General features: G+C 42.8%; 4 protein-coding genes, 3 long non-coding RNA genes and 1 pseudogene across 13 annotated transcripts; 3 read left to right on the top strand and 5 right to left on the bottom strand.

The window, feature by feature from the left end:
* Positions 1–5,686: 5,686 nt before the first annotated feature.
* Positions 5,687–10,464, bottom strand: TRIL (TLR4 interactor with leucine rich repeats). The gene has a single exon (XM_032304004.1). It carries the CDS (start codon positions 9,987–9,989, stop codon positions 7,551–7,553), a length of 2,439 nt encoding a protein of 812 aa, XP_032159895.1. The 5' UTR covers positions 9,990–10,464; the 3' UTR covers positions 5,687–7,550.
* A 44,028-nt stretch (positions 10,465–54,492) lies between these two features.
* CPVL (carboxypeptidase vitellogenic like) lies at positions 54,493–183,353 on the bottom strand. Of its 2 annotated transcripts, XM_032304005.1 has the most exons (13): positions 183,270–183,353; positions 157,856–158,044; positions 149,440–149,558; positions 135,408–135,522; positions 134,360–134,418; positions 132,644–132,723; positions 127,752–127,818; positions 113,416–113,538; positions 112,838–112,969; positions 108,126–108,224; positions 105,724–105,897; positions 80,713–80,895; positions 54,493–54,759 (listed from the first exon to the last, which is right to left on the bottom strand). In XM_032304005.1, the coding sequence occupies exons 2-13, from the start codon at positions 158,031–158,033 to the stop codon at positions 54,655–54,657; spliced, it is 1,434 nt and encodes a 477-aa protein (XP_032159896.1). In that variant the 5' UTR covers positions 158,034–158,044; positions 183,270–183,353; the 3' UTR covers positions 54,493–54,654. The 2 variants fall into 2 exon arrangements, with proteins under 2 accessions (XP_032159896.1, XP_032159897.1); XM_032304006.1 differs by lacking the exon at positions 80,713–80,895.
* Positions 183,354–190,288: 6,935 nt separating this feature from the next.
* Positions 190,289–233,645, bottom strand: LOC116569464. 3 transcript variants are annotated; one of them, XR_004277039.1, is made up of 6 exons: positions 233,154–233,645; positions 201,507–201,611; positions 199,758–199,889; positions 195,292–195,468; positions 194,380–194,491; positions 190,289–190,362 (listed from the first exon to the last, which is right to left on the bottom strand). It is a non-coding gene; the product is annotated as an uncharacterized LOC116569464 (long non-coding RNA). The 3 variants fall into 3 exon arrangements; XR_004277040.1 differs by lacking the exon at positions 199,758–199,889; XR_004277041.1 differs by lacking the exons at positions 199,758–199,889; positions 201,507–201,611; positions 233,154–233,645 and adding an exon at positions 197,745–197,789.
* Positions 232,164–522,692, top strand: CHN2 (chimerin 2). 2 transcript variants are annotated; one of them, XM_032305769.1, is made up of 14 exons: positions 232,164–233,065; positions 381,268–381,306; positions 390,785–390,840; positions 416,589–416,620; positions 420,722–420,835; positions 422,547–422,832; positions 489,385–489,462; positions 505,231–505,315; positions 509,482–509,655; positions 513,688–513,765; positions 516,116–516,253; positions 517,877–517,982; positions 519,971–520,047; positions 520,916–520,998. In XM_032305769.1, the coding sequence occupies exons 1-13, from the start codon at positions 233,017–233,019 to the stop codon at positions 520,017–520,019; spliced, it is 1,284 nt and encodes a 427-aa protein (XP_032161660.1). In that variant the 5' UTR covers positions 232,164–233,016; the 3' UTR covers positions 520,020–520,047; positions 520,916–520,998. The 2 variants fall into 2 exon arrangements, with proteins under 2 accessions (XP_032161660.1, XP_032161658.1); XM_032305767.1 differs by lacking the exon at positions 519,971–520,047 and having other exon boundaries at positions 520,916–522,692.
* LOC116569465 lies at positions 287,484–289,223 on the bottom strand. Its single transcript, XR_004277042.1, has 3 exons — positions 288,988–289,223; positions 288,743–288,892; positions 287,484–287,822 (listed from the first exon to the last, which is right to left on the bottom strand). It is a non-coding gene; the product is annotated as an uncharacterized LOC116569465 (long non-coding RNA).
* LOC116569698 lies at positions 395,706–395,838 on the top strand (annotated as a pseudogene).
* Positions 514,567–557,140, bottom strand: LOC116569463. Of its 3 annotated transcripts, none has more exons than XR_004277036.1 (7): positions 556,663–557,140; positions 554,558–556,182; positions 548,198–548,277; positions 524,583–524,681; positions 521,167–521,338; positions 516,445–520,560; positions 514,567–515,632 (listed from the first exon to the last, which is right to left on the bottom strand). It is a non-coding gene; the product is annotated as an uncharacterized LOC116569463 (long non-coding RNA). The 3 variants fall into 3 exon arrangements; XR_004277038.1 differs by lacking the exon at positions 514,567–515,632 and having other exon boundaries at positions 516,247–516,528; positions 520,511–520,560; XR_004277037.1 differs by lacking the exon at positions 514,567–515,632 and having other exon boundaries at positions 517,981–519,281; positions 520,511–520,560.
* Positions 557,141–557,215: 75 nt separating this feature from the next.
* Positions 557,216–558,226, top strand: PRR15 (proline rich 15). The gene has a single exon (XM_032305770.1). It carries the CDS (start codon positions 557,235–557,237, stop codon positions 557,622–557,624), a length of 390 nt encoding a protein of 129 aa, XP_032161661.1. The 5' UTR covers positions 557,216–557,234; the 3' UTR covers positions 557,625–558,226.
* Positions 558,227–570,021: the final 11,795 nt, after the last annotated feature.

Below are 570,021 nucleotides of genomic sequence, written 5' to 3'. Positions count from 1 at the left end.
TCAAATATACACATAATTAGATTTTCATTATATCTCAATAATCCTTGCTTCAAAAAAAAAAAAAAAAAGAATATCAAACCAAAGGAAATGGACAGAGAGAGAGAAAGAGAGAGAGCATAATAAACTGACAGCTAAATGCAATGCATGATCCTACATTGAACAGGGGGGATAAAGCTTTTGAAAGGGTACTATTGGGACAATTGCTGTATTTTAAATATAGATTATGAATTAGAGAACAGCATTTTATTGGTGTTAAGGTTTTTCTTGATAATCGTACTATGGTTATATAAGAGAATGTCCTTGTTCTTAGGAAACACAACTGAAATATTTAGGATAAAGAAACATGATGTCTGCAATTTACTCTCAAATAGTTAAGCAAGAGAATAATGAAGCAAATGGCTCAAAATATTAGCAATTAGTAGAGCTGGTTAAAGGGTATACAGAAATTTTCTGAAATAGTCTTGCAACCTATTTTTAAGTTGAAAATTATGTTATATTTTTAAAGAATTTTAGTCACTTTGAGTTTCTTTCTTTCTTCTTTTTTTCCTGTCATGACAAATGTACTCTTTCACCTCCATCCTGTATTTCATCCATCCCCCAGCCACCCTCTGGTAACCATCAGTTTGTTCTCTATAGTCAAGAGTCTGTTTCTTGGTCTCTCTCTCTCTCTCTCTCCCTTTTTTCCCCTTCACTCATTTGCCTTGTTTCTTAAGTTCCATATATGAGTGAAGTCATATGGTATTTTTCTTTCTCTGTCTGACTTACTTCACATAAAGTAATACACACTAGTTCCAACCATGTTGTTGTAAATGACAAGATGTCATTCTTTTTTATGGCTGAGTAATATTCCATTGTACATATATACCACTTCTTTATCCATTCATCTGTTGATGGACATTTGGGCTATTTCCATAGTTTGGCTATTTTTGATAATACTTAAATAAAGATAGGAGTGCATGTATCCCTTGGAATTAGTGTTTTCGTATTTTTTTTGGTAAATACCCAGATATGCATTTACTGGATGGTAGGGTAGTTCTATTTTTAATTTTTTCAGGAAGCTCCCTACTGTTTTCCACAGTTCAGATTCCCACCAACAACACAGGAAGGTTCCTTTTTCTCCACATCCTCACTAACACATTAATTTTAGCCGCTCTGACACATATGAGGTGATCTCTCACTGTAGTTTTGTTTTGGCATACGTCTAAGGATGAGTGATGTTGAACATCTTCTCATGTGTCTGTTGGCTTTATATAAAATTGTAAGTTTTGTTTAAAGAACCAAATAAGAAAGAAAGAAGATAATAATGAGCGACGTCGACAAGATATAAAGAAGAACAGCCTAGGTAGAATTGAGCACAAGGCAAAAACCAACAAAAAGCTGTGTGTGCATGGATTCTGCAAGCAAAATAAAAATAGGAAAAGTAAATGACCCCACAAGGTGGGTGAAGGCAGTAAGAGTACATAAATAAGAACTTCCAAGAAGCAAACTGTTTTCAGAGCGATGTTTTTGTTTGGCACACAGAAGAATGTCGTGGAGTCCAGGAGTATCAGTACCTTTACTGTAAAGGGGGGGCAGAGGCTGACATCACCTGAAGAGTCAACCCAGAGCAGATGGGGGTCGGGGATTATACTTAGCCCACAGCCTTGGCATATATTTAGCCATTTCTTCTTTCTCAGAGCCCTTCCTGAGAAACCAGGAATAGTGAGTGGGCGGAGATAAGAGCCCCACATAGCTTTATTTATTTATTTATTTTTGCGTAAGTACTCCCGAAGAACTACAAACTGTGCTTATGTAGCAAGGGAGCAAAAAGCATTCTGAATAGCTAGGAAATATCAAACTAGAGTTGTCAAAGACAAAAAGCTCCCCACCACCTCTCCTTTCACGCACAGGGGCAGAGCCACCTGCACCGATGATACACCTGGACTGTTAGGCGTGCTTATCAGCTTCAAAGACAGAAGATGGGCAAAGGCTAAAAGTGGGTAATTTATGGCTTTGGGAAAATGGGTGGGGTCCCAGGAGGAGGATCTGGGCAGATAAAAAGCAGAGTTGATCTTCACTGTTTGCAGATTATGTATTTGTGAACTCTCCTACTCACCAATATTTGTTTGCAAACTCAGAATCAATACCCTGTGGTATGTTCACAGCCATTACGACTATTTGTGGACCCCTGTAGAGCCGTGGGAAATTTCAGTTGTCCATGCATGTCCCCTGAGGAGGCAATGTGTCATCTTCTTGTTGCAGCTCTCCTCCTATAAGCAAGTGTCCCTTTCATAGTCTGTTTGGTGGTGACACAGTTCTCACACTTTCTTGCTTTTTGATCTGCTGTTTCAAAATGCCCTCGAGAGTTCCTCAGTGAAAGATGGCAATGATGTGTCCTAGAGAGCAAGTCGGTGTGTGAGGTCAACTTCATTTAGGCATGAGTTACAGGGCTGTTGGCCATGATCTCCACGTTAATGAATCAACAGCATCTTTTAAAATAGGGTGTCTTATTTAAATAGGGTGTCTTATTTAAACAGGAACAGGAACACTCACCAAATAAAAGTTATGTATTGAGACATTGATGGAAACGTGACCAGATGTATGCAGGAATCCAAACCAGAATTTCCTCTCAGAGCAATGTCAGAATTTGTTCATTCAGTGTTTGCTGTGACTTTGTACAACATCACTTGTGTGAATGAGGAGAACTGACTGCTAGAAGGAAACATAGCCAACTCGCCTTGGTAGTTGATTTTGGAGACAGAGTAGGGGGAAGGAGAAAGCCTTATAAAGCTTTGGTCGGTTGGAAGAAAGTGTTATGGGTTTAGAGTCAAGAGATGCTGTTGCTTGAAATGCTGGTGTATGACGATATATTTCTGTCTGGCATCTGATGCCATTTCACAGCCAAATTATAAAGCCATATTTCTGTGTCAATAAGGAATCACACCACCTGTAGCTTAAAATCTCTCAAACAGATGTAATGATAAATTTAGGTATTCTGTCCCAAGATAAAGCAACCAGGTGAAGCTACATTTCCCCCTAATTATTTCAGCAATCAACATAAAAATAATCTCCAAATACCTCAGTCTCTCACATAAAATGAAAAGAATATTTGCCACATGATAGAGAAGGACGAAGTGACCTGAAATCCCTAGCAAAAAAAGCATTGTTGTATGCCAAGTATCTTTTTAAGAAAACTAACTCAAAGGACACTTGGGGATGCTATCATTAAGTTAATGGGAAGCAAGGCCGTTTACATATCCTTAGTTTCAATCTACAAGATGAACGAGCTTATGCCAAGAGTTCAGTAAATGTAGAAAAGTTCGCTCAAATGCTAGTATGTTCACTTTTTCTTTTTAAAAAATAATGAGGTGGGGGGCGCCTGGGTGGCTCCGTCATTAAGCATCTGCCTTTGGCTCAGGTCATGATCCTGGCATCCTGGGATCCAGTTCCACATGGGGCTTGCTGCTGAGCAGGGAGCCTGCTTTCCCTCTCCCACTCCTCCTGCTTATGTCCCTGCTCTTGCTGTCTCTCTGTCAAAAAAGTAAATAAAATCTTAAAAAAATAAAAATTTTTTAAAAAGGAGAGGAAAAAAAAGGAAGAAAATAATGAGAAGGTATTTCAAGAGCTATCTTTCCACATTAAATGACACAAGAGCCTCAATTAACCAGAACAAAGGGAGGGGTCACTGAATCTCATTACCTGAATTTTCTGATTGGTTAGGGCTTAAGCAGAAATGCCTTGTCTGTGACATCTCTAAAATGTCTCTTACAATTTGTTGCTCTGTGCACAAAATACTGCCACTAATAATACATCTAACATTTATTGAACATCTGTCTTATAGCTGGTGCTGTCAAATGCTTTTTTAACCATTTATTCCTCACAAAGGCACTCTGCAGTCAGGACCCAAGATTCCCATTTTAACTGATACAGAAACTGAGGCACAAAGAGATCAGGTTAATAGAAAGAATGCAATCCCAAATGACTGAAATGTTTTCATCGCTTCCTTAAAATCATACTGAACTTTAATGATGCTCTATTTCTCTAAGATGGTGAAGGTATAACACTGGGTAAAAATCTAGCTTCATCTCGGGTCATGGTCTCAATTTTTAATACATTTCTGGCATGAGACTGCTTCATTGTCACTTATTTCCAAGGCTTAGAAGCAGACTGAGGAGGAGTGAAGCACAAATACCAGGTAATCCAGTGTCTGTTGAAATGCTTTCTTTTTTTTTTTTTTTGTTAATTATTATTTTTTAAAACATTTTATTTATTTATTTGACAGAGAGAGGCATAGAGGGAAAGGGAACACAAGCAGGGGGAGTGGGAAAGGGGGAAGCAGGCTTGCTGCCAAGCAGAGAGCCCGATTCGGGGCTAGATCCCAGGAGCTGGAATCATGACCTGAGCTGAAGGTAGCCACTTAACCAACTGAGCCACCCAGGTGCCCCTGTTTTAATGCTTTCTTAATAGAGAGAAGCTGTTGACGTTGTACTTCTGGAGAAAACCGGGTCTTTGCACATTAGTGAAGGTGCTCTCATCACAGGCCAATTATTTCCCAGGAATAATCTTAACAGGTTGAGCTGAGGGTCCGACCACATTCCAAACTGCTTCAATGCTGCTTTATTTTATGTTATTTGTAAGATTTTTAAATTTTATTTATTTGAGAGAGAGAGTGAACAAACAAAAGAGAGCACACAAACAGAGGCAGAGGGAGAAGCAGACTCCCCAGCTGAGCAGGGAGCCCCATGTGGGACTCTGTCCCAGGATCCCGGCATCAGGACCTGAGCCGAAAGCGGACGCTTAACCGACTGAGCCACCCAGGTGTCCCTCGGTGGTCCTCTAAATGAACACTCCTACCTTATACAAAGTTTATTCTTTCTTGTTTTAGGAATCTTACCTTTTTATACACTTTGTAATGGCAAAAATGACCTCCAGTTCAAGGTAACTCCTTATTACTGACCATGGGAGTCAAAAGTCCTGATTGCTTTAAATAGCAGAAATGCTGGCTGAGACCCGGCCAGTCATCTCGCTGCCCCTGGTATTTTAACAGCATTTTCTTATCATGGCTCACCATCGGCTTTTAGAGTCATCTCATTGTTTCTTTGGGTATAAACTCTCCTAACTATTTCTGAAAAATAAAGTCCACACTTTCCCATAGAAATGGCAATTAAAAACCACCATGAGAGGACAGACAGACAGACTTCAAGCATTTGTTTCATTGTCGTCAATGAAATCTGCTATAGAAAGCCAAGTGTCTAAGGTATTTGGAAACTCCAACAATAAAAGATCTCCATTAGTAAGTGGGTTTATTGACATAACTGGACATAACAATGTATAACATTTATTCATTTCCCACTGAAAGACCTTCCAGTCAAACTGTTTTTACATAGATTTTAGTGTTTTTCCGTGAAGTACTTTCAGTGATGTTCTGAAGTTGAAAGGGTGAGTGGTGGGAAGCATCAGAGGTCTCTTCCAGACTTTCAGTGGGGCTCAAGATTATACTGCTGTGCAAAAGGACCAGCTCAAGGATGCCATTGCTCTACAAATGAATGAAACTAGGAGCACAAGAGGGGCAAGTAGATAGCCCAAAATTTGCAAGTAAGAGCAAGCAATGACCCCTCTCCCACGTACTCCTATGCTAAGAATGACAGCCTGTTTCCTGCGGTTTATTAAGTTTTGGCCTCACAGAGAAGATGACCAGAGAAGCAGCTGCACTTTAAGTGGTCTGGACATTTATTCATCTGAACATAAACACAGATCCGTTCATTTAGAGCCCTGGGTCCCCTGCTCAGCTGTTGGGACAAGGGCAGGCTTGGCTCCATGGAGGCCGAACATAAAAGGGAGTGCACTGGGGTTGAAGGACCCCCATCCCCCAGACTATGACAGATTCCCTGAGTCATCAGGACCCTCAGGGGCTTAAGGCCCTAAACAGAAGATTCCTGGTTAGCCTTAGCACCATAACAATATCCTCCGAAACAGCCCACTGCCAATAAATCCACAACCACTGCGGATATCACCGCGCAGATCTTCCTTGAGGCTCTTCCTGTGCTCTTAGACCACACGCAAAATTATTAATGTAAACCAAAGCACTACCTTTAGTGATAAACATGTACTTCATAAATATGAGGGAACGAGAGGGTCCCAAAGAGCTGAAAACAATTGAGCAAATAAAGGAGCCTAATCCTAAATTTAAAACAAAGACATTTAAAAGAAATACTGCAATTATTGACTAAAAGGTAAGATTTAATAACATGGTAAAACACAGGGTCATGGAGAGATTAACTTGCAAAACAGATCATTATTTCACAGTGAGGTTTAAGTACTCCTAAAAATCTTCTGGTTTTAGTAGAAACAGACAACTACTGATGTACCCTTTTTCACATTTTTTTCCCAATAATTTCTTCCCCTCTATTTCATATAGAGTAAGACATTAAGGTGATTGAGGGTTACACTGTCAAGTGCATATCACCTTTTGCTGCCCTATTAGGGAACTGCCTTGAACACTTAACGGTGCAACTCAATAAAAGCAGGGCACAATCTGCATGTGACCGATAAAAACATGAGAAGTACCACACCATACTTGTTCCCATCTGGACACAGTGTCAGAGATGCAGTTAAGTGAACTTGAGGGCTGCGGTTCCCTACGCGGCCATCGGTTATGCACACTTTACATTCTTTTCCCAAGTCTGGCACTGACATTTCCTTTTCCATATATAGGTTTAGAAAAATAAAATTAAAAAGCCACAGGAGCAACCCTGACAGAGAAGTCTTGTATGCAGCCTTCTCCTGAGAAAGTAGGTAATCTTAGTTAACCCCAAGGTCAGCCAATGTTCTTGGCATGTTAATGTTAAAAAGAAAATACTAGTTGAATGGCTCAGCTCAACTACGACAGTCCTTGAGTTTACTGTCAGTTTGTTAAATGTCTGAGCTCTTCACATTGTTGAAAAAAAATAGCATCTCTAATGATTTAAACATTAAATTATCCTGAATGTTCTATTAACCAACATGAAAGAGTTCCTTGGCGGGTGTGTTAAACTTCGCCACCAGTTTACATCTACCTTCTTGGCAGAGACCACCAGCCCAGTGTAGTCAAGATGCCAAGCCTCCTTTGTAATACTAATAAGTTCCTCTTCCCTTAAATAGGACAAAACTCCTCTGTTTCACACTGAGCAAACAAAAAGCATGCACACAAATCTCTTTCTGGCCATACCGGCGGCAAAAGCCCCCTTCTCTACCCCAAAGGGGGCCAGACTGTTGCATCACGATCCCACAGAAGCCACATCCATAGTTGTGCCAAGGTCTCCATATAAAAGAAGGCTTCCCACCTCTGGACACTACCTCCCGTTTGTCCCCTGCTCTTGGCCTTGACCACCAGGTGCCACCCATTCGCTTTATGAGGGGGCACTGGGAATTGTCGGGGTTGTGTGTGGGCCGAACTGGTTTCGCTTTTGGCCTCTCTGGCAAGTGCACAAAAGGGGAAAAGGAGAAGCTCTGATTAAATGACATCTCCCCCTGAGGTGGATTGAGGGGCTTCAGTCCAATGAGATGGTCTCCACACCTCCTGGAGTCTGGCTCTAGTCAGCAAATCGCTGCAGAAGATGGTCCTCCCGCCTCAAGCTGCCCCCTGTGCCACCGCCCCCACTGTCCATGAAGCGGTCGCAGGGGAACTCGATGAGGTCCGCCTCGCTGAGAGCACACACAGTGGTGCGCGGCCGGTGCGACTGGAAGCCAGAGAAGTCCGCAGACACGCCGGTGCCCATGGAGCGCAGGGGACGTCGGGTGGAGTACATGTGTCGAACGTGCACAGGGGCCCCACCCTTCCGCCGAGCCCGCAGCTTCCTCCGCAGCCAGCGGGACGCCCAGGCCGCCAGCGCTAGGAGCACCAGCAGCGCGTTGACGGCCAGCAAGACCAAGGTCAGCAGCTGGTAATCAACACTGCTCCGGCTCCCAGGCTCCGGGAGGGTGACCAGCCCGGCGCAGTGGTCACGGGGGGCCACCGGGCAGACCCGGCCCCCGAGGACGCCCTCCACGCACACCAGGTAGGGGGTGTCTCCGCGCAGCTCGCGCAGCGTGGCCGAGTCGCTGCGCTCTGGCAGGTAGACGAAGCGGTGGAACTTGGGCTGCTGGCCAAAGCGGTCGAAGAGCAGGCGGAAGCGCGCGCCGCCCAGCAGTGGTGGGCTGCGGTGCTGGCGCACCGCCCAGCGCACCGAGGCGCTGTCGGCGCCCACCGCCTCCACGGTCAGGTTGCACAGGATGAACTTGTTGAAGTCGCAAGGGTCGGACACCAGCGGCGGCAGGCCTACCCCGCCGTCGGACTGGGCGGTACTTTCCTGCTGCTGCGCGGCCAGGCGCTGCTTCGCCGCGCGCTGCCAGGGGTCGCCGGCGGGCGGTGGCGCAGAGGCCGGCGCGGCCGTCGGGGTGGGCTTCGCGTGGGCCGCGTCTGCCGGAGTCAGAGGTCCCCGCTCGGGTTTCTGGAGCAGGTCCAGGGGGTGTGGTGCAGGGCCCGTGGCAGCTGCGGCGGAGGGGTCCGGTTGCTGGAGGCCAGGGCCCCGTCGGCTCAGCTTCAGAGCGCTGCGGTTGAGCTCCCTGGCGGCCCCATCCCAGGCCACCCCAGGCAGAAATCGCCCGCGCTGCTGTGGCTGCGACTGTGGCTGCGGCGGCAGCTCCTCCGAGAGGCTACCTGCAGGGGGCGCCACCTCTTCCCCAGTGGCGGTGGGTAAGGGCGCCCGCGGGCCTTGGGCGGTCGGGGAAACTGAGGGCGAGAGATCTGCACACGATCCGTTCTGCAGCTGCTGGTCATCCAGGTAATCCAGGTACTTGCCCCGCAAGGCCGGCGGGTGGCGACACTGCACGAACACGGTGAGAAGACGGCCTTGCGAGTGCCAGTCGCCCATCCAGCGCTTCAGGCCCCGCAGACGGCAGTCGCAGGTCCAGCCATTGCCGTCTAGATCCAGCCGGTAGAGGGCCGGGCTGGCGGCGAAGATGTCCCCGGAGAGGGCGCTGAGCTCATTGTCGCGCAGGCTGAGCTCGCGCAGCCGGCCCAGGTGGCCAAAGATAGTGGGGTGCAGAGCGGACAGCGCGTTCCCGCTAAGGTCCAGCGCCTCCAGGCTGTGCAGAGGCTGCAGCAGCGCTACGGGCAGTTGGCTCAGCCGATTCCCCTCCAGGCGCAGCTCGCGCAGGGCCTCCAACCCCCAAAAGGCCTCCGGCGCGAGGTGTGTGAGTTGGTTGCCCCTGAGTGAGAGTAGGCCGAGACGCGGCAGGTGCTGGAAGACACGCGGCCCGAGGTGCTGGAGGCTGTTGGCCGAGAGGATGAGCGTGGAGAGGGAGCGCAGCGGTGCGAAGGTGGCTGCGTGGCGCAGGGAGGGCTGCAGCTCGTTGGCAGAGAGGTTGAGGAAGCGCAGTTTGCCCAGTTGGGCAAACGCGTTCTTGCCCAGAAAGCGGATCCGGTTGGACTCCAGATGTAGGTAAAGCAAGTTGCCCAAGGGGGCGAAGACCGCGTCCGGCAGCGCCCCCAGGGCGTTCCCGTCCAGCCGCAGCTTGACCAGACTCTCCAGGCCCTCAAAGGAGCCGCGGCTCAGGCGCCCGATCTCGTTCCCATTGGCATAGAGGATGCGCAGCTTGCGCAGCGGGGCCAGCGTGCCCGGGACAAGCGCCTGCAGGAGGTTGTTCCCCAGGTAGAGTTCCTCCAGCCGGGAGAGCTTCTCAAAGGTCTTGGGGTGCAGAGAGCGGATCTGGTTGTACTGCAGGTCCAGCCGTCTGAGCTGGCCCAAACGGTGGAAGTCGAAGGCCGTGATGTTGGTTATGAAGTTGCCGCCGAGGCTGTAGGTGAGCACGTCCTGGGGGCTCGGCAGCGAGCTGGTCTTGGGCACGGTGCGGAGCCCCCTATTGGTGCACAGGAGGTGCTGGGGATGCTGGCAGTCGCAGCGCTCCGGGCACACCGGCTGGGCCCGCGGCGGGAGCGCGAGGCAGCCGCACACCACGAGTAGGAAGCGCACGGCGCGGGCAGCCTCCATCGCCGCCCGCCCTGCGTGCTGCGGCCGGATCGTCCTCTTGGCCCGCCTGCTCTGTGTCTCCTCTGCATTCCCCTTGGCCTGGCCAGAGTCGCTAAATGGCCTCTTTCGGACTCCGCGGCGCGGTCCAGCCCCTCCTCCGCCCTTTGTCCGGTGGCTGGCCCGGGTCTCTGCAGGCGGGCTTCGCCCGGCCAAGTCAGGCGGCTCAGGGCGCTCCGGGAGCTCCGGGTGCTACTTGTTGCATTTCTGCGCAAAACTGTTTCTCCGGGTGTGCGTCGGGGGGCGGAGGGAGCGAGCCAGACCTGAGCTTTTTGTTTGCAGCTTGAGTCCGGAGAGCTGGATTCCCTGGCACGGATTCTCCCCGCCGAGCGGATTCCCCAGCTGCAGGCGGGAGCCCTTCCAAGAGCTCCTCGGGGCGCGGCTTGGCTGCTGCGCCCCGGCGGCTCGGCCCCGGCAGCCTGCGTCTCCTTCCTCTGGGTCCCGCACCAGGAGCGCGGCCTCCGTGGAACAGCCGGGGGGGTGCGCCGGCTGTGTCCGGAAGGGACCCAAGTCGGCGAGTGGCGGGCAAACCCGGCGGAAATTCGTTCTTCCCACACTCTGCCCCCCGGGGATGCAGGCGGAGAAAGAGGAGACGGCGGAGGGAGGACAGACCCCGACAGGGGGAGGAGGAAACGCTAAGTGGCTCCGCGTCTGGTCAGCCCGAGCCCGGGACGCCGAGTGAGAAAAGTAGGGATTAAAAACAGCTGTACGGGCCGGCCCTCGACGCAGGGCTGGGGGCGGGGGTGGATTACCGGGCTAGCAAACGGAATTTGCAGACAGAGACCTTTTTATTTTAGAGGAGTACACCAGTCATTTTGGAGCATTGGGAGCGCGGCCCCTCTTTTTCGTTTTTAAGTCTCTTGCTCTTCCAAGTGTCACCCCGCGTGGGCAGTTCACGCAGCACGGAGTGCGCGGACATTCCGGAAGAAGTTTAGTTAGGGCAGCCCAAGGTTGTCTCCAAAGAGCTATTGGTGGAGTGTCGTCAGAGGAGGCCAGGTCAGCCCCTCCGGAGTGTGGTGTGTTCGGGTGTTTGACCTGGCTGTACAGGTGGCCGAGGGGAGGCATCGTGCCACGTAGGGATCAGAACTCGCTTGGCCCCGCCTGTAGATAAGAGCCTGGAGAAGCTCAGAACGGGTTCCACCACCGCGAAGGTGGCTCTGTCTGATTTAGGTGATTTAGTTAGTCCTCCTCCTGCCTTAGAGCCCTTGGGGTAGGCTCTGTACTTGTGTGCATATTTAAAATCACCTCCCCAGACCCTCGGGTAACTGCATCTGCGGGTGTCACTGGCTTGATGCCTGGGCTTGCAGGGATCTTCAAAGTCCTGAGGCGCAGAAGTCTTCAGGCCTGGCTCAGTGGGGGAGTCTCACCACTTATCAATATAGAATGGAACCTGTGTCCTTGGTGCCTTTGAAGGCAGCCCCCGCTGAGAATGAGGATGGGCAAGGAGTAGCAGTTTTATATCATTTGTTCATGCAAACAGTCTTGGTAAAAATAAAGGCCCCTTCAACCACCCCCACCACCCAAAATGTTCATAAAATGTAATTTTAAGGGTCCACTCTGAAAAATTAAGGGAGACGTATCTTCACCTCTCCATAGGCTGACTGTCTTAGTGGGGAGGGCAAGTCATGGAAAGGTGAGGTCATCACCTAAGGCAGTAGTAGGAGACAGCTGCACAGATACAAAGTGAGTTTTAGTAATTCCAGTGTTGGGCAGTGACTGAATGCCTCACTGAGCGATCTGTGTACGCAGGAGATAGAGACATGTTGGAAATTTCAGGAAAGAGATCCTTGGCTGCATGGTCAAGAAAGACTTACGGGAGAACAGGTCCTGGGTTCCAGGGACACAGGCAGTGGAGTGCTAACGACAATCACCAGTGCAATGCCTACTCCAGACACGGGGAGCAGACCGAGGCTGGCTTGTGATGTGCTTTGAGTTTTCAAATACAGGATGAATGTGGGAAAACAAGTATCTTTCTCAACAAGATAAAAGGTAGTTTGGTTTTTTATTCTCATGGTGAGAAACTCCTGAAAGCTTTTTAATTCTTGACTGCAGTCCTTCTTGTGAAGGTACAGCTGTCCTAGAGCGTGAAACCCAGGCTTGCACAGTGTGGCATAAGCTGGTCTGACCTGGGCCCTGCAGCCTGTTAGGAGGACTTTCAGGTTTTTTGGAGAAAAGAGGGCTAAGAAGCTATTGGCTATTGAACCATTAGATCTACCTGGGGTGGAGCTTTGGCAGCATCGGCTTTGAGCTCATGGTGTGAGGACACACACACAGCCATCAGAGCAGAGAAGAGGCTGGAAGCTAGGAGAGGTTTATGTGGTAGAAAGAGGGAAAAGCAGAGATTGGACCCCATCCCTGAGTCTGCAGAGCGGGGAGCACAGGCTGCATTCCATCAGAGGACCTCTATAGTTTGCATGGGTCACTTACTGCACTTGGAGTATCTTTGCTTTATAGGTGCCTCTAAGTAAAATTTACAAAGTCATCAGACCCCTGCAGATGTTCGGGATTTTTCAATATTTTGATGGTCTTTGGTATTATTGCCCCGTGTTTAACATTTCTACCAGTAGTGCTGGCTTGCAGGTAGAAATAACATCATATGTGGTTTAGGTCAAAAGACGATTGCTTTTCCATAACATTCCATTTTCTTGAAGTAATCCGTCTGCCACATGTAGTTAACCTTCTTTAAAATAGATACAGTGTGCCATACTTCAAATAAGTATAAAGAGCTTTCGGTAGGTGTTGTTAGGGTTCTCAATCCAGTTTCAGTGAGATTGAGACTTTGAGATGGACAGATGAAGTAGAAACACATATGGGTGTGTGCATGCAGATGACTTCTTTCTGAAATAGTTAAAAATAGGTCTTTTTAACAAATGCTTTCCTTCTTAACGCCATGTAACTTGAGGTCCACTTTAAAATGAATGACATTTAAATCCTTCAGAGGACGCTAATGCGTACTCCTGTGTGCCCCCAGTGGTCTTTGTTTCTGTAATGCTACACATTCAGGTGTTTTATTTTCAGACCATTTCTCTCTTCCAGGAGCTAAATGGTATTTTGCTTGAATCCAGCAGTACCTGGAGCCCGCAGTACTGCTATCATAGCAACTCCATAGCAACTCCAAAGCTGCATTTGCTTTGAATGCTAGTGGTCCGGCCGGTAGTATTTAATGAGAATCTAGCAAGTGTCAAATCCCAGAATTTGTCAGGAATGCAGTGGCTGATAGGATTCGGTGCCAGGCCCCAGGATGCAACAGCTTGGTGGGGAGGCTGATGGGCAAGGAGGGCATCACTGGGGTATAAGCGGGGAGGAGTAGAGCTGTGGGAGCCCTGAAGAGGGCCCCTGGCCTGGACTGAGAGCTCGAGGAAGGTTTTCAGAGGAGGGAAGTGCTAGAAGCCTGCCAACAGGTGCAAGGGGGACACCTTCAGGTTGATGAGGTGTATTTTTAAAAAAGATTTTATTATTTATTTGACAGAGATCACAAGTAGGCAGAGAGGCAGGCGGGGGAGGGGGAAGCAGAGAGCCCGATGTGGGGCTCGATCCCAAGACCCTGGGACCATGACCTGAGCCAAAGGCAGAGGCTTTGACCCACTGAGCCACCATGCACCCCGGTTGATAAGATATTTTGACGTTTGTATTTTTCAACAGTATCACACAGCCTTGCTTGTACGATGACTTCCAAATACATCCTCCCTTCTTCCCCTTGAAGGATTTCTGCAGGCAGATAACATCATTGTATTTGCACCGCAAGGTCAAAATTGTCTCTGCCAAATAAAGTCGGTGCTATACGAAGAAAATGTTATCTATCTAGTTCTCATCTCTAGAACCTTGCTGCCACAGTGGTTTGCGGGAAATATGTGTTGATAGAACCTCCACACCCAGGTATTTACTTACTCAAGATATCCACGGGCACTGTGTGGATACCAGTACAGAACACTGCTCCCGGACCATGGCTGCCTGGGCCCCCCTACCCTGGATCTGGCACTCGAGAGGGCTTTGTTCCAGTCCTCCTCTGGTTGTGTCCCTCTCCAGAAGAACACAGTTTCAGGCTTCCAAAGGGATGGGCTCACACACAACTCACAGCCCCACTCCTGCTCAAGGCTCCTAGGACCTTGGAATTTCCTACTCAACTGCCTAATCGGTGAAGGCTTTTATCCACCTGTCCTCTTGCGGGCTGACTATGCCACAAGCGTGTATATGCCCAGGGCCAAGGGATGGCCACAAGGCAGCTGTGCAAAAAGAATCTGGAGGTGTGAGTTGTGATTTCCTGTGGTATGCCCGGCGCTGGGGGTGGGGGGGCCCTTCAGGGGGGACATGGAGAATCTGCCCATCTACTGGGAGCTGAGAGGAGGGCTAGGGATCATGGATCTTCCCTCACACTCTAACCCTGGGCTCCTCAAATATTCGAGACAGGCCTGTCCATGTGTAGCATTTTAGGAGGAAAAAGTACATATACTTGGATTTAGAAAGAAAAAGGAGAAACATTACAGAAGTGTGAAGGAAAGCATTTTTGAAAGTGTAAGTTCTACTTTATTAGAACATAGTCTATACCAAATTTTCAATAAAAAGCAATAATTTTTAGTAAAAGCACAGACCTTGTTTCTCCTAAATTTAAATGCCTGTCTCTCAACTATGTAATGTCTTTGTTTATGGACGGATCCAGGTTTGATCATGTTCCAGGAGATTCAAGTATTGATTATGCTTAAATCACATATAATTTGGATAATCACACATGGAGATCCAGAAGGGAATGCTGTTCTTGAAAGAACCAAGAGCTTTTCGTTCAATTTTGGAAAGCTTGCCCTTTAAATCTCAAGCACCCTGGGGGATAGTTGCAAAGGTCAGAAGCAGAAGCATGTTTGAGCTGGTTTCATGACACATATATATGGTGTAAGGGCCCTAGGATGTTCTTGCCCAGGCCTGGAATCTTCTTGGGCTTGCCAGGGAGGTACACTGCTTTCTTCCCAAGCAACTTGTGGTTCCCTTGAACTTGAACTGCAGAGACAAGAAGGATTCCAGGCCATGTCTTCAGTAGCTCCTGGACCTGGTTGGAGTTGGCTGCTCTTGGGCAGGAAGGGTTAGGGGGAGGAGAGCTCAGACTCCCTGCTGCGGGGAGAGGTGGCTCTGCCAAGTCCTGCGATAGTAGCCTCCTGGAGCTCACTCAGGGCAGCCTGCAGAGAAAGCAGCTGTCGGCTCACCCCCAGTAAGCCAACCCAAGACGGACAGCACGGCCCCCGACACAGATGAAGTAGGAAGCCAAGAGTCCCCGTTGGTCCTTTGGCATGTTATCAAACCCAGCCCCCAAAACTCTCCTTCTCTGTCTGACCAAACCTCATCTTACTCTCTGTCTCAGAGTCAAGTTTCTTTGCCTTGGGGAATAGGAATGGGAATAAGAGGACCGGTGGGTTACAGTAGATGAGCAGATTCTCCATGTCCCCCCTGAAGCAAATAGGAATGCTGATTCCCAGCGAGGTTTCGGCCTTACTCAATCAGAATCTCTGGGGGCAGAGCCCTGACATCTGCATTTACAAGCCACCGGATGATTTTTATACGCACTTAAGGTTGAGAAAACTGATCGGCGGTATTTCTAAAACACCTGCTTGTTTTAGAAATTGTTGTACTACGTACTATATACATAGTACTATGTACAATGTACTATGTACATTGTTGTACTATGGTAATATCAGTAACTGTGACGGGCACTTATGTGGTGGGGCTGGCTGAGTGCCAGGAGGTGGTGTGCGCACTCTGCGTGAAGTCACTCACTTACTTCCACAACTACCTTGTGAGGTAGAAACTTGTCAACCCATTTTACACAGGAAGAAACAGAGGAGCTTGCTAAAAATACAGGATCCTAGACCAACCCCCCCCCCATAGACTGATTCAGAACCTGAATCAGAAACTGATTCAGAACAGAGGCGGGGGATCTTTAATTAGCACATTCCCAGAGATTTTTTTTTCAGGTATTATCACTGAAGGAGAATTCTAAAGGGCTTTTTCAGAACTTTCTGTGCCTCCTCTGCTAGGTGCCCAGGGGCAGAAAGATGAGCGAGACCCCTTTCTCTTTCTTCTGATTGCTCAAGCATGGCTTGGGAGTTAAATGTATGTAGGTAAGAATCCGAGAAGATGGTACCATCATAGATAAATATGATGGGCACCATTTGCTGGAAGAGCAATTACGTTTTGAGAAGAAAGTTTTAACTGAATTCTTTGTAGAAAATATCAGCCCACATAATCTTGTATGTGTTGAAGGCCATTGACAAGTGACTGCTTCCACCACACTGGATTTTAGGTTCAAGGAGCATCTTTTCCATCCATTCAAAGATGCCTGAGTATTTGAAACTGACATGTCAAAGCACATTGCTTTTACTATCGCTACAAGAACTACAGTGAAATGTAGGCGCTCCTGGCAAGTTCCAAATAAAAAAAAAAAAAGAGAGACAGTTGTTGGCTGAGTCCGTGGTAACTTAAGAAATAAGGCAAATCCACATACTGTTTATGGTGGCAGGATAGAGTTTGTTTTTGTGTAAACTGAAGCTTTATAGTGGTAATACAATGGTGTCCTCCCTTAGATAGAATTCAGTCGGTAGCCTCAGGAAATGCTTTAAGCAAAAAAAATGTCTCTTATTCCTAAATACTGAAATATTTAGGTATCATCTTGGGGAACCAGAACTGTAATTGTATTTCATGGTACAACTTTCCAATATTCTTTTATTTGGGTTTCTTCACACTACAATAATAACATTTATTTAGTGACTTATATCCCACCCAGCTGGAAAGACAACAACAGCCTTATTTCATTTCACGTTTATGGTCCTCAACAGCTGTTGTTGACTTCTCCAAGAGTGTTCACAAAAAAAAATCTAGAAGAAAATTTTTAAAAAATGTTCATAGTTATTTGTCTTTCCACAGTGAGAAAACGAGCAATTGTTTACATTCTGTTGTTGTTTTTTTTGTCATTTCCTAAATGATGTACAATCATTATATGTTGCTTTGAAATTAATGAAAAATACTTTAAACAAAATTTTAAAGAACACATTGATTATCTGGTTTTAACCTCAATGTAAGTCTCACCAGGCAATGAGGTGAGGATTATTCATATCCCGGTTGGGAGGAGAGGGTGCAAAGAACTAGAGAAGTTAGCTAACTTCTGGAATGATCCAGCACTATAATAACAGAGTATAGACCACAGTCTAAACCATTGGCTTCTGACCTCAGGTTTTTATGGTTGGACCTTGCTGGGCTCCCTGTTGATACATGCCTCTGTGTACAACTAATGAAGCCAGTTGGGGTGATATTCAAAAATTTAGCAGTTGGTACAGTAAGAGCACCAGCCAGCCAAGTCTGGCACTGCCCCAGCCCGGACAGACAGATGCCATGAAAAACCAGCCCAGCGTGCCCACCAGCTGTAAGTGGACTCGCCTGTACTTGATTCAAGTTTTTGAATGGTGCTTTAGACATCCCTCCCTCTCTCTCTCTTTTTTTTCTTCATAACTCCATTATTAAAAACAATCTGCTTAAGGCTTAGGCACAATATAATCAGTAACCATGAGAAACAAGACACAAAGCCTTCCTGGGTCTACATTCTTCTGAACTGCGAACTCGCCTGGGGCCTGCCTGTGTCTCTGGGCTCCAGTCTTACCAACAGAACACTGGCGAAAGGGCGAAGTCATCAGCATTTCACACAACATGAGTTTTGTTTTCAGTTTATGATTTGGAAACTGTCTCCCCCTCTCTACGGTGGGCCACCAGATATGTTTGAAGGGAATTTAATTCATAAAGAGCTTCTCACAACTTGATCTGAATTGTTACAATTAATGGCTTAAAAATATTTGTGGGGGGCCACCCCTTTTGAAGAGTATCGACTTCAAGGATTAGTAAGCCATCCTGTTGATTACCGATGACTTTTTTCTAAGCCCGGATGTGCGCGTGTCAAGCCCCCGCCCCCCCATCTATCCCGGAGCTTCAGTGTCTCCTTAGTCTAATGTCACGGTCCACGGCTAAAATAAGGAAGGCGATTTCACTCCCAGGCCGCTGAAAACTGTGGCTTTATCCTGGCAAAAAAAAGTCTGTCAATCGCAACAATGGAAATAATCTTGGACAGTCAAATAATTGACTATATAGAAAGTAAACACCCTCAAAGTGTTTTCAGATTTCATCCAAAGGCCAAATGCTTTTCATTTAAGACCAGGAACATGGCAGGAAAGGAAATCAGAGGAAGGGAGCACCCATCCCCTTTGCAGAGTCTCTGTAATTTTCTGTAAAGATTTGTACTTTGATTATGCTTAGTAGCACCATATGCTGGAGTGGGATGCAAGATCAAAGGTTCCAGCCACAGCGCTTGGGTCGTGCTGTAGGCAGGATCCCATATTTCTGTCGTTAGAAAGCTAATGGATGCGTAGGACACTCCTCCAGCTACCCGTGCCTCCCTATTTAATTTCCGAAATAGAATTAATAACACTACCGATGGGAATGTTTTGAGCATCTTTTTTATGGTCTGCTTGAATACGCTGTAGGTTGAAAAAGAAAAGTGATTGTTATCACTTAAAGATATTTAGAGCTCAAGAATTTTCAAAAGCTTCATGTCAATTGTCAAGTTTTATAGTGTGTATGACCTTAAACATTTGGGAGTGAGGGGTTGCTGAACACTGCTTTTCTTTGGTTGGTAAGAGAACAGATACTATTCTCATTCTACTTTAGGATCAAAATTTTCTACAATGAACATTTGTTTTTGTGGCTAACAGTCTTTGCTAAGAGTATACATGATACCATATTCAGTCTGCTTTCCCCCATGGCCCTGACATGTCCCTCTTCCTTCCTTTGTTACAAATGCTTTTTCTTACAGACCTTTTAAAAAAGATACCAAGATTGCTTGGTAATGGAAATAATTTTGAATACTGAATGTACTGTATACCGTGTAAACCCCCCAAAATGTTTGCAGATGTCATCAAAGAGCAAAACATTTGTCCTAAACTCCCCATGTGATGTGTATGGGGTGAGCAGAAGACAGACTTCACTTATTAGGTCTTTGACCTTGACCCATGTCTGTCTCTTGGATCAGTGGTTCATTTTCTTATCTATAAAAAGGGACAAATGACACTTGCCTAATGTATGAGTTTTGGGAAATGGATGGGAAGGTGCTTAGTAACTACCAGTGTTGTGGAATCAGGATTCTTGCTAACATTTCAACTTCATGCATGTCTTGTCTGGGAGAATCTGTGGCCCTCCAGGGCAGGACTATGCTGTATGCATAGGTTTTTGGTGTCCTCTGCAATGTCAACAGGGTCTTTTCTAAAGAGGAGAAAGGTGCATTCCAGGTAACTGTTCTTCTACCTTTCCTTGTAGATTCTGTTTCTATCTTTTCATGGTTTCCTTGCACTACTCCTGGCTGCCTGGGCCCAGAGCACCCAATCTTCAGCGCACTGGTTCTCCCCAGTAGCTGTCTGGGCAGGCCTAGATTCTGGGCCAGCTCTGCCATCAGTTACCCTACATGGTGAATCACATGACGACTCTGGGCATGGTGCTTTATGGAGTGTGGTTATAATACATCGGCGTTTGCCTAGAGGGTGTTACTTTCAGTAGTAGCCCCTGTGAAGGTAAAAGATTATCGAAAGGAGGGCTTCTGTGGCCAGCATGGACTATATGCCATGTCTCCATCTTAGAGAGTCACAGCGCAAGATCGCGTGTTCAAGGCTTTGAGAAATCCTGCAGAAAACAAAGGGATGGCGGGGGTGGGGGATGTGTTGGCGTTTGGTGACAGGTAGGACCATTAACCTAGTCTGAGATACACTGGGTTAAAATGATCACTAAAATCTCTTCCTGCTTTAAACATTAAGGAATCTGTTGCACTTCTTTCTTGGAACATTATTCAACATCACTAGAATTTGTTAATGATAAAGTTCTTGAAATATGGTGTTCTGTGTTGTGCTTGACTGATCTCAACAACTCATGGTATCTCATGGGTTTAATATTAATCCACAGTGGGCAGGATAATATATCCTGAAGTTGTCTCAGTCTCTCACAGTCCTAGCAAACTTGTTTGCTTGGCCCCCATATCGTCAGACTGGCAAATTATTATATGTTTCGTTCTGTCACGATTCAAGTGTTAGAAACCCATAGTTGTAAGCACCATTTGGCCTTATTGACAGTTCCGGGCAAAATAGCTGTTGGTGCTACAGAAATATTATGTAGCCACTATGCTAGCACCACCGGGGTGTTGCCTGGGAACCCAGCCATTTGGCGAAAATTCCAGCAGTGAAACCCTTAGGCTAATTATTCTAGTATCCTTGGGCGTAAGAACCTCTTTGGTAATCAGCGCACAACTCTTGTGATTCCCTGAAGTGATGGAACATAAGTACCAGATTAAGTAAAATTCCAGAAGTGGTTTTCCGTCTGACACAGGTGGCCGCAAAACACCTGCCAGGATCATCCCCGTTACTGACTAGCGTCTACAGGGTGCGTACGTGTCGTGTGCTAGACACAATTCTAAGCCCTGTGCTGGTATTAAATCCTTTACTCCAGCAACGCCATGCGGAAAGCCTCCTCTTTCAGATGATGGCGGTGGAGACAAAAGCAGGTTAAAGAGCTGGCACAGGTGGCCCGGGCTAGTTAGTGACGGACCTGAGATTTGAACTCACATTTGATGAAAATTATTATTCATACTTTCCACACGTATCTTTGACCACAGTGTCCTTGTCATCCCTAGAGTCATTTTTTTGGATACATAACATTTTCCAGAATATAGCATTTGCTGTTCTTTTTTTAAAGATTTTATTTATTTATTTGACAGACAGAGATCACGAGTAAGCAGAGAGGCAGGCAGAGAGAGAGAGGGGGATGCAGGCTCCCACTGAGCAGAAAGCCCGATGCGGAGCTCGATCCCAGGACCCTGGGATCATGACCTGAGTCGAAGGCGGAGTCTTTAACCCATTGAACAACCCAGGCACCCCAGCATCTGCCTTTTTATGCACATTATTGGAACTACAGCATTTTTTAATAGGATTTTGTCAGTGGAAATTTTCCAAGCCACCAGTACCTATTAGGCCGCACATTTTCTGCATTCCTGCTAGAGGTGTTTCTTCATGATCCTCATAATACTCCCACTTCCAGTATTGCTTCCTCCCTCATCACTGTACTTATTTTTAAATGAAGAATAGCCTTTCGTTATTACAGAAGCAATATATGAGCATTGTAGAAAGCCAGAAGATACAGGTGAGCAACGGTAGGAAAATAAACAGCACATTCTTGCATCACAGTTGGCTCTCCAAAGGTCCTCATCCCCAGAACTTGCAAACCTGTTAAGTTACAGGGCAAAGGGGAATTAAGGTTGCAGATGGAGTTAAGATTGCTAACCGGCGAGCTTGCGAGGGGAGCGTATCCTGGGTTATTTTGGTGGCCCAGTGCATACAGGTCCTAATAAATGGAAGCAGGAGGCAGAAGAGAAGTTCAGAGTGATGGAGGGTGAGAAGGACACCACCTGCTAACGAGGGAGGTAGCTGGAGGAAGCGGCCATGAGCCTATGCAGGCAGCGTCTAGAAGCGAGAAAAGACAGGGAAATAGATTCTCCCTCAGAACCTCCAGGAAGGAGCGCAGCGCTGCCAACACCTTGGTTTTAGCTCAGAGACACGCATTTGGGCTTCTGACTTGAAGAACTGTGAGATAATACCTTTTTATTGTTTTAACCCACCATGTTTTTGGTAATTTGTGTGGCAATAGAAAACTAATATACCCTCCACCCAGAGACTAAGTGTTAATCTTTCATTATAGGTATTTCCGTATTTTCATACACCTGTATGTATTTTTTACTAAAACAAGATCATAATGTTGCAAGCAGTTTGTTTTCTTTTCACAATCTTTCTCTTTCCCTGTCCATAAGTTTCCGTAGCATCTAATACTTCAGTCATATTGAAATTACCGTAATGGTCGCACAACGATTTCCCCAAAGCTAGTTTGTCCAAATCACGGCTTAGGTCCGGAGCCTGCATTTTGTCCAATTTGTATATCCCTTAGGTGTTTTGAATCTAAAACAGTCCTTTTCTTCATCCGGTAATTTTCCTGCTTGATGTTTGATTACTTCCTCATGCTGTCACTTGGCCTGCTCCTCTGTCCCCTATATTGCCTAGAAATCAGAAGGTATATCTAAGAGCTTGATCATGTATGTTAATAAACTTTGTCTAGAATACATTTTGGGTGCCTTTGTATGTTTCATACGGCATTTCTTCAGGAGGCACATGCCATGTGGTTTTACCATCATTGAAACTCAGACTGCCCTCTGGGTCACGTGATGGCCGCCTGAGCTGGCTGTTCCACAGTGATGGGATTCCCACCGTGACCAGAAGGTATTCAGTATGGAGTTCCTTTAATACCACACAGATGTGTGGTTTCCCCTCAGCCATTCTCTGTGTGGCCAGTTCCATTTGGCAACCTTTGTCTGACTTAACATGCATTAGAAATCACAGAACGATGACTTTTCTAATGTTATCATTTCTCCTGCATTGATCAGCTGCCACTCTTTAGTGAAGAAGAGTTTTCCCTAATCAGCTGGATCCTTTTGGTGACTCAGAAAAGCATTTTGGACTGGGGCAGCAGGAGAAGGGCTTCTTCCTTGGTCCATTCTCAAAGGGAGGACTTTGTGAATAACAACCTCAGTGATGACCACTGATCTCTGCCTCTTTTCGAGTAGCATGAAGATCCCCTCGATTTTCATAGAATCAATTTTTTCCTACAATTTTTTTCTGTGTGTTTATGTTGCCAGTTTGATACAAGTTTGGGTTTGCTTTTCAATTCTAGGGTTTTCTCAATCGCAATTTTTTTTTTAGAGTTTAACAAAATAGAGTAAATTTATTTCAGCCGAACACTTGAGTTCTAGTTTTTTAATGGTAATGCCTTTCTATAATTCATAATCAAAACTGTGTGAAAAAATATTCAGGGGGAAGTCTTATTTCTCCCCCTGTTCCCTCTAGCTAGGTTTTCTGTCCATCTACACTCGACTGTATTTTATTAGTTCCTTATTTATATGTCTATCCATTCTAGTAGGTTTTTTTTTGCACATACAAGTATGTGTATGTGGGTAGACATATAGTCTTCTTTTAACCCCTCCCTTCTTTGTACACATACCCCTTGCTTCTTAAATTTTTTCCCCCACTTAATGGTATATTCTGGAGATCTCTTTATTTCAGTACCTACAATCCTTTCTCATTCTTTCTTTAAAACTTTTTAGAACTCCATTGTGTTGGTGTGCTGTAGCTTATTTCAACTAGTTTCTCCTTACTGGTTCCTTGCATTCCTTCTAACCTGTTATTATTGCAAACAGTACTGCGGGGAATAAAGTTGCACATCTATGTTTTGTACTTGAGCAGATGCAAATGTAGGTAGATTTCTAGAAGTGGAATTGCTTGTTCAAAAGATTATTACAGAGGCCCCTGGGTGGCTCAGTGGGTTAAAGCCTCTGCCTTCGGCTTCGGTCATGATCTCAGGGGCCTGGAATTGAGCCCTGCATTGGGCTGTCTGCTCAGCAGGGAGCCTGCCTCTCTGCCTACTTGTGATCTCTCTCTGTCAAATAAATAAATAAAATCTTAAAACAGACAAACAAAAAAGTTTATTACATTTATAATTCTCTTTATATTTCTAGATTGTCCTCCAAGGAATCAATACTCTTTTTTTTTTTTTTAATTTTACTTATTTATTTGACAGACAGAGATCACAAGTAGGCAGAGAGGCAGGTGGGGTGGGGGTGAGGAGCAGGCTCCCCACTGAGCAGAGAGCCCGATGTGGGGCTCAATCCAGGTGCCCCAAGATTCAGTACTCTTAACTACTTTGCTAAATTATTTCTCAGAAGCCTTGGTCTTATCACACAGATGAGTGAATTTTAAAAAATGAAGACTTAAAAGAAAAAATACTGGCAACACTAAGGTGAAAATACGGAGCAATTGGAACTCTTGTACATCAGTGGTGGGAGCATGAAATGATAAATTCATTCTGAAGAACTGTTTGGCAATTTCTTTATAAAGTTAGGCATACATTTATCCCATAGCTCAGAGAGATCACCTCTATGTATTTACCCAAGAGAAATGAAAATATGTTTTTTTTTTAAAAGACATTAAGAAGAGTATTCACGGGAGCTTTATTTCTAATAGGCCTAAACTGGAAACAACCGAAATGTCCAGCAACAGTTAGATAGATAGACAAAGTGTTATATATCTATGCCATGGAATATCAGTCAGCCATAAAAAGAGATTGCATGTATTGATATATGTAATAAAGTGGGTAAATCCCAAAATAATTATGCTGAGGAAATAAAGCCAGACACAAAATGTACATATTGTGGGTTCCATTCATATGAAGTTCTAAAACTTCATGCTAACTTACGGTGGCAGAAACTTAGACCATGCTAACTTACAGTGGCAGAAAGTGGAATGGTGGTTGCCTCTGTGAATGGGGGGAATTGGCCAGACAGGATTCCGGGGTACTTTCTGGGGTGATGACAGTGTTCTAAATTTTGCTTGAGGTAGTGATTACACTGAGTGTATACAGTGATCACAGTCATGATGGAATGCTTATTATCTGTGCAACCTTTTTATTGTATAATGCAAATATACATTACACAATTTACATTTTACAGTATGTAAAATCTTTAAAAATTTGGGCCTCAGCAGAACTTTTTAGGAAGTAACGGCCTTCTTCCTTTATCATCTCCACTCTGCCTGCTCTCCTGTTCTCAATCTCTTGATACTGCACCTCTCTGGCCCGGGCTTGAGTACCTACGACTTTTATAGGCTCAAGTTTTAGCTTCCCAATAGGTTATAAGCCTCCTACAACAGAGTTATGATTATGCCACTTTAATACTCTTTACAACAATGTTGTTAACCTAGGCTGCATGGTATTAGAATCTCCCCGTGTCTTAGCTCGGGCTGCCATAACAAAATGCCGTAGAATGGGTGGCTTAACCAGCAGAGATTTATGTTCTCATACTTCTGGAGGCTGGAAGTCTGAGATCAGGGTGCCATCACATTTGGGTTCCTCTTCCTGGCCTGTGGGTGGCCATCTGTGTCTCACCTAGTGAAGAGAGCTCTCTGGTATTTCTTCTTCTTCTTCTTCTTCTTCTTCTTCTGGTTTTATTTATTTGAGAGTGAGTCAATGAGAGAAAGCATGAATGGTGGGGGGGAAGGGGCAGAGAGGAAGGGGGAAACAGACTCCCCACTGAGCAGGGAGCCAGACATGGGGCTCAATCCCAGGACCCTGGGATCATGACTTGAGTCAAAGTCAGACCCTTGATAACTGAGCCACCCAGTCATCCCTCTGGTGTCTCTTACAAGGATACCAGTCCTGTCACGAGGGCCCCACTTTCATGACATCCTTTAAATCCAGTTACCTCCCCTTTTCTCCAAATACCATCACATTGGGGATGGGGGTTTCAGTATATGAATTTGCGAGAACACATTCAGGGAGGGCATAGCCCTTGAGAAACATTAAAAAAAAAAAATTAACCGGGCTTGAATTTCATCTCCAGAGGCTCTGATACAGTATTGGGACCTGGACGTTTGTGTTTCTTTTAGGTTCCCCTGTAAGGTGCAACCAGGATTGGTGACCATTGCTCTGCGTCTTTCTGTTCAAGATGAGGTCTATGGACCAGTAGCATCAGCATCACCTGGGAATTTCTTAAAAATGCGGAACCTCTGATCCCATCCCGAACCTGTGAATCTGCCTCTGCGAGGTGACCATCTCCCACGTTCATGGGTAAGCACTATAAAGTTTGAAAAATACTGGTCTATAGCACCTTGCTTAGACTTGCATACAGACATGAGAATACCCCATCCATCAATTCCTGTTCGAATTCAAGATGAACATTTTGTCAGCGAACCAAGTTTCACCTTTTTTCATCTTGGAAGCCTGTCAAGGTGTGGATCTTGCCTGCAAATAATTGCATCACAATGTGAAGATTTTATATATAGCCTATATATCATTGTCCGTTAGCCAACAAAAAGCAGCAAATAGACCGAATGTTTAAAACAAAATCTTAATGTTTTCGAGAATATACAACCGTCCCAGCGATTCCGTCACAATGAATGATTACTTCCTTAGCTTTGGGTGAGCTTTAAATTGATAATGAAATAGAATATGAACTTGTGTTCCAGCGGCAGGAGGAGAGAGAAGCGGCACTTAGCACAGAGCATGAATACTGTGTAACTAATAAATAATTCAGTAAACCGGGGAAAGAAAAAACACACAAGCTTAAATAAATAGCAGAGAATCCCTGATGCTTAAGGTTGAGAAATGAGAGGTTTATTATATATGATGCTATTCTATTCTGTAGCATGGAGTGCTTGTTTTCAAAAGATTTGATTACAATAAGTATGCTTACTACTAAAAACGTAGAAAGGAATGCGGTCTGACTTGATATTTCAGAAGGCAGTTCAGGGTCTCGTCATCCATCAAAAGTGTCAATGTCGTCTTCCATATGAATATGTTTCACGAAAGTACTAAACAAGAGATTCCACACTGACAGACACTAAAAGTGATGAATTTCCACTTTCCCAGTTCAGAAGTACTTAATGGGTATCTTTCTTTATTTTTAAGAACTATTAATTCGAGTACGGTTATGTGTAAAATACCCTCTTAACTCAGGATAGGTGCATTTTAAGACAGCAATCTCAGAAATAATTTCTGCTTCTGGAAATTGGTCTTCCCTTCATTTTCCTTTTCTACCCCTACTTGATAACTTCTTAATCGTTAAATGATATGATTAAATAGTTTGCTAAATTGCATCAAGATAGCTTTTTGGTTTAATCCATAGCTCCCTCATATTCTGTGCAGTAAACTGAAAATAAAAAGAACAGATGTTAATCTATAGTAAATACACAGATAGGCATACATACCTACAAACATACAGAGAAGAGGGCCTCAGTGCTTTGTATTTAAATTCCATTTCCCCCAGGCCTAGTGTTGACATTCATCTAATTAGCGATCTGATTTAACCCAACAAATTTTTATTGGATGCCTATTGTGTGCCCAACAGAATAGGCATCCAATAAAAATTTGTTGGGTTAAATCACTTTGAAACTAAAAATCTTTTACCTAGGGTATGCATAATGAAAATTTATGTTCCAGTGTTACAAAATATTGAATAAAGACATTGCTGGCTCAGTAGAAATCAATTTAGAAGGATTTGTTTCTCCCACTACTTTCCAAAACAGCCTAGAAGGGAATGGCTTTTCTCCCTTAAATTTTGTAGTAGAAAATGTTCTTTATGTTAGTAACATAATGCACAGCCAGAATTGTTAAATTTGCTTTTTTCCTTTCTAGCAAAGATATTTTTCTCTTTGTGTTAATCTTTAATCAAAAATAATAAATATACTTCCTAAAAATAATGGAAACTTTAGAAAAGGGGTATGCTATGGAAAGTAAATCCTTCTCTCTCAAAAATGTTCTATGTACATACACATGTTTTCTGTGTAACTACATATTGCCTTATCCCTCCTTTTTTTTTTTTTTTTTTTTCCATAGGTGGGAGCATACTGTGTACTCTTCTATACCTTGGTATCTTTCAGTTATGTAATTTTGGAGACTTTCCAGAACAGAAAGTGGAGATCAACATTATTTCCAAGGCTGCATGGTATTTCAGGTATGGATTTAACCATCCATTGTCAATATACATTTAAGGTTTTCCTTGCTTTTCATATCATATATAGTGTTCTGATAAATGACAGGTAGATATGTCTTTGCGCATAGATGCTAGCATCTATGCAGAATTAAATCTTAGAAATAAAAATGCTTTGTCTAGGGTGCCTGGGTGGCTCAGTGGGTTAAGCCTCTGCCTTCTGCTCAGGTCATGATCCCAGGGTCCTGGGATCGAGCCCCACATCAGGCTCTCTGCTCAGCAGGGAGCCTGATTCCCTCTCTCTCTCTGCCTGCCTCTCTGACTACTTGTGATCTCTCTCTGTGTGTCAAATAAATAAATAAAATCATTTAAAAAATGCTTTGTCTAGGAATACATGCATCTGTACTTTTGCTATATAGTACCAACTTTCCCTTTGAAAACCTTGAACCAGATGCAGGTTTCCTGCAGTGTTTGAGAGTGCCTGTTTGCCTGGATGGGTTCTTCCTTTCCCTCTTACATCATCAGTGTCTCCTCTCTCCTGGATCATTCCAGCTAGAATGTGAACATGCTGTCATTTCTTTCATCTTAAAAAAAAAAGCTACTTATTGACTGTACTTTCCCTCTCTGCCACTACCCCACGTGTCTGCCCCCTTTGCACTGAAACTGCTAGAAAAATGATGTCTACAGTTACTGTCTCTTCATACTTCTCTTCCTCATCGTCTTGAATCTTCTCCAGCTAGGACGTTTAACCTCATGTTTTAGAACAGCTCGTGGCAAGTCATCAGTGATCACTGCCGCATCCAGCGGTGAGTTCTTGGCCTTCATCTTGCTCTTGTCTGCAGCCAGTGGTTCATCCATTCTTCTTGGACCATTGTCTTCTCTTGGCTTCATTGATACCATGTTCTTTTCCAAGCATATGAGCAGTTTCTTCTCACTCTCCTTGCTGGTTTCTTTCCGTCTCCATGCCACCTTGATATTGGGGTGCCCCAGGTCCCAGTGTTTGGATCTCACCACTGTCTCCTTTGGTGATCTAATCTAACCACATGGCATTAGATGCTGTGTCTATCTCAAAGACCCCAAATTGTCCCTGGCCTGGATCTCTCTTCCAAACACAAGCCTTGTGTATTAAACTGCCTGCTTGACTTCTGTCCTTGAATATCAGAGCTCTTTCAGATCAAACATGCCTAACATTTGGCCTTTTCCCTAAAACCTATTCCTTCCCCACTCTCTCTTTTCAGGCAGTAGTCATTCCATCCTTCCCGTTAATGCACACAAGAACCCTGGAGTCATTCTTGACCTCACTCTTGTTCGCACATCACATCCCACCCATTGGGAGCCTTGTTGGCTCCCCTCTCCGAAGATACCCAGATTCTCACCCTTCTCATCACTTCCACATCCAGCACCCGGGTCCAGGAAGCTGTCAGCTCTCACCTGGATTATTTCCATCGCTCCCTGCTTGCACGTACACGTCCCACAGCCCGTCCTCCGTAGAGCAACGCAGCAGCTGGAGCCATCCTGTTAACACTTCTCACATCCCTTCACCGTTGGCTCAGAACCCTGCAGCGGCTCGCTCAGAGTTTAAAGGCCAAATGTGGATCTCCTTCCGCCCCCCAGCACACTGCTGTCTGGGCTCCCTCCTGCTCTTCTCTTCCCCTTCTCATTTCACTCAAGCCGTACTGGCCCTTTTTGCTCTTCTGGTGCCGGTGTAGGCATAGGCTCATGCATCCAAGGAATCTAGAATCTAGAATCTAGAAAGGTGCTTATCTATCTATTGGAACACTTTATTTAAAGTACTTATTTTATCATTTCCTAAAAAGAGAAGAAATTGTGAACTTTTCAATGAAGGGTTTGGGGGACTTGCGGGAATGAAACTCAGGCAGATCTAAAGCCTGAGCCTCCTGTAGGGTACTCCTGTGATATGGCCTTTCATTCCCCTCAGTTTCCTGATTCATACTCCATGAGCGTGTGGGCATTTAGCAGAGTCTCTGGGACAATCCAGGCTGACGGAGCGCTAGGAGGATGTAAAAACCCATTAATGTGCTTCTAGGCTCTGGTAAGAATCCTTATTGCTCATGATGGTGTCCTCCGCAGCTGCCCGTCTCTGTGGTCCTTTGTGGACCTGAGAAGACTTGGCCGTGTCTGGGAGCATGCTGTTTTATCTCCTGCCTTCTCTATGGAGATTTAACCATCTCTCTGTTTCCACATCATCTGGCATTGTAAGCCGGTACACTGAACAAGCAGGTCTTTGAGGGTCCAATGACAAAGTCACCTTACTTGTATTTTCCAGTGTCTTTTTTTTTTTTTAATTTATTTGACAGACAGAGATCACAAGTAGGCAGAGAGGCAGGCAGAGAGAGAGAGGAGGAGGCAGGCTCTCCGCTAAGCAGAGAGCCCGATGCGGGGCTCGATCCCAGGACCTTGGGATCATGACCCGAGCTGACGGCAGAGGCTTTAACCCACTGAGCCACCCAGGTGCCCCTCCAGTGTCTTTTATAAGCCTCTCCATGGATATTTCTTTGCCATCACCTGGATGGAAACTCAGGCAGACCCCTGAGTTCTCTGGTCACTCTTAAAGGCATTTAAATGGATCTCCAGTCACAAAGCATATTCCCATTTTCGTAATTAAATTCCATGTAATAACGAAAACCTTGCTTTGAAGATAAGCCTCCTTCTCTGTACCTTAAGCGAGCGAGAAGCGTTCTGTAGGGATGGGGTTGGGATCGGTTTCATCTTTTCTCGCCCATAAAGGGCTTCTACTCTATGACCCCACCATGCTCACTATGGTCTCTGGTCCCTCTAGGATGGAATTTGGAGAGACAGAGTGGTAGCTGTGGGAAGGGTCTTTCTTGATTGATATTACGGTGGTCAGTCAAGCTTCTCCAGACTTGGGAGATGTGTTGAGCTCTCATTCTTGTTCAGGGGTCCTTAAGAGACCCATCAATGGGAAAAGATGTCTTCATTAAAGTAGACTTCTTGATTTTGGTGGATGACAGTCTTCTATAGGGACAGAACCAAATAGCAGTCTCAGACCTGAATCAGTTCAAAGGTGTAGGAATCCTCAGCGCACTGATTCTCAGACTGTGCAAGGAGTCGCAGCAGTGTTACCTGGGCATTTGTGATAAGTGTTGGTTTTCAGGTCCTCTCCAGCCCTACTGACACACATACTCTGGAGGCAGTCCAAGGGGTCTGTGTTTCGGCAAGCCCTTCCCCTGGCTCTGATGCCTGCTCAGGTTAGAGAAGTCTAGCCATATGAAGAAGGGGCGGCCAAGAAGCCTCAAGAAGGGGCTGGATAACATTGCCATGAGCTTCTAGCGTAAATCTTCCTTTAAGTCCTTCTCAGAAGACCTACAGCCATTCGCTGGGATGACTATAAACTGGGGAAAGGGGAACAGCCAGATCTAGAGGGGATTTCTGGACATTGGCTTGGAGACAGTGCTAATCCCCAGAGACCCCAAATGCCTCTGGACCACTTGGGGTGTATGTCACTTGTGGTCATCTGGGGATAAATGAAAGTTTGGCCTCTACCTTCCTCGCAGGGTTCCAGTGGGCCCTTGACCTACTTATGGTTATTTTCCCACTCCTGAATGCAGTCGTAATAGGTATCCAGTGACTCACGGAACTCCCCATATGCATTCCGTAACCTGAGTAGTGAGCCTTAGGATAGCAGGCATGGCCTTGCAGAAGCTTCCTGGAATTCGCCCTTCCTAAATGAGAGTAAACTGAGGGCAGTACTCTCAATACTCTATCCCTGGGGTGGGAGGTGGGGGAGGATTGGAGAGATCAGTATTCCACCTAACGCTTGAATAATACACGGGTTATTCTGCCGTACCCTCATTTAACTTGTCTGTGTGGCATGTGCAGGAGTGAGACGGCTGTTGGGAAAATGACTGTGGGTTCTTGTAACATTATTCGGGTCCTGGACCAGATGTCATGTCTTTACTGGATGACACAACAGTGCTCCTGGCACTTTGTATGCAGATGTTGATCTGGCAGATTTTTTTTTTTTATATATATTTTTTTCCTCTCATTACCAAATTAGCAAAGATTACCAGCAGGAGTTTGCTTTCAACTAGCAGGATCAGGAAGACAAGCTCACTGTCCTACCTCAGGCACAAGTTGACTGTTCTGCTCTCTGACAAGATCTGGTCTGCTGGGTCTTGGAGCATCCTCCAGAATCCCCCAGAACAGCATGCTGGTATGTTATTGACATGGAGAGCAGGAGGGAGCACATACCCTAGATACCGTAGTAAGGCATATGTATGCCAGAGGGTGGGAGATAAACCCTGAGAAAAATCAAAGTCTTTCTCCCCAGTGGAGTTTCTAGGGCTCCAGAAGTCTGGGAAATTTGACATTTCCTCTTTAAAATAGAAGGCAAATTGCTATACTTTGCACCACTTGCCACTGAGAAGGAGCTACAGGGTTTTGTACCTCTTTTGATCTCAGAGAGGACATATATACTTTTTTGAGCGTATTGTTCGTGGCAGTGTTTTGTGTAACACACAAGGCTCCCAGGTTTGTGTTGGGACCAGAGCGAAATAAGGCTCATTAGTAGGGTTTCTCAACTTCAGAACTCTTGAGATTCTGGGGACAGATCATGCTTAGATGTGGGAGGCTATCCTGAGAATTAGAGAATGTTTAACAGGGTCTCTGGCCTCTACCCACCGGATTCCAGCAGCAGACCACCCAAGTTGTGGTAACCAAAAGTGTCTACAGATTGCTTCATATCCTTGGAGGAGCAAAATTGCTCCCACTTGAGAACCACTGGTCTACAGCATGGCTAGTTAAACTTGAAGCGACTTCAACACTGGCTGACCACCTGACTTCTGCCACTTGAGAGATCCTGAACTAGATTCTCCCAGAGAAGCTGTTCCTTGAATTCCTGATTCCCAGAAACCATGTGAGATAACAAATGGGTGTCACTAAGTTTGGGGGTAATTTCTTACACAGTGATCGATAACTAATATACTGATCCACTAGGACGTAAGGTTGGGAATGCACACCGGCAGTCCGTCACACATTGTAAATAGTGTATACCAGATCGGGGTCAAGGAAGTCCTGAAAGTAGAAGAAGTATGATCAGGTAGCTCAGATTCCCATAGCGTCTCCTCTTGTTGCCTTTTGAATCTCTCGTAGCCCACACCAATGTCCTTTTGCAATTGACAGTTGACAGAGGAAGACAACATTTGGGCCACGTTCACAGATGGTCCCTTGCAATTTGAAGGCACTGGTTGGATTTGGACTGTTGAAACAGTATAGCTCCCCTCAGGATAGTGGTAAGGGAAGTTCTCTTGAGGCCAACATAGCAGTTGTCCACTTTGTCTGGTGGAGAGAACTGTGGAGATTTCCTCAATTCATGGGTGACTAATGGTAGGATTGGCCTGTTGGCGACAAGGGAGTCTGAGGAAGAGGTTTGCAGATGGACCTCTCCCTGTGGGCACTGGGCTGTGTCAGTGCTACACCGGGCTTCCAGTGAGGAGCCTCTCAGTAATCAACTGGATTAAGAGGGTCCATTCTGTGGATGTCAGTCAGCCCTTTTCCCAGCCACCTAAGGCTTCTTCAGTAGGCCCATGGCAGGAATGGAAGCTCCAGCCACCAGGTAGGAAGTTTATTACACTGAACTCTTTCCATTATGGAGAGCATGAATTTTGTCCTTACTGGAATGGATACTGTTTCTAAATACACTGTTCATCCCCTGCCTGCAGTGCTTTGATCAGTCCCACCATCTGTGGACTTTCAGAGTGCTTTATTCAATGACACGATGTCCTACACAACATTGCTTCTGGCTGAAGATCTGATTTTATAGCGGAAGAAGAATGGGGCTCATGCCCCTGGGACTTTACTGGTTTACCATACACTCCATCACCCCAAGGCAGTCAACATGATAAAGTCTAGGAAGAGATTGTTGAAGTTTCAAAAATGGTACCATTGGGAGACCCCCTCTCTGCCATGTGGGTGACTGTCTTACAGAATGTGGGTGAAGCTTTGAATCAGCAACAAAAAAAGTGGTGCTGTGTCTCTTCGGGTCGGGATATGTGGATCTGGGAATCATGCGGAGAGAAAGGGGAGCGGCTCCCCTCACTGTCACGTGTGGAACATCACTCAGAATATTCACCTGCCTTCTTCACAGCATTGATCAGCTGGTTTGTAGGTCTTGATTCCAAGGAGACAGTGCTTCTCTAAGGACATACAATTGTTTCGCTGAACAGGAAGTTGATAGTGCCATCTGTTCGCTCTAAGGTTCTCACGCCGCTGAATTGTCAGGCAGAGAAGAGGGTTACTGTTCTGGCTGGGGCGATCGGTCAGGGTTACCAAGAGGAACTGGGTTGCTGTGACACAGTCGTGGCAGGAAAGACTGTGTCTGGAGCCCAGGAAATTCTCCTGGGTGCTTCTTAGCCCTTTGATGTACAAAAAGTTTATTGGAATAATATTGCCACAAAGCACATGACAAAAAACTCAGGCCTTTCAGAGATGAAGTGAAGTCACCCTGCTAGGAAAGAACCTCAAAAGCTGAGATTTGGGCGCAAGACAAAGGAAACATGGAATGGAATTGGAAGAAGCTCATTGTCGATGATGACTCAACGATTATCCCTGCCAATCAGCTGGTTTTGTTACCAGTTACCCAAACTGTGGTGGCTATGCATATTTTCTTCTTTGCTTGGTATGAATTACGTCGAGGGTTGGTGGCGGTTAACTTTACAGTTTGGCCTTTAGGTTACAGAATATCCACGGCATAATGGTGATGAAAACAGAAGAGGAACTGACATGAAGCAGAGGTGGATATAGGGGCTGAGGCTGCCTCATTGCATGGTCCTGTTCTGTGTTCCCTTCTTTTGGGGACAGTAAGTCTGCAGTCGTCTGTATGAGGCATATGGTTGCATTCTGTTAGGTAAAAGCCCGATGTAGTCGTTGCATGGATACAGAGAAATGTGTGGATCTGAGCAGTAAAGGGGCGCGTGTACCAGATGGTGTCTCTAGGCAGTTGGGTCCAAGTTCATCCTTCTAGGTCCCTGCCATCCCCCCTCCCAGACTCACTCAGCTGGTCAGTTTCAAGGTGGGTTCTTCCAGGGGGAAGAACCAGCAGTACGTTCTGGGGTGGGAGGAAGGAAGAAGTTGGCCATTTCCTGTGCTACCGGCAGTGGTAGGAACAGGCACCAGGCCTGAGGCTGGCACTCCGGGCTGTAGCAGCCTGGGGGTGGTTTCTGCAGTGTGAGAGGTGAGCGTTCATGCATTCGATCCAGCCAAAGAACAGCGGCAGCTTCCGTCTTTGGGCAAGAGCCCCTCTTTCTTTGCTCCTTCGCCCTTCTGATGGTTTTTTCACCAATTTCCTACATCACAGCCTTCTCTGCTTGAAGCATGGAGAGCGGCTCCTACTCCCCTGTTTGGACGCTGAGTGACACAGAGCTTTTTCTGTATCAACACAAAGCAAGCTTCCTCATTCTCCAGTCGAAAACCGAAAATGGAATGCATCATATTTATATAAGAAGACCCAGATCGCGGATATTTGTGTTGCTCTCAATCTCCTCTTTTAATCAGTAGGAGCATTAAGAACATTTCCATTTTTGGAAAATACTGTCAAGGCATGTATTTGGCAACGTTCTTGTCTTTTCCCATTTGGAATTATACCCGCCGAAGCTCTTGTGCGGGTTTTTAAATGGCCAGAATGGGATTAAGCTAGACTCTGGAATCCAGCAGCTGGCTACTTACGGCTTTACAAGTATGCAAAATACTGGCCATGTGTGTTTTAGCCTTATCTTTTCCAAATGAATGGTGAACACCTTGAGGCTCGATATTATGTCACCTTTTGAATACGCATACATGGCATGTGTCGGGGGGCCGGTTAGCAGTAACTGTCCCCTTTATGACTAATGCCATCGGAACGCATCAACTCCTGGCAGCCTGGGAAGAGCCGTACATTCCCTCATGGGAATGGGCTCAGGTTTTCTCTTGAGGAAGGAGCCGATGACATTAGTCAACACCGCCTCATAGGTTCATGGCTCACATCGGGGTCCTGTTCATTTTATTACTGGTCTGATTCCAAATCCCTTTCCTGGAGGCGGAGCTCCTTAGAAACCATTTTTGCTTCACGATGAAGCATCTCAAATGATGTGTGGGGAGTGCACCTCTTCAGCTGGTGCAGCCTGTCCCCTTCATTCAGCTTGGGGCTGGCGGGCTGCGGGGACCAGCGCCATGGCCCCAGCCCCACGAGGCCGCCTCGGGTCGCATCTCAGCCACCTGATACCCTGCTTCCGCTGGCCTGAAGAATGAAGGCCTCTTCAACCCTGTGCTAACACCACCCCACAGCTCTGTTTCCTGATTTTATCTTCCTTAATTCATTAAACAGCACTTCTGCTATCTTTTCAGCATTAAGGGGTTCAGATAGTTCTGACATTTTACCACCAGCTCTTAGACTTGTTCAGATTCTCTCAAACGGGAGAGGTTGGGTCCTCTTTACTGTTGCCACGCCAACTCCCATTCAGCCTTTTCTAGGAGGATTTTTCTTTAGCCATTCTCCGCTTTCACAGCAGCCTAGAGTGTGATGGGAATCCTCAAACGTTCCAGCAGCTCCACCAATACGGAGACAGGGCTGTATTCCTAAAATGAATATCCAGTCTTGTTACAGGAGAGCTCCACGTTTATAATCTCTAGCATAATCCCATTAAAGCCCGGCTCCCTGGCAAATCCAAGGTGCTCTGGTATGAACATTCTCATTAAGGGCAAAAACCAAAGCTGCTTTGGGTGGTAATGCTGTTAGACTGTCAATGTCAATGTCGGCCAAATTAACAAAATACATTTCTGCTAAGCCAGCTAATGCTGGTAAGGAATCAGTAGCCAAATCCATTTAACTCTCAGAGGCTTAAATGCTCTTAAATCTCATTTCCTGTTTGTGAGGCTGAGTCCTAGAAGATATGCGTGGATTTATCTTTCCCAATAGTTGAAAAAATGAGAATGCATAAAAAGGAGAGTTTTTGACTTTTTATATTTCAGGAAGGGTCATGATATGTATCGTAGTGTCAATTACCTGTAATATTCCACTACAAATAGACATAACCATTATTATGTCAGTTACTTCCGGAACATTTAACGAAATAGTTGGCATTGAACAAAGCAGTTATCCAAGGAAAGATGTGCTCGTGTTCTAGATAACCACCTTCACAGGTGAGATCTACCACTGGATCGTACACAGATTTCACAGAGATTGGTTTTAAAAGTATCAAGACAGGAAGAACATGGAAATCCTACCCCTCAATCCTCAATGGCACATTGGAGCTCTCTAAGTGCCGATGCTTTTCTCTTCCCTGGAATTCCACAGGCAGGTTGCGAAGTGGAAGGGGCACATCTGATAGCATCCCAGATTAGTTTTACCTCTTGGTGGTACAGAGTCCCCATTCTTAGGTTCAAAGAAAACCCAGCAAACTTGTTAAGTCTCCATCTGAATTTCAGTCAAAGGATTCAGTTCTAACTCTTTGGTCCCAGCCAGTTTCACTGTTGGGAGTACCACCAAGCTTTCTCTTTAGCTGTCAACACATTTGGAATAGACTTTTCTCTGTGGGAAAAGATTGTATACAGCAGTCTGGATTTTAGTATGTAATTTCATTATAAATAAGACAGACTTCTAAAAACTCACTTAGGAACCTCTGCACAGCTTCATCTGGGATTTGGCCAATGGTTGTTAGAGGTCTATTAAATCAGCTTTTAGAGTCCTATTAAATCAGCTTTCTCCCTAACTGTGAAAAGCAGAGGTTGAAATTTTGTATTTTCTCAAATCCTCAACCACTAGCTCAAATAGCTAGGGATGATTAAGAATAAAACAATGTGGGGTATTTTCAGAATTATACATTCATTTTGTTTACCCAAAGGTGAAGAGAATTGATAAAATTTCATCTCAGCATGTTTAATTTGAAGTATATCTCCTTATGGAGTCCAGAATCCTTTTTTTGGGTATGATGTAGGGTAGCAAATCTGTTTATGGAGTCCAGAATCCTTTTTTTGGGTATGATGTAGGGGAGCAAATCTGTTTATTGCTGGTGGGGCTTCATTTGTAGCTGACAAAAGAGTGGTGCTAGACATGAAATGGGATTTTTATTTGTAGGGGAAGAAAGGGTTGACTTTCTACATACCGGAGGGGTGGTTTGCAAGTTCAAAGCAAGCTAGATAAACATCTATTTTAAGAGTCTCATTACTTCTTAAGAGTGAAAGTGATGAAGTCCCAGAACCTAAGTCAGGTTCGGTGGGGTGAGGAGGTTCGGAGCCGACGACTAAAGAAAGAATTCTTAAGACGTCATTGGTGCAAAATGGTGGTTTATTAGAGCACGGGGACAAGGCCCATGGGCAGGCAGAGATGCTGCTGCCCCGGGTTGTGAGGAGTGGTTGGTTATATACACAGGAGTTGGGTAGGTAAGGACAAAGGGGTGTTCAGAAGGGCTATTGGGGCAAAGAATACTATCAGGATATTGAAGGCTTAGTTGCTATCAAGTAAAGACAATTGGAAGTCTGGTGGAATGTTACATTCCTGCTATCAAGCATCCTTGTTAATAAGATTTAGGTTTAGAAGAAATTTAACTTTATTTACTTTTCCTTCTACTTCCACCTCCTTCAGTTTTTATGGAGGGGAGGGTAACATTAGGCTTGAGGAACTGAGTTCTGTGTCTTTGGAAATTGGGCTATTGATAAGGTAACTTCTTTGTTGTAATCCCAAGGAAATTTGCAAACCAAGGGAGACTCCTGTCTTGCAGGATTGAGATCTCAGCAAGTTAACTATTTATCATTTTATGGCAGTCAGGGGTGCCTGAGGAATGCTACACATATGGAGGGGAGCGGATGAAAGGGGGGGTGCAAGGTGCCAGCTTTTGCTTTGTCCTTAGCCAGCCTCCTGCTCCCTCATCAAAAGTAGGTCTGAATTTTAATTCTTAACTCCAAGACAGATAAACACTTCTGTTTCATACCAAACACTGAAAGATTTAAGAGGTGGGCGGACTTCCATTCAGAAAATACCTCACTTATTCAACAATGAGTCTTGATGGATACTGAGGAAGTGCCGAGTAATCTGCTAGGAGCTGTGAGTACAGGGTTGAACCCACCAGAATCAAATCCCTGTCTTTAGAGCTCATGTAGCTTCACATAAGGGCTTCTGGAATGAATTGAAATGACGTGTTGATATGAATAAACTAATGTTCTTCACTATGCGGGTGAAGTGGCAAATGTGATAAAAACTATAAATAAAAAAGTACTGCACAAAGGACTTCCGTGACATTCTTTTCCTGTAATGGAGCACCAGGATCCTTGACGCTCTTCACTGTTGTGTGGATTGTAGTGAACAGAACTTTTCAATTCATTTGTCCTACAGAAAGGGTTGTTTTCTGGAAACCATCTTGCCAAAGGCAGGGGAGGGGTGGTGGGGGGTCGTGGGGGGAGGGCGGACATCTTTCCTGAGGAGATTTGGACGTGGAGCTGTAAAAGATTCTGGCAGGCTGAGTGCTGAAGAGAGAGGATGTCAGCAATTGGAAAATAGTTTGGTTGCCAGAGGCTACATATGATGACATTAGGAGCCACAAGATGGAATTAGACTGAGGACATGTGCGGGTCTGGTTAAGCTCAAAGCATCTAACAACACACCATGAGCTGATTACAGGACAGCCATTGCCACAGCCGAATGCAACTTTTACTAACTCTGGATGGAAGTCTGGTTTTGAGATCTAAAGTCTGGGGAAAGTGTTGAGAAATCATAACTACACTCCGTGGTGCTTCGCCTTGTTCCGTCCACCCCACTCCTCAGTTTCCGTAGGCAGCCGCGTCAGAGTGCCTTCCCATTAGGAAGAGCTCCGACCTAGAACATCCCCATGGCTATAGGGAAAGAGGAAAGGAGAGAAGCAGGAGGGGGAGAAGGAAGAAGAAAGGAAATACGTCTCTCCTTTGCAAGTCATCTGAAGGTTTGGATCGTGCTGGTAGTGCGCAACTGCTGCTGTCCTTAGACAACCCCCCCCACCCCCTACCCCCCAGTCTGGGCACCTGGGCTCCCTTCTCCATCTGGCACTAATCATCTCAACCAAACAGGGTTGTTTGTTGGTGGTGGTGGGTTGCATTTTTTTTTCCCCCTAAAATTTCTCGTTAATTTTGTCCTGCTTTGGGTTTGTTTTCCTTTCAGTAATGCAAGATGAATAAATTCATTGGTTGCTCATGGGCAGAAGCAGTTTTAACAACCAGCCAAAAACATCATTAGGCTCTAACAATGGTGGTTCACTGGGAAAATCTGCATTCCTCCAAAAACACTCCATGGGCCTTCCCTCCTCGTCATGAACGCGCCCATCTGCCTCTCTGGGCTCTCAGAGCACACCTCAGCACAGCACCCCCCAGCTCTTCCAGAAAGACCCCTCCCCAAAGCACATGCAAGGATAGAAGGCTGCATTGGAGAAGAATGTAGACTTGCTGCCTGATTTCTAGTAAGTCCCCTCTGATTTTGTTTGTTTTTACTCAGGCACATGTCTACTTTCATAATTGGAGAGTTTATAATCCTGGACGTTGAAAAGAAATAGATCTCATGTTTTCTAACTTATGGTTATAGCTCGTAGGTGGTTTCACTACCTTGGTTTGAGCTACGTGTCGTAGTGCTACAAGATGGCCTGGCTCCTTTAAGAAGCTACACGTTGTAGACACAGAATCAAGCTGAGTCATTCACCCAGAGAAAGAGAATTAGGAACAGCTGGGGACAGCTACTGGCTGTAAAAGCAGAGACAGAAAAGGAACACACTGCCTCTCTAGGAAATGTTCCAATGCCTCAAGCCTAAATGTGGAGGGGAAAGTTACACAGGCACCGTCTTGCTCATGAGGACAAGCCCCATGCTCTGTGGAGAAGGGACACCTCCTGGGTTAGGGAGCAGACTCAGGCATCCCATGGCCAGGCCCCAGCAGGGGTCATGTGGGTCCGCAAGCTCTCATTCCCTCTGAGTCTGCAAGGTTTTGTGGCCTGTGCATCTCCATCCTCATAAAATCCAGTGGCTGCTGAACACCACTTGTGGCCCTTGAAAGAGTCACTTGCTCCTGGTCAGAATGGCTAAAATGAACAAGTCAGGAAATGACAGATGTTGGCAAGGTTGTGGAGGAAGAGGATCCCTCTTACACTGCTGCTGGGAATGCAAGCTGGTGCAGCCACTCTCGAAAACAGTATGGAAGCTCCTCACAAAGTTAAAACTAGAGCTACCCTACGACCCAGCAGTTGCACTACCGGGTATTTACCCCAAGGGATACAAACACAGTGATTCAAAAGGGCACATGCATCCCAAAGTTTATAGCAGCAGTGTCCACAATAGCCAAAATATGGAAAGAGCCCAGATGTCCATCGACAGATGAGTGGATAACGAAGATGTGAGATCTGGATGTCTGTATATACCACATACACAGGAGAATACTACTCAGCCATCAAAAAGTGAAATCTTGCCATTTGCAAGAACATGGTTGGAAATGGAGGATATTATGCTAAGTGAAATAAGTCAGAGGAAGACAAATACTATGATTTCACACATACGGGGAATTCAAGAAACAAAACAGATGAACGTGGGGGAAGGGAAGGAAAAATAAAATAAGATAAAAACAGAGGGAGGTAAACCATAAGAGATTCTTAACTCTAGGAAACAAACAGGATTGATGGAGGTGGGTGGGTGGGGAGGAGGGGTAACTGGGTGGTGGACATTAAGGAGCACTGGATGTTATATGTAACTGATGAGTCAGTAAATTGTACCCCTGAAACTAATAATAGACTATACATTAACTAAATTGAATTTAAATAAAAATTTTTTTAAAAAGAGTTGCCTTATGACCACTTTGCCCAAGTAACTAGAACCAGTTAGAAATGCATGCTGAAAAAAAAAAAATGCACGCTGCATTTCAGTGAGTTAAAAGATGACATTGAAAATTACAAAGTGATTAAGCGAAGAAAATAGGACATAGTATTGTCTCAAATGTGAAAGAGATAGAATGTACAAATGATACAAGACTAGGACGAAGTGGGGGGCACCTGGGTGGCTCAGTGGGTTAAAGCCTCTTCCTTCAGCTCAGGTCATGATCCCAGGGTCCTGGGATCGAGCCCCGCATCGGGCTCTCTGCTCAGTGGGGAGCCTGCTTCCCCCTGTCTCTCTGCCTGCCTCTCTGCCTACTTGTGACCTCTGTCTGTCAAATAAATAAAAACTTAAAAAAAAAAAAAAAAAGACTAGGAGGACGGGTGTTAACATTTGAAAGTGGCTCTATCTGGGCTCCAGGCATATGGGTCATTTTTACGTCCTATATATTGATGCATATCTTTTACTTCTCAGTGTGGCACCAATGGCCATGCTCCATCCATCCTTTACGCAATAAATACTCTCTGAGCACATACCGTGTGTTTGGCACCTTGTGGGGGAAACAAAGCTGAGCAGGAGCCACGTCTTAACCTTGATCTACCTCCTCCCATGGGTCTGACATCACCAGCCCTTCCACCTGGATCAGATCGCTGAGGTTTGATTCCCTTCCCAGAGCTGGGGCCCCTCGCTGGTCCTGCAGTGTTGGTAGCTCACTGTCACTGTCTCAGATACAAGGGAGACTCCTTCCTGCCCTTGCCTCAGCTCCTGCCCAGTCAGCAAGTCAGGAAGGCCTTTTCTTCCATTGCCTTGCCTTGCCTTTTTTAAAGCATTTATTTTGTTTTTTTTTCTTTAAGATTTTATTTATTTGAGAGAGAGAGAGAGCACAAGCAGGGGGAGGGACAGGGACAAGCCAACTCCCTGCTGAGCAGGGAGCCTGATGCGAGACTCAATCCCAGGACCTGAGCTGAAGGCAGAACTTAACCGACTGAGCCACTCAGGTGCCCCGGGAAGGCCTTTTCTAAATACCTGATATAATCATGCCCTTACCTGCTTTTTCATGAGATTTGTCAATATGTATCTTTACAATATGTATATAGTTGAACCTTGACCTTCCACCAAAATGTGTTGTCTTTGAGGAGGGGTCTTCAGTCTTGTTCATTGCTGTATCTCTACCATTTAGGCCACACCTGGCACATCATGGGCACTCGATAAGTACTTTTCTCTACCTCAATGGAGAAGTTGTGATATGTGTTTTACATATATCATGAATGAGTATCAATACACAAATTCAGGTGTTAAGAAATATGGTGTCTCTATTTTTTACAATATTTTTAAAATTCTGACTCCAGCACAGCTGGGCCAGTAGAAAATTTCATCTTAATTATTGTTCTGCTTCCCTCCCGACCCACTCTCAGGGGACAGTGGGGGGTGGGGGTGTCAAGATTTTAAGAATCTAAGGCAGTGACAAGGGACTCTGCTAATGAACCCACCACGTTTTGTCCTAATGGTGCCTTCATGCCTGATGGCCATCTTCTATTTCTGGCCAGAGCTGAGAACATTAGTGCCTCAGCTCATTAGAGAACATTAGTGCCCCAGAACATTAGTGGCCTCAGCTCCCCAAAAGCTCTTCCTCTGTGGGGTCTTGCCCCAACATGGCCCCTGCCAGGAAGTGGAACCCACAGAAATTGCTCCTCCCCACAACTGGAGGGATTTCCTTTTCATCTGTTTCCCCCCTGTTTTTCCAAGTCTCTAAAGCATTTCTCAAACTCTACCCTTCTCCTTGGGGCTCCGGCTCATAGAAAACCAGAACCAGAATCCTTCTGCTTCTCATCTTGCCACTTACCTCCCTAAAGCAAAGGACGTGGGGAGTCCGCTACCTGCTCACATTGGGAGTGGAAAGGGAGAGCTTCAAAGAGCTTTGACACAAGTCAGAAATGGACAGGACAGGAGTGGGATAGATAAGTCAGAGAAGAAAGGGATTCCACTGAGGCGGGGGGTGGAAAGAGGGGAACCGAGGCAAAAAGAAAGACTCAAGCCATCTTGCCCTTGTGAGTGAGCCCGGGAGGCTGGCCAGTATTGGGCATATTACATGATGTCATGGAAGGTGATGGAGAGAGAGGCCCAAGCAAGCAGATATGTTAGAGGTGGTGTAGCGCTGAAGGCAGATGATCTCGTCCGACCTGATGTGTTTGAGCCGTGGGAAAAGGAGGAACCCAAAAGGTAGGTTGGAGTCATTCTGTGACAGGCCCTCAAAGTCAGAGCATTTTGATGTTAACTTAAAAGTCCCGTGGCAGCCGCTGGGTCATAGAGTGCCGAGATGAGAACTGTGCATTAGAAAATGAAATAGCAGCTCTTTGGAGGATGGATGGTGGTCGGGGCTGGTGACTGGAAAGCCAGAAGTAGGGAGGGTGTTCCGCAGGGTATCCCGCAGGCAGTAGTCTAGAAACAGGAGGCAGGAGGAGAAGAGAGATGCGAAAGTACTGAGGTTGTAGAACAAGCGGGGAGGGGGGGGCACCGATTGCCTAGGAAAGGCACAGGGAGGATGGTGATGTTGGGAAAGGAGGTGTTCTCAGCAGAGGAGGGAAAGCCTAGAGCAGCTGCTGGTTTGTGGGGAAGGTCGACAGGCTATTCATGTAGAATCCAAGCGTCCTTTGGGCAGGTTGGAGCTGCAGCGGGGGAAGGGGGTGCCCAGAAGAGCAGTCCTGAGGTGGAGAAGGATGCTGCAGAGGGGAGCAGGGGTGGGGGAGGAAAACCAAGGGATCCGGTGTTAGCTTTGCTTTGATCGTCTCAGTAAAGCAGGAAGCAAGGCACCTGGCTGAGGCGGAGAGGAGCAGTCCCTGGGTCACACTGGAGCTTGAACATGAACACAGTTTGGAACAGCTGCAATGAGGAACACAGAAGAGCAGATCCATGCAACCTCAGGTTTTCTCTCTATAAATATAGAATCCTTTTAAACTTTTTTTAAAAAAATTTATTTGATGCAGAGAGAAAGAGAGATAGAGAAACCATAGCAAGGGAGTTGAGATGGGGGAGAAGCAGACTCCCCACTGAGCAGGGAGCCCAGTGTGGGGCTCCATCCCAAGGCCTTGGAATTAGAGGCTGAGCTGAAGGCAGATGCTTAACCAGCTAAGCCACCCAGGTGCCCCAGTACAGAATCTTTTATGGTGGTTTTATGAAATCTGTCCAGGCAGACTTGAGAAGAAATAGCCTTTAAACTGTATGTCTATAAGGTTTATGTTTATACGGTTTGAGGCATATATTAATTATATCATTCTCTGTGTTTTCTGCTAGGCATTCTCTCTTCCTTACATGTTGTTATACCATTTATTAGAGACTTCTTTTCTGGGAATCTGTTAAGATGCATAGCAAACCTGGAAAAGTAGCCGCTATTCATGGCCAGCTTTCCCAATGCCTGTGCTATTTTTCCCGGCATCGAACTTGTGTTCCCTGAGAAGCTCATCTTCACTTGATCTGGTGCCAGCTTGTTTTCTTTATTGCGTCGCTTGGGGCAGAGTTGGGGAGGCAGCTCATCACGAAGACCTGTGGTACTTGAGGCTTCAAGGTCACTGGTGCATCTACAACTGGAATGCGTGAGAAAGGGGGAGCAGAAAATCCACCTGGCTCTGGGGTGGGTACCACAAGCCGCCCTCTGCCCCCCGGTGGCGCGGGAACCCAGCTCCCTTTATCCCCTTTGATTCTTTTTAAGGTTTTCCACAACTCCCATGTCTCTCTAGATCTGTTTTTTGTTTTTGGGGTTTTTTTTTTCACTTGATGGCACCTCTGTTGGGGACTAAGGGATTTGTATGAAGGGGGAAGTAAGAAAGAACAACAGAAACCTCTCTGCCTTCTTTGCTTACCGGTACTGTCTTCACTAAAAGGACCGATACTGTCCTCACGATCCCATGAGAATTGTTGGTACTGGTATTTTTTTTTTTTTAAGATTTTTATTTATTTGTTTGTCAGATCACAAGTAGGCAGAGAGGCAGGCAGAGAGAGAGGGAGAAGCAGGCTTCTTGCTGAGCAGAGAGCCCGATGCAGGGCTCGATCCCAGGACCCTGGGATCATGACCTGAGCTGAAGGCAGAGGCTCAACCCACTGAGCCACCACCTGAGTTCAATATTCATACCTGGGGAGATCCTAATAACATAGGGTTATTAAGCAAGTTCTCATCTTTGTAATGTTTCCAAGTTGCATATGTGACTATCAACCTTGCCTCTATTCCAGCCCATGGGCAGAGAAGTGTCTAGTGAAAAACTGAATCACCGATCATTGGGAATTGGGGGGTCAGAATCGCAGGCTCCCTGGGCTGGAGCCTCTTTGTCTTCTCTCTGACCATCCAGCAAAGGAAGAGGATGTTCTAGAAGTGAAGCTACACAGAGCTTGGTTTACTTATGAGGCCAAAAGAGAATTGCATTTCTCATTATGTAAGAAACTAGAGCGTAAAGACCTGTTCAGGTTGTAGCCTAACAAATGTGAAGATTTTCAGGGGCAGAGGGGTATATATGAGGGAGCTGTGCCTTCGCAGGGGTCCCTTTTCCTCTGTCCTTTGTAACCTGGGAAAGTACATGCTGGTGAAATTTCACCCTGAGTAAACTACTTCACTTGACTAAGTCAGATCTCTCTCCACTATTCCCTCCAGCCTGTCCAAGATAAGTTCAATTTTCTAGTGCAGTGTCACTCTAAGCCTTTTTTTTTTTTTGGTTAGAATGCACATATTTTTTCACTTTTGTTTATTTTTGCCCCAAAGCCTTTGGCATTTGCCTCCAGTGAGTCACACTATGGGACCATTTCAAAATGATCTGACAGGATGTTTCTCTTCCCAGGGGAGATGGGAATTGGGTAAATGACGGCCTGTCCCAAGTTGTTACCATGCTGCGTGCGGGGATTTTAATAAAGAAATGGCATCTTGCTTGCCACCAAAGCCGCTTGATGGATGGACTTACATGGAGACAGCCTTCTAGATCTTTCCCTGATTCCATAGACATAAGATGGGAAAACTAAAGTATGGTTGTTAGGGGTTTGTTTATATCAGTTGATTATGGGAATCAGTCCTTTTATTTCCTCTGTTACAGAAGTTTAGGCTAGGCATTTGAGAACTCAGATTTTGCAACAAAATCATTGAATTATCAGAGTTGGGAGGTTACAGATGGGAGGAGAGAAGGCAGAAGCAGGACCCTCACCATCCCCTGGCACTTAACCCTTATTCTCCAGGCCTCTGCTCTGGAAACCCTCCAGCCTTACCTCTGCCCCTCCCCCCTCCCCCCTCCTCAGTGTGGAAAACTCCTTCTCCCCAGAAGTAGCCACTCCCTTTTCTCCACCCTCAAAGGGCTTTGTGCTTTCCTCTGTTAGAGTACTTGGTGCTCTGGGATTATGGTCACGTGTGCAGTGGTCACCCACTTTGCCTCTATTTGCAGGGGCGGGGAATTGGGCCAAATTTGTCTCAGTATCTTCACCACCCAGGACCTGTCGTACAGAGGTCTAATAGGGCATATTCTAATATAAGTTTGTGAGCGTGTGTGGGCCAGGGATTCAGGGGCATTTCTATTCATAATGCTGATATGGGTATCTGCATTTTCCTAATCCCTTAAGACAAAACCCCACCTCCCCTGTCCTTGGTTCTCTCAGCCTATTATTTCCCTTTCTCCCTTTGATTCACATAATAAAAATAAAGTATCAGCAAAAGTTACTAGATGTGCCCGGTGCCTGGATAGCTCAGTTGGTTAAGCATCTGCTTTTGGCTCAGATCATGATCTCAGGGTTCTGGGATCGAGCCCCACATTGGACTCCTTGCTCAGTGGGGAGCCTGCTTCCTCCCTCTCTCTCTGCTGCTCCCTCTCTAATAAATAAATAAATAAAATCTTTAAAAAAAGTTACTAGAGGGCTGCGTGGGTGGCTCAGTTGATTAAGCAACTGCCTTCGGCTCAGGTTATGATCCCAGAGTCCCGGGATTGAGTCCCACATCGGGCTCCCAGCTCCATGGGGAGTCTGCTTCTCCCTCTGACCTTCTCTTCTCTCATTCTCCCTCTCACTCTTTCTCTCAAATTAAAAAAAAAAAAAAGTTACTACATGTGCATGTAAATTTTGATTACAAATATTCATTGGGATTTTAGGAAGATTATCAGCATGTATTCCCACTGCATGTCAAAATGTAGGGGCTGGTTTTAATCTTTCTACTGAGTATTGACTTCTGCATAAGGTGGGCATTTTTTTGGTTCTCGGCTTCCCAGCATCCAGGCCCCCTTTCTTCCAGTAATGATACTCTGGGGTTTTTTTTTGGGGGGGGGTGTAATTGTCTTCCCCCATTGGGTGCAGCCTTGATGGCACTGAGTTCAAGGTAGCCCACTCTCCCTTGGCCTGGGATGAGTCATCAGTGGTCACCACTATGTACAGTGTAGGACTGGAGAGAGGAGGATTTACTTAATCTTTGCAATGAACAATTTAAAACTTAAAGGTTTAAGAAAAAGAATAATATTTGCCCCCAAAGATCTGGCTAGATGCAATGAATTTTCCTGTTAAATCCATCTGAACAGCAACCACAGGCCTGCTCTCTCCTCCTCGATTGCACAGGGCCCAGGGGGAATGCAGACAGCACCACGTCATGCTCCTGAAGTTGCCAAAAATCCCTTGAAAATGATTGAGCAGATGTCTTTTCTTGGGGTTGAGCGGATGTACATCACAACAGTCTGCTTTCAATTCCAGGCTTGTTGTCTTAGGGGCAACAAAATCAATCCCTTCCAGGTTGGTTTTCTGAATGTTTTTTAAATCTTCAGAATTCTAATAGCAGGAACCATTACAGTGTGCAAGAACAGTAAGTTTCTGTGGGGGTTGCCGTGTTCTCATCCCCGGGCCGCACACCTCCTGTGTGATGGTGGCGTGGGGCGGGCCTCCCCGAGTCGTCCTTACAGCAGGAGCTCAGCAAGTAGTGGTTTCTGAGCTTTGGAATCAGCGGTTTCAATGGCACCAAAACAGACACAGCCACGGCCCGTCTATCATCAGCCGCACGAGTGGGGGGGGCTTGCCATTCACCAGGAGAGAAGGAGATGACACTGGACTTTCCAAAATAAATCAGGGCTCAAGTCAAGCTTTTTGTCACAGGCTCTGTCCTTGGTGTCTGGCCTTTATCTATTCTGTTTTTGGTGGCAAGGGAAAAGACGGTTGAAGAACTGCACATCAGTAAATAATTAAATGACAGCTCAGTACTTTTCAAAGAATCATACTTTAAGTTTATGTTAGTTCCTCTTTGGTGGAGCGGATACTGGCTCAAGATATGGCCAAGGATTTCGTTTATACAATTTTCAGAGTAAAGCACGTTTTTGCTTATTTTTACATTTTTTAAAGATTTTATTTATTTGACAGAGCTAGAGAGAAAGAGGGAGGGAGCACAAGCAGGAGGAGCAGCAGAGGCAGAGGAAGAAGCAGGCCCCCCGCTGAGCAGGGAACCCGATGTGGGGCTTGATGCCAGGACCCTGAGATCATGACCTGAGTCCAAGGCCTGCGCTGAACTGACGGAGATACCCGGGCGGCCCTAAAGGAAATTTTTGAGGATTCAGACTTCCTGATCTCACCTGTCACTGACACTCACCTTCATCAGTTGAGAAAGAAGCTGGGGATCAGGAGGGAGTGTGTCTCCTCCATGGAGAGAGGATGGAGTTGAGGGAGAGACACCTGGGTTTGAGTCTGGACTGGCCTGCCAATGGCTTTGGAAACTCAGCCAGTCTCTTTGCATCCATGAAGGGCATGACCTCATCTGTGGAAGGGGGAAGCCATTTCCCTGGTGATGTCTTAGTGAACCTCTGGTGCATTTTAGGGGCTTAGAAAGGATAGCTGTTATTATTACATCTGATTTCACAGAATTAGATATACACAGCTCAAACAGACCCCTGTTTTGCCATTCGGGAACCACTTCTCAAGGGTCAAGGCTGGGCGTTGCAGATCTGCCCCATGGGTCTCCTGGTAGTCAAGCCCATTGCAACAGAAGTGCTTTTCTGCCTCCCCACGATTGCAACCCCAAGGTCAAATGAACTCACCCCCTGCTCCCCGCCTAAGCACAAGGCCGCCACTGCGTTCAGCACGCCTTCCTTGCCCGGCAGCCCTGCTTTCTGCACGGTGGGGCTGGGGAGAGCAGTGGCTGACTTTGTTCCTGATTCCAGGTTCTGCAGATTTCAGCTTTCTCTGGTCTCAGCCAGGCTCCCTCTTTTACCTTCCCCAACCCTCCCTTTGCATATATTTCTGGCACCTTCCTCACTCACCTGTCAGGCTGCCCAGGAAACCTGAACACTCCTGGGATTTTGCTGAACAGATTGAGTCCATCGGGACCTCTCTCAGGGCTCTGCCTCCACAGCAAAATGACCCAAAGGGCAAGTCTTTCCCTGAGATTGTGGGGCCAGTTCTATATATACACACACATTTATATATATGTACCACAAGCAGAAAATTTTATAAAAATCCTAAGTATTCCTCACACCCACCACTGACACCCAGTCCTTCCTCCCCTCCTGCTGTTAGTTTCTTACTTCTCTTTCCAGAGGCACTTACCGTTCACAAAACTTCTGTGTTTCTTTCCCCTCCCTTCCTCCTTATTTATTTAATTTCTGTTCCTTCCTCTCTTACAAATGAAAGCATGCTGTTTTGTTCTGTGCTGTACTTTTTAAAAAAGATGTATTAATTTATTTTTAGAGAATGAATGGGTTAGGGTGGGGGGAAGGGCAGAAGAGGAGAGAGAGAGGCTTCAGCAGACTCCCTGCTGGGACCGAGCTCAAGAAAGATCACCAGCTGAGCTGAAACCAAGAGTCTACTCTTAATGGACTGCGTTGCCCCCCCCAAGCCCCCCACATGTCTAGCTTTTTTGACTTAGCCAAATGGGTACATAGTTCAAGGCCACTGTCAAATGCAGACTTTTTCTGTCCTCTTAAACAGCGCTCTCCAAATTTTTTTTTTTTTAAGATTTTTATTTATTTATTTTACAGACTGAGATCACAAGGAGGCAGAGAGGCAGGCAGAGAGAGAGAGGGGGAAGCAGGCTCCCTGCTGAGGAGCTCCCTGAGCTCCTTGCTCAGGGAGCCTGCTAAGCAGAGAGCCTGATTCGGGGCTCGATCCCAGGACCGAGATCATGACCTGAGCCGAAGGCAGAAGCTTCAGTCACTGAGCCACCCAGGTGCCCGAGAGCTCTCCAAATCTTTATGCATCATGCCATCATTTATAAACTGCTGGAGGCATACCAAAAATTGTAATTATTCATTCATTTATAGAGTATAATCATACCACTACTGTATTAATAACATTGACATTATAAAATAGTAATAAAATAGAAATTTTAAAATGATAAAGATGAAATTTTACATACTTAATTTTTGAAAGCTGTATTTGATTTTTAGTAGTACAAAGTACTTTTGCTTTCTAAAACATTACTGTTAATATTTTTAACAGGATCAATGTGTTGCATATACTTTGTCATATTCGAAAAAATCTTGGGTCACCCTTTTGTGATACAGCAGTTCAAAGTCTAACCAGACTTTGACTATGTTCACTTCGCTTTGACACTTGGTTTCGGAAGTCCATCAGAGTTGAAGAAGACACTTTACAGAGGGAGATATAGAGATCCAAAAATGGAAAAATACCTCATGAGATGAGTTTTATTAACTCCCCAAACTCATTTTTCAATCCTATCTTTTGTGCAAAGGGTTTGTTGAAACTTTCCTTGACTTAAGGATTTTGTTTTTTGTCATGTGCAACAAAGTAATGGAAACATTTCCAAACACCTGTTTTCAAAATGTTCTTGCCATAGGTTGAATTTCTTTTGGAAAGAAGTGACTTTCTCACTGATTGTTAAAGTGCCACTTCAGCCTTGAAAGGACAGATTTTGAGTTTACTCTGGGTATGTATATATGTATATATTTTTGTGTGTTTATTTTTTAAAAATGTGCTAGGTGACGTGGTAACAATAGCCACTTGCCATGATGGAAAATGACAGGTCGTCTGCAACACTTACCATTTTGTCGAAGAAAGAATGCATGACTCGTTCCCAGGTTCTACAGTTCCCTTAAACACACTGGTATGAGGTGACCAGTGTGGTACCCGAGGCTGACCTGGCCATCCCCCATTGCATGGCAAAGCGCTGTAAGGATGCTAGTTTGAAGGCTTTGTTTTTATGAAATCAATCCCACTGATAGTATCCTATAAGCATGAATGTTCCAACTGGCAATGGGCTGGACCCAGAGCCACGAGGAGGTCCCTCCCATCTCCTTCCTGTATCTCGCTCACTGTGAGGAAGTTGCCCACAGTAATGGCAGCCATGTGGAACAACAGACTGTCTCCTGCTTGGATCAAGAGAGGGCATCTTAATGGATTGTCTTGAGTGTCCCATGGAAGGTGTGTACCCCACACGAAGATTCTCTACACAAAGAACTCTCTCCAAGTAAATTAAAAAACTTGATTTCCTTTAGTCTCTAAACTATTCCTCCCTTCCTTTTGAAGTAAAATTCCTGCCAGTTGAGTCTCCATGGGACCCTCAGCAGAGTCAGTGAGGGTTGCTCTGGGAAGACCTGGCAGGTTGTCCCCCAATACTTCCCACCGTCCTATGCCTGGGGCAGCGAGATGATAACCAGGACAACATCTAGAACTTCCATTTATTGAGCTATATTATTTTGTGTGGGTCCCTACTCTAAGTGTTCCATAAATACAGTCGATTCTCTTTGTTCCCTCTAGTTCTCTTCTATAACATCTCCCTAAATACTCAAATAGTGAATTCTGAACCATTGCTCGTAAGGGAAGTACAGGATGTGGTTCCTACTGGCCTCTGGTCACAAGATTTTTGTCTACCAGTTAGTACATAACTTTGTTTTATGTGTGTTTCTGTTTAAGGATTTTATTTATTTATTTGAGAGAGAGAGAGAGCACGAGCGAGGGGAGGGGCAGAGGGAGAGGGAGAGAGAATCCTAAGCAGACTCCTTGCTGAGGGCAGTCCCCAAACAGGGCTCTGTGTCACAACGCTGAGATCATGACCTGAGCTGAAACCAAGAGTCGTGTGCTTAATGGACTGAGCTGCCCAGATGCCCCACGTGTGTTTCGGTTTAAAGAAACCTTGTAAAATACATAACGTTACTTTATTAATGTTGAATTCATGGCCAACAGCACTGTAACTTGTGCTCGAATGAAGACTCTCTAATGGGTGTACTTTCTTCATAAGGCACACCATAGCCCCCTTGCATTGAGGAACTCCGGACAGCATTTCAGCACTGTGCCTAGGAGCCTTTTAAATAGCAAAAGCATCAACAAGAATCACAAAAATGCAGAAAAATGTGACATTAAACAGACCACAAAAGAACACCTGTTTGACCGTAGCTGAAAATGTACATATTGGGCAACTCATGGTTTTCATCATGGCACACATTCACGAATGACCACACACAAGTGAGCAAGCACTGATTTGGGAGTTACAAATAAGTTTTAGTGAGTAGATGATACAAATATGGAATCTATGAATAATGAAGATCGAATGTATCATGTCTGACTATGTCATGTCCAGGTGCCCTTGTGAAACAGATACTAGCACAACGAGACACAAACTGAAAGGAACGTCAGGAGTCTCTCCCAGCTGTCTTCTTGGAGACTTCAGGAAGCTAGGACAGTGAAGTGACTTGCCCCAAAACGTCCAGGGCATGTAGGACACCCAGGGCACTGAACTCCTGCTCTCCCAACCACAGCTGGTGCCCTTTCCACTGCATATTTTTGGGACCAAATGCAATAATTTAAATGGCAGGTAGGGCTATATGCAAAACTCTGCACACTCCTCCTAGCTTCTCTGCAGTTAATTAAAATCTGGTTTCGATCAGTGTTTGGTTTGATGTCTGGTGGTACAGGGGCACAGTGAAAGATAGCTATTAAAAAAAAAAAGGGAGATCACAAACTTGAATGAAATCAGGCACAAAATGAGAAATTAAAACAACCCAAAATATTTGCAGCAAGAACAGGTTTTGACTTTTCAAATTTAGTTCTCCAGTGAGCCAATTCATACAGGGGTAATGTGAGAGAGAAATGATGTTGAAAAAGCCAAACGTGCTGGGGAATTTCAGAGATGAGAGCACATGTTGCATAAACAGGAGAGATGGACCAAGATGTGACATTTTAGTTGGAAAATTACTATGTATGCCTATTTATAAATGTATGTATTTTGATGCCAGATTATGTCAAATTTTTGTGATATTCCGACAATTATACAAAACTAGCTTGTTCCTTATTTAGCTTAAAGATGTACAGGATTTAAAACCCAAATTTAAAATGGCTGGTAAGTAATGCAGCCTGCAGGCTGTCTGATAAATGTGTGCCCCTGAGATGAGCCAACACCCTGAAAAATGAGAAAGCAAAAAACAAAGAAAAGACAAAGATGCGGTGTGTTCTTAGAGTAGGAACCTCTGTGTATCTCCTTGGTACATTATTACTTTTATATATAAGATTTCTATTTCGGGGCATCTGGGTGGCTCAGTGGATTAAGCCGCTGCCTTCGGCTCAGGTCATGATCTCAGGGTCCTGAGATCGAGCCCCGCATCGGATTCTCTGCTCAGCAGGGAGCCTGCTTCCTCCTGAATCTCTGCCTACTTGTGATCTCTTTTTCTCTGTCAAATAAATAAATAAAATCTTTAAAAAAAAAAAAGATTTTTATTTCAAAGAGTTCCAAGCTACCTTTCTTGCTACGACTCTCCACATTCCAAAGTCGAGCCCACCACTCTTATGGCCGCACCTGTGATAATTAGATGCTCTTACCCAGTACACTTACCAAACACTTAGATGTGTATACGATGACAAAGTCTTTTGTTATTTACAGAGCAAGGTGCTGTTATAACTTTATTCACTTACTGCACTTTGCACTTAGAAGGAATCAAAAATTCCTATTCAAAACCTCAACCTTCCATGTATCCGCTTCTCTCTGAAACAGAGTCTCACAATCCATTCTTCCCATCCATTAAGTTAAGAGGTCATTCTGATGCACAAGTAGCATTTTCTTAAAGTTAATTTTGTCATGAACCATCTCTTCCCCAAAGGAGAACCTTCCTTGTTTCAAGGATAATTTTTATTGATGAGAAACATTTTAAAGCAATAAAAAGATAATTTTCTTATTTCTATGACAGTTTCCATTTTGAAAATTTTCTTCTCAAAGATTAACACCACCCCCCCTCCCCGCAATGTTTTTTCTTTTAGGAAAGCAGCTTATCCATCAATAAGGATCCCATCCTCTATTGAAAATGAATCGATTAATCATGTCAAAAGTTCTCAGAGGCTGGTCATAGGGTAAAATGTGTCCTCCACCGCGAACAATTACCTTGGAGAAGAAAAAGAAAAGTTAAAATTTTAGAGAAATGGATGTTCTATATGAATGGAAAGTTTTAGTTCAGATTAAAGTATTATTAGAGCTTCCATGAACTATAGAACATATCCTATCAATCCATGCCTTTGAATACACTGATTGTCTAAGTGTTGATAGCTTTAATAATAGGCCCTTTAAGGTAGGAGAGGTTTACTGTTGCGTAGTTATTTAACTTAACACAAAGTTGTGTTCATCTTTCACACGTATGGAACTTGAAAAGTGTCTTTTTAATTTTGGGGGTGAGCTGTCTGCTAGCACGTGCTGTCTGTTATTCTAACCTGGTGAGCCTCTGAGGTGTGAAGACCTACCCTGGGGTCACCTCTGCCTCCCAACTGGGGAGAGGAATCTACCCAACTTCCTCTTCTGTCTGAGCCACGTGGCCCTTACATTGAGCTCCACCTGCCATCTTAGTCTTGGCCATTAATACAGGGGATATTTTGATTCTCCAAAAAATTAAAAAAACAAACACAAGAAATCCTTGACACCCAAATTTTTTAAAGGCCATTTTTTTTTTTGAGTAGCACAGAATTAGAACATTCTCTTTTCCCAACATGATATGATGAAAAATATTCAAACATAGAGTAAATCTGAAAGAATTTCATAGACTTACGACTTCGATTCTCTCATTAACACGCACTTTACTCATTTTCTCACACCATCCATCCTATTTTTTTTGACACGTTTTAAAGTAAAAAATGGGTATCAGTCCACTTCCCTCAGATTTTGTAATTGCAAAATTGTAAAATTAACACACAATGAAACGCACTTGTGTTAAGTGCGGACTTACTGAGTTTGGATAGCAGTGGTACCTGTGACACCTAACAAGATATATAAAGTATTCTGAAATACCTAGAGTTAAGGTAAGTTCAGACCGTTGTGCTTGGTGTCCTACCGATGGGGGTGGAAAATGCAGAGGAAGGGTCGGGGGGGCTGTGGAGGGGACTAGTCTCTGTATTCAGAAAGTCTCTGGTTTCAACAAATGTTCCAAGTAGAAAGGGAAAGAACTGACACGGTGTCTGACACGGTGTTGGCAGAACCCCTGCAGGAGACAGCGATATGGCCTGCTGTGTCCGCTGGCAAATGCGGAAAAGTGGGCAGGAGTTAGTAGTGGATGAAGGGAGTGAACATAGGCAGGAAAAGGATCACATTCAGTAAGTTCTAGCTGCTAACTCAAAATCAGCAGGTAAAGGCCACCTTAACAAGGCCCTTCATAGCTAGTTTTACCTGCCTCGATCAGAAAGGAACTGAGACAGAAGTACACATATATTTTCATAGTGCATTTAATATATTAATAATCCACCCCCAAAACCCAGCATCTTATGACCTTGCTGTGAGGAAAGTGGGATCAAGACAATTAGGTGAATTTTGCTTTGCAGCTCACAGCTACGCAAGTTGTGCACTGCACAACTAACTTCAGAGAGCTCCATTCATACCAACCTCGGTGACTGAGTGATATGGAGCTCTTAGGAGGGTTGTCCAAGTCACACAATTATTACTCAGAGAATGAGCTGGGACCTGGCTCTGGATGCACACACCAGTGTTTTGTTTTGTTTTGTTTTGTTTTGTTTTTCAAATCCTAGTATTTGTATGAGAATTCTTTACATTTGAACCAAACTTTCCAGCTTAGTCATAGAACATTTTGCCTGGCTCTCAACAGCCCTCTGAGGCAAGTGAGGGAAGTGGACCACCATTACAGATGTGAGACTGGACTTAACCCTCATACGAAATTGGAAACACCAGGTGTATGCCACACGCCATCAATGGCCATTTGGGCCTTGCTGCCATGACAGAGGAGCCTATCTACCATTTCGTACAAGCAAATGGTAGACAGGAAACCCACAGGCTGAGAGTAAACACATGTGTGATATCAGCCACTTTATGTGACTCTAGAGAAGAACTTTCGCCGCCCCCACAATCCCAGGCTAGAATTCTCTTCCTGTCGGTTCCCATCCAAATCTCCGGCTCTGGCAGGAATCTGATGAGTGATTCTGTGCAACTTCAGCTCAGCTGAGGACACTCACGGAAGTTGGGTTTGTGACAAAACCCAGCTGCTGCCTCCACTGGAAATGAATCTGGCAGCAGTGCTCCTGAACAGCAGCGGTAAGCTGAGTCCAAGAGCCGAACGAATGGTCATCCTGCCTCCCCGACCAGAGCTGCAGCTAATGGGGGGGTAACATAGTGCTTTATGGCCCGGGCCTAGACTCAGAGCGCAGGAGCACAACTCGAGGCACAGCAAGCTGTATGACCCTGGGCAAGTCACTTACTTGCTCTGAGCCTTCACTGTACAATACAGAAAAAAGTATCACCTCTTGGGATAGTTGGGAATTATGGGAGCAATTCATGGAATAATGTCCATGGAACATATGGCATAGCGCCTAGATGGTACTCAACAAATATTAGCCACTGTCATTATTCTTTCAACAGTTATCCCTATTCAAAATCCAGGGTCAAAATGCTTGTATCAAATTACCCTAAAACTCTGTATTCCTATGTTAGCATTAAGAAATCTTGGGGGGCACCTGGGTGGCTCAGTCAGTGAAGCGTCTGCCTTGAACTCAGGTCATGATCCCAGGACCCTGGGATCGAGCCCCACATTGGGCTCCCTGCTCAGCAGGAACCTGCTTCTCCTTCTGCCTCTGCTCTCTATCTCTCTCTGTGTCAAATACATAAATAGAATCTTAAAAAAAAAAAAAGAAATCTTGGTTTCAGGGAGTTGTTTAAAACAGCGGTTCTCAAACTTGAATGTGCATCAGAACACCTGAGCTCCTTAGAACAGATGCTGGGCCTCACCCCTAGACCTTCCAGCACTGAAGGTCCAGGGCAGGGCCTGATAACTTGCGTTTCTAACAGTTCTAAGGTGATGCTGATGCTCTTGGTGAAAAGACTGCCCTCCGACAACTGCTGTTCAGAAGAACCTTTTCCATTCTTTGACATACGAGGCAATTCTCTATTTATATCGTCGGAGAATACAAACAGAAATTTGTTTGACATCTACTCATGGCCTCACCTTAGTCTATTTTCTCTTGATCATCCGCTTTCTTGGTACACACACACACACACACACACACACACACACACACACATTCTAGGACCACAGTAATCAAGTGGTGAAGAAGAGGTGATAAGGTTGGGTGTTACAATTCTCCTTCTCGGTAACCCGCATCACCGCCAGTCTGGTTCTGGGCTGCCATATGTAATGATCAAATGACATCATGAATGGCGTCATTAAGATTGGAAAGAAAAGTTCATTTGGGAACAAAGTCTTTTGCACACACAGCAAAATTCTAAAGTATGTCCCCTAGCACATTGACAGCATTTTACCGATATTAACCTCAAACAAATATGTAAGTGTGGGGGGAAAAATAACAACAAAAACCCACCCTGTTGTTTATAGCCAAGCTGCTCACCATTCACAAATCAAGGACACAAACCACTCCCGTGGTTTTTAGAGGTGTATAACACAATGTGACAGGTCTGTGATTCTGTATTTAAATGTGACAGGATTCATCTCAAGGCTCCCTGGATAGAAATGGTCTCATCATCAGAAACTCCGTATGTTGGATGTTTCCATATGAGAGCTGAAACCTCCAAACTCATGCATTCCAGATGTTCCAGAGGGTCACAGATGTGTCATGAATTTTAAAAGGGTTATGCAAATACTTTAAAGCTTCATTCTACTTTATTTATTTATTAATTTTTTTTTTTAGAAAAAGATACAATCTGGGGCACCTGGGTGGCTCAGTCGATTAAAGCCGCTGCCTTCAGCTCAGGTCATGATCCCAGGGTCCTGGGATCGAGCCCCGCATCGGGCTCTCTGCTCAGTGAGGAGCCTGTTTCCTCCTTTCTCCTCTCTCTCCACCTGCCTCTCTGCCTACTTGAGATCTCTGTCTGTCAAATAAATAAATAAAATCTTAAAAAAAAAAAAAAAGATACAATCCTCCCTGGAACTGGAAACAAGGACCTGGGCAGCAAGGGTTTCCCAGTGGTGCCATTAGCAGTGACAAGATGGAGAGGGAAATTCACACTGGGAGTGTGGGTGTAGGTTTGTCCAGGGAGACTTCATGGGGGTCTTAGAGGAGCAGCAGTATTGACTAGGTGGGGTGGGGTCGGGACACATGGCACCCAGAGGAAATGCTCTTGCAAATGCAGCAGGGTGTGAAAACCACACAGCATCCACAACAAGCAACAATCTGCACAGCGTTCCCCATACGGTGGGTTAGAGAGGAAAGAAAAGGGAGGGTTGAATAGACGATTACTAGTGAGACCATACGATGTCCCATATGATGCGGTGATGGGTGTGTGTGCGCTAAAATACACATAACCTAAAATCACCATTCTAACCATTTTTAATTGAACAGTGGGATTTCATACAATCACAGTGTGGTGATCACCACTATCTCGTTGCAGAATGTTTCCATCACCCCAAAAAGAACCCTATATCCATTAGCAGTCTCTTCCTATTCTCCTCTTCCTGCGTGCCCCTGGCAGTCAGGAGGCTGCTTTCTGTCTCTGCGGAGTTGCCTATTCTAGACGTATCCAAGAGGGTTTCAAGCAGGGCAGTGATATGCTCAGATGTGCATCCTAGAAAGATGACGTTATGTACAATGAGGGGGCTGATTTGGAGGAAATGATACTGAGGCAGGGAGGTGACTTAGGAGGCCGGCTGTTCAGGTGGGAGAGGATGTGGGTGTCTGGGAGAAATGGGGAGAAGGGGAAGGAGAAGAGGGATGTTGGGGTGGAAGCAAGGTAAGTGCAAGTGTTCTCCCAGCACATTTACACATCCCCCCCATTTCAGCCTTCTGACATTGGCAGCTTTTGCAAGGGGTGGTGCTATTAACAGAGAAAGAAGGAAAGAGGCAGGTTTGGGAGGTGGGCAATATGGGATAGGTTTATAGTTCTTGTTTTTCACTCTAGGATGATGCAGATACAGGGAAAGAATCTTGCTTGTTATAGTTTCTGATTTACACTAAAGTCAGTTTATTATTTTTTATCTTATTTCATATTTATAAAATCTTACCTTTTAGCTTTCAGACACTGAGCACACATAGAAATGGAATAAATATGCACTCAAATAAAGAATATACTAAAAAAACAAAAGGTACTTGGGAATGAGAATAAAAAAATAAGCCAAAGCTTGTTAGCAGCCACCTCCTAAAAAAGAATGGGGCAACCCATTAAAAAAAAAAAATCAGTAACAACAACAACCCCACCTCCCCTTCCCCTACAAAAGCCAAAGTTGGGTTTTGATCAAGGTTGAACTTCCCCCAAAATAGTCAGGGAAAACTTGAGAGTTACCAGTGTGCACTTCTAGTGTAGCAAAGCATTCTTGAACAGGAGGGGGAAAGGTGCTTTAGCTGACCAAAATGTAGCCATCATGGTGGGACATATCCCTAGAGTTATCAATATGTAGCTTTGGTGCTACCTGACAGTTCCCTCAGGGCTTTCAAGATATACCATCTTACCTAATCAGTTGTGACAATATCATAATTTGGGATTTCCACCTTTGACTCAACAGCAACAGCATGTGTCAAACCACTCCTCCCACCCCCGCAACACTAAAAGCTGAATTTAAAAAAGGAAAGCTATTTGAAAGTATCAGAAAGCAACCAACTGAGAGGCCAGGAGTGTGGACAAAAGAGAATCACAGAGAAGTGAACTGATCATTTTGTCCTGCTTCTCTCTTTGAGAAATTCACCAATTTCTAAGCTTCTCTTGGCAAGAAGTCCAGCAAAAAGTGACAGATAAAAGAATGAACAGCTAAGCGGAGCTTAGAGTGCTTGGGAGACCAAAAAATAAAAACAAAAGAAAATGCAGAAGAGACCAAAGATAAAATTTGGAATCACAGGCTTGTCAAGGAGGCATGGCTCCTTAGGCTTTCTCTTAGACCCACGGGAAACAAGGTCTAGAAGTAATGAAAACCAGAAGCAGGTTAACCCTCCCCAAATCTGAAATCTAGGACCAAATCACCATGTCAGCCCCGGACTGAAGCCACTTGAACTGTCCGTACGTTAACTGCCTTTCAGAAAAAATCAAAGCATTTTTGGAGGAAGATAACATCATTTTCCTATATTTTTGCCCAGCATTCTGTAAAATGTAGTAGTGTTGCCAAAAGATAAGCTCAAATGACTACAACAAGGGAAAAAGCAGACAACAGAAAGAGACCACAGGGATCCAGATATTGGAGTTATTGGGTATAGGTTTTAAAATAACTATAGGGGCCCCTGTGTGGCTCAGTCATTAAGCATATGCCTTTGGCTCAGGTCATGATCCCGGGGTCCTGGGATCAAGCCCTGCATCGAGCTCCCTGCTTGGCGGTAAGCCGCTTCTCCTTCTCCCACTCCCTCTGCTTGTGTTCCCTCTCTCTGTGTCTCTCTGTCAAATAATAAATGAAATCTTAAAATAATTAAAATAAAATAACTATGGACAAATTATTTAAGAAGTTATGGAAAACACAGAAAAGAGAAAAAAATCCATGGGATGACAAACTATTTAACTATGTTTAACTGGAGTCCCAGAATTAGAAGATAAGGAAGGCATTGTGCAAAAGACATAATAAAATATAGAAATCATGACTAAAAACTCCCCCAAATCAACAGAAGTTGTCAAGCCACAGCTTTGAGAAGTTCTATAGACCTAAGCTGGAAAAACCCAGAGAAAACTAGCCACATCTGGGCACATAATTTGGTATACTGCTAACACCAGAGACAGAAAGAAAATACTAAAAGTTGGCAGAAAAAGAAACTGCACTTTCAATAATTTAAAAGAAACAAGAAAGCTGACTAGGTAACAGAAACAATGCAAGCTAGAAGACAGTGGAATTGTATCTTTTGAGTATTTTTTTTTTTTAATTTTACTTATTTAACTATTAGGGAGAGAGCAGAGGGAGGGGCAGTGGGAGAGAATCTCAAGCAGACTCCATGCTGAGTGTGGAGCCCAATGTGGCACTCGACCTCATGACCCAGAGATCATGACCTGAGCAGAAACTAAGAGTTGGATGCTCAAATTACAGAGTCACCCAGGTGCTGCTGTATCCTTTGAGTTCTAAAAGGAAGTAGCTGCCACCTAGGATTCCCACATAAATGACTGCATAAAGGTATTTCAAGGGGGGAAAAAAACTGGAAAAAGGAATACCAGCAGATCTGTAAAGAAACGTTTGAAGATTGTTCTTCAGACAGAAGGATGATCATCCCTACAGATACACAAAAATAAGGAGGAGAATGAAGAGCAATTGAGAATTTACATGTGTAAATAAAAAGAATGTAAATAATAATAATAACATCTTGTGGAGTATGAACCACAAAGAAGTTTTAAAAAAGTGACAGTTGCACAAAAGGTGGCATAAATTGTACTGTCAGGTACTCACACATCTGGGAAATGATAAATGTACTAACTTGAAGTCAACTTTCTTAAGTCAGTATGTGTGCTGTAGTTTCTAAAAGGACAGATATTACCCTGATGTTTAGAGCCGCACTGTTTACAATAGCCAAACTATGGAAGTGGTTCGTGTCCATCGACAGATGAATGGCTAGAGGAGATGTGTGTGTGTGTGTGTGTACTTCACTCACACACATGCACATGCACACACACACACACACACTCACACACACACACACAATGAAATATTAGTCGTCATCAGAAACAATGGACTCTTGCCATTTGCAACAGCATAGATGGACCTAGAGAATATAATTTAAGTGAAATAGGCCAGTCAAAAAGACAAATACCAGGTGCCTGTGTGGCTCAGTTGGTTGAGCAACTGCCCTCGGCTCAGGTCATGATCCTGGAGTCCCAGGATTGAGTCCCACATTGGGCTCCCAGCTCCATGGGGAGTTCTGCTTCTCCCTCTGACCTCCCCTCTCAAGCTCTCTCTCTCTCCCTCTCAAATAAATAAAATCTTAAAAAAAAAGACAAATATCATATGATTTCACTCATAGGTGGAATTCAGGAAACGAAACAAAGGAATAAAGGGGAAAAAAAAGGGGGAAAAAGAGAGAGACAAACCAAGAAACAGACTCGTAACTACTGAGAACGAGCTGGTGGTTACCTGAGGGGAGGTGGGTGGGGGGATGGGTGAAATATGTGATGGGGGTTAAAGAGTACACTTATGATGAGCACTGAGTACTGTATAAAATTGTTGAATCACACTATATTGTACACCTGAAACTAATATAACACTGCATGTTAACTCTACTAGAATTAAAATAAAGAATAAAATTAAAGGACACATAATAAAACAATGTATCATCAATAAGCTCATACTGGTTTTAAGAAAAAGCATTATGTCTCCAAAAGAAAAGACAAAATAGAAGGATGAGAATCAACAGCACAGACATTTCTGTGCAACATGAAAAACAGACTTCTGACAATCAGGGAACTTTTAAATTAGAAGAAATCTGTTGATCAAATAATATACCGTCTTTTTAGAGAGATACAAAATGATTGCCTGAGAGGTGAAGACCCTTCATTCAAATCTCTTAGCCTCATCTCACCAAATCAGCGAGGTGTTTCAACGTTCTGTGAATGTCTCTGATTAAAAAAAGAAAAAGTTATGGAAATTTTTTCTCAATTAATTCCAAGAATCTATATGTTAATTTCAGCAAGGTTGATATGAATGACTAAAGTTACAGCCTTCTCTTCCCTTGATCATTATTGCTGTTGGAAACCTAAAAGCACAGTAGTAGGAAGTGATTTGGCATGGTGGTCAAAAGCATGAAGTCAGGATTTGGGAGGTCTGGGTTTGAGTCCAGCTCTGTGACTTTGGCAAAGGGACTTAACTGCTTCTGTTTTCTCATCTGAAGGTAAGAATTAGGGTGACCAATTGTCCCAGTTTTCCCTGAGCTGAGGGATTCCTGGATACAGGATTTTCAGTGCTAACGCTGAAAAAGTGCCAGGCAATCTAGGATGGTTTGTTGCCCTAAGAATATTTAACTTTCTGGGGTGCCTGGGTGGCTCAGTTGGTTGGGCAACTGCCTTCAGCTGGGGTCACCATCCTGGAGTCCTGTGATCGAATTCTGCTTTGGGATCCCTGCTCAGTGGGGAGTCTGCTTCTTCCTCCGACCCTCTCCTCTCTCATGCTTTCTCTCTCTCTCTTATTCTCTCCCTCAAATGAATGAATAAAATCTTTAAAAAAAGAGTAACTTTCTGTATGGATTCAAGGAGATAAATGCATATTAACCACTGGATGGTACTCAATTCACAAATATATAATAAGCTCACACCACATGCATATAGACATACACTAAGCACTCAAGTAATAGTCATCATACTATCATTTCATTTTTTATTGTCAAAGGAGTATTTTTTCCCTTTAAGAGCGGTGAAAGATCAGAAGCAACAATACTAATAAATATAAGAGATAGTACTACACTTCTTCGAAGGAAAAATTATATTGTTTACGAGGGACACTATTTCTCTTCCAGGCTTCTTTTTTTATTTCCATGCTATAAATTCTTCCTTCCCACGGGAAAGGTCCCAATTAAAGTAAGAAAGCAGATTGAATATGAGCTCAAACTTCTGTCAATATGCTTGACTTAACTGTCTACAGTGAATTTTATCCCTTAAACCTGCCAACACCATGATCCATCCCATTCTTTCCCTCCACCCGCTTTTACCACTTGCAATGCCAAACACCCCCGTCTCCCCACACAGAAATGTCAAGCAAGCAAGACCTTACTTGCCTTAGCAGAATGGCATAAAGCTGTTCTGCCTTTTCACCCTTTTAAGAACCCACTTGGCAACACAGGATTTGATGCGGTTAAGAAGTAATCAAAACTTTACTTCCTCCATGTCCAGCTTTATATTTAAAATCCACAAAGAGGGAAAAAGCAAAATCCAGTTTGTTAATTACTCTTAACTCAATATTTAACTGTATAATATATGTCTGTAGTTTTCTTTGGGAGGAGAGGGCAGGGGTTACAGCAGCAAATGCTCTCTGCTGGGAGTGTGAGGACCTAGAGTCATTGTCTTCTGGGGAACAGGGAGACAAGAGCTGGCCAACCTGCTCAAGTTTTACCTCCTGCAGACAGCAGTGGGGGAATGGCTCTAGCATTGTGTGCTGGAGCTCAGCAACTGGTCCAGGAGATCGGACTGTGCACATTGCTGCCCAACTCCACGTTCAGTGTGGTGTCATGCTGGTAGCTTGCAATCAGCCATGGTGGGAGTATTTACACCACGGAAATTGGCAAACACTATAAATCAGTGTCTCCCCTCCCCCCCACGCCAGTTTACCATCCCAACCCCGGTTCTCTGACATTCTGGCTCTCTTGGGGAAAGAGGAAACATTAGAGCATTCTTTCTCTCTCCCAAAATAAATCAAAGAAACATCTATTCAGATCAGTAAATTATAAGATCCAAAACCTCTCTCTCTGAAATTCTGGCTCAGGAAATCAGATGGGCCAGGTATCAAATATTTGCAGAAAGATGAGAAGGTTCTGCTGCCTGCTTCCATTCCTGCCTCTCCCCTCCCCCAAAGAAATTCTAGTGTAATTGGCAGGAAGAGTTTCAAGACCACACCACTACATTCATGGATGTTTCTGTTTGTATCAGAGCCCCTGTGACATTCCGAAGCTGGTCTGCGTGGGACAGCTATTAACCAGAGAGGGGGTCTAGATTCAACTGTGTTCCTGACCCACAGCTTCAGGGGACCCCAGAACTGATAATGTCCCTAGGTTCCAGGAACTGACGACATAGGACATGCCAACATTTCATGTTGGGCACAACATTTTCATGATGCCATTGGTTGAAATAAAACAAGGCACACAGTTTTCACTACCAAGCCAAAGACTGTCCAAAGCAAAAATAGTACCCGTGGTCCAGTTGACAATGGGGCAGTATCTTAAGACAACTTTATTTTGTTCCTTCACGCTGCCCCTTTCTCTGCCCCACTCCACCCTCCACCTTGTTTATTTCTGGGCTCTGTTTAACATTTCCACAAGCAATTTTGTGGATCTGGTTACACTTCAAATTAAAACAACAAAATGTTACTGTTTAAAAAGCAAACCCCAATTCCCTTTTTGTTCCTCAAATATCATTAATTTTTAAAACCTATTCTCCATGTGTGGATAATACTTTAAATGTTAGTCTTCTTAGTATTTATTCACTTCCCATAATGAAATGGTTCTCTGTTAAATTTCAATAGATTATTAAAAACCACTCAACAGCTAAGAGAAAATTATGCATCATTGCCTAGCTGTTATACCTCAGTAAATAGATTTGCTATCCAATTTATATTTTAAATAATACAATAAATTAGCTCTCTGAGTATTAACTAAGTGCATATTTGGGTAGCTTAATTTAGAAGCATTCTTTTTATGCTAATCAGCCCTCTCTAATGAAATAGAACCACATGAACTAAGAGGACTCTTGGCAAATAATCAGAGTAAAATTGGGAGTTGCCATTGTTTATTATTTTCTTTGTTTTCAGGAAGCAAGCTGTGTGGGTTTTTTTTTTTTTTTAAAGAAAAAGAACCCCAAATGCTAAAAAGTCGATTTTTTTTTTGAAGGAGGGGACATTCTAATCAGCCCCTGAGATAATGAAACTTCTACAACTCCTCCCATAAATTTATTTCCCAGAATATTTCTCCTTTCTTCTCCTGTGTAACACAGAAGGAAATCGTCTTCAGCTGACACAAACAATGCATCCTTTTTCCTTTGAAGGGAATTGCTTTGAACTATTCATTATCTTAGCACGCCTAGTCTGTTTCCTAGAAGACACTTTGGTATGTATGATGGGTCAGCGACCACAGCATCCCTTGAGAAACGCAGTTTTGTTTTGTTTTTAGAGATCTTATTTGTTTATTTATTTATTTGCGAGAGGCAGGGAGGAGCAGAGGGAGAGGGACAAGGAGACTCCCGCTGAATATGATGTCTGACCCCGGGGCTTGATCCACAACCTTGAGATCATGAGCTGAGCTGAAACCAAGAGTGGCCACTTAACCCACTGAGCCACCCAGGTACTGGTTTTAAAACACACACACACACACACACACACACACACACACACACACACAGATGGGTGTCAGTATGAGGTGGGGGCCAATTTGATTTTCATTCACCAGACATTCACTGAGTGTTGGGAAGTGTGCTAAGGGGGTTTGCTACAGAGATAAATGATGTTATTCCTGTCGTCAAGGAGCTCAGTATCAAGTAGGGCAGGAAAGCAATTAAAGAGTTAAATGAAAGAGAAACCCCAGTGTGGTTCATGCACAAAGAGATGCACAGAATGAGGTATTCTGGGAGAAGGGCTTCCTAGAGGTAGTTTGATTTATTTATTCACTTATTTATTATTTATTTATAGGTAATCTCTACAGTCAACGTGGGCCTTGAACTCGGGACCAACAACAGTGGCGTACTCTACTGACTCAGCCAGCCAGGTACCCCTTTAGAGGTCATTGTAATCCCTGAAGGTAAATGGGAGTTTTCTGGGCAGCCAGAAGAGCAGAAAGGACCTAATAAGGAATGAAGACTTTATTCTGGAAGTAGCAGGGAGTCAGTGAGAGGGTTCGAACAAGAAAACATGATCGGACTTGTGTTTTGGCAAAAGCACCGAGAGAAGAGTAGACTGGAGAGTAAGGGGACTTGTTAAGACCAGCTATTGTCAAAGGAAGTAGTTTAAACCACAACAACTTAAAACACAGAGCATTCTTGAATAGCATCTTCTAAAACCTGGGACTTTTCTTAAAACATCACAAAAGCAAAAACAGTCCCATTTTAGAATGTATAAAGTAGGGGAGCCTCTTTTTAAAAATTTCCTCAAAATGCTGTATTTTTTTATTGCTTTATATAAAATCAGTATTTTTCTCTTTAAGTAGTTCTTTGTGGTTTCTTTGTCAAGCACTAGGAAATGAATAAAATCAGCCCACAGAGAAGGATTTAGAAAGCAGATGTGAGTAATAGTTACCAATTCTTCTTCTTCTTAATTTTCTGGTAAGACACACAGCAAAGCACCTGGCTAAATAACTTGACTTCCTTGCTGTTTTGGTGGGAAAATAGGATGGAAGTTGAGGGTCCCTGTGTTGTGTTGTGGAAAGATTCAGATTCTCCTCCTGATGGTCTAGGGCTTGACTACAATCCAAGGCATAAACTGAAACCTGTTTTAGTAGTTGCTTCTTTATACTGAGCCACTGTTGGTGAGTTGAACTGAAAAGGTGCTGAGGACTAAATTCCCTGTTTTTTTTTCAGCTGGATATTTAAAAAAAATTTTTTTAATTAATTAATTAATTAAGAGAAAAAGAGAGAGAGACTGAGACATAGAGAGCAGGAGCGGGCAGAGGCAAAGGAAGAAAGAGACTCCAACTGAGTGGGCATCCCAACATGGACATGACCCTGGGATCATGACGGTGCCAAAGGCAGACATTTAACAGACTGAGCCGCACAGGTGCCCCTAAGCCGGATATTTTGATAGCCAACCTCAGCACAGGACGTTCAGAAAGAAAAACACATCTGCCTAACCAAATCAGTGCTAAGACTTAGACATGACATGTCCATCCCACCTGCTTGCTTTGTGTGGAAGCTACAGTCTTTCCATCTGAGGCCAGCCAGAGAAGATGGGAAATACAGCAGGAGGGAAAGAAGACAAATCACGAATGGCAGACATGGGAAAGGACATTAAGCCTCCCCTTCAATTTCACCTTTCCACGGGGAAAAAAGTCTAGAGACAAGTCCTAGAGTTGGTGAGAGAGTGAAATACTCTGATCTCTTAAACATTACTGGCAAGGTTATAATCAGTTTGGAAAACAGTTGGGCATGATCTGATGGAACTGAAGATGCTCAAACCCTATGAACTCATCAGTCCCACTTCTAGGCATGATTCTTAGACAAACTCTTGGACATGGGTACGAGGAAGGCAAGAATGTTCACAAAAGCAGTATTTGTGGCAGCAAAACACTGGCAACAACCCACATGTCCAGCAGCGGTGGAATGGCTGAGGGACAGAATCAAGCAGTGGAATACTATATGGCAATAAAAAAGGAAATAGCACAACTGAACCCATCAGCATGGATGAAATCTCAACATTGCTCAGTAGCAAAAGCATGTTATTACAAAATCCATACAGAATCATTCCTTTTATAGAAAATTAAATATGAGAAGTAAAATATTTATATAGATGTATATCTGTAAAACTATTACTTAAGGAAAAAAAAAAAAAGGATGATAAAAACAAAATCCAGTTCAGTGGTTCGCCTCCAGGGGCAATGAGAGAAAGGGGTGAGTACAAAGGGGTTCATTTATCATTGTTTGTTTTATCTCATACAAGTACTATACATACTTTTTGGTTATTCAATTTTTAACTAAAAAAAAAGAGAGAGAGAGAGAGAGAAACCTCCTATAGTTGCTAACAAAATTTAAAAAAATGAATCTTAAAAAAATATAACATGTTCTCTGTCATGCTCTTTTCTTCTAACATAGAACTGATGAGATGGGCCATGTGTCTAAAACAGTAAGTGGGGAGGATACAGAGAAGCAATTAAAGGGAAACAAAAGCAAAAATGGGAAGTTCCCCCCTGGCAAGCAGCTCTAGGAAGACAGGGCTAGTGCCAGAATCTAAACCTTGGGACTCTGATTGCTGCATAAGAAAATAAATATTAGGAACAAAAATAAACACCCACATCTCCATGCTGGACAGCAGAAGAGCAGAAAGTTCGGCAAACAACTGGGGTTTCTGTTTTGCTGCATAGTTTTTTACTCTCTAACTCTTAACTCCTATATTCCTCTTCTTCCCTGTTTCCATATGTTAGAAGTTCAGTGTAAATGGAAAAAAAAAAAAGACAAAACCAAAAAAAGCTGGATGCTTCATTTGTTGTCAACAGGGATGTTTCAGATGACTGTTCAACCAGAAGGGACTTGATGTTTTAGAAACATCTCATTACTAAATGTAGCCACTTTTCTTTACTATTATTAGACCACCATGTAGCAAAATGTGGAACATGTCCCCTTGCTCTCTGTTTCCTCTGCCTCTCACCAAGACAGTTTTTTTGTTAAGAAGTTAAAACTGGAAAAAATTGCTGTAGTTCTAGGCCTTTCTGATAAATAATATTTAGTTGAGGCCTAACCTAAAAACATAGTATCTATTAAGGATCCTGTTAGACAGGAGGAGAGCATCTTAAGCTATGGAAACAGATGAATGCTAAGAGAGGCAGCAGCAATAAATATTTCTTCCATGCTTACTAGGTGCCACGTAGAATGTCAAGTAATACACGGATACCCATAATCTCAATGAATCCTAATAAGTAATCCCTTCATGAGAGAGAGAGGTATTAATGTTATCCCCACTTCACGGATGAAGAACCTCTTGGAGAAGCCAAGTAACTTCCCCAAGGTCACACAGCTAGCGAGTTCTGGAGCAGGGTCTGGCACAGTATCCGGTCTTTTAATCTCAACACTCCGTTGCTTGAGGATGGTGAGAGGAGGAGCTAGAATTGCCAAGGTAATAAGACTAGAGATAAAATTCAAGTCTACTTGACAGCTAAATTCGTAACTTTTCAATCTGGGGTCCCCAAAGGCTAAAGGCAGTCTATGGTTTGGGTTAGGGAGGATCTAGAAATTATTTTCAATAATTCAAATTGTCTAATGCATGGGCTCTTGGTCTTTTTGGTGCTGTGGACCCCTATGGCGTCTTCTGTAACCTATGGATACTTCTCAGAAAAATGTTTTAGAATACATTTTATATATTTACGTATACATATTACAGATTACAAATGAACCCATTATATTGAAATTAACAAAGTCATAAAAAATAAAGTTGGATATAAAAATATATGTACTTCTCTATAAACACATTCAATAAGAACAACCAGTGGGTTTGAGAACTACTGTAATTTCAAAGTAACAGTGATGGTGATGCTGTTTCAAGGTATTTGCAACGGCATTTGTATTTGATATCAAAGTATCTCTGCTTTCTATTGGTGACAGAGTCAAAGATACCACTAAGGCAGCTGTGGTTTGTGGCCTACATTCATAATGGGAGGAAATGCTAAATTTAAAAATTCATAACAGAAGGAAAAGCTATTTAAGTTTGAGGTTAGTGAAAATAAAATGCATTTTCCCCCCAAGTTCACTGACCCCCTGAATACTATCCACAGACCCTTGCCCTAGGTTAAGAACCCTTTTTTAAGAACCCAATAATCACCTAATGAAAATACTAAGGTTACTCCTCAGTAAAACAGCTGCATTTTCTTTTTGCCGACATGATATTAATTATATCAATCTATCATAATATTTGATCATTAATTGATATCCAGAAACAAATTCAAGATGGCTTGTGGACTCCGTCTTCGCTGAGAATGGATCTGGATGATGTTTATAGCAGACCTTCCTGGATCTAGCTGTATCACTTCTGAAAAGTAGCATAAGACACACTACTATCTAAAGACTTTGCCCGGGAGGACCACATTATTTCAGTACAGCACAGAAGTCAGCTGGGAAAAGGAAGCTAATCTTTTGAGTAAATAACAAGCGTTTTTCTAGGAGTCTACATTACCAATGGTCTATCAGTGTTTCAAGAGAACAAAGACCACTTGTAAACCTACAATGCACAGCAGAGACTGAGGTCTAAGATTTAGCTTAAAGTTTTGGCTGAGGATTTTACAGAATAAGAGCCCCACCAGTAGATACTATTGACTGAGGACACTTTTCTAAAAGTGATGTTTCAGATCAATGGCTGGTTTGTTGAGAGTGAAACTATGTTCTCAAGTTTCTGGTTGGCCTGGGAGGAAGTAAAATAGGTCAGGATTTAGAGCAGCCTTTAGGGATCAGAATGAAAGTTTATCCAAACATAAGCCACATGGGGTTCCTAGAAGCCAAAGCCATTTTGGCATCAACAAAGGGGCAAAAGAAATCATAATTTTGGGTTCCTCCAAACAGGATGCATATTAGAATTCCCTAACAAGCTTATATCCTAATGCTCAGGTCCTATCTCAGACAAATAAAGTTAGAATATTTGGAGAGAGATACACTGTTTTAGGAAAATGTAGCAAGTTTAACAATGGTACCAAATTCTTTGCCATTCTTCCCATTAATAGGAATGTGAACTTCCTCTGTGATTGGCTTTGACCAAAAGAATGCAATGGAAATAATATTCTGGGACTTTTGAACCTGGGTCTTAAAAGGACTGATATCTTTTGCTTCTCAATTTGGGAGACCAGCTGCCATGCTTCATAGCCCGGACCAAGACACCGAATGGTCTGCGGCCATATGGAGAGAGCACTGGAGAAGAGAAGGCCACCTCGGATGTCCTAGCTTTTGCCATATTCCCCACGGAATGCAGCTGCATGGATGGCCTTCACGTAGCTCATGTGAGTCAGAACAATCACTAAGCTAAGCCCATTCCACCCACATAATCATGAGAAATAATAAACTGTTGTTGTGTCAAGCCACTGAGTTTTGGAGTGATCTATTATTATTCTGTTAATATATAACTGAAAGGGGGAAATATTTACTGATAATTCTTCATTCTTTTTCCTGAAAACTCTGCTGTTTCCATCTTGGAATCTTGATATGAATTAAAAAGCAAGGCTGGATCCATCTTTCTAATGTAGACAGAAGACATAATTTCATTGAGAGCTTAGGGGGAAGCTTACATTATGCCAGCAAAGAGCGAGTGATACGATATCTTATGTGGTGTTAGGCAAACCACCAGCCCCTGCTCTCACCCCCCACCACGCCAACCCTGATAGCTCCCAACTGCATTATCTGGGTGGCCTTTATGGTAGACAGAGAGGTACCATCAGATCCCCCTTCAAGGATGGACTTGTCCAGCCTCTAGCTGTCAGGAGCTCTGGGGGCTGCCTCAGCTACAGAGAACAGCCTTTCCCCAAGATGATGCCCTTCTTGGGGCAGCCTGCATGTGATGACTGAATGAGGCGGCACTTAAAGATCTGGACATTTTGGCTCAATGAGGGACGCTGATGGAAGAAGAGTTTCTCCAGAGTTCTCTGCCGGGTTGGCCGAGCTTTTTCAGGCCTGCCTCAGCGTTTGATTCCCTCTTCTGTCTATTCTGTTTCTTCCCCAGTCTATTCACACATGTTGATCCCTAATAAACACCTTGCACCCCAAACCTGACCTGGTTCCTGCTTCTGGAGAACTCAGTCTGTGACTACCATGGAGCTCTCTGATGATAGAGAAGTCATCCTTATGATGATGATGATGTGACTGCTATATTCTGGCTTTCTGCTCACATCTCAATTCCCATGCACAGAGAGAACTATCCCCAGATCAAGGTGATGGAGACAAAGAAACTATGAATCAGGACATCTCTCTTCGTAGAAAGCAACAGAGCTGGAAGAGAGGTGAAGATTCAGTGTAACAATGTCATTAACAAAGACAAAACATTTTCCCAGGGAATCAGGTGTATTTGGGAATCATCATCTCAAATCTGTTTAACAGTTACTTTCCTGCATTAAATATTGTTTTACATTCATCTCACTAGGCGGATGCAAAAATCCATTTGTTGCTCTTTGCTTACTCTGATTTTGCCAGTGCAATCAAGGACTCAATGAAGACCTTTCTGGAACTGTTAGTTCCTTCAGAAATAGTTCAGAATGCTCCCTAAGCTGTTTAAAATTCTAAAAATAAGAGAAAAAAAAAAGTCAGCAGGAACTCCAAAAGAGGCAGGTGGCCAGCTCTTTGTCATTTCCTCTCTGGATTATCCGTGGAAACGTACAAATCTCAGCCTGACCTTCCTTTGTCCTCCGAGGACTGTGGTTATTCCTTTCTCTATTTTCTAGTTGTGGGGAGTCAGAGAAACAAAAGTGAATGTTAGTTTTAGGAAAGCACACTTAGGAAGCTGGGGCTGTTACTGCTTTCTGTCTGCATACCATGCTTTCCCTGTCCTCCTCCCTCTTGAAAGCACTCTGCTTTCCTTTAGGAAACAGTCTTTTCTGTGTGGACTGGATGTACTGCCAAATGTGCTGGCCACGCCCACCGCTGTCACCAGCACCACACACAGCCCAGGGCACACATGTAGCCTAGTCTGGCCAACGAAGTATCCTAACCCTTCCCACCTCACTGTCCTCATAGGTCCTGAGAGGCACGATGGCTCAGGGGAAAGATCGAGATTTGTGTTGTCAAATCTCAGGTATGATGACTATTTGAAGCCTGAAGCCGGGAGCTCAGGCAAAACTTCTCTTTGCTCATTTATAAATTAGGAAATATAATCACATAATTTACGGGGGTTATCATTAGTGTTCCATAACCGTGGAGAAAAAGTGTGTGGCAGGCCTGAGAGCTGACAAATGCTGAAGAACTGGTATAGCTCCCATTAGCACGGGCTCTCCCGACACCCTCCTCGCTCAGGGTTTGCAGAACCAGGAGCAGCCCACAGCCAAAACGGAAATTCACACCGGGTGTGTCTAGCTCGAGTCTACACTCTGGTCTTGACACCAGGCTGCCTTCTCCTGGTCACAACTCTACAAAACAGTGAAGCTCGGAGGGTGGGGGGCTGCTTGCCTTTGGTTTCTCTGTACATAACCGCTTGTGGAAGGTCTTGCTCCTGTTGGAAACTCAGGGAGAAGCCCTTGAGGAGAGTGTGGCAGACCACCAGCCTGAGGGCCCCACAAGCTAAGCCCAGGTCAGGGTCAAGGTGGAATCATGGCTCAGGGATTGTGCTTCAGGAGGAGGCTGGAGGGGCTTCCTGTGGCTGCCCGCGGAGAGTGCTGTATGATACCAGCATGCCAGGCTCTCCCTGCGGACACTTAGCTTTTAAGTCAGTGTGCCTCCACAGTACCCACCAGTTCTCAAACAGCAATCGGTCCTCATAGCTTGGGCATTCCAAAGCTTATCCCCCCCCCCACCCCAACCCCTATTCCAGGAGCTCAGAGATGAGCATCATGAAGGTAGACTCAGGATTTAGGTGGAGAACCTCCTTCCGAGAAAGCTCCTACCAGGACTTCCTATTCCCAGGGATCCCCTTCCTTGACCTCTCTCCACGCTGAATTCATCCTACCGCTGCCATTTTAAACCTCCAAAAGACCAGCTTCAAAAAGGTGCACAAACATGTTCCATGGTGACACTGTATGCTTCCATCTATCCAAGACACTTAGAGCAGTCAAGTCCACAGAGAGAGAAAGCAGAATGAGTAGAACAGCGGTTGCTAGGGACTGGGGCAGGGGAACACTGCTAGTGGTCAATGGCCATAGGTTCAGTTTAGGAGATGAACAGAGCTATGGAGACGGATGGTGGTGATCGCGCCCCAGTATTATGGATGTATTTAATGACACTGAATGACACACTTTGAAATGGTTACGGTTAGGGGCCCCTGGCTGCTCAGTCGGTAGAACATTCTCTACTCTTGATCTCAGGCTTGTGAGTGCAAGCTCCACTTCGGGCATGTGGCCTACTTTAAAAAATTAATTAGTTAATTAACTAAATTTAAAAAATGGTCAGGATGATAGCCTTCATGTTACATGTATTTTACAATAAAAAAAATTGGGGGAAAAAAACATTCAGTGGCCTGCCTCCCACTGCTTACACAATGGAGCACACACCCTTTGCCTACCATCGATGGCCCATGACCCTTCCCAGTCTCTCTCCTGGCTCCAGACTGGAAACCAGCAGGCTGTGCAGTCTGCTGGTGCTCTGCTCTTCAGGCTCCCATTATGAGACATGGCTCACCATGTTTGCTCTGTTCATTTTAGTTAATTTCAGCATCTGCCCTTTTATTAGTATCAGAAATCCCCAGAATAAGCCATAACTTCTTTGGATGAACCTGGCCTCCCCACCTAACCTACTAAGCTCTAGAAAGTGACTGACTTTCAGAGAAGGATAGAGAAAGACCCCAAAAGGAGGAACAGGTTGGTCCTGACAGTGTTGACCCTGGGTTATCACCGGCCAAGGAGGAAGAGGATGAGAACTTGGATCTGCCCCATAATGCTATTAAGTCAATACACACACACACACACACACACACACACACACACACACACACGTACCCCACTATGCAGAAAGTCACTAAGCTGTTTGATCTTGCTTGCTAACTGAGACCTTCTGGGCATTAATGAAAAATAAATATTTCAGATCTTTCTTAGATATCTTACAGATAACTCAGTCCAAACCCTGCATTTTATAGATGAACAAACGGAGCAAAGGCCACTTGCCTGGGTGATGTAGTAAGGCAGTGTCTAATTCTTAGAATGGTGGAGATCCCAAAGGCACGTGGCCTTCTAGGCCAGAACCAGCAAGAGGCAACACGTAGCCCTCCTTCACCAGATCTCCACAGACGGGCTGGAGCTGCCTTTGGGTTTTCCCAAGGCACCGGCTGACAGGGAACATGTGGAGAGAAAGGCTCCCTCTCTCGACCCTGTTGCTCCCCAGGGACAGCTGTCATTCTTTTGAATGGACACTTTAGGTAACCACTCGGAGACAAGTCTACACTGGTTTTGATTTTTAAATTAAGAGCTGTGGAGTTTGGCAGAGAGTGAACTCTCTTTTTTTGGCAGACATATTCACATGTTTCTGTTTTGAGTGTCCAGTGCTGAAAGGCAAGTTCGTGGCTAAGGTTCGGTTTTTTCGTTATCAGACGCTTGACCTTTGGACAGGATTCTCAATCCGGGGCGCACAGAGAATGCCCTTCTTAGCACTGGTGCTCTTTTTCTTCCATAATTCCCCATCTCCACATGCCACCCCCTGAGCCTACGCTGAGGCGTAAGTGGGCAGGAGCTCTGCCAACATTTTAATGTCCCCTACATAAAACACAGATCCCTTGGCGTGTGGTAAAACACTCCTCGTCACAAACACATGTGGGCCTTGCTGCATTTGTTACCATTTTTTGGCAGCCGGTCGAGGGCCATTTCATCTCTCAGTGTGTTTTGCATTCACAAGAAGAGATAGCAGGCTTAGTGTGGTATTCGTCCGAAGTTTTGGGGTGGCAGCCAATCCCTTCTCCCCATGTTGGTAGTGCGTGCTGTCCCTGCAGCCACAGCCCAGCCTCCCCAGCTAGAGGTTCTATGCACCGAGCCCAGAGAGATACAGGTGTGGTGTGGGGCACTGGAGTGGTTTGCAAGGCTGGCCTGGGGGACATAAAGTAACAGGCGGCAGACACAGCCATCGAGAACCCAGAGGATATGCTCATGTGCCTGGTGGTATTGTCATCATAAAGCTGTGCAGCAGACAGGGGCCAAGTGACATGTCCATTGCTCCTGGCAGCTCAGCATTCATGTTAATAGCCTCCTATTAACCTTATATTAGCCTTAATAGCCTAAACATTAATACTTAAAATTCCCTGAAGGCTTGATTTTTAATAATTTTCCCTGATCTTGATGATTTATAATTTTCCTTTTATTATATCTATTTTTATATGCACTTCGGGGTAATAATAACAAATGTTTACTATGATGAGGAACTGTTCTCTGCTAATTAACTTGTTGAATTCCCTCAATAATCCTATAAGGGTATCACAGACTGCTGTTCTTTTTTCTTTCTTTTAAGATATTATTTGAGGCAATAAGATATTATTTCTTTCTTTTAAGATATTATTTCTTTTAAGATATTATTTGAACAGAGTGCACAAGCAGGGAGGAGAGGGAGAAGCAGGCTCCCCGCTGAGCAGGGAGCCTGACGGTGCGCTCCATCCCAGGACCCTGGGATCATGACCCGAGTCAAAGACAGAAAACTGAAAAGACAATAACTTCCCAGCTAAACTTCAATTCCACAAAAAATGTACTTCTCAATTAAAGGCAACACAAATACATTTTCAGACAAATAAAACCAGAAACTGTTGCCAACACAACTTTACTAAAATAGGGTTTTGTTTGTTTTTTTAAGCAAAGAAAAATAATTCCAGGCGGAAGCATGGAAATGGGAAAGAGGCTGAAGGGGGATCGAATGGATCAGTTTATGGGTAAGTCACAATGATACTGGCTGTGTAACATGATGCAGGTAACATTGTGTGGTGTTCGAAGAGTGTGTAGATTTTTTTTTTTAAAAGATTTTATTTATATATTTGACAAAGAGAGAGAGATCACAAGTAGGCAAAGAGGCAGGCAGAGGGAGAGGGGGAAGCAGGCTCCCTGCTGAGCAGAAAGCCCAATGCAGGGCTCCATCCCAGGACCCTGAGATCATGCCTGAGCTGAAGGCAGAGGCTTAACCCACTGAGCCACCAGGCACCCCTTGTTTTGTTTTGTTTTGTTTTGTTTTAAAGATTTTTTATTTGTTTATTTGACAGAGAGAGATCACAAGTAGGCAGAGAGGCAGGCAGAGAGAGAGAGAGAGGAGGAAGCAAGCTCCCTGCTAAGCAGAGAGCCTGATGCGGGACTCGATCCCAGGACCCTGAGATCATGACCTGAGCCGAAAGCAGAGGCTTTAACCCACTGAGCCACCCAGGCGCCCCCTTGTTTTGTTTTTAATGATAACACAAAACCAGGAGAATTTGTAAGGAAGATCTAAGGTTCTTGCATTTCTGTGGAAAGTGGTAAAATTCTAATTTATATTAGGATTAAGTCCAGAATTTATAATTTTCCCTTGAGTATAATCATTAAACAAGATTAAAAGAGTATATAGCCTAACAGGTTTCCAGAGAGAATAAAACCCAAAAATGATATAAAACACTTGAGTAATACAAAAGGATACAATAAAGAAAAGAGAAATACAAAAAAGTAAGCTGAGTAAGAAACAAATAGTAAATCAGTAGATTTAAACACAATATATCAGTAATTACACTAAATGTAAATGGACTATTCCATTAAAAAAAATATTGTCAGGCTCTATTAAAGATATACAAAACCCAATTAAATGCTACTTAAAAGAGACACATCTTTCTATATAAGGATACAGAAAAATTGAAAACGAAGAGTTGAAAAAGATGTCCCAGGGAAACATTAATCAAAAAGGAAGTTGGTGGGGTGCCTGGGCGGCTCAGTGGGCTAAGCCTCTGCCTTCGGCTCAGGTCATGATCTCAGGGTCCTAGGATCGAGCCCCACATCGGGCTCTCTGCTCAGTGGGGAGCCTGCTTCCTCCTCTCTCTCTGCCTGCCTCTCTGTCTACTTGTGATCTTTGTCTGTCAAATAAATAAATAAAATCTTAAAAAAAAAAAAAAGAAGTTGGCATTGTTATAGTACTATCAACAAAACAGACTTTAGGACAAGAAACATTACTAGACTTAAAGAGGGATACTTCCTAAGAATAATGTTGACTTAATTTGCCAGGAAAGTGTAACTTCTATAGCTGTATGCATTTAATGACAAAATAAATAAAGAATGGATGTAAAAGGAGAATAGAAAAATCATATTAAATATATATTATATATACAATATATATTTTATATTAATCAATACATTTAATAATGAACAGAGAACATATACACATATGTTCTCTGTTCTCTATATATGTATGTGTATATATATTCTCTCTCTCTCTATATATACATATATATGTTCTCTGTTCTATGTGTGTATATATATATATGTGTACATATATGTATATATATATATATAACTTGTGTTACTTAAAAACACACAAATAAATACCAAAAATGAAGTCCAGGATATCTTCTGCAAATGAAGAGGCTCCATTTGTCCAGGAATTTCAATCATTTGGAATCAATCTTTAGAGTTAACCAGTTATTGTGATTCCCAAGTTGGTACTCAATCCAAGACTGCTTGGGTCGTTTACAGAAGATCCAGGGTGGACACAGCACTCACCATCTCCTCTCCAGATCTCTCTGCAGTTCAACAGACACTCCTGTCTCCATCCTGCCCCAGCCTTATTTTCAAACCTCACATGCGTCCTGCCAGAACTGTTTCTGCTCTGACTCATTTAGTTTGTTGTGGCACCAGTTTTTAATTCGTTGGTATAATTTATCTCAATTTAGAAACTATAACATTATAAGTTTTCCAACATAGAGTTTCCCTTTACTTGAGCCCGGAACTATGTCTCTCAACTGTTTCCTTTGTCCAAGGTAGTTAACGTTGCACAATATTTAAATTTTGTATATGTTATTACATGGTTAGAATGATGGGTGGGGTTGGGGGGGATGGAAGGGTCCCTGTATACATTAGACTACCCATAATTTCTGCTTGATCCATCATTTCTTCTAACATAAGTGAGTAATAATTATCACAACTCAGTGACCTTTAAGGAATTTGTTGTGAACTCTCATTTATTTTGCCAAAGCAAAGTACTTTCAAGGTAGCATGCCTCTGAGATCAATTGTTATTTGGAGCATGGATTTACCTAATGAAAAGCTCGAGCATTTGGAATGCTGTAATTCCAAATACTCAAAACTACAGAACTGAGTTCCCAATGTTTCCTCCAATAAAAAATTGCAGGAAAAAAAATTCAGGTCCAAAGACTTAAATCTCTCCTCTTGACTAACTATGCAAAAGCATTCTCGATTTCTCCAAGAACTTTCTGGAGGTAAACGGTGTAATCATCACGTAGTCACCAATGAAGGCCTGAAGACCCTTGAATGAAGGACTGAGACCTGCAGACTGGAGGCACAGTGGACAGGCATGGCTAGGAGCAACATCTGAGCCCTGAAGTGGAGGTCACACTAGGGGCATCAGATGCACAGATTTTGTCCTGGGGCTTCATGCGTGAGACCCAATGTGAGCACAGATTTGCCAGGAGAGATTACACTGAATCTAACTCATGTCATTTGTTCAAGCTCCCTTCTGTTCCCAAATAGACTAACTCTCTCGTTAATGATTTGTCAAAAGACAAGATGAGTATTATCTTTTTGATTGTTACCTTGTCTCTTGAATAATATCTAAACTTTTGTTTTGGTTCCCACGAAGCACTGTGTACTTTAATGAACTCAGGCACTCTGCCCTGTGGAGAGGAGGGCCACAGAAGACACCCTTGGGCTGTTGTGTGACCCTGCGTAGGGCTAGCCATGCCTTCCTGGTGTTCAAGCTTTTGTTTCAACCCCACCATCCACCCCCCACCCCAAAACCTACAGGCCCCAAAGTGTCTCCAGACCTGAAAGAAGTCATCCACCTGCCGCACATAACCAGCCACTTCATTATCGGATTTAAGGATCTTCCAAACTTTTCTCTCTGCCTGCTTGTATTTCTGGGACCCCTTCCACTTCATGGCCATCAGAGAGCGCTCTGTCAGGGAAGCTGCCACGATGATGTCCAGCTGGCCATTGTAGATCAGAACCTGAAACGAAATCGAGGTGTGGGCAAATGTGGGACTCAGCAGGTGAAGCCACCATGTGTATCTGGGTATGGACAGTGTGTGCACGAGAGAAAAGGTAATGGGAGGCTTTCTGATTCTGTGCTCAGAGAGGTCAGCCTAGCAGGTGAGTGGGGTCATTTTCCTCCAGTTGGCCACACCAACAATCTGAAATCAGCACAAGCCTTGGCTCAGCCATTGCAATTCTTCCAGAAGTTCGAACCTTCCTAGGAACCTGCATAAAGTCTTCTCTCACTTACAAAAGCATTTGTACTGTATTATCCAGGGATATCACTTCGAGGTACAGCTATGTTCAAGAAGAGGACTGTGGTAACCTCTTAGTGGAACTGAGGAACACTATACCATCGGATTTGCATGGAGACTGCATTTCAGTAACTCAGCTTTTGAGCTGGTGGGCTGGGCATTCTCTCAGGAGCTGCTAATCCATACGATTCTCCCTTCCAACACTGGTTTTTTATAGTGGCAACTACAATTTTTTGAGGCAGATGGAGAGAAGCAGGTGCCTCAGATTTGTTCCTTGTTGGAGGCAACTGGGTCTGCCATGCCCCTTATAAGGCCTCCTTTTCTTAGACATGATAGCCACTTGTCAACAATGAGGAATGTCTCTTCTTCCTAGAATACAATTTTTATTTTTTTGCAAAGATGGTGGATAGTATACGAGAAACAACCCTGAAGCAACTCGTGTCTTTTCTCCAAAACCAATAAAGCAATATTCAGCTGGCTTGGGAAAGAATTCAGATACCACCCCGTGCTAATGAAGTGTAAAAATGGCACTCACTCTTCAGGAAAGCAATGATCCATTTTTAACAAGAAGATTCGAAAATGTGGAGACTCTCTGTCCCAACAACTCCAGGTTGTGGAATGAATTTTATGAAAATAAGCCCCCCCCAATATATATAGTCGTATTCATTGGGCCTTATAATGAAAAACTGAAACACAGTCCAAAAGTTCCATAGTGAAGGGGTTAAATAAACTACAGAACAGAAATCCTACGGGATCATGCAAAACCATTTAAAATGTGCCACTGAACCAACCATGTAGCAACGTGGAAAATACTCACATGCTGTTAAGTATGAAAGCTGAAAGTCAAATACATATCACAATCACGCATGTAGAACATAGGCATATAAACCCATACACATACGGAATGCCACTTTAAAAAAAACATGAATATAGTTGGTTAACATAGGTGGTGTAAATTTGATTGATTTTCTCCCTTGTTTTCCACTCTTCTCAGGTTATTTTTATGCAACTCACACGATACTAATTCTTGTAAGGCATTGTTACTCAACCCCCCAACAAAGAGGTTTTCCTCTGCTCCATGCTACCTTTGATCTACTTGGAAGTTCTGGTTTCGCTCAAGTGAAGACCTTTGGTTGAATCCTCAAATTGGATATAAAATGTTTCACTGCACATGTTTCCATCTCTGCCTTCCTGGTGCAGGCTTCTTAAAAGGCTTGCACATAATTAAACAGCCCAGGACTTTTACACACTCCAAATCCTCAAGCAGCAGTGGGCCAAGACTGAGCCCAAGATGAAAGAGCCCTGGGCCTCTGCTGCAGGAGCACAGGATCTTTCATGTTACCCCATCACCATCACCACCTCCGCTCTCCTAAGCAGAAACCCAAAGGGGAAAACTCCTGCTCCATTTAAACCCTCTTTAAAAGACTCAACTCAACTCTAGCAATAAAAATTTGCATTGTTTATACAAAGAAATTGCCTCAAAGACCTTGGGTACTTATGGCCCATGCAAAACTCCTACAGCTGTTTTGCCAACAGTATGGAAACAATTACATATGATCTGTACCAGCAAACAAGGCTTAAATCCTCCCCCCACCCCCTTTGAGAAAGGCCTGATTAGCAGAGATAATCATCTATAAAGTAATTCCTCTTCTAGAATTCCATGAAAAGATGCTGATTAACTAGCAAATACACAAGCGCATCTGGTTGTTTTCCACTCTGTGGCCACTAAATGAAGCTCGCATCTTTCTTAGTGTCTCTTGGAGCTACCTGACGATCATCTGTATATTTTGAAATTGATTGGAATTTTTTATCTTTCAGGGAAGCAGATCCACAGGTTACAGCAAAAACGGGCTTATTTGTACAGCATTAGAGTACATGTTCGTTGGACTGAATTGAAATGCAGTCCGTCCCTGAGCTGTGCCCCTTGTTATTCAAGACTCATCACAAACAAGAGCTCTAACTCTCTGAAACGAGGCAGTGTGGGGCTGAACTGCATAATTTTGCACATGGGACACGTAGAAGGCCTGCTTCTGGGGGCACACGGAAAATCTTCTTAAAGCAAGGAACACGTTTTTAACTTCTAAAGGGCACATAAGTCAAATGCAAAAAGAAAGAAAGAAAGAAAAATCAGATTAATGATCAAGCGAGGTGATTTCAAAGCTGGCATTTAAGGCTGCCAGCATTAAATGTAAGAATTCCAGAGCTTTTATTTTTATCTAAATGTCACATTTACTCTCATCAGCCCTGACAGGAATATTTCAGTTGCCTTTAGGGCTGGGTGAGTGGGAGAGATACCCAGGATCCAGTGAAGGGAGCCAAAGAACCAGGTGGGTGGAGCGTAGGGATGGGTGGTTCCGAGGCCCAAGGGCACATGCTACTCAGCTTGGTAGTCAGAGAAGTTCCAGGACAAGGCCCAAGCCCTGACGAGCTGGTCAGTTGTGGAGGATCTGTGTACATCTCCTCCACATCTTCCTGGGGGGGGGAGGGGTAACGAGCCCCCCCCACCCCCCATCCCCCCACCGTTGGCCTGGCCTGAGGAGTTTCCCAGGAGGCAGAGCTTTCGAGCTAACCCTGGGACAGTCTGGGGCAAACCTCTCCCTGAGGCTTGCTGGTATTTTAAGCAACAGGATCTAAAGACAGAGAGGCGGAGACAGAAATGAATGCAGCTTTTAGCTACCCTTGTCTTCCCAGTAGGGATTGTAACAAAACAAGGCACAAGGGAAAGACGGGCTGGACGGAGCTAGTTTGCAGTGACAACACCAGGCAGCTCCCCCGAAACACCCAGTTTCCTCACTTTCCTTCCTGGACAGCTGTGATGCCTCAGTTAAACTGCAAAGGGCACTCCCTTTAGAGAATTTTTTCTTTGACTACTTGGAGGTCTGACCAGTGAGCTCAGTGAAATTGATGGTTTTGCTTAGACGTGGAAAAATAACTTATTAAAAAATCAATGAAGACTGTGATTCTACTGTTTGTACTCTATAAATACAACATTTTCGAAAAGATGCTTCAAACGGGAAAAAAACACATCAAAATACTAACAGTTAAGGCAGCTAAGATGTGGATGATTTGTTTTGACTTGACTGTTTTCTAGGGGTTTTGGGGGGGTGTAAATGTAATCAGGATGTGCTTATGAAGACAAAATAGTAAAATAATAACACTAAGATGTCGGGGACCTTGGTTGGCAAAAGGTGGGTCTTTATTGGGGAATAATTTGTATTAACTCAAATATTACCAGCTCTCGATTTTCATGACAGCTAGGTAAATAGCCTAACTAGTTTGCTTGTGGACTATCTTAAAAACCCATTCCAGAAATCAATAATTTATAAGACATGGTAGGAGGTGACTGGATTATAAGCATTATTTATTTGTTTGGTCAAAAGGCAGAAATGAGAAGAGCATTTTTGTTATTTACTTTCCTAAGTACTTTCTTATACATATGGCTTTATTCTCTGACTGCTTCAGGACACTGGGACGAGAGGAATTATGTCTGCCTCTACTTAGCTGTTAAGGAAATTGTGACACAGCGAGGTGCCAGAATGTGTCTGAGATCCCAGACTTCCAAACGCCTACCTAGAACTCCTTAAGAAAAGGGCTGAATTCCTTCAAACCAACAAGCATTTCCTGACTCCCCACAGCTAAACGTTTAGTGCTACCAAAAGCCTCAGGGAGCGGAGAGTTGGCGGACTGTGAGACACAGTTCACATCTCTAGTTCAGAAACAAGCTTGGTCTGTTCGTCCAAGTCTGGTGACATCTCTCCGTCATTTCTCACTTGGGCTCTGTGATGTGTACCAGGTCGTTATTCGGCTGGTGACAGATGCCTCACTTCTGTGGTAAGGAGTGCCACTGAGGAAGCAGCTGTCGCATGGCATTGGCTCCCTGAGAATGGGGCTCTCCTGACACGTGTTTGGCCTGCAGCCTTGAGCAGGGCCTGGCCTCCTGTGAAAAGTATTGACATTTACTGGGTAGAGTCAGTTGTACTCTGTGAGAAGTTTTCTACAATGCTGTATGTTGACTGCCTATTGCTTTGGCCTGCCTAGGTTGACTCTCGCTTCCCCTGATAACAGGACTCCCACACCCTCAATGGATCCAGCCCTAGTGAAGGTTGCCAATCTCATATCCTGCCTCCTCTGTGCAAGGGATGAGCGTCTGTCCTACACTAGGGCACTCAAATGCTCTTTTCATAAAATTTGAATTGTGACACAGGGTTTCCTGATGAGTCTGCCCATTTTCTTTCCTACCTGGATCCCCAGAACTGTCCTTGCTCCCAGTCTTTCCTCATCTATGTCTTCAATTTTTCCGTGAATTCTGTGACCTATCACATCTTCTGATCAATTCTTTTTATGCTTCGAGTTAGCAAGGTTGTTTCTGTTGCTGAAAGCATGAAATCCAAACTTCTATACCAATGACCATTCATTGGTCATTGTCACCCAGGTCCCAGCATGCAGTAATTGGGAGCCCCTGGACACGGGGCTTAGCCTCCATGGGCTGCATTCCCTTTTCTAGACATGAAAATGGGAAGACCTACATCTCACTGTAGTGAAAATAAATGAGATACTGTGTTCAGAGTTGCTAGAATAGTGCGGGGCACATACTAGGGGTTCAGCACATGTCAGGTCCTCCTTCTCAAGTAGGTTGATAACTGGAGAGTGACTTGGAAGACTCAATAGAGCCCTTCTTCTAAAATAAGCCTTCAAAGTACGTAGATGGTACATTCCTGTCAAATACCTGGTTGCCAATCTCACTCTTCCAGGATAGGCCTACAGTGGGAGGAAATCCTGCCAGGACAAACCTGAACTCCATTTATTCAAACACTTGAAATAACATGCCTTTCACTCTGATTTTACACACACACACTGGGCACGGTATCTCAGTAATCTTTTCTTGGTAGTCAGAACCATGAGTTTATCAATTACCCTTGTAAAGAAACTTTTAGCTTTGAAGCATGAGATTCAAGATTGCAAGGAATTTCCCCATACTTAACTGATAGAAAAGTATGGTAAAAGAGTATCGCTTTCAGGGGGCCCTGGGTGGCTCAGTGGGTTAAAGCCTCTGTTTTTGGCTCAGGTCATGATCCCAGGGTCCTAGGATCGAGCCCAGCATCGGGCTCTCTGCTCAGCAGGGAGCCTGCTTCCTCCTCTCTCTCTGCCTGCCTCTCTGCCTACTTGTGATCTCTGTCTGTTAAATAAATAAATAAAATATATATTTTTTAAAAAGAGTATCGCTTTCAAAAAGGACATTTTTTTTTTTAAAGATTTTATTTATTTATTTGACAGACAGAGATCACAAGTAGGCAGAGAGGCAGGCAGAGAGAGAGAGAGGGGGAAGCAGGCTCCCTGTTGAGCAGAGAGCCCAATGCGGGGCTCGATCCCAGGACCCTGAGACCATGACCTGAGCCGAAAGCAGAGGCTTTAACCCACTGAGCCACCCAGGCACCCCAAAAAGGACATTTTTTGAGTAACAGCAGAATGCTCTCATTCTTCTTCTGCTGGAGGAACTGTACTAAGCATGGCGCATCCATGATTTCACAACACCCCCAAAAGGCTGGTGTTATTTAACCCATTTTAGGTTCGAATCCTAACTCTGCCACTTACTAGCAAGATGATTGTAAATTACTCAGTCTGCTTAGAGCTCTAGTTCCTCATCTGTAAAATAGGTGGAAGAGAAGCCTCTAGGACAGAGGACCCCTGGGGGGATGACATAACACCATGCATGTGAATCTCTGCATTTTGGGCACATAGTAAATGCTCAGTGAATGCTAACACCTGTTATTATTATCAACACATTGGAAGAGCTCAACATAGCTATTCAAAGAGCTCCACAACCTCCAAGTCAGACGTTACTTGTGAATTACAATTGTGATACAGAACATAATAAGTTATAATTCTAAACAACTGTAGGAGCTCATCGGTTTGACAAAGCACACAGCAGGGGGTCATAAAAGTAGTATGATGTGTGCAGACAGAAGGCCTGAGCTCCAGCCCCAGCTCAGGCTCCTGAGGCCTGGGCTTCCTGAATGATCTTGGGTATGTCACTGACTCACTCTGAGCCTCAGTCTTCTCCTCTGTAGAGTGGAACATTTATATCCTGGGATTGTAGGGAGGGCCGGATGGGATGGGAGATGCAGAAGTATCCTGTCATCTGAAGAGCAGGATTTTATCCGTGTTGTGGTTACTTTGGATCAAGAATGATCTGAAAAGTATGTTTTTGTAGTGGAACGTGGAGGTTTTAACTTGGCTGCTGGAGGCCTGCGTTCAGTTTGCAGGGATTTTTCCTGTAATCTACTTGCTGTCACTGCTGCTTTTGCAATTAGATGCTGGCATTTAACTTCTGGGAGATCTGACCACGGTGGGCCTGGATTTCCACTCACCCACACTGAGCTGACTCAGGCCGTGGCTGCCCCCGCCCCTTCGCCGGTGTTCCCCCCCCGCCCCCCCAGCCACAAGAGGTGCAAGGGCACCTGTCCTCTACTCGGGGCTCATGCTATTGTTTTTCTTAGAAGAGGGAAATATTTCTCTGTATCTATGTTTTTGTCATTGGTAAAAAGGAAAGATCAGTAGGTCTCAATCCCACTCTATTCCTTTCCTTTCCTTTCCTTCCTGGATCCACAGGCAGCGGAATTTCACTTCCATTGAAAAATGGAAGGGAAGTGGCCTTTTGTCTGAGTTTGAGGCAAGAGTACATGCTCACTTATATATGGAGCGTGTTTTGTTTGCTTGCTTGTTTAATCTGCTTTTGGGAAATCCCTACTTCTGAATAAATAAAGTAAATATTCATGCAAAGCCTGAGGACTAGACACCCAGGGAACACATATGAAAAGATGTGACCCCTATCCTCCTAACACTCCAGATTTTTTTTTTTAACTTTCCAAAGCAGCAAATAATTAGAAGAGAAGAGGCATATTTACTCTTTCATCTCTAAGTTTTCCTAAAAGAGGGGTCAAAGAAAAAGTCAGTTCCATTTAAGTATTTCTAAAATCTAGTCATTGGAGGCCTGGGGGGCTCAGTGGGTCAAACGTCTTCCTTCAGCTCAGGGGGTCCTGGGATCGAGCCCCACGTTGGGCTCCCCACTCAGCTCCCTGCTTCTCCCTCTACCCCTCCCTGCTGCTCTCTCTCTCTCTTTAATAGACATAAAATCTTTAAAAAAAATAAAATAAAATCTAGTCATTTTAACATCTTAAACCACAAGCTTTTCTGGATGTATATACAACAGTTTTGTTTTTTTTTTCATGGATTTAACTCTCTCAGCAAGAAAACCTCTCCCTAGTAAAGATCTGATGAACAGAATCAGATGATAATAACCTTATTTTACACAATACACACCTCAGAAGGGTAAATATTTTCCAGGCAGATAGAAAGCAACCGACAGCCAAGCTAGCCACAGACCAGTTTACCTGCAGACTCACCTGAAAACTCCCTCAGTCCCCTACCCCCCTGTCAGAGTCAAATTCTGACTTCAAGTAATTTAGGGGATCACACATGATACTCAATGGGGAAAAAAGACATCTGTACTTTTTCATGGTGGCTATACAACTGAATACTTGAAAGAAGGGATTTGGGGCAGAAAGGTATATGAATGTGATTTTGATATATTTTCATTGTCACCAGTAGAAAAGCAGAAGACTGAAAATAAATCACTTGAGGGCCACTTGCTGATCTAAATCTTTGCTTTTTTTTTTTTTAAACCCAAACTGAAGCACACATGTTACTGACAGAGAACACACAAAGCTTTTCTCTCTGCTTTCCTGACTACTCCTCAACTTATTAGGAAAATTACTGAAATGCCGCCAAAAGGGGCTCTGGTCTCTCAGTACGACAGGAAAGCAAACTGGGCTTTTGTGAGAAGGCTGGATTTTTGTTGTAGCATTTTTAGACGAAAGATTTATGCTTATATTTTGGCCCATTTACAATCCATCATAATACTTTGCAGACAAAGTTATGCTCTTTCCCCAATGATCTAGTGACCTTAATCTCCAACATTTTGTGGTTTCCTGTTTGGGGAAATGATGGAACGGCGGCCTCCACTATTCCAGGCTGCACAGCGGTCCCAGTTGGCCGCTATCTGTCTTAGTTTTGAATGTTCTCCTGTGCACTAAAAAACAAAACAAAAAAACCCCCCAAAAAAACCCTTCCTTTTTTTTTTTTAAAGAAGCTTTCCCCACAGATGCTAAATCAATGAAACTCCTACAAAGCAGCCCTCCACACTTCCTCTTTTGGCTGCCTTACTTCTCATTCTTCTATTATAAACCCCAGTGTAGCGGGGAGTTGTTTCTGCCTGAGGCAATTAGCATGACCCACAGGTGCCTTTCTCCTGAACAGAAGAGAATTAAGTTCACTAATATCCACCTCAACCTGGGGTAATTCCCGAGGGTTTCCCAAAAGCTCAACTGCAAAAGAAAAACTGAATTTCTGCTGTGCAAGATAATGTTCCAGAAATGTTCGCGACTGCAAGCAGAGCTGTTATCCTTTCGCGGACAATGCCTCAGTCCCAGTGGCCCACTGCTTGCTCTTTTGGCCCTACTTCTTCCTGATGATTCTGCAGGGATACAGGGCTGTAACGCAGGAAGCCAGAGTCTTCAGGGCCTGCCTAAAGGAGACTGGTGGGAAAATAACGCAACCATTGAATGAACAGTAGTCACTTCTGCAACCAAGCTGTTCTTCAAAAGGGACATATTCTGCTTCCAAGTTTGAGGAGAAAGGAAGACAAAGAAAGAGTAAAAATGAACTTAGAATAAACACCCCCATGTGCCTGCCATTCCCCCACCAGCTGGATATGCCAAGACGAGTAAAGAAAAACGAAAGTGGAGAAACAAGTTGGAGTGAGCACCCAGCGATTATACAAATAATGTCTTTTGGCCAAAGAAAATTATTCCTGCTTTCTTGCAACTTAACTCTAAATAATTCAGTTGCTTTTAGAAGGGAACGAGAAGCAAAGCCAACTTGACAAGGATCCAGCAAGCCATCACTGCAACCCAAGGCTCTTTGAAAGAAAATTTAACTACCTAGAATAGCACACTTAAAATTACTTCTAATAATGACCCAGAATAATTTATTTCCTCCCGTTGGAATAGAAAAGTCATGGGGGCCCATTCGAGGGGAGTCTTTGCTCAGCTTCTTGTTTCAGGGTCTGCTCTCAGGGCCCATTTCTGATTCCCTAACCTCTTAAGAGTCTCCTCTGACCCTCATCACAATAACTGGATTTAATGAACTGAAACTGCCCCAGGAGCAGCCTTGTCCATTTCCCAGATGAGTCTCTCCAGAGAGGAACTTGTCCTTCCTGGTTGTCAGAATGCCAGCTTCAAGATCACACCAAAGGTCACCTCCAAAGACTGCTTTGTGCTTGCCAATGTTATTACTCTACTGAAAGGTAGGCCAAGGAGCCAATTCTTTCCTTTCCCACATTATTAAATGAACTTCATTAATGAGTATATACATTTGCACTCGACCCAGCCAACAAGAAACAGCCCCATGGAACAAGTAAAAAATACTGTAATTTATAATAATTAAGGCTACAGGTAATGACCCGGACTAATCAATACAGTAGCCACCAGCCACATAGGGCTAGTGGGCACTTGGAACATGGCTAGTCCAAACTGAGATGTGCTATAAGTCTAAGATACACACTGGTTCCTGATGACTTCCTACCAAGAAAAGAATGTATAGTATCTCAGTAATTTCTTAATATCGACGGCATGCAGATATACTATTTTGGGTATAGTGGGTTAATGAAAATGTTAGCAAAATTAATTTCACCTGCTTCTTTATGTATTTTTAATGTTCCTTGTGGAAACTTTAAAAGTACATACGTGGCTTGCATTTTATTTCTACTGGACAGCAGCCATGTATACCTTGGGTTTGGTATATCCTGCAAAGACAATCTGTCCCTTTGTCAATAGTTGCCAGAAGACAGACACAACTTCCAAGGACAGCCATTCTGAGATGAGGAATCTGCAGTTCACCCAGCTGGACTCAGGAAGCTGGAAAACAGTCCAGGTGCAGGAGTGGGAGTAGTTCCTCCAGCCTCAATTATTCCGGGAATAGATAGGAGCTCCAGAAAACCCCTTGCCATCAAGTCCCCGGCCAGCTCCCCGCTCCTCGACATCACTGTCACTCAAGTTCAAAAACAAAGAGCATTGCTATAAATCTCAGTGGGTTCACCAAGGATTTTGAGATGGAAAAGAGGGAAGCAGAGTCCCAGACACTATGCAGTGTCGCTGGTGCCTGCTCTCCCTCCTACCAGGGAAGGGCAGGGAAACGACCTCCCTGCTGAAGCTATCCCAAGGACCAACAGAGAGCAGTGTGGTTTGCCACAGAAGAAATGCCCAGCAACCTCAATAGGAATCAATTTAGAAGTGCTCAGAAGGGGCGCCTAGTGGCTCACAGGGTTAAGCGTCTGCCTTTGGCTCAGGTTATGATCCCAGGGTTCTGAGATCAAGCCCTCATCGGGCTTCCTGCTCATCGAGGAGCCTGCTTCTCCGTCTCCTTCTGCCTGCCTCTCCCTGGGCTTGTGCTCTCCCTCTCTCTCTTTCTCTGTCAAATAAATAAATAAAATCTTTTTTTTTTTTTTTTTTTTAAAGGAAGTGCTCATAAGGTCCCGAAGGAACACAAACAATGGGAAGGGAGGCCTTCCACTGCCCTGTGAGAAGGGCACTCAGCAAGGTGCAGCCCATTCTGGATTCTGGCTGGCCTTCCTCATCTCCCATAACAAAACTTCCCTTCCAGGTAAGAAAGTTCTAGTTCTCTGCAAATGAGGATTACTTTGCCTTTTATATCAGAAGACTAAGAGTAAACAAGGACTCACCCAGGAACCAGAAAAGGCACTTCTAGAAGTCTAATTCGCCCACTTTCATCAGTCCCCAGGTGAGCAGCAAAATAAGTGAAAAGTTTCCAACCAGGCTGATGTACCCATGAGAGGAGACACGTACCTGGTCGCACAGCTCCCTCTCCTTACCAAATTAAAAAAAAGAAGTCTTACTGATGCTCTATGGTCTTTAGGTTTTCCCCTACACAGAAAAATCTGGTATCAGACACAGGTTCTCTGCCCCATCCTCTCAACAGTGATATTCCATCAAAGTCATTCCAGGAGCTTGCAATTCGTTTGTTTGTTTGTTTGTTTTTCTCCCCAAAACATAACTCTCCCTTGCTTGGTAAGTAAGGCACTTTCTGCCTATTTTTTCCAGAGAATAAGCTCAAAGGGATTGTGCAAAACACTGTAATAAATACGAGGACTGTGCAGAGGATGAAGAAACAGACTTGAATATTCAGAGCGAGCAGAGCCCAGGGAGACACAGGGGAGTCAAGACACGGGAGGTCAGGGGTTCCTGCCTTGCTCTTCTTTCAAAAAGCCTGGTTGAAGTTTCCAGCTTTCATCCAATCACACGTCACTCAGCACACGAACCCTGTGCCGTGGTGTAGACTTACCCACTGACAAGATGTGGGAGTTGCTCATAATCAAGCTGACAGCACAGACTGACCCACGGCCGGGGCGGGACTGGGCGACTTCGACAGAGCAGGACAGGCCACCCCAGCGACGCCACGGCTCTGGAAGGGACCCCGGGGGTTGCGACGGTGGTTTGCTCAGGCAGCTGTAAGCGTGCGAACACTGCCTCCCCTTCTAGACCGATAAACCAGGTCAACTGCCATTGAATTAAGTCACACTCAGATGGAAGAAGAGGAAACTCTAGTGGAAAAAGTGCTGAACCTGAAACCAGATCCTGCCGCCAAAGGGCTCAAATGATGATGGCGAAGGTTAGAAAAACAACACTAGCTTTGGGCATTCTGGTTCCATCACAGCCAAATATGTGACGCTCTAACATACAGACCATAAGCGCCTGGTGCCAATCCATCTATGAAACATTAGCAGAATTTTTGTTTGTTGGTTGTTTGTTTTTTTAATTTCCTTTTTTTTTTTAAAGATTTATTTATTTATTTGACAGAGAGAAAGAGATCACAAGTAGGCAGAGAGGCAGGCAGAGAGAGAGAGAGGAGGAAGCAGGCTCCCTGCTGAGCAGAGAGCCCGATGCGGGGCTCGATCCCAGGACCCTGGGATCATGACCTGAGCCGAAGGCAGAGGCTTTAACCCACTGAGCCACCCAGGCGCCCCTCCTTTTTTTTTCAATTAAAAGAAAAATTAAGCCTTTACTATTTTCCTCCCACTCCCCAGAGGATGGTGGTGGGCACACCCTGGTTTCCCACGGTCCAGTTTTATGACATTTGTGTCCGCGTTTGGCACCTTCTCCTGTCGTACCATGACGTGAGGATGAAAGATGGAGAAGCTACTGCGGTGTGGCGAAGGTTACTGCATAAGAGACCCCCTCACGGGATCTGGAAAGGACGACTCCCCCCACTCTTTCCCTATTTATTTTTTCAACATAAATTCAACTGATATAATCATCTGTATTCACAACAGTTGGCTTCCATAGCACCTGGATTTAAATACGCATTTCTAAGCGCATTGATTTTGAGAGCCATAGAGCCTACCTGGCAGATGGTATCGCTATTATTATCTTTCTCCTCATACTGCTCTCCCCCTGCCATATTTGGGTGACTCCAGATGAAAGTTTACGTTTTCTGTTGCCATAAATCGTAAGTGTACCTTCTAATGTTTTAAGTATCACACGACAACAAAATAAAGCCCTCGCACAATGATGACAGTGCTCCCCAGACAAAGCAAACTGAAAACAAACCAATTCACACAGAATATATTTTCAAACAGCTTAAAGAAATAAGTAAGAGAAAATAGAAATACGTGTCATTTCTCATGTGAACATTTCGTCCCAACGTAAACTGAAAGGACAAACAAGAACAGATGTCAAAAGCATGGCAGGTTTGGGTGAAATCAAAGTCTCTTTTATAATTGATGGGTATTCTCTTTACCCTTCTTCATCAAAATGCTTAAAAATTAAGAAGCCCAGAGGCACCTGGGTGGCTCAGTGGGTTAAGCCTCTGCCTTCGGCCTAGGTCATGATCCCAGGATTCTGGGATCGAGCCCCGCATCAGGCTCTCTGCTCAGCAGGGAGCCTGCTTCCCCCTCTCTCTCTGCCAGCCTCTCTGCCTACTTGTGATCTCTGTCTGTCAAATAAATAAATAAATAAAATCTTCAAAAAAAAAAATTAAGAAGCCCAGTAGAAGTCAGTTCATAAAAAAATTCATGCTGCTCTTGCTTACACTTGGATTATAACTGAAATAGGTAAAATGAATTAATAAGGAAGCCTGCAGTATACACTGATTTTCCTATGTACACTATTTTTATTTGCTTATAAAGTGGCAGTTGCGTTTCTATAGGCTATGATTACATAAAACAAATGTCCCAGGATTAGCTTCCCTCTCTTTAGTTAGGCTTCACTGGGAGCTACTTCCTCCTCCCAGAAGTTTTTCATAAAAAAAAAAAAAAAAAAAGAAGTTTTTCATAGAATGGCTTCATTGTCTTTTCAAAGGGTTTTGGAAGAAAAGTGATCACGTCAGCTTAGAGTCAACAAAGCCAGACTTTTCCCATCATGCTTTGATAGAAGCTTAGAGTCCACCTAAAAGTTGAAGAATCAGACCTATTTAAGCATTCGGGCTTTCCTGTATGCAAGAAATTGTCATTTGTCAAATCTCGTTTCCTGGCCACGATTGCCATTTTACCATCAGAAGATGTCATTAAGGAAAATGCCACAAGCAATTAGAGTGACCACTGAAATGAGTTAGATCTACTCGAAATATTTACCTTTCAAAATTCTAAGGCACATTCATTAATCAAGAACTGCCCATTTGTAAATGAAAATCTTTTGATAGCCTGGGATAAGTAACGAGAACTCAACAGCTGGGTGTTAAGATTTTGCTCCGGTGGTAAAGCTGAAACACATTAAGATCCTGAGTTCTGAAGATGCAATTAGTTGAAACTTAATGAGCTGCAGGATGAGAAAGGACAGGGAAAGGTAACTTTAAATTTACAATTTCCTGACAAGATGAACTTTTAAACACAGCAAACTAAGCCCTACCCCAGGGCAATTCAACCTTTCAAAGCACAAGCACACGGAGGTAGAAACTGGTATTTGGAGATGGTACCTCCTGAATTTGCAGTGGCCTTCCTAACGACCTAGCAACGGGAGCAACTTCAAATCCAAGGACAAGGCTTTGCTTTTGATCCAAATGGCCTTTAGGAATAGAGCTGTAGCTCTTGTTGGTTGAAATAATGGTTTCACACAGGACATACAATCACACACACACTCACTCACTCACACACTCATATTCTCACTCACATGAACATTTAGACTTTGAAAATATAGCTCATATGTTTTTGGGAAGGCAAGAACTATAGCCAGACAGAGAAAAGGAGTTAAAAACATATTCAAGTGCCCCTGAAACAAATAATACGTTTTGTGTTAATAAAAAACATTATTTATCAATATTGCCTATGAGTGAGCAGCTAAAGGTCAGCACATGTTCTTGGATGACAGCACCTCAAAATAAAGGCAGGGAATCTGCTACATTGTGACAGTTTTGGTGAGGCACAGCATAACTGCTCAGGGTAATTGAGAGTGATGGTGAATAAGAGACATAGAATCCACTAATTTAGATGGTGAGAAAGTGTTCATCGAAGTTTGCATCTCACCAAGTTGCACAGTATTTTGCAAACTGTCAAGAGTGATTTGGAGCAGTTGCTTTAAACTGCTGAACCCCCTAGCAGCCCAGCACAGGTAGGTCCAGAGTCATCACCTGCTGCAAACATCTCATGGTCTAAATAGGGAACTGAATTGAACAAAACTTAACTGGCGCTGTGACGTTTACAGAAAAATGTATTGGCTTAGGACAGACCTGAGTAAAAATTTCTGAGATTTCTCAAATTAAAAAAAAACAACAAAACAAAAAAAAATTTCAAAAAAAAATTTTTAAACAAGAATCATCATAAGAACAGCATACCGTCTTTATCAGAAAGGATTAAGCGCGGAGCTCTACAAAGAACAGGCTATTCAAAGCCAATAGCTCTTAGGGAGTATGGCCTGCATTTCCTAGATTTTAGAGAGACACTTTCCACCCCCTACCATATATTTTTTTAAAGATTTTATTTATTTATTTGACAGACAGAGATGACAAGTAGGCAGAGAGGCAGGCGGGGGTGGGGTGGGGAGCAGACTCCCCGCTAAGCAGAGAGCCCGATGTGGGGCTTGATCCCAGGACCCTGAGACCATGACTTGAGCCGAAGGCAGAGGCTTAACCCACTGAGCCACCCAGGCCCCCCTCACATTTTTTGTTTTTTTTTAAGTCAAGATACATATTATAATCAGCGTATGAGAGCGCATTTGTTTTTGTTTTTTAAAAAATCCTGCTTAAAGAGAAGGGAACATAATAACGTAATCAATGGTAATCAGACTGATGAATTATCTGCTGTTACTAAAATCAAATCTGAGTTTATTGTAAAGACAGCTATGGTATAAATGAACAAACCACCTGTTTTTTTTTCTATCATACTGTCCTTTTCCCCCCTCCCTTCCTTCCAAGCTTATTCACACTACTATGTGTTAGGAGCTATACCAGGCAATTAAATCAGAACACTTGGTGGAGTGGGCCGTGATTTTAGGTTTGTTTTGTTTTGTTTTTGAGGCTCCCAAGGTGCTTCTAAAGCCAAGGGAGCAATGCAAACCCAGCCAGAGTAGAAGTGCAGTTCCAGAATGGTAGGAGAAGGGCAAATTCAGGGAACTAACGTATTCTTAGGCAGCACCTACTCTCTGTCAAGTCTTTTGACATTACTTCCTTTTTCTCATGACAATTGTTTCTTTGTTTTTATTCTATATTTTATTTATTTATTTGACAGAGAGAGAGCATGAGCCAGTACACACAAGCAGTGGGAGGGGCAGAGGCAGAGGGAGAAGGAGGCTCCCTGCTGAGCAGGGAGCCCGATGCCAGGACTCGAGCCCAGGACCCTGGGCTCATGACCTGAGCCAAAGGCAGATGCTTAACCCACTGAGGCACCCAGGTGTCCCTCCCCTGCTATGAGAATTCTTCCATCATTAACGTATATTGGGTGCCAGCTACATGTCAGACACTGTGCTAGGTGCCCTACATAGAGTGGTTACTAAGAAGGTAAGATGGCTGCCTTTATTATGCTTATTTCTATGAGATAAGTAAGATTTTATAGATTAGGGAGTGAGAGGGAAAATTTAAATTCTAGGCAGCTTGACACCTGAAACTGCACACACCTTAACATGAGTATCAAGGAATTGGAACAGAATATGATTTGCAAGCGAAATTTATTGCCCACTAACGGGCCTATGGAGTGAGGTAGAAAAATATTATTTAAATATCTGTTTTGGATTATGTAATCAACATTTCCCTGTGAGGAAAACTGATGGAATTCTCGGTGAGAGATCAGTGTCTGTCTCCCCTATAATGCCTTGCAAACCTCTGTCCTGTGCTGAGTGAGTATAAAGGCGCAGCCACGCTAAGCAGTCCACTTGCTCAGAACATGGTCAATTACATCTGCACAGCACACGTCATCGTCTGCCTCCTTCAAAACTGTGCGCACTACAGACACATATATACTATATATATATACTATACATACGTCCCGGAATGTATTACACTGCGTCTGTAGGTTAGGAAGCACACTACACACAGACATTCACAAATGCACTAGCCACCCTAAGAACGAGTGTGTGACCAGTACCAGCAAATCCACCCAAAACACTTCTCCCCTGTCCCAACCCTCTGCCCACCGCACCAAGAGAACCCCTACCCTGAGGTTTAGGTTTAGAATTTCCTAACTTTTGAAAAAAGTTTGACTACATACACATGTATCTCAAAATAATATATTATTTACATTTGCCTGTTTTCCTGTTTTATTCTGTATGCATTCTTCTGCTCATTGCAGCATGATGTGTAAGAGGGAAAAAGTGGGAATAGCTGATGAGTGGATGAATAAAATGGGGTCTAGTCATACAGCGGAATATTATTTGGCAATAAGAAGGAACAAAGTCATGATACGCGCTGCATGGATATGTGACCTAAAAACCCTGTGTTCAGTGAAAGACGCCAGTTACAAAAGGCTGCATATTGTAGGCTTCCGTTTATGTATAATGTCCAAAATAGGCAACTCCATAGAAACAGGAGAGTAGTCGTTGTGAGGGGCTGGAAGGGGGTGAGTTACTAATGAGGGAGTTACTGCTAAAGGATAAGGGATTTTTGGGGAGGTGACAAAAACGTTCTGAAGTTAAAGAGTGGTTCCTCCCTCTTTTTCTTCTTCTTATACTTTGGTCTTTTTGACCTTTTGACGAGTACTAGCAATTATTTTGTGAAATGTCCCCCAATTTGAGTTTGTCCGTTGTTTCCTCATGATCACATTCCTGTCAGACACTTCTTGGAAGAACATCACATCCATGTTATTGTGTCTTTTCGGTATAACACATCAGAGGCATATAATGTTGGTTTGTCCCATTAATGGTAATGTTAACTTAGATCATATATGCCAGGGTTCTCTACTGTAAAGTTACTAATTTTCTTTTCATCATAAATATTTTGAAGGGGAATACTTTGGGACTATGTTGATAACATTTCTCATCACAGTTTCACTCACCAAATTTAGCATCCATTGGTGATTCTTGCCCAAAATTACTATTACTGTACTCTCTGTCAAATCATGACTCCATTATTCCCTATACATTTAGGAACTGGAATTCCCCCCATTCTTTTAAATTTTATTTGTTTACATCATAATGAACTCTGATTTTAAAGCAACGTGTGTTCTCTCTTATGAAACAGAAAGAATGCTTATTGTGGACTTTCGGTAGTTTTTTAAAATCAAGTCACGAAAGTCTCATACTGTATGCTGGGCTGAATAATATTGCCTCCCCAAAGATATCCAGTTCTAATCCCTGAATGTTACCTTCTGTAGCAAATAAAAATGTTACCTTCTGTAGCAAATAAAAAACAAGCAAAGGAAGAAATGAAGGTACAAAGTAAGGAGGAAGACAGACTTTGCAGATGTGATTGGATTAAGCATTTTCAAAGGGGAGTTTATTCTGGATTATCTATGAGGTCCCTAAATGCAGTCTCATGTATCCTTATAAGGGGGTGGTAGAAGGATATTTGACCCTAAACCAAAAGAAGTCCATGGGACCACAGAGGTTGATATTGGAATGATGTAGCCACAAGCCAAAGAATGCCAACAGCCACCAAAAGCTGAAGTGGCAAGGAATGGATTATCCCACAGAGTCTCCAGAGGGAGCGGAGCCATACTAACACCACTGAAGGTGACATTAGATTTCTATCCTTCAGGACTGTAAGGAAATAAATTTCTGTAGTTTATGCCATCAAGTCTGCAGTAATGGTATTACAGCAGCCATAGGAAACCAATACAGTGGGGCACCTCGGTGGCTCAGTCAGTTAAGCAAGCAACTGCCTTTGGCTTAGGTCATGATCCTGGAGTCCTGAGATCGAGTTCCACATCAGGCTCCCTCCTCATCTGCTTCTCCCTCTCCTGCTGCTGTTCCCCCTGCTTGTGCTCTCTCGCTCTTTTTGTGTCAAATAAATAAATAAAATCTTAAATGAAAAAGAAAAAGATACTATTCTTAGTTTGCTAAAATTTTTAGCATAAATGTGTTTTAATTTTATTACATCCACGTTTTTGCATTTATTTAGATGAAAAAGTTTTTCTTTTTTAACATTGCTATATATGTGGTTTTCATCCTTTTTTGAACTAACTTTTTTGATATACATGTTAGATGGATTTAAATTTTTATTTGTATTTTTTGGATATTTTATATATATTGTTATTATTGATTTCTAAATTCATACATGGTCAGAGAATATGGGCTGTATGATGCAAATTCTTGAAAATACTTGAGACTTGCTGATACTATGTTTAGAGATCTATATATACTCATTAAATCAAGCTGGCTAATTACGTCATTCAAATCCTCTTTGTCTTACTATGTCTCATTTTGATTAACTTCTCCTAATCCATGAATTTTATTGGCAGCCATGTCTAATCTGTTCTTTATTCCCAAGCACTGGGTTTTAAATATACTGTATTTTTCATTTTTAACAGTTCTTATTGCTTTTCTTTCAAATTGGCCTAGCCATATTTGATGGCTGTCTACTGCTTATTTCTAAACTCCTTTTCTATGTGTTTAAAAATTTCATACCTAGTTATTTATATTCTATCCCACATATTTCCAGATCTGCAGTGCCTTGGACATCCACATCTTTTGTAGTTGGTTCTGCTTACCCTCAGCCGTGGGAGCCCTGTTTAACAGCAGAGTGGATGACTGTTGATAACGAGCTCACTTTTGTGTTGAATTTAGCTAATAAAATTCTGAAAACCCCAAATACCTCTAGGTGTTTTGTATTTGGTTCTGTTGGTCACCAGAGTTCACTACCATCATGGGACCAATTAGCCTCTCCATGTGTCCCAGGCTTGGCACCAGGCTCTCAGCTCGGCAAACTCACCTTCCTTGGGCCCAAGGCCCTGTCACTAATTACAGAGCTGAGGACATTGGTCTTTATAGCCACCCTGTGCTACTGTTCCTGCTCTGCAGAACTCAGTTCCTTATCTTTGTTTCTCTTTGTTTTTGCCTTCTTTCTCTCACTTTGAGATCTTCTTTTGTCAAAAGTGTGGCAACTGTATTTGTTGCAATTTCAACTGAATTTCGTTCTGTTTCAGTGAAGGGGCCTTTCAGTCTCTACTCTATCACTGTGCGGGAAGTAGAAACTGAGTCTACCTTTTATCAACTATACTGGTATCTATCTCTTTCACTAGGCAGACAATGAAGTCTTTTTTGTTTTTTAATTCTTGAACTTTACTTTTTAGGGCAGCTTAGCCACACAGCAAAATTGAGCAGAAAATGAGACCGTTACATTCTGTCCCCTGACCCCACACATGCACAAACTGCCCCGCTACCACCTTTCCACTCCACAGTGGTACATTTGTTACAACATGGGAACCTACACTAATATGCGGTTATTACTCAACATCCCTAGTTTATGTCAGGGCTCACTCGTGATGGCGTACAGACTATGGATTTTGACAAATGCATAATGACACAGATCCACATTATAATGTCATACAGAATAGTTTTGCTGCCCTAAAGATCTTCTATGCCCTGCCTATTCACCTCACCCTCTTCACTAAGCCCTGGCAACAACTGAACCTTTGACTGTCTCCATAGTTTTGTCTTTCTCAGAATCTCATAGAATGGGAAACGTATAGTGTGCAGCATTTTCATACTGACTTCTTTCACTTGTTTCCTCCATGTCTTTGCACAGCTCGCTAGCTCATTCTTTATAGCGTTGAGTAATATTGTCCATTGTCTGTGCTACAGTTTATCCACTCAGCTACCAAAGGACATCTTGTTGCTTCCAAGTTTTGGCAATTATGAATAGGGCTGCTACAAACCCCTGTGTGAAGGATTTTGTGTGGACATGAATTTTTAATTCATTTGGGTAAATACCAAGGCATATGATGACTGGATTATCTGGTTAAAGTTGTTTGGTTGTATAAACAACAATAACAAGCAAACAACAAACTGCCTAATTGTCTTCCCAAGTGGCTATACTATTTTGCATTCCTACCAGCAATGAATGAGAGTTCCCTTTGCTCTATATCCTCTTAGCACTTGGTGTTGTCAGCGTTCTGGATTTTGGCCATTCTCATAAGTGTATAATGGCATCTCGTGGTTTACATTTGCAATTCTCTGAAGACGTGATGTTGAACTACTCTGCAGAGGCTTGGATGCCATCCGTATATCTTCTTGAGTGAGGGGTTAAGGTTTTAAGACTTGGGTGTGTTAAGGTCTTTGACCATTTTTTAATTGGATTGTTCATTTTCCTGTTGTAAAAACTTACAGTTTGGGTTTTTCTGGTACTGGTTACTATGGACGTTTCTGCTCAGATAAGCTGTGGTTCTCTGTATTTGCTCGCCTCTTTCCCATTTGTGGAGAAGGTGTTTGCCCTCTGGCCTCACTTCTCTCACAGATCTAGGAAGAGTTGTCGATTTTTCAGTTTAACTTTTTACTTGTTATTCAGATCAAGTGGTAACTTCTAAGCCCCTTAAATGCTGAACCAGAAACCAAGAGTTTTAAGTCTTTTCTTATTTTTGTGTTTTCCAAGGTTTCTTACGTAACTTCTACATATAGCATGTGCTTAAGGACTTTTGCTAAAATTTGTTGAACACCATTGGTAACAGCCCATATTTTCAAGCACTTTCTAACTGCTATTCATTATTCTAAGTGTTTCTACATATGTAATCCACTTAAACCTCACAAGAACTCACCTGTAAGTGCTATTATTATTCGCATTTTGCAAATAAGAAAGCTGAAGAACAGAGAGCTTATAAATATCTTCCTCCAAAGGAACACAGCCAGTGAACGGAGAACCAGAATTCAAACTCTAAGTACTTGAGAACTCATGCTCACAGCCATCATGTTCTATGACCCAGCTAACTCTAAAAATCCTGAAAGTATTGTGGTCCAACTTATCATGAGAATGCCAATAGTCCAACAGATTATTTCTTCTTCTACTGATTTTGGAAACTGCTAATGTATTTCAATTTACCGCCCAAACATCTGAAGTTAACGGAAGAGAATGACTTTTGAGTGCACATTCCTGGCAAGAAGAGGATGATGTTTCTACGAACCCCACACAGAAACTGATGGGCCACAAGAGTTCTCTGAGCTCCCGAGAGCTGATGAAGGTCTTCCTCAGCCCATCAGAGAAACTCCACTTTGCCTACAATGAATCTGGTACTAGAAAAAGATGTCCATGTTCCTATGAGTACAAACATGTGCACTATTTTCTCTGACAAATTAGCACTGACGCTTGCATAAATACAATTTTGAGGGTACTAATGTTTTAAAACAACCTAGGTTGTTCCGATTCTATTGCTCATACACTGAGGTTCACCACTGTTAACAGACAAACCAAAGATAATCATTGCCCTGTAGGCAACCCCAGCTGTAGCAATGAATATGCAGTCTGTTTCTGCAGCAGCCACTTTTTGGTGGGCGCTCAGACTGACTGCATACTTTGTTCTCTTTCTTTATGGAAACACAGTTTATCTGTACCACCAATCTATCCTCTTTTTTTCCTGACAACTAACTTGAACTTTTTTTTTTTTTTTTTAAGATTTTATTTAGTTGACAGACAGAGATCACAAGTAGGCAGAGAGGCAGGCAGAGAGAGACAGAGAGAGAGAGAGAGAGGAGGAAGCAGGCTCCCCGCTGAGCAGAGAGCCCAATGTGGGGCTCGATCCCAGGGCTCTAGGATCATGATCTGAGCCGAAGGCAGAGGCTTTAACCCACTGAGCCACCCAGGCGCCCCCTAATTTGGACTTTAAAGAACATTCTGATTTCACTGGAATTCATGTTGGTAGGTTTAAGATACATGGGAACAGGGACAGAGATGTTTACATATCAAAATACTGGATCATTTTTAATCAGTATATTCTTTACCAACCAAGGGGATACTCTATGGTCATTAACCAGTTATCAGGAGAGTTTATCATCAGGTATGCTGCATGTTCCTTCCTATCCTCACTTGGCTGAGAAAAGAATCATAGTCTAGTGCAATTTAGACAATGAGAAAATGTATTTCCCAGGGGCACAAAAAAATGTATGCAGAACTTCCTTATCTGCTCTCCTCTCAAACAAACAAACAAACAACAAACCCACTTTCTATTCTTTAATGTTAAATTATAGCCCATCATTTATGTCTTGAAAACACAAGTACTCAGCTCTTTCTGGCCTAATGAATTTGTAGATAATATCTAATGAATCATGGGCACATTTATTAGATATATTTTTGATGTAGCATTAATTTATAGAATGGGTTTTTCATTCATTCATTCATTTGTAATTGGCATCTGCTCCAGGCTGGTGTTGGAATGGACAGCCTACAGAGATATTACAGGGTGCTAAGTGTGGCCACAGTGTAGAGACAACATAGTCTGAGAGCTCAGAGAAGAAGACAACCAGTTAAATGCTTTAAAAACGTGTGCAGAGGGGTGTCTGGGTGTCTCAGTCGCTTAGGTATCTACCTTTGGCTAAGGTCATGATCTCAGGGTCCCAGAATTAGGTTCTGTGTTGGGCTCCCTGCTCAGTGGGGAGTCTGTTTCACCCTATACCCTTCCCTCTGCTCGTGAACTCTCTCTGAAATAAATAAAATATCTTAAAAAAAAAAAAAAGGTGTGCAGAGAAGGCTCTGGGTAGGCAAGCACTCAGGACCCTGATGGAACCAAACACAAGGATGCTTGAAATTCTGACCTCATCTAGCTAGACCCTTTCTTTCTTAGAAAGTATTTCGTCAAGTTCTACAAATTTATAATGGGTTTATAGATTGCATGCCACTGACCATAGATTTTTTTTTTTCCAATAAGGGTTGTATACCGAGAGTCTCAAACTGTGTACTAGAGACAGCGCCAAAAGATGGGCCTTTAAGGTCTGGCATAGTTCAGAACGCAATCTAGTAAGGGCACCTTTGGCAATGGACTCCTTGCACAGTAGTGACAGCTGTACACTGAACAATCTCAAGACCTTATAGACATGTGTATTCCTCATGGCAGAAAATGGTAGTAAAGAGTTTGATTCCAATTGTATTAGAATTTTTTGACCAATGGAACTAATGTTTCCTGAGGGGAGGTTGCCTTTTTTCTAATTCACAAAGGTGTGTAGGCTACTGGCTGCCCTGGTTTTTGTTCATCTCAAACATTACTCCTGCCTCTACCAGAAACTAGAGAGGGCGTGGACCATCTCAGGTGGTGGTCCCCTCCATCGTGAGCACACTTACCCTGTGGTGGTGTCCCCACAGACCAGGCCGGGGACAGAGGATAACAGCTCAGGAAGATCAGAGGAGGTGAGAATGGTGGTAGCAGGAAAGAAATTCAGAGGACGACTTTTCCCTACATCACTTGCTCTTTGTCCTTCTTTCACAGTGAGAATTCTAGGGTCCATGCCCCCTCTGCTTGCATTTTCAGGGCTTCATTCACACTTTTCCCTTTCCTTGGGTACCTCCAACCGCAAATCAGGCAGATCATCTCAGATAACAAAGTGCTTGAATTTACACTCCTCAAACCAGGGAGCCTTTCTCATTCATTGTTTCAAGCTGACAGCCTAGCACTATTTTAGGCTTAAAGCAGATACCGAAAAAAACTGTGACTGAGCAATAGGAATGAATACAATTACAAGGTTAAATGCACTTTTTGGAATAACCAGTTGATTTCATTTATCCCTGACTTCATTGGGATTAATATTATAAAGCGAGCAATAATGCAAAATTGGCTTCCACAAGGCCAGTCATCTTGGCTCTGCTGTACCTCTTTTCTCAAGAAATGATGGGATGTGGCACGTGCCAAAGAGAATTTCATTTTAGGAAACTATCAAGGGATAGTTATTTAATTAGAGGGAAAACTAAAAATTCAAAGAAACCAAACAGTCTGGGGGTTGTTGTTTGTGTTCGTAAAATAACCCCAAAGTAAAAACAGAATGGCAGAAATTGAATTACAAACAAGAGAACGTCACCTCCACTCTGGGTAATCTACAAAGTTCCTGAAATAGACAGTAACTGGAGTAACTCTCTTACCTTGTAATTGTTCATGAGTTCAGCTAACCAGAGCTTAACGGACTTTACTGTATCTTCTCGCATGTACTTTTCAACTTCGGATCCGTCACTAAAAGTCCGGTTTCCCACATGGATGGCTTGCCTCACTTCTGGGAGGGACAAAAATTTCCCATAGTAATTTTGGTCCTCAGGTTCCTGGCAGAAGGGGACATCAGAAAAACATTAGGAAACGTGACTGAGTGGCAGGAACAGCCTGTGGGGAAAGCTACAAATTTCTGCTAATATAAACTATAATGAACAAGATGAGACATGACTGTTAACTGGTCTCCGCCTTGAGATTTTTAATTTGGGGGTTCTGAGGTAATTTAAATTTTACTGGTAACAAAACTGGATGATCTGATACTTTCAGAGCCAATGCTCCATTTGCACTTAAATGCTCGATTTTTTTTTCTCAGTAACTCATCTTCTAGAATCTATGACTCCAATCAACAACCCCGTATGAGGGGCGTCTGGGTGGCTCAGTCAGTTAAGTATCTGCCTTTGACTCAGGTCATGATCCCAGGGTCCTGGGATGGAGCCTCATGTCAGGCTCTCTGCTCAGCGGGAAGCCTGCCTGCTTCTCCCTCCCTCTCTGCTATATCCCCTGCTTGTGCTCTCTCACTCTTTCTGTCCAATAAAATAAATAAAATCTTTTAAAAAAAACCACAACATTTGAGGCAAAGACAGGAAAAAACGGAAGGGGTGAGATTATCAAAAACAATTTGCTCCTTGTTGGAGGCTCTATGGGACGAAAGTCAAACGGACCACAAAAGCCAGAGCCGTGGTCTGATGGATTAAAAGCCGAGGCTTTCTCTTCCATGTTCTGCTGCTTATTAAAACCACACGTACAAAATAATCAGCTAACCATAATCGAAGGAGGGAAATATACCAAGTGTAAAAACAGATGACTTTATGAAGGACATGAGACAAAAGAAAAGTTGTCCATGAGCCTCATTAAAAAAACAAAATACTGTTGGGGCACCTGGGTGGCTCAGTGGGTTGAGCCATTGCCTTCGGCTCAGGTCATGATCTCGGGGTCCTGGGATCGAGTCCCGCATCAGGCTCTCTGCTCAGCAGGGAGCCTGCTTCCCTCTCTCTCTCTCTCTATCTGCCTCTCCATCTACTTGTGATTCCTCTCTGTCAAATAAATAAATAAAACCTTTAAAAAAAAAACAAAAAAAAGCCCAAAATACTGCATAAAATCTGTGATAGTGAAAATTCTGTGATATTCATCATGCTAAAAGAAAAAAAGGTATAAATGCTGTTTTAAAAAATTACAAAGGGATAAAAAAGTTTGAGATCAATAATTTTGTGCATCCTCCTTTTTTGTTAATCTTTCAAATACAATACTCTGTAAAGGAAAAAGAAATGTGATTACAAATCCCGTTTCTCTCTTGCCTACCATCTGTTTTTCTCTTGGTAGAATCTAAATCCAAAACCACAGGTTTGGCAGAGTCTATTGAAACCAGCTTTATATTTTATTTACAAAATAGTTCATAAATAAGGCAATTTTTAAAACAAGATGTATTCTCATATACACTAGATAAAGATGATACAAATCCAAATACCCACTTTGGCTTCTTTTTTATTTGATTAATCCTGCACAGAAGACATTGATTTTGGCCTACTTTTATGGAAGAAAACTACTTGAATATTTTGAGAAGTATTCCAAAGAGCTTAAAGTGAGGGCCATACTAAGTGCAGAAACCATCTTAAGTTAAAAGTAAGACAAAGCAAATATTTTCCTAAAGGCTTTGGCAGTTTTGATTATCCAAGCCATCTTAAGTACAGAGCAAATAATGTGGATATTTTCAAGAAACTCACTACAGGCTTGGCATTCTGGAACCTAATACCCGGGAGAGCAATCCTGTCTTCTATCTTTGACAAAAGAACTTCTATATAACAAGCTCTACTGGGTGGTGAGGGGGATTATGTTAATCAGAGATTGTTTTGAGTTATCTGGAATATCATTCTTTTTTTTTTTTTTTTAAAGATTTTATTTATTTATTTGACAGAAATCACAAGTAGATGGAGAGGCAGGCAGAGAGAGAGAGAGAGGGAAGCAGGCTCCCCGCTGAGCAGAGAGCCCGATGCGGGACTCGATCCCAGGACCCTGAGATCATGACCTGAGCCGAAGGCAGCGGCTTAACCCACTGAGCCACCCAGGCGCCCCTGGAATATCATTCTTGATGGTCAGATTATAACATATACAACATCAGTGGGGCAGGGGAATCCTATAGATTAGTAGATCAAATAATGCCATACAGTTAGGACATATCTATCTAGTATAAAGTCACCTACAGTATTTCTCAAATTGGAAGAAGTTTGGTTTTGCCAAAATTTTTAAGCCAACACTATCACAGTTTCAAAAATGTTGTCATTACCTTGCACTGTAATATGTTATAATAACTAGGACATCCTGTGATATTCTGGAAGTAAGAAGGGTTGCTTGTTAAGTCACCATCTAGTAGTTTATCCAGTACCTAGGTCAGGAGAGAGAGAAGGAAAACATCAGTGTAGGTAAAAACACATGGGCACTTGTCATTGCATTGATTTAATAGTTCCTTATTCCAGCATCGTTTCATCGTTTCAAACAACCATTTATTGCACATCTTCTCTGGGCCAGACACTACCCCGGGCATTGGGGAGACAGCAGTGTGAACAAGAGAGCATAAGTCCTGTCCCTGGACCTAATATCCTTGAGGGAGACAAGAAGCAAGTATTCGCAGGAAAAACATGCAGTATGGTAAGAGTGATAAGTGTTAAGGAGAAAACTAAAGAGGAGAAGGAGAATAGGAAGTGTCATGGCATGTGTGGGCACATGTGTATGCCTGAGTGCAAGGTGTACTGCAGAGAGGGGGAAACACAGGTCTCCCTGAGAAGGTGGCATTTGAATAAACACCTGCCGGAAGGAAGGAAGTGAGCCATGCAGACATCTAGGGAAAGAACATTCCAGGCAGAGGAGACAGTGAGCTCAAAGGCCCCAACCATAGGAATGGGCCTTGTAGGGAAGGATTGCCATAATATGGATCATTGACCATTCACCCAGGTGCTTGGAGCTAGTGGAAGTTCCCTTGTGACTTCTGACTTTAAAAACTGGTCAACAGTGGAGATGAGGGCAGTCACCATGATTGTGTGCCCTTCTCTGGTCATGTATGGTAGCACAGAGATAGACATGGGGTGTAAACAAGTGCTTTTAGCCTGGATGGTGGTTTAGCCAAAGGAGCCGGGCTGACCTTGAGTTTCAGCTGGGTGATTAAAGCAACTAAGACCTGAAGGGGTTAAGGATCATGACTCAGTCGTAGGATCAATGGACTGGAAGACAATGGGGTTGCAGAACTGTTCTTTGAATTGGTATACTCGGAGAAGTGTGACCGTGCAATGAGAATCTGAGGTTGTAGAGTGTTCGTCAGATTTTTTTGTTTTGTTTTGGGACTGAGCAGCTAAGATAAGAGGAGAACAAGATCGTCGAAAGACAGGAGACTTAGGAACTGAGGGGCCACGTATTGAAATGATCCTTCATGCAGACACTGCGATCATTAGAAATAATGACAAGCACGATGCCCTTGAGAGAGAGTGACAGTGAGGCATTCTCAGGGGATGAGCAGGAGAAAGTTGGAGGCTGGTAGGTAACGACAAAGAGTGGTGGGTGAGATCATGTGAGGATGAGGCAGTCAGAGCTCAGTGCTTCTGGAAGGACAGAACATGATCTGAGGGCAGCAATGAGGAGCATGGAGGACACCCACTCTACCCAGGAGCCAAGCCGTATGAAGTCGGTAAGAAGAACACAGTCCCTGCACTTGAAAGGGGAAGGGACAGCAGCAGGGGAGAAGCAGGTTTTGGGTAGAGCATGAAGATGAAGGGGATACTTAGAAAAGGGACTGAGAACACTGGGATGCTTTTAGATGAGAATATTGAGTCCATAAGGGGCTCTTGTAAAAAAAGATGCATTTGGTATATTTTCAAAACCAGCTATCAGGTGTGATTTAGGTTTTCTTACATGGTAAGAATTCAGGACAATCGTATCCTGGTTTTACAGGTGAGAAAACTGAGGCTCAGAGAGGTTAAGTCACCAAAGACTAATGTCAGAGGAGAGATTCAAGCCCAGGCTATGCTCTCCAGCCTACATATTCCACATCCTGCCACACACACACTAGCTCTCCAAGGGGCGGACTGCTACTCTCTTAGTCTTCAACTCTTTCTGGCCATGCTTTTGGGTTTAATATAAAATTCCATTATTTTATTAGATTAGTTTTCTTTACCAAACATGAAGCAACTTAATTTATCCAAGTGACCATTGCCACAGGGCTAGGGGCCAAGAATGAAAAGGATCAACATTGTGGAAAGGGGAGGGAGTAATAAGTATGCTCTAGGAACTCTACGGTCCCACAGGACCACTGCCTCTGGCTGTGCCCTGTGCACTACGTGGGGGTGCCTGGCGGAGGGGCAGAGAGCCATCAAAGTTCTGCTTGCCGAGCTGGATAACCAGACTTGGCCTGCATTTAGAGAAAAAGCCATCTCTATTCTTGTACAATGGTGGCCTCCACTTGCCAAGCTCTGAATCCACAGGTCTATGTCTGCTCAGCGGAGGTATCTTTGTCTAACTTGTCCACCCAGAGGCAACATCACAGGTAGCAGTAGTTCTGAATACAGGCAGCATTTTGTTTATGCTTAGAAATGATCTTCAACATCAATGGGAATACAAATGCCAGTCTTAAGAACAGATCTGATTTCAGAAAGAGTCAAACATCATTTGTTGTCAAACAAGTGACGAGGGTGGTCAAGACCTGTGAAATCCAGTTTCTGGTCAAAACTGGTTTCACGGAGAGAACTCTGTGATCCAGAGCATTGTCATGGTAAGGGGGACAATACGGGGCCAGAGATGCGCCACTGTGCATCTTGCAGAATGTCTAAATATCCCAGGATTTTTACAGACTGCGTGGGAGTTACCACAGGAGAATACCAGGGCAGGAATCGGGGAGGTGGGGGATGATTCCAGTCCTAGTCCTGCCACAGTCTATTATGGGGCTTTTGGCCACTGAATGCAGTCCCTCCAGGCCTCAGCCCCCTCATCAGTGAAATGTGGATGCGTGCATGTGTGTACAGGCAGAAGATGGTCTCCAAAATTCCAGCTCCAAGTTCCTGCTTTTTGATTAACTACATCATGTTAAGGGATCAGGGCATCCAACAGGCTTTATCATTTAGGCTTGTGATTTTGTCGGTACTCTCTTGGGTCTCAGGATTTCTCTGAGCCTTCTACTGCCTGCGCTGGAACACATTTGACCACTGCTGGCTTACTTTCCTAAGTATCGGCTTATCTATTTCCCTTAAAATAAAACAAAGAGTATTAAGTGAATTCTTCACTTAACATATTGGATCAATGGTCACAGAAACACTGCATACCTTCCTAGGTTTGTTGTTCTTTTTGTCCTTTTGTTTTGGGTTTTGGTGCCTTTTGCTTTGTTTTCTGATGAATCTAGTTTAGGAAAGCTCTGACCTCATGGGCCATCTTCTCATTACCTCTGAAAACACCAAATAACCTGAACTTGTCCCCCGTTTTGTTAATCCGGTGGGGGCTTGGGTTGCTGCACCATGCAAGGATGCAAGGACATCCTTCCTTAGGTTTCCTTGGTTTTCTTACCCCTTAGGGCCCATTGGATGTTCTTCCTCTTGACATCACTTCATCCTTGTATGCTTCTTCAAAAACACATCAAATCTCTCACTTGCCAATGGGTCTCCCATGATGTAATATTTGATATTAATTTTAAATTTTAGAGGTTCAATCCTTTTATCCTTTCTGCCTACTACAACAGAGAGCCTAAAACCAGACTCAAAAATAGTGTCATTGCACGTCGAAGAGGGATCCTACATGTCCCCGTGAAAGCACTCTTTCTTTGCATTTACAGTTGCATGGAGATTCTGAATCCGCGCTCCCCAGCCACACCAGGTTTCCTGGTGCAGAGAAAGGAGAGGCTGTTGGCATCTGGAGGGACGGGTGGGGGGTTTATGGGATAGTTTCAGCTGCACATCTTGCTGCTGGGAGAATTGATGGTAAGGGCATTCACTGCTTCAGAGATTTCAGGCAGGGTGAGGCACCCTGCTTGTTGAATGGAGGGTAACCTTGTTACGCCTTTCTCCCTGAGTTTGTAGGGTCTCTTGTTTTGATCTGAACCAGCAGACCTGCAGTGCCTAGAAGACTATTCATATCAGGCCTCCGGCTTTATAACAACAATGCCCTTAGGAAAACTGGTACAGGTACAGGATGGGCTCCCAAGAACAGGAAGACTGAAGTCCTCCAAATGCACTCCTCGTCTCATTTACTGATGAATGAAACACGATAGTTCTACAATTAAAGGTGGCAAACTGATAAACAAAACCTTAAAGAGATCATTGGTATACAATCTTTGCCTGCACAGGCAAAGCCAGACCAAACCAAAAACTCGAACTCCTGTACGCTAATGTTCAGTATAGTCTCAGATTTTAAATAATTCCCTCCATCCCAATAAAAAGGGCAAGGAATAGAACCATATTATTGGATTCTCAAATTCAATTTTAGGGGAGCATTGTGGCAATAGTTACAAATACCAATGGCTCTTTATAAAAGTTTCAGATTATTACACTTTCTCAGTTTTGTTCCCGACACACAGGAACATGTGACATTTGTTACACACTGAGGTCGTGTCTCCAGCTGGAATGCCGTGTGTGGATATCACCCTTCTGAAGGGTATCGAGCAGATGCTGAAGCATATGTATCTACTTTCTGGGTTGCCTTTCTGATTTCCTTGTGATAGGGCATGCCTTTAGGGCCTACGCAGCATTTAAAGAAATCAAAACAGTTAATGAGAGACACAGCTAGATAAACACTCCAAGGTGATCGCAGGTTTAGAAGACAGTCAAAGTAAATTCAAAGATACCTGGATGGTTCTTTCTTTCACTTTGAGCCCACACTCACCTGCCTCCTGATCTCGGACCGCGGAGCTATACCTTCTCTAACAACAATAACAACAACAACAACATGCCCCAGTACCACAAGACTTCTAGGACCCAGCTCACATGGTTCTCATTGCTCCAGGGCCACGCAGTCCCCAGAACTCACTTCAAAGGCTTGAAGCCATTTCTTCTCCTTGATGTATTTCACGCACTCATCACACTGCTTCTGGAAGTACTTTCTCTGCTTCTCATCCAACAAGCCAATGTGGTACAGGAATGTGGCATAGCCTCCTATGATCTGAGGAGCAAAGAGAAATGCAGACGCCACGGGGAGGGAAAGAGCGAAGTTAGGGGAGCCCACTTGCTTGGTGAAGTAACCCTCTGTCATTTGTCAGTCTCCCGCACACAAACAAACACACAATGCACACGTTACACACAATGCACACACATACCCCAGACATACACACACCACACACATGCACAAAACACACACACACACACATCACACGCACACGCACGCGTGCCCCACGTTCACACTCACATCCAACCGAGGCTGACGGAACATGTTGACACCTTAAAACATCTGGTAAAAATGAGATTTTAAATCATTAGCGAGTCAACCGGGCAACATTATTTCCCTCCATCAGCTCAGGTCCCTAAGGTCAGAGGAGCCTCCACTGGATCAAAGGGGATTTAATCTCCTTACAGGACAGAATGGAAAGGACAAAGGAGACAGACACCTACTGATTCAGGATCAGAATACGCATCTCCGAGAGCAATTCCTTTCAGGTTGATCTTCATCTTCATCACGGGGTTAAGCACGTGGATATAGTGTGCAAGGGCTGGCACGTACTTCCCTGCGTACGACTGAGAAGGGTAGATGTGGAAATGAACCATCACAAATTGGTGCCATAACCATTATGTATTTAAGCTAATTAAAGTAACAATAAAACAGCAGTATTTCCACATGAGCTCCACCATATATTTTACCTTATGCTGTAAATCCCACAATAGCACAGAGCTCTGTCTCTCGCTTCCTCTGGCATCCCCAGACAGTGCCAGTGACATGCAAATCACCGGGGAGGTGCACCAAAAAATGACAGGTGGACATGAAACAGGTGAACAGTCTAATTTCCTTCACAAATCTGCCACCCATGGGGCTTGTCTTACCAGAAGGCTCCGTTAAAAAACTTTATTTGAAAAGGAAAAAGTCTCGAGGCAAAAGTGAAGTTTTCAAAATCTGTATGATGATGCAGTTTGAAATCTACATGTATTAAAGCAAGAGGAGAAGGAAAGTAACATTTATTGGCTACTGAAATTGTCACTTGACAATTATCTCTGTCTCCAACCTTTTCAAGTACAGGGTTCTTTTTCAATTTCAAAATATTTTGTGGACACAAACATTATAATTCTACTTTTAGACTATGCTGAGAAAAGCTACTATTCAGAAATATTTAAAAAATAGCTTTGTATTGGGGCACCTGGGTGGCACAGTCTGTTGAGCATCTGACTCTTGGTTTCGGCTCAGTTCGAGATCTCAGGGTCAAAGGATCAAGTCCCACGTGGCCTCTGCGCTCGGCACGAAGCCTGCTTGAGACTTTCTCTCCCTTTCCCTCTGCCTCTCCACTCCCCGCTCCCTGCATTCTCTTTCTCAAATAAATAAATAAATAAATACATACAATCTTTAAAAAAATTAGTCTTGTATTGTTTACATTAAAAAGCCACCTTTTTGACATCTCCTCTTGCATGTCTAATGTTAAACTTCATATGTTCAGAATGAAGCTTGAATCCCCAAGCCTTCCTTTCAACCTCTCTATTAATGTTACTGGTTCTAACTAGAAAATCACGGTGCCATTTCTTTTTCTTTTCTTTCCTTTCCTTTTTAAGTAGGCTCCACACCCAGCACAACCCTGAGATGGAGACCCAAGCTGAGATCAAGAGTCAGACACTTAACCGACTGAGCCAGCCAGGCGCCCCAGTGCCATTCCTTATCTCTTTCTCTCACACCCCACTAAAGTCCATCAGTGAACCTTGTCAACTCTACTTATTCTGTCAAGATAGGTCCAGGATCCAGGGTCTTTGCACACCACCCTCTTCATCACCTTGCTCCAGGTTCCGTCATCTCTTGCCTGGGTTCTTGCAGTCACCTAACGGGGCCCTTGCTTTTGTCCGTCCCCTCATCCAGTCTATTTTCAAGATAGTGGTCTACTAAAATGTGAATCTGGTCTTGCCACGGCTATGCTCAAACCCTCTGACGACTCCCCATCTCCCTCAGAGTAAAAGCAGAGTGCTTTTTCGGAGCCATAAGGATTGGCATGATATCGTACTTCGTTAACCCTCTTCCCTGCTACCTCCTTGCTCATTCCTCTCCAGCCCGTCTTGGATCACAATCATGCTGTACTCTTCCTTCCATCAGGGCCTTTGCATTCGCTGCTCCCTCCCCTGGAATGATCTTCTCCCAGATGGCCGTACACTGAACTCCCTTACTTCCTTCAGTGACACCTAGGGATGCTTTCCTTGGCCATCCCATCCAAAATTTTAACACCCCTCCTTTTTTTTTTTTTTTAACATTTTGTATTTCCTTTCTCTCTTTTTTCATCAAATCCTTACCACATTCCTATAAACTTTTACTTATTTTTCTTGGGTATTGTTAGTCTCCCACCCACACTAGAGTAGAATATCCATGAACACAGAGCTATCTGTTTTTAGGTCAGTATAACCACTGTGCCTGATGCTGTTTGTCAGCACTCAGTACACAGCTGTTGAATGAATGAGTCTTGAATGAGCCTACATGGATTGGAAAAACACGAACACATACATGTTCAAAGTAGACTAAAGGCATGGAGTGGGTATGTATGAGTCCGCAGACCCTCTGTAATATTTCTGAGACTCTGTAGGGGTCTGTAGTTCAAAGGCTGGGAGGCCCATGAGCCCTCATTTACTCCATACCCTAATCATACGCTGCACACATCATCATTACTTCAATATCAATACGAAGCCACTGAGGCTCAGAGAAATGGCAGAGTCAAAATCTAACTGGCTCTGACCTACTCCCAAACCTACACTCCTTCCAAGGTATGATAAAGTAATGTAATTTGCATAATTTATACAAGATCTCTGAGACCTCCCCATTGATGCAGCCCTCTTGTGCAACAGTAATTATTTAGGCAAAGTATTGACTCAAAACAGTGTATCCATCCACAACCATGAGCACATTTTAGCTTCAGTGAAGGGATATAAAGATGTGTTTGTTTATATGCCTGAAACATGGTTTGTTGCATAAACAGTGCTTTACTCTCCCATTAGGAACATTAAGTGAACATTTATCAAATATAATTTTGCTAAGATGAACCTCAAAACACAAATTTCCTTGAGTAATCATTTTACTGCTAAAGATCTATTACATAGTTTTCATTTGGTGATGGTTTATTGGACAACTCTTCTGGCAAAAGCATTGCGGTAGATATTTGAGAAGACACAAAAATGAATAAAGAACAGAACTTGTGCTTGGAAAGCTAATCATTTCTTCTGAAAAAAATATTATGAAAACTTGACCGCTATGTGATAGAGTGAAGTTTGCCATTTCGTGGATTATTATTCTCACATCGTGTACCTTGCCTAGCACACAGTAGGAACACAAAAACATATCTGATAAAGGAATGACTAATCTGACGTTACTGCTAAACATTTTTTTCTCTATTGGATGTTATCACTCAAGTTGCCTGGTTATAAGACCCGGCAATAAAACATCTCTTTAACTCTTACTGAGATGGAAGGGCATGTATTTTAAATAGCTCTAATGATGGTGATGACGAATTCAGGCTACAACAGCCACATTTTTATGGCACCCTCCCCCTTGTGGCCACCATGCGTATCTGGGAGAGATCCAGGCAGGAAATTAAGATGGAACACCTACTCAATTTCTGAGCATCAACTACGAATAGGCTACCTCCCCGCTTTAAGCTGAACTAATTTAAAGTTAACATTATCTTCCCATATTTTAAAATGACAAAACAAGGGTCTGTGCATTCCAATCACGTGCCTCCCCATCTCCCATTTCTCATGTCACACCACACTTGAGTCAACGGTCTTGGAGGCTATGAGTCTGTGGTCTCCCAAGCTGGGGCTCAGCCCTGGGTCCATCTGCTACCATGCTTGCTAAGCTGACCATTTAAAGAAAACCAGACAGTGAGATGGGTAGTTCTATAACCGTGTCCAAAACAGATTCCTCAATGCTCAGTCCACATCTGCTAACCTAACGATGATGTTTATCTCATTTTTGCTTTCTAATGACTATCACACACTTCCTTGCCCTGTGTCAGTGTGACAAATCCTTCACTGCTGTTTCCATTAATCATTCTGTTGGTTGAGTGGCTCAGCCTGTCACACAGTAGACAATTATAGGATTATTTTATGGAAAACAGACACTGAAACATGATAATGAAATTTCAATTATTTTTGCTCTCCTGTTGAGACTTTTTTTTTTTTTCAAGATCAGACTAGTTTATTCTTCCTGGATCATTTATTTCTCAATTTAATGATTCTCTGACCACCACGAGCACTTTAAAAGACAACCAGACAATAAATCAAGTGTTCTATTTGCCCAGTTTTCTCTTTTCTGGAGATATTTTAAATAGAATTGAAACCTCCGTTCTTGGGGGAGAACTGAGGTGTGGCTGGCTGATGGATCAGAAATGAACAATACAGCCCCTTAGGACTTAACGATTGCAATCCTGTAATTTTTATGAACTCTTGCTTCTTTTGTTCTGAGTTCTGTCTATAACAACGACAAGAGCAGCAGCCACCACAGCTCTCAGCCCTGTGGTCTCTCTGATCTCTCGCTGGTGCTCATCAATGTGGGCCGCAGCTGGCCAACGAAAACTCCTGAAGTCTATGAATTAGCACTAACCTTCTACCATCGGATCAGACCCTGGCCTCATAAAAGCTCGGAACAGCATCAAAGCGCTTATAAAAGGAAAGAGGAAAACTGTGGCCAGAAACGATCTGAACACGTATTATTTTAGAATTCAACAGTGACCCTCAAATGAGGAACTCAGCCAGACGAACGTATTTATCTAACACAGTAATTCAAATGAGGTTAGCGATCGACATATCAGGATTTTCATCTGCCCTTGTTACTTCTTTCTAGTATTTAAGGAGCTTCCAGCTGCCATTTCCACATGGCTTGTTTCCCCACAGTGACCACATTTTGAGCTCACCTCTGACGAGAAGGCCCAGAGATATTAGGGTGTGTTTGTATATACCTGCATTTGCTAGGGCTTACAGAAGCAATAAACCTCCATTTTCCCTCTTACATCACACAGATCTCAGAATTCAGCTCTCAGTCTTTTATTTCCCCCACAAGAGAAAAAGGTCTCCACATCACAGCTGAACAGTGGTTTCGAATCTCCGTCTGCGATCTTTCTGAGTTCTTAAATGATGTTTGGAACAGCCTAATGGAAATCACGTTAGGAGCATATTGTACTTGTAAAAATAGTCTAGAGAGAATGTAATGCTTGGTTAATTATCCAGATGTGTAAAAGCACAATGAACTTGGACTTAAAGAAACTTGTAATTGTGTATTCCGTCTGAAGCTCTCCCTTCTTACATGTTTCCGCAACATCCACAGCCGACTTACAGCACCCCTGCCACCCAGTTACTTTTAAAGGAGGACAAAAGCTTTCATATCTAAAATCAAGTTTCAATCAGCTCCCCTAGAAGAAAAAAAATCGTGTCAGAGAATAAGTCTCTAACGGAAACAATGTCTTTTTGCAGAAATTTCACATATGTTAGCTGTTACTATTGTTTAAACTACTCTACATTTCTCAGCTGCATTTCTTACTAAAGTTTAGTTAAAAAAAAAAAAGAGATGCAGCGATATTCATTCTCTGCCTTGCTTTTCTAGGTATACACTTGTATGGTAAAACACGTAGAACCTCTCTTGGGGATAAGGAGTAATGGCCTCTGAAACGAGACACACCGGAACCTGGACACAGAGTGTCCCTACCTGCAGGCCCTAGCTCCCAAGCTCTGCCTGGAAGTGGAGTGGGCAACCTCAGGAATGGCATGTTGTGGACGATCTGGGGTTATTCTGCGCCCTTTGCTCTGCTGTGTCCTCCTACCCACAGCCACTCCAGCTGGAATGAATGTCTCTAGAGAATTCACTTTGGGGCTGGTAGGGACTCCTTCAGGTCCCCTGAATGAAACAAGGTGGGCTGCCCTTCTGGAGAGAGTCATACCCGTGCCCTGTCCTCTCACGCTCCCCAACCACACAGGGTTGGTTGGGCCATCCCCACTCTTGGGGGCGATCAGAAGGGAATAAGGGGATATGCTCCGAAGAGAGTTTTAGATCCACATTGAAAAACCACAAAAACTGGTGAAAACCTAAAAGTAATAGATGACACAGTAGTCAAGAGAACAGGACTCAGAGGGACCCTAACTTCATCTAGTCTCTTACTTCAGTGGGCACCATTATTTTTTTCTGAGCAAAGAGGTGTTTCGTTAAAATGGCCAGCTCAGAGAATTAATGATGGGGGAAAGCTGGAACTTCAGCACTGTGGTAATCTCTACAATTTCCTAGACATTTCTAGACTGTGTGTCATCTAATTTCTAGTCCACACCGCTGCAATTTAAAAAAAAAAAAAAAAGACACGACTTCTAACGAGAGTATGACTTTATCTAAACATCTATTTTGCTTGAAAATGAGCTTAAAAGAAATGCAGAATCTCTAGGAAAAGACATAAGAAAAACATTTTGATCTGTATCTATTCGTCACGTATTTATGCAAAGGCACACGCTGGATTCCAAATGATATATTACTTTGGATTGAAAAGATGCTTTAAAAAAAAAAGTCTAATACAGCCAGTACGGGAAACAGTATAGAGGAACCTCAAAAACTTAAAACTAGGACTACCATATGATCCAGCAGTTCTGCTATCTGGAAATATATCCAAAGGAAACAAAAACACTGTCTTGAAAAGATAGCTGCCCTCCTCCCATTTTTATAGCAGTGTTATTTACAACAGCCAAGACACAGAAACAACCTAAGTGTCCACTGACGGGTATGAGAGTAAAGAAGTTGTGGTATATACATACAACGGAATATTATCCAGCCATTAAAACTGAGGATATCCTACCATTTGTGACAACACAGATGGACCCTGAAGGCATTACACTAAGTGAAATAAGTCAGAGAAAGACAAATAGTATATTATCTTACTTACATATGGAATCCAAAAATACACACAAAAAGCAAACAAAAAAAGATCAGACTTGTGGTTACCAGAAGCAGAGGCTGGAGGGGGGAGGGGGAACAGGGGGAAGGTGGCCAAAAGATACAAACTCCTAGTTCTAAGTCACAAATTCATTTTCTTTTTTTTAAAAAAATTTTTTTAAAAATATTTTATTTATTTATTTGACATACAGAGATCACAAGTAGACAGAGAGGCAGGCAGAGAGAGAGAGGAGGAAGCAGGCTCCCTGCAGAGCAGAGAGCCTGATGTGGGGCTCGATCCCAGGACCCTGGGATCATGACCTGAGCCGAAGGCAGAGGCTTTGACCCACTGAGCCACCCAGGCGCCCCACAAATTCATTTTCAAGTCAAAAAGGAAAAACGGGCAGGTCGGATGACCATAACTGAAAATAGACACCTGTCATGAGCTCAAGAATTAAAGCAGCTTGAATGTCATCTAATAAAATTCAGCAAGTTTCAAGCTTTAAGAAATAACTGCATTCCATGGGCTTCAAGCCTTTATGTCACTCGAAACTTCTATTTACTCCATAAATCTTAATGATCAAAGCTTAATCTTTATGATTAAATCTCAGTCTTCACCAGAAAAACAGCAACATCCAAAAAGACAGGGAACTTCTCTTGTTTGTATAAGGTTGCTAACTCTCAGGGATTCTGCATGAAATATGGAAGGGATGTTGACTCCCTTCTATAGACAGTGCACCTGCTCTCTGGGAAGAGGCAGGTCTTGGAGACAGAGGTTTCAAGAACAGAGCACCCCGGCTCTAGATAGTACCTACAGAAGCAGGACTCTGATCCTTAGCCAGTCTCTTGTCTGTAGTCTTTGAGCTCTGGAATCCAGCTGCTTCAGTCTCAGTCCTGGCGGAATGACCTTGGTAAGGCCGACCTAAGTCATCACAGCTGTATCATGGGGATAATAATAACAGGGCAAGCTTCAGAAGGTAGCCATGACATGGCTAGCACCATGCCTGCCATACAGTCCACTTTCAGTATTTTCAGATAAGATCTACAAACAGAACAAGGAAACTATAGATTCTTGAAGGCCCCCTTCTGGCTACGAAATTCAAGCCAGGACTAAAAGGATAATGGTGTAGGCCTGCAGAGGAGTTCTCCTCTTTCCTGCTTGTACATCAGTGCTGGAAATGCCTCTATTACAACTATCTTTTTATGGCTTGGGCTCTGTTCTCCATTCAAATACAAGCATGTTGGGAGTCAATTTAATGTAGCAGATCCTTTCTAATGGACAGTGTGCTGGTAAGTGAGAAAGGGGGAGAGAAATAGAACAATCATGAAGGAGACAGAGCAAGCCTAGAGAAACAGGACCCGAGCACCAGAAAGCCAAGGAAAGAAAGGAAGGCTGATAGTCAGGGGCGAGGGGGGCGGCGGGTAATAAGGGAGTAGAAGGGATGGTCCCCAGGGCATGGGACACAGCACAGAGAAAGAAGAGAGATGAAAAGAGGTTAGAGAGAAATATCACCAATATTTTTATTTTATCTAGCAACAGCCATGCACAAAGCTGCTCTATGTCAATAAATACTGTGCTTGGTATCATATGAAACAAATGACACAAGCATGGCTCTCACCTACTGGGAGCCTGAGACCCAGACCCAGTGGACCATGATGATTTCAATAAAGGTTGTCAGACTCCATGATCCCAGCAGGACTTCACACATGCAGATGAAGATAAAGTATCCTATTAAGCTCACTAATTTTTAACTAGCTTCAAAGTTTTGCCTTTATTCAGCCCTCAAGTTAACCATGGTTGCAAAACTGCTGCTGAGGAGGGTAGCCCCCTCCTGCTGACTGAGAAGAGAGACCCAGTGTTAACCACGTGTTCCGCCATTTTGAACGAGCTCTCCATGCGGCTACTGCCAGAGCCACCCATAGGCACGGAATCTTTCCTGGGAGTGCACACAGAGCCACGTGCTTAGAGAACAAGGGGCAGCGCCTCTTCTCCCCAACACCTCCCTGCCTCCCAGTGAGGGCTGTTTTAGTATAACTTCTAGCTGGGCCCATGTACACTTGAGAGGATTCTGAAGTGTGTCTGCACCTCGAGAACAAGGGCAATCTCACTAATAGTTACTGGCTCGGAAAGGATAACACTTATAAAGAAAGTTAATTATGTGAATTAAATGCAGCTTGTTTCTCTTTTTGAAGTACATTTTTTTCATGCCTGGAGGAGGGTGATTTACAGACACATTTGTCTCTCTTTAGAGAAAATTAATTCCAGTTGGTGTTCTGGGCAGAAATGGAGAGAAGGGAAGGAGACAAGCGGTTCTTCCTTCGGCATCGTGCTGCCTGCGAATCCCACAGTATGCCTGGTTGTGGGCTCACTGGGGTCCATGCAGCAGTGGCGAGGAGCCTGGGTCAGTCCCCACACGTTTTGCTACTATCTAGAACTTTAAATATCCACTTCTAAGCTCCATCATCATTTCTTAGACAAAGAAAGCTATTTTTTTTTTTTTTTAAGAAGATTTCAGGAATGTCTGGATGGCTCAGTTGGTTAAGCATTGGCCTTCCACTCAGGTCAGGTCCTGGGAGTCCTGGGATCAAGCCCCGGGGGTGGGCTCCCTGGTCGGCAGGAAGTCTGCTTCTTCCTCTCCCTCTGCCCCTCCCCCTGCTCATGCTCTCTATCTCGTGTTCTCTCTCTCTCTCAATTAAATAAAATTTTTTTAAAAAATTAAGAAATTAATAGAAATCATTTCAAAAATAACAGGAGAGACAAAGCCACATCAACAAGTGAGCAGAACTTTTTAAATATCTCAGCCCCTGTCCATGTGCATTAGGCCATATGCTTTGGCGCAGAAATATATTAATGCAGCTTTTCACCATGAATGGTAGTAATAGTCATCATGTGTTGGGTACTCACCACAGCCATCACTCCATTAAATATTTGAGGAGGATTATCTCATTAGATGCTCAAAACAGTCCTATGCAGTAGGTATTGTTATTACTTCCAGACTCCCTTGCACCAAAGTCAGGGAGCTGAAGAGCTGCTCCAGACCCTTCAAGCATCGCGCTAACCCTCATTCATAGTGCGCAAATGGTAAGGATATTTAGTTCCCGTACATTTGCATCGAAAAGCGGAAAACCATTTTTGAGTTTACCATTTATTTTTCAAGGACGATTCTACTACTTCGGTGCCATTATTTGGTCGGCCTCCCTAAGAGTGTGCAGAAATTAATAGTTACAAAGAGAAAAAATTTCCCTTTCTGGAAAAATCTCTTATAACTTTTTTTTTTTTTTTTTGTAGAGAGGATGGGAGGTATTGCATTAAAACTGCAATTGTAGGGGCGCCTGGGTGGCTCAGTGGGTTAAGCCCCTGCCTTCGGCTCAGGTCATGATCTCAGGGTTCTGGGATCGAGCCCCGCATCGGGCTCTGTGCTCAGCAGGGAGCCTGCTTCCTCCTCTCTCTCTCTCTGCCTGCTGCTCTGCCTGCATGTGATCTCTCTCTGTCGAATAAATAAATAAAATCTTTAAAAAAAAAAACAAACTGCAACTGTGTATAGATGCTTTACAAATACCTCTAGGTAACTATGCTTGAACATCTAGGAAAGTAAAATATCCCTGGAAGTGATCTAATCTAAAAACCAAGCCTTCTGACTGTAAGATGAAAAGCAGAGGCCAAGAGAAGTTAAGGAACTTGTTTGGGATTATCCAGAGACGCAAAGCCAGCAATGAATCTCAGGTCTCCTGATCATTAACCCAGAGGTCCTTCCATTTTTCCATTCTGCCTCCTAGCCTTAAAACAAAAGACTGGATGGGACAAACTGGGCTGGAAAAACATAGCATTGTTCTAATAAAACAATCCAGCAGGGCATTTTTATTTAGCGCTCTTCCTTCTAGAACGAGAGGTGGCCCCATATTTAATGTATCCTGCATAGTTTGTATGAAGATGATGCTGCCTGGCAACAGCATCTCTATCCCATGTCCTGCCTGCCCTCGTTCACATCTTCCTTCATCACTTGGAAGGCGTAGGTTTTTTTAAAAAGTATTCATCCCGGCAGCAAAGAACGTAGAAAGAGAACTGTCTTTTTCCACACACATTTGGATATTACATGCATGAAACCACCAGGCAGACATGAAATAGACAAATGTTTCACCAGAATTTGGCAGCTTTGCTGAAAGCCCAACATCACGGTTAACGACATCACCACGTTATGTGCGAGGCAGGAATTACACAGTAAGCAGATCACTCTTCTGTTGGAGGTAGAGACTGGGCATCTTCCAGGGTTGTTTCCAAAATGATGGGATTGTTGCTTCCTGCCACTTTACCCAACCTGCCTCTGAAATGGGCTGAAAGTCAAGGAATGGCAGGGAATTACTGGTAGAGGTCCTAAATGATCCTGACCAAATAATTGGCTTAAAAAAGACATAAGTATGATGTGCCAAACTGTCAGAATGTCCTTCCAAACAGAAAGAAAAGAAAGCAGGTGGACAAGAAGGAAATTCCTAGTTCCAGTAACTTGCCATTCCCTTGGAAAAACAGATTATGTTTTCCCCTTCACTCCCTTACAGAAAACGTCTGTGCTTTGAGCTTGCCCAGTACCCTTCCAGCCCTTCCTCTGATGCCATCACCAGCATCTTCCCTATTCTTTACTCATCTCCCTCTCCCAGGCCTTGTGATTCAGAAGGTGAGGTCCCCCTGTGATCTTCCCCCACCCAGAGCATCGGGGTGGGCCTCAGGCACCATTATTACCAACCTATTTGTCCATGCCATTGATCCCTTACTAGTTCTAGAACAGGCATTGGATTCAATTGGATCACACGAGATTCAGGAATATGGGTGGACTATATAGGGAAAAGAAAAGTTGAGCTGATAGGCTATACTTGGACCTCTGGGGTAGGGTGGAGGGCCAAGGGCGCTGGTAGAAAAAACGTAGCTTAGAGAGAAACCAGTAACGTGCAAAGCCAAGTGAACAGATCAAGAAAGAATGAGACAAATTCCTGGTGACAATGTTTGAGCACCCAGACCCAGCCATCAATCAACTGATCTCCTGTTTTACTCAAGCCATTCTGAACAGGGTTTATGTCACTTTTAAGCAAAACAGCCTTGACCAACACATCCTTCCTCCTAATTCAAAATCCAGTTTAATGGTCACCCTTCTTCTGTTTGGCCTTTCCTGAGGATCCCACATTGAGAGGTAGCTGTGTGCACTCTCCTTGGGCTATTTGTCTTTATAGCTACTTCTCTGATTGTACTTTTCATTCAGTATTGTATTTCTGGCCAGGCTTTCAGATTTAAGGTAGAGTTAATATCTTATTCATCACTGAATTTCTAATACTTGTCCAAAGCCTCAGATAGGGTAGTCACTCAAAACACATGTGTTGAATTGAATTGGATCCTAACTACTATTTCAGTGAACATAGCACCCTTCAACGAGTTTCTATTACACTTAGAATAAAGTCCACAGTCCGTCATGGGCCTACATGATCTGCCTGCTTCTCCTTATCTCACATCCTTCAACAGTGGCTCCGTGCTTTTCCATGAGCACCCCAAGTCTGTCCTCAATTCAGAGTCTTTGCGTTTGCTACTCCTCTTTCCAAGAAAGCTCTTCTCCAAGATAACTGTAGCTATAGCTCTACTAGATGCTGCATGGGCTCTACCCAATCGTCTCCATATCAGAGAGCCTTTCTCTGACAATCTCAGCCACAATAGCGCCGCCACACTCTATAACCCTCTCACCTGCTTTATCTTTTTTCATGCCACTTATCAATGCCTGATGTGTAGTACATTTTTATTTCCCCACTTACCCCTGTCCTCACCTCTACAATATACAAAGACAGGAAATCGCTTTGTTTTGTTCACGATTGTATATACCTAGCACCTAGGGATTCTGTGTCCTCAAAACAGTGGCTGTTATACATTTTGAAAATAAGCTTACATTTATATGGATGAAAAAAAAAAAGCAAACCCTAAAACTGAAGCCAACCTATGCAAGTGAACCTAACTGTACATTAAATTATAATGTAATCATCCTAGGGGGAAAAATAGAATTAATTCTTGTAACTTTTAAACCTATAGAGAAATGCAGTCTAAAGATAAAAGTAATTATAGCAAAACATATTGAAAGGAACTTGGAGGTTTCCTTGTTAGTAGTGGTTCTGATGTAAAAATCACTGTGCACATGTTGTAGGATTCAGCCAAGAGGTAAATACAGTGATGCTGTTGGGAAACATGGTCCAAAATGTGGGAGAAGGGGTACACAAACACAGAATGGAGAAAGGAAAAAAGAAACTTGTGATGTTGAATTTGAATTATGGGTATCAGTATGATGTCATTCTGTTCCCCAATTCTGCCTACAGAAAAAGTCGAAAAGAAATGGCATCCCAATAGCAATGGGCACACTTAGTGCTCAGATCTTGGTTTTTAAATCCCATCCCCCATTAAAAGGAGCCAGGGTTCCTTGAAGAAATGACTGATTTCAGGGCAAGGGCAGGGAAAATAGAAGACAATTCTAGAGCATAGATTTGTGCCCCAAATCAAGGAAATGCTGAAAGACTAGCTGAGCCCTGTCAAAAAAGACAAGAGTCAGCCTGAAGGGGTTCCCTCTGAGCAAATATGGGACATATGAAAATCAGAAATCATAATAATGGCAAAAAATTTTAACACATCAAACAGAAATAACCAACCAAGGGTCCACACTGAGATTTTTAGAAGTGAATAATACAGAAGAGGAGAGAAAGTTCTTCTCTATAGAAGAATACCAGATGATATCTGTAGAATGATAGATTCTATCTATCTAATGATAGATTCCCCCAAATCTATCATTTTATAACCCCCAGTGGAAGAACTGATTCCAACAGGAGTCATCAATGAATGCTGAAACTACTGGGTGAAAGATATGGGGGGGGCAGATTTGCACATGGTCTCACATTATTTATTAGTTTCAAAAGGAAAAAGGTACCTTTCCAGTGCAGAGGTAGGTGACCAAGTTTATCACTGGACCAAGTAATCAAGTTTATCATTGCCAATGATGAGACAAACAGCTTTTATGTGCCTCCTGATGTGATACAACAGAAGGACACAGCATCATTGATGTAATGCTCTTGCCAAAATCTTCTACTGGGGACGCCTGGGTGGCTCAGTTGGTTAAGCGGCTGCCTTCAGTTCAGGTCATGATCCCAGCATCCTGGGGTCGAGTCCCACATCAGGCTCCTTGCTTGGCAGGGAGTCTGCTTCTCCCTCTGCCTCTAGCCTGCCACTCTGTCTGCCTGTGCTTGTGCTCTGTCTCTCTCTCTCTCTAATAAATAAATAACTTAAAAAAAAAAAAATCTTCTCACTGAATCTAAGCACTGAGTAAAGGATCAAACTCAGAAAATGGGATATTCTACAGGGTACCTGGCCTAGGCTCTTCAAAATCATCAATCTGAATGACAACTACACCCAAAAAGGCAGAGAACAGGACATCTGGATGGCTCAGTCGATTAAGTATCAGCCTTCGGCTCAGGTCATGATCCCAGGATCCTGGGAGTGAGTCCACGTCAGGTTTCCTGCTCAGAGGGGAGCCTGCTTCTCCCTCTGTGCACCACCCCCCATCCTGTGCTCTCTCTGTCTTTCTCAAACAAAAAAAATCATTAGTAAAAAGCAGGGGACTGACACCTTAAACAACCCACTGTGATATACAAAACTTTAGGGAATCCTGGATTTATAATAAAAAATGTTATGGAAAACATTTTGGGACTAAACAGAAATTTTTTAATATGGTATGAATCAATATTAATATGTGTGTGTGTATATTTGTAGACAGAATGCATGAATCACAATGTCATGATGTATTTCAGTCCTGATGATGTTGGCAGCATACAAGAAAACATGACTTCCACTTACCTCTCCAGTGGCATAAAAGTCATTGTTTTTATATTCAGGAAACAACAGGAAAAATTGAACTAATGCACTGCAAAAGAACAACAATAAAAAAAAATCACATGGCATCAGAAGAGCTTAGTGCTATGCTAGCAGATCTAACCCTTTGACAATAGGTTTCTCATCTGAACGAAGATGCTATTAGGCTGTGAGATCCAGTAGGCACTGTATTTGAAGTGTCATGTATGTGACATTCCAGACTGTGGATGGTTAGGAAGTAACTGTGAGCTTACTTTACCCATAAAAGTGAGTCAACACCCCGGGCAGGTTTCCAAATCTCTGGGTTACCAACCTGGACCATCTAGCTGTTGAGGGGACCCCTGAGCAAAGTGATAGGAGCTTTCATCTATTATTATAGCACTTCTTGGAGGAAGTTCCACAAACCTTATGACCCCGTTAACCTGGATTTGTGGCGAACTAATGAGAACCTCACTGGTTTACCAAACTCTTCCTATTGGGGAACCCCGAGCGTTTCTAATGCGGTTCCCCAAATTTCAGCATTTTAATAACCCAAGAACAAAAAAGCTATAAAATGGCCATAGTCTACAAGAAAACCACCAAATGGCCAGATTTGGAAGTAACTGTACAATGGCATCTACACTCAAAAAAACCACACTTTCTAAAGAATGCCAATCACCACTTCAATGAGTTATACTGAAATAGATTTAAACACTCAAGAAACGATTTCATAACAAGCAAGAAAAGGGTAGATTCATGAATGACTTTCTACTTGACCAAAATCTTTCAAAAAGGAAACGAAACCTGCGAAACTTGGATGCTCTATGAGTGTGCTGACCTAGATCACGTTGTCTGAGAAGCTAGGCAGTGCCTTTGTTCCAGCTTCCTGCTGAGGGACTAAAAGCCATGAACTATCCAGCAAAGATGAAAGGCAAGAAGGCCCCGCAAAACCAGGAGGAGGAGAGAGTTCAAGGGTTACAGGGAGGCAAAACTGGGTCATTATAGTCGCCGTGATCCTGGCTGTACTTAATTTTCAAAGGCTCCATAAACATCCACCATTAAAAACCACTGTAGAGCTGTGGTGTGTTTCTGTATTTATTATTTATAGTAACTAAAGTTTTTGTAGCAACTAAATCTGGGAAGCTGTACTATATAGCTTCCATGTTTGTGCTGGCAATATGCTGGCTTCAGCGCGGAGATAAAAATAGGAGTTTATTTTTCACCCTTCCCTCACCAGCCTTCAGGCTAAAAACTACTTCTCTCTCTTCCTGCTAGTTGGAATGGCAATAGACAATTTAATATAGTAAATCTCAATTAAGCCTTATGCTTTAGCTTAAAGCTTGTTTCCTTGGAGAATCTGTTAAAGTTGTCAAGGTTGCCAGCCTTAGCAAATAAAAATACAGGACGTCCAATTAAACTTGAATTTCAGATCCACAACAAATAATGCTTTGGTGTAACTATGACGCAAATATTGCATGGCACACACTTAGAGTAAAAACATTATTCATTATTTATCTGAATTGAACATTTAGCTGGGCGTTCTACATTTCATCTGGCAATCTTAGTTCAAGGAGCTAACCTCTCCGTTGCTTCTAGCTCGAAAACGCCAGAATTTTCTAGCTGACATTACCAAGGCAAGGCCCTCCCTTGAGGAAGTTAAAGTTTTAATTTCACAAGAACATCAGAACAAATATTTGGCTAATCCTAAGAAGCCCTTGGTAGGCCTTTCTTAAATGCAAGTGAAGAATGAAAAAAAGTAAATTTAGTAAGTTGGATTTACATGTGCTATTTGCTTGTTTAACTGTGTTTTAACTCCACAGTGTGTAATCCTTATTCCATGGTGAGGGTTTGCTTAAAAATAAAATCTAGAATAATGCCTACATAAATTTTCAAATTTTGGAAGGAGAGCTGCTCAAATCTGTAATACGTAATATACATGTGCGTGCACGTGCGTATGCATGTGTGCACGCCACGCATTTTTTCAGGCACAAGAGCTAGATGTCCCAGGAAGCAGGCCTCTGCCAGATGATTGTATTTGCTGACCTTGCTAGCACTGTGCCAAGGGCCTTGTCTAATAAGTTGAATGTTAGTCAAAGGCCACCTGGTGGCAAAAAGTTACATTAAAGGACAACAGTAAGAAACTGAGCTTGCAAAGGATGATGACTAGGAAGAAATTCTTCCTCAGATAAATTTTGTAAGAAGGGAAGTTGGTGGGTTCGGGACATGGAAAGTAGATGGAAATGATAATGCACTAGAGAATCCGGTGGGTTCTAATGGAGTTGGAGGCACAATAAATACAGGACGTTCCAAAGAACTGAGGTTAAGACAACCTAAACAAAAGTTCCAGACCAACAAAAGTTAAGCAAGGGGTAGCTTTAGTCACTAACAGTTCAACTGAAATACACACGGTGACAAGAAGTGCGGCCTACGGGTGGCCATGCTCCCATTCATTCCGTACCTAGTATGGCTGGGCCCTGATCTGCTCTGCCTGCGCCACTCACACAGTGTTCTCATTTAATATGCGAAATTTGTGTCATAGTCATTGTTACCAAGCTTCGTTTAGCAACTGATACTATTTCCTATACAGACCAATAGGTGGAACTGAACGATACTATCATTTCTATCTGCTGCTAAGAAACTAATACTAATTTCAGGTATGCCACTCGATGGTAAGCACCAGAATGAGGACTACGGGGCTGGCTGACCACGCTGTTACCGGCACCAGGAAGGGCATCTCGCACAGCGCAGGCAATCAATAAACACTGGCAGAAGGAGAATGGCCCCAGATAGTACACTCCAAATCAGTTACTAAATTCAGTATTCTTTAGTACATTTATTTATTTATTTATTTATCACCTAAACCAGAGGGGCATTGTGGCCTAACAGCATATTCCAAATACCAAAACAATTGAATATTTAAACATGTTGTTAGTAAAAAATAAAAAATAAGCTTTACTTCCAAACACAAAGAAAAGCAGCCTTAGTGTGAATGTCAAATGCCTCTTTAGTAGGAATCTACTCCTTACAGCCTTGGACTATTAATAGTCAAAAGGAATGGAATTTTCAGGGAGGAGGAAAAAAAAAAAAGAAAGATGGTTTTCAAAGGGAGAAAAAGAAGGTCCTCTCTTTAAACCTGTAGTAACCCGTTTATAGGTTTCAAAGCAACCTTCTTATTCCAAACACCCATCTGGAGAGCTGGAGAGAAGAATGTAGTCACAAAGGGAAACAAATAGTGTAAACTATAAAGGAAACAGCTGAAATCAGTTTTCTGCACTGCCCTTGATTAGCTATTTTCCAGTTCTAAGGGCCTGAAGCAAAAAGAACTGAAATGGCTATAAACAATGGATGCTTTGAAATAGGTTCTCTTTACATGTCATGCAAGAAGAGATGTACCACATGTCAGCAGTAAATATCCACATGGAGGGTCAACGGGAAGTTGGGACCATCTCTGGGGGAGGGGAAGGAGAGACAGAAAAGGAAGGGCAGGGTTGCCTGCTCTGGCTTGGCGGGGACTGGAGCATTTCTTCCCCACAGAACCTCCGCCCTCTGGGTGTTTGCTAGTTAAACAACTGAACTTGTTTAGATTTAAACCTAAAGAGGGTCTGAGGGGGTGGGGAGGAATTGGGGGGGTGGGCAGCGAGAAGTAGGTTTCCTATCTGTAAAATGAGAGCACACGGTCACAGCTCATGGTGCTGGAGTAAACTCGTTAAGGACAGTCATCAAGATCATGTCTCTCTAAGGCAACAGGAGGTGCCTGAGCTAGGGGGACAGGAGGAGGAGCCCATGTGGAAATATGGCTAATCTGTTCCCAGACCCACTGCACCTGGAAGCAAAAGTGTAGGGTCCTAGCCCTTCTCCCGGAAACTGAGTGGAAGTGTTAAAATAAGAAGACATAGGACAAATGAAAGTGTAGAAAACAGCCACCATATTGTTTTCTGGGTCAGTAAGGAAGAGAGAGAGAACTATTTCCAGAGGAAAGACCAAGGTCCCCTTTCCTCTGTCCCCCAGCCATCTGCCTTAGGGAGAAAGAAAAATAAAACAGAAAACTTTTGTCAGAGTTCAAAAAACCCTGACTTCTATTAGATTCACTTTCACTTTAGGGATTCACTGGGTTTGCTCACTATGGTAGTGATCTGAAAGAATTCAGGACTTGATCTCTAGTAATAATTTACAGACTTGGAAAAACAGAACAGTCACTTACTTTAAAAAAAAAGTACTAAAAATAGCTGTAATGAATGTGAGTAAGAAAAAGAAGAAACTATATGGACTTTGACCATTGTTTATTACAACTTTGTTTTCCTTCCATTTTTTTCTTCTTTTTAGTAGAAGAATAATTTTATTAAGATAAAGGAAAAAAGTAAGAGACTAGCTAGGAAGCTGAGCTTTCAGCCTGGGAGTCATGAAGGAGAAGCAAGGGGAAAACTATATTTGAAGGCCTCAGAGAGAAACAAAAGAAGCAAGCAAGCATCTGAGAAGATGTTTCCAGGCAAATGCGAAGTTAAAATGCAAGACGAAAAGCAAGCAAAAATCCTCTTGGGCATCTGGCTGAAAGGTCTGAAAATAATCTTTGAAGAATTCTGCTCTGTTTCTATTGTTTCTTCAAGGCGATTTTTACAAAATTACTATCATGCCTTAGGATTCCAGCCTTCCTTGTCATCTTCTCTGCTGGCCATGTGCACAATTATCAGTGATAAGTTAACAAAGGGGAAAATAGACCATGGGTGTGCATGCCTGTGAGTAGGTGTGAACTTCTCACGTGAAGGTATTCTTAAAATGTCTTGAAGAATTAGACCACAAGGACCAATCAGTAATACTTACACTATTGGATGGATTTCCCTATGAAAATAGAAAAATTTTTGGTCTTAAGAAGGTCAAGAGGGAACCAGGTCTCCTTTTACCTGTATAAATTCCGGGCGACATCATCCTCATTGACTGCATATCCCTGGGGGTCGTCAGTGAAACTGAAGCCTGTGCCCACCTGAAGGTGAAATGAATATGCAGGTGTGACACAGAAGCACAAGCCTCAGAGCCCTCCGGGAGACACCCCACAGGAAGGAAATCAACCTTATTCCAGATGCCAAGCCTCTGACCTTGGATTTTTGCCTCTAGCCTGTGTGCCTTTAGCCACCCTCACAGAAGGATGCTGCATTTCACCTTTTCCCCTTCCCCTCCTCTAAGCCCAGATGAAATCTCAGCATGGGGCACCTGGGTGGCTTAGTCGGTTGAGCGTCCAACTCTTGGTTTCGGCTCAGGTTGTGATCATGGGATCATGAGATCAAGACCCATTGTCAGGCTCTGTGCTCAGTGAAGTGTCTGTTTAGGAGGCTCTCTCTCCCTCTCCCTCTGCCCCTCCACCACCCCTCCATCTTGCTCTCTTTCTCTTAAAAAAAAAAAAAAAAATAGTACAAAACTCTACCCTGGGGTCAGTGGCTGAGCTGTCCTGTTTCTACCATGGGGACCCTGCCAGATGTTGATTTAAGGGGGAGGAATTCACCGTTCCTGGCCCCCATCACAGTATCAAAAGGACCAAAATTGTCTCCTCTCTGAAACCTGGAGAGTGCTTTGCTTTGTCCTAACAAGAAGGAACTCTCTAGGCTAGAGATAAAAGAGAGAGAGAGAGTTTTGATTTTTCATTGGTGAGAACCATGGCCACTAAGTCCCTTCACCTTCAGTTGGTAGGTTTTAAAATAAAGATTAGTTTTAAACTAGTATTTCCTAATACCTAGAAATTCCTAGACAGCTAAGTTGTAAAATTAAGAAGAAACTACCACTGATTTTGTGTTAATAGTTTGTATAAGGGATGTATAAGTATTTTTGTTTTTGTTTTCCCAAAACGCACAAGGCAACAGGACACTTCATTCAACTTGTGAAATATAAACATGCAGTTATAGACTAGGAAAGAGGTTGTCAAACTTGGTGCAAAAGGTGGGTAAATGGCTACGTTGGACTCCTTTTTCTCCCTATTTATCTGTTTTCTCTTTGAACCATGTGGGAAGTGAGAGAAATCAGAGAAATTAGGGGGTAAAGATACTCCTGCAGCAGAAGCTGACCCTAAAGTTACTCTCCTATTTTGATGTTTATTGGAATCAACTTCTGAAGAACTTCTGAGAATTCCACTTCTGTTCGGAGATGAGGCTCACTGTGCTAAATGAGACAGACGAGTTTTTGACTTTTTAAATCTACAACTCTGTTGGAAAGATTAGGAATTCTAATACTATATATAATACTATATAATGACCCACAATATGGGAAAGCCATAGCATCAATGGAAAGAAATTAATCCCTTATCGTGGATGGTTGAATGTACTGAACAGGACATTTTGTAAGATTAAAAATGAGACGAGAAAAGGTAGCAAGCAAAATTCCCAAACTAAGATTTAAGTTAGAAAAACTAAATCCCAACGATGTGTTTTAATAGATTAAATTCTATTTCAAAAGCAAAAAAAAAAAAAAAAAAAAAAACAAAAAAAAAAAAAAAAAACAAAAAGAAAAACAAACAAACAAAAACAACCCTAAATCTCCATCCCCCCACCCATTTCTTAAATGTATTTTGTAAAAAGAAAAAAGACAGGAGAGGCCCACATTGACATTTCATAAGGCCATCAGATACTCACTGGATTGTCAACGTAAAGCATGGAAAGTGTGGTGGTCCAAGGAAAGTCTCTGGGACGCACTAGCAAAACAGAGAAGAGGTTTGAGACTGGGTCTTCAACAAGGCACCCCACCTAGGGCACAGTTTTGCTCAGGAGCCAAACAAGCCCACCTGTGCCCATCCTATCAATGAACTCCCGGTGTCCCTCTGACATTGCTTCCTACTCTCACAGTGGGGAACAGACACTAGTACCTTTTCCTTCTCCTCTCATCGTCTTTCCTTTTCCTGAACCCAGAGTGTTTCTACATCCTTTTCTAGGATGAAGTTTGGAAACAAGACCCTGTGCAGCTGGTTCTGTGGAAAAACTCATCAACAATATATAATATAAACCCATCTGTCTGATCCAATCAACCCTTCTTAACATCTAATCCTTCTGAATCCTCTTCCTCCTGGCCAATACCAAAGAGAACAACTCCAAAAGAACTGGCAGACATGCCTTGTATACCTGAATCACAGGATGGGTCACCCTCCAAATTCTGACCCAGGAAAAGTAAACCTTCTCCCCCACCCCCCCCAAAAATGAGATGGAGGTAAACTGGGGTGACAGCCAGCTGTGGCTCCTCCGCTCCTTCCTCTGGCCCCGCCCCCACCCACAGCATCTTGCTTCCAGGATAGCTGATCATTTATGCGACTGAACCCTACAGTGTTCAGTCTGTGTGAGTAATTAGGGATATAAATCTACCCATTGGTCTCATGCAAAAGAGCTCACCCAAAGAGTAATAGAAACCAACTTTTTTCACAAGCCCCGATTGCTTGAGTCGGCAGCAGACTGCAGGAAAATAGCTTAGAACTTATCACCCAAATTTCAAGGGAGAAAGCAGCCCAGCCAGGACACTCACCCTGATGGCTCCTACTTCTTAGATAGACATCGCCAGAGAGCTATGCTTTTGTCATCTAAAACTATTATGCTCTTCCTTGTGGTTCCAAGCACACCTGGAGTTTTTCTGGAGCAGATATAAGGTTCAGGTGAAAACCTCTCCATAGGAAAACAGAGTCCAGGCAATACTTACAGGTCAGGTTGCTTGTGACAAAATAAGGCCCGTGTTCCACAAAGAGTCCAAACATGGATGAACCTCCGGGCCCTCCCTGTAGCCAGAGGGCCACTGGAGCAACCTCGGGGTCTACCTAAAGGGGTCAAAGAAGCCAGTGACCACAGAGTACTAAGCAAAAGAATACACTCAGGCAAACTTAACCAGATCCTGCATCGTTCGCTGCCTCGCCCGTATCTCCCAAAGCCTTCCCAGACCCCAGTGACTGCTCTCCCTCACAAGCAAAGTACTGCTCATCTCTTGCCTTGAGTTAGTATTTGCCGCATAATGCCAGTATCTATTTGGCTCAGTTCAGTCTTTTCCTGCTAAGAGCCAGGAAACCCACCGAATATAGAAGCTTTGCCTTTGTATGCCCCTTTTATACAGCCTAGGGCATGCTTGTATTTTTTTTAGCTGTTTCAACTTGCATTGGACCAACATATTCCCACAGAGGCACAGCAAAGAATCCTTCCTCCTCAGTGATGGTCTACTCGTTTCACCGGGAGCCCAGAGGGCTTTTCTGACTGGATTCACTAAAAGGATATTCACAAGGACAGCAGCCATTTCCTTCAACACGAGGGACCCGCGAAGAAGTGCACAGGCCTGGAGCAGTTTAGCCAATGCAAACAGCTGCAACAAAACCCCAGGCAAGGTGCAAACTGATTGAGCAGACAGGAAAGAAGTAAGAAAGAAAAGGTCATTGGCAGGGTTGGGATGACAAAAATGAGCTTTTGGCAGTAGAGTCAATACCATCAACCTCCATGCCGGAGGTTCTTTACTTTTTTCTTATTTCTTTATATATTTATTGAGCACCTCGTATGGGTCGAACAGCATGCTGGAAGTAGCTACTTAGCAGGGCAGTGAGTGAAACAAACAAATAAAACCCCACTTGATCTCTTCCAGCTTACGTTTTCATGGGAAATATAGATCGTAAGTAAAGGAACAAACCCGATGATTAAGAATTGTAGAAAAGAAATAAAGGTGATGTTAAGGGAGTGGGTGAGGGGGTGCCTGGGAGGCTCAGTGGGTGCCTTCAGCTCAGATCATAATCTCAGTCAGGGGTCCTGGGATTGAGCCCCACATCAGGCTCCTTGCTCAGTGGGGAGCCTGTTTCCCCTTCTGCCTGCTGCTCCCCCTGCTTGTGCTCTCTCTCTCTTTTACAAATAAATAAAATACTTTAAAAAAGAGAGAGAGAGAGGGTGAGGGCAGAAAAGAATAGTGCTTCTTTGAAATGCAAGTCATCATGGAAGGACTCAGTGAGACCCTGAGCTGATTGAGACCTGAGTTCTAGGACCATCCAGCCATGAGAGGAGCCAGGGAATGACGCCACAGGCAGAGGGACACGGGAGGGGAAAATCCTCACCACAGAAGAGAGCTGGGTGTGAGAGCAGTGAACGACACGCTAGCTGGTCCTCAGTGAGTCCTCCAGGGCCATCTGGAAGGAGCTCAAAGTGGCTACGGAGAGGCTCACAGTTGGATGTGACAGCGAGCACTCACTGGGTGTCGTGGCTCATTGGATGTTCAGTCAGCCGTGCTTAGCAAGCAAGGATCTCACTGCTTCAGCTCAGAAGGAAATGCTGCAACCCCTTGCTTAGCCGAGCCCCACAGACACCAAACGGTGCTTCATCCAAAGGTCTGAGTGGCCTAGGTGCGTCCACATGGACGATGTGAGAAGGTGTGGGCAGAGGCAGACGGACTCAAGGGGAGGCAATCTGGGACACCATCGCCAAGCACCTCGGAGAAGAGCCGAGCACAGGGTGCTAGCCGTGAGAACAGATGGGGAGAAGGATTTCTCTTCTCCAGTCACCAGAAGTCTGATATAGTCCTTGAGCAGCTTCAGAAAGGGGATAAGGGGGCCTTGCAGAAAGAGGGGTGGTGGTAAGACCAGCTGTAAGCTTGACAGGAGCCTCTCTATGGGGGGGCTACCTTGGGGTCCATTCTCTAGCATCAAGGAATTAAATGAGATAACATTTGTAAAGCCCTTGGAACAATGCCTAGTGTCTGATAAAGGCTCAATAATTGTTAGCAATTATTACAGTTAAACAAACAGGTAGAAAACGTAGGAGCCCAGAGTCGGACTGGGAACTCAGAAAGGAACTCTTAAGAGTTAGCCTGGTATAACGGATAAGTGTGTGAGCCCTTTGCCCCAAACTGGATTTAAATCCGGGCTTTATTGTCCACCAGCTGTGTGGCTTTAAGCAAATTGTGTAAGCTCTCTGAACCTCAGTTTCCTCATCTGTAAAACAGGGGTCAATAACAGTACTTATGAAAAAAAAAATAATGGTACTTATGCCATTGGGTTGATGGGAGGACTCAAATCTACTCTTCCAAGTGTAGTGAGTGACACAGAGAGCGTGTTCTGCACACGTTAGCTATTTCTATAATAAACACTATGAATTTATAGATGCTTTTAATGTAAACGATCTACAAATGAGAGAAGAGGAAAAAGGGGTTGTTGGGTGTTTTTCCTTGCTCCTTTGGCTGGTATCTTCCTGCTTGGTTTTTCACTAGTTAGACCCCTTGCCACAAGGGTCACAAATGTCCATCAAGAATTCAAGAGAACTAGGGACTTGTATAATTTGAAGCAGGAAATACCATGATCATAGGCAGCTTTCTAAGGCTGCTGCGGGGGAGGAAGGGTTTGCTCTGGATTTTTAGCCACACAGATTCTGGTTCTACTTGGCCACAAAACAGCTGTGGGATCACGGCCCTCCAGTCCTTCCAGTCCAGTTTCCTTATCCATCAAATGGCAACAAGGCCCACCTCACAGGCCTGAGGAACTGCATCATGAAAAGATACTGCAGACTCTGCTGGGCTGAATAAATAGAACCAGCTCCACCCTAACCTGCCTGACCCCCACCATGGGGCTTTGTTTGAATCGGTGATTTTTAGCTTCCCTCAGACCCTCCAACTCGCTCTTCAATACCAAGCACTAGGACGACCTTCCACTTGTATCCCTGCAACAGGGGAGCGTGGTAGAGGTGGAGAAGCAACGGATCTCAACGAGATCCGTTCCAGCCTCCCCAGGGACGTGAGATACAGGGAGTCCACCCAGGCCAATGGACGCCCAGTCTCCACTTCCTTCCCAATGCGCACAGGAGCTTCTGGAAGCCACGGTGTGGTACATGTGAGCCAGTGGTTCTCAATCTTGGCCAGCCAATAAAGGAGCTTTGTAAAAAACTGCTGCCTAGGCCCAAAGCCCAGTGATTTGAAATCAACTGGTCTGGGGTGAGGCAGGCATGGACGTTTTTGAAAGCCCCCCATGTGGTTCTGAGGTGGAAGCAGGGATGAGAATCTGTGAGGGCAAAGGAAGTTTGTCCTCCCGGGTGCCCGGGGCCCTCTGGTCTCTGCCCTATCCTCCCCCCTCACTTTTCATGTCCCTTCCTGTGACCTGGCACAATGATGGGACCTCTGGGCTCTCAGAAAAATAGTCTGACCCTGAGAGGCCACACTACAAAGTGAAGTCAAACGCATCGGTGCCAAACATCTTTATTATGCAACTTTGAAGTACCCGACACTGCATTCTTGGAATGCTTCAATAATAAGCGATCAGCACACACACCTTCAACCTCAGCTGACCTTGCTCCTCAAATGTACTTTCCTCAAGGAGGTGAATGAGCTCAACAACCCCTAAAGAAGCCCTTTTTTCAAGAAAATGCCATGCACACATCTTTCTACGTTGATACACCCACTAACCTGTGAAGGAATACTGCCCTTATTTGGAATGAAATGCAAAAGTCAGATGCTGGAAAATACAGGTTTACATACTCAGTGCTAAAATCCCAAGAGTTAGTTTTACCACAGAACATAGACTTCTGTCATATGAAATGACATCCTGTTGTCATACATAAAATAATAACTACATCAGTAGTACTGGCATAAAGTTATTATGTGCTAATTCACAGGGTGATCCCTTTAGTTCTCAATTGTCAGAATGCAGCCCTCTCTTGCTCTCCACCCCCAAGTTAGGAAAGAAAAGAAGTAAATGAAGACATTCTGAACAAAACCACATTGCAAAACTTCAGCTCAAATGAAGTAAGAAACAATTGGTCTAATTCGTTTATAGATTTACAAAGGCCAGGGCTTTCGAAGTATTTATTATTTTGAAGCTGTAATTCAAGAGTGTATGGAACAAGAGAAAAAGGGCATTTATTTTTGCCAAAAGTTTTAGAAATTTTCCTTAAAACTTGTCATGTTATTATTCTTAACTAATAGGTTTTTTTAAGATTTTATTTATTTATTTGGCAGACAGAGATCACAAGTAGGCAGAGAAGCAGGCAGAGAGACAGGGAAGCAGACTCCCTGCTGAGCAGAGAGCCCCATGTGGGGCTCGATCCCAGGACCCCGGGATCATGACCTGAGCTGAACGCAGAGGCTCAACCCACTGAGCCACCTAGGCGCCCCATTAACTAATAGTTTTTTAAAGGAGGTATTAAAAAAATCCCTGTTACTCCACTGATCATGGCCCTAGAAATGATCATGGAGAGGCTTAATCTTCCAGATTTTTCTCTAACCCCCCAACACATACATATATAAATATTTTGTAGATGTCATATATGCCATGTGTGTAAATACCTTTTTTTTTCCTGAAAATAGGACCTGGCCATATGTAATATCCTACATTTGCTAGAGTCACTTGGTATGTTACGAAAATCTTTTCATAACAGTACATATGATCATTTTATGAAACAGTGTGGCATTCTGAATTTACCACAACCTATTAACACATACAACCTACAACACTGAAAGGCACTGTTCAGAGGCTGGGGATGCGGACCAGCTCCCACTCATAGACAAGTAGGATACTCAATGGTGAAAAGCATGGATTCATGCACCAGACTGCCAAGGTTTGAATTCTAACTACCTTAATTTACAGCTGTGTGTCCTTGGGAAAGTTGCTTAACTTCTCTGCATCTCAGTGTCCTCTGTTTGAAAATAATAATGCCTATGTTATATGGCTGTGGTACAGTTTCAAAGAGTTAATATATGCACAGCACTTAGAACAGTGCCTGGTACATCTATTTAAATGTTAGCTCTGATTATTTCTCTAGTGAGGTTGGAAGATGGGTAATAAGTAAGTAATTAAATAAGTGGGTGATGTGAGAGAGCAAGGGAAAGTCATTAGACCAACACTTATAGGCGGCATCTGGTGAGGGGCTAACATTTGAGCTAAGACCTGAAAGATGAGTGATCCCCTACTGATAAGCATTTATACATTTAACTAAAAAGAAAACAAAGTCTGTTAATGTTCTTATAGGTCCAAGCAGTGTAGTAAGACCTGAGGATGAAGAAGGGACAAAGAGGGGCGCCTGGGTGGCTCAGTGGGTTAAAGCCTCTGCCTTTGGCTCGGGTCATGATCTCAGGGTCCTGGGATTGAGCCCCGCATTGAGCCCCGCATTGAGCCCCGCATGGAGCCCCACATCAGGCTCTCTGCTCGGCAGGGGGCCTGCTTCCCCCTCCCCCTCTGCCTCCTCCTCTACCTACTTGTAAAAAAAAAAAAAAAAAAAGAAGAAGGGATAAAGAAATTCTAAATATAAGAGAAAGGCCACGGAGAGTCATACATAGTTAAGTGAGAAGTCTCTCTACCAACAGAAGAGTGTGGGCATACAGGTCCCACAAACCTGCACCTTTTGTTGGTGAGCAAGAAATCAGGGTTTTGCCTCAGAAGCCCTTGAAATTCTCCTGGTGACCCCTGGTGGCCAATTCATGAACTTGGACACTCTTTCCTCAGGGTCTTCCAGAATGTGAAGTCCCAAAGGAAGCAGGATATTTATTTAGTTTTTCAGAATCCCTACAGATGGAAGTTTCACAATGTCTCACATTAGCATGTCCCAATTTTTATTCATAATGATGGTGAACATATCTACCCTATGTCTTAATCGATTCTCAGTCCAAGTAAGTCAAACTCGTTCATTTGGTTTGGCGTTCTATACATAAAAGGAGTCTTAGAAACACCCAGTTTCGGCCCCCCCGGGTGGCTCAGTCATCAAGCGTCTGTCTTTGGCTCAGATCAGAACCCCAGGGTCCTGGGATTGAGCCCGTTTCTCCCTCTGCCACTCTCCCTGCTTATGTTCCCTCTCACACACTCTCTCTCTCTCAAATAAATAAAATCTTAAAAACAAAACAAAAACAAAAACAAAAAAACACCCAGTTTCTTCTTTCCTCCTTGCTTCTAAGTGAGCACAAAGGAATCTATGTGAACACTAATGAAAGCAAACCGTCCTGCCCTATTTCTCCCCATGCAGACATGCTCTCCATGGATGGTGTCCCATAGTGCTGGGTCCTCCTTTTCACCCTGCTCCTCATCAAACCATACCCACCTTCCATTCTGTCCTCCCAATCTCTCCCCTGTATTTCCTGGTAGAGATAACCTTCTACTCAAGCTTTACACATATCCCTGAAAGCAGTAAGTTCCTGGAAGTGGCACTAAAGGCTTGCCAATTTTGGTACTCTGCAGTAACTTGATTGCATTTATACAGAGGACAAACTGGAGTGACCCTAAGGCATCAAGTATCTCAGCAAGTATTAGGGCAACATTGCCTGCCAACACACAGGGCCAGGTACATATTCTAGCCACCCCCACTCTCCCCCTGACCCACCCCATACTTTGTAAGAGAAAACAGCAACTGAACCACTAACAGATCCAAATCAATGATACTGCTTAAGATGAGAAGTGCAATTAGTAAATTAATTAAAGCTCCCTTCACACTTCTATATGCAGAGGCTGATCATTTGCTTGGTTTAAGTAATGTGTTCTGTCCTAATTGAAGTCATTAGTACCCCATGTAAATGTCTTGAAATTCCCCCAAGTAGGTTTGAATGGACTCCCATTTTGCCACACAGATCCCAGGTCAGTTGATACTTAAGCGCTACGCTAATGGTTTAATCAAAGCAGGGTTTTGTTATTTATTTATTTATTTATTTATTTAGGGTTCTGTTATTTAAAGCAACTGGTTTTGTGACTAGAATTGTTAACTAGCTAACTAGTAACATTTAAGTTCTACACATATATACAACCTGCTTAAGACTAATGTGTTTTTTGAGCTTTACTTACAGTGGTTGGTGCTGACTTCTTGCTATATCTTCCTTTACTTTGACTGTTGCCCCTGCACCGTCACACGGAAAACGAACTCTCCCAAACACTTTTTCTGTTCTGAGTCCTTACATCACTACCAAGCTCACACTGACTCTCCTTGAGCTTGGAATCATCTCACCAGTCTGAGCCAACTTACACTCCACCAGCATCTTCTCTACCTTTCTCCTTCCTAACCTTTGTCCTTGGCTCCCATTCCTTCATGAGGTAGTTATGACTTCTCTATTGGTGCCTCCTGCCAGAAAGGTGGGATTTAGAATGAAGTGGGGTGTGGGATGGTTATTAGATAAAGGCAGGCCTGACTTTCCCATTCTTGATGCAAACAGAGAAGTGGCTAGAGAAGTTACTCACTCTCTTCTCCATGTGAAATTAGGCACATAAAAGTTTCTCCAGTTCGAATACTTCTATGGATGGAATGATCCATAATTTATCATTTTTAGCTGCTTTCTTCTTGTTTGGTCTCAACAACCTTCTATTTTTCCAGCTCTCTGATGCCATAAGTACAATAATAGTAAAGAGAAGATAAACTGTGCAAGTCCGAAGACACATGCCTGTGACCTCCAAATCTTTGCTCTACGACTAATGGGTCTGCAGCCTTTTGGGGCAGACATATTTTAAGAGATCCGTTCAGACCACACCCCTTCTCTAAGAATGGACTTTGTTTCCCATTACCCATGTTTATATCACATGAAACTGCACTCTCAGCTTTTAGCTGGTTGGACTAAGAAAGAACACCTGACCCCAAGTAGGGCAGTCACATCTGCCCTGAGCAGAAGTGCTATTTGATGTCTGTTGATTGCAAGGTTCGAGGACAGGTAAAGCGAGAAACTGTAGGGTAGCCATCTTCCTCCAGATACCTGGAGAAACAAAGCACGTTGATCTGCCAAAACAGCAGAAGGAAGCAGAGATGAGCAATCCTCCGGTCTTGGACAGAATAAGTCAGAGACAGAAAGACTGGCTGCTGGGGCTCCTGATGCCTTTCCAGTTGACCCCACTTTCTGCCTTTGGTGTCTCTGGGCGGGAGAGAAGGATTTAGAATGGCTTGGCTAGGGATGGCTGGGTGGCTCAGTTGGTTAAGCATCTAACTCTTGATTTCAACTCAAGTCATGATCTCAGGGTCATGAGATCAAGCCCATGCCCTGCATGGAGCTTGCTTAAGATTCTCTCTCTCCCTCTCCTCGGCCCCCACTCCCTACCACAAACACATAGTCACTCTAATTAATTAATTAATTAAAATAAAGAATGGGTTGGCTCTATTAATTGAGATCCAATCAGAAGACAGAAGCCACATAGTAATTTTAATTTTTAAATTTTCCCATCTTTAAATTAGTTATTATTATTATTTTTTTACATGATATCTTTGACCTTTAATTGTGTTACAAGTTCCAGTATAGGTCCTGGTCCCCATCCACCATGGGCATCCCATCCACTCACTGCTGGGCAAAAGTGGGGATGTAATGCCAGAGGCGGTTTAGGGAACTTAGGGAACCAGCTCCCTGGAAAGTATAGGGTGTACTGGGATATATGGCATCCATGTTGAGGGAGCTGCAGCCGGGTGGTCACTGGGACAGAACCAGGACTGTAAGCTTGCTGAGGGTCTTCATGGTCTGGGAGCCCAGCCAGAGCAGGGCACTCGTGGATGTCCCTCCACACACACTGCTGATAGACGGGACAGCAGGGCCAAGAGAAAGCACAAGGCAGGACAAGGGAACTGGAAGAGAAGCCAACGTCCTCCTGCAGTGTCCCTCCAGCACCCTCTACTGACAAAGCTTAATATCATGCTTGCTATGCAGAAAAAATATTCTGTAGCTGTTACCTTGGAGCAAGTAAAAGGATAGAATTTGGAGCTAGTTCCAGTGGTCAGAAGATATCACAGTCACAGCCCAGAAGTACATAGAAGAGGCTCTAGTAGTTATTTAATGCTATACAGCATGTGGCTTAAAATAACAGGAATCAATCCTTCTCCCGTGCTTTCGGTGGGTCAGGAATTTGGGGATGTCTGGTTGGATGGTTCTGGCTCAGGGTGTCTCATGAAATTACAGTTAAGGTATCAGCCAGGACTGTAGTCCTCTGACTGGGCTGGATGAACATCGTCCAACGTTGGTGCTGTCTGGTGGGAGAGGACTTTCTCTCCCTAGGGATATGCCCACGCGGTTGTGTCAGTGTCCTCCCAAGGCCTCTGGCTTCCCCCAGCGTGAGTGATCCAAGAGACCAAGGCAGAAGTACCCTGCCCTTGAGAGTAGCCTTGGAAGTCACCCACCATCGCTTCTTCTATAGTGCATTGCTCACTCGGGCCAGCCTTGATTCAATATGGCAGAAGCCTGTCTAGATACCAAGGTCACTCTTGGAGTCTGCCTACCTCACCCTGTCCCAGCCTTGCTGACTCCTCAATATGATATTGATCTTCCTCAGTCACCAGATACTCAAATTCCAGGAATCCTAGCCACTCTCTTGGCCTGAGGAGCAAGATGGGGCCCTTAGCAGAGGGGCATAGGCCTAACTCTCAAGGTCTCTGGTTTGGGTTCCATAATATTTGAGGCAGACTATCCAACAAATCACCTATATTCCCATATCTACGAGACAAATTCAAATACAGGGTATCTTTCTCCAGAGGGAAGAATTCTAATTGTAAAAAGAATAATCTCTACACCTTTCTATCTTCTTAAATTTGGAAAACCCCAGTGTCACTTTGTAATTTCTTTACCCAGTAGCAATGAATCCACACGCTTTGCCGGCATTCGGCGACTTCCGATTTGGAATGGCCTCCTGGTCTCTGCCTCTTTAATCTCCCACATCGTGACTGGTTTAGTTCTGCTCAGTATTTGTATTAATAACAGGAAAACTAATAATGATAAACACGATGATAATGAGATAATAGCAATAGAAGTTCTACTTACTACGTGTCAGGTGCCAATCTGAGGCTTTCCCACATTCTCTCATTTGTCTCAAAACTTTTGTCAAGACAGTATCCGAGCCTCACATTTGGCACACGGAAGCCAAGGATTTAGACAAACTTGACTAACTCAAGAGCTATAATGTTAATGATGCAATCTAGCACCATGAGAAAACCATGGCCAGTTTTCTCAGGATCAACGTACAATGATCAAGAACAAAGCTTTCTCCATCGGAGGCCTAGTTTTAAATCCAGGTTCTGCCAATTTCTAGTTGGGCCGTTGGGGGCTAATTATTTAATCTCTATAGTCCTCTTCATCTATTAAACAAGGATAATAATTCCTTCTTCATGTGGTTATTATAAGGATTAAACAAGAAAATGCACAGTGCTTAGCACATAGTCAATGTTCAATTAACAACAGTCATTAAAATTGTGACATTTTTATTGGCTTCATTATACTTCTTATCCCATGAAATAAAATGCCTGTTATTTCTCTTGCATATTGTGTCCCCACTGCACACCAATTGCCAGCTCTAGAATCCATTACACACTGATCTGTATACAATAACAGGGGAGTCTTGCAGAAATAACAGGAAGACAAAACTAATTTGAGAAACAGCATCCCCCCCACCCCCGCCAAAATATTCAGAGGATATGACAAGGTGGCATCCTTCCTGGATCTCTTATTTTCTCTACCTTCAATTTTTGTAAAGGGTCATTTCTCTCCTGATGATAATCTCAGCTGCTTCCCCGTGGCAGGAAATGAACTAATCTTTCTGCCAAATAAAAGGAACTCTTCCCCCGTCTGGGTGATCTGATCACCGCTTCTCCTTCTCATTTGCTTTCTCTACTTCCCCTCAAATGGCCTGTTTCATTATTTACAGCCCTGGGCTTGGCAAGAATGGTTGCTCTGGGGCCCTGGATGCCAGTGCTGCTTGGGGGCTCCCTGGGTAAGGAGGGCTCAGAACCGTCTATCCTGGCTGCCCCATGCTGACAGTTGTCAGGGTACCATCTTTTCAGCCTGCCTGTTTCTCCCCTGAAGCTGAGCCTGTCACTTCCAATAGAACACACTGTCCTCGAGCATCTTCTTTCCTGATGCCACAGCCTCGAGTTTATGTCTTCTGGGATCATCTTAGAGCATGTTTCGGGCTATAGTCCTGGGCCCCAAAGAGCATCACATGGCCAGGGGATGCAGAGGTAGGTCTTCAGTTAATTAAGCGGAGGTGGGGGCAGGGGAAAACCCCAGCAGCCCTGTCACTGTTTAATGCAGTGAGAGCTTGGATATCAGTCTGGCAACCAGAAGAGGGCACAGAATCTAAGCCCATTTCCCTGACTGGCTTTCCAGTCCTGCTGCACCACCCACGTTCTAGAGGAAACCATACCCCTGCTCAGAGGCAAGAGAAGAAATGATTTGAGTCTTTGTTTTGTTTTCATTCGACCACTTCCCTCACCATTAATTCCTGTTTTCATAAATCTGGGTTATTACTATTGGAGTTTTAACATACAGAAGACAATGGGGAACTTCTTGGTATCAGAAACAGCCACTGAAGCAGAAGAGAAAGTAGGAAGTGGGATTTCTTGAGGTTCAGGGAGTCAGAGAGCTCAGGGGAGACGGAGCCCCAGCAGGCCTTAGAGGAACATCGAGCAGGATGGAGAAAGCTGACCCCATAGGCCACATTAGGCCCATGTTCCAGTCCTCGCTCAGATGGGTGCATGGGACAATACACCACCCCCTTGTGTACCAGTTTAGCTGAAGGAGATGTTTTTCTCGGGATAAAGGGATGTGGATCACTTTGGGTCCAGGAGCACTAAAAACAGGACAGTGGCCTGTAGGCTGGAACCAGGGCTTCTCAGGTATAGTCCACCCGGTAATTCTATAACTTGCTGGCCTCTCCCACTTTACAAGTCAGAGTCTCTGGAGGGAATTTGGAGATAATTCTTATACACAATAAACTGTGAGACTCACTGAGAGAGAATATATCAAGAATCACAAATCTAGACAAATTCTTCAGGTATCCATTTGGCACAGAATCAGGGCCCTCCTTCCAAAGGGGTCCACATCCAAATCCCCAGATTCTGTGAATAGGTTAAGCCACATGGTGACTGGGAATTAAGGTAGCTGACAGGATCTGGGGTCACTAGTCAACTGACCTTATGATATGGAGATTACCCTGGGTTATCCAGTAGACCCAATGCTATCACGAGGGTCCTTAGATGTAAAAGAGGGCAGCAGAGGACAAGAGCCAGAGAAGGTCACATGAACGTGCCATCGGCCAGGGTGACGCCATGTGAGGAGTGAGCCTGCTTGCCAGTGCAGGCTGTGAAGATGGAGGAAGGAGCCACAAGGCGAGGAGTGTGAGCAGCCTCTAGATAATGCAAAAGGCAAGGAAACAGATCTTCCCTGAGAGCCTCCAGCAGTACCATAGATCTGCCAACACCTTAATTTGAGCTCAGTGAGGCCTATGTCAGACTTTTGACCTGCAGAACCATGAAATAATAAGTTTGCAACGTTTAAACCACCAAGTTTGTGGTAATCTGGACAGCCGCAATAGAGAACTAATACAAAGGGGTTCGTGACAAACGCCTGTATTCAATGATACGATATTAAAAGGTGTAACATCAAAAATGCACATGCATAGTGTGGTTTATGAAAGGCATAAAGTTAAGAGATTCCAAGAACACACACATGAACAATTTCTACTTGTTAGAATGTGCTCATATTGCTAGGCTTCCTTTATATTGATTCTGTTTAAGACAGTTGTCCTGGATATTTGTATGTTTCCATCACTGCTTCTGAAGATCTGTTCTCTCCTCTGCTCTGTGCCCTGGTAGACAGAGCTCCAAGAACTGGACTCTCACCCCCTCTGGTTTCCAGTTGGGTTCCACTAGTGGGAGGCAGGAGCAGGAGTCTGGAGGGCACTTGGATCCCAACATGGTACCCATACAACCTTGAGTGTGAGTTTTCTCCTTTAACTTTGTGCTCTATGCACCCACACTGGGTGACAGCCTGAAGATTACTATGAGGCCAACCAAAAAGCATCTGGAATTCTTCACCAGTTCTAATGTGCTTCCTCCCATCCACAACTACATGGCCCACTTCAGCAAAGGCCATGGTTAAGAAAGCAGAAATGAGAAGTCAAGAAAATACAAACCAATCATACCAATAAAAGAAATTTAATTTGCTTTAAACTAGAGTAAACAATTTTATATATGCAATGCTGCTCTATGCAAATCAGATGCAAATATAAATACTACCCTCCCTAGGGATAGCTTTTTCTTTGTTTCCTCTGGTTTCTAATCCAAATCCAATTTGGAAAATAAAAATAGAAAATGATCCTGTGGTGCGATAAATTTACTTATGCATCTTAGCAACTCTACCAATATTCACAAGCCCCTCCCTACCAAACAGTACCCATTAGCCTAAAGTGATTTGTTCGTGCTGAAGAGTTGTGTCTCATCACTAAGCACTAAGCAAGACTGGTGAAGTATAAGAACATACCCAGCTGTGTATGTATATGAGCCTGAGAAAGTGAGTCATCTGTGTTCTAGAGTTCCATCCTAGATCAGCTGTCCTCCCCACCTGTCCCCGCAAAGTCCATGGACAGCGGAGCCATGGAAATCCACCATCAATTAACTTAGACAGGCATTACCTGGGCATTTTGGGAATCTCCCCATTCCTTACCATCCATTGGCTCCCAACCGCCCATTCTCGCCCAAGGTATTTTTAGAACAAAATGACAGCAGAATGATTTAAGAAGACCACGGCAGGAAGAAGGTGGTAATGTGACTGTTCTACACAAGGCTGCAAGGAATTTAAAAGTTGGACCTTCCCTGCAAACATTTGTTTCCTGCACATAAACAGGAACACCACACAGAGTCACTGGCACTTATTTTTAGAAAAAAATCTAAAAGATGCAAAAAAAAATTTTTTTTAAAGTACATTGTTTGTAGGCTAACTTGTCTGCCCTGGGGCAGCAACCCCAGCCCCCCAGGGTTAGTGTCCTATGAGGGCGCTCTTGCCCGCCTACCTGAGCCGGGAAGAACCAGAAGAAAAGGTTGCTGTTGTAGGTCTTATTCACGGTGAGGTAGCCAGCATAACTCTTCACATTCAAACCTGGGAAAGGAGCGACCAAACTCTTTCTTTTTCCTAGTGGAAGAACAAATTTACCCAAGGATTAGAGAAATGATACAACGTTAGCCAGCTCCATCTCAGACCGTCTTCTCCCTCCCAGGGGCCAGGGCTGGGATGGAGTGAAGAGAAAGGCTACCAGGGGACTGGCACAAAGCTGCTTACTGTAGCAAATTCCAGCCCGCCCTGGTCCATTCCATATATTCGACATTCACAACCTAGCCAAGGACAACTGACATTTTTAAACTTTTTTTTTTTTTGGTTCCCAAATATAGTTTATGAGCTATAATAAGATATATATCTATATTTTTTAAGCTCCACTCTAAAAAGTTAATCATGGTATTCACATTTGAGCCACTGGGAAGGCCAGGGCAGAAGTCACCCAATCCCAAAACATGAGGCAGTTGAAAGAGAAACAACACAGCTATATAGCTCACTCCGGAAGGCCTATATTCTCCACAGTCTCCTTATCATGAAAGCAAAAGGCCTGCCACTTCCATTAAGGGAAATGGGCTGACGCATGTGGGCAGCGGGTAAGGCTGGGGAAGGTAGGGTGGGGCAGCCAGTGAGACTAAGGCTGACCCCGTGGCTACTCAGAGGAAGCCAAATAGTACAACAGGATGGTTGTAGAGGGCAGAGGTTGTGGCTTTTTTATGGCACCAAAGGGACAAAGGACAGGGAGGGGGAAAGAGGGACTGCTCAGATAGCTTGAGGACACCCAGAAGTATATAAAACACTTTAGGAGCAAAGGAGCAAACACTTTTTTTTTTTTTTTTAAGATTTTATTTATTTGTTGGAGAGAGAGAGAGAGAGAAGCAGACTCCTTGCTGAGCACAGAGCCCTACAGATGCAGGGCTCAATCTCCGGACCCTGAGATCAGGACCTGAGCCCAAACCAAGAGTCAGATGCTCAACTTCCTGAGCCACCCAGGTGCCCATAGGAGAGCTAACACTTTAAAGGCAACAGTACTGAGGGCTTTATGTTATGCAATAGGTGTAATTATTGTTCCCCACTTTATAGATGAGCTGAAGCTCAGAGAGGGTAAGTACCTTGCCGGAGATCACAGCTCGTAAAGGAGCGCTGGGAGGCAAGCAAACCTAGCGGTTAGGCTTCAGAGTCTGCTCCTTCTCTCACCCTGCTATGCTGCTGCTTGACCACAGAGTTAGTCCGAAAGTATGGGTGGCAGGGGAGCAGAAACAGGAACAGGGATCAGGAACAGAATGGAGAAGAAACAAGAAAGAGATGGCAGCGTGTAGGGGGAACTGAAAGAGGGGTCTGGGTGAAGAGAGTTTCCTTAGTGGTGACAAAGCAAGTGTCCCCAGTAAAAAGTACTGATTCAAGAAAAGCTATTTATATCTGACACATATTAAGGTTGGCAGAGAGGAAAATGTCAGGAAGCTTGGTCCTGATTCATCCATGACACCAACTAAGCTGTGAAATGCACCTGCTCATCAGGAACAAGGAGCGTCTGGGAGCAGAGGAGATGGTAGGACAAAGGCAGGGTCTCAACGGCAGTTTCCAGACGGTCCTGCTAAGCTAGCAGAACAAGAAGAACAGCGTTTCTCAATCGGGCAGACCTAGGTCTGTAATTTTGACCAGGCTCCCTGACAAGTTGCTTGATCTCTCCAAGTCTCTCTTTCCTCTTGTGCAAAGTGTGGATACTGATTTCCTCCCCCACCCTGGGCTCTCCACAAGGATCAAATGAAGAAAGCTGCACGTAAAATGAAGGTTCAAGGGGCGCCTGGGTGGCTCAGTGGGTTGAGTCTCTCCCTTTGGCTCAGGTCATGATCCCAGAGTCCTGGGATCGAGCCCTGCATCAGGCTCTCTGCTCGGCGGGGAGCCTGCTTCCCTCTCTCTCTCTGCCTGCCTCTCTGCCTACTTGTGATCTCTCTCTCTGTCAAATAAATAAATAAAATATTAAAAAAAAAAAAAAAAAAAAGAAGGCTCAGGGGGCTGCTGGGTGGCTCAGTTGGTTAAGCGACAGCCTTCGGCTCGGGTTGTGATCCCGGAGTCCTGGGATGGAGTTCGACGTCAGGCTCCCAGCTCCATGGGGAGTGTGCTTCTCTCTCTGACCTCCCCTCTCATGCTCTCTCACTCTGTCTCTCTCTCAAATAAATAAATAAATAAATATTTTTTAAATGCGGGCACAGGCGGGGGGAAGAGAATATCATCACTAGCCCATGGGCCACCCCACCTGCAGTGAAGACTGCTTTTATCTGGCTTAGTCCGGTTTCCCTAGGGAAGACTGCATAACTCAGTCCAGCTTCTCTAGCTCTTCCCAAATAGACTTAGCTTTCTCTGCCAGAAAAAAGCAAAGAAAAAAGAAAGGGAGAGGAGTATTTGAAGAAAAGGAAAAGGGAAATGTTGGGGGAACACGGTATGTGCCTGCCTTCCTCCCAGGCTACAGCCCTCCCCACAGCAGCCTTGCTTCTCTCCACCCTTCCTTGCTTCCGCTCTCAATTAGACCAAAGAAGGATCACCCTCCAGCGCTGGGCAGACTTTCAAAACTTCTTTTCTTTTCTTTTTTTTTTTTTTCCGTTTCTTTTCTTTCTTTTTTTTTTTTGCCATTTAAAAATTGAGATATGGGGCGCCTGGGTGGCTCAGTGGATTAAGCTGCTGCCTTCGGCTCAGGTCATGATCTCAGGGTCCTGGGATCGAGTCCCGCATCGGGCTCTCTGCTCGGCAGGGAGCCTGCTTCCCTCTCTCTCTCTCTCTGCCTGCCTCTCCATCTACTTGTGATTTCTCTCTGTCAAATAAATAAATAAAATCTTTAAAAAAAAATAAAAAAAATAAAAATTGAGATATAATGGATGTGTAACATTATAGTAGTTTCAGATGTACAACCTAACCATTCGATATTTGTATATATTGTGAAGAGGTCACCACAATGTCTAGTAAACACCCCTCCCCATACACAGTTACATTTTTTTTTCTTATAATGAGAACTGTATTTAAGATCTATTCTCTTAGCAGCTTTCCAATATGCAATATGGTATTGTTAACTATGTCTACTAATCACTATTACTAACTACTACTAACTACTAACTAATATGTCACTACACTGTATATTATCATATCTCCAGGACTTAATTTCTTTTCTAACTGGAATTTTGTACCTAAAACACTTTTGACATATTGTCCCCCAAACTATGAATATTCTCCAATCAGAGAACCTCAAAAAGGAGGAGAGAGAATTGGAGATGGAGGGGCTGAGAAGAAGTTGAGATGTGAATCACAGAGAGGTAAGTGAGTGGGAGAGGATTCGAGAAAGAAGACAAAGAAAAATGAGGAAGGTCAAAGTAGAATGAGAAAAAGGAAATATGGAATAGAAAGTAGCTGAAGGGAATGGAAGATGGGAGAGAGATGATTGAATCAATCTATCTCTCTGCGGCCAGCCGAGCACAAGGTCCACTGCCTGCTCTGAAAATGACTCCAGTGCTCCCCCGGCCGTCCTTGACTGAGGCTTCCAAAGATGTTTGTCTGCTCCCTTTTACTTACTCAGGTGCATTTCCTGCTTTCCTTCTAGATCAGGGAGTACTGGAAAGCAAGGAAATTGCCTTGTTTATCTTTGTATCCACAGGGAGGCTGACTTAAGAACTTAAAGACATTCAATACACACTTTTTAATGAATTTAGTGAACGGATGAATGAATTGATAAACGAAAACCTGGCAAACGGACAACACAGTAAGATGAACATATTTCTACAAAAATCTGCTAAGGAAGGGAGCCTTATGACCATCTTAAGAATTTAGAAGAAGTTTTCTCTGGCCCACAAAAATGTGTTTCACCCCGTTTCAATTTTTAAATTTCCTTTAACAAAATCATGGTAAAATAATTGAACGATCTTTCAACTAAAATGATATTTCTTATTTTCAAATGTTCAGTTTATCCTTCCAAAGTCTACTGATGAAATGTGGAAAATAAACTCCCAAGATTTTAGGAGTTTTTTACTTCCTGCAACCATGACTCACAATACAAATGTTCAAAACAGTTAAAAAAAGGAAAAGGTTTTCTTTGAAGTGATTTCACTTCCTCCGTATTATTTACTGCAGTTACCAATGTTTGTGACATTAACACTTTGAAAAAGATTGGAGTGTGACCAAAGAAGGACTTGAACTAGCCAATCAGGATGTACCTCACATTTACAAAGACTCCAGTACAAGACAAGACACTGCCAGACTGTAAGTAATAATAAAGACCTAATTAAAAAAAATAGTCTTTAAAGTTTGTGAGAAGGCAGTATCTGTAAAGATTTTAAAATTTGCCTCCTTTATTCATTTTGTTTTAAGGGTTTCCTCTAGCTGCAGAGAAAGTAAACATGTGATTACAATTACACAAAACTAAACCAGCTAATTGGGAGATTTAAAAAGCAAAAATTTCCCTTGTCTTTTTGTGAATTACTATCTATCTCAAGAATGTTCCATTGTGATACTAAGACTCACGTTCCTAAGGTTTTGACGGACTCAATAAACAAAAGGGATTTGGGGGAATGAGGGGACCATCTGTCCAGAGTTTCCTGAACTTTCAGTAAAGCGGATGAATAAAATTATCTTTAATTATGTTATCAGGACTGCATTTGAATACCCAGATGTACCAGATTTTGGATTAGCTACTTAAAATTCCATTCAAAAATTTTGACTGTGTAACAGAACTTTAGAAAGTGACATTATATCAGATTTACTATTTTAGATGTTGTTGCTCATCCGATGGTGAGCCATCAGACTTGGCACAGAAGGACAGAGGATGAAAACTACCCCCACCCACCAGGAGCTTTCTCCTGTACTGCTCGTGACCACAACGGTGAAATGCTTCTAGGCAACAAATACAGGAATGGGAGGGATGTGGATGGTTTCTCAGATGGGCTTCCCCATATGCTTTTGACTTGGTTCTTCCAGATGTGATACAGACACACCACCACAGTCACTTTCACCAAATGTCTTGGTTGGAACTGCTTTCCTTAGTACATGCACGTCCTTCTATATCTGCCCAAATCTCACTTAGCAGCTTCAAGTCTGGATCTAGTCACACAGTGCAGAGACTTATACCTCGGGTTCTGGAGTCAGCAGAGATAGCTTTTAATACTATCTCTGTCACTTACTATCTTTAAATAACCTTGACCAAGATACTTAATTTTCTGGGCCTCAGTTTTCTCATCTGTAAAATGGGAACAATACTTTAACTTCTTCACTAGGGTTGCTCTGAGGATTAAATAAACTAAGGTGTGAGTAACACCCATGTTTGGCACATATTCGGGTCTAAAACTTGAACTGTACAAATATTTATCTAGTGCCTATTACATATAGAACCTGTGCTGGGGGTGTGTGTGTGTGTGCCTGAGTGGCTCAGTCAGTTAAGGATCTGCCATTAGCTCAGATCATGATCTCAGAGTCCTGGGATCGAGCCCCATGTTGGGCTCCCTGTTCAGCAGAGACACTGCTTTTCCCTCTGCATGCTGCCCCCCCGCTTGTGCTCTCTCTTTCTCCTTCTGTCAAATGGATGGATAAAATCCTTAAAAGAAAAGAAAAGAAAAGAAAAGAAACTATGCTAGGTCCTGGGCATATAATTATTAAATATTAGTCATTTGTTATTTTGACTACTATACTATTACTGCTTTCTGCACTAACCAACCAACAGGATAGCCTTCTTCTCAAAATTTCCATTATGCCTACCTCGAATGTAATAATTTAGTGGTTTAGTACTCACTGTTTTATTCCTTAATTGTTTCATGTGTGTGCATCTGGTTACATCAGAAAAGCACAAGTGTCTTGGGGCACCTGGGTGGCTCAATGGGTTAAGTGTCTGCCTTCAGCTCAGGTCATGATCCCGGGGTCCTGAGATCGAGTCCCGCACCAGGCTCCCTGCTCAGCTCTCTCTCCCACTGCCTTCTCCACCCACCGTGTGCTCTTTTTCTCTCTTAAATAAATAAAATCTTTCAAAAAAAGAAGGAGGAGAACACAAGAGTCTTAAATAAAGGAAAATAAATTGTAGCAGGCATACACAGAGAAGAAGTCAGAAAATCTGAGTCCTAAACACATCTCTGGTACTCTTATCTGCATTTCCTTGGTCAGTTCATGTAAGGTATTAAAATCTCGAATTCCTCATCTGTGGATTGGTAGGGTGGGTTATGAGTATTCAGCTCTTGTTCAGCTCTAAACTAAATTATTTCCTTTGATTTCCTGTTAATGAACAAAATCTAAGTCATCACTCTCCACTTATTAAAGAATCCAACATGAATGCATGTGATTCATTTTGGTGGATTTGGATATTTAATCGCCTCTTCATATTTGTCTCGTGATATGAGCCTGAACTATTTTCCACATCAAGTAAAAATGAGTCTTTTTTTAAAAAAAGAACTGACTACATTCTCTGACTACATCATCAAATATACACTGATGTACACTGACCACATTATCAAAGTTTTCCCCTTTTCTTAGAAAAAAGATAATGAGACATGGAGTCAGTATGTATGTCAGAAAAAGACATGTCACCAGGACTCAAATGCAACCTTTAAGATACAAGAATGTGTTGGTTTTAAAGGAAACAAAACAAAACAAAGCAAAACAAAAATGATGATATCCTATTAGCTATGAGAAAATTTCAAATGAAGAGAAGCTGCTTTACTTTAAAACTTCTTAACAGAGTCCACATGCTTATTTTGGTCTTTAAAATGGTTATTTCCCTAAAATATCCAGTATCGCTTCCACAAATTCTCCTGCTATCAATCAACCTACCAGCCTCACAGCCATTAATTCAGTTTTCCCTTCTGTGATGAGAGAGAAACTTCAGTCCTTCAAACCAAACCCCTCCATCTATGGGCCAGCCGCCATATTGCTCATCTACTTAAAGAAAGTACTCCTGGGGCACCTGCGTTGCTCAGTCAGTTAAGCATCTGACTCTTGATTTCAGGTCAGGTCATGCCTGATCTCAGGGTTGTGGGATTGACCCGTGTAAGGCTCTGCCCCTGTAGACCTGTGTAGAGTCTGCTTGTCCCCCTCCCTCTGCTCCTCCACCTGCTCTCACTTTCTCTAATAAGTAAATAGATACAATCTTAAAAAAAAAAAAAAGTAATTACTCCTGAAATAGTTGCCCCATCCTCTCCTGGATCATTTCTATCAGTAAACACATGGTCTCTTACTCTCTTAAAGACCCTTCCTGACCCCATAGCACCCTCCAGCTACCACCCCATTTCTCTGATTCCTTATACAAATAGCACCTCAGGCTAGCTGCCTAAATACTATTTTATAGTTCGGGAGCCTACTGATGTCCAGAAAGATTAAGTAATTTATCTACACAGTGATTTACTTAAATACAAAGAAGCATTAAGAGCTTAAAATACCATAAATTTCAGTCTCTGATGATACCAAATAACACCTCTTTCCTATTAATAGTAACAGAAAAACCCACAATGTCTAAATAAAAACCACTTGCAAACACTAATATTTAGGGAAAAATTTACAGGTTACAAAGAGCCTTCATGTGCATTTTCTCCTCTGATTCTTAACATCCCTGCAACGTGACTAAGTGATTACTTGTCCATCTAGTTAAGGAAGAAACCGAGGCCTAGGAGGTTTGGGGAACTTGCCAGGCCAAGGGGCCCAACATGATGCCTGTGGTCATAGAGAGTAGTGAGGTTGTTTGGGTGTGAATCCTGAATCTACCCGCTGGTGTCCAGCTGACTCTGGCAAGTAACAGAATCTCTTCCTGCTTTAGTGTTTTTGTGTGTCAAATGGGTACAGCTCCCCCCTGGGCTGTGGAGATGCTTACATGAGTTTATGTAGAATCCTTTGAACCAGTAACTGACATATATATATATCAAGTTCTAAGGTTAATATTCACTTCATTAGGGGTGCCTGGGTGGCTCAGTGGGTTAAGCCTCTGCCTTCAGCTCAGGTCATGATCTCAGGGTCCTGGGATCAAGCCCCACATGGGGCTCTCTACCCAGCAGGGAGCCTGCTTCCCTCTCTCTCTCTGCCTGCCTCTCTGCCTACTTGTGATCTCTCTCTGTCAAATAAATAAATAAAATCTTTAAAAGAAAATAGTCACTTCGTTAAGTGTCCAACTGTGGACGGGCACTATGCTAATTTTTTTTTATAAATAGAACTGTTGGGCCTCCACCACTAGATAATCTGTCCCTGAAAAACTCTCATTTTAGCTAAAAATTCTGATAACATAGGACATCAAACAATAATATTTGAAATAAAACAACTGAGTATAAACCCTGGAAGGTATTTTGAATCCTGTAAGATGACTGCTTTAAAAAAATAAAAAACCTGTTGAAAATTTACCAGTGGTTTTCTGATTTTATGAAACTTACCTTCTTCGAGTTTTCCAGCTTCAATGTAGGAAGTAAGAAATAATGGCTTTCCTACGTCTCCCTTACGTGGTACGGAAACCCGAGCTTTTTTGTATATGGAGTGAAAGAGTCCATTACCACCAGGGCTGAACATGAACATGGTCACCAAAACAGTCACCTTCCACATGGCACCAACCATTCCCTCTAGTCCTAGGAGAAAAACGACAAATGATTCTGAAGAGTAAATATTGACCCAGGCTTTTTACATATAAGACCTTCATTTATTTCATTCAAAAAATAGGTATATTGAAAAAAAGAAAAGTATATTGGGCATGTTAAGCACCTCGGATACAACCTGAATAAAACAGACCCAATCCCTGCTTAACCCAAGCACTATCCAGGTTTATATTTGTATTTCTAAATATAGAAAGACAATTTCTATTTCTAAAACCATGGTCTGAAAAGTGATAAACTTTTTGAATTTAAAAAAATTTTTTTTAAATTCAATGCAGGATTAGCTAAAACTTCAAGACAACAGGACTCTGTAACTGATCACCAGATGAGTGGTAGAGACAGTTACTTACCACAGGAAGGGAGAGGATTGGGAAGACTGAGAGAACCCAGGAAGGCCTTACCAAGGTCGCAGAGGTGCGTAAAAGGCGGGTGGAGCCCAAATGGGCAGGAGAGATGGGAAGGCATCACTGATGGGTGGAACAGCTTGAGCAAAGGGAGATATGAGTTGTCCATGGCAGAGAAATTTTAAAAATTTAAAACAAACAAAACAGATTTCCAATGACCTCTTCTCTCTCTACAAATCATAAACTTTGCATCCGAGAACAAAAAAAGAAAGAAGGAGGAAGGAGGTCCTAGGACTATCTTTAGGTCCCTGTCCCTATAGCTACCCGATAAGTAAACTGAAGAGCTATGCCTCAAACTTTATGAAGACAGCTTTTTAAGGGTCTTCGAATCTAATGTTTGTCTAGAGTATTCATCTCAGATGATAATAATAATGGCTTAAAATTATATGATTTCCCTAAACTTGTACAAAAACATATAATTTGAATTTACAATGGGCTTTCCCAAGTGTTTCCAGCTGATCTGAATATCTTAATAACCCGACCAGGAAATCAAAAGTGATTATCACCAATTTTAGATAAGGAAAAGTTGACTCCAAGGAATGCCTCATCCTAGGACATGCAGAACCCAGTCAAGGCCAAGATCAGGTTAAGTTGAGTCAGGTGAACAGGCAGGGCTAGACTGCAACTTTTTCTAAAATTTTGATGTTTTGTTTATCATGGATTTTTTTCTTGCATTAATTTTGATCCCCCCCCCAAATAATGCATTAAAATACTATGTATCATGATTATTGAGTTTTTTGGCATGCTCTTAAATTTTACCCTGGGCAAAGGCCTCACCTGATTCACCTTAATCCTTAATGCTAAGAATTATGATCCTACATCAGTACTATTATTACTCTGCCTTACTACTATTTAAGCATGATCCAAATTCTTATCTCTAAAGTCTTAAGTAAAGTACACGAAACTAATAAATACTTTACTCACTCAGGTTTCTGGATGTAAAAAGTAGTATATAATTATGTGAACATAATGCCTGCTTTGGACTGTTAAAATGGTGCTTTAAAATACCATGCCTTTAAAACATCTTAAAAACACAAAATATATAAAAATCTATTACCACGTGTTTATCACAACCCAAACTGGCATAACAGGAAGATACTGGTTGTAACAAATTTTAGACACATTTCCCCAGTAAGATAGACATTTACCATTATAATTTGATCAAATATACAATGCTTGTCAAATCTTTCATGATTGACTTAATAGAATTCCCCATACTTCATGTAAACAAGCCCAACCAAATACAATCCGTAGCTAAAAAATGGTTTTGCCTATAATAAGGAACAAAATGAATTTAAAACCTGAAATTAGTCCCAAGAATCCCAAGAGTAGTGACCACTATGGAGATGATGAAACATTTTTAAAAATTATGTGAACTTGTTACACTGATGTTTTAATAACATAACTACTTTCAAGGAATACTTAAAATCAACAATCTTACTCTCTAACTGGTTCAGGGGAAAAAAAATCTGTGGAAGCAAAAAAAATAGGGGAAGAAGCTCTTCCAGTAAGAGTTTTTTTTTTTTTCTTCCTGGAGGCAAGAAACTAATCAGGCCATCTAATTTCTCCATCTTCCTGTTGCAAACCTCCAGCTCCCTTTAATGGAAGTCATTAATATTTAAATAACCAGGGCAGTAACAACACTTCCCTTGTAAGCAGATGTTGACTCAAAGATGTTAAAGGAGGAAAGAGGTAAAACTCATCTTGTTTTAATTGACATACATCTAATACATAAAAGTAGGAGCTGGGTCAATTTAGTAGATCACATTAACATTTAATCAAATAACTATTAGAGTCATGGTTTCTCATGCCGGTGAATTAAAGCAACAACATACTTCATTTCATAATTCTCATTTAACCATCAGAATTCCTGAACTGTGCCGGGCTGTCATCTTTCTTCATGAAAATGAGAGCTATTATCATGAATGGAGAAGTGTTGTTTCTTTTTTTTCTTAAATTCTTCTCAAATGTTTTCGTTTATCCTAAATTAGCTCAAATCTTGTAATGTATTGAACATTTACTGAGTACTTTCTAAACAAAACACCCTGTGCTAGAAGCTATTGCCCAAAGAAAGTGAAAAAAAATTATTAACCATACAATTTACCATGCCTATATGAAATAATATGAAAATATTGATGCTATTTCCAGTTCATATATATCATATTGAAGGATTCAGGCAATCTGTTCCTTCTAATGTTTAGAAACATAAAATCTAAGTAAATACAGAGCAATATTGGCAGAATTAAGTAAGCTAAAGGTCAAAAGCATATGATTTATTAAAATTATCTTACTAAACCTTAAATATTACAGTTGGAAACCTTATGTCCAAAGTACAGTGTTTTTCTATAAAAACAGCTATTTAACACAGTGATCCTTAGAATAATAAAAACTGTCAACAATGTAAACAATTTAAGTTAAGTTGTTGTACACCAAAAAGATGGAATTATACACAGCAATTAAAATGATAAGAATATTTTGGAAAATATACTAAAATATTAGGTAAAGAAGAGCAGGCTATTATATTGGATATATGGTAGTTTCTCTAATACTTTTTAAAAATTTCTAAAGTTTCTACAATAATGACTCTTATAATTAGAAAAAAAAAGTTTTCGGTTTTGCTTTTGTTAAGATAAATGAAGCAACTGATAGACATGTCAAAAAAATGCTTGTTCCTTATTCCTTGTTACTACCTGGTTATGACCTCTTGCGTTTCCTAGGAATAAGGGTTCTGTTTGTTCTTTTAGAATACATTCTTCTTTCTCTAACATTCTATGAGGATGTGTCTTGATTTCCTAGAGCCATAGAACATCAAGACTCAAAGTACACTTTCTCTTTGGCAAATGAGAAAGCTCTGCATAAATGTGAGATGCTGCTATAATAATAATTTCTATAATTATATTATGTTTAATTCTGCCTGGAATCGAGTCCGTGACAAATGTGCACATAGTTGGTATTGGCAAATATCTGTTGAACTGATGTGTCTAAATAATGAATCATATTTTAGACGGATATGAGATATTAGAGATTCATGTGGCTTAATTCTTTCATCTTGGAGACTAAAATTGGAGCCAGAGAAGTACGTAAGTGACTTAAGATTACACCGCTGGTGAGTAGCAGGGCCAAGACTCAAAGCCAGGATCTATTTATGGCTCTACATCAAATCTGATTTCCACACTCCATCCTTGGTTACAATTATATTCAGATATTCTGTTATTATCTCAATAGATAATTAACAGCCTGTAACAGTCTGAAACCCTTTTCAGAGATCATTAGAATGTGCAATAAAAAGTGACAAATGAATAAAGAGAAATATTAATAAGTCAATCTTCCTAGAGAAATTTGGTTTTTAGAAACAGACACTAATCCAGGTTCTGCCAGCTCATGCATCAAAACTTTAGTGTGACAGTGACTTCTCTGGGTCCCAGTCAATGTGTTAAAACCAGTGGTTACCTTTCCAGGAGCTTTAAGAGCTCGATGTTCAACAAAGCCATTGTTAAAAATTAAATTTACCATTTAATAAGCCCTCTTTAAAAACCTAAGTAATAAATACTCAGAACTCATCACTTCATAACTATTTACTACATTTTACCGTGACTCCAGGGATATGGTTTTTGTATTTGATAGAGAAATTCCATAATGCATAAAGCACAGTGCATTTCTTTCCAACTCTGTGTTCAGGAACATCTTGCTGGTACCTTGAAATAAGCCCTGGTGGGAGTATTTACACCACAGAAATCAGCAAAGATTCCCACCCCCAGAGAACTGGTTTCTAAAGATTTACCCACACACAGTGGTCTCCTATTCCTAATTTGAAAAAAATGAGCTGGAAACTACTTTCCATCACACTCCCATTCCAATTGAAATAATCAGTAGAAGATACAAAAAGGAAAACCCTGCCAAGTTGTCCTAGTGTTTGAAAGCAACCATTAACAGGTCAGATATGCAAGCCTTCTGGAAAAGAAACCTGAAAAAGCCACTTTTCGGAAACTGTGTGTTCTACCAATGAAGAAAGAATCAAAACCAAAAACTCCAGAATGAGGACAAGGAAACAGCCACTCTCTGTTCTCCCCTTCCCACTTGCCTATTTTATATGATAATTATTCCAACCAACAGATAGGAATTGCTCACATAATAAATGCTGTACCTGCAATAAAATAGCTATTTGGATTCCCCTGTCCATATTTAACTGGCGTAAGTAGCTCCCAATGTGAAAAAAAAAAAAATTCCCCAAAACAAAACAGGCCAACTAGTAACAGACATTTCCATGAACTCTGCAATAAAAGAAAGGTACGAGAACGTGGTTCCTCTACTCTACAAAGATGTAAGCACATCTCGAGATTATTCAAGCGTATCCCAAGCACCCGAATCCTATAACAGAGCTATTATGCAACCTTCCACTAAATACCAATTCTAGCTGTTTTGCTGAAAGATTTCCATGCAAACCAGTGTTTTATTGTTCATTTATTTGTTTTATTTGTTCATTTGTTCATTTATTTGTTTTATTTGTTCATTTCTGACCTTTCTGGGGCAGATAGTGTTATCATCCCACTTTAGGGATTTGAAGCTGATCCTCAGAGAATTTATTTTATTTATATATATATATATATATATATATATTATTGGCCCAAGTCCACACCACTAATAAGTAGTAAAGCAAAGAGTTAATGCCAATTCTAAGACTATTCTATAGTCCCAATACCAGCATCTCCCAAAATGTGGGACAGAGTCCCTCCTCCTTATTCAGGTAAATTTGGAAATATATTATATCCCTTCAGAATTAAATTATTCTGTTGCTAAGAAGTTCTTCTGTAAATCAACCTGTTAAAACTTTAGCCCAGTATTTCTAAACCAACAATTTTTCTTAAAGATTTTTTTTTTTTTAATTTGAGAGAGAGTGAGTGAGAGAGAAAGTACGAGTCAGGGGAGAGGCACTGAAGAACAGGTCCCCCAGCACCCTGGGATCATGACCAGAGCTGAAGGCAGACGCAGAACTGACTGAGCCACCCAGGCGCCCTCCCAAACCAACAGGTTTTGGTCAGGAAAGGCTTCTTATTATTGTGTAATATCTAAAAATTTTATGTCATGCATTCTGTGGCCTTTATTTATTCAACAAAACATGGTAGAGGAACATGTATATCCTAGGCCCTCCTGCTGGGCTAACACTTCATGTAGGTTCTGGAAACATCTCTGGGTAGAGCCCCCCTTGAGGAAACAATGCAAAGGCCCTGAGGTGCAACTAAATTTTATTTGTTGTTGGTTGATGGGAGCACAGTGAATGAGGAAGGAAGTGGCAGGCACATGATGAATTCAGAGGGTGGTCAGGAACAAAATAGGTCGAGTTTTAGCTCTATTCATATTCGTTAGCATTAGGGAATAATACAGTCTGCTCAGAATTGTGAAACGGGAAATGGTCACTCCGGCTGCCATCTAACAAGTGGACTATGGGAGAATAAGGATGGAACCAGGAGGAAAATGTAATATTCTGGGAGAGACGGCAGAGGCTGGAGCCAAGGGGTATCGGGGGAGTGGTGAGATGTGTGAGCTACGTTTTGTAGGCAAGCCTACTTAAAACATTCTGATGTTTTAAACCCTCTCCCACCACCCCGTTTGTGGTCCTTTTTATAGTAGCCCTAGGAACTAAGACATGGATAGTGGGACCAATATCCAACTGGAGGTGGGGAAAACTCTGGGAGGAGTCCGGATGGAGGGGGTAAAATGTGAACCATCAACAATCAAATGGGAAAGAGAAGCTAAATTGATTTCTTATCGAGGTATGTCTGGCATTATTATAAGCCAGGATCTCTCACAGGACCCTTTGTGAAATATTAGCTCAGTAAGATATTAATGGATTTTTTTTAAAGATTATTTATTTATTTATTTGACATACACAGAGAGAGAGAGAGAGAGAGATCACAAGTAGACAGAGCAGCAGGCAAAGAGAGAGAGGGGGAAGCAGGCTCCCCGCTGAGCAGAGATCCCAGGATCCTGAGATCATGACCTGAGCTAAAGGCAGTGGCTTTAGTACACTGAGCCACTCACGTGCCCCGATATTAATGGACTTTAAAGAGAAAAAAGTTTGGAAAAATTTGGGTTAAACAAACTTAAACAGGGTTCCTGTTTCCTGAACATCTCAGAGCCTTTCATTTGTTAATGGGCAGTACGTGTGTGTGTGTGTGTGTGTGTGTGTGTGTGTGTGTTTTTAAGTGTGTTTTTTATGTGCGTTTTTTTATTTATTTGACAGACACAGATCACAAGTAGGCAGAGAGGCAGGCAGAGAGAGAGGAGGAAGCAGACTCCCCGAGGAGCAGAGAGCCCAAGGTGGGGCTCAATCCCAGGACCCTGGGATCATGACCTGAGCTGAAAGCAGAGTCTTTAACCCACTGAGCCACCCAGGTGCCCTGGGCAACATGTGTTTATCTGACTGTGACACTATTCTTAGAGAGATCCTGAATCCAGAGGTTTACATAAGACATACCCCGATGAGGACACTAAGTCCCAGGTTGAACAATTTCTCTAGTCCTGGGTTAATTTTCTCAAGCCCCCACTTAACTACTATAAACAGTAAAGCTGTATTTTGAAAGCCAGATCTAGATGATTCTGAAGTCCATATCTTTTACAATATATCACTGTGTCAATGACAACATAAGAAAACCTGCCTCCATCTAACTTTTGACAAAAGCAGAATTCTGGGTAAACTAGGTTATCTTGGCATTTGCAAAACCTACAGGTGCTAAAATTGCAAGTGATTTAAGGGCATGTTTATCTACAACGCAGTGAAAATCACATGCCCAGAGAATGCTTCATAATGGATTTCTAGTGTACGTCCTTCAGTTTTGAAAATGATTTTTTAGGGGTGGCTAAAGCCCTCAGTCCTTTAGGATTCACAGCAAAAGCACTATCTTCCAGTGAGAAATTCTTTATTTTTCTGATATAAATTAGCCCAATTCTTTTTAGACTCGGCATCCTTTTTCCTATCTACTGTAACTAAATTCATCAAATAAAACATTAAGATACACAGTGTGGTAAATACAAGAGTAAGACTGGGCACTATGGATGAGAATATTTTATATGAGGATGATTCTGGGAAATTCTGCAATGTCATCTTAACTATTACTCCCTGAGGTGATAAGAAACTCCTCCCTGATTACAAAACAGAGATATGACTATGTATTACACACTACATATTATTATGTAATACTCCCTTAGTTAAGTCTAGTACTTTGCTTATCTCTTAACCACACATTGTCTCATCTGGTCTTTAGAGTAGTTAGTGGCTCTTCAACAGGGGCCCATGTTGATGGAGCAGAGCTGGGGCAGACTCCAAGTTCACTAGACCATCCACTCAATTCAATAAACAGGCTGACCCTTTAACAACATGAAGGTCAGGAATGTGACCCCCTGTACAGCCGAAAAGTCAGACTCCCCCCACATTTAATGACTAATAATCTACTGTTGACTGGAAGCCTTCCAATAACATCAACAAGTAACACATATTTTGTATATCATATGAATTATACACTGTAATCTTACAATAAAGGAAGCTGGAGAAAAGAAAATATTATTTTTTAAAAAGATTTTATTTATTTATTTGACAGACAGAGATCACAAGTAGGCAGAGAGGGAGGCAGAGAGAGAGGAGGAAGCAGGCTCCCCACCAAGTGGAGAGCCCTATGTGGGGCTCGATCCCAGGACTCTGGGATCATGACCTGAGCCAAAGGCAGAGGCTTTAACCTGCTGAGCCACCCAGGCGCCCCAGGAATGAAAATGTTATTAAGAAAATCAAAAGGAATAAAAAAATACATTTACAGTACTATACTGCATTTATCAAAAAAAAAATCTGCATGTAAGAAGCTCAAATTACGTATCTTCAGCTCCTATTATGTGCTAGACTCCAGTGTAGGCAGAGAGAACCAAACACACAAAGTGTCTGCCTTCATGAAGTTTACCCTATAGTGGGAAAGAGCCCGATGAAAGCTATCAAGAAAATGAAAGCAGGGTAAAGGGGTTCAGAGTGATGGGTCGAGGAGTGATGTTATTTTACAACGGGATGGTTAGGGAGGGTCCCTCTGAGAAAGCAACATGGGAGCAGCTCTGAAGGATATGAGAGACTTCCATTTGAATCTAGGGAGAAGAGAGCTCCTAGTTGGAAAACTGATCTCAAAGGCCCGATCACAGGAGGCAAAGAGGATGGAAACTAGTGTGGCTGGAGTCCAGCAAGTAAGGGGGAATGTGGTACTGAGTCAGGCCAGGTCTCAGATCATTCTGGGTGTTGGAAGTCAACATGTGATTTGGAAGAATCCCTTCTCCCCAGCCCTAATGTTTCCATCCACAGTGAGGCTGGCCTCTGGCCACCCTGTTGCTCACTCCCAGGAGGCTGAGGCGAGAGGTAGAAAGGTTTATCTGGTAGATAAACGTAGGCATGCTACGCTCTGTACGGGGAGCAATGCTCTCCTCTCTTCACCCGGTCTGGGCCCCACCCTGTACATGACTGGGGAAATCTGCCCAACGCTGGGCTTCAGTCGCAGGAGATTCATTTGCCCAGAACTAAGAGTTTCAGCCCAGCACAGCTTGTCTCAGGAATATAGACAGCATTTCACTCTCCACCCGCCTTGCTCCTTGTCTTCTCAATTTCTCCAAAAATCAGGGGGAAGGAAAGGAGTTTGCTATTCCGGAGGGCTCCCTATTTTATTCTATTCTCCCAGTAGAATAGAACTTGGGGTTTATTCTGAGTGTAACACTGCACCTCACTGTCTCTATTATCCTGCGAACATTTCATCATACATGTAATTAGGAAAGGCATCCCTAACAGAATCAGCTTCACACACATATTCAGAATTTGAAGTTCCATACGGTCTTACTTGCCCACACCAGCCCTGGAAAGCTATAAGAGTTGATCACAAGAAATGATCTTTAAAAATCTAACTGTCTCAGGGGCACCTGGATGGCTCAATCAGTTAAGCATCTACTTCCAGCTCAGGTCATGATCCCAGGGTCCTGGGATGGAGGCCCGTGTCGGGCTCCCGGTCAGCGGGGAGTCTGCTTCTCCCTCCACCACTCCCCACTACTTGTGTTCTTTCTCTCTCAAATAAATAAAGGAAATATTAAAAAAAAAAATCAGACCATCCCAAATACCTTTGCACAGGTAATCAGAGGGTAACAAAGTCACGGACTACTTGGCAAGAACAAATAAATGTGGAACTGAAACCCCTCCTTAAGTATTTTAAAATCAAGTATGCATAGTATCCAAGAGGAGCCCACAGACTTATTGATCTGGTTCTTCTGCCATGGGATGGAAACATCGCCTACAATTACCTCTGTAGTTTCTGAAAGCAAAACAAAACAAAGCTAACAAAACAATTTTCATTCCCTTCCTGCTGCATTCTCACTTCTGTCCATACTGTCTTACCCCAATCATTAATGATCTTCAAATTCCCAAATTCAAAGGTCTTTGTCTTAATTGCCTTCTCTGACATGTTGACATTACCACTTTGGTAAATTTACCAATGCTTTGCCTTCTGTAATCTGTGCTTTCATGGGTCTTCTAGAATATTTTCTTTCATGGCTACCTTTTCTCCTGCCTTCCCCTTAAAGGGTTTCCCAGGAGTCTAACCTTGGTCCATAGCTTATCTCTCTCCACACATCTCTCCAAGGTGGTCCCATCACTCTAAGATGATCTTCCATGGGACACCACTCAAATAGCCACTCTTCTGTGAAGCTGCAGGCTCATCTACCCAGCTGCCTGCTGAACACCTTCACCCCATGACCCATGAATATATTAAACTCAACTGGTCCACACGGAACCTAATACTTTTGCTAAAACACAGTGAATTGAACACATTTGTTTATTTCTGTTCCCTCACAAAACCATGCTAATAAATCCCATGGCCAAAGAAAACAGCAAATATGGCAGATCAAAATTTTGTTGTTACTGTTAGATGGAAAGTGAACAGGTAGTCTGCAGAGAATGAAAGCAGAATATCAATGAGAAACAAGCTCATTCACGTCACAAAATCACAGACAGGCCAATGGTAAGTCCAGGACACTGCGGGAGGCAAGGGACAGCATGGCACCAAAATCAGAGGGACAGATGAGAGTCTGTAACACAGGGTAGAGCCTCAGACCCCTCCTGACCCTAGCAGAGGAACAGACTCCTTCTGCAGAAAATTTATTCTTTGAAAAATTAAGCCATTGAAACTCTAGACTTGAGAATATGAAATATAGGAAAAGTTGGGGAAGAAAGTGTACATAGTGATTGCCTCTGGTCCCTCCAACACTCAGCTCTAAGAAAGCTGACAGCCCTCTCTGCCTCTATCTCTCACCCATGCAGGAAAATGAAGGAGTTTTCTCTGGAATACCCAAATCCACTGAAAAAAGAGTGCCATACAGACTTACTTGTCCTTGTGAATATTACTTGTGAAGTACCTTGGAACCCACCAATCAACACTAGGGAACCAGTGAACTGCTGGCAAATCCCTTCAAGACAATGGAGCTTCCAACCAACAACTTGGTTTCTCACACTGAATATAAAACTAGAGTCAAAGAAGTGCTGGACATTGGAAGAAAGCCTTTAATTTGGAAGAAAAAGCAAAAGAAATTACTTGAAAAAAAAATCAGAAGAAACAAAAATATAAGGTGTGGAATAATTCTTCCAAAAACCATATATATATATATATATATATATACATACACACCATATATATATATACATATACATATATACCAGATATATCTTTAGGGAGGTAAGAGAAGATATTACATTAATTTAATCACAGAATACTTCATTCTTTTTTTTTTAAATTTTTAAAGATTTTAGTTGTTTATTTGACAGAGAGAGTGATCACAAGTGGGCAGAGAGGCAGACAGAGAGAGGGGGGAAGCAGGCTCCCTGCCGAGCACAGAGCCCGATGCGGGGCTTGATCCCAGGAACCTGAGCTCATGACCTGGGCCGAAGGCAGAGGCTTAACCCCTGAGCCACCCAGGCACCCCCAGAATACTTCTTTCTTAAAAGAGAATGAAGGACAAGACCTTGTTCCTGAAAACTAAAAATAAGGTGGGAGCAAACTCAAGATTTTGATAAAAGAGTGGGACAACAAAGACACATAAATCTCCTAGAAAATATAACTAAAAGAAAAAAGGGCTTAAAAAAAGAAAAAAGATAAGATAATTAAGAGATTGGTTCTGGAAGAACAACATCCAACTAATGGGGGTTCTAGAAAGAGAAGAGAGGTACAATGCAAGGGAGGAAATTATCAAAGCGATAATACAAAAACATTTAGCAGAGGTACAGACGTAACTCCCAGATTTAAAGGAACCACCAAGTTCCTGGATCAAGGAATGACATGACGCAGAAGAGTTTCCAGAAATAAAGAGACTGTCACTAACTTTCCAGAGAGAGAAAGAGAGATACCACAAAAGAGTATCAAGAACCAAGATGACATTTAACTTTTCAATAGCAGCTAAGAGATACTGGGAAAACACGCCTTCAAAATACTAAGAGGAAAATAATTTTCAAATTAGAATTATATGCCTAGCCAAACTTTCAAACAAGTGTGAGGATAAATTAAGGGAACCTTGTAAGGTTTCTAACAAACTAATTTTTAAACTACACGACTCAGGAAGCTACTGGTAGATATTTTCCACCAAAACAATGAAGAAAACCAAGAAAGGGAAAGATAGAAATTTCATGACGAGGGGAACTAATGCAGAAGAGAAATCCAAGATGACAGCTGTGCCTGGAGAACCACCAGTGTGGGTCGGAGCAGTGAGACAGAGCAAAGATCCTCAAGAAAATAAAAAATACGCCTACCACACAGGTTTTTGTAAAAAATCGTATCTGTAAGGATACTACAGTTCTGTCCACCAGCTTTGGAAGAAGTCCTGATAATGTCACAGAAAACTAGGCAATCCAAAAAGAGGAAGTTATTCTCTTGATGGAGAATATAAAACTGTACAGGAAGGCAATGCAGAGTATACTGCTCAGCTCAGCAGTGAGTCATACTTGCATAATAAAGTAAGCATCAGACACTGATTTAGCAACAACCAGATACTCCATAGCCATTTGAACAGGAATGGGGGGCAGGCAAGTTGGGACATCAGGTAAGAGTGCTAAATTCCCACATTGATTAATAGGAAGTCCATAGAAAATATCTCAAATTGAGAAAAACACACAACTCTTAAACCAGAAAGTCAAGAAACAGACTATGCAGATTACTTAGAAATTTGGAGTTAGATAACAGAAGAAACCGATAAGAGCCAGAGAAAACCTTACAGATAAGGGAAGGGTGGGGAGTGATGGTAAAGAGGACTAAAATATTTTATGGTGAGAAGTGTAATAGGATTTGGATTTTTCACCTACAGATGTGAATTATGTTGACAAAAATCAAAAGTAATCAAGAAGAACCCAAACACCCAATTTAGTATCTTCTTCCGTAAACATGTTCCTACTTCTCTATTTTCTGTCTTTGTTAGAAATATTCTCAAATATTCTCAATTCTCAAATTGCCTATATTTTAACCATATCTCTCAGGTAAGCTGAGAGTCTGAACAAAGGGTGGGAATTTGGGGCGCCTGGGTGGCTCAGTGGGTTAAAGCCTCTGCCTTTGGTTCGGGTCATGATCTCAGGATTGAGCCCCGCAACGGGTTCTCTGCTTGGCGGGGAGCCTGCTTCCTCCTCTCTCTCTGCCTGCCTCTCTGCCTACCTGTGGTCTCTGTCTGTCAAATAAATAAACAAATAAAAATCTTTAAAAAAAAAAATAAAAGGGGGTGGGAATTTTAAAAAAGAAAACCACAGGCTGAAAATGACATCACTTAGGCCAACTTTCTATGCATTAGGGCTTAATGCATAGAAAAACTGCAGATTCAACCTATCCCAGAAATACAGTCTTCATTAGTCAGTCAGGAATTTTCTGATGGGTACCGATGAGTCTGCCACAGGGGTCCTCTCCACCCTCCCCCTGGGAAGATGAGGTCATCTGCATGAAAGACCCTTTGCTTTTCCCCCTAAGAGAAAAATGAACAATCATTTTCTTCTACTAATAACTTTCTTGCTCCACCCTCCTATAAAAACCTTCCTTTTTTTTTTTTTTTTTTTAATGGAGCCTCAGAGATTCCCCTCTACTTGCTAGATGGAACGCTGATCCAATTCAGAAATCATTTGATAATCAGTTAGATCTTTAAAAATTAAAAAAAAATTAAAATGGGAAAGAAAAAGGAAAGGAGAAATAGTCTCAAAACACTGAAGCTAGAAACCCTGGATTCTTTCTTGATTTATCTCTCTCCTTGCAGCCGTCCCGCAGCCAATCAATCACCAACTGAATCTCTTAGTTGTCTTTCAAATTTGCCCTCTCCTCCTTAGCACTACTCCCAAGTCCTACTCCAGGTCCTTATCACAACTGGCTTGGGCCACTGCAAATCTCTAAGCCATTCATGACCCTGACCTTAACTCCTAGTTATATGAATTTCCCCACACTCTTCATTTGCTGTTGCCTTTCCTATTTTCTCGGGCCAGGGTTTTAGACCTTTACAAACTCTGTTGCATGGCAACAGATAACCAAGACACAGGCAAGATATCAGCATAAAGTAGGAAGTGGATAAAAGGTAAGATGGAGCAGGAGAAGTCAATAGATGGCAGACTGCAGAGAGCCTGGAAGCCATTCAGAACCTTTATCCTCTAGTGAAGAAACTACTGAGGGCTCTGTATCTTGTAAAGAATATTATGGCCATAGTGTGAGGATGGATTTAAATGAGAAGAGAGAAGGCACAGACACCAGTTAATGGAGTTTATACTAACACAGAACTAAGACTAGGAATCCTAAATCAGGTAAAGGCAATAGTCAAAGTGTGTACGGGGCAGACTTCAAAAATAATTTGAAGGTAACATTAGCAGGACCTTGTGAATGATGGAGATATTATATGCTGAAATAGAACAGAACCTAGGATGATTCCCAGATCTGACTTACATGGCTGCGGCAGATAGTAGTATCATTAACTAAGAACTCCCACTGATGTAGGAAAAGATGTTAGTGTTTGAAGCTGACAGCCAAGGAAGAATTCTTGAGACATCTTTGGTGCAAAAGGTGATTTTATTAAAGCACAGGTACAGGACATGTGGGCAGAAAGAGCTGCCCCAGGGTCATGAGGTGTGACCCATTGTATACTTTCAAGTTGGGAGGGAGTTAGGGATAATAAAAATCTCTAACGAATTTTGGAAGCAAGGTTTCCAGGACCTTGGAGGGAATAGCTATTGTTCAGGAAAGGTCATTTATTATTGTCTAATAAAGCCTGAGTCATGCGACCCTTCACATGTGTATTGGTGGGTAATATGCTTGGGAGATGATTGCCAACATGTACCTTGGGACGGGGGTTGGGGGGGGCGATGGGATGGTAGAGATAAAGTAAGTTCCCAAAGGATTTTTTGTATGTTAAAGTAGACTTTCAAGACCCTGGGGGACTCAGATTGCCTTTTGCCCTTAGCAAAGTATTAAATCTGAGGCAGCTGAGTCCCTAGAGGAATGTCACTTTGCCTGTTTCAAGGACATGTCAATAGACTATAGATGACAAGCAAATTTAATAATTTTTCTTCTGCCTTTGTTTCCCACATCACCACTACTCAATTTCACCATGCCTTCAACTAGCATGAGTGCATTAATGGGTATGCATGTGTGTATGTATGGGCACGTGCATGCACGTGCATGCACTCGAGCATATGAAGGGAGGAGTAAAGAAATCTGAGCAAATGAAAATCAGTCCTTCTGGTAATCACCTAGTAATGTTCCCAACAGAACAGTGACAACATTTCTACATGCCCAAGGCCACACTGCAGCTGCCAAATCACTGACAATCCTTTGTTCTGGGCAGTTCCTGCTTTCTTAGCGATGTATCCCCAGTCCTACTTTGTTGCTCCCACCTCCTGAACCAAGACTGCTGTAATAGTTGCTGAACTGCCTTGAACACCACATCCCCCCACCCCCACTTCCCTGATCCCTCCTTTGCCTCACTCAGCATAAGGCCAAACCTTTTAGAGGTCTTGTCCTATGTCCCCAATCCCTTGGGTATATGTCCTCCTTTGCTGCAGGTAAGCGAATAAAATTAATTTTGCATCATTATAAATAAAGAGAAGTTAGAGAGACCACAAAATTGAGAGAGAGAGAGAAAATAAAGGTAAACTTAGAGGGCAGCTGGGGGCTCTCTATATTATTCTATGACAAGAAAGCAAGACTCTGCCACAATTTCTGAAGGTACAACATTGATTACGAAAAGTTTTCAAATTTGTCAGAAAGGGTGAAACAGGAGGTATACAGTGTATACCCCTATGGAAATTCTATTATCATTCAACTGGTATTGATTTAGCGCCTACTTTCTGCCTGCAACTACGCCTACCTGTAAAGATATAAAAGGCAGAGTGAATTTAGGGAACAAGGAAGAGTTTGATTTGGCTGGAGCACTGTTCTTGAGGGGGTCATGTGACTTTGGTCTGTGCAGTTATGTTGGAATCACATGGAGGACACTGCAATTCATGGAAGGAAGTTTATACTTTGGAGGGGGGCAAGATGGCGTAAGAGTAGGGACTCAATTTCAACCGCTCCCCTGAATTGAGCTGGAGATCTACCAAAGCACTTTGAACACCCATGAAATCTGCCTGAGATACAAGATTATATATGTCTGCATCTCTACAGGGGCAGAGGATCATCAGTTGAGAGTGTGAAGACAGGGAGGATAAACAGAAGGGGGTTTGGGAGCCACCAGATGCCAGCCATTGGAAAGTTAATACCCCAATGTGAAAGTGCTCTGCACTTGGACACCAGCAATAGCTTGGAGACTGGTGGCTGAGAGATGGGATGGAACTGATAACAGCACTCAAACAGAACAAGGGGCTTAAGGGACAATAGCTGGGACCAGGCGGCTGCAGGCACAGACCTAAGCCCTTGGTCCCGGAACTGGCTGAAGCCAATGGCCCCCTGCGCCTGAGTGGACCGGGCTTGCACTGGTGCCCACGGTCCTGGGAACGGCAGCCACTGGGGTCAGGCTTGCCTGGACCTGTATTGCTCGGGGTTTTGGTGGCACAAAGGTACAGAAACAAGCCAACCACTGAGAGGGTCGCTGGGGTCATACACAGCCTATGGGAGGCTATGCTGTTCAACGGAGCTTGAAGGGGGGAGTCTGTGTTCTGGAAGATTCAGAGAGGAGGGGTCTATGGCTTCTCTCTGAGGCAGAGGTCTGGGTGCAGACAGTTTACTTTGCTCTGACCCTCCAAAGAGGGGAGAAAAGCTGCCAGAGAACAAAAGCCTCGGGAGAAAAAAAGCCCCAAAACCAGTTTCCACAGAGCCCAGCCCCTTGATAGAAGGCAGGCAACTCCGCCCAAGCAGGATCGACTGAAAAACAACGTGGCAGGCCCCTCTCCGAGAAGACAAGCCAAAAGAACAGAGAACAACAACCCCAGGGTCCCCATAAAACTGCAAAACCCCAACACCAAGGGGAAAACAGTATATTAAGCTCCTGGTGTTGGCTCACAGCCTGTATATTTCTTGGATACTTTTTTCTCTCTCTTTTTAAAAATTCTTTCTCATGATTCTTGGTTCTTTGTTTTTTTTTTTTTTTCTTTTTTAACCTACTTATCATTTCAACCAGATATTTAACACAACACATTCCATAGTAACTTTCTCATACATATACTTTTTTTTCCCTTTTCTTTATATATATAGATATAAGCTTTAATGTAGTCCTTTTTCCCCTACTCAATACTACCTTTGTATATATACCAGTTTTAATTTCCCTTTATCTCTGGAGAGTTGAGTTCTCAAACAAAGATAACAAGATACACCCAGGAAGGACTGAAATACCCTTCCTCACCCACATGGAGAGACTATAACAACCTTCCCGTCACCTCGCCACCCCACTTTTTAATTTTATTTATTTTTTTCTTTTTTTGTTGGTGTTTTGTTTTTGTACTTTATAAATTTTACTCTTGGGGCTCATTTTGGCTGGGGTCTTTTTTTTTTTTTTTCCCATTTTTGCTGGTGACTTCTGATTGCTCTGAAACTTCCCAGGGTGCACCTTGCCTGAATAGTAGTTACTATTTTTAGCTGTATGTTCCCTCAACCACAACTTAACAGAATGACAAGGAGGAGGAATTCCCAACAAAGAAAAGACCCAGAGACAATGGCCTCTCCAGCAGTTCTGATGGATATGGATATAAACAAGATGTCAGAAATAGACTTCAGAGTTAGCAGTTATGAAGACAATAGTCAGGCTGGGGAAAACTATTAATGGCAACATAGATTTGTTAAGGGCAGAAGTGAAAGAAGATTTGGCAGAGCCTAAAAATGCTATCAATTAGACACAATCTAATCTAGATACTCTAACAGTTAGGGGAGATGAGTCAGAAGAATGATTGTCGATCTTGAAGAAAAACTGATAGAAAAGAAGAAGCAGGGGGAGGCCTGGAACAAACAGCTTAAAATCCATGAAAACAGAATTAGAGAGAGAAATGATGCCATGAAACATTCCGACGTCAGAATTACTGGGATCCCTGAGGAGGTGGGGAGACAGAGAGAGAGGACTAGAAGATATGTTTGACCAAATCGTAGCCAAGAACTTCCCCAATCTGGGGAATGAAACAAGCAATTGTGTCCTAAAGGCAGAAAGGACACCCCCCAAGATCAATGAGGGCACATCAATGCCCAGACATGTAATAGTAAAACTCGCAAATCTTAGAACCAAGGAAAGCATTTTAAGGGCAGTTTGGGGGAAGAGATTCCTTATGTACAGAGAAAGGACCATCAGAATAACGTCAGACTTGTCCACAGAGATGTGGCAAGACAGAAAGGGCTGGCAAGACATATTCAGGGCACTAAATAAGAAGAATATGCATACAACCAAGAATGCTTTATCAAGCAAGGCTGTCATTCAGAAGAGATGGAGAGGTGAGAAGCTTCCAGGACCAGCAGAGACATATTCTTTTAGAATATGTGACCAGTAGGCTGGTGCTGCAAGAAATATTAAGGGGGGGGTTCTATAAAAGAAGAAAGACCCCAAGAGTGATACAGAACAGAGATGTACAGAGATAATCCATAGAAACAAAGACTTCACAGGCAACATGATGACAATAAAATCTTATCTATCAATAATCACTCTCAACGTGAACAGCCTAAATGCTCCCATAAAATGGCACAGGGTTGCAGACTGGATAAAAAGACAGGACTCACCAAATGCTGTCTACAAGAGACTCATTTTGGACCTAAAGATACATCCAGACTGGAAATGAAGGGATGGAGAACAATCTTTCCTGCCAACGGACCTCAAAAGAAAGCTGGGGCAGGATTCTCATATCAGATAAATTAGATATTAAGCTAAAGACTGTAGTCCGGTACAGAAAGACACTATATCATTCTTAAAGGGTCTATCCAACAAGAAGATCTAACAGTTGTAAATATCTATGCTCCCAACATGGGAGTAGTCAACTACAAAAACCAACCATTGATCAAAATAAAGAGACATATTGATAATAATACATTAATTTGTAGGAGACCTTAATACTCCACTCTCAGCAAAAAACAGATCAACTAAGCAGAAAATCAACAAAGAAACAAGAGCTTTGAATAACACACTGGACTAGATGGACCTCATAGATATATACAGAACATTCCACCCTAAAACAACAGAATACACATTCTTCTCAAGTGTGCATGGAAACTTTCTCCAGAATAGACCACATACTGGGTCACAGATCAGGTCTCAACTGATACCAAAAGACTGAGATTATTCCCTGCATATTCTCTGACCACAGTGCTTTGAAACTGGAACTCAATCACAAGAAAAAGTTTGGAAGAAATGCAAATATTTGGAAGCTAAAGACCATCCCACTCAAGAATGTTTGGGTCAATCAGGAAATCAAAGAAGAACTTAGTTAATTCATGGAAACCAATGAGAATGAAGATGTAGCAATCCAAAACCTAAGGGATATGGCAAAGGCAGTCCTAAGGGGGAAATACATAGCCATCCAAGCCTCACTCAAAAAAAAAAAAAAAAAAAAAAAAAAAAGAAAAGAAAATCCCAAATATACAAACTGTCTTTACACCTTAAAGATCTGGAGAATCAACAATGAATTAAGCCTAACCCATGCAAGAGAAGGGAAATAATTAATATTAGAGCAGAGATCAATTAATTAGAAACACAGCAATATTAATTGCTGTATTAATTAATTAATTAAAAATCCAGAAATACAGAACATATTAACAAAACTAGAAACTGGTTCTTTGAAAGAGTAAGATCAATAAACCACGTCCAGACTTATCCAAAAGAAAAGAGAAAGGACCCAATTAATCAAATTATGAATGTAAGGAAAGAGATGATGACTACCACCAAGGAAATATATACAATTATCAGAAATTATTATCAACAGCTATATGACAATAAATTAAGCAACCTGGAAGAAATAGATGCATTCTTGGAAACCTATAAACTTCCAAGACTGAAACAGGAAGAAATTGACAACCTGAATAACAATATTGAAGCAATGATCAAGAACCTCCCAAAATACAAGAGTCCAGGGCCTAATGAATTCCCTGGGGAATTCTACCAAACATTCATCGAAGAAATAGTACCCATTCTCCTGAAGCTGTTTCAAAAAATAAGAAACAAAAGAAAAACTTCCAGACTCTTTCTATGAGGCCAGCATTACCTTGATCCCAAAACCAGGCAAAAAAAAAACATCAAAAAGGAGAATTTCAGACCAATATTTCTGATGAATACAGATGTCAAAATTCTCAACAAGATTCTAGCTAAGAGGATCCAACAGTACATTAAAAGGATTACACATCAGGACCAGGTGGGATTTATCCCTGGGATGCAAGGGTTGTTCAACATTTGCAAATCAATCAATGTGATAGAACACATAAATAAGAGAAGAGACAAGAACCACATGGTCCTCTCAACTGATGCAGAAAAAACATTTACAAAATACAGCATCGTTTTCTGATTAAATCTCTTCAGAGTATAGGGATAGAAGGAACATATCTCAACTTCATAAAATCCATCTATGAAAAACCCACAGCAGATATCATTCTCAATGGAGAAAAGCTGAGAGCCTTCCCACTGAGATCAGGAACACGACAAGGATTCCCACTCTCACCACTACTGTTCAACATAATACTAGAAGTCCTAGCAACAGCAATCAGACAGCAAAAAGAAATAAAATGTATTCAAACTGTAAAAGAAGAAGTCAAACTCACTCTGTTTGCAGGTGACATGCTCACCCAAGTCTCCATCCCCAAATTACTAGAACTCATACAGCAATTCAGTAATGTGGCAGGATTAAAAAATCAATGCACAGAATCAGTTGCTTTCTTATACAATAACAATGAAACTGTGGAAAGAGAAATTAAAGAATTGATTCCATTTACAATAGCACCAAAAACCATAAGATACCTGGGAATAAACCCAACCAAAGAGGTGAAGGATCTTTACTTCAGGAACTACAAAACACTCATGAAAGAAATTGAAGAAGACACAAAAAGATGGAAAAACATTCCATGCCCATGGTTTGGAAGAATAAGCATTGTTAAAATGTCTATACTGCCCAGAGCAATCTATATTTTCAAGGCCATCCCAGTCAAATTACCCATGGCATTTTTCAAAATGCTGGAATAAACAATCTTAAAATTTGTATGAACCAGAAAAGACCCTGAATCACCAAAGATATGTTGAAAAAGAAAAACAAATCTGGGGGCATCACGTTGCTTGATTTCAAAGTATATTACAAAGCTATGATCACCGAGACAATATGGTACTGGCACAAAAACGGACACATAGACCAATGAGACAGAATAGAGAGCCCAGATATGGACCCTCAACTCTATGGTCAACTAATCTTCGACAAAGCAGGAAAAAATATCCAATGGAAAAAAGACAGTCTCTGCAATGAATGGTGCTGGGAAAATTGGACAGCTATGTACAGAAGAATGAAACTGGACTATTCTCTTACACCATACACAAAGATAAACTCTAAATGGATGAAAGAACACAATGTAAGATAGGAATCCATCAAAATCCTAGAGGAGAACATAGGCAGTAACCTCTTTGACATCGGCCACAGCAACTTCTTTCAAGACATGTCTCCAAAGGCAAGGGAAACCAAAAGTGAAAATGAACTTTTGGGACATTATCAACATAAAAAGTTTCTGCTCAGCAAAGGAAACAGTCAACAAAACAAAGAGGCAACCCACGGAATGGGAGAAGAGATTCACAAATGACACCACAGACAAAGAGTTGATATCTAAGATCTATAAAGAACTTCTCAAACACAACACCCAAAAAACAGATAAACAAGTCAAAAGCTGGGCAGAAGACATGAGCAGACACTTCTCCAAAAAAGACATACAAATGACTAACAGACACATGAAAAAGCGTCCATCATCAAGAGCCATCAGGAAGATTCAAATCAAAACCACATTGAGATACCACCTTACACCAGTGAGAATGACAAAAATTGACAAGGCAAGAAATAACACATGTTGGAGAAATTGTGGAGAAAGGGGAACACTCTTACCCTATTGGTGGGAATGCAAATTGGTGCAACCACTTTAGAAAACTGTGGGGGTTCCTCAAAAAATTAAAAATAGAGCTACCCTGTGACCCAGCAATTTCACTCCTGGATATTTATCCCAAAGATACAGATGTAATGAAAAGAAAGGCCATATGCCTCCAATGTTCACAGCAGCAATGTCCACAATAGCCAAACTATAGTAAGAGCTGAGATGCCCTTTAACAGACAAATGGATAAAGAAGATGTGGTCCACATACACAACAGAATATTACTTAGCCATCACAAAGGATGAATACCCAACTTCTGCATCAACATGGATGGGACTGGAGGAGATTATGCTGAGTGAAGTAAGTCAAACAGAGAAAGTCAATTATCATATGGTTTCACTTATTTGTGGAACATAAGTAACAGCACAAAGGACATTAGGAAAATAAAGGGAAAAATGAAGCGGGGGAAATTGGAGTGGGAGACGAACCATGAGAGACTATGGACTCCATGAAACAAACTGAGTGTTTTAGAAGTGAGAGGGGTGTGGGTATCAGTGAGCCATCAGTAATGGATATTAAGGAGGGCACGTATTGGATGGAACACTGGGTATTATATGGTAACAATGAATCATGGAACACTATATCAAAATGCTGTACTGTACAGTGACTAACATAAGACAATAAAAAAAAAAGAAAAAGAAACAGAATCCAGGCCCAAAAAAAAAAAAAAAGGAAGTTTATACTTCATCCTGGTTGCAGTCAGGAGGCACTGAAGGCATTTAAGGAGGGGAGTGTCTTGTGCTTTAGAAAGCTCATTCCAGCATCCGTGTTTGGCTAGAGTGGAGAGGATCTGACATCTGAGAGCTAAGTTGGGAGACTTTGCAAATGATCTGGGACAAAGTAAAGGTTGAGCTATGAACAGAACAGGTTGCAGAGAAAGAAAAAGGAGAATCGATCTCTTGGGAGCTGGGTTACCCACTCCCCCAAAGAACCATATAGTTACACCAAGATGTCTCTAGTGGTATTTCTGAAAGATAAGTAATGGGATATGGAGTCCCAAACGAGAAAGGAGAAAGGGCTAGCCCCGGATGCCTACATAAATATTTCGACCTGTAAATAACCCTAACAGTTTAAAATGAACCACTAATTAGAATCAGAATATGTAGAAAAGGTTAAGTAACTCCCAAGGATTTGGAAAGATAAGATGCTAAGAATTTGCTCTATCAGGCCAACTGATCAAAGGACCTAAAGTTATCCCCTCCCCTCCCCATCTAACTTCCCAGGTTCTGGTTTAAAGTAGTAAAAGAAAAACATATGTACAAGGCTATTCCTATAGTATCTCCGAGGGAGAGAAATGTCAATACTGTAGTTTCAGTTCATTTATGCTTAGTAGTTGGGTTTTATGATGAAAGTACCTGATCACTGTGCTGTGAACCGAGTCCATTGCTGCTTAAATCTTTGAACTTGCAAATATAAGAAAAAGTTTAAACTCCATTCCTATTTTTGGCCAAGGTACAGCTCTTAGCATTCTGACCAGCTTACCCTTTCCCAAATCTATGTAGATATTCATGAGTCATTCTTCAAAAGGTACCTTTCAAATTATGAGAAACTTACCTATTTCCATTCTTTTAAATGTTCTTAGTTCAGCCCACGAAAACCCCACAGTATTAAACCCCTGGGAATGCTAACCTGAAATAATCCCATTTCCTTTTAAAATGAACTATACTCCTTATTAATGGGTCATTACCAATTTACCTCGGGAATTTTAGTGCTAATAAACGGGTATCTGATGTTATCTGAGGCAGTAATTACGCTCTTCTCATCTTACTTCAGTGCATACCAATAATGTAGTCAACACTGATTCTTTCCTCTGACACATCATATGCTTTCTAAAACAAAGTCATCAACAAAATACGGTCATGCCGTTTGCTTCTTGTTTTTATTTTCTCAAGGGGTGTGAACTGGCAAGTCCTGTGGACTTGCTTAACACTCTTCTAAGTTACTTAAATCACCTGTCAGTCAAAAACCACTTATTTCTCAGGCTCTAAAATCAGTCTAGAAGAACCCCATTACAAATTGGTTTATAAGCTAGCTTATAAACTAGCCATATATTTTATGAGACCACTTATGCCCTTCCAAAAAACCCAACTCCCCCCCACCACCAAAAAAAAGAATGAAACAGCTTCTTGCTAAGAACACTTGCATTACATTATAAAGAGTTACCACTGGACTTAGAGTGGCCTGGAGCACAAATCTAGAAATCCCAATCGTCCTAAGGATCTTGACAACTGCACAGACTCTCATACACCAACAAAGCCAGTATATGAGAGTAGATCCAGTGTGATCTACTTTTTCCAAAAATGTAAAAATTCCTATTTTGAACAACTTTCTTAAAAGATACAGTTCAAGTTAGCAAAATTCATCCTAGTTGATTTTTTTTCTTCCTTCCATCTCTGTTTTTACTCATCTCACACCAGAAATAGTAAAAAGTTAGTTGTCCATTTAAGAGGAGGAGAAAAAAGAACTGTCTTTAAAATAGGGAGACTGGGGCTTAGCAAACCTAAAAAATTTTGCTCAAAGTCACCAACTGGCAAAATGCATTGCTGGGATTTGAATCCATAAATACACCAAAGCCTATTTTTTCCCGTGAGACCAAGCTGTCCTAAAAGGTACTGGGTGCTTCCATTTGTCTCTAAGGGTCCCACTAACTCCTAGAAACTTCCCAATAAGGGCTGAATCTGCTTGGCAGAGAGCTGCTTCCAGCTATCCTGTGCCCCCGTTTTCCCCTAGTCCTATATTCCAGGTCTCTCTTCTGTGCTTGCTTTCTATCAAGACAGTTCTTCTTCTGTGGGGTGCTCAACTCGAAGGCATTTCCCCCTCCCCTCTTCCACAGCACCCACAAAATCAAAACATCCCAAAGACGTGTTGAGGGAGGCAAGGGATGTGTCCCCACCTTGCATCAAGAGTAACGGGGTACCCCAAGGCTTCGCGCACCCCGGGGAAAACCCTGAACCGAGAGGTTTCCTGGCGTGCAATAAGCCCCCGTGCGACTGCCTCGGATTGTGCCAGGAGCCTTCGGGAACGTGCCCCCGGCCGGACGCACCTAGAGCCTAGCGCCAAGCCTCCCCGGCTCCCAACCTGGAAACTCCGAGCCGGCCAAGCTCTAGCTCCCGTCTTGCGCACACTGCGGCTCCGCAGACACCCGCTCGGCGCTCCCGGCGTCCCGGGACAACCGCGAGGCAGGACCCTGCGCGCCGCGTCGCACTCACCCGAGCCCGCAGGTCCGCGCAGCCGTGGCGCAGGCGGCGAGAAGTGCAGCAGCCCGGCCCCTCGCGACTACCCTGCCAGACGCCGGCTTCAGAGCTCGCCTCTCCGCGGCTCACGTGACCTAGACCTTTGGAGCCTGAGGTAGGTCCCCACCTCCCGTGCCCGCGACCCGGCCGCGCGCAGGCAGCCTCCAACCTGGAAGAAGCAGGCACCCAGAGGGGAATACTGAAAAGTAAAGGGAGAAAGGTCGGCTGCGGGCGCAGCTCTGGTGGGTTTGTTCCTTTGCGTGTTTTGATTTTCCCTCCTTCTTTTTTAAAGCTGCTCTCAGAATTTCAACATTGTATTTAAAAATCTTTCCCCTGCGCAATCTTTCCCCTCCGCGGGTGCTTGCAATCCTGGTGTTCGCAACCAGGGTGTCTGCATCTGGAAACCCAGTGGTGTTTTTCCTGCCACTGTTTAGAAAGCCCTCTTGTATTCATCCCAAGTGCCCATTCCAGTCTACTGATCCTGAGAGCTCACCAAGGGCCAGCCCTGAGCCAGGTGCTTTCTCTGCAGGAGGGCCTGGGAACCTTACCTCAACCGGATCGGTTCTGCGCTAAGATTATCCCCATTCTGCAGGCGGGCAACTGAGACTTAGGTTAAGTGTCACATCTCTTGTAAGTGATAGATATTTTGAACTTCCCTCAGGTACTGGGCACTGTACTCAGGTACTGGGCACTTCCCTTAGGTACACAGACACCGGCGATGGGGGGCGGGCACAGGGGCTAAGAAGGTAAGGAGATTACAAGCGCAAAGTAAGACAAAATACAGGAATGTAGTCGTTCCCACATAGGAATGTCCCCAAATGTCCTGTGATTCGGAGACGGTTACTTAGAGCACCCCGGGCAGGCCACCTGGCTTGGCATTCTGACTGTGCTACTTGGCTACTAGTTCTGATCCATTATTTTTAAAGATGATCAAACAAGACTACCCTGCTCCTTTGTCGGGTGACTTGGCTGCTCTTCCCATCAAGAGGTAGAGTCTGTTTTCCGCGGTCCCATTAACTCAGAGCTGGCCTTGTGACTGGTTTTGACTGGTAGAATGTGGGCAAACGCTGGTTGCATCCCAGAAATCAAAATGCCTTGCATCTTCTGTTTCGAGGCTGCTGCCTTGTGACCACCATACAAGAAGCCAGCATGGCTCCTGGAGAGTGAGAGGTCACACGCAGGAGACAGAACATTCCAGAGACAGCAGCACCCCCTGAGAGACCAGTAAGAGAAGTCAGAGGATTCCAGTTCAGCCTCTCCACTAGCCTAGTGGATGAGTGAGCCCTGGCAGAAATCAGCAGCAGAATGGCCCAGCCAGTCCACTGTGCTGGAGAAAAAACCAATCATTGTTATTTTAAGACATTTACATTTTGGGTGGTTTGTTATGCAACTTGAGCTAACTATAGCACTAATTTTGTAAGCTGAAACAAATTAGTTAATGTCACTGAGTCTCAGTTTTCTGGAAAAGCAATCTGGGGAATCCTAGGCACTCAGAACAAGGTTTGGGGAGGAATAGATTTGCTGCAGAGGGCATCCAATGGCCTTAGTCCCATGGATGCCTCACTCTGTGTGGAAGACAGCCAGTGGAGGGCCAAAGGGGGCCCTCTAAATTTTGGACCTTAGGACAAGGACAGCTACTGGTCAAGGAATACCTTTGCCCAATAGGGAGCCACTTATGTGAAAACCAAACTGAATTTTATAGTAAATAGAAGATGAATCATACTTGAGCACATGTCTTCAAAAACGGGGTGTCACCAAAGTTTTATTGCAGTTTTAATAACTTCAGAGGTATAAATGATGCAGCTTTCAAAACCATCACTTGAAAGTTTACCACACTTACTCAGTTTTGTGAATTTTGAGTAACACATTTTTCAATTTTAATTTTTGTTTCATTTCCCCTGAGTGAAAAATGGCACAAGTTAATTAAAAGAAAAAAATTACATCTATTAAAATAATTAAAACTTAGGGTCAAAAGAAGTAAACTTTCAAATGACAATTTTGTAAGCTTGTGGCATTTATACTTCTGAGGTTATTATAACTTAAAATTGCACTAAGATATTTGAATCACCCTATATTTGAGTTTGTGGTATATCAGGTTTGGCATTAGGTACTGAAGCTTAGATTTAAAAAAAAAAAAAAGAAGAAAGAAGTGGTCTTCTTTAGAAACTTGAAGTTAGTTGGAGAGAGGAGCCACTTAACTTGACCTCGTAATGCAGTATGATAAGAGCTAACTGGGGTCTATACAAATTACTGTCCATACAGAGAACATGGACCAAGTGACTCTGGCTAAGGAGCCAGGTGACCTGAGGTGACATGAAGCCGAGCATTAAAAATTAATAGACATTGCAGAGAAAGGGAGTAACATAAACAAAGAACATAACCACATGTTAATTGATTCTGTGTTCTGGGAATGATTGACTGTTCGGGACTCCTGGATGTACTCAGGTTGGGTTAGCAGCTGGCTAAAATGGAGATACAGAAATCAGAGTGGGGAAAGCTCGAATGTCAAGCTACAAAGACTGATGTCATTCCATTAGTAGATTGAGAAATCAACTTTTTTAATGAAATAAGATAGAACAGAATAGAACGGGTATCTTAGTTTCCTAGGGCTATAGCAAAGTACTAATAACTGGGTGGTTATAAACAGTAGAAATTTATTGTTTCATGGTTCTGGAGGCTGGCGGTCTGAATTAAGGTGTCTGCAGGGCCATGCTCCCTCTGAAACCTGTAAGGGAAGGATTCTTCTTCCCTCCTCCAGCTTCTAATAGTCCCAGAGGCTCCGTGGTTTATGGCAACATAATTCCCATCTTTGCCTCTGTCTTCAAGGATGTCCCCATGTCTCTTCACATTATCTTCCTTCTGCATGTATCTGTCTCTATGTCCCTATTTCCCCCTTTTATGAGAACACCAGTATTGGATTAGGACTCCCCCACCAACGACCTCATTTTAACTTCATTACCTCTGTGAAGACCCTCTTTCCAAATAAGGCTATATTCTGAGGTACCCAGAGTGGGGAGTGAGGACTTCAATGTATCTTTTTTGGAGGACACGAATCAATCCATGAAAATAGGAGAGAAAATGTCAGAGAAAGTCATGCTTTGTGACACTTGTTTGTGTGTGTGTGTGTGTGTGTGTGTGGTAGGTCATTGTATCAGTTTCCTATTGATAGCATAACAAATTACCACGGAATTCATGCCTGAAAGGAACACATTTATTCTGAAGTCAGGAGTCTAAAAATCAAGGTGTTAGCAAACTGCATTCCTTCTTGAGGCTTTTGGGAAGAATTCCCTGTCTTTTTCATCTTCTAGAAGCTGCCCACATTCTTTGTCTCCTGGCTGCTTCCTTACATCACTCCATCCTCTTGCTGCCATCTTCATATCTACTCCTCCTCATCCTGATATTCCTGGCTTTCTTAGAAGGATTGTTGTAACCACATTTGTCCCACCAGATAGTCCAGGATAATCTTGTCATCTTAAAGTCCTTAATTTAGTCACACCTGTGAAGTTCCTTTTGCCTCGTGAAATAACATAGTAACATATTCATAGGTTCTGGTGGTGAGGAGGTGAACATCTTTGGGGAGTGGGCATTAGTCAAGCTACAGTAGTCATAATGTATTACCGTATTTATTACTAAGAGATATGGTCAAAATAGCTTGAAAACCACTGTACTGGAAGTTTGAATTTTTTTGATCAAGGTATATATTGCTTATTTTCTTTTTATGAGCAGAATACACAATCATTAGAGAAATATGAGGATGTAAAAAAGATCAGATAAAATTTTTGATGTGACTCCACAGAGATAACCATACAATATACTTTTGTCTAATCTTTTATCTATACAAATGTGTTATACACAAAAAATGGAATCATATTGTATGGAGTTATTTATCTTGCTTTTAGCAGTGAGCATTATATCCCAATTATTTTCACAAGTTGTTAATTCAAGAACGTAATATTAGTGGCTACATAATGTTCAATCATATGAATCTACCATAATTTATTAAATCATTTCCAACATTTGGTCATTTGAGTGGCTTCCAAATTTTTCCATATTATTAATTCACTAAGAAATATTCTCCTATGAATAATTATGTATATCCAATTATTTGGATTATTAGGAGAAAAATCTGGAAATCAGAATTACTGATTCAGAGGGTCTTTGGAAGCTTATCCAAGTTCAAAGAAGAGAACTCTGTTGGAAAAGTAAAGTACATGGGGCAGTGGTGTGGATAGAGGTGCCCGCCATGGGCGGAGACATATAGTACAAATACGAGAGTATAGTACAAAGTACAAAGAATCACTACAAAAAGATGATGAGCTCTTGGGCTCAACTCTGTGTGGTAGTCCGTGTATGAGTTTCCTAACCTGCCATAACAAATCGCCACAAACTAGGTGGCTTAAGACACCACACACGTATTCTCTCACAGGTCTGGAGAAGTCTGAAATCAAGCTGTTGGCAGTGCTGTTCTCCTTCTATGGGCTCTGGAGGAAAACTTTTTGCCTTTTCCAGTTCCTGGGAATCCTCGATGTTCCTTGCCTTGTGGCTGCATCTCTCCAATGCCTGTCTCTGTCTTTATGTGGCTTTTTTCTCTGTGTTTTCTATGTCGTCTCTTTTTCTTTTCCTTTTTTTTTTTTTTTTAAGATTTATTTATTTATTTGAGAGAGAGAGAGAGTGGGGAGAGGGGCAGAGGGAGAGGGGGAAAGAGTCTTAGGGTTTGATCTCATGACCCTGAGATTGACTGACATGAGCCAAAACCAAGAGTCCAATGCTTGACCAACTGAGCCCCCAGGTGCCCTGTCCTCTCCTTTCCTTCTAAGGATGGCAGTCGTTAGATTTAGGGCTCATCCTAATCAGTAAGACCGCATTGCAACTAGTTACATCTACAAAGACTCTCTTTCCCAATATGGTCACAGTCTGAGGTCCTGAGTGGGGATGAATTTTGAAGGGGACATCATTCAACCCACTAGAATCCCCGTGGAAAGGTGGGTACAGCTGTGAAAGATATTTAGATGCACTGAGAGGTTATGGGGACAGCTAAACATGGGATGGCCAAAAATGATGAGTCTATATAATTTCATTAAATAATTCTTACCCTGTTTTTCTTAACATCCATTCTTGAGTGGACTTTGGTGTCTGAAGAGACCCATCTGGTGAATGTGTACACAAGTTCTGTTTGGAAGACACCCTGCAAGAGAGATCACCTGTGCTTCCAGCCAGACTGTGCAAGTGCAGTTGTCAGCAGTGCAGGACAAAGATTTTAATAGGTGCCTTTCCTGAGAGACAAATGTATCCCTTTTCTTTACTGCTCACTAGCTGATCTTGGCATAGTTGGCTGAATGTTTCTAATACTTTGAATAATGTTACATTTCTCCCCAAATGACCATGGTTGTCATCAACTTAACAGAAGAGTCAACATATAGAACTTGCAGAGGAGAATCAAACTGCTGAAAATAATATTTTTAGCCTCTTTCTTGTATTCAGTACTCAATAGTGGACAAAAGAATGGCCTTGCAAAGAAATGGGTTAAACCTTCTTCTCTGATTGACTTTTCTGAAAACAGAGTTTTAACATTGTCAGATTGGGCAGGTGAATGAATAAAGAAGATGTGGTATATATTTACAATGGAATATCACTCAGCCGTCAGAAAATAAAATTTTGCCATTTGCAATGAAGCAGATGGAACTAGAAGGTATTATGCTAAGTGAAATAAGTCAACCAGAGAAAGACAATTATACGATTTCACTCGGAAGTGGAATTAAGAAACAAAACAGAGGAACATAGGGGAAAGGAAGGAAAAAATAAAACAAAATGAAATCAGAGAGGGAGACAAATCATAAGAGACTCTTAATCATAGGAAACAAACTGAAGGTTGCTGGAGGGGAGCGAGTTGGGGGATGGGGTAACTGGGTGATGGACATTAAGGAGGGCACATGATGTAATAAGAACTGTATGCAACTGATGAATTAGTGAATTCTACTCCTGAAGCTAATAATACACTATATATTAGCTAAATTAAATTTAACCCACTGAGCCACCCAGATGCCCCAATGTTAACTAAATTGAATTTAAATAAAAATTTAAAAAAATATTAGTTGCCTTATGACCACTTTGCCCAAGCATGATATAATGAGCACTGGGTGTTACATATGACTGATGAATCAAAAAAAAAAGAAGACTGATGAATCACTGACCTCTACCTCTGAAACTAATATACTATATGTTAATTAATTGAATTTAAATAAATATATATGTATATATTAAAAAACCAAATAAACAAAAAGTTGTCAAGTTGGGGTGCCTGGCTGGTTCAGTTGGTAGAGCCTATCACTCTTGATCTTGGGGTTGTGAAGTCAAGACCCATGCTGGGTGTAAAGATTACTTAAAAACACAATCTTTAAAAAAAAAAAACAATAAAATAAAATATGTTCACTTTGAACTTAAAATAATTTTTTAAAAAAGAAAAAATACTGCCAGGTCAATCAGTCCTGGTAATTTCAGGGTTCTCACAAGCCCTTGTGTTCTCTGTACCCAAATATTCTGGGGAGACTCTTGGTTTGTTAAGCCCTAAGGGTATAGAATATGAGTCTGACCTGGGTTCAAATCTAGAACTTGCCATCTGGTGACCTCAAGCAAGTGACTTCACCTCAGTCTTCTTGTCCTTACATGGCAAAAATAGTATTAGCTCCTTCACAGTATTATTAAGAGGGTGAAATGAGATAGGGCACATATTTGACACATATTCTGTGTCAAACAGAATGGACTCAGTAAAAGGTAGCTGTAACAGTAATAATGATGATCACGCAAGCTATGGCTGTCATTCTTTTCAACTGCCTCACACAAGATACTGAATTGTATTATCTCCCCTGCTGTTTTTCAGTGTATCTGGACACCATGGAAAAGCATCCCCCTCCCTGACTTACGGCCAGGGCTCCGCAGTGTGCCTTACATTCCAATTAAGACACGGAGAGGAGCCCGTTTACATCTCTAGCAGGTACCTACAATTCCAGTTGTCTAGCATCAGAGCTTTGATTTCACATTTGTAGCTGCTGCCACCAAGATAAATGTGGACCTGTAACGAAAACAAGGGGAATTGATTAATCTTGTAGACAACCACGCCTCTCTTGGAAGTGTCTGTGTCTCTCCCTGCACTTGTCAAGGCTTCTGCCATTGTTCCTTTTAAGTGTTGTTGTTACCTGTCTTCCACGGGCACCTCACGGATCTGAAAACACAGCTCAGAGGTGCCCCAGAAAGAGGCACATCACAGCCTGCACAGTGTGTTAACTTGTTCCATAAACCATAAACCACACTGCTTAAGAAAAGAAGCTAGATATGTCACATTCACAAACTCGCAAAGGAAGTCATTGTGCTTTTAAAAGGGAGAGGAGAGGAGATGCACCTGATGGGACCCACAGCTGTTCTGCACCTTGGCCATGGCCTTGAGAAGTAGACCCAGATGGTGAGGATCCCAGTGTAGGACCCAGATGCACTCCCTGAAAACTTAGGGAAGCGCTTCAGTCTCCTTACGCTTAGTAAGGAAGGGCCACCTCCTAAGACTAGCTACAGGCTACAGACTCAGTCAGGGAAGTTGTGGCTAATTACATGGTAATTATTTATAATAAGTGCTTCTGCTCCCAGCATGATTATCCTTCCTGGGTTGCTTGCCTCCTTGTGTCTGGTTTATGTAGAGAAACAACGTCCAAATTAATCCAAGTCTTTTGTAAGTGAATCAGTCTCTTCTCTGATGATCCAGCACCCTTTGGCAGCAGGTGTTAAGCCTTTTTAACAAAAGACATATTTTCCGTTTCCCTCTGGCTATGCTGAAAGCCAGGCAGACGAGACTTGGGTGGATTAAGGATGAATTATGGGATTAATATAGACTTGGCCGCTAAGGACAGTACAGCTAGCCCTGTGTAAAGCCATGAGAAATAATCACAGTGAACCTTCGCAGGACTTCATGGCTTGCCAACCCCCCCTCTTTTTTTCTATATATCATATCTTTAATTTGCACAGCAGTCCTGAAGGGTATATATTGATATTATGATGAACCTGCCCCTGTGCTCAGTACAGTATCTGATTAAGGGCACAAGAAGGCTTTAGGAGTAGCCTGGTAGGGATTTGTATTCCGGCTTCCCCACTCATTAGCTCTGTGACCTTCACCATGTTAATTAACCTCTCTAAAGCCTTAGCCTTTTCATATATGGAAAGAAGACAGCCCTACAGGGCTGATCTAAGGATTTAATGAAATTGCATGTAGAGCTCTTAGCCCAATGCATGGCCCATAGCATGCAGGCCGTTCATTGGTTGAAGGCAAAAAATTTGCAAATGTTAAACAGAAATCACATGAACTAAGAGGAAATAGCATGTGGCATCTCTTCTTTTTTCTTTTATTCATATTTTATTTTATTTTCCTCTAACGCAAAGAGTGGTTAGTTCAGGTGCTCTACTCACTAATAAAATATTGTGCCGATGATTCAAAGCAGAGTTGACCTAGAAAAGGGACTTTTCTGGTTGTATCTATATAGTTCTGAAGTCTGTCAAGAACTTCAAGAACTAAGTAATCTCACCAAATAAAGGAATACAGATAACATAGGTGAAGGATAGTCCTTGGTAGTAACACTTAAGCAATTACCTAAAGCCATATGTTGTCTTTTACTTGTGGTGGCTCAGGCTAAACTCTTCCTGCTTGGCTGACTTGTATGGATTTAAAGGGCTCACCCCTGACTTTGAGATGGAGGACCAGTTCCCATCTCTCATCCTTTTCGAGTCTCTGTCCCTGGCTATAGCCTTTCTCTCAACCTTGGCTTCCTTATCAGAAAATGGAGGCTGTGACATCTCTACTCCATCCACCCCAACCACCCTTCTCACCCCAGATGGTGGTGACCCCTAGGCGAGTTGAGGGGTGTCAGTGCATGTGGTCAATGATGCAGTGCATGTCCTGTGTGGCACAGTGGTCACCAATGTGATGTAAATTGCCTGTGCTTGCTTCATTTATTCCCCTCCAGCATACCCAGAGATCTCTCAGTAAAAAGAGTAGAAAAGGAATGATTCCTTCCCTTTCTTAGAAGAACTCAACACTGGATTCTTCAAGTCTGGGCTTCTTTGCACCAGGGGCGCTTGGAAGAATTATAACCCCACCTTTCCCCTTTCTGTGCACCCCTTTGTTCATTTCTCTCGGGGAATTTTGATAAAAAATGAGTAAACAAAACAAAATGTACTCCATCCTTGTTGTTTGTGGATTCTGTATTTGCAAATTTGCTTCCATGGTTTGGATAACTGGGCCCTCAGAATTCCTCACACTCATGTCTACAAGCCTGCTTCTAACCCTGCATAGATTTGTTCTTCACTAGGTTGGGGGGAGGGGAGGCAAGAGGCATACTTACGGAGCATGGATGTGCAGGCTAGGCTGTGCTGGGGCAGGACAGGCTAAAAGGCTGTCTAGCTGAATATAGCTATGTCCCAGCATAGAACTTCAAGGAGTCTCAAAATCCTAAATTCACATCTGGTTTCCCAGATTGTTATAGTGACATATTTTTCAAGGTAAGAGGGTAGAATGTATTTCATTAAATAGTTTGTTACCTTGTTTATAACTTTTAAATATTTAGACAAATGGCATTTAGGCCTCCCTTTATACTCTTATCCCAGGCCTCCCAAGAAAAAAAAGCAGGCTTGGAAAGAAATACGCTTTCGTTGATTTAAGCTGCTAATATTCAGGGCCTGTTTGTCACCACATCATAACCTAGCTTATACTGACTTTCAGGGAGGAGGTGGTAGGTTTTTCAGTTTCAGAAGCTCTCAAGTTGTATGTTCTGGTGGAGGGATACTGGCATGGACGCAAGGAGGGACTCAATCCAAGGAGCAGTCTGGGGAAGCTGAGAGCTTTCCTATGGGCTGTGATGCACACTGAGGGAGAGATTGCTGGGGGCGGGATATTAGTGGATAAATAAGGAGCATCAGTCAGCTGCACTGAGTAAGTGAAGGAAAATAAGGGCAAGGGAAATCATGAATCTTAAGGATCAGGCCCCTTCCCATTTATATGGGAGGAATCAGCCTCTAGGATAGATGTCAGGCCTAAATGAAAAAGGGGGTATTTTCTATCCCTCCTCCCTACCCTCTAACTAATTGATTTTGGACTTCTTACCAAACTCAGCAAATGTGAGCTCAAATTGGATTCTTTTTCAAAAATATAAAAAGTTCTACTCCAAGTATCACAAAATAGCACTCACCTGATGAATATATAAGGTGCTATTGCTATTACCTAAACTCAGTTTACACCATTTCAGAGAAAACAAATACATTCTAATAGCCTAAGAGAAAAAGGGATTATCAAAAAAGTAAATCTCTTCCCAAAGCTGGAAGGAAAAATAAGGACAAGAGAAGAGAAAGAAATAAGCAAGATATTGAGCCTTTACTATTGGCCAAAAGCCATGCTGAGTATATTACATGTCTGGTCTGGTTTAGACCTCACCATAATCCTAAGCAGTTGTCATTACATTCTCCATTCTAGAGTAGAAGTAACTGAAAAAACAGAGATGTTCCAAATTTGTCCACAGTCAGAGAGCTACTAAGTTTCAGAATCTAGATTCAAGCATACCTGTCTGTCACCAAAGCCCTTATTCTTTTCAAAAGGTTCAGATTAAAAATTGCATTGTTGCCGTCACCACTCTGCTTCTCTGTTTCCAAACCCTGTCTGTTTGGCAAGGTCAGCCATGGGCTGGAGGCACCAGTTGACAAATCTCATCTTTGTGGTGGCTTTCTTATAAGGTGCAGGCCAACTGAAGAAGACAGTTCTTAAATATCCTCTGTGTACAGACAATATTAGGGCACCCCGTCAAGGCTGGGTGATGAGCCCGGAACTAAGGGGTCCAGAGGAGGCCATATGATCCTACAGCACACACCAAGCACTTACCCTATGGCTATTGGTTAGAAGAGTTATTTTTACACTCAAACTTGTCTTTCTCCCCTTAAATCTAAGGAGGCTCAAGGGATAGAAGAGCAATGAGATGATGAGATGGAGAAAAGTTTAGATAATGTGTATAAGATGATTCCTAGACCTCAGAGGGGGCCAACTGGAAAATCATGAATTTACCTTGAGTTTTTCTGACTTCAAGATCTTTTCTATCTTCCCTTCCCCCACTGGACTCGTCTCTGTTTTCCTCAGTTTGTAAATCCCCATGCAGCCCATCACCTTCCTTGCAGATCTGTGGCAAAGTAATCACATCTCAGTGTTAGGTTCCATGTTCTCAAAATGTCAAAACAAATCTCAATGATTAAATGCCATGAATTAAGCTTGTTACTTACTTCTCTAAAATTGATATGAAGGATACATTTTAATTAGAAAATTATAAATCTAAGCCTGCTTACCACCAAGCCACCTCCAAAATCTGTATGAAGTTCTAACACACACACACACACACACACACACACACACACAAAGTCAAATCCTATCTAAAGACAATGATCTTGTTAAATAATCAGCTTCATCTCATCTTATTTCATTTGGGTTGAAATTTTGCTCTGAGCCATGTGAGGCTTAGATATCTCTTATAAAGTTCATCTATGAGAAAACCTTTGAATTTTTTCTCTTTAGATGTCTATGAACTCTAATTAAATATGCATTTGTTGGTGTGATTTTTGACCAGGGAGCTTTTCATTAGTATGAAAGTGACTCTTACTCTCCGACATAGCTTACACAGAGCATTGCACTAAATGTTCAGATCTTTCTGTTGGCTGTTGCTAAAGAGGAAGACCAAGAAGTCATCATTCTTTATCAAGACTGGCGATCGTTTTATGCATCTGGGGATCTGTCCAGAGAGCCCTGCTGTAGGTTTTCAACTTTAAAATCCTGTGGCTGCCACTAGCCCCATACATTTAATTTGAACACAAGAAAGGATGTAGAGCAAACATCAAAACAAAAGCTACCCTTCAAGCTTAATTTTCTTTTTCACACCTTTGGCCATCATACCTCCCCCCTCTTGGTGTCAGCAGTTCATAATCTCACCTGTGGAAAGGAAGCCAGCCCCCAACTGTGCTGACAAATTGTAGGAAAGTGAAAGGCTTAATGATCGCTGAGTTTTATCCCTTTTTATTTCCAAAAGAATAACGAAGAGCTTTCTTTGCTCCCACTTAACATCCTAATCACCCATATCTTCAGTTTACACTACAGCTACCCAGGCTTCTGCAGGGGAAGAAAAAAAAAAATGAGATGCGACCCCTCCCCCACCTTGCCACACCCACTGAAACCTGTCTATTGCTATCGCATCCTTAATCAATCCCCCAAATTGCTTTGGGACTCTAAGGTCCTCCCCCGTTCAGTGCCCAGCCCCTGCTGGTGTAGGGAGCTGCACAGCTTGTGGTAAACTGCTCTCCATTATTCCTCTATATTTAGAACTTCCCTAGAGAAATGGCATTATCTCAGTCACGAAGCTGAAAGCTACTTAAAGTTAGTTTTGCACAGTTGTTTATCCACAGTCTGCTTCATGCACTGTTCGTTCACCTTGCCTAAGAAACAATTCAGATCGATGCCCCGCTCCAGAAACCCAAACTATTGAAATATCACCCCGTAGAAAATTGACTATGATTTGCATTTTGCTAATGTTGGTGTAGGTCAGAATGTTATTTCCCTCTCTCCTCAATGATGTTTCATTGAAGGTAAATTCTACCCCCTTCTTCCAGTGAAAAGCCGCTCAATGACCTGAATAAGATCTGGTGATAGAAAACATATTTTCAGTGATACTGAAGTCATTTTTCTGCCAGAACAAATTAGTCAGTAGCTATTGAGTATGTCACAGAGGTTTTCAAGAGGCACTTAGGAGGATGCTAAAAAAAAAATACTCTTCTATGTAGATTATTAGAAATGTCACGGTGCTAATGCAAAAACGCTGTGATAATCTTTCTGTTTCCCTCTTCCCTGTGAAAGGACCCTCTCTTGCTTGTAATTCTGCTCCTAAAAGGGAAAATATCATTTGGAAATGGTTGCAAAGAGAACGAGAAAGAAAATTTTATAATTTAAGCTAGAAAAGAAAAGATGGAGGGGAAATCAGATCATGGAGGCAAAGACACATTTGAGCTATTTTTCCAGAGTTTCCATCCCCACCCAGAACTGAATAAAAAAAGGGAGGACTTGGGCTGGATTTCTAGGGAGCTTTCCTGAGAAGAAAATGTGTCAAAAACAGAATTAGTTCCTAAATGAATGGATGTATAAATGAATGGATGAATGGAAGGCTGTGATCAGGGACTGTCTTCCTTCAGTGCTCTTTGGCATTTGAAGGGAAAGCAGTTTACAGCACACACATAACATCTCGGGACCTCAGCGTCTACCATTATAAAACAGAACAGACAACTGCTACTTTTCTGGGCTATTGAGACGACTAAATAAGATAATGTGAAGAAAGCATCTAAAGTGATGTCTTGTCCATAATCATAGAAAACCAGGGTCATGTGTCAGGCTCCGCTGCATATGTGTGGGGGAGGGGTAGCTACATCCTGAAAATTCAGGCAGAAAGGCTGACTTTCTTTTATTGTGTAGCCTGGTCTTTATGTGACAGCATTCCTATCGAAGATTGCCAGAGAGGAAAAAGGGACTCCTCAATATCCCCTATGTGATCCATCCATTTTCTCATTCGTAGAATTGACTGGGTGCTTGGATGGACGATTTAGGCATTTCTCTCAACTCTGCTATACTTTGATATTAGATATAACCAAAAAGTTAACAGTTTAATATCGAAGTATTCTCTAGAATTTTGCTAGTTCCTTCTGGTTTCTACTCAAACCTAAAAGAGATTATCAGTAGTATTCTTGTGGTCTCACCATTTTAAATATTTATAGATGCTTAACTCTTAGTGAGAGACTTTGACATTCTAACAGATTTAAACTCCAAGTATAAAACATTCCTTTGGGGACTTTTATTTTGCTCTGGCCCAAAGAATGTGACTTAAATCTGATTTCCAAATGAGATATCCTCCAGCAATCAGCAGTCAAAAGATCCTGCCTGTTTATTATCCCTCTGGAAAGTATGCTTTACCCTTGGGTGTGTGCTGTAAGTGAAAATTAAAACCTAGCCGTCTATATGAAAGCCCACTAAGTCATTTGGTGGCTCTTCAGTAGTTGTGAGCTTCGTTCTCCTGCGGGGCTTCAGGGCACACAGAGCCCTCCCAGAGCTGGTTGGGAAGGATTTCCCACAGCCTCCTGTAAGTGGATCTCTTTCTCCAGGAATCACGGAGTTGAGACCTGCACTGGACCTTGGGCATCGTTCTCTTTGGTTTCCTCAATCCACAGGAGACAAAACTGGTACAGAGCTTTAATGATCTTTCTAAGATCCACAGCTGGTTAAGAAAGAGAGTTACCCCCCAAATCCCTACAACATTCTGAAACTGCAGGGCCCACCTGGTCTTGAAGGGGGGAGGAATTATTCCAGACAGATGTGCTTTGGTTGATGGAATTAGAAAACCATACCTGTTGGGGCGCCTGGGTGGCTTAGTGGGTTAAAGCCTCTGCCCTCGGCTCAGGTGATGATCTCAGGGTCCTGGGTTTGAGCCTCGCATCGGGCTCTCTGCTCAGCAGGAAGCCTGCTTCCTCCCTCTCTCTTTGCCTGCCTCTCTGCCTACCTGTGATCTCTGTCTGTCAAATAAATAAATAAAATCTAAACAAAAAAAAGAAAAGAAAAGAAAACCATACCATTGATGGTTGCTTTGGATGTAATAAAAACCTTAAAAAAAAATAGAATATTTAAAATACATTTTACTTTGTAACATATAATTTACTGTCATTAATCCTGGGTTCCACTGGGATGTGATGTACATTATTAAAAAAACGAAACTACCAATGATCGCTGTCTTAAGACCAACAGTTTGGAGAACAAAGGAATTCAAACTTATTAATTCAACTCTTTTGCAAATGCAATTTGGGCCACAGTTAATGTCTCCTTCAAAGAAGCAGGAAGTAGAATCTGCACAGCTTGATGAAACTGTTTAGACACAGGGTCTTAGAGTCAATCTGTCACTCTCTCAATCACTAAAGCCAATCTCAGGCAATCCAGCCCTCTAGAGAAAAGAAAGCTTAGGCCTACTGACTTACCAAAGTCACACAAAACAATCAATGGCCCAACATGGATGTATAGACTGTTGTCCTTTCCTATTTAATTGAAAAGTCTCACTTACAGCAGGGTAGAATCATGACTTCATAAGTATTTTCTGAATTTTTATAGAATTTATAACTTAAATCTTAAATATAATGCATTGGTTAGGCTAACTTGTCAAGGACTGATCATTCCCTTGGCATTGTCCTGATTATAGTTCTTACAGATAAACATTAACTAGAAAAGACATATTAATGTGGTAATAACCAGCAATAGTAAAATTGAAGACCTTCATCCTTAATTACTCAAATACAAGTGCTACATTTTGGTGTCAAATGTGAAATGGCAGTGATATATGAAATTCATACCAGTGGGAACATTGGAAATAGGCATACAGAGGTCCCCAACTTTGTTTCTAAGAGAAGCAATGGCTCACTTCTATGCAATATAGAGATATCTCAGGGAAGGGGTGGGAGACCCATGTTTCTAGATCAAGGGAAGTTACCAATAATAAAGTCCTCTGTAGAATGGAAAGTGCAGTGTCTAATATTAGGCAAACTCTTTTTTTCCTTTTTAAGATTTTATTTATTTATTTGACAGATAGAGAGCACAAGCAGGCAGATTGGCAGGCAGAGGGAGAGAGAGAAGCAGACCGCCCCACCAAACAAGGTACCCAATGCAGGACTTGATCCCAGGATGCTGGGATCATGACCTGAGCCAACGGCAGCTGCTTAACCACTGAACCACCCAGGCACCCCTAGGCAAACACTTCCTACAAGTGTTCCCAAGGTTCTCCCTCACCCTCTTCAAGATTTTGCTCAGTCGTTACCTTCTCAGTGAGAAGTCTCTGACCTATTTACCTAGTGCACGGCACCCAGCCTAGGGCTACTGATTCTGATTCCTTTAACCCTGATCTGTTTATTTTCCCTAGTACTTATCACCTGCTTATTTGTATCTAACCTACTCATTATTATGCTAGAACATAAGCTCATGGTTGAAGGAAATTTTTGTTATTTCTGTTCACTAATGTAATAGAGGTGTCCAGAACAGTGCCTGACATATAATAGGTTCTCAGTAAGTATTTGTGGAAGGAGGTAATAAGTTGTCCCCAATGGCATTCTTTGGACTGTCAGAAGTACTTCCCTTTTTCTTCTTCTGATTGGTGGTTACCCTCTTCTCACAGGACATGCCCTGTTTGTCAGCACACAGTCTAAGGGTAGACAACCAGCCTTCATTATTATCTACTTTACTGAGAGATGAACATCGTTTCTCTTTGGCTTTCTTAATATCAGTGTGGGCTCAGCCTTCATAAATATTTCCTCATGCGTAAATCCTACTCAGTTTGCCGCCTTCTATATTCAGTTTTTCTAAAATGTGTACTGAGCACTCACTGTGTGCAGAGTCGGTGCCAGACGTTAGTGGTGAGAGGCAGGCTTGAGGGGTACATTGCAGAATTTAGACTAGTGTTGCATAAAGCTTCCCTGATTTCCTCATGTTGCCCCTCTTGATTCTCCTGTACTTCTCTGTGGCAGACAAGGTTACTACATGCTTATTTTAGTCATTCTTCCTGTTTGCTATCTCAGTTTAATTTGGGCAGCAATGTGCCCAGGCGTTGAATCACGCTTGGCCTTAGTCAGTCACAGCATCCACTCTCCTTTTCACCAAAGATTGTTCTACAAGTGAGTATATAACCCAGTCCTGGTCAGAGAAATGGAAGGTGAATTCCCCTGGAGGACTTGGGAAAGATTTCTCTCCTCCTCCTCCTCTTCTCCTTTTTTTTTTTTTTTTAAATATTTTATTAATTTACTTATTTGAAAGAGAGACAGAGGGGAGAGGAGCAGAGGAAGAGGGACAAGCAGATGCTCACTGAGTGCAGTGCCTAACGCGGGGCTTGATCTCACGACCATGAGACCATGACCTGAGCAAGAGTCAGATACTTAATTGACTGAGCCACCAAGGCACCCCAAGATTTTTCTCTTTATAGACTAATTGTCAACAAAATGTTCTTGAGAAGGTCAATGAGAAATTGTAATACAGGTCCAGTAATGTGGTCTTCCATGATGTACACTGGAAGAAAGAATACATTTTTATAGGCAACAGGACTCAGGTACCTCTGGTGAGGTGATAATTGAAACTTGTTGTTGTAAGGCAGACTTAACATCAATATTTAAAAATAAAACAACAACAACAACAAAAAACGAAACACATCTTGCAGATGTGTTTGAGGGGTTATTTGGGCTTTGTAGAGTTGTGGTAACCCCAGATCAGTGTGAAACACAAGTAGACATTTGCTATTCTCCAGGCTAGTAAAATCAGCAGGAGTGACTGGGAATTCTGAGTAGTCTTTGGAATTTCCTGTTGTCAAGGAAAATCCCAAGGCTGCCTGAGCTGGAGGTGTGATTGGTGTTTTGATTGTGCTGTAACTATTTAAGCAAATTAAACATTGCAGCTAGAAGCAGCTCGGGGGCGGAGGTGGTGGTGTGGGTGGCCTGTGATCCTGTTCTTGGTGTATGGACTATCTCAGGTTGGTTTTATTTTGCTTTTTCGGGCTTGCTTAAGGAGACTGACCATCATTCAACATTTTGTTCACCACTTTTTAGTCTTTCATAAATTGCCCATTATAGGGGCACCTGGGTGGCTCAGTCACTGGGCAGCTGCCTTCGGCTCAGGTCATTATCCCAGGATCCTGGGATCAAGCCCCTCATCGGGTTCCCTGCTCAATGGGGAGTCTGCTTCTCCCTCTCCCACTCCTCCTGCTCGTGTTCCCTCTCTCGCTGTCTCTCTGTCAAATAAATGAATAAAATCTTTAAAAAAATTAAAAAATGAATTGCGCATTGTAGCTTTTATCTATTTTTCAATTGTTTTCTTTGTCTTTCATGTATCAATTTATAGAAGTTCTTCAAACATTTTGGATTCTCATCTTTGGACAGTTTCATTTCAAATTTCTTTCCCTAATTCATGGTTCTTCTTGTAATCCTATTGCTCTTAAAAAGAACTTTCTATTTTAGAATATTTCAAACGTATATAAAAATAGAGAGACTAGTATAATGGACCCCCATGTAGCCATAACCCAGTTCCCACAAATTATTGACTCAGAGCCAATCTTGTTTCACCTGTAATCCCCCACTCATTCCCCTTACCTGTGGATGATTTTGAAGAAAATGCCAGACATCATGTAATTTCCTCTACATGTCTCTGAAGATAAGAACCCTTTGTTATTTGGAGATTCAGCTTTGTGTTCCAACCTAGTCGATAAAAATCAAACTCCCGGTGATTGTTAAGCCATCATGAGGAAAATTAACTCAAATTGTGACTTGATTTTCACAGGGAATTCTATTGGTTATAAGAAGAAATGTATCTCATAGGGAATAAAATGTGATTTTTTTCCTATTCAACTCATTTCAGTTTTCTTTGTTACATACCTATTCTACATAGTGTGTGCATTGTAGGTTCAGCACTGTTGTGTTTTAGAGATACTTAACTCAAAATACATGGTGATACTATGGATAAAGTCACTACACTGGTGTTACAATTATAGAAGAATCTGGAGAGAACGTCCCATCATTCAGTCCCTTCAAATGTATCATCTTACCAAATTACCTCTTGTAAATTATTCATATACAGTGTACTGTGTGTGTCTCTTAGAGTTTAACAACTTCATTTGCATACCTCTCTAAAATGGTGTTTTTAATTGTTATTTTAAGCAACACTTCATTAGCAATTTCTGTCTGCTTTTATTAAAATGTCTAAATACAATGATTTTCTGTTAATTAAAAAAAATAAATGCAACTGCTTTACTGTTATATTATCTTCCACTCACAAAGAAGGAAAAGAAGATTAAGTAGCTGACAGTATATGAGAGAGGAACTGAAAAAGACCAACACAGGATCACAGGCTTTCTCTGCCTTTTCTCCTTTGGTTTCATATCCTTGGAAGGCTGTGATTGTTTGCAGCTCTGTCTCTTTTCCTCAGGGCCTGCTTGACACATTGGATTCTGAAAATCTCTTCCCTTCCCTCTGATGCTGCTTGCACACTTGCTATGCCTAGACCTCTCCTTGCCCTTCTTTCACGGTTGTCGGCAGGACTAAGAATTGTGTCCTTTTGATCCTTGTGTTACACCTTCTTGATTAATCTGACACTCCCAGGCTTCCAGCTGAGCCCATTCTCTGAATTTGTACAGCTACAAGAAGTCTTCTGGAGTAGAAGGGCTTCTCGGAGCTCTTGAACCTTGGCCAGTCAGTACTTTCTTGGCCATTCTCTGTTCAGCAGTTGACCACTGCTGATCTAATGAAACTCTTCTTTTGTTTTCATACCCGACATATTTCTTTCCAGTCTTCATTACCAAAGCAACCGTAGGGAATGGAGAATCTTCAAGATTTTAATATGCATTCTGTGTAAGTCAGGATTCTTCGGAGAAACAAAACCGATAGGATCTATGTGTAGATTGGTTGTGAGGAATTGGCTTATGCAATTAAGGAGGCTGAGAAGTCCCAGGATCTGCTATCTACAGGTTGGAGATCTAGGAAAGCTGGTTGTGTAATCCAGTCTAAGTCCAAAGCCCGAAAGCCAGGGGAGCTGATGGTGTAAATCCCAGTCCAAGGGTAGAAGAAGATAAGATGGAATTTATCAGTTCAGCAGCGAGGCAGATAAAAAGGGGACAGATTTCTTCTTCTTCCCCCTTTTGTTCTGTTTAGGCCCTCAGTAGATTGGATAATGCCACATCACACTGGGGAGGACAGTCTTCTTTACAGAAAACACTAGTTTATTTTTATTCTTTAAAGATTTTATTTATTCATTTGAGATAGAGAGCATGAGCGGGGAGGGACAGACAGAGAAGGAGAAGCAGACTCCCTACTGATCAGGGAGCCTGACGCAGGGCTCAATCCCAGGACACTGAGATCAGGACCTGAACCGAAGGCAGACACTTAACCGATGGAGCCACGTAGACACCCCCAGAATCCACGAGTTTAATGCTAATCTCATTGGAATCACCCTCACAGAAACACCCAGAAACAGTGTTTAATCTGGGCACCCTAGAGCCCATTCAAATTGACAGAGGAAATTAATCATCACTCCTCCCTTCATGCCAATGTTCCTTTTATCTGTATGCTTGATAAAACATTTGCTCTGTTTGATCCCAGAGATTTGTCTTTCCTTTAATTAATTTTGGCTGTTGTAAATATTAGTCCCCCTCCCATCATGTATTGTTCATATTTCCTCCAATTAGTCACCCATGGCTCATTTAAGCCACCTGTACCTATCCCCACTTTATAATGGCTTTGGCCTATTTAGTGACCATTTTGAAGAAAGACCGCCATTCATGGCAAATATGTGTCTCCCAGCGCCTTTGTTCGCGGGCTCCGTGGAATGCATCCGAGTGACTTTCTGTAATATCTAAGCTCAGGCCAAACCAGCTTACACTGCAATGTGACTCAGCTGGTCCATTTCTCTAATGGATACAAACCCACATTTCTCTTTTTGCAAATGACTGTTCATGAGGCCTGTCAGTCAAGATGAAGGGTGCTTCATAATGAGCTGTCGGTTTGGTTCCCACTTCTGAGTCTTGGTCGTCTAGCCCTGCTACTATTATACATGCTTTGCTTCTTCACATGAAATAACGGACTGACACCACCTCACAGGCTCCCCACTACATTCTTTCTGCCACACTCCTGGCAACTAAAAAGCCCTTAGGAGCACCCAGGGGATCTGACAGATCTGTGAGAAGAACAACCTGTTAATTGAGCTTGGTTATTCTATGGGGAGATCATTGAACATAATGCATGCATAATGGACTAACGTACAGCATTAGCCAGCTCTGAGCCCTCGGGCTGCACCATGTCATGAATAAGCAAAGAGGATGGGAAATCCCAGAGGGAGTGGAATTTGCCCGGAATCCTCCTGCATTCAGCCCTGAGGTTTTTATCAAGGGTCTTTTGTGTACAGAATGTAAGGTCAGAGACTTTTAATATTTCTTTCACTTGTGGGCAGGGAAGACAAGTTCTAAGACCTTATGGGATGCCATTTAATCAAATTCCACAGACTAAATATTTGCCAGGAGACAAGCAATTCATAAAACTTGTTGCAGCCAAATCCAGGCACGAGACATAATTAAGAAAATGACCAGTGGATCTCCAAATAACGCTATTTCATTTTTCCGTACGCAAGCATGCCAGAAAGGACTAGGCCAATAGCAAGTTTGAATGCCAACATTGCTGTTTTAAAGATGGCCATCCTCTGATCTGGAAAATATAAATATGGTCCCGTCTCTCCCATGGCCATTGTCATAATACATACATATACAGTGTACGTATTACGACAAATAGCGTGACTGAAAAACAAAGAGGATCTGCAAACAGTGCAGAATAACAAAATGGTGTCAATCTTTTTCCAGTCAGAATTATAAGATCGTTGGATTTTTTAAAGTATAGTTATACAATCAGGACCCAGTCTTCTAAATGAATGGAATGATAATTTTCTGAAATATAATTTAAGGGGTACTTATAAAAGGACACCCAGTCCAAAATGTTTTCTCCATATTTATATCACAGTACCTGAAATTCACTACATACTCTTAGGAGCTAGAGGATCTCACAAGTTTCAGTCTCTAATAGTTTTAATGAGAAAGGTAATTCATGAACACATTAATCCACATTATCGTGCCATGTAAGGCTTTCCATGGAGACATGCTTTCTTTTAGGATCCTCAGAGTTTGAGATCAAAGACAGGAGAGAGGAGGAGTCACCTAGAGCATGAAGTTTTCCTTGGGAAGGACCAAAAGATGAAACCGATATTTGAGGTCTAATATGTTCCAGGCCTTTTGCCTGTGGCCATCATGATCAGCGCAACAAGTATCCATCAATATTTTCTCAGCCAACCCTCCTGTAGTGACAGGGGAAAAAAACCAAACTGAAACAAAGGGTTGTCTTTGTTTTTGTTTTTTAAGGTAGGTAACTCAAAAGTCTAGAGGTTATTTGTTTCATATCTACCTAGATCTAGGTGCTTGAATGTGTCCTTAGAATCTCTTCGCTTTTTTCTTTTTCTTCTGAAGTATCCTTATTCTCAAGCAGGTTCTTTCCTACACAGGTCTTCCAGTTTACATGTCCTTTCTTTTGGTTTGTCATCTCAAGTTGAGAAACATACTCTTTCAACATCCTCTCAATCCCAAATGGGACTTCTAAGGTACTTGGATGGGTCCTGCTTAGCCCCTTGTTCATCTCTGTGGTGGAGCTTCCTGGACCAGTAGAAGAACCCAGAAGGCACCAGAATACCTGAGTGGAGCCAGTACTGATTGAAGCATAAGGTGGGCAATGAGAGACAGGAAAACAGAAAGATATGTGAGTTTCCCAGTACCGCTGTAACAAATTATCATAAACCTAATGTTAAGCAACACAGATTATTCTGTGGATAAGTCTGATATGGTTCTGACCAGACTGAAATCAAGGTGTCTACAGGGATATATTCTTTCTCAAGGATCCACGGAAGAGTCTGTTTCCTTGTTCATGTACGGGTTGGCCAAATTCAGTTCCACGTGGCAATAGGATCAAAGTCCTCATTTCCTTGTTGGCTATAGGTCCAGGTCACTCTCAGCTTCTCGAGGCCTCTGCATTTGCCTTCTCGTGGTCTCTTTCAACTTCAAAGTCCACAACAGTGGATCAAGTACCTGTCTTCTTTTGACTTTCTCGTGCTGCTTCTTCCAGTGGATTTCTCTCACCACAGCTGGGGAAGGTTCTTCGTTTTCAAATATTCATCTGATTAGATTGGACACACTCGGATAATCCAGGATAATCTTCCCATCTCAAGATCTGTAACTTTAATCACATCTACAAAGTCCCTTTTGCCATGTAAACTAACATATTCATCAGTTTTAGGGGTGAGGATGAGGACATCTTTGGGAGGTCCTTATTTGGCCTGCCAGAAAGGGGTAGAAAAATAACAAAAATAAACTCCCAAATCTATCATTTTTAAGAAGGAAGAAGCTGTAACTGAAGCTTTCAAGCATGCCTTCACCTATAATACCTACAAATGGAATTTAGCAGAAAGCCCCCAAGGTCTGTGTCCCTAATGGTAATGTATGATGAGTTCTATCTGAAAAGGTTGTCCTCTTCAACTGAGTACTTGCTGTGCAGAAGGGAAAACCTATGGATGATGATGAAAGAGGAAGGAGATGACTACCTCGTCAGCCACACCAGCCCAGTCAGATGTAGAGTCAGCTGGATCATGTTAACATACTTGGATAATACTGCCACTTAAATGGAACTCAGAAGTACATAGAATTTTGGGGGAGGGGGCATGGATTCCTGCAATGATTCAGCCCTTCAATGAAGCATCTTTCTTTTTTTTATATAAACATATAATATATTTTTATCCCCAGGGCTACATGTCTGTGAATCGCCAGGTTTACACACTTCACAGCACTCACCATAGCACATACCCTCCCCAATGTCCATAACCCCAACCCCCTTCTCCCAACCCCCCTCCCCCCCAGCAACCCTCAGTTTGTTTTGTGAGATTAAGAGTCACTTATGGTTTGTCTCCCTCCCAATCCCATCTTGTTTCATTTATTCTTCTCCTACCCCCTTAAGCCCCCATGTTGCACTTCCTCATATCAGGGAGATCATATGGTAGTTGTCTTTCTCTGCTTGACTTATTTCGCTAAGCATGATACGCTCTAGTTCCATCCACGTTGTTGCAAATGGCAAGATTTCATTTCTTTTGATGGCTGCATAGTATTCCATTGTATATATATACCACATCTTCTTTATCCATTCATCTGTTGATGGACATCTAGGTTCTTTCCATAGTTTGGCTATTGTAGACATTGCTGCTATAAACATTCGGGTGCACATGCCCCTTTGGATCACTACGTTTGTATCTTAGGGTAAATACCCAGTCGTGAAATTGCTGGGTCATAGGGTAGTTCTATTTTCAACATTTTGAGGAACCTCCATGCTGTTTTCCAGAGTGGTTGCACCAGCTTGCATTCCCACCAACAGTGTAGGAAGGTTCCCCTTTCTCCGCATCCTCGCCAGCATCATCTGTCATTTCCTGACTTGTTGATTTTACCCATTCTGTCTGGTGTGAGGTGATATCTCATTGTGGGTTTGATTTGTATTTCCCTGATGCCGAGTGATGTGGAGCACTTTTTCATGTGTCTGTTGGCCATCTGGATGTCTTCTTTGCAGAAATGTCTGTTCATGTCTTCTGCCCATTTCTTGATTGGATTATTTGTTCTTTGGGTGTTGAGTTTGCTAAGTTCTTTCGGACACTAGTCCTTTATCTGATATGTCATTTGCAAATATCTTCTCCCATTCTGTCAGTTGTCTTTTGGTTTTGTTAACTGTTTTCTTTGCTGTGCAAAAGCTTTTGATTTTGATAAAATCCAAATAGTTCGTTTTTGCCCTTGCTTCCCTTGCCTTTGGTGATGTTCCTAGGAAGATGTTGCTGTGGCTGAGGTCGAAGAGGTTTCTGCCTGTGTTCCCCTCAAGGATTTTGATGGATTCCTTTCTCACATTGAGGTCCTTCATCCATTTTGGGTCTATTTTTGTGTGTGGTGTAAGGAAATGGTCCAATTTCATTTTTCTGCATGTGGCTGTCCAATTTTCCCAACACCATTTGTTGAAGAGGCTGTCTTTTTTCCATTGGACATTCTTTCCTGCTTTGTCAAAGATTAGTTGACCACAGAGTTGAGGGTCTATTTCTGGGCTCTCTATTCTGTTCCATTGATCTATGTGTCTGTTTTTGTGCCAGTACCATGCTGTCTTGATGATGACAGCTTTGTGATAGAGCTTGAAGTCTGGAATTGTGATGCCACCAACTTTGGCTTTCTTGTTCAATATTCCTTTGGCTATTCGAGGTCTTTTCTGGTTCCATATAAAATTTAGGATTATTTGTTCCATTTCTTTGAAAAAAATGGATGGTATTTTGATAAAAATTGCATTAAATGTGTATATTGCTTTAGGTAGCATAGACATTTTCACAATATTTATTCTTCCGATCCATGAGCATGGAACATCTTTCCATTTCTTTGTGTCTTCCTCAATTTCTTTCATGAGTATTTTATAGTTTTCTGAGTATAGATTCTTAGCCTCTTTGGTTAGGTTTATTCCTAGGTATCTTATAGTTTTGGGTGCAACTGTAAATGGGATTGACTCCTTAATTTCTCTTTCTTCTGTCTTGTTGTTGGTGTAGAGAAATGCAACTGATTTCTGTGCATTGATTTTATATCCTGACACTTTACTGAATTCCTGTACAAGTTCTAGCAGTTTTGGAGTGGAGTCTTTTGGTTTTTTCACATATAGTATCATATCATCTGCGAAGAGTGATAGTTTGACTTCTTCTTTGCCGATTTGGATGCCTTTAATTTCCTTTTGTTGTCTGATTGCTGAGGCTAGGACTTCTGGTACTATGTTGAATAGCAGTGGTGATAATGGACATCCCTGCCGTGTTCCTGACCTTAGCGGAAAAGCTTTCAGTTTTTCTCCATTGAGAATGATATTTGCTGTGGGTTTTTCATAGATGGCTTTGATAATATTGAGGTATGTGCCCTCTATCCCTACACTTTGAAGAGTTTTGATCAGGAAGGGATGCTGTACTTTGTCAAATGCTTTTTCAGCATCTATTGAGAGTATCATATGGTTCTTGTTCTTTCTTTTATTAATGTGTTGTACCACATTGATTGATTTGCGGATGTTGAACCAACCTTGCATCCCTGGAATAAATCCCACTTGGTCGTGGTGAATAATCCTTTTAATGTACTGTTGAATCTTATTGGCTAGTATTTTGGTGAAAATTTCGCATCTGTGTTCATCAAGGATATTGGTCTGTAGTTCTCTTTTTTGATGAGATCCTTGTCTGGTTTTGGGATCAAGGTGATGCTGTCCTCATAAAATGAGTTTGGAAGTTTTCCTTCCATTTCTATTTTTTGGAACAGTTTCAGGAGAATAGGAATTAGTTCTTCTTTAAATGTTTGGTAGAATTCCCCCAGGAAGCTGTCTGGCCCTGGGCTTTTGTTTGTTTGGAGATTTTTGATGACTGTTTCAATCTCCTTACTGGTTATGGGTCTGTTCAGGTTTTCTATTTCTTCCTGGTTCAGTTGTGGTAGTTTATATGTCTCTAGGAATGCATCCATTTCTTTCAGATTGTCAAATTTGTTGGTATAGAGTTGCTCATAGTATGTTCTTATAATTGTCTGTATTTCTTTGGTGTTAGCTGTGATCTCTCCTCTTTCATTCATGATTTCATTTATTTGGGTCCTTTCTCTTTTCTTCTTGATAAGTCTGGCCAGGGGTTTATCAATCTTATTAATTCTTTCAAAGAACCAGCTCCTAGTTTCGTTGATTTGTTCTATTGTTTTTTTTGGTTTCTATTTCATTGATTTCTGCTCTGATCTTTATGATTTCTCTTCTCCTGCTGGGTTTAGGGTTTCTTTCTTGTTCTTTCTCCAGCTCTTTTAGGTGTAGGGTTAGGTTGTGTACCTGAGACCTTTCTTATTTCTTGAGAAAGGCTGGTACTGCTATATATTTTCCTCTCAGGATTGCCTTTGTTGTGTCCCACAGATTTTGAACCATTGTGTTTTCATCATCATTTGTATCCATGAATTTTTTCAATTCTTCTTTAATTTCCTGGTTGACCCATTCATTCTTTAGAAGGATGCTGTTTAGTCTCCATGTATTTGGGTTCTTTCCAAATTTCCTCTTGTGATTGAGTTTTAGCTTCAGAGGATGGTGGTCTGAAAATATGCAGGGAATGATCCCAATCTTTTGATACCGGTTGAGACCTGATTGAGGACCGAGGATGTGATCTCTTCTGGAGAATGTTCCATGTGCACTAGAGAAGAATATGTATTCTGTTGCTTTGGGATGAAATGTTCTGAATATATCTGTGATGTCCATCTGGTCCAGTGTGTCATTTAAGGCCTTTATTTCCTTGTTGATCTTTTGCTTGGATGATCTGTCCATTTCAGTGAGGGGAGTGTTAAAGCCCCCTACTATTATTGTATTATTGTTGATGTGTTTCTTTGATTTTGTTATTAATTGGTTTATATAGTTGGCTGCTCCCATATTAGGTGCATATATTTAAAATTGTCAGATCTTCTTGTTGGACAGATCCTTTGATTATGATATAGTGTCCTTCCTCATCTCTTATTATAGTCTTTGGCTTAAAATCTAATTGATCTGATATAAGGGTTGCCATCCCAGCTTTCTTCTGATATCCATTAGCATGGTAAATTGTTTTCCACCCCCTCACTTTAAATCTGGAGGTGTCTTCGGGTTTAAAATGAGTTTCTTTTAGGCAACATATAGATGGGTTTTGTTTTTTTATCCATTCTGATACCCTGTGTCTTTTGATTGGGGCATTTAGCCCATTAACATTCAGGGTAACTATTGAGAAATGTGAATTTAGTGCCATTGTATTGCCTGTAAGGTGACTGTTACTGTGTATTGTCTCTGTTCCTTTCTTATCTACTACTTTTAGGCTCTTTCTTTGCTTAGAGGACCCCTTTCAATATTTCCTGTGGGGCTGGCTTGGTGTTTGCAAATACTTTCAGGTTTTGTTTGTCTTGGAAGCTTTTAATCTCTCCTTCTATTTTCAATGATAGCCTAGTTGGATATAGTATTCTTGGCTGCATGTTTTTCTCGTTTAGTGCTCTGAATATATCATGCCAGTTCTTTCTGGCCTGCCAGGTCTCTTTGGATAAGTCTGCTGCCAATCTAATATTTTTACCATTGTATGTTACAGACTTCTTTTCCCGGGCTGCTCTCAGGATTTTCTCTTTGTCACTAAGACTTGTAAATTTAACTATTAGGTGACAGGGTGTGGACCTATTCTTATTGATTTTGAGGGGGGTTCTCTGCACCTCCTGGATTTTGATGCTTGTTCCCTTTGCCGTATTGGGGAAATTCTCTCCAATAATTCTTTCCAATATACCTCTGCTCCCCTCTCTCTTTCTTCTTCTTCTGGAATCCCAATTATTCTAATGTTGTTTTGTCTTATGGTGTCACTTATCTCAGGAATTCTGCCCTCGTGGTCCAGTAGCTATTTGTCTTTCTTTTGCTCAGCTTCTTTATTCTCTGTCATTTGGTCTTCTATACCGCTATTTCTTTCTTCTGTCTCATTTATCCTAGCAGTCAGAGCCTCCATTTTTTATTACACCTCATTAATAGCTTTTTTAATTTCAACTTGGTTAAGATTTTAGTTCTTTTATTTCTCCAGAAAGGGATTTTATATCTCCTGAGAGGGTTTCTCTAATATCTTCCGTGCCTTTTTCAAGCCTGGCTAGCACCTTGAGAATCGTCATTCTGAACTCTAGTTCTGACATATTACCAACGTCTGTATCGATTAGGTCCCTAGCCTTCGGTACTGCCTCTTGTTCTTTATTTTGTGGTAAATTTTTCCATCTTGTCATTTTGTCCAGATAAGAGTATATGAAGGAGCAAGTAAAATACTGAAAGGGTGGCAAAGACCCCAGGAAAATATGCTTTAACCAAATCAGAAGAGATCCCAAATCGTGAGGGGGGAGAAGGGGGATAAAAAGAGGTTAAGAAAGAAAAAAAAAATAGAAAAAAGAAACAATAAAAAAAAAGAAAATGAATAAAAAAAAATATAAAATATATATATATATTAGATAAACTGGTTAAAAAACGTTAAAAAAAGGAAAAAGGGTAAAAGTTTAAAAAATTAGCAGAAGAAGAGAGGAAAAAAAGAATTGAAAAAGAAAAAAAAAATTAAATTAACTGCAAGACTAAAAAATCATGGGGAGAAAGCCATGAGTTCCGTGCTTTGCTTTCTCCTTCTCTGGAATTCCGCTGCTCTCCTTGATATTGAAACTGCACTCCTTGGTAGGTGATCTTGGTCCTGGCTGGATTTCTTGTTGATCTTCTGGGGGAGGGGCCTGTTGTAGTGATTTGCAAGTGTCTTTGCCCCAGGCGGAATTGCACCATTCTTACCAGGGGCCGGGCTGAGTAATCCGCTTGGGTCTGCTTTCCGGAGCTTTTGTGCCCGGAGTGCTTTCTGTAGAGTTCCGGAGGACGGGAATACAAATGGTTGCCTCCCGGTATCCGGCCCAGAGGAGCTGAGAGCTTGGGGCCCCACTCCTCAGTGCGCCCTCAGAGAACGGCGCCCATTTACTCCTATCTCCCTGGCTCCAGCCGGCTCCGAGCTCACCGAGCCTGCGACCAGTTCAAGGTAACCCCAAGCTGTGAGCTCACTCCTCAGCTCTGTCTCTGTAGCCGGCTTCTTCGTTCTGATACCTGCAAGCTCTGCGACACTTAGACACCCCCGGTCCTTCTGTGACCCTGTGGGACCTGAGGCCACGCTGACTGCACGTGGGCTTCACCCCGGTTTAGCCTCTGGAGCGATGTCCCTCAGCAGAACAGACTTTTAAAAGTCCTGATTTTGTGCTCCGTTGCTCCGCCGCTTGCCGGGAGCCGGCCCCTCCCCCCAGGGTCTATCTTCCCGTCGCTTTGGATTCACTTCTCCGCCAGTCCTACCTTTCAGAATGTGGTTGGTTTTCTGTTTCTAGAATTGCTGTTCTTCTTCTCTTCAATCTCCTGTTGGATTTGTAGGTGTTTGCAATCTTTAGATAAGCTATCTAGCTGATCTCCTGCTACCTGATGTAGCCTCAGCCTGCTACTTCTCCACCATCTTGACTCCTCCTTCTCAATGAAGCATCTTAATGTAGCTCATTAAAACTTAGAATCATCTTCTCTCCAAGACCCAGTCTCACTGCAGTTTTAGTAGTATGGTGGCTCTAGGCACTGGGCTGGTTTCTCTTATTTCATTGGTTACACCTAGTTGGTCAGTTTTCTGGCTCAACAATCCTCTAATCTCTAAACTCAGACTCACCTTGGGTTATGATAAGATCAGTGTCTAAAGTTTACATTAGTATACAATAATAATAATCTATTTATCAATCTATCCATCTGTATATCCGTCATCCTGTAACCATCCATTCATTGTTTGTCAAAATTTTTGTTAAAAATAACTAAGCTTTTGGATTCAGCAAAACCCTCAAAATCAATTTTATTTCTCTTGCAGTTGGAAAATGAATTTTAAATTATTCATGTTAACACCCTCCAGATAAATTGAACTTTTAGAGTGTTTAAGAGTATTTAAGAAAAGCTTAGTAAAGTCAATCTTTTACATTAATGGATTCCATTTTTAAAATATTAATTTCACATTAACCATTGCTATTTTACTTCTGCAGCCATATCATCAACAATCTCAAGAATCATTAATGTTAATAAGTAAAAAAGTAAGTTATTAAAATTTTAACATTATAAAACACTTTTTCAACTTTTGTTCCTGGCTCTATGACTCACTAGCTGTCTGGAAGAGCCTTTCTGTTACAAATCACCTAAAAAATGCTGGGTAAGATAGCTTTTTTAAGAAAAAAAAAACCATATTTTTAAATGCATGCTTGAGCTTACATGAAAATAAGGGAAATCCTTTTGGGCCAGCAATATAAGACAGCAGGAACCTAGAGAGGCTGGCCGTGAGCCTTGCAGCGGGCATTCCCCTGAAGGCATCTTCCAGGCTTTGAGCTCCTGCCCTGTCCTTGGTGGCCATGTAACTTATCCCATAAACCAGAGGGTTTGCAAAGTGGGAAGTGATGCTGCTCTTAATAACACCAGGAATCCCGTTTCTTGCTAAGGATACAGAAAGTTGCAGGACAATGTCACTTCCATCTTAATAAGAAAATGCTGAACACCATGCAAAACCCTAACTTCCCTGAACTCATCAAAGAGCTGAGGCCACAAGGCAACCAGGAAACTGAATTGCAAAGGAAAAAAGCACCCCCATTCCTAACCCTGAAAAGAGTCAGGATACATGAATTGTTTAAATTGTTTTGCATTTGACAGGGCACGGGAGGAAGAGGCAGCTGCTATAGAGTGGGGGAGAAGATATTTAAAAAAAAAAAACAGAAACAAAAACGAATTGCTCAAGGCTGAGTATGTACCAGTGTATCAGTTTAGAATAAGTGGGGGCTTCAGATACCCCGAAACAAGGGGAGTTTTACCCCCTCCCAAGCTCCCTTGGGTGCTCTTGAGAAAGATTGGGATTGGCCAAAAGGCTGGAGAAGACCCCCTTTTGGTGGCACAAATGCAGGAGGAGGTTGCTTTTGGGGAAGAAGCAGCAAGGCTTCTGGTGGTCAGTGCTGCTAAGAGGGAACAAGCAAATTCACATGCCTCTGGAGGAAAGACAGCAAACCCTTCCCCCCATATCAGTATTCAGACAAAGATTTACTACTCCTAGGGAAAGGATAGAAGCAGAAGCCATCTGCCCTTTGGGAGAAGCAATGAATTCTTGCACAAGAGTAAGCAAAGGTCTGCTAAGACTCAGGGAGAAGCAGGAACCTCTCCGGACAGGGACCCCATTCGTGTAGTCCAGCTCTCGACCTGTCAGGACACAAAGCACAGTGGAGGACGGGGAAGAGTGGATTTAGAAGGGGCAGAGAGAAAATGCTCAGCGTAACGATTAAAAAATGTGGGAGAGAATCAAAAAGTATGTTTAAGGAACACGATATTATGAAAAACAGCCCAAGAGACTTGAGAAAAAAAAAAAAAGAAATCCTAAAAATGAAAAAGTAAAGAATTGAAATTATATGTTCAACTCAGTTGATAATCAGCAGATTAGATAACTTGATCTTTAGCTGATGGATAACCAGCGGAAGAGAAAAGCAATGAAGGGGAAGATAAATCACCCAGAAGAGGGCACAGGGATACAGATGAAAAATGTGAAAGACAAGATAAGAAACCTTGAGTGGGAAGGTTTAACATGTCTAAATGTTTAACATGTCTAAATCACTGAGGTTTTTGAGTCGGTAATATTCAAAGAGTTAACAGCTATTTTTCAGAAATGAAAAAAGACATGGTTCCTCAGATTCATGAGGCCAATGAATCCTGAATGGGATAATGTCCCGCCTAGACACACTGTAGGAAAACTTCACAACCACTGAACAGAGAGGGAAAAATAACTTTTAAAAGCAACAAAGAAGAGAATATAGCCAAAAAAGGAATAATAAGTAGATTAATAAGTAGACTCCTTTTTGGGAAGAAAACAAGTGAAAACACAATGAAATGTGTTCAAAGAGCTGAAGGAAATTAATGGTCAGCTTGTATTCAATACAACCTAAATTTTTATTCAAAAGAAAAGACAAAATGAAGACATTTACAGAGAGGGATTACTGCTAAGAATTCCTCATGAAGAAACTTTAAAAGCATACGCTTTAGGAAGAAGAAAAAAGAATACTGGAGCAAAGTCCAAGGTACAAGAAAGAATCATGAGCAAAGAAAATCAGGTGCTTCTGTTTAAATCTAAATAGTAACAGTGTAAGTCAACAACAATAAGTCTAATTTCCTGTGTTGAAAAAAAACAAGATCGAGCTAAAATACTAGAAGGAAGAGCAAAACATAGGGAGGTAGGTAACTAGACTTAAAGCAGATTCATGCCATGCTATTGATGGTTTGTATAGTTAAAGATTTGGTTAACACTGGGCGTTGTTAACTCAAATGTGTATCTATAAATGTTTGTGGCAATTTTAAAACAAATAGCCATAGTTTATAACTTCTAAATGAATAGGGAGAAAAATGGGATGAGAAAAATTCAATGTAGAAGAACCCACCAAGAAATTAAAATGCATAGAAAGAAGAGGTAAATATAAAAAGTTATCTCCTTAAGGCAAATTGTGTTTAGCTTAGTGTACATTGCTTCAAGCACAGAGACATTAAGAAAATGTATTCACTGGAAAACTTAGCTCCTCTCTCATCTTTGGGTTGCTTAAAGATATTCATACCATTGGGGGGCCTGGGTGGCTCAGTTGGTTAAGCGGCTGGCTTTTTTTTTTTTTTTAAGATTTTATTTATTTATTTGAGAGAGAGAGGCCACAAGTGGGGAGAGGGACAGAAAGAGAGAGAGAAGCAGACTCCCTGCTGAGCAGAGAGCCCCGAGTGGGGCTTAGTCCCAGGACCCTGGGATCATGACCTGAGCTGAAGGCAGATGCTTAACCCACAGAGCCACCCAGATGCCCTGAATGGCTGACTCTTGATTTCAGCTCAGGTCACGATCTTGGGATCCTGGGATCAAGCACGACGTCGAGCCGGGTGTCAGGCCCCATGTGGGGGTCCATGCTCAGCAGGGAATGCGTTTCAGGATTCTCTCTGCCCCTCCCTCCATTCGCTCACTCTCTCTCAAATGAATAACTAAATCTTTAAAAAAGTTATTCATACCATTTAGGAGACCATATTCTTTTTCTGATTTATGTGCTTTTTCTCTCATTTCCTGTCTCACTGTCTTCATCCATCTGTCTTCCATCATCCATACAGTTTTCTCTTAATGCCCCCATCCCTCTTTCCTGTAACCATGCACCCACCTCTCTCTCCATCCATTTCTTCCTCTATGCATCTTTATAACCCAAATCTATTTCCAAGCCAAGCAATGCTACTTGGCATCTCCCTTGAATTTTAACAGGCACCTTAAACTTCACATATCCAAAATGCAACCCCTGATTTCACTCCCCCACCAAGTTCATCCCTCCTTCAGCCTTCACCATTGCAGCAAATGGTACCACCAGCCACTCAACTGCTCAGCCAAAAACGTGGGAGCCATCTTGATAGTTCTTTCCCTCACCCTTCATATCCCATTCATCACCAGGTGGTGTCAGCTCCACCTTCAAAATATATCTTCGGTCTGCCAGGGTCTCACCATCTCCACTGCTACATCCTCTATCTACACCAGCAGTCTCTTTCTTCTAAACCATTGGAATAGCCTTCAAACCGCTTCTCCTCTTGTTTTTCTTTCTATCCTATATCCACAGTGGCCAGAGTGATCTTGTCAAAGGGTCAATCAGACCATGTCACCCTCTTCTTAAAAGCCTCTGTGGTAGCCCATTGGGTCCGAAATAAACAGAAAATCTCTATGACTTTTATGGCTATTAGGATCTGGCGCCTGCTCAGCCTTTTGGCCTGATTTTCCTGGGTTCCGCATTTCATTCATTTTGCCCCAGCCCCACTGACCTTCTTCCTGCTCCTCCAATATGCTGAGCTTATGCTGAGTGGATCTGATGCTTCTTTTACCAGACTTGTTGAAGATCAGGTCTCCCCTGAAATGTCACATCCTCAGACAGATGTTGCTTGAAGCAATTTATGTCCATCTGAACATTCATTTCCAATATTTTCACTATTTGGAGTTATTTTTTTTTTAATATTGAAGTTATCTTTTTAAAGTTAATCACATCTCCTACTTAAAGCATGAACTTTCTGAGGGTGGGGACCTTGTCCAATATTATGTCCTCAGGGTCTATAATTTTGCCTGGCACATAGTAGGGGCTCTGTTATTATTCAGTAAATGAGTACTTGACATTTATTAATTCCACAACTGGGGGTAAAGGGTAGTTATGTTATTTTCTTTTTAATAATTGAGTAATATTTCTGGAACCCCTTTAGCAGAGCTAACGAGGATTTCCATGCTCTCGGTCATAGTTTAGTGGTACCCTGACTCCTTAGGGCTGCAGAGAACACAGGGGTCTCTCATGTGGTCAGGAAGTAGGAGACCATCCTCCAATCTGGTGCTGATACACGTAGAGTCCTTGGGGTCCTGTTGAAAGTTGCACGTCCATTTTCTTTTTCCAGGCCTTGGCATGAGTCCTCTTTGTGTTAGCTTACACTGATCTGAGAAGTTTTGTCCTCTCAAAGAGCACTGCATTGCAGTGGACATGGTTTGCCATCCTTAAGAAGCACCACCCCTGCCCCAAGTTATGAGAAAGTTTGGTCTCTTCACTCCCTGGTAAGACCAGTTGTGCCTTCCCTACCTAGCATCAGCCTCTCAGTCGGCCTTGTTGGAGACAGAACTCCTGAATGCTCTGTTTGGAAACTTTGGGCTGAAATATTGACATACAAGACTTGTTTGACTACACTTGGACATTTGGGCACCCAGAAACCCAGACTCAACATAAAGATGTCATGGGGTAGGAAGAAAAATTCTCACACTTACCCTAGTCTCCTTCAGCAACAAGAACAAAGCAGACATTAATATCTCAGTAGCTTTCTTGTTTTTTAAAGATTTTATTTATTTATTTGACAGACAGTGATCACAAGTAGGCAGAGAGGCAGGCAGAGAGAGGAGGAAGCAGGCTCCCCACTGAGCAGAGAGCCCGATGCAGGGCTTGATCCCAACGCTGGGATCATGACCTGAGCTGAAGGCAAAGGCTTTAACCCACTGAGCCACCCAAGTGCCCCTCAGTAGTTTTTTACATATATATCCTTTGCCAAGTAGAATTACTCTGGCATACATAAATAAATCCTTTTCTTAAGAAAAGGACCAAAAAATAATTACTATGCATTCATTTCTTTAATTACAACATACAAAATACTTAATGGCTAGTCTATATAGTATAAAGGCAAAGCACAGTTAAGAACTGGAATTGGTGGGGTTTTTGTGCTCATTAGGTTTATTTTTTCTTCTACTTTATAAGATTTTAAGGAGTTACTGCACATGAGAAATTATTTACTATTTCTAGCCAATTAACTTAGGAATTACAAACTTAATATAATCACCATCTTATTTTGCAAATATTAAAATAATTTATGTTGTTAAGCATTTGATTGATCTTCTGTTACTTAGTCTTACATTATCAGTTTATTATTTTTCCCTCCAGACAGTGGAAATACCATTGAAGATTAAGATGTACCTTCATTAAGAATGATGTCATTTGTTTAATTTCCAAATATTTACATATGATGGTTACATATGTTCCGTTCTTAATACTCTGAAGTTGGTCTTTACTCCAATATTTTTTTTTAATTAGGAAGGAAAATATCATTTCACACTAAGCATTTTAATAATACTGTGATTCAAATTTTAAACACTTAAAAAATTGAGAGAGAGCTCAAATCATTAATATTACAAAGAGGTCATGCAAGTTAATATGAAGACTTAAATCTATAGTACATCATGTTAGGGCCAGTAATAAACCAAGAAAAATACCTGTGTCACAAATTTGACCAAAGTTTATTGTAATTATATATAAAGAGTCATGACAAATCAATAAGAACATTGGCATACAAATGAAAGAGCACTATAATCCAGGGATAAAGAGCTCAGGCTCTGGAGATAGAGTTGTGTTCAAATCCAAGTCCTATCAATTGTTGTGACATCCTGGGCAAGACTCAAAACTTCCAGTCACCTCTTAGAGTTCTAATTTATAATACAGAGATACTTAAAGTGATTGTTGCAGTGTACTTGGGGAGAAAAAGTAAAAGCACACACCTACAACTCTTGGTGCTGTCATTGGGATTCAGTAATTATGCTTATTTTGGCAAAAGATGTGAATAGGCAATTTGCAAAAGAAGAAATAGAAATGATTAAGAGGGGTGTGTGGGTGGCTCAGTCATTAAGCATCTGTCTTCATCCAGGTCATGATCTGGGGGTCCTGGGATTGAGCCCCACCTCGGGATCTCTGCTCGGCAGTGAGTCTGCTTCTCCCGCTCCCTCTGTGATTTCTCTTGCTTTTACTCGCTCTCAAATAAATGAATAAAATCTTAAAAAAAAAAAGATTAACCCATAAGTAAAAATCTAAATCTCATTATTAATCAGACAGAAATGAAAACAGCAATAAGATACCATTTTTCCTCACAAATTTAAATTTAAAAATATTTCTAATTCTCAATTTTGATACATGCGGGGTGAGTCCTGGGAATGAGTATAAATTGAGACAATTTTTCCAGAAGGCAATTTGGCAACTTTTCTCAAGGCCTTTAAATATTTTCATAGCCTTTGACCATATCTAGTCATTGCTCTATTCACGCAGACACCATTTTACACTTTGTTTTGAATTTGCAACTTTTATGTAGGATACACTGTCTGGTGCTTTCTAGGGTTGTACAGCTGGTGGCCCTACCATAGCCATGTTCAACATACAGCAGTCAAGCCTAAGAAAATAAAGAAAGGCACCCATGGATGTAGGTGCAAGAATTTTTATCCCAGTATGAATCACAAAAAGGAAAATCTGTGGAGAAATTTAAATTTCAATCAATAGAGGAATAATGAATTAAATTATTATAGATTTATACAATGGAATTTCAGATAGCCATTAAACATCACATTAAGACTATATAATGATATGGAGAAATTTTAATACTTCCTTCCAAAATGAAGGTAACTTTCTTTTTCTTTTTCTTTTTTCTTTTTTTAATTTTTTATAAACATATAATGTATTTTTATCCCCAGGGGTACAGGTCTGTGAATTGCCAGGTTTATACACTTCACAGCACTCCCAAAGGTAGCTTTCTTTTTGTCTCCAATGATAAAAGTAAATGTAATCATTTAAAAAATTACACAATATAGAAAAACCGAAGTAGTTATAATAATCTCAACATACAAAGATAGACGCTTTTGATATAGGTCCTAACAAGGTTTTTTCCACATGTATGTTCATATTCCTATATAACATAAAATGCAGAAAGCAGACTATGAAACTGCTAATCCCCCCCAAGGAGAGAATTAATAGCAACAGTATTAATATATTTATGCATGCCGGTGGGAATATGGGTGATTTTTATATTTACTTATCTCTCTTTCACATCTAGCATACCTACAGTTAGCATGAGTATGTACTGTTACAAGAAAAACATTTTTAAATAACATATAGACAGTAAGTGATTTGATATTAAGCTAACATAGGACTTTTTTTTGGTGCTTTGAATATAAAATACAGACATATTCCTTCTGCGAAATGAGAAATAACACTCATTAATCACATCGCCGTCTTCCTCTTAATGAAGACATGCAAATGCATATGCAAACAAGCTGAACTTCTATTATGAGGCTATGACAGGAAGCTCTGAAAAAGAGAAGGTAATGATACAGTTTGAAAAGTAGGAGGGCAGAAGAAGGTTAGCAGCAGCAAAAGATTTCTTCTCTGAATTCCTTAAAAGAACTGTACGAACTTGATAGTGTTCTAACAATAATAAAATAAGATCACAAACATCGTTAAGAAACGAAATCTAGTCATTATGGTATGACACACTGTGTGTAACAGAATGGGGATGTGAAGACTCAAATCAGAATGAAAATGTAGAAAGTTGTAATATTGCTCAGACTTTTTCCTAAGTCTTGCGAGATCATCATAGTCAACTACTTGTCAAATTCAGTCAGTATTACCCGTGTAGAACCTTGGGATATTTTCATCCAATATCATACATTTGGATCAGAACTGAAAAAGCCATTTCAACATTAAAACATTTTGTCTATACCATTCCATGTTCTCACATGTCAGGAAATACAAATTGAGCAAACTCAGTGTCCCCCAAGATCATTAATGTTCAGTAGGAAAGGCTTTAATGTCACAAGAGGGTAGGAAGCCTTAAGGTTCTCATTACAACTGTCCCAAAGAGAATTGGAGTTAAGCTTATAGAAAATTAAATTCCCTGGACAGGGCAGAAGACAATATCAGACAGCATCCTATTGTGTTAACTCTGCTTCTGCCCTTTTGTGCAGAAAATCAGGACAGCCTGCTACCTTCAGATGGCTTGGGAAACCAGAACAAAGATAAACACTCAGTTGGATTTTACAGACATTTTTAAAATTCTGTTACAGGAAAGATTCTTAGGTTAGGGAAGGGAAATGCAAAAATGGCAAAACACCCTTGCTGCCCTCCAGAATCTTCTCATCTCATGAGAAAGCCAGATGGAAAGACAACTACAAAACACAGCAGATTTTTTTTTTTTTCCGGCTGAATTGGGGGTGTGTGAACACAGTACGAGATTAAAAGACAGTCCCTTAGAAAGGCGCTGTGATCTTCCTTGCAATGATCACAGACCTTACCACTCAAAGCAGGATTCTCGGAGTAACATCACCCAGGGGCTAAGGAGAGCTGGAGACACTTCTCTCCCAGCCCTGGACCTCCTGAATCAGAATCTCTGAGTGTGGGGCCCAGTCTTAACAGATCTCCAGGTAATGTTTATAGGTTCTGAAGTTTGAAAAGCAGCATTGATCTGAAGTAGAGACGCTTGTGATGTAAGAGGACACGAGCTCTCCTGTTGCTTGTTTAATAATGCATTGTTTAAAAATCAATGATTATATTTGCTCATTATAGAAAAATTAGAAAATCTGGAGGGGTACAAAAGGTGAAAAAATTACCTTATGAATTATTAAGCTTCTTCAAAGAAATAGAACCAATAGGATATGTGTATTTAGATAGACATAAATATATGCATACGTGTGTGTGTGTGTATTCATGCCAATATATATTGGCTCATGCTAATTCCTGTATATATGGAGGCACATGCTTATAGAGGCTGATAAGTCCCAGATCTGCAGTGTGAGTCAGCAAGCTAGAGATGTAGAAGAGCTGATGGCTTATTTACAGTCTAAAAGCCAATAGACTTGAGCCCCAGGAAGAGCCAGTGTTTCAGTTCAAGTTCAAAATCAACAGAAGAGCTGATGTTGTAGTCTGAAAGCTGTCAGAAAGAGTTCTGTCTTAACTCAAAGTTAAGATCTTCAACTGATTGGATGGGGCCCACCCATCTTAGGGAAGGCAATCTTCTTTACTCAGTCTACTGATTTAAATTTTAACCTCATTAAAAAAAAAAAAAAAACCCTCACAGAAACGCCCAGAATAATTTTGTATCAATTACCTGGACACTGGAGTCCCTGGGTAGCTCTGGTTAAGCATTTGCCTTCGGCTCTGGTCATGATCCCAGGGGTGAGATCGAGCCCATATGGGGCTCCCTACTGGGTGAGGAGTCTGCTTCTCCCTCTCCTTCTGCCCTTCCCACTGCTTGTTCTCAGCTCTCTCAAAGAAATAAATAACATCTTTAAAAAAAAAATAGCCAGCTGCTCAGCTGGGAGCATGCTTCTCCCTCTCCTCCCCACTTGTGCTCTCTCTCTCTCTCTCGCTATCTCTGTCACTGTCTCTGTCTCTCAGTCTCAAATAAATAAATACAATCTTAAAGAAAAAATATCTGCGCACCCCGTAGCCCAATCACGTTGACACATCAAATTAATCTTCATAACTGAATTAACTGCTCTAAACATTTTGATTTGTTTCACTCCCCACCCTCTTGGTTTCAACCCTGAGGAATGGGAGCGGATGTGGATGAGAATAAATTCTCTGGATATAAAGACTCAGCTAAAAGACTTTTTGTCTCTGTGCAGCAAACACCACTGGAAGAGGAAGGCAGCTGAATTCACCTGTGATACCACCGCCTCCTGTGCAAGCTGAGAGTTTCATTTTCATATATTCATAACAAATAAGAAGTTGAGGGTCTTTTTTTCCCCAAAGCAATTTTTTTTTAGCTGTGGCATGAAGTATTTCTCTGGCATAAATATCACCCTTCAACCCCATCTGAGCTGAAAATCCCATTTCTAATCTTCTTTCTGATTGAGAAATGATAGAGTGGATTTGCCGGCAAACATCTCCCTCACTGACAGCTGGCTGCTCTGGGGGGAGTGGCCCTAAAGTCAGTGCATGCCATTTGTGCTTACTCATTGAGAAATATCTTTTTTAAATCGTAACGTGGGCAAAATTTGAAGACAAATTGCGCCACACTGATTAAGAAATTTTTGTGCAAATGTTAACTTCTACTCTGTTTCCTCATATCACTATAACTGTAGTCACATGATCTTATGAAAGGTCTTGACAAGAATGTGATTCTCTCTCCTTCCTTTATGACCAGGGACAGTCCTGGCAAAATCATGGAGCAACATTAGCCTTTGCCATTCCCCACTGACCTCCTTGTCATTATAATCTCTTCTCTCCATCCCATCTTTCCTGTCAGTGGTTCCAAACATTACCAGTCCATTGGAATCATCTAGATTTTTTTTTTTTTTAAAATACAGGTGTTTGTTCCCACCCACGGGGATTCTGATTTGTTTGTTTTGGGGTGTTGCAATCTGGGCATTGGGATTTCAGAAAGCCTTCTGGGTGGTTCTGATGCACAGCCAGAGTTGTGAACCATTCTTCTAGGTCCCTTGTTGCTCAAGTGTGGTGATGCACCATTGGCATCCCGTGGAAACTTGTTAGAAGTGCAGGGTTTGGGACCTGCCTCACATCTGCTGAATCAGAGTCTGTATTTTAAGATAACCCCCAGGTATTCTGTAGAAGTATTTAAGGTTGCATACCCCTGTCCTATGTGTGGGTGTTAAAATCAGCTTTTGGGATAAGGAAACTTACTCAGGTGAAAATAGTTATTTGGTTTAATGTCTTAGGTCCCCCCCAAAGTGATTGATTATAACATGTGTTCACAGCACTGTTTAAGTCAAAGAAGTGAAAGTTCTAATTTTGGAACTTACAGTATCTGAAAGCTGGATAGGACAGAGTTCTTGATCAGGGAGCATTCTTGGCTCCCCGCAATCACCTCACTTGAGCAAACACCTTCTTATTCTTCCTAACACCATGCCTCTTGCTCTTCAGGCCCTTTGGGTCAGAACACAAGCCCTGCAAAGTCTCCAGAGCCTGGCCTGCCCCATGATTTATTCTTTAGACAAGGAAGGACAGTACCCTTCCATGTTCAAATAGAAAAACATGAGTGTTTAAAGCAAAGAAGATATATGTTAAAGATTTCATTTCTTTCCTGAGTAAATGCTCAAGCAGGAAAATATTTACCAAAAAAGCAAAAAGAAAACTCTGATAAAGAGTGATTTATTTCCTTCCTTCCTTTCTTTTTAGCATACTCTGAAAAGAATCAGCCAAAGCTGGGTTCCAATTAATGCCTAGAACCTTGTAAATTATTTACCCTCTCATTTTTGTTTCCTTAAATAAAGTGGGGATGATACTACTTACCACCAGCATTGTCATGCATTTTGATTAAGATGTAACACAGGGTTTTTGGCCTCAGTTTCCCTAAAGGGAAAATGGAGATCATGATCCTCCTATCAGGCTGGTTGTGAATATACGAGAAGGTAGACGGAATCCTGAGCCTGGTCCTGGCACTCAGTAAATGGTTATTAGGTGGCAGGTGATTTTTCTGTATTGTTGAGTGGCAGTGCTGAGATGGAGAATTAAAGTAATGGCAGCAGGTGCCTGGGTGGCTCAATCGATTAAGTGTCTGACTTTGGCTCAGGTCATGATCTGAGGGTCCTGGGATCAAGCCCTGCATTGGGTTCTCTGTTCAGCGGGGAGTCTGCTTCTCCCTCTCCCTCTTCTCTTGCCCCTCCCCCTCCCATGTGCATTCACGCTCACTCTCTCTGTCAAATAAATAAATAATTTTTTTTTTAAAGTAATAGCAGTAGTAGCAAGTCATCAAATGTTGGGTTTTCTTCCATTTATCTTCTAGGGGCGAGATTTGGCAGAGAGATTAAGTAACCTGCCTATCCTCTGTCATTGTACTGTATTTTCACATTCTACCAGGATTCTTACCCAAAGAGGCTGGTGGGGAAATGTCGTCCTGTGAGATATTACCATTTGGTGTGGGGTGTGTGCATGTGGTGTGTGTGTGTGTGTGTGTGTGTGAAAGTGAGAGAGAGATTGAGGAAGGACCTGAGTGTACTTTCCTTTTTTATATTCCACACACTACTCCCTGCAGATTCTGAAGCACTCTCCGCTAGCAACATCCACTCCTTCCCCAGGAACTGTTATAGGTAAAAAGTGCTTGTTGTACATTAATATTATTTAGCACCCTCCTACATTGTTTTTTATACAAATACGAGGCATTATGATCACCATTTTAACAGGTAAATACACTAAGAAAGAGGAAAAACAAAGTTCCTTGTCCAAGGTCCCCAGGTGATATGCAGCAGAATCAGGATTTGAACTGGATTTATCTCCATAAGCTCAGTCGTCTCAGGGCACCTGGTGGCTCAGTCTGTTAGGTGTCTGCTTTTGGCTGAGGTCAGTCCCAGGATCAAACCCCGTATCTGGCTCCCTGCTCAGCAGGGAGTCTGCTTCTCCCTCTGACCCTAACCCCGCTCATGTTCTCTCTCTCTCTCTCTCTCTCTCTCTCAATCTCTCTGTCTCTCTCTCAAATAAATAAATAAAATCTTAAAAAAAAAAACAAAAACAAAAAAACAGAACAGCAACAACAAAAAACCCATGAAGCCCAGGCCTCTCTCATATGTTTTGATGTACTCTTATACAAGTGATGTAACACAAGAAGGGTAGGTAGAGATGCAAATTACTTTTCCATCAGGCCATTGTTCTTCCAGCCTGCTCTGGGAAAGTAGGCGTAAGCACGCCATGCTTGACTCTAGGGCACAGACACCCAGAACTCCTCACTGGGCTTCTATGTGGCAGACACGGTACTGATCTATTATTTCATTTGGTCCTCACAAATTCTGTGAACTAGGTATTATTGCTCCATTTTAAAGATCAGGAAACTAGCCTTAAGTAAATTGTTCAAGGTCACAGAGCTAATAAATGAGGAACCAGGATGGAATAGGGACTGTCTGACTCCACAGATACACATTGAACTTTTCCAAAATCACTTCTTCATGCCTCATTTCACAAACGAATCCAGAATAGTTGCCACAGGCTAAAATATGTTTCCCTATACCAGAAGATTGACCCAGATATTGTGTCTCTTAGCTTTCCTCCAGTGCCCACTTACTCTCCCTCCTTAAAAAAAAAAAATTAAAAAGATTTTTCTGTTTTGTTATCAAATCTATAACTGCCACAGGGAAAGAAACGAAAATATTGATTCAGAACTTTTTCTGAGGACTGAAGGCACAGCACATTCTGAGTATCTGCTTGGTTCTCTGAACTGACAAGCTAAAACTGTGGATGAAAAAAAAAATGCCATTTATCTAGAAACAGACTTTGAGACTTGGTTTTAGAGTTATATTTTTTTAAATATCTGCTGAAAAGAAAGTTGTTACCCGAATGGATAATAACTGTGCTTCCTAATTAGAGATCATTTCTATAGCTTGAAACCCTGTTCCAGCAGAGAGGTAAATGTCCAGAAAGAGGCGATGGGGAGCATCTTGTTGAATACCCCAGGGCAAGGAGGTAGTTTTCCTCTATCTTTCTTCCTTGGGTCCACTATACTCGGACACATAGTGAGTGCTCAGTAAACATGACTAAATCAGTTACTGAATGCATAAATGCATGAACAGTTAGCAGAGAATAAATGCTTTGAATACCTTTATGAAAGCAAATGTTGACATAGGTAGCCCCCAGATGACATGAGCAACAAACGCGCTACACACCTTTGCGCAGAGGAGACTTAGAGCACTCTTCACTTTAGTTTATCCTAGATTTCTCTTATGGCATGGAAGGCAGAAAAGAGGTTTGTAATCTAAAATGTTGGGGAACAAAGCCAGGAGTGCAGAAGAAAACATACTTCATGAGTTTCTGCATTCTATCATGAGTTTCTAAAGTTATTTTTTCCCTTCAGAAAGAAAGAAAAGCTCTCTCTTCTTTGCCTCTCTCCCCCTTCCTCTGCATCTTTTTTTTTTTTTTAAGATTTTATTTATTTATTTGAAAGAGAGAGAAATCGCAAGTAGGCAGAGAGGCAGGCAGGGAGAGAGGGGAAGCAGGCTCCCTGCTGAGCAGAGAGCCCAATGTGGGGCTCAATCCCAGGACCCTGAGATGATGACCTGAGCCAAAGGCAGAGGCTTAACCCACTGGGCCACCCAGGCACCCTTTCTCTGCGTCCTTCAAGTCCAAGAGGTTGTAGCCGATGGTGTGACATGTGTATGTACGTGTATGTGTGTGCATGCGCGCGCGCATGTGTGCGTGTCTAATCACTCCACCCCCAAGTTAAGTGGTTAAGTAGGAAAGTCAGGGAGATACCTCAGGACCCCTCTGCACTTCAGTGAGGAGATTCAGAACACCTGTACTTGTGGCGTGTGTGTCGCCACTAGGGGTCCCCAAGCAGCAAGCGATGGGAATTGGGAATTGGGTAGCAGAGGCAGTCTCCCTTTGTCTGCACCCCAGGTGCGGACTCCTTTTGTTCAGAGGCTGGGTTGCTACCTGCAGCATGGGAGCTGTCTGCTGGCTAAGCTCCCCCCTGGGCTGCCTGCACACCTCTTCTGAGGAAATGGTGGGTTTCTCAGCTCCTGCTTCTAGTTACGCCTGATGTTACCCCCGAAGAGCCAATGTTTTCTCTTTAACAGGACCAGGAGTCTTTGTATTAGAAATACTGCTTAAACTACAAAGGGAAATGTTTCTTCCTACAACAAAGAGTATATCGATGTTGAGAAATTGATGGCAAAAAGACCAATTTCCAGGGTACAGTAGAGTATTTGCCATAAAATATTTAAAGCTAGTTGACAAATAGCCCCACCATTCTTCCTTGAATGCTGGCCACTGGATTAATCTTGAAAGTAAGGAATATTTCATTCTGTGCTTAGCACAGAGGAAAGGAATGACCTTCACAAAGAAACACCCCAGAGTGCCTGAAACATGGGAGCCCAGCTCCAGCCACAAAAGCTACTTCTCCCTGTGGTGTTTTCTTGGCTGCTTTTAAACTTAAAAGGAAAAGTAGAGCAAAAATAAACAAATTACAGCAACACAAGAGCTACTCTGTAAACAATAAATTGTATCAGTTGGAACAGCTGGTGATGGGGGTGGGGGAGGTAGGTGGGGTGGGTGGGGATTACAAACACTTGCTCCATCAAAATTGTGTTCTTATATTTTCACCATTTTGGGTTTTCTTACTCATAGTAAAATAGTGTTATTACATGTCCATCAACTTCTTTTTGTACTCCAGATATGTTACTCATCATCTTGTTGATAGTCCGAGCTACTGATGGGTAGTCTTGGCGAACATGAACACCATTTATGGATTTATTAGTTCCTTAGTTTACTCACTTATTCCACAAATATCTACAGATATTTACACACTTATCGTGTGTAAAGCCTGGTAGAGAATACAAAGGCTGGCCAGACAGCGATCATGCCCCCAGGAAGCTTTTAATAGAGTAGGGAGATAAAATACATGTTCCAAAATTACCATCAAAACAAAACCAGAGCATCTGCCAATAGAGCGATATAGGGGAAAGACTAGAGGAATTCAATAGAAGGAAAGCTGGTTTCTGGCTTTGGGAACAGGGGAGATTTTCCAAGAAGGGGCATTCTACCTACTCCTTCACAGTGTAAGATGCTCAGCAAGGAAAGCACGGGAAAAGGCCAGTGCTGCCAGCCCTCAGTGGTACTGGGCACAGTGAGAAGGGGTCACGTGTGTGAAGGCGAGAACAGGAAATCTATTTGGAGAGGGAAGGTGGGAAGCCTTTAGATGCTAAAGTAACTTTCATGCTAACAAAATGGTAACTGTTAACAATCTTCAGTAGACCAAATTATTAACAAAACTCCTTTCGTCCCATGAGGGTTTTCATATTTGAAGAAAAAAGGTAGACATATCTTTAAAAAAAAATCCTACTTTTCAAAGAGGCCTAAGATTTTTGCAGCACCAGTGTTCGCTTTTCCACTGACAAATAGGAGTTAATGCCCATGAATGAATGAGTGAATGAATGAGTGAAATATAGGAACGAATATCCTTATTGTTTCATTTGGAGAACTGCTTTGGCAGGTCCACAAGCAGGTGCATGAGCCTGCTGGGGAGGGGTTAGCTTCTTATTTCAGCCACCTCCTGCTAATTTTCTGATATCATAAACATTTTTGCGAGGAACAGCCAGCCTTTAGGGCTCTGAAGCTAAGAAAAATGATAGTGAGTGATCATGCCTGCTGAGTTTTCTCCATTCCGTTGTGGCTTTAACAATCTAAATTATTGATCAACTTTCAGATTTTAGTTCTGAACCCGGAGCTCTCCATTTGTTCTTCAAAATAATAGGCCTTGGAGTTATGGTTCATCTCCTACCAACAAACGAAGCTTCCCCAGTCCTCTTGTTTTTGTTCAGTAAGCATGTTTGTTGACCTTGTATCCTTGTATCCTTCTTCTGGGCTCTGAACCCAGTGGAAGAAAGCTAGTCTCTGTTTCATTTCACTCTTATATAGCACAGAGTGGCTGTGGGGTAGTACCTTCACAGCAAGTTCCCCTTTGTCCCTTCCCTTTATATTATCTCAAGTCCATCTGAGATAATAAAAGTTATCAACTTCACAAGGCCTGCTTTACCTTCCCTAACTAATGACTGCAAAGTTCTGGGAAGGGAAATATTATCATCTGACTACAGAAATAGAATTTGACATCATTTTGCAAGACTTCAGAGGTGAATAATGAAACCTGTTGTGTATTACTCAATTTGGGACAAGAAAGATATAAACCTTGGGCCAAAGATTAGATATTTCCCCTGGTGGAACAAGTAAATGCTGATTAGTTATCTTCAGATGTAGTGGGAAAAAGCAGAAGTTGGTCAAATCATAGATTTGGCCTTTCCGGGGCACAGTTTATAATCACAGCACAAACTATGTGCCAGGTACACTGTGGCTTTATACACATGATTTCATTTAATCTTCATAACACCCTATAGTATCAAGATTTGGGTTGCAGGTGGAGAAACTGAGACTCATTGAGTGTAGGTGATTTGCTCATGGTCACGTAACTAGTGAGTGGTGGAACCAGAGTATGAATTCCTGTGTTGTCTTTTGTCTTCAAAGCCTGGAGGGTGTCAGCCCTACTAGGTGACCTAGGCAAGTCAGTCCACCATCTAAAGATCTGGAGGGATACATCGGTTACTAGTTAATGAAGTAGATGTGCCTTTGATCAGAAGAACTTTGGGAGAACAGGAAGTCGGTTCTGATGGAGAGATTAGTGTTGTGAAAGGCCATATATCCCTGAAGGACTCCAGGTTAGGCTGCATTGCACAAAAGGAGAGAAAAAGGAGTATGTGTTGAGGGGAGGGGGGTTGGTGCTCAGGTATCCCTATACCAGGCAGGAATGTTCCAGGTTCCATATAGATGAGGGTCAGGAAGACTCAATGTGGCTGAGGCGGGCTCATGAGCCCTCAACTATTCAGAAACTGTATTTTGGGGGGGAAAAAAAAGAGAGAGAGAGAGAGAGACTCATTGGGAAGATGTACTAGGATGGCATCCCGAAGGGAATTAGGAAAAAAAAAAGTTTAAATCAACTAGAAAATGTGACATGAGTGCATATTACGATTATTCAACATTTATCAGTCACTGTACATTGGGTGCATGGTTGATGTGGACCCCCTAGGACTATCTGCTGTTCCTGTGTCACTCCTGATAATTCTTAAATTGACTCTGTCCTTTTAACCATGTTTTTAAAAATTGAACTACCCCAATGTGAACACTTTCCACTTTGCTACATAATGAGAGTACTTTCACTCCTTTAATGTTTGCGTTTTCCTTTGATCTAACAATTTCTGTTCAAATTTCACAGTTTTCTGTTGCTTCAGGATTGAAAGAACCGATTACCCTGCTGGGAGCGTGAAATAGATTTTTTTAAAAAAATCCGTATGATATTTCCTCCCAGTGAAATTAATTTAGGTTTAAATACAGGGGGAAGGTACACACCTTGTGCTCCAGTCTCTTTCTCTCACACACCTAAGCAATCCCTTTTCCTGAAAGGGCACAGTTGGACCTGCTGCCAAGTCTTTTGTGAGGATCCTTTACCCGACGAAGTCAGACAACCTCCTTCACTTGACACCCTGCTTTGTGAGGGCCTGATGACATATTTGGAACATCTCTATTTCTTTGAAGGGCAACCTCAAAAGCCCAGTGGACCCATTAATCACTGTCCGTGGCTGGGGGTACTTAAATGCGGCTGGATGGGGCTTGCTAGGTGTTTTGACGGTGTTTTAGAAAACACACCTTCTTGCAGGGTTAGGGACCATCAGCTCCAGAGTAACAAAGAACAATTTGGAGGGGAGTGGAAGAAGCTCTTCAGAGCCGTTCTGGCATCCCAGACCCCCTTTTAGCTAGCATCGTGTCCTTAGTAACCTCGCCTTCGCCCTCTGGATCCCCCACCCCGGCTGTCTTCGCCGCTCCTTAGCCTGGCCACCGGCAGCGAGACCCACCACCTTCTCCCCACTCCCCACCCCGGGTTGCCTCCAAACCGTGGGGGCAGCGCTGCGCCCGCCCCGCAGCCGCGCTGGCCCCACGCCCCCCCGGCGACCTCCCCAGCACCTCGGGGTCCCGCGTCCCGGTCCAGCGTCCCCCCGCACCCCACGCCCTGCAGTCCTCAGCCTCCTCTTCCAGCCCCAGTCGCAGAAGCTGTCAAGCCCGCGGCAGCTGAACCAGCCCCCCGAGCTCCCGCGTCTCCTCTCCTTCCTTTGTGTGCGCGCGAGCGGAGTTGGGGCGGAGGGAGAAGGGGGAGGTCGCTCTGTCTGTCTGGCTCCCGCCGCCTCTGCCCGGGCTGCTCGAAGTGCCGCTGTGGAGGCAGGAGCCCAGGGGAGGGTGCAGGAGCTGGCGGGGCGCCTCCGGGCCGCCCGGGCGCTGTGGTCCCAGCCGCGCGCGGGGGAGCGCGGACCACAGCTGGGGCTCGACTGGAGGCACGGTTAGTCCGCTCCCGCCGCCCCTCGGCCTCCCTCGGCTCCTACCTAGCCCCCCGACACGCGGAGAAGAGCGTGCAAAGGCGCCGAGAGGGACGGAAACCACAAATAAATAGCGGCGGCAGCAGCGCGTCATCTGGTGGAGCAGGAAGTGCAGGCAGAGTCCGGAGGCTGGTGCTTTGCTGCGCGTCCCCAGGACTTTGCCATGGGCTGGGGGCCGCGAAGGCTGCGAGCGGTCGCGCTAGGGCAGCGGCGGCGGCGTCCGCTCCGGGGCTGAGCCAGCAGCGACGCGCGGAGCGCGCGGAGATGGCAGCGTCCAGCAACTCCAGCCTGTCCGGCTCCTCGGTGTCCTCCGGTGAGTTTCAGCCCGTCGGGCGCAGGCTGCCGCGCTGGCTCTCTTGCCCCCCGCCCTCGCCCGGCGCCCCGGGGTGGGTAGAGCCTACCTGTGGCCGCCTGCCCCCTCTCTCGGAGTGAGGGCAGGCGCCCCTGGGACACTGGTTCGGTTTGCCAGCACCCGGGGCGCCCACAGCACCTCCGCGCCTGACATCTGACAGCGCAGAGGTGGGAGAGCGCTGGCGTCCTTAGTGTGCGAACGCGAGGGTTCTGGAGACTTGGGGAGCAGCAGCGGGCAAGAAGCGAAAGGAGCAGGGCGGGCTCGCACTTTCTGGCGCAGCGGGAACCTGGGCTAGCGGGGCGCGGAAGGTTAGGGTGCCGCTGGGTGCCGGGACTGGCTTGCGGTGCGGCGCCCGCCGGGCTGGATGCCCAAATCCAAGGAAGAGAGGAGAAAACCCCCGCTCCTCGCAGACTTGATTTTCTTTGTTTGTTTCAGAAATTAGCTCCGTGGAGACACAAGCTTGGGGCATGGTGTGAGATAGAAGTAATGAAGGGTTTCTGTGTTTCTGGTCCTGATTGAAGCGAGTTAGAGGAAGGAAGGTCGAGCCCAACCTCTGACAATTTGCCGGTTTACAAGTGTGTGTGTGCGTGTGTGTGTGTGTGTGTGTGTGTGTGATTTTTTTTCCTATGTGGCCTCTTGGACATTTTCTTATAATACTCTCTAATTTTACTTTCCGGGCATACATTTTGTTTTCAAGTGTGGCTGAGCAAAGGGAGGGCTTCTTTCAGCTTTTTCTATGGTTGATCGACAGGTCTGTTAAAGAGAAAAAACTGCTAATGAGCCTGAAGGAATAGGAATCAATAGAAATAGACCCTCTGGTTTCTGAGTATGACAGGTTTCTAATCAGAATGATGCATTAGGTAGAATTCTTCTACCTCTCTGGTCCCTGAAAACTTTAATGACAAACCCTAAAGGCATAGCTGATAAGACATTTAGTGTAGTATACAGTCGTCCGGGGTCAAGAGGGTCTTGAAATCCTCAGGAAAATACTCAATATGTTAATATTGTATTAATTCCTATTGTGTGTGTGTGGGGTGTGTGTGTGTGTGTGTGTGTGTGCGCGGGTGTGTGTTTTATTACAATCACCCAGACATTAAACTCCGAGAACAATCACCTGGTTGGGACCACTGGACAGCAAGCCTGTCATAAATAAGCCATATCTATAGATGTGTAACTAATTTAATCATAAATGCAAGGTGAGTTTGACTAAGGTACGATTGTGATGTGGCACAAGGTGATCCTTTGAAAGCCGTCTGTTATCTTTTTTGGCAGGTTCAGTTCCTGGGAAATGGCACCTCCTTTCTTGATCACTGCCAACTAATCAAAAGCACAGTGTTGTTAGGCATATGATAGAGTTCAAGTTGCTGGTAGTAGCAGCCAATGGGGCAGAACAGTCATATCTTATTAAGAGCAGCAACAAGTTGACTGCCTGTGGTTTTAATTCTGAGAACTCAGCAAATGTTACAGCGTATTTTTAGTACCCCCAAACCACTGCTGCTGCTTTTCAATTCATTTTGGTTGACTAACATTGAATTTAAAATACAGTGATGTTGGCTTACGATTAGCATATGGTTAGCCCTCTCGGAAAGCTGCCCACTAGAAAAGGGACTGGGTGGGTGGAGAGGTGGCCACAGGAAAGAAGAATGGAAAAAAGACAAGAAGGCCGTATTCTCATGAGATTTACTGATGGCATAAATTACAGATGCTGTGGCATCTGAACATTCAGATCTTGGTGTAGCTTAAGGGACCTGATAGAAATATTGAATTCGGGCTTCAGAAAAATACATGGGTTTGAAGCCACGCAGTACGAGCTTTAGATGTTGGTAACTGCTTTGCAGATAGGATGGAGATGCTTATGATGGGTCTCCTTCCTGCTTGAGTTACCACTGTTTTAAATCCTAATGGGAACTGGGAAATTACGTGAACACCAAAATTCAAAAAAGTGGGCATGGGTATACTATTTGTTGTGGATCAGACTGGCCTATGAGCTTATATTGCTTAATACACCAATTAATCAGATGCTTTGTCTTGAAAAATACAAGAAGCTGTAGTTCTCTTTTTACGCACACTTACCCATCGTGTGGATCATGAATAATTCAGACAACACAAGCAATTCACACCTGTGAGAGGTGTTGGGCATTAAAGAATAGAGCCTGTTTGTTGTGGCAGCTGCGTTCTCCCAGGCAAAGGCCAGATTATATGAGAAAATAGGGCACTCTATCAACGTATTGATCATCTTTTTCCGTATAGGGCCTATTATGTGCCAGAAGTAAGTTTCTAAACGTCAGTTTCAAGGAGGCTGATTGAGGAACATATTTTTAGGATCCCCTCTAGTTCTGAAGTTCTGGGATTATTGTTCTTGAGTTCTGGCTGCCCCCATTTACCAGTTGGGTAATTTGGAGTGAGTTGCTCAACTCTCCAAGCCTCAATGTCCTCATCTGTAGATAAGGCTAATGTTAATAACAGGACTTACTCATATAATGCTATGTGGTTTAAATGAGATAGAGTGTGTAGACCAGTTAGCCCAGGAAGTGGCACTTAGTCAATGTTTGGTGTTAGTAAATTTTGCTCCTTTGAGGAATGACATAGAAGGCATTTCATGGCTCAGACTTTAGGTACAGAAATAAGTCCAACACACATAAAATTTGCCTCTTACATTGCATGTTAAATTTGATCTTGAGGTCTGAGGTCCATTAAATAAGCAGTCATTAAGTATATTTTAAGTTTCGGGCACTGTCCCAAGAGTTCGGAATAGAAAGATGAATTAGGATCCTTTCCCTCACTGTCCAGCCACAGAGATGGACGACAAATAGTAATCTATATTCCCGTTGGGTAGAATGACTTATGTGGAGGAGAGTGCGAGGAAGAGAGTGATTCATTCCTTCAGTAGGCAGGAGTCCGTGGAGGTGGCCTATGAGTTGGGGCTTAAAGGATGAGTGAGATTTTTTTCCCCAGATAGCAGGAAAGGCATTTCAGGAAGAGGAAGAGCATTTCAGGAAGACCTCCAAGGGCCTAGAGGTGGGGAAGTCCATGGCCCAATTCTCAACTTCCTTATATCTGCTGTTGATCCATTTTGAAGGTGCTATCTCTTCTCTGGATGGTTATACCTATAGACCCATTAGCAGCATGGTGCAGAGAGGAGCTAGATCACTTACTAGTGCTGCTGATGTAGGTAGGAGGTTTTCTTTCCATTCGGGTAGCAGTGGGTTTGATGGAACAGCTCCCTGGAAGCCTTAGGACATACTTGGGCAATTGAGCAGGAAAGAAGGAACTGTTGATTCTGTAGTGAGTAGCATATGGAGAGGTGAACTCGAATAATATGGGTTAAATCTCTCTTAGAGGAATAGATGGGGAAAATTTAGGTTTGGTTGTGTTTGCACAGAGAGTGAAGATCTGATAATTCACTCAGTAGTAAACTCAAAGTTATCTGATTTTCCTGAGAATATGTTCTCACTTGCTGTTGTTGAACCACAACACCCAAGTGTGTCATTTATTCTGCATTACCAACTGAGACATAACAAATGAAATAATCAGTTTAAAATTAATTTTTAAATACATTTTCCAAGAACTGTTCAGAAATTTTCTTCTGGAATATTCAATTACGTGTGGAAGAAATTGCTTTGGCTTTGTTTTAATGATAACTGCTAGTAATTAAATTTCACAATCACCTAGATTGGCAGGAAGGTTTGATTACGTTTATTATTTTAAATGGAAAAAAAAAAAGATTGCTATCCTTAAGCTTTTTACTCTAGCCTGTGGTACTTGATTGTATTCTGAAATAAAGAGTGGTTGATTTGCAAAATAGTTTTGCTAATAATCATGGGTAATACTGGCTTTTATAATTGAAAGAAGAACTTCTTGCATTTTAGTGATGTGATTGCCAAATGGGTAATTTCACAGAGTAAAAAAAGAAAGAAAGAAAGTAAAGAAATCAACTCAAGTAAAGTAATAAATAAAAAAGCTATGAGATGTTTTCCAGTAACTGAACAAGGTAAAAATTAAATATTAAAGGGACACCCAGGATAAGAAGTTGTTAAGATTTGAGAACATTAAACACACTGTATTATAGAAATGAAATCAATGTAGACTTTAAATTACAATGCAAATGGAAAAAGGTAAAAATCAGTATTTATGTGTAGAGTCATTGAAACCTTAATTAGGAAAAGAACATTCCTAAATGAATTGAGGGATTTATTTCCCCAGATTTTATACAATAATAATGTGGGCCAAATAAATAATGCTATTTTCTGCTGTCATACCGGTTTGATCCTAGAAGTGATATATAGAAATTTTCATTACTCATTATTGGATGGTCAGAACCAGTGACATTTACAAATCTTTTATATATGATAATGCTGCCAATGTGTAATTAGAAACTCCATGGATCTAATACTACAAAACAGAATATCTTTGTTGAAACAGTCATTCAGAGAAGTCTACTTTTGGACCCCCGAATTATTCAGAAATATTCAATTTTGTGTGAAATAAAGGTCTTTACCTGTGTTTTAGTGATAACTACTGGTAATTTAATTTCATAATCACCTAGAGAGTCAGAATGATTTGATTATTTTTGTTATTTTAAAGCACCAAAAAAATTGTGATTTCCAAAAAATTGCAAATTAAAAAAAAAATCACAAAGCTGAAATTAATATCCTGAAAGAAATCATTCACTCAGATGAAGAGTGTTGTTCTTTGCTGTTATTCTGGTGACCTTCCCACACCTCATTTTAACTTACTAGATTTTTTCACTGCTCCTTTGTGGGAACCCAGATGAACCCAGTGATACGAATCTGAGAGGACAGACTTTTCTTAGGCATGACTACCTGCTTGTCGGGTTTGACAAGGGCCCACTGATAGGTGTACTTTTGCTAAAATGCCACCCCCCCACCTTTCCCACAAACCCCGTGAAGTGTTTTCAAAGACACTGCCATTTGTTCAACTTTTAGGGGACACAAACACCAGGTATTTTTTGAGGCCAGTCCATGTGGGATTCAACTGGACAGTGTGTTCTCTGAGCTGCAACCTGGGGCTTGGCCCGGGTGTCAGCCTGCTGAAGGCCGTCTGCTGCTCTGCGGGATCTCCTGTTTTTGTGCAATGGTGAAAATAATCGGACACTGGGTTTGGAAAACCTATGCATGAGCAGTGTCACGTTGGTATGTTTTGGAAAAGAGTTATCTGCCAGGAGATCAAGATTCTTGCCAAGATAGTTAGAAGCAGAGAAAGAGAAAGGGACCTAGTGATAGACCTATGATTGATAGAGTCCATCTATCACCCACCCATCATGTATCTTTTATGAATGTATTCACATTTCATGACTTCTGATGTGTATCATTTAATTTTCAAAATGAATGACTTTCTTCTTTCCTTCTTTCCTTTCTTTCTTCTCTTCTTTTTACTTTTCTCTCATGTAATTATGTTGGTCAGATTTCTATTTAGAATTTTTTTTTCATCAACCCTGCATTTGGTCCTTACTTGAACTATTAGTTTCCAAATCCTCTAAGCAGCTTCCTGTTTCTCTCTCCATTTGCTGAGTGGGAATGGAAGCTGGTTTTGTGTTGCTTGCATGGATTCTGGTCAGGGGATCAAGATGGATACCTGTATCTCTGGTGCAGTCTGGTTGGTGTGACAGAAAAAACTCACGTGTCTCAAAGTTACTAACAAAAGCAGAGGTTTATTTAAAGTCTCCATCACTAGAGGGAAATCCAGTTAGGAATGTGCTGGTCCCACAGGCAGTCTGGTCTGCAACCAGACCCATGTGTCTGTTCACTGGGATCTGAGGCTGAAGACTTGGCATGCGTGCACTGCCAAGTGACGATAAAACTTTGCGGCTCTGTACCCAGGGAGAGCCATCCACCAGCTGCTTGTGCAAATAGCCTGCTTTTCTCCTCATTTATTATTAATCGAACACCTTTGTGGGGTCCAATCTTTGAACAGTCTTTACAGCATGGTCTAATTACAGCCTTGCCTTGCTTCAGTAGCTTGGCCTGTCAAAGTCACCCAACCTCAGCCATCGCAAGAGTTATTTCAAATCATCCAATGCCTAAGTTCCCATAGACATTTTCTAATAAAGGTGTTCAGTGAATAGCCTTATTTAAAATATAATCACCCAAGGTCGGAGGTTACGTTGGTTAAGATTCCTGGAATTGAGACATCGTCTATGTATTTTGTGTGGGCTGCCAACTACCACTTGCCTTGGTGGGCCTGCTGGGGAGAACACTTTTTCAAGAAAGGCTACATGCCACTTGCCTGTCAGAATCCACTAGATGTAGAGAAGCAGTCTACATCCTTGAGCTGGCAAGAAACCTCATGTTCCAAAATGTGTCTTCGTTACATGTTGCAGGAAGAGCCCTAACCTCAGAGTCAGAAGATCTGGACACTGAAACCTTTGACCGAGGCATTGACCAGGGCACCTAAACCCTTAACTAGGCTCTTAAAGAGCTTTAAGCCCTAAATATGACCCTTAAACCATTAACCAAGACTCTTGAACCCTTAGCGGAAGTTCCTAAATGGTTAATGTAGGCATTTAAACCAGATACTTACTTAACTAAGCCCTACAACTAGCTAACGATGTGACTTTTGGTGAAATCAGCCTTTCTGAGCTTTAAAACCTGATGGCAAACAGCAGATATAACAGCCTGTTTCCCAGAATTGATGTGAGCATTAACAGGGTTGATGGAAGGTTGGCCTCCTGTAGGCCTGGCTGTCCTATCTGCTCAGTAGATGCCGATACCTCCTCCTGCCCTGAACATCTTTGAGCTTCCGTTCTCTTGCTGCTTTTGTTTTGTTTTATTTTGTTTTTAAGATTTTATTTATTTATTTGACAGAGAGAGTGAGAGAGAGCACAGGCAGAGGGAGCAGCAGAGGGAGAGGGAGAAGCAGGCTCCCCCACTGAGCAGGGAACCTGTCAAAGGGCTCCACCCGGACTTGAGATTGTGACCTGAGCCAAAGACAGATGCTTCACTGACAGAGCCACCCAGGCGCCCCTCTCTTGTCTTTAAACCAGATTTCTGGTGAATTCATCCCACACGGTTGTCATTCCTGAAGTATACTATTTGGGAAAAGGCTTAGTAAACTGGAAAAGCAGCTAGCAATTCTGAATGATTTTTATGTCTTACTCTGTTTACATGGAATCCTCGGGGTATTTCTCTGAGGTAGACCACGAATCCCCTTTGCAAACAAAGGCATCGGTTCAGAGGGGGCACAGAGATTGGATTCCCGGTGCTAGGATTGGAGCAATGTCTCCTTCATTTCAAAGAGTAGGATTTTTCGTCTTGAAACCTGAAGGGTTCATTTTTTATTCTATCTCGTTTTTAAAGTGTCTGACATAAAATTTAAGGCTGAAATGCATGCTTGTTGTTAACAGAGAAAATACAGCAATACAGTTGTGCTTTATTTTGTTGCCCTTGGTGGTTATCCAGACTCACCTCCGACCTGACCAAAGTTTATTCTCACTAGTGTTAGGGACTGGGAGGTGTTACCAAGGGAATGGTCTGTAGTGAGATCACCTAGGGGATTGGGTTTCTGGATATCAGTACTTAAGAACAGTCTCATGAGGTGTGAGGGGTATGTAAGTGTTCATCATATTAGTCTTACAACTTTTCTAAGGTTTGAAAATTTTCCAAATAAAAGGAAAAAGATCGAAGGGGAGAATAAAAGAATAGTTGTTACTTTGCATTTAATTGACTGTCTTCACGGGAGTCTTAAAAGCATTCCATTTTGTGTGTGCTCATCAAATCTTGTGATCCCCTTATGAAACTCTCAGATTCTGAATCCTCGGCCTGAAGACTATATATTTGTTAGCTTCTATCTTAAGTGAAAAGTATAGGAACTGAAATTACAGAAGGCGTTCTGGTAGACCATATGCAACACTTCTTACCTGAGAATGTTTTTTTTGTTTTTTCCTCCTGATCTGGTTTGACTCTACATTTCATTACAGGTTTCAAGGGAGGAGGGGACTTGTAGGTTGTTCTAGCAGATTCCAGAATTATATAAGTAAGAGAATCAGGTTCAGAGGAGCTCCAAGAACTGCCCAGAGCCGTTCAGCTAGTTGACTGTGGAGCTAGATCTGGAATGGACCTCTAGGACCCACGTTTCTAGAATAATCATCCTCCATCCCCTTTTCTGGCTCATCCTAAGGAGTAGCATTATCCTTAGAGAATTTCTTACAGTTGTGTTTCCCCCCCTCCCTTGTCTGGCTTCATGGAAGCTGTTCTATTTAATTATTTAATATTTTCAAAAAAGCAGTCATAAAGTGCTTTGTGTTTTACATGAGCCTTGGATCTCAAGGCTGATATTGTGCCAAGAGTGGCATAAAGATTTAAGTGACCTAGCCCCTGCCCTAATTATAGTTGTGCTATCCAATATGGATAGTTGTGCTATCCAATATGGTAACCACTAGCCACATGTAGCTGTTTAAATTTCAAGTTTAAATTTAAATTTAAATAAATTCAGTTCCTTAGTTGCATGAGGCACATTTCAATGCGCAATAGTACCTGTGGTTGCTGGCTACCATATTAGACCATGCACAAATAGAACATTTCCATCATCCTGTGGAGGATTCTATTAGGCAGCCCTGGTAGACAGGGAAGATGGTTCTAAGAGAGGGACATTACTAACGTAAAATTACTAAGCTACAGATAGCAACTTTGATAGAATGTTCTCCCATTCCTATATTTGTTATGCTGCTTAGGTTATATTTCACTAATTTTGCAAATTGACTTTTTTTTAAAGTTATTTTTTTCATAACTTTGAGGGGGACTGTGGAATGACAGCTGACGGATGATGTTGGGGAGAGTAATTAAAATGTTTATAAACTCTTCTAGTCTTCAAATTGGATTCAAGCTTTTTAAAAAATGGTCTGTAGTTTTCCTAATGATAACTCCCATTTCTTTTTTTGAAAAAAGTTCTAGAGTGAGTTATAATTTCACCCTCAGAGAGGAAGAAAAATGCCCATGTCCAGAAGTAGTTTGGACCTTAGAATTGTATCTATTCCAAAACATCATAAAGAAAATAAGAAAATTGTGAATGTGTGGACTGAGGTTGCTAGTGGCATATCCAAGCTATGCTATTTAAAGGAGATTTTCTACCAACTTGGCCATCAGCAAACCATTCGCCTAGAAGTATTTTACTACTGCAAAAGACCCACATATGGGGCAAAGCAAATCCATCGGTTTTTAGAATATAAGTTAGCTTTGGGAATCTTCAGCACATTTAATTGGAAGAAAATGCATGCAAATAAGATGCAGGAACATGACAGTTCCTAAGAAAAGGAAGCTGCCCTCCTCCTTGAACTTCTGTTACCATCTTCAAGTGCAACAAGCAAATAGAAAGGTAGATGGTATCTTTAAAGGGTCAAACAACTGTCAAGACAAAGGTGGAGGGGCTCCTGGGTGGCTCAGTTGTTAAATGTCTGCCTTTGGCTCGGGTCATGATCCTAGGGTCCTCGGATCGAGCCCCATATTCAGGCTCTCGGCTCAGAGAGCCTGCTTCTCCCTTTCCTTCTGTCTGCTGCTCCCCCTACTGTGCTCTCTCTCCTCTCTGTCAAATAAATAAATAAATAAAATATTAAAAAAAAAAAAGACAAAGGTGGATATTGAGGCCACTGGATTCAGACGTAATAGCCAGAGGCCCATGGCATGTACAGCATAGTCCTCAGATCATACGTTTAGGGCAGTGTGAATCACAGAATCACTTGGGTGGGTGATCACCATCTATAATTCTTTTCTCATCAGAGACTGTGTACCTCAACTTCCTCTTGTCCTCTGTACCCTCAGGACTGTCTGAGCACTGGGTCCTTTAAGGAAACAAAGCCTGCATTCCTTATTTATTTGACATATTACACACAAACAAAATAAAGTACTTTTTCTTTTTTTAATGATTTATTTATTTGAGAGAGAGCGAGCATGAGTAGGAGGAGGGACAGCGAGAGAAGGAGAGAGAATCCTCAAGCAGACTCCCCAGTGAGCTTGGAGGTCATCATGGGGCTCAGTCTCATGACCTAGAGATCATGAGCTGAGCCAGAATTAAGAGACAGCCGCTCAACCGAGTGAGCTACCCAGCTGCCCCTAAAGTGCTTTATCTTAAATAATTTTGCTTCTAAGAAATACACTAAGAGATCAATGTTTGGGACAACAAGGGAACAGGGAACAGGGAGTATGGTTTGAAGGGTCAGTTTTCTACGGCAGGTACTAGAGTGTGTGCCTGCAGCACTGGCCTCCAACAGTCGGACCTAGAAGAGTCTCAAGACTGAGCACTGTACTGCCTTATCTGGTAGCCACGTGGGCTGTTTAGCTCTTGAAATGCGCCCAGTGTGACTGGAGATGCACTGCCAGGGTTTGAAGACTTAGTACAAAACAAAAAGAACATAAAATATCTCATAAATAACCTTGTTATATGGGTTATACATTGAGATGATAACATCCTTCAGATATTAGGTTAAAGAAAAGATACTGTAAAAATTAATCTCACCTGTTTACTTAAAAATATTTAATGTGATGGCACGCCTGGGTGGCTCAGTCGGTTAGGCGTCTGACTCTTGATTTCAGTTCAGGTCATGATCTCAGGGTCGTGAAATCGAGCCTATGTCAGGCTTCGCACTGAGTGAAGTCTCTGCCTAGGATTCTCTCTCCCCTTCTTCCTCTCCCCCTGTCCCTGCTCATGCTGTCTCTCACTCTCTGAAATAAATAAATAAATAAATAAATAAATAAATAAATAAAATCTTTAAAAAAGTTTAACGTGGCTACTAGAATATTTAAGATTAGAGATGTGGCTCACATCATACTTGTATCGGACAGCCACTGGTCTGGGAGTCCCTAGTGAGGATGTTCTAGCCGTTCTCACAGAATTCACCACACAAATCCTGCTGATTCACTCACTGCTCCATGGCTCCCGTCATTGCAGCCCTGCACACTCTCTCAGCCTGAAACACACCCTCCCTTCAGCGTGGCCCGGTTCAGCCCCCACACGCAGGTCCCTGTGTTGTCTTACTGCCGGACATGGAAAGATGTCCTTCATTTTTGCTGGGTGTGTACAGAGATTTTGACATGAAGTAAAATAAAGAAGGACAGATTGGAACTTCATCAGATTCTTGTTGATACAGGTTTTGTGCTTCGTTTTAAGGCTTTACTGTCATTCTAGACTTTACATATTTACTTGTTAGATTTATGGGCACTCCTCCTCCAAAGAAAGCCCGTAATGCTAGGAAGTTGGGTAGAAAAGTTGACAGAACAAGGGCCACAGTTTTCTCCTGACCTGAGTAGGAAATTCTTACCTGATAATGCTTGTACCAAGGCTTTTGCCATGAATATGCATATGTGTATAAAACATGTCTATGTGTGATATATGTCTGTGTTGCACACATATATGTCTGTATGTGTGTGTTTATGTGTATATGTATACATAGAAAGCAGAAGTGGATTAGGTTTCAAACAAAAGTTATTTCCGAACCAAATACAGAATATATAAGCTAATATCAAGGGAAAAGCAAAGTCAAGCCTAGCATTACTTTTAGTAATGAAAAAATTCACTTGGGATTATGCTAATGATGTGTTGATATTAATACACATAATTTGGCTGCCTAATATTGATTTAAGTTGCTCATTCAAATTCACTTTATTATAGAAAAATTAGCCATTTTATTTTATAGTGTTTGTCCCTGCAGACAGCGAAACCCTTAAGCCATGTTTATTGGGTAAATAACACTATTTTGCTGACTTTCATATGCAAAGAGAACATTACCGTGTCTCCCACAGGAAGTGCCCTATGAGTTATTACTCTCTGGCTGGTTAGTTCAAGCCAGGTGTCCTCTCTGTTATCTCCCTCATGATCATTGTCCAAGGTTGAAGGTACTGTCCGTGGTCAGGGGGCCACAGAATTTTTTTCTCCTATGTGATGTTAATATGTCCAAGGCTTGAACTTGATCCACGCGAGAGCCCTATGTTTGTTTTAAGGACCGACATTAACCCACATGCCTTTTTTTCCCAAATATTAATTCTTCCTCAGAGAAAAAAGCAATTGACAGAGGCTTTCCAACTCTCTTAAAATAATACCAGATTAAGATTAGGAACATAACCACAGCAAATCCTAGGCAATTACCAATGGAAGACATGATTTGGAATTAGACAATGTAATTTGTCATAAGAATGTAATAATTGCCATAGTACTTATTTAGTTCAGCGTTCTAACCCCAGTAATAGCACTAAGGGGTATTTTGTAAAAACGCTCAGCAGCCTTTCAAGGAAGAGATGCCCTGCAGACATTTTACTTTTCATAAATATCTAACGTAAATCTGTCTTTCAGGAATTCATGTAGACATGTTTCTGAGAGCATATGTAATTTCAGCTTGTGGTCCTCCTTATAGCAATGAGTTCCTTCCATTTTCCACCCCTAGAGTGGACTGGTATTTATTTTTATTGCTTTATATTTCACTCTCTGAAACTTATTTCTAACATCCATTCTTGGGTTTTGTGAATTATTGTGGGTTCATTTGAACCCTGGACTTCAAGAGTGGTGTTGTGTGTCAAGTGTGGGAAGCTGGCCCAAATACCAGCACCAACTGGCTATGGTAATTTGGTCCCCTCTGAATTTTCTGGTCCATAAAATGGGCTAGTACTTGTGAAAGAAACTTGACAATTGAAAACTTGTGAACAAAACTTAAGACTCTCTGGTCTACGAAGTTTCATTCTTCTATAGATGCTCTATTGGTCCCTTTTTTTGGATGATAAATGATCACTCAGAGTTCATGATTGTCTAGTATAACTTGAAAAATCTCCTCTGAATATATTACCTTGCTCTTCACCAGCCTTTCAAAACCTTGACGTGTAAGCCCATCGGTTTAGAATTTCTCCATTTAGTGTAAGATTCCTCTGTGCAACCCACTTTCCCATAAACATTTTAAATTAGCCCAGACGAATCTCTCCTCCAAAGAGACACCATTGTTTATACTTTCTGGTCCAGAGGAGTGGCTCTTTTTTAAAATTAAATTTGATGTAATAGCCAACCTATGCAAGTAAATCTCTGCAACAGACATGGAAGTTAGAAAGCACAGACACAGAACTCTCATAAGGGAGTCGCTCAGTCTGGGAACATCACTTATCCTTGCCTCTTCTCCCTTCTCCTTTCCCTCCCCTGTCTTCTTTCACTCCCTTCCTCCAAAAGTAACCACTATGAATGTCCTGTTTACTATTACCTTGGTTTTCCTTCTTTAAACTATTTAAAGAAATAATCCAAAACCCAGGATTCACAAAGACAGATGTTTCTGTGTATTTTGCTCACTGCCAATCTCCAGTACCTAGAACAGTATCTCGCATGCAGGAGGCAGTCAGTAATTGTTGAGTGAATGAATTTGTCTATATCCCAAATAATCTATCATAAGAATGCTGCTACAGCCCCTCCTTTATCTCTTACATGTAAATTAGTTCTGTAAGGGCATCATCTCTGGTTCACATTAGACATGCACCTTTAATGATTTTTGAACATTAGGTTTTTTTAAAAAAATTCATAATACAGATTATTTGCACTTAGGTGCAATAGGAGACTCGCAACAAAATCCCATGGACTTCTCTGGACCAGGACCACTTCTTAAACTTGATTTGTAGTTCTCAGGTACTTTTTAGGAGTGGATAACCACTCAAGGAGTGTAAGTAGTAAAGCTAGAGCTGAGCAGGGAGAGCTACAGAAAAGATTTTAGAAAGTGATACAGTGCAAGTGCTGCAACAGGGGTGAGCCTTGAAAAGGTTATGTGGAGGAAGCCAATTACAACAGACCAATAAGTATATGATTCCACCCATATGAAATATCCAGAATAGGCAAATCACAGAGGCAGAAAGCAGATAAGTGATTTCCTAAGGCAGGGAGGACTGGAGAGAAACTGGAGTGACTGCTAATGAGTATAGGTTTCCTTTTGGTGGTGATGAAATTGTCAGAAACTGACTGTGGTAATGGTTGCACATCTCTGTAATATACTAAAATTCATTGAACTGTACACTTTTAAGCAGGTGAATTGTAGGGTATGTAAATTCTGTCTCAGTAAAGCCGTTATTTACAAGAGACAAAAAAAGATTGATAGAATAAGGCTGAAAAGGGGAAAAGGTTATAAAGTGAGCAGACTTGATCCATACATCAAGTTTTCCCTGATGGATACTCATAATTAGGAGATATTCATTACATAGTCATTGAGAACACATGGGGTACACCCTCCTCTTCCCATTTTTATTTCCACAGTTGTCTTTCTACTGACAGCCCCCGACCTCCTCAGAAGGTTCCACAGAAACGTGTCCTCTGTGATTGGCTCCCAGGGTCAGCTCGACAATGCCTCCTTCCCCAGTGACCCCAAAGGCTGGTGTCCTCCCTCTGGCTGAGGAATGAGGGCCAGCAGCAGGTCTTCTCTGCTGATGCTGGACAAAGAAATTAGTGCATTTCTCATGACTAGTTAATTAGATTTTTGCACAGCTTTTCAAGCCCTGGGCACAACTCTTACATGCCGTCAGTGCAGAACGCGAGTCATCCAGGAACCCAGTTTCCTACCATGTAACCTGGGTACTGCAGAGTTTAATAGTACAGTGATGCCTCTGTGACTGCCTCCAGACGCCCCCACTGGGTGGATGCACGTGCAGACGTTTCCAGGGGCATCATCTGCTGGCTCTTTTGTTGTTTCTAATCAAAGAATGGGCACCCTTTGATCACGTCAGATCACAGCACTGTACTCTTAGTACTGTAAATACTTCGTTAGAAAGATGACACAGGTGCCATTGTCTCAGATGTTCTGATAGTGTTTACTTTAACCGTGAACAAGAAACATGCGTTTGATCAGATATGATTTAAAATATGAGTATTTCAAATATGAAGTTTTCCAGAACCACATAGAGTTCAGGATAATGAATCCAATCAATAAGCATTTGGAAAAGTAGCTGCTGGCTTGGAGGGCCAGGTGTGGGGAAAAATCCCTCTCCTCTCCCTGCCAGTGTAGTGACTCCCAGAATAAGATACTTTCTGCTGGTTAGAGGAAGATCTGGCTCTGGCGGGGAGCTTGTGGAGATAAAAATCGGCATTTGGGGGGAATAGAGTCCCGGTGTGGCCACTTCCACGGGCAGCCTTCAATCTTCAATGGCCTGTAGGAGTTTATAGCAAGGCTGGCTCCCCTTTGAACTGTTCATATCTTGTCCTTCTTACTCCTCATGGGACAGCAAACATAGGCACCCCCCAAAGTACAAACAGATGCCTATACATGGGAGCGCGAAGGCAAGGCAAGTACTGAAACATCCTCTTCCCTGAGGTCTCATTCCTAGTCTTTTCCTGGCACCCAGGACAGGAAGTGGGTATGCACTACAGTGAATTTGTTGTTCCGTGTCCTCCCTCGGGGGAACTCTGGCTGCCTTGTGCTCCCTACGACAGCAGCACACGGCCGCCAAGGTATTGTGCCAGGTGTTGGCCTCTGCACCTGCTCTCACCTATCACTGCGGGGATGGATTTCATTCCGGGCCCCTCCCACAGCAGTCCCGCTTTAACCGCGGTTTGGCTTACCCGTCATCCACCGCGCTCAGGAAGCGGCTTGTGTGTCCGCTTTCTGATGCATCAGCGGGAGGTTGGCGGTAGCCTAACTCTGCCCCGCCGTGCTTAAGTCATCCCATCCCGTGCGCATGTCCTCACCTCTTACCGTCCCGGGAAGAAGAAGGGTGAGTACAGTGCAATAATATTTGGAGAGAGACATCACGTTGACATAACTTTTATTACAGTATATTGTTATAATTTTCTGTTTCATTAATTGGTACTGTTTTTAATCTCTTACCGGGCCTCATTTATAAATGGAACTTTATTGTAGGTTTGTATGTATGGGGAAAAAGCAGTATGATTTATTACTCTGCGGGTTTAGGCACCCACTGAGGAGGGTCTTGGAAGGTATCCCCCACCCCCGTTGGGTAAGGGGGGTGGGCACTGTACTTTTGAATGGCCACAGACCAAGCTTTCCCTAACAAGAGGTGCTGTCATGCAACTTTTCTCATGCTAGCACCAACATGCATAACACATTCATGCCTCCTCACTTCCACCGTAGAACTTTCCAGGGAGCAATTATTGTATGGGTTAGGATGTTTCTGCTGCAAATACAGAAAGCCCTGAAAAGAAATGGGACATAGGATAACCAAACACTATGGCGTCTGACTCTGTCGGCTTCTCTGCAATTCTCTTGGCTCTGTCCTCTTGGTGGAGGGCCTTTGTCCTTAGTTTCCCTCTCCTTTTGGTGTTAAGATGAGAGAAGCACTCCCTGGCATCATAGTTAGGAAGAGTAAAGGAGTACAGACTTCCCCCGCTGTCAGAAAGTAGATGTCCTATGAAATCTTTTGTAAGCCACAATGACATAAAGCGGAAAATCATTTACCATTAATTTATATGGGAAGATTTGTGAGCATTCCCAGACTCAAGGAATAAACCTCTCTTTGACATTTTTTGATACCTTAGAACACATCTTGCTCATGGATATACAAAATAAATCAAGATAAAACACAGAGGCTCACAGACACCATTCAAAGCTATCTGGCTAGATGCTGAGTATAGTTTTTGGGGACGGAACTTGGTGGGACCACACTCACTGCTGGGGTTCCACACTGCCTTTATAACTGCTCACTGCAAAACGTATGCTGAATGCTATCTGTGCTTTTCACGTCTTTCTTTCTTTTCTTTTTTTTTTTTTTTCTTTTTTTGCAAAAGCTAAAATCCTTTTTGGGTTTCTTTTGGTTAGTGAAAATGTAGGTTAATGTAGGTCTTTTGTAAAAGAGAAGTGGTGTAAGGCAAACTTTTGAACAACGGAGATACCTGTAACCTCTTTCTCCTGACTGTATGAAAAGTGAGAAAACCTTTCTCAGAATCTCCCCTTCTCCTACCCAGCTTCCCCTTGCCTCCTGGGTCACAGTTTGGGCACATGCTTATATGCAAGGCAATCCCTGGCAAGGAGACTAGGGTTTCCCTGATGGTGTCTGTCTAGTCCTGACCTCCTTCCTCGAATGGGCATGGGACTAGACTCTTCCAAAAGGGTGAGAACACCTGAACAAAACAGGGTTCTGTGAAGGAGGACAGAGGATTCAAGAGTGTCTGGCAAAGTAATGTCACAAATGTCCTTAGCCTTTGGAATCTCTAAGGCCACCACAGAAATACTGAGAGTTTTAAGAAACCTGGCCTCTCCCACTCAAAGGACTTACTATAGTCTAGTTGAGAACAAAACAACTGGTGAAAGTATTTAGTCTGTAGTAATATTCACTTTGTGACCAAAATGTTTCTGCTTCCCTTCCAAATTAAAGTGACTAGCTTTTACTGATGCCTTGCTTTCATTGGTTAGTGCCTTATGAATTGGAGTACTTTGTTTTATGGTTATGGGAAAATACAGAATGATTCTAGATAGATTCCTTAGCTCTGATGAAAAGTTGGACAGTGAGGATTGAAGGTTTTGATTCTTTTTTTAAATTTTATTTTATTTATTTATTTGACAGACAGAGAGTTCATAAGTGGACAGAGAGACAGGCAGAGAGAGAGGAGGAAGCAGGCTTCCTGCTGAGCAGAGACCCCGATGCAGGCTTGATCCCAGGACCCTGAGATCATGACCCGAGCCGAAGGCAGAAGCTTAACCCACTGAGCCACCCAGGTGCCCTGAAGGTTTTGATTCTTGACTGACTTTAACATCCCTGGGCCTGGTGTAAGTTGGACTGGTTTTATTAGAAATTCAGGGAATAATAGTAGATAATTCAACCACTCCTGGTTGCTATGGCAAGGAATTTTTCAAGCTTTCATTTATGAGAAATAGTGATCATTAGGAGCTCTTTGTTTTTAAAACAGAGAGCCTTGCAAATTGTCAAGGCTTGAGTGGAACAAATAGATGATTGGCACCTAATTGGAGAAAGAATCTCAGGTTATTTCTGAAGAAACAAGACCAGGCAGACAGCTTTTGGAGAGCAGATTCCCATTTGTCATTTTTATGGCAGGCCAGAGTGTGTAAAGATCACTCTGGACAAGGAGCCATATGACCCCGGTCTATGGCGGTTCTGGCTCAGCATTTGCTTTTCATACGGCCTGGGGCAAATTACATTATCATTTTGTAACTTTTTGATGCTCGACTGTAGAATTATTAGGTTGAACCGATCATCTTGAGGGTCTTGAAAATTTTATGATTTTCTGACTCTGCCTATTTCTTCTGGCCGATTTATAGTGCATTGGTGGGATCCCCAAGGGAACAAGCCTCCCCCACCCCCACCCAACACACATTGTCCACATAGCAATTCCCACTGGCACCATTTGTAGTAGGCACCCCGGTGTAAGACATTACAACTACTGGGGGTCTGTGCTGCACTCACATTTCAGCCCTCTGTCTCTGAGTAAGCCCGGAGATTTTCCAAGGGTGCTCCAGGTTAGTATTAGACAAGCCTTTTGGAATGCGACTCACACTAAGAAATACATTTTATATCACAGGCCAGCATACACACATACCATGCACGCACACACACAATTCAGCATATATTTATTGAGTGTTTTTACTTGTCCTAAGTGTTAGAGAGATTATTGCAGTGAACAAAAGAGACCAAAAAATCCTGCTTCTTGTGAAGTTTCTCAGTACAGAGAGATGATAAGCAAAAGAAACTATAGATTACATATAGTTATAGAGTATGTGTAATCTGTCCAATAAGTGCATCGTAATTTTATGTAATTATGGTATAGAAAATTCACAGTTTGTATAATATGTTTGATGGTGATAGATGCTGTGGAGAAAAACAAAGAAGGAAGGGAAATAGGAAATACTGGGGTGGGCGTGGGGCCTGAATGTACATTGTGTGGTCAGGGAAGGTCTTACTGAAAAGCTGACATTTGATGGTGAGGCACCCAGCTGGCAGATCTCTGGAGGAAGAGCATTCCAGACAGAGGGCAATTCCAGATGTCCGGCTGCGGGAGTGTGCCTGGTATGTTCCAGGAACAAAAATAAGGTCAATAAGGCTGGGGTGAATAAGAGGTCAACAGAACTGGGCAGCAATGGGTGACAGATCATGGTGGGTCTTGTAGGCCATAGTAAGGACTTTGGATTTTGCACTGAGTGAGCTAAGCTGTCCCTGTAGGGTTTGAGAAGAGTGACATGATTTGACTTGGGTTTTAACACAACCACTCTGGCTACTACAGTGAGAGCTGACTAAGCGCAAACATGCAGAGACACAAGCCTGGCAAACAGGGCGTCTCCCTTCCCATGTGATGTGCTCTGATCTTTTCTTTTCTATTGCATTTGAATTTATTCATCTAAAGACCGATCAGGGCCCTCGAATCGATTTCAGAGTCTGCTAAAGGGTAGCAACTGGCTATTTGAGAAGCAGATTATAAATTGGCCTAGAACCCCTAGATGTAGTAGATTTCGTTTCCTTGCTCAAGGCATGGTTATGGCGTACCCAGCACCCAATGGAGGCCTCATCTTCGTATTTAATCACGGTTTTCAAGGGGCTTTTGTTATTTTATTTTATTTTTTTAGCTTACACTGAATAGCACTATTTTATTGAATGATCATTTAAAAGTTTCATCTTTTCCTGTAATACATATCTTAAATAACCTTTCCTAGAGAACATTTCAAATGTATTTAACATAAAGAGAAAAGTATAATGAGCATCTCATTAACCGACTTCAACAATTACCAGTTTCCATCAGGCCTGGTGTCCTCTAAACTTCACCTGCATCATTTGGGTGAGATTTGAAGCAAATCTCAGGTCCAATATAACTTCATCTATAAATATTTCCATTGGTATCTTCAAAGACAGGGAAGCTTTCTTAAAAAAATGTGCCATGTTACTATTAGTCTAACCGTGCATGCGCGCGCGCGCACAAACACACACACGCACATGCTCATGCCATATACTTACACTTATTTCCCTCCTCAGAATAGTGAACACAGGCACTGCTGATCAAACTAAACTCTCCCTTTTAGTTTGATCAGCAGTGCCTGTGTTCACTATTCTGAGGAGGGAAATACAAGTAGTTTTAATGAAAGGAAGCTGTGGTCATACTTTTTGGCTCCCGATTCTGTAGATAGTGTTTCTAGATAGCCGCAAAGTCTCTATTTAAGAAATACTTTCTTACTTTCAAAAACGAGTCCATTTTCATCCTGTTCCCCTTTTGTGCTTTCATTTCTACTTAAATATGGGCTCCTTTTCTATGGCTCTTGAGTAATCAGTGGCAAGCAGCTTGAGAGAAGGTCCTGGGTCTCACCATCTTTGTACCGCCCAGTGGCTTGACATGGTTCCTGGCACACAACAGCCCTCACATTTGTGTTAATGTTTTACTTCCTTTATAAATGAAGGATTGGAATAACCTCCCCTCAGCCTTCTGGCCCATCACTCCTTTGGTCATATGTTGCAAAACCTGACTTTTCTAGGAAATCTCTACCAGGATGGAAAGCTTTCTGGATCATTATAGACTTGTTGACAGAAGCCTTCAGGTTAATGTCAATGCTTACAGAGCACTTTTTGTCCCTTCTATTCCCTGAGTTTGTTATCCTCAGTCAACAGGGTGTGGTGTTTTTCTTCCTTTAGTATCTACCCTAATCTCCACCAATTTATTGACCAGAGACCAATTTGATATGAGCTACATTACTAAAAACATGATCATTTCTAAATATATGTTATAGTCATAACTTCAAGTGGAGGTAAATAAATATTTTTATGTTTGAATATACAGTATGTACTAATGCTGTGTTGAGTATCCCTTATTTACCTAATTAATTACCCAAATATTCTATCTATAAAATTGGTGAGGTACGCGGCAGCATTCTGAGTCTTAGTCTTCTCATCCTTGCTTTCTCCTTCCTTTTTCCATTCTTTTTTCCATAAAAATTGAGTGCATATTTGATGCGGGCCACCATGCATGGCTCTGGTGTCATAATGGAATAGGAAGCAGCCTCCTTGTATTTCTTGCTTAGAGTGTGTCCTTGGTGCAGTGTCACTCCATAAAGGTAGGGACCCTCCAATCACCAGTGACTAGCAGAGGTTCTGCCACTTTGCAGCTTCTTAAAAGCATTTTTTGGATGAAGAACTATATGAATGGAGTCATAGCCCTCATCAAAGGTATTTACAGTCCAAGTTGTGGTCATGAATGTGGACTTTGTGGCACTTTGCAGAACTTGTAAAGTCATTCTCAGTTACAAACATTTATAATTAGAAACACTTCCTTTAAGTTGCTACCCCTCCTGGCCACTGTCTTCTGAGTGTCTTGTACCCTCTTAAAGATGCCAGAAGTTCTGCATGGGGATCCTTACAAACAGAGGTACTGGTCTGGCCTCTAACCTGAAAACAAGACGGAAATGGGAGGCTGCCCAGTGCACTCATTATCTCTCCTGCATTCACAGTCTGCTAGATGGGGCACTTCCTGGTTCTCATTCTCCCTGCTTCTGAAATGTCATGGTCTCAGGAGGCCTCTTGGATGTCCTGATTAAGGTTCTTGTTTAGCCTGGAGGCAGGCCTGTAGTTGTAACTTCTTACCACGAGGGAAGCATTTTTTAAAACCAGCACACGAGTCAGTCTGTTTCCCAAGGCTTTTTCTTCTGAGTTACAGTTTTATGGCTTTGCTGTGCCAGGAGACATTTACTACTGGTTAAGCAGGAATTAAAAATACTTGTTGCTATGTCATTCCAAGGATTTGCTATGGTGAAAAGTAATGTCTTCAGTGTGTGTGTGTCTGTGTGTCTGTGTGTGTGTGAATATCTGTGTTTAGGCACATGCCAGGGTGGGTCGGCAAGTTGCTGTGTGCGTGCACGAGTATGTGTTTGTGTCTGTCTAGGGCTGTGTGTGTCAGCATATGTGTGTGTCTTTGTGGGATGTGGGACATGTGGGTGTTTGTGTTTGTGTCATAAGACAGATTGAATTTTCAAGGGAATGAACACATTCAGAGGACCATAACCCTATGGGACAAGGCTTTAACTACTATCTTCTCTTCTGGTTTTAAATTATTTACTCTTTTTCCTTAAGTGACTGATGTTGAATCTGAAAGAGTTCTTTTAGAGGTTGGAAATGATATCATTTAACATTTTAGTGGTTATGTATAATTAATCTTACTTATGTAAACCAATTATTTTTAATCCCCAGGTGAAGTTTGTAGCTGAGCCTATATGTAATTCTCCAGGTATGATGAGTGACAAGATGTAGAATCAAAAATTCAGAGAAGCAGCTCTTTTGGGAGGCGGGAACATCTTTTTTTTAAAAAGACATTTTAGTTGCTTGGAAGAGTCCTTGTAGATTTCCTTCAAAATTAAAAAAGCAAGAGGAAGAGGAAATTACAATTAATAGTCTTCAAATTCCAATTAATCTCTCAAATAGTGATTAATTTCCAGAGACACGGAAACTCTGCAGTATATCTGAGAGGAAGGAAAAGACAATTAGGGCTGGGGAAATTGGTAGAGGACACTCGGGTAGGTGGAGGTCCCATCAGGATTCAAGACTGCACTAGCATTGAGATAATTGACAAGGTTGGAAGCCTGCCAAAGCCGTAGCTCATGTTGGCTCTTCTTAATGGGACAAATGTGCCCATTTTGAAACCCACTGGCCATGTTTCCTAAAATTATCTATTGTTTTTTTTTTATGGAAATACTCAAATAAGATCTGGTATCAAATAAGAGTGCTTTCTTTGTCACCTTTTAGCTAATCATTGGGATGAGATTTTGCCCTCTGCCCTTGTTCATGCTTAGGGCATACTTGGGGCTCTGCTCTCCCTAACACTCTATCTCAGGAAACTGGCTCAGGTTTCTGTTGGTTTATGATAGTGGGTACTTTAAATTTCTGATACCTCTGACGTAGCCTGGAAATCACAAGGACCCATCGATGCATCAACTTTTTCCTCTATAAAGGAAAAACTGCAAATTTTTTGGTGCAAATTATTGAGGACAGGATAAATTGGAACAAAGGGATAATTAGCATGTTCTCATAGAGCTGTCTGTACTTAGAAACATAATACTGATTTTAACATGCAGATGCTAAGTTCGGATTAGTGAGTGGATTTAGTTTTAAACCCTTTGAAAGCTATTGGTATGTACCTGAAGGTTTAATTACATGGTAATGAAGATGATGTTAAGTTTTTACAGTAGCATGGCTTTTGATCTGCTCTTTCTCCCCAGTTTACTAACAGTCCTCATTAGGGGGAGAAACTCTTCAGAGAATGAGGAATATATATCACAGTCTCTTGAACTTCTAAACATATGCAGCACTTTAGAGAAATAATGGGAGTAAACTAACCATTTGTGGTCAGCTGAAACTTAACTTTCAGAGAGATATGACCAGCTATACTGACCTAGAAAACTAAATAAGCAGTTTGGAAAATCTGGTTTGTACGTATAATTATTTTCATATTATATCAGGCTGTGCCTTGCAAAGAGCAAACCGCAGTAGTTATCTGACCTATTGCTCTACCCTTGCCTTTTCTCCAACACAGTAATTATGTAAGACTCAGCATGTTTTTCACTAAGTATATGTATACGGGACATTCCTTAACTCCAGGAGCCCTCTATCTGGAGGTCACTCAAGTGCTCTGTACCAGTCTCTCAGTCTGAATGGAAAAGAAACCTTAAATCGGGACCAATGGTAACATTTATGGATGGGGAGGACCACTGGGAAAATAAAAGTATTTGGCATCATTAGCTGAAATGTCTCAAAAGTTGTGATGAATCAGATATTTTTAATTAAAATAGAAAATTAATCTTCAACATGAAAGAGTCTTAACAATGCTTTTCATTTGAATATAAATATTTAGTTGGGATATAGGTAACAGGATGTCTGTAAGGCCCTACAGTCCTTTGGGTTTACTGTTTTTAATTCTGGTTCTTCCTCTAGGAGCTTGGAGCAAATAAGAATGATTTCCTTTAGACTGTATGCATGCTTCTAAAGATATCTGAATAAAAGATACATTTCTGATAATTTACCATCTCAGCTTCATCCCTTGGGCAGCAGGCTGAAATGCAATAACTTAACCTGAATGTGAATTAATGCACACATGCAAGAATGTATGTGTCTCTTCCTGGATTTGAAGGCACTAACAGAAAAGCAGTTTCATCAGTAGACCCTGGATAGCTTATCATCCTGACTAGCTAGCATAGCAATTAGAAGACATTTACCTTTTGTTTAAAATATGAAAGTGACGGTGGAGTTCAAATATTCATAAAAAGAGGCCTAGCCCATAGCTTTAGCCCTCTTAATCTTACATATAAAGACAGTTCAAGTGAAACAATGAATTGGAAGTAATTATAAAGTTATGAAGGGTCCTGAGCCATTTTAATCTTATGTGGGATTGTGACATCCCCTTCTACCCAACCGCCCCCCAACCTTCACCCCACACAATAGCACCTCTGTTCTCAGCTCCTGGTTTGGCCCTTTTTTTTTCCCTTTAGGTTTGTGCTGCAATCATAAGCGCTAGATAGTGTAAATTATGCTTAGTGAAGGTAGGCATGAGGATGGGTGGAATCACATAATATCTGTGTTAAAAGGTCATGTTCTAAAAAACCTTTAAAGGCTCACAGACCGATCTGGTGGTTCTTCATCCTCATTCACCAGAGATGGTTTTTGGAAAAACAGTGGCCTAGACTACATTTAAGACCTAAGGCATTAGAATCTCTCAGAAGTAAGCCTGAGTGATACCTGTAGGCTCTCAAGATAATGAAACACCCAGTGTTTCCCCAGCATTGTGAATGATGAGTTACCTAGAGCCTGTGACAAAGGATGGTTCCTGATGCCTGTACCACCTGGAAGTTTGTTGGAATTGCAGAATCTCAGGCCCACCCCACACCTACTGAATCTGAATCATTGTTTTAATAAGATCCCCAAGTATTTTTAATGTACTTTAAGTTTAGGAAGCATTTACTAGAAGCCATTAAATAAATGAGAGGGAAATAAGATAACACAAGTGATTAGGACCATGATTAAGTGAAGAAAAATATATCCCTGCAATGAAATTTGGCTAACTCAAATGAAATTTGGGAAGAGTTTTTGATGACTTAGGAAATGCTTATACTAGAAACTTAACTGAAAAATAAAGGATTGTATAAACAATATTACATTATCTATACACAAACATGAAAGAATTTCCATGTTTAAAGTCCTGGGAATGTGGTCTAAGTGGCACTGGACTTAGCCTTCTGTTACAAAAAAACTGTAAAAGCTGGATATAAACAACTCTTTCAGGCATTGGATAAAAACCAATACAGTGGGGTGCTGGGTGGCTCAGTGGGTTAAACCTCTGCTTTTGGCTCAGGTCATGATCTCAGGGTCCTGGGATTGAGCCCCACATCGGGATCTCTGCTCAGCAGAACCTGCTTCCCCCTTTCTCTCTGCCTGCATCTCTGCCTACTTGTGATCTCTGTCTGTCAAATAAATAAAGAAAGAAATCTTAAAAGAAAAAAAAAAAAACCAATACAGAAATACGATCATGGAGTGAGAGGACAGTTCTCTCCGAGATCCCACATGCACACTGGCTTTCTCTCTGAGAGCATTTTTCAAACAAAGATCCAGGAAAATAGAAACCGAATAGAACTTTTGTCTCTCTAGGCAGAGGAAACAAAGATCAGGCATCAAGGATTTGAGGGTCAGAGTCCCAGAGAGGAAGAAGTTGTAGAGGAGAAGCCCTAAATCTATATAAACATTTCTTTTTTTTTTTTAAATATATATATTTTTTATTTATTTGACAGACAGAGATCACAAGTAGGCAGACAGGCAGGCAGAGAGAGGGGAGGGGGAGAAGCAGACTCCCTGCTGAGCAGAGAGCCCGATGCGGGGCTCAATCCCAGGACCCTGGGATCATGACCTGAGCCGAAGGCAGAGGCTTTAACCCACTGAGCCACCCAGGCACCCCTCTATATAAACATTTCTTTAGGCTCTTTGGCCACCGCATAAAACTGTGCATGTTGTGGGGTGAAAGCAGGAAGGTCTAGCAGAGAGAAGGCTGGTGAAAAGGCTGGAGATTCCAAAGGCTGTGGGTGCTGGAGAGACGTGGGAGTTTGGGCTCCTTGAGAATGGCCAGACCTGGATGAGTACTCTCAGCATTCATTTGAGGCTTTGGAAAGCTAGGAAGTCCTAGGGAATAAGGATTCACTCATGCCTTGATAGGATCAAGGTGACCCACAGGTTATTTAACATCTGAACAAAACAAAACTCAGCCTTCCATAAAGAAAAAATGACACAATGCAGTTTATATGGTATTGCATCTATGTTGTATGTCATAAAATTTAAATTATTTCATCTGTGAAGAGACAAAAATAGTGACCAATAATCAAGAGATAAAGCAGGCATAAAAATAGACCTGGAGATGAACCAGATGTTGGAATTATTAGAAATGAGCCTCAAATACTTACAAATGGTGTAAAGAAAATGGAAGGCCTGTATTAAGAAAATGTCTTCAGGCAGAAGGAAGGAAATGGTCTCAAATAGACACAATTTCAGGGAGGAACAAAGAACTCCAGAAATGGCAAATATGTGAATATAAATGAATATTGTTTATAGCAACAAAAACAATGATAATTTTTGTTGTATTTATAACATCTGTAATAGTAAAATAAAAATAACACAAAAGATGGCAAGGGTAAATGAAGTTAAACTGCTATAGAGTTCTTACATTCTTAGGAAAAGGTAAAATTACTAATTTAAAGAAGACTGAAAGGAATCAAGGATGTGATTTGTAATTTTTAGGGTAACCATTAAAATCATAATTTGAAAAGGATAGAACTAAAATGCTAACGGGGAGAAAAAATTTCAAACCATTTGAATGCTTTAAAAGGAAGTGGAAAAAATAATATAGGAGCAGAGAACAGATGGAAAACAGTTGTAAGATGGTAGCTTTAAAAGCAACTATATTAGTAATTACATTAAATATAAGTGGTTTCAACATTCCAATGAAAAGATAGAGAATGTCAGGCAGGATAAAGGAAACCAACTCTAGTAAGTTTAAATTTTAAGGCATTTTGTAAAGACAAAGAAGGGTTGAATATAAAAGGTTAGAGATAGATCATACCATGCAAAAACTAACCAAAAGAAAGCTTATATCAACATATTAATAGCAAAGTAGATTTACTTTATAAATTTATTTCTTTTTAGTAATCTCTACACCTAGTGTGGAACTCAAACTCACAACCGGAGATCGAGTCACATGCTCTTCTGTCTGAGCCAGGCAGGTGTCCCTCAAAGTGGATTATAAAGCAAGAATTATTATGAGAGATAAAGAGGGACATTTTTTAAATGACAAAAGGAGATTATATCAATCCTAAATCTGTAGGCCCACAATAATGCATCTTCAAACTACATAAAGCAAACATTGGCAGAACTCAAAGGAGAAATAGACAATCCAGCCTTCTCATATCATCCAGGTAGACATAGAGAATCTACTTAGGCCTTCTAGTGAAATACTGATTTGTTACTGCTACCACTCCCCAAATTAATTGCTATTCTGATGTTCTCATCATAGCTTAATTCTTGTCTGTTTTTGAATTTTATGTGCATAACATCATATGATATCCACTTCTACACTACACTCTTTTGTTTTGAGATTCTTTCACTCAACATTATTTCTTGAAATTCAGCCATGTATCTACCCATGGTTCACTCTTTTTCACTATTCTGCAATATTGCAATTTCTGTACATTTATATATCTGTGTAGGTTTTCTGCTAATGATTGACTTGGGTTGTTCCCAGTTTGGGCTTCCTACAGAAGATGATGCTATGCATATTTGGGTATGTGCATGTACATACATCATTTATTAAGTATATGCCTGTAAATGGAATTGTTAAGTCATGGGGTGTGGATATATTGAGCTCTACAAGATACTGCCAAACAGTTTTCCAGAGTCATTTCACAGTTTATACTTCCACCCAACAGTGTATGAAAGCTCTAGTTGTGATATATATATTCACCACTCCCATGTCCCGTTTCTTGTTGACTTAAAACTCTGTTGACTTGGTTCTCTAAAACTCTGAAGGCAGTAATAACCAGTGCTTTTCTATTTCAAGAACAGGAAGCTTTTCATCAAGTGAAAAATAATTACATTTGACCAGTGTTAAAACCATGGCAGTAGCAGAAGTAGCAACAAACATGGCAGGAGAGACAGTCCCAAAGGATATTCTGAAGTTAGATCATCCTAAGGCCACTTTCTGGAAGAGGCACAATTAGGTGGAATTGCTGTCCCAATTAAGAAGCCCTTCCTTCTTAATCATTAACTTAATTCTTTTTCCCCCAGAAATGTTCCAGTTATGAAAAATTATGAAACCATTTCCGATAAAGTGATATTACATGTGAGCACAGTAAATGTAACTGAAAAGGATAGATTTTTAGGCCAGCATCAGATACTACGAAATTTTAACTAAGTTACATACATAACTGATTTACATAACTTAGTTAGGATGAGAACACACGCCACAAAACAAACACTTTTTCTACATTTGTTGAATGCACAAATAGGGTTTATTTTTTAAAAACCCTGTGTTGCTCGAGGCGAGATCACAGGAGAGAAACAGAGGCCATGTCTGCTATTTCTAACTGTGTGACCCTAGTCACTTAATATCTCTGTATCACGTTTTAAGTTTCTACAAAACTATGGGACATTATATTCTCTGTTTACCAGAAGGATTTTTGTGAAGAGCAATTGGCATGCCCATAACAGCTAATCCATGTGGAGATCTAAAGTCAACAAAGCATTTTCCATGTGTTTTCATTGTTCTGTTTAACATAATCTTATAATTGTTAAATTCAAATGCAAGTTTTTTTTAATATGATAAGTCATATTTTTCATATGATAATCTTATTGCTATACATCTCATGTCCAAAGCAGAACCCAATGTGGTACAGTCTATAAGTACATTTGTTCCTTCTCCTTTGCCATAGTAGAAAGGAATGGAGAGTATGATTCATAATGAGTAAAACACATATCATCTCCTGGAGATAGAAAATAAGGATAAAGGCAGATTTCCATTTGGGAGAATTTATTTGGGCTTTGGAAGTAATTTAAAATGGCTATTCCCTCTGTTGGCAATTTGTAGCCTGCCTGAGTTGACACCTCCATTTTCAATCACAGCAAGATTGCTTTTAGTTGCAGGGAATTGCTAAAGCCAGAGCTCTGAAACCCTGAAACTGAGCCCTTTTCAAACTCCTTATAGCTTTCAAACAGATGGAAAAAGAACTGCATCTTCTTTCCTGATTGCCATCAAATGCTTCACGAATTATTTAAATTAATCCAAGATTTGTCTAAATCAAGATGGGGGGGAGATAATATCCTTATTATAGCATTGCCCTGTGATATCTGGACATAGCGGGTTAGCTGGAAAGATATGTTAGCTATCAGTTATGCAAACTTTATTGTAAAGTAGTTGCTGGACTTTTTATGTACATATGAGATCTAAGCAAGACAATATTGTATATTATGATTAAGTTGCCAGGTGAGTCTACCAAACCAATATATGAAAAACTTTGTGTGTGTGTGTATGTGTGTACCTTCTGATTGTCTATCTGTATGGAGATATGTACACATACGTTTAGAGCATCACCTCCAAAGATTCTCTTTGTAAAACTGAGTTAGGTTCTATAGGATATTAGTGCTGTAATTAGCATTCCTCTTGATTTCTATCTTGATTTTCCATGATGTAGAAAATCTAGAAGTACAACAAAGCCGGTAATCTCACTACATTGCTAGGGTAGAAGGAGACTGAAACTCACCATCGGCTGTGAACTCCTCGAGACCCATTTTGAGGCATCACCACTAATCACAATGGAAAAGGCAACTTACCTCACATGGGGGACAGTTATAATTATTGAGTGGGTGTTACAGTCACTGAGCTTTACTGTAGTTAAAACATTATTCTAAGACATGTCCTACAAGCCATGGGATTAGGCCTTTATTAATAAAACTCCCCAAATGGTATTTGCAATGTGTCATTCCACTTGAGAAGATAAATAGGATGGAATTAAACTAACACAGAAAGATTACTTATCTTATAATTAAGGACATTGTACAAGAATGAATTTTGAATTTATAGCAGTTTCGGGGTTAGCTGGGGAGACATATTAAATAACTTTCCTTTTTAAAAAATATCTTTTGAGACATAAATTCTCTGTGGGGAAAAAACATAGAACAATGAGCTGTCTTTTCTCAATTGATTGCCCGTAGCATTCTAAATGCTTTGAAAAATGAAGGGAAATTTAACATTTTAAAATGATCTTTCAGAAATCTGTTATTATGGGGTGGGGGGAACGAATTAAAGTCTTAAAGTATTTAGACTTTTGGAAACTTCCATGATGTAAGCTAGGTAAATCAAGGATAGACCAGTCCACAGAGCATGGTGACATGAAAACACAGACATGAGTCACTGGTTTTTATAGTCAGCTAGAAAAGAAGCACTTTTTAATGTGATTTTTAAAAAAGAAAAATAGACATTATTTCCTGACTTGAAGACAGTTACGATCTTCGTTTCTCCTTGGAAACTTCACAGAGCTTTGTCCTGTTTATTTACCATGTGTGGTGACACTGTGAGCGTCAGCTTGGGTCTATGATTATTAAGATCTTTGCTAAAACGTCCTGTGTTCTGTTGCAAAGCAGAGTAGTGAGTTGAACAGTAACCCAGTTTATACCATTAAAGTAAGAATATCAACTTTTGCCAATAAGAAGCAAATTCATACCAATTTACGTATGGTATGAATTTTTAGGTTTTCTCTAGAATCATCCTGGGGGAATCTTAATTTTGCTTTTCACTATCTCAATACATGCCCAAACAATTAACATGAAGAAGATAGTTTTATTGGAAGGCTGGAAAATGGATTTGAATGATACAGTTTTTCCCTTTGTTCCCCCTAAAATGAATTTCTTAAGCTGATCTTTATCCCTGCCCCCCCCCCCCCCAAAAACAGAGAACCTAAAACCCTGTTTGAAACTGTGGAATATAGAGAGGGCTTTCATGTTTTCAGAAGCAAGTTGGACTGTGTCCGGACAGGCAGTTTCTATCATTCTGTGCTTATGAAAGGAATCATAAGAATTCCCTGATCTCAGGTCATTAGATCTATGGTGAGATGGGACAGGATGTTGCCATTTTTTTAGAATATTCTGGAACTATGCCACCTCAGCGTTTAGCTCAGTATTACCACAGACTATAGCTGTTTTGGCAGCGTCAGTGCATCTTGTTTCCCCATTGGCTTCCACTCTCATAGCATCCCACAGGGAGCAGGAAGCTTCTTGACGAGATGTCTCCATGTTTTGCTGGGCACTGTAGCCCGCATAGAACCATCAACTCTTCCATTTTTGTACTTTTGACTCAGTGTCACTTTCCCAACTCAGTGATTTTTCTATCATTAGCCACCCAAACTCCATTAAGTTGTTCTTTATACCATAGAGATGGAGCTCTTTGATAGGGGTTATCTCCTGTCCATCAGTGTCCCTCCTCCTGGTGGCAAGAGCCACCCAGTTTTTTTAGGGGTGCCCTCTTTTCCCTAACTATCTTAGTCTGTCCATGTCTGAAGCTTCTGGGGGTAACCTGAGTCCAGCTTCACTGAGAAGACTTTCAGGACTGGGCTAGAAGGGCCACAGGACCCCACTGGAACCAGCATCTGTTTTCTTGGGCATTCACTTGCTGGATTGAAACTGTGCTCATCTAGCCATCATACCCCTGGGACCTGGGATAGCTGCATCCCTGTGGGGGCAGAGCTGAGAGATGGGACACTGAGTCCTAATTCATGGTTCCTGAACCTGAATCCAGTAGTGGCTGAAGCTTGGCCACTGACCTTCAAGCTACCCCAGCTTTTTTCCCTCTAGTTTAAATCCATTGGAACTGGGGCTTCTGTCATCTGTCATTTGCAAAAGAAATGATGCTAAGTGATACAAGCCTAGAATCCATGGTCCCAAGTTCATAAGGAATTCATTCCTTCTTTGTTTTATCCTGGGTATTCCCACTAATACATCCTGCCTGCAGAACCTTTCTTTGCCCGTGGATGCTGGCACCCATCAAGCTGATGGTTGGATTTGAGGCCTCGGGTTGTACAGCAGATTAAGTTCTTGGCACTAAATATACTTTCAGTGCTAAACATGGTTTCAAGTTGCTTAAAATTAAGGTACCTACAAGTCATTGCTTCTTCTTCTTCTTTTTTTTAAAGATTTTTATTTGTTTGAGAGCTAGAGAGAAGACAGTGTGCTGGGAGGTGGGAGCAGAGGGCCTGGGACAAGCAGACCCCACAGCAACCATGAGCCAGACACAGGGCTCGATCTCATGACCCTGAGACTGTGACCTGAGCTGAAATCAAGAGTCAGGTGCTTAACTGAGTGAGCCACCCAGGCGCCCCTAAACCACTGCTTCTAATTCACAGAGAAGCTACCTTAAAAAACATATACACACAAAAAAGTACATGTATATATGTACATGTGTGTGTTCTAAACCTTTAGAATAGCAAGGCCAACAATATTTAATTCATTTCACCTGTTAGATTAAAAAAGCCCAGCCTTCCCGTTGGGCAATACCAGGAAACAAACAACTAAGATAGAAAATTTGACGTGATCAAAGTTCAAGATGATTTGGCTGCAGGCACAGTAGGAAAGGGGGTTGTTTGTCTCTTATGAACCCAGGTTTCTAGGAGGCCAGTCCACCCACACATGTCAGGGCAAGATGCCAGGTGAGCGAGCCTCAGGCACTGGAGCCCCGTTCTCCTTCCGGCACTCTGGTCTCACGCCCTCTCTTCCGTTTGCTCCCACTCTGTTCCAGTTTGGCCTAAGTGCCAAGCAGAGTGACGTGCTTTCCTTTCTGGCCCATGAACTCAAGGATGGAATTAATATCTGGCTTTAACCCTTAGAGCTGCTACGTTCCCTCGTCTGTTGGACCAAATCCTGTCCCCTCTTGACCTCTCTTGGGCTCAGAATGCTATTTCCTTCTTCTTTACAAGAATTCGGTGGGGTGAGGGGGGAAGGTTGAGATGAAAGAGTAACTCATAGAGAAAGGACAAAGTGGTATCTTCCTATACATGTCTTTACCTTATCTAAAAATACTTCCCATAGGCAGACAAGACGAAGAAGTCAGGCATATGACATATGCTTCCTCGTGCACCACTCTGTAACATTATACACTTGGATTACAGATTCTGGATATTACAGCCATAAACATATGTAAACGTTTTTATGTTTTGTTAAAAAGGGAAAAAATCACTGATGATGTATTATCTTAGCTGTTTATGAAAATCAATTAACTATATTCCCAAGATCTAGATAAGAAAAATGACAGCCACTTCAGTACATAGCTACAATCATGAGTATGATGGTATTTTTAATTTGGCTTGATTTCACCATTTGCTACAGCTGTGTCCTAGGACTGGAAGGAACCTTTAGCTGAGGAATTGGAAAACAACAGCCTCTTGGCCCAATCCAGCCTGCTACCTGTTGTTATAAATACAGCTTTACTGGAACCTGGCCACATCCATGAGCTTGAGTATTGTCTAAGGCTGCTTTCACATATATCAGCAGAGCTGAATATTTGTGACAGTGACGGTAAGGCCAGCAGAGCCTCTAAAATATTTATCCCCTGGCCCTTTATAGAGAAAATTGTGCTGACTTTGCTTTAGCAGGAGATCTAAATTCACTTGTTTATTTTCTGGAATAATTGTATTTTTCTTGCCTCAGAAAAGAATCTTTCCAGTAAGTAAAGATTACCAGGGATGAAGATTTGTATTACCTCGTTGTATTCCAACTCTTACCAACCAAAAATTCTTCGTAAACGTAACTTGCCTAAATCCTTCATGATACAATGTAAACCCAGTTCCTCTTTTCTTTTCTTCTTCTTCTTTTTAAATCTTTAGTTGGGTTGTTTTTGTTTTAGCCATTCAATGAAAGCTTTTTGTGTATTTAAAGATTATTAAATGGTCTGGTTTTTGTCTCTCCCCTCATCCCCTGCCAGGATGAAATCCATCCCTTTTAATATTCCCAAACCTTGAAATTTTGTGTGTGTGGATTATCTATGAAAGCTTCTCCATTCCTCATAATGATATTTCTTTTATCTAGAACTGGACATTGTACTCTGATAATATTTGCTGGTTACAAAGTACAGTAAGGTGTCTAACCCGTTTGCGTCTTGGAACATCTTGGGAGGCCAGCTAGGGTTTTTACTAAGCCCATTTTGCAGACGAGGGGCAGTGAGGCTCAGCGCAGTTAGCTGTCTGGCCGGTGATCGCACAGCTAGGAGCTGGTAAACCTCTTCTGGTCTACCACACGGCCATTTGCTTTGCAATGAGCCCAGCAGGAGGGCCTGTAACAGTTTCGAGCTATATTGCATGTGTCTGACACAACACTGCTGGTTTTGGGGAGTTGTTCTGTCCTTCGTTGTGTATCTGCTGGCTCATCTTCAGCCCACTGTTTGTACGTGGAGCCAGTGCAAGGTGGGCCCTCAGTCCGCTATTTCAATACTGTTACCCTGTTCCTCGGCCATGGCACACAGGGTATGTGTTAGCGGAAGAACTGGAGCAAAGTAGGGTTAAGTTGGCAAAAACGCATCACCAGTAAGAGAAAAGGTGCATGCTTTTGTGGGAGGACGCTGCTCAGTGGTGCCATCTTTCTCTAAAAAGGGCGATATTATTTAGGTATTTTTCGGCATGACTCAGAGCCCGCCCGTCCCGGTGTCCTGGGTGTGCCATTTGTCTCTTCTGGTGTACTGAATTCAGTAGTCTGCCCAAATTACTTTGATTTTGGAGCCTATCTTTGAATATACTCTCTGCAATTCTCTTTTCTCATTTTCTCATTTGGTGTTAACATGAAATTCAGAGTCATTAATGAGGATGTTAAGCAACAAAAACAGAGATACCTCCTTAATAAAAACATGTTGTTCTCAGCCAAGGACAAAGACAGCATAGGGGCCCTGCTCTGGAAATACGAAAAAACAAAACAACAACAAAAAAACCCGACAAAATCATTACTGCACTTTTGGGGGTTGATGTTTCCTGATTTATTTACTTTAGCTTTTTTGATGTTTCTTTGGGGACCAAATTATAGCCCTGATACTATCATTAGCACTTTAGATTATTGGTTGCAGGGTATAAGGGAGATGTAAGCTGCTTCTTCAACATTATGTATTTTTAGTTAAATCTAACAGCGCTTCCTTTTTTGGTTGTATGTTGCTTATTGTTCACCTCTTATCATGGTGTGTGATCACAATTCCTATATGCAGAGATCATCTTACTAATTGAATTCCTTACTGTATGTTTTCAGGTTATTGTAGTGTAAGTATTTGTTTTTATTACTAATAATATTAGTCAATCATCTGAAGCATCAGCCACTTTTCCTTACACAAACAGTGGCAAAATTTCCCCCCAGTGTCTTTGTTTCTGCATCATAGAATTCCTGGTGAATGCCAGGAGCAGAAAGGGCACACTTGAACTACTGAGTCCCTCCCCATCCCCGCCCCTGGCAGCTGAGAGAGGCCAGTGCGGGGGTTCATAAGCAGATTTGCAAACCTAGGACATTTCATGATGACATTGGGAGACAATAGATAGATTCAGGAACTTGTTATCATTTTATAGAATTAGAATGAGATGGGACTTTAAAATGGGAATTTCTCTTTTCTTTCTTTTTTTCAGTCTTTCTTTAAAAGCTACTAAAAAAAAAAAAAAAAAGACAAAAAACCCACCATTCCTTTGTATTTCCTTAACCTTCTTTCTAGTTTAGTGGCCAGCTCGTATTCTCATCTGGTCAGATTTCTTCTCATCCTTTTATGTGTACAGCCAGGAAGCCTTCCTAAATCATTCTCCCAGACTCACAGCTGCCTTCTCCCTTTGAGAAACAATATACCCTAGCTCTTCTTCTTCTTCTTCTTTTTTTTTTTTTCTGTAGAGTTACATTCAACAGATACAATTTCCATGTCTAAGAAGCAGTCACCCTTAAATTTTGCAGGCTTAATTTCATTCTGGTAGTTTCAAACCTGGCAAACGACAGGAACAACCTGATATCTATTTCCATCTGAGAACAGAGCGCATCTTTTTCAAAGTGTTGGGTTTGACTGAGGCCCTCTCTTTCCTTCAGAGCTGACCGCGTGTCCCCTTGCTGTGCACTCACATATTTTAGACTTGTCGACTGTTCGTTGAATGCAGGTGCCATTAAATTTTGCAGGCTTCTTTCTAAACAGTTATTTATGTGCCCTATGAAAACTTCAGTTATTTTTATGATGGACATTATTTTAAGGGAACAGTGATGACAATGACTATTCATCGATTGTTTTCATTGAATTGTCTTTATGGGTCTGTAATATGGTCTGAAGTTCCATTGTCCTTTTTTGCTTCAAGGTTTTCATTATTTCTGCAATTTATATTGTTTTTGTTTACCCAGCAATGCCCTTTTCTCTTTATTTTTTCTCAATGTTCAATTAAAGAACACATGAATCACAGAGATTCAGAGCTTGAGTTCCAGACCTCCTCCTGTCACCAAACTCAGTGTGTGACGTGGGCAAGAAACATCATCTCTTTGTGCCTCAGTTTTCTTTTCTCTAAAATGGTGGGGATTAAATTACCAAACTCCCTTAGCAGTTGCAGGATTAAATGAGTTAAGTCATGTAATTTCTTTAGAAAGGAGCCTGGCATTTGGTAAATTCGTAACAAAGGCAGCAATCACCATCGTACTTACTGTTGTCTCCTGAAGAGTGAGCATCAGATCAAAATCAGTGTATCTTCAAAATCCCTTACAGAACTTCTTTCCAAAAATTATTTATTTATTTATTTATTTGAGAGACACAGAGAGAGAGAGAGCACAACCAGTGGTGAGGGGCAGAGGGAGAGGGAGAAGCAGACCCCCACTGAGCAGAGAGCTTGCCGCAGGGCTCGATCCCACCCTGAGATCATGACCCAAGCAGACACGTAACCCACTGAGCCACCTTGGCACCCCCTTTACCAAACCGCTTAATAGAAGTAGGTACTCAAGGAATGTGGTAAATAACTGTGGTAGGCAGAATACTGGCAAGATGCCCATCTCCTAACCTCTGGGACCTGTGAAGATGTTATGTTACAAGGCAAGGAAGACCTGAGACTGCAGGTGGAATGAAGGTTTCTGTCAGCGGACTTTGGGATGGGGAAGTTATCTTGATCTTCTAGGAGGGCCCAGTTATCCACAGGAATCCTTTAAATGTGGAAGAAGGAGGCGAAGGAGTCAGCGTCAGAGAGATTTAAAGTGAGGAAGTCTCAGGGGGCTGTCATGGGCCTTGAAGATGGAAGGGGGTCACCAGCCAAGGGCTATTGACAGCCTTGAGAAGCTGTTAGAGCCAAGGAAATGGATTATCTTTTCCTTAAGGCCTCCACAATTAACACATCCCTGCCAACACCTTGATATTAACCCACTGAGACCCATTTCAGGCTTCTGACCACCAAAACTGTTGTGCAACAAATCTGTGTTATTTTAAGTGACCAAATATATGGTAATTTGTTAAAGCAGCAATAGGAAACGAATACAGTAACCAACTGACTGGGGGAAAAGATTAACTGTTTAAGACAATGACATCAAAGAAAGACACCAGTGAAAGAACTTGTACATTAGCAAGATGTAATGGCTGGAACCATTTCTTAAAGCAGTGGATTCTAGAATTTGCTTGGTCAGACTCACTCCTGTAAAATAGCTCACATGCACATAAACATAAGAGTTTCCATAAAATTTCTGAGGCCTGCAAACCACCTGAAGTCTTCCACTGACCCTAGGTTATGACCCTGGATTTGCATGGGATTTGTTAAGACTTGGCAAATGATGTGGCTTTCGGGATGAGCCTCGGAGCGTTCACTACTGGACTGTCAGAGCCGCCTGCTACTCTGAGGTTCTTCTGAGTAGCCAAAGGTTCTGTGAGTATGAAGGTAATTTAGACGTTTGGACTCCCTTTTCAGTCAAATTGAAAGCTTAGAACTTTATTCTCTTTTTGCCTCTACTGTGACAATGGTAAGTCACAAGTCACATGCCCCTTCTGTACTCATATTCTCCCTTTTTTAGGAAGGACTAATTAAATGGGTATTTTAAAAAGTAATTTGAAACCCAAGGTAACATGAGAGTGATGGTTACCTTTAATGTGTCTTATCTTGAAGGTCTTGTTTATTTTAGAGCAGTCATAGAAACAGGTTTTATCCCCATATCCTAGCAAGGGCTAGAATTTATGGAAGATAGCACAGGTACTTGTCAGCTAGCATGATTCCATTTACTCATTCAGTAAGTCTTGATCCAAGACTGACTAAATACCAGGCATGCATGGTATTAGAAATGAAGGACACCAATGATAGAGAAGCTGGGTGTAGATCTTGTTCTGGAGGTTACAGTCTTCTTCTGATTTTTGTTAAAAAGGAAGAACACCTTGGAGGTACGGTTTCAACGTCTCCGTCATTGTATACCTTATAGTGAATGAGTTTATCAGATCTTATCTTGAAAATAAGCTTTCACTGAAGGAGGATAGGAAGTTAGAAGTACAAAACGAGCCTGAGGGCAAAGAGTGGGATTCGGGTTAGGAGATAAGAAAGGCTGATAAGAGCGTCAGGGGCCAACAAATAATACCTTCACTCCTTTTGGGGTGCCCTTCCAGTAGATCCAGAGTATTCTTTAAAGGTGCCTGTAAACAGTATGTAGGCAACAGAGGACCAGTGGGATGGTCACAGGCCAGCAGTGTGCCCCCAGACTTGGTTTGAAGCCCGTTTGCGACTCACTAGTGTGTCCGGCGTTTCTCATAAATCTCTGGTGGAGTCAGCCCTGGCTGTTGGTGAGGTTGTTCCTTGCAGGTGAGTAGGAGCTGCCACAAGGTGAGCTGTGAGTTCACAAATGACGTCAACCTCTTTGACCTTAGCCTGGTTGCATGAATGCCTGGGACATTCTCAACCAGGATTTGCTAAAGGACAAACGTGGGAGCGAAAGCAGAGTCTTGTGCTCCTTTCCTATTGCTGCTGTAGCAAATTACCCCAAACCTCATGGCTTCTAACACACATTTACTCTTGTAGATTTCTAGAGGTCATAATTTTAAAATGGGTTGACAGAGCTGCATTCCTTCTGGAAGCTCTAGGGGAGAATCTGTTTTCCTACTTTTTCCACCTTCTAGAGGTTGCTCACATTCCTTGACTCATGGCCCTACATCCCTCTGGCCTCTGCTTCCTTTCTTACCTCTTCTCTCCCACCCAACCCTCACCCCCTTCCTTTTGTAAGGACTCTTGGGATTATATTGGTCCTACCCTGGTAATCTAGGCTAATCTTCCCGTCTCAGAATCCTTAACTTAATCACCTCTGCAAAGTCCCCTTTGCCATGTAAGGTAATGTATTCACAGTTTCCAGGGACTAGGACGTGGACATCTTTGGGGCCATTATTCTGCGTACCACAAGGATGACAGCATCAGAGCAACCAGAGTACTTTACAAAAGGCCTTCAAACTAACACCTCAGCCCCATCCAGTTTTGGAGCCAGAAAACCTTTATAACCCCCCGAGATGGCCCATTTTCCATTACAGTCTGTGTGATATAAAATGTTTTAATGTGATTAGAATTAGCTATGTCTTATCTCACATTTGGCTCAGTGGGGAAAATGGGAAAACGGCAGATTTCCAGGCTCTGTGCCTTGCCTTTGCAGGTCTGCAAATTCCTCATCAGATTCCTGACTGTTTCAGTAACTCCTCATCCCATTGCCTTTTCAAGTGTGCCTCACACGGCATTTTTTGGACAGATATGACATAACTTTTCAAGATGTGTTTTTCTAAAGCTGTTAGGAAGATTTCAACTTTATGTTCTCCATCGTTAGGTGTCATCACGAAGCTTATTTTTTTTCCAGATATCTTCAAAAGTCTGGTGGAAAAAAGAAAGGTGGGTGGGGGGAAATGTTTCAGTGGAGCAAAGACCTTTGCCAAATCTTTCCTGGGTGCCTTCCTGCTGGACATCTACCTTCCAGGCTTAAGCAGAGAGGAAAGCGGGTCTCAAGGCCAAGCCTGGAGGTAGGAGATCAGCTGTGAGCCAAGAGGTTAGGCAACAGGGATGGAAGCCTCAGGACCAGACAAATGGATGTTTCAAAACCAGAGAAGAACCGGGGGAAAGTGGGACAAAGAAGGGCCCGAATAAATGAGGACCCGAATGAAGGGGCCACATCTTGTGCATGAAAAATTCTGGCCACAGTTTTTTATATGTGATTCTAAGGGCCAGGGCAAGATCTAAAAGGTGTAGACCAGGTCTTTGTACAATACAGTGTTGTATATATGATGCTGTAAATTGCTGTCACTCAATCATTTGAATCCCTAATCACTTAGAGACTCACCATTTTTTAAAGTGAAGGCTTAAGGCCTAATGCGTGTATTATGCCCAAATTTAATGTTGTCAGGCAGACTACTAAATTTTTTTTCACTGGGAATGATATGTGAGTATGATCTTAAAAAAAATATATATATATATATATAATGCACATTATATATATACACACACACATATATGTATATAAAATCATTAATTCAACAAATATTTATCAGTCATCCAATTTTTATTGGACTATGTGCTAGAGTCTTCTAGGCACTGAGGTTAGACTATTTAGCAAAACACACTGAATTCCTGTCTTTGAGGAACTTCTAGTCTAGCTTGGAGTGATAGACAGCAAACAAAACAAGGTAAAATTTGGAGAAGGAAAAAATAGGGCAAGAATGGGGATGTAGAGTATCGAGGAGGGTTGTGTTTGAGATAGGGTGATCAGGAGGGCCTTTCTGAGATGGAGACCTTTTAGTGAGCTCCGAAGGAAATAAGGAGGGTGGTTAGTGGATAGCTGGTGGGGGAAGAACCTCCTAGACAGAGTAATGGCAAGTACAAAGTAACAGCAAGTACAAAGAGGGGACACCATGCCTGGAGTATTTGAGGAACTGTAAGAAAGTCAGTGTGGCTGGAGTGGAGTGAGTGAGAGGGGAAAGGGTGTAAGAGATGAAGGTGGCATGTGTGAATGGAGTATGATTCACAGGTCTTGGGACGTCTTGTAGATCACAAGACATAGCAAGGGCTGTGTCACTCCAAATGAATGGGAAATCATTGGAAAGTGCTGGGTAGAGCAGTGGTGTAACCTGTCTTTCATATTCATAGGATTGTTTTGGCTTCTGTGTTGAAAAAGGACTGAGGTGCATAAGCAGAATTAGGGACAGCATTTAGGAGACTATTCCAATGCTCTAGGAGAGGGATGATGGCTGGAACCAGAGTGATGGCACTGGGGTTGGTGACATCGGGTTGAATTCTGGGGATATTTTGAAGGTAGAGCTAGAGCAGAATTTGCTGATGGACTAGAGGTGGGGACAAAAGAATGTGGAGTCAGGGGTAACATCAAAGTTGTTAGCCTGAGCATCTAGAAGAAAAAATGAAGGTGCATTAACTGCAATGGAGAAGACGATAGGAAGAGCAGGTTTGGGAGGAACTATCAGTGGTTCAATTTGGATATATTCATTTGAGGTACTCATTAGACCTATCAAGGAGGCATGCCGATATATGTATGGTCTGCAATTCAAAAGAACGGTCCTGGATGGAGATACCATAGAGATACCAGTTTAATTTTCACTATTACACTTCCTAAAAACCATTGATTCTAGCTTTCACTAGTCACTGCTTTTCACTGTACCTTTACATTTGCCCTAAGTGACAGAGATCAAGCTCTTGTCCTCCTGGTTCCAGGCTTCTGTCCATATTCTGGTCTGTTTTTTCCAGTTCCCATCTGTTTCCATCAATGTTTGGAACTTCTTGCTGAGCATAGCCACAGGAGGCTGCACAGTGTCCAGAGAGTTAAATTTCTTGAGTGAAGTGGGGGGCATGGTGGACTGTAGAACACATGCCCCACCTACAGAGAGCAGCACTGTTCTACTCCCTCTGGGGCCTCTAACTAGGGAGGAGGACCCATTGTGGCCAGTTATAGTTTTAAAAAAAAAGAAGAAGAAGAAGAAGAAAGAAAAGATAAATTAAGCCAGAAATCTAGTTTTTTTTTTAAAAAAATGCTGTCTCCTAATATTTAAACATTGGCAGTTAACTAACACATTTTTCAAGACTCTGTGAGCCAAACAAAATATATTTGAGGACCAAATCCAATCCACAGGGCAGTCAGCCTTTTACCACTGAGGAGCATGTTAGACAGGCCAGTTGGCTAGGTTTGGGGTCTGGCCGCTGGAGAGAACCTCTTGGATCGTCCATCTTGGTTTCCCCCAGTGCAGGCAGAGGGTATGAAATACCTACTCTAGGGAGTTACCAAGGGACACTGTTTCCTGAGGCTGGATCCTAAGGGCCCTGCTTTTCTGGAAAGGATGACAAAACACCTCCCCCAGGACCTCTCTGAAGAACATTTTGTGTCCTGTTCTCCTTCATCCCCTTCCCTTGTAATATTGTATCTCACTTCAAAAACAGAATGAGTATTGATCCGATATTGTAGGTGAGACAGGTAGAGACTATTGAATCAACACCTCTGTCTTAAATCCTTGATGGTAGAAAAGATTGCAAAATAGTAGTTTCAGTGTTATTGTCATTCAGTAGCTAAATGACAATCTGAGGGAGAAAGTTAGTCTCAGGACAGGTAGAAGAAACTATATATTTTTTCAACAATTATATATTGAATACTTGCTAGATGCCAGTTCTTTTACTATGCGCTGTGTGTACAGAAAAAGGATAAAACACAATCTGCTCCTAAGAGAGTCACAGCCTAGTTGAGGAGATAAATATGACAAGAAACACATTGTAGCAATGTGAAAAGAGCAGCAGGATAGAGATGGCACAGAGCAAAGTCCAGGGGTAGAGGAAGAATTAAAAAAAAAGAGAGAAGTATTTTTGGAGGTGGTGATAGTTGGGCCAAGTTTTGAAAAATGAAGAGCAATCTGTCATGTAGGCACTGGGGGGAAGCATCCTAGCAATACAAATAGTATGTGCAAGGCTTGAGAGGTATAGAGTAACATGGAAGAGTTAAGGAACTCTAGTCACTCAAGAACTTAAAATGTGAGGAAATAGGTAAAGCTAGGTGTGGTAGGACAGGGTAAGAGAGAATACCAGGTTGCAAGTCCTGAAAATCCTTGTCAAAGAGGAGCAAAGAGGGACCACGCTTTTCCCATCTTCACAAGAAACTTCTGTGACCAGCATATTCTTGATTGAGAGGCACACAAACAAAAATGCCATAACTTCCAAAATTTATGTCAGGAGGAGAGCCACTATCAATCTGAAGCCATGAAAAAAAAGTCTGATGTAACTTTAATTAATTCCCTTGAGACCTCATGCTGTTCATATAAGACATGGAACATAATAATAATGTCACGTGCTTATGTGGTGTTTCCTTTGCAAGGAATTATCCCAAAGGCTCTATATACAAATGCCGTGATTCACTGAATTCTCAAAACCACCCAATGCTGTAGTGGGTCCCAAAGTAGTTAAGTGACTTATCCAAGATCATACAGTTGTAAGTGACAGGCGTGGAACCTATGCAGGCTGCCTCTAGAGTTCTTATTCTTAACTATCCTTCTATAATGCTTGCATCTGCCATGTCATGGTCTTTCTCATCAGAGGCTCTGGAAGGTGAACAGTAAATGTCCAGCAACCAGAGATCAGGCTGTTGTGTTTTTATAAAAGCATTTCTTTGGTACTGTTGAGAATCACAATTACGAATGCAAATGATCAGAGACCCTGTCTTCATTCAAAGGCAACTATGGCTATGCCCCATGTCCTGTTGGCTTTGATGTCGCTTCCGTGTTTATATAACATAGAGCAGCCCATCGCCACATCTTCTGAGGCAATCAGTAATCTGTCTTGGTGGAAACAGAATAGGTCCTTCAGTACTTCAGATAATCTTCTTCAAGAACTTTGGAGGGCTGGGTTCATGTAGGTAGACTTTTTAAGTGGAATAAGTCTCCATTATGTTCAGGAAGCATTGCAGTTTCTCTTTGATTCTTATTGTGCATTAGTTAAGAGGTGTCTTGGATAAAGAAAGGCACAAGTTTAAATGCTGAATTCCGAAGTGAGATTCTTTGACTGTTGTCTGAAAAAGTCTGCAGCACTGACTTTTCTTCTTGAAAAAAAGAAAAAGGAAAAGAAGAGCAAAGCAGAAGAGGCAGATGGCATTTCTAGCAGGAAAGCAGTAATTGCGGTTTGCAGGGTGAATGCTTGTTTTTTTCTAGCATGACTTTTTTTTTTTTTTTGAAACGAACTTCAAACCTTCCACGCATGTTAAAGGTATTCCCATGTGCAGGGAAACAAATTCATTTTCATTAATGCCTTTTCTGCTTACGTAATCAACAAACAAGGGTGGAAATAAATATCACCATGAGAGATATTTGTAAAAATTTAAAAGTAGGGGTGCCTGGGTGGCTCAGTGGGTTAAGCCTCTGCCTTCGGCTCAGGTCATGATCTCAGGGTCCTGGGATCAAGTCCCGCATCGGGCTCTCTGCTCAGCAGGGGGCCTGCTTCCCTTCCTCTCTCTCTGCCTGCCTCTCTGTCTACTTGTGATCTCTCTCTGTCAAATAAATAAATAAAATCTTTAAAAAAATTTAAAAGTACACATATTTTGTGTTTTCTGTGGAGTAGCTTAGTTATTTCAGAATTCCATTGTAATATCAGTTGTTAGTATATTTTTAAAAATAGGATAAGGGGAGAAAATTACAGAAAATGGCACTAGTTGTTTTTTTTTAATGCTATGGAAAAATGCAAAGAACAAAAAAAGTGACCTTTTATTGCTTCTTCTTCTGTTCTTATGTCTCATTTTTCATAGAACAAATCTAATTTCTGACATTTTTCAGCAATTGGGATCATTGTTATCCACCTAATGTAGGTGCATTTCACTTTGGGTCACAGGCAGAATCCTGGAAAGTTACATAATAAATTAGTTTCCTAAGTTGAATCTTTTAAAATGCACTCACATAAAAAGAACTTCTCATTGGAAAGGTATTCGATGGAGCATCTTTTGGAAAATGAATAAAAAACATTTAAATGAAGATATCTCAATTTCCCTATTTTTAAAATCCAGATGTCAGCATTCCCGTTTGTAACAAAGTAGGCTTGTTTGTGTTTATAAGTGACACAATTTTACTCTGTGTATGCTAGACAGATTCTGAATTAGAAGAATCTTAAAATACTCCATAAATTTGCTTGCAAAATATGAGCAAATAGGTGTTATCACTTGTCAGCGTGGAACAAATTACAACAGTGAGACAAGAAGAATTTCAGTAAGCCTCAAGGCTATCGAGGGAAGAGAGTCCAAAATTCCCACATTTTTTTGTGAGTGTGCTTGCCAGTATATCCTTTCGATCTAAAATTACATAACTTAAATAAGTCTGAAGGTAACTGTAGTCCTTTGCTCTCATAAATCTATTTTTAGGCACCAAAAGTGCACCCAAGTCGAACTACCAAGCAGGGTCCTGTAGGTTCTGAACATTCAGTGCCTCCTTTTTGAAAAGAAGTTGCCTGGAGTAACGGCACACTGGATTGTTCTATTGTTAACATTAAGGAGGGAACTTCCTGATTTTTTTCCCTCATTTTTATTTGGTGGTTTCTAAACTAAAAAGGAAACATTGAATGGTGCTTAATTTCAAGTCTACCGGTTAATATGTTATTTTCTTTCCTCACACCCACTTTCCCTTGGCCCGCCATATCGTAAGTGGTGAGTTTACTTACTTCTGCTCTTGTGCACTCATTTCCGAGTCTGGGATTTCCCCTTCTTCTTGGTTGTAATTTTGACATAGAAGAGAGACTGCTGGGGAGAGAAGGTGGCATAGAGAACAGAGGTGACCGTGGTTAACCACTCTCCTTGGCTGGGGAACAAAACATCTGCAACTGTGAAGACACAGTTCAGCTCCCACACAGAAGAAAGCATTAACCAAGAGACTCTTGTAAGTGACTGAACCCTCCCCGGGCACTTCCGCTTTTCTCTGTAAGAATTTTAGAGCAAGCATTCATATGTTAAGATAGCAGGGCTGACTCCAGCATGTTGGCTGGTGGGTCTTATCTCCAGGAGCAGTGTAGCCTATTGGCAGCAAGTAGAGGGCTGTGTTGAGGGTGGTGAGGCTGGTCTGGATTCAATAGGAAAGAGTGCCCTGATCAATTAGAAATGTCTGCCTGGGTGAGGGATGAGAAGATGGTGGTGTGTCCGCTAAATATTGTAGTCTCCCTGTGGTGAGTGTTCTAGCTGCTGACTAGTAATTGAGAAACCAGTGATGTCATCTCAGTTCTGCCCCTAAGTAAGCAGTGCAACTTTGAGCAAGTTAACTTACCCTTGGCTTTGCCCTTTTGGTCTCTCAGGGAGAAGTGGACTCTGTGAGACTTCCAGGTCTCAAATTCGGTGATCCCATGCCAGGCTGCTTGTGACTGTTCATTGTTCAGGAAATGAGTCCTCAGTCTTCATCTTCATCTTTTAGGTCTCTCTCAGTCTGACACTACACTACTTTTCAGGCCATATCTTAATTTCCTATCATTGCTGGCCAGGCCAGATACCCATGATATCCATCATGCTTTATACTTTCCTCTTGTGATCTCTTTTGTTCATAATCTCTCTAAACATATTGTCTATACCTTCCCCTCTTGATTATCAAAATTCTACGCAGTTTTAAAATTCTGAGTCTCATAGAACTTTTCCCTGGTAGAATTTTTTTTTTAAGATTTTATTTATTAATTTATTTTTATTAATTTATTTGACAGAGAGAGACACAGCAAGAGAGGGAATACAAACAGGAAGAGTGGGAGAAGGAGAAGCAGGTCCCCCACTGAGCAGAGAGCCTGATGCAGGACTCCATCCCAGGACCCTGAGATCGTGACCTGAGCCGAAGGCAGAGGCTCAACCCACTGAGCCACCCAGTTCTCCCTGGTAGAACTTTTAATACTCGACAACCTATTCCAACAGGCTAAGCACCTGCCAGTTTGCCTACGGATCCTGTCTCAAGTTCATGGTGGGCAGAATTTGTGTCTCAGTCACTCATTGTCTGAGGCTCTCTTCAGTGTCTAATCAGGCTAACAAAAAGTAGCAAACATTTCTTTAAAGAGCAAAACAAAGGCCAAAGCACAGCAATTGAAATAGCGTGGCAAGGAGATTAATTTACATCAATACACTAGTAACTGTTGAATTTGGGCAACACAGTATGGCAAGTACTTCAGTGGGAACAAGTAAGAGGAGGACATAGTCCCTGTCTTCAAGGAGCTTTTGGCTTATCATCCTCAACATTGTCATCACCATCATTCATCGTATCTTCCTATTTATTTAGTGCATATTCTTTACCACATCTCTTGTATACATCCTAAATTCTTAGAACAACTATGCCAGGCATTATTGCCTCTATTTTACTGATGACAGAGTTTACCCAAAGAGTTGAAGGGACTTTCCCAAGGTCACACACGTGGTATGGGGATGACTGGCTTCATAACCTGTGCTGATTCTAGCCTGTGCTGTTGTCACCTTAGAGGGGAGCATATGACAAGGACAGACAGTTCAGCATGCTTTCTACTTTCTCATCTTCAAGCCTTTGCTTATGCTCCCAGGCCACTTGGAATGCTCTCTTCTTCCACACCTCTCAGCATGTGCAAATGCTTCCCACACTTCAAGTACATCAGTCTCCGATAACTCCTTCTTGGAGCCTTTCCTGCCTCACTCTTCTAGCCGGGCCTGTGATAATGTGGGACTGTCTACACTTATGTAAAATGAATGGATCAATGCCAGCTTCACCTCTTTTTTCATTACGAAGGTTCTGAAGTTGAGATAAGAACATCTAATCAAAAGTGACCAGATAAATCTGCTCCATTCAGCAAACATCTGTTGAGCACTTGGCAAGACCTGGGTGGCATAGAGAGGAAGACTCTCCCAGTATTGGAACAACTGTTCTCTGCTTTATGGAAGAGGCTGTGTTGACACCCATGATGAGATCATCGTCTGGGATTTATGTTTCATGGTGAGAATTACTTCTTGCCTCAGGCAGATGCAGAGAGGTTCCCAGAGTTCTCTCGTCTTCTTCCTGGTCCTGGTCCTGGTCCAGGCAGCCCGGAGGGGTGAGAGATAGCCAGTGGGGAGCAGTGGACAGAGTCTTAAAGGAACTTATTTGCTAGGAGTTGCGAAACCAGAATAGGTTTCTGGAAGACAGTGCTTCTTCCCTCCATCCAGGGGTGAGGGGTCAAAGTGAGGCCACTAGCAGCAGAGTTTATATTCATTGATCTTCTCAGGAGTAAGGGGCGAGACTGGCATGTGGTGTCCACGTCTTCCACAGGGACCATTGAGCCACTGCTTGTAAGTGCTGTGGATTCCAAGGTAAATAACACACAACTGACCAAACAGCAGCTCCCTTAAGTACAGTATCGCACATCGCGCGCGGGTGTTGATCACGGTGTGCCATAACACCGTTGGAGACAAGAGGAAGAGGCAGTCCGTTGTGCCTAGGACCATGAGAGACGATTCCTTAGAAGTGGCGACACATTGGCCGGCACTTGAAAGATGAATGGAATTGTCACCAGGCTAAGAATGTGTTGCGAGCCAATGGGGGGGGCACTCTGGGAAGAGGGAATAGCAAGTACAGAGAGGTCGGAAAACAGGATGGCATATCTGGAGCTGGGACACTGCAGGTCTGTGGTCCTGGGAGAACCCCAAATTCTAGAGTTTTCTGTTTCAGGTCTTGCTGATGTTTCTGCCAATAGCAGAGTCACCCAAAGATGCCAGAACAGGCCTCTTCTCCCCGCTGCCGCAGGCGCACAGGCATGCTGGCTGGGCCTCCTTCCTCCCCCTTCGCTGTTTATGAAAGTCATTGCCCAACACCCGCCAGGGAACAAGTGCCCATTTGTCCTGGGCCCACATGCTTTCTCAGTCTTCTGCCCATGGCCAGCCTGCCCTGCTTCTTGCTCTTAGCTTGCCAGAAGGATGCGGGCCACTGTGCTGTGCAGCTGTGGGGGCTGTTGCGGACACAGAGCACCCCAGTGCCCTGGCATTGGGCAGGGCCCGTACAGGAGCCTAGCAGCGGCCAGAACTTGTTTGTTTTGCTCCCTTACAACGACTGCCAGACCCTGAGTTACAGAAAACAAAACAGAACAAACAAAAGCCTTCCTGGCCCTGATGGTGCATCACAAGCCCTGACCTTTTATTAGCTGGTCTTGACCTTCATCGCATCACAGCCAGATCCATTGAGACGGGAGTGTTGACACTGTTCTGTTGTTTCCTCTGCCAGCTTTCCCTTCCCGTGGCTTTGCCTTCTGATTAAAGACAAAACAAAGCAGAATGAGAATCAAACCCCATGTCCCTCCCAACTTGTACTTCTCCGGTGGTCAGTGTTACGCTTTTTATTTTTGTTTTGCGGCTGCCGTCATTTTTCGTGGAGCCGTGATTTTGAAGGAGGAGTCTTAGTGCCTGTGGAGCTGAGTGTGTGCTCTGCCTTGCTCAGGCATCTATGCCCGAGGTGAGCTAGCCCACCAGTGAGAGCAGAGCTCAGAGACCGGCCTGCTACCAGAGGGTGGCACAGGGAGCTGGAGCTCAGGAGGAAGACCGTGTCCATCTCAGGGAAGTGCACTCATTGGGTCTGATTTTCTCGCAGGTGATGGGAGCAAGTCTGGGCGGAGCTTTGGAGAATGAGGTCTAGAGGACCTAGAGGCCTTCCTGGAGTAGGCAATGGTGATACCAGCAGGAAGCAACATCTGATAGCCACCTGGAGACCTGAGCTCTGGACTGGCCACCTGCACTCTGGGCCCTCCAGTCAGACCTGCCTTCACACCGCTCACCTGCCATTTTCTAGCTCTGTTCTGCCTCCAGCTCGCTATCCAAGGCTTCCCCCATTCTCTCTAGCATCTGTTTCTCCCCCTCCGCTCTGCTGCTGTGACCTTAGTGCAGGCCCTACATTTTCCCCAAGTTATCATTACTGGTGATACATTTCCTGCCTAGAGTCTTTGCCTATCACATCTGCCTTTGGGACCACTGCCAGGTGTCTTTGCTTGAAACACAGCTCTGATGATATCATTCCTCCACCCATAGATCTTGGGTGGTTCCCATCCTCTTAAGCCTGGCATTTCAAGCCCATGGAGGAGTCGGTGTTGCTTCTCACTTCACTTCCTGGCTCAATCTCTGCTTGGAGTATGACCGACTCCTGTGCTCTGAATATTTCCCATAGGTTCCTACTCTCATCTTTTTGTCCCAGGAATCTGCCTTGTTGAGCATATAAGCTCTCCACCTTGAGGGACACACACCAATAAATGGGGACTAGAATCTGGATACATCATGTTTCAAACTCTGGCCACATGACTGTATGAGCCAAGGTTAGGACCCAGTGGCTTTGTCCTACCTTCCTGTGTCCTGGGGTGCCCTCTCCCTTCACTGGAACTTGATGGGTTCTTCAGTGTGCAGATCAGATGTGGCTCTTTCCTCGAAGAGCATCATGATCCCAGCAGCCAAACAGGATTTGTTTGTAGGTTGGTCCTGTGGCCTTTCTGCTCTGAGCCTTTTGTCTTTCCTCTGTCCGATTGTAAGTTCCTCAAGTGTAGGGAGTATATTTTACTTATCCATGTATATTTTGAAGCTTTCAGGAAATCAGCTTATCTTTAATAGCTGCTCTAATGTAAAAGGTAGTTCTGCAACTGAACAATCAATTAAAGACACAGATATTACATTCACACGTGGTATTCTGTATCTACATGAAAAGAAGGGACAGTGTCACAGGAATGGTGGTGGCATTTTCACCTCAATTTAGACATGTGAATTTAGAGTGCTTGAGTGGCTCAGTTGGTTAAGCATCTCCCTTCGGCTCAGGTCATGATCCTAGCGTCCTGGGATCCAGTCCTACGTTCAGACCCTGCTCAGCAGGAAGTCGGCCTCTCCCTCTGTCTTTCTTCCATCTGGCATTCTCTCTCCCTCTCTCACAAAAACAAACAAACAAACAAACAAATAATCTTAAAAAAAAAAAAAAAGAATGTGAATTTAAACAAGTAGAACTTGTAGTTTTTAAAGCATGTAAAGCATTTAAAGAGTTCTTTTCTTCCATTGTTTTGCATACTGAAGAGAGTATAAGGCTTCTCAACATTATCTCTATGTTAAGACTTCACGGATGTAAACTTATATAACACGGGCTTATGATCTGTTTGTCTGCAGTCATTTTTTCTGTTATATCTGCTTTTGTTCACTGGCAGAAACACCAATTAGCTCAGGTTTCTGTTAAGAGGCGTCGTTTTATGGTGTTCTCTGAGATGAAAGGAAGATATGAGGAGTCAGCTGTTTACAGCTTTTATAGCAACATCCTTATTGATACATTCCCATTTCTAATATCCTTTTATCTGTATTTCAAAAATGAAGTTATATATCCATTACCAAAATTAGATAGGAGATTTATTGGATTAGAGGTGTTTTTTTTTTTTCCTAATCCTTAAATGAGCAAAAGGTACTTCTTTGATAATTCTATAAGAGCGTTAAAATTCCTTTTTATTTTAAAATGTTACAGATAGGAGATTAACCTAGTTAGCTTCATAGACAGAAGGAGCACATGTCTCCGGGAACCAGGCAGATCCAACAGAGGTTTCTGCTTCAGGAATGTATAGAAGATATGGGACTTGCATGAATTATAGCGTGACTTATTAAAGAGTATAAAAGTACTTTACAAATAATTAAATGTTTTAGATTAGGGACTAAATTCCCATTAAACCTTGACATTTCCTGCCATGAAGTTTCCTCCTTCCCCTTTTCTGCATGCCTGAAACTTCTTACAGTTTACTAATATTTCCATTATGTATTAATTATTATGGGCAAGGATGATAAAATTGAATGAACATTAAATAAAAGACTCCACTTCTTCTTTATGTATCTACTGTGCAGGCTATGTTGCAAGGGATTGTGATTTAAAATACCTACCTCTGATAAGACCACTTTTTAGGGTTGTTATAGGAATAAGTAGTATTTTTTTTATTTAAATTCATTTAATTAAGATACAGTGTATTGGTTTCAGAGGTAGAGTTTAGTGATTCATCAGTTGTGTATAACACCCAGTGGTTGTTACATCACATGCCTTCCCTAATGCCCATCATCCAGTTACCCCATCCCCCTCACTCACCTCCTCTCCAGCAACCTTCAGTTTGTTTCCTATAGTCAAGAGTCTCTTATGGTTCGTCTCCCTCTCTGATTTTGTCTTATTTTATTTTCACCTCCCTTCCACTAGGCAGTATTTTTAAGATAACTTTGTATAACATATATACAGACTATAAGAGAATAAATTAAAACAATCCACACATATTAGTAATGTTTGAATAAACAGAGATTTCACTCTTTCCCCACGTACTCTTTTAAGATTCAAACATAGGGAAATATATCAGTATGTGTAAACTGTGAAAGTTTATTTTCAACTATGAAAGTGAAGCCAATTTTAGACGCAGTAGGGTTTGCATCATGGAAGTAGAACTTAATTATATATAATTCAAGACAATGTAAGACTTGGTGCATGACACTTATCTTAAAGATCTAAGCAATTAAAATCAGGTGACAGTGGTTTGTTTTGGTAGCTTTGTCAAGGTGTTTTAAATTTTATATCTCAAGAATTCTCTGTGCTATATGTACAGGTTTAGACACAAATTCATTATCCTTAACTCCCAAACAGCTGAAGAAAAACCTTGATTAAAGGCTCTGCCACTCTAGTGGGTTAAATAGCACCCCAACCTACCTCCTCAAATTCATGTCCATCTGCAACCTCAGACGGTGACCTTATTTAGAAATAAGGTCTTTGCAGATGTGTTTAGCAAGGCGGGGTCATACTGGATTAAGTAGTTCCTAAATCCAGTGTTGCTGATGTTCTTATAAGAGGGTAGAAGATAATCAATAAGGTTGTGTGAAGACCGAGGCAGAGATTAGAGCAGTACTGCCACAAGCCAAGGAGCACCAAGCTGGAAGAGGCAAGGCAAGTTTCCTCCCCAGAGCCATCAGAGGGAACATAGACGTCCCACCACCTTGATTTCAGACTTCTAGTCTCCAGAACCATGCAAGAATGAAGTTCTCTTGTGCTAAGCCAGCCAATTTGTATGGCTTTGTTAGGGCAGCCCAAGGAGATTACTGTAGCCACTTAAGGGATATACTGAAATACACACTATCTTCTATCCTAGAGTGGGTACAATGCAACCTACCACACCGGATTATAGGAGGATTACTTGAGATTGTCTGTGTAAGAGTATTCAGTATGACGCTTTTTGTCTTAAATTCCATTCTTAAGCCCCGAAGTGCTATCTCTTGTACAGGATGGAATTGCAGTTTAGGGGGAGGAAACACTAATTTCTATGGGGCCATCCAAAAATGTAAGTGACATCTTTGGGCAGTTGGTTTCCCATCATGGAAAAGATTTAAGCAGAGTCTTTGGCATCCCGAGTGTTGAGGATGTGTGTTAGTTAGAGAATGCATTTCAGTCCAAGTAACAGAAAACCAACCACAGTGGCTTAACAAATAGCGATGAACCAACAAAATTCTCACACAATAAAATGTCCTGAATTAACCTCTTCAGTTCGGATCAAAGCACTAGGGTGCCACCAAGGACCCAGGCTCCTCTTTCTGCCCCTGCTGTCTTTACGTATCCTTCATCTTTGGTGCTTGAAGTGAGCTGCCTTACCTTTAGCCACACATGCTCATCCCAACAGGACGAAGAAGGTTGGATCCAGAAGGGACAGCTCACATGAAGCAAGTGAAAATTTTCTAGAATCCTCAGTGCCTTCAAATTAATTCTCACTGGCCAGAACTGGAGTCACATGACATCTCCTAAATGTGAAGATATCCAGGAAATTAAGTTTTTAGCTCAGTTCAATGCTACTTTGAACAAAATAGGTCTTCTATTTGTAAGGAAGGCATCATGGATTTAGGTTAGCTACCTAGCAGAGTAAGCCATAAAAGAGATTCTGGAATAGGTAGAAGATGGAAATAGATGAGCTCTTTCAACTATAAAAATTCAAAGATGCGGCTAGTGAATTTTTCCCCACCCTCAAGGCATTTGCAGTATATATACCAGATACATAATTCTGTCCTCCGGAAGCCTTAGTTCCTTTGTCTGTAAAATAGGGAAGATAATATCCACTTCACGCTTTCTTGGGGAGGGTTATAGGAGTTTAATATTTAGGGTGTTAATTGTAGTGTCTGGCCGTAGTAGATGCTAAATAAATGAAGCTACTCTTTTCACACTAGATGGTAAGCTCCTGGAAGTCTCCATGAAGGCAAGAATTGTGTGGTTCCATGGTGGCTCAGTGCCTAACACAAATCATCCTTTAGCAGATATTTGTTAAATGAATCAACCAGGCCATGAGCGCTAATGCAAATAAAAGGCGTACTCGAGATTAGTGAAATTTGTCATTTCTCAAGTAGGGTTTTGGCGCATGTATCTGAAGCATCTTCTGTAGTATGAGGTGGGGACAGTCCTCAGTAAGGGAAAATAATGAAAGGATAAGGGCAAGAAGTTGTTTTGATTGTTGTTAATAGTTATAGGTAACAGAAGCTACTATACCAGATTTAAGCAGAGAACGGTTTATTACAAGATATTATGAACCCAAGAGAACCAAGACTGTTCTGGCAGTTACTCCCTTGCTAATGTTGCTCATACTCAGCTTTGCTGTTACTAGGTAGTGGACATGAGAATCTGCCATAGCTGCCCCCAGGCAATCACACGCACGGGGTCCATAATAGCAGCCAATCTCCCTGTACAGCCACTGCTCCACATTTTCTCCTTCCAAATCTCCTGTGAATATGTCTGCTTGTCAGAGTCCACATCACACATAGACCTGGAGCTGCCAGGGAGCCTGGGAAATGTAGTTTGTAGCCTCTCAGCCGCTGTAGTCGAGGCAAGTTTGCTAAAAAGAGATTGGACAGGGTGCATAGCTAGCTAATGCACAATATCTGACCCAGAACTTCTAAGCAGCCGTGTGTAGTTGTCCCAGCAACACAGCCTGCAGGTCACAGAGGGAAGAGGCAACGTGCAGGAAGCATTGAAAGACCAGAGGAACACAGCGAAGCATTTAGGCCCACATACCTCCAGAACCTGCAGAACAGACATCCATGACAATAGGTTGCTAACTGGGGAACACAGAGAGTCAGGAGATGAGGAGAGGTGAAAGTAGTTGTCCATGTGCATGCATGGGTGGATTGTGTGCAGAGGGGGATGTGCTGTCCATTTCCCTTTGCAAGCGTACTGTCCTGGCTGCCCATCAGCACACAGAGCTTTGGGTCCAGGCAGAGCCAGCAAGCTCATCACACTGCCCAACTGACCCCATCCATGACCCCAGATGACAAAGTAAGTATGATAAGGGAGGGACTCAGGTGGCCATCGTACAGTGTGGCTCCCCTGGCCCTGGCCTGTATGACCTTCCAGCTAGTCCTAAAATGTGGGCTATGGGAAGGAATGATCAGAAGGCTAGGAGAAGAATGTTTTGTCAGTAACACCAGGTCATGAGACTGGAAGGAATAATCTCAATGATTTAAAAAAGAGAACATAGAAACATGATTGGAGATGTGCTTTTCCCTCTTCTCTTTTCATCTTTTTTTTTTTTTTTTTCAACTTCAGTCATGTTTTATAGACTTGTGTGACATAGGCAGCGGGACAGCTGAGCAATTAGCTGGAATTAATCTTGTAGACAGCCAATGTGACAAGCTGGACGATTCAGGTTCACAAAGGATCTTTCATAGGAAAGACAAAACAAAACAACCCAAACCCAAACCAACAAAAAACCCAGTCATGATTTATCCCTCATCCACCCCCACCCCTTTTACTTACTCTTTATTGTAGGGCTTGTGGAGGATTTGACTGATGTCCTGACAGCATTTGTTTCTTTGCAAGCTGCATACATCTCAGCTCTTCGCTCGGGTGTACCTTCTGTAAGCACAGGATCCAGAAATGCAGCGTGCTGTATGCAAACATCATTTTCTAGAAGCAGAGCCCGTGTAATGCCATTAAATGCAATCGGAAGTTAGCAAGCATCTTACTGGAACTCTCTTCCAAACGTATCTAATCCAATTTACCTTTCCTTTGGTATTTAAGTCCCTGGCAGCTTGAGTGGACATTTCTCAGAGCAGTTTGGCTTGAATAGTCGCCCTGTTTTATCTTTCTTTCCTCTTCTCTGTGCACTTCCTGTTCCTATCTCAGCATGCTGTTACAGTGAGCATTAGCTGTTGGGTTACAGTTAGTTCCAGACATAGAACTTTGATGCCATATAAAAAACGTTCACTTGACTTCAGCATCATGGTGTGTCAGGTGTGTTAGCTGGGTGAGTGAATGAGAGACAGTCCTGTCCTCAAGCTCCAGGCGACTCATCTCTTTTCGGAACCGCAGAATCTTGTGATCATGTGAGAACACTTTATCTCTAATAAACCTGGAATTTCATGACTCATCTGTGCATGATTTTAGTGTTTCTTTTTCAGTTGAAAGTGTTCTCTTTTAAGAAGGAAAAGTTTGCACACAAACATTTGCAAAGAGGGGAAAAAACCATTTCCCATTCTTTCAGCTTAAATACAATTACAATATTTTAACTCTCACCTTGCGGTTTTAAATTTATGTCGAGCAACATGGCCCTAGGCGATTTAATTATCTGCTTCTGATCTCATCACAAAGTAGTGGAAGCCTGAGGGGAAAGACTTTTCATTCCTCAGTATCTTCTGCTAGGAAGCTGGTGCTCTTGGATGATTTGTTCAAGGAATTATTTTAAAGTGCATTTACTGTAAGTACATCAAGCTGGTCTAGTAAAGATGTTCTTTGATGATCTTTTGAGACCTGGAGACATGAGCTGCAGGGTAAGAGAACTCAGATAGTCCAGGAGCCAGTCTTCCAGCCTGTGAGGAGAAGCTGACATCCCCTGGACCCAAATCTACCTGTAGGACCCTCCATTAACCAAAGACCCTTTCATGGTAAAGACTTCTGGTGGCACATCCTTTTGGTCACTGGGGAAACAAAGCTAAAGGACTAGATGGGGGTACTTTCTCAGGCTCAAAGCCATGCAGGTATAGGCAGAGGTTTACCTTAATGACATTCTGAATAGAAGCAGAGAGTGTCCTTCAGAGCCTTTGGCAATGGCTGGAATTGCCAACTGGCCTTGCCATTAAAAACCTATACTGGGGGCACTTGGTGGCTCCGTTGGTTAAATGTCTGATGCTTGGTTTCGCTCAGGTCATGATCTCATGGGTCATGAGATGGAGCCCCACGTCAGGCTCCGCACTCATTGGGGAGTCTGCTTGGGGATTCTCTCCCTCTGCCTCCCTCCTCCCTAAAAGTGAATAAATAAATTTTTAAAAATCCCCAAAAACCTGCACTGCTTTCCCTGTCTGATGCTCAGACTCCCATGCTTTGTTTATTCACCTGTGGTCTTTGCACCAGACCTGAGCACCGTGAATGAGTGACCACCTGGCCTCACTAAGGTCATTTGCCGGAAATCTCTGTGTGGTCCATCCCAGCCCTTGTTCTCATTGGGTTTGGTTACATCATGATGTCCTTTTATAGGTATCGGTAAGTCACCACTTCCTCGGCCGGCTGTCATCTCAGATACAGCGCGTATAAAGCTGACCTCGTGCAATGTGTCACAGTTGAGCTCGATAGTCTGCACACCTTTCACATCAGCAGCAGCAGCCCTGCTCTCCTTGTCACGCACGCTCCACTGTTCGGACTGTTCCCTGTCCTTCACCATCCCTTGCTCTTGTTTTCCTTTCCACTCTTCCACTAGCCCTGCACCTAGATTGTAGCAATCATCTCCTCCACCCTGGAGTGTTAGAACGGAAAGGGCCCTTTTGCAGCCAATCCAGTAGCTTCAGCTGACAAATGAGGAGGCGGCAGCTCCAGGGAGGCAGGCTAAGAATCTTTGCTCCAAACCAGTCAGACCTACTGTCCTTCCTCCAGCTTCCGCGTTCCTGCTACCCTGCCGGGTGATGTCCTGGTCGCCTCCCACCTGCCTCTCTCCTTCCAGCCATTCTGTGTGTATCCAGTTTTCACGTTTATTTGGCTGAAATATTTCTTTCATCATCTCTCTCTTGTCCACAGATTTTTAGTGGTCCCTACTGCTGGGACAACTCATTACTTTATCATCTGAACTGGGATGCTTGAGAGTAATAGACGTGCTAAGACAATAGACACCTACCAGAACAGCCCTGGATAAACCAGGATGTAGATTCACACTTCATATAGCCTAGATCAGAGATCCTAAATCAGAAGGACCAAACTTTGCCCATTGGAATTGAAGGTTTTCCACATTCGGGTCCTGGTTACACGTCTAAGCTCTGTCCTCAATCATCTACGTGCTGTCTTGCCACAGCCAGCTTGTTCATCCTTCTCGCCACACTCGATGTATCTTTCTGCTCGGGAACCTAAAGGTTTTCCTCTGCTTCCCTGGCATCTCTGCTTTCTTCAAGGGCCCCCTCAAATCCCTTTTCTTCCATAAAATCTTCTAAGTCAGTTGTGTCTCCCGAGAATGTCTAGCTCCTCCACAGTCGTGCACTTGTTATCTCTACTACTAATTGGATCCTTATAAGGGATGAAATGAGGTGTTTTGATTTTTTTTGCCTTCGTGGTGAGGATAGTCTCTGATCAGCCTCTCTATAAATTTAATGTCTGCTTCCAAAGAGAGAGGTCCACAAAATAACACAGAAGGAAAACAAAAACATTCAAAATGGAAATCAGAATTTATTTATTTTAAAGGTTTTAGTTATTTTTTTGACAGAAGAGAAAGGGAACACAAGCAGGGGAAATGGGAGGAGGGGGAAGCAGGCTTCCCACTGAGCAGGGAGCCCGATGCAGAGCTCGATCCCAGGACCCTGGGATCATGACCTGAGCCAAAGGCACATGCTTAACGACTGAGCCACCCAGGCACCCCAGAAATCAGAATTTTATTTCACTCACGAGTGTAGGAGACTGTGCACCCTCTGCTGAGGGGACTCCAGCATCATCTAGCGGAAGTACCGAGCAAACCCACCTCCGTCTGTGGGGCCCTATGACAGCACGGGTGTCGGCTTATTGCCTGGGTTTTATTGGAACCCCAGAAGGCTCGAAACACCCCAGTGTCCAGCAGTGGGGAACCAGTTGAATAGACTGTGGTATAGCACACATTGAGGCATCATGTAGCTGTAAAATGAGAGAGAGAAGGAAGATGTCTGTTTATGAGTATGGAGAGGTCTTTTTAAAAAATATTTTATTTATTTATTTATTTATTTGAGAGAGAGACCGAAAGAATGAATGGTGGGTAGGGACAAGGAAACTTTCTGCTGAGCAGGGAGCCTGATGCAGGGCCCAACGAAGTCTTGATGCTAGGCTCACTCCCAAGACGCTGAAATCATGACCTGCGCTGCAGTCAGACACTTAACCGACTGAGTCACCCAGGAGCGCCTGAATAGGGAGAGATCTGTTAAGATATGCACAAGTGAGGAAGAACAAGGATATTGTGTGCTGCTGCCCAAGTACCTTTAAGTACTTTATTAAATGAAATTCTTTCTTTTATAATGTATAAAGTGTAATTAATTTTGCTTTCCCTCACTGGCAGTATTTTCATGCTTGACTTGGTGGAACTGAGTAACCATCCAGGAAGGGATACCAGAGCTATGCTTTAGAAAATTCTTTCTGCCACGAGTGAGGGCACTTTGAAGTGAGGAGGGGAAGCCTGGGGAAGGCATGGCCATGGGGTGGAATCAGCATCCAAGCGCCCATCTTGCAGCCCTGGATTCTGCTCTGTCAACCAGGTTTCCTTATAAGAAGCTTATCCATTTGCTGGCTCCATATCTCAGGGCTCCCCTCTGATTGCTTCTGACCTTCAAGAGTTTAGGCTTTTGTTTCAGATGAACATTTTATTTGGCAGTGTGATTTTTCAGCCTGGTAATTTTGGACACCAGACTTCTTTTATTTGGTGATGTATGTGGTGGTTTCTCCCAATAGCAGAGTCAGGGAAAAAGAGATCCTTTGTCCCACTCATTGCGTTTCATTCCATGAAATGTAATTTACAGATTTTTAAGAATGCCATTTAGAAATAATCCCCTGTTAATAGACCACTTTGCAATTGTATTCTATTGTTTTCTAACAACTTTGACACTTCTGGGGAAAAAAAGTTTAAGACATGATTTTTTTAAAGCAGACATCAGGGATGACCTGTTGTAAGAGGACATTATTATTATTATTATTATTGTTATTATTATTCTGTAGGAAGTAATGATTCCTCACTCCCAAACCCCCCCATCCAATCAGTTATCAGTCATAATAGATTAATAGATGTTCTTGATGAAGTATGTTCAGGAACACTCCAGTCAGCTGTCTTTTTACATGTTTTTTCTATGTTTCATCATATGACCTTATATTATTCTTCTGACAACTCTTTAATGAAAGAAACTGAAGCTCAGAGAGGCTTAGTAACTTGGTCAGGGTCACACAGCCTATTTAATGACAGGCCTGGGTTTGAACTCAGGATCTTCACATTATAGAGCTGGTATTTTCACTGTATACACTGCCTCCCCAACTTGGCCAAGCTCTATCACTTCTGCCTTTGCTAGTGCCTTTCACATCCTTTCCAAACCTACTGAAAACAGTTACGAGTATCCTCATTATCTCTCCCCTGAAGTAAATGATTTCCTCTCAACAGGCCTCTATCTTCAGATTTGCCCTCTTATAACCTGAAAATCCTCCCTGAGCTCCATCTCCTTAAAGACCACAAGAATTATTCTTCCATTTCATATACATGTTCCAGGGTATCTACCCAATATATGGCGGATGAGTCCTTGCAAAGCCTTGTTGTAACTAGAATTAGAGCTCATTTACTTACTTAAAACAACAAACATTGTTAGGCAGGACACATTAGCTTGAATTGAAATTACCTAAAATAAGTACCAGCATTGGATGCTCTAGAGGTCATCTAATGGAATGATTTTAAAAGGAAGTAAATTTACATAGCTTTAGTGTAAATTTCATGGGCTCCGCCCTCAAAGAATGGCACATTAGATAGGATTGTACACAAGACTTTTCAGATTATTTTGGAAAGCAACAAAGTGGCGATCACTTATTTTGTAGTGCTCATGAAAACACATCTATGGGCAATAAAATTAAAAACTGGTCTCATGTTGTATAAATGCACCATTGACGCTGGATAAAATGTCCAGTGACAGACTCATACACACATTCCAAAGTGCTTTATCTCAAACTGGGTAAAAGGATGTGAAGATGGTGGGTTTCAGAATCTGTTAGATGACCAAAAAGTAACTCTAACAATGACTAAGGTACTGTTGACGAAGATATGTATCAAGAATTTAATAAAATTGTGTCAAAGCATCGGAAGGAAAAAGAGCTATATTTCTAAGTATATTATCTTCTACAATGTGTGATTGTGAATATGCACATGTAAATTAATTATAATTGGAAAATTAACTATTTCAATTTTAACCTTGAAAGTTCATATGTTTAAACTGACAAAAAACTTTTTTCCTTATTTTCTCATTAAGAAAGCAGAGAGTTGCTTTATCTTTTGGGTCACCTGATTTTCACACGTCAGCACTGTACTCCTAGAAAATCAGCTACAGACCCTGCTCTCAGGACACTAACAGTCCAGGAGAGAAACATAGCCACTACTATTGCCACAAAACCTCTTTAAATTTAGTGGCATAAAACAGCAATCATTTTATTAGGTTCATGGACACTGTGGATTAGGAATTCCAGAAAGGGACAGAGAGGACAACTTTGTGTTGCTCCATGGTGTTTGGGGTCTCAGCAAGGAAGACTTGAAGGCTTAGCTGGACTCGTTCAAGAGTTTCTTTACTCACTGGCACTGGGCTTCCTCACAGCATGGCAGCCTTTAGGTAGTCAGACTTCTTACAGGGTAGTTCAGGGCTGCAAGCACAAAATTGCCATTGAACAAGGTAGAAGCTCCATCGCCTTTTTCTGACCTGGTCTTTTTCTGATGATGACTACTCATTGTTATTCCTGTCAGTCTTTTGATTACATGCAAGTCAGAGATCTGCTCAGATTCAGGGGAGGAGGCCTAGACCCCACCTCTCGTGGTGAAGAACATCAGTTCCACATTGTAGGAGATCACGTGGGATGGGATATACTGGTGTAGGCTATTTTTGGAAAATATAGTCCAACCCTTTGGCAGGCCCACTTCTAATAGTTAGAGAAGATGGACAACGTAGCGGAAGTGTCGTGGGGTGAAAGCACCATCCTGTATGGATGAGGCTTGGGCAAGGGAGAAATGGTGGGATGGGGACATTTGGGAAAGCAGTGACAGCACTCAGATGTAGGATTACTGAGATCCAGGCAACTGGATGAAGATGTGGGTTAGGGAAGAGATTGCTAGATATTGTGGAGTCTGGAGGTCAGGCAAAACCAGGGAACAGAAGCAGAAAGGTGTATGTGGGAAGGAGGCAGGTGAGATCTGGGAAAGGAAACTGTTCACAGTAACACTAATCATGTGTAAACCACACTGTACCCTCATTTCCACCCTCAGCCTTCTGGCCCTGCACCCACCACTGTCCTGAGACTCCTCCCACATACATACCTCCTTGTAGTTTCCTCCTAACGGCTACTTCCTTTGCCCTTTCTGCCCTCCTCACCTCTCTACATCTATGGTACCCTCTCCAGTCTTCCAGCAGAACGTGCTTGACTGTTCCACAGGTCCTGCTGTTTACTCTCAACCATCTCCAATACCATTGTTTGGCCCATGCATAGCATCTGACTCTGTATTACCCTTTTCTCTCAAAATTCTCTCGGGTCTTGACTTCATTTGGCTCTCTTTCCACCTTTCCGCCCACATGTTCTCAGTTTCCTGGGTTGGTTCCTTTTTATTTCTTTCAGCTGGCTCACTATTTATTGGTGTTCCCCAAATAAGGTTTCTTCCTTGGCTATTGTCCCTGCTTCTTCTGCTCTCAGCATGTGAAGGTGAGCTTCAGGTGGACCATGGCCCCCTGCAATAGGCAATGAGTTTTGCAAGCTTATGGAAGTAGACATGTATTTCAAGGATATGATCCATAACTTCATCACATTCTCAAAGTGGTCTCTGAGTTCAGAAAACTCAGAAGGCTGAGACCCACCGCTTTCTGCATATTTATTCCATGGCTTCAAATTGATATTCAGTCCATATCACTCCCTTAAACTTTAGGAATCTTCCTTGGCTGCACTGGAGACTTTTCAGGGAAGCTTAAAGAAATGTTGGTAATCAATTGAATCAGAATCCTGGGTATGGGGTCCAGTGGGGTAATATTTCAAAGGAAATGTTAATCCTGTTTTGTGTCAGTCATAAAGATAACCCTCATGGTTAATATTTTAAACTATTTTCTCTTTACTAAGCTAAAACAAGTAATACCATCTTAAAGAGAACTGAATTATATCAGGATTAGGCTGTCAATTTAGGTGATGAAGGTCTGGATTTTTTTTTTTTAATCAGTCCTATAGAGAATAGTTTGAAGATAATTGTTTTCTGTGGACTGACTTCATTCAGCAGACTAACCCTTTTCTACTTTGCATAATTGTTTCTTTTATTTTCATCTATTAAGGTGAAACTTCCTTACTAAAAAGAAAGTAGATTTTAATGGGTGAAGTTTTTAGTTTTCAAAATAAAGAGAGTTTTGGAGATGGATGTCGGTGATGGTTGCCCGAAAGTGTGAGTGTGGTTAAAACAGTACATCTCATGATATGAATATTTGACCACAATTTAAAAAAATACTTTAAAAATTTTGAAAGTGGACAAGAGAGTTGACTGTTAACAGAAAAAAAAAAAAGCCACTGGATTTAGATGGAATAAGTCATGGCCCTTTTAAAAGAAGTTTTGTTGTTTCTCAGCAAAAATTCAATCCATTGAGAAATGATATGAAATCTGTTTCTCTCAGTCACAGTGAAACCATGAGGGTGGAAAGTACCTGTTATAGAGAATTCCACACATAGGCAAAAAGAAGTAACCCTATCTCTGCCTAATTCAGTTCATAGTAACCAGACCATAACTACCCCCAACTCACTCCCATGTGTATTTCCTAGAAAAAAAAAAAAAAAAGAAGAAAAAGAGAAAGAAAGAAAGAAAGCTCACGTATCTGGTAATCTATAATGTAAGAACCAGCATAATTCCTAAATATGTATACTTCCAGTTGGGGAGTTGGGGTGGGTGTATTTTAAAAAGCAATTGAGAAATTACCCAGAGGACTTTCTTTATGGTTTCTTTATGGTATTCTTTATGGTTTGTGTGGTATAGTGGTATAGTATGGTATAGTGGTTGAGCTCACAGAATCTGCAGCCAGAATGCCTCGGTTTTAATTCAGACTCCACTATCAGTCATCAGCATGATCGTTGGCAAGTCAGTTAACCTGCCGGTGCCTCAGTTTCCTCACCTGTCATGTTGGTACTTACCTCACAGAATTAAATGAGATAGTACATGTGAAGCACTTAGGACAGAACATACCATGACTCTCCTTTGAGAACCTCAACACCCACCCTACGCCCCAGCATTTTATACCCCTCCCTTCTCTCCTGAGGTGTCATGGCTATTTTGCCAGCACAGTCGACAATGCAACCCTTATTTCTTCAACTTCACCTGACTCCATAGAACACTCATCCATTTACCGAGCTTCACGTTTTCCGAAGGCTCTGAGTTACCTCCTGACTGGGTAGTCCTCCTGCTTCCTCTGGGCACTCTTGTCTCCCACCTGCGTTCCTTACCCACCTCCCTCCGGATGCTGCACTCTTTGAGCACTTGATTTCCTTTCAGCCATACATCATAGAACGTGTTAGTGTTCATCTTGTTCAATGAGTTTTTGAGTCTTAGGGTTTCTGACTGAAGTTGGTTGTTCCTCTTTTCATCCACTGACGGTTTCAGACAGTTTATAAAGGATGGCCTCTTTGTCAATAGAACATGAAAGGATTTGCAGAATAACATTACTCTTAACAAAAATGTGTGTCAGAACCTAATTGAGATTCCATCTTGACAAGAGAGAATGAAAATAAAAGAAGTCATGAAGTGAATGGGACACAAGGTGAGAGTAAGCACAATGCTTAAGAAACGCCCCCCCCCCCACTGCCACCATTTTCATCCCGGAAAGAGGAGGCCACAGGCGCATTTATAATCTGATGCCAAAGAAGACAGTACAACTTTCATTTGTTCTTCTAGACTAAACTGACCAAACTCACCAACCAAACACATAAACCTCCTGAAACCTTGGTCTGTTCTGAGTATGACTTCGGCCTCCTTAAGGATCCTGGCTGGGAGCTAGACAGGCTGTTAATTAACTGACAAGAGCTTCGTAAACTGCTTAAGAGATGTGGGTGGGCAACAGGGACTCCGAGAGCAAAGACAAGATGATTAAATAAAAATCCTCTCTGATTAGGATAGATCTACCTGCCTTATCACTCCTGAATCCAAAGTATGTTAGTGCAGATGGCAGGAGTCTTCTCGAGAGACATGGGCTGAGGGGAGTTCCTCAGGGCCGAGGAGAGCAGTAGCCCAGCTCCTCTCTCTAGCATGCAGGGAGGAGTATCTTACAGCCCTGTGTAGTGAGCAAGAACTGGGGAATAAAGAATGTTGATGCCAACTAGACTGAGTACAAAGGACAGCCCTTGGCATGGCGGGTGAGTAAAACCAGAAGGCAAAGTCTCGAGTTTTGAGGCAACTCATAAAGTCTGATTTAAATGGTAAAAGCTTCACTGCCACTTGAGTGAAGATTCACCTCAAAAATACTCAATTCATATATTCTGCCTGCCATTGGCTCTGTGACATATTGCCCAAATGACTGCCAGATGTGTGTGTCTTCTACAAAGCAAATTGCTGATACCCTCGCAGCGTGAGGTCTCCAAGCTGAGTTTCCTAGGAAACTGGGCCATCAGGAGGGCATTCTCACTGAGCACTCGCCAGAGGGGGAGACTCCATAAATAGTTCCTTTTTTCCAAAGTTGTTCTTTCCCACCTCCTCTCTGTCCTACCACCCCTCACATCAAAAATGTCTAAACAATGGATGATCTAATAAGATACTAAATGGGCGATAGTATTACCTTTGAATACAAAGAATGTCTTTGCTGAATCTCAGTTTGGCCATCTTGCCTGTCAGATGAACGAACAAGATAAGAGTTGTAGAATTGGGCGTTTTCCAGAAAAATCTGTGACCAGTGATCCCAGTCATTATTCCACTGTGTGGAAGATGATGTGAGAAGAGTCATGTGAGATCTAGGGTTTAGAGACTGTTTGTATGTCTTGTGATCCAAGGTGTAGATGCATTACTTAGTGAGGTCCCTGCCATGACAGGCATTGCCCCATTTCACAGTCCAGGGAGTTGAGGTTTAGCAACTGAGGTCTATAATTTACCCAGGGGCACCTAGCCAGGAAGAGTGGAGCAGAATTTCAAGCCCCAGTTCACTCCCAAGTGTTCCCATCTTCAGTGTGAATGACAGGCTTGTTCTGAGTGTCGCCTTCCTGTCCCCTTCCTCCCATCCCTTCCTATCCAGACTACTGACCACACAGCCAACAACAGGAACCAGAACCCCCTCCAGAAGCCTCTGCCTCTCTGAGCAGTGACATCCCTCACACCCAGCCCGGGCCCCGACAATCACTTTTTGCAAAATGGTGACCATAAATTAGAAAGACTGAGGGTGTCAGCCAAATGGAGAACACAGTTCCCTTTCAGGGCCTTGAGCCCTGTGGCTCCTGTTCTGGTCCCTTCTGCTTAATGACTGTTAAACCTTATACCAAAACCACCTTCAGAGCTTTCTGGCCCTTTGTCTGGTCCTGGTTTATCAAGTGGGATAATATCACCTGTCCTGCTTACTTCACAGGCTTGTTCTGGGGAATTAGAAAAGTTAATATAAATGCTTTGCAAAATAGCAGATTGACTACATTGGCCCTTCTCTCTTTTTAAGATGAGAAGCTAGAGTCATTTTCTATTTGAAGTTCTGCCCATCTCTGAAAGGAAGGACTCCAGATGGGTCAAATCCCTCCTTTCGCTTGACACTTTCCTACCTGGCTCAAGCACCACCTGCCTATCGGCTCCAGGAACATTTAGAACTTTGCACCATTTGGCATTTCTCACCGAGTGCCTGCTGACCTCCCCTGCACTTCTCCATGGCAGGCATATCATTGGGATACACTTCTCTGTATCTCCGCAAGACAGCACAGTACCTTCTGCACATTAGGCACCAAATACACATTTCTCAAGGGTTTCTTAAAGGATGCAAAAAGCAAGCTACTTCTCTCCAGGGAGGACCTTGAGGGGTGTGGATCGTAGTGCCCAGAACCAGGCACTGGTACCCATTTGAATTTTCTCTAGTTTCCCGTAACTTGGGAGGTGAATGTGTCCCTGTTCTGGGAATCTGGTATTTGTCGCATATATGAACAGTTTATGTTGATCAGGCCACAGAGTCTTCCCCATACCATAGGATAAGGAGAGGCTCCAGACCATTCCATCTACATGTGCCAGCATCACCCAGCCTGTGTTTTGGCTGATCTGTAATTTGGATGACTCTCCTTGAAACAGGACAGCCAAATCAGCTTCCTGCTGATAACAGTAATCAGATTTTATAGCAAGGTCCCCAGTTAGGCAGGGCAAACAGAGAGGCAGCCCGAGCTATTGATCTGTATTGTGAGAGGTTCTTTTCCATTGAAATGGCTGAATATTTTGTGCTAAAACCTTCCTCTTCCCTGTACCCTGCATATTTCTCCTATGCATGATATGGGACAGAAGTCATTTTAATTATCTTCTTTATTTTATTTGCTGAGTTAAAACCCTGGAATTAAGGTTTGGGGAAACAAATCATCCATATTTAATGTATGCGATTGGCTCAAAAGTGTCATTTATTTTAGATAACACGGGAGGAAGTATAAATTATTTGATAGTGTAGCAGCATTTTCAGTGGTGTTTTTTATGTCTTTTGTATTTCATGCCTTTTGAAAAATAGTCTTCCTGGGTATCCGCATTGGCTATAGTGTATTTTTTTTTAATAAAAATTACTAACTATGCCAGGCATTTTGAACTTCTCTTAATCTTTGCATTTGGAAGAGAATATTCTCTAGGTAGTTTTGAAGGTAATAATAGCAGTGAGAATGCATGGATACATCTGTATGGATTCCCAAGGAAGGCTTCTCCAGATGTGGAATGCCATGGGGAGGCAATCTGCTTTGCATAATTGACAGCTGCCAGCCTGTGATCCTCTGTGCTAAATTGGGGCTGTGGCCACAGAAGGCAGCAGAGCAGCTGGGCTGCTGGGAGTCAAGTCCCTGCACTCGCATGACTTTTCTCCTATAACCATGCGCACGGTCCCTGCCCCTAATACGGGGTGCACTGCTCCCAGAAGGGAAATGGTAACTCCGACCTGGTAGGTGGGAGGAAACATATTGATTCACTCAACTGGGCCACAGTTGGATAATCAGGGGTTAGCTTTTTACTGCATCGACTTTGACATTTTAACCTGAAATTCTTTAGACACCAGTTTTCAGATGAGGCAGGATCAGAAATTAGAAAGACTGAGGGTATCAACCATATGGAGAACACAGTTCCCTTTCAGCGCCCTGAGCCCTGTGGCTCCTGTTTCTGTCCCTTCCACTTAATGACTGTTAAACCTTACACCAAAACCACCTTCAGAGCTTTCTGGCCCTCTGTCCTGTCCTGGTTTATCAAGTGGGATAAAATTACCCGTCCTGCCTACTTCACAGGCTTGTCCTGGGGAATCAGAAAAGTTAATATAAATGCTTTGTCCACTGTCATGCCAATTTCAGCAGAGTGCACAGATGGATTAATAAACAATGTCTGGTATGGATGGCCTCTGTCTTTCTGATTCTCTTCCTCTTTTGAATTATGGCCTCTGTCCTAAGTACTTCCTGATAAAAACAATAGCTACCGTTTGTGGAGCGCTTTGCAGTGGGAGCACTGAGGCCCATGCTTCACGGGCATTATTTTTATTTAATCCTCTCGATTGCCTTGCTGGTTGGCCCGCACCACTTCAGTTCTCATAAGCACTGGGCTCCGAATCCATGACATTCTTCTAGAGAAGCCAGCCCCACTTGCCCACTTGCCTCGAAGCTGCTTGCGAAATGAAGGAGCTACAGTCTTCATTTCCGATTTTGACAGTTTTCAAGTGGCTTAAAATGTGATCAGTTGCTGAATCATTTTTTAATGTTTGAGTGCACCGTAGGCTAATAAGTAGAGACTGTACTTGTGTCTGTGGAGCAGAGAGCGCGTGAGGGAGAGACTCTGGAAAGAGAGAAGGAGAGAGTAGGGGAGAGAGGAAGAAAGAATGTGTGACTGACGGAAAAAGATGTCATTTTGCATATGTGAGAGAAATAGTGATTTTCTAATATTTTAGGTACAGATAATCCTTGAAAGCATGTAATTCATTAGTTAATGGGCTTTTGATGTTCATAGTGCGGAAGAGTTGGGAATACATGATCCTGATAATCTTCATAAGCGATTAGAAGATGCTTACAGTAAGACACTTCCCAGCACCTCAAAACCTTGCTGAACAGAAGTGATTGCAGTCGAGGTGAGCTGGAGGAGGTGAGAGGCAGGGGAGCGAGAAGGGAGCGAGACGGGTAATGGCTTCAGACATGCTTCACCAGCAAGGCTTCTTGTGTCGCTTTCCTCCTCCCCATGAATTGAGTGCATTAAATACGGCTGTGGCAGGTCCCTGTCTGCCTCTGACAGCAAGTGCCCAAGTTCAAGCCACTGGCGATCAGGTGTGTCTGGTGAAAGCCCCCTGGTTGTGCGCTCCCAGCCATGCTGGACAGACAGGTGATCTTCAGGCAGCCCGTTTTAATGCTGACCCTTGTGATTCCAGAGCCTTCTGTAGAGATGAAGCACCCTGACATTCGTAAATGTTCCGAGTTCCTTTCCACCTCCCGGATGCCCTCCGGGCTGGGTGTCCTGCTGGCTGGGTGCCTTTAAAGGGCCTCTTAGGTGAATCCTGCCTGGGAACCTGAGCATAACCAGGTCAGACGTGGGAGTTCCAAGTTTGGTAGGAAATCAGGTGCTTTCTGTCCAGGCCAACCATTGAATTTGAGGTAAAGAAACAACATTTGTAAAGGAACAACAAAGACTGGCTTCTCTGGCAGAATCATTTCTTGTATTTCAGATGTTGATTGCCAGTCTTGTGCCTTATTTAGGGCTTTTCTTTCTCCACTCTCTGGCTGCTTTGCCTTCTCACGTTGCACACTTTTCATTCCCTCTAGAAAGCAGGGCAGGTAAGAGACAGGAGCTGAAACTCAAATCTGATCATTGTGCTGCTAATAAGCAGCTCTGCTAACGATTTTTTTCTGCTCCTGGAGTGCAGGGAGGGAGCATTTCTTATTAATCTTTGCACTTCTTCCCACCAGCACTTTACCCAGGTGTCTAAGAGGAGCGCAGTGATTGCTTACAGGTGGATTAGATTGTGGCGAATATTTTGTTGCAGTTTGCAGGACAGAGATGGAGACAGTCCTCCGGCTTCATCTGTGAGGGGAGTCCTGAGGTCCCTGGAACCTCCAGAGAAAGTGGCTCTGCCTGCAGGTTCGCTCTGTCACAATGTTTTTCACACCTGGAAGGGGACACTGGATCTGGGTGGTTCTGCCTGCCCACCCAGTGATGGGCTGGCATTTTGTGTTCCCCATCACAGACCTGGGGCTCCCTCTGGGGCCTGGGCTCAGGCTCATCTCTGATCCCTTGGGTCCATGTGGTCAACCTATAGGGTGTCTCTGTCACAAGACTTACGAATCATCACTTTCTGTCTAGCCCCGGTCATAGCGTTTGTTGATTTCATGGGCCAGACACAAATGTCAGTTCTCATATGCATCTGGGCACTGTCTGACTGAGAACAGAGAGGCCAAGGAAGGCTACTCTCTCTGCCTTGCCAAGGAGAATGAACAACTGTGAACCTCCAGGACCCATGTCATAGGCCGAAGAAAGGCAATTCAATCGTAAGAATTTGGGGTAAGGCAGGTAATAAGGCTACAAAGGAGAGAACCTGCACCCAAAACCAAGAAGGTGGTGAGTCTGAAGCAGACGAAAGCTTGGCTAGGGAAGGCAGGCAGGCTTCCGCCAAAGAGAAAAATAGGTTCTTCCTAAGTCAGTGGTTCTCACACATTTTAGGTTCAGGAGCTTGTCATTCTTTTAAAAGTGATTGGTGGCCCCAAATACCTTATGTGAGTCACATTAATTAATATTTACCATATTAGAAATTAAAACTTTGAAATTGAAAAAATAAACTTCAGTTTATTTCAAACCATCTGCCAATTGTATGTTAACACAAATTTTTTTTATTAAAAAATTATGTTTCCAAAGAACAATTAGTGAGAATAGTGTCATTGTTTTACTTTGCTGCAAATCTCTTTAGCATCTGGCCTCATGAGAGACCATCGGATTCTCTTTTCAGCCTATGCATTCGATCTGTTGCCGTATCCTGTGTCCTGTATCTTCTGGGAAACTCTACTGTACACTTGAGAAAGAATGAGATTGAACAAGCCAAACAGTGTCGAAGTGGCTTTAGGAAAATTGTTTTGACCTCTCAGATACCAGGATGCTCTTAGGGACTCTCAGGCTTCCCTAGACCATCCTTTGAGAACTGTTGCCTAGGTGTAAACTCCCAGAAACTTGCCTCGTTCTGTGCCTAACATGGGGCCATCTTTTACAATGACATCTCTGCATTAGCAGAAAGTGGGTAATGGTGAGCCAAGCGGATAATTCTTTTTAAATCTTTTGCCCTTTGAACAGGGCCTGTGAACATTCCACAAAGCATCACAGAGGCAAGCGAGAATAAGATTAACATTGAATGTCCTGTTGGGCAGTCTGGACAAGTTCTTGCTCATTGACTGGCAAACAAGATAATCCAGAGCATGAGACAGTCTCCTCTCTGTGCTTTTCAAAATGTGAATCTCAAATTGTATGAGCTTCACTTAGCCTGGGCAGCACGTATGTTTTTCCTCTCTCCGATCATGGAAAGCTTTATAAGAGAGGAACAGCTGCTCCACGGCCTCTCCGAGCTGTGTGTTTCCAGGACCCCAGGGCAGCTGAAATCTGCTTTCCAAGTGACCAATAACTGGGCAGTTTACCGACTCATCTGGTACTTCCCGGGCAGCACAGAATTGTCTCTCTCTCTCTCACTCTCTCTCTTTTTTTAAAAAGATTTTATTTATTTGAGAGAGAACGAGTGAGAGAGAGCATGAGAGAGGAGAAGGTCAGAGGGAGAAGCAGACTCCCCAAGGAGCTGGGAGCCCGATGCGGGACTCGATCCTGGAAGTCCAGGATCATGACCTGAGCCCAAGGCAGTTGCTCAACCAACTGAGCCACCCAGGCGCCCAGAATCGTCTCTCTTAATCTCAACTCCCTCTTTCCTGCACTAATCAAGATAGCGACAGAGCTGTGACTCTAGCAAGATGAGCGTGAATGGAAACTGGTGATTTACAGGGACTGTGCTCTGGCTTCGCTCAGGCCTAGCCTCTCCCTGCCTTGGGAGGGCTGTGGATCACAGTGGTCTGCAGCCAACGTGCAGAGCACAGACGGGCTGCCGAAAGACGAAACAAATCACATTTTTATGTTGTTCTAAAGCAGGAACATCATATTTAATGTGGCTGAGAAAAGGTCCAGTGGTGTTCTCTGTCCCTTGAGAAGACTACAGTAGTCCTCCCCTTATCCGTGGTTTTGCTTCCGGAGGTTTCAGGGAGCTCTGGTAAACTGCAGGCTAGAAGCGATGCTCCTTCTTCTGATGTATATTGCCAGCAGGCCAGTGGGAACCTAACTCCGTGTCCCAGCACCTACATCTTTCCCCTCACTTCGTCTCATCACATGGGCATGTCAGCCTCTCACAGCATCACAAGAAGGGTGAGTACAGCACAATACGGCAGTTTGAGAGCAAGAGAGAGACCACATTCCCTCAAGTTTATTACAGTACATTGTTACAGTGGTACACTGTTGAGATTAGCTATTGTTATCATGATCAAACGTGGTCATAGGTCTGTATTGGAAAAACCTAGGTCTGTATGGGTCTGTAATGGATCTATGGGAAAAACATAGGTCTGTATGGGAAAAACCTCCTCTCCTTACACATTCTGTGGCCTCAGGCATGCACGGAAGGGTCTTAGAATGCATCCCCGGTGGATAAGGAGAGGCTACTGCACACCCATCTGTGCTCAGGCCTCTCCGAAAATGGCAGGGAGATGGTCTCTGTAGATGCAGCTACAATCACAGAATTTTTTAGTGAGAAGGAGAGTTAGAAACTCCCTCTGTGTGGAGAAAGAGTGTATGTGTGTGTGTGTGTGTGTGTGTGTGTGTGTGTGTGTGTATGAGGGAGTCAGATGCAGGATAGGAGCAGTGCCCCTATAGCAGAGACTCACGGATATTATTGTTCTTTGCCGTCCATCAAACCTATCTGTGCAACTCAGGCACCACACTAAGGAAGTGGAATTATCCATTTCCCATTTTCTCCATGAGCCCTGACCCTTAGGTGGTTTCTTACCTCTCTGGGTCTCATAGGGTTTTGAAAATTGAAAGACAAGATATATAGAAGTTCCTTAAAGCACTGGATAATACACAGGAAGCCCAAGACAAATGTTAGTTACCATGTCTCCTTCTCTCCTTCTTCTTCTTCCTATGATGATGATGATGACGATGATTACTTGACATCTCTGAAACTCAGTGTTCTCATCTGCAAAGTAGATCTTCCAGGTTAGTGTAGGGATGAGTTATAGAATATAAGGCCAAGTCTTGGAAAAATGTCTAGTGCCATTAAAAGTAATGTATTTTGGGGGAAGTTGACAGAACAACTCAATTTTTGTTATCTGGATGTTTCTCCATGTGTAAGATACCAGTCCTTGAGCAGTAACACGTGATTTTCTGCAGTGTTTTGAAAATGAGCTAATTTTGATTAAGTGACTATATAATGCCAAGCAGAGGAGATACAGCAATATAATCTCAACCAGTAACAACAGTTAATATTTGTGGAGTGTTTGTCCTATGCCAGGACTGAGCTAAGTGTTTTACATATAATAGGTTGTCTTACTTCTTACCGAGGCTTCTTGAAGGAGGTGTTGTTGTTATTCCCAGTTTGCAAGTGAGTGAAGCAAAGTTGATGGTTTATCCAGGGCCCCTCGGGTCACATGTAGCCTGCCAGGATTGAACCTAGGCAGACTGGTTCCTGAGTCAGTGTAGCTCCCCTTTACCAGTGTAGTAGCAGAACTGGAGGTCCAGAAGGAGGGGGACAGGGATTGCATCCTGAGATGGTCTCAGTGGGCTTCAAAGTTGCTCTCTGCAAGTGAAAGAATTAGTAGATCTTTCATCCTCTGTAGATAAGGTAAAAGGTAAGATGCTTTACCTATCATCTGTATTTACAAAGAGAAGGTGTCTGTTTCTTAGGGGTATAAACTGTTGCCCAAACATAACCCAGGGATTCAGCCAAGAATAGATTCTTGAGATGGGGGAGATCAGAGGCAAGACTCTAAGAGCTCTGAGGAGACATTGGGATCTATTGGGGCAAAAAAAAAAAAAAAAGGCATATGTGTCTAATCCGGGGCTGAGCCCCAAGCGGGAGGTAGAACCTTCGCAAGTAAAGAGATGCAATTTTATTCAAGTTAACTGGAGGCTCTCCTCAGGGACATGGATATCATTTCCCTGTCTCAGTCCAACACTGGTGGAACAAGATTAAGCCACAGCAGAGACATAGCTAGCTCCTTCTGGAGAGGCTGTATAACCTAGGAATCTAGAGTGGGACCTTTAGAGCTAGACCTGGGTTTAAATCTCGGTTCTGCCATTTAAAAGGCCTGTGGCTGTGCAAGTACTTCATTCTCTAAGTCTTCACAGAATGGCTGTAAAGATTAAATAAAATTTACGTATAAGTAAATCCCTTAGCACATTACAAGCACCCAGTACATGAAAGCCATTAGCCTCCATGTTCCACATATAACGAGACCTTCCCACTGGCTAGTTCCTGGATTTTCCAGTAGTGTTGAGGGACTGTCCCTTAACCATGGCTCGACCCCCACCTATTTTAGGTCATCATATGTGATGCCCATTTTAGATACAGAGCCCCATGGGTAGGGGACTGATATGGTTCTAAGCCTCCTCTTCTTACACATGAATTAAGTTCAGGATGGTCTTGGCCAATCTTTTCTGGAACTGGCCACTTGGCTTGATCGCTCAAGTCTTAAACCAATATGCAGGAAGAGATGTCCTACAGCAGATAGAGGCATGCCCTGGGCTCAGGGATAAAGGTCATGGTTTACCATTTCCTGATTTGGAGAGCCATCAAACCCTGCCAGGGTTCCTAAGAACTCTGGTTATACATTTGAAGGGCCATCAGATGGGAGAGGTTCCTAACTGAATAAGACCTAGGCCTGTTTGTGAAATGAAGGGACCACCCTATCTGCCCAGTGCAGGTCATGAGCCGAGCAGGGAGCCCTGAGAATTTTGTAACATGCAGGCCCTTTACGTGTCCATGGAATGGTTGAGGCATAGATGCTGTTGGAGTACCACAAGAGGCCACACTGTGTGCCCAGAGGAGAAGCCCTCTGTGTGGGAGACCGTAGTCCTGCTTATGGAAGTTACCTGGGTAAGAGTTTGGCAGACTGAGGCAAACCGATATCACAACCAAACTGGCATGGAGGCCATGCAAAGGTGGGCAGAAGGCAGGGGTCTGTAGGCCCCTTCAGGTACCCGCAAATGTGTGATCCAAGCAGCAGGATTTGGGGTTTGGTCTCTAACAAGCATTCATCAGGCCCTACCAGAGCCTTGCAAAGAGACTGCTTCTGTCCATAATATGAGCCAGGGCCAAAAATGGGGAGCCCAAGGAGCAGGGACAGATGTGTGCAGAATTTAGCCTTGGAGTGTCTTCAAGCTCCCCCGGGCCGCACACCTGCCTAGGCAGGCTGGCATTTTGGTCCTTGCATGTGCACAGTGGCTTTTCCTGGCAGCATCTTCAACATGTTGCTTAGCTTCTGACATGAAAGTGTCTCCTTGGGCACCACGTGTGGCAGCCCTGGGTGTTCCTCTGGCTGCTATAAGCCAGGATGGAGTTAGCCTCTCAGCCCAAGTCTTGCCCATCCCCAGATCTGGCTGCCTTTTATCAGGTGCAGTCCTATGCCATGTTGCTGAAAGTTCTACCAGCACTCACCCCTCCCACCCTCCCAGCAACCTGTGGTGTAGATGGTATTACCGTGCCCATTTTATGGATGGAGAAAATGAGGTGTTGAGGGTTGAGTTAGGTAGGTCAGAGAGCTGGCAAGTGACAGAGTGAGTGACACATGAGGGCTTGCTTTCCACAGAGTTCAAGCCCTGCAGCCCCCTTCCCTATGACTTACTCAGCTGAGAGGGGATCTGACTCTGTGACTTGTTAGGTGCTTCTCCGAGTTGTGGCATCAGGCTGGACGAGGGGTTTGCAACCTTGCTGCTCACTGAAGTAACGGGAAGCTTTGGAAAGTATTCATGCCTCAAACTTGCCACCAGAGATTCTGACTGCAGGTGGTCCGAGAGGCAGCCTGGGCATTTTCTGGACCAGAGGTTGGCAAATTTTTTCCGTCAGAGGCCAGATAGTACCTAGTTTAGGCCTTGTAAGGCCATATGGTCTCTGTCACAACTACTCATATCTGCCTTCATAGAGCAAGAGCAGCCATGGGCCATGGGCTGTGTTCCAGTAAAACTTTATTTACAAAAACAGGTGGCTGGCCGAAATGGGCCTGTGAGCCCCAGTTTGCCAACGAACTGATCAAATCAGGCAGCTCGTTAGTCGATTCTGCCCATCGCAGTGAGATTAGAATTCATCTTGCGTCCAAGGATCTGGTGTCTGCGGTGTCTTGGGAGAGCCCCACCCCTTCCAGAGCACCCCCATTCCCTCTAGTCCACTGCCTTCCTGCAGGCTCAGTGGTGTTGGCCCACTGTCTATGGCTGAGCTTTGACAGTGGCCTCTTTTTTGTGGAGGACTTTAATTCCCCTCTACACTGCCCCTCCCCCTGGGGTCTGAAATTCTGCCATGAACCATCACCTGTTTGGCGGGGGTCCTTTCTGGCTTGCTGTCCCTTCCCCATGAGGAGTCAAAAGCGTCCCCCCGCCCACCCCCCAAGTCCCCCGCCCCAGTCCTCCCCGCCCCCCCCCCCCCCTTGATCTTGGCTGGAGGCCAGGTCTGCAGTAATTAGGAAGATTAGCCGGATCTGTGAGGCTAACACCTGTTTGATAGGAGGACTGCCCCTGTATGAACACGCCTCCCCTTGTTGGCTGTCCCCTTGGCTTGGCTCCATCCAGAGCAGCCCCCCGGGAAGGTCTGGCCCCCAGCTCTCCTCATCCAGAGACCCCTTCTTTCTCTTTCCAACTGACCTTCCATGTCTGCCTTGTGCTTGTAGCTTGAGTAATAGCATCATTTTCGCCTGAAGAATTCAGTCTATCAATTAACTTTTTTTTATGGAATATTAATATAGTATTCTTGAAATTGTGGGTGGTAATTATTTACGAAGTCAAAAGGGCAGCAGGAAAATAAAGCTGGTGAATTGCTTGTGGTGATTGAAATTGTGTCCCAACCTCATAAAAATATCAAAACCAAAGCATGCCTTCCTTATCTTCCCTCATATGTCAGCTGTCCTTGGTAATGGGGTACACAGACACCACAAACATGCCAGGCTGAAAGAAAACAATTAATGGTGAAGGCACCTAAGACATTAACATTACATGTGCACGAAGTGTCTACAAGTTAATTGTCTAGACATCAGAATGCATTTGTCTAACAAATTTTATTGAGATCCTAATTTGTTCCATGTGTCAGGGATACAGGATAAGGTAGTAACTAGAGAGAGACCATCATATAAAAGAAAAACTACAAACCACATCAGAAGTTCTGTGATATAAGCCAGACACAGCTCTGTGGGGGTGAGAGGTTGGAAGTCTGAGGTTTGGGGGAAAGTGTCTCCCTGGAGGTGAGAGGTGAGTTGGTTAAATGAGCTGGAAAATAGGAGGAAAGGCGTTGTGGGCAGAGGGACCCACAAGTCCCAGGTAGATATGGGGTGTGGTTGTGTGACAGGAGTGTGTGGTTCTTAGAATAGTGTAGGAGTTGAGTCTGGAAAGTGGCAAAGGGAGGAGTAAACCAGTCTGAGAGTTCAAGCTTTACCAGGTGACAGGAGCCAAAAAGACTGTGTGTGTGTGTGTGTGTGTGTGTGTGTGTGTGTGTGTGTGTGTGTGTGACTTACTTCAGTTGTTTTCCACTAATTTAACTGACAATATAAAGCTCAGCATGATGTAAGCCTTCATTAAAAGTCTTCAAAATGTTTGTTGAGTGAATTATTAACATGATTCCCCAAATTCCTCATTTCGTACATTATTTCTGTGTCTTTAGTATATTTTTCGTGGTCTCACACTCATACTGCAGGGTCTCATCACATCTCATCCATGATTCTGGACTGCCTGAGTATTTCTGAGTGAGGCACTAGGAAGCTGTCTGGGTGGTGTTGCCTTTGTAAGGGGTTTTTCCCTGGGGTTCCAGGGCAAACCTTCCATTTCACTGGGTGGCTCCCATGTCCATATTTGAAGAACTTTCTCTGGGATTGTTTAATGTTGGTAGACAAGAATCCTGCATTGTCTGGAGGAACATTAAGATGGCTTGTATTTTAATAGAAGGCTTTTAAGTGGAGGTATATGCAATCGGTTTCTGTTTTAGAAGGGTCCTCGGGCAGCTGCGGGGATCCCGAATCAGAGCGCGGGGCTGGAGAGGCAGCAGAGGCCCTCTTATGCGGCTGTTGTAAAGATAAAGAGGTTCTCAGCGAAGAACGTGGAAGCCAGGATGGAAAGGATAGGGAAGTATGATTCCTCTGAGGACACAGAGTTGATTGGATAATGAAGGTGAGTGAGGATGGGTTTTTCATGATTAAAAGTATAGAAGAAGAGGGAGTGCTTTCGAGGGGCGGAGAAGGTAATGAGCTAGGGCTGGGGTCTGTTGAATTCGAGGAACGTGCCACTGGGGTTTCCCATTGCCTTTGGGTGGTGAGGGTTGGAGGTGACAGTGATACACAGGTGAGAACTACATCCATGGAAGTGAAGGAGAGTGTGAGAGAGGGGGGAAGGGAAGAGAACAAGTCTAAAGCAGAAGTCCAAGGAACAGCAGGTTTTAAGGAACCGCCTGGAGGAAGAGCCGGCAGAGCAGACAAGCTCCCTAGGTGGATCAGTTATGAACGGGGTAGGGTTGATTAGAGTGTAGGGACCTATTACAACTGGAACTCGAATAAGATGGCACCAGTCGAGGAGCTACAGTGTGTTTTGAATACCCTGGGAACCTTGCCATTACTCCTACACTTAGGACGCAAGACTCTGTTCATTTGTTCCTTCGTTAATTAATTGAACAAATATTCTACTGAGTAGAAGACACTCTGCTGGGCACTGGGAGTAGACCTGGTCACTATCCTTTATTCCTTACAGCTCAGCAAAGGCAGACATTCGGCAACAAATTTGGAAACAGGTGTTTTCACGGAAAACAGTAACAGTTACACCCAAAGATCCATCTCTCAGAGCCTTATCCACCCAGAGCCTCTAAGAGATATTTATGGGGTGAATTTACATAGAGGGCGCCTCTGTGTCCTTATCTCCTCTGAGTTCAGAGATGGCCCTGGGGCCAGTGCCTCTTCCCACTGTCAGCTCCTGGTCCATGAACCGTGCCCTGCCCCGGGAATGATGACTGGTAATGCTGACTATCAGAGGGGCGCCTCCCCTTTCTGCTGCCTGAGCACTGGGGGTGGCCGGAGTGGCGGGGACCCTCTGGACTCCCTGCCGGCCTCCTCCATCAGCAGCTTGGAGACAGTCGTGTTGACTCTCAGTGGCATGATCGAACTGGTTGGAAAGGGAGCTATGACCTCACCTGGTTTTCACTGAGTACTGAAGATGTAAGATAGAGCATGTCAGCTCATTTGTCCGTACAAGCCGTCTGCGTGGAACCATATTCATTACCCCTGGTTCTTCTGTTTGTTTTGAAAACTCTTCATGTTGGAAGTTAGGAATCCGGTAGAAGAAGGAACACTAATTAGTTGGATTCGTGGTTGTCGCTTATGGAGACATCTCAGTTCAACTCAGAAAGGTTCTACTGAGTACCCACTATGTGCCGTATTTGTGCATGTATTGTATTTTACAAGTATTGTATTTTTCAAGACTGCAGACAGCCACAGCCGTGTTGGCTGTTTACGTTGACTTTGGCAGACTGAAATTGCTATGCCTTTTCCCTCTGCTAGCCTCCCATTATAGTTTTCATCGGCAAACTAGATTGCAAACCAGGAGTGATTCGCTTTGTGCAATAGAAGGGTTCCTGAAAATTGTTTTTGAAAATGAATTGTTACCAAATGAATAATGTTTTAACTGTACTGAGGGATTTTTCTGTGAGAAGGAAGTTCTGATGCTGAATTGTTTTGAAAGGTAAAACATTATTTTCTGATTTATCTGCTTGGTAAAGGAGAATTTTTAACCTAAAGGGAAAATAAGTCAAAATTTAATAACTTCAGGAATCTGAAACAATATCAAATCAAAACAAAAGAAAAAAACACCCAATTTTTAGGGCTTAGGCATCATGAATGCTAACAAAAAGAGCGAATGTCATGTAGACCACATGACAGAATGTTAGCTGATCTGAAGACATAGTCTTATTTTTAGGGCTAATAATAGCAAATCTTGCCAGTGTTAAAAAAAAATGAGAATAATGAGGGAAGCAACAGAGAAAGAAGAAGAAGACTCATGGTGGGGAGAGGGGGAAGCACGGAGAAAAGGAAGGATAACAGCAGGTGGTGGACATCCCAAGCAGCAGAAGAGATTACAGCCAAATGGGGAGAGGGGCAGCAAAGAGAAAAGCTGGCCAGCAGGACAGAACACAGAAGCCAGCTCTCCATGAAACTGGCCCTGCCCACCAGCACAGTGACCACAGGCCATCTGACTGCCTGTGGATTGAGTCGTTCCTAAGGATCCCGCGCATTCCTGGCCAGGCTGTGTTCCAAGAGCTTTGTGGAGTTAACTCGTTTAAGCCTCCCAGCAACCTCTTGAGAAGTCCTTATCCCTGCTTGATGGTTAAAGTAACTGAGTTACAGAGAGGCTGAGCCACTCGCTTGAGATCTGAATCTATGAGTGGAAAAGCAGCATGTGATTAGCAGAACTCTAGGATGGCACCCTAAGTTTCTTCTCTTACTGGGGACAGGACTGGTAAAGATGGCAGGTTTTCACTCTCCTGATTATAAGGCAAGGAGAAAGTGATTTTGAAGATACAAGTATGGCCCTTCATTAGCTGATTTTGAATGAATCAAGAGAGTCCCAGTGTGGGCCTGACCTAATCAGGAAAGTGTATTATGAGAGGGTCCAGGCCTACCCTGGAAGCAAGTGATTCTTCTGCTGATAAGAAGACAATAGCTGTGTTTTGAAAGTCTATGGAGGGGATCACGTGGCAAGACACAATCAGAATGGCCTTAGAAGCTAAGAATGGCCCTTGGCCAATGGCTCCCCAGAAAACGAGGAACTCCGTCATCAACCTCAGGGGAATGAGTTTTGCCTGTTTGGAGGAGGACCCTGTGCTTGAGAAAGATGCCTACTCCAGCTGACATCTTGATTTCAGCCTTGCGCAACTCTGAGGAGAAGACCCAGTTAGGCTCTGCCTGTACTTCTGTCTTACAGAAACTGTGATCTAGTAGGTACCTGTTGTTTTAAGCCACTAAGTGTGTGTTGATTTGTTGTGCAGCAATAGAAAACTAGGACACTGGGATTTGAACCTCAGGATTCTGGCTGCAGAGTGCACATGTGTCCCCACCACTCCAGTATGCCTTTTAAAGAAGTCACATCTCAAAATCATTACTTCCTGGAACTTCAGGACTGAATGGGAACATTTGAGATTAGGCCAGTCCAGGTGCCACAGGTCCTCTCGGATACCTGTCGTTCCCACTGTTGTTCCGTGTCCCGGCCATCGGCGATACAGAGATCAAATGGATCCCTTCTTTCCCAAGACTGCTTATCATATCCCTCAAGATCGTTCTCATATTTCACACAAGCCTTCTCTTTTCCAGGCAGAGCGTCCACATGCTCTCACAGAGTTTCTAGTTCTTGTCACCATAACAGTCACCCCTGAATTCCTACTGAATTTCAGGTTGTCCCTGTTTTTCTCTTTGAGTATGGCAGGGACGAAGCACAAAACTCCTGGTGTGGTCTGCTTCACATAAAATACAGCATGGCCAACACAAGCCACAGTCCAGATGTTCTCTTCCCATCAGGACAGCATTAGACCGTATTAGATTTTTTGGTAACCACCATGTAGTGTTGACTCATACCACAAGCAAAGTCAACCAAGACTCCTTTTTTCACACACAAACCTGCCAAGGTGTGTCTCCACAGTCATGAACTTGTACATGTTTATTTTAACCCCAATACAGGCTTATCATTCATCACTACTCTGTCTCATCAGGAGTCTGGTACGTATCTGACTCGATCCTGATTATGTCATCCAACACGATTGCTCTTCTTCCCAGCATCCACTCCACTCTCAATTATTTGATCAGTGTGCCATAAATATCCTCCTGGGGTTATTGACAGAATTCTGGAACCTAACAGGGCTGAAGTCAGAGTCCTTTGGCACCCTTTTGATGGCCCACTTCCAGTGCCCGGGTCCTTCACATAGTCGCAAATCCAACTAATCGTTTCATCTCCTGGCAGTCGTCCAGCTCATAAAGGCACCCTCAGAAACACAGTGAAATATTTCCTGGAGTTCAGGTACAGGGTGTTAAGTCTTGTTCTCTGACCTCGCAGCTAGGAGGTCATGATCACTTTTAGAGAATGCTCACAAACCCTTCGTAGCTTTGGTTCCAGGTTGGACATCACATGCACCCACCGTGGTTTGGTCCCCAGTAGATAAACATCTCCTCCCACAACCACAATCTCTGTTGCTTTTCTTTGTTTTCTTTGTTTCCACTCAGACTCCCAAAGGAAAAGATAGAGATGATTTAGAGGAGGAGAGTGGAATTTGGGTGCCTAATGGATTGAGGCTTCAGGGCAGCAGCAATTCCTAAGTGTTTGATGGTGAGAGGTAGACGAGGGGCTCTGGTGTGACAATCAGGATATGTGGGAGGGTGCGCAGGTACAGGCAAGGGCTGCCCGTGGGGATGGGGTGGCGAGGGACATGAAGAAACGGGCCTGAGTATGGTGGTGGTTTCCACGGGGCACAGGTAAAAGCAGGTGTCTTACGGAGTATCGCCTTTCTTTCCCCTGTCCTTCTGCCCTTTCTCCACCGCCTCTGCTTTATGTGAAAGGTGAGAAGCTGACCTGCCTTCTAAAACATGCTATGGTTCTCAGCAGCACTGGGAACAGCCTGTGCTCCATGTGAGATCTGGGGATGGACCAGCTCCCATATCCAGCCTAAAGAGATTCCATGGATTCATTGAAGAATCCTAGAACTGATGTGAATGGGCCTGGCAGAGGTAGTCCAAGTCCATGATTTTACATATTCCATGATTGTCCCATCTTGGTTGACTTTTTTCATATACATTTCTCCTTTGTAAAAATGAAGGTTGCCATGGGTCTTACGGAGTACCCATAATTCCTGAAGACCAGGAGCTCCTATTGGATAATTGAAAGCAAAGTGTTTCAGTTCTTGGGGTGACATTTTACAGCACGGTGTTCACCAGCTGTTTCTTCCAGCCTGTATCCATCCACCATCTCCGGTAATTCTTTCAGTTTCTCTGGGGCTGTTTGGGGGAGTCTCCACTTTCTGTCCATGTTTTTTTGGTGGAGTTGTCTCTGCCTTCTACTCCAAGGAGATCGGGAACCCAGGACTGGCCAGTTGGAGCATTAGTATTAGCTCTCATGTTTGACTTGAGCCAGGGAGATGCAGGGAGACTTTTGTCGGGATATAGGAAAAAGAAATCCTTGGCCTTTTGGGCTGGACCTTGGGACTGTCAGCTTTTGAGGCTCAAGCCGTTTCAAGCTATCTTGCTTCTAGGAGGAGAGAAGCTCAGAAAGAATGGAACACAGGCAGCAGAGATGAGAGGGCAGAACCGGATTCCAGTGATAGGAGGAGGCAGTGATGGAGATCCAGACTCTGGAGCAAGATTGCTTGGGTTTGAATCGTTCTGCCATCTACTAATGCGGCCACTCAGGACAAGTTAGTCTCCATGCCTCAGTTTCTTCACCTATAAAGTGGGAATCATTGTAATAGCTACTCACAGAGTTGTTGTGAAGTTAGGTGAGTCATGTGGAACACTGAGAGCAGTACCCAGCATGGACCACGCAAGTGTTAATCACCATCTGAATTCTGCGCCAAGCCATGCCTGAAGTGATTCCTACCTCTGGATGTTTCGGTTCTTAAAACAACATATTCTTTGTTTTGCATCTGCCATCTTGGGCTACCTTTTCTGTCTCTTAACCCAAAGGGTTCTAACTACTAGAGCCAGTGAAATCAGATTCTTATTCACTTTTACATTCTGTCTTCCTTAATAAAACTAGGATAAAAATAATCCAAAGTCAGACAGTGCTTTTCTGACTGTTACCAGTGATGAGTATGATCTTGAAATAAGTCAGTTCCTCCTCCTTCCCATTTTCTCAGTTGTGTTTGTTTGACATTTATTTTTCAGAAATTCTTTATTTTTTAAAGATTTATTTATTTATGAGAGAGAGAGAAAGAGAGCAAAGGGAGAGGAGTGGAAGGAGAGGGAGACAAGCAGACTCTGGGCTGAGCGGAGAGCCCACATGGGGCTAGATGCCGGGTCCGTGAGATCATGACCCAAACCAAAATCAAGAGTCAGAGGCTCGACAGACTAAGCCATGCAAGAACCCCCTTTGCAGAAATTCTTTAAAAAATGCGTCAGGTCATGATTTTCTAGGAAAACTCTGAACATTATTATTAGATTTCCCTAACAAGCATATGCATTTTTCTACTTTCTCCTGCAACTCATGCAGTGTTCTGTAACATTAATATGATAGAAAACACTGAATTGGGGCAAGAGTTGGCTGGGGCTGCAAATAGAAAGGGGAGAAGATCAGAAAGCCTGGGACTCCAACTTGGCCTCAGCCAGTCCCCTGCTGTTTGGTCCTGGATAAGGCCTTCTCCCTGGTTTCCTGGTCTGTAAAGCAGGTGAGATGATGCCTGAGGTTCTCCCCACCCCCAACCCTGGCCACTTACTGATTTTGCAATATATGAAAACTTTCTCAAGTGCCTTAAATAATATATTTCTTTCTCTGTGGTTGAAATGATGGAAAGGAAATTAGAAAAATAATAAATCTTAATGAGGCTCATCTATATTTTGTGACTACTATAGAATTTCTAAGGTATGTCCTAAGGTTTGTCTTCTCTATTTTCCTTCTGTGTCTGAAGGGCTTTGTTTTTTATTTTCTGTTTTTTTTTCTTTTTCCTACTTTCTTCTCTCTAAAACTCCCTGTTTTCTTCTTCCTGAGTCCTCACCCACCTTAATAATCAGCAAGGATCTTGGCAATGTAAGCTGAGAATTATAACAGAGATCCTGGGCCTCTAGTCCCCTTTAATTAGCAGGCAGTTTGCAGAGAGAAACAATAAGGAACCAGAATAGAAAGCAAATAGTAAACCAGAGAAAATGGAGACAAAGCAAATGACTAGAATTATCTCAGGGAGCTGGGAAAAGGAAAGCCAGAATGTTATTCTTCCTTTTTTGTAGAACGTGAAGCCAGGCCTGACGTGTAGTGGGCACCGGTGGGTGTTTGCGGAGCGAGGGAGCAAGGAGGTTAGTGGTGAATAGATAGACGTGAGTGAACATTTGGCTGTGCGTGGACACCCTTGGTCCCGCCAACTCACCTAGCCCAGGAACAGTGGAGCAAGGAAATGACAAAAGAAAACGCAGGATACCCACGTACCAGTGCAAAACAAACTGTCCGCTGCAGACGTGAAAATCTCCTATGCACCGAATGAGGAACAATAAGACATTTGAGAGAGCTAAGAAGTTGCCTGCTAACCTGAACCAGTGCATTTGTTTTTTGAAATGTGGTGCTTGTTTGTAAGTAAGTATTCATTTCATGCCTCACTATTTGGCTTTTAGGTTGGACTTAATTAAAAAAGCTGTAGCATCTTTGAGTCCAATTTCCTCTTTTCACATAGCATCTGTCCCTGACAGCTTGTGTGAGGCTCGGCCACTTGTTGAGGCCGAGGCTAGAGGAGGAAATGACAGGGGAGAGGGGAGGTGGACAGACGCCTCTTGTTGGAGGGGGCACTCTGTGCTTCTGCACGGCCCCATCACGTGCTTCGGAAGCGCCTTGCTTAAAGCAAGGCAACAGATGTCTCCGAGAAGGGGTTGCTGGCAACTTCTCAAAGGCCAGCATGACGGAGGTAGGCATGAGTGCACTAACTGGGGAGCAAGGCACACATGCTTCTGCCCTCTGCTCAGAGCTGAAAAATAGGCCAAAATCGGATACAAGCAAACCATAGAACTGAACAGAGGGAATGTACTTATTTGGAATAAACATTATCCCTAGGCAGGGGCGCTGTGGGAGTTGGGACCTGTTTCCATAAACAAATATACACTGGTGTTTTCTATATTCAAATAGATGGCATGAAAGATAAAAGTCTGTACTGGGGTTGACTTCATCTCTAGATATGCACTGATTTGTTTTGCAAAGGGTTGTTTTGTTTTGCAAACCATAGCTACCTGTTTATGCATTTACCTGGAGTTGTGGTTTCCAGTGTAACCAAGAAACAGAAGCTTTCTCCTCTTAGATCTGTCATTCTCATTCATCAGGATAAGCCTATCAGTAAGTCCAAACAAACTGGGATCTCATTTTGGAACAAATAATTGAGTTTGTGGTAAGCAAGCTCTTGCAGATGGAGCATACACTTAATCTTCTTTCTGTTCGATGTTTCTAAGTGTTGCTTTTAAAGCAGTTTGTTTGAAGTTCAAGCTATTAGAATTTAGCTCTTGGGGGACTTCATTCTTAATTTAAAGGAATCTTTGGAAATTGGGTAGGCCTAACGGGGTCTTATTCTTGAAATTACCTGGAATTTCCCTAGCTGTACTTTGCTGTTTTATAGCACAAGGCCCATCCCACCGAATATGCAAGGAGTTCATGTTCACTTTCTGGGGCTTTCTTATCTCCCCGATGTGTCCCCACCTTCTAACTCCCATAGATGTGCTGGCTGCACTTGATTGCTGGACAATTCCTTTGCTTTCATGCGAAGGAAGCCAACATTATGACGTATTTCTTCTGAAGCTTATAAAGCCTCATTCTTTGTGGTTCTGTGAGTATTAGAATCTGCTGCTGCTCCCCATTTCCTTGCCCTGGATGCCTGAAGAATGTAGTCCGCCTGAGTGTGAGCAGATTGTCAGAGATCTATGGAAGAAGGCCATCTCCGGGCCACATTAGGGCTTAAACACGAACATAACCACATGTCTAGAAAGCAATCAAGGTTAGGAGCCATAGGGGTGCATTTGGCCCAGCTTATGAGACTTGAGTGCCACTGTGAATAATGTTAAGTAACTTTTACTGATACATTTCCAGTTACACGATTAATAAAAGGATGCTTATGGAAAAACTAGAACAAAGTATCGGTGAGCCAAAAGGACAGGCTCCTTAAAAATCCTGTGTTTAGAAACAGTCACGTAAATCTTTTGATGTTTATGTTTCTAATTTTCTACTATATACATGTATACATGTAAACATATATTTTCTTCTTACAAAAATGTGGCCAGACCATTTATATTTAATTTTATTTCTAAATCCACTGTGAATGTATTTCTAGATCTTAAGTATCTGATGTCATTTTTAATGGTTATGCACAGTTTATATATATATATATATATATATATATATATATATATATATGCACCATTCGTGTGTGTGTGTGTGTGTGTGTGTATAACTTCTTTTTTATCCATCCATCTGCTGACGTACCCTTGAGCTGCTTCCACAGTTTGGCTGTTATAAATAGTGCTTCAATAAACCTATGGGTGCATGTATCCCTTTGAATTAGTGTTTTTGTATTTTTCAAGTAAATACCCAGTAGTGTAATTCCTGGATTATTGTTTTCCACTATGGCTGCACCAGTTTGCATTTCCACCAGCAGTGCAAGAGGGTTCCTTTTTTGCCACATTCTTGCTAACATTTGTTGTTTCTTTTATTTTTGATTTTAGTCATTCTGACAGGTGTGAGGTGATGTCTCATTGTAGTTTTGATTTCCATTTCCCTGATGATGAGTGATGTTGACCATCTTTTCACGTGCTTCTTGGTTGTCTGTATGTCTTCTTTGAAGAAATATCTGTTCGTGTCTTTCTGCTTATTTTTAATTAGATTGTTTTTGGCTATTGAGTTACGTTCTTTGGATATTTTGGATACTAAGCCTTTATTGAATATGCCATTTGCAAATACCTTCTCCTGTTCTGTAGGTTGCCTTTGGGTTTGGTCAATTATTTCCTTCATTCTGCTGAAACTTTTTATTCTGATGTAGTCCCAATAACTTATTGTTGCTTTTGTTTCTCTTGCCTCATGAGACATATCTAGAAAACTGTTGCTCTGACCAATGTCAGAGAGATTTCTGCTTATGCTGTCTCCTAGGATTTTTATGAAGGTTTCAGGTCTCACATTCAGGTCTTTACTCCAGTTTGAATTTATTTTTTGTGTATGATGGAAGAAAGTGGTTCAGTTTCATTGTTTTGCATGTGGCTTTCCAGTTTTTCCAACATCATTTGTTGAAAAGACTGTCTTTTTCCCTTTATACATTTATTCCTCCTTTGTTGAAGATTGACTATAAAATCATGGGTTTATTTCTGGGTTTTCAGTTCTAATCCGTTGACCTGTGTGCCTATTTTTATGCTACTACCATACTGGTTTAATTACTACGGCTTTGTAATATAACTTGAAGTTTAGAATTATGATACCTCCAGTTTTGTTTTTCTTTTTCAGTATTGCTTTGACTATTCAAGGTCTTCTGTGGATCCCTACAAATTTTAGGATTTTGCAGCTTAATCTCTATGCATCTGTTTCTTTAATATTAAGTTCCAGAAGTGTAATTATTTGGTCAAAAATTGCCGTGATCCCTATAGAAATCTGCCTTTTATGCCTATTAGGATGACAAAAAACATCTGGGTGACAAAAATGGTAAATGCTTCTTAAACCCAACCTGACATAGGGAAAGAAGAGAGAGGGTTCTCTGCCCTCTACTCTTTAGGAAGTTTGCTTTAAATTTGAAAAAGGGAATTGGGCTCCTCGTTTATTTTGGTTGTTTCAAGCCCTAAATGTTAGATTAAATATGTTTAAAGTAGACCTCATGAATGACAGGAATGGACTTTTTTTGTAGCAACACTTTTACCATGCTATGTAAATGTGTGTGTTCCAACTTCATCTGTAAGAATATCTGTAATTGTAATTACCAGTGGCAGATGAGAGAGAGAAAGGGCAATCCTCTTAGTTCTCTGTGTTGAGTAGAGACGCATGTTTTTTTTCCCCTTTTACTCTGGAGATGCATGTTTTTGATATGCTGAAGACAGTTACTGTAAAATGCAGAATCGTAGTGCTTTCATTGGAGAATAGAAAATACTGAGTGACGATGGCGTACTTGGAGCAACCTTTCAGTCCATTTATCAAAAGAGCTTATAATGGAACTCTCATTTCAAGGGAGGTCAAACACTAATAAATATTGAAAAAAGAAAGTTAAAAGGACATCATGTTAATATTTTACTATCCGTTCTTTGATCTTAGAGAGCTTGAAATATTTTTCACACTAATTTTGTGATTTATTGACTCATTCCTGACAATTGGCTTATTGGACCAGATACAGATGCCTTGTTTTTAACTACAGCTTCAATTTCTACAATGCTTTGTAATACCAACAGATTTTTATATGTTTACTCGCCTCACTTTCTGACATTGCCACAGTTCTGGAATAGTCTTTGCTAGTTAAAAACTGGATTATTGTCAGTAGAAGCAGCTGAAATGTGACTGCTTTTTGGCTTAAATGTTGTAATAACAGCTCTTGGTTTTGTTGTATTCCTTTGGGTGCAAAACAATAAAATACCCTGTACTTCACTGAATTTTCCATACTCACCTGGAGTCAAAATATATTCAGAATCTGATCTGTTGCTACCACTTCTGTTGCTACCACTGTGGTCTGCAAAGAAAATCCCACAGACATCTCGTCTTCATCCTGGGTTATTGCTATAACCACCTAACTAGTTGCTGCTCTGTTTCCATCTTTGTCTCCCTACAGAACCCACATGCCATTGGGAGCTTCCAAAATGCAGATCAGATCATGTCACACCCCCTCTTCATCAGGGTCAGCACCCAGGCCCTGCTTGACCCACACTTGTCTTCCTCTTCTACCATGAGCCCCGTGTGCAGTCCCTCGGAAGTCCCCGTGGAGCTGTGGGAAGAGGATCTCTGTGAGCTCCAGGCACTTGTCTGCATCCCTGCTCTGGTGCCCGGCTGCTTCGCCTTCTCTCTTTCTCCAAGTCATGAACTATCTCTGTTGCTGCCTGAGGTCATCCCATTCACTTGTCCACTAGAGTCTCCCTCTCCAACTATTTCCCTTCTCTCTCCAGCATCATCAATTTTGTACTCTACTGGATCCGTTCCTATCAGCCTACTAACAAGCTGTTATTTCTCTCACTTAAAAAAAAGGACAAAACAAAAAGGATCAATCATAAAAAAACTTTTTTTAAAATTTTACTACACCACCTTCAGCTTTATTTAGATACATTGACAAATGACATTGTGTAAGTTTAAGGTATACAACGTGATGATTGGAGATATCTATCTCTCTCTCTCTAATATGTAATCTTATTGGGATAAGATTATCATATATATCATCATATATATACAATTACCCCAAAAAGATTAATGGATCCATCCCTAACATGGTTACCTTTGTGGGTTTTTTTTTTTTTTTTTGCTATGCCAATGAGAACATTTAAGATCTAGTCTCTTAATAAACTGCAAGTATATAATATGGTATTATAACTATAGTTACCATGTTGTATATATTTCTATGAGCTCAACTTTTTATAGATTTCATATATAAATAATATCAAGAAGTACTTTTATTTCTCTCACTTATCTCAATTAGCATAATGCCTTCAAAGTTTATTCACGTTATTGTGAATAGTAGGATTTCCTTCTTTATGGCCGAATATCACAACTTCTCTACCCATTCATCCACTGGGGAACATTTCAGTTGTTTCCATATCTTGGTTACTTTGAATAAGGCTGTAATGAATATGGGGTACAGACATCTCTTTGAGATAGTGATTTCATTTCCTTTGGATAGATACCCAGATGTCGGATTGCTGGATCATATGGTAGTTCTATTTTTAAATTTTTTAGGAAACTCCATCCTGTTTTCCATAGTGACTGCACCAATTTGCATTCCCACCGACTGTGCACAAGGATCCCCTTTTCTCCACATCCTTACCACTGCTTGTTCTCTTATCTTTTTGGTAATAGTCCTTCCAACAGGTGTGCCGTGGTATCTCATTGTGGTTTGGATTTGCATTTCCCTGATTCTGAGTGATGTGGAGCACATTATCATGCACCTATCGGCCATTTGCATTTCTTCCTCGGAAAAATGTCTATTCAGGTCCTTTGCTTATTTTTAAATCACATTATTTGCCTTTTTGCTATTGGGTTGTATGAGTTCCCTATATATATTTTTAATTTTTAAAATTTATTTATTTGAGAAAGAGAGTGACAGAGAGTGCATGAGAGGGGAGAGGGTCAGAGGGAGAAGCAGATACCCCACTGAGCAGGGAGCCTGAAGTGGGACTTGATCCGGGGACTCCAGAATCATGACCTGAGCTGAAGGCAGTTGCTTAACCAACTGAGCCATCCAGGCACCCAGAGTTCCTCATATTAAAACAACTTTTCTTGGCAGCATTTCCTCATCCAGTGACCACTCATTCCTCTGCTCCCTTTTCAGCAAAACGCTCTGTAGTCTGTTCTTTCCCTCCCTTTCTCCATTGACTTCCCTGCAGTCAGGCTTTTGCTCCATCCCTCCACCTCATCCCTTCTAGTCAGGGTCACCAACCACCGCCACAGCGTTGACTTTAAGAGTCCATTCTCAGCCCTCACCTTACTTGACCTCTACGCGGTATCAGCTAATATTGATCACTCACTTCCTCCACCATAAAATATCATCTTATAGTTGCTTCCACAATGTGCACTCTCCTACTTGTCCTCTTGCTCCAGGCTCCTGATTGCTGCTGCCGTCTCTGCCCTTACGTCTCACTACCGTCTCTTCCCTCGTCCATCTTCAGACATCCTGGCGTCCTCAGGCACCTCAGGTGCATTTCAGGGTTTTGGCATTGCTGTTCCTCCTGCCACAGAAGCTCTTCTCATAGATACCTGCATGACTCTCGACCCCTGTGCCTCCAAGTATCAGCTCACATGTCATCAGCACTATCTATGTTATTTCCCTGCCCCTTATCTTCCTAGTGTCTCTCATCATCCAGCTTCCTCTTTGACTTGCTTGGTTCATTTACACTCAGTCTCCACCCACTAGCCCCTGAGCTCCATGGTGGGGCAGGGTGGGAGGGCTACCTACTGTGTTCTCTACTGTATCCCCAATGCTTAGACCAGCTGCCTGGCGCATGGTGGGTGTTCAGTAACTAGTCATTGAATGAAGGAAAGAATGAATGAATGGTGAATGTTCTCTTTAGTTTTAGCTGTGCACTTTGAGAAATACTATGGTAGAACCACTTGAGACTTATACCTTATAGGAGTTTAAAGGATTCCTAGTTTTCTTATAGTTAAACGAGTTGGGAAAAACAAGGGAGGTGGAATGCCTTTCTTGTTTTGCCAGCCTTCCTGTGTACACAGAAACACTTTCTCAGAACTCTAAATTCCAAGTATAATCCTCAGAGTCTGTCTTATAAGCACAAGAAAGTGCCATTTTTTGCTAAACTGAAGGACAAGGGCAGAATCAGAGAAACAGCTGAGAGTTTGCCTTTATGCGGCTCATTTTGATTCAGAGGTGTTGTAAGTATAGGTTGAGAGACTGCCAGAGAAGTAGAGGACCCCTCCTGCCTGTCTTTGGTGCCTCCCAGCCTGGTAAAGGCCTCACAGGGGTCCAGCTGACATAATCTGTACACATCAGCACACTGCTATCCGTGGTCACATGGTACACTATTTCCACTCCCTGCCTTTTCTCATGTATTTTTTTTTTCTTTTTTCCCAGATCCCTTCTCCTCTATTTCTGCTTGCTGACGTTCTATTCCTGTCCAGGCCCAGCACACACACAGACTTGTCTGTGAAGCTTTTCCAGATCCTTGCCCGTCAGCCTGGACTCCCCATGTAGACCATGCTCCTTAGAATAGCAAGCTGCAGTGTACCTCAATTTAGCTGTGACCCCACACCCACATGCATGGACACATATACACATACATATAGTCGCAACACACAGACATGCCCAAAGACATACACACCAAACGTAAACACACTGAGGTCAGGGATTGTGTTTGTAGGTGTTTTTAGCACCTACAAAGTGCCTTGGACAGGGAAGACACTCAATATATTTATAACTGTAGTAAGATGGACACAGTCCCTTTTCTTATCAGATAAAAGTTCATTCTTACAAATTCCCCTCCTGCTGGTTATTTTCCTTTTCTTCCTGTTTTGTGTCTACTTAGACATTATAAAGAGAAAGCACCTGTGCACCACAACAAAGCCTCCTACTTAATCCGGGGCATATCCGTCCTTCTTGCCCAGCACCATGGCTTGTCCAGGGGCCCACAGATGCGCCTATAGACAGAGGCCAATGGAGGTCTTGTTTGGCAGAGGAAGAAGCAGGTTAAGCAACTGACATAAGATGTTTGACAACCCAGAGCTGGAGTTTAACTTCTGCTTTTCTGAAATGCTAGTCTGAGGGTCTGAGAGAACACCATGGCAATTCTTTAGCAGAAACTACCCAACAGTAAATCTCAGGAGTCTAGAAAGGTACATAAAGCCACAAGATCATCCACTCATGGTTATTAAGGCTTTTCTACCAATGCTTTTACCTTCAGCATAGCTGAAGCCCAGAACACTTGGCTGTTGAGCCTGTCTCCCATCTCTTCATATCTATTAGTGAGAGCAAGAGAAATGAACACCTGAGAAGCAGATTATTGATTAATGCAGATCTGGACTCAGTGGCATTACTGCCTTTGCCAGCAGAAAGGATTAGGCAAATTAACAAAGGGCCTTGAGCCAACAGGGTCTTGTGGGAGGCCTCACTGATGTCTGAGTTGTTGGGCGTTGGGTCCCAGAGGAGGGAAAAATGTCATGATCTTGGCTGAGCTTTCCATGGGCACCACATGCTAGAAATCATCTGTGTTGCAGAAACAAGGGCAAGGGCTGAGAAGCTCACAGCCAGGATTACTCCAAAAAGGGAAGGTTTATGTTTAATCATCTTTTAAAAAATCTAGATATATTAAATGTATTTTATTAAACATATGCTAACATGCTCTATATGTAAGGATCCCCAGTGTTCTGGGTAAAGAGTTTGTGTGTTGCTGAGTGCTAGGGGGTAAAACAGAGAGATGTTGGACACACCGAAGGGTATTAAGGGTACCTCCAAGAGAGGATTTGCCTAACAGACTCTGCTGGCTTTGACCAGGGTATTTGCATGCTACAGGGCTGGGTTCCTTTCCATTGTATACTTTTGAAAAACACTCCTTTCTAATGGCATATGTGTACTCCATTGAAAAAATGATGGACAAAAGAGTAAAATGCTCCAAATCTGTTTAGCAGTTCAAAGAGGCTCAATGGAAGCCAGATATTCAATGAACTTCCTATGAATTTCCTTGCCAGTGGGGGGTGGGGGAGTGGCAAAGAGTGACTTATAACAGGTACACACTCTTTGGGATACTTTGTCACTAGCCTGATTCTTTGTACAGTTACCTCAATGATGGGAACTTGGCTGGAGGTGAGATTTGCACTTGGGTCAAGGCAAATCCAAGCGGATACCTGCTAATGGCTACTCTGGATTAAAAAGGAGAATCTGGGGGCACCTGGGGGCCTCAGTCAGTTGGGTGGCTGCCTTCGGCTCAGGTCATGATCCCAGAGTCCTGGGATTGAGCCCCTCATTAGGCTTCCCTGCTTAGTAGGGGTGCTTCTCCCGCTGCCCCTCCTCCTGCTCATGTTCTCTCTCTCTCAAATAAATTTTAAAAAGTCTTTAAAAAAAATAAAAGTAAAAAGGAGAATCTATCCTAGAGAACATTACTAGTAAGTGATCCAAGTCAATTTCTATTTTCATGAGAGAACACACTCACTCCTATGTCTCATCTGAAGTTTTGTTAATCTTGATGATCCTCATAAATCAAGACATTCCTGAGTTCCTAGGTAATGCTGTTTTGGAGACTAGAGCAAAGTGTGCGTGGTCAGGCTGAGCTTCATTTTTGTGAATGTGCTATGTTTTTCTAGCACCTTCAGAATTCCTATTCAGCTGATACAGCAGCACTGATTTTTCCTAGATCTTTGCTTGCTCATATGTCAAATGAAGATTGGAGATGTCACCTCTTTCAGAAGTCTTGTGATAATAGGTAATAGATTTGGAAAGCACAAAATGTCCTCTGTGTATTATTTTACTATTATTGCACATAACTCAGAACTCTGACTGTTCATAAGAGTAATACAATTATGAAACAAGGTTACTGATACTGCTTGGTATCCCATGATCATTCCTGAACTTTTATTGGATAGGAGGCAAGGGGGACTGAGATATAAACACAGAGAACTGACACGTGTAGTAGAAAGGGACAAGCATCTTAAGAGACAAATCAGTAACTCCCCATGAGAATACACATGAGAGCCCGAGTTCTCCAGGAAGGAGAAAGAGGGAAGACAGAGAAAATAGCATGGAGCGAAGATCTGGAGGCAGGAACCCGGCAGGAACCCAGAAGGAATATATTTCATTACTGTCCAGGATGCATGAGAGATAAGAGCACAAGTCAGACTAGGAAAAAAGATCGGGGTCAGATTATGGAAGGTCTTCCGTGTCAAGCAGAGGAGTGTGGACTTGAGAACAGAAGCAGTGGCAAATGATGAGAGAGTCTGGAGACAACACACTAAACAAAAGTCAGGGATGTCTTGAACTAGGGCATTTCAGACAGAAGAGAAGAGAGTGAGGCCAGAAATATCCTGAAAAGAGAAGAGATAGGAATTGGCCATTAATGAAATAGAAGAAACAAAAGTGAGTTGGTGAGAGGAGGTAAGGAGAAGGTGAGACAATTCATTAAAACATGCAGTGTCTCCCTGGGCCGTTGACAGCTGGCTTCTGCATGGACAATCTTGGGAAAATATTGTCCTTTTACATTCTTTCTCAATGTTGAATGATGCTCTTTTCTACTTTTAAGTGTGCTCAAAATAGCCAAAGATACAGCATAATACTTTGAGCCAACAAAATAATATGAAGAGCCCAATTGGTAAAGTTTTATAAAAAGAAAGTGGTGACTCATTTTTCAGACTGGAAGAGTTTCTCTTTTTCAGAAAGTACCAGAACATGATATTCTGAAGTAGATAAATTAACAGGTGATCATTTGAATAACAAAAAGTGTATTTTTCAAAAGCTTTTCTTTTTTTTTTTTTAAGATTTTATTTATTTATTCGACAGAGAGAGATCACAAGTAGCCGGAGAGGCAGGCAGAGAGAGAGAGATAGAGGGAAGTAGGCTCCCTGCTGAGCAGAGAGCCCAATGCGGGACTTGATCCCAGGACCCCGAGATCATGACCTGAGCCGAAGGCAGCGGCTCAACCCACTGAGCCACCCAGGCGCCCTCAAAAACTTTTCTTTAGGGAGTCTTTAAATAGTAAATGCCTTGTTTTCACCCATTTAAATTAGATTTACTTGTAGGCATTTGCTAAAACACAGGAATAAAGTTATCATGTAAAGCATAATATTCTCTTAGAGCTACATGTAACCACATGAAGTATTTTCAAAATGTTTATTTATGTATGTATGACGTTAGCTCCAACCAAAATATTCTAAGAAATTGAATGAATATATTTCCATGTTCTCTTAGTCAATTTTGATAATTAAAGCTATAATCTTAACATTAAATATATAAATGACAGGTGTAAAATTTGGCAATTATGAAAATAATTCATTCCTGACTTTTGCTTAGTCCTCTAATAAATAGAGTCTAAAAAGTTCTTTGTCATTTTTCTCAAAAGTTTTGTAGTGAGAAAAGCTTTTATAACATGAGCTCTGAAAATCCTAACAATGGCTTCCTTTTTGAATCCTTAGAAAGGTAAATTTCATTATTTTAGGTTTTTCTAGCAGGTACTAGTTTTCTTCTACTTTCTTCTAAAATTACATTTTAAAATTACTCTCTGCTACCCAAAAGAATTGAAAGAAAGAACTTGAAAAGCTATTTGCACACCCACTTTCATAACAACATGATTCACGATAGTCAGAAGGTGGAAGGAACCCATTATCAATGGATGGATGGATGAGCAAAATGTAGCGCGCGCGCGCACACACACACACACACACAGACACAGAGTCACACACTGGAGTACTATGCAACCTTTATAAAGGAATGGAATTCTGATACATGCTACAACGTGGATGAACGTTAAAGACATTAGGCTAAGTGATGTAAGCCAAACACAGAAAGACAAATACTGTGTGATTCCACTTATATAATGACATAGAGTAGCCAAGTTCATAGGGACAGAAAGTGGGAGAGTGATTGCCAGAGGCTGGAGAGAATGGAAAGTTCTTGTTTAATGGGCACAAGCTTCAGTATGGGGTAATTAAAAAGTCCTGGAGGTGGATGGCCGTGATGGTTGCATGACCATATGAGTATTCTTAATGGCTCTGAACATGCACTTAAAAATACTGAAGGTGGTGAATTTGTTATGTGCATTTCATCATTAAAAAAAAAATGGCTCTCTGCTACACCATACTCCTGTACCTAACTCTCTTAGACAAGTACAGTTGCAGTGGCCAGTTTGGAAGAGGCTGGTGACCTTACTCTAGACGTCCTCCAGCCTGATTGTCAGCCCTTCCTCAGGGCTCCTCAGCTTTGCCTCTGTCCACAAGCGGAAACGCGTCTCATAAACTTTCGGTGCTACAGGGGGATACGATAGGGCTTCACCTCCCAGCTCTCAAAGCGGCCTGCTCCCCTTTAGCTGAGGTGTTCGTTTCAAGAAAGATAGTGGAAATGTATTTTTAAGTTTGAGATTTTATTTGTGCCCTAGACAGAAAATTTGTTTGACTTACTTGAAGAGAAAGGAAAAGACAAATCTGCAGTCATGGTGGTAATAAGTACTTCTTCCAAGCAGTGTATATACTTAAGACCGGGGCGCCTGGGTGGCTCCGTCATTAAGTGTCCTATTCTTGGTTTCTGCGCAGGTCATGATCTTGCTGTCTTGTATCAAGCCTCATGTTGCCTCTGCACTCAGTGTGGAGTCCGCTTCAGATTCTCTCCCCCACCCTGCCTCCTGCTCTCTCTCTCTCTCTCATGAATAAATTCTTAAACAAACAAACAAACAAAGACGCCAGACCATTCTCATTCTACTGTAGTTGTTTCGATGAAGTCGGGCAAGTTGTACCATTCATATACTGTAGGTAAGATGAGATGGGTCACCTGGCTAAGCTCGTGTTCACTCCCCAGGTCCAGATCTGCAGCCCTTTCCCGTGTGCCATGTTGTGCTTTCAGAGCCAGGATGAGGGGAGTTCTGGGCAGGGTCTGGAGTTTCTGGAGTGCAGGACACCACAAAAAGGCCCGGAGCATCTGAGAGCCCCCCTCAGGAAGTGAGTCTTCTACTGGTGCTGCCCTTGATCCCAACTGAATCAATAAATGGACCTCCTTTTTAGAGCAGAGCTCCAGATCAAACTCAGAACTGATGAGGCCTAACCCTAATCCTAACACAGCACACACACATCTCCACCTTGGCATCTCCTCCTCCTTCAAACTGTGCCAGGACAGGCAGGTACAGTGCTCCTGGCCTCATTCTCCATAGTTCTACAAGAAGGGTTCCCTTATCTGCTCCTCGAAGGGCTCTGCCTAGAGATGGGTGGGGTTTGTGGCTGCTTCTTAATGACCCCTATTCTCTGATACCATTCTACCACTAGCCACTGGTCTGTTAGCCTCCCCTGGCCTCTGGGACTTGAACAAATTCTTTGTTTACTTAATACTCATCCTGCCAAATCTTCAGCCAATTCCGGGGCCCAAGATTTTGAAATAGAAAATAATCCATTTCTTTGTTTTCTGCCATTATGCTGTGTCATCTCTTCTCTGTAAAGTCATAAAAGCAGTAGTCCTAGCTGACGGAATGGGCAAGGGTCAGTGGCTGCAGGGACAGCATACAAAACAAACACACAAAAAGCCACTGGGGTTAGTTCCTAAAAATAGGCTCCTAACTCAAATAGCTCAATTTCACAGTTTCACAGAAGTTCATGGAGAAAGTAGAGGACATAAATAGTGAACCAATCCAACTTTGCAGATGACTGCAACCTGATCCTGTGATATTCCCAGGAGACTGAGATGATATGGGCCGTAGCCGAGAGCTAAGAAACCAAAAATGACAGAGGGAGCAAGTAAAAAACACATCCAGAGAGGTTTCTCCAAGCTGTGATTTGTGGAGAGAGCCACCTCCTACCCAAACCACATAAAAAACTATAAAATGCAATCAAGTGAACAATCATTGTCTTGATTAGTCTACTTTGGAAATCTAGATATTCAAATTTTAGTATAAAATGGACTGTTTTTGAATAATACATTTTGAGAAGAGAACTATTTTATTTTTTGTTTTTTTAAAAGATTTTTATTTATTTATTTGACAGAAAGAGAGAGAGCACAAGCAGGGGGAGCAGCAGAGGGAGAGGGAGGGGCAGGCTCTCCACTAAGCAGGGAGCCCGATATGCTCGATCCTAGGACCCTGAGATCACGACCTGAGCCGAAGGCAGGCACTTAACTGACTGAGCCACCCAGGTGCCCCCAAAAGGAACTATTTGAATCTTGGTGTTGGCTGAGCACCCAGTATAGTAAATGTGCCATTTCAAGATTTGGGCAAGACCACCACGTGGAAGAGAAAAAGCAAAGGACACATGGGGGCTTTATGACTCTTGACTTCTCATGCACATCTGGGGGTGCAACAAGGTGGAGAGTTAGAATTTTGAAGCAAACCACACTCGGTGCTCCAAATCTCACCCTCTCCGAAAAGCTGTGGAGCGAGCCCACCCCTTTTCTCAAGCACAGGGAGAATAGCTTCAACTGGGCCTCTTGGAGGGTTTACTAAGTGTCCTCTGCATTTTGGGGGACACAGTGGACTGGGACCTGTCTCACTCCGGGAGGTCTAAAGGTCAGGTTGCTCTCAATTTGTCACCCCGAGGGCGCATTGGGTCTCAGGCATTTGTCAGGGCAAAGGATGTTTCCCATGAAGCAGATGCAACGGAGGCTCAGAGATGGTCGTCCAGGAGAGTCGCGTGGAGGGTAAAATGACATCAAAAGGAGGGTGAGCCTCCAGATTTCCAGTGGCCGGGGAAGGAGCCCTAAGCAACCAGCATTTATTACAGGTGAGAGCTCCCCAGTGATTTTAGGAGTGAACACATGCAATCACCGCCAGAGAAGAGTACGCTTTAAATCCTTGCTGGGAGAGCACCTAAGCCTTCTTTTAACGATGTGACTCGAGTAAGACCTCTCCCACCCCTCCTCTCCTCCCATCCCAGTCTGAAAGGGCACCTGGAAAGATGGAGGAGGAAGTATCAAAGGGCAAGTGATGGGATAGATTTCTCCCACCTCGGGCAAGTAGCCAGAAACAGAGCGAGCCTGGAAGGCAGGGAGCTCTATCTTTGAATCGAGTTCAAAGTATTTCATTGGACTGAGCATGCTAATTACTCCACTTCATGTGGACAGAGTTCTTATTATCTAAATGTAATCTGAAGACATGAGATTTGCCCTAAATGTCTTTCAAGGCAGGGGAAGAGTTAACCTAACAGAATACATTTAAGGGACAGATAGCTCATGAATGTTACTGGTTCAAACGGTAGCTACATATATCAAGGCTTCAAAAAGATATAAAACAGCCATGTCTGACAACGTATTTTTGAGCCTTTGCTATGTCAGGCCATCCTGTTTTAGGTGCTAGGGATAGAAATGGCTTAGAAAGAACAACCCTTTATCTGCTGTTCAGATTCTCCACACTTAAGTTCATGCTTATATTTGCCCAGCATTTCAGTATGGAGAGTCTCCTCGATGACAAAGATGAATTTTGTTTTTATCTGAAAACAAAATAGTTTCGCAATAGTTCTGGCACTTACCCTGATTTATCACAAAGCTTGTGATTTGTTAAAAAATTTTTGCATTTGTTTAATCTTGGAGGCATGATAAAAAGAAAGTTGAGTCAATAGCTGGCTAATTTTTAGAGACCAAGTAATCAAAGCAATTGTACAGTTAGCTGCCTCGTTTGCATTGCAGAGAATGAAAAGTCTGATAAAGTTTACTTGTGGAGGAGTGCTACCGACTACCAGAAAGGAACATATCAGGCCCAAACTGTATTTTTCTGAATAAGAAAGCCCAGCTATGTAACAGGGATCTCTCTTGACTTGTCTTCATTTCCCCCTTCCTTCTTCTTTTTCTATTCTTTTTTTTTTTTTTAAAGATCTTATTTATTTATTTGACAGAGAGAGAAAGAGAGATCACAAGTAGGCAGGCAGGCAGAGAGAAGAGAGGGGAAAGTAGGCTCCCCACTGAGTAGAGAGCCCAAAGCGGGGCTCGATCCCAGGACCCTGAGATCATGACCTGAGCAGAAGGCAGAGGATTAACCCGCTGAGCCACCCAGGCGCCCCTTTGTTTTCTATTTATTGCCTTCCTCTCCTAGGATCTCTGTCTCCTTTTTTTCCTTCCACTGCTCCCTTACCCTCCACCAAACCTTTAAATATACATACTTACTTGAATCTCATTTGTGTCTCGGATTTCTGTGTTCCATGTCTAGAGTGTTCACATCTAGTGGGCAAAATGTAGAATCAGTGTCAAGCAAATATCTCAGAGTGTTCCGAGTGCTGTGATTGGCCTTTGGTTCCGTTGTGAGTTAGGCCTTCTTAGGAAGGCTTCTTAGGGTGTGAAAGCTAGTGTGTGTGAATTCATGGGCATCATTGGTAGCACACAGCGTGAGCTAGCAAATCTATGGTCCCTAAACTAGCTGTGTCTTAGGCATCAGATCTGAAAGTGTCATCTTGTTTTATCGGGTTCCTGGGAGGGTGTTTCGGGCTTAAAAACCATAGTCAATTTAAACAAATGTAAACATTTCCTGAGAAGTTAATGATAGTATCTCCTGAAAATGGAAGTCCTGGCATCATGAAGAAAGGAGAGTGTTCCGATTAAGTAACCCGTTTAATAAACGGTAAAGAGGATCCGCAAAGCAAAACCTATAGAAGAAGAGGGTAGTGATGGGAAAACTAAAATCCCTCCAGAATGCATCACTGCAGATGGCGGACCGCCTAGAAGGTGGGTGTGGCCTCAGGGAGGTTGTAGGGAAAGGAGATCCCAGAGCTGAAAGAAGGAAGAAAGTGGTAGAGCAGTTGTTACATAAATCACAGCATCCTGGTGCTGTGACACATTTACCCCAAGAGCAAATGCCCAGGGAATCTGGTGTCCAGGGTGATTTTTCGAGTGTTTTGCTTATTATTTAAATGTTGTAGCAGACCACTTAATCCAGTAGAATCGATACATAAGAACCACTACAAAGTCCCTCCTGTCCCAGTAGCTTTGTTAGCATCCTTGAGGGACAACATGGGAATGTAATCAAGCGAGCTCAAGTGAAATTGCTCTGGGTCATTTGCATTCTGCCGAGTTGCCAGATTCCTGTCCTCTAACACAATAATGAGCATTTCCCTCCAGAGGTGTGAAGTGTGTGTAATAATTAGTCCTCTGTGTTTTAGATGTGATGGGTTATGTCCAAGCCTCTTTAGTATTAAGAATATAATTTTATTGTGATGACATTTTTAAAGAGTAGCCCCCAAACTTTTAGGGAAAACAAAAGGGGTATAACCCAGATACACCTTATCCCTGTTCATTGTTTCCCCTTCTGTTAAATCTTTTGCCCAGACCCAGGAAATTGCGACGTGAGGAGCCTAATTTTCTGTAAGTCTAGTGGCCCCCAATTCAGGATCACTTCAAATATTTTTAGAGGTCTGCAACCCCCTTTTTTTTCTCAAGAGAGAGAAAGAGTGGGGTGGAAGTGGGATGAAGTAGGAGAGAGTGAGTGCACAGGAGCTGGGGCGGGGGAGCCCGAGAGAGAGAGAGAGAGAGAGAGAGAGAGAATATCTTAAGTAGTCTCCATGCCCAGAATGAAGCCAGAAGTGGGACTCCATCTCACAACCCTGAAATCATGACCTGAGCCAAAAATCAAGAGTCAGATGCTTAACCGACTGAGCCACCCAGGTACCCCCACAACCTCCTTTTATATATTTTTGAAAAATCTAATAAAAAAATCTACATGACAATCACTGTGTATAAGTAATTACATTATAACTTTGTTTTGGAAATCAAATCTTGTAAAATATTCAGTTTGGGGGGAAATAATAAGAGGAGTCTGTGAGTTACACAGTTCCTCACTATGGTTTGGTTGACTTCAGTTTATAACTGAATAATGGCATTTCTAGTGTGGTGGGCAAAATAACAGCCCCCAAAGATGTCCCCATCCTCATCCTTGGAACTTGTGACAATGGGGAAACAAGAGATACAGGGTCACAGAGAGACTTGAGGATGCTTTCAAGTTGGCTTTTGAAGATAGAGGAAGAGATCATGAGCCAAGGAATGCAGTTGGCTTCTAGAAGCTGGAAAAGGCAAGAAAACAGATTCCTCCCTAGAGCTCCAGAAGAAACCCAGCCCTGTAGACACCTTGATTTTAACCCAGTGAGTGCCATTTTGAACTTCTGACCTCCAGAACCATATGGCAATTAATTTGGGTTATTTTAAGCCCATTAAGTTTGTGGTGATTTGTTATAGCAGCAAAAGGAAACTAATACACTTAGTGGTGTATCTTTCTGGATTTTGATCATTTTAAATAAGTCATTGAATAGTATCTACTGGATACCCTGGCATAAATAACTGTATTGTCAGAGTTGTAAAATATGGAGAAAGTAGAAGGAATGCAAACTTCTTAGCATTGTCTATAGGTCTCTGTGTCACCTGCCCCTTCTGTCACTGCAGCCTTTCCTCATGTTACTTCTTGGCTTACCTGGCTCCAACCCTTCCAACTTTCTGTCAGTTCCACGGGTTTCCTGCCTTGGCCCTTGGTTCATGCCGCTTCTTCTGTCTTGAATATCCTTGTTCCAGGTCTCCCCAACAGTTGATTTCTGCATCCCCTTTTGGTCTTAGTGTAACCTTGCCTCCTCTGTTATTCAGAATAGTTAATCACTTACAACTCTAAATCTTAGTGGCTTAAAAAATAGAATTTATTTGCCTTCAGGTCATAGGCCATTGTGGTTGATGTGTGTGTAAATCAGAAGTAAGAATGGGAGCTTGTGCCCCATGGCCACCAAACCATTCCATTATGTGACCCCCTCCAACCCCTTGGCTTTCTGGGAATCCTCTGTAGAATGACCTGCTTTCTGGTGAGAAATAAGGAACACGTGGAGGATTGTTTAGGCCAGGCCTGGAAAAGTGGAAAGCATTGCACACACCCACATTCCACATGGCCCCCCTCTGATGCAAGGGGCTGGGCATGTAGTCTTCCTGTGTGCCCAGAAGGAAAATCCACTAATTGGGTGACTAACAGTTCTATTGTGCCCCTTCTCAGAGATGCTTTCTGTAGCTACCTAAGCAGGTCTGCCTTGTTAGTCTCATGATGGTACTTTCTTTATTTCCTCTATAGCACTTTACCTACAATAATTTATTTGCCTTGGGGTGCCTGGGTGGCTCAGTGGGTTAAAGCCTCTGCTTTCAGCTCAGGTCATGATCCCAGGGTTGTGGGTTCAAGCCCTGCATCGGCCTCTCTGCTCAGCAGGGAGCCTGCTTCCCCTCCTCTCTCTCTGCCTGCCTCTCTGCCTATTTGTGATCTCTGACTGTCATAAATAAATAAAATCTTTTAAAAAATAATTTATTTGCCTCTCTGTCAGTAGTGTTCTCTGCACAAGCCCACAGCTGCATGAGCACAGGGGTCTATTCTGCTCAGGACCATACACTCAATACCTGGCAATGCCATGTCCTGCAGAGTGAATTACCAATCAATTACAGTTCATCACTGTGTGATGAATGGTCAGTCAGTGATCGAACAAATGAAGGATTAAAAACCAGAGACCTTATCTGGAGGGTATCTACTATTAGAGCAAAGACAGAATTAATAGGCCATAGTCTTTTACAATAATAAATTTTAAAAAGCAACCGAAATCCCGCTTTAAGCTAAAAATAGTAGACTTTGTACCAGGATTCAAAAAGAGTTTGGAATGGCACTGTTCTTTTGGTGTTAGCTCAGTTTAGCTTAGTTCAGTTCTCCAGATGAGCAGTCTGGAGAGGAGCAGTGCTCTTTTTCTCTTTTTTAATTTTTTTCCTGTTGGCTTATTCCACTTTTGTATATCTGAGTGGGGTGCAAGCCCCTCCCCCTCAGGTACCCTCCTAAGTTGCCTGCCCCTTCTCTACTCCCAAAAGCCAAACGATGTGCTCACCTCTTCCCTGCCTCTATCAATATATTTCTAGTGGCCTAGGGGATGGAATCATGGCATCTCAGATGACAGAGTTTTCTTATATTGCTCTTCCTTTTCCTTCCCACTGTCACTGTCCTTTCTTGGCTTAGCAGGTACTAGGGTATTCGGCCAAAAGGCAGAATGCCCAGTCCAAGGCTACCCCTCCTGCGATCTTTGCAGGGCTGTAAGGAGGGGTGATGTGTCTTGCTTAGCTCCTTTGCTGTGAAGGCTAGGCTATCGCCTGTCTCCTGGAGGGGGGCATGGGGGAAGCCCACCTTGCCTGGCTCATTGACACTGCCCTGGCCTTGGTATGGCTCCCAACTGGCCGGGCTCTGGGAACGTAGCACTGAGGGGCTTGAGTGCTGATTCCTGGAATCACAGGCCAAGCAAGACACTCCCTACTTCTGATGGGATTCACCTACTCCATTCCAGTCCATGTGGAGCAGGCACATGGCATTTCCAGGGAGGAGGGACTTGTGATTAGAGTAATTCCTGCAAAGAGTATCATCAACAACTCTATGTGTTTACTTCACTTTCCTTCCCTCATTCTGACATTATTGTGCAGATGAAATACATGAAATGAACACTAAAATCAAGGATGTGTGCAAAGATGCATCGACAGGAATGTTTGGTAATAGAAAAAATTGGAAGCAACTTAAGTGTTCACATAAGGGAGTACATAAAAGTAAATTATGATATATCCATGTAATACTTGCAGATCGTTAAAATTGATCATGTAGAAGAATATTAAATGACATGTAATCGTGTTCACATTTAATTTTTTAAAATCAGGCTATAAAGCAGCGGACACCATATGATCTCATTTTTGCAATTAAAAACTTTTAAAATGTATACTATATAAACAATGAGAAGGATAAAGATCAAAACAGGGCAGTTAATGTAGTAATGGGATATGAGGCAAAGTTTTATTCTTAGTGCCCAATGGTATTTTTTAAATCTCCTGTAATGGACAGGTATCTTTGTTGAACAAGAACATAATAATCTAAAATGTTGTTTCACAAATTAGACGACTAACTCCCCCAATAAATACTTGTTTCTAAAAATGACTATTGAAGGAAGGCTAAAGAACAGAACGAGTCATTGAGGTGTGATTAAAAAATAGTCCAAGAGCCTGATTTCTGTATCTATACCCCAGCCTCATCCTCCACTTTTTCCCTCCCTTTCCCCTCCTGCCCACATGGAACCAATGACGGAAGCTCCCTGGGTCTGGTGTGGCTTCGACTCCTTTGCATCTCTGGTCTCCACCGCCTGCATCACTTTGCCAGGGTCATTGACTTAGTTGAGCCCTGGGTCATCTTCTGATGGGATGGGACTACTCGCTACCAGGCAGAGCTGGACTGTGGACTGTGCTACCCTGTCCCCTGACAACTTGGCAAATGGGGAGCCATCTTAGGAGACCCTGCCCAGAGGGCAGGTGTTGGCTGGGGGTTTTTCCTGACAGTGGCCACCTTTGTTTCCAGAATCGACCCTTCTTTAAGCCCCCTTTCTTTGTTCTGGCATTTTAAGTGTCTACTGCATGTCTTTTCTTTTTTATAAACCAGTTTACTCAGGTGCCATGAATGCAGAAAGCTGTATGTGTTTAATGTATACCGCTTGAAGACTCAGGATGTGTGTATGGGGTAAAACCACCACCGTTCTCAAGGCCACGGTCATATCCCAAAGCTTCCCACTGCCCCCTTTATCACTGTTACTATGTCTTCAACTGCATGCCTTGGCATTTATTTTGTATCAGGTACTTTGCACATCCCCCATCGTAATTTCTGCCGTCCGCATGTCATCCCCATGAGAGTTAGAGCTCCACTTTACAGATGAGAACACTGAGGCTCAGAGAGATGGAGGGATTTGTCCAAGGCATCGCAGGTAGAAACTGGCAAGAAAGTCTGGGTAATGCAGCTCTAGCATCTCTATGCTTATGATATTTATGTGCTGCTGCTTTTCGTGCTTATGTCTTTCACATGTCTCTCTCCCCCTACCACATTGTGGAGGTGGGAACCATCTTTTATTAGGTTTATTTTATTTTTTACTTTTTTAAAGTAAACTCTATGCCCAACAAGGGGCTTGAAGTTTCAACCACGAGATCAAGAGTCACGTGCTCCACCAGCTGAGCCAGGCAGATGTCCCAATTTTAAATTTTTTTAATTACTCAGTGCTCAGCAAGATAAGGATCCTCTTACTCCCTTTTATCTACTTCAGCCATCCCCACCCTCCACTGACCCCCACCCCCTGACAACCATCACTTTGTTCTTTATATTTAAGATATGATATTTTTCCTTCTCTTTTATTGCTTGTTCTTTATTGGTCTGTTCATTTGTTTTGTTTCTTAATTACATATATAAGTGAAAGCATGTAGTATTTGTCTTTTTCTGTCTGACCTATTTCGCTTACTATTATTCTCTCTGGGTCCATCCGTGTTGTTGAAAGTGGCAAGATCTCATTTTTTTTCTTTATGGCTGAGTAATAGTCCAGTGTGTGTGTGTATGTGTGTGTGTGTGTGTGTGAGAGAGAGAGAGAGAGAGAGAGAGAGAGATCTTTATCCATGCATCTATCAGTGGACACTTGGGCTCCTTCCCTATCTTAGCCATTGTAAATAATGCTGCAGGAAACATAGGGGTGCATGTACCTTTTCAAATTAGTGTTTCCATTTTCTTTGGGTAAATACTCAGGAGTGGGATTGCTAGGTCATATGATAGTTCTCTTTTTAATTTTTTGAGGACCCTCCAAACTGTTATCCATAGTGGCTGCACCAGTCCGCATGGCAACAGTGCGTGAGGGCTCCTTTTTCTCTACGTCCTCTTCAACATACGTTATTTCTTGTGAGTTTCTTTTTCTTTAATTTAATTTTAGCCATTCTGACATGTGGAAGGTGATAGATATCTCATTATGGTTTTGATTTATATTTCCCTGGTGATGAGTGATGTTGAGCATCTTTTCATGTGTCTGTTGGCCATCTGCAAATATGTTTTGAAAAAAATGTCTCTTTAGCTCCTCTGCCCATTTTAAATTGGATTATTTTGGGTGTTTTGGTGTTGAGTTGTATACTTCTTTTAATGTATTTTGGATATTAACCCCTTAATGGATATATCATTTGCAAATATCTTCTCGCATTTAACAGGTTACTTTCTGTTTTGCTCATGGTTTCCTTTGCTGTGCAAAAGCTTTTATCATGTTCTAAATGTATCTTTACTTCTTTGATGCTAAGCCCAGGGCTGGCCTATAGTGATCTCATAATAAATACTGATTGAAGGACCATTTATGCAACAAATGTGTATCGAACTTCTACCGTATGCCAAGCCTTGTTTTAAGCACTGAAATACATAGATAAAAAATAGATCAAGATTCTGCCTTCAGTGGGGGATGGAGGTTGACTTAGACTCCAGTGAAAATGTCAAGGGCAAGTTGGTTAAGTGATTCAGGAGTTATTTACATGACATTTTTAGTTCTTCTATAACTATGTTTCACTAGATTACATTTTAAATTGGGGGTGTAATTTGGGACAACTACAGTACCAGATATGAATACAAGTCCTTCCTTTGTCATATCAGAGCTCTGCACCCAAATATACGTGATCTGTCAGTGGACAAATCATGACAGCCTGATGCTTCTGGATGCTTTGAAACACGGTTTTTGAAACTTCAGTGCATATCTGAAAATATCATGTTTCTTTCATTTCTTTATGTTCTTCTTTCTTGCTCATCATTTTCACTTTTTCTGCTTTCTGCCTTTATTCTCTTGTGAAACTGTCTCATTGCCCCCTGCTGCTTCCTCCCTTCCTCCCCGCCTTCCTCCTTCCCTTCCTTTTTTCTCTACCTTGCCAAATTTGTATTTTTGAACAGTGGATCAAATCTCATACAGAAAACGTGATTTTCTTTTTCAACCTGAAGGGGAAACATGGTGAAGAATTAATCTGATCAAAACTTGTGTCACCAACGGCAGTAGATTTCCTTCTCGCGGCAGAAGAAAGAAGAGAGGCTAGCTTAGCAGTCAGAGTAACCTCACAAAGTAGAGATTATTTCCATTTTATTAATAACAAAGTAGAGCTTCAAAGGGATTAATTGTCTCTAAAGAACACGTCTATAGCACGATGCTCACCACCTTATATAGAGAGAATTCTGAAAAAAAAAAAATGTTCTTCCCTTGCTTGAAGAATGCATTTTTCTGGGGTTCCATTTTTAAAATGTAATTGAGGTATTACAGAGCTCAGACTATTCCCAAATAATGGCATTATTTTAAAACAAATGGAGCCTTACAGGAATAGGAATAACCTATTATACTTGCAAAACACTAACTTACAAATGTACCACCAAAATATGCTATTTCTTCATTTTCCCTCCCCACACTCCGTTCTCCACATTCCTTAGATCATTCCTTAGATCCTGTGTTAAATTCTGACAGCCATGGCATGACCACAGAAAGCTCCTGCATTTATCAACAGTTTCCCTGTATCTTGAACAATTGGACAGTCCAGATTTCCAGATCCATAACTTTTGCAGATATTCTTTTTGTCAAACTCCGTTCCAGAGACTTGATCCTCATTTCTACCATTTACAGCTAGACGTGAGCCTCCTGAAATCAGCTCACAGGTCACTAGTGACCTGCTCACCGCCAAGGCCAAAACCTCAGCCCTCGTGCTCCTCGGCTTTCCTGACATCCGTTCAGTTGCTGGGCTAATGCTTGCAATCAGGTTTTGCCCCAGGAACAAATTGTCACATCTTATGAAGGGTTGTTGGAGAAATACCCATGATCTAAGCCTCTGAGTTAGTGCCTGTGAACCCAAGCTGGAAGGATTCCCATGCAATAGAGGGACTGTGGAATAGTAAGAAAATCTTCACAAAGTAGGAGGGGTGAGTGATTTGCTGGCTGAGCTCCCAGTGGTGTCAGCTCACTCTCAGAAAAATGCCCCACCTGAGGCCCCACTGTCCCTTGTTGGGTTCTGCCGAGCGCTCTACGGACTGCTAAGCTGGGATGGCCCATCATTTAGGCAAGGTTACAGTCTGGGAAAGCATGCATTTAGGAAAGTGTGGTCTTCTGGACCATCGTACTGAGCCAAGCCAGGAAGCAAAGATTAAGCCTCCTGAACACAAAATCATTCATTCCTACAATGCCCCACTTGGGAACATTTCTCGCAGAAACTTTTGTTGATACCTGATTCTTGATCTCTCCCCTCTGGCTCTTCATATCTATATGCTTATATCCACTAGGACACAGTGGGGGTCTTAAGGTAGTTTATGGGACATAACTCTCTGTGGGTGTTCATCATTTTTAGAAATTATACACAAAGCAAGAGCTCCTCAGAGTCACAGTGTCTCAACATTTGGTCCAAGGGGTGCCATTCCGTTTGATTATAGTCATTTTGCCCAACATCTTCTGAGAATCCTTCTTTCCCATCTTCTTTCCCTAGTACTTATTAATATATAAACTAACATAAATATATAAATATAAATTATATATATAGAAACTAATATGTAAAGTAATGTTAATTTTATAAACTATATAATATATAAACTGATGGTAATATTATCCACAGGTGATGGGATCCAGCAGTTGCATTTCTGGGTATATATCCAAAAGAGCTGAAAGCAGGAGCTCAAAGAGATACTTGTACAGCCATGTTCATAAGAGCAGTATTCACAATAACCCCAAGGTGGAAGCAATCCAAGGGTCTACAGACAGAGGAACTGATAAACAAAAGGTGTTCTATACATACAATAATACTGTGTACCCTTTAAAGGAAGGATATTCTAATACATGCAATAACATGGATGCATTCAAAGACATTACGCTAAATAGGCCAGCTCCCAAAAGACAAATACTGTTGCACTTATACAAGGTACCTAGGTAGTCCGATTCACACATACATAAAGTAGAATGGTCATTGCTGAGGGCTGGGGAAAAGGGGAAATGGGGAGTTGTTGTCTCATATGTATAGAGTTCTAGTTTTCCAAGATGGAAATAATTCTGAGATTTGTTGCACAAGAATGGGAAGGTACCTAACACTTCTGAGCTGTATACTTAAACATGGCTAAGAGGGTAAAATTCAGGCCATGTGTATTTTAACACAATTAAAAATAAAATACAACTTAAAAAAATATTAACCTGTGAAGAGTAGTTGGAAAGTTACATCAGCAACAACAAAATTCTAATAATTCACCTTCAACAAATGTTGCCCAGTGATTACTAAATACAGTATCCCTGAGCTGAGAGCCAAGCAGGCTAATGAAGATGAATACAGTGTGGTGCTTGTCCCCATGGAGATGTTGATATGGTCTGGGGAACAAGATAGGCACAGAATATTAATTGACTGAAAATTCTAAGAAGTGGGAATTCATGTTAGGTGGGAGGGAGAGCCTTTGAGATGACCATTTAAGGCGAAACAAGAAGGGTAAGTAGGACTCTAAAGCCAGAAACAATTTTTAAAATTATCTGCCCTTGCATTGAAGGATGAGTAATTAAGATGTTATGGCCCTTTATTTCTCTGCATTCTTAGAAACTGTCCTGAGATGGAAGAATTCCAGGCATCCCCACCATAAAGTGTCACTTGATTAAACCGACATTGTGGGCTTACATGGGTATGATAGTTCTAAGTGCCACCAAATCCCTCAGAGTGAATCCCAATTTTAAATACCAGCATTCTCAATTCAGAAGAGTCGAACTTATGGTAATTTAGCATCCAACCGTGAAAACGTACAATTTCCCAAATTCTTATGGAATTGAGATTTTCATAGTATTCCTAGAAAACAAAGCGATATGTGAATTTCTGCCTTTCTGATTGCCTCACAAACATGTACAGTAGACGAGATACTGGCGACCAAGTGTGCTTCTAATTGAAGGATCCTCCCGTAGTTCTGAAATGCTTTACTTTTTAACGGGCGTATCTGAGAGAGAGAGAGAGAGAGAGAGAGAATATGTCAAAATTGCCTGGCAGAGCCCGCTTATTTTGATCTGCTCCATCTTTCCCAGCTTTGGCAGGCTAGCCCCCAAACTGCAGTTTTTCTCCTGTATGAAGCAGATTGCCGAATCATTAGAGTCCTAACTGCGGGCTGAAGGTGAAAATGATTCCTTCTGGGAGTAATGTATATGTACAGGCTACAGAATTAAGCTGATAAGCAATGACATTGCATTAGGAGGTTACAATAATGGGATCACTTTAAATTAAGATCCCTGAATGAATAAAATAAACCTATTATCCTGAGGTTCACTTCAGCCTTGTAAAAGGCCTAGCACATCAGAGGTTCTGGAAAAATGTCAAATAGATGACATAAAAATGGGATATTCTGATAATGCAGTGATAGGTTTGAGGGTTATTATACATGATTCATTCCTTTCCATTCAACCAATATTTATTGACCTCTGGACAGTACTCTAGGTGATATAGCAGTGAATAAAAGATATAAGTCTTCATCCTTAGGAATCTTACCTTCTACTGGGGGAGACAGATGATTCAAAAAAAAAAAAAAAAAGTCAGAATGCCAAAAATGAAGAGGTTAAGCAAGAAAGGACTTCTGAAACATCAGTATGGGTGTTGAAATTGTAGATAGGGAAGACCATATATGAATTGTGAACTTTCTACAAATGTGAGCATTTAAAAGATTATGATAGATAACACCATTCAGTCAATACTGTGCAAAGCCATTCGTGGGGGGAATACTGGAAAACGGTTCTAAGCCTTGTCTTGTCACCCATTTGCTGGAAAAAGGTATTCCCCCTCTGGATTCAGGACACAATGTGACATGTGCAAATTGGACTATTTGAGCCCCCAGTCTCTTTGAGCTCTGGAATTCCTCTAACTCTTAACCAACTGAGCCACCCAGGCGTCCCTGGAATTCCTCTAACTCTTAATGTTTCTCTGATAACCGAGAAGATTTTCCAATATCTTTCAACTCCCTAGAGTTGTCGATATGAAAATCAATTACTACTGAACACATTTTATTTGCACTTTCTGGTCATTCAGGTTTTAGAAAATAGGAATTTTTGGTATATACATAATGCATGATGAAATCAGGTTGCTATGTTCTGAATGTATGTGTCTCCCCCCAAATTCACCTGTTGGAATCCTAACACCAATGTGATGGTACTAGCAGGTGGGGCCTTTGGGAGGTGATTAGGTCAGGAAGGTGGTAACTTCATGAATGGGATTAATGTCCTTGAAGAAGAGCTCCCACAGAGCTCCCTCATCCCCTTTCACCCTTGTTAGGACATAGCAAGAAGTCTATGACCCTCACTTGCTGGCACCCTGATCTGGGACTTCTAGCCTCCATTACTATGAAGAATAAATTTCTGTTGTTTATAAACTACCCAATCGGTAGCATTTTGTTAGAGCTGCCTGAACGGACGAAGACAGAGATATAATACCTTGTTTAACATTTATAAAACTGCCCTACTTTTATGATCATTTTCTTCTCTAATTTCAGGGAAGCCCAATTTGATTCTCTTCATTGGGAATAAATAAAGAGAGAGTACAATTTACGTACTGTGACTTGATTACAATGCATTTTACTACAATTTAGTAGGGATAAGTGAAAAAGCCTAGTTAGAACCACACACTCACTGATATCTATTTTCTGACACAATCCAATATCCTTAGACATTGTCAGAGGAGATGTAATTATCCAAAATGCTGAGATTACTTGGTTAAACTAGCCCACATGCTATGAACCCATGACATCTTTATACCAGGGCTGCCATCCCCAGTGTGCTATCTAACTTTACTGAACTCACACAGAGAAATGTGATTTTTGCCACAATGTTGGGATTATACTTTTAACTTGCCAGAGCAAATAGCTCAGCTTTCTTGGAATATGGAGTCCCTCCAGATAGCCTCAGTATATTCTACTTCTTCTTTTTCTTTTGGGTGGGGGGCAGTGAGGGGAATTTGGTGGGGGAGGGGAACAATCATGTGGTCCCTGGGGCTTGGTAAGCAATTATTTGCTTTGCTGATAAAAAAATGTTTTGTTGCTATAAAAGGGGTGTAGGTAGCCTGAAAATGGGTTTCGATTTGGTCATTGTACTAGAGTTCTGGGAAAACAGACTGTTCTTTTGAATTTCCAAACAATAATAATTTGTTTAAGACATTTGCACAATCATGATAAGTAACACATCTTGATAAGAAAGCCTTGCATTGGCAGAGCAGCTATGGAAGGACCACTACACAGATAATGAGCACAGTTATGTTTAAATTAAGTGGGCACTAAGGGATAGGAATAAATAGGGAAGGAGGCAGTAATTGAAGCAGCAAATAGTAGGACGCATAGAAATGGAAATGTGGGTAAACTGCAAATTTAAAAGTCACTTGGTCTCATTAACTGTTTTGTTAATTTCTCTAGAGTTTTTGCATAGGTGCAAGTAATGATTTAATGAAATGATCGTGGAAGTAAACCAACAAATGCATCAAAATTGGGGAAGAAGTCTCTTTGTTCATGCCTCTTTGGAACCAAAGGGTATTTCCTAGAATCTCGCTAGTCCAAGTGTGGTCCAAGGACAAGCAATACTCAGCATCCTGGGAATGAGACAGGAAGGCAGACCCCCCAGGCCTCCTCCAAGGCCTACTGAATCAGAACCTGCAGAACAAAGTCTCCAGGTGGTATATACCGACCTCAAAGTTGAAGAAACATTGTTCTAGAATTGTTATCTCACTTCATTCAGTCATTCAGTAAATGTCCTTGGCAGCCTTTTCCATGTTGCAGACATTAGATTAGGCAATAGAAGGGAGAGGTAGTCACATACATGAGTAAGATGTGCTTCAAGGAACACATAATTGGAGAGGACATAGTAAAAGTTAGAGTTAAGAGAATTTGTGCTTGATTGTGAGATCCCAGGGTGGGGAAAGAGGGATGATGTCCTAGCGTTAGCGCATGAGTGTTCATGGTATATTTACAGCTGACAAGGGGCAGAAGAGAATGTGTCTAGCCTTCAGATGCTGGGTGTTGAGGGAGCTATGGGATTTGCGGATGGAAGTACCTAATCAGCAGTGGGAGCTAAGAGCAAGGCTTGGCAAACTAGGGCTGCGCAGACCAAAGCCTGCCCTCTCTTTGTTTTTGCAAATAAAGTTTTATTGGAATACTGCCATGCTCATTGGTTTACATATTGTCTAGGGCTGCCTCCACACTAGAAAGGCAGAGCTGAGGAGGTGCATCAGAGACAGGAGACCATGTGACCCACAAAACCTAAAACATTTTCTCTCTAGCCTTTTGTAGGAAAAGTTTGCTGACTCCTGTCCTGGGGCATGGTCAAGAGACCTGGGCTAGAGACAGCCATGCGGAATTCATAGCAGCCAAGGGTAGTGGTTGAGACCATGCTGGGAAGACATGCAGTGAGAAAAGAAAAGGGCAAAGTTAGAAACCCAAGAGAAACATTCTTTCACCTGCTTTTTGTGCCTGGGGTAACTCCCCTAGCCATCCAGATTCATTTTTTTTTTTTTTATTCCCCTTGGTGCTTACAAATTTATTAAGCCCAGAAAGTTATACTAGTTCAGTGAAGCATCCTGTATGTAATTCATAATCCTGATAATTTAACAGATTCTCCATGGTAATAAATAACTATTACCTTTCAATGAACACTGCAAGTGACATAATAGTTTGGGCCTACTACCAGAAGAATCTCATCATCTCGTGAAATAGAAAGGAAAAATTTCATTTTCTTATCAATTTATCTGGCCTGACTCTTGTGGATGGCAGGGCCGTTCACAGGTGCCCACTGCTGCTGTCTAGCCCCTGGCCCATTAATGTGGTCCCAGATCTGAGCTGACCACAAACTGGCATGTTGTCAGTGCTTTGGCTACTTGGGAGGCTGCTCTTCCCCTCAGATACACAGAAGAGAGGTAGACAGAGGGGAGCCAAGAGGGAAGCAGGATGCATAACACTGGAACAGGAAATAGTTAAGCGCATAAACAGGGAACTGCGTGTGTGAAATCAGCAAACTTTAAAATTCATTCAGTGCCATCATCTCCTAGGTACTTCTTAGGAGCTCTGCATAGTTCTTTGTGCATAAGATGTTTTAATGGAATCACCCACAAGAAGAAAAGCATTTGAGCCTTCATTCTTAGCCCACCTTTCTTGGCTAAATAATGTAGAGAGTCAAGCGTGGAGGTGGAGGTCAGCTATCTAGCAGAAATCCAGCTCTGCCTCATTTTCATACTAGCATGAAGGGGTTCTTTGTATTCTCTGGTGCTGGGCATGGTAGCACCAGTGTTCTGGTGCCTTCCAGACACGCTCTGGTTTAACATTCTGGCCGGCACGATTCAGACATAACAGAATGGCCAAAATTGTTGATTTCAACCTGACGTGAGATACTTCTGATCAACACCAGGGGTTCTTTTGAGAAACCTGAGAGACAGCAGTATTCTAGCATGGGTTGCGATGCTAGGTTGAGAGCTGAGCTTGTCTGCATTTCCACAAAACTACTCATTTTTTGCATTTCTCTCCAGCTCCCATGAGTGCCTGAAGCTGTCTGTTCACAATATTGCAGTGTTGGGGGTTTCGTACAGGGCAATGGCTCATCTGGGCATTTGTTTACTCTGGAACCGAGTGGCTCCAAGACCTCTGTCACATCTTGATTTTCCAGGGTGAATGAACCAGTGTTGCAATGCCCAGCTCCTTTGTGCAACCTCCTCTCCCCTGACCTAACTGGCCCCTCTCTTTGGTTATTTTTGTGACTCTCCACGAGAGGATAAAGAGGAGGATAGATGGGTAGAATGGCGATCATCAATTATTTAGTAAAGAACTGGGCTCTGCACTCTACACCACTGAACCCTCCCAGTCCCCCTGGGGTAGGTCCTATAGATTGCTCTATTAAAGAAGAAGTCATGCAAGTGTGAAGAAGTTAAACAATTTGCCTGAGGTGGTACAGCCAGAAAGTGATAGAGTTGCACTGGCATCATGACTCATCTGTCAGCCGGGAAATGTGGCTCTTCGTCACCACGCCAATGGACAACACGACTTTCCAGGCTGGAGATTGGAGTCCCAGCGTCACCAAATTGTGGCTTCTGAATTTTGCACTTCCTGCCTCCAGGGAAGATATCCATCTGTCACTCTTCTCCACTGGGGCTTAGACAGACTGCTAACCAGGGGTGACAGAACCCTGCTGTTTTGAACAACGAGGACAGCACAAAAGTTTGCCAAGGCAGTTTTTGGCCGGCTGGCATCCTCAGACTCACGACTGTACATTTTCTGCAACTTGATGAGAAATTGTTCTCTTTATTGAAAGAGCAAAAGCAGAGGCACCTGAGTGGCTCAGTTGGTTAAGCGGCTGCCTCCAGGTAAGGTCATGATCCCAGGGTCCTGGGATCGAGCCCCGCATCTGGCTCCCTGCTCAGTGAAGAGCCTGCTTCTCCCTCTCCCTCTGCCTGCCTCTGTGCCTACTTGTGCTCTCTCTCTCTATCTCTGTCAAATAATGAAGAAAATCTTAAAAAATTTTTTTTCTTAAAAAAAAAAAAAAGAAATTGCAAAAGCCAAGTAAACATTAAAGAAACATCAACACCAACAGAGCAACTTCTAGCAACTTTCCTTGGGAATGTCTACACCAGACCCTCATCGGAATAATAATGTTAATGAAGGTTCCCAGATTTTAACCTGTTATCAGACCAGTCTTGTTACACGTAGATGCGCATTTCCCTGGGGTTCTGTCCTTCTCCATGGCTCTCTTTCTCTTTTTTCCAGTGCTCTGTGAATTGCTCCTTGTAAGCCGAGGAAGGCAGTTCTGTCGGGTGGTCATCACGTGGTCCCTCCCTCCAGCCTTCCAGTGTATACCTTCTTCCTTTTGCTCACATCCTGTTTTTAAGGGTGCATCTGTTGCAACGTGGAGACCACATTGGTCCTGTCTTTACTTGTTCTCAAACTTCAGAATCTAAATCACTGAAAATTAGACCTAGTGCTGGGAGCAATGGGGTAAATTTCTCCCTCGTGGCAGAAAGTGGCATTTTTTTTTAAGATTGATTTATTGATTTTAGAGAAAGAAAGCATGTAAGCAGGCAGAAGAGAGTAGGAGAGAAGGAGACTTCCCACTGAGGGCAGAACCAATTGCAGGGCTCAGTGTCCACACCCTGAGACCATGCCTTGAGCCAATACCAAGAGCCCGATGCTTAACCAGCTGAGCCACCCAGGTGCCCTGAATGTGGCTTCTTTTAAAACTTGCTTTAAAATGACATTCCCTCAAAACACCATTATCTCTTTTACACAACAGCCTAGGGAAGGTCCTTCCAGATTATTAGCAGTTCTGATGCAAAGCTTTGTGGTGGAAAATAGTGGGAATTGGGGGGCAGAAATTAGACTTCCGGGTTATCAGTGCATTTCATTTATGAATGCTTTCCTATTATTGCTCTCTGGTGTCGATGGCCCAGGATCCTATGGCTGGCAAATGGAGGTTACACTGGTTTTGACCACTGAGGTGAAGGCATCCAGTGCCCTGTAGCTTACAGACAGAGCAGTCATCCTGGAGGCCAACACGTGAAGCACACACCAGGGCCAAGCCCTCCCAGACAAGCTCATGTATTCCCACAGCTCTCCTGTGAGGGAGAAGTTACTCTTAGGAGCCCCATTTTGTAGACAGGGAACCAGGCACCACACAGTTGACTGACTTGCACAAAACACACAGCTCATAGGCGATAGAGAGGGAATTTGAATCTAGGCAGTCTAGTTTCAGAGACTCTGCTCCTACCCCTTCTTCTTTACCTCCTGATGCAAGGACAAGGAAGAATTAACACTTCCCTTTACAGATCGTAGGGATTAGTCAGAGAAGCATTTGCCGATCTAATTTAAGGCATACTGTGTTAAATACCACAGTGGAAGCACAACACAGGGCGGTCTGAAGCCCTGTGAAGCTAAAAGCCATTTTTGGAACTGCCCTCCATCCAAGAGAATTATCAACCCCTCAGATAATGGAAGAAAATGAGGTAAAGTAAGGAGAGGAGTCCTATCCAAGCCCTCTTTTTCTTGTAATTCACCACTAATAACGGTCAAATGGCTTTCCTCATGCTGCTTTTGAACAGCTCTGCTTGTCTCTGCCCGTGCGCCCCCGCTTTCCTGGAACCAAAAGTTCCAAGCCAGTCCCTATTCGCTGTTGCTTTCAAATGTGCTGCAGAAAGGTAGAATGTAGCTTTTACTCATTAAAATAAGAGGTTGGTAAAGAATGAGATTACAAATTCCAAATTTCTCATTCCCATCCCGATGGAAGAGCCCTTGCCAAATCTCCACAAGCTTCCCTGGCTACGAAATGAACAAAATGAAACCTGCTTTCTCCTCCTCCTCACCTGGTGGGAGTATTGTGAAGATAAAAGGCAGTAATTGGTGTGAAAATGCCCTGAGCTCCATAGATGAAAGGTCTGTATAATCCCAACATATCATTAAACTGGCTTTATTGGGATTTTGATACAGTTCTGTGGCTCAGAGAAGTAGGTCTTTCAGCTGGTAGGATGAAGTCCCAAGGCTTTATTCCAGAAAGAGAGCATTTAGTGCAAATATAGTCAAGTTAACACTACCCAAGTCAGAACCAGTCTGATGTTCAAGGATGGGTGTGCCCCCATTTGGGATGTAGCGTTCCCCGGGCCTGAAAATCTCCTCTGGTGTGGAGCACACTCCCTCACTGCACAGCCACTGGAGACCGTTAGAAAGTGCTTCCGTGCATTGGCATTGAAGAGCAACCTGAACTGCACAGAACACGTGTGTATCTGGCCCATAAGCTGTTTGAAGACATACAGCATGCTCGCTCAGAGACAGGGCTAACTCCGCTCCCTTCAGTCATGTCTTACATTGTGAGGGTTTGAATCCTCTCCTTCTACTGATTGCTCCCTGGACATAGTCCGGTTCTTCCTTAATATTGTACAGTGCAGCCCCCAGAACTACATGCATTGCTCCACATAGTCTGACCGAAGCCGATGGCCACTTTTACATCAGCACAACCTAAGATCAGAGTTTCCTGGTCACTCTGTTACACTATCACAGCTACTGAAGTTACACCAGTTGTAATCTCTGTGTCTATATTGTATGTACTAGATTGTTTCTCCCAACATTGGTAATTTTTTTTTAAAGATTTTATTCATTTATTTGAGAGGAGAGAGCATAAGAGGGGAGAAGTCAGAGGAGAAGTAGACTCTCGGCCGAGCAGCAAGCCTGATGTGGGATTCGATCCCGGGGCTCCAGGATCATGACCTGAGCCGAAGGTGGTTGCTAAACAAACTGAGCCACCCGGGCGCCCCAATTTTTTTTTTTTTTAAATTCTTGGCAAAAAGTTACATTTATCCCTCTTAAATTAAATTTTATTGAATTTGGTATTGGGCTATTGAGATCTTTTTAAACCCACATTTTGCCATAATTCAAGCTTCTGGATCTTTATTCCAGAAAGAATTAAGGACATACTTCTTATAAATATAGTGACATATAACTAGATCTCCTTTAAGTGGACAGTTTTGATAAGAAAGCTCTTGCTTTTACTTAAACCGTGAAGTAAAAATATTGCCTGGGATAAGTCCAAGAAATACTTCTTATCAACTATCTTGGGCCCTTTGTAATTGTCAATAATCAAGTTACTAATCTGCCTAATTGCACTAGTCTCTGTCCTGTGTTTTGTAACCTTGTCCAAATGTTTTGTGAAAGTCCCTCTTACCTACTTCATTTTTTCTCATACCCCAGACTTACGAGTTCATTTTGGAAAGAAACGACTGGGATTACAATGACTTGAGTTGTTCTTAATGAGACTGGGTTGCTTTCTGTGACACCACCATGATCAATTGCAATCCATCCCATTTATAATTTCTGGGATCAATTTCCAGCTCAATCTTGGAGAATGTTCTTTTTATCTCTTAAAAATATGGAGACATTTGCCTAATTCCTTGCTTCTGGCCCCACTCTCCTGGATGCTGTCTTCCTCAAAGGACTCTCTCAACAGGTTGCCCATCCCATTTATAGATTTTCTCTGAGCCAACAGTACTGCTGGTTCAGGTATGAGATTTGAATTCATTTTCAGCAGTTAGGTGTTCTTCTATCCAATATATCACATGGGTGTTTCCTTTTTGCTTTATTTTTATTCTTTGCAGTGCAAAGTCTGTTCTCCCTGGCAGGGAAGACAAAGGCAGCCGGGAAAGGAACTGTGTCTCTTTATGGCATCCATCAGCATCACACCAGGGATGCCAGGGAGATGACCTAAGTGTTCTTTGATGTTCATCTGATTCTAAGCCTCACCACATTCTTTTAAATGCTACTTGGAGTCTTTAAAGTGACCCTTATTGAAATGCAAACGTCTCTGAGGAAGGTCTCGGCCAAGCTAACTCAGCCAGTGCATTTTCAGGAGGGAGGGTGGGTTTTAGGGGAAGGCACCCTTAACTGCCTCTTCTTGGCTGGGCTGAAACATTCTCCCTTCCTGAGGCTCTTAACCTGGTGCCACTGAATGGGCAAGAACCTGATCCTGCTTCATTTGTGGGGGATGGCCCACTCGTAGAGTATTGTTTGCAAGAACTAAAGGGAGAAGAGATGTTGGAGAAAGATATGTGGATTAGGAGTTAGGAAACCTGGGCCATATTCCTATGACCTGCTCCGAAATAGGCTCAGAGAATCTACAGCCTTATCTATAAAATGAGAAAGTTGGATGAACTGAAATTCATCTGGAAGTTCATTCCAAGCACGATTCTATGATATGTTATCCTAATCCAATCCTGCCTTTTTTTCACTATAGTTGGCTCTATTTCCAAAATACAAGTTCTGTCACCTCTCTGGATCTTTGTTTCCTCAGTTTTAAGGAGAGAGGAATGGCTAGTTCTGTGGTTTTCTGAATAAGTGAGCAGGACTCATGGAAGCCTGGGAAGAGGTGGAATAGAGGTGGGGAAGGGGGACTTCTGTCCCTCCCCTTCCCTCTTCAACTAGAACAATTCTGTTTGCCTGTTGGTCTTCTGCATAAGCTTTCATCAGATCATTGTTGCTGCTTTGTTGTTTGTTTGTTTTTGCCTACTCATGGACCTTATCTTAGTACACGTCCAAGTACACGTCCATATAATATCATAGATGACCCTGGAGCCTCCATCTATCTCGAAAATTAGATATTAAATTCCTAGTGACCAGGGATAAGGACTTGTTGTCTTTACATCACCATTACCCTGCATAGTAGATATTCAACAAATGGTTGTTGGATAAATATGTAATGATAATAACGATCATACTTAATGAGCTCTTGTTCCGTTTCAGGCATTCGGTGCTTTAGTGGATAATTAACCCTTAAATTAAACTTATGGGGCACATGTCATTTTTGTCTGCATTTTACAGATGCCGCAATGGAGGTACTAAAACTTGAGCTGAAGAGAGTCAACCTGATAACTATCAGAACAGAGGCTCTTAATCACCGTGTTATGTGACCTTGTTTCTGTCTATGGGACATGCTGAGTAAGCCTAGGGATAAGGAGGCTGAAAAGAAGGCCAAGGCTGGGGGGCAGGTTGTCAATCAGAACATAATACCTGGGGAGGGGGATGAGTCAAGGTGTATGGGAAAATGCTTAGACCTGAGGTAAAAGGCCAATTCTATAGAAGAGAGTTCTCAGATGGCCAATATCAGCAGCACTCTAGAACCTTTCAGAATTGCAGATTCTCAAGGGCTCAGCCCAGACCCAAAAAGCCAGAGGTGGAGCTCAGAATTCTGTGTGAATAAGCCGTTCTAGAGTCTCCAATCCTTGCTAGCCTGGGAGAACCACTGCTTTGGACCAACTTCTGTGACTTTGGTTTTGACTCTCAAGAGTAGTGAAGCTTCTGGTTTTCTCGCAGTTGGAGTAAAAGTTCTAAATCTATACCAATATTTACCTCTATGGTATTTTTAGATGAGACTGTACAAGATGTTTGCTTGGACTGAGAGATTCGAAGTCTCAGATTCCTTTCGTACCTTCTGTTCAGTCTATAAGCCCAGTCCCACCCCTTAACTTCCGATTCTTTGCCTGTAAAATATGGTTAATGATGCCTCACTCTCTTATTGGGATAGCCAGTGAATTGTGTAATTAGTGGTTGTGAGGCACCTGGAGCGCCGTATAAATACTGGAGGATAATAACCAGTTTATGGCCCAAGTGCCGCCTACAACTTGACACATTTAACATTTCTTTCCTGAATTGTAAAGTTTAAAGTGAATTAAGAAGCTTGGTATTTGCGCTTTTTTAAAATTCGTTCTTTAGGCCGAAATTTTTCTGTTTATGTGTGTGCTTCCTTCAACCTTCCAGAAAAAGTGGATTAAAAAAAAAAAAAAAGGTTTAAAACATTAGGACCTTCTGAGAAAAGAACCTCTCTACAGCGTGATGTTTGATTGATTGTCAGACATGGGTTCTACAGAAGTTTGGAACAGAAAACTGAAAGAGACACCTTGGGCACAGAGGTGGCGGTTACCTATGGTGGTGTGGGTTCTTTCAGACTCCAAGTGCAGTTCTATAAAGACAGTTCTTGGGCGCCTGGGTGGCTCAGTGGATTAAGCCGCTGCCTTCGGCTCAGGTCATGATCTCAGGGTCCTGGGATCGAGTCCCGCGTCGGGCTCTCTGCTCAGCGGGGAGCCTGCTTCCCTCTCTCTCTCTCTGCCTGCCTCTCTGTCTACTGTGATCTCTCTCTGTCAAATGAATAAATAAAATCTTTAAAAAAAAAAAAAGACAGTTCTTGCACAATATTTTCATTTCTGTTCATCCTTTTAGCAGTGACGCTCCTTTCCCTATTTAGAATCTGAGAAGTCTGAATGATCTTTTCTACATGGTCATTCTTTATTCAACTTAGGCAAATACTTCCTTTTTTAGGCAAGACGGCTTCTCCTATGTATACACTCAGTTTAGCCTAGATTACAAGACTGGGAGCTAGTCTGTTTTACTCTAGTGTAAAACCTTTTTTTTTCTTTTTCCCCCTTTAATCTTAAGCAGATAACTGGCCAAAAAAGACCCAGATGGAGACACAGCAAAAGCATGTCTTTGGAGAGTTTGGGCTCCAGACTCTGGGCTGAGTCTATATGGAGGATACAAATGAAAATAGATGAGCAGAGATATGTGTATAAAAGTGGTTTTTATGCCAACAGCGTGGCACGAAGGAAAGCTTAAAAAATTAACTAACCATAGTTTTAATTTTGTGTGTTATAACTTTAATATTGGAACATAATTACTGGGCAGGGGAAAGCCTCCACCCTTCTATTACCATTTCCTGACATTTTTAAATTGTACAGTTATTGAGCTAAAAAAAAAAAAAAAAAAAAGAGCAGCAGAACAGAGATCATCCGGACCCTGCATCAACTCATTAATTTGTAAACCAAGTCTCAAGTAAACAGTCTTGTTTCTCCTCATGCCTTATGCTGGAGGTCAAATGCTTACAATAGCCTAAAATAACAAGTTGAAACATGTTTTCATAATTGGAAATGAGAAATTCAACCATCTGCTAATGGAAAGAAAAGTTTTGCAATGAAGCTAACAGTGCTGTCATTTCTCAAGAAACATCTCTTAATTCTTCAAAAGATAGTAATCGTGCTTACAACAGCCCAAAATCATTCAGGGCACCATTAACTAATTATGAATTACCTAGGAAATCATGTTTGCACTTAGAAGGATCACATGGAATCCTTTTAGAAGTTGGTCTAACTCCACCACTAGCCTGGGGTTATTCACCGCAGACCAAAGTGTTTTCTTTTCAAGTTCAAATAGTCAAAATGGATTGGACAACTGATTCCCTGTAAGGGACAAAGAGACTCTGCTTTCCTTGAAAAGCACAGGCTAAACCCAAGAATTGCTTCTCTTTCTACCAAGTTTAATGGGAATTTGCTAAGCACTACAGTGAAATGGTAGCGTGGATTGCAAATTATGAGGGTTGACAGCACCCAGAAGGGAAGAGTTTCACTCCTCCTGATTGTCCGTCCACACTGGCATTAAGCCTTAGATAAGGCAAGAAAAATGGTCAGCCACGGGGAACGTCTGCCTCTCATAATTGAAGATGATCTGGCCAGAAATCTTTTCTCATTTCTCTGATCACCTGTCTTTTCAGGGCTTGTCTTTTCTTCTCGGGTATAAATTATTTGTTTGCAACATTTCTGAAATGGCTCTAAGAAGATCAATAGGAATGTGATGAGGAAAGAGAATATAATTTTACTTCCCTCACTTCACTAAAGGCTGCCTATTCGCCCATCGTCTGTACTTCCTGTGGGCTCGGTAATAATGCATAGTGTGTATTTAATCTGCAGAAACTTATCAAGAAATAAGTGCATTTAATCATTGTTTGGACGATCCTAAAGCATTTTGATATGACAGTGTTTAGTCATCAGACCTCTGCAATAAAGAAAACATGTTATTTGATGGAATTAGGTAATTTAAAACTTCCTCTTGCCATTTTTAGAACAGGAACTGTTGCTCTTCGGGAAGTGAATATTTTTCTCAAGGCATTGGTTGGCGGTTTTCTGTGGTTCCTCTCTTTTTGAACTCCCAGAGCCCTCACTGTCCGGACTATTCACCTCTCCTCCTTCAGTGCCTATTTCCATGGGGGGCTAATTCTCTTTGTGTCTTAACCTGACCAGACTATAAACTTCTTGAAGGTAAGCGTCACATTCCATATTTCTTTATTTCTCAAGGTGTCTGAATCAGTAGCTTCTTAGGCAGTTATAACCAGATTTATGTCTTTAATCAACTTTAATCAACGGACCCATTTCCTATTAAAATAGGGAGCTCCACCTCATTCTCTTCTCATATCAGAGATTCATCTTGAAACATAGTATGTTTGCCAGTCTCTTTCCAAAAATGACCCCGGCTTTATTCAGCACAGTGGTCTATAGTAAAATTCTTCAGTCATGGGCGCTGGAGGTATAAAGTAGTCTGAGTATTATACCTGAGAAGCCTGATTTGAACCAGTGTTACATAAATGAATGAACTTTGCAGTGCACGGGGTCAGACTGGGTCATCTCTGTGTGATAATAATTGGGAATTGTTGTTACTTTTCTGAGAATCTTCCATGATTGGAGAACACAGAATGCCTCCTTTTAGGCAGATGTTTCATTTATTTATTATAATTAATAAAGGGTTAATGAAGTTGGCCTTTCTGAAACTTGTTTTTGGAATTTAATTTTGGTCCCTGATTGACCTTCAGGAGACAAACTCGTGTTCTTGGATGGTGTGTGTGTGTGTGTGTGTGTGTGTGTGCGTGCGCGTGTGTGTGCCTTTCTTTGTGTGTGTATGAAAAACAAAGGAGTCAATTTAGTATCTGGGACCTATCATTTAAGTTCTTAGAAACTCCATAATTGTAGGCTCATGGCATGCATATTATATAAAGAAAAATAGCCCCCTAAACTTTGAGGCATTGCTTATGCTCAGAATACATCACAAAAGAGTAAAGGAGAGGGGTGCCTGGGCGACTCAAGCCACTGCCTTCGGCTCAGGTCATGATCCTAGGGTCCTGGGATCGAGTCCTACATCAGGCTCCTTGCTCAGTGGGGAGCCTGCTTCTCTCTCTGCCTCTCCCTGCCACTCTGAGTGCTTGTGTGCTCTCTCTCTCTCTCTGGCAAATAAATAAATAAGTAAATAAATAAAATCTTTAAAAAAAAGAGAGAGAGTAAAGGGGAGGGGGGAGTGTTGGTGATGGTGTTCAAGAGCTCCGATGAGAGCTTCCTTACACAGAGTTCCTTTAGAGTGGTATATGGTATGGCATGGGAAGTTCATTACAGATGTGAAATTATGCAGTTCCTAATGCAGTGAATGTTTATTCATTTTCTAAATTTAACCCACCGACATTTAAATGCTGCAATTGGAAGTGAACTTACGGTTTCGGCCTATGGATTTGAAATTCTCCCTCCGCTGCCATGTGGAACAGAGGCATGGACTCTGGAAGAAGGGCCAAGCTCCCTCCCCACCTTTGGGCAACCTATTTGACTCTATGAAAAGTGAATCAAAAGGCCCTTCAGAAAATAAAGACTTTAGTCCTATTTAGGTCTTGTTTCACAGTATTTTAACTTTTCCTCTAGTCTAGGGGATGCTGAAAGATATCTGGCAGGATCCTGGCAAGGGACAGGAGGCATAATGGGCTACATGTTGAAGAGAAGCTGATGAAGGGACTTGTTCACAGAAGTGTAGGCAGGCCAAGAGAGCCAAGAGATTCTGAAGCCCCCAGGAATTGCCAGCAAGGGGGAGCTGGGAGGGCTCCAGGGTCTGAAGGGTTAACCAGAGGAAACTGTGTTACCTGAGCCTGAGGAGGGGAGCAAGAACCACAAGGAGAAGAGCCAGGACAGTGGTCCTTGTCATGGGGGGCCGTATCTGCTGGTTACAGTGCAGCACCAGAACAGGGAGAGAACCGGAATAAATACCCCAGCTTCCCTCTTCTCCCTTTTCCCCACTTCCTGTCTAAGACTCCCATTAGCTAAACCCAGTTAGAAGTCAGAGGCAAGAGAGTCTGGGTAATGGAGTTCTTAGAACCTAACCTCTCCCACACATACACACACTGAGAAGTCTCCTGGGAGACACAGGGACCACTCCTGGGAGAGAGTCTGTCTTCCCTTCAAAATCGGGGTTGCTAACCCAGTGATTTTTCATGGGATCAGCTGAGGGATAGGGAATGCAAGGGAGTGCAAGGGATGTGTCTCCTTAAGAAACCAGAATCGGGGTGAAGAGTTGGTTTGTGTGAGCTGAAAAAATTATGACTGGTACAATACGACTTAGAGCCATTGAAAGGAGAAAGTGAGGGTGCCTGGGTGGCTCAGTGGGTTAAGCCTCTGCCTTTGGCTCAAGTCATGATCTCAGGGTCCTGGGATCGAGCCCGGCATCGGGCTCTCTGCTCAGCAGGGAGCCTGCTTCCCCATCTCTCTCTGCCTGTCTCTCAGCCTACTTGTGATCTCTCTCTCTGTCAAATAAATAAAATCTAAAAAAAATTTTTTTAAAAAGAGGAGAAAGTGAAGAAAGAGCCACATGGAGTAATAGTTAGGAATGCTTGCAAGGGAGTGAGACTCTCCAGCTGAGACCCCAGCTTGGCCTCTTGCCAGCTGGGCAATCTGGGGCAAATTTCTCCGAGGGTCTCTTTGCATATTTTTTAAGTAGTAATAATGATCATGCCTACTCCATGTTCTTGGAGGGCTGAGGAAAATGTATTTGTCAAGTTCTTGGCCTGGGATGTAGTCAGCACTCAGGAAATACAGCTTGCTAGCTGCTAATCCAAGTTACAGAGAGGAAAGCTCAATCTTGGCTTGCGATGCTGGCCTGGAAGATGTCCTTTCTTCTGCACCAGGAGTCAGAATGTGGGCGAGGAAGGGCATGAGGTATCTGTGTTTATTAAAAGGAAGCATGGGCTGCCATCAGCTGGAAACACCCACTCTCTCCTCCGTCCTTAGCGCCGAGTGAGGGGCTTGCTTTTCTCTTAGATGGTGGTAGAAAGTAGGGAGTGGAGAAAGTAACTGTGGAAGGATGCATGCTAGGTTCCTGCCTGGTCAGGGCTGGGCCAGGGCTGTGCAGAGCAACGCCAGACCTGGGCAAGCCCACCCAAGCTATGTGTCCACATTCCTCCCTGCCTTCCCCCACCGGGTCCCGACCCTCTCTGTTCTGAGCCCACAGCCTCCATGGCTTCATGCTGGGGCTGCTGTTGAAAGAAGTGCCAGGGCCCTGCTCAGAATCTCATTCTGAGAAAATGACCACTCTTGAGAGAAGCAATGACAAGATCAGTGGGAGAGATACAAGCCCTTCAGAGCAGATCAAGAAGAAATTGGAGCCTCCTGAGAAACAAAGAATGCAGTAGAAGAATCTAAAGATGGAATTGGGTCCTCTAAGTGAGCTGGCTTTCCATTATATTTGCAGTTTTTAAAATAAAAACTGGAAGCAAGTTGGACGAACATAATGGCACTAGCAGATTTGGGAATTAGAAGCAGAATTTTGCTCTAAATTTATGAAACCATGGCATGGTTTCATACTGAACATGTTCTATTCCTACCACTAGCATTTTCCTGGCTGATTTCTTCTCCAGCCCTAGACTTCTTTCTGGTTTTCCAATTTATATCCCCTCCCCTTCCACCCGCCCTGCCCTCCCTAACCCACCTGCAAGCCAGCAACAGCAGACACAGTGCCTTCGGAGCAGAAATACCTGGATTTTTAGCAGTAATGGGTAAGAGTCGAGGATGAGATGAGCGTGTGTGAGCCAGTGAGAAAGGACTCGATAATGATGTGCTCGGGGGCTAGCAGTTTTTGACATTTTGAAGATTACCTGGCCTTTGACAGTAGATTTGACCACCCTGCTCTAAGATTCCAAACATGTCTAAAAAGCCGTATGATGAAGATACTCCATCTCATAATGACTATGTCACCATACAAGATGAGTGTAGAAAATTCCGATTGATTGAGTTACGGCAGTTGACATCACAAAGCTACAATGGGGAGGAATTAGGAACATTCTTCTTGTAATTCTGTTGGGAAAGAAATGGTTTTAAAAATGTCCATTGGATTTTATGCTTGTCACATATCTGTCTCTTAAGAGTAGAGATTAAGGTCAAAGGACTAGAGTAGAGTGAGAAAGTCAAATTCAGAAATGTGGCTCTTTGTGGACGCCCGGGAAGCCCATGCACAGGGGGACCTGTATACATATTGTTTGTACTGGGTTGAAAAGACAGTATTGACACCTTGCGTCATTTAATGGGTATGAAAGATAAGTTCTCTTAATCAGTGGATACCTTTTTAGCATACTGTGAGTGTAATAGCTTTGAAAATATTGGTGATATTAACTGCATTTAGAAAGGTATCTAAAATTCCATAGTAAAACTCTCAGTGGTGGTCAAGATCAGAGAGTATGCCTTCTTTCCTCTATTATCTATTCAGTGCAGTGGTGCTCACCAGAGTGGAACAATGGAGTCGCTCCAGGGTCCTCTGTCACTACAGTGGCACAGAGGAAAGCCTATTACAATGTAACAGATGAATTCTGAAAATAGAACCAATTCCTAAGAAGCCAAAGGTTGCATATGAAAAACCTACAAACAGCTCCAGCTGAAGGCTGAGCCTCTCCACCTAGCAAATTATTACCAGCTTGGAATAAGTGGTCTGTTAGCACTCATAGCAACACCCGCCTCCTTCAGGAGGATACCAGTCCCTGGACTTGGGAAGCTCCACCAACTGTTTGGACCCACACACTGGAGATAAAGGATCTTTCACTGCGTTAATTAGGGGCTCCAAATCTACTTGTTTCTGGCTGATTTCTTTGCTCTCTCCTTCTCCCATTTTTTGAGTTTGGACTGTCAAATCCTAGCGGCACTAGTTATGGTCCAGATCAGAGGCAGGTAAAGCACTCCTTCCCAAATCCTGGCTGGGAAGGAGGCTTTCAGTATGCCCAGTTGTTTTCCTTTTTAATTCCATCAGCCAGGTTGTGACAGGTCACGTGGGCACTGTGAACAGTGGAGATGATTTGCCTCGCTTGAAACTTGCGCTGCAAATGCAGTCCTGATGGCTAGAATAGCCGTCCTTAAGGAGACTGATTTTTTTTCCCCCTCTACTTTGATAGTGGGCACTCAGTCACACAAACAAGTGTGAACCGAGCACCTGGTGTGTACAAAGCTCTGCTTTGGGAGGCGTTAAAGAGAGTAAGGCTGCAGGGGAGCACTGGGGTTGGGAGATCCTAGGGTGACTTTTCACTGGGACTCACACCTCAGTTTCATTCCACTGAAAGCCAGAGGAGTAATCATGGTAGGGGTTCTGCCAGGAGCAGTGAGAGTGCTAGACCTAGAAGGAAAAGGGAGACAGGTTGTCTTTGAAGAATCTTCCTGTGACCCTTTCCTTGCCCCTTCACAGATTGAAAGCAGCCTTTGCATGACAGGCAGGGAAAGATGGCTTTTGTTAAGGCACAAACTTCCTGTGGAAATGATTAACTAGCCTTCTTTAGAAAACATTCTTTGGTCAGAAACACTCACCATATGAGCCAAGAAGTCTCCTTCCTTCTCAGGAGGCCTGAGGTGAAACCAATATCCCAACTGTTCCCTTTTATCTCTACCTTCCTTGCCTTCCACATAATACAGAGTCCAGCAAACTCCTACTCATCCCTCACTGCCCAGCTCCAGCATGGTCTTCCCTGTGAAGTCCTCCTCATCACCTTCACTCCCCGCCGCCTGGCTCTTCCTTCCTGTTGGCACCTGCACACATCCTTCCTCTAGACACCATTCCATTCTCTTCCATCTAAAAGTGGGGGCTGCTGGAGGGAAGGAAATTTGTCTTACTCATTTACACATACCCAGCACCTAACCTGGGCCCGGGAACACAGTGCCGGGTAAATGTGTGTTACCCGGACACATTAGCGAATTGACAGATGATCTTTTATAAAGCCACACGTGTGCAAATAGACGATCCCTCCTTAGGACAAGGCTGCTGGAAGTAGATAAACAGAGGCGGCAAGTACAGACAGCCTTGGACAGGAGGATAATATTAAGGAAAGATTTGTTTTAATATTTGGTTTCTGATTCTGGTAGTAGAAGCAGGAACTTTCACATACTGTGATTAGGAAGACAAATGTGCCACTGTGCAAACAGCCAGAGGATATGACTCTCCCGCCAGCGTGCGGTACGGCTGTCCCAAGTGCTATGAAGACAAGCAAGGCGAAGATAACAGTGAGGCACAGGAAGGGGGGTTCTATTCTTCTTGCTCTGTTATGTCATGTAAACACTTTCTCCTTCAGAGCTCCCGGGGAACACTTGTTGTTTGTCTTATTCTTAACCCTTTCCTTGTCGCCCCGCCCAGGCAGTCACCCGCCTTGGCTCAGCGGGGGCAGGAAGGCTTTCTTCCTGCCCACGTTGGCTCAGGCCCTTGGCTTACACATGATAAGTGCACATGCTCGCAGAGCTTGATGGTGGGCTCGAAATCAGTCTCTTGCAGATCGGGAAGGATGGGTTCGATGATGGAGAGTTCGCTGTGGTTTCTCCTTTCTGTGCACCGCTGTTGCACTTCCTGCGTTGTGTCTGTTGCTTTGTGGTGTGGCTGGTGAGATGTCTGACGTGGGGTGTGTATGCGTGTGCGTGTGTGTGCGTGTGTGTGTGTGTGTGTGTTTGGGATCTGTAGAAATATTTTCTCTGTTAGACGTTGCTTTTAAAGCAAGTGATAAAAAACTACAGAGCGCTGAGACCCAGGAGAAAAGCAAAGCTTGAAGTTCTGGTTCTCAGGAGGCTTCAAGTATCAGTCAACCCAGCTACAGCCCCAAGAGACAACCTGACTGGGCCTCATCTATTTTTGTTTGGCTGACAGGAATAGGTAGAGTTTGCACTAGTTATACATGAAGGCAGAATTAATATAATCTTAGACCTAAGTAAACAGGTTTAACACTGTGAATAGAATGTATTTAATTCTTAGACAACTATCATATGATCTCCCTGATATGAGGAAGTGGTGATGCAACATGGGGGCTTAAGTGGGTAGAAGAAGAATCAATGAAACAAGATGGAATTGGGAGGGAGACAAACCATAAGTGACTCTTAATCTCACAAAACAAACTGAGGGTTGCTGGGGGAAGGGGGGTTGGGAGAAGGGGGGTGGGGTTATGGACATTGGGGAGGGTATGTGCTTTGGTGAGTGCTGTGAAGTGTGTAAACCTGGTGATTCACAGACCTGTACCCCTGGGGATAAAAATATATGTTTATAAAAATAAAAAATTATTAAAAAAAAAAAAGACCATCCAAATCCCTTAGACCTCAAAAAAAAAAAAAGAAAACGTTCTGAAAATTGAGAGTTGGCTGCAAGAAGCAATGTTAACTTGTTGTTTCAGATGTGTCATGGAAAAGACACTGACCTCAGAGTAACAGGCTCAAACATCAGCTGCAGTGCATATTGGGTGTGTGGGACATGGCCCACAATCTTCCTGAGATTCAGTCTCCTATGTATTAATAAAGATATTCACACATGTTCTACCATCCTCAAAGTGCGGGATGAGAAGCAAATGTAAACTTTAAAATGGTATATGTATAAATATCACTGTCACCATATACTAAGTGTTATAATTTGTTCAGGTCCCATGGAAAGATAATTTTGCTTTTAAGGAATAATTAATTAAATTTGATTTTAAAAGAGCAAAAAAAAAAAAAAAAGAATGTATTTAATTCTTGTGAAATAGGTAGGTCAGCCTTCCCAAGATGACCACTGGGAGCACATTGTATTCTTTTTATGCGGTACAGAGAAGTTGGCCGACTTTGGGCAAGATACAGCCCTCCTTTGGTCCTCAGATTCCATTGTCCGTAAAATGGGATAGTAACGCCCATCTTTCAGTGCTGTTGGGGAATCCTATGTTAACAATATTTATGAAGGATCAGAATGTAGCAGGGCTTAGTAGGAGAAGCAGGACTCTGTAGTGGAAAAAGCTGAACAGACCTAGGTATGACTATTCAGTTCTACTACCTTTAACCCTGTGACTCTGGTCATCCTCGTGGTTCTGTTTATTCACCAATACAATGAGACTAATAATATCTATTTTACAAACTTGTTATGTATATAAAATAAGACCATACATGAAACATGCAAGAACATAGTGTAAAGAAAACCTTTCAGTAGTGGTTAAAACATCTATGTCTATGTTTATGATATAGCCCCAAAATTATCTCTCAGAAAGGAGAGTGTCATCTGAAATTTTATTTTATACCAAATCTCTTGTATTATAGGGTTTCTCAATTCCTTTATTTTGAACACCTACCTACTTTCTGGAAAAGACATACAGACCTGAAATTACCATAATCAATGATAGTTTTACCCCCTTATAGAGGTCACCTAATGAAATCCTTTTTAAAAAAGGAGGCTAAGTGATGCCTGGGTGGCTCAGTTGGTTGAGTGGCTGCCTTCGGCTCAGGTCATGATCCCAGCGTCCTGGGATCGAGTCCCACATCGGGCTCCTTGCTGGGGGAGTGGGAGCCTGCTTCTCCCTCTGCCTCTGCCTGCCACTCTGCCTGTGCTTGCTCTCTCTCTCTCTCATTCTGGGAAATAAATAAATAAAAATCTTTTAAAAAAATGAAATAAAATAAAAAGGAGGCTAAGAAATTTGCCCCAGATACACTCACAATTACGGATGTTAAATGTAATCGTACATAAACCTTTTAAAAGATTTTTCTTTTTCTTGCTAATCCCATGGATATAAAAGGGTATACAGTGAAAACTAGATCTCCCTGGCCCTCCTGACCCTCAGAGCCCAGCTCTCCTCCTGGGACAGTTTCTTCCAGGGAAGGCTTGGGCCCTGGCCCCACGGTGCTGGCTTTCAATTGTAACATCTTAGAGAGATTTCCAGAACCGTCACCTCATTCCTGTTAGCACCTTCCTTATTTTCCAACCACAGACTTTTTAAAGATTACTTTAAAAGGCAGCGAGGCTCAGTGGGTGTGCCATGGAGACCACCTGCAGGACGAATGGAAAGCCAGCGAGCTGCTCGCATGTCACGTAAGCGTGTGGCAGGGCCAAGAAGCTGTCCAGGGGCAGCAGCCTGCATGGACTTTCGCAGTTTTTACTCTGAAAAGGCTAATGAGAAAACCGTATGATGTGCTTTGGGAAAAAACATTTAGGTGACTCACAAAGTGCCAAAGATCCACGTGGAAAATTTGAATTGTTCCACAAAACGCAAACTGATGAAAAGCAGTATTGCTCAATTGGTGGATCGTATTGTACCTGATTTTAAATATGCACGTGTAGTCAAATGAATGAATTAAATATTACAAGTAGACACCTGATAATTTCATTGCTATCTCTACAAGGGCAAATATTCAGAAACTTTGGGGGAGGTCTGCTCATTAGGAAAATGGAGCCTGCCTTCCGTTACAGGTTGCTGGAGGCCCATTATCTAGCAGTCCTCTTGTAAACGAGCAGAAAAAAAAAAATAGACATGGGCTAAAATGTCACCTCTATTACCAAGGGCAGACAGGAGGCTTGTTAACTGGTTGACCTGCTAACCACGGAACCCCAGCATTTAGCAGGCTTACCTGTCCCCAGGTGCCACAGAGCCAGAACACCTGCGAGGCCAGAACACCTCCCAAGCACTGGCACAAAGCCAAGAGATAAATCACTTCCATCTCACCAGGACACAATACAGGCCTGGATAGAGGCCAAGGGTTCACTTGCTGAGGGACCTTCCCAGGCCAGGAGTGGAGAAGGAGCCCCCCTCCCCCACTGAGCTGGTATATTGGGGCATAAAGCAGAGCTTCTCTAGACTACTCCTCACCACTTATATAAGGCATGTGAAGGGTTTCTTCCGTGGCACATGAAGGGTCTTCTAGTTTCCTCGGGATTTAGATTTTGACCTCCACGTCAACTGAACAGCTCTGATCAGAGAAGCCAGGGTGGCAACATGGCAGCTGCTTCATGACTGAGAACGTAGGGAGTCCTGGGGCTGTCCACCAGGAGGCCCTGGAGGGCTTTCTAGCCCAATCTCTGTCTTTCCAAATGAGAGAACTAAGACTCATGGGGGAGCATGGCACATCACCCAGGAAGCTGAGAGTGTTGAGGTTTTCTCTATTATACCACTTTCCATAGTTTACTTTAATGACTTGTTTAACGTTTGCCTTCCGTGCTGGACTGAAGGCACCCCCGAAACAGGGACTGGGCTTGCCTTGCTAATGGCGGCGTCCTCATCCTGCAACACAGCACCTGGCACAGAAGTGTTTGCTGAAAGGATGGATGGATAGATGGGTGGGTGGGTAGATAGATGGGGAACGTGTGGAGAGATGATTGAGGAAAATTGTGAAGATGTGAGAGAAGGCATATACAGGACCCACCTCAGAATCTGGAATGTACCAGGCACTTACAGATTCCTTTCCAGGGTTGGTAGAAGACCTTTCTTCCTCTTCTGTCTCTGCACTAGGCCTTCCTCTCTTTGACTCTGAGTATAATATGGCCAAGAAATCTTTCTTTCCTAGCCAGTAGTGACATTCATTGCCAGGACCATGATGTGTGAGCTGCTTTCATGAGAATTTAGTCTGTCACTGCCACGACCACTAGCTATCCGAAGAGACACCAGTGCCCACAGTGAACTCAGAAAAGATAGTATTACAACAGGAGAAGAAAGTGTCTCCTCTAAATGGTAGGAGTAGAGCTGGCTGGAGGTACAGCTGACTATTCTCTAAAGAAGAAGCCATGCCTCCTTCGGGAAGGAGATAAATATAAGAATAATTGTCAGGAGGGTTCCTGGGTGGCTCAGTCAGTTAAGCATCTGCCTTTGGCTCAGGTCATCTGGAATCGAGTCCCACATCAGGCCCCCTGTTTGTTGGAAAGTCTGCTTCTCCTTCTCCCTCTGCCTGCTGCTCTGCCTACCTGTGCACTCTCTCTCTCTGTGTCAAATAAATAAAATATTAAAAAAAAAAAAAGAATTGTCAAGAGATGACTGACAAGAATCCCCCTACCTGTTCATTCCAACAGCACTTTTCAGTCTGACCTTGCTATATAACGTGTCACTTTTCTACCTTGTGCCATGGTCACGTGCACATGTGGCCAGGAGCCGGACACCCAGCAGGCGGGCACTTCGTGCTTGGTGAATGAATGAATGAAGTGATGTGTTTATTTCACCTCCTAACTGATTCCTTCTGGTCGGATTCTGCATCTCGCCTTCATAGCTCCACCAGTGCCTAGTGTACTACTTTGTGCCAAGTAGGCTGTAAGCTCTAGGTAAATATTTGTTGGCTGAATAAATGAATGCCCAAAAGGGCTTCTGGAGGAAAGCCAAGAAGAAATTCCTCTGATGAAAAGAATTTGTAAAGAGGCAGGCAGATGCTGGAAGGGAGAATGTGGGGGCAGGGGCTGTGGGAGGAGAGACAGGCCTCTAGGCTGAAAGGAGGTAGTGGGTGTGCGGTGGTCTCTAAAGAAATAGCAGAGGAGGAATGATAAAGGAGGAAATTATCCACTAAGAAAGCTGCTCCATCCTGCCTGGAGGAACCTGCATTTTGTAGAAACTTTGGGCAGGAAGTAGGGAGAGAGGGCACCAAGGGAGAAGATGGCCTGGGATAAGCAAGTGGTTTGGCAAGAAGTAAATGACGGTGATATCCAATGATACTCAAACTACAGCTCCTGTGTCTTTCACTTCCCCTGGCCCTCCGCCCGGCCCCTTACTGGAGGGAGCTATTCACCTCCACCTCACGGCCATACCTCCCAGAAGAGCTGTGCATACTCACAAATTCTATTTAACACTCACATTCACTTACCCCATTACACCCACCCACACTGCATTGCACGGTCCTCCAAAACCCCCTTGTTGCTGAAGCAGTGGGTCCTTATGCTTATCTTGCTTAAACACCTTCCGACATGACTGGCCACTTCTCCCTTTCTAAGTGTCCCTGGTCTTGCCTTTGATGTCAGCCCATCTTGTGGCTTTTTCCCTTATCTCTCTGGTCTCTGGTCAGTCCCCTCTTCCTCTCAAGCTTTAACTGTTGGTGCTCCGTGGGGGTCTGTAAAGTGCCTTCAGTCCTCACTCTGAATGTGTATCCGAGGTCACGTCATCTACTTGAATGGCCATAGCAGCATGTTGGGGCTTCCATTTCTAGATCACCAGCTCAGTTCTCTCTTCTGAACTCCAAGCCTCCTAGATTCGTTCACTTGGCTGTCCCATGGGCATCTCTTTCCAACAGGAAAAAGCCAAGTGCATCGCCATCTGCCAGGCCTGCTTCTGCTCTGGTCTGCCCTATTTCTGTGAATGGCATCACTCTCCGTCCAGTTGCTTATGCCAAAACCATTTGTCTTCTTCTGCTCAAGGCCAGTGTGATTCTTCTCTCTTTTCCTTCTCTGTCCACAACCAGATCATCACCAAGTCCTGTGGAGTCTACCTTCTCAACACCTTTTGAATTCATCCCATTTTCTCCATCTCCCCTGTCACCACTCGAATTTCGACCACTAGTGTCACCTGCCCAGCTCCCTCATTTCCCCCCTTATCTTCCCTCTCTCCCGTCTTCTCTTTGCCCAGTCCTGTGTCACACTGTAACTGGAGTCATCTTCTGAAAGTACAAATTAGGTGCTGTGTCCTTCCTGCTTTTATTTCCCTTTCCCTCTAAAACAGAGGTAAGCCCTTAGCATGGTTTTAAGAACCCTTAATTACCTGGCACGTTTATCTCTCTAATTCCTAGCTACTCTGAACCCTACATATATACACAGAAACACACAGACACAGACACACAGACAGACACACACACCCCCCATAGTCCCTGTGTTTCTGCTAACAGGCTGAACCACTTCTAGCTGTTCATGCCATGTTCTGTTTTGCCTCTGGTCCTTCCAGGCCATACCTTGGTCTGTGAATCATACTCCATGAGCCCATTTGTTCACAAAGAAACTCCTTGCCATTGGCTCCTATAGTAGATGTCTGGTCAAAACAGCATCTCCTGGACTAGGTGTAATTTGCTATGGTACTGACAGTTAGTTATGCTTCTCTAAGTCTTTGGAGCCTATAAGCCTTGATAGTTAAACTCTACTGCCCTGGGACTACTCTTGAAGGAGCTCTAAACAGGGATGCTCAAGGCCATGGGTATTGGCCAAGGCATGGGAAGGGCCTTACTGTCCTAGCCCCACTCAGCTTCCAAAGGTTGGGAGCTTCTGCAATAGACACTCCTCCTATACAACCTCTTGCTGGAGGATTGCCTCTATTTGTTTGTATCCCTTAATGGAATGTGAGTTTTGAGTCAGGGAACAATGTCTGTCTTTCACTCATCCACTGTTTATTGAGCATCTGTATACCTTGGGATACAACATTTAGGGCCATTCCTGTTGCGCTGTCTATGCCCAGCCGAGATGAGTTGGGGCTGAACCCAGCTTGGACTCCCATCACCAGGCCATGTGCTCTGGCTCAGGGCTCTGCCTCCCAGAAGAAGCATCTTCTCACACAAAGGTGCCATCCAGCTGCCAAGCCATTGCCAAGCCTGCTTGAAAAGGGTGCCTTTTTCTAATTCACAAAAGGTACTCAATAGGCTAATGGTGACCCAGGCATCAGAGAACAAGAGAAATGAGCCTCTTGCTCTCATAGTACTGTCTGTCTGAACAAAGAAAGAAGTAAGCACATAGTAAAAATGGTTCAGATGGTAAAAAGACTGCAAAGAACCAGAGGCTATCTGAAAGACAGCTTTAGATAAGATGGTCCAGGAAGACATCTCCAAGGAGCCAGACATTGAAGCTGAGATCCAGATGATAATTAGGCCGGCCATGTGGAAATCAGAGGGAAGAAACTGTGTGAGATCTCTAAGAGGGCAATGATCTTGATGGTTTCGAGGACGGAAAGAAAGGCCAGAGTGGCTGAGGCGTAGTGAGCCAGAGAAGAGAGAAACAATGACCAGGGAGAGGTGGCCAGGGGCCAGATCCCGCAGAGCTCCAGAAGCCTACTTGCCTCATTCACTGAGGTGTCCCCAGGGTCTGGCTCACTGTTTGTATTCAGTAAATACCTGTTGAATGAAAGACACTCACCATGCTCTGCATAGAGAACATTGGCCCAGAACTGAAGCTCCACGTGGCCCCAGTGCCCTCTAGTGACCACAGACTCCAGCCCAAGGCCCTCAGTAGCTTCATCATCTTCAGAAAAATCTCAGCTTAGCCTTGTCCTTGGGGCCCAGCCAAGTGTCTGGAATTTTATTAAATTAACTTACTACTTTCTTTTAGTTTTAAGAATTTGTCTTATTAATTATTCTCTGCAAGTAGGACTAAATCAGTGACAAAAATCCCTGACGTACAATCCACAGTGAGATGCAGACCAGGCCTTCCTTCTTTGCCCAGGCAAGCAGTTTTCAAAGTGAATACCTGGATGTCCAATTTCTCAGGGGAGTGCAGGGAGCCTGTAGAGGTGCCAAGCATTAGAACTCTTGTTTCTGTATTCCCTAGGCAGTGTGACAACGAGAAAGCTATCTGAAAGACAGCTCCTCCACATTTCCAGTTAGGAAGATCTCCAGGTCATCACGCAGCTCAGGTATGGCCCTATTTGGCCACAATGGCCTGACAAGACCACAGCTACAGGCTACATGCTCTGGCTTCCACAGAAGTTCTGAAGACTCAAGCTTTTGGGCATGATGTGACTGTTGGGGGCATTTTGAAGTGTGGGCACAAATGTGACATCCTGCTCATCCTATCATTGCTCAGTTTCATTTGGATCCCAACCCTTTCTGGGCCCATTAAGCTAATCACCCAGCAAGTACTGTTGATCTCATTGTGAGGCTGTCCCATGTCTGATTGAGAAAGCTGTTTTCCACCCAACTTCCCCAGAAGACGCTCCTTACCTGGAGCCTATTTACAAATGTGTATATCAAGAAGTCAAGAACAACAGCTGAGACCTGGCCCTTCTGGAAGAGGGGATGGCCCTCTATTCCCAGTGATGCCCCCTCCGCCCCCATATAGTAATTTATGCAGCTTTGCTTGAAGGATTCTTAAGGATGGGTCCTCTCCAACATTCCTGGGAGAACATTCTCTAAATTGGTGAATCTTTCACTGCTCGCGTTTTCCAGAGGCCCCACATATGTTTTTCTGTTGATCTAGTCACACGCCACTGAGCCCGCCGAAGGAATCTGGCTCTTCTTGAGGTTTACAAGGGCTTCCTCCTTAGTTGTCACTTACTCGAGTGTAGCACATGGCGTTCTCTAAATTTTCTTCATTAATCAGTCCCCAGATTCCTTTACACTTGCTCCTCAGGTGATTGCATCAAGTCAACATATTTCTGGAGCTGAAGAGGCCTAGAAGAATAGAGCCTTCCAACTGCAGCTACCAAAATGAATGGGATTAATGTGTTTCCACCTCACTCCATGGCCATATGTTTCCACAGGTTCACTCTGAGGAACGTTCCATGCTTCCATTTGCTTTCCTGCAAAGGCACACTTAGGCTTATCTGTGTATTTTCTCACTGAGTCTTAAATGTACAAAAATTAAAACGTATATTGGTGATAGCCAGTGTTGGTGAAGGTATGGGGATACAGGCATTCGTTCACACGTTGCTGAGAGTTCCAACTGATACAACTTTGGAAGGCCAGTTTTTAAAATTTACTTACAAAAGAGAGCAAGAGAGAGAGAAAGAGAGAGAAAGAGCAGGGGGAATGGCAGAGGGAGAGCGAGAGAGAGAATTTCAAACAGACTCCACGTTGAGCACGGAGCCCAGCACCGGCCTTGATCTCATGACCCTGAGATCATGACCTGAGCCGAAACCAAGAGTTTGACACTTAACCAACTGAGCTGCCCTGGTGCCATGTGGAACCCTGGTGCCATGTGGAAGGCTATTTTCACAGCTTTTGAAACAAAAAATATAAAGACCCTTTACTCAGGATTTAACATATCATTGTAGCTTTGTTTTTAGTAATGGAAAAATAAAAGTAGCCTAAATGTTCATCCTTTGGAAACTGTTATAAAGGAATCAAATTCATTTGGGTATTACTCATGGAGTAGAACACCAAGCCACACGTAAAAAATATATAATAATAATAATAATAATAATAATGATGATGCCAGTACAGATCTCTGCATACTGATGTGGGAAGATGCCAAAGGAATATCATGAAATTCAAAAGCAAATTGCAGAACAATGTATGTGATAGAAGACCATTTAAAAAAATTTTTATTCCAGGGGCACCTGGGTGGCTCAGTGGGATAAAGCCTCTGCCTTCGGTTCGGGTCATGATCCCAGGATCGTGGGATCGAGCCCCGCATCGGGCTCTTTGTTCGGCGGGGAGCCTGCTTCCTCCTCTCTCTCTCTCTCTGCCTGCCTCTCTGCCTACTTGTGATCTCTGTATGTTAAATGAATAAATAAAATCTTCAAAAAAAATTTTTTTATTCCAGCCATTTATAAGCCAGATTTAGGCAGAGTCACATAAATCGATCAATGGTGTTTTTTCTGAGGTAGGCGGCTTTCTAAGATAGACATTTTTCAATTGTTGGAATTTTTCTGTTTTTCCACAGTAGGTGTGTATTCCTTTTTAAGTTCAGTAAAAACAGTAGAGATGGTAAGTTATTTTTGTGATGCTTTTGATCGAGAAAATGAGTTTTTATGGTGCATGCTCTCCATGGCCCCTGTTGTCCTCTCCTTGGGCCTCAGCCATGGAGAAGCTTTCCATGCCCTGACACCGCAATTCTTCTTCCTTCCCCCAGAGTTCAGGATGGCAATGCGTCTTCTCAGGGTGAGTTACTTCAGCACAGAAGGTTTTTGAGATGACTTTAAAGTCTTAGCACGCAGGCCCCTTTAACCAGCTTTTCTTTGCTTTGCTTTTTGTTTAATATGTTTGGATTCTTTGTAGATTATTTCATACAAGTGGTCTTATGACCTACTTTTTTAAGATTTTGATCATTTTCTAAGCATTACATCTTTTTTTCCTCTCCCTCCGCCCCCTCTTTAATGAGAAGAGATCTCTGCTTCCCAGCCTGCTTAAAATTGCTCATTAATGTTGATTTCACAAAATTTTTAAAAGAGGGCCAAGGGGATTGGACATGACCTTTTGCTACAGAAGCCCTTGTGTCTTTTCTTTCGCCTTCCCTCTTAACTTCCTGAACTAAAACTCTATACGCTACCTGTGTTATTGTAAGGATTATTTTGGTTGGGTCTTTTTCTTCTACTTTATTTCCAGGGTGGTGATTGATTGATTGGTTGATTGATCTGAAAGACAGAGAGGACATGCAGTTGAGTAGGGCAAAGCGCAGACTCCCAGTCCAGTGGGAGCCTGACATGGGGCTTGATATCAGGACGCGTGAGATCATGACCCATGAGATCACAACCTGAAACAAAACCAAGAGTCCAAGACTTAACCAATGGAGCCACCCAGGCGGCCCTAAAAATAAAATCTTAAAAAAAGAGATAGAGAAACAACCTAGCATTCCACGAATTTATTTCTCATTTATTTAAATTTTTACACAAACAATATGATCAGAAAATTAGAAAATGCAGGTGAGCAAATGAAAAGTAGAAATCACCTGTATTTTCACTATCAAGTATAGCTACTGTTAATAATTGGGTTTATAGTCTTATAGATCATTTCTAAGTGCATATCTTTTTTCTGAAACTGGGACTATATTTAATAGACTGTTTTATAACCTGATTTAATACTCAATGTTACCATAAATATTTGCCCATGTCGTTAAAGAGAGAGAATGATAGCAAGCATGGAGTTTACTGCATTCCAGGCACCAGACTAAGTACTCATACATATTAGCCCATGCTCTCCTCACAACATGCTGTAGGTTGGGCAGTATTATTACTCCCATTTTGTAGATAAGAAAAATTGAGGCACAGAGAGATGAGATAAATCGGCTAAGGTCAATCCGCTGGTAAATGACAGAACTAGGTTTTGAACCTAGATAGTCTAGCTCCAGAGGTCATGTTGTTGACCACGAAGCTCTGACCCACACCATTCTTTTCACATCTCTATTATAGGATAATTTATTTAACCACTTCCTCTTTCTGAACAGTTAGATCCACTGTTGTTCACAAAGCAGCAATGAACACCTTGTTCATGTATTTACCTGTACGTGTTCATGTACAGCCTTAGGCTAAATTCCCTTGGATAGAATCGCCAAGTCCAAGAGTTTACACACTTTTTAAAAGTTCCAATGCCAATTAGTTAATATTTTTAAGCAATATATTTTCTAAGTCTTTTTGACCCTTTTTGTTCTTTTCCAAAAGTGTGTAACTGTCTTCTGGGTTCAGTGATAGTTTTTTGTTTTTTGTTTTCTTAAAACACGGAGCTTCTTCCCTTCTACGTCCTCCCCCCTCCTTCTGCATCGTACTCATTTCTCTAAGACGTTTAACAAAATAATACAGTTTCCACGAGTATTAAGCTTTATGGTGTCAAAGTTCTGGTACCTTACACCTCCCTCACTGTAATTCTTCGATGGGGTTCTGTACACAGATGGAATGCTGCCCACCCTTCGATTTGAGGTCAATCTTTCATACAGCTCTTTTTTTCCCCCCTTTTCTTTATTTAGTCTTTCAAGCTTTACAAGAGTCAAAGTAACAAGCCTGTTATGCAATATATTTTTTTTCCTGATTCAATACATGTAAATGGGGTGAATGTGTCTGGCCAGGATGGCTGATGTGTCAGAAACTTGGAAGACAGAGCTTGCGGGTGTCCTCTCACTTGGGCCTTGCTCTTGCTCTATAACCTTGAGAAAGCCACTTGATCGCTTCTGTGTTTCATTTTCCTCATTTGCCAAATGAGGACGGTGAACCAAATGACCTAGAAAACCTATTCCCAGTTTGGGGGTGGGGGGGATTAAAAAAAGTGTCAGGCTATCCAAGTGTGAAGTAGAGCTTTGAAAAGTATTATGTGAACTTGGGGCAAATGTGCACGTGGGTGGGGTAGTGTTGGAGGCAGCTAAAGACGCATTTCAACATATTAAAAATATTTTGTGCCTTGTGTCTTGACCGAGGTCTCCTAACTGTGCTTTAGTGGTTTGTGAAACATGTCTCTAAGACCAAGGTAATTATAGTTGTTCCACTGAAGCATGACAAATGGCCTCTCACTTTGAATTCTTTAATGGGAGAGAAAAACCTTCCATGACAACAGCACTGGAACTTAATTACAGGCCCCAGATCCAGGGTAAGAAGAGAGAGAGTCGAGGCTGTGGTCTAGGGGCGGGAGACTACCTGGGGAGAACCAGAACAGGCTGATATAACACTGACAACAACACGATGAGGACATCAGTGGGGCTACACCAAGAACTCGACATTGGCCAGGCACTGTCCCAAGAACTTGAAATCTGGTATCTCCTTTAATTCCCACAGTGACCTAAGAGATAGTTTGGGAGGTAGGCAATTTTATTTCTTCTGTTTTATAAAGATGAGTAGCGGGAGGCTCTTGAAGGTAAGTAACCAGCTTCGAGTTATTCAGCCGGTCATTGATCAGAGGTGAAATCTGAACTTTGGGAGTTTCCTTACTTAACACAGGCTTTTTGGGTGCCCGTTACATGCCAGGCATCCTTGTGGGGGCTGCAGATGCACAAGGGAATGAGGCAAAATGCCTGTTTATATGGAGTTTGGCTAATAGTGGGATGAGCCCTGTGATAACAAGCCAACAGATCAATAATTTCAGACGGCAACAAACGCTATGAAGGAGAGTGACCAGAGCTGGGGGAAGGCTGCTTTACACCAGACTGTCAGGGAAGGCCCCGGGGGGTGACATGTGAGCCAAGCCCAACATAATAGAGCAAGTCAGCCATGCAGAGACGCAGTGGGCCCTCCACAAGGGCGATGGCCGGGGGCGTGGGAGAGCTTAGCTTGTTCTAGGAACAGAGAGAGAGAGTTAGCATGTCTGGGTATGTGTAAAAGGACAAGATGTCTGCAAAGAAGTCAAAGAGGCCGGTGGGGACTAGATGACACAGCGCCTTGTGGGCCACAGTAAGAGGTTTGTATATCTTATTCCAAATGTAGAAGGAAGACACTACAGAATTTTAAGCAGGGAAGCATGATCTCCAGTCTCTGTAGGCGTCCTTTTTCACCTCTGTGTAATATTACTAACAAGGAGCAACTAAAAAGGGGTGAATTATTTCTGTAGCATACAGGGAAGCCTAAATGAAAATTATAAAAAGTCAGGGGCCAGTGTTTCAGATGAAACAAAATTCTTCTTCTTGTTCTTGTTGTTTTTCCACAAAACAACAGGACTGTAATGGACAGGGAGGAAGAGATCCTTTAATCTAAACTTCTGACTTCAGTTAAGAAGACCTTTCGGGCACATCAGTGGCTCAGTCAGTTAAGCATCCAACTCTTGATTTTGGCTGAGGTCATCATCACAGTTGGTGGGATCGAGTCTCACATCGGCAGGCTCCATGCTCAGCCGCGAGTCTGCTCGAGATTCTCTCATTCCCTCTTCTGATGCCCCTACCCCTGCCCTCTCTCTCTCAGATAAATAAATAAATCTTTTTAAAAATGACAGAAGACCTTAGGAGAGCCAAGAGGAGCATCTGAGCTCCATTTAAAACCTGTGTAAAGAAGACTGCTTCTTCTCTTTGGGAATCTTCCGTCAATGTGCCGAGAATTGCACTCTAGGTACTGACCATTCTTTTTTTTTTTTTTTTTTTTTTAAGATTTTATTTATTTATTTGACAGAGAGAGCAGTCACAAGTAGGCAGAGAGGCAGGCAGAGAGAGAGGGGGATGCAGTCTCTCTGCAGAGAGGCCGATGCCGGGCTCGATCCCAGGACCCTGAGATCATGACCTGACCCGAAGGCAGAGGCTTAACCCACTGAGCCACCCAGGTGCCCCGGTACTGACCATTCTTGACCACGACTTGGTCTGGAGATTATGCTCCCCAGAACAAATCTCATCCAAAATAATAAGACATTATAGCTTTGTTTAGATGACATCTCAGGGATTTGCATTTCTGTGCAGTCTGGTTTGTGTGTGTGTATCCTTCTCTTTGAAAAATATTTTTGAAAGTGCCATCCACATATTAACATACAAGACCTGATTTTTCTGGACTTGGCAACTTGATTTATTTTATTTGAATGCTTTCTATAAACAAATACTCCTGTTAATTCATTAAAACTGGTTTATGTCATATATAGGGTGAAATTAGTGGCTTGTTTGGGTTAAAAGCTCACAGTTGGAAGAAACTATTCTACTTTGGCAGAACTATAAGGAATTTCACTTTTATTGGCAAACTAAGTTTGAATAACAACACAAACCATCATTAACACACTGTATTTGTGTGTGCATGTGTTTGGGTGTTTATGCATTGGTAGGTTCCCGACAATACAGACCTAAGAGTATGGAGTTATTTGAATGAAACTATATTTGGAGGCATTTAGTTACCTCTGTGATTGGTGGACCCCAGAGAGCAAGACATTAATTGTGAAAGAATTTAATTTAAGCTACACAACTATAATTAAGTAGGATTTGGGGAGGTTCACCACTCTTGTGTTAGTTTTTATACAAACAACATATTTGTTTCTCGGGAGGGGAAAAATTCTCAAACTATCTCAGCGCAAGAGGTCAGAGAAGATCTAGTCCTTGGCACAAAAGTGGTATGTGACAGTAGCATCAGGACACGGGGCAGTTGGGAGGATAGCTGTCTGATGCTTTGGGGGTGCAGGGTGATGAAAACAGTTCCCTCATATAAAGGTGCTGAATTAGAGAACTCTTACGGTTCCCCCAGCTCAGCATTCTGTGATATCCAGAGGGAAAGGATTCTCCCCTCTGGCTGTACAAGCTACAGTACGTTTTACCAAGGCCTTATGCTACAAGCTCAGGACAGCTCTAATAACTCCGTCAGAATTATAAATTCAGCTGTCAGCACTGGGATTGTTGAATCGACTGAACAAGCAGATTTTCTCCCATTGTCTGTTTTCTAGATTGATGAATAACAATTTCGTCCTCTCCATTTTGTTCTCACTCTTTCACTCTGACACTTCTGATTGCTGAGAGGTGTTCTAGAAATTTCCTAAGTCACACACTGGAGTAAATTCAAGGAGATAATGCGATTCCAATTGAATCATCGGTGTCTCTGCTGTCAGACCCAGTCATTGTAGGAGTTCAGTTGGTGGAGCTGCACAACTTCCCAGATTTAATATTACATACTTGCCACTTTACGTCTTGCCCTCAAGTCTTAATAAATGGGCTAAAGGTCTGATGGGAAACTGTGAGATAAATTATATGTTTATTATGCCAAGTTAAGTAAATACCATTTGAAAGGATTACTGGAGGGTACAATCAAGTTAATTGCTTTAAAAATCTTTTTTGATTTACTGGGCTCTATGAAAATGGTTAAGCAATTGATTTCTGTCACGGTAAGTGATCTGAAGAGAGTGGTGTTGGGTCTGCGAGGGTTGCCATGCGTATTTCCTCCCTCCTGGCTGGAACTGTCCCATAAATGAGCAGAGAGGGCCCCCTGGGACCAGAACGCAAGTACTGCTGACAGACTGTTGTTCCTCCAAAGAACACACATGTTGACAGTTTGACGTTCAGGCTGACAGACTGATTTCTTTTCTTTTTTATTCTAGATGCTGAAGAATACCAGCCTCCAATATGGAAATCATACTGTGAGTATTTGAAACGAGACTCTCCTCAGAGGTCTTCTGTCGGCCTGCCTTTTGAACAACTCTTGCCGTTGATTTAATGCACTCAAGCAGTCCCACATCACGGCACTGCAAACCCAAATTTTTCTTTTTTGACTAAGAAGAGATTTGAGACAGAGCGGACCACACAGCCTTTTCCCCTGGCTGGGACCCCCAAGAGCAGGCTGCCTGTGACCCACTTCAGGAATGCTTAGAAAAAAAGAGACATTCTGACTCCTCGCCTCTTGGTTTGCAGTTGGTCTTTTCTTTTTTGCAAAGCCGGTCAGCAAGGGTGAATGTGTGATCTCCAGTGAATTACATTCTTAGCTGATCATCCTATAGCTGTAATATCATATGCATTGGCCACAGAAAATATTAATAGATAGCAAAGACTAACATATGGTCATTACGGGTGGCACCTTAGATACAGATCCTAACTGGTCATCAGTCAGCAATTCAGCTCCCTTCATGAAGGCAGGCAGTTGTCATCACGTCACGCTCATTTTCTCTTTCCTTACTATCATTTGCCTAAGTCATTCTCTAAGAGCAAGAGAGGGAAGGAGTGGGGTAGGTGGGAAACCCGCTGTGCTGACAGCCAGGGGACACATGTTCTTGTTCAGGCTCTGGGTCTGGACAGCAATCATAAGAGTAATTAGTACCATCGTTATCGATGTTACCATTGTTTCTCCCACCCGTGAGACCTGCCCCGTGCCAGCCGCTGTGCCAGCTGTGTGTCTGAGCTTTCAAATTCTCACCGCAGCCCTAAGCGACGGTGGCCACATACAAGGAAACCACAGCTCAGGGAGGTTCAGTAACTTGACATATGGTCTGCATCTCTGAGTGCATTGGACTGGCATGCAGAGTGGAACCCAGAAGCAAGCCTGACCCACAGCCTGCAAGTTTTCAAGACGTTTTTCCTTCCACTTAAATTTTTTTAAAGATTTATTTATTTATTTGAGAGAGAGAGAGAGCATGCGTACCAGTGCAAATGGGGGAGGGGGCGGTAGAGGGACAGGATCCCCAGGTGGACTTCCAACGGAGCATAGAGCCCTACATGGGGCTCAGTCCCAGGAACTGTGAGGTCATGACCTGAGCTGAAACCAAGAGTTGAATGCTTAACCGACTGAGCCACCCATTTGGCCCTCCACTTAAAATTGTATACATAAATATATATATTCACACAGACACACATATATACCTATACTCGCTCATGTACATATGTGTTACAAAAGCAATACAAAGCTGCATACAAGAGAAACATTACAAAACACACAAAGCTGAGAGTGAAATGTTTCAGGGTTGACCAACCAGCCCCCATCCTGGATTCCGCATCTCTGTCCTGCTTACCCAGGGCTGACCTTTGTCAGTTTTGGAAGGCATAGCCTTCCAAGTGTTCAAAAGACACATGCGTTATATGAAGGTATTTTTGCAGTTGTGCCCTTTTGAAAAAAAAAAAAGGGGTTTATGCAGTACTTGGTGTCCTTCAACTTGCTTGTTTCACTTCACAAATACTTTGCTTTTATCTTCCCACGTCAGCATATATAGAAGAACCTCATTCTTATTACATGAGTCTGTTCTTCCATCTGTGAAATAAAGGGGTTGTGCTGGGTCTCTGAGGGCCCTTCCAATCTAATGTTCTGCATTCTGATCTTCCATTTTAAAAGGCAGCGCTAATGACTTAGTAATTGGATGTTTTTGTTTGTTTGTTTCCTAATGGAGTGTGAAGAGCTCTGACAGTAAATCAACAAAATATCCATAGTGAGAGGCTTGGGTGTTCTATGACTCACTGTGCTTTGCACACCACTTTGCACACAGCCTTGCGTATATTAAATAGCCAATAAATATTTGTTGAGTGAGTGCCACTGCAGAGAGCTCTACTGAAGCAAAAAGATGGCATTGGCTCAGATTCATTTTGCCTTTTGCTAAGAGACCTTGGGCCACCCAATATATCTCTTAAAAGGGCTTCTGTGTCCTGAGGAAGGTAGGAAACAAATGGCTAATTACATGTTTACAGTGTCAATTTCACGCTTGTGTATTGGTTTTAAGTTTGATTTGGGGGTCTCACCAAGTTGTGTGTGTGTGCGCGTGTGTTTAATTTGCTCTAAAATCATAAAACTTCAGACACAGAAGGGATAGTTAATGCCATTTAATACAAACTGATTGGCATTTATGAAATTACTCTTTATTACATCTGACTAAGTGTCATCCTGACTGTATTTGAGGACCTCTGGTGATGCCTAATTCCAAAACTGAAGGGAGTATGCCACCAGATGTTCCATTCATGGCATCAAAACCACATTGCCTAAAGGCATTCAGAGAATCTGAGAAAGAACTCTCTTTTGGCTGTCCTACACCACTAAATTATTTGAGTTTCAGTGCTGGGCCACCTAAAAATTCACCTGACCATATTATTCCCAAGATCATGCTACTCTCTTATTCCCAAGATGGTCATCCTTTCATTTGGTCTTTAGAGCATAAGTATTAGGAGTCAAAAATGACTAACTTGTGATCCATACTTTCCTCCAGTTTATAGTTTTGTAAGGGAGACATATATAAACCAGTTAATTTAAAATGCAAATGGATTTTTAGTAATAATATAGCATTCATCCACCTCCTGGGATTAGAGAAGTCTTTATAGAAGAGGTTTAAATTTGTATAGAGTCTTGGAGGATTAATATGAGAAGGAATCTTAGGGTCTTGCCAAGCTTCATGAGATACTTTTTAAAATCCAAATATACTAAAACTAGGATTTTCCTGAACTGAACATCCAAAAAATTTCAGAGTATGAAATTTGCTTTATTTGAAATAACTGGTTGTTAAATCCATTTTGAACCTCAGGACTCACCAAGCTCTTGTCTTTGAAATGTTCACAAGCCATCCTTTGAAAGACAATTTTAGATATTGATGTCAAGCTCATTAACGTATCATTTATGGAAGCCACATTTTTCCATCACATGCTTTTTTTTTTTTTTCAAACTTTAGTGATTATTTGGTACTTTGAAATCTCTCATATATTTGCTGGAGGCAGTACATTTTTACCATATTATAGGACTTGATTCTGAGAATTATGATTTTGAATTTTTATAGAAGGGTCTAGGTATGTCTTATCTTTTATTGCCTGTTATTGGACATAACTTTGACTTATTTGATATCAGATTCTAGTTGTGAGGCATGAATCCCAATTATGATTATTCCTAAAAGAAAATTAGTCTGCTTGATGATAATCTACTTTAAATAGTGGTTTTCTCGGGTTTAATGTTAATTACAATGCTCTTGATTACCAGTATCGACAGTTTACTTTCCTGATCGTTTAAGCAAAGTGTTAGAACTGAGTCTCAGGGCTGACTGATCTTATCCCTTGCTAACTCCAACATTGTGGTCCAAGGGTTGTGATATGCTGCCGCCCTGAACCAATCAGGATCCAACCCTATATAAGATATGGAACTGGAAAATTTTGAGAACTGTTGGAATGGGGAAGATGGAAATGGACATTGGGGAGGCAACTACAAATGTCTGGCTTAGAAATGTAGAGGAAGGGATGTCTGGGTGGCTCAGCTGATTGGACGACTGCCTTCGGCTCAGGTCATGATCCCTGAGTCCTGGGATTGAGTCTCTTGTCGGGTTCCCGGCTTCACAGGGAGTCTGCTTCTCCCTCTGACCTTCTCCTCACTCGTGCTCTCTCTCAAATAAATAAATAAAATCTTAAAAACATATATAGAGGAATAGGAACCTTAAAATCAGCTCTCTTCCTATTTTATTTAAGGTAGACTGTTCATTCATTCGTTCACCACTTATTCAGCAAATACATACTAAGTTTTTGCCAAGCCAAACACTGTGTTTAGAGTCGTGAGGCCAAAGAGATGGATAAGTCCGGGTTTTGACTCCGAGCGCCACGACGGCACATGAGGTTCTTCAACTCCCTGAATTCTCTGCTCCCCTCCCTTTCTTAGAGCCGAATGCAGTCACTCACTGGGCTGTTTCCAAAAGAATAATCTTGCCCCCAAATATCATATATCTGCAGCTAGTACTTAATATTCAAGACTAAACCCCCAAACATTGATGAAGTCACCGAAAAAGTTTTGGTTTCAATATTGTAAAAGAAAAGCTATCTTCAAGTTCACTTAAATAAATAAATAAATATATATATATATATATATATATATATATGAAGCCATATTCGAAACTTTAAACCAGAATTGTATGAACTGTATGCCCTAAGCAGAGAAGTTCACAAGTCAGCCACCCTCGGTATACTCTGCAAGCTTTTCTTTTCTAAGAGGCCAAGTGCCAATTAAACAGAGATGCTGGGGCCAATGGCCCTCCCAGGAGACCTTCCCAGACAGTAGGTCAAGCAGTCACAACTTGTGCCTGTTTTTCTAGAGAGGAGTTCAGAACCTCAAAACCCTTCTCCACTGACCCCCTGAATCAGAATCATTGGGGGGAATATTTATAATAACAAATCCTTAGCCCCACCCCCCAAGATTTCTGAATCAGAAAAATGGGGGGGGGATCTCCAATTTATCACATGCTATAGGTGTTTCTTCCGCACACTTACACCTGAAACCCACCATCTTGAGGCTACATGGCCTCACACTTGGGTTTTTCACAGTGCCATTAGACAAGAGGAGACTCAGTCCCCGTTAAGACTGGACACTCTGTTAGTGAGAAGGTGGGAGGTGGGGTTCAGGGGAGAAGACCTCCAAAACACTTACTAATTCTCACTCACACCCAAGAGCTTTTCCCATGAAGACTGGAAAGACATGGGCGGTGAACTGGGGGTACTGGCTCAGTGTCACAGTCCAATGGCTGGCTTGGGCTCTGGGGTGTGCATGCCCCTCTTTAGAAAGAAGTGGCTGAAGAGGCCATTCCTGAAGGGTCTTTCAGGAACTGTGGGTGTGGACTGAGCTCCCGCATCACCCAGGCAACGAGCTTTCACTTGGCATCCACAGGAAGAGGGGCTGATTATTGTCAGAGGAGAGTGCACCCAGTTTTCTTCTTGAAAACAAAATAAAACCTTCTTTCCATGAGCTCTGGGCTTCTCAGTGTGCTTCAGGTTGCTTGGGGAGCAAGAGCTCCTCTACCTCCACATTCCCCAGTGACCATACCCTCTGCTCAACAGCTCATTCCAGTGCTAAGAATTAATCGTGTGCTCTAGAGCAACCAGGGCTGGGGAGTGCCTGGAACACATTTGGAACATTGCTACAGCAGCAAATTCCATCCTATCACCTCTTAGCCTACAGAACCCCCCAAGAAGTGACATACAGTATTGCATTTTGCTTGTGAAATATGTTTGTTGAACAAAAACAACAACAAAAACTCAAGAAGTGACACTTTCGGATTATGTGACATGTTCCAGTTTGTATTAAATGTGCCTCAGAGGGTTTTTTTTTTTTTTTCGTGGACAGTGGTTTTGTTATAGCTAACCTGGAAAAGGAGGGACCGAGACTCTCACTCGAAGCTAAGATAGGATTTAGGGTCCATTTTTTTATATGGCTACCATTGCCGTTGGTTGCCGTCTCATTATCTTTATGGAGACACATAATCCAGATGGTCAACAGCTTCTGTGCCTAGTTGCCAAATGCTGTCGCTTAGAGCTGCAGCAAACAGATCGGTTCCTGAGACCTGCTCACTGAGAAACGGCAGTCAGTCGATGATGTGTGCTGCCCACGGACAAGGAAGGAGACCTGGCATCTCTGGCTCGAGAGGCTTCGAGGGACCCCCCTCAAAGTTGCCCCGGATCAGACTGTTTCTGAGGCTAGCGAACGATGGCGTTGCTCTTTACTAAACCTGAGAGAGTCCTCAGAGGACGCAGCAATGGACTTTAGCCTGTCCAGAATGTTCCTTCACCTGGATCCTCTTTGATTGTTTATGGCTTCTCCATTTCTCATTGTTTCAAGATCCTCCCCTCCATTCATCTTTCATTGAGCCCTGTCCTCTCCTCCACAACCAACTCACCTTCTTATCTACGTTTCCACCAGTGTTGTCTTAACATCTCCTTGATGTACAACTAAAATACTGTTCTCTCCTGGTTCCCTGCCTCCAAGGCTCCTCCCTTGATCCTTCCTTCAGCGAGGCAAAGCACAATGGCCCCACTTCTGGCTGCTGAGCATTAGAATCTCCATAGAGCTTTATAAAAAAAAAAATATTGGGGGGCTTTTCACCAGACTGTCCGAGTGAACACTGCCAGCGAGCAGCCCAGTCCCACACAGGACCTCTCAGCTGCCTGAGTGGGAACTCTGGCAAGTCATTTAGGGAACGATTGGAAGGCTGAAAAATACACACCTTGGAATCTGGGAAATCAGGCTTTCAACCTCGATTTCATCATGTTATTTGTATGATCTTGAGCTTCTTCAAAGCTTGGCATCTCCACTACTTTTATTAGTCAGGGCAGAATAATAGTTACCCTGGAAGTTTGTCAGAAAGATTAAATGAGAAGATGTAGATAAGGTGTTTGGCACATAGTAGGTGTCCACAAAATGGCAGCTTCTGTTATTCTGAATAGTCTTATCCTTATTATTATTCTGAAACAGACCAGATCGTGTCATCTCCCTGCTCAAAAAATGTCACCGCCTCCTTCCTGCAGACAGAAGATCATCCATGCTCCTTGGCATGAGCTGCAGGATTTAGCTTTCTGTGACCTCGTCCTACATCTGCCCATCTTGATGGAACAACCATGCTGGACCCTTACTGATCAATAAACATACCATCCTCTTTCCCTGTTGGGGCTCTGTCTTCACCTGGAACTGCCTTCTCCTCTCTATGTGCAGAAACCCCTCTAATGCTTCAAGAAGAGCTCTATGCTTCTCCCCTTGGGAAGCTATCTGGCCACCTGAATAAAAAGAACCACTTTCTCCTCTCCCCCTCATTAAAGCATTTGGTCCATCCTGGTTTTGTTTCTCTACACAAGTCTCTCTCATTGGGTCAGAATCTCCTTGAAGACATGGGTTGTGACCCATGAGTCATTGGATATGGTCTGTTTGTTCACCAGATATGGAATCAAGCATTACCCTGTGCCAAGCACTGTTCTAGGTGCTGAAAGTGCCACAGTGGATCAAACAAAGCCTCTGTCCTCAAAAAGCTTACACTTTGGCCAAGGGAGACGAACACAAAATAAACAAAATATATTGATAGTGATGAGTACTGTGAAGAAACATAAGACAGTGTCAGGGAAGCCCTGAATAAAGGAAGAGAGGGAGCCACATGGCTCTCTTGGGAAAGAGCAATCCAGGTGGAGGCAATAGCAAGGGCAAAGGCCCTGAGGCACAGAAAAATAAGGAGGGCTCTGGACTCAAAAGGATGCGTGGATGCCCCAGGGCAGATATTTAACTTTCCTGTACTTGTTTCCTCATCTAAAAAATAAGAATGATAATGACACAACATTCTTTTTTTCTGCATTCTCCTGAAGATTCAATAAAATATTATTCCTGGCACAGGACAGGCACTCGATACAGTAGTTCTCTTCTCTTCCCCCTTTCTCTCTATTCATCATAAAAGCCTCCACATAATGCTGACTGTGGTAACTGGTGTGTAGCAGATGTTCAAATATTTGCTGATATGAATTGCAAAGGCACACTTAGCAACAAATGTTTCTGTCTTATAACACGTGTACTTCCTTTACACCTCCAAGGGAGGCGTTAAAAATGACGTCCAGCCTACCCACACATATAACTGTTGCTTCACGAGGCATTGGTGATGGGAAGAGAAGAGGGGGCAGGATTCTCTGGCTGTGGGTTCTGCAATTCACCTTGTCTGGAACACTCTGCGATTTTAGGAGCTGGTTTTTTTGGGTCTCATGACAGTCCTTAATAGCAACACTAAGGAAAAGCAGTTAATAGGTGTTGGGACTGATTCAAGAGGTAGAAAGGGTTCCATGCAGCCTCTCTCCTGATTTAAGGAGAGCATGGGCACTACTGGGATGGTTGGTGGGACACCCACAATTGTTTCTCTTTCTTTGGCCAATTCTTCCTCATGTTTCCTCTTTGACAAGAAGCCTTCTCTGTCTCTACCTGCCATACGTGGGTACAATTATTCTAAAGTGGCACAGGCATCGTCATTAGTGTGGGCAACCCAACTTAGAAATGTGGCACATTAAAACATCTACAAGAGGATTAGATGGTTTCTCCTCTGTGTGGAAGCTGGGCAGTTTACACTTAATTAGGTAAGAAAATAACCATGTTGAGCTAAGGCATTGAGAAGCTCTACTTAGGAAATACATCCCATCATTTCCAGCCCTGTTTCTACATGACCATATGTATTTCACTTCATTATTTTTTATTTTTAGACCTAAAATGAATCAGAAATTTTTGCTTATGTTACTATCTTTACTAGAAATATTTTATATGATTGAATTTTAACTTTTCACAGATTTATGCCATCTTAAGTGAATTCTTCTTTCTTCAAGATGGTAAAGATAACATCAGCTTGGTTTTCAAAGAGGTAGAACTCACAGGTACCAGCATAGGTTGGCTTACCTCTAAGAGAAATAACCAGACTAGCTGAGCAGTAGAAAATCACTCGTTGGAGTCCCAAAAAGCATACATAATAGGCCAATAAATATTATTTTTATATACAATTACCTCCATGTCCAGGCCTGGAAGTCTGTCTTTAAAGCAGGGTAAAAGGGGCTCCTGGGTGGCTCAGTTGGTTGGGCATCTGCCTCCCAGGGTCCTGGGATCGAGCCCTGCATTGGGCTCGCTGCTCAGTGGGAAGCCTGCTTCTCCCTCTCTCTCTGCTGCTACCCCTGCTTGTGTGTTCGCTCTCTCTGTCTCTCTCTCTCACTCTCTCTCTCTGTGTCAAACAAATAAAATCTTTTTAAAAATTTTTTTAAAAAGCAGGATATAAGAGAGTTAAGATATTAAGGGGCCCAAGAAAGAGGAATGCCAGTGGGTGGGATCCAGTCACAGAGATGAGAATGCATGGTGATAGGCACCAAAAAATGGAACTCATGAAAAGAGCAAGGGCTTGGGGTTTCCTTCACTCACAATATCAGCGGTGTCTTGGTACATAACTGTAACATTTCAGAAAATGGCACCCCTCTGCTAACACCAGTCTTTCCTGATTTATCAGGAGACATGAGCATTTCAATTCAGGAATCCTCTTTAATGGTCTTACTGCTTTTGTCCTCGCAGGTAGAATTCCAAAATAGTCCAAAGAATTTTAATCCTACCTTCCAAGAAAGCCATAAAATGAACAATGCCAGTAACAATTATGAAACTAAATTGGCCTTGTAAAAGAATAAAAAAATCAATTTTGCCAGTTTACATGCATGGTAACTAATTTCCATATAAATGAGCTGACTTTATTCAGTCTAAAGCTGTGCCTGTATCCTCTTTGTTTTTTTTATTTGAAATTTTTGCTGTTCTTCAGAGGCACTTAGGTGGGACTATTTGAAGACATCTTGGTATGTGTGGTAGTTTTCTAATCATAATTATCTTTTTCTTTCTTTCTTTCTTTCTTTTGGCAGTATATCAGTTACAGCAAGAGGCCCCTCGTCCCAAGAGGATCATTTGTGCTGGGGAGGTCAGTACTCAGCTATTTCTGACACACCTTGTTAAATACGATGAATTTTCAGTGCTGTGTTGGTATCGGAGGGCTTTTGGGTTTCCTGGGAGTTGGTTTGCATTAACGTTTGTTCGTGTGTCACCAGATTTAATGCCTGAATCATCTATACTTTGGAATTAGGTATGACTTTTAAAAATATTCACCAACTCACTTCAAATCAGAGGTCTCATGTTTTTAAACATTGCAGAGGCAATTAAGCCTCCTTCTCTAACACCCCCTCCCCCGCCCCCGCACACACACACGTATTTTGGTTGTTTTCCTTGTTTCTGCTGTTTTGATTCTGTCATCATTTTTTTCTTATGGAATGCTTCCAACAGAGAGAACACAGAATAATAAATATCTGGGTACTCTCAACACTTATATTTAACACACCTTTATGCCCTCTCACATTTACTTGACATTAAAAAAAAAAAATCCCTACAAGAGAAGTGACTGTTTTTTAATTCTTGGAGATGAGCTTAAAAATATATTGACTCATAAAAATGCTTACCAGCCCAGAGAACTTTCCCCAGTAGTCCCTCACTAATCAGTTCTCTTATCATCTGGGATGCTGGCAAGATTGAAAGACAGGACTAAGGCTCTATTTTCTATTTTTATGCCCATCAGTTTCTCTAATAGTCAAACTAACATCCTTCAAACAAAGGTCCTTGGGTCCTTGCTTATTTTTTATATTTTGACTTAGATTAAATATAGAGTAGCAGATGCCTTTTAAAGTGTCACATCTGCTTTACCAGGAGGAAAAGGCTCCAACTCCAACCCTCTTGAGATTCAGTCTTGAACATCAGTACTTTCTGGCTACCAGACTTGACGGGAATCTGGTTTTGAACCTGCCTCCTCAAAGATACGCACATGCCCACACCCAGAGACAACTTATCACTGTGTAATAAATGTTTCTATAGAAAGGTTTACTTCTGTTGAAAGTCACTGAAATTCATCAAATAATCTGAATATTGACACAGAATAGACATTCCTATCCCAAAAATATGGCTTGAGAAAAGAAACCATCTGATCCCCAAGGAAAAATCCAGGATGAGGTCCACTCCTTATCTGGTAGTTTTATCTTGTTCTGCCACCAACCCTGATGACTTTTGTCCCTTGGTTATTCATAATATCTAAATAAGGAAAGAATAGGATAAAGACAAAATGTTTAATAAGATGTTTGGAATAGAGTAAGGGGATATGTAAGAAATAAATTGTTAAAAATTATTTTAGGGGCGCCTGGGTGGTTCAGTGGGTTAAACCTCTGCCTTCAGCTAAGGTCATGATCTCAGGGTCCTGGGATAGAGCCCTGCATCTGGATCTCTGCTCAGCAGGGAGCCTGCTCCCCCACCACCCTTGCCAACTTGTGATCTCTGTCTGTCAAATAAATAAATAAAATCTTTTTAAAAAAATTCTTTCAATCCTGGGGCATCTGGATAGCTCAGTCAGTTAAGCATCCAACTCTGTTTCAGCTCAGGTCATGATCTCAGGGTTGTGAGACCGAGCCCTGCATGGTGATCCACACTCAGTATGGAGTCCACTTGAGAGTCTCTCCCTCTGCCTGCCCCCCCACCCCCACTGCCCTGTACACGCTCAGGCTCTCACTCCCTTAAGTAAATCTTTAAACAAAAAATTCTTTTAATACTATTTTACATCTAGTATTTCTCCAAGAGAAAAAATAAAGCCCATGCAGGAAGTTAAGGGAATTCAAATGTCTCTGGGAAAAGAATGTTTGTAAAACTAGAACATCACTAAGGACTTTTCCTAGGGCCATTAATAAAAAGTTTCCAGGCAAAGTTGGGTACCAGAATTTAAAACGTAGGGGGACAGTAAATAGCCATTTGTTCATTTATTCAACAAGCATATATGGAAAGCCTACTGTGTTCTGACTTTGGTCTAGGTGTTAGGAATACAGCAAAGAACGAGGCAATTGATACTTTTGAGTGTTACCTCAAAAGAGAACAAAATCGTGATGTATGTAATTAAAGATAGAGCTACTATTTTAGCTCTGCGTGTGCACACCTGTGCGCGTGTCTGTACATGTGAGAGAGAGGGAGCACTTCTTTACTTCTCAAAATCTTTGGCACCATGTCACTTGTCCTCTAAGCCAGGTGGAATGTTGGCAGTGGAGATGGGTAGATGTAGGTTGGCTTCACAGAAGCTCTTCATAGGGTTCAGCTGAAACTCCTCAGACATTTAGGGGGATCTGAAGGGACCACAAATCTCTTTACTGTGGCCCTTGCATCGGAAGGCAATGCCACAGACATCTTAGCAAAGCAGAGCCATGTGCCACAAGCCATCCCCATCTAGTAGAACTAAAGAACATAGTGCATGTGTAGCTTTGTCTCCCTCTTGTCTGTCTTTGTAACCAACTTTTCACCTTTGTTGGTCTGATTCATGAGTAGGGATCTGGTTGATGCTGGACTCATACATTACTAGCCTCTAGAAATTCCACATCCCATTTCTACTAGGAAACCTCGCACGAAATGGATATTCACCAGCTCCATTTCCTCTGCAGGCGGCATGGGGCCCAGCCAGCCAGGCAGGTGTCAGGCGATAAAGGGTCTCGTGTGTTGGCAGAACAGGTGCCCTTTAGATGGGTGCCAGCAGGAGCAGCTTCAGCTCCCTTTGTCTTCCAGTGCCGTGTTAACTGGGAGGAATTCCTGCCTGCGTGGCTTGGCCTCCCTGGACTTGGCCTCCTTCAAGGGAAGGCACAGCCTCCTCTTGGATGCCTCGAAACCGCTGCTTTTGCTACAGGCCTTGTTTGAGCAGATGTCTCTGCCTTGTACCACACCTGCCTGCTCGGGGGGTGTGCCTAATGAAGTTAGGAAGCCCTCAGTTGGCATATGTGGCCAGAGAGACTGAAGCTCTATCAACGCATTACATAACGCCGTACGGGCTATTTCTTTTGAACCACAAGTAAATGCTTTTTTTGGTGTTTGTTGTCTTACCCCTTAGCCAGCTTTTAAGTGTCCACGCTTTCCTTCTATCCACATCCCCAGTGCCCTCCTTCTTAGTCTTCAGCCTCTCTGCTCCCAGCCGTCCTGTCGCCGGCCAGCCTGCCTAGCTGTGTCACTCACATACCCCATCTCTTTTGTTTCTCTGATGACTGATAACCTCCCAGGCTAGGGACCCTTCTCAGGTTAGGGTCTTCCCACTGAATGTGATAAGGACCCACAGGAGGACACCAGGTGAGTGTTTTTACAGAGATATGGAACACTGTTGCTCAAAAGGAAGGACACAGGCCAGCATGGCTTGAACGCTGGCTAGCTATCAACAGATACCAACCACCTAATAGACTTTGCTGGGGAATTAGGTGGCTTGAGGGGACAGCCTGATTCAGCAGGCAAAATTCAATGAGCTTTGTCAACCCAGGCAGGGGAGCCCAGCTACAGGGTCAGCTGGACCTGTTCTGAACTCGCGCTCTCCCACTTTCTAACTTACCTATCTTAAAGCCAAGCACTCACTTTCTCAGGGAGGTGAAGGTCTCCTTTACTCCAAGGGCCAGTATCTACTTGACAGAGTGCTGTAAATGACATATATGTGTCAAGTGTGTAGAAGAGTGCTTGGCACATAATAGGTACTCAGAGTTCATGATTCAAGGCAGATTCAGAAACCTGCGAAGGGGAGGCTCTGAGATGCTCATCAGGGATGGACTCAGAACAATAATGGTATTCTCTGAATGCGAGAGCCAAAAAGGATCAACAACAAAGCAAGATGCCTGGGTCAGGAATTAAATCGCCAGGAGAAAAGATGTTGAGGATGAGGAACAGAGGGTACAAGCAGTTGAATAACAGCCCTGGTGCCAATTAAGCCAGGCATGGTCAGTTCGTGAAATAACAGTTCATTGCTTTCTTGAGATTCATCGCTGTAAATTAATATTTATCGAGCAGCCACAGCACCTGGCGCTCTGCTAGCATTTCCTGAGCACTCCTTGCCAAGAAATTCAAAACATCTTCCAGTAGCAAAATTCTCTCTTGCCCGTCTGACAATTCTCAGCCAGTCATTTCGTAAGCAATTCATTAATTACCGAATCTGTGCCCGGGTAGTCTGGCAGGACCTGTGGCTGTTGACCCCCAAATGTGTACCTCTAGCTAAACCCTCTCCCTGGGCCCGACACCTCGCTCCGTCTGCCTACTTGACCTCTTCAAGTGAACATCCCACACCACCTGTAGCCTAACATTCAAAATAGAACTGGACCCCCCACTCCATTAATTGGCACCTAACTTCAGGGACCTGGACCCCTCCCTTCCTGCCCTCACCCTTTTCTCTAGTGATTGTCAGATTTACCTCCAACTGTGTCTTGCACTTGCACTTGCCTACTTCCTCCTTCTCCACGACAGCCATGTGGTTTGGGTCCTGCTCATTTCTTGCTTGGATTGTTGCTGGTCAACTGCCTCCTGCCTCATCTCCCCATTTCCACCACTGGCACTCTCCCTGCAGCCCACATCCGCGCACGTGCGCATGCACACACAACACACACACACACACACACACGCACACACACACCATTCACCAAACAGGAGCCAACATTATTAAATATAAATCTAACAGCTTCAACAGCTTCCTGTCACTCTTAGAATAAAAGCAAAACTTCTTGCTCTGCCAGTGAGCCATGATGGGGGCTCCTTTGTCTGTCACTTCCCTGTCTGTATCGTTCTTCTCAGAGCACAGCCCCACCAGCCTCTGCTCCCATTCATCAAACAAACCACAGCGTTGCTCTTGTAGAATCTTCAGATCTGCTCTTTCCCTGGAATTCTCCAGTGTTCTCTGCATGTCCAGGTTTCAGACCAAAGGACAACTAATAACAAAGCCTTCCCCGAACCCCATAAAAATTAGCATCTCCATGGTGAGCAGTGCTCTCTTCTGAGCGTGAAGCTGACTTGAGGGCTTCTTTCCACAACTGCCCATTGCCATCGAATGATTGCTTTTCTCCTCCTCTGGGGGAGTAAGAGGAGGAGGACACAGTCTGAATGGTAGAAAATAAACAAAAAAACTGAGGCACCTGGGTGGCTCAGTGGGTTAAGCCTCTGCCTTCAGCTCAGGTCATGATCTCGGGATCCTGGGATCGAGCCCAACATCAGGCTCTCTGCTCAGCAGGGAGCCTGCTTCCCTCTCTCTGTCTGCCTGCCTCTCTGCCTACTTGTGATCTCTCTCTGTCAAATAAATAAATAAATAAAATCTTAGAAAAAATACAAACAAACAAACAAACAAGCAAATAAATAAATAATATCTTCCAACCATCAGCTCTTTGTCATGTCCTCCTGTTTATTTTGTTTGTAGTACCTAATACACTACCTAATATAATTTCTCCCACATTTAATTGTTTGCTTGTCACCTATACATCTCCCTCCAGGGGAATACAAGTTCCAGAAACTTCATCAGTCATAACTGCATGGCCTTCCCTAGCATTGAACCTAGTGCCAAGCAGCAGTGGGCAATCAGTAAATATATGGTAAAATTATTTTTTAAAAATAGAGACTGCTAACATAAGGAATTTAGAATTCTCAAACTATTGCTAATAGCATATCAGATTTACCCAATGCTGTTATTAGGGTAGTGACTTAGACTTTTGGCAGTGGTTAAGGTTCTTACTTAAATACAGACTAATATTTTTTTTCCTGGAATATTCTAAATTTCTTTTGGCCTTTGCAAAAGGCCAGAATGTCGAGATTTACTTGCATGACTAATTTAAAGTCGAGTCCCACTAGAATTACCTAAAGAATACACAATAAGTAGAAATTCTTTTGTGACTAAATGATTTGGTGTCATTTGTCTTTTTTGAAATTGCTGGAGTGAATTTCGATATAAAAAGCAATTTCAAAAACGGGAAATAAAACTACATACAATTATTTCAAATTGTTCTCCCTTTTATGCAACTTCACTTCCTCTCTCTCACCATAGAACAATATATTTTGGAAAGTTTTGGTTTTTTGAAATGCGAAAGTGAATTGTAGAACTGAGGTTTCCAGCATTCACCAAAACCAGCTTTTTGTTCTTGATCGTCAGAAATTAAGCCAAGTATAGAGGACGGTGGCCTATCGTAAATTGCAGTAACACCTTATTTTGCCTTCTAGTGAATTGTATTCACTTTTTAAATATCACTTTAAATGCCCCATTTTCTCTCTCTTTTTTTTAAGGTATCCTTAAATATCTGTCCATTTCACTTTCTTCTTCCTTTACTTATAAAAACTATTCTTTTAAGCCTACAAAAAGATTTCACTTTATGATTACACTTTTAAAATTTTGATTCACCATCCCTAGGTTTCACAGTCTTACAGTCTTGTAGCTTGAGGCATTTATCTTGTCTAGGCATATCTGGAAGATCTTAACAAGCCACATTGATTAACCATGTCAGTCTCAACTAACTCAGTACATTTCAAATCAGATTTCAAGTGAACTCAGAGGGGATTTTCTACTATTCTTCAATCCCCCCTCCTTTTCTTATTTTATTCATTGATAATAAATGTTTTTAAACCTATGTACATTTGGGGGAACAAGAAAACTACTGATTCAAGACATTTGGACAAAGTATGTCTCTAAAGTAATGAGATTGATCTTGTAAGCCACAAACAAAAATCAATCCCATTACTTTTTAATTGGCTTTATGTGTAGTAATCAGAAGGCTATTTCTTCCTTGGTAAGAAATATTTCTGTTCTTTTTATCCTAGAATTTCTCCACCGATCTCCTTCTCCCCTGCCCCTTCACACTGACATAACCTAGAATAAAGGGCTTTTTCCATCATATTTCTCTTAGGCTTTCAGCTCACTCTATAATGCAGTCAGGCTTTTTTCTCAATGTGATTTCATGTGAGCTTGACTTGCTTTGGTTGTAGGCCTACCATAGTCAAGGGGGAGAATCTTCTAATAAAACTCATGTTAGAAAAAAATTTTAGACAGGTGAATTTTAATTTTTTCCAAATACAGAACCAAGAGTTTTATGCTTCTTTAAACAAAAAAAAATCTTATTGACAAGTACTGCCCAAATACTTAGCCCTCCAAAAAAGAAGTCACTCTCTTTAGAGTACTTTGAACTTCTTCTAATGTAATGTAGACCCTGCAGGTTTGCCCTTATAAATATTTGGTTATTTCCAAGTGATACCATGAACAAAGGATAAGGGGTTCCTGAGGACAAGCTGTTACAGAATTCAGAGACTCAGGAGCTCTGAGCCAAGGGGACAGGTGGGCTGAACTGGAGAGAGCCACCAAAGAATAGTATATACGCTGAAGCATAAATTGAGGCAAAAGTGGAAGGTTTCTTCTTAAAACCGAGTAAGGAAAATGAATGGGGAGATTAAATAGTGATAATAAGTAAAATTTCTTGAGAAGCTGCCTTGATCCTTCTGGGTGATTTTTATTTCTGAAAATCAAACTCAAAAATGTGTATGCCTTTACAGAATTACTTGAGGTGAAATACTACATGTGTTGTTCATTGCTTTAGGAAGAAAAGAACAACCAAGAGCATCGGGGATTACACCACATGTTCTCTTACACTTACCTAGCACAGTGCTAGGCAAACACTGTGACTTACCTGACCTGTGACAGCCATAACCCAAGATTCATCATTCCCCCGTGAAGGGGGGTGGGGTGGGGCGGTCCTGACTCTGGGGCACAGTGGTTATGAGGTGCTGGCTTTCATGGGGCCAACCTTACACTTCCAAACAGGAAGCAAATGGCTCACTTCCGCAGCGTTTGCTATCCAGAGCAGCCTGCTGTTTGCCTGCTCTGCGACTCAGAGGTTAGGTCCAGCAAAATTTCAACGGTGGCCAGGCTTCTCTGGGAAGGGGAGCTAGGTACAAAGCTCTGGGTGCCCTAGTGAGGTTTTAAAGACATGTTTCACATTTACTCACCTGGTTAAACATTAAGTGAGATATAATGCTGATAAAGGTTAAACCACACTTCGCCCGGGGCAAGCCTTGTCTCTTCGGGTAGTACAGCGTGGCTAACCAAGCAGTGAGACGTTTGAAACAGATTTGTAGACTTGACTCTACTTCCCATCAGAAAAGTGTGGATGGTATCATTTCCAACCATGCCAGTTTTAATGGGACTACCCTAAAGGATACTGCCGAATTATTTGCTTATTGTCAGGCTTTTCTAGGAATGAGAATTAACCTCCTTGGAGGATTTGCTGTGCCCTGCGTGCTGGGTTGGAGTTTTACACATGTCATCCTTCATGGGAATTCCAAGAGGAGATGAGACAGCAGCACAAGAGGGGTGGAGTCTGAGTCAAACTCAGACCAAACCTCCGACTGGCCTTCTAACCCAGTGCTTCTCAGCTGTGGTCTCAGGGCTAGCAGCAACAGCATCATCTGGGAACTTGTCAGAAATGCAGATTCTGGATGCCTGGGTGGCTCAGTTGGTTGAGCGTCTGTCTTAAGCTCAGGTCATGATCCCAGAGTCCTGGGATGGAGTCCTGAGTCAGGCTCCTTGCTCAGCAGGGAGTCTGCTTCTCCCTCTTACCCTCCCACCTGCTTGTGATCTCTCTCTCTCTCTCAAATAAATAAATAAAATCTTTTCAAAAAAAGAAAAAGAAAAAGAAAGAAAGAAAGAAAGAAAGAAATGCAGATTCCCTCGCTAACCCAGACCTTCTGAATTGCAAACTCAAAGATGGGGCCCAGAAATCTCTGTTTTAGCAAGTCCTGGAATTCATCCTCACGCTCAATCAAGTGTGAGGACCCTCTGTTTTCTATGTCCTGCTCCCTTCCCTGTGCTCTAGGATGGAAGAATCAGGATGCTTTGTGCCCTCATGATGCTTCCTGTTTGCCTAGCACTGTGCTAGACTCTTCGCGGACTTCAAAGGAGATGCCAAGTCACCCCATAGCCGCCTTTTGTTGTCTAGATGTACTTCCTCCTGAATGTTATTTTCCACCCTTTAAAAATATTTTGCTTTTGCCTTTCTTTGCTATGTCTATATTTCCCATACCCGGGAATGTTGCAGAGGCCAAATATGAATCCTTGTACGAGTATGATCAGTGCTTAATTTAGCCTGGTTTCCTACACCCACCCACCCACCCCCAGTTGGCTATATTTCTTAGTGTTGTGTTATGTTGTGTTGTGTTACAATTAAAAATAGTTAAATTCCATTCTAATATGATTCATAACTCATGTTTGTTCATATGCCGTACATATTATTATGAGCTCTAGCTCTTTTTAGATGTTTTCCTTATCTTGTGACTATGCACAAATCCTTGATAGTTTACTCTTCCTTTTAATGGACATTTGCATTAATGAACATACCAAATCCATTATCATTATGTCAGGAATACTTTGAATTATAGTTCTGTATACCAAGGCAATAGTCTCTTTCCTCAGTAGATTCTCTGTGTGCTTCATGATCATTTCTCAATTCAGGATTGTAGGTGGCTAGTTTTCTAATAAAGGTCAGTCCAGGGCTGGTACTCTCCGGACCCCACCTCCTTGCTTTAATCTACTACTCCCCTCGTCTTCTCCAGGCTGACACTGAGCCATTGGTAATCCATCACCTTTGGCTGTGTCCTTTAACAAATCACAGCGTCATTTGACATTAGCTCTAAGTACATAGCACCTCCCTGTCTTGTTGGACACAATAGCAAGCTTTACTTTAGTGATGGTATCTCTTTCTTCCTCCTTATTTACATAGCCAGTGTCATCTCCCCATTCACTTGGAAGGAAATTGAATAGCCTTGGCACAGCCAGACAAAGGCATATTGGTTGCCATCCAGCACCTTGTGTCCTTCTAGGTAATTACACATCGATTATTTGATGAATCGTTCTCCTATCTCCCTGGGTATTTCTACCAAGTCTGTAATTACATTTTTCTGGTTTGTCCCTTTGCTCTTGTGGTCCTCAGGGTTCCATGACATCTCAAAGACCATGCTTAACGATGCTTCCACAATACCTTTCATTTCAAGGATGCAGGTCAGATCCCTTAAGGTTTGAGTCGTAGTCTGTTGAACAGCATACTTCAACTGTTTTCTGCTTTAGTTCAGTTCGATCTTTAAGTTGGCACCAGTATCTCATAGCTTAAAAGTTAATGATTCTCTCTTTGCAGTACAGTAAGAGATAGAAGGACATAAATACAATGAGATGATTTGACCCACCATTAAACAAAAAGGCCTTGGAGGCATTGACAGGCTCTGAGTTTTGAGCTAACAACAAGATGTCCTGACACCGATTGTAAAGAACAGACTCTAACACTTGTTAGTGTAGTGGCGACATGGGCAAACTAGAGCCTGTTGACGATTTTGGTAAATCAAGTTTCACTGGAACCCAGCAGTGCTTATTCCTTTACATATGGTCTATGGCTGCTTTCATGCTCCCTTGGCAAGCTGCGTACTTGAAACAGACGGTTTCAACTACTATGGTCCTTAAAGGCTAAAGTTTTGACTATTTAGGCCTTGCCAAAAAAAGTTTGCCAGGCCCTAGTCTTGCACGGTAAGTAGCTTGGAAGAGTGAGTTAATATATGTAAAACACTGAACAGTGCCTGGCATTTACATATGGAAAGCACTTGTCTTTAATTTCTACCATCTCCCAAGCACTATAGAGATGTTAGCAGAAGAGAGGGAATTTTAGGCCTGTTATTCAGGATGAATTTGATCCCCCAGTCATTTTAAGAAACATTTTGGCCTTCATGTCTAACACGTGTGAAGTGACGGACAAGGCCAAGGCAGTAAGTAATAAGCAGGTAGGTTCTCTTTCACTAGCTTTCTCGTGGTCACTCTTCTCCCATCAAGGCATGGTAGCCTGTTAGAAAAGGTGGCCCACTCCATAAGCAGGAAATTAAAGAGGTATGTCGAATCTGTTGGTCCAGGAATGCCTCCTGAACCTGTAAACAAACTTGCATTCTTTAAGTTCAAGAACAAAGCTGGTATTACCCACCTGTGAAGAGTCTATATGTTACTGAATTCTGATGAATGATTTGCATGCTGATGCATTTGGGGGAAAGAGGGCTATGTGTGCAGCTTACTAGGAAATACACCCCCTAAAAAAGTTGAATTAATGGGTAGAGAGAGGGATGAATAAATAACTAGGTCATAAAGCAGGTACAGTAGGTATTACAGAACCTAAGTAGTGTGTATGAGTGTTTGCTCTAAAAGGTTTCAGTTTTTCTGTCTGTATGAACATTGTCATAATAAAAGGTCAAGAAGCAAAAACAAAGCTTGTTTGTGCAAGAAGAGCAATGGCTGGATGGGCCCTGGCCCAGGGAACAAAAACAACGCCTTGGGTGCACAGCCCTGAACAGCCCGAGCGTGTCTCGTGGCAGGGCTGCTGGAAGCACCATAAAGCTAGCTCAAGGATTTGTAACATGGACTAATTCACCAGAAAAAGAATTCAAAAGCAAGGATATTTATTAATAAGGCACTTTCACTCTTATTTATTACCATATGGGGAATTATTTTAGAGGGGGGGTGCCTCTTTCAAAAATGCTTAATTAGGCAGTTTTTTAAAATAATAGAGAACAGACTTCCAGATTTTATGGCATCATCACCATATAGAGGCATGATTTTTGGACCTGAAATCAGTGAGTGTGTTTCCTAAATCTGCTGTTAGCCCTGGGTAGGACTGTGAGCAAGCTAATTTACCACTCTGAACTGCAGCTTTCTTGTCTATAAGAAGGAGGCCAAGATGCATATTCTACCTTCCTGTAGGGAGAACAAATGTTAAAAGCATTCTGAAGGCCCCACTGATCCCATCAGACAATGAGTTCTCAGTCAGGGTGATATTAACCCCAAGGGTGAGGGGGGAACATCCATTTTTTTTTTTAAGATTTTTTCTTTATTTATCTGACAGAGATCACAAGTAGGCAGAGAGGCAGGCAGAGAGAGAGGAGGAAGCAGGCTCCCTGCAGAGCAGAGAGCCCGATGTGGGGCTCGATCCCAGGACCCTGGGATCATGACCTGAGCCGAAGGCAGAGGCTTAACCCACTGAGCCACCCAGGTGCCCCGGAACATTCGTTCTTAAGGGAGTACACTCTTCTACCGTGTAAGCACAGATCCACATATAGAACACAAACAGATATATAGTCTATCTGTAGTACTAAAATCCCATTTGGGAGAGATGATTAGGAAGGAATAAAATGTATAACAGCTCCAAAGAAAGATTATAATGCAAAAACGATTGAAGACATTTTGCTAGACAGTCTTTCATTTCTACCACCTCCTTATTTCTGTCCGCCTTTCAGGTGTATTAATTTTATTCATCAGTTGGAACACATGCATTTGAATACTTATACTGAATACTTACATTTAAATATGTTTACTCTAGAAGGAGAGAGAGAGAAAAAAAAAACCGAGGAGAAGAAAGAGAATGATGGGCATTCTTTGCCTTTTCCAAAGGACATATAGGACCACTTAATCCAAACACTATTTAGTTCTGAAAGGAATTTACTAACAAGAATGAGGAATTAAATAAATATACTCACCCAATCTTTTTTCCCCCTAGAAATTTAATAGAAGCATTAAGTTTTCCTTGATTTGATTCAATTCTATTGGGTACTTCAAGCTTTTTTAACCTAAGAGGTATTTGGAGAATTTAAAAAGAGTTCCAAGAAGAATAATGAAGACGAATTAAGGATTGGAAATAAGATCTATTTTAAAAAGTTAAAAGAACAAGAATTATTTAGTGGGAGGAAGAACAAGCAATTAGGTGACATGGAGATGGCTTTTAATAGTGGAAACCTTATCCTATAGAGAATAGTCTTAGGTTTTCATCTGCACCAAAGACAAAAGGAAGGGGGAAAATGTATTTTGAAGCAAAAAGAATACAAGGTGAGATGTTAACCTAAAATTTCTATCCATAATTAAGTCCTGAATTTTGATTCTCCTTTAAGAGATTTTTTTAAAAATACAGTGTTGGTCTGTAGGAAGTATCAGGACGATGGACAGATGGACCCATCATGTTTGATTCTCCTGCCCTGGTGGGAGGCCAGCCAGCCAGTCTGGCCAATATGGCTGACCTCCATGGGATTTGGCTTGATTGGGGGAAAGAGCCATTTTATGTGGAGCTGTGGCTTCAGGATGCCAGAGGATGAATACAAAGTCCTAGCCAACAGTGCTAGGGAAGAGTCGGAGCAGTATACCTAATTGGGTTGTCCACACAAGGATGGCTCAGGGTGGGTGGTAGGGGCCAACATAGAAAGCCAAGAAAGGAGTGCCAGGGAAGATGTAGCAAGGAGGACTGGGGCAAAATCAGCTGTTGGGAAGATGCTCTGGGCCAGCTAGAAAGATGAGTACCATCCATGGGTAGACTTCTGGGTGTTCTTGGAAGCCTACAGTGAGAAAATCCACATAGACTGGATCAAAATCCATGTAGACTGGGTCAAAATCAATATAGAAGTCTTCTTTTAGAGAGAATCAATATAGAAATCAATATAGACGCTTCCAGGAAGGTATTCATCCTCTCCATGTTTTGGAACTGCTGCCCAAATTTGTGCTTCCCAATACTGATTGTGTGTCAGAATGCCCTGTGGAGCTCGGTAAACCTTACAGCCACCCCGGCTCCAGCCTTGGAGATTGGTATTTAATAGGAATATCACTGAGGATTCTGTTGTAAGCAATAGAAATCATTTCTGCCTTAATTTAGAGGGAAAAAAGGATAGGGTATGGGAGGAGTTGGAAGGATATGAATAAATTACCTTAATAGAGGGAGAGCTTAACAAAGGGCTTTGAGAAGGATGTGTGAAGCAGGACTTCTCTAGGGATCCAGGAAACAGGACTGATGCACTTCCAGGCAATAGATTGTGATGGCTGGAGGTCCAATCCCCAGGATAATATAGTCTGCTTTTCTATTCTGCTTCTCTATATCTCAGTTCATCCTTTGGAAATGGCTGTAATAGATCTTACTTACTGGATAGTCATGAGGATTGAATGAGTTAATATATGTAAAGAAAGTGCTTACGATAATGTCTTGGCACAATAAAAGTTCTTAATAACTATTAGCAATTATAACTATTGTTGTACTGTTGCATGCGTGAGAATCCACCCCAGCAGAGCTGTCTTGCAGTCAGATACTTCCATTGAAGCAGAGCTCTGTCTGTGCAAGATACCCTGTTGGGTCCCAACGCAACAGAGAAAGACAGGAGCCTTACCCTCAAAGAGCTCACTTCTAGAGGTCATAAAGACCAACAATCCCAATTCCACTAAGATTATGGCCCTCACTCGGGCCTTTAGTTCAAAGGGAGGATAGGAAGCAATACCTAGGCTGGTTAGAGGCAGCCAGGAAAGACTTATCCAAGATGGCAGCATTTTACCTCTTAATTATTTATTTTACATTTGTTTATTTATCCACTTATTTATTTTTATTGAAGTAGAGTTAACATACTATGTTACATTAGTTTCAGATGTATAATACAGTGATTCAACAAGTTCATACACTATGCTATGCTCACCACGAATGTAGATACCATCTTTTACCATACAGCACTGTTATAATACAATTGCCTATATTCCCTGTGCTTTACCTTTATCCCCATGAGTTATCCTTCATAACCAGAAGCCGGTATCTCCCACTCCCCTTCACCCACGTTATCCATCTCCCCACCTCTGGCAACCATCAGCTTGTTCTCTGTATTTGCGGATCAGTTTCTGCTTTTTGTTTATTCATTTTTTTCTTGTTTTATAGATTCCACATGTAAGTGAAATCCTGTAGTATTTGTCTTTCTCTGTCTGACTTATCTAACAAAGTACCCTCTAGGTTATTGTTGCAAATGGCAAGATCCCATTCTTTTTTATGACTAATATTCCACTGTGTGTATATAATAGAGACATTGTGTGTGTGTGTGTGTGTGTGTGTGTGTGTGTGTGTGTATCACACAGGAAATAACAAGCATTGCCAAGGATATGGAGAAAAAGGAATCCTCATCCACTATTGGTGGGAATGCAACCTGGTATAGTCACTGTGAAAAGCAGAATGGAGGTTCCTCAAAAAATTAAAATTAGAATTACCATACAATCCAGGAATTCCACTACTCGGTATTTACTCAAAGTAGGTAAAAACACTAATCTGAAAAGATACATGTACCCATGTATTTATTGCAGCATTATTTACAATAACCAAGATTGAAGCAGCCCAAGTGCCCATCGACTGATGAATGGATAAAAAAGATGTGGTGTATATACACAATGGAATGTTACTCAGCCATAGAAAGAATGAAATCTTACCATTTGCAACAATGTGGATGGATCTAGGAGGTGTAATAATAAGAGAAATAAGTCAGTCAGAGAGACAGATACTGTATGATTTCACTCATATGTGGAATTTAATAAACAAACAAACAAACAAGCGAATACTATTAAATATAGAAAACTGGTGGCTGCCAGAGGAGAGGTGGGTGGCAGATAGGCGAAAGAGAGGAAGGGGATCAAGAGTACATGTATTGTGATGAACCCTGAATGGTGTAGAGTTGCTGAATCATTATATTGTATACCTGTAACTCATATAACACTAAATGTTAATTATACTTGAAAAATAAATAAATAAATAAGACAGTTTCCCTCTTATTTTTAAGATCAGTGAGATTTTGCCAGGTTAAAGCATAGAAGGGTTGGAGAGCAAGTATTAGAATTCCAAGCGGAGGAAATATCCTGTCCAAAGAATGATCGGAATGTATGACCGAACAGGATGTGTTTCAGAAACCAGAAGAATCTCTGTGGCAGGAATGTGAAGAATTGGGGAAGAAAGACGTGGAGGGCAAGAGTGTGTGTGTTGCTCCAGGTCATAGTTTAGATACACAAGCTAGACCATGCTGGGAAAATCCTGTCTGCCATTCATTTATTCATTCAACAAACGAGCACGTGTTAGCTCTGTTCTAGACTCTGGGGATAATAGCAATAAGCAAAACATAAAAGTTTCTATCCTTGTGTAGTTTCCACTTAAAAGAGGAAGATTGGCAATAAACACACAAGTAAAATACATAGTATCTCAGATGAAGACCGGTGTCATGGGAAAAATGATTAGAAAAGAGAAAAGGAGTATGCTAAGGTGAAGAGGTGCCACTTTTAAGCAGAGCGGTTTGGGATGGACTCACTGAGTTGTGTGGGTTTGACTGCTTGGCAATGGGGAGCCAGTGAAGAATTCTGAGCAGAGAACTTGATGAGATTTGCATTTTCTGACTTTAGTCTGAAAGACAGATTGGAGGTAGTAAAAGCATAGACAGAAAAACCTGTAAGAAGACTATTTCAGCCAAAAAAAAAAAAAAAAAGTCTAAAAAAAAAAAAAAAAAAGAAGACTATTTCAGGGTGCCTGGGTGGCTCAGTGGGTTAAGCCGCTGCCTTCGGCTCAGGTCATGATCTCAGGGTCCTGGGATCGAGTCCCGCATCAGGCTCTCTGCTCAGCGGGGAGCCTGCTTCCTCCTCTCTCTCTCTGCCTGCCTCTCTGCCTACTTGTGATCTCTCTCTGTCAAATAAATAAATAAATAAAATCTTAAAAAAAAAAAAAAAAGAAGACTATTTCAGTTGGTTCGGGTGAATAGATAGCACAATAGACATGGAAAGAAAGAGACCATTTCAAGAGTAAGGAATTCCATACCATGGGCAGGATTTAGTGGTATAGTACACATGGGACTGGGAGAGAGGAAGGATTCTGGGATGTCAGTTTCAAGCTTGGGCACTAGGTAGATGGTTCTCTGGTGGTACCATTCAGAGAGATGAAGAGTAAAGGCAGTTGGCCATGACATGTGATAAAAGATCTGCTCCTAACAGTCAAGCTTATGCAGGTCTCCAGAATGGGCACTTTTAGGAGTCTAACAGTTTGGGAGTTAACCTACTTATTTATTTTAGCAGAATCAAGGTGAGTGCATCACCTCTGTTGTCCCCTGGACAATTCCCCTCCTTTTGGTGTTAAAAAAAAAAAAAAAAAAAAAAAAAAAGACTATGGACTTTGGCATCTATCGTATGGTGGTTTGGATCTCCTCTCCAAACCACTAGGTGGTCTTCAAGTAATCCAGCCATATGGGCTTTTCTCTCCTCATCTGCAAAAAGGGACTATCAATTGTTGTGTGATTTGCCTTTTGGGACAACTATAGCACACATACTAAAGCTCCTCCTTTGATCCTCCCAGGCCCTAAGTCAGTGTCAGTAGGTCTGAACCTGAACAAGGCCATAGCTGGGTACAAAGGGCTAATGTGCGAGGTGGGATATTTGAATGTGTGTGTCTGGTTGTTGTTGCCCTGCCGTTATTTTTCAAATCCAAACACAGCTACTTTGGGTAATTCACCCTCGTCTTTTATGATGAATATTTTGTATGGTTGCTTATAGAATGAAACTTCAGGACACCACTGAGGCATTGGACAGCCAGCCATTCAGCTCCCTGGGGCAGAGTTCCTCTGTGACTGAGGGATCCATGTGTGGTGCGAGTTTTGTTTCCAACCCAGTGATCAGGGCAGAGTTTCAAAGGAACATGCTGTGAGGCATGAAACCCCATAGCAGTAAGGGATTTAAACATTAGTTCACATGTATGCGTAGCATGGATGGTTACTCCCAAGAAATAAATTTTTTTCTTAATGTTTTCTGTATTTCACACTGTTTACAATATTTCCAAAGGGGAAGGGGAGTTTCCTTCTTTATCTTACTAAGATATTGGTCCATTCAGTTTGGTATTTACCTGAGCTATTTCTCTGAGTAGTTGGAAGTGTCAGTCTTTTCTTAAGAACTACTGTTATAAAAATGATTAGTGTTCTCATAAGTAAATATCTCCTCTTATCTTCCTTTTAATTCACTTGATGTTTTTAAAGTATTGATTGCTCGTTTATATTTTGGTCCAACAAATTTTTTTGAATAACCTTTCTTGGGAATGCTCAAGGTTTTAAAGTTCCTTTTTGTCTAAAACAGGGTTTCTCAGGCTCATCACCATGAATGTTCTGGCTAGGATAATTCTTTGTTGTAGGAGGGGGTGAGGGCTATTCTGTTCAGGCAGGATATTACCAACACCCCTGGACTCTACCCACTATGTGCCGGTAGTACCCTTCACTCACGACAATCAAAACTATTTCCAGACATTGCCAGATATCCACTGGGGAACAAAAACATCACCCACCCTCCCAGTTGAGAACCCCTCGTCTCAGAAAGTTCTTTTGCTTCTTATTTGTTCTAACATTATCACCGATTTTTACATCACAACTCCTGGAAAAATCTGAAGGAAAAAAAGAGAGACAGAAAACAAACCAAATGATGGGAACTGCTCTCGTCCCGAGCACCCCAATCTCATATACTGTGTACGTCTATAAATTAGCAGAATATTTACGCCAGGGTATTAAAGTGCTTGACTTGGATCTACTTACAGGACTTTGGAAAGCCATTGGTAACCTTTTAAGGAGGTTTATTACAGAAAGACCTGCCAGTAGGTATTTTTACAACACATTGAAATCAAGACAGAAAAAAATTTGCCCCACCAGTGCCCCATCAGAATTCTAGAAGCCTTAAAGTAATGCCCATAAGGAGAAAGAAGGCCTTCAATTCTAGAAGAAAAGAAACAGGAGATTTTAAAGTTTGCTCAATTTTCATTCTATACTATGCACTTTGACTACACGAGTATAAATCTCAGTACTCACATTTTCTTTCTGTCCTTTTCAATAGGGAACTTTGATTTTTAATTAGAAGGGAATTACCCATATTTATTTTTTTCTGGATAAAATTGCCCAATATCACCAATATAAATCCCCCCATCAAAGCCTTTTCTTCTGAACTTGATCTGTATCTCAAAAAATTCAGCAGTCTAACTGCCCCGAGTAGGAGGTTGCTAAATTGGGTTTTAAAATTATTTCTATCAAGTAAAAACTTAACATATACCAGCTGCTGAGGGATTATAAAAGCTTTGTTTTCTCAATAATTGGAAACCTTGTTTACAGAGGACTCACAATATCCTTTAAATGTCTTTGTGTTGAATATAAAAGAACTTGTGTTTATCTAGGCAATGATAATCTGACTATAAAGAAAACTCATTTAAGGATTATGCTTCCTGTCTCTCACCATGCAGCTGTCACCCTACTGTTCTCTCAAGCTTTGCAAAATGCTGAGAATTACTCCTTAAAATTAGAAGAATAAATTGGAAAACAAACCAGGTAGCTGGGAATACAGAAAATTTTAAATTACAGGGGAATCGTTGAGAGACCCAAAGTATCACTACATGTCAGCAAATTTATGACGAATTCTCGTTCGTTAACTCATTGACAGAACCCGGTTCTTTCCAAAGAGATTTTACAGTGTTCAATCCTGGCAGAGTACAGTTAAGGACAATTCAGGTAATCTACTATCTATCCAAAGTGGAGAACTGTGTGCCGGCCCACAAAGGCATCAGCATTGGTTGTATATACTCCAAGGAAGCTGAGAATCATGGCCATTCAAGGTGTCTGTGCTGGGTCTGAAGCCCCTTACTATCTCCGTGACCTCAGGCTGGTTATTTAGCAGCTGCCTGCAAAATAATAGCACTCACTTACCTCATAGGGTTGTTGGGGGACTTCAATGAGATACACATGTAAAAGCGTAAAGACAGTTGCTTGGCCCAGGGTAGGCACTGCGTAAATGCTAACCTGTTACCACAATGTTCCCAGCCCTACAGTTCTTTACAGGCATTATCTCATCTGAGCTTTATTAAAATAGTACATTTTTATAACTCCAGTTTTATTGGAAATTGAGGAAAATGAGATGCAAAGCAGTTTAATAACCTACTCAGGGTCACACAGCAATTGAATTGACACCAGGCCTCTGCCTTCAGAGTCTCTGCCTCATTCTGCAAACATGTAATAAGCACAGGCATCCTTTGCTCTCCAAACACTCGCTATCGGAGTATCTGCTGCAATAACTCAACAGAAAGTTTTAGCCAAAATCATTCTCCCGGCTAAAAACGTGCTATTAACAAATTCTCATCTGCTACAATGAGTTCTCCTGTGCACAGCAGCTTCTCAGACTTTCCTGTGCACATGACTCCCCTTCCAAAATGCAGATGCTGCATTTCTTTTTTTTTTTTAATTTTTTTTTTTTTAATTTATTTGACAGACAGAGATCACAGGTAGACAGAGAGGCAGGCAGAGAGAGAGGAAGGAAAGCAGGCTCCCTGCTGAGCAGAGAGCTCGATCCCAGAACCCTGGGATCATGACCCAAGCCGAAAGCAGAGGCTTTAACCCACTGAGCCACCCAGGCGCCCCAGATGCTGCATTTCTAACTAGCTCCAAGGTGAGGCCAGTGCTGCTGGTCCTAGGATTACACTATGAGGAGCAGGGGACTAGGAGGCGGAAGGGGACTTCTCGAGTATCTCTGTTGTCCTGATTGACCTGGTTTTGTGTTTAAGCACATTGCACATGATATCCATAATTCTCCCCACTTTTTTCCCGAGGGATTAGCCCTTTGGTATTTGTTGAGGCCAGATACCAGGGAGCACTGCCAATGCGGGTCTAACCTAGATAGTCTATTTTTTTAATAGTACCTGCTCAGTATAGGATAATGAGGTTCCTTCCTGTTCTCTTCAGCAGTGGATACACACCAATATACCTGTTAATTACTCCCTTAAGTGTTAAACAATTATGGAATTGGGCTTTAAATATTTTATAGTAGGCAGAAATCCTTATCAGATTGTTATATAGTCATTGAAAGGCATTTAAGTAATATTTGAGAAATAAGTACTTTTGAATAAATTACTTTTTTCTATTTAAAATAATGGGATATAGGCTCTTGTTGTTTGACACATTTTTAAGAGAGGATCAAATTCAAAGAACTACACTCTTTCTGTGCCAGACCAAAGGCAAAATCCTGGGAATGTCATGATGATGCAGGCCAAAATTGCTGCTTTGAAAAACTCATAAAGTAGAGAAGAAATGGGCAAGTATGTATTTAAAATATAAAAAGAGCTGAGAGAGCACAGTAAAGAACGGGCCTAATGTAACTGTGTATGTTAATTCTACTTAAATTAAAATTTTAAAAATAAATAATTAAAAAAAAAAGACGGGCCTAACTTTTCTTCCTGTGCAGGGAGGCTCTTTCTGGATACCAGAAATAGCTATTAATCATTGAACTGCTCTGTGTCCCAGCCACAGCCAAGCATGTAGCTTGTAACGTATTTACTCATTAAATTATTACAACCACTCAGTGAGGCAGGTGAACCACTTTTATTATCATGCCCATTTTAAAGATGAGAAAAACAAGGAACAGAGATAAGTACTTGCTTATGGAGACACAGATTTGGCATCAAAGCCAGACAGCCTGAGTCTAGAGCCTGCCCTTCCAACTTGCATGTGATCTGCCCCTATTTTATTAAAAGGAAGCTCAGGATCTTAAAAATAAGAACATATGGAAAACAGAAGACATATTGGAGAGCGCGAATTGTGGAACTGTGAGTAACTCTGTTTGATTGTAGCATAGGATGAATGTGGGCTGATGAGACCCTTAGCAGGAAGCCGTAACATTTGCGTTGGCTGTAGATAAGTAGGTACATGGTGTGTGGAGGGCGTGAACAGGACTAGACAGGACTAAAACCATTTTCAGTAGTCACAGTACTGGCAATATATCTGAGGTGTGACTACAAAGTCATAAAATAGATTTTACTTTAACACGTGTGTTATGTGAGTGTGGTCCCTTTCCAATCCATCATCTTGGGAAGCCATGTTTTATTTCTGCTGAGGTCCCATTTCTCAGAGCATGTTGGGAATGTCTCTTGTAAAATATCTTCAGGACAGAATATAGTGCAGATTTTATTATCTAAGGATCATGCCTCATTTTTGTCTCATATGTATTTCCTAGTTGGATATGTATTTTGTCTCATATGTATTTCCTAGTTGGATATGTATTTCCTAGTTCCCTTTTTACTGAATTTGGCTCTGAATAACTCCTTCCTGTTAGCTGCAATAACAGCCACTCTCAACTCAAAAAACAGATACATTGTTTCCATATACTGGTGATTCTGACTTAGTATGCACTTAAATATTATCTAGGGACTTTATCAAATAACACACCACAGCAGCCCCCTCAATAATTCTGGTTCAGTTGGTCTGAAGGAAGGAGTAGTAGTAGATTCCTAATCTGTAATCTTTAATAAGTATTCTGAAGTTTCTGTTTTGAATGACCAGACTTTGAGAAAGACAACTGTAGGGGCACCTGGGTGGCTCAGTCTGTTAGGCGGCTGCCTTTGGCTCAGGTCATGATCCCAGGGAGGGACCCGGGATCAAGGCCTGCATTGGGCTCCCCGCTCTGCGGGGAGTCTGCTTCTCCTTCTCCCTCTGCTCTTTCCCCCATCCCCATTCATGTTCTCTCTCTTGCTCTCACTCACTCTCTCTAAAATAAATAAATAAAAATTCTTAAATTAAAAGAGAGAGAGAGACAGCTGTAAGGATATTCAAGAGAAAACATGGTAAGCCTTAAGAAAATTCCAAAAGGGGCACCTGGGTGGCTCAGTGGGTTAAAGCCTCTGCCTTCAGCTCAGGTCATGACCTCAGGATCCTGGAATCAAGCCCCGCATTGGGCTCTCTGCTCAGCAGGGAGCCTGCTTCCTCCACCCCCTCTCTGCCTGCCTCTCTGACTACTTGTGATCTCTATATGTCAAATAAATAAATAAGATCTTTTTAAAAAAGTTTCAATTATGAAAAAATAAGAAAGTTCCAAAAGAGAAATTCCAAAATGTTCTGGTCAATACTGGCATCAGTGGCAAGTATGGCCTACCTTGGGGGGAACTGTTCTCCCTTACATGATGCTTATGCAGAATAAAATCTTCAATTATATTATTAAAAAGAATCTGCATGGTTACACCGCATATACCGAATTCACCTGTGCTTCGGGAAGACCCATTTCATGTGCTTGTGCACTGATCATCTGTTTGGTGTTCTTCCGTAAAGAGAGGTGTTCCTTTCTGAACCAGGTAGATCATCTAAAGATCTAGTATTTTAGGGCTCAGCAATATATCTACAAGTTATTGGGTTGTTTGTTTTGTTTTGTTTTCTTAAAATGATGGGCTTCTTCCAGTTCTTAGAGTTGGAGCACTAAATCCCAAGAGCAAGCATTGCAGATCCCGTTTCTGTTAGTCTTCTCCATGGTGACCAGGTTCACCAAAGTGATGGGCTGTCCAACTCCAGCTCTTGTCCTGAGATAATCAGTGGCAGGAATGCTCCAGAACCAACCTTCTTTCATGTTTGGGATTTGTTATGTTTTTGTCCCTTGCTGAATCCATGTGACTCCCTAAGTTAGCCCTCTATTTTTTGATCAAGTTCTTGATTTATTTTAACAAAGAGAATTTTCAGTGAGAATGGGAGAAGAGCTTCTGAGCTGCCTTTCTTTTTATTTGTCAACTGTCTTCTGTCTTGCTCACTGAAGAGAATCTCGTACAACTGGAAACTGAAATTCAGTGCTATGTCTTCTTTAATCAATCCACATTTTACAGGTTGGTCCTGATTCTGCTGGTGGCTGACACAGAGCCATACCTGGGCACAGAGTCAGGCTTTCTCTGGGCATCGCTGGGTCACAGTGTAGAGGTTGCCAGTCTATCTAGTCAGGTCCTTTATTTCTGGGAGCCCTGACACTCAGCTTGTCTGGATCAAGGATCCAATATTAGCCGCCTTGAAAACATGTGGATGTTCTTTGATTTTTCTAGGGCCATTTAACATAATTTAAGCTCCTGACTGGTTAAAAGCTTATTGAAGTATGGAGAGAGAGACTATGTTTAGAGCCCTGTGAGCAAAAAGTTTAGGAAAAGAATAGGATTTTGTTTGTTTTTGGTTGTTTTAATCCCAGCCTCTATCTCTCTCACTTTAACAAGGACGACTCTATCATCTTAAACTGTCCTCTAGACAGAATCTTAATTGGTACTCCTCAAGGCACCATAAATACTGGGGGCCTATGTTAGATTTCTCAAGTTGGTTTCCTCCTGCTCCAAATGCAGAACACTCCTGAGTGCCTCAGATCTCTCCTCTCCACACCTGTGGGTTTATTGTTTCATTAACGACGACAGGGCTGAAAACGGAGCCCTGAACATCGTAAGCATGCCGCATATTTTTATGATTGATTAATGAACTGAAAGCAATCTGTTGTCTTCTTGGGAGTCAAATTCAACATTCATTAACTACTTACTTGTACTCCAGGAGTTAGTAGTAAGTTCTATCTTCCATGCTGTCCATCTGGGAAGTCAGATGAATTATTCTTCCCTTTCAGGGAGATAAGAGGAGAGAAGCGGGGAATGGGGCTGGGAGCTTCTCCTAGATTTGCAAGTGTGTTTTATGGCTCAGCCAAAAAGATAGAGATAAAGTTGTCTTTATATACAGGGAATCATTTCAAAGAAATAGATTATTGACTCTCAAAGATTGGAGAGCTATCTTACCCATCATTTATTATTTACTTCTACTGACTTTTCTAGTTTAAATTTGTTCTGTGGCATGTTGGTGTTGCAGACACATATCTACAGTATCATAAAAGTAAGAAAGAACTTTGAAAGCTAAGAGAATGATATACATGGCGAAATATTCGATTCCTATTAAAAAGCTTACCAGCATGTAGAGTGATGAAACACATCAGATAACGAGATGTCTTTTACACTCTTTGTGCTTCTAGTAATGATACTATTTAGATCTTCCTTTGTAAATGACACTGAGCAGACTTCAAACCTTGAAGATAAAGAGTTATGAATGCCCCCTCTTGGTTCAGTGCTTTTCAAGTGTAAAATGCACAGAAGAGTGAACATATATTCAGATGTGTCTAGATGATGAGTTTTATGCCAGTGAGGCTTATCCAAGGCAGGCCTGTGAATATGTTCCTCGACCCCCCCTTTCTGAGCCTTTTCCTCTGCTTCAGGGTTCTTGACCATCCTCTTAGGTCCTCAGCATACTTTGGAGAGTGGAGGGAGCCAGGAAACTGCCCAGTACCTTAAAATTCCACCACTGTGTTTGTGAGTCCTGCTGAGAGAACTGCCCATTTAACTGTGGACAGAAATGACTATAAACGAAATGGCTGCCAGACCCCCATTTACTCTAGTAAATAAACATAAGCTTGCTGCTGTAACCCTCAATGAGAATCCATAACTCAATGGGGGTCCACTATATTCTCAGTGTCCCTGGAGTTAAGTTAGAAGAACAAAAGCTGAGCATGAGAATTCATGTTAATTTCTTACCAATTCTAACACCACGAACACAAAACAAAGTTCTTATGAAAGTAGATTATCATATATATATGATAAAAATCCAACATGATAATCCCCAAGCTCAAAATGTGATTGAAAAATATTTTCTGGGATGCTTATGATTTTTAGTCAAGTCGTGAATCTTGTCCTCTGTGTCTTGTACCTCTGCTGTCAAGTGAATTTCAGACCATTCACCATTTGTTTAAAAATAAGGATATCGATTTTATCTGGAAAGAGACCAAATGAAACTTGAAATCTGGGTGCATTTCTTATTTTTATTATAAATACATAATGTAACAGTTGGAAGAAGACTGAAATCAGTGCTTAAGTTTTATTCATTTTATTTTTCAGGATGATGTCTTATAATATCTTTATAAATTTCTTAATATTTTCCTTTGTTTCATTTGAAAATTCTTTTATTGGATGATTGGGTTTAGGTGGAGAATGAGCCTCATGATTAGAGAAATACGATGATCCTACATCATCCTATCCAAGACAGAAGCATGTGTTGGCTTACTCTGTGTTTTCATGGATCTCAGATTTGGGGTATTAAAACTGTAATAAAATTACTACCAGGATTAGCTATGTTCATTTGAATAGCGTTTTTATCTCTCTGATTTGAATTCAAATGCATTATTAATATTTTTCTCTTTTTTTAATATAGGTGGAGAACAGACCAAAATATTATGGAAGAGAGTATGTATCATGCTATTCTTTGTTTTAATAATGTAATAAGTAGTAATTTTTATGTCATTTAAATATTAAATATTAAAAATCTTCTAATATATAGTCTTCATCAAATATCTGTTGTGCAAGCGTTTAATAATAAGGATAAATGCAATCAGACCCCTTTGTATTGAATTTTCTTTTTAAGACTCAGGTGCTTGGCTTCCATGAATGTGGGGGGTCGTACTTCCTGCTATAGTTTTCTCCAGTAAAGCGGCCACTGAGCGCCTGGCAAGTATTTGAAACGTAAGGCAGCCTTTTCCATGACTGAGGCTCTGTTAGTATTTTATTTTACTTTCCACCTTGATGCTGTATAAACATTTAGTTTCAAAGATTGTAACCCACGTGGCTGAATTCCTTACTTTCCATACTCAGTAAATGCAATAAGAGGAAGTCACCCCATTTCCCCGCAGTCTCATGAAACCAAAATAATGTTTTCTCTTGAGTTGGATAGATTAGCCAAATTGCCTCAATACTGTAATGATTACTTCCTCCCATTTCCCACTTAATTTCAACTCTCGTTTTGTCTTACTTTTTCAGAAACCTACCGTAAAGCAAATATTCATGCTGTAGAAAGTGTTCTCAGTATCAGGCTGTGGTGGCGTCGCTTACAAAACACAGGCAGAACAACACACACGGGGGTCAGGTGCACATCCCTTTCTTCCCACGTCCAACCTGGAGGGCTGACGAGCCACAGTCTCTTTCAAGTCCATGTCCCATGCTCTCCTAGCCAACCCAAACCTTCTTCCTCTATTCCCTTCCCCATCAGAGCCTCATCTTCCTGATGAATGACCCTCTCCTGTGTCCCAGCCCAGCAGTGACTTCCTAATGGCCATGGCTGCATTTCTGAACTTTGCTTTCTAGCCTTGGGAATTCAGCCAGGACCCTGGAATACATTCTGCCCCAGAGCGCCGGCCCCTGCTCTCGGGCATCCCCACGTCCCTAACTTCTAACCTCACTAGTTAGGATGCTTTTTCCTTCAGTGTCCTCATTGGAATTTCTGCTCACAGAGAACACAATTAATAAAGAAAAAGAGAAAGGAAAGCCTTCCAAATGGGACACTTTTGCACGTGATTTCCAAAAGGAACTGTATTGTGCATTTTCTTTGCTGCATCAAAATTTTGTTGAATGACCTTTTAGTTATCATTCTCCAACCCCCAGTCCATACAAACTACATAGTGAGAGGACAGCAAAGGAACATTTTCTTAACCACAGAAAAAGGACTGTTTTGCATTAGAGGGAAATTAGCTTAAAAACTTCAGATTCTGTGTTTCTTTTTTTTTTTCTTAGAAATAAAAGGCTTTTTGTTCCATTTGAAAAAGAATGAATGCTCTCTTCAGGAAACATAAATGCATTTTTTTTTCTCCTAGTAGGATTCACAAGAAACTGTTGACAATGGATACCTTTAGGGGAAGAGAGTTTTTACTCTCATGTTTACATTTTTACCTCTTATGTGCCTTTTAACTTTGTAATTTTCCCACTGTGCATCGGTCTTACTTTTTTTCTTACGATGTGAATAAATTAATACCTGCTAATTGGGGAAAATTAGAAAATATGTAGGTAGAGAAGGTGGAGAACATCCTCAGCTCACTGTGAAAAAAATCATTGCTAACTTTCCCCCGTCCTCTCATCCCTTCCGGTGTTTTTCAATGCATCCTTTCTTTCTACAAAGAGGGGATCATAAGATATATATATCACAGATAGTTTTAAACCCATGCATAAAGGGGGTGATGAGCCGTGAGCTAGATTCACAGAACTGGAATTTTCTTCTTTTAAACAATTGAGTTCAACTTGTTTCTTGACGCTTTATGTCTGTTGCTGGCTATCAGCTATACCGTGTCGAGGGAATTAGGCTGAGCTGTTTTCAGGGTACCTGCCTTTTTGGGGTGTCTTTCCCCTGCAACAGTGACCTGAGGCAAGGGCGTCATGTCCCTGTGTCCTTCACTGCGTGTGCCTCTGTCCTGCTGTGGTCACCCCCTCCCTTGCCCTGGCCCACGGTCAGCTTGTATCCTGGACAGCACCCACCTCAAACCTCTCGTGGCACCAGCTCTGACTCCAGTGTGGGAAACTTTCCAATGCCTGGTGCCCCTTCTGCCTCCTACCATGTCCCTGTCACCACACACACACACGTACACGCGCACACACACACACACACACACATTCTCTCTCATACACACTCATACACACGCACACATGCACAGCACACATTTCTCTCTCATGCACACACACTCTCACACACATGCTCCCTCTCATACACACTCATACACATGCTCTGTCTCTCTCATACACACAGACTCATACATACACAAACTCTCTCTCTGTCTCATAAACACACTCACACACATGCTTCCTCTTACACACACTCATACACATGCTCTGTCTCATAAACACACACACATCCTCTCCCCACACACGTCCCCCGGCCTGGGGCCTGCAAGGCTCCCTCAGGTCTCTCTGCCCAGGCCGTCAGTCCAGCCCAGCTCGTACTGCGTAGGAGGTGTTCCCACAGGTTCCCGGGGCTCAGTGGCTACACATCCAGACAAAGCCCCAAACATGTCTGCTCTGGCTCCAGGATCCCCATACATTCATCTGGGATCCATTGGTTCCAGTCCTGAGTCTGAGCTCTGCCCCATTTCCTCCCAGTACCCCTCCTGCAAGAACTGGGGACCCCGATCTCTTTTGGGGGCAGACAGGTTGCTTGTTTGCCACATCTGTCCTCACTGCAGAAAAGTGCTGCTCCAAGATCTCCACGTGTTGGCTCTTGAGATTTAAAACCAAAATTTGGAAAACAGAAAACTTCCTTCTCTCACCCTATCATGGCATTAGACTTGTGGGAATTGATTGTGGAACTCAAAGCTGCAGCTTCTTCTGGCCTCTCTCCCCTAAGACAAAAGCTTCAGTTTATAAGGTCTACTTGTTAAGAGGGACAGAAGGGAATTAGGAAATAAATATGCAACAGCTGTTTTTCCCCCAAGCTATTATCATACTACATTTGTCCTCACTTCATTTTCACATTCCTGGGGGAGAAGTCCAAAATTTGTCTAGCCAACTCCCACCCTCTCGTCCCCTTTCCAGGAAGGTGAAGGGATTCTTTGTCCAGAAAAACTTCTTCTCTGGTTATTCCCCCAAAGATCTTCAAGCTTGGGTAATCCTGGGAAGAGGGTATTGTCCCCTCTCCCAGAAACCTTGGGTCCCACAGCAGTGGCCTCACACCTCACCCCAGCTCCGCCACCTTCCCCACCAATCCAAACATGGATTGATCAAATCTCTCACAAGTGGTGGTAGGGGAAGAGCTGTCTTTGCTTCAAGACAACAGAGAAGGTTCCCCAGGAATCACTGTCCACTCCGTAGGCCTCCAGAGTGAAGCAGTCATGAAGCAGAGTGAACGCAGCAAGCCTGCGTTCTTCCCACATATGCCGTGTGCTGTGTTTTCTACATACCTGTGTATTATTTTTAAAATTGCAGAAAAAAATAATAAATGTGATCTTTAAAAAAGAACAATAGATACATTTTTTTTCAAACATATCCCTAAGCGATTGCTCTCAACATTAAAAGGAACGGAAGAGTGTTGATTATAGCTGACTACTGTTTCCAGAGAATGAGCCTCTGAAATTAACAACACCCTGTACCTGAAGAAAGCAAGTTGATAATCAATAGTGTTCATTAGCAATCCGGACAATACATAGTTTCTCTGTTTGAGCTGAGAGCTAAATTGGTAATTGCTCTTTTGTTATTCCCCATGGTTAAAGAAGGAGCCATAATCTGACCTTTTGTTTTGACTTTCGCTTTCAACTTGAGACCAAAGACAAGAGCAAAAGGCCAGCTAGACTTGGTCTCCGCCTGGTCTCCAGGTGTTCTTTTTCTTTTGCCTACCTGAACACTTCTCATATGTTTGGGTGCTTGCTGAGAAATGGTTCCAACTGCATCTTTAAGATATATGGTAGCTACTCCCCTCTTTATCCCGGTGGGGTACAGTCAGCTCTGGGTGGCCCCGCCATCTTTGTTAGCCTAGCTCTTGGTGGTGTGTACTTTGTGGTGTGCTGAGAACAAAGATGGTCTGTCTCTCCTCAGGTTTCATGGGATCATCTCCCGGGAGCAGGCAGATGAGCTTCTCGGAGGCGTGGAGGGTGCCTACATTCTCAGAGAAAGCCAACGCCAGCCAGGATGCTACACGTTAGCTCTAAGGTGAACTTGATTCCATCCATTGTTGCTACTGCTCTATAAGTGGCCTTACTTAACTTTTTTCGCACGTTTTGATTGCCGTAAAATATATGTAACATGAACTTTACCATCTTAACCATTTTTAAGTGTGCAGTTCAGTGGCATTAAATACACTGGCAATGCTGGGCATCCATCTTCACTGGGGCTTGGCAGGATTTTTTTGTCATCCCAACCAGAAACTCTGTACTCATTATCCAGTCCCTCCCCATTTCCCCCTACTTATTTTTTATTTTTGCTTTGCTTACAGAGTACCACTAGCATATTAGAGGTTTATACACTTCCTAGGCCACCGATATTATCAATAGGATGGACACTGAGGCTCTTTTTATGCACATACAGTAAACTGGAGAATTATCTGGAAAGTTAGTGCTCCTATAGTCACTTGTGCCTACATCTGAGCCAGCTGAGGAGCAATGCCTCTGCCTCACTTAGTTCCTGGGAGCCCTTGTCAAAAGTCTTCACCGCACGTTGCATATGTGTGCCTTTGACTGATGTGGAGTTTGCCCATGGATTCTCTCGGGGTTCAACGTTGACCCAAGGGTCACGCTGACTCCCAACAGCAGTCGTGGCACTCCAAGCCAGCAAGCCTTCGGAGCAGAGTCCTCATGAGTCTTTTATCACAAAATCCCAAGAATGGAAATCACAGCACCAGAAAAGCATTGCATTTTCTGCATGTTCCTAAACTTGATCAAATATTTGGTGCCATTTGATCTTTATTGCAGTCCCATAAGGTTTGGGGAGAGCTTCCAATCCCAGAATCAAAGTGTCTTCTGAAAGTTCATGTATGAACTCTTTGGAATTAGAAAGACCTTTCTCCATAGAAAGAATAATATTAATGGAAACACTTCCCAGGCAAGCCTGCAATGGCATATTCCATGTGTCACCTCAACACTGTGGCTGTAAAAGGCTGCTTCCCAAGTTGCACCTAGGGATGGTTTGAACACATCTTAGATGATGTCATTATAAGGAAGTACTTTAAAAGTTAGTAAGCACTCGAGGTATGCACAGTCTTTTCCTATCCCCCCAGCCCTCCAGCAGCAGGCGCAGGCCATCCCAGTGGGGAACCAAGCAAAGGCTGTGAAATACAGGACCAAGGCCAAGAGGGTGCGGCCAGTCTAAAGGGGGAGGCCCTTATAGATTAGAACCCTGGGAATCTGGTGGCTGCAGCCACAGAAGGGAGCTTGGCCCAGCTCCCCTCATCTCCTTTCTGTGGCAGGCATGAGGTGCTCCACTGGTGGTGGTCAAAGATGTCATAATAAGGGGACATCTGGGCGAGTGATGGTAGCTTCCCCTACAGAGGCAATTGGCAGGTAGAGGGAGTAGTTTTCATCAAGGGAATTTAAAAGTAAAGTATTTGTAAACCAGGCTCTACCCTCTCACCTTTACAAATGAGAATGATAAGGACTCAGCAGCCTTACTGATTTCTAGGATCCCTGCCTCTCTCCAGGGGTACCTGATTTCTCCAGATCTCAGCTTTCTTAGCCATAAAACAAGGATAATTATTCCACCTGTCTCAAACTGTCTATGATAATTAAATGCGGGGAGGGTAAAAATCATCCCAGGTGCCTAGTTCAGTGCCTGGCATACAATATGAACTCAAAAAGTGTCACCTACTACCTTTCTTCCATGTTCTTACTTCTAACACTGTTGTGATTTCTCCTTCTCTTGGGGGCAGGTTTGGAAACCAGACTTTAAACTACAGGCTCTTCTATGATGGAAAACACTTTGTGGGCGAGAAGAGGTTTGAATCGATTCACGATCTGGTCACAGATGGCTTGATAACACTGTACATAGAAACAAAAGCTTCTGAATACATTTCCAAAATGACAACAAACCCCATTTATGAACACATTGGATATGCCACTCTACTCAGAGAAAAAGTATCCAGGAGGCTGAGCAGGTCGAAAAATGAATCAAGAAAAACAAGCGTTACAAATGAAGAACATACAACAGTTGAAAAGGTAAGCTACACGCGTGGAAGAAATGGTCTCTGCTTTTAATTTACGCTGAATAACTGCTTGGTTAAGTATGTATGTGATTGGCCAGAATGTTGGAAGAGACCCACCCACTCCCAAAGGAATCTAGAATATTCTGCTAGGAGGGATCTTAGAAATCTTCCGGCTCAACTGAGGCCCGGAAGTGTGAATTGATTTGCTCAAACTCATAGAGTCAGGTTAGGGCTTCACACATGATTATTTGTGGGTTTATTTGGAGTTTGAGAAAAAAAACTTCATTAATGTTTTATGATGAAAATAGTCCTTGGTTTTAATTCCATCTGAGGCCTTACCGGCCGTCTCTGGGTCCACCTAGCTATGCAAGTACACGGCATTTTTCTCTGCTCCTCTTAGGACTGAGTGACCACGTGTCGAGCATGGTCAGCCTTCCTGAAGGGGGTCTTACCTAGATAACAGCTTTTACTGACAGATACGGGAGCATTATCGGGGAGAATGGCTCTCTCTGGGAGGCTTAAAAGACGGGCTCTCCTTTGCCTCACTGAGGATTAGAAACTCCTAAGTGGGCAATGTTCAGGCTGCATGGGTGGTGGCCGGATGCGGTGGGGGAGACCTGATTTTCCTCTCCAGTAAGTTGCTGTTTATTGGAAAGCACCACCACAGTTTGCTAGCAGATTCTTTGGATGTGCCCCTTTAGGAACAATCTGCTTTGCCTGGTCCTATGTGTTTTCCGCTGAAAGAAAGTGACAGCCAGTCCTACCGGCCAGCCCCTACTGAGCCCAATGTTGAAGGCAAGCTTAGACCTGGGACAGATAAATAGGGAGGCGGGGGTTGCAGAATGGTGGGCAATGCTCCTTCTGGTGATCACTAATCCTTAATTCAACCGGAACAGTGCCCCCATCCTCCCCTGTTGTCCAGTGTGAGCATAAAGCAAAGGAACCTCAGGTTGGCTCCCTTGGCTTTGGGACAGGGACACGCCAGAAATCACTGGAATAAGGAGGAGGGCAGACACAAGCAGCGCAGTCCTGTTGGCAGAGATGGGCATGATCTTAATTGATTTGCTGATTAGATTTTAGAGCCTAGGAGAACCTTCCCGAAAATCACCTCAGCTGAGCAGCTGGCCCATGAAAAAATTATTTGCCATTTTCTCTTTTATAACTCCAGTGTCTCCAGGGCACCTGTCATTCTTTTACAAATAATTGATTTGGGAAATGGTGGGTTTTCTGATTGTTTACATTTTACCAAGAGGGAGGGGGCATGATCTCCAACTTTCAGAATTTGTTCCTGTCTAGGAAAAAGCCATTCCTTAGTCTGTTTGTAAAATCTGTTCAAAAGTAATTTAGAATAGAAAATCTGGAAGCTGACCTTCCCAGCCATGACAAATCAGAAGATGAATTGTAAAATAAATCTCTGAAGCAGTGTTTGTATTTCTGAGTCAGAGAGTAATGCCACCCAAAAGGCAACCTGTTACAATGGCAGGCAACACACTAGAACATTTCCAGAAAGAGAGGCAAGTCAAAAGAGTACCTCTTATATGTCTGGGATGAGAGTTTAGATTCTGGGTACTGAACTGATATTTCTAGAGCCTTGTCCTTCGCCAAGAGGGAAGTCTGACTGCAAAAAAACTGGTATTTCTAGATGATATTCCCATAAGGAAACTTGCAGGACAAAAACATGCCCTTTGTTGTAGATCGTTTTGAATGTAGTTATTAAAAATTAAAATTTGGCGGAAATTAACAATCAGATTAATAATCACTTTAGGTGAGCTTCCCAGGACACTTTAACCTTTCTAGGAAAAGGTAAATAAAAAAACATTGATAGAAGTCCACACTCCGGGAAGGATTTGATGGACAGGTGTTGGTGGTGTGGATTTTCTAGGACACTAATGATGCAATGTTTGGCTTTCCTGGGGGACATTCTGAACGCTAGGTCTAGTCATTTGCTGGAGGTCGCTCATTTTGTCAGCGAGTTTGTTAAGTAACTTGGTACAAATCCATCTCTTCCTCTCTGACCTGTGTTGACAAGTAGAATTATTAAAAGTCTCAGTCTTGCCAGAAATTCTATTTCCCTGAAGGGCAGGTCAGTGGACTGTTGCCATGGCGGCAGAGACTAGAAAAAAGGTAGCAGAAACTTGAATGGATTGACTGAGAAGTGCCCAAAGGCACCTGTCTGATTCGATAATGGCGCATCGTGGAGGTTTTAATGAGTGAAATGGGTAGATTTCCTAATAATTCTCAAATCCAGGCAGCCTGGCATTTCATTTTCCAAACTACTTAAACTTTGTTCGCCCATTTATTTTATTGATCATTTCCAAATGAATCCAGAGAGACGGTGGTACCTGAAAATCCCAGAATATTATCAGTGTTAATTGGCATAAAGATATTACCTACCCCATCAGATCTGAGTGGTTTCCAGATTTATCTCCTGTCGAGGTGGTTAGCAGTGAACTTGATTTTAATAACTGTAGATGAGGGAGGGAGGTGGGGAGGGTACCAAAAAAAAAAAAAAAAAAAAAAGTTGGGGTAGTTAGCCAATAGCAACCTTTTTCTTTTCTGATTCTTCAACTGATTTTTAAAACTTGATGATACATAAGGGCCACCCATTTTTGTGCATTTAATTAAAATGATCATGCCCTGTGTAATTTCTCTTATGGAACTTATTTCAAAATTGATCCCATAGATGGATTATCTACTGACCTCCAAAACCAGCATCTGAGCAGTAGGATTTAGCATTGCTTCAGGCATTTATAGTTTACAGAATTCGCATGTGTGAGGTAATTCCCCATTTTGTCTTCAGAGCAACTTTGCCAGGTCCATAGAGCAGGAATCATTGTTCCTGTGGCAGAGTAAGGAACCAAACCCAGGTTTCTGAGCCCCGAGTTCAGACCTTCCTAAACCTACAGAGCTGCGAGGCCCGTTCTGTTCTCATAGCCCTTACTGCTTTAAGCAAACACCCCTGGTTCTCCCCACACTCAGTCAGTTGTAGCTAAGAATCACTCAATATTTCCATCATCTGTTTTTTAAAAAACACCGCTATTACTAGCTGTACTAACTAAGCTTTCTTAGGAAGGATACTCTGCTGAATCAGACATATATGGCAGTAGTGTTTTCCATGGCACAGGTTTATTCGATAAATTCGGCTTGCCTGTAATTATACTGCATTTACGTTTTACTAGAGAAAAACCATCCATATCCTTGCTATAGGGAAAACAGAGTTTAGAATATATCTTACCAGTTCATTCATTTCACTATTTTTTCTAAGAGCAAAAATTAGAAAATAGCCTAAAATACCCACGGTTGGAGGCTGTTTCAATGAATTAGGGCGCACCCAAGTGAAGGCATACCATGCAACCACAGAAAAGAATAAGAATCCCCGTCCGCACTGATATGGGAATGATTATCCAGAGTCATTAAATGCCAAAAACAACTTACAATATAATGTGTATTTGTGGTTTCATTTGTGTGAACCAGAAGAAAAACATTTTTGCGTATGTTTTTCCCTCAAAATCATAAGCTGTCCCTTGAAGTTTACAAGAGCTAGTAGTATCACTGGTTGCCTGGTGAGTGGATTGGGGGTGGGGGAGATTATCTGGAAAATAAGGGTGGGGACCAGATTCTTCCCTGTTATTTCATACTGTTTGAATTTTGAACCACAGTAACTGCGGCATTCTATTCAAAAAATTACATAAGAAAAAAAAGAATGCGTTAGGTTTTAAATTCACATATGCCAGAGCAAACCCTGAGTAAAACCTCTTCTGTGCTCAAGGCATCATGCACACACATACCGAGAGGAAGCAAGCAGGTCCTGCCTCTGGGTTCAGGCTGGTTTTCCCACCTCTTTGCATGGGTCCCCTTCCCCATCCTGATAGCTCCTCTTTCCCTTCATCTCTCCCTTGGATGCCTAGCAAAGAGTCTGTGTGTAGCAGACTTTAAGGCTGGGACCAGAAGAGGGTAAAGGACCAAAATCACCACGTGAAGACTTTGATGTGACTATCCCTGGAAATGGTTGGCTGTCGCTTCCTCACTGGCACTGCTCCCCTGGGAGCCTGCCCAGCCCTCCCCACATTTTCCATGCCCCTCCCCCCACCCCATCTCTGCTTTCTTAAGCTGTGAAGACCAGGTTCCAGATTCCTCTTGCTCTCCTACAGCGCCAGGGAAGCCCTCTTTGATTTCTGCTTGTCTTCCTGTGAACCCAGGAGAGTGACCTTTTCCTGATTGAAGGACTCTGCGCCTGGTTAGGACGTCTTCCTCTGCAGATGAGCTGTTTCAGAAAGGAGCACTCTCTCCTCGACCTCAATCCACCTTTTTTTTCCTTTTTGAAATAATTATCTTCTTCACATCCAGAGTGAGCCTCTCATTGTTTATTTTGTTGTTTCAACACTAAGAACCAGGTAGCCTGCCAGAGATCTTGGCCCAGCAAGGACGTTACATTTTCCGACCCTGCCCTGGAGCAGGAGGTCATAGCCACACCAGGGAACAGATCTCCAGGTGTCGCTGACAGAAGCCTCACAAGTCAGTTGAGCTGAGACTGAATGGCTCTCCCCTCCAGTCTCACAGTGGTACCTAAGTGTTGAAAGGCCCTTCATGACTTTTTGTTCATCGGAGAGTTGCTCTTGCTTTTGTTGTTTTCATCTTAGAAACGTGATTTTCGGGGCACCTGGGTGGCTTAGTGGGTTAAAGCCTCTGCCTTCGGCTCAGGTCATGATTCCAGGGTCCTGGGATCGAGCCCCACATCGGGCTCTCTGCTCAGCAGGGAGCCTGCTTCCTCCTCTCTCTCTCTGTCTGCCTCTCTGCCTGCTTGAGATCTCTGTCTGTCAAATAAATAAATTAAAAAAAAAAAAAAGAAAGAAAGAAACGTGATTTTCTTTGTCTGTGGGACAAAATCCAAATTCCTCTACAGGATGTTTATAGCTTGTCTGAGCCTGGAAGCAGAGCCTGAGACAAGGGTTTGGTACATGGGTAATTTTTGAAGGTATTCTAACGCGTAGGAAGGAGAGGTCTGGAGAAGGAAACAGATGAGAAGAGTAAGAATGGATGTTATTGAGTTGGGCATCTTCTGAGAAGCCATGCAGAATTGCTCCTAAGAGGAACTGTGTGTCTGTGAGGGGAGGGCACTGTTTATCTACCACTTCCTTTCTTCTGTCCTCTATTGGGTAAGGGGTGCTTGTGAGCTGTTAAGTCCCTCACACACCAGACTGTACATGTGGAGAGCCAGGTGGATGCCCATGGGCATCCCCAACAGTCCTATCAGAGAAGCCCTAGAGAGAAAGTAAGAGGTGCACAGTGAGGACAGTTGCTAAGGGGCTGCCTTGTCAGAAGGCAAGATCGGCAGCAATCCCTGGGGTAGACAGTTGTGAGGGACAGTAAAAAAAAAAACGAATGGAAATGCCCACTACGGCCAGGGCCTGCCTCTCTGAGCCTGTCTCCCCCTTGCCGGCCTCCCTTACAGGCCTGCCCTCCGCCGATATTCCTGTCCTCTCACTTCCCCTCCCCCAGGCCTGTGTCTGTTGGCTCCTGTCCATCCTTTAGCATCCCGCACAGCCTCTCTGGTAAAACCTACGGGGGCTCACCCTCCTTCACACACTCTCAAGGAATCTCCCACCACAAAACCACCCCCAAGCTTTGCACATAATCTCCATGATAATTTAACATGCTGTATCCTCAGGAGTAGATGAGACCAGTGGTTCTCAAAGTAGGGCCCTCAGGGACCAGCAGCATCGACAGCACCCAGGAGACTGATGAGAAGCACCCCCACTCAGGCTCACCCAGCACTGCTGAGTCAGGGACCCTTGGGGGATGGCGGACACCTCAGTCTGCGTGTGAGGGAGCCCTAGGGGGCTCCATCATGCACCCACTGTTTGGATGCCTCTCCTCCCCAAGCAGTCGACCTGTCCGAGGCCCAGGTCACCCTGCGGTTCACTCCCCTGCTCTAAATCCTGGCCCACGCAGTGCTCAGCAGAGGACACACCACCCATTGAACAGCAGATGGCTCACGTTAAAATGGAGCAGACCGCATCACACTCACCCGGAGGAACACGCATGTCAAACACACCAAGATGTGTGGGTATCACACATCCCCCCTCTCCTCGCCCTTCCTCTGGCCAGCTCCTTCCTCCCTGGACTAATTTCACTCTTGGAGTGGCAAGAGCAGGGCCTGGAGGAGGAGGGTCTTAGAGACCATTTTGTGCGGCCCCTTTGTTTTACACCACAGGAAGCTGAGGCACCCAGCTCATTAGTCTTGGCATATTTCAAAGACATCCAAAGGTCATGAAGGCTTGGATAGGCAAAAAAAAAAAAAAGAAAAAAAAGGCTTTAAAGTACCCTACAACTTAGAAGTTCTCTTAAAGTTAAACTCTTTGAGGAACACAAGTTATACCTCAGGACTTCTATGTGAATGACTGAAAAGTGGAAAATGAACTATGATTATAGTTAGTCTAGAAGGTGTCTCAGCAATCAGAATCCAGCAGAAAATGGAAGACATGTTTGCTGGGATTTTAAAGAGAATTTGATTAATAAGGGATTTATCCCAGGGCCTGGCAATGGCGGGAAGTGTTTAGTTACCTCCCCAGGGCTGAAGGGACCTGCAGAAGGTGCTGGGTTACTGGTGTCTGATGAGAGCTGGAATGGAGTCTTCCATAAGGGGGGGCTTCCACAAGTAATGGGCTCCCACAGAAGCGGGGGCTTGCCCAAAAAGGGGCTTACGTGATAAGAGGGTTCCCACAGAAGGGGTGTTCTCACAGGAGGGGAACTCCCAAAGGAAGGGGCATCGACACAGAAGGGAGCTCCCATGGGATGGGGGCTTGCACAGAAGAGAGATTCACATAGTGGAGGGCTGCACAGGAAGGACTCCCACAGTCAGTCAAGGGTATAGCCATGCAGCCACTGACCTGCGATACTACCAAAAGGGAGAGATGGGGAGGAAGTAACCCAACTTCTCTGTCCTCTAGCCTTTGATCTCCTGCCTATACCTTCCATTTCAAAAACTCAACCAGAAACCAGGGAGTAAAAGAGCTGGGGATACATACCACATGAGTCAGTCTTCCCACCATCCGTAAAAGCAGGGCAGAGAATGAATTGAGGGAAGGTAGTAGAATGTGGCAGAGAAGAACCAACGCAAGGAGTGAATGCAGACCAATTCCACTGGTCACTATGTTAGCACCATTCTAATTACTACATAAAGTTCAAGATCAGATGCTGTAATTGGCATTAATGCAAGATAACGAGGTAGCCCCTTTTCCTGGATGGGCTCCTCAACTATGCCATTACGGGAAGGATCTTGGTTCTGGGCTCATAAAACTTCACCAAGCAGAGGGGCTGCTTTCATTTGCCAAGGTAGGAGCCTGAATTGTTAATGTAGAAAACATCAAGGAACCGAGAACAATCTGCTCATATTTCCAGGGTCTGGAAAACCTGTAGATTTGCCCCAACAGGAGGTCCCTTGGAAATAATCTGTAACTGACATAACCAGTCTTTTCTCAGCAGTCAAGGATAAATGGAGATGAGCATGACTTAGCTAGTAAAAGTGACAGGCACAGTAATGACTCTTCCTACCTTGCATACACAGAGTCATAAAAAGGAATGGCATATAATGTTATAAGAATGGATTTGAACTTAGATTACATTTGCTCATGAAAACAGGTTTTAAGGAGCCTTATTTTCCATCAGAATCCCCTAATGGGGTGGGATTTATCTTGCAGTCTGAAAAATAGTTGATTTTGCTAGGTTAGTCATTCTCAAACCAGCTGCAACTTAGAATCACCCTGGGAGCTTAAAAAAATTAAAAAACAAAAAAACCAAAAAAACCAAAAAACAAAACCCCCATCTTTGGCCTCTCCTGACTTCTTCTTCTTCTTCTTCTTCTTCTTTTTTTTTTTAAGATTTTATTTATTTATTTGACAGAGATCACAAGTAGGCAGAGAGGCAGGCAGAGAGAAAGGAAGGGAAGCAGGCTCCCTGCTGAGCAAAGAGCCGAATGTATGCGGGGCTCAATCCCAGGACCCTGGGATCATGACCTGAACCAAACGCAGAGGCTTAACCCACTGAGCCACCCAGGCACCCCTCTCCTGACTTCTTAAATCAAGGCCTCCTGCCAGTGAAATTCAGGCATCTCTATTTTTAAGGTCCCCCAGGTGATCCTAAAGTTCTCATCCCGTGGTGAGATGAAATGTGAGACAGGAATTAAAGGTTACCAGGTACTTGGAGCATTTCCTTAGTGATAACCTGTACCACCTGCTCTCATGCCCCTCCTAGGCCCTAATTTAGATGTTGCGATTCATTCTCTACCTTGACCCGCACTAGAAAGTCCTCCATGAGAACATTTGTTAAGGTGGTAAACTCCGGTGGATCAGAGGTTTGCTTTGCTACTTTTTTCCTGGTTTTTTTTCAATATCATTAGACGAGAAAAATCAGCTGGAATAAGATTAAAAGAATTAAATGAAGGGACAGGGAAAAATCAATGCTTCTTCTTTATAGGACAAATACTGGTAGTTTTTTAATGGCAAAGTTTGTAGGACTATGATTCTCAACCTTGGCTGCCCACTACAATTTATTGGGGTGTTTTCAAAAATACCAATGCCTGGGCCACACCCCCAGAAAATCAGATTTAACTCCTGGCAGAAGGCCCCGCATCTGGATTTTAGATGCTCCAGGTGATTCTGATCTGCCGCTAAAGCTGAGAACCCTTTGCTTCAGAAAAATAACTAAATCCACTGAACGTATGTATCTTTTATCAGAAAGCTTCTCCTTCTGCCAGTCCCGCATTATCAGTGATCTCAAAGTAGAAATTTACAGAAACAAAGAGGAGAGTTATCCTAATATAGTCAGTATTTGTCAGAATAAGGTGCACCAAAGCCTCTTCATTCATCCCCACCTAAATCTAGAAAATGGTTGGAGATGCAGCCCTTGCTGAAGTATTTTTATGTAAGCAGTGCCATCTAGTGGCTAAGAGGAGAATTACCTGCTCATGACCATCTTGAAGGACCACACTAACCAGATGTGGGAGTAATGAACAAGAACACATTTTCAGCAATGAATCCACTGAATCATTCCCACTTCCTCGGGTTTTATAGCACAGATCAGGCTATGCAATGGCCAGGGTCTGTCCTTTATGTAATGCGTGCTCATTCTCTGTGTAAGCAGGTGGGCAGCTCTGCTAGCTTGAGATGCTGAGATGTAAAAATGGTCCCAGTGATCGTGATTTTTTAAAAAAATAGACCAAAACTTAACGAATGGTAGTTTCTTAAAGGCTAATTGCAAAGTCTATCAATGGACAGGACAATGAGTAAAAATATTTTTGACCACACGGACCATCTGATAGTCTCTTGAGGTCCCTCACACTTTGAGAACTACTTCTGCTGGCAGAATTCTGGTGGATGAAAAGCACACCTTTTAGGGAAGTTTATATTTGGATGTCTCTAGGCCGGTGTTTGTGGGAGTCAGTATGCCGTTTTCATCACCTTTGACTGTGGGCAGTAAATGAGGCTGTCCCCTAGGACCGCTGTCCACCTTCCGTTACTTCAGTCTTTGCCCTCACTGTGACCTCAGAGCTCCTCCCATTGGCTTTCACTGGGGTGGGCAGCAAAACTGACCCTGGGCCTGTGTCATTCGAAGGCACTCTCCAGGTAATCCTGATGTGTTGTCCCAATAAAGAGCCATGGACCCAGTCTTATTCTCTTCCCTGCAGAGATGAGAAATGAGCCCAAAGCTCGTGGTGACACAGTGGCAATGAATGCTGGTGGGATAAGACACAACTTTAGGGAATCCCACTACTTTCCTTCTCTTGCAGTGCTTCTCCTTCTGCCACCTTTCTGTCTTTCTAATCAAGATTTAGCAGTCTCCTCACCTACACCCCCTTGGTGAGTTGCTCTCATCTGTGCCACCTAGAACCTATGACTTCTCTTTGGGAAACCGCACCCAGAGCCAGCACCCCTGCCACTCTCAAGTTCTGTGCTTCTGGTGCCATCAGACCTAGTCCCTAGCCCAGAGGTGGGCTTGTCATTCAAGGCTGCTCTGAGGGGTCCCATTTCCTTGGCTACTGGGGTAGGGTCAAAAGTGGACATGTGATCAAGTCAGAGCCACTGAAACGACTAGACTTTCACTGTGAGTTTCAGAAAGAAGGTCGAATGTGCTTTTTTTCTGTTAGTTGGATTCAGCAGGAAGTAGAGTCTGAGTGGCTGAAGTCTTCCCTCTGATGCTGAGAAAACAGAGCTGGAAAGGAAGAGATACAGAGTCCTTAGAACTTGGTCTGTGCCTCTACCAGAGCTGCCCCCAGAGCCTGCCACCCTCTGCTGGGTATTTCAGTCATGTCCGTTGTATGAGTCGTCTAATTCCTGTAGAGCTTCTTAGCTGTGGGGATGGGAATGTTTGGGTTGAGGTTAGATGTCTACTGTCTTTATAGCCAGAAGAACTCTAACTCCTACCAACCTTCTCGGGGCCCCCCACACTCTTCTATCCTGCACTGACTGCCCACCTTATTAAGAAAGTGAAAGCTCCAGTCTTCAAATTCAGGCCCATTTTAATTCTAACCAGACAATCCACACTATTCTTCTTTAACATGATGGTGTTACATTGGAAAAGGGAACTAGGTCTAGTGTTGACTGAAATGAGTAGGAATGTAGTACCTGGATTACCAGGTGGACATGGGAAATAACCCCATAACCCAAAACCCTTCTCTTGTCTCCTGGCTCTGTGGTAAGTGTATCTGTTGACTTCTTCATAATTATCTGCATCTAAATAAGATTAAGGCAAATTGTTAAAGAGTTCTAGTGAATTCTCATAAACTGGATTTTTATCTATTCATGATTCAGCCATGAAGTTCGTGTGTGTGTGTGTGTGTGAACGAAATGGAAAGAAACAGCTCTAGCTGGAGTGTTGGATCTGGCCCCTGTTGAACATGAGCTTCTACCTCACTCCACCCCACCCCCACCACAGGTTACCAGTAAAACAGATGCTGTAAGCTGGAAACCTGCAGCAAAAAGTCAACATATTATCTGTAGTATTTATGAATTAAAAGCTTGGTCTCTAATAGTTTGTGGGGTTTTTCCCAGCTGTGGGGAAGAGGAAGGATTTTGTTTCCTGAATAATTTCCATTGACATTAATGGAAATGAAATGGTCAAGGCTACATCTTGGGCTATTTGTTTTCATTGCCTCTGGAACAGGTTGCAGAGCGGGCATTACTCATTTTTCAATAATGAAATGTCTGGCTGGGTTTTATGATGACAATTTATAAATTTCCCAGTTGGTCTTGTCTCTCCTCATACATAAGCACTTAGAAGTTTCCAGAAAGTTAATATTTCACTTTGTACCTAGTCTCTATTAATGAAGCTAATGAGGCCCAGCCATCAAAAGAGTAAGTTAAAGTTTCCAGATGCAATTTTTACAGTTCTCATGTGACTTGGAAGCTTTAAAAAAAAAAAAAAAAACAAGTAAGAAGTCAGTTCGCTGTCACTTGCAACAGATCCTTAGTTAACTCTCCAACTGAGAGTCGGGAATACGACAGGGAATTAGGAGCTGAGCATGTCCCAACATGCCTTCACCAGTGAGGGCAGTTCCGTTGTATCGCAGTGCGTATGAATAACATGTAACACCATCCGTGACATAAGTGATTTCTACTGTTTTTAATCCTGAACGATTTTAGGAAAGTTACAGTTACAGCCACAAAAACAACAACTCTACATTAATCAAGCATGGCATCATTTTTAACCTTTATAAACGGAAATCGTTTCACTCAGCTTCCTAACAACCTTTAAGTCTTGGGCTCTCTACTCTTCTATCAGGAAGAAGCAAGAAACCTGAGGGTTGGAGGGGGTCCGGTGAGTGGGCCATGGGCAGAAAACTAGAAACTTGCCTGTCACAGAACTAGTTCCCAGTAACGACCACGTGGCTGGTTTGACCACAAGACTCCTGTCCTTTCCACTCCACCACACGACAAAGGAAACCCATACACTTTGGGTCTAATTTTAAAGCTTCTAAACAAAGCATTATGTTGGGGATTGTTTCCCTCCTCACACAGAAGTTCTCCATTCTCTCTGTGGATGAATCTCATCATCTTTTGGTCCTGACTAATTTGTTCTTATGAAGAAATATGTCTGGCTGAGGGAGTTCCTGAAGAAGACAAGGGCTCGTTACAGAAAAACACGCCTACCTGGGCGATTTCTAAATGAACACCCCATGTGCATCTCCGGCCTAGAGCTCTGAGAGTTGGAAAGGGTTTGGCAATATGGAAAAGCTCTGTTGACCTTCACTAAATCCCAGAGTGACTATGAAATGCATGCTTTCAGCTGCAAACATCTCGCTTCTTCCAGTCCTCATGGGAGAAATCTGGGTGAGAGGAAGCTGAAACCACAGTTACCTTGTGAACCTCAGGAAGTAAGGTGGGACTCGGGTCCCCCTCTGTGGTGGCTTTGAAACAGCGGCCGACCTGTGGGAGCGTAGAGCCGTATACATGGACCTTGTAATGAACTGGATTTGCCCTCCTCTGGCGAGTTCAATGTAGAAACCGACGGGCGAGCTGAGGAAGAAACACCCGCATTCACCGAGGCTCTGCCAAGGACCAGGGCGGTGGGGCGCTTTGCGTTGGCTGTATTCTGTCCTCACAGCCATTCTGGGGGACAGGAACCCGGGTGGCTGGAGTCGCTTATTCATGACCACTCAGCTTGTGAGCTGGGACACAAGCCCTGTGGGTCCTGACCCATGAGCTTCTTTGAGAGCTCCTGGCTCCCTGAGAGTGAATTCCCCAGGGTGGCCTTTTATGACCTTGTCCCCTTACCCCGGCCCCCAGCGTGCGCATGCGCACATCTTGCCCTCATCTGCTTTCTACCCCGTGCTGTGTCCAAGAGGCTGCCGCTGCTCCGCCATTATCATTTTCCGAGCAAACCAGCTGCTTTCACACCCTTCAGCTTCTTCCCCTTGGCAACGTTCCTCGCCTCCTCTCATCCAGCTTCCTGCCTCGACTTAGGGAAAGCTTACCTGTCTTTCCTAGACCAAGCTGAAGCATCTCCTGACTTGCAAGCTCATAGCTGGCCAATCACACTGACAAGGGCTAGCTCAGGATGGGCCAGTATTGCGGGCACAGTAAGGAGGCCCTAGGTCTCTCTGCTAGAGCAATTAGGGAAGAGGCATGTTCTCCTTCTGAAGTGGGTCATTTGAATAATTCCAGCCTTGGTTATGCCCAGTGCATTTCCCTTTCTTTTTGTTTTAGTGCTGGTTTGTGTAGAGTTCCTGTTTCCTGAAGCCAAAATAGCTCTAATGGAATCCCAAAGGAAGGCAGGCCCGTGCCTAGGAGAGAAGGATCTTCTAGAACAGGAAGGAATATAGCTTGGCAGACAAGAGTGTCAGGTAGGGGAAGGGAGGCTGATGAGCTGGGTGAGTCTGAGACTCACCATATAACATATAACATATATAAGGGACACAAAGGCAGGCTGAGAAGTGTGGGTGTTATGCCTAAAAGCTTGAGGAGCTTCCGGAATGGTGAGTCGGGGAACGATGACTTGACCTGGGTCAGCATGGCAGCTGGGTTGGAGGGGAGAGAGGGCAGCAGAGGAACAGATGTGGTGATCCATGCACATCTGCAGCTTCAGTTTCCGAAGCCAGCAGCTTTGGGCAGTAGCTGTTGGCAAGTCTTTAGAAGCCAACCTTTTCCATTTTTCAATGGCAGCACCAAGACCCAAACTAAAGATTGTCTTACTCTTCTGATTTCAGAAAGCCCAAGTGTGGTAAATGGTTTCTCACAAGTTTCTCCAGGTTTGGCATTCGAGGTGAAAACTAGAAACCCCTTACCACACTTTTGCACATAAATTGGGACCCACAGAGCTGCACTGGCCCAAAGGGCTTGTCTGTTCAAGACCTGACCCTCTCTTCTCCTAAGCCCTTTGCCCACAGCTCTTCAACACACTGCAAATAAATGTTTGTCAAATGAATGAGTGTGTTTGTAGTCATCACTCATTCCACTGTCCCCTAGCAAAGAAAGAAAGAAAATGTGTACGTTTCTTTAAATGCTGTAGACTTTAAAAATAATCAATATTGAATTTGGTGATAAAATAAAAATACTCATTAACCTGGACTTCACAAATCCTGACCTTTAATACCCACAAAAAATTTACCAACTAATTAAAGAGTTTACAGGATATTAAAATGGAAATGGTATTACTTAAGAGAGCAAAGGTTTTTCTACCAGCTCAATGAGAATGTTCAGCTAGAAATAGGGTAAAAAGAGGTCAGCAGTGTTCAGGCTGCTAATCATGTTTTCTCTAATCCAGTGGTTCTCAGCTTTTATTGTACATGAAAATCCCCTGCAAAGTTGGTTAATACGCAGATTTCCAGGCCCCCCCTCCATCAGAGCAGACACAGTAAGTCTGGGCTGGGGCCCAGCTTGCCAGGAGATGAGGGACCACACCCAGAAGCCACTGGTCTAATCAGTATAGCAGGACTGTGATTAACTAGATAAGGCAATTCTGGGACTAGGGCAATGTGATAGTTGATTAATAACATATATAATTATTAGGCAGATAATAATTATCTATTATATATTATTAATTATTGTGTTGCCCTAGTCCCAGAGTTTCTTTGTATATTATATATTATTATATATTAATGTATTTATATTACATATAATATATTACTATATATTAATATCTTATATGTATTATTATATATTAATATTTTGTGTTGTATATATAGTTGAATATTATCTAATATAGTGTGTGTGTGTGTACTCTTTATTCCTCCCTTCCTAGAATATAAGCAGGTATCCTCCATTGCGTTCATGTGACCTGTTTTCGTCTGTTATGATATTCTCCCTAGTGGCCTCTGAAGGGCATCTCCTTCGCAGCAGGTGCAACCAAACCTGGTGGTTAAGGAGCTGGGGCTCCAGACCAGTGGCTGGTCGTATGGCCCTTGGCAAGTCACTTAAACTCCCTGTGTCCTCATGTGAGGATGATTACAGCACTCGCCTCGTGTTTCTTCCTTCATAGAGATCTCCAAACACCCCATGCACATTCCAGCCACCATGACATTGCTCTCCCTGAGTGGCCCAGCCAGCAACGCGCTCCCTCTTCTGAACCCTGCCTGTGCCCCCTGCCATCCCTGTGATTTTCATCCCAGCCTGCCTTCTTCCCTTCTGACCTTGCACGGTGCTGGCACAGAGCCAGCCCTCAACTGAGGAAGGGCCTCTCCCACTTCCCTTGGTGCGCTCCTCAACCCCCTACCCTTCCCTGCCTCCCTATCATCTGGATCCTACCCACATCTTCTAAGGAGCCCCGGCTGTATTCTGCTGTGAATGCTCCGTGTTCGTCTCCCTTGCTCTGTTCGGAGAGTTCAAAGGGATGCACCTTCCACAGTTCGGCCACCTTGCAGGACTCACTGCAGCAAATGGACTTCCGTATTTGCTGCCCACTGAGTGCCGACGGAAAGGAAGAGGGGGAAGGATGGAAGGACTCTCCCACATTGCTCACTGCTCGTATAACATTTTTCCTGTGATTTTAAAAACTAAAGGATTAGGGCACCGGGGTGGCTCAGTGGGTTAAACCTCTGTCTTTTGCTTGGGTCATGATCTCAGGATCCTGGCATCGAGCCCCTCATCGGGCTCTCTGCTCAGTGGAAGCCTGCTTCACCCCACCCCCACCCCCGCCACCTGCCTCTCTGCCTACTTGTGATCTCTGTCTGTCAAATAAATAAACAAAATCTGAAAAGAAAAACAAAAAACTAAAGGAAAATCTATTAGGTAGAAACCTAGAAATGATTTAGGTTGAACCATATGAAACTGTCGATATTTGATCATTTTTCTCCCATAGATAAGGCAATTTCATGTGGCTCGAACTGATACCTATATTTTTTAAGAATTTCTTTCTTTATTTTAGAGCAAGAGAACATGAGAGAATGAGCAGAGGGGAGGAGAGGGTCAAGCAGACCCTGTGCTGAATGTAGAGCCTGACACGGGTCTCGATCCCACAAAGCTGAGATCATGACCTGAACTGAAATCAAGAGTTGGATGCTTAATCGACTAAGCCACCAGGTGCCCTGGAACAGATATCTATTTAATATGAGTGCTTGGATCCTACTAATTATAGAAAGCTATACTTGGGACGCCTGGGTGGCTCAGTTGGTTGGGCGGCTGCCTTCGGCTCAGGTCATGATCCCGGCGTCCTGGGATCGAGTCCCACATCGGGCTCCTTGCTTGGCAGGGAGCCTGCTTCTCCCTCTGCCTCTGCCTGCCACTCTGTCTGCCTGTGCTTGCTCTCGCTTCTCTCTCTATGACAAATAAATAAAATAAAATAAAATAAATAAATAAATAAATAAATAAAAAAAGAAAGCTATACTTGCCCAGTACATAGTCAACACGCTGAATATTCATTCGTAAGTTCTGAAGGGTCAGACAGGATGATTGATCAGAGTAATAGTGTTCAGTTGGCACTAGGTGGCAGATCTTTTTACATTTTCTAGGAACTGGTGACTGTTGCACCATTCCTGTGTGTGTGTGTGTGTGTGAGAGAGAGAGAGAGAGAGAGAGAGAGAAACCCCAGATCACTCGGGGTCAGACATCTTCAGGGCTTGTTTGTTCACTGGTTAGCTAGAAAGTCTGAAACACGCCCCCCCCCCATTCTGGAGCCAGCACCATGTTCTGAGCCTGTGACTGGAGTAAAACTCGATCGACAGAAGCAGACGGGTCCAGCATGTTTCCCGTACGTTCAAAGGTTCATTTCCCTCATGCAGGAGTTGTTGACTGACCCACAGCCAACCCGAGACCCCCCTCCCCCAGCACAGTCAGCGCTGCTGGGCTGTTCAGGAGATTTTTCGTCTATGCAAGCCAGACCCCCCAAGTTATAAATCCCCCTTTTTTCCTGCCTTCAGACACTTTTACTGCCTCTTAGAAATATCACCAGAGGAAAGGCTCTGGAAAGAAGTAAAATTCAAGGCAGAGCTGGTAAAAGTGTTTGTGCAAAGAGGAAGCTGAGGCCACTGGTTGAAAATCGGTGGGATTCAAATAGCGGTGCTCCTGCCATCCTAACCACGAGTCAGACGAGTGAATGTTGGGGTGAGCGAGATTCCTTAGTAACCGGGCCTCCTCCAGCTTTATTTCCTCTGCTCCAAAGTGGCTGGTTTTGATGAGCATCTTCTAGCTCCGAGAAGGTGACCTAAAAGTTACAAAGAGCAGTTTGTGGAGGAAGCCAGAGGGAAAAGTGCTGCGAGATGTGGGTGAACAGAAGGCGTGCGAGGGTCTCTGAAGGCGGGTGCCGGCCCGTGAGGCCAGTGCACCTGGGCAGGTGCTGGGAAGGGTCATCCCAGCAGCAGTGTCCAGCGGTGGGCCCACAATTTGTCCAGGAGCACCCCATCCTTGCCACAACCACACGAAGAAGAAAACAGCTCTTTGAAAACCGGCCAGTGTTCTGATCTTTGCTTTCAGAAGGGAAGACCTAAAGGACGATAAGAAAGTCGGCAGACAGCTTTTGCAGCTAAAATGCTGTTGGACAAGCAGAACACAGAGCTTTCAGCCAAATGCTTGTTGACTCTTAACATGGAGACTGCTCACTAGGAAAATATGTTCATGCCCCATATGGAATAGAATTCCCTCCTATTACAGAAAAATGTGTGGAGTTCTCCTTTGAAATAGCTATTCTCGGTTTTGTTTGACTCAACAGGTCCTGAAGGTCAGGTTTCCTGTAATATTTGTGTTCATTTCCCAAGTGAAGATTTTTTAAGTGGCGTTTCCTTCAGCAGGAGGTTTGCGAATTTTATTTTAATCATGATTTTAATCTTTTCCTTGTTATTGATCCAGTTTTCAAAGAATAGTGTGATGTGAAGGCGGGGGGCGGAGTGGTGCCGTCAGGGGCCGGGGCTGAGGCGCCGCACAGCCCTGGTCAGGGCTGGATCTGTTCCTTGGGCCTGTGTGGCCCCAGGGGCGTGTCATGGAGCCTCTCTCCACTCTGGCTAAATGGAACTGAGTCTTCATTGTTAGGGAAATAGTCCCAGCAGAAACTGTCCTCCACAGATTCAAAAGGACTCTGAGGCAGGCAGGATGCTTCACATGGTTACTGATGTTTCCAAAAAGGAATATTTACTCAGGAAAAACAATTTGTTAGTAAACCACTTGTTTTACACATAAACGCTTTGGAATCAAGTGGCATGTCCATGAGCTGTTAAAGCTATTCGCTGTGGTCAAATACTTCTGTTTTACCAAGATGAGTAGGTGTCTCTTGGGCACGACCTCTCCAGAGGGGTGTGTAGGTCAGGAATCTCCAAGAAGGATCAGAGGATGAGTGGTTCCGGCCCTGAATTGCCCAGAGCACCTTTTCAATGCCAAACATCTCTCAAGACCCATGTCCTTAGAACATGGGTTGGGAAAAGGAAATAAAAAATGGACACCACATCCCCACGGTCAAGGGTCTACTTTGCAACTCACAGCTCGGGTTCCTTTCTACATGTTTGCCTTGTGCTTTCCACTTCCTTCTTCCATCGCTGCAGGCAATGTTCCTGACACTGGCCCATCCATATAAGTCTCCAGCTCTCAGAGTATTAAACAAAATGTTATGGACAAGATCTTGCTATGGAAATGGGAGCACCAAGGGAATGCCTTAATTCCCAGAGTCATAGAACTTTGGCATGCAAAGGGGAGAGAAGAAAGTAATCATTCTGGTATGTATTTTATGCCAATCATGTACCAACCCAGGGACGGCCACACTGTCCACAGTTATTTCACTTGATAACTGGTGGGTGTTACAGTGCTGTAATGCACTGCCCACAACCCTTATCAAGACCAAAGGGCTCATTCCCCAGTTGCAAGTGTGTTCCTAGCAGAAGCCCCTGCTGAAGAAAGAGATTTTGTCCAAAGCCCTTTGGGGACAGCCCATGCCCAGTGACCTAGCGACGTGGAGGGACGGACCTCAGTTTTCCTTGCTTCAATTCAGGACAACCGTGAAGTACCAGCCCCACCTCAGAGCTTCCTGGGTCCGTGAGGTTCTTCTTGAGACTGCATCGCAGCAGCTCGTGTCTCCCCTGCCCAGTCCGGCTTCCTTCCGTCCTCCACAGGAAGTGATCCTGAGAGTGCTTCCCTGTAAACATTCCATACCTCATGCTCCCCCGCAGCTTGCTTCCCGCAACAATCTTACACCCTCGAATCTTCAGGCTACCTACTGGAGGGGGAACGTAATCACTCTGCCTTCCTTTTCATTGAATTTCATTCCATCTCAAGCTTCCCTTCTTCCTAACAGTGATGCCTTAGTCTTTGTCAGTTCAGGGGTTCCCTCTCTCTTCTTTGCAAGGCTACTTCCTCTTTCTATGGATCTCAAGCGTTGTCATTTCTCTGTGCCAGCTTCCACGGAGACTCCCATCTGATGACGAGTTTGTGGTCCACACCCAATTTGCAGCCACCTGCTTCTTGGCTCAGCTGCCGGTTTCTCCCAATTGACCCCCTCCCAGTGCCACGTCCTTGCCCCTTGCAGCTGCACGGGAAGGGACAGTCTGTTGCCTCCCACCCACGCTGGGCTACTTGGGGACAGTGTGAGGTGGCTAAATTTGCTGCTACAGAAATCATTCTTATAGGGGGGAAATGTGCCATGTAGTTATAGTTCTTGTGTTTAGCATGGAAGATTCCATTCAAATTCAAAGTAAGCAATTTAGAGTTGGGCAGAATGTCCTAAGGGGGGAAGAAAAACAATTAATTTTTGTCCCTGGGTGAAAAATGGCATCGCACATGTTCTCCTTCTGCAGAAATAGGTTTTAAATCAATCCCATGCAACCTCCCACTTTCCTTTAATCTAGTTTATCAAGCACCTTCCATTTGCTGGACCCCCTTCAAGATTGTGGAGACACAGTAGTAAAGAAATACAGGCAAGTTCCATGGTGGAGTTCAGGATCTCCTGCACCTATAGAGTGTCTTGAGTAGGCGTTTGCTTCCAATAGCACAAGACATCCTCAGTAGGGATTGCAACAACGAGGTGGAGTTTGCTCCTCACTTGCCCTGCCGTGGCCTTCTCCGAAGGGGACATCAGCACTCCCTTCTGCTCAGTGGACTGTCACACACAATGGCTCTGCGAGTAGTCAGCCACATCGAATTTCTCCATGAATTGGCAATCCCCAAGCCACATCTGGCTGTCAGACATGTTTTGACTGGTTTGCACATTGTATTAAAAAATATCTTCATTTTGGAGATTTTACAAATGAACCGGATTTCCAGTTTTTCCTCCTTGAAAAAGAAGAAACTCAAAATATCTAGTAGTCCAAGGTTAACAGCCTCTTAGGGCAATAAAGTCACTGAAAGTTACAAGCTCCTCCCCCTTCCCTCCCCAAAGAAGACATTTTTGCAGTTCAAACAGTTTGGTCCTGGAGCCAGCGTCCCTCGTCCACTTTACGTCCCTGGCCATTGGAGGCCCATTCCTGGAGGATTCTGCCTTCGCAATAACCAAGACTGACAAAGCTGCCTCCGGGGCCTTATGACATTGGCTGCCCCAGGTTCATATTTACCTAACTATCCTTTGCATGATGCGAAGAGTTTATAAGAAAAGGTCATAGGACACTTACTCCCTGTGAGTTGTGGTATGTACACGGTCACCCACTTTATAATGAACCCTATGCTAGTCACTAGGACCCACACAAGCTATTGTTTGCTCATGCCCCTTTCAGGCAATGACAGGAGGTACAACGTGCCCCCCCCCCCCCCCGGTTAGGTAGGGCCATCTGGCTCTCCAGGCCAGTGACCTATAACAGGAAATGATGGATATCATTTCCGGATCATGGTATTCTCTGCTGGTTCAAGACCCTCTGGAATGCTCTTTCCTCCTGTTACAGTAACCAGCAATGTCTGAGATGGTGGCTGCTGCCAACCTCAGTCCCCAAAAAATGAGACATGGAGCAGAGCTCCCAACTAAACTATAACAGAAGACATGCAGCCTGAATGAGAAGTAGGTCTTTGCTGATACAAGCAGCTGAGGTTTGGGGACTTTCTTATTGCTGTAGCAGACCCCAACCTATATTGAGTTTTATAGCCCATAAAAGGAATTTCTCTTGGAAAACTGAGAAAATCCTTCATCTTCTCAGAAGCTGGTTTTCTTTCATCTTATGGATCCTAGGAATCTTCTTTAGCTTCTTGGAGTCTCAGATCCATCTTCTGGGGAATCATAGGACCTTGTGACCTTATGACCTTGTGATCTTGTGATCTTAGTGGGAAGTCAAACCTTTCCCCTAAGTTTAATCTTATTTTTTCTACTTCTTATCTTATGGTAAGGAAGGTTTTTTTGTTTTTTTTTTTTTTAAAGAAAGAGCAAGATATAAAAATTAAAAAATAATTGTTTCTAAATAGTTTACTTTTTTGTTTAGATTTTATTCATTTATGAAACAGAGAGAGAGCACAAGCAGGGAGCAGGAGCAGGGAGGAGAAGCAGACTCCCCCCTGAGCAGGGAACCCAACACAGGGCTCAATCCTAGGACCCTGGGATCATGACCTGAACTGAAGGCAGAGGCTTTAACCCACTGAGCCACCTATGCGCCCCTATACCTGAAATTATATTATTTGAAGGTAGATAGTGCTAGGTTTAAGATGCATATTGTAAATCCTAGAGTTATCCAAAGTAAAACACACAGTATGATTAATAAATCTACAATGGATATAAAATGGAGTACTAAAAAACCCCCATCTGAGCCACCCAGGTGCCCCAAATAGTTTACTTTCAAATATACTTTACTTTCAAATATATCTATATGTCTCCCTTGAAAAAACTTAGTTTGTACTGAGATAAAAAATAAATAAATATATTTATGTATATAAATTTGTTTTTATATATAAATTTATTTATATATATTTATACATATATATATTATATATATAATATATATATATATAAATAAAAGCCCTGAGAATCTGCCGCACACATTTTACAGGGTCTGTGCCCGAGTGTGGTATTTAATTCTGGGATTTTCTAAGACTTCTTTGTAAGAGTGGAACCATGAGAGGGGCTCCTTCTGCCTCTGCCCCTCCCCTCTGCTTGTGATCTCTCTCTCTCTCTCTGACTCTCTCTGGCAAATAAATTAATAAAATCTGTTTTTTTTTTTAAAAAGAGCAGACTATGAGAGAGGTTAATGGGTTATACGACCTTAAAATTTTTACATCAGAAACGTTGCTTTAAAAAAGGCTTCATTTTTCTGCAGCTTATAATAATAAACTACTATGGATTACAAGTTTTAAAGTTGCCAGTGGTAGATTGAAAATATTTATAAGGAAATATGTGGTTTGGGGTTTTTTTTTAATTTATTTTTATTTTTGTGGGAAAAACTGCTGGTACTTACGATTATTTGTCCCTTGATGCTAGGAATAGAGGCTCTTGCAAAGGCATTATTGCTAAGCAAATACCTTGAGACAGATACAATCTCCCTTGAGTTGCTCTATTACTTTTGTACTGGTTGGTAACAAATTACCGTAAAATTAGCAGCTTAAAACATTCATCTATCAACTCACAATTCTGAAAGTCAGAAGTACAGACTTACCAGGTTCCCTAAGAGTGTTGCAAACCCCGCATGGGGTGTGGATAACTGGGGCTCTTTTCTGAAGGCCCTGGGGAAGAATTTGCTCCTAGACTCATTCAAGTTGTTGGCTGAATTCAGTCCCTTGCAGTTGTGGGTGTGAGATTCTTATATCCTTTGCTTGGTTTGTGGTGGGGTGTGGTCTGTGCTGCTGGAGACCACCTTCATTCCTTCTCACAGAGCTCCTCCATCTTCAGATCCATCAATGAAACATCGTCTTTGTCATCCTTTGCATCTTCCTGACTTTTCCTTCTGCTGCCAGACAGAGAAGATATTCTGCTTTTAAAGGACCATGATTATCCATCCAAATAAGTTCTCTATCTTAAAGTTAATAAAGTAGGGCCCTTAATCATATCTGCAAAAATCCCTTCTTCCATATAACATAATCACGCTACCCAATACCATGTAATATCATTGGGAAAGTGATCCCAAGGGACAAGGTCATGAGGCCATCTAAAATTCTGCCTACCACACCCTTGGCCATTGCACCTCCTCTAGAGTATTCAGGAATTCCTTTCACTTGTTCATTTTTAATTACCTCTCATCTTTTCTGAACAATCCAAGGCTAGCTGCTCTCCATATTCTATTTCAAGCAAGCAAGTCATTAGTGTAAGTACCAATGTCTGGGTCACTTGTCTGGAGTATGAGTTGGAAGATGGTGCCAGGAAATGCTTAGATGAGGGTAGTAGGCAGAGTGGTGAACTCTGGAGCTGGACTTGTTTTCTAACTGTAGGACTTTGTATAATTCCCTTTACGCCTTGGTGTCTCAGAAACCTCACCTCCAGCATGTAGATGGTAAAAGCAACCACTTCGTAGGACTGTTAGAGGTTCGAATATGTTCAACAAAGCTTGGCTCAGTACTACTGCCACATGTGTTATTGTTCTCATTAGAGTAATTGCGAGCTTTTGTAACACATAAATCTCCAAATCTTAGTGGCTTCATGCAACCAAAGCTCATTTATCACTTGCATTATGGTTTGGTGGGGGTGTTTCTGGTTGGGCAGCCTTTCATAGGGTCATTCAGGAGCCGAGACTCCTTATGTCTCGGGGCTCTGTCTCTCTCTAAATCACTGGGTCTCAAAACTAAGGACCCTGCAGTCCCTGAGACCATTTCAGACTATTTCCACAAGGTCCCCTCTTTGCCAGCTGTTTATCTGGGAAGGTCTGGATTTTTTTGTGTGTTCTCCAACCAAAACAACATAACAGATGGAATATAGAAGCGCATGTGAGAATCCAGCTGTCTTCTATTAAGTTAGACACTAAAGAGAGTTACAAAAATGCCACTTTTGTCACTAGATTTTTTTGGAGGGGGTCAATATGGTTAATTCTCATAAAAACATTGTTTATACCAACCTTTAAGGTATTTAGTATTTATAATGTTTATGTTTTTATTTTTTAATGGATTAAGATTCTAAAAGTTTCTTTGTAAGTTTCTATAGGTGTAACCCATAGAAATGAAAGATTTGGAGTTCCAAAATAAATGTTACAAGTGTAAAGGAGTTCTGGGACCAAATTTTGAGATCCAGTGGATATAGATCATAGGAGAATCTTCCGTTTGGGTGGCACAAAGAGCTTAGAGGATCATGCTGGGAGGTGTCTACAGGCCGGTCCTGGGAGGAGCATATTATCTCAACTCTTCTTTCATTAGCTGGAACTCAAATGCATGGCCACACCAACTAAAGAGAGGCTGAGAAATGTAACTGACTATGGCTCAAGAGAAGGCAGAAATGGGCTTGGTAAAGACCTCAACGGTCTTTACCGTATTTGATTGTTATCAAGGGCTTATTGAATCTTGCCTTATGTGATGACTCATAAGCATCTTGTCTGGTGTTTTCCAAGAGCGACAATATTTGGCTAAACATACTGAGACGACTTCAAAAAAATTCGGAATTGTAACATGAACCCATGTTTTGCCTCTGCCGTGTAGAAGTTGGCAGAGTTTTATCTTCATCAGCAATGCATATGCACTTCGCCAGAGAAGCAAAAAGAAGAGATATCCGTCTCTTCAGAACCAAACCCAATCAGGTGATTAAACAATAACAATGGAATGTTCTGTAAACACTTCTGATCTCTTTGGAAACCCACAGTGAGGGACAGCCGGAGCTAGACGGAGAGGTTCTTTTGGCTTGGTTTGGTTTGGTTTGTTTTTAGTTTGGTTTGGGTTTTGCTTTGATATCTTACACCACTTCCACAAAATCTACTTTGTAAATAGAGAAAGTGATGACCGTTGACAACCTACCTCATGGATCAGCCATCTCACACTTTTTGGAGCAAAGCAGGGATTACACACATGCACCCACCTATCTCAGAGTTCAGGGGACTGGAGTGTGTGGTTGAGTTCTGTTGGGCTGTATATTTAAGAGCAAGACTTGGGTGGGTACGAGCGTAGGTTTAGTCAACATTGTAAGGTGGAAATTTGATTTTGAAATCTGTTGTGACTAGATGAAATTTGGGTGTTTATATTTCATATAAATTTAGAAATTCCCATGTAACATTAGAGCATGCTTTTGTGATGTATGTGAACATTATCATGTATTAGAGGCCCTTACGTAGTTGGCATGTTGCTTGACGTTTTGCAGATGCATCTCTGCTTTCATATGTTGTCTGTGCTACAACTTATTGGAGGTATAAGACCTTGGGAAGGAATGTAAGCATGCTATTCCTAGGAGAAAGTAAATCTACTTTGGGATTCTCCCCTTTATGAAGCCACTTCCGTTGTGCTTAGAAAGAAGCAAGCATTGCATCAGACATATATTTTAATATTTTCTTAGTGTTTGAAGGCAGCAATTTTTTGTTGATAACAGAGTTCAGCTAACAGATTTAAACCTTTAAGACATTTATGTTTCCTTAGTGGAAAGGCCAGAGTAGGTGGTTTTAGGATGGGTTGGGACTGATGGTTTCATCTTGGACCCAAGATCTTTTTATTTCTCTTCTGCCAACCTCAGCTCATGGCTTTCCTTCTCAAATTGGTCAGCAAGTGCATAACAAGATCACTGTTCTGTCAGGCATCACACGACAGTGTCCAAAGCTGAGGGAAGGGGAGGTGATAGCAAAAAGAAACTTCTCCTGTCTTCCTTTTAAAAGAGAAACCTCTTCTTAGCACTGCTTTCCATCCTGTCTCACCAACAAGTTCAGGGCCCAGGCCCTCCCATAGAAAGGAAACAAGATGCTGAAACTGGCTTGGACCAGTCTTGATCAGTTCCCTGGATTCAGACACATTGCTCGCTATACCAAATCAGGGTCGTATTGGCAAGTGAGAAGTGGGGAAAGCCGCTGTCAGGCAGAAAATCAAGAGGATCTGCCCCAGAGGGGAGCCAGCCTAAGTGTGCCTGTGTGTGGAACCAGCCCAGCTCACAGAAGATGAGCCAAGGACAGCTGCCCAGCTAGCATTTTTATAGTTGGGGACATTTTCCTGCCGCTCCTGGGATTATGGCTGCCATGCCCCCTGAGGTTTCTAACCACTCCCAGCTGGTAAAAAGCCCTACCATCCCTTTCAATCTCCAAACACAGTCTTGCTTTAATAACTAGAATTCCCAGTCCTGAATAATAGTAGAGAATCCTACTTTTATAGAGAGGTAAGTCTCTTGCCCCCCAAGCCATGGCTGGCAGAGAGGATGCTCTTTGCCAGGCAAAAGGTTGTGATCTGCTCCCCTCCTTCTGCACTCTTTCCCAGATCACCGCCCATAGGGTAAGAATGAGGAGATGTGGGAGAGCTCTTACTTGGTGGTCCTGTCATAAGAACCCTTCACACCCATAGAAACTGGTAGGTGCATTTATGGGAAGAACCCAAGAGGAACCTCTTAGGAAGTTGCCCCACTGGTCGCCCCCACCCCACTGCAGCTATTGCAACATGAGTAATGCACAAGTGACCATATAACTCATCTTCTAAACCAGAAAGTTAAGAAGAGAGTGTAAACAGGGTGGGGACAGAGGAGTAGTCATAGTTTTACCAGGCCAACAGTCAAGAACTAGGACCATTAACTATGGGGCAATAAGAGGAAATGGTCAAAGGTCTACCTTAGCCATGCACAAGTTTCTCCAGGGGCACTCCCCCTCAGTCTCTGCTTTTCCAGCTGTCCCCTTTACCAACAACTCCCTAAGTTCCCTTAAACTTCCAGATGATCCAGATGACCTGAAATTGAAAAACTCCTAGGTAACCCTCTACTCTGTGACCCACCTCTGGTGCACAGGTAACATTTATCTCTGGTTGCCCTGAGTGGAATGGAAATATTATTTCTTCCCTGACACCTTCCTCTAATCTCACCCTGCGGGCCCAGAGCCACAGGGTCTCACATTGAGATGGCTCAGCTTGCATCAATACCAGTCAGACACCCTCCATTCCTATGCGATTCAGGGGTAGGACTCCCACCTGCATTAGTCAGAGTATCTCCTCATGAATTCTTTCCTACTCTTCAACAATCTTCTATCTTCTTATCCTGCTGGTGTGCATGTGGGGCAGAAGAGTTGTGAGCTGGTTTTCACTGGTTCCTTTGACTCTCTGCCTCCAGGTCATGTGTCCTACTTGGAAATCCCATATTTATTCCTAAGGAGAAATGTCCAGTGATAACATCTTCACCCAGAAGCATGAATAACATGTTTTGCTGCAATATTCTGATATCTCAAAGGCTATTAGAGTTCTGTAGGGAGGCAAGTTCCTTCAGCAAACAGCCCCAGGCTAGCAAGTGTTTGCTGTTCACCTTGTGTTGTCAGCTATGAACTAACCACCACTGCTTTCATTGTCTAGTCTATTGGCCAGGGTAACCCGGAAAGAAACGAAGCTTTTCGGGTTAGCTGACTAAAAGACTGTAACTCAGAAATCTACATTTTACTTACCCTCTCAGCCAGAAGTATAGTGTCTTTTGTTCCTCAGAGCTATTGTCTCCTGTTTTTCTTTTGTGTTCTGGGTACATGAAATTGCTTGAACTCTCACCACCACAGAACTTGGGTATAATTACAACATGATACCTTACCTAGTATATAGGTCAGCAAGAATTTTGCCAAGATCCTTGTGTATGCAAATGTGATTGATAAATTCATTCTACTCTTTAATTGGGAAGTCTATCAGAAGAAATGAAGCAGGTGTGAATGTGGGTGTGAGGGTGTGTGTATGTGTATGTACTGGAAGGAACCAATACTGTTAGTAAATACATATGGAAATATGATAGATTTATCTGTACCTGTCAGTCAACCAGACCAATATTTAATTAATATTTTAATTTATTTTTAATTACTTTAAATTAACTTAATTAATATTTTAAAATTGGAGAACAGGAGACAAAAAACATAAAATCAACCTATAACAGTCCTGGGAATATTTTGGATTAGCTTTGCATCATGGGTAATCATTTATCTTTTGTTGTTGTTTTGTTCGTGGTTAGGGTATTTTCAGCTGCTATCCCTGGCCTTTTGGAATATAATTATGTTTTTCTCGTGAGCTATAATTTGGCTGCTGCAACCAGAAGAAAAAGGCTTGTGTGGAATCAGAGCTGACAAGTGGGAGGCTGTAGCTCTGACATTCCCCCATTGGCTGACAGCTCTGTAACTCCTAGTATATAAAAAGACCTTCCAGAAAATGGTTTCCAAAAAGAATTGCAGCTTTTGCACCAATATAATTTTTTCCATCAGAGAAACAACTCTTACTGGAAGACATGTTTTATTTAGTACCATTTCTTCTATTTAGTGTGGAAGTCAGCAAATATTTGCCATGTACCTTTAGTGGTGAATGCACGGTGCTGCATCCCGTAGAGGTGGGGTTTTTTTTTGTTTGTTTGTTTAAGTATATTTGGATTGGCAAAAGTGATGTGTACACAAAGAAGTAATACTCAGGCTACAGTTGACTTATGCTCTGTGGTTCCAAATAAAGTCTGGAAATCCAAGATGGGCCTTAGGAGTCTTGCAAGTGAAATGAGGTAAGGAAGATGGGTAGAATTGGGAAAGATGGACCTGAAGGCTTTGGCAGGAATGAAAGTCATGGATGCAGGAAGTACCCAGTTGTTTTCCTTGTGTTGACCGTAAATGATCATTTATACTAGGGTGACTATTCAGTGTATACCCAGACTTCTTAGAGTGAAATGAGACATAAGTTACAGGAGTAAACCAGAAGTATCCTGGACAAACCTAGATGTAGTACCTCTCTCTTACCCCCAACAACTAGAAGAGATAAACTGAGTAGCCTGTCCTGTGTGTGCAGCAAGCATTAATTGAATACGGAGAATGTTTCCTCTTACCTGTCTTTTCTCTTTTTCAAATCTGACACTCTTTTTTCTGGTAAAATGAGAAGTGTACTTAGGTAGATTAAGTGGTTAGAGTTTTATGCCACACCAGAGAAGTCTATGTAGTTTAACCTTCTTTTTAAATGTCTGCATCCTTGGAGCGCCTGGTGGCTCAGTCAATTAGGTGTCTAACTCTCGACTTTGACTCATATCATGAGATCAAGACCTTCCTCTGGTTCCACACTCAGCAGGGAGTCTGCTTCCCTCACTCTCAGAAATTGATTTTTTCAATTCTGAAGGCTAAAAGTCCATGCCAAGGTGTTTGCAGGGTTATGCTCTCTCTGAAGGACCTAGGGCAGGATCTTTCCTTTCCCCTTGCTAGATTCTGGTGGTTTCCAGCAATCCTTAACTAACCTTCCATGGCTTTTGGACACATCACTCCAATCTCTGCTTCCGTCCTCGAATGCCTTTCACCTGGTGTGCTGGTCTGTTCAACTCTCCCTCTTCTGGTAAGGACACCAGTCATTACATTAGGACCTGACCTAATCTAGAACGCCCTCATCTTAACTTGGTGACATCTGCAAAGACCCTATTTCCAAATAAAGTCACAATCACAAGTAGAGGAGTGGACATATCTTTTGCAGGGGATGCAATTTAACCAAAATGGGCCTAAAGACATAGCTCTCACCCTTAGGAAAATTGCCATTTACAGTACTTGGAAAATATATAAGCAAACTATAATGAGAGAATGAACAATAGAAACCAGAAAATATATCTATATGCTGGTCCATCTGTCCAATCAATTTTTTCTGAGAACCACATGAAAGAAACCAAAAGTGTATGGTCTAGGAGAAGAGATTAATGTCCAATATGTGGTCCAAGGATGAACAACATCAGCATTGCCTGTGAACGTATTAGAGAGGCAAATACTCTTCTCACCCCCACCCCGACAGCCTACTAAATCAGTCCAGCAATCAGTATGTTCCATCCTCCAGGTGACTCTACTGCAGGCAAAGGTTAGGAACCACTGGTCTAGGACTTCAGAAAATTCACCTTCCTCAAAGCTGAATGGATAGACCCCATGTAACACCTAAGGAAGCCATTAAGCCAAGAGAGAACTCATGCACACTTCTCTAAATCCTACGGGAAGAATCTACCACATATTTTCATGTTTTGGATCATGGTGAGGGCTAAACATTGGGTTGTTTCATTCTAGGCTAGAGTTCATCAGTCCAGCACATTAACTAAGGTGTGGAATGAAGTGATTCTCTCTCACTAGGTTCTGCTTGCCCTAAAAAATGTAGCATCTGTATTAGAAGAGCAGCATGTGTGCCAAGCTGAGGAATGAGGCTTAGGTTGGAAACCACAGAATACTAGGGCGGTGGACCTCAGACTTTCTTATTCTTCCTAGTCCTGGGAATCTCCTGAAAGGACAGATTCTGATTTGGTGCATCTCCTCTGAGTGCAAGATTCTCTTTCTCTAACCAGCTCTCAACAATGCTGAAGCTGCTGGGTCCAGGGATGCCCCTGACCTTACTGTGTCTTTGAACAGGAAGTCCAAGCAGCCTATGAAGGACCCCACTATTTATTCACACTTCTTAAAATGGGTAAATTAGCTTTTATATACCGGGCTCATATTTGAATATTATGTTTAAATATTGAATTTTAGAGATTATATTTGAGCATTGATGAAAAAAAGCTGTAAAAAATTTTTAAGATTATTTATTTATTTGACACAGAGAGAGAGACAGTAAGAGAGGGAATACAGGCAGGGGGAGTGGGCGAGGGCGAAGCTGGCCCTCTGTTGAGCAGGGAGCCCCATACGGGGCTCGATCCCAGGACCTTGGGATCATGATCCGAGCTGAAGGCGGCTGCTTAATGGCTGAGCCACCGAGGCACCCAAAGCTATGATTTTTAAAGACTCAATAAGCATTTGTGGAAGAGTTTGGCTTCAGAGTTTCATCATAGCCAGTATCCATCCCCCAGTTGACTCTGAGAGGGGCAGCCTAACCCTAGGAAAGGAGAGTCAACTCTGTTTCTGACTCTGGGTGGCATTTGGTCTTATGTGCTCGGAAGGGTTGTGCGTGGTACAGATTATGTAAGATACACACCGAGGACATATCCAGGTTCCCCAGAGAGAAACTATGGAGAATAGCATTTGTCCCCAAACTTGTTAACCAATTGTATCTGCACAAATCAACAAGCTTCTAAAGATTATTATTCTCTCTTCAGTGGGTAGAAGGCGAGTATTTGAGTAAGCTCCTTTATTTCATGTGGACATGCACTGGGATAGGTTTCTACATATTGGGCTGTCAATACACACTGAGAGTAAATAACCAGGGTTTCAGATGCTTATATCCCAATCCCAACCTTTTTTTTTTTTTAATCTGAAAAGTACATCTAATCTAAGCTTCAATTTCAGATTGTTGTTTTGTTAAAATTAATAATAGCAAGGCTTACTCTTTGATCCTATTGTTATGTAATATTTGCTCACTGAGTAATGAGTAGGAAATACGGATAAACAAAAAAGCTAATCGGGGCACCTGGGTGGTTCAGTGGGTTAAAGCCTCTGCCTTCAGCTCATGTCATGATCCCAGGGTCCTGGGATCCAGCCCTGCATTGGGTTCTCTGCTCAGCAGGGAGCCCGTTTCCCCCCTCTCTCTACCTGCCTGTCTGCCTACTTGTGACCTCTTTTTCTATGTCAAATAAATAAATAAAATCTTAAAAAAAAACTAATAATAAACATTTTTACAGTCCACCACATGGGCATACTATCTCTTTCCAATGTTTATATAAACAGAAATAATGTATTTGCTGTATCCTTTAAAATTAATATAAATTCAAAAATAAATTTTATTTTTTTCTTGCGAAAGAATTTGAATATTACATTTTCACTGTATGCAAACTGGAAAATATAAATTTTAAAAACATTTGCTGGGCATCCATAACCTGACCTTACACAGACATCTATTATTTTCATTCACCCAGCACTTATACCATTTAAAACCATAACAGACACAGTGGCTTCTTCTTGCTAAGGAGCTTAGCATAATTTCCCTCCTGGATAGATAAACTTTTGTTTAGGAAAATACCTTGATAGGTCATGAATGAAAGACCACGCTATGAAAGAGCACGTAGTCAGGGAATGGTCAAAAAAGGAAAAAGGCCAAGTAGAAAAAGTATCTTAAAGGTTTTTTTGGAGATATAATATAATTGTTTTGGATCATTATGCATAGAGAAAGAGAGTTTGAGTGCCTGGCGTGTTGGGGGGTGAGAGCAGAGCGAGAGGTAGGGCCTCATAGGGGTGTCAAGGCCAATGAGAATGACTCAGGACCTTCAAAGAACACGGATGTCCAATATACAGTTCTGAGTGGTTTGGGACGTGGTGCTTTAAAAATGCTGCCTCTGTCCACCTCTTATTCCCCCTAATCTTTGGTAAAATCTGCCATGTATTGTTTTTAGACTAGAAAATGTGGGGAATAAACTAATTATGGAAACACTATAGCATCAGCTGGAAGCTTCTAAAAACCCAGATGCCACATCATACCCCAACCAGTTACATCTGCATTTTTGGTTAAGGACAGAAACAAGAGGAGTTTTTTAAGCTGTCAAAGTGATTTCAGTATATACCCAAGGGTTAAGACTCACTATTCTAGACTAACCTTCAGGCCAAGATAAGAGTAATAAGAATTGGATTTCTCTTCACACCTAAAACAGTCATAGATGGATGGGTAGATAGATTAGATAGATGATAGATAGATTAGATAGATAGATTGGGTAGATAGATTAAATAGATGATAGATAGATAGATAGATAGATAGATAGATATCAGTGGTTTTTAAGACACTAAGCATCAGACAACAGAGGACAGTGTTTGAAAACAAATAAGGTGAACCCTACAATTGTCCCAGCTTACTGCCTGAAGAGAGTTCCCAGGCAATGGTACAAGGAGGAGAGGCTCAGGCAGAACCCAGAGGACTCTCTGAGATGAGGAGTGGAGCTGAAAGTCCAGGGAGAGGGAGGAGCTGAGCTTACAGGGCCAAGTAAGGGCAGTAAGAGAGCTGCACGAGGAGAAAGCTAGAGATCTGGGTCTCTGGTGTAGGATCAGTGGGCAGACACAGCAGTATCAGGGTGTGCATGTGAGGAGACTAGCCAAGGCCAAGGAAAGAACCAAGAGAAAGGATCAAAGGCAACAGTGTGGAGGCTCACACTGGGACAGGGATAGTGGCTCTTTCCACCAGCCAGAATGGAAAGTCTCATAATTCATGGACCATTGAGTTGGGTACTCAGCGTTTCCTACCTCAGGAGTGGGGCATAATCAGCCCTAGGCTGAGCCCTGCGCCAGATGGACCTAGCAAATCATGAAAGCAAGACATAAAAGGACAAAACTCTTTCCAAGCAACTTAACTATGCCCAGGAGCAAAGCTAAAGAACACTTATAGGAATACTAAAATATCCAGCACCCAGAAAGTAAAATTCAAAATGCATGTCCAGTAAAGGATGACAAATACAGGAAGAGGCAGGAAAACATGACCCATAATGAAGAGACTTATCAATCCAAAGCTATCAGAGACATTGAAGTGAACAGATAAGAACCTTAAAATGGGCATGACAACTGTATTCAAACTATATTCCATATACTCAAAAAGTTAAGTAGAGAAATGGGGCACATAAAATAGATCCAAATCAAACTTTTAGATATGAACACTGCAATGCTTGAAAGGAAAAATACACTACATGGTATTAACAGAAGACTAGAAATTGTGGAAGAAAAAACTAGAGAAATTAAAGACAAATACAAACTGTCCAAAAAGAATTTTTTTTTTTTTTAGAAAATGGAATAAATGCTTTATGTGTAGGGCAACTTCAAGTTGTCTAATATACATGTAATTGGAATTCTTAAAGAAATAGAAAGGGAAGACAGAAAAGAATCTTTAAAGAAATAATGGTCAGGGGCGCCTGGGTGGCTCAGTTGGTTGGGCGACTGCCTTCGACTCAAGTCAAGATCCTGGAGTCCTGGGATCGAGTTCCGCATCAGGCTCCCTGCGCAGCAGGGCATCTGCTTCTCTCTCTGACCCTCCCCTTATTGTGCTCTCTTTCTCATTCTCTCTCTCAAGTAAACAAATAAAAAATCTCAAAAAAAAAAGAATGTTCATAAATTTTCCAAATTTGATGAAAACTGTAAACCCAGGAGTCCAAGAGTCTCAACAAACCCCGCACCAAAATCTACACCAAGGCACATCATAATCAAATTGCTCAAAACCAGGGTGCCTGGCTGGCCCAGTCAGAGCAGTATGTGACTCTTGATCTTGGGATTGTAGGTTCAAGCCCCATGTTGGGTGTAGAGATTACTTTGTAAAATATGTTTTAAAAATTGCTCAAAACCAGTGGTATGAGGGAGGGATTATCAAGGAACACATGGAAATTTTAGGGTGATAGATAATGTTCATTTTCTTAGAAGTAATGGTAGTTTCCTGGGTGTATTGTCTTGATTGGTGATATGAATGAAAAGTGAAAATTGTTAAAATTATATACTTTAAATATGTGCAGTTTATTATATGTCAGTTACACCTAATTAAAGCTGACATATTTTAAAAAGCAAACAAGTGAACAATAACTCAGCCCTGACTATACATTAAAATCACCTGGGGAACTTTGTAAAAATGTGGGACTTTATCTTCAGAGGTCCTGGTTCATTTGGTCTAGAATGAGGCCCAAGATCTGTATTTCTCAAAGCTTGGCAGACAATTCTTACTGGCAAGCGGTTTTGAGAAACACTGCAAGCAGGGAATTTCAGAAACCTCCCCATTAACCCGATCCAGTGGTTAATGACCTTGACTCTGAATAAGTAGCTTTATATTTCAGGGATATGGCTATTTGATATGTTAATATCTGAGTTCTGGACTTTTTACTTATAGGCATCTGATGCCTTATTTTATTAAAGGACGGGATTCTGACAACTTTTTCCTTGTTTTCTAAACTTTCTGGGATTTCTTTTTTTGTTTTTTTTTCCTCCGTGAAATATCAACAGCTTCTGATCCTCCTAGAAATTCACAATTAGCATGCTCCAATTAGGCCCTTTGATTTTGGTGCTAAGAAATGATTCCTTGGAAGCACGTTGTTGGAGTTATAGGTCAGACATGATCTAGGGCAAGCCCCCTGAGAGGACTTTTAAACTCTCTTAGAGAAGAAAGCAACAGCTTTACCATGATTATTTTAATTAGTTTGTACCTTCGCATTTATATATCTTACCATACCACTCCTCTGCTTCAAGCTATCCTTCACCAGCTCCCCCACTCCAGACTTCTAGAGGTGAACCCATCTGCCTTGGGTAGCCTGTCAGATTGTGCATGATCTAAGCATGGCTGCCTCACTCCTTGACCTTCTAACTTCCAGTCATCCTTATGTGCTGAGTCGCCCTCTAATTCACCTCCAAGTCTTCGCAGAACCTGTTCCCTCAGCCTGAAACACTGTGCTGGACTCACTCTCGCTGGCTGGCTTGCTGTTAATACCATGTAGTGTATTTTTCCTCTCTGCTGGCTGCACATATAGCATTATATATAAATATAGACTATATAAATATAATTATAATTGCCCTCTAACTTCTGTAGTTACCAACCTGACTATAAACTTCTGGAGGGCAGGAATCAGTCCCATCCTTCAGGTCTCAGGTGACCCATCCTTTGTTTGGGGAAGTCAAGGAGGTTTCTGGGCTCCTGGAGCACGCTACGCCCGCCCCCACCTTAGCCATTTTTTTTTTAATTTTTATTTATTTGACCGAGATCACAAGTAGGCAGAGAGGCAGACAGAGAGAGAGGAGGAAGCAGGCTCCCTGCCGAGCAGAAAGCCCGATGCGGGGCTCAATCCCAGGATTCTGGGATCATGACCTGAGCCGAAGGCAGAGGCTTTAACCCACTGAGCCACCCAGGTGCCCCCACCTTAGCCAATTACAGATAATTACAAATTACAGATAATTATATATTGCAAATTACAGATAATTATATATTTTATATGTAACATGTTATGTAATTTATAACTATATAATTTACATTATGTTTATATATAGCATTATATATAAATATAGATTATATAAATATAATTATAATTGCCCTCTAACTTCTGTAGTAACCAACCTGACTATAAACTTCTTGAGGGCAGGAATCAGTCCTAACTTCTGGCACAGGGCCTGGACTGGTGATTTGTAAATCAGAAATGCTAGGTTTGATGAAGTACTGGGGAGTACTATGTTTTATAGTACTTTTTCTGATTTACAAATCGATCTGGGCCCTGGAAGTTAACACTGAAATCCAGCCATGGGAGCTTTGTACTACAAGAGACACTTAACAACTTTGCAAAAATACGTGGTTTTTTGTGGTAACAAGCTTAGCAGAATAAACCCAGATGGGAAAGATGAAATTATACCCCCTTATTTAATACAGGGATTTCAGGAGACAACTTAAGAACAATAGGAAAAATAGGGTCTCTAAAAAAAACTAAGTTTTATTAGAATTACATAAACTCAGTGAGTGTCTGAAAAATCATCTAAGTGTCAGGAAACCTGGTTTAGAGAGGTAATAATGGAAAGCAAAGTTGAAGTTGTCCTTAAACCAGTAGAAGTGGTTCAACTTCTTATGATGGGAATAAGAATCTGTTCTTTGGGCCTAGAGCAGGAATAAATAAACTTTGTCTCATAAATAAAGCTTTACTGGAACACAGCAACACCCCACTGTATAGACTATGATTCCAGTATAGACGGTGGCTATGTTCATCCTACAATGGCAGAGTTAAATACTCCTGACAGGACAGAGACCATATGGTTTGCAAATCCTAATGCACTTACCACGGGCACTTTGCAGTGTGTGGCCCTTGGCCTAGGAAAGGATGAGACTACTCACATTCATTCCAAATCACTTATGGAGCTCTGCAATGTGTTGAACATAGTACTGGACACCCAGTTAGCCCAGATGAACACTGGTTGTGATGGACAGCACTGGGAGGCACTGGGAGGCACAGATGAACCAACACTGGGTACAGGGAAAGCTCCAGCTGTACTACAAAGGGTGGGAACACAGACGTTCCCGGTCTGTGCAACAGTCTGGACAAAGGCCAAGCAAAGAGAAAAGGACTCCAGGTGGGTTGTAACCTAGTGTTTATCCAACTCCAATCAAAACCACTCTTGGGACATGCTGATATCACTTCCTTTTCTCTTCCTCCAGAAAAAATGATTGAGGGCCAAGCTCAATTTATGGTTAGTCAGTATTCCAGTTAGTTTTATAAAGTGACTTCCAGAATCTTTCCCAGGGGATATGGTAGAAGTTTAAGAAATTTAAGGTGTAGGAGTGCCTAGGGGGCACAATTGTTTGCGTGTCCGACTCTTAGTGTGGGCTCAGGTGGTGATCTCATGGGTTGTGGGATTGAGTCCCACATCAGGCTCTGAGCTCAGCAGGGAGTCTGCTTGAGATTCTCTCCCTCTCCCTTTCCCTCCTCTCCTCCCCCTGCTCTCTCGCTCAGATAAATAAATAAATCTTAGAAAAAAGAAGAAGATAAAGACATTTAGGGTGTATATTTTACTTTTGTTTGATGAAGATCTTTAAGGCAAATAGGAAGGTTCGTTTCATCTGTTTGCAGCGCACCTGTTAGCACCCATCAGGTCTCCCTGCCCTTGAAACCCTGCAGGAGGGTGCAGAGTGTGCATGGGTGGTTAAGGATGTTGTGGCAGGTGAAATAAGGAGGCCACAAAGATAGCGGGGCTCCATCTCTGCAACCTGTAAATGTTATCTTAATTTGGCAAAGCATCTTTGTAGGCATCATTAAATGAAGGATCTAGAGATGAGATTATTCTGGACTATGCAGATGGACCTTGAGTACCACACAGGTGTCTTTCTGTGAGAGAGCCCAGAAGGGAATGTACAGACAGGCGCAGAGGGGAAGTTGGTATGAAGATGGAGCATGGGAAGATCTGAAGAAGCTGGAATGGTGCAGCCCCAAACTGAGGCATGTCAGCAACCCCCAGAAGCTGGAAAAGGCAAGGAATAGCTTCTCTCCTAAAGGCTCCAAAGGAAGCACAGTCCCCGATTTCAGCCCAGAGGAACTGATGTCAGACTCTGGCCTCCAGAACTGTGAGAGAATAAACTGGCATTGCTTTAAGCCACCAAACCTGTAGTCATGTGTTACAGTGGCCACAGAAAGCTAATACAGATGAATTAATCAAACAAACAGTGTGTGCATAATTTATTACTTGGTGTACTATAATAAACCAGAGAGACAGAGAAGCAGTAGGCCCCCCACTTTTTCTTTTCCATGCAACTAGAGGCACATGATTAATCATACAAGTTGCTGAACTGGGGTTAGAGAGAAAAGACCAAAGTAGAATCAGCAAAAAGATGGTGGAGGCCTGGAAGGAAAGGAATCCACTGAGGCTTTAGATAACTGGGTAGAGATTCATGGCTCAGCCATCCCCCTCTCTTCTTTATTTTATAGGTTTATATTTATAGTTTATATATTTATAAATGTATATATTTTATTTACATAAATTTCATTAAATATATATAAATATATAATAAATTAATACAATATATAAGCATATATTTAACATAAATATATTTATAACAAATATATATCATATATTTCTATATATGAAATATGAATGTAATTTGCAATTAACATATTTATTTGTATATATTTACATATATTTACTTACTTGTTTAATGTCTGTCTCTCCCTCAAAACAACATAATTTCCATAAGGACAGAGATTTTTGTCTATTATGTTCACTGTGTCCCCAATTCTGAGAACAATGCCCAGAACACGGTAGGTTCTCAGTAAAGTTACTCAGCACATAAATGAAATCAAGGCAGATAAGGCTCTAGATTAATTGTGAGCTTGTAATTGTACCAAGACCCCAGAGTAATACACTGATTATAAAGTGTGGTGGGTGGCCTGGCTAGCTCAGTTTGTTAAGTGTCTGCCTTTGGCTCAGGCCAGGATTCCAGGATTCCAGGATTGAGCCCCATATTGGGCTCCTACTCATCAGGGAGTCTGCTTCTCCCTCTGCCCCCCACCACCACTTCCACTCGTGCATGCTCACACACTCTCTCAAATCAATAAATAAAATCTTTTTTAAAAAGTGTGATGGGCAGACAGGTGTCTGAGATCCATTTGTTACCAGTTCATGGTGAGATCAGTACAGTAACTTCTGAAGATTCCAGAATTACCTCTTAGTGCTTTAAAAAAAAAAAAAAATCCAGTGATTAACGCTCCCTCTCTCTCAAATAAGTAAATAAAATCATTAAAAAAAAAAAAAAAGCAGTAGTGGGATTGAGCCTTGTGTCCGGCTCAGAGCTCAGCATGGAGTCTGCTTCAGATTCTTTGTCCCTCTCCCACTTGCTCACTCTCTAGCTCTCTCAAATAAATAAATAAAATCTTTAAAAAAATCCACTGATTGAAAAAATGGCACAGTTGAAAAAGAGCCATTGTTAATTCAAAGTTTTTGAACGAATTCGTGTTTTTATTACCTACAACATATTTACCTCCTTTTAAAATGGTCGTTTGTAGGAAGAGGAGACAAATACTTTGAGACGAGCTGTAGTTATTCTAAGTACAGATAATTCTCCAAGCACATAGAGTAATCATGAATCCCTGGGAGTCCATAGCCAGAAAGTTCAAAGTTATAAGCCAACCCAAAGGGGGAAACCTAGGTATAAAGGCATTCTGTGATTGGCCCAGGGTCTTATAACCTAGTTAGTGTCTGAGCTAGGACCACACCCAGGACTCAGGGCTTCCATATCCCACCCGGGTACAATTTCACTGGCTACTGGTAAGATACCTCCATAGATTTCTTAGGGGTCATCTCCTAGGCAACTGGTGTGCGCACATAACTGAATCTGGCTAAAGGAGGAACCCTCACCAGGAGGGCCCCGTCTCTTGTGGGGGACAGCCGGGCTATTAGGTAGGACGTGTGGGCACAGGACTAGCTTCGTGGATGAGAGGCCCTCACTTGGTTTAATGTTCTGCTGTCACCTTCGTGAAATTCTTCATCATTTTTGAAAAAAGGGGTATATATTTTCATTTTGCACTGGGCCTACCCATCATAGAGCTGGTCATATCTGGGCAAGACAGTGTTATTTCTAGTTTGCTTCTGATATCATCCTGGAGAATCAGCCTCCAATATTGCCCCTCAGGATCTGAGAGACTTTTAGCTCTGGGATGAGGAGACCTGGTACACCCAGGCTGGGACTTGGGTGAGGCAAGGGTGGGGGGCAGGGCACAAAACTGAAGGAAGTGCTCCCTCGCAGATGTAACATCAGCACTTGAGGGTGACTGCCCCTGAAATTTTGCCCCTCATTTTCCTCACCTTGGTCCCCCTGTTCACTCCCCCTGTGCTATACTATTCTCTCCTGCTTCCTTTGTCTTTGAAAACAACTCTGTGCCTCTGTGGTGGCTGAATTTTCATCAGCTAGATCAGATGGCACCCAGAAACCTTACCCTGTGGACTTCTTCTTGGGTTTTTCTGGAAGTGTTATTTGTTCAGTCTTTGTTGAGGGAGAAAGATATTTCCTCTTTCTCTGCAAGACGGGCCACGGTTGGCTACACATGCTGTCCTGTGTAGACGTAATTCAATATAAAGCTGAACTGTCAATACTGTGAAACATTTTTACAGGAAGAGTGAAAGAGTAGATGGCCCTGGGGGTCACATTCATTGCGTCATCAGGGACCAAGAGCAGTGAGGGGTGAAGTTGGAAAACCTTGGTTCTCAAACTGAGTCCATTGCCTGTTTGCTGTGTGACCTGAGGCAAGACTTCATGCCCTCTCAACCTCAGGTCCTCACCTCTGAAATAGGGAGGATCAAGCCATGTCTGGCTCCCATGATGAGCACGAGGGGATGACGAATTCATACATCTGGTCACGGTTTGCAAATAGTAAGACACTAGCTGGTTGTGGACGCTGTCATTCCATTTTTGGAGGGGTATTGTTTTGCAAGATGTGTCCGTCCCGAGGTGCCAGCTGTCACCCACCAAGGCTAGGGATGAATTCCACAATAGCACATGATATAAGTTAGACCTGGGAATAGGCTTTACAGGAAAAGAAGAAACTGAAAGCCAGGGTCAGCCAGATCAGAGAGGATGGAAGGGCCCCCTGAGACTGCTTCTGTGGGCTGGATTTGTGTTCCAGGGGGAGGACCGTAGGCCCTGTTTATCTCCCTTTTTGTGGGGCAAGTGTGAGAGCAGTTTTGTTAGTGGGGAGATAATGAAACAACTTTGGCACCAGGCAGTCTGGATTTGGGTGCCAGCTGTTTACAGGAATTATCTGGAAACACAAGCTCTCAGCACCCGGGGGAACTTAGGACCCAAGAAATGTTACCCCAGAGGGAGGACGCCACATGTCCCATGGGAAGAGGAGCTTGGGCATGGCCTCTCCAGCTGTGAGAGAGAGTTAGAATCCCACCCACGAAGCTCTTACACCTGAGCCCCCTAGAGGCTTTTTCAAACATCCTGCTTCAATGACAGGAGCACCTTGACATTGGAGAAACAGAGACCATCCTGCTAACTAACCCCAATGTGGAAACCTCACCAGGTCATGTCAGACTCTATGGGTGTTCAGTTTAGATTTGATGGAGAGATCAGGGTCTACTCACACGAAATCCAAATCCATCCATTAATGAACTATTTTAAGAGGATTCTGTACCATTTTAAGAGACATGGGCCTTTGGTCTAAAATGCAGTCACAGCTCATTCCTTTAAGTTAAACTTAGGTTCCCTGCCCACCCAGAATGTTGTCCTTACTCACTGTTTCCATCCTGGGCTGAAATCCCACCATCTATAAGCACGCCAGCAGGTGCCAAGTCCAACTGTGGTGACAGGGTGAGGGAACCGCCGAAGGAGTCAAATAATAATAGCACAGGATACATTTTGCACAAAATGCTCTGGGAGCTTATCAGAGGACCAACATCAGAGAGAGGGCTAGGGACACTTGAAAAAGGAGATGACATTCCAAGTGTATCATAAAGGGTAGGTAGGATGTTTTCAGACACAGAAAAGGGAGATAGTCATCTAAGTAGAGGAAATAGGGAGCAAAGATGTCGTCCTTCCGATGAGACAACCACGAAAGGTTGAAAACAGTGTGTGGCACGTAGTAAATGCTCAGTAAGTGGTAGAGGTAATAGTAATATATTTAAGGAGTTTCAAATACTCAGGATGAATAGAATACTGGAAGGGAACATCTGGAAATGAAACTAGAGTAGGTAGTTTGAGATCTTTTTTCAAGAAGGACTCTGCACAGTATGATAAGAGAGATTTTTTTTTTTTTTTTGCAGAATATTTTAGCCAGCTAAATTTACCTGCCTTGTCAGTCACGCTGTCGTCACTGTTTCTCAGTGGGAATGGTCTACATTAGGACATATTAACAAATAATCCCCAAATATCAATGCTTAAAGCATCAAACATTTATCTCTTACTCACGTTCCATACGCATCAGAGTGTATGCCCAATACTATCCTTTTTCTATGATTGCTGCTTCCAGCTTCTGTCTGAAAGGGATGCCCGTCACTCGTTCCATTTTGCTGGCCAAAGGAAGTCATATGGCTTTGCCAACTTCCAACAGGATAGTTACTATATGTTGATGGGTACATGACTGTACCCATTGGTCAAAATTCACAGAACTGTGTACTTCTAATGAGTGAATTTTACTGCATGTAAATTATATGTTAACAATTCTGACTTTAAAAAAAAAACCCTACAGTGTATTTTTTAAATAGCCAGCTTTTAAAAAATTATGAAAATCATGATCCAAACAGCCACTTAAAATATTATTTGATTTCTACAAAGTAATCTTATGGATTCTTTTGGAAACACCATAACCTGTGTTATGCTGCTAGAGGTTTAACCACCAGGAATATTCTCCCTCCGGGAGAGAAGAAGGAATCCTGATATTTGCCTGTTTGTGTTGTGTTCCTACTCCTACCATGGCTGATTTTAAGCTTCCAACATGATATCACTGAGTCAAGCTAGGAAGAGATCCACACATTTTGAGCCAGTTCTGGCACACCACCACAAACACTAAAATGGACTATAATTTAATTACAGCATTATAAGACATGATAAGAAGCAGAAACCTAATGCTGTCTTCACGATGCCCCAGGAGTGCTTTGTACAGATTCTCAGTATCTGGCTGGTAAGGCAGAATTGATAATAATAATAATCATACTAATGCCAATTAGAGACTGCAGTTTTGAAAAATAATCTGGTAGAATCATAAATTTAAAGCTAGATAGGGCCTTGGAGATCATCTAGAAACTTCACATTTGAGGACATACAGAAAGGGAGAAGACTTGCCCACAGTCACCCGGCCAACTGGTGGCAAAACCAGAATAAAAACATAGATTCCTTACTTCCTTTTTAGTATCTGTGTGTGGCTCTTCCCATCACTGCAGGAACTGTGGGATTCCAGTTTTTGAATGGGGACCATTGTTCCTAGTCTGCTTTCTGATATCCATCTTACAAGTATTATTTTTAAAAGCTCAAACATTCAGCTAAACCATGCCTGTGGTGAGCAAGTGGCAGGAACAGGGGTGAGGGAGGTGGGGGGGGAGGGGTGTCAAGTGTCATTCAATAGCCATTGGATCCAAACAATGTGTTTCACCCTGGAGAGAATAGAGGATAACCTGACACCTTGTCTGAGGTCTGTGGTTCACCCCCAGCCCACATGGGAGCCAGATTTCACAGGTTTCCCTGACTGCATGCTGCCCTAGCCTTTCTCTGCTCACCCCCCCCCCCCCCACATTTCACCCTGCATTAAGAGGAGCAAGGGCAGTCATGTGCCCAAAGCAAGACCACTGAACATTTTCCCATCTCAACTAAACTTTGGGGTAGCTGGGAAGGATCTTCAGAAGAATGGACCCATTCTGCAGATCTCAGGATAGAATAAAAACCCATCATAATAAAACTCTATCATATTAATGACTATTGGGGAGCCATACCAGACTTGTCCCCAGATATTTTTCTGGCTCATGTGACTCTGGTTGTATGCTTTTTAAATGCCTTTTTCTGTTTTCTCAATCTAACAAATTCTGGCTCTCCCTTCAATGTCCTTCTCAATGTCACTCCCTCTTTGAAAACTTTTCTGACCTTGGTCTTGGAGTGCCTCTCATCTTCCTTCTAAATTTAAGACTTGGTCTACCTTGCTTATGGAACTCTTTGCACCTGCCTTTATTACAACTTATATCGTAGTATTTTGTGACTGATGGTTCAGATGGTGTGTCCTCAACTCAATCAAACCTTTGATCCTTGAAGTCAAGGCCATGTCTTACTCATCTTCCGTTTCCTGTAGCCGCACCATAGCGCCTCGCCTAGACTATAGGGCACCAAAGAGAGAGGAGGCGGGAGCAAAGGATAGAGGGACAGAAGAAGGGCCCTTCTGCACTGAGAGTAAACCCTCTGGGAGCAGTGAAGCTTCCCTGTGGCCATGCATGCCTCGAGCTGGCAGGTGACCGTGCACACTCCAGGGGGGCGAGTCTCAACCTTACTGGGCATGATCATCATGAGGCACGTTTGTTTAAAATGTCGATTCCTGCCTCCTTTCCCCTACCTCTACTCTGATTTACAGATTTGAGAAGGGGGCCAGAAATATATGTTCTTGGATGGTCCACAGGGGCCAAACCCTGGTTAGGTGATTTCCAGAATGTGGACAAGGTAGGGGCCAAGGGAGGGTACAGACTCAGTGCAATGTACTTACAGTGTTGTAGACGGTGCTCCACAGCAACCCCCCCCCCCCACCATTTCCCCAGAATGACAGGGAGCTGGAAGATCCTCGGGGAGCCTTCTACAACCCAAGCCGACTCACTCATGCCACAGTCATACAAAGGCAAGGCAGGCATACCTCCTGCTCCAGAATATTTGGCAGACTTTGGGCTCCTTAAGGGCACATCTGAATATTTTCAATCCTAGTATGTTGTGATTACTCTGGGCTGTGGAATAGCCACCCCGGCGGATCCTAGTGCTAGTGATGGTCTGGCTCAGGAGCACGAGATGTGGCTATGGGCTCCAAGACCTCCAGCAAAGCAGGGACAGCAGCCAGTGCCACTGTTGGGGCACCTCCTGGGCTGGCCATGGGCCTGCTGCAGGCTGCCCATCCCTCTCTGGCCTCACCAATGACAGCACAGCGCCCTCCTGTCGAATCACATAGACATACCCTGGAAGCTGCTGCACGCCCAGCCCTGGCAGCCTCCTCTGTCTAAGCTAAGTAATAATGGGCCCATCGCCTCCTTGGAGAAAGCCCGTCCCAGCCTCCTTGGCACCGGGACCTTCCCTAAGCTCTTCCCATTCCCACAGACCCACCTGACTGCAAACGCAGAACCGAAACGTAGGAAGATCTGACAAGGAATGAGGCGTGTGTGTCACGCTCATTCACATCACAAAGTCTATTTGTTTCCCAGAAGACGATCATTTCACATTCCTACTCATTAAGTTACTATAATTATACCCGCATGGGGTATAATTGATTTTAATTTTCACTCTGAGGTAGCTCCAGGTTACAGCCGGGAGTCTCTCACCTTGGAGAACTCTCTCCCTTTATTTGGCATTTAAATGAGTATCGGGAGGGCAACACAAGAAGTAATTATGAGGAGAAATGAAGTGTGGAAAGGGGCAGGTTTTGAAGTGCTCGGACTTCCCGACCGGGCGGTGCATGGTTTCAACTGAGGACGTGGGAAGTCAGCTGGGTGGCCCCGGGATCAGGATGCCCCGACTTTGATGCATTGTGCAGCTCTCCTCAGGGACCCGGCCTTTGGAGCTACTCTAATGTGATGCTAGCCCATGGCTCCATAGCCTCTGCTCATGAATCAGCACGTATTTTAAAAATTACACACATTACTCTACCTAAAACTTACAAAAAAATGGTAGTAATGTTACAATGGCAATTGCCCACTTTTATTTTTTTAATTAACAAATTTAGTGTGTTCTATTCATAGATCCACTGTTGTTAACCTTTGAGAGTCCAGCCTCCTGTATTATATGTCCCAAAAAACAGTGCACATTTTTTCATTCATGTTTAACTTCACTTCCCCATGATGCCCAGAAACAAGGCGTGCTTATTCCCACAGACTATGATTAGGGGTCTTTGCTGGATAAAATGGATGCATAAGTCTCCATTTATTTTTAGATGGTGAAGATTCTAGAAGTAGTGGGATGTATTGGTTCTATTTGAGTCTCTAAACTGTGAGGTAAACTACACTACTAAATAATGAGTTTACTAGGAATGCCTCTGTAGCCAACGGTATCACACACTCACACACACACACACACACACACACACCCATATGCATCACATAGGATTCTGATGTTAGCTGCCCCATCTCTGTTCTCCCATGGCTTCAGTATTATATAATTATCTGGTTACTTGCCTCACCCCCATCCCTAATTTTTAACTCTTCAAGGGCATCTGTAGAACTAGTGCTAATGTTAATTTCTATTGAACATCTGAAGATGAAAAGTATGGTCTTGGCTAAGTCCTCATCTTGAAAGTAAGGAAGTGGAGGCCCTAAGGCATCGGGTTACTCGGCCAACATCCTGGCGGTCAGGATGAAAAAAACAAGTGCATGTGTCATAAGCAAGAGACTTTTCAATGAAATCAAAATCTTTATCAAAGGTTCCCTATCAAAAGTCTTAGTTTCCCTCATACACTTGGAAATGAAAGGATGTGCTTTAGTCTGGCAAATACACCCAAGAAGGTAAGTCATTTTGCTGTGGCCTTCCCCTTGGCCTGTCTCACCTGCAGAGTTCTTTGTGTAATGCTCCAGGGGTGTGACCAAATATCAGAATTCAGGAACAGACAGGTGTAAGGCCCAGAGGACACGCTGGTGAAATTCAACCAGTTAAGAACTCTGTCGCCTTGAAGTGGACAGTGATTCTTTCACAAAAAAGTCTCTCCTGCTCTTGAATTAAGTTACAGTAAACTGGGAGAGACCAGTTCCCTGTTCCCTTTTATGTGGTTTCAGATGTTCCCAGGAATCTTGCGTCTGTCCCCATAGCGATGCTCCTTGCCAGCCATGTGGTGGATGGGGAGTCAGGTTCTCCCCCTCAGAGGGCTCCGAAAGGCTCAGGTCCACACATTGCAATTTAATAAATAAATAAATAAATAAATTCTCACATGTCTTTCCAAAGACTTGTAGGCTTTTTGAAAGAATTGTCGCATTTCTTCCCTGTGTGTTTTTTTATCCTCACTTCTTTTTCACGTGGTACTAATTCCCTTTCTCTGACTGCGCTTCCCCCTCATCTGGTTTCCTTTGTAATTTGGAGCTTTCATTTTCTGCTTTCCATTGAAAGGGGAACTGTCACCCTAGAGAAATCAACCCAAGGTGGTCCTGGCCAGTCCTCTCCGCACAGACCCAGCCCTTTGTGAGCTGAGCCCACCTTGTGGATCAGCTGGAAAGGCCCCCATTGCCTCAGGACGCAAAACATCTGGCTGATTGTGCTTTGGAGAGGGAACAAAGAATTCAGTTCTGAGGTCAGTCAGCCAATTCAGGGAGCAGACCCCGCCTCAGCAAGCAGCCCACAGCTCTTCGGGGACCGCCATGTATACCTGTTAGTCAGGTGTGACGTCACCCTGCAGTTCGGCTCACCCTTCCTCCCCTCCCCTGCGTGCCAAGCTCTCAGCTGTCCAGAGCAAAAGCAGGAACAAACCTCCAGTAAACGCACAGGCAGCATTGGAGGAACCCCTAGAAGCATGCATATCCCGCATCTGGCATTCTTAGATTTGACTGTTACAAGTAGAAACCAAGCAGTCAGTGGGGCAGCAGCCAGAGGAAGAGACCAGGAGGAGAGAAAGGAGAAGGAGAGGAAGAAAGGAAAAGGAGAAGGAAGCCGTCACACAGTAGAAGACACGAGGCAAATGAAATTTGCACCCACATGTCAACATCTTTCCTCTGCTCCTCTCTCTATCACTAAGGCAAATCAGGTACAGTTGCCCCTTTTCCAAACCAGTAGCCTCAATTCCACTACAACCCTTAGTGTTTTCTGAAGCAAATTTCCCTTGGCACAGGCACAATAGAACCACTCGGGCATTTTTTTTTTAAATGCTGATGCCTAGCTTCTGCCCCCAGACATTCTGATTTAACTGAGCTAGGGTGGCCAGGAGACCTCGGAATTTTTAAAGCTCCCTGAGCAGAGTTTGGGAACCACTGCCTTACTGGCCTAGCCATTCCTAACACTCGTGCCTCACATACCCTCAGAACAGCTCCTGGGGACAGGTTGCGCTTCCTCCAGGGCTACCTTACCCTATTGTAACAATGGAACTCCGAGGGCAAATTCCGATCCGGCAGATATTTTGGGAACACCTATTATGTGCCACGCCCTGTGCTGGGAACTTCTTAGGCTTCGCATTAAACCCAGCAGGGAGATTTGAGGCAAGTACCCATTTGAAAGACAAAAAGCTGTCTTGTGTAATAAGGGTAAGCGTCTGATCTTTATGATCTGTGGCTTCCTGCTTCCAGAACGCTCCTCAGATAGAGTGATTTAAAGAGATCTCTATGCTCACTGCAAACACAGGAAAGGATGGTTTTACAAGGCCAGAAATGGGGGAGAGAGGGGAAGAAGTGAAGAAAGAGTCCGGGGGGTTCATCTCATCCACATTAAACTAAAACATGTTTACCAACTTCCAAGTGACTAATTTTTTTTTTATGAAAAGTATAAAAATCCCGTAAGGGTTGAAGATAAGGGCACACAAGCCAGACCAATCTTGGTCTCAGAAGCCAGGTCTGTTCATTATTTGCTGTGGGGCTGAGCAAATGATTTATCCTCTGAGCCTCAGTTTCCCCATGGATCTACCTCATGGGTAGTGAAGTACGAGTGTGTCAAGTAGAGAGCACGGTGTTTCTGGGAGTGTAATCTTTGATTACCAGTATCCTTCTCGACATCATCACAGCTTCAGGGAAGAAAATGTTGAAAATGCTCTTCAGCTTCTCAGTCTTATGAACAGATGAATATGTGCCCATTCCTTCCTTCCTTCCTTCCTTCCTTCCTTCCTTCCTTCCTTCCTTCCTTCCTAGATCTATGTATTTATTAGAGAGAGAGAGAGAAAGTGTGCAAGCATGGTGGGGTGGCACAGAGGGAGAGGGAGAGAGAGAATCCTCAAGTAGACTCCCTGCTGACTGTGGAGCCAGATGAAGGGCTCAATCCCAGAACCCTGACGTCACAACCCAAACCAAAATCATGAGTCAGATACTCAACTGACTGAGCCACCCAGGGACCCTCACCTATGTGCCTTTTCCTATCAATCTTATGTGCTTACTCTCCTACACCTTCGAAGTGTTTGCTAATTAATAGCAGTGATTCTCTTCATTATGACCTTTCTTGCCCATATGAGGAGAAATGATCCAGTTCAGTCTTTGGCCCAGCACTGCCGCATGGAGGGTTTGTACCCCAGTTGTGTGCCTCCTGGAGGAGCACCGGAAATGTTGATTTGGACCAGAATCTCTCAAAAATGTCAAGATACTCTTGTTATTTTCCTTTTCATATTTTTAAGCCTAAGGGAAGCTCTAAGCCTAAGGGAGTGATGTTCCATAGCGCCAAATGTCACAGTGTGATTTTCTTAAGGTCAGTAGTGATGTATTTTAAATCATCTTGGCCTCAGGACTTCTTGTTAGAGCATCAGTAATTCTTATATTCCAAAACCTTTCCAGATGTAGCTACTTTGGACAGGGTCGTTCCCTGACCATGGAAGCCAGCAAATGGCTGCTAATGACAGGGAGACGAAGCAGAAGGAACTGTGGATTGGGACTCCAGAAGCTTCGTTTTGTGGTCCTATTTTGCTACCAACTTGCTTGGGAACCTAGGACAGACTCCTCCACTTCTCTGGGCCTCGGTTTCCTCATCTGTAAGATGAGAGGGTTTCTCTAATAGCTGCTTAGCAGAAACAAGAACCGATTTCATCTCACTGCATTGTTTTATCTTATGAAAATGATTTACTCTACCTTGTGCTATAGAATAAATTTTTGTCATTCCATTCTGTTCTCATATAGAGTAACTAAAACCATACGACTCCGCTCTATTCTTGGCCAAAATAATACACTGCAGGGGAAACTCTATGTTCTAAGCAGCCTATCAACTATGTCTCTCCCAAGAACCTGCTCTCAGTTTACTTATTCATCCATTTATTCATTCAGAAGTATTTATTGAACGCTATACAGACAGATGGTGTGCTAAAGGAGTACAGCGATGAGCAAGACAGACATGTAGGACTTGGGATCAAACAGTGCCAAAAGAAAACCAGTTACAGGAAGAATGGTCTGAGCTCAGACACAAAGAAGAGCTTTCTGAAGAAAGTGATGCATGGCCCAGGGGAGGTTGAAGGGATGAACAGGACTTAGCAAGGTGAGTGAGGAAGGAGGAGATGTCAGGCGGGATGGAGGATATTATGAGCAGGTCCAGGTTTACAGCAGTGGCCCCAGCCTCCTGGGGCTTTATGCGTATGCTTATACAAGCCAGAATTTGAAGTTCTAGACTTAGCAGAAGAATTTCTTTATTTTCCGGCAATAAGGGTTTGTATTCTTAGGACAATGCCAACCATGGAGATTAGTCAAGACTAAGAAGTAGGCCTAGAAGGAGAGGAACTTCCAGGTGTGAGTACAGCCGTGATGAAAAGCATCACCCTGCTCATGTACAAGTTCCTGGGCTGTAAACACTTCTCTTAGTTGTTGAACTACCTTAAGTGAGAACAAGGACTAAATCTGATTTTGACTTTGGGTGCCCAGAACCTAACACTTCGGAGTATTCACTTCATGTTGGTTGATTATTTGATGGACTTGTTGGTTAATTGGTTTGTTTAGTTGGGCGGATGGATGGATGGATGGAAGGAAGGATGGATCAAAGGATGAATCTGGCTAGGTAGGTATATGGGTAGGTGGGTGGATGGGTGGTTGGATGGGAGAGAGAGGAGGTGAAGTGTCTAAAGTGGTGTCTGATACATACTTAGAATACATTGTAATTATATATTTCTATTATCCTACAATATAGAAATAATTTATTTTCCATATTCACTAAAACATCCGTGTGTCTATAAATTCCCACTCATCTAACCTATTTTAATACTGTCCTTGAAACAGTGTTTTTCTCAGGATAGAAAAAAAAATACCAATTGTTTCACATTTATTTGTACAGAGCAACTGGAATACAAACTCATTATGCATAAAACTTAGCACCATATGTAACACTGCCTGCAACCAGGCAAGCAAGCCCAAAGCTGTGACACCCTCCAAGCTTGTGCCCACTCTATATGTACTCCTTCCTCATAGGGTCCTGGTAGTTGGTCTGGGGGGGCTTTTGCCAGAGGTAACCGTTTTTAGAAGGATACAGGAAAACAGGCAGGAGGGCAGTTTCCTATGGATTCATATTGATAAGGACATGTCATTTGGGGCTAAAAGACTGTCCTTATCCATCTGGGGGGTTCACAAAGAGGATGGGTGGATTTCTGGACCTTGTGTCATGGCCCAGAGATCTTGGGACTTCAGACTAACTGGCAGGGAGCTGAGAGGCCAAGATGTGGAATGTCGGGATTCTGAGGACACCCTGGGCTCTGTCCATTGAGACATCACGGCGACTCTTAGGGGCCCATGAGAACCAGCATGTTGGGTCCAGGTTCTTCTGGGACACAGACCCGAGAATGAGTGCCCAGCAGTGGTGGCACTTGCTTCCTGCACTGCCTGCCTGGAACTGACGTCCTGGAAGTGCACTTTAGCTCATTAGCCATCAGTTCTGGCCAGTCAACCTATGCTCCTGTTTCCTCAGCCACTGCCCTGAATGACTCATCATGTGGATGAGAAAGGACATGTGATGACCATCTGTACTCCTACTGTGTCACCCAGGGCCGGTGGGCAAAACCATTACCGGTCTTCTGTTGTGTTTATCATTCAAGACTTCCGCAGGGTCACTAACTGAGTTTATTTAAAGAGTAGCTGTTATTGGGGCGCCTGGGTGGCTCAGTGGGTTAAAGCCTCTGCCTTCAGCTCAGGTCATGATCCCAGGGTCCTGGGATTGAGCCCTGCATTGGGCTCTCTACTCGGCGGGGAACCTTGCTTTCCTCTGTCTCTCTCTCTGCCTTCCTCTCTGCCTGCTTGTGGTCTCTGTCTGTCAAATGAATAAATAGAATCTTTAAAGAAAAAAAAAAGAGTAGCTGTTATTAACAGTAAGCATAGCTAATCCAAAATTATTAATAATAATCACAGTTGTTGATAATGATCATAATCATCATCAAGGAAATCAACATTTCCCGAGCCTTTGTTGTGTTCGGGGCACTACAAACTCTGTACACTGTTTGAATCTCAGAAAAGTCCGGAGATTCCATTTCTCAGACACTAGTCCTACTAGAGACTCATCGGCCTTATGTGGCTACACCTGTGTTTGGAAAAATGCTGATCCTTCTAAACCATAACGTGAATAGTAAAGCTCTAAGAAAGGGATCCATGTCAAAGTTTTCCAAGCTTTAAACATAGAGCATCTGGAGGTACCATATGATAAGGAATGCCAGTCTGAACCCCAAGTGGATGGAGAGAAGGGGCTCAGCACAACTTAAGCTTCAGTCCTACGAGTAGTCAAAGAACGACCGGGAAGTAGGCGTAAGTCTAAACCCTCACAGCAGGACTTGGCATGACTGTCTTTGAAAATGGTCACTCATAACATACCGAGGGAGGCGTGATGACTCCTGAGAGTCGCTGAGGGGGTGTTTTTAGAACGGTGCCCTCTGCTCCACAGCTCTCAAAAAAGTCTATTATGTCACGGGAGCAAGGAGCTCCATCTGCTGCCAACACCCTGTCATAGGTACAAAGTGAGGAAGTCAAGAGGGAAAATGGTGAGCCCGTACATATGCTCACAGGCTGCCCGGCTGCTGGTCACCTCATTCCCCAGGAGTCCAGAAGCCACCTTCCTGGGTGCAACGCCAGAGCCCAGGACCAAACTTCCAGTCATATTCCTATCCCAGGACCAATACAAGCTCTAATTTCTTCTTCCATGCTGTTTGCTTTCTATACGTTCACCTCCTAAAATATACCCTTCGCACCATTTTCCCTCAGATATCAAAATATTTCGAGATACAAGCCTGTTTTCGCAGCATTTACCCATCTTCAACACCACCCCGTACTCCCTCCACCATATGCCACCGAAGAACTGCCCTTTGTGATCAAAATACTTTCAGTTTATGCTTAGCTCTCTGGTGATTTGGTCAAATTAACATGACCATGTGTGTTTTTCACTGTGGTGGGTCAGAAAATGATTTTTTTGCCGTACACATAAAGGTAGTTTTAGTTATACTCAGATGTCAACACCTTTCTAAGATTAGGCCTTACTTTGAGAGCATCACCTGCATAATCATTAAAGTTAATTTATTCATTAAATTATATATGCATGCATACATATAAAATGACGCCAGACATAGATCTGAGCAATTTACAGCTTACAACTTAAATTGCGCATTTAATCATCTCTGAGGTACCTACTATTATTATCTACATTTTATGTTTAAGGAAATGAGGCACAAAAAGTTTAGTGACTTGGCATAAGGTCACCTGGCTGAGAAGGTTTGGAACAGGAATTTGAGCCCAGAGTTCAAATAAAAAGGAATTCTTAGCAAACAAAAACATTTCACTGTTTTTAGAGTTTATTTGCCATTTCTATCATCATGGGGCTTAATAAGAACACAGCAACACAGTATTTTCAACTTAAATAGCACATTACCAATGACAGTGTTAGCTTCTTAACATTCTACAGGAGATGGAGGAAAACCTTTAGTTATTGATAAAAATTTTTTTAAAGATTTTATTTATTTATTTGACAGAGAGAGATCACAAGTAGGCAGAGAGGCAGACAGAGAGAGAAGGGGTGAATCAGGCTCCCCACTGAGCAGAGAGCCCAACATGGGACTCGATCCCAGGACCCTAAGACCATGACCCGAGCCGAAGACAGAGGCTCAACCCACTGATCCACCAACACACCCCATAGTTATTGATAAAAATGTTTTAAATGGAGCTTATAAGACTGAAGTAAAAAAAAAAAAGTTAGACTAGTAAAATTTTCAGATATCTCAGAAAGAATTTCCTCTATCTCAAATCATGATTGATCTGATTTGTGGGGGGTTTATATTACAAAATCTAGATTCTTGTAGCTCTATTATACATGTTAGGATGTAATTTTCTGGGTTTAAATGAATTTATTTAGAGAAAATCTGTGTGATACAACCATATTGAGTCTTTATTCCTTTTGTTCCTGGCTGTTAACCAACAATAATATCTGTGAAAGAAAAAGTACTTTTATTTTAAAACTTTATTGCTCTTGGCTCAAGGTCAAAAATCTCTTCAGAGATTTAACCTAAATTGTGTGTTTTTATGGAATAATGTTCTTGAGTATTTGGGGAAGATTTTAATTCATATCAATAAAGGCCATTAAATGGCATGTTTTAGGCTCCACAGTGAGTGAATCCTTCCTTAATACCTGTTAGATGAAGAGTTTTCATTTCCAATAATGTTACTTAAACACTTATTATGCACATCTGAGAGTTTCTTTAAATATAGCTATGAGGTCCACAGACGACTCTCAAACTTTATATTCATCCAGTTTCTAATCATGTTTGAAACTTACCTCATTTTTTCACTAAGGTAAAGACCTCCTTGTACGAAATGAAACTGATGAAACTGGAAAAAGAAAATGTTTCTCTGTAGCAAAAGTTTGCTTTTTTCTCTCATTCCAATCTTAAAGCTAATACAGTTAAAGGAATTTTGAAAGATAAAGAAAATATAGACACTGGTCTATTTCCTTGCACCGATTTCCATATATATATTTGTATTTTTAAATATATTTGAAAACAGTACAATTATAATTTGGTATCCTCCCTTTTCTACATAGCACATTATAGACATGTTACTGTATATTCTTCATACACATCCTTCTAGATTGTTGCTTGAGTGTGATACTTATTTAGCTATTTCCTAAAGTTAGGCTATACACAATACATTCCATTTTTAATATTAGAAATAATGCTATGAATGCCATTCTGTATTTAGGATCATTTCCTTAGACTAGATTCTTAGAAATTGAGTTATAGAACCTTAAAGATATTAATATTTTGAAACTCTTGATGCACATAGGCTTTCTAAGATGATTTTAAAAATGTATATTGTCTGGTAATTTCCTGCCTATGTTTGATATGCTTTTCAGTGTGGGGGGTTTAGCTCGTACATCCCAGGAGAGCGTGCATATTGACATCTGGTGTTACACAGTGGAAAGAGATTGAACCTGCCGTCCACAGACCTGGATTTTGTCCTGGTTCCACAGCTAACTGGCTGCGTGAACCTGGGCAGCGAACTTGCCATTCTGCTGTTTGTAAAATGGGAAGACTGGACGAGACCAGACACGTTCACTTATTTAGAAACCACAGTTGAGTGCTCTTGATCGTTCTTTTTTCCAAGGAAATTAGAAAATATGGATGCAGAAAATCCTTTCTCGGGACATTACATCCTCCTGGGGGACAAGTAATGTGGAGAGAGAATCACGTGAAATTTAGGAATAGGAATAGGAATTACGGAGCCGCTGACCCTTGGTTCACATCTGACTTATTGTTGTACAAGCTTGAATAGTGAGAGCCTAAGCTCTTAGCTTCGGTTTCCTCATTAATGAAATGGGGATAATAGCCACGTCATGAGACACACCAAATGAGGCAGCGGTGAATGTGCCTGGCGCAGTCTGTGCTCCACAGTTGTTAGGACTCGTTTTTTCTATTTTGTTGCTGATCTCATTCTAATATATTTTGTGAGTTTTAAGTGGTGGGGAGCATACTGCAGGCTTCACATACAATGCTTTTCAGCTCATACCGCAGATCCACTCAGGGTCCTGCAGCGGCTGCTGACCTCACTCAGTGTGAAAGCAGGAGTCCTTCCTCTCTCCTGCAAGGCTCTGCGTGTCTCGCCTCACCTCCGAGTACACGCTACTCTAGCCACCCTTCATCTTTGGTATTTCCTGAACATGCCAACCTCACTCCTGTCTCAGGGCCTTTGCACTGGCCATACCCTCTGCCTGGAAGGTGCTTCCTTCAAATATCAGCCTGGCTCACCCTGTCACCTCCTGCCAGTCTTCCAAATGTCACCTTTTCAGTGAGGCCTCTCCTGACCTTCCTGCTTTAAGTTGTACCCTCCATTTCTAGCCTATATTCTCACTTTATTGTTTCTTTATAGTACTTATCCCTTCCTAGAATAATCTGTAACGTACTCAATAGTTTTGTTTATGTCTGCTCTCCAAGAGAACGGAGATTTTTGTCAGTTGTTCACTACTCAATCCCGTTGATGTTAAACAGGGTCTGAAATATAATTAGCGTTTAATAAATTTTTGTGGAAAGAAGGAAGGAAGGAAGGGAAAAACTGAAAAACATTCCAAGTACAATTATACTGCATTAAAACAGCTGAGGTCGAAGTAGAGGAGCTCATTTCATGTGGAGGTTTCCCTCTGGAACACTGGTGCTTAAGCATCAGGCTGACAGGATGCCCTCCCAGAGCCCGTGGGGACTGGTAGAAGGGCATTCCATCTTGGAAGGAGCGACAGGATCATATACTTGGCATAAGGTTGGCCAACACACACATATGAGGACCAATTGTGGAAGATGAAGTTCCCAGTCACCCCTCATCCAGAAGACCAGAAATAAACTGAGATTCACATTTGGAGTCTGCTGGCGTCCGTGTTCCAGAAGCGCTGGGTTCATAAATAGCCCCAGGAGCTATATTGGGTTCCTTCAGCTGCACAGCTGTGAATGACGTCAGAGACGATTCTGTCTGGGTGATTGCTTGCGGGAAGGGCCCAGTAGGGCATTTGAGATATTTTTTGTGAAATTTTGTAAAGCCATTTAACTGGAGTCTCTGTCCATTGCAACATAGGAGAGTTTGCAAGCAGAAAACAGCCGGTCAGTTTGATTTTTTTTTTTTTCTTTCGACCAAGGTGCGCCTTTCTCCAATTGCTTACCAGAGAACATGGTGGAGAAGCAGCTTGAGGCTCTATTTGGCACGCTCTGCTCTGTGAATTGCCAGGCTGCGGTATGAGGAGAAAATGTAACTCGGCAATCCTAGAGCCTCTGGCGGCCCTTTCTGAGGCTTAGCTATGTGAGCGACAGCCGCAGGGAGAGGGTCAGAGGAGACAGTTTCCACTCTGCAGCTGGGCGCTGTAAGCCAGCAAAGGAGCATCTTCGACTTTTGTAATAAAACCCATCAGGCAATCATTTTGGGCACCTACTTCTTTGGCCCCAAGTGGGAAGAAGGTACCTGACAGCAAGGAAATACAAACAAAAAGAAATGGATGTGGCATATGAGAATAGACGGGAAATAGCCGCTGGGAACTTCGTAATAGCAGCTTCTCCCTTGAAATGTGTCTTGTTTCCCCAGGTCTTAGTTTTACAAAAGGTTACCTAAAATATCCTAAAGCAATTTTAAGGCATGTGATCCAACACATGCTCCATTCTCTCACAAATAACCCTGCCAGACCATCTTAACCTTGGCATTTAAGAAATCCAAGGGTCTTCAAGTTCTTGCCTAAGCAAACGGATGACTATACTAATAGAGAGCTCTACTTTTCCGTCTCTTAAAAACGGCACAAAAACAAAGCAGCGAGAGCTATGTTTTGGAACGTGTGAGATGCTTGACACAGCCTAGGGAGTCCCTCTCTAACACAGAAGAATTTCGGTGTCCGCATCCGAGCTGTCTGTGAGAGACAGCAGCCATCGGCCCAAACCGTTGCCTTCCGGCCCCATCACACAGCTGGAGAAGTGATGCCGGGAGAAGGGCGAGGACGACATTACACACTCGGTCGGCCCCAGAGGGATCCAATTATTTATTTGCTTCCAAACAAGGTGCCTGGGTCCCTTCTAGAGACCCCACACGCGCCCTGGGGTGAACGCTGGCTGCTGTAGATGAAAGGGAAGCGAGCTGGTCCTTCAGCCCTCTCGTGTCTCTCGCATTGAGAGTGGCCATCTGTCCCTGGAGAACAATTGAAGTGGCAGCTGGGCGTGTTGGGCCATCAGAAAGAAAGGTCCCATTCTCCTATGAGCCGAGCGTGGCAGTTTGGGGGGTCCTTGGCAGTTTCAGGAGTCAACCAGGGCAACTTTCCATCCCCAGTGCTTTGATGGACTCGGCCGAAGCCAGGCGTCTGCAGCTCCGAGCCGCACGTGGGCAGGAGAGAAGGCAGAGGCCCAAGCCGCTCCCTCTCGTTTCTGCAGCAGTCACCGGGAGGAGCGCCACACCCTTGTGTTGTCTCCCTCCTCTTTCAGGACTACAGACCCCAAGCAGAGAATATAGCCAGCACTATGGGGGCGGGTCTGAGAAGGAGCAAGGAAGATGTATCTGGCACCAGGAGTGTTCAGAGTACGTGGGATCAGTTAGGCTGGGTTGAGTGGCATCAGTACAAGCAAACCAACCCTTTGATGATCATTCAGGAATGTGGGCTTCTTTCACTTAAAACTCCTGTTTTTTTCACTTGTCTACAAGACTAGAGATCTAGGATCCCCCAGCAAAAATCATCATGCTTGCTTCATATCCACCCACCAGTCCCACATATGTATGTGTGTGTATATGTTTATATTTATATGTATACATATGCATATGTGTGCGTGTGTATATATTTTTCATTTCAAGCTGACTGAATGCCTGCAGCATTTTACTGATTGTCTTTGGGCAGGATTTAATGGAGCTGATTAGCTACGAGTCAAGCATCAGGGATTCCCATGGGAAGGAAATCAAGACACAAGATCAAGATTCTCTTCCCCTGGACATGCCTATTAGGACCTCAGTTTTCTTAAATGAAGTGAGAATAATGACACCCATACTATCTTCTTTATAGAGGAAAGATATATGGTACCCCACAAATATATGATGCTACTTTTAAAATATTATTCCGGGGTCAAACCTCCCTTAGGCCCTGACCCTGCAGGTTCTCCCTGTTTCCGGGGCCCCAGCCTGTGACAGGAGAGATCTGACAGCTTCATCAAAAAGAAACCCAAAGTGCATGGCCCCTGGATTCTATATCAGAGACCCATAAGAGTGAATTGACTAGATAAATAGGTAGTGATGATGACTAGCCTCTACAGTGGTCCTTTGACCTCAAGATACTTTATAGACATAGACATTCATTTATTCATTCTTTCAGTAAAATTTAGTAAAAGCCTGCTTTGTGCCAGGTACAAGGTATGACCCTGGGGTCCCTTTCGTGCTGAGAGCACACACAGTGCCTGATATCATAAAGCTAGCAGTCTAGAAGGGGTCATGTGGACAATCATTTTAAAAGCATACTAATAATTTGTGGTTATCAATTCTCAAGATGACAGAAAGAAAGGGATGGGAGGCAAGGCTAGCGAGGGCAGGAGCTGACACAGGTCCCTGGAGGCCATGGTATGGAGCTTTGCTTTTAGCTTAAGAATCCATGGAGGTTTTAAGTAGCACAGTGGGAGGTGGGGGTGGGGCGGCGTAGAACAGGGTCACATTTTGTGTTTGAAAAGTTTGTGGGAGGGGAGGCTGTTCAATAGCATTTAGCACTTGGCTACCTCCGTCTTCTCTAACACTTGCCCTCCATTGAAACACTTGAGATTAGTTCAGCTGCTTTCAATGCTAGGAGTGCATTAGAATCTGCTGGAGGATTTTTTTTTTTTTAAGTGTTGGGTCCATTCTCAGAAATCTGGATTTAATTGGTCATAGATGGAGCTCGAGTATGGTTTTTGTTTGTTCCCAGGTGATTCTAAACTTCATCAAGGCTGGGTGAGACCCACTGATACAGTGGAATACACAAAACGGGTCCTCAAAGTGTGGAACCAACATCAGCATCACCTGGAAACCTGTGAGAGGGGCAGATTCTTAGGAATGATCTCGCACTAAGTCAGAAGTACTAGGGCTGGGGCCCAGCAGTCTGTGTTTGCACAAGCCTTCTGGGGTTCCGAGACTGGCCCCAGTGTGAGAGGCATCAGCCGCAGAGGGGTCACAGGCAAGAGAACCCGGGGCTTGGATCCAATTCTAGATCTAGTTGTCGAACAGCCCCGTGCTGGGGTGGGAGTGGAGGGGGCGCAAATCATGAACTTCTCTGACTCTCAGTTCTCACCTGTAAAAACAGCAGGCAGGATGGGTTGGGCTCAAATGTTGTCTTTGATGTTAAGGATTTATTAGCTAGGCCCACTAAATCGAACAAAGTTTTTATGATGTACTTTTACAAAGTCCACATTTTTATATGATGGACATAGAATGTCATCATTGTAGGAAACTCAGAAAGTACAGAAAAGAATAAAGAAGAAAATAAATGTCTATTACAATTATTTAACCCATAGATGACTGTTGCTTATCTCCAACAGTTTGGTGTGTTGGTGAAGTTCTGGTAGGTTCTGATGTTTTCTGGGTCATCTGATTAACAAAAGTGGGAATCATACGATATATGGTTCAAGAGCCTGCTTCTTACGAACATTATTATATCAGGAGCATATCCCTTCACCATTAAAAGTTATTTTAATGGGGGCGCCGGGTGGCTTGGTGGGTTAAAGCCTCTGCCTTTGGCTCAGGTCATGATCCCAGGGTCCTGGATTGAGCCCCACATGGGGCTCTCTGCTCAGCAGGGAGCCTGCTTCCTCCTCTCTCTCTCTCTCTCTCTCCCTGCCTCTCTGCCTACTTGTGATCTCTGTCAAATAAATAAAATCTTTAAAAAAGTTATTTTAATCATTTTGTTATTTTATATAATATTCGATTACATGTTTACACCGTAATTTAACCTCTCCCCTCTTTTGGATGTGTAAGATATTCCTCATTTCTCAATATTATTGTTATGATGAATATATCTTAATCTATGTATATTTTCTATCTACTTCATCTGAAGACCTTTTTTTTTTTTTTTTTTTTTAAGAGAGAGAGAGAGAGAAGGCAGAGGAGGGGCAGAGGGAGAGAGAGAGAGAGAGAGAATCTCAAGCTGACTTCACATCCAGTGTGGAGCCTGACTCGGGGCTCCATCTCACAACCCTGAGACCATGACCTGAGCCAAAATCAAGTCAGACACTTAACTAAGCCATCCAGGCGCCCCATGTCTGAAAACCTTCTTAAGAGAATCCTAGAAATAGAATCTTTGGGTCAATGCACAGAAGACATTTGATACATTGCCAACTTTTTTCCCCAGAGAGGAGCTACCTCATCCAAACAGTGCAGTCTCTCTGAGAGCTCTCCTAAGGACAAGCCCACCAGCCTGGGCAGTAGTGATTTTCAGTTCCTACACTGCCACGAGGCAGCAGCTGCCTACAGATGCAGTATTTGCAGGCAGGGTATATAGCTCAGGCTGTCACCCCCTAAGGGGGCTCAGACTCAAAGGACAAAGAGGCGAGAGCGTGCCCCAGAAACCTAAGAGCTGGGGCTGGAATAGTCGGGAGAGATTTTTCAGGGGCAGATCATGACATTTTCAATGAACCTTCTTTAAAATGCAGAATGGAATTTACTTGAAGTCTGTGGAAGAATGTCAGGTTGATGATAAATCACCTTTTCTAGAAATCGGTACGAATAAGGCAGAATGTCATGGTCCTGACAGGTGAGGCTGTCTGAGCCAGGTGAAGAGGGGCCCTTGGCTGGATGAACTTCTGAGGTCCCTGATGGGCTTCTGATGCTAGGTGACTAAAGTCAGCACGGACTTTTTTTCTCCCACCGTCCTTCTCTCCGGGGCACTTTGCACGCACACCGGCATCCCAGCAGGCTTCAGTTTTCCCACATCTTTCTGCCCCCTGACCCTCACCCTCGCCCCCTTGTCCTCATCTGACAACCTTCCCCGGCCTTCGTGTCACTTGATTCTTTCTTGGATTCAGGGATCCTCATCACAGAAAGAAGAATAGTGAGAGGCCATAAAAAACAGAACCCAAACCCTTATTTATAAAAAGGATAAAGGAAGTGGTGAGTTAATTTCACTATTTATTTATAGCCCCACCTACTTCCAGAAGTATCTTAAGTGGTGCCTGCTCTGGAAGCGGTCTCAGGGTAAACAAAAGTCTCCTCTTTAAAAAAAAACAGATCAGGGAAACCAGGAGTTGCTAATGGCTAACAGCAGGGAAGAGAGTAATTTGGGCCTTTAAACACTGGATATTTTTAAATGTGGACACCATTTGAATGAAGCCATTTCCAGGGTGATTAGAAGCATAGATTTATTGTATCTCCAAAAGAACTGAAAATAGAATGTTCAAACAGAAACTTGTTAGCACTACTCACAATAGCCAAAAGGTGGAAACAGTACAAATGTACATCAGTGAAATGTATTATGTCCGTACAATGGGTGATTATTCAGCAATAAAAATCAGTGAAGTAGGGAGACATGCTATAGCATGGATGAACATAGAAAACAGTTTACTAAGTGAAAGAAGCCCGTCACAGAGGACCATATGTTGTATGATTCCATTTATATGAAATATTCAGACCCAGGAAATCCATGGAGATAGAGAGCAGAGTGGTGGCTGCCAGGGGCTAGAAGGAGAGGGGAATGGGGCAGGACTGCTTACTGAGTGCGGGGTCTCATTGTGGGGGAAGGGAATGTTCTGGATAGCAGTAATGATTCCGGAGCATTGTGAATGTACTTAATGCCGCTGAATGGCTGAATTATACACTTTAAAATGGTTCAAAGGGTAAATCTTTAAAAAAAGATTTTATTTATTTGACACAGAGAGAGATTACAAGCAGGCAGCGAGGCAGGCGGGGGTGGGGGGGGGGGGTAGCAGGCTCCCTGCTGAGCAGGGCTCAATCCCAGGACCCTGAAATCATGACCTGAGCCGAAGGCAGAGGCTCAACCTCCTGAGCCACCCAGGTGCCCTTCAAATGGTAAATTTTATGTTATGTGTATTTAATCACAATCAAAAATAAACTTATTCTTAGCAAAAAAAAAAAAAAAAAATCCAGCTCTAGTTAGTTGTACCTGTGTTCTAATCTCAGCTCTACCACTTACCAGCTATGTGACCTTGGGGAAGTCACTTAGACTCCCAGTTCCCACTTCCTCATGTGTAAAGTGAGGATAATTATAACAGTACACACCTTATAAATCATAAATGAGTCAGTGCATGTAAAGTACTTAGTACAATACTCGGCACAAAGGCAGCAGTGCTATAAAGACGTGTGTTATTAATTTAACCCAGGTATTCTCTGCTGTGGGCAGTCTTGCCCCAGAAGAGAAACTTGGCAATGTCTGGAAAGAGTCTGGATTACTACAGTTGGGGGTTCTGATGGCATCAGCTAGTAGAGGCAAGAAATGCCACCAAATGTCCTACCATGCACAGGACAGCCTCCCTGGGCAAATAATCTTCTGGTCCCAAATGTCAGTAGTTTCAAGGTGGAGAATCCCTGACTGAAGCAGAGCATGTAGGGAAATGTGTCTTCATGCTCCATGAATGTGTGTACAAAAATAAGTCAGACAGAAATTTGTGTTAGAAACGACTGTCGGCCAAAGTACGAAATGTCTACCGTGTATAGAGAACACTTATCAGTCACTGTGGGGGACATAAAAGAAACCAAGGCGTTGTTCTTGAGATGCCTGGGTAAAGAAGAGCTCTGTGTGGTGGAGTTCTTTAAGAGGGAAATTTGACCAAGAGACATTTGTAATCATTTTTCCTGTAGTAAGAGGGTGATCTGGGGTCACCCACACGGCTCACAATAGTGCTTGCTCAAACGCCAGCCCTTCTGGTTCCTTGTCAAGATACATCTTAAGTGACCAGTGTGTGGTTCCTTCACGTGTCTGAATGTGCCCTGTGTCTGGGTGAATTCTAAGGAACAAATGTTTGAAAAAGAAACCACTGTCACACATAGAAGTAAAAACTACTTGTTGTAAGTAAAGGCACAAACAAAAGAGAAAATACTAGATTTCCTTGTCTTCAACCAGCTATATACCAAAAGGAAAAGGAGACCCTTTTTGCCCACTTTCTCTTTAAATAGTTGTGTTACTAGATTCTAAAAACCATACATCCATATAATTAGCCTAGTTTAGTTCACAGAATCTACTTTACACAGAATGGTTCACCGTCAAAAAAAAGGTTCCTGTGGACTGGCTAGCAGTGAAGGTTTGGGAAGGGATCCTATTCCTTCTCTCTGTCTTTCTGCCTTTAGGCTAAGGATTACAAGCCTTTCAAAGATACATTATTGCTTCCACTCAACCCCTCTGAAAAGCAGATGTCCTTTGTGGTTGGGCCATGGGAAGGAAGAATCTGGCAGGACCCACCAGGAAGGCAGATCCCTGGAGGTTTAGGTTACCTAGAAGCTACCACATGGTGATGGGAGCTCATAGAATGGATAGGAGACCCCAACCCTAAGTCACCTTTGCACAGCTTCCTCCGCAATGCTCGCTTCCCAGAGGTTCAGCTTCTCCTGGTGACTTACGTTTATTCAGTGCCTACTGTGGCAAGGGATTTTATTAGATGCTCATGAAGGGGAAACTGACGTGAATTGAACATAGAGGCTGTCAGAGTGACTTCTCATTAGGGCAGGGACAGGCATAAATCTAACACAAGATAGAAAGGGACATTGGGGGAAACCCCTATGGGATTTTGGAGGAGAGAGTTGGCCTCTGGCAGGGAGTGTGGAGAAGACTTTTCGGAGAGAGTAGCATCTGAGTGTCTATATATCACGTGATCCTGGAATGTGCTAGAGGATGGAGCCGGCTACTGAGGTGAAGGGTGCATCGGAGAAGAGGGTTTGTAATATTTGTGAGGGGAGTGCTGGCAAAGAGATGAGCTGGGTTGACTGAGACAAGCTCATGAAGGGCCCGCAATTCCACGGCATGGTCAGGCCGTAGAGAGTCACTGGCCTTTTCTGAGCAGGTATAACCGGACTAAGAAGAACATCAGGCCTTTGTGTGTACAGCATGTGTGGAGATACCGTGTGGCAAGAGTGGGAAGGGGGGCGGACCTAACGGGTATTTCAGATAAAGAAGGGCACGATGGCACACTAGGGACCACCTTGGCTTACTTAGGCCAGGACTTGGTGTTGAGAAACACAGATATTTGGGGTTCGAGTCTTGGGCTGTGCCATTTAAGCCCATGGCCTGTCCTTGGGCAACTTGCTGTGCCTTTGCTTGGTGCCTCAATCTCTTCATCCAAAAAATGGGGGTGAAAGTCTTGTTTCTCATACACATGAGCTGAAAAGTAAATGAGTAGCTGCATTTAACACATTCTGAATGTCATCTGGTACAGGTGATTGTACTTAAGAGCTCAGTATAAAAGTTGGCTCTCAGGGGTGCCTGCGTGGCTCAGTCAGTTAATCATCTGACTCTTGGTTTCGGCTCAGGTCACGATCTCAAGGTCATGAGATCCAGCCCTGCATCCGGCTCCGTGGGGCGTGTGGTATCTGCTTAAGATACTCTCACCCTCTCCCTCTGACCCCTCCTGGCTCCCCTTCTCAAACAAAGGGGGGAAAATGGCTCCTCTCATCACTGATGGTAACAAGGGTCACCTGGAAGGATGCACTTCTGAACCAAGGTAGAATGAGGTAATCATCAGGAATCAAGAATTCCTGGAAAGCACCGACCTTGCATTCTTCTTCACAAGGCTGCTTGCAGGGGCTGGAATGGGGGGCCCTGTGTCTGCTGAGGCCAGGAAGGCATACGTGGACTGTGCGTCTGTGTAATGGTCCAGCTACCCACAGCCTCCTTGCTTCCCAGCTTCAAGAGCATGGATTTTACTGACCACCATGTGCTGCCTTAAACCTCATCCATGGATCAGGGCTAGTCCCGAAACTGTGACAAGACTTGGGACCAAAAACTTTGGTCTCAAAGGAGACCATCAAATAGATGAGGCTTTTAAGAACATCAGGGAAGCATCAGGCTTGGACGCTGACAGAATGAACGCTGAAGGTGTCATATTTAAAATAAAGGCAACTTTGATGTTTGGGTTTTAGTTGAGGAACATTGTCTTGTCAATGTGTGTGCAGGGATTTGAAAGTTGGAGGCGAGAAGGGAGACTAGGGAGTGTCTCAGAGCAAGACATCCTCCCCTTGTGTTGAAACTCTGGCTATAGAACTCAGAGCTAAAATGCCATGCTCTTTCCCTGTGCCCCACTCAGTGTTCAGACTGCTCTAATTTAATGCATGCATAAGAATAAAAATTAAGCTTCAAGAGCTAGGGCAGGGTTTTTTTTTTTTTTTAAGAGAGGCAGGCTTTATCCCCGTGAGATTAAACAATCATCAGGGTCTAAAGGTTTAATCTGCTTGAGTTCAGCCCAGGATGGGGTTCAGAGCCCCCAAAATAATTGGATGCAGCCCCAGGCTTTGAACATCAGAACTAGTTGGGGTGTGTGTGTGCGTGTGTGAAATGAGCAAGCAAGCAAGCACAAGAGGTCCTCCTGCGGCAGGAGGAATAAAGCTGCCTGCCCCTGCCCTCCCCCCGACCCCCCCTCCTCCGTCCTCAGCGGCGCCTGGATACAGCTTGGGGGGACTGCTGTGCCCATGAATGTGTGCTATTGTTTCAGGCACACGTTGGCCCCAAGAAATAGCACGAAACAGCCCCGTCCTTATTCAGAGGCAGAGCCCCCTCCATCACTCCAACCAGCCCTCCCAGGTCACATGCCGGAGGCCTCTGCAGACAGGACGCAGCTGCCTCAGATCTGCCTAACATTAGCCGCGGTTCACAAAACCTGTCGGCGCCGAGCCCTCACAGGGGAAACGAGGAAGATGTGGGCTCCCGGCACCATGTTCTCCGAGGAACGCTGGCTGGAAAACGAGAAAAAGTGTGCAGTGGTTCGGAAGCCAAAGCCAGGCAGGAAGCGCCAGGAGCTGCTGGCCGTGGCCTTGGGGGTGAAGGTGGGAGTCCGAGGCGGTTTCCTGTGGCCCCCTCTCAAACTCTTTGCCTGTTCACAGATCTCGTCCCTGGTCCGAAGGGCCGCCCTCACGCACAACGACAACCACTTCAACTACGAGAAGACCCACAACTTTAAGGTAAGCAAGCCACGGCGCTCTTTCTTCCGTTCTTCAAGGGCAGGTGGAGAGGGACGGTTGATGGTTGCCATCCCGTCTTTGACCGTGAAGTAGCAAGAAGGCAGATTGCTTGGCTTTGCACTAGCTAGGCGCATCACCCTCGGAACACGGTTGCCTTGTATCAAACCCGAGACCCCAGACAGCAGCTGGCTCCATGCTGACGCCTAGAAACCCCTGTCTGGTGTGGTCACTTAGCTCTGGAGCCCTGGGGCCATTTCCTCTTCGTATCGCCGTCCAGCGAACCAACCCAGAGCGTGCCCTGTCTGCGGCAGGGCGGGCGCTTCTGGCCGGTGGACGTCGAGCAGTACTTTTCCACTCAGAGGAGCCCTAAAGAATATTGCTGTTTCTGAGCAACAGAAAACAGTTGCCCATTTCACAGTCTGTGTTTCATCTTTGTTTTCGGGGATGCTAACCCCTTTGGTTTATGTGTGGACAGCTGTGAAAGCAAGTGATGGCAGGAGATACCATCCAGGAGCTTTTGTTTGTGCTCCGGGCGTGGGGAGAGGGGGGGGGGTCACCCCGGCAGCCTGGCCAAGCTCCCTCCCGGCTCAGCCTTGATCCTGCTCAGCAGACCAAACAGAAAGATTTGGAGAGCTGGTGGGAGTCTTAGCGGCTATTCCCATGTGTGTTTATAAGTTGGAAACATTGCTGTCCTCGTTTTGGACTAGCGCTTGTAAAAACGGCCTGCCGTCGGCAATCACGGCCCATTTCCTTTGACCTAGTGAGTGTTCCAGGAAGGGCTGGAGGAGGTTCTGATGCCAAATTGCCCGGGCAGGGATGTTGTTGAGTGGAGGAGAGATAAGATGGATTTCGAGGTTTTGCCCCAGCAAGTGGGCTGACCATTTGGAAGATGGAAAGTGTGGAGATGAAGGATCCAGGAAGAAAAGAGGCAGGGGCAGCAAATGGTGAATTGCTGCCTTTTTTTTTCTTTTTTTAAACTCGCTTCCTTTAGGACCTGTAGCCTAAGTAACTGTTGGAAGTAGAAAGCCCTTTGTCAGAGGTGACCTGGGAAACCTCTTTTATTCTGTTGTTTTCCAGTTCTTTTTAAGGACAAACATGGGTCTATTCAACATTCATTTGTGTCAGTTGGGTCTGTTTGCCCTGCTGCTCTTTTTAGAAAGCGAGTGGCCCAGGCATTTGCATCCTATAACTGAGCTGAGGAATGGAATTACCCAGCCCTCCGTATTTAGCATGAGGGTGAAGAATTGCATTATATAGATCTCTTCGCCGCCAAGGCTCTTGATCTTTCTCCCATTGCTGAAGAGTGACAGGTCTGACTGGCGGCACCGAAAGCCCTTTTTTTTTTTTTTTCTGTTTTCTCTATTTACCCTTACTAATTTTTTTTGCCTTAAAGTGTTTTTCTGACTTTGGGTAGAAACCCTGATTCTTTGCACCCTGTGGATGTGCCACCATAGATTGGGAGGAGGAGTCTTCTTGGACTTACAAATTCTTGTCCTTCCTCTTGAAAATTCCAACTCTTCCGGCTTTAAGACGCAATTGGAATTATGCCCTTACTGAGATATGCTTTCTTATGGGGGTAGCTTCTCCCTCTGTGTACTGTCTCTGAGCTCTTGGGCAAAACACACACGCATATTCAGTGGACTGATCCTTCCAGAACCGACTTTGGCGTTTTTAATCTCCGAGACAAATCAAAGACATTTGAAACCTAAAGATCTTTTGAAACTCATTTTCTTGAATAGTGCTGTTGCTAACACACGATCTGTTCTAATTATTTATCACTAGGCTCCATCAACAGCTTTTTCACTGTTTGCTTGAAAAGTCGCTATTTATTTGGTGTGATCTCTTCTAACACAGCTATCCACAGCTATTGAGACAAGAAAGGGCAGAGAGCAGACAAGTTGTTAGAGGAAAATACACAAGCCAGACAGAGCATTTCTCTTCCGTGTTTTAAATAGACCTCTTTGAGACATAGCAGACCCTTGAGTCTCTGTGTCCCTTGATTGTGGCTCTCAATGGTACTGCTCGTGTCACTGTCCTTAAGAGTGAGTGGCAGGGCCAGGAGGGGGCGGTTCCCTCTGTCCTTCCTCTTCCCTGCTACCGGCATTCAGACCTCTCCCCACCCCCAACTAATTTTAAGTGGGAGTTTTGCCTGGTCCTTAGAGGAATCTTCTAAAAGCTGGTCAGTGCTATAAATAGAGCAGTGGGTTTTCAGGAACACACCACTGAATTAACCAAACAAAGAAAACACTTACCGAAGGCCCCCTGCCATCTGCTTGGAATTAGTATAAAATTAAGACCTAAAACACAGATTTGCTCTTTATGCTGACATCTAATAGGCTTTATTCAGAAACTCTCTTGATTTGTAATTTGGGTTATTATTTAAGAGTACTATGTAGGGCATAAAGTAAGTGTTCATTAAAAAGGACAACTAATCACATTTACATGATTATCAGCACATAAGCCTCGGTAAGCCTGGTCTACACTCTTGCCTAGGGGCTCCTCTGAGAGATTCTAATCTGTCAGCAGGTCTAAATGCCTCACCCTACAACAGGATTTTCTGTGCTATTAAGGACTCCTTCTCCAGGTAAAAAGCAGTCTCCTGGCTCTACCCAGGAACTTCAAGAGGAATGAATAGAAACTCCCGCCCCTACACAGGTTGGGAACTTACGCTCCCTTCTTCCAGAAAGCTCTCCCCGGCATTGTGCCTGAGTGCCTACCTCCTGTCCTGCTTTCTAAACAAAGCCATGTTTAGGAAAAGGAAAAGACAAAAGTTAGCTCTGGGAACAGAACTTTTGGAAGCAAGTTGAAGTTACGCTTCATCTCCTGCAATAATTGTGTACTTTTCAACACTGTGTGCAGATGCAGCTGTTGCTCATTTAAATCCTAAATTCTCTGGGATTACTTCCACATACTGGGAATCAGGAGGTATTTGTTGAAAAAAATATGAAATTGACAGGATCCTCTCTGAAAGGAAAGCTCTCTGATACCCAGAAAATACACTCCTTAATTTAACTCCTTTTACATCTGCATCTCTGTTTATCCAGTTGACTGAAAGAGACACTTTCCTGTGGATAGAAGAGCTCTCTTTGAGCTCATCTACCCTAACAACACCTGTGGCTAAGCTTCAGCATCTGCAGGCTAATGAACTCCAGAGCCCCATCAACCTGGATAACTGTCCTTCCTTCCTTCCCCACTTTGCACAGTGATGACATTATGGTGGCCAACTCGGTCCTCCTGGCTACAGTTTGACCGTGGATGAAGAGCTTAGTTCTCGCAGCCTCAGTTTCCTTATCTGTAGGATGGGAGTGTTGTAAGGTTTAATGAATACACATAAATTGCTTATAGTCTGTGGCACCCAGTAAAGTTAACTTCGATTATTTTTTTGCTATTCATCTTTTTGTCTCTCTCATCTCTTGCACATTTGTGTTGAGCTTTCTTTGTCTCCGTATTTATTTTCTATCCTTACTTCCTCATGACCTTCCCTTTTTTTTTTTTTGCTATCATCTGTTTCTTCCTCACTCATTAACTGCATACGATAGAAAAATACAAGAGCTTTTGGGCAATGCCAATGACATGAGCGAAAACCTGGAGTCAGAAATGAGCCAGAAGTGAATGGGGTGCCAGGAAGAGACTGTCAGGGAAAGAGGTGCTCACTTCTTGTGTAGGGTGGGCCAGATGGAAGCAGACTGACGACCCTGGGCATTTTCGCCTACTCGGGGGCTCAACCCTCCCCGGGTACATGTGCATGTACATCACTCCTTCCTTCTACTGAATTCTCTCCCTCCACCCAGGCCTTGCAGGACCCTTCTCTCTCCTTATATGGAATATGGATGGAGAGTGGAGCTCCAGGAAGTTCTAAAAACTGAAGGGCAAACCACCCAACCCCCACTTTACCCCCATTCCCCATCACCTCTCCATCTCCCTGTCCCTTCCCCATCTGTCCCCATCCATCTCCTTCCGATTCCCCTCCCCTCTCTTCTCCAGCCTCCTACCAGCTTGACTTTTCTCTATAGCACTGACCATTGGCATGGTCCATATTTACTTTTGGGTGCTGGCTTTCCCTTTACTGGCTGGAAACATTCCCTCTGGGGCTGGGAGAAGGGATTTGTGTCTGTTGTCCTGCAGATAGCCCCATGTCCAGAACAGGGCCTGGCCCAGAGCAGGCTATCCATGATATTGGTTGAAAGCACATGCAGCAGACATGGCATAGCCCTCTCTACCTAAGAGGGTCTCCCCACCCCCACCCAACCCTACAGCCTGCCCTCAGCCGTGGCTCATTGCTGTGCTCAAGTCCTTCCAGCTCTGGGCCCTTGCCAGGGTCAGCAGACTGTGCCAGAGAGATGAATCGTATCAAGGTATGCCAGGCCAGTCGTCATTCCCCATCTGGCCAGCAGGTGTGGCTGGACAGGGCTACCCAGTGCCTCACACATGGGGCTAGCAGAAAAGACACAGGCCCAGGCTTACCTTTCTTGTCTCCACTTCTGGTATGGTGACTCTCAAAAGTGGCCTGGTCTGGATGTAAGCAAAATGGTTTCTCAACATACCCTATTATGTCCTCTACTCTCTGTAGACCCTCTTCCCATATACACCATATGTCGAAGCATGCTCATGCAGCACACTCCTTCTGTGCGTGCCTACCTGCCCCATGAGATCCTGGGCACCAGGACCGGAAGTCCAGGAGGTTGAGTGTGCCCTGGAGCTAGGACCAGGACACCTGTCCATGTGCAACCGCACCACCGCCGCCCAGTCCAGGTGATGTGGCCCATTTCCAGTTTCTCTGCCTGTCATGGCTTTTTGCATTCTTATCAGTTCAGTGGGCATTTGCTTTGGAACAGAAATTTTCGCTTTCCATATGCAAACCCCTTCTCTTTCCCTCATCCACCTTAACCTCATAGAAGTGTGTTAGCCCACTTTTCCCCACTCTTTTGTCTGTCTTTCCAGCAGCAGAGCCTGGTGGAAAGAGGATAGATTTTGACAGCAAACCCAAGAGGGACTCCTGGCTTAGGCCACACACAGGGCAAGTGGCTTGGTCAAGCTGCTTTTTAAATGTATACCATGTACTAACGAGCCTGACCCACAGCAAGTGCTTAGCTGTTCCTAATTTTATATTTTGTTTTATTCCAAAGGATGTATAATCGAAAGGGGCTATTCTAAATGACTAAATGACTGATTCTGGCTTGTTAAGTCCAGAGAAATATTCCTTTTGTGTTGTGCGATTAGAAAAATAAAAGCACCAGTGATCCCTGTCCATAGAAGCTGGGTATTTTTCAAAGTTCTGGGAGTAGGAATAGTTATTTAGTTATATAGGAATAAATAGTTATTTAGACAGACTTTTTTTTTTTTTAATTTAGCAAATTTGGACTGAGGGCCAGTTATGAGCCAGGCACTACCAGGTACAAGAAAGCCTGTGGAGACATAAGAATGTGCGCCCTTCTTCTACAGGGCGGCTTTCAAGTGGAGTGGTTTTGCCCCACCCCCACCCCCCCCGCCCCGGGGACATCTGGCAGCATCTAGATCTTCACAACTGGGATGTGCTCCTGGGGTTTCTAGGAGAAGTCAGAGATGGTGCTGAACATCCCACGATGCCCGGCCCAGGCCCCAGGACAAAGAGCTCCCAGCCCCCACGTCAGCAGGGCCGGGGTTGAGGAAGAGCGCACTCGGTGATGGAGGAGCCCTGGAGGGTTTGGGGGGCAGGGAAGTGTCAGAGGAAGGTCAGTGCTCATACCCTCATAAACCCGATAGGAAGTCAGCACAAGAACTGATCACTTTATGCAGTGGGGAGATTCCCATAAAGCTTCATGGCAGTCCATTTTAGACATTGAGTCCTATTTTAAAGGTCATAGGGCAGCTGCCGAGTAGACAAATCTGGGAGTGAGTGGTGCCCCGATGGAGAAACCCACCTCTCTGGCAACATCTGCTAAGCAGGCCTCTCAGGGCAGCCCAGTCGAGCCCAGTCGCCCGTCCCTGACGGAGCGATTCCCCTCAGCTGTTCCGCTCCCATCTGAAAAGGTTCACTTCAAGGTCAGTATTTCATCTGATCTTGCAAGAGGGAAAAGTCTGGAGTTTAACCTAATTTCTCAGGAGTTCAGTGTCACATGATTCTGGCAAAAGCAGTAGATGACCGGAAAGACCCGTGGCTGAGCTTGGCAGGGGGCCCAGCATTTCTGACCCCCCGAGGGGGCCAGAGACAAACTACCTGCCCTCCAGCTCTGGGGCTAACTCTGGGCAATGGCCACCTGCACCCCAAACCCAATGACTTGTAGCTGGCAGTGACTCGAGCCACTTCTGGCCCTCCTCTTCTGTGCATCTAAAGCAGCTAAGACAAACCTACCTTTGACCCAAAGAGTCCTTTTCAAATCAAAGTAAAACAAAGTTCTCCTATTTATTTATATCATTAATATGAATAATAAAAATGACCAACTGAGGTGATAGGGTTTTAGTGTATACCAGTGGCTTTCAATCGGGGTCACTTTGCCCCCCACCCAGGGGCACATTTGGCACTGTGTGGAGACATTTCTGGTTGTGCCAGCCGAGAGGTGCTGCTGGCATCTAGTGGGGAGACGCCAGGGGTGCTGCTAGATGTCCTACAATGACAAAGATTTACCCAGCCCCAAATGGGGCCACCAAATCCAGCCACCAAACTCCATCTTTCCCAGCCTGGTAAACTCCTATCCAGCCCCAAATGGTCATAGCGCCCACGTTCAGAAACCTGGATGTATCCTGACACGGAAAAGCAACAGTTCTCACGGGTCAGGCATCACAAATCGCACGGCCTTTTCCTTGCAGTCTAGAACGTGGTCTGAGCCGATTACACGCTTGGATGGTGTCTACACAGACCCATCAAAACATACTTGTTATGAAGCCACCAGGGAATACCGCCTTCCAGACTCAGCAGATGTGAGACCAACAACATCCTGCTCATTCAGAGTCAAGTCAGGGGAGACTCCCGAAACGCCTGAGATTTTTCTGGACAACCCTGGCTCTTGTTTTTACTAAGTGGCCATTCCTGGGCTATTTGTCAAACATACCTTATCTCCTGTAATATCATCTTTTTCTGTTTGGTGTGGTTTTGGAATTCCAGGCAGACCAGGCCCAGTATAATGGTCTTGGACAGACATTCTTCCTGTCTGGGGTATTTTCTTCCTGTCTAGGGTATTTTAGTTACTTGCCCTTAAGTTTGCAAAGTGTTCTTTTTTTTTTTTTTTTTTCTGAAAAGATATTCTTGAAAATCAATAAACTTCACAGAATGGAAAAAGCTGATCAGTGATTTTTCAAGATAGGGGTTATTTCACTGGGAGAATAGCCATCATAACTCAACCCCAAATAAAATACGTTCAGAGAGTGACCTCAACATTACATAGAGCCTACTGTTTAGAGATTGTCCTTGTGGACCCAAAAGAAAATTGAACAATATATCAGCCATGAAGATAAACAATGGCCCATCCCAAAGAGGAAATTAGGCAGTGGGCCTAAAATAATGTTTAACTAACTTTACGTTCCCCTCAGTCCCCATTTTGTTTTATTTCTGTGGGAATGTGTATTTGTGGGGACACAGAAGTTATTTGCTATTCAAAAAAATGTCTGTCTGCATTTGTTTGAATGGAGAAATGAGATGGAAGGCAGTGGGGATCTATCAATGAGAAAGGATGCTAAGAAATATGGGCAGGACTAATAACCCCGAAATGCAATTTTGATGTGCATAATTATTTTTTTAGATATCTGCCAAAAGTGAAATTTTAGAAAATCTATGGTTAGCATATCGTATTTTTCCTGAAACATTCAGTAGGCTAGTTTCTGTTTTGTCTATGTAAACATTATAGCTAGTCACCAAACTTCTAAATATTGTATTTTCATTTTTACCCAAAAGTATAGAGATACTTCCCATCTGATTTCTTATCCATTGGAGATGATCCAGGAAAAAAAAAAAAATTCATCACTCCTTTTTTGCATGACCTGCAAGGAAAGAATGTCTTTCAAAATCCAAGCCCACCCTCACTGGCCTTTGGCTAGTCTGTTTCCTCTTCTTGGAATGTCCTCCCTAAGTTATCTATCACCCCGGTCAACACTACTCCCCCACCAAACTCCATCTTTCCCAGTCTGGTGAACTTCTATCCATCCTTCAAAACTCTGTTCAGCTATCATTTTCCACAGACTTCCCAGAAAGAATGGATTAAAATCTCTATTATACTTCCATAGGATAATTATTTATGTTGTCTGTTGATTCTTGTAGATGAGTTCCAGGGAGGTCCGTGCTCCTTAGATGTATTTAACTTTGTATATCTAAGGACTAGTACAGTGCCAGGTTCAAAGTAGGCAATCAGCATGTAAGTATGGAATAAATGAGTGAATAATGAGTGGGTGGACAGGAGGAAGAAATAGGAAATAAATCATCTCTCTGACATCCTTTTCCTACTTATCTCTAATGCCACTTCTGAGCTAAACCAGCTCTCCACCTAGGTGTGATTTAGTTCTGACCTTTCTACTGTGTGCTACTGGTCTGTTTGCCCATCCTGTAATGTTTTACTTTTTTGTAACTATAGAAGTCTTGATATATGCTCAGATGTGTTTTCCTACATTCTTCTCCTTATTCAAAATTATTATGGCAAGTCTTTTGGCTTTATTCTTCCATATGGATTTTAGGGCCATCTTGCCAGGTTTTGTGAAAAACACCATGGAGATTTTGATTGAAATTGTATTAGATTTGTAGATTTATTTGAATGATAATTGACATAATTATAATATTGAGCATTGCTACACACAAATGTAGAATATCTTTTTATTTATGTCCTTAATGTCTTTGTTATTTTCTAATTATTTTAGATTTTGTTGTAAATGAAGTCTTTAATTTTATTATTCAGTAAAATGTGTTATTGCTTATTTATAGTAATGCTGCTGATTTCTTCGTATTGCTCTTATATCAAGCAAACTTGATGGCCTGTTTCTTCTTTCAATTATATATCTCTTTGTCTTGTTTTATTATACTGGCTAAACTCTGCAGGATATAATGCTCAAGAGAAGCATTCATAGACCATCTTTTTGCTGACTTGAAATTATTCTTACTCTTTCACTTTTAAATGTGAGGACTATTATGTGCGTATCAGAGATAACTTTAATCATCTATTTTTAGGAGCGTTCCCTCTATTCCTGGTTTGCTCAGTGCTATTATGAATGGATGTTGAATTTTATAGATTGTTGGTGTTCTAATTTCTGAAATGATTATGTGTTTTCTCTCTCAGTTGTTATTGTGAATATTAGTGATGTGTTATCTACCTTAAAGTCCTGAAATAAACCCACTTGGTCATGACATTTTAAAATAATATTGATCCATTCAGTAGGATTTTTTTTTAGGATTTTTACATTTATGGTCATAATGAAATTGACCTATAATCCTACTTTCATGTCCTTGTATAGTTTCTGAGTCAAAATTATATTCATAAAGTGAATTCTGGACCTTCTTTTTTTCTCCTCCAATCTAGAATAGTCTATCATTTAGAGATGATTTGTTTGTTAAAGATTTGATAAAACTTGGGGCGTCTGGGTGACTCAGTAGGCTAAGCCTCTGCCTTCAGCTCAGGTCATGATCTCAGGGTCCTAGGATTAAGCCCCACATCAGGCTCTCTGCTTAGCAGGGAGCCTGCTTCCCCCCTCTCTCTGCCTGCTTTTCTGCCTACTTGTGATCTCTGTCTGTCAAATAAATAAAATCTTAAAAAAAAAAAAGATTTGCTAAAACTTAAGAAAATCATTTGTGACCTTTAACTATTTGAGGATAAAATTTTTACTACAGATGCAATTACTTAATGAATATAATTGAATGTAGTTTTCTATATTATTTGGGGTCGTTTTTATAACTGCTAATCTTTAAGAAAATTATCCATGTCATAGAACTTACAACTTTGTTAGTATAAAGATAATATTTTCTAGATTTGTATTTCCTATCTTAACTGAATTTGCATTAGGTTCTCTTTATCACTTATGTTTTTCTTGATCAATCTTGCCCAAGTTTTGCCTATTTTAGAAATATTTTAAAATTACCTTTTAGGGTTTTTTTTCTTATCTTTTCTTTCTATGTCATTATATTCTGTAATAATCTTATTATTTTTTGTCTCACTTTGTTATTTTTCTAGCTTCCTAAATAGTATATTTGTTAATGTTCAACCTTAATTTTTAATATATGCATTTAAAGTTTCTGTACCCCACAAGGAATGTTTTATTTGTCTTTTGATTCCAAATATTTTTATTAAGATTTTTTTCTTTGCTGAATTTGGAGAATTATTTTAAATCTCCAAATATGCTGGGGTTTGGGTGTTTACTATAGGTCTTTGATTTTATTGAATTAAATAAAATTAAATAAATAAACAAAATTAAATTAAATTGAATAGTCAGAATATGGTCTCTAGTGTATCAGACTATATGTTGAGATTTGGTTTGTGGTCAGGTTGCGTAAACATTTCATGCGTTGTTTTTAAAGAGTGCCTATGCTATGACTTGTTGCGTATGAGGTCCTTTTTATAGCCAGTATATTAACTTTTATCTATTTGATCTATTAATTTCTGTGAATAGATATTAAAATTGTTATGATTATGGATTTGTCAATCTGTCCTTGTAATTCTTTCCATTTTTGCTTTATATTATTTGAGAAGTCCATATTTTATATTTTTGTCATGTGCATAACAGCTCAGGATTATTATCTTTTTTTAAAGACTTTTTTTATTTGACAGAAAGAGACACAGTAAGAGAGGGAACACAAGCAGGGGGAATGGGAGAGGGTAAAGCAGGCTTCCTGGTGATCAGGGAGCCCCATGCAGGGCTTGATCCCAGGACCCTGGGGATCGTGACCTGAGCAGAGAGCAGATGCTTAACGACTAAGCCATGCCAGTACCTCAGGATTATTATATCTTTAGGGTAAAATTAAATATTTAATTATTATGTAATGACCATCTTTTTCACTAATAAAGAAAATTTATTTATTTATTTATTTATTTATTTGACAGACAGAGGTCACAAGTAGGCAGAGAGGCAGGCAGAGAGAGATGGGGAAGCAGGCTCCCCGCTGAGCAGAGAGCCCGATGCAGAGTAGATCCCAGGACCCTGGGATCATGACCTGAGCCGAAGGCAGAGACTTTAACCCACTGAGCCACCCAGGTGCCCCTAGAAAATATATTTTTTATATCAAGATATTTATTTGGGGTTTCTGTTGGCTAGCATTTGCTATGTATGTTGTTTCTAGCCCTTCACTTTCAACATTTCTATTACATTATGTTTTGAGTGTATTTCTTGCAAGGGTTTTTGAATATCTGAAAATTTCTGTCTTTTATTTGATGTTAGGACCATTGATATGTGTTGTGATTAGAATTGAATAAGGATCCCCCCCCCCACCGACCCGTATTTACTGTGCTTTTTTTATGGCTTTGTTCCTTATTTCTTGCTTTTTATTGGCTTGATCAAATCTTTATTTCTTTTTCCTTTACACATTTTATAGGTTCCATCCCACCCTTTATGCATATACACAAAATTCTAATACATATGTCATTAACTCAAAATCTTCCTTAATTAGCAACTCTACTTACATACCCCAAATGATGAGAACCATAGAATGCTTTAACATTTTTTTTTAAAGATTTTATTTATTTATTTGAGAGAGAGACAGTGAGAGAGAACATGAGAGGCGAGAAGGTCAGAGGGAGAAGCAGACTCCCCATGGAGCTGGGAGCCCGATGCGGGACTCGATGCGGGGACTCCAGGACCGTGACCTGAGCCGAAGGCACTTGCTCAACCAACTGAGCCACCCAAGCGCCCTGCTTTAACATTTTTAAGCCCCTCCAATCTTCCATGCCATTTTTTTCAGTTTGTTTTTAAGCCCCCTGAAATTAGTCATCTGTTAGTGTTTTATGCAGACAGAGATTGATTAGATCAACCTCTGTTGCTAATTTCTAGCCCACCATGGCTTCTTGAATCCTGTTCTTTCCCACTAGGTTCAGAATGCTTCCTACAGACATATATATCCCATTGTATTTCTCTGAGCAAGGATCTGTGAGTAAACACTCTTGCCATTTGTCTGGAAAATATCTTTGCTTCATCCTCACTCTTGAATGATAATTAGCTGGGTATAGAAGTTAGGTTGGCAGTAATCTTCTCTGAGCACTTTGATGTAATTTTTCCATAATCTACAAGCTTCCTTTTGAAGAGAACTATTTTCATCATAATTGCCATGCTTTTGTAAAAATAACCTATTGTGGTTCTTTTTGGTTTGGGGTTTTTGTTTGTTTGTTTTTAAGGATTTTGCTTGTCTTTTGGTATTCTGCCGTTTCTATATAATCTATATAGTTTAGATAATTTTTCAGTTTACCAGAATTGAGACTCACTTAGCTTTTCTGAATCTGAAAATGTGATTTTACTAATTCTAGAAAGATCTCAACTGTTCCTCTTTTTGAATATTCCATATATGACCCAAAGCCCAGCATATCAGCTTTTCAAGATCATCACTCCTCATTCTTTCGCGTCTTCATTTCCAGTCTCTTGTACATATTACATCAATTCCATCCACAAGTGAACATGCCCTAATGTCTCCCATCTTTTATTTAAAAAATAAAATAAAATTCTCCCATATCTCTGTATCTCCCTGGAGCTATTTTGTTGCTCTGCTGGACATCATAACCAAACTTCTTAACAAATTTGCGTCCACATTTCTACACTTCCCTACCTCCCAATTATTCTTCATGTCACTTAAGTATGACTTTCGTCCTCACCGATCCAAAGAGACTACTCTTGCCAGGGGTACTAATAACTTCATGTGTCTGAATCAGTGTTCAGTCCTCATTTAATGGGACCTCTTCCCAGAATTGAACATGGTTGACTACTTCTCCCCTAAAATACTCTTCACCTTTTCGCTTCTGAAGCACTTGACTCTCTTTCTTCTAATTGTTGGAGCACAGAGGACTTGGGTTGAGCTCTATTTTCTTCATTTCCTACCCTCTGTGCCTAATAGTTTTTATCCATTTACACATTTTAAAGACCATTTATTTGTCAGGGGTAGCCAAATATATACATCCAGCACTCTCTCCTCCTCTGAGCTATTGAATTATGTGTGAATTCCTGCTTGAGATCAACACATTTAAGTTTAAACTGGCCAGAGCTCAATTCTTGAATTTCTTCTCCCAAAAGTATCTTCCTTATCTCAGCAAATGTCATCACCATCCACTTGGTTTTAAAGCTAGAATCTAGAAGTCATTCTTCATTCCTGTCTCCCTCAAAGATCCATATTTATTCTATTATAAAGTCTTATGAATTCTGTCTTTAAAATATGCCTCAAATCCTTCTATTTCCCATTTCCAACTCCAGCACCCTGATCTTGGCCTCTATCCTTTCTCAACCAGAAACTACCAACTAGATTCTGAATCTCTTTCACTATGAATACTCTCCCATCTGTTTTCAACATGGTGGCCAGAGGTCAGAATATCTTTTTTTTTCTTTTTTAACCGTCTTCCTACTTAAAATCCTTAAGAGCTTCTTAAAAGAAAATCTATGCTCATTAATAAAACCTTCAAGGCCCTTTCCTACCTTCAACCTCAGCCAGGTCCCTCCCCTCATTCTGGTGTTCTGGCCTTCACTGGCCTCATTCCTCAGTCACACCAAATTCTTTGGCTCCTGCAGGACCTCTGTAGACTCCTTCTGCCTGGAATGCTCTCCAACTTTGCCCCTACCAGACTGGCCCTTCCTCTCCTTCAAGAGGTCACTTTCCAAGAGAAGCTTTTCTGACCACTATGGATAACATCGAGAGACTCTTAAGTCTCTCTAGTAACAAACTTTTTTTTCTTTTATAGCCCTCGTATGATTTTATTTTATTGATCTTGCAATTTCAATAGTATATTAACCATCAACTTTGTTGCCATAATTAACCAGCACCGTCCCTTTAGAGCCTTTCTAGTAAAATAATACTAAGAAACCTTTGATTACTAAATTTAGAAAATCTTCATCTGCCAATAGAACCCCTTCCTGAGGGATTCTTTAGAGACCATGTTTAATCTGAGGGGGCCTCTAAATGAACCATGGCATCTTGGCTCTGTGTGAGTACATGTGCTCCCTGGGATAGATTCTCTGCATTCCGATGAGGAGGCTTTGTCATATCTTAGTGACATTTCCTTACAGCGTAATTACCCTTAGTAAAAACAATTCTGAGAGGTTGTTTTTTCCCCCATTGTTTTTCAAAGCAGAAATAGTATACTGGACACTTTGCATGTGAAAAACTAAAATACCAAAACTTAGTTTTGTTGCACAGAAACCACGGTCGTGGTTTAATTTTAATTTAAATTTAATTTCAAGTTTAATTTTTTAACTTGCTCACTCTGTTTGCCTTTGCAAATCTGTAAGTTCCAGGAGGAGGAAACCAGATCTGTTTGGTTTGCCCCTTTACATATATACAATTAGTGGCATGTGTACATAAAGAAAGACCTCGAAGTAATGCTTTTTTAAGTAGAGCTCTGATGAGCATCTTCCCAAATTGTACCCATAGTTGCCATTCTCATATTTTTTTGTGTTAACCAAATTTAGCATACTGAGTCATTGAACATTACCTCTGAAACTAAAAATACACTGTATGTTAATTAATTGAATTTAAATTTTAAAAATTAAAATTAAAAAATAAAAGCAGACTGGCCTCCCAGTCTTTTAAAAAAGATAATATTTTCTGTATTTCTTTTACTAGTTAATGGAGGCTTTAAACTTTGAAAGTTCTTAGTAATGTCTCATAATATTTTAATTTTGTAAAAATTCAAAACATTTTCACATGGGTTTGTATGTCTCCGAGTAGACTGCCTGTGGTGGTTTTTGGCTTACACTGGCCACATTTGCTTTCAAGGAATCCCCTAGTTCTGTGTCTTGAAGCTCAGTGGTGCTAGAGAACATGTACTTTGTTTTGTTTTGTTTTTGTTTTAAATCATGACTTAATACATGGTCCAATCACAAGAGGACCTATACCTGAATAATGAACGATAAAACCATCCTTACTTCATGATATTCAGAATATTTAACTGGCTGGGGCACCAACCAATGAGATTCACAACTGGGCCAATCAGAGAGGACTTTCAAGTTACGCACTCATAGGCCACACCCGTAGTGCTGAATCTGGACCCTGTCTCTGGGGAAGGCAATTCTGTACACCCTATCAGTAGCTTTCATTTCAGCCAACTCCCTCATTTTTTTTTTAATGCCAATTTTTTTGGTTTTAGGTTTATTTGTTTTTTGTTTGTTTTTTGTTTGGGTTTTTTTGGAAGTGGCTCAAAGCTTTGGAACCTTCTAATTTTCCCATTATCATGTCTTATTTATACCTGTCTGGATATTCTACACATGGAGCAACTTTGGTCAAAAGGATGCAATAATTGAGTCCTGCCTTCCAGAACTTGCAGAACTAAATGCAGGTTATGGTGACTGGCCCAGGCTATCTTGGGTTCGTCTGCACTGTGCCTTGTTTTGGGTGGTGAGAGTCTCATTCCTTAGCTGACGGCATGGCCCTATAATCTTACTGCTGTTCCACATTCCTTTGTGACTCTGGCCTGGGGCACAGTGAATTGGTAGAGGATTTTCAGACATCAAAGCATATCTCCGTTTTCTCTGGTCTGTTTGTAACTCCATCCCCTGGAAGAAAAAGGCCCAGTGAGGGATGCTCACTCCCACTAAAGTCTTCATTTCTTGATATCATTGTGCTTCATGTCCAAGGCCACCTGCCTTCATATAACTGAATTTTCTGACATTTTTCTTCTTTTTGGATCACAGGTCCACACATTCCGAGGCCCGCACTGGTGTGAATACTGTGCCAACTTCATGTGGGGGCTCATCGCCCAAGGGGTTCGGTGCTCAGGTAGACACAGACTTTTCTTCATCCTTTTCCATTTATATAAAGTGACATAATGTTGAGCTGGAGATCATTTCTCCAGAGTTGGGAAACAGATCCAGATTAGCTCAAAGGTTCAAGTCCTCTCTCTGCTTAATGGAGAGACTGTTCTAGGTGTCTGCTGGAATGAAAGGGAATATCATGTTTATGCAAGAAGAGAAAAAAAAAATCCAAGTATATTTCCTTACACACCTACCCACCACCCAAAAGAGGCAGTGGTCCTTAAAAAAAAAAAAAAGAAATCAATTTCAATGGAATGGCAAAGATAGAAAAACCACATTTCTTTTTTATCCCCACTTTATTACAAAAGGCAAGGCATGAAAACAGAAATACTGGTGAACCTTTCCCACACACCAGGCATTGAGCTAAATGCTTTCTATCCATCATGCCATTTAGTCTCACCAACAAACCTTAAAGAGATGCAATTACTCTTCCCATGGAACAGATGAAGAAACTGAGGCTTAGAGGCTGTCATTAATCGCTCTTGGCCACATAGTACGTGGTAGAAAATTGATTCAGCTCCAGAACCCATGCTCAGAATTTTTCTGCTATCAGATTAGGTATGCAACTAAAGACCTTGATTGGATATCGCATATTTTCAAAGCACTTTGAAACCTTAGGTATTTTTCCACCTAGAACTAGATGCCCACACCCAGTGCTAACAGCACATAGCCCATCTTATTAAAATACAGCTAACAAAAGAGCAAAGAATTGCCAAACTCATGTTTAACTGGGCGGAATTCACCTCGCCACACTTTTTCTGGCAGGCAGTCCTGCCGGGAGCAAGAATAGCCGCCCATAGTATACCGATTGGGTTTCCACCAACACCATGACTGATTTCTTCCTTGCTACTAGAATATGATTTTTTTTTTAAATAATTTTTAGGAAGCATTTAAAATAAGCTAATGATACTACATTAAGATAAGTTCCTTGGCCATACTGCCCATTTGAGTTCACAGGACTGTGGGACCTTAAATTCTTTCTCTGCTCAGAAGGGGCTACCTTAGCTTCTACAGCGTGGATACAGCAATCACCAGAGGTGGTACCAGGATGGGTCAAGTAGTGCTTGTCTATGTGATTTAAGGCCACGTGCCCCCATTACATTACAGATCCAGGAGACAAGCAGCAAACAGGCTCAGAGGCAGCCTCTCCAGGAATGTTCCAGATACCCTAATTAACATAAAAGACTTACTCACCTGGGAGTTACAATGCACCTCAAGGCTCAACCACTGTGTTAAGCGGTAGACTATCTGAATCATCCAGTGGTCATTAATTCGGGCTGTCCAGATTTATACCTACCAGAAATATCTTAATTGCTAGTATTATCCCATTTGAGTAGTAAATCAGTCTAAAGTCAATATTATATGAGAACAAAAGTCTGGAGTTTGGATTAGCTGTGAATAGCAACTTCCCCGGGTAAAAAGGCTCTTGTTTTTTTCTGTTGTTGTTTTTTTTTTAATAAAATATATTCTGAGGTCATAATGTTAATATTCTCCAGTGGCCAATGTTTGGCCTCCTATTTCCTCTGAGCAGCAGGAAAATTGAAACTTGGTCATTAAAGGTTAAGAATAACCATCACTCCCTCTCAACTCTCGGTATTTTATATATTTTAACTATTTTTGATTTGAACTAGACCTTATTTTTAGCATATGGAATTGTAGTAGTTTGCAAATACTGAATATTTTTATATATTACAAAACATCCTAACTTTAATGAAATACCAGTATTTAACTCTACAGAAATCCACTGTTGCTTCAGATCTTAATCTTAATTGAAGTTTATAAGGAAACTTAAAATGCAATTATCACCTAATTTCCACTTCTGGAGCTATACCCAAAGAACTGAAAGCAAGCACTCAAACAGATATTTGTACACCTGTGTTTATAACAGCATTATTCACAATAGCCAAAAGGTAGAAGCCATCAGAGTGTCCATCGACGGGTAAACAAAATGTAGTATATCAATACAATGGGATATCACCCAGCCTTAAAGAGGAAGGAAATCCTGTCATATCCTGTAATGTTAATGAACCTTACGGACATCATGCTAAGTGAAATAAGCCAGTCACAAAAGGACATATGCTAATGATTCCACTTACATGAGGTATCTACAGTAGTCAAATGCATAGAAATAGAAAGTAGAATGTGGTTGTGAGGGTCTTGGGAGTTATTGTTTAATAGGTAGATTTTCAGTTTGGGGAGGGTAAGGTTCTGGAGATGAATGGTGGTCACAGTTGCACACAACATGAAGGTACTTAATGCCTCCGATACTTAATGCCACTGTGTACACTTAGAAACAGTAAAAATGGTAAATTTTGTGTTATGTATATTTGATCACAACTTTAAAAAATTGTTTTAAAGGAAGTTTATAAGAACATAGTAAAGCTTACTAATGAAATAACAGAATAGCTGGCCGGGTGCCCTTGTATTTTCTCACATATTTGCTGTTTCTTTTATTTTACTCGCATGTAGCTTTCACCACACTTCAGAGTTTAGAGACACGAATTTAGCTGATCCTTATGATAATCCCAGGAGTAGATCCTGTTATCATCCTTATCTTACAAAGGAGGATCCAAGGAAGAAAACAAATCCGTTCTATTTGGTTCAGTTGGCCCAAATTCACAACTACAAATTGATCTATCAAAATACTATTGAAGTTTACTTGAGCTTTGTTGAATTTCTCATGTTGATAAAGCTAAGATGATTTGGAACTGGTTTTTTTTCTTTGGAAGGAGGGTAGACAGAACTCAGTCTAAATTACATGAAAATGATGTAATGATTCAATTATCATATGGTTTCACTTATTTGTGGAGCATAAGGAATAACACGGAGGACATGGGGAGATGGAGAGGAGAAGGGAGTTGAGGGAAATTGGTGGGGGAGATGAACCATGAGAGACTGTGGACTCTGGAAAAACAATCTGAGGGTTTTGAAGGGGCAGGGGGGTGGGAGGTTGAGTGAGCCTGGTGGTGGGTATTATGGAGGGCACGGATTGCGTGGAGCACTGTGTGTGGTACATAGACGATGAATTCTGGTACACTGAAAAGAAATTTTTAAAAAATTAATTTTTAAAAAATGATGTAATGATTTTTAAAAATCATTTTTTATGATTTTATAAAAGTTTAGATTTTCTCAAATCATTGGTGTGTTTAAGTGCTTTTTTCTAAATAGGTAATTATGATATTATATGTGTACCATATATATATATATATAAAATCACATATATATAATATATAAACATATAAACTTGTTTTTATTAGCACATTCTTTGAACAACTTCAGCATTATATTTTTATTTTCCAGAATCTAGACTGTCTTGTTATTGTTAGAGAAATTCAATGTCAGTGAATACCGACCACTAACAAGGCTTTTAATGTGTTCATTGAACTTAAAAGTACCTTTTTAGCTTTGGATCTTGATATGAGCTTTATAAATAATTACTGTAATCATCACATTACCTGGCATTGTTCTAAATTATAAACTCTCAGGTACTCCAGTATCTAGTAAGACATTATTTCCACTCACGGGTGTCAAAGTAATGCAAGTAGAAAGAGAAATTGTCCACCCAAACTTCCCAACAAGGGGAAGGTACTGGAAACCATGGGCAGCTCTTCAGGAAAAGGGAAGAAGATACCAATGGTCACGGGTCCCTCAGATCAAAGATTAAAGATTCCTACAGAGAGAGTAATCATGTCTTCCACTAAAGGAGAATCCATGGCCTTAGAAAAACAACCTAGCAAAAGTCCTAAGTACCCTTTATTAGCCAAGACTAGCTCTGGGATTCTAAACCCAGACATCCACATGTGGACCCAAAGTTTCCAAGTCCCAAAAGAGAGGGTGGAAACCCCTACAAACAACCTAGCTAATCACCAAAACTATCTCAGTGAAATGTTCTATTCTTATGGTCCAGCAACAAAAAAGGCTAAATGAGAAAAAATGGAATTATTTAAGCTTTGTGAGTAAAGATGGATTCATACTCATACTTGTTAAGAGTATTACCTCTAAATGGGATAGATGTTCCAGAAAGATACAGCAAACCCTTGGGTGTTTCCACTTTTATTTTTGGTAACATATAATTTGGGTCAGGCTTTGACAAAAGGGCCAGTGAGGCTAACGTGGCTTCTTTGTTTACAGACTGTGGACTGAACGTACACAAACAGTGTTCCAAGCACGTTCCCAATGACTGTCAGCCAGATCTCAAGAGGATCAAGAAGGTGTACTGCTGTGACCTCACAACACTTGTAAAGGCTCACAACACTCAGAGACCCATGGTGGTAGACATATGCATACGGGAGATTGAAGCAAGAGGTTTGGAAAAGACTCCTTATTTTAGTGACTTTGTTTTTATTGTTTGTTTTTACTATTGTCAAGGAAACTTTCTTACAATTGTAAAATTGACTCTCTCTCCACTATTGATGTTGGGGAAACATTCTGACCCAGCACAAACACACACACACACACACACACACACACACACACACACACACAATCCAGCCAACTACATCAGGTTCTGTTGTGTACCTAAACCTTGCATATATGCAGCCAACACAAGTTTGTTAAGAATTTATTACCTGCTACACATTGAGGATACAAAAGTCACAGTTCTTACCTTCCAGAAATGCAGAATCAGAGGTGATAAGTAAAATAAATAAATGTTATGGGTGTGTATATTCAAAACACGATGGAGTCACAGAGGAAGACATTTCAATGTGCTTCAAGGACAATTCAGGAAACATTTATGGCAGAGATGAGGTTTGAATTGAGTCTTAAAAAGTGATCCTATTATATAAGATAAAGAAACTGTTGATCAACACATACATTTTCTACCATAGAGAAATTCACTGCTAGGATTGGTTCTGTTTCTTTCAAAGAGAGTTAAGAGATTAGAAAGATCTGTGCAATGAAAAATCAAGAAGGCACAGAAGAGGGGCGCCTGAGTGGCTCAGTCACTTAATTTTAAGAGTAAGCATCAGATTCTTGATTTCAGCTCAAGTCGTGATCTTGGGAATGTGGGATCAAGCCCTGCACCGGGCTTCACTCAGTATGAGGTCTACTTGAGATTCTCTCTCTCCCTCTCCTCCTCCCCACCACATGCTTTCTCTCTCTCACACAAGTAAATAACTAAATAAATCTTTTTTTTTAATTTTTTATTTTTTATAAACATATATTTTTATCCCCAGGGGTACAGGTCTGTGAATCGCCAGGTAATAAATCTTTTTTAAAAAGATTTATTTATTCACTTGAGACAGGGAGAGAGCAAGCAAGCAGGGAGGGGCAGAGGGAGAGAGAGAATCCTGAAGCCGATTCCATGCCAAGCATGGAATTCTGTGCCTGATGCAGAGCTCCATCCCAGGAGCCCGAGACCATGACAGACAGGCAAAATAAGAGTTGGCAGTGCAACCAACTGAGCCATCTAGGAGCCCCAATAAATAAATATTTTTTTTTTTTTTAAAAAGTAGTAGTAGCCGCAGAAAAATAGAAACATTTCAATAAGAAGGCTCTTCCTAGTATTCTTGAGTCCTCTTTCTTTGCTGTGTGCTTTGTCTGGCTGCCCTTCAGTATCAAAATGTTCAGTGATGTGTTGGATTGAGTCTGGTTGGGAAGAAGTTGGATGGCTGGATAGAACTTCGATAACTGGACCATGTAAAGCCCAGAGGCTTTAACCATTTTTGCTGTGTAGGTGCTCTGCTGTAGTCAGTGTCCATTATTGTGTCCAAACTAGTGTAAATTATTCCACAGATATTTATACACTGGCTAACTATTCCATTCTTTCCAAAACAAAACAAAAGAGGGCATTATAAGCTCATGACTCCAAGCCTTTTAGAGATAGGAAACCATTCCCTCTTCCGTGCAGGATGAAAACTAGAGCTCTTCTGTTTCCTTAAGACTTGCTAATTTCATCTCAAACTGTAAGTGCCAGCTGCCTTTTGATTCCTGGGCCTGTCGGAGTTTAGTGGCTGCTTTGGGATCTGGGGAAGGTATTGCTGCAGGGGCTGAGCTGGGTAAGAGTTGAGAAGCGGTGCCCTGACTCTGGGTGAGGAGCTGGGAAAACTATCCCTGGGTCCTACTGCTTAGAGGGCTCTGCAATTTGGGGTCAGATCATCAGTCCCTCTAGAGCCTCCACTCAGGACCTCAGCCTCCCTGGAGAAGCTGGGACCGTCCCATGCTGATCCTCATCAGATGCGACTGAAAACTCCGGCGAAGTTACCCACCGTGTCCAGGGGAAGCACAGCACGAAGCTCACCAAGCACAAGAGCTAGAAGAGCCCAGAGCAGGAATGTGTTCCGGGTGACTCAGAGCAAAGGGACTGGAGCCGCAGGCCTCAGCATCCTGCACATGGGAGCAGAATCAGAGAATGGGCTGGAAGAAATTCACATGACTCCCGTCCCCAGCTTCATTGCCGCTTCTGCCAAAGTCTTACCTCATCTTCATCCCTGGCAAATCCCTTACTGTTCTGCAAAGGCTCTTTCATGGCCATTTGTTTCTGCATGATGTGGCAGAATGAACAGATCACGGACTTGGAGTGAGACTCCCAGCCTGGTCTCACACTCGCTGTGGCGTGACCTCGGCCAAGTTACCTGCTCCATTTGAATATGTTTCCTCACCCATAAAGTGAATGGAATCAGTCATAAGGTGGCTGCGAGGGTTAAGAAGAGCTGATCCATATAAACAGCCTTGCACGGGGCCCAACATACAGGACTCTCGGCCTATGTTATTCCTTCTGCCTTTTCTTGGAATTACCACCTATCCTAACTCCACCTCTGAATGTGTCCATCTGCCAGCTTCATTGCTGGCACAGAGACCCCCAAACAATAGTGTCTCCAACAAGATAGAAATCTGTCTCTCTCCAGTACCGGTCCGGGCCCTGGGAGCAGTCTAGGGCAAGGTGAGCAGCTCCCCAAGGGCAGGAACCCAGGCCTGCAGCTTGTTGCTCCGCCATCCTCGAGAGCTGCCTTCATCTGCATGCTCCCAAAGGGTCATCGCCATCCCCTCTGCATTCCAACCAAGGGCAGAAGGGCGTGCTTTTCCTCTTCAAGTCTACAACCCCAGCGCCACGCACATCAATTCTGCTCTCTTTACGTTCGCCAGAATGGACTGGCCACAGCCATGGATGTTGCTCAGCAAATCGGAGGTTCCACTGCAGCTGAGGAAGGGGACAGCTGATTTTTCAAGGAGAGCTGGAAGCCTCTGCTGCTCTGGCAAACTCTAGCCCATCCTTCATGACTCCCTTCAAAGATCACTGTTCCAGAAAATCTTTCTCATGGACCCTTCCACAAACAGACAGGCAGGATTAGTGTTCACCACACTGTGCTCCTGCGTGCCTTGCCTGTGTTGTGTGCAGGTCACGCCCATAGTGAGGCATGTTCACGTGGACCGCCAACTAGAAGACGATGACACCCGGTCTCCTCTGGTGAGCTGGGCCAGTGGATCAATGTTGGCAGCCTGGGCAACTGTACTGAGATGAGTTCTGAGACTGAGTGCGGCTCAGTGGGAGACAAAGCCGAGATCTGTGAAGGTCTCTGTCCCAGGAGGAAGAGCGGCAGGATTTATGCAGGCCAGTTGTACAAACTCTCTGTGCACACGTTCTTACCATAACTGGAGTTTGATAGCAGCTTGTTTCAGACTTGGAATGTCTACAGTCTGACCCTTTATCCCTTCTGATGCGTTTCGGACCTGGACCGGCCTTAGGACATCTTAACAAATCAATAAGATCTATTTGAGCAGAAACCACAATGTCTTCTTAGCCCAGATATACAGGGATCAAATTCCCAGAATCATCACTAAATTTTTATTTTCCCCTCTTTATGATATTTCAAGGTATAATTAAATCAGTCATATTTAAACATTGAACATATTATCCTATTTATGACTAAACAGAAAAAGCTATAAAATTTAGGTCATTTCAATAAAATCAGGATAATATGCAAGCATCCATGTGCGTGTGTGTTCCTAGCACCGTGCTGCACACAGTGTGACACGTGGGCTAAGAGGATGCTGAGAAAGAGCCAGGCTGCTGCCTGAAGCAGTAAAATCTCATCCAGCTGTCTGACGAACAAGGAAGCAGGAGACCATGGTCAATGAGAATCTTAAACGGGCTCACTGTGCAAAGCTGGGCAGGAAGAAGACCAGATCCCTGAGGTCTCCATTGCAGCACAAGCAAATGAAGACAGACGTGCCTGGAAACAGAGATGGACAAGCCCGGCTTCTGACGTGAGCGTGTGTAATATACAAGAGTACTGACTCTATTTGTTCGTTTCCTGATAGCTCACAATGTAAATATGAAATTAGAGTCCCTTGTAAATGTTTCAGAAAGCTAAAGTCTGTCTCTTTTTTCAACAGGATTGAAGTCAGAAGGCCTTTACAGAGTCTCCGGGTTCACTGAACACATCGAAGATGTCAAAATGGCCTTTGACAGAGGTGGGCTTGTGCTCTTTCGAAGGTCAGAGGACCTGTCCTTAGTGTGCTTTCTCTTGGAACCAGACATTATTCATAGTGGGAATGGGTTTCAGAGCTGTTCCTCAGGAAGCCAAGGAATGATGGTTTACAAATCACATAGCCCTCTGCCTTTCTGGGGAAGGTGTTCCCTTAAAAGTTATGGATAAGTGACCACAAGGGGAAGTGAGTTTAAAATACTTCTTGAATGGTGAATGGGAAGCCAGCCTTTGGTACCATCATGATTCTTGATTTGGTTGCCCAACATTTATGGTTGGTCCACGTGGTCCCAGAGTGTCCTTCTGTACCCCTACCTGAGGATCTCAGTGCCTCCTTTCCTTCCCCCAAAACTCCAAAGATAGGATGGGGGTATGTCCAGCACTGAAACAGGGGACACCAGTGGAAGTTTAGAAGGTGACACCTTTTGTTATTTACAACTGTGACAAACGCTCCATAGGCCATACTATCTCTTAGGTCAAAGAACTTGAGAGCTCATTAAAAGTACAGATTGCCAGGACCCACCCTGGGGACTCATTCAGAAAGTTAAGTGAGCCCAAGAATCTGTATGTCTTTATTAATTTTTATTCAATTCATTTAAACAAAAAACAGTTCATCCATGTTTCCCACCCCTCCCTGCTTTTCTCCTGCAACCACCAACCTGTTCTTTCTATCTGTGAGCTTGGTTTTATTGTTTTGTTTTAGATTCCATGTATAAGAGAGATCATATGGGATTTGTCTTTTGCTGCCCCGGACTTATTTCATTTAGCATAATTCCATCAAGGTCCCTCCATGTTGCCACAAATGGCAAGATTTCACTCCTTTTTATGGCTGAATAATATTCCATTATATGTATTTATATACTGCATCTCCTCTATGTTCATCTATCGGTGAACAGTTACGTTGTTTCCATGTCTTGGCTTTTGTGACTAATGCTGCAGTGAACATGGGGATTTACATACCTTTCCAAGTTAGTGTTTCTTTCTAGTATTTCTATTGAATGGTCCAAATAATGGTAGTAAATCCCGTCAAGTGTTGGAACCCCTAGCCTACTAGATAGAACCTTCACTCTGGAGAACACTAGACAAGGTCTGGGATGATCTGGTCACCCTGTCTTTTCAGGCTCATGGTCTGTTCCTTGGCCCTGACCTTGGCACAGCTGCTTTGTGCCTCAGCTATACTCAAATACACCTTCCCTGTTTTCATGAACAAGTACCTTGGCTCACATTCTTCTAAAATTCATTCATATCTACCTGGAAAACACTTACCTATTAGTCAGTGTCCACTGAAGTCTTTCCTCTGTCATTCATCCTCAAGCTGACCTAAGAGGCCCATTGTCCTTTCCTGTGTCCACTCCCCCTACCATGTTTTCATGTTTCCAGCCTAGCAAGCTTCCCATTTCCTTAGAACTATGGAGTTGCCTGCCTGACTCCCAGAATGACTAGGGCTCTTTCAAGGGAGAATGTCTTTTCATCTTTGACTTACCAGTGCTTAACAGTGCCTGCCACAGGGTAGAATCTCAATAGATATTTATTAAGTATGTAAATAATGGGATGGGGTGACCCATCTGCCATGCTCACTGCTTTCTGGATGCCAGGTTTTTATCCTCAGCACCAAATCTGCTCAGACATTTGTGCTTTCCTTCAATTCTCCATGTAAAAGAAACTGCTAATCATCTCGATATGATTGAAACTTTCTTATCCAAAAAATGTATAGTCTGCGACAGTTAAATTGGACTGATTTTTACTAATGGTAAAACAAAAGTCAAAAAATGTCTTCAGAATGATTGCAAACATGATTAGAATAGATCATTATCCATACATGAGAGAAGATTGGAGTTTCCCAGATGAAAGTCCTAGGGACAGAAGAGAGAGAACCAAGATAAGAGAAATGTCAGTGAGCCTGTGACAGACAATAGAAACTGAAGACATTCAGCAATTATGTGTGTGTGATGTTCAAATTCGAAGAATGCTGGTGCGGCTATTTAAAGCTTGATTTTTTTTTATTATTATTTCAGATGAGATGATTATTCTCTTATGAATGTTTGTGTCTAGAATATGAATCAGTATGCTAAGTTTTGTCCTAGCAAATTACCAGAGGCTGGGCCCAAATAACTACAATAAGTCAATTTCACTTCCTTTTTGGCTACACTTACCCTCAAACCCCAAAATCCCTCTCTCCAAACCTGTTTTTGTTACTTCCTGCACGTTGGTGTTATTGCAAGAGTAGTCAGCTGGGACTAGTATGGGCACATTGCAGGCACTATTAGATTTTTTTTTTTTCTTTAACTTGACAAAATAGATCTTAATTGGGAATTGGATCATTGATTGTTTTTCAGATGGTGAAAAGGCAGATATATCTGCCAACATCTATCCAGACATAAACATCATCACTGGAGCCCTTAAACTTTACTTCAGAGACCTACCCATTCCTGTTATCACCTATGACACCTATCCCAAATTTATCGAAGCAGCGAGTAAGTATTGAGAACTAACCTTTTATTTGTACCAAAGTGCAAAGTAGAATGCTTTTAACTTCAAGAAAATTAAAACTCAGACTGTTTAAATTATTCCATGAGCACTCGCTTTGCCAAGTGAGGGCACAATGGTACAGTTACTAGAAAACCAAGCCTAGTTCACCAGCTGAGTTGAACAAGTCCCAAGCTACCCCCACGCGGCTGAAGCTTGGCGCCAGGCAGTTCTCTCTCCATTTCGTCTCTTCTCTGCTGGAACCGGCCCAGCCGGGGCTACTCTGTTATATATCAAAAACAAAAATGAGTCTGGTGTAAACAAGCAGATTTTCTCCAATGAGGACTATATAGATCAGCTACTTTCATCCATTAAGCACACTCTCATTGCTAATCAATTAAAGTTAGACCCCAAGCTTTGCTCACTGATGTTCACAACTGATAATACCATGGCACGTGCTATACCAGGACTGCTCCATAATGTTCTCCATCTACTCATCTACCTGATGAGGCGGCTTATGAGTAGGAAAGCTAGCGTCTGAGAGCTGAGCACTCAGGGCCAGGAACCAAACATCATCATCATTGGTCTTCCTTCAGCCGATGGTTGTTCATTAGTGTTTGGTACTTGGGTTGACTGGTGTCAGGAGAGAGGACCATATTAGGGTGGGAGATAGGGGGCAGGGAGTGGGAAGCGGTGCTGCACTTTTCCCAGGAACATAGGAAGGAAGGGCAGAGTAGATGCTGGAATGCATGACATAGCAAACAAGCACCCTTTAAAGATCTTTTTCATAAGAAATTCCTCAAAGGTAAGTATAATAATAAGATGCCCAATGGGGACAAATGTGGGCAGGCTGGGATTAGTGCAAGATGTACTTTCCTGATGAGCCATGGCCCCTCTTCCTGGTAAGAGCCTTCTCTCCTGGGTCCTGGCGGTCCTGGGTGAAGAAGGTTCTGGCAGCCCAGCACCCTTTGCCCCAGCAGAAATGGCAGGGGAGTGTTCCTTGAATGACTGCTAATACCAATCAGAGCCCTAAAAAGCAGAAGCATGCATGTTTCCTCTGTTTGTGAACAGGCCTAGTATTTGCTTCCTAACCCAGACTGTACAGCACAGTTAACCATGCCAACACTTTGATGAATGGCGCCATCGATGCAAGCTGCACCGGTGAGCCAGCCCCCTTGTGTCATAAAGTGCATTCAGTCATGGGAGCCTTGCAGGAAAAGGCTTGTCAGACAGCTGTAGGAGAACCCTACAAAGTATGGTCCAGTTTAAATTAAAGCTCATGATATTGAGATTTCAAGCAAGTCCAGCATTCAGAAGATAAGCAAAGCCATCTGTGCCACCTGCAAACATCTCCAGGACTATAGATTCCTGGGGGGCAAGGACCAGGCCCAGCTTCCTTTCACCCACCCACTGGGTGTTCAACACGTGTGTAGTTCCCAACCTCCAACCCTTACTGGAATCAGACAAGATACAAATGCTTTGATTAATTTAAGTGAAATGTTACCTGAAATTGCATGAACTCACTAGACTTCCCTTCCACCTGTCACCAGAACAAACCAAACTTCTTTTTACTTCTCTGAAAACTTTGATGTTCTAGCACTGCACTAACTGCTTCTGTGGGCTCTTCCCAGAAATCTCCAATGCGGATGAGAGGTTGGAAGCCGTCCATGACGTGCTGATGCTGCTGCCGCCGGCCCACTATGAAACCCTCCGATATCTGATGATCCATCTCAAGAAGTAAGCCAACAGCTCCTTGACACATCCTCTGTAAACCCTGTCTGCCTTGGACAGTGAATGCCTTAGGAGGAGCTCCCAACCTTCCTCCCTCACCCGCTGAGGGGACAGGCTCTTCTGTAAAATGAACTCTGCTGCCTTTGCTAGGCCAGCCCCATTTGTAACTGCTAGAACCCTGACTCCGTGACTGGAGGGGCACCCCCACTTTAGGGGCTTATCTCTGTGAGGTGGGTATGTTTAAGGGCCTTGGGTTACAGAGGAGATTGCTGATGTTTAAAGGAGGTAAAATACCTGCTATGAAGAGGTAAGCTGGAGCCAGGCTTGATATCCAGGCAGTCTGGTCAAGAGCCCACGCTCAGCCTTCACCATTGGTCCACACTCCGTCCAGGTCAGCATATGCTTCCTACACAAGCCCTGTTCTCCGTGTTCTGTTCTTCCTCCTTCTGCTTGTTCTAGTTCCAGACTCCTGAACCTACCTTGCGTCTGGGTAGGCACATTCCTGTCCTGATCCTTTGGTTTTCTGGATGGATTTGTGACCTATCACCAAGTAACAAATTGCCACCCCCCCAGATTGGAGGCTTTAAAAATGCAGATTATCTCACAGTCTCTGTGATCAGGAACCCAGGTGTGGCTTATCTGGCTGCCTCTGGGTCAAGGCCTCCACTGAGGCTGTGGTGGTGGTGATGGCCAGGCTGTCATCTCTTCTAAAGGTTCAACTAGGGGAGCATGAGCTTCCAAGCTCACACACAAGGTGGTCGGCTGGATTCAGTTCCTTGGAGGCTGCATGACCGGAGGCCTCATTCTCTTGCCGACTGTTTGCTGGAGGCCACCCGCAGTTCCCTGCCATGTGGATCTCCCCCCCTGGGCGGCTCACAAAATGGCAGCTGGCATCCTTCAGAGCAAGCAGGCAAGAGCACCTAAGACAAAAGCTACACTCTTTCTGCACCCTAACCTCAGGAGCGACATCCAGTTGCTTTCACTATCTTCTGTCTGTTAGAAATAAGTCCCTAGGTCCGTCCCATCCCTTAGGGGAAGGGATCACACAGGAGTAGGACTTACAGGAAGCAGGGATCACGGTGAGGCATCTCAGAGGGTACCAACCAGAGAGAGCTCCACTCCGGGCTGTGTGACAGCACACGAGATGGGTGGAGATGTTTGGAGATTTGAAGGACACTGGAGCCTCTGGTTCCAGACTCATTGACCCAGCTGTGGATCTCTTTCCTTCACTGTACATATATAATGAGGTCAGTGAGTTGGTCTTTGAGATGTTGGAGGGATCAGGGCCTTTCTGTGGGCCTTCCTCTGTGTTTCAGAAAGACACACAGCAGTAGCCCATTCTTAGATGAAATGAACCAAAAATTGTCTGCACTGATTAATTTACAGACCCATTCAAAAGTGAAAGGAAGCAAGTTGAGAATACTGTATAAACTCTCAGTTTTGTTTTGTTTTGTTTTAATCTTATAAAACATATATTGTTGCTCATATTCACAGCGATCAGAGATATAATAACATTGAGCTCAGAAGGTTTTCATTTTGATTACTCTATTGAATTTAAGAGTTTGAGCAATTTTTGGATAAGTAATAGACTATGAATGCCAGCCTGGCTTTTAGCTAGCCATAATTTCTTTAGAGAGAAATTAGTTCTAATTGTTATAGTTTGGAAGGCAAAGTATAATTATTAGGAAAAATGCTGATATGTCCCAGTTGAATATTTAATGCCAATAATTTAGTATTTTTCTGATGGAGGGTTTGCTAACTGTCTTGTTTGGCCAGGCATGGTGCCTGACTTAATGGGGAGACGGGAGCAAGCTGACAGTGGAGAGTAGTCCTCTTTCCTGTCTCCTTAGCTTTGCAACATGAAAATAATGCAAGCTCATTGGCTTCCTAAAAAAAATACTAAGTGGCCAATTTAATTAGCTCCAAGAGAATAGAAACAAAAGGATGGCCTTCTGTGCAGAACCTAAACAGGTTTTAATCCTATTGTCTTTTAGTTCTACTACAAACATCCAAAAACCTCAATTCCTGAAAACAAGAATCTAGGAGACTGTAATTTTATCCCACTAGGAAGGTACGAAGCCAGCTCTGGAACTGGACTTTTATTCTTGAAGGCTTTGCTGTTCTCATCTGGATGTTGAAATGATGCTTTTCAATTCCAACAATAATTACTGCTCCAGACCTCATCCTGTGGGAACTAGAAATAATGTCCAACTGCTTTCCTGTCTGGCCACATTCCAGCCATTCCCCTGTCCCGTGATAGCGGTCTGGCTATTCCTACGCTCATGGCAGCCCCATCCTGCAGTGACCTTCCTCCGCTGACATGAGCCCTGCCAGCAGACCGGAGATCTGCCATCAGTGTCCCTGCTTGGGAGCATACAGACCAGCAGGAAGCAACTACAGGAAAGAAAAGACTTCCATACAAGCCTAGCCTGAAATGTGTATGAACTGTGGGCCAGCTAGGAATCGGCTGCCCCTTTCAACCAGTACCCTCTAATCACATGTCCACATTTATTAAGAAGGACTGATTTTCTTACCAGAGTCACTAAGTCATTTACTTCCACTGGCTGAAGGCAATGTCAACAATCTTAAAAATCTTAAAATCTTTTTAAAAAAGATTTATTTATCTGAGAAAGAGAAAGCATGGGAGAGCATGAGCAGAGGGAAGGGCAGAGGGAGAGGGGCAAGCAGACTCCATGCTGAGTGCTGAGCCCGAAGTGGGGCTCGGTCTCGAGCAGAGCCAAAATTGAGTCAGATGTTTAACCAACTAAGCCAACCAGACAACCCCCCAAAATTATCTTTTTTAAAAATACTTTTCTAGAATTCTGATTCTCAATCGTCTTTTATAACTTCCCAAACCAGAGAAATTTGGGGGAGCATACATGTATTTAACCAGTATATAAATTCATCCAGAATCTGTAACAGCTCTGTCTGTTTTGCAGGGTGACACTGAATGAAAAGGACAATCTCATGAATGCTGAAAATCTGGGGATCGTGTTTGGACCCACGCTGATGAGGTCCCCCGAGGACAGCACCCTCACCACCCTCCATGACATGCGGTACCAAAAGCTGATTGTGCAGATTTTAATAGAAAATGAAGATGTTTTGTTTTAATCCCCATCAGGGAAATGAGACGAATGGCCCCAGCCCCATCTTGCTGATAAGGCTAAAAAGGAATAAAAACACTTCTTACCCTTGATTTGTTTTTCAAGCAAGTGACGGAATTTCCTGGACCACAGTGGACTGTCAAGTCGGCTTCTGTGTCTCATAGACACTCGCCGCCTCCATGTGAGAACAGCAGGGGTGAGAGTGAACAAAGGCCCTGTCGTGGGTCTTTGCTGTGCCTCCTACAGATGTCTGTTTTGCTGGAAGAGTGATTAATAAATCTTTAACTTATTTAAAAAAAAAAAAAAGGTAGCTCTTTAAGCTTCAGTCTTATCAGTAATAAAAGGGAATTTAATTCATAGAGGTACTTGATACAGTTATACATTTTCCACTTACAAAAAGACAATTCTATGTTAAATGTTAAATGAAACTTATATTGTAAAATGTATTTTTATTTTAGCTGCAAGAATGTTACTTTATTTCAGCAAATAGAACTCAATGCAGTGCATTGATTATGACCCTGTGCACCTTGTCCTGCTTCTTGCTGTGATCCCTGAAAAAGTTTACCGTGAATGCAGTATTATCTTGACATACCTCTGTCCTTATCAGTGCTTTGCAATGGAAGTTCACCAGCCACCTGTGTCCCTGCTTTCGATAGGTTTTGCTGTTAAGCACTGGCATCTTTGTAGTCGTACAGTATATGTTTTTAGCAGTTGTAGGACGGTCTGAAACATCCACAGATTTTCTTTCCATGACAATTTCGTGAAATCCCAAAGTATGTGTTGGCATTGGTCAGAGTCTCCTCCCTGTCATGTGTGTATATCCTAGAACATGCAGAATGTGGTCACTTTACATGAAATGACGTGAGAATACTGGTTGAATCTGGGCCACGTAAAAAGTTAGCACTTTCCCTATGTCCTTTTCAGGCCAGTCCTTGGGACTAACCAATTAATGGCAAGTTGTGCTGATTTTTTCCCCATTTTTTTTTATAAACAAGCTTATTTTTAAAAGTAAGAATGAATAAGTTTGATTTTTACAAATATTTGTTCCTCGATAAAAGTAGCTCTGTAGGGATAATTTAATATGATTTGATCACAATAGTTTCATCTTCATTATAAATTTAGCTTAGCATGAGCTTTTTCACAGCAAGATCTCTATATTTGGTAATATAGGTAAAATATTTAAAGCATCAAAAACTGTAAATTTAAAAAAAAAATTTTTTTGAAATCCAACTACAATGTCTTTTCCTCTGATTGTCTGAGATGATCCATGTACTTACTGGCTAGTCTTGTTTTGGAGTGACCAGAAGAGAATCACTGTGTGGTGAATGAGCTAAAAGGAGGAGGGCAGTGCAGTCATCCTGGACAGTTCCACGGGCTATGCGGATGGACTCCGTTGGCACACGGGGGGATCAGAATGGTTCTGCTGGGTCCCTGCTATTATTGTCCCTCTCAAGTGTACAGATTTGTTGGTTGTAGCTTATGTACTTCTTGATACTGTCAAAAAATTATCTGAAAATGGTTTTATTTTGTGAAGTGAATAATACTTTGTAATTTATGATAGTGTAAATGGAAGGAAAAGCATTAAATGTATTAAATTCTTCTGTCTATCATATCTTGGAGCGTGCAAAGAAAACTGCTGTTGGGGAGTGGCAGAGGGCTGTAGGGGGAGAGTATTTAAAACATTGTTCCCACATGGGTTTTGGCAGTAGAGTTTCTATCATCACCAAAACATCACGAGGAAACAGACATCCCACAGAGTCCCCACCTTGCTGCCCAACCCTCCTCCAGCTTCCCTCTGGAGAGACTGCTTGAATTAGGATTCTAATGCTCCCCCTTCACTAAGTCCTGCTGCATTTATGTTTTTTTCATTAAGAGATGCAGTGTTTAGAGCAAATCCCTCTAGGTCATTGGCAGCAGAGGAGAACAAGAGTTTTATAGCCAGAAAGACTTGAGTTCAAATCCCAGATCCCGCAGTGATTAGCGCAGATGACCATGGGAAAGAGTTTGCTCATCTGAAAAACTGGGGAAAATATTCTGGTTGTAACATCTTAGATGAAGTGTTAATCTAAAGTAATTAGTAATAGTTATTTCTTATTAAGAGTGATAACAGGGGAAAATATATAACGGGGGTAGGGAAGGCAGAAGCATGAGAAGAGAAGGGCTTGTCCCAGGTTAAATCCAAGTTCAAGTAATAAAAAGGGATATTATGACAGGGTTCTAGAATACATAACGAGGGTCACCTGACTCCTTTTCTCGAATGTGATTACAACACCTGATCCCTTCTCCCTTGCTTTAGTCTGAAACCTGCTCACCCAGGTCTATCTCCCCTACCATCTGGCAGCCTGACATGGCTCCTCTTACCTGGGTTGAAATTCCTACCATTGGAATAACACTAGTAGTCAAGACCTGAAAGGAGGCAGCATTGTTTCCAGAAACGCACTGTTAAATGGTCTCCAAGTGGGTTGTGGGAGGCCCACAGGAGCAGAGTGGGTGGGAGAAGACAGTCCTAAGGACAGGAGGAAAAGACTTTTCTTTCTCCTATTAACATAAATGGGCACCTGGTCTCCACAGCTGGGAGGGGGCTGCTGCTGAATTTCGAGGACAGCAGGCTGGAAGGGCAGAGGGCGGAAGGTAAGAGCATAGGAGAGCCGCATGTCACAAACAGTTCACGGGTTGTCTGGAGTGTCCTGATTCCTACTGAAAACCAAACTCAGCTTATGAATTTCCCAAGACCTATCAATCCCAAATTTATAATTAACCTTTTGATTTTAAAACTGTAATGTTCATTGATTTTCAACCAGTATTTATCAGGCATTTATTAAGGGGCCAAACACTGTGAATACTTGGAAGCCAGGAAGAGACTTATCTCACTAGAAGAACTCAATTTAGACTGACTAGAGAGAGGAACTATTTGTGTTGAGGGTTTGGGACTCTAGCATCAGGGAAATGAGTGCCGCTAATTTTTAAGATTTATTTACTTATCTGAGAGAGAGAGAAAGAAAGAGCACCTGGCCGGGGTGGGGGGGGGCGGGAATGGTACAGGAAGAATCTCAAACATACTCCCTGCTGAGTGCAGAGTCCAACAAGGGGCTCAGTCCCATGACCCTGAGATCATGATCTGAGGCCAAAATCAAGAGTCAGACACTTAACCAACTGAGCCACCCAAGTGCCCATAAATTTTTTTTAATAAACTAAATTTTGGAATGGTTTTACATTTACAGAAAAGTTGCAAAGATACTAAAAAGAGTTCGTGTGTCCTCCTCACCCATCCTCCACTAATGTTAACATCTTATGTAACTGTGGTACATTTATTGAAACTAAGAAACCAATACTGGCACATTACTACTACCTAAATTCCAGAAGCCATTCAGATTTTATGGGTTTTCTACCAATATCTTCTTCTGTCCTGGGATACCATCCAGGGTACCACGTTGCACTAGCCTTAATGGGTTGTAAGGGACAGGTGACACAATCTAGTTTACAATTTTAAAAGATCACTTACTTGGTTGTGGATCCATGGAGAACATTTGAGCAGATGCAGGTAGTAAGGGTAGAGGCAGTGAGATGTTCTCCTTGTCATAAAGGACTGCGGTGACGTAGCCTGCATCGGGGGTAGCAAGGCAAAGTCAGCTAGAATGGAGTCATAGTAAGGAGGCAGAATTGAAAAAGTTTGGTTATAGATTGGATTAAAGAATCAAGGATGATTCCCCGGTGGCTTAATTTGACAACTGCATAATATTTACTGAAAAGAAGAGAGAAAGAGGAGTTGGTGGTCTCGAGGAGGGGTGGGAAAAGGAGCAAAGATGGTGAGGGCCATTTTGGACACGGTGAAACCGAGGTCGCTGTGAAACGTCTAAGCACAAATGTTTCATGAGCAATTGCACTGGCAGACCACGGCTAGAGATAGGGCTCTGGGAGGAGACAACCATGGGGTTGAATGTAAGGACTCAAGGACACAGAACAGAGAACTAGGTGAGAGTCCCGGTTCAGAGTTCTGGGGAGCACCAACATTCAGGAAAGAGAAAGAGAAGGGAGCAAATGAGGTCTGTTCTGATGCATTCCAATAAAGAGAGTCTCATGAGTGCCATTCAGAAAGCCTCTCTTCCTTGTCTTCAGCTCTGTTGCACAATGTCCTAATCCATGTCTTTGTCCCACTTAGATTTACTTGGTTACATGGGAGGCACCACGTTCAACCTCGTGCTTTGGAGGACTTAGCTTTTTTTGTAAATGCAAATGAGCCACAGTCATTTTTCTTTTCGAAGTTTAGTTGAAAAGATGGTATCATACTCAGGGACCTCACCCAGCACATATCCCAAAGAGCTGTGACTGTGGGTTCATCTGTCTCCCACTGAAGTACACATTCCCTAAGACTGGGAGCCCTGGATCCCACGTGCTGGTCACACACCTTCCTGCACAGGCTGCAAGTCTCAACTCCATGTTTACCTCCCTGCCGAGACCTTCCCTGGCTTCCCTGGGCAGAGGACAGAGCAGGTGCCAACCATAAACACGTGGAAGCATGGGAAACTTGGAGAACCACAGAGCTGTGTTTAACTAGAATGTGAAGTATAAGGGAAGAGGAGGGGAAGTGAGATTAAAGAAGCAGGAATGTGCCAGGAAATAAAGAACCTTGCAAGCCAAGCACAAGTCAAACTCAGGAAGGTCTGTCTGGTGACACAGGGAGGGTAGACCAGAAGACTGAAGACTGGTGCCATAGAAGGAATCGGGAAACTGTTAGAGGCAATGCCCACATGAACTTGGCTCCCCAGAGGAGGGATGGAGAAGAGTCATGGATATGAGAGAGATTTAAGAGGCTGTTAGGACTTACTGATCTGATGCCAGAATTGAAGTAGAGTCACAAATGATGCCTCCCTGTTTCTTGCAACTAAGCAAATATTTAGGAAGATAAGAGAATATGGGGAGGGGAGTAGGTTCAGCAGGGGAAAATCATGGGTGGGGTTTGCAGGAAGCATTATGGTGCTAATGGTTCACCGACATGGAAATGTCTAGTAGGCGGTTGGACAGGTGGTTTTGGAGCTCAAGAAAGGGGGATATGCTGGTAGGTATGACACAGTCAGACTATATGGACAGGTGAAGTAGAAAGGACCAATAGTAGGACCCTGGGTAAGAACAAAGTCCAGGGAACAGGCAAAGTTAGAGAGCCTTGCAAGGAAGGTCAGGAAAGGTCAAAGAGGGAGAAAGTGTGGAGTGTAAGATGAACACAGCAAAGACAGAACTTCAGGGATGGAGGGGACGCTGGGTCATATGCTGTTGCAAGGTGAGAGGTGATGAGTCCCTTTTGGATATGGCAACCTAGGAGTCCCCCATAACTTAACAGGAGCTTTTCAATGGGATGATGCGGTGAAAGGCAGCTTGCTGAGCCTTAAGGAGTGAATGGGGGTGAAGAATGAAAATAAAACCTATCATCAGAAAAAGTGATGATGCTCTCTTTCTGTAGGCTTGTGCACCTCATATCTATGGTAAATCATCTACAGGAGCACATTTTTCATTGCTGCCAAAAAATTACTACCTTGACATACTTTCCCGAAAAACTGTATGCTTCAAAATCTTCTTAAAGAGAACAGAATATGACTGGAACAGATTTTTGGTCACTCCAGTTAACCAAACCTGGCTTTTTCTATGTCCTAATCTGTAAAATGGGTATAATCTTGGTTTGGTTCTAGTTCCCTAACCTGAAAATGAGCATATCTGCTTTCCCCTCCCTATCAGAGTGCTTCTAAAGATCCATCAAGATCTCAAAGGTGAAAACAGGAGCCTCCATATAAGCTGTACAGCAATGTACAAATTGTTTATTGTCCTACATATACAGGACCACCCTTCCAAAACCAATCCCTTGTCAGGTGAGGCAAGCCCACATTGGTCCATTAATTGGCGGGGTTGGAGGATACGAGGCATGGGATAGAGCCGGACATCCCCGTCAGGGGCAACAGGGGGCTGCAAGAATCATAGGTGTAGGCCAAAGAGCCCATCAAGGAAAGACATTAAGACCCCAAAGTCCATGCACAGAAGACCTGTGGCGATATGAAAACAGACCTCATCAAGTCAAGAATTCGGGGCCAGAGACCAAATCAGAAAAAAAGCAGGTGCACTCATGCCTGTGTGTGTGTGTACATGATTGGGAGAAGGGGGGGGGTTACTTTCCGAGGGGTCACTGCTAAAACCCATGAGGTCTTTATGGGCCAATGAGTTCGTGACTCTGGGATCGGTCAAACTGATTGCCCTCCTTGCCTCACCTCAGGAACAGTCGTGGCAAGATCAACCTACTACCGATAGCGCGTAGGGACCGCTTCTTGGGCGTGGGTGACTTCCTTCTGATAATAAGGAGAACGTCACTAACCCATAAGAAGTACTCAGTTCACCAGTCAGTAAAGTGTCTGCCACACATAACCTAAAACTCGGATGCACAGGGCTTGAACAGTATGGACAGTAATGGTCTCAACAAGCATCCAAATGTAAGGCATCTTCAAGGCTGGTGCTATCTGTCCTCTAGTGCACCGTGCTCGGTTTAGTAGCATTTCAACCCTCAAGCTCTGGTAGACATGCCTACCAGCAGGCAGCCGCAAGAACAAGCAGCACCAGGTCTTTCTCTAACTGTGGATCCTATGTGTCCCACTTGACAGCCAGAAAACCTTTCCCCCAACAAACATCCCTTTACAACTCATTGGCCAGAAGTGCATCCCATGCTCATGATGAAGCCAGGAATTAGGAAGGAAGAAGAGATCACCCTGATTAGTGTAGATCCGTGTTTTGCAAGGTGGAGTCCCCTGGCCAGCAGCACCAGGACCTGGGACTTGTTAAAAAATACCACTTCTCAGGCCTGACTCGTTGAATCTGGGGCTGGGGTCTGACAGTCTGTTTTTGTTTTTGTTTTTGTTTTTAAAGATTTTTTATTTATTTACATGACAGAGAGAGATCACAAGTAGGCAGAGAGGCAGGCAGAGAGAGAGAGAGGAGGAAGCAGGCTCCCCGCTGAGCAGAGAGCCCGATGCGGGACTCGATCCCAGGACCCTGAGATCATGACCTGAGCCGAAGGCAGCGGCTCAACCCACTGAGCCACCTAGGCGCCCTGACAGTCTGTTTTTAACAGGTCCCCCAGGTGATACCATGGAGGATAAATTGGAGAAGGCCAGGTTTAAAACAACCATGGTTTCACCTGAACTGGGGACCCACCCTCTCTCAGGTTTGGATACATGAAGCAAATCAAGGTTTGTTAACAAAAAGGGGGCAACAGTTTTGCAGCATTGGGGACGTTGTTTGAACTCTCATAAGCTCCAGAGGACCTTCCACACCCCCACAGACCAATGTCTTCTGGCCCTCACCCCCATAACCAAAGAACCAACTCTAATAAAATACTGTCTCAGCTAGAGGCTTCCTGAGGGCAGGAATCTGGTCCACTCTGCTCACCACTCCATCCCAGCCCCTAACTGGCACTGGGCCTAGCATACAGTAGACGCTCAAATCTTTTCAAAATTAATGGCAGAATCCTTCTGCAAATACTCAAATGTCCTATAGTATTTTGGTGCGAAGGAGGGAGGGGATGATTCTAGAAGCGGGAGAATCTGAAAATGCATTTTGATTGACTCTTGTCCACCATTTGGAGCTCTGACCAATATGGGAAACTTTCCATTGTTGAGGCTTACCTTGAATTTGTTTTCCTTAGCTCACCTCATCTTTACCATATTCTCTCTTCTATCCATTGGGAATGATCGTCAAAATAATTCAGTTTGGAGAGTTGGAAAACCAAGTATTTAACTGTGGGTTATACAGCAAGAGTTGGCTCTCTTTGGCTAGGATCCAGAGCAAGGTGGACTAGAGGAGGTCAGGGGCTAGGTCCCTGACCCAGATGTTACATCCAAGCTCTACCACTTCCCATAGTGTAACTTAGGGCAAGTTATTTTACTTCTTGAGCCTGTTTCTTTGTCCCCATAATGCACTACTATTGCCCTATTCCATGAAGCTGGTGAGCTTCAGATAATCTCCATACAGCACTCCCTAGAGTATCTAGGGCACGGAGTAAGCAAACAAATGATTGTCTAAAAACTCAACAGATTTGGGAAACTCTTATGAGAATGCTTCTTCGTTCTTCATGCTCTCGGGTGCCATCACTTATTGCTGCCTAGCAAATTAGAGTTAAGGAATTTAACCAATCACGGCCTGATGAGTTTTTAAAGCCGGGCCACACCTGGCCCATGGTGGAATGCAGTGGTCACCCTGTGAGAGCACTGGATTTAGAGCTACAAGGCCTGGCTTGGTCACAGATCAAGGCTTTTAACATTTCTGAGCCTCAGGTTTCTTCCCTTTGAAACATGAAAACTAATGCCTGCCCCACCAACCTCACAGGGCTTTTGCTGGAGCCAGATGGCGTGGGAGCAGGTGTGCAGCTGCCCTCACACACCTTCACACCACTAGGTCTGGCTCTGCTGCTGGTGCCACCCCCTCCCCAGACCCTCGGGGAGCTCTCCCTAGAGCCCCACCCACCGCCCTGCGGCATCGGGTTTCCACGTACTAGGCTTCTAAGTTGCTGGCACAATGGACCACTCCCTTCATCTCAAACCCCCCTCTCTCGGCTGCTGGGACCCCACCTCACCCTCATCCTTTGCTCAGCTCCTCTGCCCATTCTCTCTCTATAACCATCCAAATCCCTTGGCATGCCGGCCAACACTGCTTCTTGCCCTACTTTAGCCACAGACCATCACCAACACTCTGGCCCTGAATGCTATCTGTCAACAAATAAAATAATCCCTAAGATTCAATAAGTTATCCAGTGCCCTGTAACAGATCGCTTCTGCTAAGACTGGCCAGCATATGATCTACTGCCCACAGCCAACGTCCCTGAAGGACACTTCCGGGACTCCACCCCTCAGCTCTCCAAAATCTTCACATCGACCACATTGGCATTGCATCAGAAGAATTTTAAAATTCAGAATAAAAAATCAGTACAACATAGTGATTCAACAATTCTCTATATGACTCAGTCCTCTTTAACCCCTTCCCCTATTTCACACCCATCGCACCCACTCCCCTCCCCTCTGGTAATAGTTTCTTCTCTATCCTTGAGTCTGGTTTTTTGTTTTTCCCTTCTTTCTTGGCTTGTTTTTTTTTCTTAAATTTCACATATGAAATCATATGGTATTTGTCTTTCTCTGACAAACTTATTTCACTTAAATTACAAGCTCCAAGCCCACCCATGCTGCAAATGGCAAGATTTTATTCCTTTTTATGGCTGAGTAATATTCCATTGTGTGTATATCTCACATCTTCTTTATCCATTCATTTATCAAGGGACACTTGGGCTGCTTCCATAATTTGGCTATTGTAAATAATGCTGCAATAAACATAGGGGTGCATGTGTCCTTTCGAATTAGTGTTTTTGTATTCTTCAGGTAAATAGTAATGGAATCACTGAATCATATGGTAATTCTAAACTGGAACTCAACCACAAGAAAAAGTTCGGAAGGAATTCAAACACCTGGAAGCTAAAGACCACCCTGCTTAAGAATGCTTGGGTCAGGGACGCCTGGGTGGCTCAGTTGGTTAAGCCACTGCCTTCGGCTCAGGTCGTAATCCCAGGGTCCTGGGATCAAGTCCCACATCGGGCTCCTTACTCAGTTGGGAGCCTGCTTCTCTCTCTGCCTCTGCCTACCACTCAGCCTGCTTGTGTGTTCTCTCTCTCTGACAAATAAATAAATAAAATTTTCAAAAAAAAAAAAAAAAAAGAATGCTTGGATCAACCAGGAAATCAAAGAACTTAAACAATTCATGGAAACCAATGAGAATGAAGATACTTTGTTCCAAAACCTATGGGATACAGCAAAGGTGGCCCTAAAGGGGAAATACATAGCCATCCAAGCCTCCCTCAAAAAAAACTGAAAAATCCAGAATACACCAGCTGTCTTTACACCTTAAAGAACTGGAGAATCAACAACAAATTAAGCCAACTCCACACACAAGAAGGGAAATAATCAAGATTAGAGCAGAGATCAATGAGATAGAAATTAGAGATACAGTAGAACACATCAATGAAATTAGAAGCTGGCTTTTTGAAAGAATCAGTAAGATCCATAAACCACTGGCCAAACTAATCCAAAAGAAGAGAGAGAAGACCCAAATTAATAAAATTATGAATGAAAAGGGAGAGATCACAACTAACACCAAGGAAATAGAAACAATCGTCAGAAATTATTATCAACAGTTATATGCCAATAAGTTAAGCAACCTAGATGAAATGGATGCATTCCTGGAAAGCTATAAACTTCCAAAACTGAACCAGGAAGAAATTGACAACCTGAATAGACCAATATGTAGTAATGATATTGAAGCAGTGATCAAAAACCTCCCAAAAAACAAGAGCGCAGGATCTGATGGATTCCCTGGGGAATTCTACCAAACTTTCAAAGAAGAAATAACACCTATTCTCCTGAAGCTGTTTCAAAAAACTGAAGCAGAAGGAAAACTTCCAGACTCTTTTTATAAAGCCAGCATTACCTTGATCCCCAAACCAAACAAAGACCCCACCAAAAAGGAGAATTTCAGACCAATATCTCTGATAAAGATGGATGCCAAGATTCTCAACAAGATCCTAGCTAATAGGATCCAAAAGATTATCCACCGGACGCCTGGGTGGCTCAGTGGGTTAAAGCCTTTGCCTTCGGCTCAGGTCATGATCCCAGAGTCCTGGGATCGAGCCCCGTATCGGGCTCTCTGCTCCACAGAGAACCTTTCTCTCTGCCTGCCTCTCTGCCTACTTGTGATCTCTCTCTGTCAAATAAATAAATAAAATCTTAAAAATAAAAAAAAAAGATTATCCACCATGACCAGGAGGGATTTATCTCCTGGATGCAAGGGTAGTTCAACATTTGCAAATCAATCAATGTGATAGAACAAATCATTAAGAGAAGAGAGTAGAACCACATGGTCCTCTCAACTGATGCAGAAAAAGCATTTGACAAGATACAGCAATTGTTCCTGATTAAAACGCTTCAAAGTATAGGGATAAAGGGAACATTCCTAAACTTAATAAAATCTATCTATGAAAAACCCACAGCAAATATCATCCTCAATGGGAAAAAGCTGACAGCCTTCCCTTTGAGATCAGGAACACAAGGATGCCCACTCTCACCACTCTTATTCAACATAGTATTAGAAATCCTAGCAACAGCAATCAGACAACAAAGAGAAACAAAAGGCATTCAAATTGGCAATGAAGAAGCCAAACCTCTTTCTTCGCAGATGACAAGATACTTTATATTTTTAACTTATCGAGGGTCCTCCATACGGTCTTGCATAGAAGTTACCTATATAATTGTAGGAAAATTTTATATAATCATATACATTTAATATGGTGCTTTAAAGAACTGTGCATTAACTCACTTTTCTTTCAGAATTTTACATCAAGTTTACATGTAAAATTGAAATTAGTCTATAATTGTCTTTGCTTGAACAGTCTTTATTCAACTCTTTGTCTCATAAGGAAAGTGACATAGCATTCTTCTCTTTTTCCCTGAACGTATTTGAATAGGATTGGTAAGGTAGGTAGTTTTAGTTTCAGCTGCAAGTAGCAGAGAACCCAAATTACAATGGATTAAACAAGACAGAAGTTTATTTCTCTGCCATTTAAAATTCCAGGTGGAAGCTATAGGGCTAATAAAGTAGCTCCATACTCACTGGGGTCCCAAGTTCCTCCTATCTGACTGTTCCGGTGGAAATCTCCTAGTGGTTCCCTCACACAGTACTGCTTCCTCCTACAGGATTCATTGAACTCTCTGCACAGCACTGGCTTCCAAAGGACCTCTTGACCTCCCAACATCTGTCTCTGCTTGGCTCACTGAGCCTGGGTCAGATCCCTTGTATGTCTAAGCCTTCCTGGGGTCCCACTTGGCCCATAGTAATGAATGTACTTCTTCCACATCATTTGGTAGAGAGCAGATCATTCCCCTCGCCATAGTACTCTCTTTTTACCTATAGCATCAATCAGGTCATTTGAAGTCCCCAAACTCTAGGAGACACACACTAAGCTGTCAGAGGGATTCTGTGAAACTCCCCCAAGCTTAGGCTTTCCTTCATCAAAGAACAGTCCCATAGTACTCAAAAATTCTCTTCTAAAAAGAAATCCTATTAAGCTTCTTGCTTCTCGGGGAAATACAAATCAAAACCCCAATGAGATACCCTGCACGCCAGTCAGAATGGCAAAATTAAGAAGTCAGAAAATGACAAATGTTGGCGAGGCTGTGGAGAAAGGGGAACCCTCTTACACTGCAGGTGGGAATGCAAGCTGGCGTAGCCACTCTGGAAAACAGTATGGAGGTTCCTCAAAAAGTGGAAAGTAGAGCTACCCTATGACCCAGCAATCGCACTACAGGACACAAATGTAGTGATCCAAAGGGACACATGCACCAGAATGTTTATAGCAGCAACGTCCACCATAGCCAAACTATAGAAAGAGCCCAGATGTCCATCAACAGATGAATAGATAAATATATATATAATATTCATATATATATGAATATTATTCAGCCATCAAAAAAAAAAAGAAATCTTGCCATTTGCAATGATGTGGATGGAACTAGAGGGTTATATGCTAAGTGAAATAAGTCAATCAGGGAAAGACAATGACCATATGATTTTACTTATATGTGGAATTTAAGAAATGAAACAGAGGAGCATAGGGGAAGGGAGGGAAAAATAAAACAAGACAGAATCAGAGAGACAGACAACCACAATGGACTTTTAATCATAGGAAACAAACTGAGAGTTGCTGGAGTGGAGGGGGTCGGGGATGGGGTAACTGGGTGATAGACATTAAGGAGGGCACATGATGTAAAGAACACTGAGTATTATACAAGACTGATGAATCACTGACCTCTGCCTCTGAAACACTATAATACACTATAAGTTAAATAATTGAATTTCAATTTTAAAAACCTTGCTTGCTTTAAAAATCTTGCTCACTCCACTATATTCCCTTAGATATCACCCTTGCAAGGTGGGTGCTAAACTAAGGGTCACAAAAAATTTTCTTACTCTTAGCATTCTCTGAACCTTTGGGCTATCATCTATTGTTCTCAGTCTTAGGAACCTTGGTTGAAACTTGGTAACAAAAAGAAAAGTCTCATTCAAAATCCTGTAACATATATCTTTTTAAATAAAGACATATTACTCTGATGATCAGAAAAAGTAGATTTTGAAAATAAATATTTAGGCAGTTTAAAATAGACTACCTAGCTGTAAAAAAAGAAGTGCAGATTCACCTGATAGATTATTATCTACCACCAAAGGTTATCAGATCAGTCAATTTTTACCAGAATTCACCATTTCAGAAAAAAACTGAAAAATATAATGCCTATCAATAGTGGATTTGTTAAGGCACTCATGGGATGGCTACCTAATGGATACTGCTCAATAATTAAGAATAATATGTTTCTGAGTGCCTGGGTGGCTCAGTTGGTTAAGCAACTGCCTTCAGCTCAGGTCATGATCCCAGAGTCTCCAGATCGAGTCCTGTGTCGGGCTCCCAGCTCCATGGGGAGTCTGCTTCTTCCTCTGACCTTCTCCCCTCTTATGCTCTCTCTCACTCTCTCAAATAAATAAAATCTTTAAAAAAACAACAACAAAAAAGAAGAATATGTTTCTAAAGTTATTAACTTGGAAATGGCTCCCAGTATGCTGACATGGAAAAGTTCTCAATATTGAGTAATGAAAGAAAATACAGGGGAGGAGGAGAGTAGTATATAACAGAGGAGTAGGAGACCCAAAGATCATTGGGTCCCAAGAGTTCAGGCAGACAGTTATCAAAAAATTATGAATACCTACAAACTCAACAGGAGATCAAACAGAAGCAGAGCAGCAATTCTAGGAACAGAAAAGCAACCACTTTCCAGAAGGTAGGACACGCAGAGAAGTGAATCTGAGGCGATATACAGGAAGATAGATGGGGGGAAGGAGCCCGCTGCCAGCAAGCGGTAGAGCAGCAGAGAATAAAATCAGAACTTTTAGAAGTCTGCTCCAATGAGGGATGTCGCTCTGAGGCTAAGCGAGGTGGGGCGGGGGGGACAGTGTGGTCTCGGGTCCCTTGGGGTCACAAAAAAGACCAGGAGTGCCTAAGTGTGGCAGAGCCCCCAGGTATCACAGCAGGTAAGCTGCTGCAGAGATGGGGCCAAGGAGGGGGCACTCAGCTCAAGAATACATTAAACTGTGATCTGAGGCACAGTCGGGCCACTGCTCTTCAAGGAAGGACCCCATAAGTAGCAGATCCCGGGAGACCCCTCCTTCCTCCTTTGGGAGGAGCTGCATGGGAGAGCGCTGCAGGAATCTGTTGGGTTTGGAGACTCCAAATGGGGCCCCATGCCAAAGACAGAAATGCTCAGTCAACCGCAAGGAGCATGGCCAGAGACCAGGGAGATAGGAGGACTGACTGCTTTTCTCTGAGGGCGCACTGAAGAGTAGGGCCCTGGGCTCTCAGCACCTCTGGGATTGGAGATTGGGAGGCCACCATTTTCATTCCCATCCTCCAAAGCTGTATGGAAAGCGTTCAGGGAACAAAAGCTCCGGAGAGGGAACTGAGCAGATTACTTAGCCTGGCCCCTGATAAGGGTGGTGCAAAGACATTTGCCCTTGAACAAAGACACTTGAGAATCACTGCAACAGGCCCCTCCCCCAGAAGATCAGCAAGAACATACAGCCAAGACCAAGTTCACTAATGAATGAGAACTGCAAAACACCTGTGCTAGGGGACCACAGCACACAGAATGCATGGCCTTTTCCCCATGATTCCTTAGTCTTTCAAAGTTAAATTTTTAAAGTTTTAAAGTTTTTATATTTTTCCCTATTTTTTGTATGTTTCCTCTTTCCTATTTTAACTTATTTTAACTATTTTATCTTACCAATACTTTTTTAAAAATCTTTTTTAGTTTTCATTTTTATAGTCCTATTCTATCCCTTCATTTTATTTAACATTATTATTTGTATACATATAAATTTTTATTTCTTTAAAATTTTGGGATACAGTTTCTTCTAACAGACCAAAATATACCCTAAATCTAGCATATGGCTTTCTTCTAGTCTCTACCCTGATCACATTCTCTCCTTTTTATTTTTTTCTTTCAATCAACTGCTTATCTTGTCAATACCTTTTTAAAAATCTTTTTAAATGTTCATCTTTATAGTTATATTCGATCCCTTTATTGTGTTTACCCATCAATAGATAGATAGATTTTTTTTTAATTTTTGGGATGCAGTTTCTTCTAACAGACCAAAATACACCCAAAATCATTACTCTGTTCTATTCACTAGCCTAATCATATTTCTTTTTTACTTTCTTTTCCCCTCAGTTTTGGGCCTCTTCTGATTTGGTTAGTGTATATTTTTCTGGAGTTGTTGTTATCCTTTTAGCATTCTGTTCTCTCATTCATCTATTCTCTCTGGACAAGATGACAAGGCAGAAAAACTCACCTCAAAAAAAAAAAAAAAAAAAGAACAAGAGGCAGTAGCGACTGCTGGGGACCTAATCATTACAAACATTAGTAAGATGTCAGAACTAGAGTTCAGAATGACAATTATAAAGATGATAGCTGGACTTGAAAAAAGCATAGAAGATACTAGAGAATCCCCTTGTGGAGAAATAAAATCCCTTTGTGGAGAAATAAAAGAATGAAAATCTAACCAAGTTGAAATCAAAAAAGCTATTAATGAGGTCCAATAAAAAATGGAGATTCTTACTGCTAGGATAAAAGAGGCAGAAGACAGAATTAGTGATATAGAAGACCAAATAATGGAGAATAAAGAAGTTGAGAAAAAGAGAGAAACAACTACTGGACCACGAGGGGAGAATTAAAGGGGTAAGTGATATAAGATGAAACAATAATAGAATAACTGGGATCCTAGGAGAAGAAAAAAGGGGGGGCAGAAGGTATATTGGAACAAATTATAGCAGAGAATTTCCCTAATTTGGGGAAGGGAACAAGCATCAAAATCCAAGAGGCACAGAGAGCCTCCTTCCAAATCAATAAAAATAGGTCAATACCCTGCCATGTAATAGTAAAACTTACAAGTCTAGAGACAAAGAGAAAATCCTGAAAGCAGCTCAGGACAAGAGGTCTGTAACCTACAACGGTAGAAATATTAGATTGGCAACAGACCTATCCACAGAGACCTGGAAGGCCAGAAAGGACTAGGATGATATATTCAGAGCATGAAATGAGAAAAACATGCAGCCAAGAATACTATATCCAGCTAGGCTGTCATTGAAAATAGAAGAAGAGATAAAAAGCTTCCAGGACAAACAAAAACTAAAAGAACTTGCAAACACCAAACCAGCCTTACAAGAAATACTGAAAGTGGTTCTCTAAGCAAAGAGAAAGACTAAGAGTAACACAGACCAGAAAGGAAAAGAGACAATATACAGTAACAGTCATGTTACAGGCAACACAATGGCACTAAATTCATATCTTTCAATCACTACCCTTAATGAAATGGGCTAAATGCCCCACTTATGACACAGGGTATCAGAGTGGATAAAAAACAAAACAAACAAACAAAATCTTGTTGTCTGCAAGAAACTCATTTTAGACCCAAAGACACCTCCAGATTTAAAGTGACGGGGTGGAAAACAATTTATCATGCTAATGGACATCCAAAGAAAGCTGGAGTGGCTATCCTTATATCAGATAAATTAGATTTTTAAGCCAAAGACTACAATAACAGATGAGGAAGGACACTATATCATACTTGAAGGGTCTAACAAGAAAATCTAACTATTTTAAGTATCTATGCCCCTAACATGGGAGCACACAACTATATAAACCAACTAATAACAAAATAAAAGAAACATATCGATAATAATACAATAATAGTGGGGACTTCAACAGCCCCCTCACTGAAATTAACATGTCATCTAAGCAAAAGATCAACAAGGAAATAAAGGCTTCAAATGACACTGGACCAGATGCACATCACAGATGTATTCAGAATATCCCATCCCAAAGCAACAGAATACACATTCTTCCCTACCACACAAAGAACATTATCCAGAATAGATCACATCCTGGGTCACAAATCAGGTCTCAGCTGGTACCAAAAGAATGGGATCATTCCCCACATAATTTTAGACCACAATGCTTTGAAAGCATTTGAAAACATTGGAAAGGACTCAAATACATGGAAGCTAAAGAGCATCTTACTAAAGAATGAATGGGTCAACCAGGAAATTAAAGAAGAATTTTTAAAAAAAAAAATTCATGGAACAAAAATGAAAACACAACTGTTGAAAATCTTTGGGACACAGCAAAGGCAGTCCTGAGAGGAAAGTATATAGCAATACAAGCCTTTCTCAAGAAACAAGAAAGGACTCAAGTATACAATCTAACCCTACACCTAAAGGAGTTAGAGAAAGAACAGCAAAGAAAGCCTAAACCCAGCAGGAGAAACCATAAAGATCAGAGCAGAAATCAGTGAAATAAAAACCAAAAGAACAGTAGAACAAATCAAAAAAACTTGGAGCTGGTTCTTTGAAAGAATTAATAAGACTGATAAACCCCTGGCCAGACTTATCAAAAAGAAAAAAGAAATGACCCAAATTAATAAAATCATGAATGAAAAAGGAGAGATCACAACCAACACCAAAGAAATACAAACAATTATAAGAACATATTATGAGCAACTATACACCAACCCATTTGACAATCTGGCAGAAATGGATGCATTCCTAAAGACATATAAACTACCAAAACTGAAACAGGAATAAATAGAAAACCTGAACAGACGCATAACCAGTAAGGAGATTGAAGCAGTCTTCAAAAAACCTCCCAACAAACAACAGTCCAGGACCAGACAGCTTCCCAGGCAAGTTCTATCAAACATTTAAAGAAGAATTAACACCTATTCTCTAGAACCTGTTCCAAAAAAGAGAAATGGAAGGAAAACTTCCAAACTTATTTTATGAGGCCAGCATTACCTTGATCCCAAAACCAGACATACTGGTCTGTAGACCAATATCTTTGACGGACATGGGTGCAAAAATTCTCACCAAAATACAAGCTAAGAGGATCCAACAGTACATTAAAAGAATTATTCACTATGACCAAGTGGGATTTATTCCTGGGCTGCACGGCTGGTTCAACATCTGCAAATCAATCAATGGGACACAATACATTAATAAAAGACAGAACAACAACCATATGATACTCTCAATAGTTGGTGAAAAAGCATTTGACAAAGTACAACATCCTTTCTTGATCAAAACTCTTCACAGTGTATGCATAGAGGGTACATGTCATGAAAGTCATCTATGAAAACCCATAGTGAATATCATTCTCAATGGGGAAAAACTGAGAGCTTTTCCCCTAGGGTCAGGAACATGGCAGGGCTGTCAACTATCACCACCACTATTCAACATAGTACTAGAAGTCCTAGCCTCAGCAATCAGACAACAAAAAGAAATAAAAGGCATATGAACTGGCAAAGAAGAAGTCAAACTCTCACTCTGAAGATGATATGATCCCTTATGTGGAAAACCTAAAAGACTCCACTCCAAAACTGCTAGAACTCATACAAGAATTCAGTAAAATATCAGGATAGAAAATCAATGGACAGAAATCAGTTGCAAGTCTATATACCAACTACAAAACAGAAGAAAGAGAAATGAAGGACTCAATCCCATTTACAATTGCATCCAAAACCATAAGATACCTAAGAATAAATCTAACCAAAGAGGCAAAGAATCTGTACTCAGAAAACTACAGAGTATTCATGAAAGAAATTGAGGAAGACACAAAGAAATGGAAAAATGTTCCATGCTCATGAATTGGAAGAACAAATATTTTGAAAATGTCTATGCTACCTTGAGCAACCTAGATATTTAATGCAATCCCTATCAAAATACCATCAACTTTTTTCAAAGAAATGGAACAAATAATCCTAAAATTTACATGGAATCAGAAAAGACCCCGAATAGCCAGAAGAATGTTGAAAAAGAAAACCAAAGCTGGTGACATGACAATTCCAGACTTCAAGCTCTACTACAAAGCTGTAATCATCAAGACAGTATGGTACTGGCACAAAAACAGGCACAGAGATCAATGGAACACAATAGAGAACCCAGAAATGGACGCTCAACTCTATGATCAACTAATCTTCAACAAAGCAGGAAAGAATACTCAAAGGAAAAAAGACAGTCTATTCAACAAATGGTGTTGGGAAAATTGGACAGTCACATGCAGAAGAATGAAATGGGACCATTTCCTTACACCACACACAAAAATAGACTCTACATGGATGAAAGACCTCAGTGTGAGACAGGAATCCATTAAAATCTTGGAGGAGAACACAGGCAGCAACCTTTTTGACCTCAGCTACAGCAACTTCTTCCTAGAAACATCGCCAAAGGCAAGGGAAGCAGGGGCAAAAATGAACTATTGGTACTTCATCAAGATCAAAAGCTTTTGTACAGCAAAGGAAACACTGAACAAAACCAAAAGACAACCAACTGAATGGGAGGAGATATTTGCAAATGACATATCAGATAAATGGCTAGTATCAAAAATCTATAAAGAACTTATCAAACTCAACACCCTAAGAACAAATAATCCAATCAAGAAAGAAGACATGAACAGACATTTCTGCAAAGAAGACATCCAGATGGCCAATAGACACATGAAAAAGTGTTCAACATCACTTGGCATCAGGGAAATACAAATCGATACCACCCCACACCTGTCAGAATAGCTAAAATTAGTCAGAAAACGATAGGTGTTAGCAAGGTTGCAGAGAAAGGGGAACCTTCCTACACTGTTGGTCGGAATGCAAGCTGGTGCAGCCACTCTGGAAAACAGTATGGAGGTTCCTCAAAAAGTTGAAAACAGAGCTACCTTACAATCCAGCAAGTGCACTACTGGGTATTTGCCCTAAAGATACAATTGTAGTGATCTGAAGGGGTGTGTGCACCCAAATGTTTATAGCAGCAATGTCCACAATAGCCAAACTATGGAAAGAACCTAGATGCCCATCAACAGATAAATGGATAAAAAAGATGTGATATATACACATACAATGGAATATTATGAAGCCATCAAAAAAAATCCCGAAATCTTGCCATTTGCAATGACGTGGATGGAACTAGAGGGTATTATGCTAAGTGAAACAAGTCAGTCAGAGAAAGACAATTATCATATGATCTCACTGATATGAGGAATTTGAGAGGCAGGGCGGGGGTGGGCGGGGGTGGGGGTCGTGGGGGAGAGGGAGGGAAAAAATGAAATAAGATGGGACTGGGGAGGGAAACAAACCATAAGAGACTCTTAATCTCAGGAAACAAACTGAGGTTTGCTGCAGGGGTTGAGGGTAGGGATAGGATGGCCTGGTTATGGACACTGGGGAGCGTATGTGCTATGAATTGTGTAAGACTGATGATTCACAGACCTGTACCCTGAAGCAAATAATACATTATATGTTAATAAAATAAAATATAGAAGATGACCCTATAATTGTTTTTAAAAACTCTCCTAGCTCATGCAATGTGAAGAAGTAAGCTGACACTGTCAACCTTGACTCCATTTTTCTTTCCCACCACCAACAGAAATTTGGTGAAGACTATTGGCTTTACATGTCCATACCTACCTCCTAACTCAGCTTTTTCTATACTTGCCCTCCCCTAGCTCCCAGGAGTCTATCCCAACACAGCAAGCAGAAGGATCCCGTGAAAATATAAGTGAGATCTGGCCCCCACATTGCCTAGAATCCTCCAATGGTTTGCCACGTCATTCATAATAAAAGCCAGTATTCACAGTGGTACATGAGGCTTATAGACATGACTTTTCTGGCTTCCTCTCAGGGCTCCGATCACCTCTCCTGCTATTAATGCCTATATTCACTGAATTTCAGACTCAGACATGCTAGGCATACTCCTGCCTTGGAGAGTCTTGGCAGTGGCTCTTCCTTCTACCCTATTCATCCACCTGGCTCCCTCCCTTTCCACCTTCAGGTCTGTAGATCAAAGGGCAAGGGCACATACCAACATGAATCCCCTGGACTAGGCTGGAAGTCGATCAGCAGGAACAGAGTCCCCTTCTCCGAGTACCCAGTCAAGAGGCATCTTGAGTAGAGGCCTAGAAGAACACACCACTGGGATTGGGCTACTGGGCACATTTTTACAGGGAAAAGGTGAGAATAGCCTTGCATGAGAGAAATGAAAATATCAGATTCAGGTTCTAGCTTTCCCAGCACTTGGACCTCCTGGAGGATCCTGGTCCCATGAGAAGTTGAGTCCTGGCACAGGATTCGAGAGAGAAGGAGCCCTGGGGCATAACCAGACAGTGCTGCTTTTTACCTCACTAGATGCTGAGTGTTTTAAACTTTTTATTTTGAAATAATTAAAAGTTAAGAAGCAAGTAAAGAGTCAGAAGTACCATTCATTCTGTTTCCCCGGTGGTGACATCTTATATAACTGTAGTACATCACCAAACCAGGAAAATGACCAGTTGACACGACTACAGACCCTACTCGGTTCCCACAGGTGTCTAAGTCCACATTCACATATCTATGTGTGTGAGTATAGCTGGATGCTGTTTTATCCCATGTGTATAAAGATTTGGGTAACAACCACCAAAATCAAGACACAATCTAACTTCTTCCTGCTGTCTCTTGGTACCCATGCCCACCCCAGCCCATTCCCCATACCTGTCCCCTACAAATAACTATTCTCCAGATTCATAATGTTGTCATTCTGAGAACGTTATATAAAGAGAATCAAACAGTATGTAACATTTTGGCATTGGCTCTCTTCACTCTGCATCATTTTCTGGAGATTCATCAAAATGGTTGTGTAAAACTAGAGTTTGTCCAATTTTTTTAAAAGATTTTATTTATTTATTTGACAGAAAGAGAAACAGCAAGAGAGGGAACACAAGCAGAGGGAGTGGGAGAGGAAGAAGCAGATTTCCTGCCAAGCAGGGAGCCTAATATGGGGCTGGATCCCAGGCCCCTGGGATTATGACCTGAGTCGAAGGCAGACGCCCAACAACTGAGTCACCCAGGCACCCCTGGAGCTTGTCCCATTTTTATTGCTGAGACATACTCTGTGGGATGGAGTTCCCACAGCCTTTGTGTGTAGGGGGGGTTCCCCCACAGTTTTATCACTCACCCAAATGAAGGGCATCTAGATTGTTTCCAGTTTGGGGCTACCATGAATGAAGCTGTATCCACATTCACTTACAGGTGTGTGTGTGTGTGAATGCATGTCTTCACTTCTCTAAGACAAATGCCCAGGAGAGCCACTGCTGGCTTATGTTTCCATGTTGAGTTTTTTAAGGAACCACCAAACTTTTCCAGAGCAGCTGAACCATTTTACATTCAATCACCTCCAAAAGTTTTCTTGTGGCCTTTTTCAATCTCTCTCTCATCTCCCTCCCTGTCCTCTTCCCCCTCTGTCCCATATATTAAGTTGCATTTCCTAGAGTTTTATATAACGAAATCATACAGTATGTATACTTGTTTGTTCTGGCTTCTTTTACTCAGCATCATTACTCTGAGATCTGTCCAAGTTGTAGCATGTACCAAGAGCTCATTTCAGGGCACCTGGGTGGCTCAATCAGTTAAGCATCTGCTCAGGGTTCTGGGATCAAGTCCCACATCGTGCTCCCTGGTGAGCAGGGAGCCTGCTTCTTCCCCTGCCTGCTGCTCCCCCTGCTTGTTCTGTCTGTCTCTTTCTGAACAATAAATAAATAAAATCTTTTTAAAAAAAAAAATAAGAGTTCACTTCCTTCTCCTGTTAAGCAGTAGTCTATATTTGGAGAGAATACAGTTTGTTTACACATTTCTCGATTGATGGACATTTGCTTTGTTTCCAGTTTTTTGGCTATTCCCCATAAAGCTGCTATAAACATGCGAAAAAAAAAAAGTGATTCCATTTCTCTACATTCTTACCAGCATTTGGTGCTGCCAAAATTTTCTATTTTAGCCATTCTGATAAGTGCCTATTAATATCTCACTGTGGTTCTAATTTGCATTTCACTAATGGTTAGTGACACTGTGCATCTTTTCAAGTGCTCATCTGTCACCTGTATCTCCAGTTTAGTGAAACATCCATTCATGTCCCTTGCCCATTTTATTTATTTTAGAGATAGAGTGCATGTGGGGTTGGGGAGCAGGAGAGGGAGAGAAAGAGACTCTTATGCAGGCTCCACGCCTAGCACAGAGCCCAACATGGGCTCAGTCTCACAACTCTGAGATCATAACCTGAGCCAAAATGAAGAGTCAGATGCTAAACCAGCTGAGCACCCAGACACCCCGTTGCCCACTTTGTAATTGATTTTTTACTATTGCATTTCGAGAGCCCTTTATATATTTGAAGTGTAAGGCCTTTGTCAGATACGTGGTTTGCAAATATTTTCTCCCCATCTATAGTTTGTTTTCGGTTCCTATTAACAGAGTCTTTTCAGAACAAAAGGTGTTTTTTTTTTTTAGTTCTGAAATCCAATTTAGTGATTTTTTATTTTATGGATTGTACGTTAGCTGTGTCTGTGTCTAAGAATCCTTCACCTTGTCCTACGCTGCAAAGAGTTTTGATATTTTATTCCAAAAGTTGTATAGCTTTACATTTACATTTACATTTAAAATCCATGATCCAGGGATGCCAGAGTGGCTCAGTTAGTTTGGCGGCTGCCTTCTGCTCGGGTCATGATTCCAGGATCCTGGGATCGAGTCCCATGTTGGGATCCCTGCTCAGCAGAGACCCTGCTTCTCCCTCTCCCTCTGCCTGCCACTCTGCCTACTTGTTCTCTCTCTCTCTCTGTTGAATAAATAAATAAAATATTTTTTTAAAAATCCATGATCCATTTAAATTAATTATAGCACAGTGGGTAAGGTAAGTTTCACTCTGTGTCTTTGCACAAAGGAACTCTCTAGAATAAGGGTCAAAGGAGGGCCCAGGAGAATAGCTGTGTGCAAGGCACAGAGGATGAAGAGGCCAGACTGGAACCACGTGACAGAAGAGCTAGCCATACTGAACACTGCCACCACCATGCCTCCTGCAACAGCAGCTGACCGTAACCAAAACCAGGGAGTCCAGCAAGAAAGAAAGGGACTCAAAATCCAGGAAATGGGAAATCCAACTCAAGACATTCCTAGGAGAAGGTTGTGCAGCAGGCCAGAGAGAGAAAGAGAGAGAGAGATCAGTCCATCTGGAAGGAGTAGGAGGTGTCCTGGAGCCATATTTGGGGGAAAACCAAAAGAGAACAAATATATATTGATTTGATTGGACTTGTAGAAAAGCGTACCAAGAAGCCATTGGAAGGCGTAAGAAAGAACTAGAAAGAGGACCAAATGAAAGGGGGGAAGAGGGCCCTTATTAGCCTCAGGGAAAGACAAAAGAAAGCAGATACAGTGATCTGCACTCTATAATGATTAGTCTGAACAATATTTATACAGGCACAATAGTATAAACATGGAACGGTCAGCTGAACAAAGGCTGTAAAATGACTCTGGTGGGAAAATGGGAGAGGGAAGCAGAAGGCCCAGGATAAGAGAACCAAGTCCTCAAATACCATCATAGGAAATTAATAGAGAACGTCTAATATAGCTAAGTCAAAAGAGAGCACAATATGCATATTACTTAGAAATGCAGAGATATGTTAATGCCAGGAATGAAAAGCCAAAGTTGTTGAAAGTGGTTGCAGAAGGGACCACAGGAAGGAACGAGATATGAAGCTCTAATAATTGGCTATAAGCCTTCAATAACTTTGGGCTTTTAACCTACCTGTGCATATATTACTTGAATAACATAAAAGCTAGGGGTCCCTGGCTGGCTCAGTTGGTTAAGTAACAGCCTTCAGCTCAGGTCAGGATCCCAGGGTCCTGGGATTGAGGCTGGGGTCTGGCTCCCCCTCAGCAGAGAGCCTGCTTCTCTCTCTGCCTGCCACTCCCCCTGCTTGTGGGCTCTCTCTCTTGCTATCGGGCTCTCTCTCTCTCTCTCTCTCTCACTATCTCTCTGTCAAATAAATGAAATCTTGGGACGCCTGGGTGGCTTAGTTGGTTAAGCGGCTGCCTTCAGCTCAGGTCATGATCCCAGCTTCCTGGGATCGAGTCCCACATCGGGCTCCTTGCTTGGCAGGGAGCCTGCTTCTCCCTCTGCCTCTGCCTGCCATTCTGTCTGCCTGTGCTTGCTCTTGCTTCTCTCTCTATGACAAATAAATAAAATAAAATCTTTTAAAAAATAAAATAAAATAAAATAAATGAAATCTTTAAAAAAAATAAATAAAATAGAATAAAAGCTAATTTTTGAAAACGAGAAGTAGTGCCATGTGGTCTAACACAGTAGAGAACACGATGCTCTCATTCTTTCCCTCCTCCGGGCATGATTCGCTGATGCAGGTTGTACATCAAGATTCCAGGAACTAATGGAGCAGCACATGTGAAACTTATTCCTTGGCTTGTGCCCTAGCCACAGTCTGCTAGTGACCTTCCTTCTAAGGATTTTGTCTTATGATTTGTTAATCCTTTTCTGGTAACACTGCTTCCAAGCTTAACTGAGCACACTTCCTCCTGTAACTGCAGGTAACGCAATTTCAGTACAGACAGGATAAAGAGCATTCTTGAAACACATGCAGAAAACTTCTGCCTGATTTGATTTCATCATTAAGTGTGTTCCTGAAAAAAGTTAGATTCATTGCAAATAGTTGTGTATTAAATACTCTCCAGTAAATTTTAACATCATATTCTGGGCGGTCGGGGGGCGGGGGGGATTTGACCCCAACCAACAACGACGACAGTGCTCTCCTAAGACTCTCATTATTTTCAAAAAGCCCTTGGAAGTGATTGATTTATAAAGTTTGTTCACATAATTTTCCCACACAGCCAATGAAAGAAATTAGTCAAGGAGAAACTAACATTTGCTGAGTGCCTATTATGTGTTAGGCACTGTGCTAGGGAATTTAATAAATGTATTGTCTACTTTAATCTTGGCAACTACCTAGAGAAGTAGATAGTATTATCCCCACTTTACATTTAAGGAAACCAGAGCCTAAAGATATTAAGTAATTTTCCCAAAGCCACATAGCTAGTAATTCAAACCGACCATCAAGTCTTTTCACAAGAAATGTATGTAATTACAATTCCCAGCGTTAATTTGAGCTTTGAGTGCTCTGATTCCATAGGGCTTTAATATTTAAACAGCCACATATGATTTAACATTGTTCCAAGTGGGAAACAGAAAACAGGGACCTCATCAGAATTTTTTAAAGTATGACGATCTCTTTTGATGTAATAGTCTGAAACCAACAAATGTTTACTGATCTAATGATTAATTAAAAGGCAATATGAGATTCAAACAGCCATATGAGCAGAAATCTGTATTAGGGGAAGAGTAACTAAAACCAGATCAAAATGACCTCCCCCCCAAAAGTCTCATGACTTTGAGCAAATTGCGTCAACTTTCTACAATAAACTGTTGGGCTTAGAGTAGCTATCTCTCAGGGTTCTTCTGCCATTAAAAAAAAAGTGAAAAGAATACTATGCATTTTTGAATAAGCACACAGTAAAGTGAAAAGTCCACCATCAGAATTTTAAATTTACCATTGTTATAAAAGGTTCAGGGCTGCAGTTCAAGCTATTTCTCCCCCCATGTAAACGAAATTACATCAAATGGGTAAATCTAAACATTCACTATGAATGTAGAGTGTGAGATTTACCTGTGTTAGCATTGAGCAGAGTCGAGTCCCAAAACTTTGGTGACCTCCCCTGACAGCCTGACTGATAGAAGTAGGTATTTCTTACAGATTTCTAACAGTGTAAGTTTGACACTGGCCTCGATGCAGATGGGGAAGCCAAAAGATTCCCTTCCTGCCTCATGTTACCCTTCCATCAGATACCCACCTTCTGCCGGTAGGCATGTGATGCACTGAGCTGACACACAGACCACAAAAGAAAAAATATAACCTGGCAAATGGAGCATAACCCAACCAACCCTTTGAAAAGAGAAATTAACAACAGCCGATAGCAGTTTACCCCAGCCATGACCTGGAACCAGGTGACCAGCCGGAGAACATTACCTTGGATGGTAACACATGATTTCTATTTACACTGATGATTTTCTGACAAACAATAAAGTTGAATTACCTTTGTTTCCTGAGTCAGGATGTGCCGGGGAGTCTTGCTTGTGTCACAATGTCATGTCCTCCAGATCATTCATTTCTTCCCTAAATACAAGATTTAATAAAATCTCAGTAGCCATCCTCTGGTATTACATTATTCTGCCCCATCTCTGTCCCACCACCTCACGCATCTCCTTCAAAGCATTGCAACGTGATAGTATTTTTCCAATTTTGTAACCAGAACAACAAAAATCTATCAGATAATTTGGTCCACTTACACTACTCACATCTCAGAATTAAAATCAGGCTATAATGGTATGCAATAACAGACTGAAATTTTGTTACATTGCCATTGTCATTACATTTATTTTTATAAGTCAGTCATATCATAACCTATGAAGCATTTATATTAATGCATTTGATGGTCACTCATTCAACACTACTAAGAATGGTTACTGCACGGCAGCCTGTCACATCCTGAAGATTGATTAATGACATGTCTTAGCGTTCAAGGAGAAACACACAGCTCAGGGATTAGTGAGGTTCCTGGACTCTCAAGCCAGTTTCTCCAAGGTCAAATGCTGGCTCTGATACCTACCAGCCGGGTGACCCCAAGCAAGTAACGGAAGTTCTTAGTGTCTCAGTTACCTTTTCTAGAATAATAACGAATAATAACGGTGCCTATTTCACATGAACTTTTAGGATTAAAATAGTTAATATTTATAAAACAGAACTATACCTCATACACAGGAAGTAAGCTGATCATCATATAAATGGTCATTAAATAAAATGGGATTCATTCTCTAGTGAGGGAGTCAGACAATAAATAAATAAGAAAATTGTATCTAATCGTGCGGGACAAACACCAAGCAAACAATTTATAATATATTTCAAACACACCCATTCCTGTCAGTGGCAGGCTGTTATTTGGATGAACTCCCCTGCTGAAAACAATTGGGCACCAAATCAGCTTCAGGTTTTGATAGCCTCATGGCAAAAGAGGGACGGAATCAAAAGCATAGGGCTCACCCAAAGAAGAGCGATCCTCCTGTTTTTTACCCGAAGGGCCACAACCTCAGGGTTTAAACAACTTAGAAGTAAGCTGTACCCACGTTTCCTGTCCTCCACAGGTCTGCATGGATAATTAAGTTGCTTTAGAACAGAAAAGATCTATTAGGGGGTTGGGGAATAATGGGTGGATTTGTCCCCAGAGGGTATGACCAAGGGTAAGTGCATACATAGATCTCTTGCTTTCCTTGCCCCCAAACTCCTCAAACCATGAACTTAGTATAAAATGGTCCTGTCCACTAGTGCCCCTAAAATCTGGAAAATCCTTTCTAAGACATTTTTTTTTAATTTTTTATTTTTTATAAACATATGTTTTTATCCCCAGGGGTACAGGTCTGTGAATCACCAGGTTTACACACTTCACAGCACTCACCAAAGCACATACCTAAGACATTTTTTTTTAAGATTTTATTTATTTTTCTGACAGAGAGAGATCACAAGCAGGCAGAGAGAGAGAGAGGAGGAAGCAGACTCCCTGCTGAGCAGAGAGCCCAATGCGGGACTCGATCCCAGGACCCTGAGACCATGACCTGAGCCGAAGGTAGCGGTTTAACCCACTGAGCCACTCAGGCGCCCTGGAAAATCCTTTCTAGAGTAAGTTTTGTTTGCTTTAGGCCTTCACTCTCCATACAAACAGTTTTTTAAGGAAAATGAGGAGCATACAATAGTATCCAAGAATACAGAGAAACAAGATTGTGAAGTAGGAGGAAGAGTGGGATGTTAGGAAGAGTCAGCTGGCGTTGCTTGAATTTCAGAGAGGGGCCAGGTACCAATTAGCCTTGCTTTGGGTCAAGTATAAAACCAAAGTGATTTTGACTCACAACCTGTGTTCTTCTATATACGCCTCCATGTTAACCTGACAGGGTACAGGATGGAAGGCTATAACAAGTGGATCCCAGCTTCAGGCAGATGTAATGCCCACTCTCTGAAGTTTATAAACTAAATCCACCAATGCCGATGTGAAAACACAGAAAGGGAATATCAAAGTACCAGGACACTGGTAACTAGAAAGGAACAGGCCATGGGAGATGAGCATCTAATTTTCTTTTCTTTTTTTAAAAAATTTTTTAGATACTCAGAAGACTTAACTTTGTTTTTTTCACTTAAATTCAATTAGCCAACATATAGTATGTTATTAGTTTCAGGTGTAGTGTTCAATAATTTATCAGTTGCATATAACACCCCGGCTCATCACATCACGTGCCCTCCTTGATGCCCATCACCAATTATCCCATCCCCCTACCCACCTCCCCTCCAGCAAACCTCCACTTGTTTCCTATAGTCTCTCAAGGTTTGTCTCCCTCTCTGATTTCTTCCCATTCAGTTTTCCCTTCCTTCCCCTGTGAGCCTCTCCACTGTTTCTTATATTCCACGTATGAGTGAAACCATATGATAATTGTCTTTATTTCATTCAGCATCATACCCTCCAGCTCTACCCATGTTGATGTAAATGATAAGCATTCATCCTTTCTGATGGCTGAGTAATATTCCACTGTGTATATATATATACCACATCTCCTTTATTCATTCATCTGTCGATGGACATCTGGGCTCTTTCCACAGTTTGGCTATTGTGTGCATTGCTGCTATAAACATTGGGGTGTGCATGTGCCTTCAGATCACTACAGCTGGGGTAGCAATCCTCACATCAGACAAATTAGATTTTAAACTTAAGACTGTAGTAAGGGATGAAGAGGGATACGGAATCATACTTAAAAGGTCTATCCAAGAAGAAGATCTAACAATTATAAATATTTATGCTCCTAACTTGGAAGCAACCAATTAATAACAAAATTAAAGAAATACATTGGTAATAACAGTAGGGGATTTCAACACCCACAGCAATGGACCTATCATCTAAGCAGAAGATCAACAAGGAAACAAGGTCTTTGAATGACACACTGGACCAGATGGACCTAACAGATATACAGAGAGCATTCCATCCTAAAGCAACAGAATACACATTCTTCCCTCGAGCACATGGCACATTCTCCAGAATAGATCACATACTGGGTCACAAATCAGGTCTCAACTGGTACCAAAAGACTTGGATTATTCCCTGCATATTCTCAGACCACAATGCTTTGAAACTTGAACTCAATCACAAGAGGAAATTTGGAAAGAAAGCAAACACTTGGAGGTTAAAGAGAATCCTACTAAAGAATTAATGGGTCAACCAGGAAATTAAAGAAGAATTTAAAAAAATTATGGAAACAAATAAAAAATGAAAACATAACTATTCGAAACCTTTGGGATACAGCAAAGGTGGTCCTAAGAGAGAAGTACATAGTAATACAAGCCTTTCTCAAAAAATTAGGTAAAGTCTCAAAAACACAAGCTAATCTTACATACCTTAAAGGAGCTGGAGAAAGAAGAGCATCTAATTTTTAAAGAATGGAAGCATCCATAAAAGAAAGGAATGAAGGGGGGCCGTCTGGGGTCTCAGTCTGCTAAGCGTCCAGCGCTTGATTTCGCCTCAGGTCATGATTTCAGGGTGGTGAGAGGGAGCCCCACAGAGACAGATAGGCTTTGCACTCAGCAGGAAGTCTGCTTGAGATTCTCTCTCTCTCTCCTCCTCTGCCCCTCCCCCGATACTCTCTCGCACTCTCTCAAATAAATCCTTGAGAAAATAAAGGAATGAAGGAAGGGAGGAAAGAGAAAAGATTAAAAGAGGAAATGCTTAAACCTGGTGATTCACAGACCTGTACCCCTGGGGATAAAAATATATGTTTATAAAAAATAAAAAATTAAAAAAAAAAGAGGAAACGCAAATATAGGGGCAAAAAGAAATATACTTAGCCACGGTTAGCTCTGGGTGAAATGAATGTAAATGACTTTTATTTTCTGCATTTTGATCAGCTGTATTTCTTAAATTTTCTCATTGTAGGTTTTCCATTACTCAGGTCCCACTATAAATGCTTTAGGGGAAAATAATCAATTTCCCAGATTCCAAGGCAATGCCAGGTCTGCTATGATTACAAAGGCCAGGTTTAACCTTGAAAGTTCTTATTTTAATTTCTAGTATGCAAATATTGCCCTCTAGGAATTCATTCTCTTTCACCTTTGAATATTATCATTTACTGCACTTAAAGGTGCACCTGAGAAAGAAGCAATTTAACTAGAAAGAGAGAAGAAGGAAGGAAATGTCCTTACTCAAGCCATCAACACATTTTGAAAAAAAAGACAAGATAAAATATTAAGAAAAGTAAGCATTGTCCAATTTAAGCATATTTAAATTCTATAAAATTAAAAGTCACCCACTAGTCACTGGATAGATAAATCAACCTTTCAATCAAAGTGACTTATTTTACAGATGCATTCTCTGTCTCTATAAATATTCCCATCATTTAAACATTTCGCTAAATCCTCTTCCATAAAGAACTATCCAGGTTGGTCAGAAAAAAAAAAAAATGTGACAATATTCTTTTTTTTACCTTCAAACAACATATTTTTTTTTCTCTGATAGACTGTATCAAGGAGAACACTTTTCGGCTGCTAGTAACAGGAAACTGTATTTAAATCTGTGCCTAAATCATAAGAATGTATATTACCTCACTCAACCAGTTGTCTGGAGGTAGACGGTTCCAAGGTTCTTTCAGGGGCTTCTCAATATCATCAAGACCTGGACACTTCCCATACTCCCATGCCATCCTCCTTAGCATGCTGGTTTTTATTCACATGCCTATTGCCTCACTGTTGCAAAATGGCTGCTGAAACACCAGACATCACACCCTCATGCTATGTTTAAATGTAAGAATCAAGGGTATAGCAAAAGAGAGTCTTCTCTCAGAAGGCTCTGTCCTTTATCCAGGGAAGAAACAATTCCAGAAGTCTTCCATATGGCCCCAGAACTGGATCTATGGGTATGCCTAATTACAAGGGAAGCTGTGGAAGTATCTCCTTTTTAAGCTTTCCTCCTTGATCCAGTGGCTTCATCTGTGATGGGATGGCACTAGAATGGATTGTCCTGTCCTCCCCTCCCAGGGGGTGGACTGCATCTGTTCCAGTCCTCATGCTCTGAAAGTTTACTCTCTAAAACTAATCACAATAAATGTGTGAAGTTGCCTCACTTTCAAATATGCACTGCTGTGCCTACCACTTAAAAATCCAAGAATGTTAAATTAAGAATTAATGATATAAAGTATTCCTATTTTATCCTAGTTCAGGCATTGAAATACTCTATAAAAATTTCTTTCCACTAATTCTACGTTGTAAGTTATTTGAGGTAGTCATCATGCCTTTCCCTATTTTTATGCTTTAAAAAGTCCTCAGAACAAAGATGCTCAGATGTCAGTTGCTCTATACACATTCCTTTAGAGGAGTTACTCAGGACCTGAAGGAACATGAAAATAGGGCTTTGAAAAGGAAGAATAGGGACGCCTGGGTGGCTCAGTGGGTTAAAGCCTCTGCCTTTGGCTCAGGTCATGATCCCAGGGTCCTGAGATCGAGCCCCACATCAGGCTCTCTGCTCAGCGGCGAGCCTGCTTCCTCCTCTCTCTCCCTGCCTGCCTTTCTGCCTGTTTGTGGTCTCTGTCTGTCAAATAAATAAATAAAATCTTAAAAAAAAAAAAAAAAAGGAAGGAAGGAAGGAAGAACATCCTGGAAGATAAAGCAGGTAGTACCTCTGCTTTCATTAGTGGAAAGACCTATGCCAATGTCTTTCTGCCCAACAAATAAAAAGTACACAGACGTTCCCGGGAGCAAAAAGCCCCCTGAACCCTTGTAGAAATCCACTGGCTCACTTCCTCTAGCAGCTCAGGGCTGGATCTGTACTCCCCAGGTGGAGTGTCTGTCCACTGGACTTCCAGACCTGAGGGAAGGAAATTCACATCCTCACTTGGTTATTTTAAGAGCCCAAGATTGACAGGGTGCCATCTCCGGCGCTACTGAAGACCGTGGGAGCTGGATCAGACCTCCTGGGTTCAAAGCCGGCTCTGGTACCAGCCGTGCGACTCTCAACAACCATTTTGCTTTCAGCTCTAGGGTCTCCTCGCCTGTCAAGTGAGGAAAATAATAGCACCTGCGTCCTAGGGCTCCTGTGAGAACCAAACGAGTCAGCCCCCCCAGAAAACGCTGGAAACATCGCCTTGTTAACACCGAGAACTTGTTAACATTACGGCTTTCAACCAAGAGTGCCTGCAACTCGGCAACATTTTGCCTGGGTATGAAACAGCTCCTGGGAATTACAAGCCGGAATCCTGGGAGCTTGAGTGGCCATGGCTAGGGACCGGAGAGGAAGGGGGGGGGTGGAAAGAACTCAGGGCAGGGACAGAGGGACAGTTGGGGGCGACATTTACATTTACGCAACGGAACCCACCTACGTACACCCGCGATCTCTCGGTCTACGATCTCTTCTAGCGTTTCTTCTTTGAGAAGGAGCCCGGCCGGCGAGCGGCGCCGCGCGGCGTTTCTCCAATCAGACACCCCAGGCCGGCGTCACGTACGCGACCCGATCCAATCTCGTCTCCTGGAGGGCGGGAACGCCAAGTTCCTACCTGCACCTGTGGCAGCTGTGGCCGCCTCCTCGGTTGTTTGTTGTTGGGTCTTTTTTTTTTTTTTTCTTTTTCCCCTCTGACCCCGGAGTTCTGGTTTCTCGAATCACTTGGCGAATAACCAGCAGGTGGACAGAAAGAGGTCTTTTCCCGTGCAGAGGACAGAGTGTAAGCAGGATCAATGCACCAGAGCGAGCAGCCGATCTCCCCGCGGCTGCCCGGCAGCGATAGCAGGGAAGAGGGACGCGCGGGAGAATGACAGGCGTACTAACCCGGAGAGCCTGCGTGGGCATTCACCTGGGGCAGTGAGTCTGGCACCTGCTCGCCAGGCGCCCTCCGGCTGGAGCCGAACGCGCCGCGGGCCCAGAACTGCCGCCACCACTGCGGCGGGCCGAAGTCGGAGGCGCCGGGGAAGACCAGCAGCAGCAGCAGCAGCAGCAGCAATCGGCTTAGCTGGACTGCAGAGATTTCGGCTGACACACCTTCCAGAAAGAAGCCCGACCTCCCCAAGACTGCGCGGGAGGGACCCTGCGCCGGGCTTCCAAGTTGTCCCAAGAGCACTCCCTCCGTTCTCTTGGAGGTGAGGGCGACTTGGAGTCGTGGGATCCTGGGAAGCCCGAACAGGTGAGCGATTAGGGTGATTCTGCGTCCGCCAAGACAGAGCCCATTCCGGGGTGTCAACCTGGGGTGCTCCCCTCAGCTCCTGGGGAGAAATTGCGAGCCGCAACTCTCCGCGTACATTTCTGTAATTTGCAGTCTTTTCCTTGCGTGATTAGTGCAAAGCGTTTCCGCGCACACAGTTGGTCGTGGAAAAGAGAATGTAGAGTGGAAGACCGAAGACAGCCATCAGGACACCCCACCACCACCACCAATGAATAACTTGGGGGTGCTTCTCCGATCTGTACAATAGAGGGAGCAGGATGTTTGCAAACCCAAGTGCAAACCGTGCCGGGGAGGGGGGGCCAGGAAGGAGTGGGTGCCTTTTTACTGGAAGAACTTTAGGCGGTTTTATCTTCTTTTGTTTTCAAGTCGCACCCCGAGTTTGTCCTCGGGGCGTCCTGGGGAGGAGCCAGGGCCCAGGTCTCTGCCTCGGAGGCTGCCGCGCCGCCTCGCGTAGGCGCTCAAACTTCCCCAGCGGTTCCGGGAGCCCAGCCTCCAACAACAAACACCGCTCAACTTTCGCTCCCCGGCGCGCCGGCAAACCCGGGAGCGCCCGGCGCGTGGGATGGGAAGGAGCCCTGGAGAAACCTGGAAATGCTCCGCTGCACCAGCGAATCCCGCGCATTCGTGGAGTTAATGCGTGTAGACCCAGCACAGAAGTGCTCGCCGCATTCTCGCTGCCCACAATAAGCCTTTTCGCTCCGCAGTGCGCTGCTTTTAAAGCTGGGGAGAAGCACAACTGTTTGGAGTTCCCGGTTGCGCACAGCAAGTTTTTCTCTGGAGGGAGGAACTGCGGGAGGAAAATACACACACACACACACACACACTCACCCCCCACACAGCAATTTTTAATTTGTAACTAAAAATCTCAAAAGTGGGGTTGCCTGGTACAAATAGGCTCGGCGCACATTTTAATAAAGAACTAAGAGACGAGGACGTTTGCCGCTTGGCCTCATCTCAACCATCCGCTGGGGGTGGCTTCCAAGAGACGTAAGATTGGTCTCTGGGGAATAAAAGGAAGCGTGGGATGGCGGTTTTCAAGGGAAGTTAAGTCTAGACATGCTTCTCTGAAAGCGACAAGGCAGAAGTTCTGTCAAAAAAAGAATTTAAGAGAAACACAACACCGTGAGCTTGCCCCCTCGCTCTTATTGGCATGTCAGTTCCCCCTGAAAAACCACATTGAAAAAGATCCTGTGACAGAAGTCTATGGGGAAAAAAGCGTCTGAGGGAAATTTCGGAACTGTTGACGGGTCTGATATTCAGTGCTCACCTAGAGCAGGGATGCGCTCGCTCCCGGGCGCCCTCCTCCCAGGTGCTCATCCAAGAGGAGGCCCCTCTGGGCCAACTGGGTCACCTTTGGGCATCCCTCTACAGTCAGACAAGGTGACAGGGCAAGGCCAGCTTCCCTCTCGAGCCGGATTCATTCAGAGGCCCGGGAACCTCTCCTGGGGCGCCCCGAGAGCGCAGACCACCGCACCCGCCCGGGAGGCCAGACCAGGAATGAGGCGGGGGCGTGCCAAGCTGTCTGGAGACCAGACGGTGGCGCCCTGGAGGCCACCCGTCCGCCTTCACCCTCGAGAGTGCCGCGGGACACTGGGAGGGTGGCGCAGCTCCGGGTGCTCGGCTTCGGGATCTCGGACCCCCGCAGGTCGCCTGCGGGGCGGGGCGCGCGGAGGAAGTGCGGCTGGGGGCACGTGACTTAGACAAACCCCGTAACCGAGTTCTGTTTGCTTCCCCCTGCACAGGCCGCTGCCTAGGCTCCCACCCGGGAGACCGCCAGCCCCACCCGGAGAGCGGGCCCTTCCCCACCCACCGCACCCCGGGCCCCTCGGCCGGGTGGCCATGGCCGACAGCGGCGGCACGGGCAGCTCGGGGCCCTGGTGGAAATCGCTGACCAACAGCAGGAAGAAAAGCAAGGAAGCCGCGATAGGGGCGCAGCCTCCCACGCAAGCTGCCCCGGGAGAGCCCGCGCCGCCCGCACCGCCCAGCCCAGACTGGACTAGCAGCTCCCGGGAGAATCAGCACCCCAATCTCCTCGGGGGGGCCGGCGACCCCCACAAGCCAGACAAGCTGTGCGGGGAGAAATCGGGCAGCAGCCGCCGCAATTTGAAGATCTCGCGCTCGGGCCGCTTTAAAGAGAAGAGGAAAGTGCGCGCTACTCTGCTCCCCGAAGGAGTCAGGTCCCCGGAGGAGGCGGGCTTCCCGGGTGACCCGCAGGAGGACACGCAGTAGTCAGAGCGCTTCCGGGACTGTGTGTCTTCCCACCACTCCTCCCTACCCCCAGTTCTAAACCCCAGAGTTCTGGCTCACCCTAGTACCTGGTGTCTCATCCTGCCAACTTCAGAGTATTTCAAACAAGGCCTCCCCGATTTTCTTTTTCCTGGAAATCGACCGAGTTGTCAATATTTCATGACTCAAGGAGGCACTGAGCATTTCTCTGTGGTAAGAGAAGATACCTGCCACAGAGGAAGTTGGCATAATTATTTTTTCCCAAAAGTTCTCCAGTGACCTCCACCCCTTGGGCCACCTGGGGAGTGAGAAGGGTACTTCTCTGAGTTCGCAGCCCAACAGGGACAGCACAGCCCTTCAAAGGAGGAAGCCAGGAAGCCCTGCTCTGATTCAGGACTTGCTATTGGAAAGCAAATTAACGCCAGAGAAATGCACTTTAGATGTACTTCTTAGATGTACTTCGGTAGACACAGACCTTAACATGAAAGAAGGCAGGAAACCTTAGGTAGAAGCATTTTAAGTAAGACAAGATTGCTTTTAATGTGGAACTACAAAACTGTACTGCCTATTTTAGTGTGGACTATTAAAATTGTTACACTGTAAAACTTAAGGTGACTTTTGTATTTTTTCCATTGCAAGACTGAAGTCCATCATACTTAAAAGCAGGCATACAAAATTCAGAGTGACAGAGTTAATCATTTGCCACACAGCATAACAGCTACTCTCAGAAAGCTACAGGGAGGAGAACATTTCTGAGAACTAGTAACACCCAGGCTGGAACCAGTTGGCCCCAATACCTCTATGTACTAACTAAATTTGAAGAAGGGAGGGAGCAGTACTGAATAATTACACCTAAATTCTCTTTGTTATTTCAGTACCTCTTCATACAGTAAAGTAATTCACAATGCCAGTAATAGTTTGTTTTAGTATCCCTTGTTGGCCTCACTAACAACTGTCTGAAAATTCTTACCTAACAGCCGGATTGAACTCTCAGTTTGCGCAAAGTTGGCTTCTTTTCCCACCTCTTTGCTTCAAGAGCTTATTTCTTTAGTCTGACCTATGCATTTATCTGGTTTCAAAGCCTTTAAGTGTACTGATCTGAAGATTCTGAACAAAAATCTACCTATTTGCTTTTGTTATGAACTTCAAGGAAAGGAGTAAATGAATACCACTTGCTTTCAGCAAATTACAAGAGAGTTATTGTGGTTGTTAAGGGCCGCTGGGATCATTCCCACAATTCAGTTCACTTATAACCATCCAGAAATACATAGCAAGGAAATTGTAGTGGTCAGAGTGTGTGTGTGTGTGTGTGTGTGTGTGTGTGTGTGTGTACACACAGTTTGAGAGAAACAAAAACCTGCCCCTTTCTATATAATACATTCAGGAGCTCCAATCAGGGTAGTCCAAAGGAAATTGTTCATATGAGGATCATGAACACCTTTCATTAAAAGATAAAATATATGAGTTTGTTTTTTCATCATGAAAAGACTTTTTTCTCTTGTGTATTTAGAACTGGGAATGTGAGACCAGAGTCTCATCAGTGTGAGCTTCCTGGAGAAGAAGACTTTATATTTAGCTTTAAGTGGGCCTCCCATCCCTAGACTCTGATGAAGAAGAGGGAAGAAGAGGGAGAGGACAATGTGCTGGAGAAGTTCATGGTAAGGAGGGGACTGCAGGCTGGCAGATCACCAGGAGGAAAGCAAGCAGAAGCTGCCAACTAAGGCTTCGGAACACCTTCATAAGGCATTTTGATTCCACTCTGTAGAAAGTAATCAAAATTAGGGTGGATAACTATCCAGAATACTTTTCCCCTCCCAGGAGGACCAATAGGTTAGGACTGTGCCCATTTATAAGATCAAGCTGCAATTTTGTAATTTTAAAATTTTACACTACCTCTTTCATGCATGGTTTTATTGTTTCAAAAAACATTTTTTTTCTTAAAAATTCTTTTTGATTCACAAAACATTGGCATTTCCCCAGGTTCTGTATCTTGTTTGGGATCGCATCCAAGTCTATAATTGCTGCAGATAGCCCACAGCAGACATATATATCCGTGGAGCTTACTCACATGACATCTCTACCTCACTGTTCTGGAAGAAATGAAAACCATGCTAATGGCAGGTAGGGCAGCGAGTGCAATACACAATCTGCAGTTGAGGTTTGTAATTACAGAGTTTTAAAGCAGTGCTAATTATGCAGTGGGAGGAATGCACTGATTTAATCCCAACTCAGTGAAATCAGAAACCGAGTAGAATTGGTGGGATGAAAAGATCATGGTTAAGATGAGATAATTTGACAAAGTGTCTTGCTGGGATTTATATGCTTTACAGATAATTCATTACATTCTCATACCATGGGTACAGTTTTAAATTTTTTAAACCTCAAGATAATTTATAGTAAATTAAGGGAAAGTGTTGACTTAAATTTGGAGTTAATTAGATTAGAGACTTTTGCTTTCTTTAAACCCCCTTACAAATGAAATTTCACCCAAAAGTTTGGAAACCATTGAAGAAATTTTAATACCATGCTTCCAAACGATACAGGGAAAAAGGGGACAAAAATCTAGTTGTGTGTTTGCTAAATGCTTTCATAACCATGATAATTCTATACACAGGGTAGTTTTCACTTCTGTGACTCTCCTTGCTGAACAGTGACTCATATCACAGGTCACCTGAATGTCTCTGTAAGGTCATACGTCCATTGTTCACATTGTTCATCCCATTGTGATTTGCATTTCAAGAGCAGAGACTCTATTTTATGTCTGCAGTTAGGACATTCTGCTTCTTGTGCTTCGAAACACAATGTGAACTCAGCAAGGCTGTTTTTGCCACATCCTTAGAAAGGAACTATAAACCTAACGAACAGTAGCACTGACTAAAGCATTGTCAGAAATAGTCCTGAGGGACAGCTGGATGGCTCAGGTAGTTAAGGGTCTGCCTTCTACTTGGGTCATGATCCTAGGGTCCTGGGATCAAGTCCTGCGTTAGGCTCAGGAACCTGCTTCTCCCTCTGCCTACCACTCCTCCTGCCTGTGTTTTCCCTCTTTCTCTGACAAACAAATAAATACAATCTTTAAAAAAAAAATAATTTTCCAGGGTGCTGGATGGCTCAGTGGGTTAAAGCCTCTGCCTTCAGCTCAGGTCATGATCCTGGTCCTGGCATCAAGCCCCACATCAGGCTCTCTGCTCAGTGGGGCACCCGCTTCCTTCTCTCTCCTCTCTCTCTCTCTCTGCTGCTCTGCCTACTTGTGATCTCTGTCCGTCAAATAAATATATAAAATCTTAAAAAAAAAAAGTAATTTACCCAAGATGCTCAGAGGAAACTATTGGTTCCTTCAAATAAACAAACAATAAAAATGAGGAGAAAGAATTTCAAATAAAAAGTGAATCAGAAAGGAATAGGTAAAAGAGTGGGAAGTAATATCCAGTGACCACAGGACCCTTTTTATGAGGAAAAGAGAGAGAGAATAATATTTTTCCCTAGCTAAGTCAGATCAGATCAGATCAGAAACTAACACAAAAAATGCTACCCTCATAGATACAGTAAAGGAAACTGATCTTTTTTAAAAGTCTATTTGATTCATGGAGGATTTTATTATAATTATACAAAAATGTAGGAGATTCTTTCTTGGAATAAGCTCAAGTTTATCTCCATGGTAAGTAGAAAGTGGGACAAGAGATATTTTATACTGTTTGAGTGTCAACATACATGTACCTGAGACTAGAAACAGGGATACTGCGCCAGGCAAACTTTGTCACTAATAAGCTGGGCCATTCATTAGGCATCATTCTTCTTCTCTCTTCTCTGTAGTCCCCCACCCCATACTCTCTTTGCCTCCCAGCCATTCCTGCTAGGCTCAGAGTCCTAGGAAAGGCGTGGCAGGAGGCACAGGGGCCTTCCCCAGCATCTGCAGCCACAGCACATAGACAGCCACCTTGTCAAGACATGGGCCTGCAGATTTGGAATATGGGAAGAATAGCACTCACAATGAGAGAAGATTGTCACTAAGGGGACAGGATGTAAGGAAACCTCACAAGCCTTCCCTAGCAAAGGACAGCTGACCATTTGTACAGAAATGGAAACAGCTATAGACCATGATAAATAAGACAGAGGACATAAGAGATCCTTCTACATATTCAAACCAAGGAATCCAACCCTACTTCCAAATCGAACTGCACAGCAGAGAACAAAATTATGGACCCATCAATATCATGTCAGAGTTGTCAGAAAACCTCAGGCAATAAAAAAAGATCCATGAAGAAGTGGTTTTCTCTGAGAGGTGTAACAAGACTGTTGTCCGTGAGAAAGATATTTCTGGACCTAAAACTAGAGTCATGTTGAAGAAACGAAGGTCTCTGTCCATGAGAGGAGCCACCGACTGACCTGTCCGTTGAGTAGGGAATATGGAACCCAGCTTGGACCGCCTCATGCCTTTTTTGAAGGGATTTTCCTTAAGTTACAATACCCTGGATCATTCATTTCTTTCCAGTGCCAGTCAACAAATATAACTGCCGATTCATACCCTAAAGACAGGCAGTAAGGAGTTCCCACACAATTTTCCAAGACACTCCATCTTAGTTGTCTCTCTGACTTGTTATCGAGTCTTTGACAACCTGATGTCAGTTTATTATTCTGTAAAATGATAGGATGGAGGCCATATCCCAGCTTAAAAACTTTGTGAGTATTTTGCTATTTGGGGCAGCTGGTTGTAAAACTAGTTCATATAATGCTCATTGTTTACTGTAAAACACAAAGGTACCACCTGTTCAGTGCTGATGGTCAGGCCAGGGAGGGTCAGGCCAGGAGCCAGGGAGGAGAATCATAAACTGCGATAAGGCTCCCACCTCATGGTGTTACCAAAACCATGTCATCATCTGGCCAGCAGCTGCGGTGATTCTGCTCCACAGGAACATCGAGGCTCATTACTGTTAGGATGTTAGAATGAAATATTTAATAGTTTGTCCTGTTCCCTCTGCTTGGCGTATTCTTTGCCCACCACCTGCTGGGCAAAGCCTCAGTCTACCTGCAAGATTCAAGAGTCTCCCTCTGGGGAACTGTCAGGGAACTTCTTGCCCCGAAACACAGCTCCTGGGAACATCTGTGCGCTGGATGCAACCCCAGTGTTATTGTTGCGGTCTTCAAAGTGACTGTTTTCATTCTGCTGATTTTTTTTTTCTTATCATGCTATTAAGACAAATTCATCCCCAATCCTTTGGAAAATACTAAATTAAAACTTCTCATAATGCCACAACCCAGAGGAAGCACCTCTTGAGTGTATTTTCTTCCAGTTACTTTTTAAATTTTTTTCAAAGATTTTATTTGTTTCTTTGTCAGAGAAAGAGAGAGAGAGAGAGAGCGAGAGCGAGCACAGGTGGGCAGAGTGGCAAGCAGAGAGAGAGAGAGAGAAGCAGGCTCCCGCTGAGCAAGGAGCCCCATGTGGGACTTGATCCCAGGACTCCGGGATCATGACCAGAGCTGAAGGCAGTGGCTCAACCGACTGAGCCACCCAGGTGTCCCCTTCCAGTTATTTTTAAAGCATACATTATGTGTATGAGTTTGTAGGTGTGTTTAAAACCCTGAGATGAAGCTTTATGTTTAATGTTTTTTCCCCGGCTGGGTGAGGGATGATGGGGAAGGAGAGGTGAGCTTCCGCCTAACGGTATGACCATTACTGGGTCCCTCTGGAAGACCGAGCCCTGAAAAGACTCTGTACAGCACCGAGTCCTGTTGACACACCCTTCCTGCCAGCAAGTCTCCTCTGAGCACTTGCCACTCAGCCCATCCACCATCTCCTCCTTCCAGTTGCGGAAGCCAGAAAACTGGAAGTCATTCTTGGCTCCCTCCCTTCACCCAGTTCATCGGTCTAGTCTGTATCTCTAGGAAACGTTTCAAATCGGAACATCTCTCTTCATCTCTCCTGCCACAGAGCGAAAGCAACACCCTTTCCCCCCATTTCTTGTGCCTGGCCCAGCCCACAGCCTTCTCACCTGCCATCTCTCTCCACTCCGGCCCACATGGCGATCTGTTCCCCAACCCACCATAGGATGAACTTTTTTTAAAAAAAAAGTTGAAGGCTTTTTAAAAAGATTTCAAAATATTTCCAAATGAAAAGCTATACCGAGCATCTCCTTCCTCTGTTTAGTACTCTCTGATGAGACAATACCCTCAGGATAAAATCTGATTAAAAGTGCCCTAAAATTCCAGGTGGTGGGTATTATAGAGGGCACGGATTGCATGGAGCACTGGGTGTGGTGAAAAAATAATGAATACTGTTTTTCTGAAAATAAATAAATTGAAAAAAATTTTTTAAAAAGTGCCCTAAAATTAAAAGTGCCTTAATCACCTGCCCTCCAAGGTCCAGCCTCTGCCCCTCCTTCCCCTGCGCTCTCTGTCCCCCCATCCCTCCGAAGCAGGCCCTTTCCAGTTCACTGAGCAACATTCTCTCTTCTATCATCCGGTCCCGTCTCCTGTTCTCCCAGCTGCCTGGAAACCCTTCTGGGGATCAGGTTGTTCAAGAACCCACAAGCTTGATGAACCCCCTTTTAGATCAGCTCTTTCTTTGCAGACTTCCAGTGCTCCTGAAGCCACAGCTACGACTTGAGCAGCCACATGAAACGGAACTCCAGTGGGGTTATCTCCCCTCCCCGCTGCTTTCCTTGTGAGGGTGTGGAAGGGACAATTCCACTGCACGGTGTTTTCACATGAACTAAGTCCACATGAAGCATCTCCGAGAGATAAGCTGCACAGCCCAGAGGAAGGCTTCAGTAATATCACATGTTTTGTTCTTCCTGCTCAATGATGGCTTGAGATGGCCTGGAGACATTACTGCTGTGGTCTTCTTGAGAAACTGGAATGTGGAGGCTCCATTCCCCAGGGGAATCCCAAGAAGTCTGCATTCTAGAAAATTGCGCTTATGTCCTTGTTCCAAAAACTCAAGGACAGGAGGACATGGGGGAGGGTCCAGGAGATGGGGATAAAGAGAGAACCACAGGTCTAGGCCCTGAGATGAGGATTCTGTATCACCATCTTTATAGTCAAGGAGGTACCTTAAACCTAGGACTATTTAGTGAATACATTTATAGGGTTGCCAGATCTCCTAATGAGGGAGGTCAAGTCAGAAAATGAAGAAACAATTAGCTTGGTTGTTAGATGCAATGGTGGATTTCAGGAATGCCTAGGCATGGTTTAGGGTGCCTCCGGGACACCACTTTGTGAACAATGATATCTCGAAAGGCTGGGTAGTGACCATTCTTCCTGCACTTCTGATCTAGGAGAAAGATAAGGAAGCAGACTCATTCCCATCATCCACAGGGTTTACTCAACCTGTCCCCAGCTATGTAAATGTAGGGGGGGGACATCACCTGGGACAACTTTTGCAGAGAAGATGATGCTGAGAATTTAGGGCAGGCCTCAGGTAGCTCACTGGCAGTTCCCTGGATGGTTTCAACCCCTCTGAGCCTCGGCCCTCTGTCCCTGGTGGGAAATTTGTCTCCGTCTGAGTTTGCAGAAGGGTGTGTTTTAATTGAAGGCAGCTGTTCATATCTTCACCCTTGAATGTATTCTGAGTTTCTTTTACACTGAGGCCAATTCTCAGGAATTAGATGGAGAGACTGCGGGGGGGTGGGGTGCGGGGGAGGACAGAGACAGAAACAGCCACAGGGCAGGACCTGCAGTCTAATAAGGGTCCCAAAAGCCATAAGAGGTCTGGAAGGAAGTGCCTGACATCCCCCAGTTGATCATGATAAGAACATGGGTGCGGTCGCCCATGATCCTGGCATAGCTAAGATTACAGGCACCAGGGAGTATTTGGAGGGAAGAAGACAGTTCTTTCCAGTCTCTAGGGGCACAGAGCTATGGCTTTTCAGGAAGAAAAGGTAGAATTTTACCCAATTGCAGGGGCACTTAGCTGTCTTATTTCTGCAATGTAATATTTAATTGAAGGGATCTATAATTTCAGCACAAATCCACATGATTTGTACATACAAGTACATACTACATGCAAACTCCTATATAGGTCTTGGAACAAAACATGAATAAGACACAGATGTTTTTAGTGCTTCACATACGTCATAAACTTAAGCCCTGGTTGTGTCCTTTCAATAATTACTTACTTCCACAAATATTTATTGAATTCATTCATTCTTTTATTTATCTGATGTGCCTATTAGGTATCGAGCAATGAACTAAACTGCAGATGAAGCAGAAAATAGGGTCTTAATCTGTACTCATTTATAGTCTCAGTGAAATACCGTGTAATACAAACAATGATCGTTTTGGAGACTGGTGTTGGATCAGGCAAGAACCATCCAGGCTATTTTGACAAATTAATTATATCTCAGGAATTGCGAGTGACTTGAAAGTGTTAAGCATGTTCACAATCCTGAACAAATGAGCCCTTTGCTTCCAGAATACTATCTCTGCCTCCTTGAGACAATACACAGGAGATGCCACCAGCAAAGTGTGATGTTCTGTCTCTTAACTCCTCAAGGGTGCAGAGCTCTGGAGAGGTCAGAGTCTGCAGCAGCACTTGATGGAGGCTAGAGGGGGGAGTCTTCAAGGAGATCTCAACCTCTTTGACCTCTTGGGATACACAGATTCACTTCCTGGGAGCCAGTATGCCTCCAGCCCAGAACCAAAGCACCATGTCTACTCTCACCAAAGAAGGAATCCTGAGACGGGTTGTGCTATATGGTTCAACTTGTTCTCAGTTGGAGCAGAAACACCCATCAGCCAAACCTTTGACCTCAACAGAATTAGCTCATTTTATCACAGCTGTCAATGGATTGCTGCTTGAAGTTGTGTGCAAGGACAGAGCATGAGCAGGGAGCTGATGATGTGCTCTTCTTTTGGCAATCAGTCTATCGTGTAGGAGGGCTCATGAACTCAAATGCAGTCTCTCAGGAGCAACTGTTGATAGGGAGAGAGTCTGACGTTATACCACGCGCCTGTCTACATGTGCACCTGCCTCCCTGACTCAGCAGCCTTCTTTGGCCCTTGCCTCTCAGGGAGATGATGAGCCTGGTTAAATTCACTGAAGCCAATCTGATTTCCATCCTTCCTTTCTACTCTTCATCCAGCCATCAAACTTCCTGTTCCTGAACTCATTAATGGGGATACTCATCCAAATACTTATTTTCAGGCTTTTCAAGCTAGAAAATGCTGTCTTGCTTTCCCAAACCATGGCTACTTCTCTGGTTAGTTATAAGAATTACAGGACTCCTTCATTAGGCAATGACTTCCCCAGGAGAAATGTACTACTCAGACACATCTACATCACCTCGTCACCTCGTAGTTAAGAAACAGTCGCAACTGCTGCCAAGCAGGACCAGATGCTGAGGATAGTTAGCATTTATATAGGACTACATCACTGAGGAAGTGCTTTCGTATCCATAAATTCATGGGATCCATACAAAAATGGTGTGTGGCAGATGGGTTAGAGTATTATTCTTATACCCAGACCCCTTTGATATGTGACTTTGCAGTGCCTCTCATCAGGATATGGAGTCCATCTCCTAACCTTTGCCTTTGGCCTCATCTCTAGTGTCTTACTCTGGCAGCAGAATACAGTAGAAGTGATATTCCACCAACTCCAAGTGTACTGGTCTGCTCAGGCTGTCTTAACAAAACACTGTCAGCTGGGTGGCTCAAACAACAGAAATTTATTTTCTCACACTTCTGGAGATAACTGAAGTCCAAGGTCAAGGTGCCATCAGGTTGGTTTCTGATGTGATCTCACTTCCTGGCTTGCAGATAGGTACCTTCACACTGTGTCCCATATGTCCTCTCTGTGGTCTTGTGAAGAGAGGAAGACCTCTGGTGTCTTTGTTTCTTCTTGGAAGGAGCACAGTCCAATCAGATTAAGATCTTCCTTCATGACCTTATTTATTGTTTTAAAGATTTTTTATATTTATTTATCAGAGAGAGAGAGAGAAAGAGAGAGAACAGTAGGCAGAGGGAGAAGAAGACTCCCCAGTGAGCAGGTAGTCTGACAGAGGACTCAATCCCAGGACCCCAGGATCATAACCTGAGCCAAAAGCAAATGCTTAGCCAACTGAGTCACCAGGCTTCCTTTAATGACCTCATTTAACCTTTATTGCTTCATTATAGTTCCTATCTCCAAATGTAGCTGCACTGGGGATTTAGGGACTCGACATATGAATTTAGGGGAACACAATTCAGTCCAAAAGTAGGCCTCAAGGGGCCTCATGAGCTTGACTCTTTCTTGGGACCTGCCACCTACTTGAAACAAGTCTGGCATAGCTAATTGAAGGAGACACACAACATGAACCAGAAATAAGCTATCTTCTGAGGCCACCTGAGACCAACACAACCACTGGCAACCTGGTCACTGACTGCAAATGCAGGAGGTAGCTAGAATATACCAGAACCACCCAGCTGATCCCAGTCCAAAGTGGTGACCTGTAGAACTGTGCACAAATTAGTTGTCAGTGTTGTAAGCTACTAAATTTGGGCCTGTTTCATAAGGCAGCAAAAGCTTACTGATTTGGCAGGTATCACATTTGTCCCCAGTTTTTTTAAGAGAACTGGAATCGCAAAGAAAGTTATCACGTGAGGTTTTATGGGTAATAAGTTGTAGAGAGTAGAGAATAGTCTTCTGAATTCAAATACTTTGTTTTTTCTACTCCAGGAAAGAGGGACTCAGTCTGGAAACACAGATCTATTGATGTAGGCTTTTCCTAACAAATTGATTTTTCATGGGCTGAACTTTGGAGTGAATAAGTATGTACATGAATGTATGTGTACTATGTGTGCATGGGTGTGTATGTGTATGTGTGTGTGCATATAGAGATACCTGTATTTCCTCCGAAGGGTACAAGTTGAACATTTATCAGGTTTTTGTTGTTTTGTTTTGTTTTGTCTTATTCCAAGGGAATATCTTTATGGGCTGTGATGAATCCAGGCCCTGCATATTTATGTCAGCCTGCCCAGAACCACCGCTGGGTAGATGGGGGCATGTGCTTCCATCTTCTCCTTTGCCATGGACCTCACAGGGTTTTGTAACACTTTCCATGAAATGCTGGAGACTACTGCAGAAACTGAGGTCAGGAAGAGAGCGGTGCTGCAGAGAAACACTCACTGGGATGGAAGCTGCTTGCTATTTGAGAGGAATGATGGACAAGGGCCTTGAAGAGGGGACTTGACTTGTGGGAACTCCCCACCCAAAGAGGACTTCCTCAGGACTGAGCTCTGTCCCTTCATTGACAGCCATATTCCCCAGATTTCTAATAGCAAAATCTCTGGGTTATTTCTAATATTGTGCTTTTTATGACAATGCAACATAGGATAATTTGAACATGCATCATTTCATACCTGTATAAATTTTTCTGTGAAATAAAATCCTGGAAGTAGGCATGCTGGGTCAAAGAATATGTATTCCACAGTATGTTTATGGACAAGTTTTATAGATGTCATCCAACTGCAACTATAAAGGTGGTATCAATTTACACTTCACCAGCAAAGAATGAACTGACCCTTTCTCCATATCCTCGCCAAAAGAACATTATCTAACTTTTGGGTTTTACCTATGTAATAGGTAAAAAATGACATATATATCAAAGTAATTTCATTTGCATTTCTCTTATTATGAGTAGGCTTAGTATCTTTTGGAATATTTAATTTGTATACTTTCATGTGAACTCTCTGTTCCTTTGTCCATTTTTTTCTATCATGGTATTGCTTTAATTGTTCTTTAATCACGAGATATGCTATTCCAGGATCTCTAACCAGTTTCCTTTTAATTACATTTTTACATGACATTATTGAATGATTGTATTCTCTAACAGTCTTGAGTTATGTTGGTTTTCTGTAGGAATTTTTTTTTTTTAGGATTTATTGCAAATCTCCAATTAGACTATCAATTCCCTAAGTACAGGACCCATGAATTGCATTTACTTCTCATTTGTTCTACTCTAGTGTAAGGCTAAGTAATCATTCATCACCAGTAAGTGTTTGCCTTACTGAATGAGCAAGACCGGAAGAACTGAATGTTGTCTGGAGGGCGGGATGACCGGGATCTCAGCCATCGTGGGCTGAATGGTGGTCCCTGTGGAAGGTATGTCCTAACTGTCAGGATCTATGAATAACACCTTATTTGGAAAACGGGTCCTTGCAGATTCATAAGTTAAGAATCCTAAGAGGAGATCATCCTAGATTATCCAGGTGGGCCCTAAATCCAATAGTGTCCTTGAGACACAGAGGAGGAGCACACTGGGAAAGGAGGAGAGGGCCACAGGAAGAGGGAGGCAGAGATCAGATGCAGCCACAACCCAAGGAACACCTGGAGCCCCCAGAAGCCAGAAGGGGCAGGGAGGGTTCTCTCCTAGAGCCTCCAGAGGAAGTGCAGCCCTGCCAACAATTTGAGTTCAGCCTTTTGGCCTCC

The sequence above is a fragment of the Mustela erminea genome, chromosome 11 (genome assembly GCF_009829155.1).
Source record: "Mustela erminea isolate mMusErm1 chromosome 11, mMusErm1.Pri, whole genome shotgun sequence".
NCBI classification, from domain to species: domain Eukaryota; kingdom Metazoa; phylum Chordata; class Mammalia; order Carnivora; family Mustelidae; genus Mustela; species Mustela erminea.
The sequence above is the reverse complement of the archived record's forward strand: the minus strand, read 5'-3'. Positions and strand labels throughout refer to the sequence as shown.

Coding starts and splice junctions, on each gene's coding strand:
- TRIL (XM_032304004.1), bottom strand. CDS start 9,989: ATGGAGGCTGCCCGCGCCGTGCGCTTCCTACTCGTGGTGTGCGGCTGC.
- CPVL (XM_032304005.1), bottom strand. CDS start 158,033: ATGGTTGGTGCCATGTGGAAGGTGACTGTTTTGGTGACCATGTTCATG. Junction 132,724..134,359: donor TGCTTTACGTTGACAATCCA/GTGAGTATCTGA, acceptor TTTCACCTTCAG/GTGGGCACAGGCTTCAGTTT. Junction 80,896..105,723: donor AACTCATGAACAATTACAAG/GTAAGAGAGTTA, acceptor ATTTCGTTTCAG/GTTCTGATCTACAATGGCCA.
- CHN2 (XM_032305767.1), top strand. CDS start 233,017: ATGGCAGCGTCCAGCAACTCCAGCCTGTCCGGCTCCTCGGTGTCCTCC. Junction 233,066..381,267: donor CGGCTCCTCGGTGTCCTCCG/GTGAGTTTCAGC, acceptor TTTTTATTCTAG/ATGCTGAAGAATACCAGCCT. Junction 516,254..517,876: donor CAAATTTATCGAAGCAGCGA/GTAAGTATTGAG, acceptor GGCTCTTCCCAG/AAATCTCCAATGCGGATGAG.
- PRR15 (XM_032305770.1), top strand. CDS start 557,235: ATGGCCGACAGCGGCGGCACGGGCAGCTCGGGGCCCTGGTGGAAATCG.